This window comes from Salvelinus alpinus, chromosome 31 (assembly GCF_045679555.1).
Source record: "Salvelinus alpinus chromosome 31, SLU_Salpinus.1, whole genome shotgun sequence".
NCBI classification, from domain to species: Eukaryota; Metazoa; Chordata; class Actinopteri; order Salmoniformes; family Salmonidae; genus Salvelinus; species Salvelinus alpinus.
This window is the reverse complement of record NC_092116.1, coordinates 5,458,069-5,989,199: the sequence shown is the minus strand read 5'-3', so window position 1 is coordinate 5,989,199 and position 531,131 is coordinate 5,458,069. Positions and strand designations below refer to the sequence as shown.

The following is a 531,131-nucleotide window of genomic DNA, read 5'->3' as shown; positions in this document are numbered from 1 at the left end:
AATTGTCGGAGTTGAGGACCTTGTGCATTTCAGGAAAAAAAAGAACCCAATGTTTATATCCCAGGACAAATTAGCTAGCAGCAGCAAGCTAACTAGCTACATTGCCATAAATGTTTAATGCTTTTCAACCTGTCCCCAAATTAATATAATTGTTTCAGAGTTTGTTTTGATATTTCAATCTGCATGCCCTGATCGCGTCTGGCGTGGGTGAAAAAAATCTACTTGCTCGCGAAGGCGGACGCACGCGTGTATGCGGTTTGGTCAGCGTGTAAGACATCCAAGCGTGTTTACCCTCACAAGGCTGACGGCCCAGACGTCATCTCAAGCCCTGTCCTCAGAACATGTGCAGAGCAGCTGGCTGGAGTGTTTACGGACATACAGTATTCAATCACTCTCTATCCCAGTCTGTTGTCCACACTTGCTTCAAGATGTCCAGCATTGTTCCTGTACTCAAGAAATCAATGGTTATCAAATCAAATCAATCAACATTTCATTGGTCACATACACATGGTTAGCAGACGTTATTGTGAGTGTAGCGAAATGCTTATGCTTCTAGATCCGACAGTGCAGCAGTATATACAGTACATATGAGATGAGTAATGTGAGATATGTAAACATTCTTAAAGTGGCATTATTAAAGTGACTAGTGTTCCATTTATTGAAGTGGCCAATGAACTAAATTACTATCGCCCTGTAGCACTCACTTCTGTAATCATGAAGTGCTTTGAGGGGCTAGTTAAGGACCATATTACCCCCTACAATTTGCATACCGCCCTAACACATCTACGGACGACACAATCGCCATTGCACTCTACTGGACAGACCACAGCCCTATCCCACCTTGAATACCTATGTGAAAATGCTGTTCATCGACTACAGCTAATCCTTCATCTCCTCATGACCATAGTGTCCTCCAAGCTAAGCTCAGGGCCCCGCCCTGTGCAACTGCGTCCTAGACTTCCTGACGAGCTGACCCCAGGTGGCGAAGGTAGGCAACAACACATCCGCCACACTGATCCTCAACATGGGTGCCTCACAGGGGCGAGTGCTCAACCCCCTCCTGCTCTCCCTGTTCAGCCATGACTCAGTGGCTACGCACATCTACAACTCAATTATCAAGTTTGCTGACGACACAACAGTGGTAGGCCTGATTACAAACAATGACGAGACAGCATACAGGGAGGATGTGAGAGCCCTGGCGAAGTGGTGCTTGGAAAATAATCTCTCTCTCAATGTCAAGAAAATGAATGAGCTGATCGTTGACTACAGGAGAGAGCAGATAGAGCCCGCTCCCATCCACATCAACTGGGCCACAGTGGAGAGGGTTAAAAGCTTCAAGTTCCTCGGCGTGCACATCACTGAGGACCTGAAATGGCCTCTCCACACTGACACCGCACAACAGCGCATCTTCAACCTCAGGAGGCTGAGAAAATCCGGCTTTGCCACTAAAACTCTCATGAACTTCTACAGATGCACCATCAAGAGCATTCTGTCAGTCTGTATCACCGCCTGGTACGGCAACTGCAACACCCGCAATTGCAGGGCTCTCCAGATGTTGGTGCGGTCAGCCCAACGCATCACTGGGGGCATACTTGCTGCCCTCCAGGACATCTACAGTACCCGGTGTCACAGGAAGGCCAAGAACATCATCAAGGACCTCAGACACCCGAACCACGGCCTGTTAACCCTTATACCGTAGCAGGTAGAGAGAGTACAGGTGCATCAAAGCTGGGACAGAGAGACTGAAAAACAGCTTCTATTTCCATGCTATCAGACTGTTAAGAGGTTTTAAACAGTCATCACTAGCCGTCCTCTGCCCAGTACCTTGCCCCTTTGTCACTGTCACTAGCAGGCTACCAACTGGGACTCTACCCTGTACCTTAGGGACAGATCACAATTTACTGGGTGGGAGGGGTGGTCCAAAATAGGGGAGGGTTGTCCAACTTTTTTGTTGTTGCTTTTTCCGTGGTTTACATTCGCTCTTTTGCAGGTTTTACTAAATAATTTCTTCCATCCTAGACAGATTTCCTCATCTGCTTGCATGCGCCTGTAACGTCTGCTTCCAACTCACACTCTCAAACACAAAGATCCCCTGAATGCAGCTCACTTTGCAGCCCACTTTCCAGCTCACACTTTCAAACACATAGATTGCCTGAACGCAGCTCACTCTCCAGATCCCAATCACCTGAATTCTGATCATCTGTTCACACACCTGTATGTCATTTACACACACTATTTAGTTCAGTTTATTGCACCCCATCATTGTGAGGTTTTGTTTGTTTTGATACACATTCTAGTCAGAGCTCTGTTTATTTCCAAATTAGTCCTCATGTGTATTGTAATATTTGGCCCTCCTCACTCACAATGTTTTTTGCCTATAACCTGCCTGTACTTTTGCCTATCAGATTTCCTGTCATCAACCTCTTGCCTGATCTCCCAGACTACGTTATTAGCCTTTTTCTCTGCCTGTACTGTTACCTTTTTGGACTCCTTGTGTATGACCTTCTGCCTGTCCGTGGACCCTGTTACCTGCATCCTTCTGTGGTCCTTTACTAAATAAACACCTGCTGCGCCCTGCACTTGAAACCAGCGCTCTGTCTCCCATCATACTCATTACAGTGCCTCCCTTATATCAAGGCGTTTTGGTACTTCCCTTATGCACTACTCTTTTCAGTGTGCTAACTTTTACTATACCACAGGTCAGTCCACCAGTCTAACGGTCTATCCTGCCCTCTATCCACGATTCATGATGACAATAGCGGTAAGTGAATCATTTGTTCAAATCTGCATTAGGCACACTAGCAATCATACCACACATAAAAACATTCAAAGCTGCGTACATTTTTTTTATATGAATCGACAAAAGCAAAGGAATAGCTGATAGGCTGCGGAGAAGCCAGGTGCATCTTTGCGCATGAAAGAACAGAGAAGACATGAGACACACAGCTCAAAAATCTCCCCTATTAATCTTGTTTAGGGACAATATAATTATCCTACCTAGACTAGCCTACAACATATGAATCATTGCATTATTGTTTTCAAGTAAGTACAACATTCTAGCCTACTCTAGGCTGCATTTGAAAATGTCATTTGAATAACAGCGCAAAAGCCCTGTGATTTTGTTTCATTCGATTTGGATCAGTTGTGGGTCTACTTTTGACAGTTTTAGGTCTAGAAAGGCACAAAAGTAGGCCAGTCTTGCTGTATTTTTTACTTCTGACATTAAATGCACCGTCTGTTGCAGATCCTCATTCTCCCAAGTCGTCCTAGAATAATGTGGCCACATGCCTCTTCTCCAATCCGAGCGGCTATTCCTCACTAACCTAGAACCTCACGCTTAGATATTTATAATTTGACTTTTTTTAAATGTATTACCTTTTTACGTGGCACAAACACAACCAGTCACAATGTTTTTTTAATCTGATCGGGCTACTTCAAAAGTCTCCTGTGGATGCACATGTTCGTCCAAGATTTAATTCCAGCATCCTCAAAATGGCTTGACATTAATCAGGTTTCCATCCAACCTTTTTATGCGAGTAAAGTAGCCTACATGTCTGATAAAGAAATGTCACCACATCACGGGAAAGCATGCGGTTTGTTAGGCTACAGATGAAATAAATGATGATGAACTTCACAGGGTGGTGAACGTGTGCAGTGATGAGCTTGATGCTCCTTTCAATAAATATTGAGGGTCTTATTCTGGTGACATGGTGATCAATGCTTGGCGGCCATTTGACAATTTGTTTTGGTCCATAATAATCTCATCATGTAGTTGGTAATACCTGCACTGTATCTGCAAGCTGTTGGCTAAAGTGCACATGCCAATACCAGAGTGGGCACAGTCGCTATACCTATGCAACATTTTTAGTGACAAAACCATTAGATTGGAAAATGCGATTCAAATCAAATCAAATGTTATTTGTTAGCAGATGTTAATGCGAGTGTAGCGAAATGCTTGTGCTTCTAGTTCCGACAATGCAGTAATAACCAACGAGTAATCTAACCTAACAATTCCACAACTACTACCTTATACACACAAGTGTAAAGGGATAAAGAATATGTACATAAAGATATATGAATGAGTGATGGTACAGAACGGCATAGGCAAGATGCAGTAGATGGTATCGAGTACAGTATATACATATGAGATGAGTAATGTAGGGTATGTAAACATAAAAGTGCATAGTTTAAAGTGGCTAGTGATACATGTATTACATAAAGATGGCAAGATGCAGTAGATGATATAGAGTACAGTATATACATATACATTATATTAAGTGACATTGTTTAAAGTGGCTAGTGATACATTTTTGATCAATTTCCCTCAATTCCATTATTAAAGTGAGCTGGAGTTGAGTCAGTATGTTGGCAGCAGCCACTCAATGTTAGTGGTGGCTGTTTAACAGTCTGATGGCCTTGAGATAGAAGCTGTTTTTCAGTCTCTCGGTCCCTGCTTTGATGCACCTGTACTGACCTCGCCTTCTGGATGATAGCGGGGTGAACAGGCAATGGCTCGGTTGGTTGTTGTCCTTGATGATCTTTATGGCCTTCCTGTGACATCGGGTGGTGTAGGTGTCCTGGAGGGCAGGTAGTTTGCCCCCGGTGATGCGTTGTGCAGACCTCACTACCCTCTGGAGAGCCTTACGGTTGTGGGCGGAGCAGTTGCAGTACCAGGCGGTGATACAGCCCGACAGCCCGGCTGCTGCGCCTTCTTCACAACGCTGTCTGTGTGGGTTGACCAATTCAGTTTGTCCGTGATGTGTACGCCGAGGAACTTAAAACTTACTACCCTCTCCACTACTGTCCCGATTGAAACCCATTTCACGTGTTTTCTTCATTCGGTACATGGGAATTAAAGGTATTTTTATGTGCACTTTTTATGTATTTTTATGTGCACTTTGTATTCACGCACAGACTTCTATCTGCAACAAGTCAATTTGATGGAAACACAACTCTGATGGGAAAATGCTCCAGGGTTTACCTTAATTGCAATTGCTGGCATTTAAAAAATAATGTAAAAAATGAAAAGCCATAAATAAAATTGTAGCAGGCCAAATTGTCCAGGAGAGGCTGTCTATCATAGCCTACGCCCTGAATTCGCTCACGCCTTGAGCTCATGTGTGCCTGCTGCTGAGTACAAAGAGAGCCACAGAGGAGCATTGGCCTAGGTTACTGTTGATTGTGAAGATGGAGGCTTTTTTCATTGAAATAAAACAAAAGTGAGACGAAAAACAGTATGGATGTAGTAAAAAGCCTACAAGGGGAATTTAATATGTTTTATTATTGTATTGGACTAAGATGAGGAAAATGCAGACTACTGTGCAACTCCCTATTCAGGTAGGATGCAATTTTTTAAATTACATTTATTTATAATTTGTTTTATCCTTATTATTGTATATATTTGTTATTATTGTAAGCCTATCTATTAATCGAAACAAGTTCTTTAAATATGCAAAACCTGTTTTGTTTAATTCTGTTGAGACATTTGTCACGGATTCTCCCGGTACTGCTGCTCATTCCGTGCATCAGTTCCGGAGGTCTACGTCACCGGCCTCTAGGCGTCACTGAACTGTCTCATTACGCACACCTGGTTCCCATTTCCCCTGATTAGTAATTGTATATATGTGCCCTCTGTTCACCATTGTCTTGTCGGTTATTGTTCCCATGTCCGTTGGTCTTGTGAGTACCTGTGCGTTGTTGTTTCGGCATGTATTGTGTACATTTATTACGGGTCTCATCCCGTGTATTGTTGTGCACTTGTTATTACGGGTCCCGTGTATTGTTATTACGGGTCTCGTCCTGTGTATTTATTAGAGGTTTAACTTCGCTCTTTTGTTTGGGTTACATCCCTGTGTTTTTGTATACGTGTTTGTTTTGGGCTTCGTCCCCGTGCCTTTCATGGCATGTTGTATTTTTGGGTGGAGTATTAAAACCCCCTATTACGTATTCCTGCGCCTGTCTCCAATCCTTTATACAACGTGACACATTTTAATTTGGTAAATTAAATTCGCAACATGTAAAGTGTTGATCCCATGCTTCATCAGCTGAAATAAACGATCCCCGAAATGTTTGACATGCACCAAAAGCTTATTTCTCAAAATGTTTGTGCATAAATGTGTTTACATCCCTGTTAGTGAGCATTTATCCTTTGCCAAGATAATCCATCCACCTGATAGGTGTGGCATATCAAGAAGCTGATTAAACAGCATGGTCATTACACAGGTGCACCTTGTGCTGGGGACAACAAAAGGCAATTCTAAAATGTGCAGTTTTGTCAAACAACACAATGCCACAGATGTCTCAAGTTTTGAGGGAGCGTGCAATTGGCATGCTGACTGCAGGAATGTCTACCAGAGCTGTTGCCAGAGAATTGAATGTTAATGTATCTACCATAAGCCGCCTCCAATGTTGTTTTAGAGAATTTGGCAGTAGGTCCAACCGGCCTCACAACCACAGACCACGTGTAACCACGCCAGCCCAGGACCTCCACATCCGGCTTCTCCACCTGCGGGATCGTCTGAGATCAGCCACCCGGACAACTGATGAAACTGGAGAATTTCTGTCTGTAATAAAGCCACTTTGTGGGGAAAAACTCATTCTGATTGGCTGGGCCTAGCTCCCAAGTGGGGGAGTCTATAACCTCCCAGGCCCACCCATGGCTTCGCCCTTGCCCAGTCATGTGAAATCCATAGATTAGGGTCTGATTTCCTTATATGACTGATATCCTTATATGAACTGTAACTCAGTGAAATTGTTGCATGTTGTGTTTATATTTTTGCTCAGTGTAGTTTAAGGTTATAAGTAGGTCTGTGGTAAAATACCATTAGCTGATTTCTGTAATTTATTGGGTATGGTAGGCACTTGCCTTTGTTGGTAATTTCTGCAATATAGCCTTCTCAAAACTTATAAGGTTTAAACCAGCTCGCAAGTGTTTCATTCTGCTGAGCCATTTTCTTTGGCAAAATTAAGTTGCAACTGTAATGCTGTGTTTGCCGAAATATAATAGCCTGATCCTATTTTCCCCATAACCAGTGGCTTGACTTACTTTTGATACTACCCTAATAAAGTTGAGGAACCTTTTTGGAAGGTTTGGTGTGATTATGATTACGCTTTAGCTACTGCATGTCTATGATACGAAGGTAGTGTTCAGCGGTGCTCCAAATGACTCCAACAGTTGAACTTGAGGTGAGGACAGTGCTTCATTTGTAACTCGTGAGGTCCCGGAACACATAGTGAACGCGAGGGGGTTATCCGGGGGGCTTTGAGGGAGCGGAACACATTGAGAAATAAAAAGTCAAACACAACGTAGCAGCCCAACAGACGGAGTAAACAGCCAAGTAGCCCACTATCTATGGTGGTGAAATGGACAGCTCTCCAAGGTGCTGATTCATTCAAAGCATTTTAGACACCACTGCAGTATGCCTACATACTTGAGTATAGCTGTGGGGCTTACGTAAGTCCAAATTTCTTATAGCCTAATTTTCTAGACATCAGTGTACAGCAAAATTTTTAGACGGCACTGCAGAACATACTCAGCTGTGGGGTTTACAATACCCACACTTCATATCATTTTCAAGACATCAATTTAGCAGTAGAACAAATATCACAATATCGGAATATAACTTCAAGTAAAATAAATCACTGTAGGCTACAGCACAACACACATATGAGAATAAATAGTCCTCCTGCCTTTGTGATAATATGACGCACACATTCAGATGTCACAGTACAGAACAAGTTTGTAAAAAAAAAAATCCTACCTTAGTTTTCAAAACTTCCCACAATGACTCTTCCCATCCTTTTAACTCCTGACAGTCAATTTCTTGCTCAAAGCCATGAGCGGGCCTGTGGCTGTGACGTTTAGCCTCCTAAGGATGTTGGGAAGACTCTGGCTGTGGAGTCTATTTGATCATTTTGAGTGTAAACTATAACCTGGGTGTCCTCTTAAGCCTTGTCTACAAGGCTTGCTGCCATCAAATGTGCCTTGGTTCGGGCATGTTCAAAAACCTTTTTTCTGAGGGCTCATTGGTTTTTGTTTTTAAGTCTGAGGCAGAGGATGTTACTGTACATTCCACCCACCCTTTTTCTAGTTTAATCCCTGCAGTCATTTCTAGACCCAAGCTCCCTACCTAGACCCAAGCTCCCTACCTGAAACAGCCCAGCTTTGTATTGACCAGCCAGGGGTTATATGCTTGCTTGTTCTTGAACTGCAAATTGCACCTGCTCCGAGCACTTTGTTGGTGGATGATGCACTGTCCACTCCAACTCCCCGTCGCCATCTCCCACTGAGTCTGACTCGCTAGTAGGCCTACTAGCTAGTGGAGGTGCCGGTGGTGATGCTAAACAGGCGGGATTAGCAGCACTGCAAGCTAAGGCATCACCAAACAGTTTTCCCCTCTCTTCCGGCACTGACAGTTTTCTGGCTCGTTCTGGCTTCAATTCACCATCTTTGTCTGGATTTTATACTTGAAAAATGTCATCAAACTGGATTGTCTTTTCTTATCCGTGTTTTATTTGGCTTTCCCACGTTTCAAATTCAGTAGGGAGACAACTAGCCTAGGTTACGTGACATGGTTAAGTAGGGACCTCTTCACTAGCTGACCACCACTACTAAGACCTGTGTCAAGATCAGTTACTTACCCCATTGGTCCTCCCCATAACCTCTATGCACAAATAAGCGAGCAGGTCTGGAATCAGTGTGGCAGGAGAGGATGATTACACAGAAAGATCACCACGCTTTTACATGATGGTCTTTCTGGGGGGCGAGAGAGATAACGAGGCAACTTAATTGAACGCTGATCGAATTTTATTAGAATGTTTACAGTGCGAACTGTGAAACAATGAATAAATCATGCCGCGAGAGGTACCGGAACCGGGCAAATAGGTGCTCAAATTAAGCACCGGGTCAGGAAGAATGTTTCAGGCCTACCAGAGTTACTCCTAAAATCTAACAATATAATGCTTATCTTGATACAAAATATTCAGACAGAAAATGTACGAATTATCCTCCTTCTGTACATCTATATCTGTATAGTAGCCGTTTGACATGAAGAAATGCATGTCGATGTCGTAGCATGCCACCGGCATATCTATATCTCTCTCTCTATCTCTCTGGGGCTAGGCCTAAGCTTATTTTACTTTATATAGGCTATATAATGTTTTATATTAATGTCATACAGTGAACACCTTAACCTATAGACCTATGTATGCAATGCCCTGAGGTAAACAATTATCGTTTTAGGAAAGTAGCCTAAAAACGAATAAAACAAATTTTCTATAAAGTTTTTTTTTGTTGCTACACATCGAAACACAGGGAATAGTGTTTTTATAATTTGCTATAGGCTGTTTTTAAGGACATGTAAATGTGGCTCATTTGGCCAATATCTCTGTATATCGATAGCGTTGGCTGTGCCAAGTCAGATCTGAATGCACATCGATGTCAGGTAAATTTCTCAAATGTCCGGTAAATTCAAATCTTCCCGGCCATGTCCTGTGCCAAATATTCCTAAAGGAAAGCCTGAAATGTGCAAATATGTCGCCAATTGGATAGAAACCTATAAACACCCTAAAGACTCAAGTGCAATTGTCCAGTGTCACTTTGATTATACCTGCACATCATGGTTCACCAACAGCGCCAAACATCAAAAGAATAAGCTACATCCCAAGAATAATCACTTGTCTCCCAGGTACACAGGTATTTCCCGCCCAAACCGGATGTGCCATTCTATAGCACATAGAGCATATTAATGTGTGGATTTGGTTAGAGCTTTGTTGTTACCTGAGCCTGATGAGGCAAACATTAAATACATTTTATGAGCCCAAGCCCAAACAAATTCTTATTTACAATGACGGCCTACACCGGCCAAACCCAGACAACGCTGGGCCAATTGTGCGCCGCCCTATAGGACTCCCAATAACGGCCGGTTGTGATACAGCCTGGATTCGAACCAGGGTGTCTGTAGTGACGCCTCTAGCACTGAGATGCAAAGCCTTAGACAGCTGCGCCACTCGAAAGCCCCATGTCACGTTTCTGGCCTTATTTACTTTGTTTTGTCTTTATTTGCCAGCAGCATACCACCCTGCATACCACTGCTGGCTTGCTTCTGAAGCTAAGCAGGGTTGGTCCTGGTCAGGCCCTGGATGGGAGACCAGATGCTGCTGGGAGTGGTGTTGGAGGGCCAGTAGGAGGCACTCTTTCCTCTGGTCTAAACAAAGATCCCAATGCCCCAGGGCAGTGATTGGGGACACTGCTCTGTGTAGGGTGCTGTCTTTCGGATCGGTGTTAACCCCGGTGTCCTGGCTAAATTCCCAATCTGGCCCTCAACCATCACGGTCACCTAATAATCCCCAGTTTACAATTGGCTCATTCCTCTCCCCTGTAACTATTCCCCAGGTCGTTGCTGCAAATGAGAACGTGTTCTCAGTCAACTTACCTGGTAAAATAACAAATAAATCAAATTTTGTTGGTCAGGGCGTGAGTTTGGTGGGTATTATCTATGTTGTCTGTTTCTATGTGGGGTTTTCTAGTTTGGCCTGATATGGTTCTCAATCAGAGGCAGCTGTCATTCATTGTCTCTGATTGGGAACCATATTTAGGTAGCCTGTTTTCACTGTTGGTTTGTGGGTGTTTGTTTCCTGTGTCAGTGTTTGTGTCACATGGGACTGTTTTCGGTTAGATTCTCTTTGTTATTTTGTATTGTGTCATGTTCAGTTGTTTCTATTAAAACATGGACACTTACCACGCTGCGTTTTGGTCCGATCCCTGCTACACCTCCTCTTCAGAGGAAGAGGAGGAAATCTGCCGTTACACCCCAAGGACAGAAAAACAGGACAGAAAAACATTAAAGCCCATAGATGTAGTTATGTTATTCAATTACTTTTTATGGGGTATAGTAGTAAAGACCAAATTCAATAATCAATCAAATTATTTAAACATATTTCTTTAAAAGGGTCTAAAATTCAACATCAAATAGATGAATGATCCATGGTATGACCATCTTAAAATAGTTCCATATGTTAGCTTAGTACCTTGGATACTGATTCCTAAATTAACAGGAAATGATTACTTGGTGAGAATCTTTTTCATTGATCGATTTTTTTTTTCATGAAGTAAAGAAATAACATTTATATATCATCTCCATTACTTTCGTTTGAAAGATAAAACCTTTATCCGTGGTGACTCACCTCTCCCTGTAAATCAATATCACCCACTAGGTCTGCCAACATCACCTTGAAAGTGTCAAAGGATGTCTACTCTTTTGAAATGTATATATGTTTGTACAAGCATTTGGGGAGTTACATTTCAATTTGAGTGGCATCGAAATATACTTTTATTGGGTTTGAGTTATGAGTTCTCGGTATTCACCCTGGTGCTGCACGCTCTTCATTTGGCCTTGCAGTGTCTCAAGAGACCATCCTCTCCCCTCTCCACCTGCTTCCCAGATCCTCTCCTCTTTGAAGTAGGGGTAGCACCCCACTCATCTCCAACTCAGTGGGAACACACATCAGTATCAATGGAATGCAGACAAACACTCAGGAATTCAGATTTTCCTCTCAGAATTTAATATTCTAAGTTTTTTATGTAGCAGTAGAAAAGTGATCAGAAACAACTGACAGACAGACAGAGGCTCCAGGAATAACGTTTTTAATCAGGTCCTATTCCCCCTTTTCCCCAGAATGGGCTAAAGGCCTGACTCAGTGGCTGGTGACTGAGATACAATAGTGGAGTTGAACGGACCAGCGAGGTGAGAGCACTAGCGTATCACACACACCCACGCACGGTGGAGGCCCACAGGCTCTGGAGGTTGTCCTCGTAGAATTAGGAATTAGAATACCTTCTTATGATGGGATAAAGGTCAGCCATTTCAATCAGGAAGTTGGTCAAACATGGATTGCCAGTGCTGTGATAAGATATTGTGTAAAATAATGAATTTGAATAATGTATCTGCACTGTATGTTTGTTAGATAGCCAGACAGTTTTCGACGAATGATTCCATAAATGTTTCAAATTAAAGTGCCGATATGCCAACATCCCATTCAAACAATACAGTCGATCCACAACCATACACTGGCTTAAATCAGTAGACGATAGGACTTAGACAAGTTATAAATGAAACAAGTACTGATATTGTATCATATAATAGCACTCTCAGCTTTCCAAGAAAACAAAAAGTAGACATTTATGGCCTGTTTACATGCACCAAGTGTAAAAAACATTAAAAACACCTTACCCCCCCATACACACAAAGGGATGCTGGCCCATGTTGACTCCAGTACTTGGCTGGATGTCCTTTGGGTGGTGGACCATTCTTGATACACACAGGAAACTGTTGAGTGTGAAAAACCCAGCAGCGTTGCAGTTATTGACACAAACCGGTGCGTCTACTACCATACCCCGTTCAAAGGGACTTAAAGATTTCGTCTTTCCCATTCACCCTCTGAATGGCACACACATACAATTCATGTCTCAATTGTTTAAAGGCTTAAAAATCTGAGCTTTCACCTGGATTCACCTGGTCAGTCTCTTTCATGGAAAGAGCAAGTGTTCATAATGTTTAGTACACTCAGTGTACAGTGTGTTTTAGAGGCTAAGAAGTGTGTAGAAAAAACATATAAAATGATTATATGACAATATTTTATATTACACAATTTCTGAGGTATCACATGCCTTTGTTTTATTTTCCTGCATAAGTAAAATGAGGATTTTGATTCTACTGCCATTCATTCCAGTTAGACTGGTTTGGATTTCTCCCTGACCAATATGGCTGACATTTTCACACCCATTCTGGAAATGTGAGGGGTTTTGACATAGCCCTTCTAGTAGTTTAATTGGATGTACCCACTTCCATCCAGATAGGATATGAACACGCCATCAGCCATGTCATAAATGTTTAGAATTAAAGGAAATTAGCTGTGAAACTGCAGAATTTTCTCTCAACCTCATGGCAAAATGTGGGATAGCAAGAGATTAGCTATAAAACTACCCATGTCCCTCTCAGCCCCATGGCAATATGTGTACAATTGCAGGAAATTAGATTTAAAAATGTAAAATTATTTCAGCCTCTTTGCAAAGTGTGTAGAATAGAATGAGATTAGCTATAAAACTGCACATTTTTCTCTCTGCCCCATGGCAATATAAACTCAGCAAAAAAATAAACGTCCCTTTTTCAGGACCCTGTCTTTCAAAGATAATTCGTAAAACTCCAAATAACTTCACAGATCTTCATTGTAAAGGGTTTTAACACTGTTTCCCATGCTTGTTCAATGAACCATAAACAATTAATGAACATGCACCTGTGGAACGGTCATTAAGACACTAACAGCTTACAGGCGGTAGGCAATTAAGGACACAGTTATGAAAACTAAGTACACTAAAGAGCCCTTTCTACTGACTCTGAAAAACACCAAAAGAAAGATGCCCAGGGTCCCTACTCATCTGCGTGAACGTGCCTTCGGCATGCTGCAAGGAGGCATGAGGACTGCAGATGTGGCCAGGGCAATAAATTGCAATGTCTGTACTGTGAGACAGCGCTACAGGGAGACAAGACGGACAGCTGATCATCCTCGCAGTGGCAGACCACGTGTAACAACACCTGCACAGGATCGGTACATCCGAACATCACACCTGCGGGACAGGTACAGGATGACAACAACAACTGCCCGAGTTACACCAGGAATGCACAATCCCTCCATCAGTGCTCAGACTGTCGCATAGGCTGAGGGAGGCTGGACTGAGGGCTTGTAGGCCTGTTGTAAGATAGGTCCTCACCAGACATCACCGGCAACAACGTTGCCTATAGGCACAAACCCACCGTCACTGGACCAGACAGGACTGGCAAAAAGTGCTCTTCACTGACGAGTCACGGTTTTGTCTCACCAGGGGTGATGGTCTGATTCGCGTTTATCGTCGAAAGAATGAGCCCGGTACTCTGGAGAGGGATCGATTTGGAGGTGGAGGGTCCGTCATGGTCTGGGGCGGTGTGTCACAGCATCATCGGACTGAGCTTGTTGTCATTGCAGGCAATCTCAACGCTGTGCGTTACAGGGAAGACATCCTCCCTCATGTGGTACCCTTCCTGCAGGCTCATCCTGATTTGACCCTCCAGCATGACAATGCCACCAGCCATACTGCTCGTTCTGTGCGTGATTTCCTTCAAGACAGGAATGTCAGTGTTCTGCCATGGCCAGCGAAGAGCCCGGATCTCAATCCCATTGAGCACGTCTGGGAACTGTTGGATCGGAGGGTGAGGGCTAGGGCCATTCCCTCCAGAAATGTCCGGGAACTTACAGGTGCCTTGGTGGAAGAGTGGGGTAACATCTCACAGCAAGAACGGGCAAATCTGGTGCAGTCCACGAGGAGGAAATGCACTGCAGTACTTAATGCAGCTGGTGGCCACACCAGATACCGACTGTTACTTTTGATTTTGACCCCCCCCCCCCCTTTGTTCAGGGACACATTATTCCATTTCTGTTAGTCTGTGGAACTTGTTCAGTTTATGTCTCAGTTGTTGAATCTTGTTATGTTCATACAAATATGTACACATGTTAAGTTTGCTGAAAATGAACGCAGTTGACAGTGAGAGGACGTTTCTTTTTTTGCTGAGTTTAGAATGTCAGGAAATTAGCTCTAAACAGCAACATTTTCTCTCAGCCTCATGGCAAAATGTGTAAAATAGCATGAGATTAACTATGAAACTGCACATTTTTATCTTTGCCCCATGGTTAGCTGTTTCCCCAAGAAACAGAAAGCAAAAAAGGGCCCCTTTTCATACCTGGTGAAACTGTGGTATGCCACTGGGTGAGAGAGGTGAGACCAGGTGAGACAAGATCAATACGAGTTGAGTGAGGGAAAGAACTGCAGCATGGTAAAGTAGACCTCCACAACTACCCAGCCAGCCAGCCAGCACATCCAATTAAAGTAGACACGCACTCAGGGGCGTTAAGCACCCATTATTTTAGAGGGGGCACGAAGTACATAAGGATAGGGGGGAGCCATAATCATTAGGCTTAATTCTATGTAAAAAAAAATACGTAAACATTTTTCTGCGTAGATTATTTAAGCATACCTGTACAATTGTCATTTTAATGAGGGTGTCATTCTGACTGTTGTAAATCACACATCTCAATATATTGCACGAACATGCCTAGGATATTACATCCAAATTACAACACAGTACATGGGATCATACCGCACGTCATCAATACAGGCAGGCCCATATCATGGCATCAAAATATTATAATTATGTAGACATGCCGAAATATGCAGGGCTTATTCCAGATTTACCCACACAATATGTTTAGGCAACAACAAATTAAGCTACTTCAAGCTAGGCAAAGCAGCGACACCTATGCTGACCCTGTCCATTAACAGTGACTGAAGTCAGGAACGGCCGCATGAGTCAACAATTTGAATGGATTTGAATAGATTGAAAGGATGGCATGAATACCAACAGAATCATTAAGAAAATAGATTAAATTACAAAAAAATGAGGATTTAAAAAAAATATATATTTGTTTATTTATTTGGCTTTTATAACAGCTTTTTTATTAGATTATCACAGGGTAAGCACTGCCTACCCTGCCTACCCTGCCTACCCTGACAGCACGTCACTGGTGTCAGTAGTGGCACTAAAACCAGATATCTGAAATTATAGAATTTCCAGGATTCTATTCTATTTTGAGCATTTGATGCAGTTTTTTGAAATCTCACCATGACTTGAATGTCTTTTTACATGACTTGAAACATTTTTTTGTACACTTTTTGCATCTGCACAACTCGGCCTTCATGACTTCAAAACATTTAACCATTTGATTTTTGTCTGCACGACTTTTGTATTATATTGTACATGGCCTTGATAACTTGAACATAATTGTAATCCTTGGCAGTGGGAAAAAAAACAACACTTCAGCATTTGATTACTTGTGATGGCCACATCTTGAGAAACACACAAACCAACTGGGCACAGACGTCAGCTCTGTGCCCATGTGGTTGAGTTTTCAACTAACATGAATTCCACGTGAAATCAACAAAAGATTTCACCATGACCATGGATTTACTGCAGGTTAAAAGTTGGGTGAAAAAAATACCAAATGCCCTTAAGCTGAGGACTTTTTGCAAATCCAATCAGTTTTCCACAATGATTCAACGTCATCACATAGATTTTGGGGATTGAAATGACATGGAAAACAATGTTGATTCAACCAAACATGTTTTTAAAGTCGTTATTTCTAATGGAAATGATTTGCATCTTCTAAAGACACACGGCAAGATGATCGAAGAGCCACTGTTTTGGTAGCCCTTTTTATGGCAGATATGAAAAAAAGTGCTTCTGCGTCACCCGTCACCACAATTACAACTCTATTACTCAGCCTGTAATTCGGTTCTTGTGTAATGTTCAATTATGAATCCCAGCTAATGAATAGCACTGAGAGATGTCATCTGGGAAGCGGCGGGTCCTGGGTCATTAGCCGATCCTAATCCAAAAGGAAAACATACAAGTGCATTTTCACAACGCCACTTGACTGTCTCTGGCTGCATTTTTATGCAACTCTCGTTATTGTGCAAAAGCCAGCATCTTACGGAAGCATCCCGTAGTGCAAATCTCTCTAATGCCTAATGTAGTCTATTCGTCACACACGCACACGCACACACGCACACACACACACACACACACACACACACACACACACACACACACACACACACACACACACACACACACACACACACACACACACACACACACACACACACACACACACACACACACACACACACCCCTGTTCCACTATAAACAGTATTGACAGTATTGAATAAACACTTCAGGCAGAGAAGACAACTGTTTGCCTGCTTATTATGGGGTTAATAACCGCCATGGGGCGACGCTTGTGAAACATCTGAATAGTGATTACCTCAATGGCTTGCATACATGTTCATTGTTGTGTGGTTGATGATTTAAAAAAAGGCTTGTTTGATTGTATAATGTACATATTAATTCTAGTCATTTGCAATTCTAGTCATTCTAAAACATAATTGACAAGGCTTGTGACGTGTTCATATCCTATCTAGGGAGGGGGAGGTTAACCATAGAGATCCTATTAATTAACTTTTATACAACGGGTTACCAACATATTCAAAAAATGATTGACATTTTGCTTAAAAAACGTTATTTTGATTAATTTATTCATACTATTTCATCCTTCCACAAGATATAGCACCGGCACAAATCTAGGGTTTCTACCCAGTCGTTCAGTCTTTTTGATCTGTATCTATGCATGCGACCCAGTTGTTCGTTCTAAATGTTCCATTGCCATACTGTCTGGCAGCGTTCTTCTCCCTTGCTAGCTAGCTAGCTAACTACGGCTAATTTACAGTCAGGTCAAACAGTGCAGTCAGAATAACAACAGTAGCCGCATTTGCATTTGTTTAAACTCTTTTCTAGTGACATTTATTTGGAAATATGAGGAGTGATATTGCCTGTCACAGAACATGTGCTCTCTTGTTGTTCAGAGTAGCTAGTCAACAACACATCTAACACAATCTTTTCAAACTGAAGCTGGAAAGACTGCAAACTAGCTGCACTTCGTTTCGTTTGACCTTTTTTCAATGAAATGTTTTTGTACATATCCATAAAAATGATGCCAGCTGATTCATGATTTAGACTGACTGAGAAACGCTGCCTGCATTTCTGTCTTGTCCCGACACGTTCATTACTATGGGACAGCAGGAGATCGAATTTGACTATTGAAACAATGTGGCAATGTCGGAGATACATACAGCAAGTTTTCTACAAATCGACGCTGTTGAAAACTATGCTTTTTATAGTGGAGATCAAGTGTATCAATTGCCTGGCTGGGCTGATGAGACAGTGGACTGCGCAGTCAGATGGAACAGAGTAAATAGGCATTTTAACGTCATAGATTTAGCTGGTGTTAACTTGTAGGTTAGACACCGTCTGGAATGAGGTTTTTACCAATCAGCATTCAGGATTAGACCCACCCGTTGTATAAATTGTCATAAATCCTCAAAGTTCCATAATGGGGGTGAACATGGCAGCCATATTGGTCAGGGCGAAATCCACAGTCTAATTGGAATGAATGGCAGTAGAGGCATAATACTGCAGTTTATATGGGTTTTATGAAGAAAAAAAATGTATAAATAGCCTCTAAAATATACACTGAGTGTACAACATTATCAACAACTGCTTGTTCCATGACATAGACTGACCAGGTGAGTCCAGCTGAAAGCTATGATCCCTTATTTATGTCACTTGTTAAATCCACTTCAGTGTAGATGAAGGGGAGGAGACAGGTTAAATAAGTATTTTTAAGCATTAAGACAATAAAGACATGGATTGTATATGTATGCCATTCAGAGGGTGAATGGGCAAGACGCAAGATTTAAGTGCCTTTGAACGGGGTATGGTAGTAGGTGCCAAGCGCACCGGTTTGAGTGTGTGAAGAACTGCAACGCTGCTGGGGTTTTCATGCTCAACAGTATGTATCAAGAATGGTCCACCACCCAAAAGACATCCAGCCAACTTGACACAACTGTGGGAAACATTGGAAACAACATGGGCCGGCATCCCTGTGGAACGCTTTCGACGCCTTTTAGAGTCCGTTCCCCGACAAATTGAGTCTGTTCTGAGGGCAAAAGGGGGTGCAACTCAATATGTGGAAGGTGTTCCTACTGTTTTGTACACTCAATGTACATACATAACTGTTGTCTTTGTTCTTCCATCAATCAACTGAGAGCTCTGACTAGGTTATTGCGGCTCAAATGATGTTCCACTTCACCCACCTACACCAGTCATGACGGACACTGTCTGACCGCGGTGGTGAAATGAAATGTAGACTTTGTCTCCTACCCTCTGAAGACCATGAGAGATGTTGTACGGACAGCTAACATAACATCTTTTGTGTGCGAGAGAAGTGTGATAGGCTATCCACTGGGCACACACTGGTTGAATCAACGTTGAATAGACGTTGAATTGACGCCTGCGCCCACTGGGGAACTTTGTCATTGGTCTAATGCAGAAAATAAAGCCAGGTGAGCCGCTATATCTCTCTCCCCCTTGTTATATCTTAAGGCATATCTGGAAAGAGCTTAAGAGAAATGACTTGGTTCAGACAACATGGCTATTGATCGGCAGGAACAGAAAGGACTCTTCATTTCCTTGATCAAAATAAATACTTCCTCTTCCTGAACTCATTCCCAGTTGTTTCTTGTCAGCTGACAAGGTAATGAATGATTGTTATGGATTGGTCAATCCGCTAGTGCACTTCAATTTAGATGTTTTATGAGGATTTGTCAAATCGTATTTTTAAGGATGTCCACAAACCACAAGTTATGTATTGTGAGTTATTCCTGAATGCTTTCTCATGACCTTGGATGTGAATGACTTTTAGATAGTTGGAATAGAGCTACAGTCCAGAGGGGACTATTCGTGTCAGTACTACTGAAAGTACATTTTTGTTTTTGATCTGTTTAAGTGCGATTAAAAAAACTGGTACAACATTTGTGTCATTTCAATTCAATCTATCCAACCTCTGAGTGAAATTTGTAATGTTTGTGAGCGAGCGGTGCGCCATTTCCTTTCCAGTATAGTTTGTCACCACACACTGAAATATGCATATTCTTCTTATACACTAAAGAAAGTAAATCTTTAATTACCAAGGTCATAAATATAGATGATGAATAACATGCATTTTGAACGTTTTCACAGTCTACCTCAATATTTAATCAAGACTCACAGGTAGGCCTATAGGCTAAGGATGTATTAATTCAAATTCATGTTTAGATGGAAAAATATATCACCTCCATGCCAGATGGTGTATTACCATTAACCTCTTGAGATTAAAAAACGGGGCACTAAGCACTTGGCGAAATTGGGCACTAGGCTGTTTAAACCCTCCCAAAAACGGTTGTGTTTTTTGTTGATTAAAACAAAAACTATAAGTCTGACATATAAGTCTGACATATGGCTGGATTCAGCTCGCTGCTGTGCTTCCAACAATGTGTATTATACCATCCAGTGTGTGTAAATGGTACTACACCACCTAGTTTCAAAAGCGTGTCTGCTACATTTTCATTGGCTCAGAAAGGCTCATGTGATGTCAACAGCAATAGACGGACTTCCGTGTGAGGTAACATTGAACGTGTCTCAACCGGGGCAATCAAAAAACATGTATTTTGTCTCTGTAGGACTTGACATAAGCCCCACAGGCCTTGTGAGTATGGTATATCTATTGTCTGTGTCAGACAGAGGTGGCCAACAGTAGTGGTGCGTGGGTAAAATCACTGGGGAAGCCAATCCTGGGGGGAAAAGCCATATTACAACCTATGTGTTGTGATAAATGTGTTGTTTGCTCTATAATCTATGCCTTGCCACTGTGATATATAGGCCTAAGGCAGAGACAATAAGAACACACAGTGGCAGAATTTGTTTCATCACAAAACCGGAGAGCAACATCTGTCCGGTGGAGTTCACAAAGCATATAGCATGTAACAATCAGTTACATGACCTACAACATGGTCAATCAAGTTAATGTTGCCGACATTTCCGGACTACTAAACAACTATTAATTTAGAACACCGGAGAGTTACATCAAGTTACAAAGAAAACAGGAGCTGCCTCTACTATTCCAGCACCATTTCAACTTCAACATCATCAAATCACCTATGCTTAGTCCAATCAATATAAGCTAAATATCATGTCCATGGTACTGATTTCTGTATGTGCGTAAGTAGAAAAAGCATGTTGAGAAAAACAAGTAGAGAAATGCCAGTGCCATCCTCCTCTCTTTCATGTTGCCGAAACGGTCTATGACTTTGTCATAGGGTACACGCTTTTGTTTTTGTTGTCTTAGGCTACCTGGCTAAAATGTTTGCTCGCTAGCCAAACTTCCTTTCATGGGCAATGATTAGCCAGCTAGTTAACATTAGCCTACTACATCTAGCTACATATTGAACTTCCATCCTCTCAGGCCAGAGGCACAATGTATGAATTCATCGTAGGATCAGAATCGCCTTTATAGTAATTGGTCCGGACAAAGAATTAAGTAAAACCACAAATCCTAATCTCTTCGCCACCCATAGCTAATTTAGGAAAGGGGCAATTTTAGCTAGCTAGTTAACCACAGGAGGGCAACAACACAACGAGATGCAACAATTCAAGTTTTTTTTCTGTCAATGACGTTTGGCTTTTGATGTGATTGGTGTGAAGCCAAATCCAAACTGGCTTCCCTTTACACTTTTTTTTGGTGCGCCAGGATCATTCAAAGTTGAGTTCACTCAGTTTAGCTCAAAGCTGATTGGCTATTATTGTGTACTTTTTTTTATCAAGTAAGGCCAAATGCTCGCTGGCTTCCCTTGCATCCAATGCTACGGGCGGTAACAATGTCATACTCTTTTTGACCAGACAGCATCAGATAGATAGGCTACACATACATAGACAGAAGGACGCTGTTTCCCTCGCTCGCTCGGATGCTTTCTCCGGTGAGATGCATTCAGCCACTTGCAAATTGAAGAAAAACTATGAAGCACAGAGAGACGACAGATAAAAAATGTTATGTTTTTTCCTTTTTTATTGGTCAAATTTTTGGGGAAGCCTGGTTTCCCTTGGCATGCATGAATACACACCACTGGGGGCCAACCATATAATTAGACATTTGAATACTAGAATGGACATGAACCTTCTTATGATGGGATTAAGGTCAGCCATTTTGGTCAGGAATTTAGTCAACCATGGTTTGCCAGTACTGTGATCACATATTGTGTAAAATAATGAATTGGAATAATGTATCTGCACTATATGTTTGTTAGCTAGCTAGACAGAAGTGGTGGAAACAGCATCAATTGTCATACTTGAGTAAAAGTAAAGATACCTTAACAGAAAATGACTCAAGTAAAAGTGAAATTCACCAGTAAAATACTACTTGAGTAAAAGTCTAAAAGTATTTGGTTTTAAATATACTTAAGAAAGAAAAGTAAATGTAATTGCTAAAATAATCTTAAGTATCAAAAGTATAAATATTTTCAAATTCCTCATTAAGAAAAACAGGCGGCACCATTTTCTTAGATTTTTTAATTTACCGATAGCCAGGGGCATGCTCCAACACTCAGACATCATTTACAAACGAAGCATGTGTTTAGTGAGTCCACCAGATCGGAGGAACTAGGGATGACCAGGAATGTTCCATTGATAAGTGTGTGAATTAAACTATTTTCTGTCCTGCTAACCATTCAAAATGTAACGAGTACTTTTGAGTGTCAGGGAAAATGTATGGAGTAAAACATTTTTTTAAATGTTTTGGAATGTAGTGAAGTAAAAGTAGTTAAAAATATAAATAGTAAAGTAAAGTACAGATACCCCGAAAAACGACTTAAGTACTTTACACCACTGCTAGTCAGACAGTTTTCGAGGAATGATTCCATAAATTTTTCAAATGAACTGCCAATATTCCATTCAAACAATGCAGTCGATCCACAATCATACACTGGCTGAAACCAATAGACGATAGGACTTAGACAAGTTGTAAATGCAACAAGTACTGATATTGTATCATATAATAGCACTCATGGCATTTCAAGAAAACAAAAATTGAGACATTTATTGTCTGTTTACAAATTCAGAGGCTATTTATTCAGAAAATGTGTATAAAACCTGTATAAACTGTATTTACAGTATAATTACATGACAATATTTTAGGTTGACAATCATTCGGTTACACCATTTCTGATATATCACATGCCTTACTTTTCCTACATAATGTAACGCACGTCGTCGGGAGAAGGAGAAGAGGACCAAGTTGCAACGTGGTAAGTGTTCATACTATTTCATTAAAATATGAAACACTAGACAAAACAACAAACACGACAAACGAACAGTCCTGAAAGGTGAACCAAACACTAAACAGGAAACAACCACCCACAAACACAGGTGGGAACGGGCTACCTAAGTATGATTCTCAATCAGAGACAACGATAGACAGCTGCCTCTGATTGAGAACCAAATCAGGCCAAAGACACAGAAATACAAAACAAGGACAACATAGAACACCAGACATAGAATGCCCACCCAAACTCACGCCCTGACCAACCAAAATTGAGACATAAAAAGGATCTCTACGGTCAGGGCGTGACACATAAGTACAATCATGCCATTCATTCCAATTACACTGGTTTGGATTTCTCCCTGAAAATTATGTCTGACATTTTCACCTCGTTCTGGAACCTTTGAAGGTTAATGACATATCCCCTCTAGTAATTTAATATAATCTCTATGGGGCCAACCAGGGGGGGAACGACAGCCCCATGGAAGTTCAAGGTCGACCGCGGTACTGCAGGCATTGTTAGCAGAAAACAGGATCCCCCATTATAACGAATGGAAAATGGCAATCTTCGTGGTGAATCTTCTAGTAATTAAAAAAAAAAGAAGTATGTCCTTTAACAGATTATTTTAAAATAGTGAATAGAAGTTCTAAGGATCATTTAGTTGCTAATGGCATTCTGCAGTACCCCGGTCGGCCTTCAACTTGTGTTTCTCAATGAGAGGGGTAGCACTGAGGTAGCCTGCAACGTCACTTCCTGGAGTAACTGCATGTTATGTCTCCATGAGATGCCATCTTAATGGACTTAAATTTGGCTTTAATGCGCTATCGAGTCTTCACATAGGAATGAATGGTGTCACGTGATAGATGGCTTTGTCCAGTCATTGGGGCCAACACTACAGTGAAATCCATGGAACTAGTGCCTCAAAATATATATTTTTTATTTTACAATTACTCATAACATCATAATACATTTGAACAGTATAGGACAAGTCTCTGTTTGAAAATATTTTTAAAGGATTCAAAGAGTGAAAAGCCATTTATTTTTATTTGATACTCAAGATTTCTATAGAAGAAAGTTTTATATGGAGTGGTCCACCATATTACACAGCTCTCCAGCATTCTGTGGATATAAGTCTATACTAGTCTATTCTTCATGGCCTTCTCTATACTGTCTTTTATCCGTGCATAACCAATATAGGCGAAAATCGCTCCAAGGCTGTCAGCTCAAGAGAACCAGCTATAGGATTTATTCAGATTCACGTTCCATACTCTCCAGGTGTTGCCATGCACTTGCTTAAATTTGCTGCATTTCATAATGGCATCATTGGCAATGTTGAAATCTAAAATGAATGGTGAATGACTCAGATTTTTCACTTCAGAATGAATGCAAAAAAACAAACAATGATTGCAAAGTTAAACAAACCATACAACTCTGTGCTCAAGGACCACAACACATTTACAACAACACATTTACTTGAGAACAGTACAGATGCAACGTTTGGTAACAGAATGACGGTTTGTGCTGTTTATGCTGTCATTCTGTTACCAAATGTTTGTTTAACTTTGCAATCATTGGTTTTTGATTGACATACATATTAAAGTGAAAAATCGGAGACTTAGCATCATTCTGTTATCGTGGAATTAACCGTAGGCAAACAAAAAAAGGGCGGGAAGGGTTAGGGGTAGGGTAAGGATTTAGGTTAGGTAGTGTTCAGTATGGTGGAGGGAGGAGTGTCCATGTAGTTAATGGCTTCTCCTATTGGTCTGTTTAGTGATCAGGTGTCTTTTGCTTTATCTATGTATTTGTGTCTTAGTAAGTCCATCCAGAGACAGAGCAATGAATCTAAGACCCTTTTATAACCATCTGACTAGTTTGTATTCAAAATCTGAGATGTTGATCAATAGCATACTCTAACTAGTTAACTTCCAGTCAGATCATCAGACCTAAGGGATGTGAGCATGACAACCCTTCTTCCCAGAGGTGTGTGGTGGGATGGGAATAATGCATGTGGCAGGGTAGGAACCATAATTGTTGTAAGTGTTTCCCTGGGGACCATGTTTAGTGGAGGAACAACAGAAAGGTATAAAAGCACCCCGTGGTCCTTTTCAGTAAAGAGCTTTACCCATAGAGATGCATAGGGATCTCAACTTGTATCTCTGCTCTTATGGCATCTGTGATAGCATAGGCAGGGCCATTGAGGCTAAGGATGGGTACGGTTAATCGATTAATCGACTTGCGAGAATATACATTTAAAAATATAGATATATTTATATATTATAACAATGAAGAGGCTTTGTCTGAATTAAATCAAATTATCAATGTGACATTGCAACAGTACTATATACAAGTATATACAAAAGCTGGGCGACATGGGCAAAAAGTCATATTGTGATAAATTTAACTATTTTGCTCTAAAATAATAAATATATCGATAAAGAATTGTGTTTTAATGGACAATTACTTTACAGTTGCAGCAGGGCTCTAGATATATATTTTTTTCAGGGCCAAGTAAGACAACTGAGATGGTAGCCTATGATTAAAAAAGTCAGCTATTTCATCTAACATATCCAGATAATGCATGATTGATATTTTGATGTGCCACCTGTCAAAATAGGATCCAGAATGATCACATTTTTGACAACTTTGTGCATATTGGCCTAGGCTATATTATTCACCACCCCTTGAGAAAGTGGCAACTCAAAACACTTAGCTAGATTGCTAACTCTAAATATGATATTGTTGCTACAGTAGATAGCCATGTCAGCTAATTGATTTATCTATTAGTAAATGTATTGCACTACAAAACAAGTATATATCCTCAACTCCGCTCCGCTTGCATGGTTGTAAAGTGGTGCCAATATTGAAAGGTGAGAAATAAATGATATACTCACAGCAAGCTGTGACTCTCCTCTATGTAACTAGAACAACAGTAGTTGCTTTGAAAACTATATTTATAGATATTGCATTTTGAGCGATGGTCCATGCGCACAGTGGGGAAAGGAATTGAGAGTGGCTCACTCACACAGCAGCGAAACAGGGACAGAAATATACTGTATTTTCAAAGCAATAATCAACATAATGGGAAAGGGGGGTACCTAGTCAGTTGCCCAACTGGATGCATTCAACCTAAATGTGTCTTTCCACGTTTAACCCAACCACTCTGAGTCAGAGAGGTGCGGGTGCTGCCTTAATCGACGACTGCACCCGGGGAGCAGTTGTTGTTGGGGGTTAAATGCTTTTCTCAAGGGCAGAAAGGCAGACTTTTTCAACTTGCCTGCTCAGGGATTCGAACCAGTGACCTTTTAGTTATTGGCCCAATGCTCTTAAAACCTCTCTAGGCTAGGTGGGATGGTAGCGTCCCACCTGACCAACATCCAGTGAAAGTGCAGGGCGCCAAATTCAAACTACAGAATTGTAAATATTTAACATTCTTGAAAATACACATGCAATATGTCAAAATAAAGCTTAACTTCTTGTTAATCCAGCCACGGTGTCAGATTTCAAAAAGGCTTTACGGCAAAAGCAAACCATGCGATTATCTGAGGACAGCGCCCCATCATACAAATGCATAACAATCATTTTCAACCAGGCAGGTGGCGACACAAAAGTCAGAAATAACAATATAATTCATGCCTTACCTTTGAAGATCTTCTTCTGTTGGCACTCCAATATGTCGGAGAAACATCACAAATGGTCCTTTTGTTCGATAAACTCCTTTTTTATATCCCCAAAATGTCAATTTATTTGGCGCGTTTGATTCAGAAAAACACCGGTTCCAACTCGCCCAACATGACTACAAATGATCTAATAAGTTAGCTGTAAACTTTGTCCAAACATTTCAAACAACTTTCCTAATCCATCCTTAGGTATCCTAAAACATAAATAATCGATACAATTTAAGACGGAATATACTGTGTTCAATAGCGGATAAAATCAAAGTGGAGCGAGCTACAGGTCGCGCACCCCAAACAAAAGAGTAAAATCTACCAATTCTATGCATATCCTAGCTTCTGGGCCTGAGTAGCAGGCAGTTTACTTTGGGCACGCTTTTCATCCGGACGTCAAAATACCACCCCCTATCCCAAAGAAGTTCCGCTAGACTACCTACTGCATAATGAATAGACTATTACTGTTGACCAAATAATGTTTTTTGAACAATCTACAGGAACCTAGTGTAGAAAAACCACCGGGAAATGACCAACATAAGCAAAATGCTTCAGCAAGAGGAAGACAATGTCAGTGGCAGTCTTTTTCGGCTTTTGGTTCCAGCTCTACTATACACCAGGACATTTGACATTCTTAAAGGTAGACTCAGTGAAATGACAAAAACTAAGAGCGTTGAAGTGCGAGGCTCAACTTCTCTGTTTGTTTTGGTCCCCTGGCTACCACGCTGTGAACAGCGTGAAATGAACCCGTGCACATGTACAGATACCATGTGTGACTGTGTGAGAGTGAAGTCTTGCATCTCGTTCATCTTAATATCTGCAGTGCTGCTCGTGGCAATTTCATTTTCAGCTTTAATATTGCAGACCGGTTCAAGGAAGAGAACAGACAACCGGGAACGAAAATGATCTATACTGTTCCGGAACAGAAACTGTATTTTTAAATCACGGGAACCGGTTAATGATGTTATTTTACGTTCCGGGCATTTTTTTCAGTCCCTCAAAAAACGCAACAAGGCAACTATGCAAAGCCCTCACTCAGAAATGTATTCCAGTGTCTGCCTGTCAGTTTAAAATCATTGCCAGTGTGTGTACATGTGTAGGCAACCTGCCCTCCCCCTCTGAAACTTAGGATACTGTAGCTTACTGACGTTACCAGCGTGATTCAGAAAATTGTGAGATATTTAATTAGAGATTTGATTAGCTTTTTCAATGCTAGTTAAGGTTACTATAGTTATCACGTTTGACATTCGATTTATTAACTACAAAAAGGTAATACGTGTTTTTAATTCTGGTTCTGCTCTTCACACACGAGCTTCTTAGCTAGCTAGCTACCTCTGGTCCAACGTTAAACCAACTCTCTGAAGTTCAAGGACATTCAAAGTTCCTCCATAGAAGCCACTCCTCCTTAGGTATAATTCTGTAGGTCTAATTCAGATAATACATGTCATAACAGGATGCCCAGCGATTCAAGCCAAGTCTCCTCCTCCACCCTCTTTCACTCACTCCCCACCCGCAAAATTTCAGTCGCATCTCGCGACGCGCCCTAAACTTGTCTGTCCATTGTGCATGGAAACAACTAGCTATAGCTTGCCCGTTCAATAGCAAGTTGCTCTATCCACACTGATTGGTAAAGTAATTTTAATGTTGAGTGAATGTAAGAAAAAAAAAAATCAGAGGTTTAAAAGGAACAGAAGGGAACGGTATAAGCCGGTACTTTTTGGGGGTTCAAACCAGTTCAGAACTTTATTTTGCAGGTGGGAACAATGTAATCTCTATGCCTATGCACATGTCTGCATGTTCAACTAGTCTACCCTAATGCTATTATGCTGGCACAGTTCAACTGTCGTTCATACTGTGTTCAACTGGATCCTGGACTTCCTGACGAGCCGCCCCCAGGTGGTAAGAATAGGTAACAACACATCTGCCACGCTGATCCTTAACACTGGGGCCCCTCAGGGGTGTGTACTTAGTGCCCTCCTGTATTCCCTGTTCACCCACGACTGCGTGGCCAAACGCGACTCCAACACCATGTCAACACAGTGGTAGGCCTGATCACCAACAACGATGAGACGGCCTATAGGGAGGAGGTCAGAGAACTGGTAGTGTGGTGCCAGGACAACAACCTCTCCCTCAATGTGAGCAAGACAAAGGAGCTGATCGTGGACTATAGGAAAAGGCGGGCCAAACAGGCCCCCATTAACATTGACGGGGCTGTAGTGTAGCGGGTAGAGAGTTTCAAGTTCCTTGGTGTCCACATCACCAACGAACTATCATGGTCCAAACATACCAAGACAGTCTTGAAGAGGGCACGACAAAACCTTTCCCCCTCAGGAGACTGAAAAGATTTGGTATGGGTCCCCAGATCCTCAAAAAGTTCTACAGCTGCACCATCGAGAGCATCCTGACCGGTTGCATCACTGCCTGGTATGGCAACTGCTCGGCATCTGACCGTAAGGTGCTACAGAGGGTAGTGCGAATGGCCCAGTACATCACTGGGGCCAAGCTTCCTGCCATCCAGGACCTATACAATAGGCGGTGTCAGAGGAAAGCCCATAAAATTCTCAGACTCCAGTCACCCAAGTTATAGACTGTTTTCTTTGCTACCGCACGGCAAGCGGTACCGGAACGCCAAGTCTAGGACCAAAAGGCTCCTCAACAGCTTCTACCCCCAAGCCATAAGACTGCTGAACAATTCATAAAATCGCCACCAGACAATTTACATTGACCCCCCCTACCTTTTGTACACTGCTCAGTACCTCCAGGATTACGAGATTCTGCGATCGCGTAATTCAATGCAAAATCAACCAATCAGCGCATATTATTCGACAGCTCGCAATTTTGACCAATGCCCACACAATAAGTGCATAAAAGGGTCCAATCAAAAGCGGGTTCGTAATTTTGACAAATTACTACACTGTTACTGTGAAAAATGGCCCAATCCAACCCCACGTCAACAAAGTTTTTCTCCCTGGCCTGTCAGCGTATTCACGTGCGAAGATGATGAGTGATTGTTGATGGCTGACAGGCAGTACAATGAACAGAAATCAATCTCATTTGCCAAAACAAATAACAGCTACAGACGGTGCGAAACTATCAACAATCAACAGTCACTTTGAATCAGCAAAGCAAATGAGAATGTTAGAACAGTTCCCACAGCAGCGGCAGATCACCATGACTGAAGTGGTAGCAGGAAAGACTGGCAAGCGCTGAAAGAATCAAGGTGAGTGGTGTATTAATCAAACTTTTTCTCCACTAACCTTGGCTTTAGTAGGGTGGTCGGCACTCTGCTCTTCCCAGTCTGTCTATGGAGAGCGCTGCTCAAAGCACTGAGTGCAATTTGTCAGCTTTGCCGTTTTATACTCTGTAAAACTTAATACGGATCACGAAAGCACAATCTTTCTGGATTTTCTTTTGAAATGGTAATACTGTTTTAAAAGTTAAAATCAACCACAAAACTCTATTTTTACGTTTTCTGTTCCTTATCTCCCTTACGACCCTGTTCTGCCTGCGGCTATGGAACCCTGACCTGTTCACCGGACGTGCTACCTGTCCCAGACCTGCTGTTTTCAACTCTCTAGAGACAGCAGGAGCGGTAGAGATACTCTTAATGATCGGCTATGAAAAGCCAACTGACATTTATTCCTGAGGTGCTGACTTGCTGCACCCTCGACAACTACTGTGATTATTATTATTTGACCATGCTGGTCATTTATGAACATTTGAACATCTTGGCCATGTTCTGTTATAATCTCCACCCGGCACAGCCAGAAGAGGACTGGCCACCCCTCATAGCCTGGTTCCTCTCTAGGTTTCTTCCTAGGTTTTGGCCTTTCTAGGGAGTTTTTCCTAGCCACCGTGCTTCTACACCTGCATTGCTTGCTGTTTGGGGTTTTAGGATGGGTTTCTGTACAGCACTTTGAGATATCAGCTGATGTAAGAAGGGCTATTTAAATTAATTTGATTCGATTTTTTTTTAAATTGCAATCTCAAGTATTTTGAAGACAATTTATGCGAAAGAAATGTCGATCCTCAAATTGAAAGCGATTGATCAGCTTTGAATCTATTTGTTTTTTTAGAGAGAGAGAGAGAGTGTGTGAGTGGGCATGGGAGGTGCATCTCGTGTTGATAGCAAACCCCAAGCCTGATGGAGAGGAGAGGTGTGTATGAGCGAATGTGTGAGTGGATTATGACAGAGCTGTTTGTTCAGGAAAATAAACAAAATTGAGCACTTTAGATGTTTCTAATTGTTTTTGTATTCTGCTTAAAATCATCCTAAAACTGAGCACATATGACTTTGTATTGTTTATATGAAATTAACGTGAACTTAAAGATCACAAAATGTATAGCAGAATTTCAGAAAAGCTGCTTCAAAATCCAGCATTTTTGGCTGCAGAAATCACACAAAAAATCTGCGAAATCCTGGAGGAACTAGCTGCTGCTATTCGCTGTTCATTATCTATGCATAGTCACTTCACCCCCACCTACATGTACAAATTACCGCAACTAACATGTACTCCCACACACTGACTCGGTACTGGTGCTCCCTGTATATAGCCTCGTTATTGTTATTCTTATTGTGTTACTTTTAGTATTACTTTTTATTTTAGTCTACTTGGTAAATCTTTTCTTAACTCTTCTTGAACTGCACTGTTGGTTAAGGGCTTGTAAGTAAGCATTTAACGGTAAAGTCTATAATTGTTGTATTCGGCGCATGTGACAAATAAAGTTTGATTTGATTTTGATGACAAATGTGAGTGAAAAACAAACGTTCAAAAGGTAAATTCGCATCTCTGCATGTCTGGCAGACATATCAGTGTGGATGACGGATCACCACCTCAAGCTGAACCTCGGCAAGACGGAGCTGCTCTTCCTCCCGGGGAAGGACTGCCTGTTCCATGATCTCGCCATCACGGTTGACAACTCCATTGTGTCCTCCTCCCAGAGTGCTAAGAACCTTGGCGTGATCCTGGACAACACCCTGTCGTTCTCAACTAACATCAAGGCGGTGACCCGTTCCTGTAGGTTCATGCTCTACAACATTCGCAGAGTACGACCCTGCCTCACGCAGGAAGCGGCGCAGGTCCTAATCCAGGCACTTGTCATCTCCCGTCTGGATTACTGCAACTCGCTGTTGGCTGGGCTCCCTGCCTGTGCCATTAAACCCCTACAACTCATCCAGAACGCCGCAGCCCGTCTGGTGTTCAACTTTCCCAAGTTCTCTCACGTCACCCCGCTCCTCCGCTCTCTCCACTGGCTTCCAGTTGAAGCTCGCATCCGCTACAAGACCATGGTGCTTGCCTACGGAGCTGTGAGGGGAACGGCACCTCCGTACCTTCAGGCTCTGATCAGGCCCTACACCCAAACAAGGGCACTGCGTTCATCCACCTCTGGCCTGCTCGCCTCCCTACCTCTGAGGAAGTACAGTTCCCGCTCAGCCCAGTCAAAACTGTTCGCTGCTCTGGCACCCCAATGGTGGAACAAACTCCCTCACGACGCCAGGTCAGCGGAGTCAATCACCACCTTCCGGAGACACCTGAAACCCCACCTCTTTAAGGAATACCTAGGATAGGATAAAGTAATCCTTCTAACCCCCCCCCCCCTTAAAAGAGTTAGATGCACTATTGTAAAGTAGTTGTTCCACTGGATATCATAAGGTGAATGCACCAATTTGTAAGTCGCTCTGGATAAGAGCGTCTGCTAAATGACTTAAATGTAAAATGTAAATGTAAATTGCCTAGAGAAGTTCTTAGATTACTGTGTGTTGATCATTCGAAATTAAACAAAGCGATGAACCAAGTTTGTGGGCATGCCTCATCTACCTAGCGGGGCGGTATCTGCATTCGCTATGAATGCTGGACTTTCTGTTTCACTATGAACCGATGAAAACACAGGAAGTCGAAACTTCCCAATTCTACCAGTGAAATGAAAATGTGCTCGTTCTAGCTTTTGGTTTGGATAATGTTAATGTTTACGACAAACACGTAATGTTGTTAATATAGTAAGGACTATATGCTGTGGCAGAGCCATGGTGAAATTCCCCTTTAACTTGTATTTTTCATTCGGTACATGGGAATTTAACAGCAAAAGTAATTTTTTATGTGCACTACGTCATCACCCGCAGCCTTTTATCCGGAAAAAGTATGTTTGATGGAAACACATCTCTGGTGGAAGGATGCGCAAACTGTTTTATTCAGAGTATATTTGCATGAATATTTGCATGAAAATCTGTTGCAAATAGGATGGAAACCTAACTCGTAAGATGACACAAAGTCATATAATATAAATAATAACAGGATATTTACTTTGTATAATCAATATAGCATGTGTGTTTGGAAGATACACTGAATATAGTTTCATTCATAAAAATGTGAAAATTGCCCCTTAGTGCTGTACATAGAGGAGAGTGGGCTAAATTGAGCCACCCCGTGTTTCTAGGAAACCATTGTTAGGTTCTGAACAGAGTATAAACTCAAACGGACAACTAGAAAAAGCTCAAACCATGTTTATTCAACCCACTGGGTGCTTCAGCTGCAAGCATACTTTGCACATGATCAAACAGGCAGTTATGTCAAAATGAGATGAGGGGTGTAACTTCTCCAAACTGCTATCTGTTGTCCAATACTGCCTAAATGTTGCGCTGTTGCTCTTTATCCGATCACTACTCCATGATGTTTACAAGTGACCTTCTGTTCACATTAGTGAACAGACTTTGGTTATAGTCTCTGTTCCCCTTTTCGCTCACAGTAACTTTCCATAAACAAAGCTCTTCACCCTTCAGTTATGAATAACATATACATTCATTAGCCACGTGACATAATCGATAAGGCCTTATATAGTTACAGGAATAAGTATATTTCAAGTTAGAACTCCATACACAGAATTAATCATGTGACCAAATATCTAGGACGAGCCGAGGTCATCATTTCATGGAGTCTGTGAAGGAAGAAACCACATGGAAGAAGTGGTTAGCAGGTTAGGTACAAAAAAACAGATTAATAAATTAATTTATTGTGTTATAGGTTTCATGCTTGTATCTAAACCAAAGTAGATTGTTTTGTACATCAGTTGAGGTCTCTATTAGCTACAATATAAGGTCCTAAACCTACAGTATATACAAAAGTATGTGGACACCCTTCAAATGAGTGGATTCAGCTATTTCAGCCACACCCGTTGCTGACAGGTGTATAAAATCGAGCACACAACCACGCAATCTCCATAGGAAAACATTGGCGGTAGAATGGCTTACTGAAGAGCTCAGTGACTTTCAATGTGCAACCGTCATAGGAGGCCACCTTTCCAACAAGTCAGTTTGTCAAATTTCTGCCCTGCTAGAGCTGCCCCGGTGAACTGTAAGTGCTGTTATTGTGAAGTGGAAACATCTAGGAGCAGCAACGGCTCAGCCGGGAAGTGATAGGCCACACAAGCTCACAAAATGGGACCGCTGAGTGCTGAAGCGAGTAGCACGTAAAAATCACCTTTCTTCGGTTGCAACACTCACTACCGAGTTCCAAACTGCCTCTGGAACAACGTCAGCACAAGAACTGTTCGCCGAGCATCTGCACACAAGCCTAAGATCACCATGCGCAATGCCAAGTGTCGGCTGGAGTGGGGTTAAGCTCCCTGCCAGTGGACTCTGGAGCAGTGGAAATGTGTTCCCTGGAAAGATGAATCACGCTTCACCATCTAGCAGTCCGACAGACGAATATGAGTTTGACAGATACCAGGAGAACGCTACCTGCCCCTATGTATAGTGCCAACTGTAAGGTTTGGTGGAGAAGGAATAATGGTCTGGGGCTGTTTTTCATGGTTCAGGCTAGGCCCCTTAGTTCCAGTGAAGAGAGATCTTAACACTACAGCATACAATGACATTCTATATGATTCTGTGCTTCCAATTTTGTGGCAGCAGTTTGGGGATGGTCCTTTCCTGTTTCACCATGACCATGACCATTCACAATGCTCCCGTGCACAAAGCGAGGTCCATACAGAAATGGTTTGTTGTGATTGGTGTGGAAGAACTTGACTGGCCTGCACAGAGCCCTGACCTCAAACCCATCGAACACCTTTAGGATGAATTGGAACCCTGACTACGAGAAAGGCCTAATCACCCAACCTCAGTGTCCGACCTCACTAATGCTCTTGTGGCTGAATGGAAGCAAGTCCCAACAGCAGTGTTCCAACATCTAGTGGAAAGCCTTCCCAGAAGAGTGGAGGCAAAGCAGCAAAGGGGGGACCAACTTCACATTAATGCCCATGATTTTGGAATGAGATGTTCGACGAGCAGTTGTCCACATACTTTTGGTCATGTAGTGTAGCATGAAAGTGTAGCTGTGTGGGCTAATATAGTCCAAATGTTTGCCTTGGGGTAAGCTGAGCCATTGGCCACCATACCCCCATACAAATTCTGATGACATTTAGTTAATTTTATGCATAATATATCTTTGCAATGTGCCTTGTATATGAACACAAGATAGTGACCTATGTACACAAACTTAAAACAAGCAGTGATCTAGCCCCCCTTGAGGTTTTTGAGAAAGCTAAGGAAGTGAGAAGTTCATTTGAGCAGCAGCAAGGAATGAAAAAATTGACTGTAACCCTGAAAAGGTACAAAAAAAGACAAAAAATAAAACGTACATGTACATGTGCGAAAGAGAGTCTATGGTAAAGTATGATTACATAAATTCTGATTATTTCCAGCGATACACAAGATCCTGAAATATATGTAGATATCTTTGTTAGGAAGAGTATTATATTTCCCTTGACGTAGTGATGCTGAATGTAAAAAAAAAAAAAAATGGCTCAACATACCCAACTCTCCCATAGGTCAAATAACAGTCCTAGGGCCAGTTGCAGCATTTGCAGCTGTCACTGAAGACTAGGCCAGCGGGGCAGCTCTGGATCCAGGTGATGCCGTTAGCACAGTTATAAAAAGAGCTCGGGGAATCTGCTTTGACATACAGCCCACCAGCCCTGCCTGCACAGAAACTACCACCGGGCACAAGGGTAGTGGTGGTGGCCTTGACTGTGGGTGGTCCCCCTGGCCGTGGGGTGTGTGTAGGTGGCAGGGGAGGTAGTTCTGGGTGAAAATAAAATGTAATATGTCTATTCAGAATAGCACTCGACCGCAAAAAAAAAACATTGACATGTTTGTATATATTTGGACAAGTAAGAAATAGTTGTAAATGCGATTTACCAATGTTGAGGAGTTTTTGAAGATGGCTGATCAGGGAATATTTGCCCTGTCCACATGACTGTCCAGTAAAGTCATCCAAGTCCAGATTCCAAACCATGGCCCCTCCAAAGCCATTTTCCTTTAGGTAGCCGACCTTAGGAAGGGAGAGCATAAGAGAAAAGCAGGAGTATGTCTTTGATTCTTTTGCAATTTCTTAGCTTAGTTGAAAAATAGATGTTTGGTCCAACAATTTGGATTATAACCCAGGAATACTGCTGCATACCTTTGTGTCATAGCTCTCCCTATTGTCAAATCCCACCCATTGATTTCCTTTAGAGGCATAGGGAACCTTTTGATCCTCAATCCACTGGACACTGGCTCCTTGGAGGAAAATACAGATCTGGAAACATGAAGGCAAACAGGTTACCTCAATCGAAAAGTTAACTATCAATTTGATACCTTTTCAAAAAAATACGCAATTAAGCCTTACTACCTCATAATAAGACCAGAAACCAGGCTCACTGGTGAAAGGTCCGGCTGCAGCAGCACCGTTGGCTGACGCTCCGACCCCACTATCTACAGAGGCGAGCTGGAACGAACGTCCATACGTAGCAAAGCCCATCATCAGCTTCTCAACAGGGGCTCCCTGATCTCGCCAGTATTTCATGGCAAAATCCTGCCAGAGAGATCGAGACAGAAAAGAGAGACTTTGAAACTAGTTTTGCATCAATGTATACAGTACTTTCATTACACTCACATTTGATAGGCTTTATTTAACATGTAGACTAGAAGCGTGATTTATGGCGTTTTATTCATTGAAAAGCCCCTTTCTCACTGTGTTGAAGTAGATATGGTCTCCTGTGTCATGGGATCCCTTGTAGAGAGGGCTGTTGTGTCCTGTGAAGGTCTCCCAGGATCCATGGAAGTCATAGGTCATCACGCTAATGAAGTCCAGGTATCTAAAGACCGAAAGGTCATTCCAAATGATTTCATATATCAGCTTTCAAATTATATCAAACTCAACAGTTTATCTTTTTCAGTGATAAAGACATGAATGTCTCATGGTAGGGTGGGGTATGCAAAAGTGGTCAACTTTGAGCACCTCTAGCTCCTAAATGTTTTGGCATTCAGGTCCAAAAAGTCACTTTCTGACCACTTCCACCATGGGCAAACATGAATGAAAGGTTTCGTTCAAATCAAAAGACGTGCAGTCAAAAAGTGATTGAAATTATATGGAATGACCCAGAAGACAACAAGTTTAATTAATACACATCCATTAATCCAAATGGGATGCTGTTCACTGTATTATGGTTTTCTAAAATGTGACTACAGTGGTTATAATGTTAAAATCCATATTTACTTAGCAATTTCTGCAATTTCATAGCCAGAATCAATGTTCCCTTTCCCAGCAGCCACAGCAGCAGTAAGCAGCAGCCTGGGGCGGCTGACTGCCTTGCCCTCAGCCTCAAAGGCCTCCAGGAGCTCCTACAAAAACAACAGAGGTCTTTTTACTCATATGGCATTACATGTATTGCCATATGGAAAGGTCTGAACATCCCTAAATAAAAGTCTAGTAGCATTGTTTCCCAAAACTAGCTACACCCCGGCTCAACCATAACCCTAGCCGTAACCCTAGCTTCATGTCCACATCCTGGCCTAACTATAACCATAGCCATATCCATAACCCTAACCATCACCTTGCACAACAGTGTGAATCTGTGCTTGTCCTCTGGAGGGCTTCCCCGTGCTCCAGGGTACTCCCAGTCCAGGTCCAGCCCGTCAAAACCATGCCTCCGAAGGAAACTGATCGAAGACTGGATGAACTTCAGCCGATTGTTAGGTGATGAAACCATGATACTGAACCTAGGGAGAATTAGGGATGCTCAAACAAGTTGACTTTACTAAATATAAAAGATATTATCAATCCTTCAAAAATATACTACCTTTTACCCATGTAAATATAAGAAATTAGATATCTCACTGTTGTGTGCCAAACTTCCATCCACCGACAGCCAAAAGTGTTTTGAGCTTAGGATTTCTGTTAGATGACAAAAATACAATTACTATTGTCAGTAAACAATTACCCCTGAACATCTCAGAATGTCTTGGTAAAAGATGCAAACCTGTCTTTAAGTCCATTGAAGGAACTGTAGAGGGTCTCATCATTCCACTCATAGGTGGCAAGCTCATTGGCAGGGTTGATAATGGAGAAGGCGTAGATCAGGTGAGTACACAGGTGAGGGTCAACATTAGCCGGCAGGAACTTCCCAGTTCCAGGTCTGTACTGGGACCAGTTGGTAAAGTAGCAGACCAGTTGGGAGGTCGAGCCTTAGACAGGAACAGAATGTCTATCATACATGGTTTTTGCAGAGTCACTGTCAGCATTTTCCAGGGTGACACAACTTCATGGTAGCATCGTCCTTATATATCACAATTTTTTAGATGACTGATACAAACAAACATAATTCTCTTGATGAATACTGAGTGACATTTCAAGTAAAGAAAATCCTAAAATGTTGATATAATAATATGTGGGAAATGTCATAATGTATTTTCTTAAGTGGAAACTCACCCAAGTGGCACAGGGCGAAGCACAGACCTTCAAAAGCACATACTTAGAGTCAATAAAAATAAGAATTTCACACAAACAGAATATATGTGAACATATTAAGAATGTTTTTACCTGCAAGTAAAGTGAGCTTGCGCATTGTGCCTGCTTCTCTGCTAGATAGGTCAGAGTGCTTATTTATGTCCGTCTCAAAAAGAGGAAGAATAAAATGGCGAAATGACAACTATTTGCCCATGGTTTTTTGTTCCACCCTTTGACTAAGTATTAACCCGGGTAAATCATCAATCACCTCATCTGACTTTCCCAAAAACAGTTCTGTCATTAATCCAGGTCATTGAAGGTAATTACTTTTCCAAATAACTAATTACTTTTCCAAATAACTAATCACCTCATCTGACTTTCCCAAAAACAGTTCTGTCATTAAACCAGGTCATTGAAGGTAATTACTTTTCCAAATAACTAATCCCAACATTGGGTAGAAGTAGGCATAATAGTAGTAGAAGTACTCTACAGTAGTAATATTGACTGTTGTAGATAGGTAGGCCCCGTGTACACTAGCACAAGCTGCCGCGCAGTGAAACACCGCTTCCCATTCATTTTCAATGGACGGAAAGCGGTGAGAAGCGGAGAGGGCAGGGACCTTTGGGCGGTGCGAACGTGGCGTAGGAGGCGATGAAAAATATTAACTTTCCCCAACTTCATGCAAATCACGATGACCAATCGAGTGGTTCCGATGACGAATTTGACTATGCGACCCAAGACTGGAGACTTTCTTCAGCAAAGATGGCTGACAAAAACAGTAGGGTGGAAGCAAATGTAAATGATTATAACGTCATAACGAATCATGCAAAAAATGTACAGTTGAGAGCAATATGTTAGTTAATGTAGAGACAAACGATTATGCATATTTTTTTATTCATAAAATTAATTTACGAAAATCATGATTTAGCAAGCTAGCTGACTAGCTAACATTATTGTGCAATGGAGTATAAAAATACCTGTATGCCTATGGATGTGTAGCAAGCTATGTAGCCGATCTGTGTATGGACCCTAAAACGTTTGGTATACATATTAGTTCAGAACCTAGCTATGAACCTTAGCTATCATAGCCAGTTGTATCAACTTCAAGACATTATGAATGACATTATTGAGTAGAATATAATATAACTTTGTGCCAAGGATGCAAGTCGTATATACATGTAGTTATTAAATCAAATCAAGTTTATTTTATATAGCCCTTCGTACATCAGCTAATATCTCGAAGTGCTGTACAGACACCCAGCCTAAAACCCCAAACAGCAAGCAATGCAGGTGTAGAAGATCTTATTACCATGCATGAGATCCCCACATTTAAGCCTGTACATTTAATATATTCACTGATCATGTACTCTACCTTGGCAAATAAAGGTGCAGTATGTACAGTACAGTATGTATTACAATTATACACTTCAACAGTGTTTATCAATCTTGGTCCTGGGACATCAATGGTTACACATGATTTAACTAGTTAAAGGCTGATTTGTAATTCATATATACAGAAATAGAATTTACAGTACACTACACTTCCTATGCATCATGTAAATACTCTAAAACCGGTTCATCTCAATATCTAATTTCCTTCATCTGCATTGATCTGATAAACAGTATTTCATCAAATGTGAGACTTAATTTCAACCAGTAGAGAATGTGAAACGCTTTACTGAAAGATGTTCATTATCCAGGTGTTATAAATACATGCATTATAAATATTATAATTGTAATATTATATTATAAATACAAGTTCAATCTTTACTTCAATGCACATCTGTTGTTTATTATAAAAACTGAAAAAGAGGTATTCACCAAGGTTGTCGTCTTTCATTTCATGACGGACATGAGCACGTAGCCTACATCATGGAGGGGGTTTTAAGCACGTCCAAAACAGGACCTGCATGGCTAAAATAATGTCGGCCTGCCTACAATACATAGATAAAAAAGGGAATGTCAGCTCACTGTTTAACTCCTCTCAAACTGATATTTTAATAAAGCTTTGGTGATTCAAATTGATTTCCAAGCTGTCTCAGGAGCCAAACCCTTTATCGACAGTCTTGACTACTGCCTTGGGCAGACAAAAAAAAAGCCTTCATTGAGAGGAGGAGAGGCTGTGCTTGGTTTTTAATCAAATAAAACTAAATGGGAAAAACAAATGTTTTTTATGTCTCTAAATACGAAGTATACATGCACCAAAAGCACGTTATGCTACTCTTATTCCATGCGCATATGGGCAGTGTGCATCACGGCTGGATAGGCTGCATTTCCAGGGTCAAAATTCATGCCATAAAAAAAAACAGCTTTTGGTTGGTCTTAAATATCCCCGTCAGCGCTGCCTGAAATTAGCCAGTTGGATCATGTTTTTAAGGACACACCAGCTGATATAAGGCGGGTAAATTGCCGAACCTGGCGTTAGGGCCGAAAGAATACTCTTTATCGACGATGATGCTGTTGTTGCAGCGGCAACTGGCGCCCGAGGAGCGAAGCATCCTCCGTAGGTGTGTGTGTGTACAGTAAGTATACACATTTGTTACAGCCAGACTTTTTGTTATCCCCCCCGCATCCCTCCCCAACGACCACTTGACCTTTACTTGAAGATAGGCACATCTAAATTCCATCTCCCGCATTCACCTTGAAGAATGTTTTAGGGCTTTGCAAAGGGTTTACAGATAAAGGGAAAGCTCACACCTGGGCATCTCCTTCTGTGTCAGGGGATTGGAAGTCATGCTACGGAAGAAAGCGTTCACTAAACAGTATCCGCCGGACTAGAAAGACAGGTCTTTTTCATAGTCATGGCCGTCCTATGGGTTCACATTTCAGTTATTGGTATCTGCTAAATGTCAGAGCGTACTTAATATTTATTATTACGTGTCTGCGGTGGCGGAGGCCTTTTACATGTGACATGAAGGGGTATGTATTACCAGGAGGTTTAATTCATAGTCATTGTGCTACATATTCACTGTACAGTGTCACCTAAATAAGGCCTGGGCCCATATCCACAAAGCATCTCAGAGTAGGAGTGCTGATCTCAAATCTGTACATATAATCTTAATCATTATAATCTAAAAGGCCAAACTGATACTAGATCAGCACTCATACTTTGAGATGCTTTGTGGATATGGGCAATGTGCAACAAAACACAGTACAGTAGAACACAGTATCATAGAACCACAAAGCACAGCACAGTTAATTCGGTGATTGCTACAGGTACAGCCCTGTATAGACCTACTCTGAGGGGTAAATGTCAGTTGACATATACAACCTAGTGCATACATGTTGAGTAATAATGCCTCAATCTCCATCCTCTCACCTACAGATCTGTACCCGGTGTCCACCTGGCGTGGCATATACCCGCTGGCAGGTGAGAGTTTAATTAGAAATCCTGGCATTTCCATGTGAATGCAGCATGCCCCCCCCCCCTGCCAACCTTCCGAAACAGTACTTACCTAACACGCATTACAAGTCATCATCACAACACACAGGGGAAACTATCCGCGGCCAGGGTAGGCTTCTTTCATCAGAAATGGTTAGTGCCGCCTGCCTGCTGCGTCTGTTGGCTTATTGAACACATGGCAGGCAATGGGGTTCAAATGCTAAGCAGACAGAAGCCTTTGTAAATGACCGTTGTAAATCGATGGTGGAGGAGAGGGAGGATGTGGGGAGGGATGATGGCTTTGAGAAAGGCCCAGGGGAGAGAAGCATTTATTTAATGGTTATCATTACCATGTCTATAGTCGCAGTGATGAGGTCTCTCCTCATGTCGTTATAGGCCTACATCACTGCATGTTGCCTGTTGCAATTATTATGGTGTTTTAGCCTCCTTTATAGTGCTTAGGAATGAGAGAGCGAGGAGGATAAATGGAGAGGGGGACAGATAGAACGAAACAGTAAAGGAGAGGGAGAGAAGATAGAGGGATAGCAGAAGGGGAGTTGGTAAGGGAATAGAGAGATAGAAAAGAGAGAGATTGGGAAATAATATAATACTGTGAAAAATAAAGTAAAAGGTAAAATATAAGGTTGTATATATGTATGAGGAACAGAAGAAGTGTACAAAAGCTGAAGAACATACACAGGTACTTTCCACAGGTGCTGGAGATGTAGGCAAACTCATGGAAAACAGAAAGGAAATCGCCAACACACTGCTGCGCATGCTCCCAAGGGATTTTATTTAGAACAAAGTTTCCAACCTTGGGTCTTCATCAAGCATCCATATCCCAGGTGGGGTGGAAAGTCCTATATATAGGGGCAGTACTCAGTGAGGTAAAAATATATAACATTAGTATTAACATTCAATGTATCGAAATATATGGTCATACACAAGGAATGTGATCAATATTTACAGTGATATATATATACAGTTGAAGTCGGAAGTTTACATACACCTTAGCCAAATACATTTAAACTCAGCTTTTCACAATTCCTGACATTTAATCCAAGTAAAAATTCCCTGTTTTAGGTCAGTTAGGATCACCACTTTATTTTAAGAATGTGAAATGAAATGTCAGAATAATAGTAGAGAGAATTATTCATTTCAGCTTTTATTTCTTTCATCACATTTCAGAAGTTTACATACACTCAATTAGTATTTGGTAGCATTGCCTTTAAATTGTTTAACTTGGGTCAACTTGGGTCAAACGTTTCAGGTAGCCTTCCACAAGCTTCCCACAATAAGTTGGGTGAATTTTGGCCCATTCCTCCTGACAGAGCTGGTGTAACTGAATCAGGTTTGTAGGCCTCCTTGCTCTCACACACTTTTTCAGTTCTGCCCACACATTTTCTATAGGATTGAGGTCAGGGCTTTGTGATGGCCATTCCAATAACTTGACTTTGTTGTCCTTAAGCCATTTTGCCACAACTTTGGAAGAATGCTTGGGGTCATTGTCCATTTGGAAGACCCATTTGCGACCAAGCTTTAACTTCCTGACTGATGTCTTGAGATGTTGCTTCAATAAATCCATATGATTGTCCTCCCTCATGATGCCATCTATTTTGTGAAGTGCACCAGTCCCTCATGCAGCAAAGCACCCCACAACATGATGCTGCCACCACCGTGCTTCACGGTTGGGATGGTGTTCTTCGGCTTGCAAGCATCCCCCTTTTTCCTCCAAACATAACGATGATCATTATGGCCAAACAGTTATATTTTTGTTTCATCAGACCAGAGGACATTTCTCCAAAAAGTACGATCTTTGTCCCCATGTGCAGTTGCAAACCATAGTCTGGCTTTTTTATGGCGGTTTTGGAGCAGTGGCTTCTTCCTTGCTGAGTGGCCTTTCAGGTTTTGTCGATATAGGACAAGTTTTACTGTGTATATAGATACTTTTGTACCTGTTTCCTCCAGCATCTTCACAAGGTCCTTTGCTGTTGTTCTGGGATTGATTTGTACTTTTCGTACCAAAGTACGTTCATCTCTAGGAGACCTGAGCGGTATGACGGCTGCGTAGTCCCATGGTGTTTATACTTGCGTACTATTATTTGTACAGATGAACGTGGTACCTTCAGGCGTTTGAAAATTGCTCCCAGGGATGAACCAGACTTGTGGAGGTCTACAATTTTGGTCTTGGCTGATTTCTTTTGATTTTCCCATGATGTCAAGCAAAGAGGCACTGAGTTTGAAGGTAGGCCTTGAAATACATCCACAGGTACACCTCCAATTGACTCAAATGACGTCAATTAGCCTATCAGAAGCTTCTAAAGCCTTGACATCATTTTCTGGAATTTTCCAAGCTGTTTAAAGGCGCAGTCAACTTAGTTTATGTAAACTTCTGACCGACTGGATTTGTGATACAGTGAATAAAAGTGAAATAATCTGTCTGTAAACAATTGCTGGAAAAATTACTTGTGTCATGCACAAAGTAGATGTCCTAACCGACTTGCCAAAACTATAGTTTGTTAACAAGAAATGGTTGAGTGGTTCAAAAACTAGTTTTAATGACTCCAGCCTACACAATATTCAATTAGGATACAAAACACAATTATTTGGAACAATAAAAACGGTTTTAAGTCGAACTCCTCGTTAAGGCCAAGAGGAGACAGTGTGCCGAGCCTGTGGATCCAGAAAGATTCCCTTTTGAAGAAGTTTCCTCTCAATGTCCCCTCCCTTGCGTGACGTCTTGACCATTTCTATTCCAATGTATCTCAGAGAACTAATAGGATGTCCAGCTTGTACAAAATGAACAGCAACTGTTTTTTTTCTCTCTCACCTGTCTGTATATTGCTGTGGTCCAGGTCTTAAGGCTTCTACAGGTTTTCCCTATGTAAGATAGACCACATGGACATTTCAACAACATTGGTGGACATGCAGGTAATAACGGCCTTTAATCTTAAATCTTTGTCCTGTGGGGGGGTGGGTAAATGAGTCACATTTGTGCGTGAAACTGCATTGAGTACATTGGCCACATTTGTAATTACCCTCCAGAACCTTGTCCAAGAAAGTTTCCCTTTTCTCTGGTGGATAATCACCGTTTGGGGTCTTTTAAAGACCATACGATATATTTAGAGATGGGTTTCAATTGTGGGTCAGTATCAATAATGTACCAGTGCTTCCTGATAATGCCCTTAAAATGCCTTCCCCAATGGTGAGTATCAGGTAAAGGATGAGGGGTTGAAGGCTTTCCAAGTGTGTTAGCCCATCAAAACAATCATTGGCATGTTTTACCCAATTGTCTTTGTACCCCCTTTCCTTAAACCTTTGTGTGAGGTCCGTGGTCTGTTTCTGGTAAGAAGCATCAGAGCTGCATATTCTTCTGATGTGGCTGAACTGACTTCCAGGGAGACTTATAATTGGACGTGGATGAACGCTGTCACCTCTAAGGAGGGTGTTCCTGTCCGTAGGTTTCCTATCGAGAGGGAGGTTTTGTCCTAAATAACCATCACATCAAGAAAACTGATTTGGGGTAGGTCATAGTTAATGGTGAAACGAAGGTGCTCATTCATATAGTTTAGATAGGCATGGAATTCCAAGAGTTTTTCCTGGATCCCTGCATAGATCGCTAAAATGTCCTCCATATATCTCAGAATTAGGAGAATATGGGAGAGAAAGGGGTTAAGGTCTGGATTCAGCACCACCTGTTTCTCAAACATTCCTAGATATAGGTTAGCATAATTGGGAGCCATAGTGCTCCCCATCGCTGTTCCTTTGGTCTGGAAGAAAAAGTATCCTCTGAAGAGAAAGTTGTTGGAGGTTAGTACCAGTTCAGTCCACTTAAGTGATAATGCCCTCAAAGCCGGTGTTTGGAGGATATATTTGTTCGTCGAGGTCTGGCAAACCGTGCCAATATATCCTCCAAACACCGGCTTTGAGGGCATTATCACTTTTATACAATGTGTTACCAACATATAAAAAAAATTATATATAATAATTTCATGACCATGTTATTTTGATTAATTTATTCATCCCATTTCATCCTTCCACGAGATATAGTTCTGACACAAATCTAGGATTGCTAGAGACGCGACCCAGTCATTCAGTCTTTTTGTTCTGTATCTATGGATGCGACCCAGTCGTTCGTTCTAAACTGGCTGGCAATGTTCTTATCCCTTGCTTGCTAGCTAGCCAACTACGGCTAACTTACAGTCACGTCAAAAATTGCACCCAGAATAACAGCAAAGTAGCTGCATTTGCATTTGTTTAAGCTGTTTACTAGTGACATTTATTTGGGTACATCCATAACATTGAGTTAATAAGGTGCGATTTCGCCTGGCATAGAAAATGTGCTCACTCATCAGGACACTGTTGTTCAGAGGAGCTAGCCAACAACACAGCTACAGTAACACAATCACTGCAAACTGAAGCTGGAAAGACTGCAAATTAGCTGCGTTTCGTTTTACCTTTTTTCAATTGACATTTTTTTGTATATATCCATAAAAATTATGCCAGCTGATTCATGTTTTCGACTGGCTGAAAAACGCTGCCTGCCTTTCTGTCTCGTCCCGACACGTTCATTACTATAGGACAGCAGGAGATCGAATTTGAATATGGAACAGAGTAAATAGGCATTTTAACGTCATAGATTTAGCTGGTGGCAACTTGTGGAATAGACACCAGCTGGAATGCGGTTTTAACCAATCAGCATTCAGGATTAGACCCACCCATTGTATAAAATGCAATTAGGGCTAGGAAGAGCATTAGGGGGACGTTCATTGAGGTAGAACTTGAGGGCCTCTAGGCTGCCCTGATGGGGTATGTTAGTGAAGAAGTACTCAAAGTTGTGTCTCCATATGTCAGTCTCTCTCTAGCAGTTGGAGAGTTGATGCATGGCTAGGCTCAGTGACTGATGGAAATCCCTAAGGGTATCATCTCTGAATTACAGCACACTGCAATGGGGGATTCAAGTGTGTGTGTGTCCCCACAAGAATAGTAGACTAAGACAAATTTGGCAAACTGGGGACATTTTGTTAGTCCCCACAAGGAAAAATACTATTTCTAGGGATTTAGGGTTAAGGTTAGAATTAGCATTGGAATTAGGCTTAGGAGTTAAAGGTTTAGAAGTTAGGGTTAGGGGTTAGGTTTAGAGTTAGGGAAAATATGATTTTGAATGGCAATCAATTGTGTCCCCCAACAAGGTTAGTTAAACAAGACTGTGTGTGTGTGTGTGTGCGCGTGAGAGAGAGAGCAAGAGAGGGAGATAGAGAATGTGAAGGAAGGAGAGGTGTAGTCAGGACATCTCCATTTGATGCATGTTGATTGCCATGCAAGTAGAAGAAAGAGTACTTGAGTGTAGCTACAGTATAGTACAAGCATTCCCATTCACTTGCTGCAAGGCTCTGTGGTTGAGCAGGTCTTTTCAGGTAGTGCATGACACACACATCCACACACACACACACACACTGCAGGTTAACGGGCTGTATACAGCAGAAGGTCAGTGCCTCCTACAGGCTGTGTGTGAGACGACCTGCAGTGTTACCAGACGGAGTAGGGGACAGTGAACAGAGCCTGCCATTTCTCACACAGACATACACAAGCGCACACACATATTTGTTCAATGCCAGGTTCCTTTTCACACCGTATCAATCAGTTCAAGGCATAAAGGCTAGTATCATGATGCAACCTGCACAGCATGGCTCTTTCATAGTGGTGGTAGCGTTCATACTGAATCATACTTAACCTCCCCTATTTGTCCATACACTTTCTTCCATCATTCAATAAGGATTTCCTTTTAATGTACAACCTGGTATTTTATTGCTGGTACATTTGGTCCTTGTAGAGCACTTACAGGCTCTCAGGTCCATTGAAAGGTGGTGAGCAGGAGAGCGAGTTGACCAAGATTAGTCATTCCTGTATACTCTCTCTCTCTCTCACGAGAAAGTGACATGCTCAGCCATCATAGAGCCAGAGCAATTACTTGGCAGGAGTTTTGTCAGGCCTTAATAAATAAAAAACATGGAGGACAGGATGAGGACTGGAGTGATGTCTTTCCTCTCTCTCTCTTCTGTCTCTGTCATCCATTTACCGCACTTGTAACTACTGTGCACTGAACAACAATATAAAACGCACCAAGTGTTGGTCCCATGTTTCATGAGGTGGAATAAAAGATCCCAGAAATGTTCCATATGCACAAAAAGCATATTTCTCTCAAATTTTGTGCACACATTTGTTTACATCCCTGTTAGTGAGCATTTCTCCTTTGCCAAGATAATCCAGCCACCTGACAAGTGTGACATATCAAGAAGCTAATTAAACTGCATGATCATTACACAGGTGCACCTTGTGCTGTGGACAATAAAAGGCCACTCTAAAATGTGACAAAACTGCACACAACACAATCCTACAGATGATTCAAGTTTTGGGAGTGTGCAATTGGCACGCTGACTGCAGGAATGTCCACCAGAGCTGTTGCCAGAGAATTGAATGTTCATTTCTCCAACGTCGCTTTCGAGAATTTGGCAGTACGTCCAACCGGCCTCACAACAGCAGACCACGTGCATGGCATTGTGTGGGCGATAGGTTTTCTGATATCAAAATTGTGAACAGAGTGCCCCATGGTGGCGGTGGGGTTATGGTATCGGCAGGCATACGCTACAGCCAACAAACACAATTGCATTTTATCGATGGCAATTTTAATGCACAGAGATACCGTGACAAGATCCTGAGGCCCATTGTCGTTTCATTCATCCTCCACCATCACCTCATGTTTCAGCATGATAATGCACGGCCCGTGTCACAAGGATCTGTACACAATTCCTGGAAGCTGAAAATGTCCCAGCTCTTCCATGGCCTGCATACTCACCAAACATGTCACCACCCATTCGTATGTTTGGGATGCTCTGGATTGACGTGTACGACAGCCATTGAAGAGGAGTGGGACAACATTCCACAGGCCACAATCAACAACAGCCTGATCAACTCTGTTCGAAGGAGATTTGTTGTGCTGCATGAGGCAAATGATGATTAAACCAGATACTGACTGGTTTTCTGATCCACGCCCCTACTTTTTTAAAAGGTATCTGTGACCAACAGATACATATCTGCATTCCCAGTCATGAAACCCATAGATCAGGGCCTAATGAATTTATTTCAATTGACTGATTTCCTTATATGAACTGTAAATACAGTAAAGTCTTTGAAATTATTGCATTTATACTTTTGTTCAGTATACTTCCTGCCGAGTCTGTTAACTTTACATATCATCAGGAATAGCAAAGAATAAAGGACCACATTTCCACAGTCAGCGGCCTGTTTTGAATGAATCTGTTTGTGTTGCAAATGTATTGCCCTTCGTGTTTGGATGGAAGTGTCTCTGGTATGTAGGCCTACTGGGCCAAAATGCTACTAGCGTTCTCCTGCTCTGTCTCCCTCTGCGGCTTTCCAACAATTCTGATGTCTTTAGTGGGAGCCAGTGTGTGTGTGTGTGTAAAGGGCTTGTCGTGATCAGTGATGGAGTGTAGTAATGTTTATCTCCCTTTGATTGTCCCTCTGCAGGGGGCAGATGAAGACACAGCTGCACAGACACAGAAATGCAGTGCCCGCTGGTTATACAAACAAGTACACAAACACACACAAATCTACCATCTCAAGTGAGTCACCAAGGAACTCTGGGCACTGACTGTTTCTTAGAAATGTACACCATTTAAACATTTTCTATTCCAAGTATGCCAGTCCTTACATCACGTCCCTCTCCTTACCTTAGTCCACGTAAGGAAGTCTTCGTCAATGGGGAAAAGTATTAGTATTATTGAAAGTACACTCACACAACACAAAGCACCACATAGGATGCAGATGGCCAATTATTAGCATTTCACATTTACCGTTTTAATATGAACTGTTTACCGGACAGTTTTTGACAAGTGGGTGCTTCTTTTGTTATGTGTTCAACAGTCACATACAGTATTGGGGATATTTTCAGCTACACAATTGGGGTGAATTGAGACAAGAGGGGTCATTTTTTTCTATATAATTCACCTTGAACTGAATGTTTTCCTGAACCGTGTAGATAACTAGTCTGTTAAGAGAGGGGTTCATTTGAAAGGGCTACAGATATCAGGACTGCGTTCAGTTGTCAAACGTTGCAGATAGAAATGCCATAGAGCCGACTTGATTCCTTGTTCTACATGCCAGAGAGGTAGCATAGAGCTGAACAAAGAATTTCTCACATGATGATGTTGTCATCTTCATGCAAGTGGACATACCAAAAAGGTCTAAAGAATATAGTGTCAGTAATATAGGTTACGTCATTATAAAAAAAGAAGATAAAATGCCAACTCATCTGCTCTGGGCAGAATAGTCGCTGGTAGGTAAGTGAGGTTAAAACAGTCAGCAGTACCACTGTGAAACTTAATTTGTGCAGTAATATAAGAAGTCCATAAGGTGGCAGCAGAGTCCCACTGTTCTTTTAGTAGTGTGAGTCCTCTTCCCAACAGGATATGCCTACATGGGTCCTATTTGAATACAACTAAAATGCATCCTTCCTTCCTTCCTTGCTTCCTAGAAATAATCTCTGATCTGACTGTTGTTTTATTTATTTAACTAGGCAAGTCAGTTAAGAACAAATTCTTATTTACATTGACGGCCTACCCTGGCAAAACCATAACCCGAACGACACTGGGCCAATTGTGCGCCGCCCTATGGGACTCCCAATCACGACCGGTTGTGATACAGCCTGGAATCGAACCAGGGTCTGTAGTGACGCCTATAGCACCAAGATGCAGTGCCTTAGACCGCTGTGCCACTCGGGGTTTGGCGAAACATATTGCTTTCACCTATACCATCATTAAGCAACAAGGCCCGAGGTACCTTATTGCTATTATTGTTACCAATGTAATTAGAGCAGTATACGGTCTGATATACCACGGTTGTCAGCCAATCAGCATTCAGGGCTCGAACCACCTAGTTTATAATGTTGAATAAGTCATGGATTATTTCACCGAACTGGGAAGGAGGGATGTGTTTCTGAAGTATTGGAACAGGGGCATGCTTTCATCTCTTTATCATGATGCACTTTGACCTTTCCCATCATGGCACCCTCCCTTTTGAGTCTGTATGGTGCTTGTCTTTAGACAGACAATGTTCCTGCCTCAGTCTACTCAACAGCATATCAATCAATAGGCTCCTGCGATGGCTAGGCTACACTTAGCAGTAGGCCAGCCTAGCTCCAAGGTAACAAGTGTCACTGTCACTGTATTGGGGTGCAGCGGTGGCTCTTGTAGGTGCCCAGGTGACGGAAGCTCCTCCCACATTGCTGGCAACAATAGGGTGTGGCACCACTATGGATCCTCTGGTGGGTATAAAGGTTACCAAGCTCCTTGAAGCGCCGCCCACACTGCTGGCACGCGTAGGGGCTCTCCCCTGTATGCACCCGCTGGTGCCTCTTTAAGCCGGAGAGCACCGGGAAGCCTTTCCCACACTGGGGGCACGGGAAGGGGCTCTGCCCGCCATTGTGCCCCAGCCGGTGACTCTTCAATCGGGCAGCGTGCCGGAATCTCTCCCCACACTCGGGGCATATGAAGGGCTTTTCCCCTGTATGGATGCGCTGGTGCTGCCGCAGGTTGCCCAAGTAGTTGAAATGGCGGCCACAGTCGCCACACTCGTAGCCCCCTTCCACTTTCTTCTCCCTCGTACCTACCCCGCCTCCTCCTCTTGCCAGGCTCATCCCCCCGGACCCAGCCGCCATGCTCCCACCTTCCAGCACCCCCAACCCCCGCTTGGAGTTACTGCTACCCTCCCCCAGGGTGAGGAGTGCGGTGGAGGTGGACTGCAGGGCGCTGTGGGTGCCGGTGGTGTTGCCGTGTATCAGTTTGATGTGTTCCTCCAGGAACAAGGAGTCGGGGCAGAAGGTTCCACACAGCGGGCAGAGGTATGTGTGGGAGGGAAACTGCTGGCCTGTGAACCGACACATTAATGATTACAGTGATTGCACTCAGTCCACTAGAGTTCCTAAGCATGGAATTGAAGCATGCAGCCAAAGCAGCAGCAATAAGGATTGGTCAGGTTGTCGACACACTGCAAAACAGTTTTAAAAGTTGTATTTTTGCTAAATAAATGGAGCAAAAAAATTCAATGTGCAAAGATGAAGACCCTCAATGTCACAAATGAATGACCCTGAAGAAGGCATAGTGATGCCGAAATGTTGGTAAATACCCATTTAATTGCTGGGAGATTACACATGGAGTGTGCAACTTTATTTTGATAGTTCACAAATGAATGACGACATGAAATGAAGCGTAAAGGTCTTCTCCCTCTCCTCTCACCTGGTTCTAGTCGATCCACATGGTCCTCCACAGAACCGTCCCCCTCCCCTCCCGAAGAGCCCTGGGGGGCCAGGGGAAAGTCAGGGGTGTGGGCGTCACGGGAGAAAGGTGCTGAGGGATGCTCCAATCCACCATCCCTTTCGTTTGACTCATCACCCTCTTCCTCGTCTTTCTCTTCTTCGTCTGGTATTGTCTCACATTTAGGCTCCCTCATACCTGCATAAACAAACACATGGTTTGGCTTTTATGATGCCCATTTACAGAAAAGTTGAGTGGGCCTATACAGCCTTTACATAGACACATGCAATGGTGCAAGACTGGACAGCATCCAGCATATCAATTCCCAATGTATGCCCTACTCCATGGCCACTGCACATAACAGTGATTGGTGAGTTTACCTTTCAAATCCGACGTGTACTCCACACCCGTCATCCATTCGTAGTCGTAGATCCGTTTGCTTCCCGATGGTAGTATGCCAAATAGGTCATCCGTGTTCGAGTCCGACTCCTCATCCCCAGACCCCGCGCCAGGGATGGTGTCCGGCCACAGGTTGAGGGAGTGCGGCTGGGGGTCGTGGCGGCTGTCCCTGTCACTGCCAGACGGAGGATTGCTCGGGTCGCTGTCCGCTTCAGCCCCCCGTGAATTCTTATCTTTCATCAGATAATCGCAAATTGCATTGATGTTTTCTTTCTTTACGCCAGGCATGGCTGGTTTGGCTTTCTTGGGCTCGTTGCTGTGCTTGCTGCCCGAATGGAAGTCTGATTTTCGGAATACAGATGATGCCTCGGTGGTCATTCCGCCGGGGTACGGGTCCCTACCGTCTCTTTGTATCTCCAGCCTTGCTTTAAGGACTTCAATTTCGTCTGTTTTCTCCCGAAGCTCAATTTTCAGAACGCGTATCCTGACGCTGACAATTTTCCTGATTTCGGACAATGCTGTCTCGAGCACCACTGTTATGTTTCTTCCAAGGTGTTCGGTGATGTCGTTCACCGAGCAGAGTAGCTCCTCGTCGGGTTCGAATTCCAAGAAATCATCGTCGGCTCTCGCCATAGGCCCCGGCGTGTTCATGAATGCGTTTTGAGGGTCGGGCGAAAGGCTTGTTTCGGTGAAACTGTGGTTCCTTTTGCGGCTCATGTCTTTGCAGGCTTTAAAGTTAGCTAGCTAACAGACTAGCTACTGTGGTTGGTAGAATGAGCGTCTCGTCAGCAACACTTAAAAACTAACTTCCGGGTCATGGAATTTCGGGTGAATGTTCAAAGTACAAGTACCCCACGTAATAGTAGAAAAGTGCCATTAACCTGTATTTATTTATTCATGATGTATGAAAAATATTTGTCTAAACATTAACAATGATTCATATTTGTTCATATTTAAGTGACATTTGTATTACATTTGTGGTTTAGCACATGTTCCAAGGGCAAATAAATGCCCCCATATGCATTACATAAACTGTCTTATAGAGGAAAAACGATTATTTGTGCCGATGTAAAAGTGGTTCTGAGTACTCAGTAGGGTCTGTGGAATCTATATCTGGTGTGATTTCTTTGGGCTCTGAATAATATGGAGTGTTACTTGTCTTTTAATGTGGTCATACAGTTTAAAATGGCGTGCCTACACTTTAAGGTACAAATATAGCACTCATATTGCCTTCAGAACAGCCTCAATTCGTTGGGGCATGGACTCTACAAGGTGTAGAAAGCGCTCCACAGGGATGCTGGCCCATGTTGATATTTTGTCTTGCCCATTCATCCTCTGAATGGCACACATACACAATCCATGTCTCAATTGTCTCAAGGCTTAAAAATCCTTCTTTAATCTGTCTCCTCCCCTTCATCTACACTGATTGAAGTGGATTTAACAAGTGACATATATAAGGGATTATAACTTTCACCTGGATTCACCTGGTCAGTCTATGTCATGGAAAGAGCAGGTATTCTTAATGTTTTGTATACTCAGTGTATTTGCCTTATAGAGAAAAATGTATTATTTGTGCCGATATAAAAGTGGGATGGGGAGTACTCAGTAGGGTTTGGAGAATCTATATATGGTGTCATGGGGCTCTGAATAATACAGAGTGTTACTGGCCTTTTATTGCGGTCAAACAGTGTTATGCATTAGTTACCCATTTGAATGTTTCTGAATGCTATAAGTGAATACTTAGAGCTGACCAAGTGAAACAGTCTCCTCACTTGAAAAAGGCCATTTCACAGTTTGAAGCATTGAATTCGGGGACATTTTCACAATCCATGGTCCAGGAACAACTTCTTTACAGTAGTGTAAAGGAAATAGTTTAGAATTAATCAACGAATGGCTGCACAAAGCCACATTTTGTCTAGTTACAAATGACAGGATAAGTAGTGTAGAGGTTCTCCACTTTGGTCTGAAAGAAGTCATTCACTTATGCACCTTCAAATGCAAGGAATGTGATTCCTCAAAACATAAAGACATTCCCAAGCCAACTCAGTGGAAACTGTCTTCACTAACTGAGGATTTTGAGAAAATAAGCACTAGAATTGGTTCAGGGATAAGATGTGCACCTTGATCTTGTAAAATCTCATCTGGAAGATTACTTTGTGTTGATGTGCCCCGCTTCTTCGTTTGCCAACAGTTCCAGAATGTTCTGAGAGGATAGATGTTCTACCTAAGGTACCTGGAATAGCACACAATTGGTGGCATTTTGAGAATGTAATTATTCTTGTGAATTTAAAAGCACATTGGATGGCCATATCTATAAACATGAAAAATAAAGTATGTGGTCGCAAAAGTATAACATTGAGTGTTAAAGTAATGAACTCCTTAGCAGCATGAGAAGCAACTGGAGGTCATTCTTCACTGACTACAGAAATATCTGGTGCCACAGTATTTGGCATTACATGAAAAGGTTGTGGACATTGTTCTGAAATATGAATTTTCTCATCATTGTGGGAATTTCAAAGCTCAGGTAGATGGAAGTAGTTGTCGTCCCGATATGTGTTGGTTCCCTAAAGCGATCGTATTTGGAGATAACGTCAATTAATTAATTCACAATAACATGAGATGTTGTATTTTGCATTCATGTTGTTTAAGAACGTGTATATCAGATTCATTGAGTATAAGGGTGAACACGATCCCCCTAAAAAAACAAAAACATATTTGATTAGTAGAGACCCTGCTGAGTATTTCCTGCCCCACTTTAGATGAGACAGGTAGAATAGTTTTCTTTCTATGAGCCAATATGTATCCCATGCACAGTGTATTACAGTGTATTCAAATTGGGGGCTATGGAAGGTCGGAGAACAAAGTGTTGCTGGATATTTTCTACACAGTCCTCCTCAAAAACGAATCATATTTGGTTAGTAGAGACCCTATATTCTCACCGCACTTTAGCTGAGGCAGGTAGTAAGGTTTTCACTCTACCGTGCTATATTTGTACCGTATATTGTCCAGGTGCCCATGCAACCTATTTAACCATAGTAAAAGTCCAGCAACCCTTGCTATGACGTAGCTTTCAGTTCAAACTCACCTGTTTTGTATTCTAGGAACTCTAGTGAGTAGACTGCACCCTGTTTTTTTGGACACACAATCAATCTTTTTTTCCTGTGGAGTGCAATTTGTTTGTGCAATACAACAGAAATGCAATAAGGCTTTTATTAAACATTACATTTCTAAATTGAATCCTTGAACAATAGTAAATAAACTATAATAATGTTGTTGTTTTACCAGTAGGCTGTTATGTTCTTGACATTAATTTACTTAAGCTCCAACCATTTCTCAATGTGCTCCAATTTATAATATTCTTTATCTTATATTTTTATTTTATCTAACTAGGCAAGTCAGTTAAGAACAAATTCTTATTTACAATGATGGCCTAGGAACAGTGGGTTTTGTTCAGGGTCAGAAGGACAGATTTTTACCTTGTCAGCTTTTTTTTATACATGACTTTAACATTATGCGCTATGCAAAGCTGCCCAAAAATATTGATTTTCTTATAGTTGTACCGTGGACTTTTATTTTAAAGGCAAAATCCAAAAAGCGGAAGTCTTAATGTGGGTAGTATCCAGCTAGTGTTGCTGCCGTGACGCTATGACATTACAGTCAGAGTTTCTAAAGCCAGAGGTGCAACATCGGGAGACGCTTGTGAAACAGACCAAACAGACCAGGTCGGGGTTTGAGATTTAAGAAGTCAGTGAGAGAGGTGAAAAGTATTCCTTAGTTGTTAATAACATTTTCTCGAAATCTAAAGGCACAACCTAGAGTCGAGCGAATGTTTTAAGTAGTTGAACATGTTATTACTCCAACCTCGTGAAAGTGACAAACTGACACGTTTTCATTTTCGTTAAAAACAACGTTATATCGAAGTGTCTTTGAGTTGACGGCCTGCACATGCGCAGTTTGGCGGGAGACGACCGTTATACCACAGATTGAATAACGAGACAAATATTTCACCGGATGTATAAATGTGAAGCATCCGCTGGCGTTTCCACTTATTACCAAATATGGTGGTGGGAGGAAGCCCAGCGGCTTGCAGTGGAAGAAGATGTAGCTAGATACAGGGGTGTCAAACATACGGCCCGCGGGTCGGAACCGGCCCCCAAGGAGGTTCGATCAGGCCCGCAGGATAATTTGAAAGTGGAAAAAATGCATAAAAGACATGGAATTAATATTTTTAATTCGCTGCAATTCATGGATTATCCGCTAAGGGGCGCACTCTTTCCATCAGAGTAGAAGACAAGCCGCATCACTGAGACAGACTGAAAACAGCAGACGGTATCAATGCGCCATCTGCTGCTTGTTACGACGTTGTTAATACCTTGGTCTCTACCTCTCCGCTACACCCTCATTAGCCAAAATGTCGTTATCCAAACGGAGAAAAGTAGATAAGGAGTGTAGAATTTTCAAAGAAAAATGGACCACGTCCTATTTATTTACAGAGATGCACGGAAAACCTTCGTGCTTGGTGTGTTTGCAACAAGTTTCGGTATTGAAGGAATATAATATTCGACGCCACTACGAGACTCATCACAGCGAAAAATATGACGGCTTGCAATTAAAGTTTTGTGCCTTTGTACAATCAGTGGGATCAGTTGCAATGCATATTTGTGAATGATAAAAGTAAATTGCACATTTGTCTAAGGAAATATGAGGTGTTTCATGAAATGTTTTGTAAAAGGATAGTTCATTAAATTTCAATATTTTCCTAATGTTCTTGTGCTTCTTTACACCAAAACAAAGGAAAGACATGATATTTTGGTTATTTATAGCAGAGTATGGTATAATTTTAATGGTCCGGCCCACTTGACATCTCCCTAGGCCGTATGTGGCCCACGATGCGAAATGAGTTTGACACCCCTGAGCTAGAAGGAAGTTACATTTTAATCTCTAAATGTAATAACATGTATATAAGAAAACTATGTCAAGATGTTACTATTCCCTCTTCTAAAATTTACTGGAATGCAGCCCTAGGACAAGTGAACCGGAACAAAGTCTCGTTGTTGTCTGGCAAATATTGTAATTTGTAATATCTAATAAGGTGAAAGAAGTATCATACAAACTCATTCATAGAATCTACCCTGTAAAGACCTTTATTTTGGGACTTTTCTTATATCAGAAGATTTTGGAGTGAGTTAGAAGATTTTATTTTAAAATAAACTATTAATGTTAATTTGAGAGACTCTGATATGATGTTTTATTTTGATCAAATGATATGGACCCTGATTTAACTTTCATTGTTAATTAGTTTATTTTTAATGCTAGATTCTTTATCCATAAAATGATGTGGGCGGAGAACAAACCCCTCTTCACATTATTTAAGAGAGAATTGAAATATGTTTATGAAATTATCAGTAAGTGTAAAAACAAAAAAGCAATATGTACCATAAAACATTTAGACAAATTGAAAATGTATCTCGATATGTAATACCCCTGTCTGTTAGGTTTATGTACTTGTTTGTATATTTTTGTTTTTACATTTGTTTTGTTCATAATAATAAAAAATAATAAAATATATTTAAAAAATAAGAAAAAAATAGAAGATGGAACGAGATGGATTTTGGCCAACATTAAGCAAATGTTTTCATCTATGAAACATTTGATCTCAATACAGTTTTTTGTTCCCAAAACTAGAACCTGTTAAGAACAGAGTGGACTAAGTTTTGTAGACTTTACTCTTTGCCAAAGTTTCCAAAAATGGTGTTGTTTAGAAGGAGTGGAAGGGCGAATTGAGTTATTGCACACGCGCACTTCCCATGGTAGACGTTCCCTAACGGAAATATGCAAATACACACTAGAACACGCCAATAGAATCTCGCTAGCTCATGCTTGTTCTGCCCACTATGACTAATTTGTTCCCATTGGAAATGACAGGTTGTGATATATCTTGGGTTAGTTATAAACATCTTTGGTTATACCGAAGACGTGTTTCTGTGCATGAGCTTAGATAGACAATGTCACCATGACATCGCCTACAAGCGTGAGCGGGGATTTCTATTGTAGAAGCAGTTTCTGCCTATCTTCATATTGTACTGTCTTTGGTACAGAATATGAACATAGGCTGAAACTGCTTCTCCAATATAAATCCCCCGATTGCATCTGGGTTTAGACATCCAGTCATGCACCACATAATTCAAAGTGCAGATTTCTGTGCAAATGGGTGGTTGATTGTGGACTTCAGGAAACAGCAGAGAGAGCACCTCCCTATCCATGATGGGACAGCAGGGGAGAAGGTTGAAAGTTTTAAGTTCCTCTGCGTACATATCACTGACAAACTGAAATGGTCCATCCACACAGACAGTGTGGTGAAGAAGGCGCAACAGCACCTCTTCAACCTCAGGAGGCTGAATAAATTTGGCTTGTCACCTAAAACCCTCACAAACTTTTACAGATGCACAACTGAGAGCATCCCGTCGGGCAACTGCCCCACCCACAACCGCAGGGCTCTCCAAAGGGTGGTGCGGTCTGCACAAAGCATCACCGGGGGCAAACTACCTGCCCTCTAGGATACCTACAGCACCCGATGTCATCAAGGCCAACAACCACGCGAGCCACCGCCTGTTCACCCCGCTACCATCCAGAAGGCGAGGTCAGTACAGGTGCATCAAAGCTGGGACAGAGAGACTGAAAACCAGCTTCTATCTCAAGGCCATCAGACTGTTAAACAGACATCACTAGCACAGAGAGGCTGGTGCCTACATACAGACTTGAAATCATTAGCCACTTATTAAATGGAACACTAGTCACTTTAATAATGACACTTTAATAATGTTTACATATCTTGTATTACTCATCTCATATGTATATACTGTATTCTATACTATCTATTGCATCTTAGCCAATGCCGCTCTGACATTGCTCATCCATGTATTTATATTTATTTATTTTTATTCCATTCCTTTACTTAGATTTGTTTGTATTAGGTATTTGTTGTGGAATTGTTAGATATTACTTGTTAGATATTGCTCCACTGTCGGAACTAGAAGCACAAGCATTAACATCTGCTAACCATGTGTATGTGACCAATAACATTTGATTTGAGAAGTAGCGCCTTCCTGCCAACAAGTCTTTCTTGTTGTATTTTCTTCAAGGCTCCAGCAGGTGTCACTGTTGATCAATAAACCATATAGGCCAACGTTGACCTTTCGAAACCATTATTCTTTCACACCAACTCTAAACACTATGATTTAATACTAGTCCTTGCTGTCAGAAATATTATTTGGGTTCATCTCCACCACATAATGCTATTATGTAACTCTCCATGCCATAAAAGGGATTCATGGAGGCATTACAGGTCATTCTATATCAGGAGATATTCCCCAGTCACTGTACCGGAGTACCCACCCCCTTCTCCCCATACCACCCTGAAATAGCCACCAACCAAGTGTGAGTTGAGGTCTAATACATAGGCCTACACATATAGCCTGGTGGTTGGCCATACATAGTTTAACAAGCTAGGTTGATCTTACTGCTGCAGTTGGATGGACTGCTGCAGTTGGATGGATGCAGGTAGCCTAGCAGTTAAGAGGGTTTTTGGGCCAGTAACCAAAATGTTGCTGTTTGAATCCCTGTGCCGACTAGGGGAAAGATTTGTCGATGTGGCCTTGAACTAGGCACTTAACCCTAATTGCCCCTGTAAGTCGCTCTGGATGAGAGTGACTGCTAAATTACTCAAACGTAAATGTTTATGTAACTTCATCAAGGCCTCAGATGTATTCTACAGTGCAATGAGTGAGTGCACACTGAAATGCAATATTAAATGCAATACGCTCATTAAGAAAACGTTTATTGACATCAGGTTTATATTTTCATATGCCGGCTGAGTTTGAGATAAAGTTTCACTTTTAAAAGTTGCCCATCTGTTACACCTATTAAACAACTGCATACTGCCCTCATGTGGGGGACATGACAGGTAAATAGCGGTAAATAGAAACTGTATCTAGGCTACTCATACAGTATGTTATCTTGTAAAGTATCTCTTACCCAAGGAGATGTTGTGATACTTCAAAGGTCAAGTGTTGATGTTTTTCACCTCAGCGCCTTCAGTAAACACCCGGGATAGTTCAACCAAATGACAAAATCAGATATTGGTTTCCTTACCCTGTAGAAACTCTGACAAGGTGAGACACCAATCCATGCTTTGGTTTTGTTTACCTGGTCACTGTCCCAAGTGAGAAATGGAAATGTGAGAAATGGAAAGGTATTGATTCAATACCATAAGTGCCTTACCCTTTAGAACCTATAATAGACTAAATGTGATTGGTCCGTTGATCATGTAAGATACATGAATCCAACTGGTTCTCCTCAAGGCATCTAGGGTTGGAGATATGCCATTGAAAGGATGACACATATGTTCATTGCAAAACTTTGCTTTAGCCAATAAGGTCTGAAGAAGATCTTCTGACTCATCCTGGTAGTAGTCATTCTGGAAGCAAGACAGTCACTCGAAAAAAAATATTTTAGCGAGAGGGTTTGCGATACCGGAACCAATCCTCTACATATCAAATAGTTCCGTGTTGTCAATACATTAATCAAATTCTGCTTACATAAAGCTCTCCTTTGAGTTTTTGAGTTGAAAAAAATCTGTGAAATACTCATGTAGGGCTCTCTATTTAACACATTGAGTGACTCATGCACAGTTGGAGAGAGAGAGAGAGAAACAAAGACATAGAAGAGAGAGAGAGAGAGCGAGTGTGTGTGTGTGCGTGTGTGCATGTGTTCTGGGGAGATTCTGATTGAGGTTGATTTGACACTGTTTTGTAACATAGGAACAAACCCACATGTCCTCTGTCAATGTCAGACCCACTATTAAAAGGTGACTCTGTCCACTGAGTGACAGGCCAGCCTGCTCCTGTCCTGTGACATTCTCAATGAGTGGACAGACAGTTTTCCACCTTCTAGCCACCACAATCGTATCTCTAGCGCTAGGAACAATTCGACGCACTCTCCTGACTTCAACCTTCCACACACTCTGGAAAGAAAGTCACATGATCAGTGGTGTTATGCTCAACAATAGCGACAGGCTTATAAATCCTTAGGAAGAAGGTGAAAGTCATAAAACAGTACATTTACATTTACATTTAAGTCATTTAGCAGACGCTCTTATCCAGAGCGACTTACAAATTGGTGCATTCACCTTATGATATCCAGTGGAACAACCACTTTACAATAGTGCATCTAACTCTTTTAAGGGGGGGGGGGGGGTTAGAAGGATTACTTTATCCTATCCTAGGTATTCCTTAAAGAGGTGGGGTTTCAGGTGTCTCCGGAAGGTGGTGATTGACTCCTCTGACCTGGCGTCGTGAGGGAGTTTGTTCCACCATTGGGGTGCCAGAGCAGCGAACAGTTTTGACTGGGCTGAGCGGGAACTGTACTTCCTCAGAGGTAGGGAGGCGAGCAGGCCAGAGGTGGATGAACGCAGTGCCCTTGTTTGGGTGTAGGGCCTGATCAGAGCCTGAAGGTACGGAGGTGCCGTTCCCCTCACAGCTCCGTAGGCAAGCACCATGGTCTTGTAGCGGATGCGAGCTTCAACTGGAAGCCAGTGGAGAGAGCGGAGGAGCGGGGTGACGTGAGAGAACTTGGGAAGGTTGAACACCAGACGGGCTGCGGCGTTCTGGATGAGTTGTAGGGGTTTAATGGCACAGGCAGGGAGCCCAGCCAACAGCGAGTTGCAGTAATCCAGACGGGAGATGACAAGTGCCTGGATTAGGACCTGCGCCGCTTCCTGCGTGAGGCAGGGTCGTACTCTGCGAATGTTGTAGAGCATGAACCTACAGGAACGGGTCACCGCCTTGATGTTAGTTGAGAACGACAGGGTGTTGTCCAGGATCACGCCAAGGTTCTTAGCACTCTGGGAGGAGGACACAATGGAGTTGTCAACCGTGATGGCGAGATCATGGAACGGGCAGTCCTTCCCCGGGAGGAAGAGCAGCTCCGTCTTGCCGAGGTTCAGCTTGAGGTGGTGATCCGTCATCCACACTGATATGTCTGCCAGACATGCAGAGATGCGATTCACCACCTGGTTATCAGAGGGGGGAAAGGAGAAGATGAATTGTGTGTCGTCTGCATAGCAATGATAGGAGAGACCATGTGAGGATATGACAGAGCCAAGTGACTTGGTGTATAGCGAGAATAGGAGAGGGCCTAGAACAGAGCCCTGGGGGACACCAGTGGTGAGAGCACGTGGTGCGGAGACAGATTCTCGCCACGCCACCTGGTAGGAGCGACCTGTCAGGTAGGACGCAATCCAAGCGTGGGCCGCGCCGGAGATGCCCAGCTCGGAGAGGGTGGAGAGGAGGATCTGATGGTTCACAGTATCAAAGGCAGCCGATAGGTCTAGAAGGATGAGAGCAGAGGAGAGAGAGTTAGCTTTAGCAGTGCGGAGCGCCTCCGTGACACAGAGAAGAGCAGTCTCAGTTGAATGACTAGTCTTGAAACCTGACTGATTTGGATCAAGAAGGTCATTCTGAGAGAGATAGCAGGAGAGCTGGCCAAGGACGGCACGTTCAAGAGTTTTGGAGAGAAAAGAAAGAAGGGATACTGGTCTGTAGTTGTTGACATCGGAGGGATCGAGTGTAGGTTTTTTCAGAAGGGGTGCAACTCTCGCTCTCTTGAAGACGGAAGGGACGTAGCCAGCGGTCAAGGATGAGTTGATGAGCGAGGTGAGGTAAGGGAGAAGGTCTCCGGAAATGGTCTGGAGAAGAGAGGAGGGGATAGGGTCAAGCGGGCAGGTTGTTGGGCGGCCGGCCGTCACAAGACGCGAGATTTCATCTGGAGAGAGAGGGGAGAAAGAGGTCAAAGCACAGGGTAGGGCAGTGTGAGCAGAACCAGCGGTGTCGTTTGACTTAGCAAACGAGGATCGGATGTCGTCGACCTTCTTTTCAAAATGGTTGACGAAGTCATCAGCAGAGAGGGAGGAGGGGGGAGGAGGATTCAGGAGGGAGGAGGATTCAGGAGGGAGGAGAAGGTGGCAAAGAGCTTCCTAGGGTTAGAGGCAGATGCTTGGAATTTAGAGTGGTAGAAATTGGCTTTAGCAGCAGAGACAGAAGAGGAGAATGTAGAGAGGAGGGAGTGAAAGGATGCCAGGTCCGCAGGGAGGCGAGTTTTCCTCCATTTCCGCTCGGCTGCCCGGAGCCCTGTTCTGTGAGCTCGCAATGAGTCGTCGAGCCACGGAGCAGGAGGGGAGGACCGAGCCGGCCTGGAGGATAGGGGACATAGAGAGTCAAAGGATGCAGAAAGGGAGGAGAGGAGGGTTGAGGAGGCAGAATCAGGAGATAGGTTGGAGAAGGTTTGAGCAGAGGGAAGAGATGATAGGATGGAAGAGGAGAGAGTAGCGGGGGAGAGAGAGCGAAGGTTGGGACGGCGCGATACCATCCGAGTAGGGGCAGTGTGGGAAGTGTTGGATGAGAGCGAGAGGGAAAAGGATACAAGGTAGTGGTCGGAGACTTGGAGGGGAGTTGCAATGAGATTAATGGAAGAACAGCATCTAGTAAAGATGAGGTCAAGCGTATTGCCTGCCTTGTGAGTAGGGGGGGAAGGTGAGAGGGTGAGGTCAAAAGAGGAGAGGAGTGGAAAGAAGGAGGCAGAGAGGAATGAGTCAAAGGTAGACGTGGGGAGGTTAAAGTCACCCAGAACTGTGAGAGGTGAGCCATCCTCAGGAAAGGAACTTATCAGGGCGTCAAGCTCATTGATGAACTCTCCAAGGGAACCTGGAGGGCGATAAATGATAAGGATGTTAAGCTTGAAAGGGCTGGTAACTGTGACAGCATGGAATTCAAAGGAGGCGATAGACAGATGGGTCAGGGGAGAAAGAGAGAATGTCCACTTGGGAGAGATGAGGATCCCAGTGCCACCACCCCGCTGACCAGAAGCTCTCGGGGTGTGCGAGAACACGTGGGCAGACGAGGAGAGAGCAGTAGGAGTAGCAGTGTTATCAGTGGTAATCCATGTTTCCGTCAGTGCCAAGAAGTCGAGGGACTGGAGGGAAGCATAGGCTGAGATGAACTCTGCCTTGTTGGCCGCAGATCGGCAGTTCCAGAGGCTGCCTGAGACCTGGAACTCCACGTGGGTCGTGCGCGCTGGGACCACCAGGTTAGAGTAGCAGCGGCCACGCGGTGTGAAGCGTTTGTATGGTCTGTGCAGAGAGGAGAGAACAGGGATAGACAGACACATAGTTGACAGGCTACAGAAGAGGCTACGCTAATGCAAAGGAGATTGGAATGACAAGTGGACTACACGTCTCGAATGTTCAGAAAGTTAAGCTTACGTTGCAAAAAATCTTATTGACTAAAATGATATAGTACTGCTGGCTGGTGAAATAGGCTAGCTAGCAGTGGCTGCGTTGTTGACTTTGTTTGAAAGTGTAGCTGGCTAGGTAACCTCTAACTGGCTAGGTAACCTCGACAATTACTCTAGACTACACAATTATCTTGGATACAAAGACGGCTATGTAGCCAGCTAAGATCAAACAAATCAAACTGTTGTACTGTAATGAAATGAAATGTAATACTACCTGTAATACTACCTGTGGAGCAAAGCGGAATGCAACTACTCGCTCCAAACCAAACCGGAAGTGCGTATCGTAGAGGGAGAGGCAATAGAAGTGTTGTTTCTTGTATTATTGTCTTTTGTGTCTTCATGCAGCCTCCTCTGAACAGTTGATGTTGAGATGTGTCTGTTACTTGAACTCTGTGAAGCATTTATTTTGGCTGCAATCTGAGATGCAGTTAATTGCCCATTTCTGAGGCTGGTAACTCTAATGAACTTATCCTCTGCAGCAGAGGTAACTCTGGGTCTTCCTTTTCTGTGGCGGTCCTCATGAGAGACAGTTTCATCATAGCACTTGATGGTTTTTGCGACGGCACTTGAAGAAACTTTAATAAAAGTTAATGACATTTTCCATATTGACTGACCTTCATGTCTTAATGTAATGATGGACTGTAGTTTCTCTTTGCTTATTTGAGCTGTCCTTGCCATAATTTGGACTTGGTCTTTTACCAAATAGGGCTATCTTCTGTATACCACCCCTTCCTTTGGGTGGCTGATTGGCTCAAACACATTAAGAAGGAAAGAAATTCCACAAATTCACTTTTAAGAAGGCACACCAGTTAATTGAAATGCATTCCAGGTGACTACCTCATGAAGCTGGTTGAGAGAATTCCAAGAGTGTACAAAGCTGTCATCATTACTTTGAAGAATCTCAAATATAAAATATATTTAGATTTGTTTAACACTTTTTTGGTTACTCCATGAATCCATATGTGTTTCATAGTTTTGATGTCTTCACTATTATTCTACAATGTAGAAAACAACAGTAAAAAAATAAAAAAATAAAAAACTTTGAATGAGTAGGTGTGTCCAAACATTTGACTGGTACTGTACATCACAGAAGACTGAACTATAACGAAACCGTTTGACATAGAAACACCAGATTTTGTTGCATGTTTAAAAAAATAATAATGTTAATTAATTCTGAAATTCAGAAAAATATTAATAACATTCCACCTATGAGGCCACTAAGTCATTTGACTGCAGGAAATGGCTACGGTAACACTTGGACTGAAAAGTTGACTAAACAAAAAAAAAGGCTTTGGAACCAGTTACTTATTAATAATTAGTTAAAACAACTACATTTGTGTTTTTTTGTTGTGTTTTTTTTTTTTTACAGTGTACAACATTCTCCCCACAGCTCTAGAATCCCCTGTGTCTCTGACATTGAACTGGATCAATTTCAAATCCAAATGTCCAAAGTTAAATGAATCACTTTGGGGCACCCCAGTGACTGATGCCACAGGAGGTATTGGGGTTTCGTATTGCAGTGGCTAAGCCACATTGATGCTTAGCAGCCCTGCATGTAGTAGCCTATGTCCTCCCAATGCCTACTATCCAATTACAATGCTGCTATCTACTCCCTACTGTGCTGACTGGGTGGACGTTGTACAGATTGATGTGGTCATTACAGCACTATGTCCGAATTACATTTCGGGCTATCACAGCCATACGAATATGATCGAATCATCGAGGTGGGATCGCAGAAGGTCACAACCAGTCATAATGGGAATTTCCATGGTAATGCTGACTGTTTTCTTTCCTTCTGAGTCCTGGTCTTGCGACCATCCCATTATTGTAGAGAACCACGTTATCTAGTCCTGTATTAGTGGTTAGGGGCAACTACCGAATCTCCCCCTCTGTGGTGCAGTGGGACCTACTGAGAGCTGGGTCTGACACTCTAATGGAGGGACCTGATTGGATTATTTGCCCAATAGGCAGGGTCTTATGCTGTAACGGGGCAAGAGAGATATTTAGAAGAGTAATGGATTATCTAATATTCTTTAAAACAAGAAGGGAGAAGGGAACCATAGAAAGGACGACCTAACCTGAAAGAGAGATGTCTCGGGTACTCCTGAGAGATATGTAGGCACCAATAAATCCTTATTGACTAGACAGAGACCTCTCGGCTCTCATTCACTTAAATATTATGAGACTTGAGCAGAAAACCATTAGCGCACCTGAATATACTGTATGTCGTCCATTGGACTATACACGTGTGTCCATCCCCTATAGAATAGTTATGTCCATCTCAGGACCTCCATGTTCTGTGTCCATATATCTGATGCAGTGAGCTGGGCAGAAATGAGAGGCATGGTACAGGGTCTATTTTTACATAGTGGTTGGTTGGAATGACTCAGTTCACCTGTCAGTGAGCATCACACTGAGGTGCCCTCACAGTCTAACACTACAGAATAACCTCAATGAGCCTGGGGATAGAGAGGAAAGGATAGGATAGAGAGAGAAAGTGTGTGTGTGTGTGTGTGTGTGTGTGTGTGTGTGTGTGTGTGTGTGTGTGTGTGTGTGTGTGTGTGTGTGTGTGTGTGTGTGTGTGTGTGTGTGTGTGTGTGTGTGTGTGTGTGTGTGTGTGTGTGTGTTTATGGAAGCGTGAACTCTTTAACACACATGGATCTCAATACAGACATCATTGATGAGTACCCTGGATCGAAAGTGACAGAAGTGGGTCTGGTTTTGGGTTTGTGTGCTGTGCATGTACACTGAATACCCAAGGTAGTGTGGGCACACACAGCTGTAGGTGCTTGGAAGTGGAATATATTTACCTGCTTCCCATTGCCAGAGGGCAGAATCACCTGTAACCTCTGTAGGGTCACTGCTGTCTGAATGAGTTAGACTTACCAACATTCATTCTGCATCCCAAATACTGTATTGCAAATGGCTACGTAACCCAGTAGAGAAAACGGCTGAATGAAATCTCATTGAAAACTTAATGGGACGTAATGGGAAGCCTGACTGATCAGTGAGGGGTTTACCCTTTGACATTTCATCAGTGATATAAGTTTAAAGTTTCAGTTTTAATGTCACATGCACAAGTACAGTTAAAATCCTTTCTTGCAAGCTCTAAACCCAACCATGCAGTAAAAAAAAAATGTAATAAGAAGAACACGCTATATACAGGGTCAATTCCAAGAACATATTTACAGTGCCTTCGGAAAGTATTCAGACCCCTTGACTTTTTCCACATTTTGTTACGTTACAGCCATATTTTACAATTGATTAAATCGTTTTTTTTTCTTCTGATCAATCTACATAATGACAAAGTAAAAACAGGTTTTCAGAAATTTTAGCAAATGTATACAAAAATATATATATGAAATATCACATTTACACAAGTATTCAGACCCTTTTACTCAGTACTTTGTTGAAGCACCTTTGGTGCTTGTCTTAGCATGCTTTTGGTGAGTTTCTCCCATTCTTCTCTGCAGATCCTCTCAAGCTCTGTCAGGTTGGATGGGGAGCGTAGCTGCACAGCTATTTTCAGGTCTCTCCAGAGATGTTCGATCGGGTTCAAGTCCAGGTTCTGGCTGGACCACTCAAGGACATTCAGAGACTTGTCCCAAAGCCACACCTGCGTTGTCTTGGCTGTGTGCTTAGGGTTGTTGTCCTGTTGGAAGGTGAACCTTTGCCCCAGTCTGAGGTCCTGAGTGCTCTGAAGCAGGTTTTCATCAAGGATCTCTCTGTACTTTGTTCAGTTCATCTTTGCCTCAATCCTAACAAGCCTCACAGTCCTGAAAAACATCCCTACAGCATGATGCTGCCACCACCATGCTTCACCGTAGGGATGGTGCCAGGTTTCCTCCAGACGTGACGCTTGGCATTCAGGCCAACAAGTTCAATCTTGGTTTCATCAGACCAGATAATCTTGTTTCTCATGGTCTGAGAGTCTTTAGCGGGCTGTCGTGCCTTTTACTGAGGAGTGGCTTCCGTCAGGCCACTCTACCATATAGGGCTAATTGGTAGAGTGCTGCAGAGATGGTTGTCCTTCTGGAAGGTTCTCCCATTTCAACAGAGGAGCTCTGGAGCTCTGTCAGAGTGACCATTGGGTTCTTGGTCACCTCCCTGGTCACCTCTTGGTCACCTCCCCTCCTCACCTCCCAATTTCTCAGTTTTGTAGGGCGGCCAGCTCTAGGAAGAGTCTTGGTGGTTCCAAACTTCTTCCATTCAAGAAGGATGGAGGCCACTGTGTTCTTGGGGACCTTCAATGCTGCAGACATGTTTTGGTACCCTTCCCCAGATCTGTGCCTCAACACAATCATGTCTCGGAGCTCTTCGGACAATTCCTTCAACCTCGTGGCTTGGTTTTTGCTTTGACATGCACATTCAACTGTGGGACCTCATATAGAAGGGTGTATGCCTTTCCAAATCATGTCCAATCAATAGAATTTATCACAGGTGGACTCCAATCAAGTTGTAGAAACATCTTAAGGATGATCAATGGAAACAGGATGCACCTGAGCTCAATTTCGAGTCTCAAAGTGTCTGAATACTTATGTAAATTAGGTATTTCTGTTTTTTGTTATTAATACATTTCCAGAAATGTCCAAAATCCTGTTTTTGCTTTGTCATTATGGGCTATTGTGTGTAGATTGCTGAGGAAATGTATTTATTTAATACAATTTAGAATAAGGCTGTAACGTAATAAAATGTGAAAAAGTCAAGGGGTGTGAATATTTTGGAGTGTCCCTGTCAATGTTTAGAGTCCTGTGAGTGTGCATAGAGACACAAAAATACAAATAAAATACAAGGGTCAACTCAGTTCGTGGGGTCATGTTGTTAACTATTTAGCAATCTTATGGTTAAGGGACAGAAGCTGTTCAGGAGCCTGTTGGTGTCCGACTTGATGTACCGGTACCGCTTGCCGTGCGGAAGCAGAGAGAACAGTCTGTGGCTTGGGTCGCTGGAGTCTTTAACGATTCCTTTCACACCGCCTGATATAGAGGTCCTGGATGGAAGGGAGCTCAGCCCCAGTGATGTACTGGGATGTCCACATCATCCTCTGTAGCACCATGCGATCGAGGGCGGTGCTGTTGCCATACAACGCAGTGATGTGGCCAGTCAAGATGCTCTCAATGGTGCAGCTGTTAAACTTTTTGAGGATTTGCTAGCCCTTGCCAAACTTTTTCAACCTCCTGAGGGGGAAGAGGCGATGTCGCGCCTTCTTCACAACTGTGTGCATGTGTGTGGACCATTTTAAGGCCTTAGTGATTTGGACACCAAGGAACTTGAAGCTCTAGACCCATTCCACTGCAGCCCAGTCGATGTGGGTGTGCCCCCCCCCCCCTGTTTCCTGTAGTCTACGATCAGCTCCTTGATCTTACTGATGTTGAGGGGAGAGGTTATTGTCCCAGCACCACACCTCCAGGTCACTGACCTCCACCCTGTAGGCTGTCTCATCGTCGCCAGTGATCAGGCCTGCCACTGTCGTGTCGTCAGCAAACTTGATGGTGTTGGAGTCGTGCGTGGCCATGCAATTGTGAGTGAACAAGGAGTACAGAATCACACACCCCTGTGGGGCCCCCGTGTTGAGGGCCAGTGCGGCGGAGGTGATGTTGCCTACCCTCATCCCCTGGGGTCGGCCCGTCAGGAAGTCCAGGATTCAATTGCAGAGGGAGGTGTTCAGTCCCAGGGTCCTAAGCTTGGTGATGATGAGCAGGTTGAAAATGACCATGAACATGCCTGCTAGCTGTTCTGCGCATGCTCTGAGAACGCGCCCTGGAATAGCGCCAGATTAAAGACCTTACTCACATCGGCCCCAGAGAACGAGATCACCCAGTCCTCTGGGTCGGTGGGGGCCCTCACGCACGGCACGGTGTTGTTATTGTCGAAGCGTTCATAAAATGCGTTGAGTTTGTCTGAGAGGCATTGTTGCGCAGATCATGGCTGTAATCCGTAATGGACTGTAGCCCCTGGCACATGTGGCAGGTGTCGGAACCTGTGTAATATGATTCCATTTTATTCCTATATTGTCCTTTTGCTCGATACAGATGTGGCCCACATATAAGAGAGTGATGGAGCGGAGAGGAAGAAAACTAAATATATTGGGGGAAGTGTGCTGAGATTTAGCCTCTCTAGGGGGTGTGGGACGCTACTGTCCCACTCGGCCAACATCCAGTGAAATTGCAGAGCACCAAATTCAAAAACAGAAATACTCATTATAAAAATTAATAAAACATACAAGTGTTATACATCGGTTTAAAGATGAACTTCTTGTTAATCTAACCACGGTGTCAGATTTCAAAAAGGCTTTATGGCGAAACCATACCATGCGATTATCTGAGAACAGTGCCCAGCAGACAAATCATTACAAACAGTTACCAGCCAAGTAGAGGAGTGACACAAGTCAGAAATAGCAATACAATTAATCACTTACCTTTGATGATCTTCGTATGGTTGCACTCACAAGACTCCCATTTACTCAATAAATATTTGTTTTGTTCGATAAAGTCCCTCTTTATATCCAAAAACCTCTGTTTGCGCGTTTTGTTCAGTAATCCACAGGCTCAAATGCAATCACAACAGACAGACGAAAAATCAGAAAAGTATCAGTAAAGTTCGTAGAAACATGTCAAACGATGTTTATAATCAATCCTCAGGTTGTTTTTAGTCATAATAATCAATAACATTTCAACCGGACAAAAGATTTGTCAATATAAAAGGAAAACAAGAAAGGCACGCTCTCGGTCGTGCGCAGGAAACAGGTCTGGCGACTTCCAAGGGTCCACTCATTCAGACTGGTCTTACTCTCTCATTTTTCAGAATACAAGCCTGAATCTATTTCTAAAGACTGTTGACATCTAGTGGAAGCCATAGGAAGTGAAATTTGAGTCATAAGTCAATGCATACTGTAATGGCATTCAATAGAAAACTACAAACATTAACTAATCCCACTTCCTGAATGGATTTGTCTCAGGTTTTCGCCTGCCACATCAGTTCTGTTACACTCACAGACATTATTTTAACAGTTCTGGAAACTTTAGAGTGTTTTCTATATGTATATCCTAGCTTCTGGGCCTGAGTAGCAGGCAGTTTACTTTGGGCACGCCTTTTATCCGGAGGTGAAAATAGTGCGCCCTACCCTAGTGAGGTTTTAAGAGAGGAAAAGAGAGAGAAGTTGACAATGTGGTCCCAAGACTGATACAGTCTATGTTCCCATCTTTCAACATGTGTTTCTGCCAATGCAGTGAGCCATCAACAGTCGTGTTGAAAGTATTTTCCCAATTCTCTGCATGCTATTAATAAGGGATGTGATTCGCAATGCTTAACAGGAAAAAACATCTTTAATCTGTAAAACTCAGAGAGAGTTAAATTGGGCATGCAGAATCCATCCACCTATCCACAGCAAACCTCAGAGATCTGAATCAATACACATACATACACACACACACACACACACACACACACACACACACACACACACACACACACACACACACACACACACACACACACACACACACACACACACACACACACACACACACACACACACACACACACACACACAACACTAACACACAAACAAATACTTTAGGCTCAGAGAGGGTTAAATCAGAGGCCCATCCACAGCTAAGCTCAGAGATCGGAATCATCTGAATCAACACACACACACACACACACACACACACACACATGGCAGTGAAAGATTAAGACCCTTCCTTTTGAGAGGAAGTACACAGTGCATCACTTCCACATTTTCCATCACAACAGGAGTTACCAGGTGATTGCTGCACAGGAAACACACTCCTCACAACAACACACCCTGGAGTGAGCCACAGTAGGATAATATGTTATTTGGTACATGTGTTGGATCGAGAGTATTTGTGTCTGATATGGCATGCATACGATAACGTGTGACTTTGTAATGGATGTTTTGGAAAGACAAACCAAATACTGGTTTGTATCTGTTCAAACTACTGTATATAAAGTGCAATTTTGGGATGCAAACTCAAAATATAATACATTTCAACTCTATATCTGAAATGTTACAGGTGTCTTCTTTTTTAAAAAGCCCATTACCATGTGTGTGAGGTGTATACTTTTGTTTCAAAGTAGATTTGTTTAAGTTTGTTCTGAAGTGTCTGTCATATATCTGAGAGACATAAGAATGGTCAGGAAAAACAAATTGTATAAAAAATGAATATGTATTTAACCCTTTATAAACTCAGCAAAAAAAGAAACGTCCTCTCATTGTCAACTGCGTTTATTTTCAGCAAATTAACATGTGTAAATATTTGTATGAACATAACAAGATCCAACAACTGAGACATAAACAGAACAAGTTCCACAGACATGTGACTAACAAATGGAATAATGTGTCCCTGAACAAAGGGGGGGGGGGGGGGATCAAAATCAAAAGTAACAGTCAGTATCTGGTGTGGCCACCAGCTGCATTAAGTACTGCAGTGCATCTCCTCCTCATCGACTGCACCAGATTTGCCAGTTCTTGCTGTGAGAGGTTACCCCACTCTTCCACTAAGGCACCTGCAAGTTCCCGGACATTTCTGGGGGGAATGGCCCTAGCGCTCACCCTCCGATCCAACAGGTCAAAGACGTGCTCAATGGGATTGAGATCCAGGCTCTTCGCTGGCTGTGGCAGAACACTGACATTCCTGTCTTGCAGGAAATCACGCACAGAACGAGCAGTATGGCTGGTGGCATTGTCATGCTGGAGGGTCATGTCAGGGTGAGCCTGCAGGAAGGGTACCACATGAGGGAGGAGGATGTCTTCCCTGTAACGCACAGCATTGAGATTGCCTGCAATGACAACAAGCTCAGTCCGATGATGCTGTGACACACCGCCAAAGACCATGAAGGACCATCCACCTCCAAATCGATCCCGCTCATTCCTTCGACGACAAACAAGAATCCGACCATCACCCCTGGTGAGACAAAACCGTGACTCATCAGTGAAGAGCACTTTTTGCCAGTCCTGTCTGGTCAATCGACGGTGGGTTTGTGCCCATAGGCGACGTTGTTGCCGGTCATGTCTGGTGAGGACCTGCCTTACAACAGGCCTACAAGCCCTCAGTCCAGCATCTCTCAGCCTACTGCGAAGGTGTGAGCACTGATGGAGGGAAAGTGCGTTCCTGGTGTAACTCGGGCAGTTGTTGTTGCCATCCTGTACCTGTCCTGCAGGTGTGATGTTCGGATGTACCGATCCTGTGCAGGTGTTGTTACACGTGGTCTGCCACTGCAAGGACGATCAGCTGTCCGGCCTGACTCCCTGTAGCGCTGTCTTAGGCGTCTCACAGTACGTACATTGCAATTTAATGCCCTGGCCACATCTGCAGTCCTCATGCCTCCTTGCAGCATGCCTAAGGCACGTTCACGCAGATGAGCAGGGATCCTGGGCATCTTTCTTTTGGTGTTTTTCAGAGTCAGTAGAAAGGCCTTTTTAGTGTCCTAAATATTCATAACTGTGACCTTAATTGCCTACCGTCTGTGAGCTGTTAGTGTCTTAACGACCGTTCCACAGGTGCATGTTCATTAATTGTTTATGGTTAATTGGGAAACAGTGTTTAAACCCTTTACAATGAAGATCTGTGAAGTTATTTGGATTTTTACTAATTATCTTTGAAAGACATGGTTTTGAAAAAGGGACGTTTATTTTTTTGCTGAGTTTATATACTTACATAATGTTTTCAACTGGTACCGGGGACCTTCAGACGAGTCTTGTAGCCCAAACTGTTCAGACGCTTCTAACAGAAGTTGGCAGATCGGCTGTTCTGACGTCAGACAAGTCCCAAGACGCTTGTGGTGGTCGTAGAGAAAAAAAGACATACAGAAATCATCCCGTATGATGCGGGGATGATTTCTGTATTTTGAAAGTTACATATCTTGATAACTTGATTGCTGACAAGCAAAACATTTTTGGACTATAGCCCTTTTCGGATGGGATTAGTTTTACTGGGGGTGGTCGGGTAATGTAATTATGTGCGCGCGCACAAAACACCACATCCGTAATCTTAGTCCCATTCCCACTGCCATGGCAGTAATTTTTACATGGTAGGAGAGTAACAATTCCGGAAAGAACAAACTACTGTTTTTTGGGGGGGAACTCCAAGGTCCTCTGATAATAATAGTCCCGTGAGAATCGACATCCCTGTGTTTTGAGAGAAATGTCTGAGTTTAACAGGAAAACAATAACTGATTTGATAAACTGAACGAAGTGCTGCCCATAGCCTATATGAAGGGTCTACATGTATCACCATTCACAGTTAATACTTTTATTTATATGTTTTGTGCATATTAATTCAATATTGCCAAAAGCATCAGTAAAACATATTTTGACTCTTTAGTGTAACCCTTGCTGTTAATAGATGGCAGAGCAGCATACAGCATACAACTGACCTAAACGTTTGGAAATTATCAATTCACTTTCTCATCCATAGCTTCAAAAAGCATCTCAAATGCAAGTGCACTGTTTAGCTCACATCTGAAGGCTGGGGGGCATTTAGGACATCTACTACGGATCGCTAAAACATCCTACTGATTATGATCACGCTTCCACCATTCAAATATTAGGGTTTGGTATGCTTTAGAAACTTGGGAACCAAGCTCCAAGTTTATCAGTGTAGCCCTGTTATCGCCTGCAATTATTGATATATCTAAACTCCTAGAAAAAAAAACTCCAGGCTTCCGGCATAACTGTCAATTTATTCAGAAAAAAAAAGAATTACAGAGGACAGTTTGGAAAACTAATCCCGTCCGAATCGTCCTCTGGAATAACGGACATTCTGTGGTAATAATTACATAATTAACTGTCTCTAATACTACTAGTCCCGTGCGAATAGGGTTTATGCCAACAATGGATTAATGAAACAAATACCAAAACATCGTTTTGTGGTGGAGTTTTCCTTTAAATTCAGGTAACACTTTGACCAAATGTTGAGTAAACCAAAAAAAGTCTGTGGAACCAGTTACTTAATAATATTTAGTTTTACAGTGTAATCTATTGCCCTCAGCTCGTGTTCAACACACCCATACATAACGTAACCTACATATCCATCTGTCTCCGTTACTGGTGATAGGAGCGGGATCACCTCTCATCTTCCTCTATGTATACTATAGCGTTAGGGTACTGCCCACCCCCCCTGTCTCTGACACTTTCACATTGGTGAAGGGAGAGAGGCTTGTCAATGTAACTACCCCTTGCTAGGTCCCTGACCAATAAACTGTCACCAGCTGGGACACCAGCCCCCCCCTCCCCCCCACCCATTCAGTGTCCCCAGTGACAAATTGGGGGTTGAGAGGCTGAGGCTGTCCTTCTTGAGTTACCCAACCCCCATAGCCCTTATAGATCGTCATAAAATACATGTTTCAGTAATAGAATAGTGCATGCAGGTATATGGGGTGTTTTTGTCTTGCATTCTAGCTCTTTCTTAGAGACTCCGCAGTAGACCAATACTGCTGATGTAAGTCTCACTGCCAAGTGCCACACAAATTATTAACCCAGCTGATGTTCAGCCAAAATCAAGTCAACTCTCTCCTTGAATTTATTCATTAGGATAAAAGGCTTCAGCGCAAGTGAATACAAAATGTTTGTCACATTGACTGTGCAGTCAGCTATGTGTGCACAGTTTGACATTGATGGAAAAGGGATAGCAAGTTTGTTTTGTTTGTTTACACAACAAAACACGATGCAGCTGCATGAATTAATGTTAAGGATTGATTTGTGTATTCCCTCGCCATACAGAGCGAGCTGAATATGATTTTGAAATATGTCACAGGCACAGCTTGCTATTCAACAATTCTAACTCACTCCCAGCTGTGATCAGATTCTCTGTGATCAGATTCTCTGTGATCAGTTTTGCGTGCGCGAGCGTTGTAGCCTCTTCTTCAGTCACAGCAGAGCAGCATTGACAGAACGAGAAGTGGAGAGGGAGAAAGGGGTGAGTGGCAGAAACAAGAAACAGACCATCTCTGACAAAATAGCGGCAGTGGCTGGCGAGGGAGAGCTTGTGCTGCTGCGTCGCGCGCCCAGAAGTACACACACACACACACACACTTCGGAAAACGTCATTTGAATAGACTCAACTGGGCACCGACTCTACTTCACGCTGCAAACGAGCAGCCGCACAGGACGTATGGGAGACAGCACCTAGATTGTAGGACCGGACAGATACTCAAGGTTTCGGCCTGGAACGTTGACAGTGCAGCCACGGTCTCCACGGCTGCACCAGGACTGAATGGTAAAGAGACCCGAGAAACGGGACAGCAAGAACGGCTTGTGAATGGCTTCTTCTCCTGTCCCAGTCACTCCAGCATCGATTGAAGGAGCGACACCGTCGCCCACTGGGAATGAAGTGCCCACCACCAACACCCGTCAGGTGGGTTGTATACACGGATTTAGCCCTAAATTGTTGCAAGAAACATTGTTTTTGAAATGTATCGTCGTGGTTGATGCGGAATAGCTCACGGATACTTTGGCTTGCCAAATGTCCGCGTGAGGATGGTAGGGTGAAGGCGTTCCCCTGGTTACCAAATCCTCAAGGTGCTCGGCTCGAGCGCAGTCGAAAACAAAGTTGTCCGACCGTTTATTTGTTGCAGTGTTAGTGTTTAGTGTCAGTGGTTGTTAGGTGCTACACTGTACAAGGTACTCCCTCCTCGACTAAGGAATGTGTTACTTGTGATTTGTAGGATTCTGCACGTTGCAAGTAGGCTAGCCTATGCATTTCATTGAAGATTCATCACATCCAAAACAGACAGCCAAACTATCCAACATGCATGTTTTCCACGGACAGTGTGTATTGTTGTTTACAGGTGACATTTGGACAGTGGATTTGTTTAGGCTTAGGTTTAGAGTCTGCTAAACAGGTCTATCAATGTCACTGGTTCTAAAGAGGGTTTGCTGGCAATTTGCCGTGACGTCGTGTAGCCCGTTATTTTTCGGAGTGACAGAGACGCAAGAATGTCAAGCCTATAGCCCAGGGACCATCAACTAGATTCAGCCGCCAAGCCGCTGAATCTAGTGACCATCTTAAACGGATGGTCAGGGGTCCGGAACATAATGACAAATAATTTATAAACAGCAAATTGACCGCAGGAAGCCCAGACATATGTCATATTTGGCTAAAACATTTTCATTTCAAACCTTCCTTACATAAGCTATAGATCACATAGGCCTATATCTTTCTATTATGCATGGGAATAATTTTGAAACAGATTTCCTAAATTAAATTCACTTGGAGCTGATTTGCACCACAGGCTATATCAATATCATGCAAACCAATCGGTATTTACTCTTATTTGCTTCGGCTCTTTAGGTGTAGCCTATAAATGACAACCTTTTTTATTTTGCTTTGTGGTCACCAGTTTTGCATCTAGGTAGGCCGACACATTGTAGGGCTGAAATAGGCAACCATATGTTTTTCTGTTCTTTAGTAACTGGCTGCCCCGCAGCCCTACATTCTGACCATAGACTGTAAAACAAGTAGAAGTCATTAGAAGGGTGGTAACCTTTTGAACTTCTCACAAATAGCTCACCCCAAAGTGTCAGTGATCACCACGAGTTATGCACTTTTGAATGATTACACCGCAATTTTACAGGACTAGGCCTGTGTATTGTCATGACATGCTAAATTGGACAGGTTGTGTGAAGGCAGTCAATGGCATGAAACATTGATGTCATGTGCCCTAGGAGCAAGAGTTTTGTGCTCAGGGCTGGGCAGAGGGCTTTGCGGAAATGCATCTGGATTTAGTTGCCTTTCAACATTGTCTGTTATTTGGAACAACCTTTTAAAAGTACAGTATAGTGAAATGACATGCAGTGACAACAATGCGAACAAAAGAGGCGTGGCTATTTATTGACATTACTATTATATCACGTGTTCAGTTCAGTGGGCCTGAACTAGACCTTCTGTGTTAATTGCTGCCTATGGGAGTGTGGTTTGAAAATGGGATTTTGTGTACAAACATGACACAAAATCACTGAGCCTGTAAATATGATGGATAAAGGAATATTAATCGTCTCTCTGTTCTATCATTTAAGTCTCTGTGAGGCTGCCTGCTGTATAGTACAGTGTGATGCTGGTGCACACACACACACAGAGAGAGATTAACATAAATGTTGATAAACTCCCATATCTACTGGGTGAAATTCCACAGTGTGCCATCACAGCAGCAAGATTTGTGACCTGTTGCCACAAGAAAAGGGCAACCAGTGAAGAACAAACACCACTGTAAATACAACCCATATTTATGTTTATTTATTTTAACTTGTGTGCTTTAACCATTTGTACATTGTTACAACACTGCATATATATAATATGACATTTGTAATGTCTTTATTGTTTTGAAACTTCTGTATGTGTAATGTTTACTGTTCATTTTTATTGTTTATTTGACTTTTGTATATTACCTACCTCACTTGCTTTGGCAATGTTAACACATGTTTCCCATGCCAATAAAGCCCCTTGAATTGAATTGAATTGAATTGAGAGAGAGAGAGAGAGAGAGAGAGAGAGAGAGAGAGAGAGAGAGAGAGAGAGAGAGAGAGAGAGAGAGAGAGAGAGAGAGAGAGAGAGAGAGAGAGAGAGAGAGAGAGAGAGAGAGAGAGAGAGAGAGAGAGAGAGAGCTGGCACAGTGTCACCCAGGGGGCAGGCACAGTTGTCCAGCGCCATGGCAGCAGATTGTTTGGCAGAGTCTGTCGAGAATATGGCAGTGGGATTACGCACTAGCACACAGACAAGCACACACACAGGGACACATGCACCATGCACGTACTGGTGCGTGCGTGCACACACACTCACACCCTCAGACGCACACATTTAGAAATACTATAACACTGTTCTTATTACTTTATTGTAATGGGTGTGCATATACCCAGGGCCCTATGGGAGGTCGTTTAACATCGTGAGTAGGATTGTCTGACGGGATGGGATGGGCGGAAGAGGGAGGTAAAAAGGCGTTTGTCACCAGATCTGTTCACGTGGAGGACATCTGCCACTCTTTCCGGCTCGGTTAAGGCCAGATTGTGACAAAATCAGGACTGGCAACAGTGACATGTGGGATGTGTGTGAGTGCGCTTGTGTGTGCATGCACATGTGTGTGGCGTATGTGTGTTGCGTGTGGGAGAGAGAGAAAGAGCTAGAAACATTAAACAAGGGGACAGAGAGGAGGCAAGGGCGAGGGGGCGACAGCGTGATAGATATCTTATGAGTGGGGTAATATCATTGTGTTGGTAATGCTGGATCAATTATTTTCGAAAAGAAGGCGGTTGTTTTAGCAGTGTTCGCCATAGCAGCCAATCTGATTCCATTTCCTCAGTGGCTAATTGATGAGGAGAATGGGAAGGAGATAGAGAAAGGCATACATGATTGATAAGGAGGGATGGAAAGAAATGAGAAAGGGAATGGAAGGGGGGGAGAAGTGATGGATGAGAATGGATAGGGGGAGGGAGGGAGAGGGAGAGAGAGAGGTTAAGGGTACAGCCTTGTCTGTATCTCACCTCAAGACGACTTTTGAAACGATGTCATTGAAATCTCAGGGTCGATTCATGCGTTTAGCGGAACGCAGATCCCACCACCAGTCACCACCCCATGCAGCCACCAGGGACACAAGAGAACAGTCACAGCATGGTCTCTATGTCCCGTCTCACCCAGCCACAGTCTTTAAACATGACCGCTACATAGACTGCCATGTGGAATAAATAAATACTACTTCGGATTATATTTCTTCCCATGCATTATTTAACATAATAAATACATAACAGGTTGGCAATCAGTTATGGAACATCAGCTGTATTTACAATATCTCCAGTTGCCCAAAACTCAGAGAACATGTGTCAGACTGTGTGCGCAACTGGTCAACTGGAGTCAGGTGCAGGAGAGCAGAGGCACACTTTAATTGGCAGAAGCAAATCAGTCGGATGCAACAGCGTCACAACACTCCAGCCAAAAGCGAATAGCGCACTGGTCACACAAAATGATGTACAACAATACAATACCACGGGTTCAAAACAATCCCCGGGAAAAAAACAGCCTGACGCGTCACACGATAAACGTAACGGACAATTACACACACAGACATGGGGGGGAACAGAGTATAATATACACGTAGAGTGATGAGGGGGATGTAAAACCAGGTGTGCGGGAAGACAAAACAAATGGAAAATGAAAGGTGGAGCGGCGATGGCTAGAAGACCGGTGACGTCGACCGCCGAGCGCCGCCCGAACAAGGAGAGGAGCTGACTTCGGCGGGAGTCGTGACAACATGGAATAACATTGGTGTATGCCAAAACGTAACTGTCATTAAGATCAAAGACATGTTTTTAGATCAGAGTTAGGGTCAATTCCATTTCAATTCCTGTCAGTCTAATTGGACAAGGTCTTTTCATAATACAAATAGAAACTGACCCTTTTCCAGATGGAGTTGAGCCCAATAATGATCGGAATAACTATTTTGTCAGAGAGTTTGAGTGCAGACAGACAGGTGTGGTATAGACAGAACAGTGCTGCTGTGTGTCAGGTTAACTTAGTGAATACGTTCTCTGTCTTCTACTCTGTCTCTGTCTCTGTCTCTGTCTGTATCTCTCTCTGTCTCTGTCTGTATCTCTCTCTCTCTCTCTCTCTCTCTCTCTCTCTCTCTCTCTCTCTCTCTCTCTCTCTCTCTCTCTCTCTCTGTATCTCTCTCTCTCTCTCTCTCTCTCTCTCTCTCTCTCTCTCTCTCTCTCTCTCTCTCTCTCTCTCTCTCTCTCTCTCTCTCTCTCTCTCTTTCTTTTTGCCCTGGAGATATTTTGCAAAGTCATGCTTCCCTCTGCAGTTGCCATTGGTCTGACTGCCATTACTTCCACCGTGAAACCACAAAAGGCACGAGCAGTCTGAGGCTATGTGTACACGTGTGTGTGTTTGTGTGGGTGTGTGTGCTCAGCGGACTCCACATATGTGTGCACAGTGGACCCCATACCCATGCTACGAGTGTGGGTTTATGTGTCAATGTTTGTGTGTATATTTTATCAGTGTGTGAGGCCATACTTTCTGACTGGGCCATTTTTCAGTCACGTCATTATCTGTGTTTTTGGTCTCCGGCTCGCCTAATGCAGCGTATCCAAGGAGACGTGAGAGAAAGTGCGTCGTATGCTACGGCCATATTTCGGGAGCTTTAGTGAGTTGAGACTCAGGTTAAAGTGCTTTGCTCAAGGGTTCATTCTCTCTACTGCAGCCGGAGCCCTGTGTGCTCCCTCCTGTGTCTCTCCAATCTGCGGATATGACAAAGCATTTCATTCTGAGTTTAGCAGTTGCCAAGACGATGTACGGTGCACGGCACGGTAATAAGGTGCAAATTACAAAGTACGTGCATTTTTTTTCCTTTGGTCTTAGTTATCTTTACTGTTTCATCCTCATCAGAATCCTGGCTATATATAATCAGATATACAGCAAAAAGGCTTTGATTGTCCCTTGTCCTATGACATCATGTTAATGCGCCTCGACTAGCCTGAAAGTTACCAAAAATGGTGCAGACATTAGCATAGGGTGTGACAGGTTTGATGAAGATGACACATACTCACTCGTCATATCATGTGTGGTATATACCACTGCTGAGTGTTAGAGTACCCAGCTTTACTCTTGTCTCATGGGGCAGTCTCTATTGGGGTGCCACAGGGTTCAATCCTCGGGCCGACTCTTTTCTCTGTATACATCAGTGATGTCTCTCTTGCTGCTGGTGATTCTCTGATCCACCTCTACGCAGACGACACCATTCTGTATACTTCTGGCCCTTCTTTAGACACTGTGTTAACTAACCTCCAGACGAGCTTCAATGCCATACAACGCTCCTTCCGTGGCCTCCAACTGCTCTTAAATGCAAGCAAACTAAATGCATGCTCTTCAACCGATCGCTGCCCACACCTACCCACCCGTCCAGCATCACTACTCTGGACGCTTCTGACTTAGAATATGGTGACTACTACAAATACCTAGGTGTCTGGTTAGACTGTAAACTCTCCTTCCAGACTCACATTAAGCATCGCCAATCCAAAATTAAATCTAGAATCGGCTTCCTATTTCGCAACAAAGCATCCTTCACTCATGCTGCCAAACATACCCTTGTAAAACTGACTATCCTACCGATCCTTGACTTCGGCGATGTCATTTACAAAATAGCCTCCAACACTCTACTCAGCAAATTGGATGCAGTCTATCACAGTGCCATCCGTTTTGTCACCAAAGCCCCATATACCACCCACCACTGCGACCTGTATGCTCTCGTTGGCTGGCCCTCGCTTCATATTTGTCGCCAAACCCACTGGCTCCAGGTCATCTATAAGTCGTTGCTAGGTAAAGCCACGCCTTATCTCAGTTCACTGGTCACCATAGCAGCACCCACCCGCAGCACTCGCTCCAGCAGGTATATTTCACTGGTCACCCCCAAAGCCAATTCCTCCTTCGGCTGCCTTTCCTTCCAGTTCTCTGCAGCCAATGACTGGAATGAACTGCAAAAATCACTGAAGCTGGAGACACATATCTCCCTCACTAGCTTTAAGCACCAGCTGTCAGAGCAGCTCACAGATCACTGCACCTGTACATAGACAATCTGTAAACAGCCCATCCAACTTCCTCATCCCAATATTGTTATTTATTTTGCTCCTTTACACCCCAGTACCACTACTTGCACACTCATCTTCTGCACATCTATCACTCCAGTGTCTAATTTGCCATACTGTAGTAATTTCGCCACTATGGCCTATTTATTGCCTCACTCCCCTTATCCTACCTCATTTGCACACACTGTATATAGACTTTCTCTATTGTATTATTGACTGTATGTTTGTTTATTCCATGTGTAACTCTGTGTTGTTGTTTGTGTCGCACTGCTTTGCTTTATCTTGACCAGGTCGCAGTTGTAAATGAGAACTTGTTCTCAACTAGCCTACCTGGTTAAATAAAGGTGAAATAAAAAATTAAAATGTTTTTTAAAAAGTGGTGGCGCTGTTACTACTAAGGCCCTGGTTATGAACACACAGTGAGAGCTGCCCATTCATATAGTATTAGGGAGCACGCACTCTATTTTCAATACAACTGAGTATGCCACTGATGGCAAAGAGCTGGTAGGTGGGTATCGGTTTCATTCATTCATTGGTTTATTCATCCATCCCTCCATTCATTCCTCTATTTCTCTCGCTCTCTCCTTATTCAATATAGGTTCAATTAAATGAAATTAAATACAAAAATACTGTGGGCCTCCTATTCTAGGACATGACCAATTGTCTGTGAGGTGTGAAATAGGCATGATGACTCTGAAACGGACCTGATGGAAAGATCAAAGAGCGAGCGGGAGAGAGAGGGTCAGTTAGGACAACGTCAGACCAATGTTATTTCTAGGTGGGGCTCCAAAGGCCCCCAAAGCAACATCCAGGACCCCTGGCACCAATATTGAAATTGAAACCAATTGAAACCTAAATCCTTTAGGTGGGAGAAACACTGGACCAAAGTAAAACATCTGAGCAATGAATGAAAATAATCCAATGATATTGTCCTATAAAACAGTACAGTAGTCCGGGGTAAACCCCAGGTCAGGCAATGGGATGAAGGGAGGTGCGATGAAGATGATGACGATGATTATGATAAATACCGTTATGGGTGAAGGTGAGGTCTTATGTGGGCTTCCTCTATGAGGCACATTCACTTCACATTCACTTCACATTCACTTCACATTCACTATATCACTGTCTGCTGCTTGCTCCTACTCTGTTCTCCCACTCCTGTATTCACTCAGAGACCTGTGGGTTACCACTAATAGCATATTTGTGTTGGTGTGGGATCAAAGTGGCTATTTAACCCACCCCCAAGGCACAATCTTCCAAACATCTCTCACATTCGTAGAATGCCTTTGCTCTGCCCCCTCTTGAGAGCTGACAGATGTAGTGTGTGTGTGCGTGTGTGTACGTGGAGAACGGTGCGGTATGTTAAGGGGAGTTCAATGTTACGGAATGCACTAACAACGATCAATAGCATCGTGTGGGAACCGGAGGCCCTTGTTGCTATGTGTGTGCGTGTCTGTCTGTGTGTGTCTTTGTGGACCGGTGCCTGAATGGCTGCCTGTGTGCATGTGGCCCCTGTGAAGCCCCCTATGGGACAAAGACAGTGCTTGTGTTTATGGCTGAGAGGCGTGCCCCCCGGGGGTTTGTCTCTTTCCCAATAAAATACAATCAGGCATTTGATCGGACAGCTCTTTTTTTCTTAAGTCTCTCCAGGTTTTTTGTCTGACCTCGAAAACATTCTTCTGGGGCTTTCTGGATGTCTGACAGCTTTGGTTTAACCACCAGTGACTGGCGTTTCTAGACTCATAGAGAGGAAAAGGTTGGAGTGGAGTAAGAGGGCTTTACCGTCCAGCTCTGTCTCTCTGGTCAGCCAGTCTCTTAGCCCCTCTTACCCTACTCAAAGGTCTAACCTCAGACTCTTACGTACTTCAGATGTAATTTAAAAAGTGTAAGTTGTGGAGTTAATTATTTTCTGGTGACTTAGTTTGATTTAGCTTAGAAGAGCAGGCATCAAGTGCTCTTTGCGTTGACTATCTACATGAATGGAATCAAAGAAGTTTTCATCGAAAGTCATATCGTAAAATGAGTGTGGCTTAACACCAGAAAAGGCTTCAAAGGAGTTTTGCAAAAGTAGAGCCCAACATTCCGCATTAAGCCTTCAAGTCTGTAAGTTAAATAAGTAAATCTTAGCGATTATTGCCTCCAACACTATAATAAGTATTACAGTAAAGTAGCTCAAAGGCTGCATGCTCTGCTTTGGTTACCCTGAACAACAAGGTGCTAAAAACAGCCCCAGGTCAGTGCAGCAGCTAAATTAGGCCTGAAATGCCACGTGCTGGAATATCTTAATAGTATGTCCAGGACGATACCAGTATGGCAATATTTTTTTACATAGCAAAAATGTAAACACGAAGCAGACCAAACTCATTGGTCCTTAAAACACCTGCTGTTTGTAGAACTCTGGATGACAACATAATAATGTTCGTTTCCAACATTAAGGCTGTTAAATCCTCTTCGTGTTTTGTTTCCTTGCCACGATACTAACGAGTATCGCGATACTGGTATCGTCCCAGCCCCACTTGCTAGGGTCCTTATCATTACAATATAATAAGTGGGCTTGAGTGACTTTGTGAAGTGTGTGTGGGGAAACAGACGTGTGTGTGTGTTTACAGTGTCAGTGCTAAGACTCCCTTGGCGTCACTCAAAGGTCACACTATCTCACGCTGGTAGCTCTGCCAGTCCTGGCAGACCTTGATAACCCATACCAGACAGGAATTTGGCTGCTTTTAAACATATTTTCAACAGCTAAATTAGGCCTCTGTTATCAAGTGGCCTGCAGGAATCTGGGCCATCAGTAGGAAGTGGTCATTCATTCCCATTTCCTAGTCCATGTCCTTTAGGAGGCCTGGGGTGAACAGACAGCAGACAGTCAAGGTTTAAGGTCTTGGGTACTGTAGACTTCTGGTAATGTATCAGGTAGGGTGTGTCCTCCTAGCAAAACTGTCAGTTCCATGTTCACTGATATGCTGTACTGTTTTTGGATCCACAGCAGCATTTTTAACTATATAGGGCAGTTCTTAGAGAAAATGAGTCTAAAAATGTATTGGTCTAGCTTCCAATGCTAATGAGCTAGTAGGAACCCATTGACAGCAACATGGTCTTTCAGAGGTTTTTGCAAGTGAGGAAAGCAACTTCAAAACCATCCTGCAGTGCCCTTCACAGAAATAGTTGATTGATCGCCTGGAAATTCCACATGCTGTAAGAACTGGCAAAGGTCCTTATCATAACAGACTCCAGCAAGTGGACATGATTATGACTTTGTGAAGGGTGTGTGGAAAACAGAAGGGCACTGTGTGTGTGTTTGTGTGTGCCTGTGTGGGTGTTTAAAGTATCAGTGCTAACATTGGCATCACTCAAAAGTCACACACACACTCTCTCATGCTCTTAGCTCTGCCAGTCCAGGTGCTGGCACTCCTTGATTGAAGTGTTTTGTTACCCCTGTAGGTGACAAGGTTCTTTCCAGAAATACAATGTTTTTTGCTTTGCAGAAAGCCTTTGTTGAACTGAAAGTGGTACTTAATGCAGGTAAAACTAAGTATATGTTACTTTCAAAACAGCTTAAAAATGGATCTGATGATTTATGCATATGTACATTGGATGGTGCCCACTGGCCATATTGATCGTATCCCCGCTTATAAATACTGTATCTGGGTATATGGATTGACGAAAATCTATCTGTCAAAAAGCATATTGATGAGTTAGTTAAGAAGTTAAGAATTAAAATGGGCTTCTTGTATAGAAATAGACCATGACTTTCGTTAAATAGTAGAAATCATTCAGCCGACATTCATTGCACTATTTTTGTATTATAAAGCCCTATCTTCCTTGTTAACCTAACCCTATATGAGTTACTAGACCCGGTCTCAGAGATGGAGGCCCCTTCGCTCTCCTCTGAGTTAGGTAGATCTGCGTTTAGTTTTTTTGCACCTTACTCATGGAATGATCACCAGAATTCTCTAAAGTTGGATGGTACCGTTAGGGCAGTTCAGACAGCTGGTTGATGACATTTTCCCGGTGGAATGTGTTGGTTTTTCAGGATATTGTTTCGTAAGTTACTTTTCTTAAATTGCATGTGTTTTTATTGCCTTGAAAATGGTAAATATTGTGAATTTGTATGACTGTGTGAAGGCTCCCTTGTAAAAGAAGCCTGTGTCTCAATGGAATTTCCCTCTTTATATAAAGGTAAAACAACTATTAAAATACATACAGTACAGACAGACACCAGAAGATTTTGTCTGCTTTTAATTATTTCCTTTTTATCGCAAAGCTCAAGTACAGGCTGTGCTTTTCCATTGCATCATTATCCATTATCTCCTGCTGCAGTACAGCTAATCTCTCCAAACCTATTCTGCTGACCGTCCCAATCACAGGAGCAGGTGCACAGCATGCCTTTCACGCACGCACACACACACACAGGCACACACACGCACGCACACACACACCACTCCCTGTATTAAGGCGTTATTTACGACCCTCCTCCTGGATATCAGCGAGTGGTAATGGACGTGTGGCAGACCTTGAAGGGAAGGTTATGGGCCTTGAAGTGAAGGTTGTGAGTGGGAACGACCAATGTGTTTGAGCATCTATTATAAGAGGTTCTCTATCTGCTCTCTGGAGCATCAAGGGGTCCAGGGACCGATGCACACCTGATGAGATCCGTGTACTAGCTCAGCTGGGTAACCACTACGCAGTGCACACCTCCGACACACACTCCCATTCCGTTACTTCTTTGATGAAGTGGTAGCAGGATCCCATACCTGGAGCTTGGCCAAGGTGACTGGGAATTCTTCCGCTGCTCTGTCGTTCGCTACATACTTTAGTCTGAGACTGCCATCATCGAAGTCGTTTGTGGTGACGAGGGGCACGAGGAGCGTTGTACAAAACAAAGTCATCAGCGATTGGATTGTTTCTAACCAATCAGAGTATCAAAGCCAATGATGAATTTTCAAACCGCCGCTTTACCCACGTATGTTCTGGCTCTGGCCCAACTAGAGTTGGGCGGTATCCAGATTTTCATACCGTCATACCGTTTTTGTACCATACTGGGGAATACGGTATTACCGAATGTATATTGCACACAAGGGCCGCAATATATATTTTTTATGCACAAAACAATTTTGCCAACAGGAGGGGATTGACTGTTTCTGCTGTAACCAAGAAGCTTGATCGTGAAATCTAGCCACCCAGCTTGCAAGTTAGCAAACCAAATGCATAGCTGGAGCCCCGAGCTGGATATCATTTATTTGACGCATCTTAGATGTCTTATACTGTAGTTGTACTTAAAGATGCACTATGCAGAAATCGCTCTGCCATTTCCTAGTTGCAAAAATTATAATAGTTCGCTTCATTTCAGTTTGTGACACAACAAGCATGTATATTGTAGAGAATAATTGTACCATCTAAACCACTGTGACATATCTTTTCAATAACCCAAAATATTGTATTTTCAGCTGTTTGAAGCTGGTGTACAAAACCGAAAGTAAAAGACGCAAAAACGAAACTTAAGACCAGGAAGCATAGAAATAGTGCACATAGAACAGTTCTACCGCTTCTTATACTTGCTTTCAATGAGAATGACAGATCTAGAACTTACATTTCTATGTGAATTTGGTCAGGCCGCACAAAAAGTGACATATTGCAGCTTTAATTTATAGTAGCATGCACACATCGCGTGGCGGGGTGCCCCTGATACCGTCGGTATTTCGAAATACCCCGGTATATGGTGTAAACCACAGAGGGCCGAGTGTCTGCGGGTTTTCGCTCCACTCTTGTACTTGATTGATGAATTAAGGTCACTAATTAGTAAGGAACTCTCCTCACCTGGTTGTCTAGGTCTTCATTTAATTGAAAAACCAATAACCATCAGACACTTGGCCCTCCATGGAGTGAGTTTGACACCCCTGGTATAAATGGTATATCGCCCAAGCCTAGCCCCAACCCAATTGTTTCTGGACCAATCAGACGGCCCCGAATGTCTTCGCATCGGGGAGGTACTCAGATCCAGACTCACTGCGGAGAAGAAACTAACATCTGTGGGTGTGGCGTAGTGTTTTGCTGAAGCAAGGAGTCTGGGTAGCCAGGCAAACTGGGAGTATGCTCTGGGATGTGTGTGCAGTAAAGGATTACTTGGCAGAAAATACATTTCTGTGCACTGAATGCATAAAAGCACCACTCTGAGGATTTGAAAGTGATTTTCTTTTCTCTCCTCCACTGTATCAGTTTAAGTGGAATGGATGGAATGCAATGATTAATGTCCAATTGCTCCACAGTTAACAACTAATTATTTCAGAACTTGGTGGATATTTTGCGGTTCTGTGTGTGTGTGTGTGCGCAAAGCGTCCATGCATGTACGAGCATGCATGTGTGTAGAGTTGTGGACTAAAACTCAAGTCCACTGTTTCCCAATGCTGGCACAGGACACTGTCTTTTGTGTGTGCTACTTCATTAATCTGCTTTAGCGTGGTCTGTGTGACGCACACCACTGTTTTACATCTCAATAGCTGCTTTACAGCCTTTGGTATCTGAATCTAAAGTCCTTTGAGGGGAACAGGTTTTGAGGCTTTTCAGACGAAAGTTAGTGCCGTTTCTTTGCCTCGGAATACGCCTACATGTCAGCATACTGGTGTCTTAGTGGAAATTCGATGCCAAGGGCTGTAGTAGTACACCCAGCAAACTGGGAACATTCCCAGGACATTAGCTAGCGTTCCCATTAAGTTCTAGTTACACTCATAGAAAAAAAGGTGCTATCTAGAACCTAGAAGAGTTCTTCGACTGTCCCGATAGGAGAACCATTTGAATAACCCTTTTTTCCCACCAGGTTCCCACCCTTTCCACAGAGGGTTCTACATAAAACCCAAAAGTGTTCTATCTGGAACCAAAAAGGGTTCAGCTGAATCAGTTTTTTCTAAAAGTGTAGGGTGTTATCCAACATTAGGATGATAACATCGCAAAAACATTCAAATAATGTTTTTGATAAGACAATGTTATATTTATATATGTTTCAAATCAAATATCCTTGGAATGTTCTCCTAACATTCACTAAAATGTTGTGCACAACATCTGTAACTACCACCACAGAACATTCAGTTATGTTTAGCTTTACAGGTAATGTAATAACAAAATGTGTTCTGGGAACATTCTTGCAATAGATGAATTCTTTATACAAACATTTTGGAACAACCTCATGAATGTGTGTGTGCTATCTGCTGGGTGGTCTTCCTAGTACCAGGCATGTTGTGCACAGATAGAGCTCTACCCGTGTACAGTCGTGGCCAAAAGTTTTGAGAATGACACAAATATTAATTTTCACAAAGTCTGTTGCCTCAGTTTGTATGATGGCAATTTGCATATACTCCAGAAAGTTATGAAGAGTGATCAGATTAATTGCAATTAATTGCAAAGTCCCTCTTTGCCATGCAAATGAACTGAAACCCCCAAAAACATTTCCACTGCATTTCAGCCCTGCCACAAAAGGACCAGCTGACATCAGGTCAGTGATTCTCTCGTTAACACAGGTGTGAGTGTTGACGAGGACAAGGCTGGAGATCACTCTGTCATGCTGATTGAGTTTTAATAACAGACTGGGAGCTTCAAAAGGAGGGTGGTGCTTGGAATCATTGTTCTGCCTCTGTCAACCATGGTTACCTGCAAGGAACCACGTGCCGTCATCATTGCTTGGCACAAATAGGGCTTCACAGGCAAGGATATTGCTGCCAGTAAGATTGCACCTAAATCAACCATTTATCGGATCATCAAGAACTTCAAGGAGAGCGGTTCAATTGTTGTGAAGAAGGCTTCAGGGCGCCCAAGAATGTCCAGCAAGCACCAGGACCGTCTCCTAAAGTTGATTCAGCTGCGGGATCGGGGCACCACCAGTACAGAGCTTGCTCAGGAATGGCAGCAGGCAGGTGTGAGTGCATCTGCACGCACAGTGAGGCGAAGACTTTTGGAGGATGGCCTGGTGTCAAGAAGGGCAGCAAAGAAGCCACTTCTCTCCAGGAAAAACATCAGGGACAGACTGATATTCTACAAAAGGTACAGGGATTGGACTGCTGAGGACTGGGGTAAAGTCATTTTCTCTGATGAATCCCCTTTCCGATTGTTTGGGGCATCCGGAGAAGACAAGGTGAGCGCTACCATCAGTCCTGTGTCATGCCAACAGTAAAGCATCCTGAGACCATTCATGTGTGGGGTTGCTTCTCAGCCAAGGGAGTGGGCTCACTCACAATTTTGCCTAAGAACACAGCCATGAATAAAGAATGGTACCAACACATCCTCCAAGAGCAACTTCTCCCAACCATCCAGGAACAGTTTGGTGACGAACAATGCCTTTTCCAGCATGATGGAGCACCTTGCCATATTGCAAAAGTGTTAACTAAGTGGCTCGGGGAACAAAACATCGATATTTTGTGTCCATGGCCAGGAAACTCTGCGGACCTTAATCCCATTGAGAACTTGTGGTCAATCCTCAAGAGGCGGGTGGACAAACAAAAACCCACAAATTCTGACAAACTCCAAGCATTGATTATGCAAGAATGGGCTGCCATCTGTCAGGATGTGGCCCAGAAGTTAATTGACAGCATGCCAAGGGCGGATTGCAGAGGTCTTGAAAAAGAAGGGTCAACACTGCAAATATTGACTCTTTGCATCAACTTCATGTAATTGTCAATAAAAGCCTTTGACACTTATGAAATGCTTTTAATTATACTTCAGTATTCCATAGTAACATCTGCCAAAAATATCTAAAGACACTGAAGCAGCAAATTTTGTGAAAATTAATATTTGTGTCATTCTCAAGCATCATGTTGTGGGGGTGCTGTGCTGCAGGAGGGACTGGTGCACTTCACAAAATAGATGGCATCATGAGGTAGGAAAATTATGTGGATATATTGAAGCAACATATCAAGACATCAGTCAGGAAGTTAAAGCTTGGTCGTAAATGGGTTTTCCAAATGGACAATGACCCCAAAGTTGTGGCAAAATGGCTTAAGGACAACAAAGTCAAGGTATTGGAGTGGCCATCACAAGGCCCTGACCTCAATCCCATAGAAAATGTGTGGGCAGAACTGAAAAAGCGTGTGTGAGCAAGGAGGCCTACAAACCTGACTCAGTTACACCTACTCTGTCAGAAGGAATGGGCCAAAATTCACTCAACTTATTGTGGGAAGCTTGTGGAAGGCTACCCAAAACATTTGTCCCAAGTTAAACAATCTAAAGGCAATGCTACCAAATACTAATTGAGTGCATGTAAACTTCTGACCCACTGGGAATGTGATGAAAGAAATAAAAGCTGTAATAAATTATTCTCTACTATTATTCTGACATTTCACATTCTTAAAATAAAGTGGTGATTCTAACTGACCTAAGACAGGGAATTTTTACTAGGATTAAATGTCAGAAATTGTGAACAACTGAGTTTAAATGTATTTGGCTAAGGTGTATGTAAACTTCCGACTTCAACTGTAGCTACGTAGTTTAAATATCAACAGTACTGCTACTGCAGCATAACATGTGATTAACACTTGATAACACTTGATTTAGCCTACATCATCATCAATATTCAGTCTGAATGGCTGATTCCGCAGCAGAGAGAGGCAGAAAGACATAGAGAGGTAAATCACAATTAGTAAAAGAAATCGAGTGCATTGCCATGCCTAGTACTCATGATGCTCTGACGGTTATACATGCTTTTATAATGATGGTTAAGCCTGTATTTTTGTAGTCTTACATTGGTTAATACTATGGCTTAGGGAGTAGGGTAAAGTATGCGTCTTCAACCTTTTCTTGCCCAGGGACCCCACCGAGGCAAGCTGGCGACCCACGTCTTGTCTTATCGCCAGGTGAATGATAATGGCAAGGAAAAGTAATCAACATTTTAAAATGTAATAGATTTGGTAGATAGTTTTTCATTATTTTGTCCTCTCCACATTATAATTGGAGGACGAAATGTAAACTCTAACATAGCCTATTAGCTAGAAAAAGGTAACTCTAAACACATTTTTGCTAAAAGCAGATTTTTAGCTGGTTAAACAAAGGTAAGCCATGTGTTGGCAAAAATGTATGTCCAGTTCAAGAAAGCTTACCAGCACCCAGCGAAACTCGCCGTGACACTTACTCACGGGTGCTTTTTTAAAGCCTATGTTTAGATACTCCAGCGAGTGTAATTAGCTCCAATGACTGTAATTTGCTCAATATTAGGTTATTGAGTTGACATTATTAGTTGACATTATTAGAAAGATGTTCTCCTGTTTGTATGTCCTTTAAATCTTTGTTTAGTCTGTTGTTGCTAGCGATATTCATAAAAACATTTTTATAAAAAGCACTTTTTAAATATATATACAGTGCCTTCAAAAAGTATTCACAGCCCTTTACTTTTTCAACATTTTATTGTGTTACAAAGTGGGATTAAAATTGATTTAATTGTCTTTTTGTTTTTGTCAACGATCTGCACAAAATACTCTGTAATGTCAAAGTGGAATTTTTTGAATAATTTTTTTTTTTTTTTTTTTAAAGAAATAACTTATCTTGATTATTCAACCCATGTTTGTCAATACATGTTAGAATCACCTTTGGCAGCGACTACAGCTGTGAATCTTTATGTGTAAGTCTCTAAGAGCTTTGAACATCTGGATTGTACAATATTTGCACATTATTATTTAAAAAATTCTTCAAGCTCTGTCAAGTTGGTTGTTGATCATTGCTAGACAGCCATTTTCAAGTCTTGCCGTAGTTTTTCAAGCCAATTTATGTCAAATCTGTAACTAGGCCACTCAGGAACATTCAATGTTGTCTTGGTAAGCAAATCCAGTGTATATTTGTCCTTGGGGTTCATGTTATTGTCCTGCTGAAAGGTGAATTTGTCTTCCAGTGTCTTTTAGAAAGCAGACTGAATCAGTTTTTCCTCTATGATTTTGCCTGTGCTTAGCTCTTCAATTTATTTTTATCGTAAATAACTCCCTAGTCCTTGTTGATGACAAGCATACCCATAACATGATGCAGCCACCACCATGCTTGAAAATATGGAGAGTGGTAATCAGTGATGTGTTGTGTTGGATTTGCCACAAACATAACGCTTTGTATTCAGGACATAAAATTGATTTCTATGCCTTATTTTTTTTCTTCTCAGTTTTACTTTAGTGCCTTATTGCAAACAAGATGCAAGTTTTGGATTTTTTTTATTCTGTACAGTCTTCTTCTTTTCACTCTGTCAATTAGGTTTGTATTGTAGAGTAACTTCAATGTTGTTGATCCATCCTCAGTTTTCTCCTATTACAGCCATTAAACTCTGTAACTGTTTCAACAGTTTCCCTTCTTTGTGAGGAATTGGAAAACCTCCCTGGTCTTTGTGGTTGAATCTGTGTTTGAAATTCACTGCTCGACTGAGTGACCTTACAGATAATTAATTCTATGTTAAACACTATTATTGCACACAGAGTGAGTCCATGCAACTTATTATGCGACTTGTTAAGCACATTCTTACTCCTGAACTTATTTAAGCTTGCCATAACAAAGGGTTTGAATACTTATTCACTAAAGACATTTCAGCTCTTCATTTTTAATTAATTTGTAAAAAGATTGACATTATGAGGTATTGTTTGTTTTTAATCCATTTGAAATTCAGGCTGAAACACTGCCCCAATGCATAGTGCCAACTGTACAGTTAGGTGGAAGAGGAATAATGGTCTGGGGCTGTTTTTCATGGTTCGGGCTAAACCCTAAGTTCCATTGAAGGAAAATCTTAACACTACAGCATACAATAACATTCTAGACAATTCTGTGCTTCCAACTTTGTGGCAACAGTTTGGGGATTGCCCTTTCCTGTTTCAGCATGACAATACCCCTGTGCACAAAGCGAGGTCCATACAGAAATGGTTTGTAGAGATCGGTGTGGAAGAACTTGACTGTTCTGCAGAGAGCCCTGAACTTAACCCCATCTAACACCTTTGGGATGAATTGGAACGCCGACTGCGAGCCAGTCCTAATCACCCAACATCAGTGCCCGACCTCACTAATGCGCTTGTGGCTGAATGGAACAAGTCCCCGCAGCAATGTTCCAACATCTAGTGGAAAGCCTTCCCAGAAGAGTGGAGGCTGTTATAGCAGCAAAGCGGGACCAACTCCAGATTAATGCCCATGATTTTGGAATGAGATGTTCGACTATCAGATGTCCACATTCTTTTGGTCATGTAGTGTACTTTCTGAAGTGCTGAACCAGGTAGTGCTGAACCCCAAGGAAGAGCCTCTGTTTCTGGGTAAGACCCAGCGAATCTACCCCTGGTGAATAGTAACTGACTGGATAAACTGAGTTGTATTTACTCTGGTCCTAACCACGGCATCCTGCCCTCCATAATCCTGTCTAAATCTATGAAACATTTAGCAGAACATTTGAGTTAATGCTCCATCAAATCGCTCGGCACTCAAATCAAGTACTCCTCACTACCACTACCCTCGCTCATCAATTTTACGAGGCCTTTCTATGAAAGGAAGATGTGGTTTTCCACGTGAGCTCACATTTACCCTAATTCGATCCCATTAAAACGTCCTCTCAATATGTCTTCGAGGGTAGAGGAGACTGGAGATGGTACTTCTCTCCCCCTCTGCGATCTGGAGTGGCTCGGTCTGTGATCTGATGAAGGGGGACTGCCTGATTAGAAATTAGGTTTGCGTTTTGGAGGGTTAAGCAATGCTGTATTGGTATTAGCCAAATGTTTTTTTTTCAAATGTTTTTTTTCCAGAGTGCAGTGCGAGTGGGGTTTTGGGGTACAGATGCTGAGTGGGTATTCTGTACTGCCTGGTTAATGGATTTATAGGAAATGCCATTTGTGTGCGTCCTGCCGATGCTGCTCTGCTACATACTTGTTTTTAACCCGATGGTAAGGTATCGTTGGTTGAGTGTGTTTGTGTTTATAGGGGTTGTATCAGGCACGGGTTTCTGCGTGCCCATTTACTGCAGCCAGTCCGAGCATCTGCTTGAGTCTCTTTCACTCTGATTCTCTCCCCTCTTCACTCCCTCCTTTCCTCTCTCTCTCTTCCTCAATCCCCGAAGTCTCAGCTTTCAGATCTGCTGCCGGTCAATACCACAATAGGGATACACATATAGGGATGGATACTGTAGCTCCAACACTTCCTCTGAGTCCAATCTTAACTAGCTTTTATGCAAATAGATTCCAGTTCAACACGGTACAGGTTAAAGACTAGTTCTTCCGCGAAACGTCCGGTCCTGAATAATTAGTTTGAGCGACTTACGACGTCAGTTTAGTGTGTTTTGGGTATTTCATGGCTGTTGGGTGTGCCCATACAGTCATATTACAGCCGTTGTTTTAATCATATCCTTATGTATTTAATTGACGTGATATGACAGGTCACATGAGAACAGCAGAGAGGTGAACCGTAGCACGAGTCAACCTCAGGCATGGCTGCTAGTACACTGTAAATGTAAACGCTCTACAACTCATTAAATGTGTTTGTGTGGCGAAATTAGCAGGACTTGCCTAACGAACGCGGAACTATAAATAAATAAACTATCATCTCTCTCTGTCTTTTTCTTTCTCTTTTCTGCAACCCCTCCTTCTGAGATGAAGCTGTTGACGTTCCCTAGTGGGGTGTGTGTCTCCACGTCTCCACGTGTGTTGATGGTACACCCTCTTCCTCATGTGTTTTACTGCTCTAGCTTTCAGTGTTCTGGAAGAGGATGTGAGGACGCTGCGTGGTTGCAGCGGTTTTAGTTGCTGGTCATCTGTCCTAATTGTAATGCGCTCAGATTCAGATGCACTTAACCACAGGGGTTTGGTGTGTCTGAGGTTTGCCGTGATGCCAGAATCCTTCACCACCATACTGTTCTGGAGTGTTCTTTCTTACTCAAATAAGCCAGTGTGTGGTAAAATCCTTTAAGGAGGCTTGAAATCATCCCGTGGTGTAATTGCTCCTGCAGTAGTATTTCTTTTACATTTAACTAGACAAGTCAGTTAAGAACAAATTCTTATTTACAATGACGGCCTAGGAACAGTGGGTTAACTTGTTCAGGGGCAGAAAACAGATTTTTACCTTGTCAGCTTTGGGATTCGATCCACCAACCTTTCGGTTACTGGCCCAACACTCTAACCCACTAGGCTACCTGCCGCCACAGCATGGGCTGTGTGTGTGTGTGTTCTCTGTCTGGTCCAGGGATATTTACACTGTGTACAGACTGTCTCTGGTCCGGCCGTGCCGTGGCTTCTTAATTGCCATGTTTTCCTTAGCTATAGATATTTTCTTAAGAAGCTTCTTAGGTTTTTGCTTAAGACATGTTTTGTGAATCTGGGGCCTGGTCTGGAGAACTCATCATGCAGTGATTGCAGTCATCCTACTCTGATTGAGAGTGACCGATGTTTATGTCCTATAATTTCTAATATGGATTCTTGCCCAGGTAGCCATGTTCTTTGAAGAAATGCCAAATCTCTCGCTCTCTCTTTTTCTTCAGAGTGTTTTGGATTTGTTCAAAAAGGACGGTCTCTCTCTCAATTTGTTTGAACATGATGACATCAGAATGAAATTAATTTTTGAGAAAGCTATTTCGTATCACGGTTTTGCTTCTCAGAAATTCAGAAATGAGAACCATGTGTCTATCGCTTTTCTTTTCATCTCTCCCCCTCCACCTCTCTCTCTCTCTCTCTCTTTCTCGCTCATACCTCTCATATCTTTGTCCTGACTCTTTGTTATCACTGTCAAGTGAAGTTGTTTGGATGGGCAGCTCAGGCAGCTCAGCACTGATTGTAGAAATAGGAATAAGAAAACATTTTCACAGTATTAAAAATATGCAGCCTGTTTAAACTGGATTGCCATCTTGAAGACCCAAGACAACAACGAATGTTATGGGTCACAGACACAGAGCCAGATCTCTTAGTTGCTTTTTCTATATTTTTGCATCAATGTGACCAAAATGTTATGCAGCCTTTGTATATACAGTATACACTGTGTCTTTGCTAGATTTGTGTTGTTGCTGGTGTCGTCGTTTTTAAGGCAAAGGCAATGAAAGCGATGATGCAGCAGAGAGTGTGTTGACGTTGATGTGCAGCGCAAGTCTGAGCCGAGCCAGGATTTAAGGATACAGCCACTTCTGGAGCTGGTATCCGACTTTAGGTTTTTACCTCCTTGGCGTGACATAACAGATCTTAGATGGATGTAATTTGATCAGTAGAGGTCCAGTTGCCTGTTTGGAAGACTTATATTAACCTAGTAGGCTAGCAGGGGGAAGAGGAGGCTTTGGCCTCTTGCATTAAATCAGATGCATGACTGAACCTGATTTAGAGGATCACTGAATTGAAGCTTTCCATATAAAAAAGGGATGAAATTGGGCCTCCCGGGTGGCGCAGTGGTCTAGGGCACTGCATCGCAGTGCTAGCTGCGCCACCAGAGTCTCTGGGTTCGCGCCCAGGCTCTGTCGCAGCCATCCGCGGCCGGGAGGTCCGTGGGGCGAAGCACAATTGGCCTAGCGTCGTCCGGATTAGGGAGGGTTTGGCCGGTAGGGATATCCTTGTCTCATCGCGTGCGCGCTAACCAAGGGGGCCAGGTGCACGGTGTTTCCTCCGACACATTGGTGCGGCTGGCTTCCGGGTTGGAGGCGCGCTGTGTTAAGAAGCAGTGCGGCTTGGTTGGGTTGTGCTTCGGAGGACGCATGGCTTTCGACCTTCGTCTCTCCCGAGCCCGTACGGGAGTTGTAGCGATGAGACAAGATAGTAATTACTAGCGATTGGATACCACGAAAAGGGGATACAATTTTTAAAAAAATTAAAAAAGGGATGAAATAAGCCCATCTGCTAATTGCTTAGGTTTACATCAGGGTGCCCTCTGAGCCATGGATGCAAGGCCATGCACGGATGGACGCACGGCCGCACAGACACATGGGGGTTATGTCACTTAAAGACAGGCTCTGTGAATTGCACCCGTCTTCTCCCTACTGTATATAACTACAGTACTCCTCTCTCATCAATAAATGACGATGTGCCTCTTTTTAGAGGGAAAAGAGAGTATAGCCATCACAAAATATCTTTCTGTCGTGTAATACATTTGTCACGCCCTGACCGTAGAGAGCTTTTTATGTCTCTATTTTGGTCTGGTCAGGGTGTGATTTGGGTGGGCATTCTATGTTCCTTTTTCTATGATTTGTATTTCTGTGTGTTTGGCCGGGTGTGGTTCTCAATCAGAGGCAGCTGTCTATCGTTGTCTCTGATTGAGAACCATACTTAGGTTGCCTTTTCCCACCTGTCTGTGTGGGTGGTTGTCTATGTGTAGTTGCATGTCAGCACTCGTTGTATTAGCTTCACGTCTGTTTTGTTAGTTTGTTTAGTGGTTCATTCGTTAATTAAAAAAGAATTGTTACGAAAGCAAGCATGATGAGGTGCCAACAACCTCCGAGAAGTGATAAGCGTGCCATTCTTTATGCAATTTATGTTATTTTTAATTTCACCAAATATATTAACAACTAATATAATGTTTCTTATTATCCATAGAAGACAGAAACCAATTACACACAGAACCTCTTAGCAAATATACTGTATATATACACTACCGACTCCGGGATGCTGGCCTTCTAGGCAGAGTTCCTCTGTCCAGTGTCTGTGTTCTTTTGCCCATCTTAATATTTTCTTTTTATTAGCCAGTCTGAGAAATGGCTTTTTCTTTGCAACTCTGCCTAGAAGGCCAGCATCCCGGAGTCGCCTCTTCACTGTTGACGATGAGACTGGTGTTTTGCGGGTACTATTTAATGAAGCTGCCAGTTGAGGACTTGTGAGGCGTCTGTTTCTCAAACTAGACACTCTAATGTACTTGTCCTCTTGCTCAGTTGTGCACCGGGGCCTCCCACTCCTCTTTCTATTCTGGTTAGAGCCCGTTTGCGCTGTTCTGTGAAGGGAGTAGTACACATCGTTGTACGAGATCTTCAGTTTCTTGGCAATTTCTCACATGGAATAGCCTTAGTTTCTCAGAACAAGAATAGACTAACGTGTTTCAGAAGAAAGTGATTTGTTTCTGGCCATTTGGAGCCTGTAATCGAACCCACAAATGCTGATGCTCCAGATACTCAACTAGTCTAAAGAAGGCCAGTTTTATTGCTCCTTTAATCAGAACTATAGTTTTCAGCTCTGCTAACATAATTGCAAAAGGTTTTTCTAATGATCAATTAGCCTTTTAAAATGATAGACTTGGATTAGCTAACACAACGTGCCATTGGAACACAGGTGTGATGGTTGCTGATAATGGGCCTCTGTACGACTATGTAGATAGTCCATAAATAATCTGCTGTTTCCAGCTACAATAGTCATTTACAACATCAACAATGTCTACACTGTATTTCTGATCAATTTGACGTTATTTTAATAGACCAAAAAAATTGCTTTTCTTTCAAAAACAAGGACATTTCTAAGTGACCCCAAACTTTTGAACGGTGGTGTATCTTTTTTTAATCAAGACAGTTTGAATTGACAGTAATCATTTTCTCTTTTGGGATGAAGTACATTTACAGTTGAATGCTGTTAAGGTTCCAAAGCGTATCTCTGATTATGTGGCACGCTAATATCTTCCGCACTTGAGCATACCTCTCTGCTCCACTGAAGGAAGTTTAGATTGTTGAATTCAATTCATGAATAACTGAACACAGCTTTCCTTTTATGATAATAAGTACTCAAGTGTGGAACCCCTTAGTTTCAGAAGTTTATCAAATCGGTTTTGTTCTTGCGGTTAGATAAATGATTAATTGAAAATGTAAATACTTCATTTTTTATTGTTCCGTTTGTGATGAGGCCCTGTGTGTGTGTGTGTGTGTGTGTGTGTGTGTGTGTGTGTGTGTGTGTGTGTGTGTGTGTGTGTGTGTGTGTGTGTGTGTGTGTGTGTGTGTGTGTGTGTGTGTGTGCCCGCTCACGTGCTTCCTCATCAGTAGTTTGACCTTGACTATGTTACGTAACAGTACTGTATAGAACTGGAGCAGACACAATGCATAATGGATGGAGGAGGAGAGGAAGCCCTCATTTTAATTGCAAATTTGTGAGAGCTGTGCCTGGTAGGAGTCTGTGTCTATGTCCGTGTCTGTGTCGGCTCATCTCTGAGTGGGACCATCCCTGAGAAAGAAGGAGGGAGGGAAGGATGGATAGAGGGAAGGAGGGATGGGGGAGAGGGAGCGATGTAGGGCGGGAGGGAGGAAGAGAAAGCTTCATCATTTCATTGTCATATCCTTGATGTTGGGCCAGACGGAGGCTGAAATGCATTGTCATCCTGTTCCTCTATGGAACACTGAACACAGTTTGAGCTGTACGTTTGAACCTTGGACAGGTGGCCGACACCTCGAGGGACTTCTGCTGTAAATGAGCTCAAGCTCACATGGTGCGGTGCAGTGCATGACAGATGATGATTCAATACATGAAGGAATGAGTGAATGAATGAATTAATACATTCATGATAGGCTAACTGAGGTTTGTGTGACTCTGTGTCTCAAGTTGTTAGCCAGGTGGTTTATACTCTCTAGGGAGGACTCAGACATGATCTGCTGTCCGGCAAGGTGGGCTTGCAGCAGTTCTGGTTAAAGCGTGTCAGCTGAGTTTAGCCCAGATACTTATAGACCTGGAGCTGTAGGGTGTGTGGGGAGCCTTCAGCCCTGGATTTCAAACACTATTTGCTCCGTGATCTATTTAACACCAAAAAAAGTGTTCACCAGCACTTAAAATCCCTTTGCGTCTCCACTCAACCCTGGCACCTTGATTTAAATGGGCCTCTTAGTATGGGAGACAGGAGAGAAGGCTACTGTGGAGTCCTTCACGTCTGGAAGGGCATGTGACATTCAAAGGGAGAGCCTTGATCTTGAACTAAGAATCATTAGTGCAGTGTATAGCTGTCAAGAGATTTACCTGCAGCTACTGATTACTGTACTTTCAATACGTCCATTGAACTGTGGAGACCTCTAAAATCTTAATTTGTATACTGGCAAATGTTAGATGTTAAGCCTTTTTTTTATTACGGCACTGTACTCTTAACTATAAATCTGTCCATGTTGTGACCAATATTCCCTTTAAGCTCAGCCCCCTCAGGACTTCCGGGCAGAAGAAATATCAGCCTGTGCAGAGAAGCACAAGATTAGACTTCACTCAACTTTCTAGAGTTTTCCCCTTTAGTTAACACTATCAACGTTTCCCTTTAATGTGGAAATCGTGATCGAATCAACGCAATATTAGCCACTTTCAACGCAACATACCGAAACAAAACAAACTATGTAAGACTTAGTATGCAAAACTAACTATGCAAGACATCTTGTGGTAGGCAGTGCACATCGGAGTAGGATTCTATTGCATTGACAGGCACGACTCAGGCCTGTACTCTACACAGACCGGTGCGCCATAACCAAATCAGAGCTGCAGCAGGGCTACAATATATGCAAATAAACCAGTGCCATACAGTGCATACAGAAAGTATTGCGACCCCTTGTCTTTTTCCACATTTTGTTTTACGTTACAGCCTTATTCTAAAATGTATTAAATTGTTTTTTTCTCTCATCAATCTACACACAGTACCCCATAATGACAAAGCAAAAACAGGTTTTAAGAAATGTATGCAAATTTATAAAAAAGAATAAACAGAAATACCTTATAGGCATTCAGACCCTTTGCTATGAGACTCAAAATTGAGCTCAGGTGCATCCTGTTTCCATTGATCATCCTTGAGATGTTTCTACAACTTGATTGGAGTCCAACTGTGGTAAATTCAATTGATTGGACATGATTTGGAAAGGCATACACTTGTCTATATGAGGTCCCACAGTGCATGTCAGAGCAAAAACCAAGCCATGAGGTCAAAGGAATTGTCTGTAGATCTCTGAGACACAGATCTGGGGAAAGGTACGAAAACATTTCTGCAGCATTGAAGGTCCCCAAGAAAACAGTGGTCTCCATCATTCTTAAATGGAAACATTTTTGAACCACCATGGACTCTTCCTAGAGCTAGCCGCCCGGCCAAACTGAGCAATCGAGGGAGAAGGGCCTTGGTCAACAAAGAACTCAATGGTCACTCTGACAGAGCTCCAGAGTTCCTCTGTGGAGATGGGAGAACCTTCCAGAAGGACAACCATCTCTGCAGCATTCCACCAATCAGGCCTTTATGGTAGAGTGGCCAGACAGAAGCCACTCCTCAGTAAAAGGCACATGACTGCCCGCTTGGAGTTTGCCAGAAGGAACCTAAAGGACTCTCAGACCATGAGAAAAAAGATTCTCTGGTCTGATGAAACCAAGATTGAACTCTTTGGCCTAAATGCCAAGCATCACGTCTGGAGGAAACCTGGCACCATCCCTACGGTGAAGCATGGTGGTGGCAGCATCATGCTGTGGGGATGTTTTTCAGCGGCAGGGACTGGGAGACTAGTCAGGATTGAGGGAAAGATGAATGGAGCAAAGTACAGAGAGATCCTTGATGAAAACCTGCTCCAGAGCGCTCAGGACCTCAGACTGAGGGCGAAGGTTCACCTTCCAACAGGACACCGACCCTAAGCACACAGCCAAAACAACACAGGAGTGGCCTCGTGACAAATCTCAGATTGTCCTTGAGTAGCATCATACCCAAGAAGACTCAAGGCTGTAATCACTGCCAAAAATGCTTCAAAGTACTGAGTAAAAGGTCTGAATAATTCTGTAAATGTGATATTTATGTTTTGTATTTTTAGTACATTTGCTAAAATAAAAAATAAATGATTTTGCTTTGTCATTATGGGGTATTCTATGTAGATTGATGAGGGGAAAAAATTATTTAATACATTATAGAATAAGGCTGTAACGCACAGGTGTCAAACTCATTCCACGGGGGGCCGAGTGTCTGCGGGTTTTCGCTCCTCCCTTGTACTTGATTGATGAATTAACATCACTAATTAGTTAGGAACTCCCCACACCTGGTTGTCTTGGGCTTTATTGAAAGGAAAAACCAAAAACCTGCAGACACTAGGCCCTCCGTGGAATGAGTTTGACACCCCTGCTGTAACGTAACAAAATCTGGAAAAAGTCAAGGGGTCTGAATATTTTCCGAATGCACCGTATATGGATTTGTGCCATTCACTTTGAACTGAACTCTTTTACAGCATGAGTGGTCGCGATTATTATGTGCTTGTCTTAAGATCGAAGCGAGAGCTGCACATAGCCACGTGTGCACATTTGTTCATATTCTTTGCTAGTTAGTGAGTTATTAGCCCAGTTATAGATCATTTGTAGTCAGCAATGGGGGGATGGTTCCTTCCAACAAGAGCACAAAACGTGTACATTTCTAGACATCTTTGAAAAACCAGTCAGGTAAAGAGTGTTTTCGTCTTAAAGGGGCAGTGTGGTTTTTGAGACAGGCTTGAATAAGCTAAGTAGCCAATAGGCAGAGGTAGCATAATTTGTCTGATTCGCTGTAATAATGGTATGGGAATAATAATTTATTTTGTAAGGTGGTTTCTTGCAACAAACAACACAACAACATTTTCAGTCACCTCCTTGTCTGAAGGACAAGTGGATCAACAGGTTAATGTCAACCCCTGCATGTTTCGTCTCATGCATGTTTCTCATGGAATGTAGGCCTACATTGGATACCACACATTGGCTGCTACTGTTAAAATGTTATGGGATGCATTTTCTCCATTGTTTTTGATAGTAGGCCACTCTGGTAGGTCTACATTATGATCAAATAGTCAGAGTAACCTACTTGGCCACAGTGAAAACAGTAAAGCAGGTACAACCTCAGTGTTCACAGTGAACGCGCTCCGGGAGTTTGCCCTCAGCAGGCCTGAAATTTGCACACCGCCTACATGTTTTTGAGGGGACATTGGTTGTGACACCTAGCCTATACCAGCCAGTCAGTCATTTACTGGCCTTGCGGAGGGAGTTGAACAGAGAGGAAAGGGAGGAGATGCGAGCATCCCTCGGAGCATTAGCTTGGCACGCTAGCTAGCCACTCTTATCGTGCCGCCTGGCTGACGGGGCTCTAAATGGACACAGCTGGAACAATAGCATTACAAACACACAGGCAGCTTGCCTCGTCTGCCAGGAACGCAAGGCGTCTGCCTGGACCTGATGCACATGAGGAAGGAACCAACCAGTCGCATGGAAGAGCCAGACTGAACTAGGAAACTATGGAGTGTATCAAGCCGGGAAGGACTCCTAGGTCTGAATAAAGTTATAGAGGAAAATGTCAATAAACACTTGGTCTTTTGCACATACAGTAGCTATCAATAGCTCTTTGAAGTTAGTAGTTATGCAACTTCAGTGAATAACTAGGATCCTGTGCAGGTTTGTTTTGCGTCAGTCAGTCTGTCTAACAATCTGACTCACTGTCACAGGGGGTTGGTGGCATCTTAATTGAGGGGAATAGGCTCGCGGTAACAGCTGGAGTGGTATAAGTGGAATGGTATCAAACACGTGGTTTCTATGTGTTTGATGCCATTCCATTTGCTCCATTCCAACCATTATTATGAGCCGTTTTCCCCTCAGCAGCCTCCACTGCTCTCTCTCTCAATATATATATGTATATATATATATATCACTTCTCCAGTTCCAAGGGACACATAAAAAACATTGAACCTATAGCCCGGGCAGCCATTTTCCCATTCCACTCATGCTGTAGCCAATGACACTCATGGCAGTATAAGTACCACACGTGTGCTGCTCATAACCTACCTACAGCACAGATCAAAGCCTGTAGAAGCCTCCAGAGCAGTAGGACATGGATATGGGCCTGGGACAAACATGGTCATGGCTAGAAGGGATCCAGCTTTTGTCAAATTAACATCAAAAGTTAACATTTTAGCAAACCCTAACCCTTTTTCTAACCTTAACCTAATTCTCTTAACCTGCAACGTAAGTTCTCCTAACCTGCTACGAAACGTCAAATCTGACGTTAATTTGACCAAAGCTGGATCCCTTCTAGCCATGACCGACAATCATCTCTGGCCACATCTGGGTTGCTCCTAGTGACTTCACATGCCTTCTGAAGCTACGGTTTAGAGACTGGGGATCTGAGGCCCTCAGGGTCTGAGGGTCTGGAGCAGGAATGTGTGTGAAGTGACTGAGGTCATGACTGGATGGTCAGTCATAATATCCCAGGTTAATGACCTGTGTTGTGAGGAAGTCTGTTGCAAACAAACATGTTGTACACACACACCTGTGGAGACACTACAGCATCCACTATCCAGTGTCCACACGTTCACGTACATGTAATGTGATGAGGCACTAACATCGCAAATGCGCACACACACACACACACACACACACACACACACACACACGCACACACACGCACGCACGTGCACGCACGCACGCACGCACACACACACACACCTGGAACAGACTGATGCCGTACTGCTTCCATTAAATGTATTTCTATCTTCTGTCCTTACTCACAGTCCCCAGCCACAGGTAGGAGCTGCTGCTCCAGATTACTCATTTACCCTCAATCAGTGTGTGTATCACAGGAGGAAGCTGAAAGCTGAGGCAGGACGTTTGTGTAATACTCAATGTTATAGTGGAGTATTAACACCGTCAGAGGAGATGTCAGTGTGTGCACTTGGAAACTCTCTGGTGCATACAATCCTGGGTCTATTTTGGGTCTGGACTAACCTCCCCACTCCCCATGTCATGCCACTTCACTCTAACTGGCAGAGAGGGACGCTGCAGAGGGATTTGACACTGTGTGTGTGTGTGTGTGTGTTATATCCTGAACAAAAATATAAATACAACATGTAAAGTGTTGGTCCCATGTTTGATGAACTGGAATAAAAGGTCACAAAAATGTTCAGTTTCTCTAAAATGTTGTGCACAAATTTGTTTACGTCCCCGTTAGGGAGCATTTCTCATTTGTCAAGATAATCCATCCACCTGACAGGTGTGACATATCAAGAAGTTGATTAAATGGCGGGATCAATACACAGGTGCACCTTGTGCTGTGGACAATAAAAGGACACTGTAAAATGTGCAGTTTTTGTCACACAACACAATGCCACAGATGTCTCAAGTTTTGAGGGAGCGTGCAATTGGCATGCTGACTGCAGGAATGTCCACCAGAGCTGTTGCCAGATCATTTAATGTTCATTTCTCTACCATAAACCGCCTCCACCGTCGTTTTAGAGAAATTGGCAGTACGTCTAACCTGACTCACAACCGCAGACCACATGTATGATGTTGTGTGGGCGAGCGGTTTGCTGATGCAATGGTGGCAGTGGGGTTATGGTATGGGCAGGCATACGCTACATACAACGAACACAATTGCATTTTATCGATGGCAATTGGAATGCACAGAAAAATCAAATCAAAGTTTATTTGTCACATGCGCCGAATACAACAGGGGTAGACAGTGAAATGGTTATTTACAGGCTCTAACCAATAGTGCAAAAAAAGGTGTTAGGTGAAAAATAGGTAAGTCAAGAAATAAAACAACAGTAAAAAGACAGGCAATATACAGTAGATAATATACAGTGAGGCTATAAAAGTAGCGAGGCTACATACAGACACCGGCCAGTCAGGCTGATTGAGGTAGTATGTACATGTAGATATGGTTAAAGTGACTATGCATATATGATGAACAGAGAGTAGCAGTAGCGTTAAAGAGGGGCTGGCGGGTGGTGGGTGGCGGTACACATTGCAGATAGCCCGGTTAGCCAATGTGCGGGAGCACTGGTTGACGAGATCCTAAGGCCCATTGTCATGCCATTCATCCGCCCCTATCACTTCATGTTTCAACATGATCATGCACATACCCAGGTCGAAAAAGGATCTGTAAACAATTCCTGGAAAATTTAAAATGTCCCAGTTCTTCCATGGCCTGCATACTCTCCAGACATGGGATGCTCTGGATCTACGTGTACGACAGCGTTTTCCAGTTCCCGCCAACATTCAGCAACTTCACACAGCCATTGAAGAGGAGTGGGACAACATTGCACAGGTCATATTAAACAGCCTGATCGACTCTGTGAAGGAGTTGTGTCTGTTCCACGCCCTCTTTCTTTTTTTAAGGTATCTGTGACCAACAGATGCATATCTGTATTCCAAGTCATGTGAAATCCATAGATTAGGACCTAATGAATGTATTTCAATTGACTGATTTCCTTATTTGAATCTTTGAAATTGTTGCATGTTGCATTTAGATTTTTGTTCAGTGTACATTAAAATGAAGCAGTATAGCTGGTTTTACTCTGAGTAAAGAGTATGAGGGTTAACTAGGGTTAATGAGGATAGAAGATGAGAACAGTCTGGATATAGTGATCAAGGGCACTGTTCTGTTCAAACTGATGGTTTTGGACCCTATGTTATTGGCTATTTTATTGAGATCAAGTGTGTGTGTGTGTGTGTGTGTGTGTGTGTGTGTGTGTGTGTTTGTGTGTGTGTGTGTGTGTGTGTGTGTGTGTGTGTGTGTGTGTGTGTGTGTGTGTGTGTGTGTGTGTGTGTGTGTGTGTGTGTGCGTGCGTGCGTGCGTGCGTGCGTGCGTGCGTGCGTGCGTGCGTGCGTGCGTGCGTGCGCGAGAAAGAAAGAGAGAGATCAATCAGTGTAAAAGAAATAGCTAGTCCACAGCCCCAGGTTTGCAATCCTAGGCCGCACTTTTTTTTATAGCTGTCCATCAGAAGCGCCTGTGCATAAAAAGCATCAGAGCGTGACTAGGACAGTCAATGCCAGGGTGCCTACCAATAGCAATCCACCTGAGGAGGTGTTAGATATGGCTTTAGGATGGTGTAGCTTGGTCAGGCTTACGTAAGGCCAGCAGCCCAGCACTGTTTGAGCCAAGCAGGAGCAGCAGTGTTCACTCCAAAAGGCCGGGGGAAATCATACGTTTCCAGGGCTAGGAAATGGAAATAGTGATGCTGTAATAATCTTTAATGGCAGAAAATAGCCTCTTGAAATACTTGTCATGGACAAGGTGGGCTACACAAAAGGTGCTATGTAGAACCATATAGGGTTCTTTGGTTTGTCCCCATAGGGGAACCCTTTTTGGTGCTGTGTAGAATCCTTAGCAGAGAGTTATATCTAGAACCCTCTATTTAGGGTTCTTCAAAGAACCAATCAATCAAATGTATTTATAAAGCCCTTTTTACATCAGTCGATGTCACAAAGTGCTGTACAGAAACCCAGCCTAAAACCCCAAACAGCAAGCAAGGCAGATGTAGAAGCACTGTGGCGAGGAAAAACTCTCTAGCAGGGTCAGATAATAATAATCACAGTGGTTGTAGAGGGTGCAACAGGTCAGCACCTCAGGAGTAAATGTCAGTTGGCTTTTCATAGCCGATCATTCAGAGTTAGAGACAGCAGGTGCGATAAAGAGTGAGCCCAAAACAGCAGATCCGGGACAAAGTAGCACGTCCGGTGAACAGCTCAGGGTTTCATCGCCGCAGGCAGAACAGTTGAAACAGGAGCAGCAGCATGACCAGGTGAACTGGGGACAGCAAGGAGTCATCAGGCCAGGTCGTCCTGAGGCATGGTCCTAGGGCTTAGAAAGGGAAAGAGAGAGAGAAGGAGAAAGAGAGAGAGAATTAGAGGGAGCATACTTAAATTCACACAGGACACAGGATAAGACAGGAGAAATACTCCAGATATAACAGACTGACCCGAGCCCCCCAACACAAACTATTGCAGCATAAATACTGGAGGCTGAGACAGGAGGGTGTCGGGAGACACTGTAGCCCTGTCTGACGACACCCCATGGACAGGGCCAAACAGGCAGGATATAACCCCACCACTTTGCCAAAGCACAGCCCCCACACCACTAGAGAGATATCTTCAACCACCAACTTACTACCCTGAGACAAGGCCGAGTAAAGCCCACAAAGATCTCCTCCACGGCACGAACCTGAGGTGGGCGCCAACCCGGACATGAAGATCACGTCAGTGACTCAACCCACTCAAGTGACGCACCCCTCCTAGGGACGGCATGGAGGAGCACCAGCAAGACTGTGGCAGTGAGTAGGTCCAGAGACACGTTGGACAAAACCCACTGAGACGATGATGGCTCCGAAAGCCTTTTGGAGTGGGTCTGTGGCCTTTTCCATGTGAATATTAAGGTCACCAAAAATGTGAATATTATCTGCCATGTCTACGAGGTCCGAAAGGAATTAAAGGAACTCAGTGAGGAACGCTGTATACGGCCCAGGAGGCCTGTTAACAGTAGCTATAAAAAGTGATTGAGTAGGCTGCATAATATCATGACTAGATGCTCAAAAGACGAAAACACAGTAATTTTTCTGGGTGTAAATTGACATTTGCTATCGTAAATGTTAGCAACACCTCCGCCTAAGTGGGATGCACAGGGGATATGGTCACTAGTGTAACCAGGAGGAGAGGCCTCATTTAACACAGTAAATTCATCAGGCTTAAGCCAAGTTTGTCAGGCCAATCACATCAATATTAATTAGCCTCCAACACTCTACTCAGCAAACTGGATGTAGTCTATCACAGTGCCATCCGTTTTGTCACCAAAGCCCCATATACTACCCACCACTGCGACCTGTATGCTCTCGTTGGCTGGCCCTCACTACATATTCGTCGCCAAACCCACTGGCTCCAGGTCATCTATAAGTCTATGCTAGGTAAAGCCCCGCCTTATCTCAGCTCACTGGTCACTATAGCACCCACCCGTAGCACGCGCTCCAGCAGGTATATTTCACTCGTCACCCCCAATGCCAACACCTACTTTGGCCGCCTTTCCTTCCAGTTCTCTGCTGCCAATGACTGGAACAAATTGCAAAAATCTCTGAAGCTGGAGTCTTAAATCTCCTTCTCTAACTTTAAGCATCAGCTGTCAGAGCAGCTTACCGATCACTGTACCTGTACACAGGCAATCTGTAAATACCACACCCAACTACCTCATCCCCATATTGTTACTTATCCTCTTGCTCTTTTGCACCCCAGTATCTCTACTTGCACATTATCATCTGCACAGCTATCACTCCAGTGTTAATGCTAAATTGTAATTATTTCACCTCCATGGCCTATTTATTGCCTTACCTCCCTGCTCTTCTACATTTGCACACACTGTACATATATATTTCTATTGTGTTATTGACTGCACGTTTTTTTATGTGTTACTCTGTGCTGTTGTTTTTGTCACACTGCTTTGCTTTATCTTGGCCAGGCCGCAGTTGTAAATAAGAACTTGTTCTCAACTGGCCCAGCTGGTTAAATAAAAGTGAAATTAAATTAAATTAAATAAAAAATGATCAGTGATTAGTTCATTGACTATAACTGCCTTGGAAGTGAGGGATCTAACATTAAGCAGCTCTATTTTGAGATGTGAGATATCACAATCTCTTTCAATTATTCCAGTGAGATTGCTAAGGCGAACACCGCCATGTTTAGTTTTACCCAACCTAGATTGAGGCACAGACACAGTCTCAATGGGGATAGCTGAGCTGACTACACTGACTATGCTAGTGGCAGACTCCACTAAGCTGGCAAGGTGGCTAACAGCCTGCACCCGATCTCATTGTGGAGCTAGAGGAGTTTTATCTGTATTACTTTTATTTAACTAGGCAAGTCAGTTAAGTCAGTTATTTTCAATGACGGCCTAGGAACAGTGGGTTAACTGCCTTGTTCAGGGGCAGAACGACAGATTTTTACCTTGTCAGCTCGGGGATTCGATCTGGCAACCTTTCAGTTACTAGTCCAACGCTCTAACCACTAGGCTACCTGCCGAGGTAGAGCCCTGTCTATGTTCATAGATAAAATGAGAGCACCCCTCCAGCTAGGATGGAGTCCGTCACTCCTCAGCAGGCCAGGCTTGGTCCTGTTTGTGGGTGAGTCCCAGAAAGAGGGCCAATTATCTACAAATTCTATCTTTTCGGAGGGGCAGAAAACAATTTCAACCAGCGATTGAGTTCCGAAACTCCGCTGTAGAGCTCATCACTCCCCATAACTGCGAGGGGGCCAGAAACAATTACTCGATGCCAACACATCTTTCTAGCTCTTGGTGACCTCTGACTGTTTCATCCTAACATTGTTGGTGCCGACATGGATAACAATATCCCTATACTCTCTACACTCGCCAGTTTTAGCCTTAGCCAGCTCCATCTTCAGATTAGCCTTAACGTCGGTAGCCCTGCCCCCTGGTAAACAGTGTATGATCGCTGGATGATTCTTTTTAAGTCTAATATTACGAGTAATGGAGTCGACAATGACTAGGGTGTTCAATTTGTCAGAGCTAATGGTGGGAGGCTTCGGCGTCTCAGACCACGTAACGGGTGGAGGAGAGACCAGAGAAGACTCGGCCTCTGACTCCGACACATTGCTTAATTGGGAGAACCGGTTGAAAGTTTCTGTCAGCTGAATGAGCGACACCAGTTGAGTATTCCTACAGCATTTCCTTCCAGAAGCCATGAGAAAGTTGTCCGGCTGCGGGGACTGTGCGAGGGGATTTATACCTCTATCTGTACTTACTGGTGGCACAGACGCTGTTTCATCCTTTCCTACACTTAAATTACTCATGCCTAACGATTGCGTCTGAAGCTGGGCTTGCAGCACGGCTAGCCTTCGCCATAAGGCGATCGTTCTCCTGTATATTATGAGTACAGCGACTGCAATTAGAAGGCATAATGTTAATGTTACTACTTAGCTTCGGCTGGTGGAGGTCGTATAGAACCATGTCCAGATTAAGCGTCCGGGGTGAAAAGTAGAATGAAAAAAGTTGAGCGAGGGGAAAAAAATAAATATAAAACGGTAATTAATAAGTAAAAACCGTAAATAATAAGTATAATTAATAAGTAAAAACCGGTTGGCATGTAGCAAAGAAACGTTAGCAGCAAACCGCACAGCAGCACGTAAACAAGTCTACAAGTTGTGACCGCCTGTATATGGTTCTACCTAGAACCCTCTATGAAGGGTTCTGCCTAGAACCTTCTATGAAGGGTTCTACCAAGAACCATTTGCCAAAATCCTCCATGACGGCTTCTACCAAGAACCAAAGTCGGACCTGGGGCCCCCCCTAGGTGCACGTTTTGGTTTTTGCCCTAGCACTACACAGCTGATTAAAATAATCAAAGCTTGATGATGAATTTATTTTTTGAATCATCTGTGTAGTGCTAGGGCAAAAACCAAAACGTGCACCCAGGGGGGGCCCCAGGACCGAGTTTGGGAAACCCTGATCTACAGCACAGGTGTCAAACTCATTCCATGTCTGCAGGTTTTTAGCGCCTCCCTAATACTTGATTGATGAATTAAGGTCACTAATTAGTAAGGAACTCCCGACACTTGTTTGTCTAGGGCTTAATTTAAAGGAAAAAACAAAAACCTGCAGACACTAGGCCCCCCGTTGGAATGAGTTTGACACCCCTGATCTAAAGGTTCTTCCTTGAACCATCTATGAAGGGTTCTCCCGAGAACCTTTGGACGGTTCTTCCTAGAACCCTCTCTGAACAGTTCCACCAGCCTTATTAGCCTTTAAAATGTTATTATTTATGAAAATACATTACATATATCGTAAGGCCTTTCTTTGAGGGCCTAGTTATACCCTGACACAGTGGTGTCCACATCAGAGAGAGCGATGAGAGGTGAAGAGAATGATAGAGAAATGATAGGAAACAACGGAGGCACTTTCCACACTTGGGTATTGCTGCCAAAGCACTCGAAATACTGCTCAGGTTCAAATATCTCTGTTCCTGCCAAATATTACACACAACTTATTTTCATATCATAGCGATTGTAATCAAGTCATAGTGTGAATATTGAATTCATGAGAGAAACATTTGGACCGAGCTGTCAAATATCATTTGTCCCTATCTGCAGTTATGAATAGCTTTCTATGGATTGGCAGAATATGAACCAAATGTGAGGCTAACTTATGGTCAGATTCATGCCATTTATAAACCTCCCTTAGAAGAAACACCTGTATGGAGTAGATCCACATTATGCTTTGCTTGGAATATGTTTTTCCAAGAGACTGGACCAGTTATGTCCCTCAAAACATAGAGGGATGAGGTAATTCATCACAGTGTAAAAATGTGTAAAAAAAAAAACATGTATTAAAATGCAATATAAATGGATAAAAACACAATTCGGCAACAGCCTCTTCAGCAATGGAGCACTGTCTATGCAGGAGCTGTGTGTGAGTGACTACTGTGCCCCTTGGGCCTGTCTGTCTTTATGTTGTGCTGTAAACATGACACAGGCCATCTAACAGTGGAGCTCGTAAAACAGGGAATGGTCCCTCGGCTCAGAAGGACACATATTTCTTACTATTCCCTCTCTGAGCTGAGCTGTAAACGTGATAAAAGTTGCGGGCCCTTCTACAACTACTCACGGGCCGCTAACCATTTGTTTACACCTTGTTCAGTCATGTTTGTTACCTCAGCTAGCTAGCTGTTTGTTACCACAGCTAGCTAGCTGTTTGTTACCTCAGCTAGCTAGCTGTTTGTTACCACAGCTAGCTAGCTATCAACCTCGTAACTTTACCAGCATATCCAAACATTTGGGGGCATTGAATGAAAGGAAAAGGGTTATCTTCTTCATAAGATCAGTGATCATAGGAATGTCATCACATACAGTGCCTTCGGAAAGCATTCACACCCTTTGACTTTTATTGTGTTACAGCTTGAATTTAATATTGATTAAATTGAGATTTTAGGTCACTGGCCTACACACAATACCCCATAATGCCAAAGTGCTGTGTTTTTCTGCTTTTTGAAGAAATTCATTTGAAATTAATTCAAATGAAAAGCTGAAATGTCTTGAGTCAATGAGTATTCAACCTCTTTGTTACGGCAAGCCTAAATAGGTTCAGGAGGAAAGAATATACCTAACAAGTCACATAATAAGTTGCATGGACTCACTCTGTGTGCAGTAATAGTGTTTATCATTATTTTGGGATGATAACTTCATCTCTGTACCCCAGACACAATTATCTGTAAGGTCCCTCAGTCGAGCAGTGAATTTCAAAAGACAGATTCAACCACAAAGACCAGGGAGGTTTTCCAATGCCTCGCAAAGGACACCTATTGGTAGAAGTCAAGCAGACATTGAATATCCCTTTGAGCATGCTGAAGTTATTAATTACACTTTGGATGGTGTATAAATACACCCAGTCACTACAACGATAGAGGTGTCCTTCCTAACTCAGTTGCCAGAGAGGATGGAAACTGCTCAGGGATTTCGCCATGAGGCCAATAGTGACTTTAAAACAGTTACAGAGTTTAATGGCTGTGATACGAGGAAACTGAGAATGGATCAACAATATTGTAGTTACTCCACAACACTAATCTAAATGACAGAGTGAAAGAAGGAACCTTGTACAGAATAAAACATATTCCAAAACATGCATCCTGTTTGCAATAAGGCACTAAAGTAAAACTGCAAAAAATGTGGGAAAGAAATAAAATGTATGTCCTGAATGTGTTTGTGGCAAATCCAACACAACACATCACTGAGTACCACTCTTCATATTTTCAAGCATGTTTGTGGCTGCATCATGTTATGGGTATGCTTGTCATCAGCAAGGGAGTTTTTCAGGAAATCCTGGTTCAGTCTGCTTTCCAACAGACACTGGAAGACAAATTCACCTTTCTCTGCAGGACAATAACCTAAAATACAAGGCCAAATATACACTGTAAAAAGTCAAGGCGTGTGAATAAAATCTGCATCTCAATAGGAAAATAGTGCTTTTACATAACGTAGAAACCTAATTTTCCACAAATTACTTTTTAATTTCTAGGGCACAACATGTGCTTCAGAAGTAGATAGATATAGCCTATATGAATTCTCAATCCATTTTAAATGATTTGGCCTCGTTTCGAAGATTGCTCATAAAAAATGCTAGGGGCCGTTACTGAAGCCAAACGAGTTGTCTTAGGGGTGTGGTTTGATGTGGGTGTTAGGTTCGCATATTGTACCCGGGCAGGTACTGTTGTTTGTCCCTCATGAGTCATTGTAGCAACAACATAGCCACTTCCTCAAAAAAAGCACTTTCTTAAAATAGTCTGAATTAATCTAAGATAAATCAAGAAATCTGTTTTAGGAGGTTTTAGTTGCGCAATTTTACATCTAGCTAATGTGCTTGGTGCAGTATTTCTCAAGTAAAAAGATGAGCATGGAAACTAGTCGGTGCACTGCATACAGTCTATCAAGTCGGCAAAGTCTGGCTCCGAGCTCAGGACTGATTTCCGAGAACAATAACATGTCTACAACTTCATAATCTGCGAACTGTTAAACTATCGTAAATAAGGCACAAGCTACACACTGTTTATCAGTGCCCAAAATCACTTGCTAGCTAGCTAAGTTCCAACTCTGTGTTTGTCAATGAAGCTAGCAAGTGGTAGTTAGCAGGCACATTGAGCAGCCGGGCCACAATCAATTTAGCAAGTCACTGGTGAGTGGCGATGTGTGTGCTTCGGTGCTGTTCCGTTTTTTTTTTACAACTTTCTCACTATCTGTTACCAGAGTGTCTGCCAGTGTTTCATTGGGAATCATGTTACAAAACAGGTCCACAGGGGGACGGGCACAAGATGCTCACGATGCTCTCTGATCGTCTCAATTCTCATTTTGCCCCCAAAAGTGGCAGACTCGAATGGTTGACACTGTCAAACACATCAGCAAATGGCCGCTCCATAATGAGAAATGAATGCTTCTGACTCGTATCGATGCCACATAGGCAGTTTAAAACCACAGAAGTTGGTTCTAAGGAGCAGTTGACCTTTAAAAAAATTATTTTCTGGTGCTCCTAAATTTGATGTTGTGCTCCTACGTTTTTTAAGTTGGGACCAGTGCTACCAATATTTTGTTTATTTATTTAGAGACCTGTCTGTACCCTAGTCAAGTCTCAACCTTGCGCTATTCAAGCATCCAGGCTCTGCCTGAGGATGTCGTTATGCGGTTGCCCTACCGTCCTTTCATTTGAAGTTTCACTCCTATGATGACTCAGGGGGATGGGGAAGCAACGGCTTGCCGCATTGTGTAACTCCTCAGTTCTTAAAACAAGAGACATATGGTCCCCTCAAATGTCCTTCACTGTTATGACTACAATATCCTGAGTCATTCTCTGTTGAAGGGTTGGGATCAATGTGGAGGGTCATGTTGACTGTGATCTAATGCCTTTAACTGCAACTCGACCTGACCCTGTCAGACCCCCTCACTGACTACTGCACATTTACTGTCAAAGCCTTATAGGTCGGTATGCGATCTCAGTAGACCAGTGATTCTCCCTTGTCACATTCTATGTTGCCTACTGAAAGCAGTCAGATATCAGGGGAAAAAATGTGCCTGATGGAAAAAGTATTTAAAAAAACAATGGCTTTGAAAGACGTGCTCTGCGTCCTACTGGCTGTGACGAAGGCGTGCTTTCAGCTAGCTGACAGGCTGCTGTAGACAGACTCCCCTGACCCAGTAAAGAGAGCACATCATATGGAGAGAGCAAACAGGCAGAAGACATACTCTCTACCCCTCTCTTTTTCTCTCTCTTTTTCTCGCTGTCTCTTTCTCTGACTTTCTCCCCCCCCTTCGCTCTGTCTTTTGCTCAGCTTTGTCTCTTCCTTGATACACATAGTCTTCTGTCCAAGCCAGCTTTAGTTTTTTAACTTTAATTGGGTTATTGTTTCTGATGGTGTCTTAAGTTAACCCTTATGACCAAATGCTTGCTCGCTGTTCTGTGTGGGAGACACAATGACATGCTGACACACACACACACACACACACACACACACACACACACACACACACACACACACACACACACACACACACACACACACACACACACACACACACACACACACACACACACATCTGAGTGAGTTACTGTCTGTTGTCTGTGTGTGGAGTCACGGGGAGCCTGTGAAAGGCCTTGTCCCAATTCTGGGGATATGTGTGAGGGACACTGTACGGCGGTGTGTGATTGTCTATGCTTGGCGGGTGGGCATTAACCGGAAACTATTCAGCCCCTGGAATATCCAGGCGGAGGAATTGTGGCCCTCCTTTTTTCATGTTTTTGTTTTGTTCCTCCTCTCTTCCTTTTCTCATTCAACTCTCTCTTTTCTTGGCTCTCTCTCATCCCTTTCCCTTTTTTAGATAATTATTATTGACTCATTCTCTTTCTCTAATTTAATTTACGTTTCACTCTCTTTCTTCCTCTCTCTATATCCGTGTTTCTCTCTCTCTCTTATACTTCCCCTGTCTTTTCTATCATACATCTTTTTAAAGGTTCCCTCCATTCCTCTCTTCCCTCCTTAAGCACAAGGGACGACTGTGTCTCACTTCGGTCCTGCCTGCCTGGGTTCCACAGTCCCACAGATTCCCACTCTCCAGTCCCCAAACATTACAGTCCACCCCAGCCACAGCCAGTCTCCATTTACCTCTCTCCACTGAGCCTCTCTCTCCGTATGGCCTGATTGTACCCCTCAACACCAAACGTTGGAGAAAAATAGTCTTTAATATCAGTGGAGCAGTACAACAGTGAAATGCTTACTTACTTACAGGCTCTAACCAATAGTGCAAAAAAGGTATTAGGTGAACAATAGGTAAGTAAAGAAATAAAAACAACAGTAAAAAGACAGTGAAAAACAGTAGCGAGGCTATATACTGTAGCGAGGCTATAAAAGTAGCGAGGCTTCATACAGACACCGGTTAGTCAGGCTGATTGAGGTAGTATGTACATGTAGATATGGTTAAAGTGACTATGCATATATGATGAACAGAGAGTAGCAGTAGCGTAAAGAGGGGTTGGTGGGTGGCGGCACACAATGAAAATAGTCCGGGTAGCCATTTGACTAGATGTTCAGGAGTCTTATGGCTGTGGGGTAAAAACTGTTGAAAAGCCTTTTTGTCCTAGACTTGGCACTCCGGGTACCGCTTGTCATGCGGTAGTAGAGAGAATAGTCTATGACTGGGGTGGCTGGGGTCTTTGACAATTTTTAGGGCCTTCCTCTGACACCACCTGGTATAGAGGTCCTGGATGGCAGGAAGCTTAGCCCCAGTGATGTACTGGGCTGTACGCACTACCCTCTGTAGTGCCTTGCGGTCGGAGGCCGAGCAATTGCCGTACCAGGCAGTGATGCAACCAGTCACGATGCTCTCGATGTTGCAGCTGTTGAACCTTTTGAGGATCTCAGGACCCATGCCAAATCTTTTTAGTTTCCTGAGGGGGAATAGGTTTTGTCATGCCCTCTTCACGACTGCATTGGTGTGTTTGGACCATTCTAGTTTGTTGTTGATGTGGAACACCGACGAACTTGAAGTTCTCAACCTGCTCCACTACAGCCCCGTAGATGAGAATGGGGGCGTACTCGGTTCTCCTTTTCCTGTAGTCCACAATCATCTCCTTAGTCTTGGTTACGTTGAGGGATAGGTTGTTATTCTGGCACCACCCGGCCAGGTCTCTGATCTCCTCCATATAGGCTGTCTCGTCATTGTCAGTGATCAGGCCTACCACTGTTGTGTTGTCTGCAAACTTACTGATGGTGTTGGAGTTGTGCCTGGCCATGCAGTCGTGGGGAGGGGACTGAGCATGCACCCCTTGGGGGCTCCCGTGTTGAGGATCAGTGTGGCGGCTGTGTTGTTACCTACCCTCACCACCTGGGGGCAGCCCGTCAGGAAGTCCAGGATCCAGTTACAGAGGGAGGTGTTTAGTCCCAGGATCCTTAGCTTAGTGATGGGCTTTGAGGGTACTATGGTGTTGAACGCTGAGCTGTAGTCAATGAATAGCATTCTCACATAAGTGTTCCTTTTGTCCAGGTGGATAAGGGCAAGGTGGGGTGCAATAGAGATTGCATCATCTGTGGATCTGTTTGGGCGGTATGCAAATTGGAGTGGGTCTAGGGTTTCTGGGATAATGGTGTTGATGTGAGCCATTACCAGCCTTTCAAAGCACTTCATGGCTACGGACGTGAGTGCTACGGGTCTGTAGTCATTTAGGCAGGTTGCCTTTGTGTTCTTGGGCACAGGGACTATGGTGGTCTGCTTGAAACATGTTGGTATTACAGACTCAATCAGGGACATGTTAAAAATGTCAGTGAAGACGCAGCAGTTGGTCAGCACATGCCCGGAGCACACATCCTGGTAATTCGTCTGGCCCCGCAGCCTTGTGTATGTTGACCTGTTTAAAGGTCTTAATCACGTTGGCTACGGAGAGCGTGATCACACAGTCGTCCGGAACAGCTGATGCTCTCATGCATGCCTCAGTGTTGCTTGCCTCGAAGCGAGCATAGAAGTGATTTAGCTCGCCTGGTAGGCTCGTGTCACTGGGCAGCTTGCGTCTGTGCTTAACCTTTGTAGTCTGAAATTGTTTGCAAGCCCTGCCACATAAGATGAGCGTCGAAGCCGGTGTAGTATTATTCAATCTTAGCTCTGTATTGACGCTTTGTCTGTTTGATGGTTCGTCGCAGGGCATAGCAGGATTTCTTGTAAGCTTCCGGGTTAGAGTCCCACACCTGGAAGCAGCAGCTCTGCCCTTTAGCTCAGTGCGAATGTTGCCTGTAATCCATGGCTTCTGGTTGGGGTATGTACGTAGAGTCACTGTGGGGACGACGTCCTCGATGCACGTATTGATAAAGCCAGTGACTGATGTGGTGCACTCAATGCCATCGGAAGAATCCCGGAACATGTTCCAGTCTGTGATAGCAAAACAGTCCTGTAGTTTAGCATCTGCTTCATCTGACCACTTTTTTATAGACCGAGTCACTGGTGCTTCGTGCTTTAATTTTAGCTTGTAATCAGGAATCAGGAGGGTAGAGTTGTGGTTGGATTTACCAAATGGAGGGCGAGAGAGAGCTTTGTACGCGTCTCTGTGTGTGGAGTACAGGTGATATAGAATTTTTTCCCCTCTGGTTGCACATTTAATATGTTGATAGAAATTTTGTAGAACTGATTTAAGTTTCCCTTCATTAAAGTCTCCGGCCACTAGGAGCGCCGCCTCTGCGTGAGTGGTTTCCTGTTTGCTTATTTCCTTATACAGCTGACTGAGTGCAGTCTTAGTGCCACCATCTGTCTGTGGTGGTAAATAAACAGCCACAAAAAGTATAGCTGAAAACTCTGTAGGCAAATAGTGTGGCCTGCAATTTATCACAATATACTCTACTTCAGGCGAGCAAAATCTAGAGACTTCCTCAGATTTTGTGCACCAGCTGTTGTTTACAAATATTTTTATTTATTTATTTTTTATTTCACCTTTATTTAACCAGGTAGGCAAATTGAGAACACGTTCTCATTTACAATTGCGACCTGGCCAAGATAAAGCAAAGCAGTTTGACACATACAACAACACATAGTTACACATGGAGTAAAACAAACATACAGTCAATAATACAGTGAAAAAAATAAGTCTATATACAATGTGAGCAAGTGAGGTGAGATAAGGGAGGTGAAGGCAAACAAAATATATATATAAATAAATAAAAATATAAAAAAGGCCATGGTGGCGAAGTAAATACAATATAGCAAAAAAAACAAAAAAAAAAAACACTGGAATGGTTGGTTTGCAGTGGAAGAAAGTGTAAAGTAGAGATAGAAATAATGGGGTGCAAAGGAGCAAAATAAATAAATAAATACAGTAGGTAAAGAGGTAGTTGTTTGGGCTAAATTATAGATGGGCTATGTACAGGTGCAGTAATCTATGAGCTGCTCTGACAGCTGGTGCTTAAAGCTAGTGAGGGAGATAAGTGTTTCCAGTTTCAGAGATTTTTGTAGTTCGTTCCAGTCATTGGCAGCAGAGAACTGGAAGGAGAGGCGGCCAAAGGAATAATTGGTTTTGGGGGTGACCAGAGAGATATACCTGCTGGAGCGCGTGCTACAGGTAGGTGCTGCTATGGTGACCAGCGAGCTGAGATAAGGGGGGACTTTACCTAGCAGGGTCTTGTAGATGACCTGGAGCCAGTGGGTTTGGCGACGAGTATGAAGCGAGGGCCAGCCAACGAGAGTGTACAGGTCGCAGTGGTGGGTAGTATATGGGGCTTTGGTGACAAAACGGATGGCACTGTGATAGACTGCATCCAATTTATTGAGTAGGGTTTTGGAGGCTATTTTGTAAATGACATCACCGAAGTCGAGGATTGGTAGGATGGTCAGTTTTACAAGGGTATGTTTGGCAGCATGAGTGAAGGATGCTTTGTTGCGGAATAGGAAGCCAATTCTAGATTTAACTTTGGATTGGAGATGTTTGATGTGAGTCTGGAAGGAGAGTTTACAGTCTAACCAGACACCTAGGTATTTGTAGTTGTCCACATATTCTAAGTCAGAGCCGTCCAGAGTAGTGATGTTGGACAGGCGGGCAGGTGCAGGCAGCGATCGGTTGAAGAGCATGCATTTAGTTTTACTTGTATTTAAGAGCAATTGGAGGCCACGGAAGGAGAGTTGTATGGCATTGAAGCTCGCCTGGAGGGTTGTTAACACAGTGTCAAAAGAAGGGCCAGAAGTATACAGAATAGTGTCGTCTGCGTAGAGGTGGATCAGAGAATCACCAGCAGCAAGAGCGACATCATTGATGTATACAGAGAAGAGAGTCGGTCCAAGAATTGAACCCTGTGGCACCCCAATAGAGACTGCCAGAGGCCCGGACAACAGACCCTCCGATTTGACACACTGAACTCGATCAGAGAAGTAGTTGGTGAACCAGGCGAGGCAATCATTAGAGAAACCAAGGCTGTCGAGTCTGCCGATGAGGATGTGGTGATTGACAGAGTCAAAATCCTTGGCCAGGTCAATGAATACAGCTGCACAGTATTGTTTCCTATCGATGGCGGTTAAGATATCGTTTATGACCTTGAGCGTGGCTGAGGTGCACCCATGACCAGCTCTGAAACCAGATTGCATAGCGGAGAAGGTATGGTGGGATTCGAAATGGTCGGTAATCTGTTTGTTGACTTGGCTTTCGAAGACCTTAGAAAGGCAGGGTAGGATAGATATAGGTCTGTAGCTGTTAGGGTCAAGAGTGTCCCCCCCTTTGAAGAGGGGGATAACCGCAGCTGCTTTCCAATCTTTGGGAATCTCAGACGACACGAAAGAGAGGTTGAAAAGGCTAGTAATAGGGGTGGCAACAATTTCAGCAGATAGTTTTAGAAAGAAAGGGTCCAGATTATCTAGCCCGGCTGATTTGTAAGGGTCCAGATTTTGCAGCTCTTTCAGAACATCAGCTGACTGTATTTGGGAGAAAGAGAAATGGGGAAGGCTTGGGCGAGTAGCAGAGGGGAGGGCAGTGCTGTTGACCGGGGTAGGGGTAGCCAGGTGGAAAGCATGGCCAGCCGTAGAAAAATGCTTATTGAAATTCTCAATTATAGTGGATTTGTCGGTGGTGACAGTGTTTCCTATCTTCAGTGCAGTTGGAAGCTGGGAGGAGGTGTTCTTATTCTCCATGGACTTTACATTGTCCCAGAACTTTTTTGAATTTGTGTTGCAGGAAGCAAATTTCTGCTTGAAAAAGCTAGCCTTGGCTTTTCTAACTGCCTGTGTATATTGGTTTCTAGCTTCCCTGAAAAGTTGCATATCACGGGGGTTGTTTGATGCTAATGCAGAACGCCATAGGATGTTTTTCTGTTGGTTAAGGGCAGTCAGGTTAGGAGAGAACCAAGGGCTATATCTGTTCCTGGTTCTAAATTTCTTGAATGGGGCATGCTTATTCAAGATGGTGAGGAAGGCATTTAAAAAAAATATCCAGGCATCCTCTACTGACGGGATGAGATCAATATCCTTCCAGGATACCTCGGCCAGGTCGATTAGAAAGGCCTGCTCGCTGAAGTGTTTCAGGGAGCGTTTGACAGTGATGAGTGGAGGTCGTTTGACCGCTGACCCATTACGGATGCAGGCAATGAGGCAGTGATCGCTGAGATCTTGGTTGAAAACAGCAGAGGTGTATTTGGAGGGCAAGTTGGTTAGGATGATATCTATGAGGGTACCCGTGTTTACGGAATTGGGGTGGTACCTGGTAGTTTCATTGATAATTTGTGTGAGATTGAGGGCATCAAGCTTAGATTGTAGGATGGCTGAGGTGTTAAGCATGTTCCAATTTAGGTCGCCTAGCAGCACGAGCTCTGAAGATAGATGGGGGGCAATCAGTTCACATATGGTGTCCAGAGCACAGCTGGGGGCAGAGGGTGGTCTATAGCAGGCGGCAACGGTGAGAGACTTGTTTTTAGAGAAGTGGATTTTTAAAAGTAGAAGTTCAAATTGTTTGGGAACAGACCTGGATAGTAAAACAGAACTCTGCAGGCAATCTTTGCAGTAGATTGCAACACCGCCCCCTTTGGCCGTTCTATCTTGTCTGAAAATCTTGTAGTTGGGGATGAAAATGTCAGAATTTTTGGTGGTCTTTCTAAGCCAGGATTCAGACACGGCTAAAACATCCGGGTTGGCAGAGTGTGCTAAAGCAGTGAACAAAACAAACTTAGGGAGGAGGCTTCTAATGTTAACATGCATGAAACCAAGGCTATTACGGTTACAGAAGTCATCAAAAGAGAGCGCCTGGGGAATAGGAGTGGAGCTAGGTACTGCAGGGCCTGGATTCACCTCTACATCACCAGAGGAACAGAGGAGGAGTAGGATAAGGGTACGGCTAAAAGCTATGAGAATTGGTCGTCTAGAACGTCTAGAACAGAGTAAAAGGACGTTTCTGGGGGCGATAAAATAGCTTCAAGGAATAATGTACAGACAAAGGTATGGTAGGATGTGAATACAGTGGAGGTAAACCTAGGTATTGAGTGATGATGAGAGAGATATTGTCTCTAGAAACATCATTGAAACCAGGTGATGTCATCGCATATGTGGGTGGTGGAACTGAAAGGTTGGATATGGTATAGTGAGCAGGGCTAGAGGCTCTACAGTGAAATAAGCCAATAAACACTAACCAGAACAGCAATGGACAAGGCATATTTACATTAAGGAGAGGCATGCTTAATCGAGTGATCAATAAGGGTCCAGTGAGTAGAGGTTGGTTGGGGTCACGGCGATCCAGACAGCTGGCCGGGTAGATGGCTATCGGTAGCAAGATAGCATAGGATGGAGGTCTATTTTTAGACACCTTGTGCGTTTCCGTCGGTAGATTAGTGGGGTTCCGTGTGGTAGAGGGGATCAATCCAATTGGCAAAATAGATATAGTGACCCAAGAAAAAAATTGTCCGATATACTTATTCAGATAGCAGCCGATAAGACAGCTAACGATTAGCGGGCCCCAGATGAGCGTTCAGGTAACGTCGCGACGGAGGTGCCAGTTGGATAACTCCCTCGGGCAGATAACGTCGGCAGTCAGTCGTGAAGGCCCGGTGGGGCTCCGTATCTGCAGAAAAAAAAAGGAAAAAAAACGGGTCCGGATAGGTGACTGTAGCCCAGGAATGGCTGATGGAACTCCTCAGCTGGCTAGCTCCGGAATAATTTAAGTTTGCTCCGGGATCGACGTAAGCCAATAGTCACACGGTTTGCAGCTAGCTAGCTGCGAAATCAAGGTGCAAATGTCCAGAGCCTGCGGCTGAAATCCGGGGACACTGACAAAAAAGAAAGAAAAAAAAAGGCCCGGTATGCTCCGGTCCGAGTCGCGTTGCACAAAAGTGCCGGTAGATTATCGAGCTAAAGGAATAGCTGATGACCACAAAACGTGGGCAGCTGAAACACCAACGCTAGCCAGCAAACCGGCTAACTTCTGGGCAGCTTCAGATTAGCTTCTGGCTAGCTTTCGGCTAGCTTCTGGTTAGCTTTCTGGCTAGCTTCTGATTAGCCCCTGGCTAGCTTCCACTGTGGATTTTCAGATTTGAGGTAAATAATACTTTTTTTTGTAATTGGTGAGGCGGGTTGCAGGAAAGCTTTTGTAGTTGAGTTCTTGGATAATAAAATATATAAAAGATATGCGAAGAAAGGTGTAAATATATATATATACAGGACACGACAATACGAGGACAAAAATGACGTCTGAACTGCTAAGCCATCTTGGAAATGAATGCACAGACCGCCCCCCCTCGTCTTACCGGAGTGTGCTGTTCTATCTTGCCGGTGCAGCGTATATCCCGCTAGCTGAATATCCATGTCGTCATTCAGCCACGATTCCGTGAAACATAGGATATTAGAGTTTTTGATGTCCCGTTGGTAGGATATTTGTGATCGTACCTCGTCTAATTTATTGTCCAATGATTGCACGTTGGCGAGTAATATTGACGGTAACGGCAGCTTTCTCACTCACCTTCTGCGGGTCCTCACGAGGCATCCCGCTCTGTGTCCTCTGTACCTGCGTATCTTCCTCTTGCAAATAACGGGGATGTTGGCCCTGTCGGCTGTCACAGGACAGAGCAGAGACAGCAAAGGACAACCATCAACTGCCTGGTGACTGATCCTTCAATGATGTGCAGCTCCCATCCCTCCTCACATCCACACTGGTTTAAGTGGTCTTGTTTTTATCTCCCTGGTTGGAATTTGGCTGTATATGGGAAAGATGGAGTTGAATATCTTAGTTATTTTTTTAGTGTGAGGTTTTGGAACTCGAATATGTTAATTTGTTTTGAAAAGAACCCGAAAGGAACTGAGAATGTAGCATGTGATTAACATTAAGGGAAGGGGTTTGGATTCGAAAGAGGGACGTTTCTTTAGTGTGTGATTTGTAGAGTGAGGGGTTGTGTATGTGAATCATGACCAGTAGCCTACTGTTCAGTCCTCAGTGACTGGATACCAACCATTGATATGCTGGTACATATACAGTACCAGTGTTATCCACTACCTTCAACTCTACACATTTACTGTCTTTCAGTGTTAGGGCACTCTCAGGACATTCAACCAACACTATTGCAACGTGGAAGCAATGCTTAATGGTAAGAATATAACATCATGACATTGCAGCACATTGAAACACATCTAAAATTGGCGAATAATCTTTATGTCTTCGGTGCATTGCAAAACCACAGTTTTCCAAGTACTTAGTCTACAATACCGGTATATGCTTTGCCCTGTATGTTTCCATAAGCATTTTACCCGCTTCTTTGCAGCCCTGTTGCAAAGCACCTTTGGGAAAATGCAGTACATTATAAAAAAATTATGAGCATAATGTCTATAGTCAAAGGCTCTTAATGCATTGCAGTAACTTCCCACCGGAAACAGACGTCAATTCAACATCTATTCCACGTTGGTTCAGTGTAATATCATTGAAATGACGTGGAAACAATGTTGATTCATCCAGTGTTTGCCCATTGGGTCATAGATTCATTTGATACAACCTATTCTTCTCCAAGCAACTGTCCCAAGAGAACAGCATTGCTATATGAATTAGGATAATGTCCTATTGATTGGACGGGTAATGGTTATAGTACCAGCATATCATATTGTTCCAGCTACTCATATTGACTGACAGCTGTCTGCCCTGGTTAAACTCTCTGTTAGTTATTGATAGATACCTCAGTTTCAATGTTAACAACTCAGAAATCTTTAGTTGTAATATCCATGCAGTGAAACTTGACAGATGCTGGCTTGAACAGCCCAAAGCAAACTAAACGAACACGCACCCTTATCCATTGCATTCCGACAAGTGCTTTTCTTTATTAGACAGACGTTTTGACCTGTGATGGGTCTTTTTCAGGACCAGGTCAGACTTGCATTCTTGAAGCACTTGATTGACGGGTTATTACCACACGTACTAGCCATCTCACAGGCTTTTATTGCAGTATTATGCTGCCCACATTTAATGTAGCAATCAGTCAACGTTCTGTAGATTCCAAACAGTAATCTTCTCGTCATTACAATCACTCACATGAATAACACGACTACATACTGTACCACACAGCGTTTCCAGGAGAACAAAGGCATCGTTGTTGGTCTGGAGATCAGTATTCCTCTCAGGGAGGTGAGAGAGAGGAGCATGCCCTCTCTTTCTGTCTTCTCTCTTTTTCTCCTCTTCATTCTCTTTCTGGCTCTTGTCCCCCCCACCCCCCCACCCTCCGCTCTCTCTGTCTGTCTCTCCCCCCTATCTCTGTACCCCCTCCCAACTCTCTTTCTGTCTCTCCCTCTCCCTTTCTCGGGTGAGGAGTTGTCTCTGATTCCCAGTTATCACAAAGACAGGTCTTGTCACTGTATCACTGTGTACCAGGCCTTAGGGAGCTTTCCCAGGGCTGGTGTGAGGGCATGGCCATGGCACTGTGCCATGTATCTGACCAGCCCTCTGAGAACTAGATGCTACCACAGGATGACTTCACCCATGACTGGGCAGAATATCACATTCATTGAACTAGATATTGATAGATACTAATGGTTGCTGTATGTATGTATCTGTGTGTGTGTGTGTGTTTGCCCGCCCGCCCGCCCGCGTGTGTGTGTGTGTGTGTGTGTGTGTGTGTGTGTGTGTGTGTGTGTGTGTGTGTGTGTGTGTGTGTGTGTGTGTGTGTGTGTGTGTGTGTGTGTGTGTGTGTGTGTGTGTGTGTGTGTGAGAGATAGATAGATAGATAGATAGATAGATAGATAGATAGATAGATAGATAGATATAGATCTAGAGATTGTGAGAGTGAGACTTTCCATCATCCATTTTCTATCTTATTCTCTTCCTCACCTCTTACCCTGTTGGACAGGCATCATGGTCTTACGAGCACTAAGACAGCATTGAATGAGCTGTATTCCACCATAAGCAAACAAGAAAACGCTCACCCAGAGGCGGCGCTCCTAGTAGCCGGGGACTTTAATGCCGGGAAACTTAAATACGTTTTACCAAATTTCGATCAGCATGTTAAATGTGCAACCAGAGGAAAAAGAACTCTGGACCACCTATACTCCACACACAGAGACGCATACAAAGCTCTCCCTCGCCCTCCATTTGGCAAATCTGACCATACTTATATCCTCCTGATTCCTGCTTACAAGCAAAAATTAAAGCAGGTGACTAGATCAATAAAAAAGTAGTCAGATGAAGCAGATGCTAAGCTACAGGACTGTTTTGCTAGCACAGACTGGAAAATGTTCCGGGATTCCTCCGATGGCATTGAGGAGTACACCACATCAGTCATTGGCTTCATCAATGACTGCATCGATGATTTCGTCCCCACAGTGACCGTACGTACATACCCCAACCAGAAGCCATGGATTACAGGCAGCATCCGCACTGAGCTAAAGGCTAGAGCTGCCGCTTTCAAGGAGCGGGACTCTAACCCGGAAGCCTATAAGAAATCCCGCTATGCCCTCCGACGAACCATCAAACAGGCAAAGCGTCAATACAGGACTAAGCGTGAATCGAATTCCACGCTTTAAGATTGCTTCGATCACGTGGACTGGGATATGTTCCGTGTAGCCTCAGACAATAAAATTGATGTATAAGCTGACTCGGTGAGCGAGTTTATTAGCAAGTGCATCGGTGATGTTGTACCCACTGTGACTATTAAAACCTTCCCTAACCAGAAACCGTGGATTGATGGCAGCATTCGCACAAAACTGAAAGCTCGAACCATCGCTTTTAATCATGGCAAGGTGACTGGAAACATGACCGAATACAAACAGTGTAGCTATTCCCTCCGCAAGGCAATCAAACAAGCAAAGCATCAGTATAGACACAAAGTAGAGTCACAATTCAACGGCTCAAACACGAGATGTATGTGGCAGGGTCTACAGTCAATCACGGATTACAAAAAGAAAACCAACCCCGTCACAGACATCGACGTCTTGCTCCCAGACAAATTAAACAACTTCTTTGCTCGCTTTGAGGACAACACTGACACGGACCGCTACCAAAGCCTGCGGGCTCTTCTTCACCATGGCCTGAAGAACTAAACTGAACTAAATGACTATCGCCCCATAGCACTCACTTCTGTCATCATGAAGTGCTTTGAGAGGCAAGTCAAGGATCATATCACCTCCACCCTACCTGATACCCTAGACCCACTCCAATTTGCTTACCGCCCCAACAGGTCCACAGATGACGCAATCGCCATCACACTGCACACTGCCCTATCCCATCTGGACAAGAGGAATACCTATGGAAGAGTGCTGTTCATTGACTATAGCTCAGCATTTAACACAATAGTACCCTCCAAACTCGTCATTAAGCTCGAGACCCTGGGTCTCGACCCCGCCCTGTGCAACTGGGTCCTGGACTTTCTGGGTGGGGGGAGTAGTGCGAACGGCCCAGTACATCCCTGGGGCCAAGCTTCCTGCCATCCAGGACCTCTATACCAGGCGGTGTCAGAGGAAGGCCCTAAAAATTGTCAAAGACTCCAGCCTCCCTAGTCATAGACTGTTCTTTCTGCTACCGCACGGCAAGCAGTACCGGAGCACCTAGTCTAGGTCCAAGAGGTTTCAAAACAGCTCCTACCCTCAAGCCATAAGACTCCTGAACATCTAGTCAAATGACTACCCAGACTATTTGCATTACCCCCCCCCCCCCTCTCTTTACACCACTGCTACTCTCTGTTGTCATCTATGCATAGTCACTTTAATTAACTCTACCTTCATGTACATACTACCTCAACTAACGGGTGCCCCCGCACATTGACTCTGTATCGGTACCCCGCTGTATATAGTCTCGCTATTGTTATTTTACTGCTGCTCTTTAATTACTTGTTATTTTTTATCTCTTATTCTTTCCGTATTTTTTTGAAACTGCATTGTTGGTTAGTGGCTCGTAATAAGCATTTCACCTGTTGTATAGAGGCTGTAGGAGGAGGACATGGTTTATGACCCTGCTATTGTCTCTTGTTCACCCACGACTGCATGGCCAGGCACATTTCACCTCTCTTTTAGGTAAGTTCGAGTTCAAATATTAGACAGCCATGATGCAGAAGGTACCATTGTCATGACCCTCATTTGTACCTAGATTGGTTCTAAACGCTTGTGGTGTACTTGAGAAACTTTGATCACAGGGCCATCATACAGTACAATATTCCCAGCAAACCGGAAACATTCCCAGGACATTAGCTAACATTCCCATCAGGGTCTAGTTTGGGTTTTTATCTAACATTAGGATGATAACATCCCAAAACATTTAGTGAACATGTTTTTTTCTTCTTCAGAAAATGTTTTCAATCAAATATCCTTGGAATGTTCTCCTAACATTCACTAAAATGTTGTGCACAACATCTGTAACTACCACCACAGAACATTCCCCTAAGGTTGTTATTAGGTTTCCAAGTAATGTAATAACACAACTTGTTCTGGGAACATCAGGCGAACGTTTTATACAAACATTGTATATTCAATCATCACAGCTGAACAGTTTTTGTGTTATTAGAACTTTTGGGGCAACCTAATGAATGTGCTGGGAACGTTCACAGAACCGATTTTGGTTTGCTGGGCTGTGAGCTAAAAGTCCTGGCAGGGCTTTATAGATCACTTGCAGTGAATTTGCTACGTCCTTTACTTATAATGTACCTGCGAGTCATTGTCTTCCATTAGTTCTCTAACTTTCTACAACTTCCCAGTTCTCTACTGGGAAGGATACAAAATGGTTTCTCCATTATTATTTTTTAATTATTGGGATCCCCATTAGCCGACGCCAATGGTGACATTACAGACAAAAATACTTTACCATTTAAATACATTTAAAAACGTTAACATAGACATCACAGGCTTACACGTTTACATACGTTACTACAACTGCCTTAACCAGGTTAACAAGGTCAGATAGGGGAGAGGTGTTGTGTGGTGTTTTAGTTGGGGGTTTTTTTACAGCTCATTTTGCTGTTTACTCGAGTGATTTGAGATGGAAGGGAGTTCCATGTGATCATGGCTCTATATAATACTGTGCGTCGCCTTCAATTCAGTCTGGATTTGGGGACTGTGAATAAACCCCTGGTGGCATGTCTGGTGTGGTAAGTATGTCTGTCAGAGCTAGTTGATTATTCAGAATTTTGAACATAATAATATATATATATATTTTTAAATGTATGCAGTCAATCTCTCCTATACTTTGAGCCAAGAGAGACTGACATGCATGTTGTTGACATAAGCCCCCTGTGTACATTGAAGGGCTAAGATATGCTGCTCTGTTCTGGGACAACTGCAGATTTTCTAGGTACTTCTTTGCAGCACTTGACCATAATCACCAAGACACAGATACTAGTACCACTACTCCATCCCTCTACATCACAAACAACACCAATTATTTCCCTGTGGTGTTATTATTGGACTGTCACAAACTCCTCTCCTTCATCATGACGGCTATTGTTCAGAGTGTGTGTGTGTTCAGAGTGTGTCTGTGCATGCGTGCGTTTGTGTGCGCGGGCGTAACCTGTGTTAAGTGTGTTTTACGGACAAGTTATGCTGCCCTACTCAGGTTTCTGTCATGAGCAAAGTGATTTTCCCTGCCCAAAACATATGGATTCACATGGGAATCCTGTCAGACTTCGGCAGAACATTGAAAGGTAAATTGGGCCAGTTTTCTCAAGACCCATTCATCTGAATACTCAATTGAATGAAGCTAGCTGGAGGGGTTCCAATATTGAGATACTGATTTATAAGCACAACGACTCTCAAGGGCTCAGGAGTCTGAATGAAAATGGATACCTGACTTCATAAGATCACTGCCCGTCGACTTTTGTATTAACCTTTGAAAGTCTCCAGCAAAAGTAAGTTAGTGAAGATATTTTTTTGAAGTATCATGGTTTAGCAGTGAATGTAATGTATGTGTCTGCAGTGTGTCTGTCTTCTTTTGCCAATGCTAGGTTCTCTAAACACTTCCTCAACGTTGAGAGAACATTAGCATGTCTTATTATTAGGGCCGTGTGTTTTCTTTTCTTTTCTTTTTTTACCACATGACCGGACTATGAAAAACTCTGAGGCCCTAGTTATGCAATAGCCTACATCATGAGACCAGAGGGCTGTCTCTCTCAGATCCATAACAGGGAGTTGAAGCAGCCTCTGGTTAAATTAAGCACTACGCGTAACATTTTATGGTACGAATGTCCCTGAGGGACTTCAAATCAATGTTTCTAATTGTGTGCTCTGTTCCAGCATGGCTGTAGGAGGTACTACATTTCAACTAGTCTGTATAGACATAAAAACACTCTTCAGCTCTCATTGCAATCAATAGTCGCCGGGCAGCAAGTCAGCTCCTATTACTTTAACTGTGGTAGCTAGCCTGTGGTCATTATATTGAATCTTTCAAACACGGCTATCAGTGTTACAGATGAGTTTTTCATGCTCGTTAGCAACATATCATTTATTGATAACTGTTCAAGGTGATCTAGTCCTCCCAGCGTTCTATCCGCGATTTAAAACACAACCATTCTTCTCTGGAGTCCTTTTGAGGGTATGTGTATTGGTAGTCTCTGGGTGAGTCCCAAATGCTACCGTATTCCCTATATGTCCATATGGAATAGGGTGCATGCCTAGTGCACTGGTTTGAATAATGTTAAGCTTTACTTTTAGCTAGGGCTGACCAGGTCTCATAGGAATAGGGTGTCGTTTGGGACTTATTCTAGATCTCTGTAATATGCTATCCTCTCCTAGGTCCAAGTATCAGCAACACAATCACAGGACATGAGTTCACTGGCAGTTCTTACATCAATACTGTTTGTGACAGCTCATGACAGGTCACAGGATGGGTCCTCTACTCTTGCCTGTTACCCATGTAATAGTACCATAGCTGCTGACAGTCTTATCAATGATTTATAGCAGCGCAGTATTGCATTAAGGAGAGAGAGAGGAGACACGTGTGGTCTGTTCCTCTGGTTCTAGATTAGTTGTGGCTGAGTTATTAAGCAGGCACCCCCCCCCTCTTTCTATATCTGATTTAGGATCAGGTGATAAACAGTGTTTCTCTTAAAGACATGCGAAAGATACCTAATTCAGTGTAGGAAGATTGATGGAGAAAGAAAATGCTGACGCGGGCAGGGCATGTTTGTTGTGTTGGAGTGGGTGTGTGACTTTGTGTGCGTGGGATTGATATATGTCTGGTATTAGTCATGAAAGCAGTCTGATGGAAACTGTTACTGTTTATTCTCCCAATGCTATGTTTACAGGTTTGTCTATGTCAGGGATAGGAACGGGAAACTTTTCGCTTATGGCCCCCACAAGGCTAGGGCCGGCTCTGACTGCAGTGTGGGTATGCAGACCCACTCCCATTAAAGTTGCCCATCCCTGGCCTGTGTCCAGGTTATGGAAGAGCTATTTCAATGTAATACTGCCATCTATTGGTGGTTTTGTGTGGTACATACATACTAAACCAAGTTGATACTATGGCTCTTTTTGAAGGTTAAGATGATTTTCCATATGTATTTGCCATATGTATTTGCCATATGTATTTGCCATATGTGAAGATACTGTAATAGATCGCTGTTACTTTCATATCTCCAACTGTGTTAGATCCATGTGATTATTTTACAAAGGGGAGAAAATAAGAATGCTTTTCAAAGTCTTCGAACAAAGTCTTCAAACAAATCTCTGCCCTGCTAGAGCTTCCCCGGTCAACTGTAAGTGCTGTTATTGTGAAGTGGAAATGTCTAGGAGCAACAATGGCTCAGCCGCGAAGTTTGAGGCCACACAAGCTCACAGAAGGGACTGCCGAGTGCTGAAGCGAGTAGCGTGTATAAAACGTCTGTCCTCAGTTGCAACACTCACTACCGAAGCAACGTCAGCACAATAACTGTTCGTCTTGAGCTTCATAAAATAGATTTCCATGGCCGAGCAGCCGCACACAAGTCTAAGATCACCATGCACAATGCCAAGCGCGCGGCTGGATTGGTGTAAAGCTCGCTGCCGTTGTTCTCTGGATAAGTGGAAACGCGTTCTCTGAAATGATGAATCGCACTTCACAGTCTGGCAGTCCAAAGGACGAATCTGGGTTTGACGGATGCCAGGAGAACGCTACCTGCCCCAATGTATAGTGCGAACTGTAAAGTTTGGTGGAGGAGGAATAATGGTCTGGGGCTGTTTTTCATGGTTCGGGCTAGGCCCCTTAGTTCCCCTTAGGGAAATCTTAACCCTACAGCATACAATGACATTCTAGACGATTCTGTGCTCCCAACTTTGTGACAACAGTTTTTGGAAGGCCCTTTCCTGTTTCAGCATGCCAATGCCCAGTGCACAAACCGAGGTCCACACAGAAATGGTTTGTCGAGATCGGTGTGGAAGAACTTGACTGGCCTGCACAGAGCCCTGACCTCAAGCCCATCGAACACTTTTGGGATGAATTGGAATGCCGACTGTGAGCCAGGCCTAATCGTCAACATCAGTGCCCAACCTCACTAATGCTCTTGTGGCTGAATGGAAGCAAATCCCCGCAGCAATGTTCCAACATCTAGTGGAAAGTCTTCCCAGAAGAGTGGAGGATGTTATAGCAGCAAAGGGGGGACATACGCCATATTAATGACCATGATTTTGGAATGAGAGATTCGACGAGCAGGTGTCCACATACATTTGGTCATGTAGTGTATATGGAAGGTCATACCAGGGATCATTTAGCTATTTGATTTTGAATTTTAAGACCCCTTAAAGTATAAAAAAGATGGAAAAAAATGTTGGGCCTTGCTGCTATTAGCCCATACAAACATTGAATAACAGATTCACTACATGGAACAACAGATAGTCCCCAAAAAGATCTAAGGGAAGTTTGTTCTGAAATGTCTGTTCTATATCTGTGAGATATAAGAAAGATCAGGAAACATAAAAAAAAAAAAAATTGATATGTATTTAACCCCTTATTTTTGGTACTAAACAGTCTCCATAAATACTTTTTAAAATGTTCAACTGGTACCAGGGGACCTTCAGACGAGTCTTATGAGGCCTGTATGTGTTCGTGAGAGTCTCACCTTTGCCCAGGTCATATTTCTGGACGCTATAGACGATTTTGTGAGAAGACCGTTTTTCAGGATGTCTCATGGTCTGACAAACACCGCTCTACCTCTGTCACCTTTCACCGCAGATGCGGAAGTGCCACATGGGTGGATGCGGTGGATTGAGACACATCCAATGCAAAAATAATCGATTTCTCTAGCTTATACTGGCAGATTTGTCTGGGGATTTTTCTCAGACCCGTTTAATTCAAATGATTTAGAACCAAAGCATGGAAGTAACTGGGAAACACTTACATTCGAAGTAAGATCTATCACCATTACGCGCAGTAAGGAACTAAACAAGCAAAAAAAAATGAAAGAAGATGAGCTTATGAATAATTGGAATGTTCTTTTAGAAAACGATACCCTTTCAGCAGAGGAAGAAACCTATTTGAACACGTCTCAAATCGAACTAGATCAAATGTACATGTATTTAGCTAAAAGGGGCCTTCATTAGATCTGGAGCAGAATGGGGTGAGGAGGGTGAGAAAAACTCTAGAATTTCTTTTGCTCCTGAAAAATAGAACTATAAGAGAAAGTCTCTTTCTGTCTGAAATATTGACAACGCCTTGTGTAAGAATCCTACGGTCATTTCTGACGTTGTGTGTTCTTTCGATGGAAATCTGTATGAATCTAGTTTTAATGGGATTGAATGGGAACATTTTATGAAACATGTCCGTGGTCATGTTGCAATTAGTTCTGACGAGTTCAAGTCCATATTTTTATTTTTATTTTTAATTTGCGCCCGAGTGGCGCAGCGTTTCTAAGGCACTGCATCTCACTGCAGTCTCTGGTTTGAATCCAGGCTGTATCACATCCGGCTGTGATTGGGAATCCCATAGGGCAGTGCACAATTGGCCCAGTGTCGTCTGGGTTTGGCCGGGTTAGGCTGTCATTGTAAATAATAATTTGTTCTTAACTGACTTGCCTAGTTACTTTTTTAAAAAGTCCATATGTGAAGGTGAGTTTTCTATAGTTGAGTTTAGAGATGCTCTTAAATATATGAAGAAGGGCAAAGCACCTGGAACAGACGGTCTTTCTGTGGAATTGTATTTACACTTTTTGTTACATTTAGAGGAACCAGTATTCAACATTAACCAGTATTCAAACTGGTTTCATGAAATGTCGCCACATCAGCTGTAACATTAGATTTGTTTTAGACTTGATTATGCTGATTCAATTGACTCTGAGGCTATTATTTTGTTCCTCGACTTTTGTAAGGCATTTGATACAATAGAACACAAATTACTAATACATTCTTTGTACACGTTTGGTTTTGGGACGAGCTTCGTCTCTGTTATTACAGTATCACATCCGGGAGTTGATTGGGGCTCGCGAGAGACGAAGGTCGAAAGTCACGCGTCCTCCGAAACACAACCCAACCAAGCCGCACTGCTTCTTAACACAGCGCGCCTCCAACCCGGAAGCCAGCCGCACCAATGTGTTGGAGGAAACACCGTGCACCTGGCTACCTTGTTTAGCGCACACTGCGCCGGCCCGCCACAGGAGTCGCTGGGGGCGATGAGACAAGGATATCCCTACTGGCCAAACCCTCCTTAACCCGGACGACGCTAGGCCAATTGTGCGTCGCCCCACGGACCTCCCGTTCGCGTCCGGCTGCGATAGAGCCTGGGCGCAAACCCAGAGACTCGGGTGGCACAGCTAGCGCTGCGATGCAGTGCCCTAGACCACTGCTTCACCTGGGAGGCCCTGGTCTTCAATTTTTGTTGAAGTGCATCTGCAAAAATATCCATCAAAGTGTCCAAATTTCATGAACAAGCCCTTTTAGCCTGGAAACTATGTTACGTTCACAACTTCTCCCCACACGAAAAACACTTCTGTGGAACAACACATACATTGTTGTTAAAAACAAGTCTTAATTCTTCCATAAGTGGTTTGAAAGAAATCATATTTTTGTGCTTGATTTATTTGATAAAGGGAATATACTCTCTTATAGAAAGTTCTTAGAAACATATCAATTCCCAATACATTATACAGAATGTAATTCTATATGCAAGCAATACCTTCAGGACTTAATGAAATCAAATTTGTGTTTCGTAGAACACATCAAGATATATGCACAGTTTATGTTAGAAGGTTTCCCCCTGCTGGACAAGAAATGTAATAATACTGTTTAAGGGAATTTTTTCACTCCAAGAACAAGATCTCTCCTAGAGGGAAATTCTCCTGGAATGCACATATTACTGAAAATGAATGGAAGAAAGCTTTGTTTTCCCTCACAAATGTTGCATATCAAATAAAGTAAAATAAAATGCACAAAATATACCCTTGCAATAACTTGTTTGGGGCGGCAGGTAGTCTAGTGGTTAGAGCGTTGGGCCAGAAACCAAAGGGTTGCAAGATCGAATCCCAGAGCTGACAAGGTAAAAAATCTGTCGTTCTGCCCCTGAACAAGGCAGTTAACCCACTGTTGCTAGGCCGTCATTGTAAATCAGAATTTGTTCTTAACTGACTTGCCTAGTTAAATTTAAAAAACTCATGGAATTAGAGGTCATATCCCTTTTTTTGTGATAAAGAAGGTGAAACTATTATGCACATTGTGAAGTTATTTTGAAGCAAGTTAAGTAATTACATTTTTAATTTCATTAATTAGAACCATGTATTTACAATGAAAGATGTAATATATAATTATTCAAATGCAAACAAAACTACTGAAATACTCAAACATTTCTTAATTCTCTCTGGTAAATTTGACATAACGCAAAAACAAATATTTTAAATCTGTCCCCAAATGCAATGTATGTTTACTTGAAATCCAATATTTAATAAAATCTCTAGAATTAGTCAATAACAAAAAAACAACGTATTCTTACAACTCTATCATAGGTTTAGACCTTATTCTATTTATTTTATTTGAGGTACTTTAACTTTTGAAGCGGTTGTCACTAGCAACTCATGTGTAGGGATTTGTATTTTTTTTCTTCTTTTTTTTCTTTTTTACAACTTTAATATCATTTTATGTTTCTTTAGAGAAAATATACATGCATCCAATGCAACAAAAAAAACAATACCTGTAGCTTAAATTGACAGATTTATTTGTGTATTATGCTAACTAGATTCATGCGGAGGCGCGGACATCAACCTTAGGATTTGAATTGTCCTTATGAAATCAGAAAATCAGATTTATTGTATTGAAGATGCCCTTGGAATGGCGTTTTCTTCACATATGTTTACATAGACCCCCTGCTCTGTATGCTTTGACTATCCATTATAAATATTAAATATAATAATGAACACTCTCACATGGGTACTAATTACTAAAGAAACCACACAGACTAGAGACAGGGTAATATATCTGAATTATCTAAAAAAAAAATACAGTTATGATGACTGAAGTTATGCATCATTTTACTACATTGTGTGATTATTCTATGTTAAACAAGCATAATAATGCATGCCTTTGACTCTTCCCTATGCAGTAGACCTGATTTAATCAATGACCCAGTCCTCATCTCCAGTCTGACTGGCAGTAAACCGCAGCAGAAGGGCCTCACCATGTCATAAACTGATTGATCATCTCTGAAGCCTTAATGACCATTGAGGCGGGTCACACTAACGACCCCCATTTATCCTTTATGAGCAGCACGGATCATGCAACGTGGCCGTGGCCGTGTGTGTGTGTGTGTGTGTGTGTGTGTGTGTGTGTGTGTGTGTGTGTGTGTGTGTGTGTGTGTGTGTGTGTGTGTGTGTGTGTGTGTGTGTGTGTGTGTGTTTCTACACAGCACTATCAAACTATAAAGGGTATACAAGATTGTCCCTATTAACCCAGGGGAAGATTATGGTTGGATGTGCACGACAATTAACTTTATTGAGACATGCATTTGATCATAGGCCTCTATTCAATTTAATAATAATGAGATTAAAATAGAGCACAATGATGCCATTGTTGTTTTTGTAGAATGTGGATGATGGGTCTAACCCCCATGACTGGCTTGTATAACCTGTGTGTATGAGGTTGATGTACTGTAATTCTAACTGGGTGGACAGTGCCCACTCCGGCTAGATTCTCAACAGGGTACGATTGCACTCGTGACTCAATGCCTGGTCGTGGACTACGCCAACCTTGTGCCAGCCAATGCCAATACTGTGGGCCTGAGTAAGCTCACATTTCAGGTCTGCGGTGAATGTTAGTTCTCACCTTTCTATCTCTATTACCAGAGGTCTGGAAAGTGTCTGTCTAGGACTGACTGACAGACAGACAAGCTGCGGTTTCGAGACCCTTTGATATCATTAGCGGCACACATTAACAGAGAGTCATGTGAACAAAGGTTATGGCCAAGAGCAATAATACCATACTGGTGTTGGGCCCATGCTCGAGGGAGAAGTTACCCATTTTTAAGATCAAAGTTGCCCCTAACCACAGATCTAGGATCAGATTCCTCTATTCCCCAAATCATAACCTTAACGGTTATGAGGATGGAAAATGCCTGATCACGCTATATGGTCCCTTGGCTTTAAGTGGTCCTATGTGGCTTTAAGTGGTCCTACGTGGCTCGAGTCGGTAGAGCATGGTGTTTACAATGCCGTGGATTCAATATGCGCTGGGACCAACCACATATAAAATGTTTTCACGCATGATTATAAGTTGCTTTGGGTAAAAAGTGACTGCTAAATGGTGTCTATAATTATGTTATGATAAGCTTATGACTTGAAAACACTGTCCCTTCGTGGAGACGTACTGTATGGAACTACAGTGAATGACAGCTGTTGACCTGCATTTACAGCTGAATAATTTAGCATCCAATTCTCACTAGCTCATTCATATAAAAATGTTTTTATGAGCTGGGTGGTCAGTGGTAAGGCACACACAAGATTATGAATTGATGGACTACTCAAGGGTCCTCCAACTGGCGGCCCCCGGGGCGAATTTGGCCCGCAGGTGATTTTATTTGGCCCTCAGAGTTTTCTGAGCAATTATTATTTTAGTTTTTGGGAACAAAAAAGACTGTAATATCACCAGGAAATGAGCTCCATTTAAGAAATCTGTTCCCAAGTATTGCCACGCATAATAGAGAGACACGTGATCATATAGAAATGTAAGCAAGGTTTAAAATTATTATTTTAGTCAAACATTATATCTGTTTGGGCTTCCTGCAGTCAATTTGCAGTCTACAAATTATTTGTAATAATGTTCCGGGCCCCCCCGAACCACCCGCTCAAGAAAAAATCGTCCCGCTGCTGAATCTAGTTGATAATCCCTGGGCCATATTTATAAACAGGTTTGGCTTTCCAATAACGCAATGTAGAAGAAAAACCAATAGAGGGCGCAATGCACACACCGACAGACCAGCTCAGCTTTACTACTGACCTGAAATACAATGGAGAAACATATGTGGTAATATAAATCCTCCAATTATCCAGTATAAAGAGATAACAGATATTGTGGCATTCATTATGTATCAAGCCATTTTAAATTCCCATAAAGTAAAAAAAAGAAAGAATATCTATGCATTGATAAAGGCTTTCAGTGTATCTCTCCAGAGGGAACGTCAATGCATCCCTAAGTGTGTTGCCTGTGTGTGTTTTGTCTGGGTCATTATACATGGGTGTTTGGATATGGGATCAAATGTTCCTATCTTTAAACAACAGCCAATTTATTTCCTGCATTAATCGCTTGTCTGCAGCTGCTCTCCCTCTCCTTCTCCCGATTCCTCTCACTTTCTCCATCTCTCTCGTGTTCCCTCTCTCATCCTCTCCCCCTCTCCCTTTGCCTCACTCTCTCTCCATCTCTCCATCTCTCTCCCTCCAACTCTCTCTCCTTATTTCTTTCCTTTCTCTCTCATTCTCTCATGCTCTCTCTCATTCTCTGTGTCTCCCATTCTCTATCTCTCTACCCCCCCTCTCCTTCTCTCTTTCCTTCACGCGCTCTCTCTCTCTCTCTCTCTCTCTCTCTCTCTCTCTCTCTCTCTCTCTCTCTCTCTCTCTCTCTCTCTCTCTCTCTCTCTCTCTCATTCTCTCCCACTCTCTCTCATTCTCTCTTGCCTTCACACGTGCTCTCTCTCTCTCTCTCTCTCTCTCTCTCTCTCTCTCTCTCTCTCTCTCTCTCTCTCTCTCTCTCTCTCGATACTGTTATCAGGCGATATGGCATGACATCATAGGGCTAATGGTTCCTGATGGTGTTTTTATGAACCTCTATACCCCATTCTTGTTCCCGCTTGACCAAAGTCCAAAGTCATTTTACACCCCCACTGTCCCATGATGCACCTCTAGGAGGGAGGATGGCCAGAGATGCCCATATAAGTTGATATGGAGCATGGCCATTTATTATTGTACGGGGGAATATGGTTTAGTGCTGAGGATGGGTATGTCGCACTGATGCATGCATGACGGTACCATACAGTACCATAATGTCTGGAGAAACAATCCATATTGTAGTGGATGGGCATGGATGAATGTAAAATGTAAACAAGGAGTACTTAAGAAAGAGAGAGAGAGAAAGCTAGAGAAAAGAAAGAGTCGAGAGAGAGAGCCTCTGCTCTTCTGTATAAAACAAATCTGTCGGGCACTATTAAACACTCCTACTGGACTTCAACCCTTCATCTGTACAAGCTAGCCTATAACGACAACAGGGAATCGCTGTACTTTCTAAATGCATTTATCCTAGCCTCTGTGCTCTTGATGAATGTGAATTCGTGTGTGTGGACCACACAGGTGATGTGACTCTGAGCTCTAAACATTTCAAGGATTTTTTTTTTTTTATCCCAACGTTTTTTTCCTGGCGATTGAAACAAGGCTCAAATAAAAGACAAAAAACTAGGCCATCTGACGGAGGCCTAGCTCTTTCCAAATATTGACACGGTTCTATTACTTGGCGCGTGCTGCTGTAGTAGTTGTATGGAGCTTTGGGGATGTGTGCTGGTGTTTGAATAGAGGGAGAAAGTGTGCTGGTATTTGTGTAAAGAGAGACGGTCTGATAGGAAAATAGGAATCAGTCACAGATAACATGGTTCATGTGACCTTTTTAAATAGAGAATGATGATTTTATTAAATATATCCGACACTTGTGGAATCCATGATGCACATACACTGTACCTGCATAGCGAAATAAGAATCATAGGGAAATCACGTGTGATCGGCAAGCTTTGTATTGCAATCTACACAGTGAAGATGGATCACTTTTTTGTCACAGTATACTTGTTTTAATTTTAATTAAATTTTTTACATTCGATCATATCTCATATTTGAAAATAATATAAAGCTCTAATAAATGTTGCAATATAAAGTTACTCTGCACAGGCAGAACCTGCATTTAATATTTGTTCTGTAAAGAAACTCAGTCTGTCTGAGTTATGAATGTTTTTATACATCCTCCATGGCCCCACCTTTGTTCCCTCCCGTCCCTCTAGTCTCCTCACTATTGGTATTTCCCAACCAGCATCCCCATGCCTTGTTGCCCTGACAACAGACACCTGGGCCAGCGTTTCCTTGTAGACTCATGCATGACTGATGAGGTCTTTCCACCTTTTAGCCGGGGACTGGGCTGAGACTCGAAGCTGCGAGCCGCTCACTGCTGGCAGGCGCTCCGCTTCTCTCGGAAACGCCAATATCGTTACAACAATAACAATCACTGTGTTTCATTCCTCTACGCCGCTAGAGACGGTTCCCCGCTTACGCCTCCGCCTGATTCGATAAAGCACGGCTTACCGCGCGTAATTGTCCCCCTCTTGGCGTCGCCTTGTCAACAGTGTAGACGGCCGTGCAATTCCACTAGTGTGCCTTTTGGGCTCAATCACTCCTCACTGCCAGCTGCTATAACAAGAAAATAAGCATATTTTGGGGGGGGGTTTTCACAAAGGAGATTTGATGTTAATACATTTTTCTTCACCCAGTGAAAAAGGTAATCCATCCATTTTACCCATAAGGTAAAGCCCAGCTAATGTGAATAAGTCAATTATCAAGCAAATAACCACACCCTGACTGTAAAGCCTCTTGTGGATGTGAGATGAAAATATATATTTCCTCACCACCCCTCCATTTTCTGGTTGGCGGAAACGTGAAGTCTTGTTCCCTCAGCTAAATAATGAGCTAATTTGTGCTCTTTTTTAAAAATAGCTGGAGTAATTCCAGGACTGATCACTGTGGCTATGAATAGGGAAAGGGCTATTTCTCATCTTCATCTGTCTGTGCTTTGGTCGTTTTTGTCTTGTCAATGAGAGCTGTTCTGATTTCAATAGTACTTGACAGATCATTTAAGATGTGACGGACTGGTGAAAGAGGTAGGCTACAGTATATCCCCTCCAGCCCATGTTTTATACCTCGAATGCACTTTCTCCTCTTTCTGAAAAGGGCGTTGCATTTCATTGTACAGCACGCACACACACACACACACACACACACACACACACACACACACACACACACACACACACACACACACACACACACACACACACACACACACACACACACACACACACACACACACACACACACACACACACACACACACACATACACACACACACACATACACACACACACACACACATACACACACACACGCACGCGCGCGCGCGCGTGCGCACACACACACACACACAGTCCAACAGAATGAGCGACAGCCCTAATCCGAGGTGCGATTGATCTCTTAGTCTTTTATACACTGAAGGAAAATCACTTCAGACACACCCTCCACCAGATGACACACACTCTACCCCTCCATCCCTCCTCCACTCCAACGCCCCTATTTGGTCAGACCAGATGAAGACCCACTATCCCCTTCCATCTCTCCCTCCATCACCCTGTCCTCTCTCACCCCTGCTCCCATCCAGAATCCCCACACCCCGCCTTCCGCCCCAATATTGTTCCTGTTTTGATCTCCACCGGTGGAATCCGAGAGTGGCGCGATTCAAAGCACCGGTTGCTATGGTACTCCCACTTAGATTGCATTACTATAGCAACGCTGTTTCCCTGGGCCTGGGCTAAAAGTTACCCAGCAGGACTCCCAGGTATTAAAGGGATACTTCAGGATTTTGGCATGCCAAGTGAAGTTACAGCATGCTAGTAGATACCCATAAACGTACAGTTATTGCGCTAACGGTAGTTAGCATCGGCTTGCGAAACTGCCTCCAACTTCCTTCATACTGGACATAAAAATGGTATTCACGAGTTCATTTGATTCTGGGGAAGTGGATACAGGGCATCATTGCCAAAATGCCGCAGTTTCCCTTTAAGACCCACACAGCACTCAATACATGGCACTTAATAACACAATAATAGCACAATATTTCTGTTCAGGAGTCCCAGACATATATCAAAACAGGATGAAATAATATGCTCTCATTTGGGAAGCCGCAGTAAGAGTCTGCTTGTTGAAGCAGTGTATAAGCAGTGTATAAGCAGTGTATAAGCAGTGTATAAGCAGCGCAACAAAACCGGTGCGCGCTCAACACTTGGGGTAAAACAGACGGGTTGGCTAAAACAGATTGGGTTGGCTTAGAATAAAAGGATTCTTGACAACATGTAAACTATATTTCCTCTCCAAATGTTTATTGAAAACATACATTAATTTGCACAATGAGCGCTTGTTACAGTTGTTGGTTAGCTAGCTAGCGAATTTGAGCCGTATTATCATAGATGTGACACGAGTCAAAAAGACCTCAAAACAAGACATGGTATCAATGACAACATACAACGAGCTGAAACGAGCCACCTACGACTCTTCACGTGACAGCCTCTTGTCAGTGTCGCTAGCGATCCGCCCGTCCAGAATCATAACCCCACACCGCCTTAGTGCCTCTGCGATGTGCGTGTATCGTTTTCTTGAGGTTGTCGGGCAACCCGTCTATTGCATTCACAATAATTCAAGCTATTCCAACGTCCATTTTTTCAGATAAAGCCAAATCACTATCTAATGTATTAGTTGTTGAACCCTGTTTCTAAGGGTATATATGTCTGTATGTGGATTGATAAGAGCAGCTAGTGTGCACAATATAGCCTATACTCCCAACAATCAGGTAGCCTTACTCCTTGCCATACTAATAGCTCCAATGTTGATACAGCATGACTATCGATAGCAGCTGCTCCCTCCATCATGCTTCATGCACAACAGGACTGATCAATATCTACAATGTTACATCGTCAATCAGCTGTTGTCATTTTGCCCGGTCAGGCAAAACAGCTGCTAGTTCTGCGGTAATGTTTCCCTATGGATCTCTGCCTGTCGGCGCAATCAATTCCTCATCAGTTCTGTTTTTAGAGGTGACCATAACCAGAACATTCAGGGCTATCGATACTGTTGTTAGGCCCCTGTGTGGTTGATGATGCTGTTCTTTTCTTCTCGAAGCCATCGTGTTTTAGCCTTCGTTAAAAGAGAGACAAAGAGAGAGGGGGGAAAGAGGAAGAAAGAAATGAGGGGAGAGGGGGGCGAGAAAAGTTTGCTGGGGCGCATCAGCTGCGCGGCGTTTACTTCCAGTGGGATCCCGGGTACTTCTCAGAACTTCTGAGTCATTTCAAAGGAGAGCGAGACGAAGAGAAGAAAGAAAAGCCTTTTCCTATGGCAGAGTGTAATTGAGTCTGAGTGGGTCTCAAAGTGCAATAGAGCACATACTGTATAGAATCGGGAACGCGTGACTCTCTCTCTCTCTTGATCTCCTTCTTCTCCTCTCCCCCCTCATGAAACATTCAGTGTCCAGACAGCCCATGGAGCTCTGCTAGCTACCTGAGAGGGCACTTGGCCCAGAGGGGGTTTCGGAGGCAGGGTGGAGGGTATGCAGGGCAGTTTCCAGGATACCAGCGTTGTTACGCTGCCACAGCCGCCTGCTGCCTATGACATTGATTGGGCCGAAATGAGCTAGTTTTTTTTCTGTTAGGGCGATAAATCGCATGCAGACTGCAGCGAAGGCTCATGCTAGACACTGCAGATGGGATTAGCTATTCGTGGCCCTGTGTTTTGTTGAAACCGACTGAGTGTGATGTGTCACTGTGTTTTCTTGCTCATTAGCGCTGTATACTGCTGGAGTGGAGACACGGTTCCCCGTGCTCTCGCTCCCCAAGCTCTCCAAGTTTGTCTTAAGAGATGAGTCTGGAGACATCGCTCTCATTAAAGTGTGACTGACAAGTCACACAATGGCGTCCTTCGAGTCGGTTGTGTGGAGTTCGAAATGTTTGTCAGTAAATCGCTTTGATTGGTTCGGAATCGTGTGCGGAGGCGGGAGAGGCCTTTGGTGGGCTGCTGGAATGTGGGAGGTTCTTTTGTCTGGGTCTTTGTGCGTGTGTGTGCGTGTGTGTGTGTGCGCGTGGAGTTAAGTCCCTTCTTAAATCTCCGAGAGCCAGTGTCTCAAGGGAGGCCATGTCAGGTCAGGTCAATGTCACAGAGATAGAGGGGGGTAGTGTATGTGTGTGTGTTTGTCAGTGTGTATGTGTGTGTGTTCGAGCTTGAAAATACTTTGTTCTTCAGGTCATAAAGGAAGAATCCCGCCGTCTCACACAGTTAAACCCTTATATGGTTTAGCCGAAGTCCAAGGATTTTGTTTGTTTCTCCTCGGCCGTCAGTCTTTCAGTAACAACTGGGAAGAAAAGGTTTCTGTCCTAAACACACAGACCTTCAAATAAGGCTAAGCTGACAAAAGCCATGTATTATTTCTCTCCCACTCTCCATGCTGCTGTTCCCTCAGGTTACGTGGGTGATTAAGTAACTTAGTTTGCTTCTCACTCACTCAATCACTCACTACCTGCCTACCTGACTGTGCTTTAACCCAGAGAAATGAACAGCCATGAACCACTTCTTCCTCTCTCTGTGTTGGGTCTCAGTAAGAGACACTCTCCAGTCAATAGCCAATCAGCTGTGTACTCCTCCTTGAGTATACAGCGGCCAGTCAGGGTCTGAGGAGAAAATCACTGTAGTGTGGCGGGATGTGTGTGTTTGTGTTTCTTTGTGTCAGGCTGCAGTACTATTAACAGCTTGTACATTTGCACAGGAGGGTCCTACGTTTGTGGAAGACATGCTTTTGAAGCAAACAAATCCCCCCCGCACCCCCCACCCCCCCATCAACCCACACGCAGACACAAACACACATACATACACAAACACACTTGATCTGAAGGATTGTTGTCATGAGTACCTGATCAAAAAAGCCGTAGAACTACAATGTACATTTAGCAGAATCAGCACAACAACTGCAGGTGTAGAACACAGTGTATGAATTATAGAGAGACACTCACTCCACCGCTCCCCGGTGATGTCATCATTATTTATTTATTTATTTATTGTGTGTGACATATCAAATCAAATACAAGTTTATTGGTCGCATACACAGTTTAGCAGATTTTATAGCAGGTGCAGCGAAATGCTTGTTTTACTAGCTTCTGACAGTCCACAAAACAATGTCAAACAAAATATTAATCAAATAATAATCAAAATTAGAAGCAAGAAATCACAAATGTCAGGACGAATCGAGCGACCAACTTAAATAACACTGTATCAGTAATCCAAATGCAATCAATGCGCGTATGCACCAAAATATATACAGTGACAAGACAAAGTATGTGAACCCGTTGGAATGACCTGGATTTCTGCATTAATTGGTCATAACATTTGATCTGATCTTCATCTAAATCATCACAATAGACAAACACAGTGTGCTTAAACTAATAACACACAAATGATTGTATTTTTCTTGTCTATATTGAATACATCATTTAAACATTCACAGTGTGGGTTGGAAAAAGTATGTGTACGCCTGGCCTAATGACTTCTCCAAAAGATAATTGGAGTCAGGAGTCAGCTAACCTGGAATCCAATCAATGAGACCAGATTGGAGATGTTGGTTAGAGCTGCCTTGCCCTATAAAAAACACTCACAAAATGTGAGTTTGATATTCACAAGAGGCATTGCCTGATGTGAACCATGCCTCGAACAAAAGAGATCGCAGAAGACCTACGATTAAGAATTGTTGACTTGCATAAAGCTGGAAAGTATCTCTAAAAGTATCTCTTTGTCTGACAGTGGAAGCTCAATAGAAGTATGGAAATGCAACAGGACAACGACCCAAAACACCAAAGTAAATCAACAACGGAATGGCTTCAACAGATGAAAATACACCTTCCTCCTGACCGGTGTGGAGGTCTGATCCGCAACTACAGAAAACGTTTGGTTGAGGCTTTTGCTGCCAAAAGAGGGTCAACCAGTAATTAAATCCAAGGGTTCACATACTTTTCCCACCCTGCACTGTGAATGTTTACACAGTGTGTTCAATAAAGGTTAGACATGGTTAGACATGAAAACGTATAGTTGTTGTTGTGTTATTAGTTTAAGCAGACTGTGTTTGTCTATTGTTGAAGATCAGATCAAATTTTATGACCAGTTTATGCAGAAATCCAGGGAATTCCAAAAGGGGTTCACATACTTTTTCTTGCCACTACACTAAGAAGGATATGTACAGCACTAGATACAGTATATTGTAATTGGCTTCTTTATTTGTACATTGTAGAAAAGTAATGAAGACCAAAACTATGCAATAACACATGAAGTCATGTAGTAACCAAAAGTGTTAAACAAATCAAATATATTTTAGATTCTTCAAATAGCCACCCTTTGCCTTGATGACAGCTTTGCACCCTCTTGGTATTCTCTCAACCAGCTTCACCTGGAATGTTTTTCCAACAGTCTTGAAGGAGTTCCCACATATGCTGAGCACTTGTTGGCTGCTTTTCCTTCACTCTGCAGTCCGACTCATTCCAAACCATCTCAATTTGGTTGAGGTCGGAGGATTGTGGAGGCCAGGTCATCTGATGCAGCACTCCATCACTCTCCTTCTTGATAAAATAGCCCTTACACAGCCTGAATGTGTGTTTTGGGTCATTATCCTGTTGAAAAACAAATGATAGTCACACTAAGCCCAAACCAGATGGCATATCGCTGCAGAATGCTGTGGTAGCCATGCTGGATAAGTGTGCCTTGAATTATAAATAAATCACAGTGTCACCAGTAAAGTACCGCCACACCAAAACACCTCCTCCTCCATGCTTTACGGTGGGAAATACACATGCAGAGATCATCCGTTCACCCAGACTGCGTCTCACAAAGACACGGAGGTTGGAACCAAAAATCTCCAATTTGGACTTCAGACCAAAGGACAGATTTCCACCGGTCGAATGTCCATTGCTCGTGTTTCTTGGCCCAAGCAAGTCTCTTCTTCTTAATGGTGTCCTATAGTAGTGGTTTCTTTGCAGCGATTCGACCATGAAGGCCTTATTCACGCAGTCTCCTCTTAACAGTTGATGTTGTCTGTTACTTGAACTCTGTGAAGCATTTATTTGGGCTGGTAACTCTAATGAACTTATCCTCTGCAGCAGAGGTAACTCTGGGTCTTCCGTTCCTGTGGCGGTCCTCATGAGAGCCAGTTTCATCATAGCGCTTGATGGTTTTTGCGACTGCACTTGAAGAAACTTTCAAAGTTCTTGAAATGTTCCATATTGACTGACCTTCATGTCTTAAAGTTATGATGGACTGTCGTTTCTCTTTGCTTATTTGAGCTGTTCTTTCCATAATATGGACTTGGTATTTGACAAAATAGGGCTATCTTCTGTATACCCCCCTACCTTGTCACAGCACAACTCAAACGCATTAAGAAGGCTAGGGTCCTTTCTTCTCAACTTCCACCTGACTGACGTGCCCAAAGTTAACTGCCTGTTGCTCAGGCCCTGAAGCCAGGATATGCATATAATTGGTACCGTTGGAAAGAAGACACTTTGAAGTTTGTAGAAATCTTAAAATAATGTAGGAGACTATAACACAATAGGTAAGGTAGGAGAAAATCTAATGAACAACCAACCAGATTCTTTTTTTTTGAGAGCCCATGCTCTTCCAATGGAACGTAATAGGGAAATAATTCAATTTAGCTCCCAGTATGCAATTCCTATGGCTTCCACTGGGTGTCAGTTGTCTTTGTTCAAGGTTTCAGCCTTGTTTCTTCCAAAACGAGTAAGATATATGAGTTTTACTGCAGGGACACAGACTTGGAAATTCGTGTATGCGCACTCGATGAAGAGTGCACCTGCTAATATCGTTTTCCTTTTGAACATACTCCTTTCCGTATGAAATATTATAGTTTAATTACATTTTAGGGTATCTGACGATTAAATAGAAACGTATTTTGACTTGTTGAAACAAAGTTTAGGGGTAGATTTTCGGATTCCTATCTTGGCACGTTGAACGAGTGGATTACTCAAATCGGTGGCACCAACTAAACTGACTTTTTGGGATATAATGAAGGATTTTATCTAAAAGAAATGACACTACATGTTATAGCTGGGAACCTTTGGATGACAAATCAGAGGAAGATTTTAGAAGAGTAAGTGAATATTTAATCACTATTTGTCAATTTATGAAACCTGTGCTGGTGGAAAAATATTTTGATGTGGGGCGCCGTCCTCAAACAATCGCATGGCATGCTTTCGCTGTAAAGCCTACTGTAAATCGGACAGTGTAGTTAGATTAACAAGAATTTAAGCTTTTAACCGATATAAGATAATTTAACCAATATAAGATATTGTATGTAAATGTTTAATATCCATCATTTTTATGATTACTTATTTGAATTGCGCGCCCTCCAGTTTCACCGGAAGTTGTACCGCTAGCGGACACCTAGCCTTAAGAAATTCCACAAATGTACTTTTAAGAAGGCACACCTTAATTGAAATGCATTCCAGGTGACTACCTCATGAAGCTGGTTGAGAGAATGCCAAGAGTGTGCAAAGCTGTCTTTAAGGCAAAGCTTTGTGTACAGGGGCATTGTCATGCTGAAACAGGACAGGTTCTTCCCCAAACTGTTGCCACAAAGTTGGAAGCACAAAATCGTCTAGAATGTCATTGTATGCTGTAGCGTTAAGATTTCCCTTCACTGGAACTAAGGGGTCAAGCCGGAACCATGAAAGACAGCCCCAGACCATTATTCCTCCTCCACCGAACTTTACAATTGGCACTATGTATTCGGGTAGGTAGTGTTCTCCTGGCATCCACCAAACCCAGATTCGTCCGTCGGACTGACAGATGGTGAAGTGTGATTCATCACTCCAGAGAACACGTTTCCACTACTTCAGAGTCTAATGGTGGTCGAGCTTTACACCACTCCAGCCGACGCTTGGCATTGCGCATGGTGATCTTAGGCTTGTGAGCTGCTGCTCGTCCATGGAAACCCATTTCATGAAGCTCCCGACGAAAAGTTATTGTGTTGACGTTGCTTCCAGAGGCAGTTTGGAACTCGGTAGTGAGAGTTGCAAAAGAGGACAGACGATTTCTACGCGCTACGCACATCAGCACTCGCCGGTCCCATTCTGTGAGCTTGCGTGGCCTATCACTTCACGGCTGAGGCGTTGTTGCTCCTACAAGTTTCCATTTCACAATAACAGCACTTGACCGGTAAAGCTCTTGCAGTACAGAAATTTGACAAACTGACTTGTTGGAAAGGTGGCATCCTATGACGGTGCCACGTTGAAAGTCACTGAGCTCTTCAGTAAGGCCATTCTACTGCCAATGTTTGTCTACGGAGATTGTATGGCTTTGTGCTCGATTTTATACACCTGTCAGCAACGGGTGTGTCTGAAATAGTCAAATCCACTAATCTGAAGGGGTGTCCACATACTTCAGTATATATAGTGTACACAGTGTACAAAACATTAAGAACACCTGCTCTTTCCATGAAATAGACGGACCAGGTGAATTCAGGTGAAAGCTATGACTCCTTGTTAAATCCACTTCCATCAGTGTAGATAAAGGGGAGGAGACGGGTTAAAGAAGGATTTTTAAGCCTTGAGACAAATGAGACATAAATTGTGTATGTGTGCAGAGGGTGAATGGGCAAGACAAAAGATTTAAGTGCCTTTGAATGGGGTATGGTAGTAGGTGCCAGGCGCACAGGTTTGTGTCCAGAACTGCAACGCTACTGGGTTTTTCTCAAGGCTTAAAAATCCTTCTCCTACAGCTTTCACCTGGATTCACCTGGTCAGTCTGTCGTGGAATGTTTTGTACACACAGTGTATTTTAGAAGGAGCTACAGATAACTGCCAAGATAAAGGAAACACTTGAGGGATTAAAAAGTGTATCGAAAGCAGGTGCTTCCACACAGGTGTGGTTCCTGAGTTAGTCAAGATCTCAGTGACTTTGAAAGAGGGGTCTCAAAGGAGCATAGGGGGTTTAAAGAGTGTGTGTGTGTGTGTGTGTGTGTGTGTGTGTGTGTGTGTGTGTGTGTGTGTGTGTGTGTGTGTGTGTGTGTGTGTGTGTGTGTGTGTTTCTCAGTCACCAGATCTCAACCCAATTAAACACTTCTGGAGCAGCTCCCGAGACAGCGTCTTCCACCACCATCAACAAAACACCAAATTATGGAATTTCTTGTGGAAGAATGGTGTCACATCCCTCCAATATAGTTCCAGACACTTGTAGAATCTCTGCCAAGGCCATTGAAGCTGTTCTGGTGACTCGTGGTGGCCCAATGCCCTATTAAGAGATTGTATGTTGGTGTTTCTTATATTTTGGCAGTTACCTGTATGTGAAGAATACGGTATAAGAATACACATGTGAAAATGTTTATTAAATAAACAGTATAGTGTTTGTCTCTATATACAGTGGGGTAAAAAACAAATAATTCAAACACCAAAAGGGTCAAGATGGAAATAAAAAGGGTTCTTTAAGGGTTCTCCTATGGGGACAGCCAAATAACCCTTTTAGGTTCTAGATAGCACCATTTTTTATGAAGTGTAGACTCTATGTACATAGGGCAGCAAGCAGACTCTAAGGGGCAGGGTAGAGTACCGGGCGGTAGCCGGCTAGTGACGGTGTCTAAGGTGCAGGGCAGAGTACCGGGCGGTAGCCGGCTAGTGACGGTGTCTAAGGGGCAGGGTAGAGTACCGGGCTGTAGCCGGCTAGTGACAGTGTCTAAGGTGCAGGGTAGAGTACCGGGCGGTAGCCGGCTAGTGACGGTGTCTAAGGGGCAGGGTAGAGTACCGGGCGGTAGCCGGCTAGTGACGGTGTCTAAGGTGCAGGGTAGAGTACCGGGCGGTAGCCGGCTAGTGACGGTGTCTAAGGTGCAGGGTAGAGCACCGGGCGGTACCCGGCTAGTGACAGTCTCTAAGGTGCAGAGTAGAGTACCGGGCGGTAGCCGGCTAGTGACGGTCTCTAAGGGGCAGGGTAGAGTACCGGGCGGTAGCCGGCTAGTGACAGTCTCTAAGGGGCAGGGTAGAGCACCGGGCGGTAGGCGGCTAGTGACGGTGTCTAAGGTGCAGGGTAGAGCACCGGGCGGTAGGCGGCTAGTGACAGTGTCTAAGGGGCAGGGTAGAGTACCGGGCGGTACCCGGCTAGTGACAGTCTCCAAGGGGCAGGGCAGAGTACCGGGCGGTAGCCGGCTAGTGACAGTCTCTAAGGTGCAGGGTAGAGCACCGGGCGGTAGCCGGCTAGTGACAGTCTCTAAGGTGCAGGGTAGAGCACCGGGCAGTAGCCGGCTAGTGACAGTCTCTAAGGTGCAGGGTAGAGTACCGATCGGTAGCCGGCTAGTGACAGTCTCTAAGGTGCAGGGTAGAGCACCGGGCAGTTTCCGGCTAGTGACAGTGTCTAAGGTGCAGGGTAGAGTACCGGGCGGTAGCCGGCTAGTGACAGTCTCTAAGGTGCAGGGTAGAGCACCGGGCGGTAGCCGGCTAGTGAAGGTGTCTAAGGTGCAGGGTAGAGCACCAGGCGGTACCCGGCTAGTGACAGTGTCTAAGGTGCAGGGTAGAGTACCGGGCAGTAGCCGGCTAGTGACAGTGTCTAAGGTGCAGGGTAGAGTACCGGGCGGTAGCCGGCTAGTGACAGTCTCTAAGGTGCAGGGTAGAGTACCGGGCGGTAGCCGCTAGTGACAGTCTCTAAGGTGCAGGGCAGAGCACCGGGCGGTAGCCGGCTAGTGACGGTGTCTAAGGTGCAGGGTAGAGCACAGGGCGGTAGCCGGCTAGTGGCAGTGTCTAATGTTTAGGGTAGAGTACCGGGCGGTAGCCGGCTAGTGACGGTGTCTAAGGTGCAGGGTAGAGCACCGGGCGGTAGCCGGCTAGTGACAGTGTCTAAGGTGCAGGGTAGAGTACCGGGCGGTAGCCGGCTAGAGACGGTGTCTAAGGTGCAGGGTAGAGTACCGGGCGGTAGCCGGCTAGTGACAGTGTCTAAGGTGCAGGGTAGAGCACCGGGCGGTACCCGGCTAGTGACAGTGTCTAAGGTGCAGGGTAGAGCACCGGGCGGTGGCCGGCTAGTGACAGTGTCTAAGGTGCAGGGTAGAGCACCGGGGCGGTAGCCGGCTAGTGACCGTCTCTAAGGTGTAGCTCGGGATACCAGGTGGTAGCCGGCTAGTGATGACTGTTCAACAGTCTGATGGCTTGGGGATAGAAGCTGTTTTTCAGTCTCTCTGTGCCAGTTTTGGAGGCGGAGACTATACTACTAGGTGGCTGAGGTCCTTGATCATCTTCATGGTCTTCCTCCCTGGGTGCTGAAGATGTCCTGGAGGGCTGGCAGTGTGCCCCCGGTGATGTTTTGGAGAGTCCTGCGGTTGCGGGCGGTTCAGTTGCCGTACTAGGCGGTGATCCAGCTTGACAGAATGCTCTCGATGGTGCATCTTTAGAAGTTCGTGAGGGTCTTAGGGGCCAAGCCAAATGTCTTCAGCGTCCCGACGTTGAAGAGGCGCTGTTGTCCCTTCTTTAGCACAGCGTCGGTATGGAGAGACCATTTCTGGTCCTCAGTGATGTGCACGCCAAGGAACATGAATCTTTTGACCCTCTCCACTGTGGCCCTGTCGATGTGGATGGAGGCGTGCTTTCTCTGCTTTCTCCTGTGGTCCACGATTAGTTCCCTTGTTTTGTTGACGTTGAGGGAGAGGTTAGGGCTCTCACCTCCTCCCTGTGGGCTGTCTCGTCATTGTTGGTAATGCAAACTCGATGATTGAGTTGGAGACGTGATGTGAAGTCATATTCTCTTCAAAGCGAAGTACAAAGGATTCCCAATCTGTCACACAGGAAAACAATGACATCTAAAGCTGCATTGTGACATATCAGATCTTAGCTGTGTGTCTGTGTGTGTGTGTGTGTGTGTGTGTGTGTGTGTGTGTGTGTGTGTGTGTGTGTGTGTGTGTGTGTGTGTGTGTGTGTGTGTGTGTGTGTGTGTGTGTGTGTGTGTGTGTGTGTGTGTGTGTGTGTGTGTTCGTGCGTGCGTGCGTGTATACAATGTGGGGAAATGGTGGGAGCCTGCTTGTTGCTGTCCAACACAATTGCTAGAAACGGGAACAGAATCGCTGACAATGGCTCATTAACAAATAACTGTGCTCCTCATTCATTAATATCACTCTGGGTAAATGTGTATGATTAATTTAATTCTGCAGGGGTTTTATACAGACAACCCATGGAAAGTCAGAAAAAAAACTATAACATGTTGACTACTGTACATACATATTCTATATTTATTTTGTTTTACAGAAATCACTGAACAGCTTACTGGCTACCACTATAAAATGTTGACAATGACAACATGTATTTTCTCTCACAGAAATGTCTGAACACACACTCTGAAAGCCTTCTACAGCTTGCATCTGTGGCAGGTTGCCTTTGCCCAATCTTAGAGAGGGAAAGCCCTTTTGAACAGGAGCAACCACCTTCCTGGTTACTGTTGAATAGATATCTCTGTGATCGCTCCTTTATCTAGAAAGACTCTTTCATGTAACACAGCTATAAGCAGAGATGGAGAGCACTACGGTGTTGAAGGCTGAGCTGTAGTCGTCGAATAGCATTCTCACATAGGTCCTTTTGATGTCTCGGGATATCTCTTGATATCGTTTGATATCTTTTACTCCATCTCTGATCAATCACTTTGATGAAACGGAGAGAAAAAGAAAATGGGCATGTTCATTAGGATGGGATACCTAACGTAGCGTGAATCCTTATATTGTTTATCAGTTGATCAGTTTCCTCCCTGATGCAGTATGAATACCGATTGATGTTCCCACCTCTCCGATGCTGTATGATTACTGATTGATGTTCCCACCTCTCCGATGCAGTATGATTACTGATTGATGTTCCCACCTCTCCGATGCAGTATGATTACTGATTGATGTTCCCACCTCTCCGATGCTGTATGATTACTGATTGATGTTCCCACCTCTCCGATGCAGTATGATTACTGATTGATGTTCCCACCTCTCCGATGCAGTATGATTACTGATTGATATTCCCACCTCTCTGTAGCAGTATGATTACTGATTGATGTTCCCACCTCTCCGATGCAGTATGATTACTGATTGATGTTCCCACCTCTCCGATGCTGTATGATTACTGATTGATGTTCCCACCTCTCCGATGCAGTATGATTACTGATTGATGTTCCCACCTCTCCGATGCAGTATGATTACTGATTGATGTTCCCATCTCTCTGATTCAGTATGATTGCTGATTGATATTCCCACCTCTCTGATGCAGTATGATTACTGATTGATGTTCCCTCCTCTCCGATGCAGTATGATTACTGATTGATGTTCCCACCTCTCTGATGCAGTATGATTACTGATTGATGTTCCCACCTCTCTGATGCAGTATGATTACTGATTGATGTTCCCACCTCTCTGATGCTGTATGATTACTGATTGATGTTCCCACCTCTCTGATGCAGTATGATTACTGATTGATGTTCCCACCTCTCCGATGCAGTATGATTACTGATTGATGTTCTCACCTCTCCGATGCAGTATGATTACTGATTGATGTTCCCACCTCTCAGATGCAGTATGATTACTGATTGATGTTCCCACCTCTCCGATGCAGTATGATTACTGATTGATGTTCCCACCTCTCCGATGCAGTATGATTACTGATTGATGGTCCCACCTCTCCGATGCAGTATGATTACTGATTGATGTTCCCACCTCTCCGATGCAGTATGATTACTGATTGATGTTCCCACCTCTCTGATGCAGTATGATTACTGATTGATGTTCCCACCTCTCTGATGCTGTATGATTACTGATTGATGTTCCCACCTCTCCGATGCAGTATGATTACTGATTGATGTTCTCACCTCTCTGATGCTGTATGATTACTGATTGATGTTCCCACCTCTCCGATGCAGTATGATTACTGATTGATGTTCCCACCTCTCCGATGCAGTATGATTACTGATTGATGTTCCCACCTCTCCGATGCAGTATGATTACTGATTGATGTTCCCACCTCTCCGATGCAGTATGATTACTGATTGATGTTCCCACCTCTCCGATGCTGTATGATTACTGATTGATGTTCCCACCTCTCCGATGCAGTATGATTACTGATTGATGTTCCCACCTCTCCGATGCAGTATGATTACTGATTGATATTCCCACCTCTCTGTAGCAGTATGATTACTGATTGATGTTCCCACCTCTCCGATGCAGTATGATTACTGATTGATGTTCCCACCTCTCCGATGCTGTATGATTACTGATTGATGTTCCCACCTCTCCGATGCAGTATGATTACTGATTGATGTTCCCACCTCTCCGATGCAGTATGATTACTGATTGATATTCCCACCTCTCTGTAGCAGTATGATTACTGATTGATGTTCCCACCTCTCCGATGCAGTATGATTACTGATTGATGTTCCCACCTCTCCGATGCTGTATGATTACTGATTGATGTTCCCACCTCTCCGATGCAGTATGATTACTGATTGATGTTCCCACCTCTCCGATGCAGTATGATTACTGATTGATGTTCCCATCTCTCTGATTCAGTATGATTGCTGATTGATATTCCCACCTCTCTGATGCAGTATGATTACTGATTGATGTTCCCTCCTCTCCGATGCAGTATGATTACTGATTGATGTTCCCACCTCTCTGATGCAGTATGATTACTGATTGATGTTCCCACCTCTCTGATGCAGTATGATTACTGATTGATGTTCCCACCTCTCTGATGCTGTATGATTACTGATTGATGTTCCCACCTCTCTGATGCAGTATGATTACTGATTGATGTTCCCACCTCTCCGATGCAGTATGATTACTGATTGATGTTCTCACCTCTCCGATGCAGTATGATTACTGATTGATGTTCCCACCTCTCAGATGCAGTATGATTACTGATTGATGTTCCCACCTCTCCGATGCAGTATGATTACTGATTGATGTTCCCACCTCTCCGATGCAGTATGATTACTGATTGATGGTCCCACCTCTCCGATGCAGTATGATTACTGATTGATGTTCCCACCTCTCCGATGCAGTATGATTACTGATTGATGTTCCCACCTCTCCGATGCAGTATGATTACTGATTGATGTTTGCACCTCTCCGATGCAGTATGATTACCAATTGATGTTTGCAACACGAATGGTGTATCTGGCACTGGTCAGAAAAAGGGGGGAAGGAGAGGAGGAGAGGATCAGACCCTGGCCCCCTCCTTCTCTTCTTCTCCATCTGGCTCTGCCAGCATCCCTCGCTCCACACAGCGGGCAGTGCCAACACACACAGGCGTCCCCTCTGGCATAGCGAGTCGTGCTGTGCCAAAGGAGATGGTAATGGTGGCAGAGGAGCGAGGAGATACACACACACACATGAATGCATGATGCATGCACACAAGCGCAGGCACACTCAGACAAACACACCTAGTCAATGTCAACCACTTCCCTACAGACACCCAATCTTACACACTCCTGCATCTATCAGACAAGATGGATCTGTGTGTGTGTGTGTGTGTGTGTGTGTGTGTGTGTGTGTGTGTGTGTGTGTGTGTGTGTGTGTGTGTGTGTGTGTGTGTGTGTGTGTGTGTTGGCACCAGAGAGGCTTGGGTTGGTCAATCTGTGCACCATATAATGTACTTAAATACTCGTAAACCTCCCCTGTAATTAGTGTTAGCATTAGCATTAGGCTAATGTGGAATATGTGGGACCCGGTCACCTACAGTATCATGTACCTTCAGTGTACTGTATAGCTGACATGCATTTCCCTTTATAGGTTAATAAGCTGCCATCCGGCCCAGTTGTATACCTCACCAGAAAGGGATGAGTTATGAGTTATGACTAACATGCATATCTGGCCTCCAGCATGGTCACCTCACATGGCCAACTCTAGGAGCTGTCACTGGGTGTGATGACTGGTGACAGCGGGGAGAGAGGAGACGGGGGAGAGAGAGTGTCTGGAGCGAAGTCACCAGACTGGAGCAGGAATAGTCTGGAATCACATCCCGGAATGCTGTTTTTTGGAAGCGATGAGCGGAATATAGGAGAGGAGGTGTGGCGTGGAGAGAGAGAGAGCGAGAGAGAGAGAGACAGGGAGAGGGAGGGAAAAGGAGAGAGACAAAGATAGGGGAGAGGGTTTGGAGAGAGGAAGACAGAGAGAGCGAGAGAAAGGGAGGGAGGATCAGGGAAGGAAATAGAGAGACAAAGATAGGGGAGAGGGGTTGGTTGAGGGAGAGAGGAAAGGAGAGAGGAAGACATAGAGAGAGAAAGAGAGAGAGAGGAGATAAAGAGCGCTGCCTGGGTGTAGTCACTTTCCCCACATTTCCGTCTCGTTTTTGCACAAATCTCTCTTGATCTCCAAATCATGAATTTGTGAGGGAGGGATGAATTAGAGAAGAGATAGGAGGGGGCTCTCATCTCCATTAATGTGATGCTGTTTCAATAGCGGTGCCTCCTGGTCATAGCCCAAGGCAGTCATTAGGACATAGAGAATCTGTTTTCAAAGGCACCAATAAAACCTAGATTGTGTTTAGGGAGGGGTTGGGGTATACACAGATTTAAGACGTACACTTTGAAAACCAAGACAATGGGAGACTGGGTTGGATTCAGGGAGGTTACGGTACTGTATGTTTATTGCAAAAGTGTCTCTGTTTGTGGCATTCATGAGTAGTTTTAAAAGCATGGTTGCTTGTTAAAACCAGCTAAATATAGCAGGGGAAAAAACATGAATATGGCTTTGTTGATCCTACTCTATGTTGTTTTCTACTAGTTTAGCCCCATTGGGTTCCCCCATCTACATTGTCGTTGTTATGAAAAAAAGTATAATCTTGAAGCAAATTGAGTAATGGTGCGTGACTGGTTGAAATCTGGTTCGCCAGCACACACTCTTCAGAAAAACATTGGTGGCATCCACTGCCATAGCAACACAATCGTGCTTCCCCCCTCCCTCCCTTCTCGCTCTCTTGCCCCCCCTCCTCCATCCCTCCCCCCTCTCTTTCTCTCTCGCTCTCTCGGTCTACCACACCCCCTTCGCTAGCTGGTCGCCACACAGTCGCTGTGGACTACTGAAGAGTGCGGGAGGTTGGGGTAGAGCTCGGTTGGTTGGGAAGAGCTGAAGAGCGCTACTTGAGTGGTTTTCACTGGAGGGAAAAAAATAGAGAAAGAAAGAAAAAAGTGGACAAGAAAGTGAGTGAGTGTGGTTGGATTGGTGGGAGAGGATGAGCGAGGACTCTCAGTCCCACTACCGGATGGATGCTGAGGATAGGCTCAACGGGCTTGGCCAGCGGAGGAGGAAACCCAAAAAGGTAAATAAAGACATGTGTTTCCATGGGCAACATGGGCAGCTTTTTTGGCCTGGTTAGCCTGTTAGCATTCATGCTGGATTAACACTGGAGCTCCAGCGGCTGGAAGGTCCAGGGGGAGGTTGAGGTCTGTCAAGCTGCCTCCGGAGCTCCGCTTGTCGGAAGCAGCTGCCGCTTGCAGCTCCTGTCCCTGGTGGCTGGGGCAGTTGGCTGGTGGGAGCGCAGGGCTACTTGGCTGCTGTGTGTGGCCGCGCTCCGCTTTGAGCAGGCAGCAGGCGCATTAGGAGGATGTCGGGAGAAGTGCGTGGTGTGTGTGTGGTTTGGTTGTTTTAGATATTTGAAAAGCTCCATTGATGGGCTTGATTTGTGCTGATGAGCACTCTGGATACTGTGTGTGTCTGTGTGTCTGTGTGTCTGTGTGTCTGTGTATGTGTGTGTGGCTGATCTCTCCTGCAGAAAAACTGTTGGAGAAGTGCTGATAAGGGTTTTCTCTCCGTTTATTGCTGCCTTATCCCCCTAGGAGCCTTCTCTCTTTTCTCTCTCTTCTCTCTCCTCTCTCTAGGGTTGGGTGATATGACCAAAATATTATACCATGGTATTTTTATTTATTTTTTACAGTATTTGACAGTATTTAATTTTTTGATTAATAAAAGTGCTTTGTGAGTAGTGCATGATTCTCGGGTGGCAACATACATTCTAAGTGATTTCAATGGGTCTCTCTACATTCTGATTGTTTTATACTGTTTCATTAAACTTCAACCAACAATCATTTTCCGCATTTCCTGCACTCATTTGAGATCATTTCCACACTGCCACATAGGGCTGCACGATATGGGCAAAAAATGTAGGCCTTATTTTTAACCAAATATTGCGATTGCAATTTGACTTGAGATTTAGATCAAAACACTTCAACTTTTGGAATCATGGAAAAATAATGATTATTCTAATTCTAGATAATAGTGGGCACTTTGAATACAGTGTTGTTCGACATGACAACAAATGAAAATGCCAGAGAGGAGTTATTGTGACAGGGTAGGAACCAAAGTGTTGGTCAGTGTTTCCTAGGGGGCCCTATACTCTTTGGCTACATTAAATGTTTTCTCTTAGCTAGTTCATCTAGCTGACATATTCATGCTTTGCCTATTCCTATTTGATCTAGAAGATACTGTTGCATGTGCTGCATTGACAATGGAGACTGAACGCAAGTGTCTCGTGGTCGAGCAACAACAAATGCGCTCCTTGCGTGACAGGGGGCGGGGCTAGGCCTGTGTGGAAAGTGGCATGGAGAGAGAGATGACTCAAGTATAAAACTATAAAAATGGACGTTGCACTGGCGTATCACATTTAACAAACAAAACATTAAAATACCGTTATTGAAAGTAAAGTAAAAAACCCAAACCGGTGCGTGCATCAATACTGGTATATAGTAAAATACAGTATACCTCTCTCTCTCTCTCTCTCTCTCGCTCTCTCTCTCGCTCTCGCTCTCGCTCTCGCTCTCGCTCTCTCTCTCGCTCTCTCTCTACAGATGTAGGATCTTCATTTAAGCCAGTTTGCTACAGCAGGAAAATATTCCTGCAGCAACAGGAAATGGGAATTATTATGTGGATTATATTAATGGACATTTTTAGAAGGGGTTGATACATTTTTCGTTACGGTAAATCAAGTCTGCATTGCAATTCTCAGCAACAAAAGTGTGATCAAATTAAGATCCTACATCGGTATCTCTATCTCTCTCTCTCTATCTCTTACTCACACTCACTCTCTCTTGCTCTCCCTATCTCTCTCTCCATCTCTGCCATAGCTCAGGCTTACACCCACAGGCTAGAAGATGGACCGGAGGGGGAAAAAAGCAAAATCAGATTTAGGTGTAGCCCTTTTAAAAGGAGCTACATGGATTTTATGTAGAGTGAAAACGTGTGGTGGTGGAATCACATTAAAGCTGAATCTACAACATTTGGTTCCAGTTTTTTTCCCCTTCTCTGTGGAACTCGGGCAGTTGGGGGATTAGGAATCAATGTTTAAATTATTGATACACACTCCCTCCCCCCCTCTGTCCCTCCATCTCCTCCTCCTTCTCCCCTCTCCATCTCTCCCTCCCTCCCTCCCTCCATCCCTCCCAGCGGTACCTATCGGAAGTTGACATCAAAGTCACCACAGTTGTATAGCATAGTGAGTTCTAGGCTCTCCTATGCCGATGCCTTTGAAATACACTCATCTCATCTTTTCATTTCTCCAATTACAGCTTTACCTTCTGATTGATTTCCTGTCTTTGAAATGCCTTTGCTGGCCTATAGCACGCTCACACACACTCTCTCTCACACACACACACACGCACGCTGATGAAGGTCGGTGTCCTTTTCTGATGAGTACAGTGTGAGCTCAGGGTCTGGCTGCAGTCCTGCTGTCCTACTCCTGTGCTGCTGTATCAGTGGATTGTGTCAGTGGAAAGAAACAACGCTCTGGGATTTTCACCCCTGTTCGTCCCTGTGTCTATGAACAGACACTCATATGCTTCTTTTAATATCAGGATTATGGTTAGGAAATGAACGTGTTTGTTTTCAAGAGGGTAGCCAGTCAACACTGTGATCTCCAGTCTAGTCAACACTGTGATCTCCAGTCTATATCACTCTGTTACCCCCGTCTCGCTCTGACCGACTTGTCAATTCATAATTGAGTAAAAATAGCTCATACATCTACTGAAGATATCATTTATTTTCAAAATCTCATCCTAAACAATATAACAAAGACCTGAGGGTAGAAATGAATGATATTAATAATAAACAAAGTCTAATTAGCTACCTGATTGGCTCAGTGTCACCAACTATCCAGGTGCATGGAGCCATTAGCAGACGTAGCCTCGGGGCATCATCACTATTAAAGCAGTGTTAACAGCTGCTGTGAAGTCTATCTGAGAGCTAGTGTAAGCAATCTTCCTCAGATATCTCACTTAAAGCAAGTATCTTATGATATAGGGCCCTGAGTTTTTTCCTGACCATGTGAACTGACCAGGAAAGGTCACATGCACAAGAAAAACTCACAGCCCTTTCTATTAAATTTGAATCTAATATAAACAAATAACAAAAAAGATGGCACCAGATACAAAGCCAATCATAATAAATATGGACTCCCGTGGTTGGAAATTGGAAAGTGAGATACAGTGGCTTGAGAAAGTATTCACCCCCTTGGCATTTTTCCTATTTTGTTGCCTTACAACCTGGAATTAAAATAGATTTTTGGGGGGTTTGTATCATTTGATTTACACAACATGCCTACCACTTTGAAGATGCAAAATATTTGTTTATTGTGAAACAAACAAGAAATAAGACAAAAAAACGGAAAACTTGAACGTGCATAACTATTCATCCCCCCAAGTCAATACTTTGTAGAGCCACCTTTTGCAGCAATTACAGCTTCAAGTCTTTTGTCTCTATAAGCTTGGCACATCTATCCACTTGGATTTTTGCCAATTCTTCAAGGCAAAACTGCTCCAGCTCCTTCAAGTTGGATGGGTTCCGCTGGTGTACAGCAATCGTCATACCACAGATTCTCAATTGGATTGACGTCTGGGTATTGACTAGGCCATTCCAAGACATTTAAATATTTCCCCTTAAACCACTCGAGCGTTGCTTTAGCAGTATGCTTAGGGTCATTGTCCTGCTGGAAGGTGAACCTCCGTCCCAGTCTCAAATCTCTGGAAGACTGAAACAGGTTTCCCTCAATAATTTCCCTGTATTTAGCGCCATCCATCATTCCTTCAATTCTGACCAGTTTCCCAGTCCCTGCTGATGAAAAACATCCCCACAGCATGATGCTGCCACCATCATGCTTCACTGTGGGGATGATGTTCTCAGGGTGATGAGAGTTGTTGGCTTTGTGCCAGACATAGCGTTTTCCTTGATGGCCAAAAAGCTACATTTTAGTCTCATTTGACCAGAGTACCTTCTTCCATATGTTTTGGGAGTCTCCCACATGCCTCTTAGCGAACACTAAATGTGTTTGCTTATTTTTTTCTTTAAGCAATGTTTTTTTTCTGTCCATTCTTCCGTAAAGCCCAGCTCTGTGGAGTGTACGGCTTACTCCAATCTTCGCTGTGGAGCTTTGCAGCTCCTTCAGTGTTATCTTTGGTCTCTTTGTTGCCTCTATGATTAATGCCCGCCTTGTCTGGTCCGTGAGTTTTGGTGGGCGACCCTCTCTTGGCAGGTTTGTTGTGGTACCATATTCTTGAAAGAAAATTATAATGGATTTAATGGTGTTCCGTGGGATGTTCAAAGTTTCAGATTTTTTTTTATAACCCAACCCTGATCTGTACTTCTCCACAACTTTGTCCCTGACCTGTTCAAAATCAAATCAAATCAAATGTTATTTGTCACATACACATGGTTAGCAGATGTTAATGCGAGTGTAGCGAAATGCTTGTGCTTCTAGTCCCAACAGTGCAGTAATATCTAACAAGTAATCTGACAATTCCCCAACAACTACCTAATACACACATATATAAAGGGGTGAATGAGAATATCTACATGTAAGTATATGGTTGAGCGATAGGCAAGGTGCAGTAAATGGTATAAAATACAGTATATACATGTGATATGAGTAATGTAAGATATGTAAACATTATTAAAGTGGCATTATTTAAAGTGACTAGTGATCCATTTATTAAAGTGGCCAGTGATTTGGTCCCAATGTAGGCAGCAGCCTCTCTGAGTTAGTGATTGCTGTTTAGCAGTCTGATGGCCTTGAGATAGAAGCTGTTTGGAGAGCTCCTTGGTCTTCATGGTGCCGCTTGCTTGGTGGTGCCCCTTGCTTGGTGGTGCCCCTTGCTTAGTGGTGTTGCAGACTCTGGGGCCTTTCAGAACAGGTGTATATATACTGAGATCATATGACAGATCATGCGACACTTAGATTGCACACATGTGGACTTTATTTAACTGATTATGTGACTTCTGAAGGTAATTGTCTGCACCAGATCTTATTTAGGGGCTTCATAGCAAAGGAGATGAATACATATGCAAGTGAAAAAACAAGTAAGTTTTTTCACTTCACCAATTTGTACTATTTTGTGTATGTCCATTACATGAAATCCACATTAAAATCAATTAAAATCACAGGTTGTAATGCAACAAAATAGGAAAAAATGCCAAGGGGGATGAATACTTTTGCAAGGCACTGTATCGCAGAGTTGGCGCAACGACTGCCCTCGCAGAATTACTGGGTCGCTTGAGTGTCCGCTTTGTTTTGCAGAGGAATAACTCTCCGGACAATTTGGCGGCGTGATACGGAGGATGGGCCTCACAGAACTAACTGCCTTCAGGTGTTCTTGTTCACCGCTCATCTTCACCGGTTAAAAGCAGTGAAGAGAAAGTGATGGTTTTCTTTACGTCTCTATACGCTCTCTGTGTTCAGTAGTCTGCAACTTTACAACCTTACTGCCTCCATTGTAAAGAGCAATACAATATGATTATGCTCCATTGGCCCGTAACGGGCCCCCGTGTACATGTGTGTGGGTTTGTGACTCGGTAGCCTCGTCGAGAATCGAAAACGGGAGGCCTTGGGAAGCTCATCGCAGAAAAATAGTTAAAGAGTGGTAGGGACCCGGTGTAAATCAGTGACGCCTCGCAACATGTCAAACCAATCAAATGCCTTGCTTGGGCGGAGCTCCAATAGTGCTCACTAGATACGTGTCGTAGGTACAACAGTGCGTGAGGGTGGCTGGGAAATCTTATTTTGTGTATTCAGCACACTTCTGTCAAAACAGAATTCCCTTTTTTCCTACAGGGTTTCTTCCATTTTTTGCAATGTTGCAAGCTAGCATACGGAACACAATGTGTCCTTCCTGGTCTGAAAACAGTGACGAACATAACACCAAACGGACATGTGGGGGGGAGTGTTCTTGAAATGCTCCCAACGGACCATTCAAACCGTTTTTGCAATACAAAATTATCCAGACGCCAAGGGAGGCATGAGAGCGACGTGATTTTGGAGGTATGGCAATGCAAAGACTGGTGACTTCCTGTTAGGGTTGTCTCTTGTTGTGTCCTCTTTGTCGAAAGCCTGATAGCTGAAGTAGGGTTAGGAGTTGGGAGCTTTGACTCCAGACGAACATTGATGAGACGATGGCATCAGCTCAACAGCTTCTCGGTGTGTGACAGAGAATGTTGGAGTTGTGAATTGGATAGTAGTGATAAAGGTGTGTGTGTGTGCGTGTGTGCGTGTGTGCGTGTGTGTGTGTGTGTGTGTGTGTGTGTGTGTGTGTGTGTGTGTGTGTGTGTGTGTGTGTGTGTGTGTGTGTGTGTGTGTGTGTGTGTGTGTGTGTGTGTGTGTGTGTGTGTGTGTGTGTGTCGCTCCATTGACCCTCCCACGCGGTCTCTCTTCAGAACCTCCAGGTGACAAAAACACAGATGGGCGATAGCAATGACACTCAGGCGTCACCATGGCAACCATAATGCCACAAAGGTCCCTTTGCTAATGGCATGTCACATGCTCTACAAAGGCCAGTTTCGAAGTGCAATTAGTACATTATAGTGGTCATTGTTTTGTTGATTGGGGTCCTGTTTTCAAGGTTCCCATTCATGTAGATTCACATCCTCCTTACCTCAACAGACGTACACTGACATGGTCAGTACAGACGCTGACCAAGAATTGAAATGACCACGCTTTAACAATTAACAGTACATACCTTAAAGTAAATTGAGCTCAAGCAAAGCAAAGCGACATTAATTCTTCTCTCTGTGGTGTAGGAAGCAGACTGGCATTGTCGCCGCTGCTAGGCAGGGCGGGGCTGATCCCTGGAAAGCTATAATTCCCTCAGTGGATGTGGCCCTCCATTGATTGGAGACGGAGGGAAGGAGAGAGGGATTGGTGAGAGAGAAATAAAGGAGGGAATTTCATTATATACAGTAAACGGATACCTAGAGACCAATATGTCTAGTGGGAAAGAAAAAGAATCAAACAATACTTTTGGCAGTGTGTGTGTGTGTGTGTGTGTGTGTGTGCGTGCTCATCTGTTTGTCTGGAATAATCTCTTGTTCAATCAAATGAGAGGATCTAGCATTAGCACTCTGCCCCGCCCCGCTCTCCTTCGCTCCCTCTCTTATCTAGCCGCAAACATCCCTCGTACCTCTAAGCCCGGCAGAGGGATGCCACCGTCTATTTTTATTTTATTATTTTATTTTACCGTTATTTTACCAGGTAAGTTGACTGAGAACACGTTCTCATTTGCAGCAACGACCTGTGGAATAGTTACAGGGGAGAGGAGGGGGATGAATGAGCCAATTGTAAACTGGGGATTATTAGGTGACCGTGATGGTTGAGGGCCAGATTGGGAATTTAGCCAGGACACCGGGGTTAACACCCCTACTCTTACGATAAGTGCCATGGGATCTTTTAATGACCTCAGAGAGTCAGGACACCCGTTTAACGTCCCATCCGAAAGACGGCACCCTACACAGAGCAGTGTCCCCAATCACTGCCCTGGGGCATTGGGATCTTTGTTTAGACCAGAGGAAAGAGTGCCTCCTACTGGCCCTCCAACACCACTTCCAGCAGCACCTGGTCTCCCATCCAGGGACTGACCAGGACCAACCCTGCTTAGCTTCAGAAGCAAGCCAGCAGTGGTATGCAGGGTGGTATGCTCTCTCTATTGACAGAGAGAGGGGGGGAAAAGGGAGAGAGGCAGAGAAAGAGAGAGTGAAGAAAGGGTAAAGAGAAGGTAAGACAAACCGACATGCCAGTATTGCAGACAGACAGGAAATAGACGGAGAGCGAGAAAGAGTGTGAGCCGTTGGGCGGGAAGGGTCTCCGCTCTGTTTACTCCCTGTCTGCTTCGCGAGACCAGGGGGGGGGGGGGGGGGCTGGTGGAGGCTGCCAGGATGTGTGGTTTACGAGAGGTCTCGAAGTATAATAAAGACCAACCGTCTCTCTGCTCCATGGAGTACCCAGTGACCAAGCCCATCATAACAGCCTATCACTGAGGGAGGTGGGACAGTGTTGTTTATAAAGTGCTGCTCCTTCAGCTAGATTTCTTCTCCAACTCTGTGACGGCGGACACAAAACGCTGTGCTGCTGCACGTTGATAAGCGATACCTGAATCGGATTTGGCAACTCACTAGCTTATTAGCTACATATGTCATGGTTACGGGGTATCAATGGGACGGTGAATAATGCACAGCGGAGATTGGCGTCAATTTCACCTCAATACATTTTTCCCCAGTAAGAATGAATAGGCGACCTCTGAATCCTGGCTTTCACCTCATTTGAATTGAGCAGTGTTTCTTCCCATACTATTTATATTCATGTGAAGTTAGATCAGCAGAGATTGACCCCATCATAAGTGGACACACTCCAGTGGTCCAAGCGTTGACAGAGGCTGCATCCCAAATGACACAGTATTTTGACCCAGGGCCCATAGGGTCAAAACAAGTGCACTATATAGGGAATAGGGTGCCATTTTTAACTCAGCCAGAGAATGACATGCATAAAGCGACACTTGTGTGCCGTAACTACTAGCAAGACTAAATATGGAAGTGCTTACATTGACCTCTAATGAGCGCGTTGCCTTCCTCCCGACTATGATGCTGACAGTGTGACCAGTCAGCCAAGCGTTAATTATGGATGAGGGGGGATCTATCCATTAGTAATGCCTAGGGAACCAGGGGTGCTGCTCCGGATCGATTTGCGGTTCTCTGGTTCAGGTGACGTTTGGTGTTTTGGACCGAAGCTACTGGGAGGTACTGGTCAAAATGCTGAGGACTGCAAGAGTGCTGAGACCTGTTTGTGTCCTCGAAGGTGAACACGATTTAGTTGAGATGAGTTGGTTCCCCTCTTCTGAAGGATAAATGAAGCTCTGACGAAGCTGTTTTCAAAGGGTTGGTAGTGTGTTTTGTGTGCGCACATGTCTGTGTGCGTGGGTGCATGTTTATTTTCTGTGAAGGTTCATGTGTGTGTGTGTGTTTTCTGTGAGTGTTCATGTGTATGTGTGCATATGTGTGGGGGATTAATGTGTAACCTTAATGTGTGTGTATTGTTCTCTCTCTCTCTCTCTCTCTCTCTCTCTCTCTCTCTCTCTCTCTCTCTCTCTCTCTCTCTCTCTCTCTCTCTCTCTCTCTCTCTCTCTCTCTCTGTGGGTGGTTTAACCCAGAAGCAGTATTTTCTTTGACCTCTGCTCCTCATATATCGTCACTGTGGCAGGTTAATTTGGTAACCACTGTTTGCATCTCTCTCTCTCTCTCTCTCTCTCTTCCTCTCTAGCTATTTCTATCCTCCTTTGTTCTCATACCCTCTCTCCCTCACATTCTCTCTTTCTTTGTTTCCCTCTCTCTCTCTCTCTGTAATTCTAATATCACTCCCCATCCGTTTCCCTGTTGCTACTTCTGTATTGCTTTATTTCTCTCTGTCGTGTTACCCCTCCCTTTCTCAATCCGTCTCTCCCTCCCTCTCTCGTTATCTTCCCACCCTCTCTTGCTATTTCTCCGTCATTTCTTCATCTGTTTATCCCTCTGTGTTTTGAACTCGCGTCTCCAGTCTCTCCGTCCTGTTCCCATGGCAAGTTTCCTCTCTTCACATTCCAGATAGTTCCATCAAGAGTAGTCATACGCTCCTCAGGAGGGAGGACTTGAGACAAGGATCCTGTCATATTACTTACACTGGTTGGAAGGATATGAAGAGCTTCTTTCCAAAACGCTATATATCCATTTTCAGAAATGTTGGTAAATTAGCTTTTATTGTTTTACGAAATTATGAAGGTATTTGGTGTTTTTTTCCCATTATCTAATCCAACCTGATCTCATTGTTTCCCTTCGGAATTTGCCATATTCAGCAGATTTTTGACCCATTAATTCTGCGTGGTTACAGGGTTAAAACACAAACAACTCTCAACGGGTTAAGTTTAGGTATTAATTATGAGGGGTTTAAGGTTAGGGTTAGGCTTAAAACAAAATAATAAAAAATAATGCGCCGTTTCCAAAGTATGATCAAGTACTCTCCCTGCTTGCTAGAGAATTGTGAACTGCGTGGCGCAGTGATATAAGCAGTGCTAAAATAAACACATTTTCATACACATCGAAAAATCGAAAAAAAACACAAATGTGAAAAAATGGTAGATATAGGGTTTTGGAAATAAACTGTTAATGTGGAGAAAAGCAATCAATGACACGAGTCAAATAGCTCGATTCAAATGTAATTTCATTGAGTATATCTCCCGTAGTGCTGTTCTCTGTCTTAAAGCCTTGAGCTGGAAACGGAGTTGATTTAGATTGCTTACAGTAGCATTTTGGGGTAAGATAAAATAAAGCATGTACATGTTACCTGCAATTGGACATTAGATCATGAAGAGTTGACTGAATGTTGTTGCTTCAACCTCTGACCCACAGCACACACACACACACGCACACACACCTCCCCAGGACATCACTACAGCACAATTACATCTTGAAATAGTCATGTATGTGTGGCTTAAAATCCTAATCCTGAAAGCACATACAATCCCATTTAGGGTTGTCACGATACCACAATACCTGATTGTCCTTGGCATAAAGGAAAACACAAAGCAGACTAAACTCTTTGGTCCTTTAAAAAAACCTACTGTGTGTCAAATATTGTGTGCTAAGAAACATGAGATTCTGGGTGACAACATCAGGCTGCTAGTTTCCAACATTAGGACTGTTTTCCTCAGGAGATTTAGTCCGCTTCATGTTTTGCTTCCTTGCCACGATACCTCGTGAGTACGGTGACAACCCTAATCCCATTAACTCGACCGGATCTAAGTGTGTGGGTGTAATTTCAGCTGAATAGCCGAGTGAATGGGGGTTTTCTTATTTGCTAGCCCCTCATTTCCTGGTAAATAAAGTATGCCTTTATGGGACTGAGTACTCTGGAGGAGCTCCCAATAGAACAGAACAAGGCAGGCGAAATTAGACTGCAGTCAAAGCCCAACTCACTGGGTTGTAACTCACCCTTATGTGTGGGTGTATACATCCAAAATGACTTACAGTGCCGGGCTGTGTGTGTGTGTGTGTGTGTGTGTGTGTGTGTGTGTGTGTGTGTGTGTGTGTGTGTGTGTGTGTGTGTGTGTGTGTGTGTGTGTGTGTGTGTGTGTGTGTGTGTGTGTGTGTGTGTGTGTGTGTTTCTCTCTGTGTGTGCCCTAAAGCATATCACCCAGGTTTTATCCGCTGTACCCTGGCCATTATTGAGATATATGGCGGCACCACTGTGAAAAACGGAATAGAGAAATGCACAAGAGTGCCATCATACAGGAACTCAATTCTGGTTCCCCACTCCCCTTTATGTGATGGGCCAATACGGATTTTGTTGGATGCATTGAGCTCTCTCTGTCTATATTCTCTCACTGAGCTGCATGGGTATTCATACAATTTATGGAGAGCGTTTTCCAGAGTGGGATTCCATTCTCCCGAATGATTCAGAGGCTTTCCTTTTTCCATATTAAATGATCAACAATCTCCTCAGAGCCATTGCAAGAACACTCGGGGTAGTTACAGATCTAGGATCAGCTAACCTTCCCCTAAATTCTGACCTTATTTATAAGATCAGTGTTTAGACAAACCTCCATCCAGACATTCAACGGGAAAAATGAAAGACGGATGAAATAAATCCTAATTCTTTTAAAAACAGAGCCATTAGGTGGTCTGCTGTTTGCCATTTCTCCTCGGGCTTGCAACACACAGTTGGATAACACACAGTGTGTGTGTGTGTGTGTGTGTGTGTGTGTGTGTGTGTGTGTGTGTGTGTGTGTGTGTGTGTGTGTGTGTGTGTGTGTGTGTGTGTGTGTGTGTGTGTGTGTGTGTGTGTGTGTGTGTGAGAGAGTGTGCCTCTCTCTCCCTTTCCAGTTCACATTATTCCATTACAGAACATCCTCAGGGCTACTACTGCATAGATGCATTCACAGACTCGAGTAGAAGCAGAAGATGTACTTATTGTATAGATCTCGTAGACCTATATTTAATGAAATTCCAAGGCCACTGTTTTGATCGATCCCTACATATCTTGTGGAGGGATTTAGTGTGGGTCATAAAGCTGGTCTGGCCTGTTGATATGGCACCAGTTCATATATCCATCCTGTCCCTCTCATTACTCCACAGAAGAAATGACTGGAGCCTCTCCAGTGTTCCTTGGAAAATGTGAATTCCCGGCTCGGATTATGGACGTGCCGTAGTTAAAATGAGATCAGGACAGGACTGTGAGGGCATGTCAGGGGAGAGGTGAGGTGAGGTGGGGTGTATGGCAGGGGAGAGGTGAGGTGGGGTGTATGACAGGGGAGAGGTGAGGTGGGGTGTATGGCAGGGGAGAGGTCAGGTGGGGGTGTATGGCAGGGGAGAGGTGAGAAGGGGTGTATGGTAGGGGAGACGTAAGGTTGAGTGTATGGCAGAGGAGAGGTGAGGTGGGGTGTATGGCAGGGGAGAGGTGAGGTGGGGTGTATGGCAGGGGAGAGGTGAGGTGGGGTGTATGGCAGGGGAGAGGTGAGGTGGGATGTATGGCAGGGGAGAGGTGAGGTGAGGTGGGGTGTATGGCAGGGGAGAGGTGAGGTGGGGTGTATGGCAGGGGAGAGATGAGGTGGGGTGTATGGCAGGGGAGAGGTGAGGTGGGGTGTATGGCAGGGGTGAGGTGAGGTGGGGTGTATGGCAGGGGAGAGGTGAGGTGGGGTGTATGGCAGGGGAGAGGTGAGGTGGGGTGTATGGCAGGGGAGAGATGAGGTGGGGTGTATGGCAGGGGAGAGGTGAGGTGGGGTGTATGGCAGGGGAGAGGTGAGGTGGGGTGTATGGCAGGGGAGAGGTGAGGTGGGATGTATGGCAGGGGAGAGGTGAGGTGGGGTGTATGGCAGGGGAGAGGTGAGATGGGGTGTATGGCAGGGGAGAGGTGAGGTGGGGTGTATGGCAGGGGAGAGGTGAGGTGGGGTGTATGGCAGGGGAGAGATGAGGTGGGGTGTATGGCAGGGGAGAGGTGAGGTGGGGTGTATGGCAGGGGAGAGGTGAGGTGGGGTGTATGGCAGGGGAGAGGTGAGGTGGGGTGTATGGCAGGGGAGAGGTGAGGTGGGGTGTATGGCAGGGGAGAGGTGAGGTGGGGTGTATGGCAGGGGAGAGGTGAGGTGGGGTGTATGGCAGGGGAGAGGTGAGGTGGGGTGTATGGCAGGGGAGAGGTGAGGTGGGATGTATGGCAGGGGAGAGATGAGGTGGAGTGTATGGCAGGGGAGAGGTGAGGTGGGGTGTATGGCAGGGGAGAGGTGAGGTGGGGTGTATGGCAAGTTTCAATACCGGGTTTAGTGGGCTACACTGACAATGTACTTTTTTAATTTTTATGAAATGGAATATTATGAAATGGAATGTGTATGGATCTGTGAAGGATATTTATGAATAGGTAGCTTGATTTGACTGGGGACTTGAATGGAGTTGTGACTGATTTGGACAATATTGTATAAATTGAATATTTATTGATTATAAGTCATTATGGGTGAATTATCACTAGGCCTATGCTGTATGGGCTAAACTGTGTTATAGGTGGGATGGAAGGCATAAAGAACAAAAGAAAGACAGGGTAGAGACATGGAGGTGGGGAATGGGTAGGAGTGTGGGGGGGATGAATTTGAGCTCAGTCAAGTTGAAGAAGGTGTGAAGAAAGAGTGGAAGAGGGTAGGAGAGGAGTAAAGGGAGGTGGTCTTCATTTTCAGCGGAGCGTTGACATCGGTAGCTAGCAGCCTCGGCCCCAAATCAGGTCGTACACCCACTGTTTGATCTGTAGACAAGGAGAGAGCACAGCCAGGGTAGACTGAGAGCACGTTTAAACACACGTACTTTTCTACGCCAGCAGTGAATTTGTGTTTTTCTCTCTCTCTCTCTCACGCTCTAGTTCTATTTCTATTTCGACACACATCTCTGTCTCTGTTCTGCCACAACTCTCTCTTCTTCCCTAATTGGCAGAGGGGCATTCAGACGACGACGAGACCTCTAACCAGCCAAAGATGTATTCGTACTCACACGCTCCCGGTTCACGCCGCGGTCTCCACTGTCATTTTAAGGTCAATGACCTCTGGTATATCACAGGATCTCTCTCTCTATCTCCCTCTATTTCTCTCTCTCTCTGCCTCTGTCTTCCCCCACTGTCTTTCCCCGATTATTAGTGCACAGATGGCCTTGGTGACATTTTTCACTGCTTATCTCCTCCTGTTCATTTCCCAGTAGCGCTTCAGCATGTGATGCTCAGAGCAGCTCTCAACTGAGATGGAGACATTTGGTTAAATCATTTCTCCTTCTGTGAGGATAGAATGTGAGAATGTGATTGACAGCTGTGAGAACATATGGCTGCTCAGTACTGTGAAACGGGGGCGGGATTGATAACTTTTCATCCAATGGGGGGGAACTCATTGACGTCCCTAGGGCTGACAGAGTTCCGATCTAACCAATAGCAACAGTTACCCAGCATGTTGCAGTTCTCACACATGGCACCCCGCTAACAAACCATCTGTCCAATCAGAAAGGACTTCATCTCTCATGCCTGTTAAAGTTCTGTTTTTCGATACAATGTCATATCGGGATTGAACTGACATTCCTTATAACCGAGAAAGAACAGTCTGATAGCCCTCACTGATAGAATCTGATGTTTGTGATTGCCTTGCATGTCGAGGAAATGGACGGAGGAGACATTGACAATCACACGCATTCCTCCCCAACACCAATCACAGTGGGTCTACTTACAGCCGCTTGAGCCCTGCTTGTTTGAGTGACAGCAGCCAGAATACATTTCTCCCTTCAATGTACAGACTAGTAGCAAAGAATATGCCTGGTTGCATTGTGCCTGGTTGCGTTGTGCCTGGTTGCGTTGTGCCTGGTTGCGTTGTGCCTGGTTGAGTTGTGCCTGCTTGCGTTGTTCCTGGTTGCGTTGTTCCTGGTTGCGTTGTGCCTGGTTGCATTGTGCCTGGTTGCGTTGTGCCTGGTTGCATTGTGCCTGGTTGCATTGTGCCTGGTTGCATTGTGCCTGGTTGCGTTGTGCCTGGTTGCGTTGTGCCTGGTTGCATTGTTCCTGATTGCGTTGTTCCTGGTTGCGTTGTGCCTGGTTGCGTTGTGCCTGGTTGCATTGTGCCTGGTTGCGTTGTTCCTGGTTGCGTTGTTCCTGGTTGCGTTGTGCCTGGTTGCGTTGTGCCTGGTTGCGTTGTTCCTGGTTGCATTGTTCCTGGTTGCATTGTTCCTGTTTGCGTTGTGCCTGGTTGCGTTGTGCCTGGTTGCGTTGTGCCTGGTTGCATTGTTCCTGGTTGCATTGTTCCTGTTTGCATTGTGCCTGGTTGCATTGTTCCTGGTTGCATTGTTCCTGGTTGCATTGTTTCTGGTTGCATTGTGCCTGGTTGCATTGTGCCTTGTTGCATTGTTCCTGGTTGCGTTGTTCCTGGTTGCATTGTGCCTGGTTGCATTGTGCCTGGTTGCATTGTTCCTGGTTGCATTGTTCCTGGTTGCATTGTGCCTGGTTGCATTGTGCCTGGTTGCATTGTTCCTGGTTGCATTGTTCCTGGTTGCATTGTGCCTGGTTGCATTGTGCCTGGTTGCATTGTTCCTGGTTGCATTGTTCCTGGTTGTATTGTGCCTGGTTGCATTGTGCCTGGTTGCATTGTGCCTGGTTGCATTGTTCCTGGTTGCATTGTTCCTGGTTGTACTGTGCCTGGTTGCACCCATGCTGTTCAGTGAACTATGTACATTGTGTAAGCAGCACTTAGGCCTGACTTAGTAGGAGTGATGATCTATAATCAGATCCCCCTCCTATTCATTCATTATAATCTAAAAGGCAAAGCTGGTCCTTGATCAGCACTCCTACTCTGAGACGGGATTACCATGGGTATCCGGGATCCCTCTTCACACCCCCCCAAAAAAATGACAAGACCAGGGAATTTTTTTTTTTATTCCCCAATGTCAGCACTAATGCAGGCCATTTATAACATGTGCAGCGTCAGATTAGCAACAAATATAATAGCACATTGTCCAAACAGGTTGTCATGGAAGCCTTTAGCCTAGTGTATTGACTTCACACAAAGTAACCAGTAAATTCAAAGAGCGCGCGGGCAAATGACACAGTTAATAAACACCACAGCAAACCCCTACAGAAGGCGTTTGGCCTATAAAAGAATGTGTGCCTCTATGAGCTTTCATTGTGAATCTTCAGACAGGCACAAATTTGATAGGCCTACAGTGCATTCGGGAAGTAACATTTTGTTACGTTACAGCCTTATTCTAAAATGGATTAAAACATTTTTTTTTTATCCTCATCAATCTATACGTAATAGCCCAAAATGACAAACAATAACAGGCTTTTAGAATTTTTTGCAAATGTATAAAAAAATAATAAAATGGAAATATCACATTTACATAAGTATTCAGACCCTTTGTTGAAGCACCTTTGACAGCGATTACGGCCTCGAGTCTTCTTGGGTATGACTCTACAAGCTTGGCACACCTGTATTTGGGGAGTTTCTCCCATTCTTCTCTGCAGATCCTCTCAATCTCTGCCAGGTTGGATGGGGAGCGTCGCTGCACAGCTATTTTCAGGTCTCTCCAGAGATGTTAGATCGGGTTCAAGACCGGCTCTGGCTGGGCCTCTCAAGGACATTCAGAGACTTGGTTTTTGCATTTTGGCTGTGTGCTAAGGCTCATTGTCCTGTTGGAAGGTGAACCTTCACCCCAGTCTGAGGTCCTGAGCGTTCTGGGGCAGGTTTTCATCAAGGATCTCTCTGTACTTTGCTCCGTTCATCTCTCCCTCGATCCTGACTAGTCTCCCAATCCCTGCCACTGAAAAATATCCCCCCAGCATGATGCTGCCACCACCATGCTTCACCGTAGGGATGGTGCCAGGTTTCCTGTATTTATGTTTTTTATATTTAACAAATCTGCAGAAATGTCAAAAAATCTGTTTTTGCTTTGTCCTTATGGGGTATTGTGTGTAGATTTAATGATTATTAAAAAAATAATTTTTAGAATAAGGCTGTAACGTAACAAAATGTGGAGAAAGTCAAGGGATCTGAATACTTTCCGAATGCACTGTATGCACAATTCACTACATAGGCATCTCTGTCACAGACATAAAGTCTGTTACCAATTATATTTTCTCCTGTCCTAGAGCCTAGGCTATTTTCCAATCCAGTCCTAATCCTACTGAAACCCCAAATCCTGACTCCTGTCACATCAACATTCCTAACTTTATTCTGTAATCCACAGGATGCATTATCAAAGCACGTCTCTCGCCTATGCATCTTAAAATACCGCAATATAACATTCCCCCCCACTTTTCTGCACTGTCTCGTACATGCTGCCCATATGAGAGAGAATGTGATCAGCAAACGGTATGAGAGTAAATATTTGTATTTCTTAAACAGAGTTGATCTACGTTAAGGTATCTTGATATTTAAACTATTTCCACTCATCATCTCCCCATTATTCATGATCTGATCTGCCCGCCTGTGTAATCATCAACAAAATGTCACCAAATATAGGAGATATTCTGTCATTTGGAGGTTATCTAGCAAGCTTAGCAACTTTGGTCGTTTGATTTTTGTTTGTTACAAAGTTTGAATGATTCGCCAACACTACTCGGAGTGTGCTCTGTGCGTCCTGTGTGCGCTCTGTGTCGAGATTGCCTACTGCTGAAATGCGCTGGCGATCAAAGACAGAGTAACTATCATTTCCAAATATCAGTTTAATTTGCTCTGAATTGATTACATAGTGGCACAGCCAAGCCGACAAGGTGGCGCAGAGCCCCTGTTATTTGGGGAGAACCCAACCCTGGCAAAGTGACTATGTCACGGGTTTTAAACACTTTAAATGGGAACTTTTCCCGGGCCTCTCGGGATAAATAGGAATTATTCCCGGTATTGAAACTTGGTAGATTATTGGGGAAATATGAATCCATAGTCAGTGGCTATGACCTTCCTAATGACCAAAGGCTGGACTCCCTGTGGAGTGGCTTTCATTTCCTGTCCTCCATTTCTTTAGAACAGCTTGGCTTAGTGTGACTTCATCAATGAATAACCTTTATGTAGAGCCCTTTATAGAGGCCTACTAGGAATAGGCGACAGATCATCGGAAGCTATGCATTGCTAGAAAGGTCTAAATAGGACAGAGGGGCACTCCGAGATATGTGGCCTACTAGAATGGCATCAAAATCTGTTCTATTACGTTTCATTTCTTTTCTATTGTTTCCTATTGCATTCTATTCTATTCCAATAGAGGCAGCTCCACTATACACAAAAGTATGTGGACACCCCTTCAAATTAGTGGATTCGGCTATTTCAGCCACACCCGTTGCTGACAGGTGTATAAAATCGAGCGCACAGCCATGCAATTGTAACGGATGTGAAATGGCTAGCTAGTTAGCGGGTACGTGCTAGTAGCGTTTCAATCAGTTACGTCACTTGCTCTGAAACCTAGAAGTAGTGTTGCACCTTGCTCTGCAAGGGCCGTGGCCTTTGTGGAGCGATGGGTAACGATGCTTCGTGGGCGACCGTTGTTGATGTGTACAGAAGGTCCCGTGTCGGGGCGAGGGGACGTGCTAAAGTTATACTGTTACACAATCTCCATAGACAAACAGTGGCAGTAGAATGGTCTTACTGAAGAGCTCAGTGACTTTCAACGTGGCACCGTCATAGGATGCCACCTTTGGAAACACAAGCTCACAGAACGGGACCTGAATTGTGCTGAATTGCATAGCATCCTGGTTGCAACACTCACTACCGAGTTCCAAACTGCCTCGGGAAGCAACGTCAGCACAATAACTGTTTGTCAGGAGCTTCATGAAATTAGTTTCTATGGCCGAGGAGCCGCACACAAGCCTAAGATTACCATGCGCAATGCCAAGTGTCGGCTGGAGTGGTGTAAAGCTCGCCGCCAGTGGATTCTGGAGCAGTGGAAACGCGTTCTCTGGAATTCTCTTCGTTCCAGGGATGGGAAATCTTAACGCTGCAGCATATAGTGACATTCTAGACGATTCTGTGCTTCCAATTTTGTGGCAACAATTTGGGGAAGGCCTTTTCCTGTTTCAGCATGACAATGCCCCTGTGCACAAAACAAGGTCCATACAGAAGTGGTTCGTCGAGATCGTTGTGGAAGGACTTGACTAGCCTGCACTGAGCCACTGAGTGCCCGCAGCAACGTTCCAACATCTAGTGGAAAGCCTTCCCAGAAGAGTGGAGGCTGTTATAGCAGCAAAGGGGGGACGAACTCCACATTAATGCCCATGATATTGGAATGAGATGTGTCCACAAACTTTTGGTCATGTAGTATATATTATATTAAAAATCAATATGTCCCCTGTCCCAATATGTCCCCTCTCTCTTCCTCTTTGTGAGGTGCTGTTGTTGTGCTGAGTGCCTGTCGGAGGCTGCTCTCCTATGTCATTCCCCTGTGGTCGTCCCTATGCAGTGTGAAGGTGTTATTCTGTACAGTCAAAGATGTGAGCCGCTGTTTTCAAAGGCCATAAGCCTGTCAGAGGGGAAAGGAAGGCTCAGCTAAGGACAATAAAACACTGCTGTACAGAGTGGAGAGACACCGCTTTGTGTTGAGGTCCGTGTGAAGCTCTGTGTGATGTGCCGGCCAATCTCTCTCCTGTGTAGCAGGGTGGAAAGAAGATCACAGATGTGTCTGTGCTTTCGGTTGTGTGTGTGTGTCTGTATAGCATCTTTCTCTCTCCACACTCTCTCCTCCCCCCATCTCGAAGCAGAGTAAGTGTGTTTATTTTCTCTTCATCTCTCCACTCTGATCCTCCTTGACATTATTAAGAACTGATGATGAGTGCAGTGGTGTAAAGTACTTAAGTAAAAATACTTTAAAGTACTACTTAAGTCGTTTTTGGGGTTATCTGGACTTTACTATTTATATTTTTGACTACTTTTACTTTTACTTCACTACATTCCTAAAGAAAATAATGTACTTTTTACGCCATACATTTCCCCTGACACCCAAAAGTACTCGTTACATTTCGAAAGCTTAGCAGGACAGGAAAATGGTCAAATTCACACACTTATCAAGATAACATCCCTGGGCATCCCTTCTGCCTCTTATCTGGCGGACTCACTGAACCAAAATGCTTTGTTTGTAAATTATGTCTAAAAGTTGGAGTGTGCACCTGGCTATTAATTTCCTATTTAAAAAAAAATATATATATATTAAAAAAGGAAATTGTATCTTCTAGTTTGCTTTATGTATTGATTGTGAAATTATATATACTTTTACTTTTGATACTTAAGTATATAGCAATTACATTTTCTTTTGATACTTAAGTATATTTAAAACCGAATATGTTTAGAATTACTCAAGTAATATTTTACCGAGTCACTTTTACTTTCATCATTTTCAATTAAGGTATCGTTACTTTTACTCAAGTATGACATTGTTGTAGATCACCCGCCACCCCTCGGTCTGACGGGCAGTGTTACGCCCCCGCCATGTGTCATCATGCAGGCCTTCACCTCCGGCTGTGTCCCTCTGAGCTGGAGCCTCTCTCCAGGGCTGTCTGACTTTAGCCTATCCACAGGACACAAGAGCGAGGGCAGGGCAAACTTTTTTTTAAATCCTTTTTTTTTTTTTTTTTCCCAAATCCATCAGTATTAAGGGTTAGCTGACTGGAACCTATCCCTGCGCGACATGATGAGGTGGTGTCGTCGGGGTACGGGATTCGTACCGAATGAACGACGTCCTTGTATGACGCTTTATCGTTACATTGCACACTCTGTCACTCTCTGCCCGTAGAACTGGAGGAGGTTTGTTGTGTTCTGGTTTGTGGTCAACGGCACAAGTGAACGGCCGATTTAACTCCGTCTAACTAATTGGTCACGGTGGCGTACGCTAGAACAAAGGCCTCTTTTGTGGGGTTTGCAGATTTGACTTGTTCACCATGGGGAATTGCTCTGCCATGCTGTGCTCGCGTATTGCCTCAGCAATATGATTTATTCTATTTGTGTGTGTATGTCATTGGGATTTATCGCTCCATATATACTTGTGGCAAGAGATAGTAGTCCTCCAACACAATATAATGACCCTGGCACCCGGATACAATGGCAACTCCTTCCATTGAGCCCTATTATTCTTCTCTGTCTCCGAGGTCCGTCGTTGCTGTAAGCATCGTGTTATTCACAGATACACAGTGTGAGCATGTAGGTTAGAAGAGTCCCTATGGATTCATGGGGAACATGATTTTGCACTAAAGGAGCCCGATGTCAGACAGAGCCCAGGGGAGTCGTGTGACCAGAGGGCAGTAAAATGTCCCAGGGTCCTTAGCGAGGGGCCGCCCTGGTGGTAAGATGGGGACTGCTGCCGCTGGACCTAGGGACCCGACACTCGGTGAGGCGAGAGTGGGTGTGTGCGTCAGGGGTTAAAAACTGAGGAAGTATCTGGGTGCTGGCGATGAAAGGTCCTTGCCAGACCGACAGTAGTTGAACAGAGGCTCTGTTGAAGAAGTGGCGGTTTAAATGCGCGATGTTTCACCCCCGCAGCGAGGAAAAGGCTGTTCATTCACTGACGCATAAAGACTTGTCTATGGTGTAAGTCGGTTCCTTTGCTCTTTTTCGCTCTTTCTCTGTCCGTCTCGATCTCTCCCTTATTAATGACGGCGGGAAAAGGGGGATAAAGAGAGAAAAGGCGAGAGAAATCGAGGAAGACAAAGCTACAGTGTCAACTCTGTCTTGGAGACCAACAGTGTGTTGGTAGATGTTAGAGACCCATGTACTGTAGATATTTGGGTTGGTGCCAGTGTTGGATGTTGGATGACAGTAGCCCTAGAGAGAGGAAGAGAGAATAAGAGAAAGACAAAGCTGTGGAAAAGGGTGAGATAGAGAGGAAGACGAAGGTACTGTCATCTCCCTCTTGGAGACCAGTAGTATGTTGGTATGTTGGTAGATGTCAGTCAGTGTTGGGAACCCATGGAAGCCGTGATGATGAGATGGCACGTTCAACCCAGTGGTCGGGGGGGGGTCAAGGCTCTGGGGAGGTTTCTGTTCCATTGCCTCGATATTGCCTCAGTACCTCAGGGTTAGAGACAGGCTAACTGGTCTATCTCGTCAATTTCCCCCGAGAATTCATTACTGCATTCATGGAAGGAGCTTTTCCATTTTCTGCAATGCTAAACATCATTTGTTGAGTCAACTCAATGACTTGGCCAATGGCACTGAGATTGAATTGAAGGTAGAGGAATTGTCAGAATGTCACTGTTTCAGACAAGGGCCACACAGACACACACGACTGTGCACAACCGCCTGCATTACAGAACCCTAGAGTGTCGGTCAATATCCTTTACTTAACCTGCTCTATCTTTCCTCTCTCCTCTCTTTTAGGTAAGCTCCACATGTTATGGAAGCAGGGAGAGTCTTGAGCTAACCATGATGCAGAAGGTACGGTTGTCCTGGCTCTCGTTGCTTTGAAACGCGTGACGCCTGCTCCTTGTAGTGGCCTTTACATTTGCACTGTTTCTGGGTCCGGCACTGAATGGGATGGTGTTTCTGTGAACACAGGATGCTTTTGTAGGCTATGTGTCGTCGATGATTTGATCACATAGCCACGCAGAGCTTTTTAGATCACGTGCAGTGAGTATGTGCCAAACATAGTATGTCCCTGAATATACCCGCGAGTACATTTCCATTAATTCTCTACTGTGAAGGATCCAGAATGGTTTCTCTAATCACCATAACACAAGTACAACTACAGACCACTACACACTCCGTGTGCTGCCCACAAAACCCACTGTAAATACTGACCCTTTTTTGACGATGGCGACATTCAATCTCAACACTTGGCTGTCATCTTCATCTCCTCCCTGCCTCTTCATCACATGACCTCTGACCTCCTGCCACATCAACGACTTGCAGACGTCGCCTTGGGAACGCCCCATCCCCCGCATCCATACAGCCACCTTCACCTGCTATATTATAGCCTTCAAACCCTTTTGGTTTTGCTTCAGCCCTCTTTCTAAAGCGCAAGGGTGGAGGGGTGTAGGAGAGGGAAAGGGGGTACCAAGGAAAGAGGAGGGGGGGGGGGGGGGCGAAAAATCCAAATAGGGTAATCAAATCTCCACGTAATGAGCCTATGTTCCCCCTCCTTCACCCCTCCCCCCCTCCTCTCCTCTCCCCCAGTGTCTCTGGGCTGATGAATAACAGCCTCCCCCTCCAATTCACCACCCCCATTGGCTCTATCCATAATTCATGCCCCCCATGGAGGGTGAGTGTGTGTGTGTGTGTATTCGTGTACATTTGTGCGCATTTGTCTGTGTGCACACCTGTGTGTGTGTGTTTATCACCGGGGCTTGCTATTAGTGTCTGACAAGCAGGGACGAGAGAAGAGGAACGGGTCCGGGTTGGTGTCAGGCCAGCAAGTGTCAGAGAAGCGCCACGTGGCCCAGCGTTACCCTCGTTCCACAGAGGTGTAAATATTTATGGCATTGCCATGCCGACCGGCACATCACGTACCTAACCTTTCACAGAGGTGACAGTATGGACGGAGGACTTAAATGACATTTATGTAAAGCACTCTAGTATAGAAAGATAATGTGGATTATTATTATTATTATGTGGATTTTGCTGTAGAGGGGACTGAGTGCACTATTTTGCCTCTTTTGTTACTATTTCTGGACATTTTCTCAATACGTCCCTCCAACTTCATTGTAACAAGTGTGTTGTCCATGTAGTTTTATTGAAAGATGTCAGTTAGGATTGATTGGATGATCGTGACGTCCGTCTCTCGATTGTGACAGCCTGTCAGTCTCTAGAGCAGGACATGGAGGGGATGCTGGGACCTCTGTTGGTCTATAAACAATCACATCAGGACCGATGCTTTTGACAGCCGTTGCCCACAGTTATTTTATGTTATTGCACTGGTTGTACCCACCTTGAGATAGTCTGTTAGAGAGAGAGATGGCAAAAAGAGAAATGCTGGTTTGAATGTTCTGAAAGTAATGTATTCATTCTGGACGTTTTGTGTTCCTCCACGTATTTATCTGGCAATTAGGGCTCAACTTACATTACAAAAAAATACATTCAGTTAACATAATTTGAATGAACATTCTACATTACCATGGAAGTTATTGTATCTCAATACCAGGCAACCATTGTTCAGGGTTCCAAGCCTGTTCTATTCATTATATTTCTATGTGTGCTGCCGCAGGGAGGAGGTGTTACCTAGGCAACCGAAGACTCGTTGGCTTCAACACCTTGCTTGTTTCAACAAGGAGCGACACAGTTTAATCAAGTTGTCCATGTTACCGCAGATATGGATTCAACTGCACGAATGCCCGGCCTTCCCTTCTTCAGTCAGCTGTTGGTTCCCCCACAAAACACCCATTAAACAATGAACAGTTTTGATGGTTATTCTATTTTCAGGAAGGTCTTCACTCATAAAGGTGGGTGCCACAGTTATACGGTAATTGTGCCAGCCCTACTGGCAATGAGTCACAAACGACTTCTAGCGAGGTCACTCGCTTCTCTCTGTTTTCCCCTTGGTCCATGAAGCACGCTGAAAGCCCCAATAATGTCAAGTCAGGAATGGAGGATGTGTCCTCTGTGTCCCCTGTAGTATGTCACCCTGTCCTCTGTCCCTTGTGTCCCCTGTAGTAGGCCACTCTGTCCCCAATGTGTCACTATGACCTCTTTCTATCAGTCCTAATGTCCCATGAGTCACAGGCCACCAGAGCCAGCTCTCTCCCCCCCCTGAGAGTCCTCTTTTCCCCTTGTGTGTCCTAAACCAGACCCCTTTATAGGACAGAGCTCCATTCTCACTCTGTGTGTTCAGCCTGTTGAGGCTTTGTCAGAGCTACTGTGTCGTAGTTCTCTGCTTTCTGTCTCCATAAGGTCAGTGACAGCAGTGTCCATTGTAGGAAAGGCACCCTGCTCCTGTGGCTCGTTCATCTTTGTCAGCCCTGGTTCCCGTTTGCTTGTTAGGTAACGAGAAGTGACGAGGATCGGAAAGGTCCCAGTCTTCCTAGGTTCGCACATATCTTTGATTTCTCACAAATGACCCAGCCAAGCGTTTCCATTTCAATGTAATTGAATTAACGTTCATCATTTCTCCTTCTCCGTCCTCGAAGGTTGTTGTTCAGATTCACTTACGACAGCTGTGTAGGATCATGTGGGGGGTTTTTACAGTAAAACGAGCTGTTGTCCACCACTCAACAGAATCTTCTCCTTTGGCTCAGCTCCTGCTGCTGAGTTTGGCATTTTACTGCTATAGAGTAACCTCTCTCGCTCTCTCTGATGGAGAGAGAAAGGACCAGTGAGATAATGCAAGTATAAACTCACATCTTCTCTCGCTATCTGTGTGAGTTCACCTTCAGCATATGAGAAGACCAGGGGCAACCCCACTACACTATAAAGGTTATCTGTGCTGTTTCAGCCTATATTGTCTTGTGTCTGAGACAGCTATCACCATAATCTCACAAGCTTGTGTGTGTGTGTGTGTGTGTGTGTGTGTGTGTGTGTGTGTGTGTGTGTGTGTGTGTGTGTGTGTGTGTGTGTGTGTGTGTGTGTGTGTGTGTGTGTGTGTGTGTGTGTGTGTGTGTGTGTGTGTGTGTGTGTGTGTGTGTGTGTGTGTGTGTGAGTGACCATGGTTGAACATTCCCAATGGTACAACTACCTGGGACTAAAAATCAGTGCCTCTGGTAGATTTGGTCTGGCAGTGAATACACTCAAAGAAAAAGCCCGCAAAGCATTTTACTCCATAAAAATGACAATTCTCAAAAATAAATATTCCTATCCAAATCTGGGCAAAATATTCAATAGTGTAACTTCACCAATTGCACTATATCAGTGCATCTGGTGGGTTTAGGGTGCAGCCTGTAATTACGATTATAAGCATGGGAAGAAAAACCCAATAGAAAATCGACATACTGTCACGTTCCTGACCTGTTTTCTGTTGTTTTGTATGTGTTTAGTTGGTCAGGACGTGAGCTGGGTGGGAATTCTATGTTGTGTGTCTAGTTTGTCTGTTTCTATGTCCAGCCTAATATGGTTCTCAATCAGAGGCAGATGGTAATCGTTGTCCCTGATTGAGAATCATATATAGGAGGCTTGTTTTGTGTTGGGATTTTGTGGGTGTTTGTTTCCTGTCTCTGTGATTGTCTGCACCAGATAGGTCTGTCTCGGTTTTTGCACATTTGTTATTTTGTATTGTTGTTTGTAGTGTTTTACTTGTTCGTTATTAAACATGTTTAACACTAGCCGCGCTGCACTTTGGTCCTCTCCTTCACCCCTGGAAGAAAACCTTTACAGAAACACCCACCAAACCCGGACCAAGCAGCGTGGAAATGGGCAACAGAAGCAGCGGTACCAGGAGGAATGGTCTTGGGAGCAAATATTCAACGGAGAAGGACCCTGGGCTAAGGTTGGAGAGAATCGCCGCTCTCGGGAGGAGAAGGAGGCAGCCACAGCCCAGGAGCGGTGGATTGAGGAGGCAGCACATAAGAGAGGCTGGAAGCCCGAGAGGCTCACCCAAAAATTTATTGGGGGGGGAGCTAAAGGGGAGTGTGGCGACGCCGGGTTGGATACCTGAGCCAACTCCCCGGGCTTACCGTGGAGTGAGAGGGCGTCGTACTAGTCAGACACCGTGTTATGCGGTGGAGCGCACGGTGTCCCCAGTACGCGTGCTTAGCCCAGTGCGGGCTATTCCACCTTGCCGCACTGGTAGGGCTAGGTTGGGCATCGAGCCGGGTGCCATGAAGCCGGCCCAACATATCTGGCCTCCAGTACGTCTCCTCGGGCCGGCGTACATGGCACCAGCCTTACAGGTGGTGTCCCCGGTTCGCCTGCATAGCCCAGTGCGGGCTATTCCACCTCGCCGCACTGGCAGGGCTACGGGGACCATTCAACCTGGTAAGGTTGGAGAGGCTCGGTGCTCAAGAGCGCGTGTCCTCCTTCACGGTCCGGTATATCCGGCGCCACCTTCCCGCCCCAGCCCAGTACCACCAGTGCCTACACCACGCACCAGGCTTCCAGTGCATCTCCAGAGCCCTGTTCCTCCTCCACGCACTCTTCCTATGGTGCGTGTCTCCAGCTCAGTGCCTCCAGTTCCGGCACCACGCACCAAGCCTCCTGTGCGTCTCCAGAGCCCTGTACACACTGTTCCTTCTCCCCGCACTCGCCCTGAGGTGCGTGCCCTCAGCCCGGTACCTCCAGTTCCGGTACCACGCACCAGGCCTATAGTGCGCCTCGAGAGTCCAGTGTGCCCTGTTCCTGCTCCCCGCACTCGCCCTGAGGTGCGTGCCCTCAGCCCGGTACCTCCAGTTCCGGCACCACGCATCAGGCCTATAGTGCGTCTCAGCCGGCCAGAGTCTGCCGTCTGCCCAGCGGCGCCTGAACTGCCCGTCTGCCCAGCGGCGCCTGAACTGCCCTTCTGCTCAACGCCGTCTGAACTGTCCGTCTGCCCAACGCCGTCTGAACTGTCCGTCTGCCCAACGCCGTCTGAACTGTCCGTCTGCCCAACGCCGTCTGAGCTGGCCGTCTGCCAAGCGCCATCGGAGCCATCCGTCTCCCCAGCGCCGTCTGAGCCATCCGTCTCCCCAGCGCCGTCTGAGCCATCCGTCTCCCCAGCGCCGTCTGAGCCGTCCGTCTGTCCCGAGCCGTTAGAGCCGCCCGTCTGTCCCGAGCCGTCAGAGCCGTTCGTCAGTCAGGAGCCGCTAGAGCCATTCGTCAGTCAGGATCTGCCAGGGCCGCCAACCAGACAGGATCTGCCAGAGCCGCCAACCAGACAGGATCTGCCAGAGCCGCCAACCAGATAGGATCTGCCAGAGCCGCCAACCAGACAGGATCTGCCGGAGCCGTCAGCCAGCCATGAGCGTCCAGAGCCGCCAGCCAGTCATGAGCTGCCCTACAGTCATGAGCTGCCCTACAGTCATGAGCTGCCCTACAGTCATGAGCTGCCCTACAGTCATGAGCTGCCCTACAGTCATGAGCTGCCCTACAGTCATGAGCTGCCCTACAGTCCGGAGCTGCCACTCAGTCCGGAGCTGCCCCTCTGTCCGGAGCTGCCCCTCTGTCCGGAGCTGCCCCTCTGTCCGGAGCTACCCCTCTGTCCTGAGCTACCCCTCTGTCCTGAGCTACCTCTCTGTCCTAAGCTACCTCTCTGTCCTGAGCTACCTCCAAAATCATGTGGGGGCCTTGGGGAGGATTCTTAGGCTAAGGTCGTGGGCGAGGGTCGCCACTCAAAGGACGCTAAGGAGGGGGACAAAGACAGTGGTGGAGTGGTGTCCTCGTCCACCGCCGGAGCCGCCACCGCGGACAGATGCCCACCCAGACCCTCCCCTTGAGTTTTAGGGGTGCGCCCGGAGTTCTCACCTTGAGGGGGGGGTTCTGTCACGTTCCTGACCTGTTTTCTGTTGTTTTGTATGTGTTTAGTTGGTCAGGACGTGAGCTGGGTGGGAATTCTATGTTGTGTGTCTAGTTTGTCTGTTTCTATGTCCAGCCTAATATGGTTCTCAATCAGAGGCAGATGGTAATCGTTGTCCCTGATTGAGAATCATATATAGGAGGCTTGTTTTGTGTTGGGATTTTGTGGGTGTTTGTTTCCTGTCTCTGTGATTGTCTGCACCAGATAGGTCTGTCTCGGTTTTTGCACATTTGTTATTTTGTATTGTTGTTTGTAGTGTTTTACTTGTTCGTTATTAAACATGTTTAACACTAGCCGCGCTGCACTTTGGTCCTCTCCTTCACCCCTGGAAGAAAACCTTTACAGAAACACCCACCAAACCCGGACCAAGCAGCGTGGAAATGGGCAACAGAAGCAGCGGTACCAGGAGGAATGGTCTTGGGAGCAAATATTCAACGGAGAAGGACCCTGGGCTAAGGTTGGAGAGAATCGCCGCTCTCGGGAGGAGAAGGAGGCAGCCACAGCCCAGGAGCGGTGGATTGAGGAGGCAGCACATAAGAGAGGCTGGAAGCCCGAGAGGCTCACCCAAAAATTTATTGGGGGGGGAGCTAAAGGGGAGTGTGGCGACGCCGGGTTGGATACCTGAGCCAACTCCCCGGGCTTACCGTGGAGTGAGAGGGCGTCGTACTAGTCAGACACCGTGTTATGCGGTGGAGCGCACGGTGTCCCCAGTACGCGTGCTTAGCCCAGTGCGGGCTATTCCACCTTGCCGCACTGGTAGGGCTAGGTTGGGCATCGAGCCGGGTGCCATGAAGCCGGCCCAACATATCTGGCCTCCAGTACGTCTCCTCGGGCCGGCGTACATGGCACCAGCCTTACAGGTGGTGTCCCCGGTTCGCCTGCATAGCCCAGTGCGGGCTATTCCACCTCGCCGCACTGGCAGGGCTACGGGGACCATTCAACCTGGTAAGGTTGGAGAGGCTCGGTGCTCAAGAGCGCGTGTCCTCCTTCACGGTCCGGTATATCCGGCGCCACCTTCCCGCCCCAGCCCAGTACCACCAGTGCCTACACCACGCACCAGGCTTCCAGTGCATCTCCAGAGCCCTGTTCCTCCTCCACACACTCTTCCTATGGTGCGTGTCTCCAGCTCAGTGCCTCCAGTTCCGGCACCACGCACCAAGCCTCCTGTGCGTCTCCAGAGCCCTGTACACACTGTTCCTTCTCCCCGCACTCGCCCTGAGGTGCGTGCCCTCAGCCCGGTACCTCCAGTTCCGGTACCACGCACCAGGCCTATAGTGCGCCTCGAGAGTCCAGTGTGCCCTGTTCCTGCTCCCCGCACTCGCCCTGAGGTGCGTGCCCTCAGCCCGGTACCTCCAGTTCCGGCACCACGCATCAGGCCTATAGTGCGTCTCAGCCGGCCAGAGTCTGCCGTCTGCCCAGCGGCGCCTGAACTGCCCGTCTGCCCAGCGGCGCCTGAACTGCCCTTCTGCTCAACGCCGTCTGAACTGTCCGTCTGCCCAACGCCGTCTGAACTGTCCGTCTGCCCAACGCCGTCTGAACTGTCCGTCTGCCCAACGCCGTCTGAGCTGGCCGTCTGCCAAGCGCCATCGGAGCCATCCGTCTCCCCAGCGCCGTCTGAGCCATCCGTCTCCCCAGCGCCGTCTGAGCCATCCGTCTCCCCAGCGCCGTCTGAGCCGTCCGTCTGTCCCGAGCCGTTAGAGCCGCCCGTCTGTCCCGAGCCGTCAGAGCCGTTCGTCAGTCAGGAGCCGCTAGAGCCATTCGTCAGTCAGGATCTGCCAGGGCCGCCAACCAGACAGGATCTGCCAGAGCCGCCAACCAGACAGGATCTGCCAGAGCCGCCAACCAGATAGGATCTGCCAGAGCCGCCAACCAGACAGGATCTGCCGGAGCCGTCAGCCAGCCATGAGCGTCCAGAGCCGCCAGCCAGTCATGAGCTGCCCTACAGTCATGAGCTGCCCTACAGTCATGAGCTGCCCTACAGTCATGAGCTGCCCTACAGTCATGAGCTGCCCTACAGTCATGAGCTGCCCTACAGTCATGAGCTGCCCTACAGTCATGAGCTGCCCTACAGTCCGGAGCTGCCACTCAGTCCGGAGCTGCCCCTCTGTCCGGAGCTGCCCCTCTGTCCGGAGCTGCCCCTCTGTCCGGAGCTACCCCTCTGTCCTGAGCTACCCCTCTGTCCTGAGCTACCTCTCTGTCCTAAGCTACCTCTCTGTCCTGAGCTACCTCCAAAATCATGTGGGGGCCTTGGGGAGGATTCTTAGGCTAAGGTCGTGGGCGAGGGTCGCCACTCAAAGGACGCTAAGGAGGGGGACAAAGACAGTGGTGGAGTGGTGTCCTCGTCCACCGCCGGAGCCGCCACCGCGGACAGATGCCCACCCAGACCCTCCCCTTGAGTTTTAGGGGTGCGCCCGGAGTTCTCACCTTGAGGGGGGGGTTCTGTCACGTTCCTGACCTGTTTTCTGTTGTTTTGTATGTGTTTAGTTGGTCAGGACGTGAGCTGGGTGGGAATTCTATGTTGTGTGTCTAGTTTGTCTGTTTCTATGTCCAGCCTAATATGGTTCTCAATCAGAGGCAGATGGTAATCGTTGTCCCTGATTGAGAATCATATATAGGAGGCTTGTTTTGTGTTGGGATTTTGTGGGTGTTTGTTTCCTGTCTCTGTGATTGTCTGCACCAGATAGGTCTGTCTCGGTTTTTGCACATTTGTTATTTTGTATTGTTGTTTGTAGTGTTTTACTTGTTCGTTATTAAACATGTTTAACACTAGCCGCGCTGCACTTTGGTCCTCTCCTTCACCCCTGGAAGAAAACCTTTACAGAAACACCCACCAAACCCGGACCAAGCAGCGTGGAAATGGGCAACAGAAGCAGCGGTACCAGGAGGAATGGTCTTGGGAGCAAATATTCAACGGAGAAGGACCCTGGGCTAAGGTTGGAGAGAATCGCCGCTCTCGGGAGGAGAAGGAGGCAGCCACAGCCCAGGAGCGGTGGATTGAGGAGGCAGCACATAAGAGAGGCTGGAAGCCCGAGAGGCTCACCCAAAAATGTATTGGGGGGGGAGCTAAAGGGGAGTGTGGCGACGCCGGGTTGGATACCTGAGCCAACTCCCCGGGCTTACCGTGGAGTGAGAGGGCGTCGTACTAGTCAGACACCGTGTTATGCGGTGGAGCGCACGGTGTCCCCAGTACGCGTGCTTAGCCCAGTGCGGGCTATTCCACCTTGCCGCACTGGTAGGGCTAGGTTGGGCATCGAGCCGGGTGCCATGAAGCCGGCCCAACATATCTGGCCTCCAGTACGTCTCCTCGGGCCGGCGTACATGGCACCAGCCTTACAGGTGGTGTCCCCGGTTCGCCTGCATAGCCCAGTGCGGGCTATTCCACCTCGCCGCACTGGCAGGGCTACGGGGACCATTCAACCTGGTAAGGTTGGAGAGGCTCGGTGCTCAAGAGCGCGTGTCCTCCTTCACGGTCCGGTATATCCGGCGCCACCTTCCCGCCCCAGCCCAGTACCACCAGTGCCTACACCACGCACCAGGCTTCCAGTGCATCTCCAGAGCCCTGTTCCTCCTCCACGCACTCTTCCTATGGTGCGTGTCTCCAGCTCAGTGCCTCCAGTTCCGGCACCACGCACCAAGCCTCCTGTGCGTCTCCAGAGCCCTGTACACACTGTTCCTTCTCCCCGCACTCGCCCTGAGGTGCGTGCCCTCAGCCCGGTACCTCCAGTTCCGGTACCACGCACCAGGCCTATAGTGCGCCTCGAGAGTCCAGTGTGCCCTGTTCCTGCTCCCCGCACTCGCCCTGAGGTGCGTGCCCTCAGCCCGGTACCTCCAGTTCCGGCACCACGCATCAGGCCTATAGTGCGTCTCAGCCGGCCAGAGTCTGCCGTCTGCCCAGCGGCGCCTGAACTGCCCGTCTGCCCAGCGGCGCCTGAACTGCCCGTCTGCTCAACGCCGTCTGAACTGTCCGTCTGCCCAACGCCGTCTGAACTGTCCGTCTGCCCAACGCCGTCTGAACTGTCCGTCTGCCCAACGCCGTCTGAACTGTCCGTCTGCCCAACGCCGTCTGAGCTGGCCGTCTCCCCAGCGCCATCGGAGCCATCCGTCTCCCCAGCGCCGTCTGAGCCATCCGTCTCCCCAGCGCCGTCTGAGCCGTCCGTCTGTCCCGAGCCGTTAGAGCCGCCCGTCTGTCCCGAGCCGTCAGAGCCGTTCGTCAGTCAGGAGCCGCTAGAGCCATTCGTCAGTCAGGATCTGCCAGGGCCGCCAACCAGACAGGATCTGCCAGAGCCGCCAACCAGACAGGATCTGCCAGAGCCGCCAACCAGACAGGATCTGCCAGAGCCGCCAACCAGACAGGATCTGCCGGAGCCGTCAGCCAGCCATGAGCGTCCAGAGCCGCCAGCCAGTCATGAGCTGCCCTACAGTCATGAGCTGCCCTACAGTCATGAGCTGCCCTACAGTCATGAGCTGCCCTACAGTCATGAGCTGCCCTACAGTCATGAGCTGCCCTACAGTCCGGAGCTGCCACTCAGTCCGGAGCTGCCCCTCTGTCCGGAGCTGCCCCTCTGTCCGGAGCTGCCCCTCTGTCCGGAGCTACCCCTCTGTCCTGAGCTACCCCTCTGTCCTGAGCTACCCCTCTGTCCTGAGCTACCTCTCTGTCCTAAGCTACCTCTCTGTCCTGAGCTACCTCCAAAATCATGTGGGGGCCTTGGGGAGGATTCTTAGGCTAAGGTCGTGGGCGAGGGTCGCCACTCAAAGGACGCTAAGGAGGGGGACAAAGACAGTGGTGGAGTGGTGTCCTCGTCCACCGCCGGAGCCGCCACCGCGGACAGATGCCCACCCAGACCCTCCCCTTGAGTTTTAGGGGTGCGCCCGGAGTTCTCACCTTGAGGGGGGGGTTCTGTCACGTTCCTGACCTGTTTTCTGTTGTTTTGTATGTGTTTAGTTGGTCAGGACGTGAGCTGGGTGGGAATTCTATGTTGTGTGTCTAGTTTGTCTGTTTCTATGTCCAGCCTAATATGGTTCTCAATCAGAGGCAGATGGTAATCGTTGTCCCTGATTGAGAATCATATATAGGAGGCTTGTTTTGTGTTGGGATTTTGTGGGTGTTTGTTTCCTGTCTCTGTGATTGTCTGCACCAGATAGGTCTGTCTCGGTTTTTGCACATTTGTTATTTTGTATTGTTGTTTGTAGTGTTTTACTTGTTCGTTATTAAACATGTTTAACACTAGCCGCGCTGCACTTTGGTCCTCTCCTTCACCCCTGGAAGAAAACCTTTACACATACAGAATTCTGCAGCATTATCCTAATATCCAAAAGAAAGTACCAGGTAATGCACGCAGAGCAGAACATGGACAACTCCCTTTAACTGTAATTATAAAGGAAAGGACACAAAAATTTGGCCACCATTTGAAATTTAGCCCCAAAACATCCTTACAATTCAAAGCACTGTATTTCATTATCCTCATTGCATTGAACTATATTTACTGAAATGCTCAACCACTCTACTGCTTTGGCAATATCTACAAATTGTACTTCATGCCAATAAAGCAATCTGAATTTGAATTTGAAAGAGAGAGAGAGAGAGAGAAATCCCCAAAACTAATCAAGCTTCCATCGATAAGCTATATTCATTTATCTTATTCAACTCCTAAACTCAGAGACCAATGTCATTTCAAAGGGATTGCTTGCTTCCTTACGTTGTGCCAGACTACAGGCTTAACTAAGACAAATGGCTCCATTCAGGAAGAGAGAGGCAGCCATAGTAAAAAGCTGAGTTAAAGGCTTTACCCTGACGCCAATGTAAATGGATGACCGCGAGTGCAGGCGCCAGTCCTATTGCGTAACAGGATTGCCGGATCCATGCATTCTCATTGGACCTCAGGCCATTGTTGATCCTGCGCCCGGTCACATAGCCAAATGAACGTAGCCCCTGAATAAAATTCCTATCTGCTGGCTGTGACAAGTCGCTGTATATTGGCTTGTTTACAGCAGGGCTAGAAGGGCGTACAGTAACCACGGGGGTTGTGTGGGTCACAGAGAGGTTCTAATGTTAGGGTACTGTTACCTGTAACATGCTGAATACGTTAGTGCAGGGGTTCTTTTCTAGCATGAGAGCTTCTTAAAAAAAAAAAAAAAGATTTGTTTATGACAGTTTGCGTGTACTTTCGGAATTGTCTGGCGAGCTACTCGCTAGGTGGACCCGTTGGAGGACCCTTGCAGTAGCGTTATGTCCCCGCCAGCTCGTGGCTTATGTACGAACGCTGCGCTCGTTTAAAGAACGCCTTCAGATTGACATCTACAGGCTCAACATGGTGGCATGGCAGCTATTACACCAGAGACCCACGAGATGAGATGATGCTGTCCTTCCAAGGACTTCGCAGGGACTTCCAGTGGCACCGACTCACTGCTGGGAAAAAACACAGATGAGCTCAAGAAGAACACACACACACACACACACACACGATGGATCGCTGGGTTTAGTTGGCCAGATGTTCCATCTTTAGGTACGGATTTACCCTGCATAAGACGTACCGTGTATACCTCATTCTCCTCTCTTCTCCGTCGTCCTTCCTCCTTCTCTTCTTTTATTCCCCTCCCTCTCATTTGACCTCGAGCCATGTCACGAGAATGCATTTTGTGTATGTCAAGAGGGTGACATTTCTCGGGCAAACAGTGACTTTGATTACTGTGTGGGCTTCGATGCGACGCCGCACGTGAACCACATACATCCACAGGGAAAGGATTTGTCCTTTCTGATGAACAGGTTGGCTCAAGTTAATCTGTCCCGGAGATATGAAAAGGGAACGAGACTTCGACCCTCCTCCTTCGTAGACTGCGGGAGAGATGTTCTCAATCTCTGTTGTAAGTTTAGCTACCTGGCCATGCAATAACTGCTGCCCCATCTTTGTCTGTTCGAGGAAGTGTGTAGGTGTGTGTGTGTGTGTGTGTTGGAGGGTGTATGGGACGTCCCTACTGTAGAGGTGGTGACGAAGCAGCAGGTGTATATATGTGTGTGTGTGTCACGCCTTGGTCCCTGTCAGGTCTGATTCTAGGTCAGCAGAGAAGACTCCTCTATTTCTGTCTTGCTAATCCCCCTGTGTGTGTGTGTGTGTGTGTGTGTGTGTGTGTGTGTGTGTGTGTGTGTGTGTGTGTGTGTGTGTGTGTGTGTGTGTGTGTGTGTGTGTGTGTGTGTGTGTGTGTGTGTGTGTGTGTGTGTGTCGAACACAATGTGCTAATACCTCCAGCACGGTACTCACTAATCCACTCACAGTAGTCGACTGCACCGCCCTGCACACTAGAGCCTCTTCCCCCCCCGCCCCCTCACACACTCCCCCCCTGTGTCGCGGACCCTCTAGCTATCCCTCCTCACACCCTCTGGATATTCCCTGAGGGTTGGAACTGGGACCACCCCGACGGAGCACCCATGAGCGCAGGCATGGTCGTGGGAGCCACAGGCCAGGTAAGGCAGCTACTGTAGACTAGATAGACAGCGGTCCTGACCTCCCAGAGACCCATACATCTCTCTTCCTATGCCTTTAGTCCTCCAACCTCTTAGTGCTAAGCTAACCTAGGCTAGGCTAACTTTAAATGATCTGCATGGACTCTCAAGGCAACTGTAAGTTATGGGTCCAATAATGAGTTAGCTTTGCAGTTGAATACAAGTTAAGCAGAGATGTGCTGTTTTGTGTCAGGAAAGGAGTGCTTCAGGGGACTTTAGGGGCCTCTTTCTCTCTAAGGACCTTCTTAATTATACTTCTTGAAATGAACTGCGGGCCTAGTGCATTCTCTCTCCCACTCTATCTCTCTCTCTCTCTGTCTCTCAGGGGGACAGCGTTAATTTATCACCGACTTATCTTTAATCCCACCATAATGAAGCCCCCCTGCTCTATCTTTTCATTGTAGATTAAAACCTCCGATGGGTCATTATAGCCAGAAAAAAACATCAATTAACCTGCTCTTTCTTTGGAGGCAATGCTAAAGCGCTGGCATTAGCTACAGTAGCAGGTGGGCAGATACTACTAGCTTATAACCTACTGTATACATTGATTAACCTATCTATAGGCCAGCAGATGCTAATTTACAGCCTAAAAATCCATTAACCTACTCTTTCTATGGAGACTATGCTAAGGCGCTAGCTTTAGCTACAGTAGCTGGTCAGCAGATGCTAGCGTATAGCCTTCTGTATGCCCATTGACTTCTTAAAAATAAAAAAAAGTGTTGTTTTGAATCTGTATAGTTTATTTACCTGTATGTGCTGCATTGTGTAACAGCAGCAGGATATAAATAACCATCAGGCCTAAAGACCTAGGAGTGAGTGTGAATGTGCTATACTGAATATATAGTATGCGGTATGCAGGAGTCATTTCTCCTGTGCTAACACACTAAATAGGCGTTTCTCCTAGGGGTGGTTTTGTCTAATTGCGGAAAAGTGCTTATGTTGTGGCGTGGAAGTGAGGAGCAATTTTATTCAACTTTTATTTGGACACATCGCTTTATTGTGACTGGTGGTGTTAAATGCCAGCAGAGACAGAATTGGACCACATTAGGGTGAATAATTCTGTGTGTGTGTGTCTTTAGGGGGGTTGAAGATGAGTAATAAGTTGAATGTTGAGGGCAATGGGGATGGATGGTGTCATCATGGCCCTAGGGGGAAGTCTGAGACAGCTCATTTTGGGTGGGGCACTGATGAATAGGTCCTCTTTCTTATCTACATGAATTTCTCCTCTCTCTCTCTCTCCATCCCTCTCTCTCTCTCTCTTTCTCTGTCTCTCTCATAAGGCTTTGTTTCAGGAAGTTTACTGGCAGACTGTGACCCAGGATGTTGTATTTAGACATAGTTTTAATTGTATTTATTTTTTATTTAACCTTTATTTAACTGGGCAAGTCAGTTAAGAGCAAATTATTATTTTACAATGACTGCCTATCCCGGCCTAACCCTCCCCTAACCCTGACGATGCTGGACCAACTGTGCGCCACCCTATGGGACTCCCGATCACGGCCGGTTGTGATACAGCCCAGGATTGAACCAGGATCTGTAGTGACGCCTCTAGCACTGAGATGCAGTGCCTTAGATCGCTGCGCCACTCGGGAGGGAGTGGGAAGGACTACACACACACGCACACACACACACACACACACACACACACACACACACACACACACACACACACACACACACACACACACACACACACACACACACACACACACACACACACACGTGTGTGTGTGTGTGTGTGTGTGTGTGTGTGTGTGTGTGTGTGTGTTAGTGGTTGTGTTTACTGTATATGAGTGTTACAGTAAGCGTGTATTCTCATTAAGGGCTGTGAAGGCTCAGGTTGGCCTAATGATGCCCACAGGACTCCCGTAGCACTCAGGGTGGAATGTACCGCTCCCTACACCCCCCGAAAGACCTTTCCACCTCCCGCCGTCCGCCACTGTCTCCGTTGACAACGCCCCCGGCCTTGTTACTGAGGGATGGGTTACCAGGGCGATGAAGCGTCAGTTAGCACCACTCCATGCTAGACAGGGGTTAAGCCAGCCGTGTGTGTGCTTCCTTTATGACACAACACTATAGGGTAGGGCCAGCTTGGAAGCTGCTGTGTCTCTTTTTGTCCGCTTGTTGTTTGCTGTTGACCTCGTATTCAGAGTCAATGAGCTGGAATTCCCGTTACTAGGTGAAGCGCTTCCATAGAATGTGATGAAAATATACGTTTAGAGGACAATGACTCATCATAAAAAGAATGTGAGATGGCATCTTTATAGTTTTTACAGTGATTTCTCAATTTCAACATATCAGTGTGAGATTTTACATTTTTTATTCTCACCTTATTTTTTAAATTATAGAATTTAGGCTGTGTAAAAGGACATTAACTGTGGTATACAGTGCATTTGGAAAGTATTCAGACCCCTTGACTTTTTCTACATTTTGTTACGTTACAGCCTTATTCTAAAATGGATGAAATTGTTTTTTCCCCTCATCAATCTACACATAATACCCCATAATGACAAAGCAAAAACAGGTTTTTAGAATTTTTTGCAAATGTATTAAAAAATTTAAAACACATTTACATAAGTTTTCAGATCGTTTACTCAGTACTTTGTTGAAGCACCTTCAGCAGCAATTGCAACCTCAAGTCTTCTTGGGTATGACGCTACAAGCTTGGCACACCTGTGTTTCTCCCATTCTTATTTGCAGATCCTCTCAAGCTCTGTTAGGTTGGATGGGGAGCATCGCTGCACAGCTATTTTCAGGTCTCTCCAGAGATGTTCGATCGGGTTCAAGACCGGCTCTGGCTGGGCCACTCAAGGACATTTAGACTTGTACCGAAGCCACTCCTGCATTGTCTTGGCTGTGTGCTTAGGGTCATTGTCCTGATGGAAGGTGAACCTTCGCCCTAGTCTGACGTCCTGAGCGCTCTGGAGCAGATTTTCGTCAAGGATCTCTCTGTACTTTGCTCCGTTCATCTTTCCCTTGATCCTGACTAGTCTCCCAATCCCTGCCGCTGAGAAACATCCCCACAACATGATGCTGCCACCACCATGCTTCACCGTAGGGATGGTGCCAGGTTTCCACCAGACATGACACTTGGCATACAGGCCAAATAGTTCAATCTTGGTTTCATCCGACCAGAGAATCTTGTTTCTCGTGGTCTAAGTCCTTTAGGTGCCTTTTGGCAAACTGCAAGTGTTATGTTCCTTTTACTGAGGACTGTCTTCCGTCTGGCCACTCTACCATAAATGCCTGATTGGTGGAGTGCTGCAGAGATGGTTGTCCTTCTGGAAGGTTCTCCCATCTCCACAGAGGAACTCTGGAGCTCTGTCAGAGTGACCATTGGGTTCTTGGTCACTTCCATGATAGCTCAGTTTGGCCGGGCGGCCAGCTCTAGGAAGAATCTTGGTGGTTCCAAACCTCTTCCATTTAAGAATGATGGAGGCCACTGTGTTATTGGGGACCTTCAATGCTGCAGACATCTTTTGGTACCCTTTCCCCAGATCTGTGCCCCGACACAATCCTGTCTCGGAGCTCTACAGACAATTCCTTCGACCTCATTGAACTGTCAACTGTGGGACCTTATATTAGACAGGTGTGTGCCTTTCTAAATCATGTCTAATCAATTTAATTTACCACAGGTAAACTCCAATAAAGTTGTAGAAATATCTTAAGGAGGATCAATGGAAACAGGATGCTCCAGAGCTCAATTTTGAGTCTCATAGCAAAGGGTCTGAATTCTTCGAATACCAGTCAAAAGTTTGGACACACCTACTCATTCAAGGGTTTTTCTTTATTTTAACACGTTTCTACATTGTAGAATAATAGTGAAGACATCAAAATAACACATATGGAATCATGTAGCAAACCAAAGAGGTGTTAAACAAATAAAAATATATTTTAAATTTGAGATTCTTCAAAATAGCCACCCTTTGCCTGGCATTCTCTCAACCAGCTTCATGAGGTAGTCATCTGGAATGCATTTCAATTAACAGGTGTGCCCTGTTAAATGCTAATGTGTGGAATTTCTTTCCTTCTTAATGCGAGTGAGCCAATCAGTTGTGTTGTGACAGGGTAGGGGTGGTATTCAGAAGATAGCCCTATTTGGTAAAAGACCAAGTCCATATTATGGCAAGAACAGCTCAAATAAGCAAAGAGAGATGACAGTCCATCATTACTTTCAGACATGAAGGTCAGTCAATCTGGAAAATTTCAAGAACTTGAACGTTTCTTCAAATACAGTTAGAAAAACCATAAAGCGCAATGATAAAACTGGCTCTCTTGAGGACCGCCACAGGAAAGGAAGACCCAGAATTATCTCTGCTGCAGAGGATAAGTTCATTAGAGTTAACAGCACCTCAGATTGCAGCCCAAATAAATGCTTCACAGAGTTCAAGTAACAGACCTATCTCAACATCAACTGTTCAGAGGAGACTGCGTGAATCAGGCCTTGAATCACGTCGAATTGCTGCAAAGAAACCACTACTACAGGACACCAATAAGAAGAAGAGTCTTGCTTGGGCCAAGAAACACAAGCAATGGACATTCGACCGGTGGAAATCTGTGCTTTGTTCTGATGAGTCCAATTTTGAGATTTTTGGTTCCAAACGCTGTATCTTTGTGAGACGCAGAGTAGGTGAACGGATGATCTCCGCCTGTGTGGTTCCCATTATGAAGCATGGAGGAGGTGATGTGGTGGTGCTTTGCTGGTGACACTGTCAGTGATTTATTTATAATTCAAGGCACATTTAACCAGCATGGTTACCACAGAATTCTGCAGCGATATGCCTCCCAATCTGGTTTGGGCTTAGTGGGACTATCATTTGTTTTTTAACAGGACAATGACCCAACACACCTCCAGGCTGTGTAAGGACTATTTGACCAAGAAGGAGAGTGATGGAGTGCTGCATCAGATGACCTGACCTCCACAATCACCCGACCTCAACCCAATTAGAGGGTTTGGGATGAGTTGGACCGCAGAGTGAAGGAAAAGCAGCCAACAAGTGCTCAGCATATGTGGGAACTCCTTCAAGACTGTTGAAAAGCATTCCAGGTGAAGCTTGTTGAGATAATGCCAAGTGTGTGCGAAGCTGTCATCAAGTCAAAGGGTGGCTACTTTGAAGAATCTAAAATCTAAAATATATTTGGATTTGTTTAAAAAAAATTGTTTAACTCTCTGTTTTATTTTATTTTTTATAAATGTGCGAACATTTCTTAACCTGTTTTTGCTTTGTCATTATGAGGTATTGTGTGTAGATTGATGAGGGGGAAAAAAAGATTTAATCCATTTTAGAGTAAGGCTGTAAGGTAATAAAATGTGGGAAAAGTCAAGGGGTCTGAATACTTTCCGAATGCACTGTATATCTACAATCACTTGTTAAATCCATGGTTATTGCAGACTCGTCTCTCTCTCTCTCTCTCTCTCTCTCTCTCTCTCTCTCTCTCTCACAAACCAGTGTGGTTGGCAAGTTTCTTAAATTGGTCAATTGTTGCCTTAAGGCATCAGAAGCATACATATCTAACCCCTGGTGACACCAATTACATTTCAGTCACACCTCTGTCATTTGTTTCCTATCATGGTTCAGAGGATAGCAATACATTAAAACCTCACCCCCACCTACACACACACACACACGCACACACACACACATGGACGCATGCTTGCACACACACATGGATGGATGCATGCATGCGCACACACACACACACACACACACACACACACACACACACACACACACACACACACACACACACACACACACACACACACACACACACACACACACACACACACACACACACACACACACACTTAATATCCCCCCTTCTAGAGGTTCAAAGGTGACAGTCTGGGATAGATTGTGTCTGGGGACTACAACCAGGGAGGGACTAGCCTACCTCCCATAACAATACACATACCAGAGAATGGAGATGAATACTCAACACCACTGTATACACACTACCAATGTAATTACATAGGAAATGCTCGGCATCTATATTACACGCTTTGACTTTATTATTATTAATAATGTGTTTCATACCATGGCATTATTGAATACTCGTTTCTGATTGACTTGAAGGGCATTCTAGAGCATGCATTATTTCCCTATAATGCCTAATTCAAAGGCTTTGAAGTTCATTCTTACATGTTCTATGTTTGAGCTGCTTTTAAAAGCAAAAGTCGAATTGGAAACATTATTTGCATGGTTGAATTCGATTTTCATGATAGCAGTCTAGATTGTTGATTTGGTTGTCTAAGCTAGCGAGTCTGTTTGTTTGGTTACCAAGGCAACTACTGTAGCTCTCTAATAAACTTGCTAGCTACTTATTTGGATGTTGTACACATTTCTACCGGCAAATTAACTTAGTCTCGGACCTAACAACACCCGTGCCAATATATCCTCCAGAAAACGGCTTCTCGGGCATTATCACTTAAGTATATAAGTGATACAGTGGTGTTCTTAAAGTAGGGAATAAATGGGTCGGTGCACAGTCACTACGGGGGCGCTATCTTGAGCGCCCGTTTAAATTGTGCATAAGATAAGATACAATTTTATTTCTCAAATGGCACAGATCATTCGTGGGGTTGTTTCTCTATAAAAGTTGCTGGCCACAAACCAAAACACGGATGAGACAGTCAAACGTTCACTTAAATAGCTGTTGCTATTTTATGGCGGGTCGGAATTCGTTGACGTTAGCTAACAGAAAAAGTGGTCGATTCCCTTTTCCAAATGTTTTGCCACCGTTCTATTTCAACGTGTAATGATATGAGTGATTAACAAAAAAGGGTTGTGTTACACTTAACGCCTACTTCAGTCAAAATGCAACACTTCAAAATATAGCTCTGTCGTCTACAAGTTCTCCTCTACCAGTGATATATACGAATGACTCCCAAATTCCGTGTGGTTTTTGAGCTGTCCTAGTCTTAACAGGACCTGCAGCCTGATTTCCCCCCCTCTCGCTCAATTGATTTCACCGTGATATCGATATGAGTGATTGACAGAGCAGTGTTGCGCGCCCCTTCCTGTTTGGCGACACCCGTATCAAAATACAACACTCTGAAATGTAGCTGACTGTCTTCTGCAGGTTGTCCTCTAACCAGTGAGGTTATTAAAAAAGATATACCTCCCATTTCCATGTGGCTTTTTATTTGTGTTAGTTTCAACAGGGCGTACAACCAGATTTCCTCGCTAGTCAATATGAGTGATTTATTGCCACTGCTTGAGCAGTTTACAAAGAACTTGTTTAAAAACTAAAGTAATATGATTACTATTGTAGTAATATGACTACATATTACTAAAGTAATATGATTACTATTGTAGTAATATGACTACATATTACTAAAGTAATATGATTACTATTGTTGCACATGTATGTGTAGATAGTACATGTTATGTTTAGGTTTTTAATATGTCACAAATTGTTTCTGCATATTGGTTATTGAGGATATACCAGAAATCACCAAATCGGGTCTGCCCTGCCTATGCATAGCAACACAGAGAGAGGGTTAGGGTGTGGCTCTGGCTGTGGTGCCTCTTTGTCTGTACAGTGCACTCCTCTACAATGACAGGGATGCTCTGAGGAACGCCACCTGTGTGCCTGTCTGTTATCTCTGTTTTTCTAACCGTATCTCTTTATTAATTACTTTGCATTTTTTTTTTTTTTTTTGCATCTCTTTGTTTTTCTGTCTGTCTGCTTGTATCTTCAGTCTATCTCCCTGTTTGTCTTTCAGTGTGCTGCTGTCGCGGCCTTGTATGTTGTGCGTTGGCAGTGAATTGTCACAATACCACTCCCCTCCCCTATTGAAGAATATAGACTAGGTCTTGAAGGAGCAGCGGTAGGCTATAGGCTAGGAAGTGTATGTTAGGTAAAGGGTTGGACCACTGTGTTTGTCAGGGCAGCCAGATGGTGCACAGGCCTAATCCATTCATACACACTTCCCTCCTCTCCCCTCTACATTAGTTTGACCAACTCACCAAGTAAATCCACTTTTCCTCTGACACACAAATAAACCATCGAGCTAATAAATAAGTAATAGTTGTGACATTGAAAGAGAATGTAAACTAACGGTGCTTTTTAAAAACGTTATTCTCACAAAAACGGATACCAAGAGTCCGAAGTGAGTTGTGTTATTAAAAACCGTCGAACGATGAAGAGATTTTGCTGATCGACTGGCCCTCGTCTGGGAGGCTTTTGGACAGAAGGAGGGATGGAGGGAGGAGGTAGGGGGGGGGGGGGGGGGGGGGGCTATAAGCAAATCCGGTGGCTTTCCTTGAAGGAGTGTGTGTTTGTCACTGTGTTCTGGTGCAGATGAAAAAGAGATAAAATCCTTTTGTGCTGATCAGTGAGACAGGGATCGGGCTGATTTCAACAAAATTAGGACTTAATGAAATACTTAATGAAATATTTAGGATGAAGAAAACGGGAAGGGGATTGGGGGGGGGGGGGGGGGGGGTAGAGGTTTAGGCTAAGATATTTACTAATGTCAGTCTGTTGTGTTCATTTGGTGCTGTCTAGAAGTCAAAGTATCCTGTATTCATTTTGAAGAGCTTTAATTAGACTACCCTGCCCATACATAGTACAGATTACAGGTCATAAAGATCCTATTCAATTACAGTAAGTAATTACTACAAAAGTAATCTAATTCCTAATTCTATTGCACAGGCTTTCTGGTTCTTAGAGCTGTTTTTCCTTAAATTAGCCCTAATCTTCCTCTCTGGACTAAATGACTCTTTTAACTACCCCGCCTAGTTCATGGGGTTAGAGTTCAGACCACAGTCAGGGTCACCACCAAGGTGTCGATCAATGCTACCTGTCAATCAATGTCTTTATGGAGAGTTTGTGTGTTTACTGGCACGGAAACCACATGTAAAGGGTATAGCCGAAACCTAGAGGCAGATGCTGGGTCTTTCTAATTACTGTAAGGCTAGACGACTAGATTACTGATATGTAAATAGTGGATACTCTCTCTGCTAGACAGGATTTGGGGATTACAAACCGAGGCGAGATTTAAACCCAGAATCCTTCTTACTGCTGCTAGGTAAAGGCAGAGGCCTAGAACTGACGTATCAAACACACACCAGTCTTGTGTGGCCATCCTTCTAAATCTAATTTAGTTTCCGAGGCTAAATACACACACAGCGTATAATACTTACATAACATTTTAACAGACACTCTTATCCAGAGCAACTTACAGTGAGTGCGTACATCTTCGTACTGGTCTCCTGTGGGAATTAAAACCCACAACCCTGCAAGTGCCATGCTCTACCCACTGAGCCACCCGGGACAACACATTACTTTAAAGTTGAATTGTGTGCGTTAGCGATTGATTTAGCGTTCATGTATTTGAGTGTGTATGCGTCGACATATGGAATGTCCTGTCAGCCCCCAGGAAGCCCAGGAAACCCAAGCCCAGTCTTCAGAATGGACCATGAGACATCGTCCTTCACTCATCACACGGTGCTACTCTGAGAGGGTCATTTCCTGTTTCCTCATATCAAACACACAGATGCACACATAGGCATGCGCACACACAGACGCACTTACACACACTTACACAGACAGACACACACACACACACACACACACACACACACACACACACACACACACACACACACACACACACACACACACACACACACACACACACACACACACACACACACACACACACACACACACACACACACACATACACACCACATCTTTACTCCCTTCCATCCTTCTTCCTGCATAATCACTAGCAACCAGGTTACATACAACATCACATCTGTGAAATATATGATTACATGACCATTACTGAGAGCCAGGTTACTCTCTTTAACATATGGTAATAACACGGTAATCCTAGGCTCTTGCTCTCAAGTGCCCCCTGCGGCAGGAGCTCCTAGTCAGCTCAAGTGCCCGGGCTGCAAATCCCTAGAAATCGTCATTTAAATGCAGTCCTGTAGAATGAACCCATATGTACTCTATACGTACATCGTAAGTGTTTTATAGGCATATCCGGAGGACATGCGATGAGATGAGAGTGGTGCTTCGCCAGTCCCCATGCAATTACCCAGGAACAGCTGACCACGTACATCTATTTTTGGATGAACTCAATGTAATTATGTAATGGCCACCAGGGGGCACCATGGTATAGCAGCAGTAACTGTAAGAGGCTACTGCATGGGAGAAGCTGTGTAATAACAAAAAAAACACAACCATAATTGAACCTCAAAGTGCTACTGCTGGGAAACGGTGAAAAGTGTAGTGTTCTGTGGGTTGTAAGGCAATGCACAGCAGGTGACGTCAATGAGTACGTGATCCTTGTTTCAAATAATGGGATTCCAAACAGCAAGGGACGGGTGAGAGTGGTCCTTCCAAATGTGCCGTCTGTGTGTTTCAAGAGGGTCAAATGTGGGTGTACTCCATTCTATTGTACGACATTGTGAAGTTGCCAGTGAACTTTCCCCCATTGTTCTCTTTACCAGCATTGCTTTCAGCACCATGGACAAGGCTTAACATTAAAATGCACACACGATTTGACATTTAAGTCTTATACAAGTCATGTATAAGTCAGTAGGGATACAATACACAGTGCTCTCCGTGGTGCTGAAATGAAGCCGGGAACATTCACTGTCAGAAAGGAGGGTCTAAACCGGCATACTTCATAACAAAACACTAGATGAATTTATGTACCTTATGTACAATTTAGTCATGTTTTGATTCATGTTATGCTGCAGTAGATACCTACATGCCACGATCGCTACAGAGGATGAGCTAGTTGGAATGCAGTGTTACCCAGAAGGATTCTGTCTGTGAGAAAGAATATTGCGCTCACTGTTCTGTTCCTAAGAGAGGAGAGGAGGCTGATTTATCACATGGACTGAATACAATGACACTGAATAGGGTTGAGGAGGGGGGTGGGTCCATTCCTCTCTCTTCCTCTCTGCCTTTCTCTTCCTTATCAATCTCTTTTCACACCCTGTCTTTCTTCTGTTCCTTTATCTTCCTCTCCATCCCTCCATCCTCTCATTTGATGTCCTCTCTGGTTTCTGTTATCCTGATGAATGAGGACCCAAAAGCGACTTAAATGAAACAGAGTCTTTATTCCAGTCTTAAACAAAAACCGATACTCCTGGATATTATCTTAGGTAAATCCAAAACAGGAAAACTGAAATCCTCTCGTCAGTAGAGAGGAACGACTGGAGACGCGGCCACAGACTGCAGGTCGCTTCGGGAAGGCACAGGCCGTAGCTGACATAGACACCTGCTCACACGCAGCATCTGAAGAAGGCAAAAACACGACAGGGCGGAACAAGGACACAGAACAGCAAACATCAAACAAGGATCCGACAAGGACAGAAGCGGAAAACAGAGGGAGAAATAGGGACTCTAATCAGAGGGCAAAATAGGGGACAGGTGTGAAAGAGTAAATGAGGTAGTTAGGAGAATGAGGAACAGCTGGGAGCAGGAACGGAACGATAGAGAGAGAGAGCGAGAGAGGGAGAGAGGGAGGGGGAGAGAGAGGGATAGAAAGAGGGAAAGAACCTAATAAGACCAGCAGAGGGAAACGAATAGAAGGGAAGCACAGGGACAAGACATGATAATCAATGACAAAACATGACAGTTTCACCCTCAACCTCTATATTTCACTATCACTATTTCTCTCTCTTTCTCTCTCCCCTCTCTCTCATTCTCTCTCTCTCCCTCTCTCTCTCCCCTCTCTCTCTCTCTCTCGCTCATCCCCTCTCTCTCTCTCTCGCTCATTCCAGTCTCTCTCTTTCCCCCCTCTCGCTCTCTCCCCCTCTCTTTCCCCTCTCTCTCTCTCTCTCTCTCTCGCTCATTTTCTCTCTCGCTCATTCTCTCTCTCCCCCCTCTCTCTCTCGCTCATTCTCTCTCTCTGTCCTGGTGCAACACTAGGTCCACTGACCCTTTGCCAGCACCGTGGGTAACCTGAACCAACCGTGATCTCTCTCTCAGTAAGCTGTGTTGGGTGTGAGAGTGATGTAGGAGTGGATTCCAGTGTAGTAGCACTAGCTACTAGGTCCAGCTGGGGCTGCCTGGCTGGTACAGACACAATATGGCCACTGCTGCTGCTTCTTTACAACCAACACACACTTTACTCCAGGCTTGTAGAGATCATCCAAACATATGTAAGCCTACATATGTGGGAAAACAACATGTAAATGCAGTCATATATGTGCACATTCAATTCAACTACACGTGAGATAATGTCATTCAGTTCTTAAATCCACACATGCCAGTGCATGTTGGTATTTTCATGTTTGGCTGGGGATTGTTATTTTATTGTGTTGCTATTTCCTATTTCTGAACTTTTTAACTCTGCATTGTTGGGAAAGGGCTTGTAGGTAAACATTTCACGGTAAAGCTTACACCCGTTGTATTCGGCGCATGTGACAAATAAAATTTGATTTGATTCATGGCTCCAGGCAAAGAAATGTGTGTGTGACAGTAAGGGGGACATCTGTGTGTATGTGTGAGTGTGTGAGCTCGAGCTGTGAAATCTGCAGCAGCAGCTCCCAGTCATCAAGGCGGACTTTACCATTTCCCACTAATGTAGGGGGAAGTAAGGGATTGGATGGAGATTTCCTCTGTGTCCTCTGTGTCCTCCTCTTGATTCGGCTCACATGGCTCCTTCCACCTTCCAACCAAAGAACAGCGAGTTATGCTCTCAACCACCGTAGCCCCCTTCCCCAACCCTTTCTCTCCATCCCCTTCCTCTCTCTCTCTCTATCGCTCTCTCTCTCTCCCGCCCCCATTGCAATATCAGTGAGTGAAGTCTTGTTGTTGGGATGACTGACTGACAGATCCCAAACCTGAAGCTTCCCACAACAGCTGACAGCTCTGCAATTACAGTGGGAGGGGAGGATCTCAGTCTCTCTCTCTCGCTCTCTCTACCCACACATCCACTCTCCAAACGTCAGATGCCGTGTTCCAGGGAGTGGAGCGCTGCATGCAGGGCTAGACCAGTTCATATGTGGTGGTGGCGGCTGGAGGCATAGAGGACTAGCGGCTACACCTCTCTCTCTCTGTTTCTCTCTTATTTCCGTCCTCCTCCTTTGCTATCCTGCAGAGTCGTGGTGGCTGACAACTCAGCTTGAGCGTCTGCCTGCCCTTTGACGGAAAGTCGCCCGCTGGGAATCTACTGAATCAGATTATTTTCAACCCTTCGCTGGCGTTCATATCTTTGGGACTCTGGGGGGGGGGGTGTTTTTAAAAGGTGATTTGGTGTCGGGTTTTTCTGGAAGTAGGAGGTAGCGGGCTGACATGGCACACGCTGCAGCCCACATTAAGAAGGCCAGGGTGGAGCTGGTGGAGCAGCAGGGTCCTGACCTGAAGGCTCTGGAGAAAGCCCGCCAGAGGAGGATTCGCTCCCGGGAACGGGCAGAGCGCAAACGCAAGGTACGAGGGATAGACAGTACGATACCCATCATGCTTCGCCTTCATCTGCCCATCCTCATATCAACACCACCTGATCATAACCTGTCGCGTATTCGCGTACCTGCTCATCCTGCCATCATCATCAACATCATCCAGGTATGAGGACGAATACCTACCTTCCACCATTCCACCCAACTTCCATATACGAAACCAAGCTATGACCAAGTCCACCCAGGTGTGAGGAGCCATCCTTCTGTTGCCATCTCTCTGCTATGTCTCTTTTTAGACCCACCACCGCCTAGACCATTCCCTCCACTGCTTACCTGGTCATCTCACCCACCGTGGCCACAATCAAGGAATGAGGAATATCTCTCTCTCTCTCTCGTTCTCTCTCTGCCACAACCCTTGCTACTAGCCTGGTCTCTTTTCCAACCAATAGCACCACGGACCATCAACATTTGCCACTTGAATCCACCCTAACCATCACTACCTTACCACCCTCACTCCAATAACACGTTTGAGTCGTCTGACGTCATCCGGTTTCTGTCACCATTCCTCATTCTCTGTCGTCATCATCATGTCACCTTCTCATCATTCATCAATCACTCCCCTGTCACAATGTCCCCCATGCTCCAACCTGACTGCAGGGGTGTCACCCTCTCCACATCCGTGCCCGGAAAGGTGTCCGTCTCTGCCTATGGACAGGCATCCTCCCTGGGCATCCTCCTTTGACACCAGTCCCTATCTCCGTGTGCCTGTGCTGCAGTCTCCTGGTGCAGTGTCAGTGAGTGCGCAGTACCTTTCGACCCTATTCCCCAAGCTGTCTCATTTGACTGTATTTCATGTACTTCCCCTGATAGTAGTTGCACAGTTTGTGTACTATATTGCACTGGTTCTGTATGTTGAGGTGGTCCATGATCAATCCTGCCTGGGTGCCAGTCTGTTTCTCCACTCTTGACAATGGCGTTGGAGTAGGCAAAAGCACAAACAGATCTGGGACCAGGCTATGTTCAATGTGTGTTGACCAATCAAAGTGAGGTGTGTTCACGATCACCAATATACATCTCTGTTCTCTAAGGGAGGGGCAGACGTGCAGGTGTGTGTGGGGGGAGGAGGATAGGGCGGGATGGGGACTAATGTGTGCCGGGTACATGGTGTGCTTACCGTATTGACTGGGACGTGCCGTGCGTAGAGTGACACCCCTGGATCCAGGTATAGATTGAGTGTGTGTGTGTGTGTGTGTGTTTGTTTGTGTGCTTGCTATTTTTCAGTTTCTTCCCAAGCACACAGTGTCCACAGACAGATGAATGTCTTGGCTGTTTCTTAGGAGATTGATGCAGCAGAATTGGAAAATATCACTTGCTCACATTGCAATTCATGACTTATTTTGAGCCTGTACTACCTTGGCCACTGCCATGGTGTGACATTTGTGTGTTCATTGAAGCATTACTCAGTCCATATTTTGTGCCGTGGATATTTTCGGAGTGTGTGTGTGGCTGTTTTTCCGTCTGTCCAATTGATAATGCCAACCGAATAGAAGAAGCAGCAACATTCATTGATAGGCTAACCACCCAGAATAGACTAGTCTGACTCAGATAACACACCCTACATGGCAAAACTAACCCCGAGGCTACTGTGTGCTATATACTAAATACTGTTGTTCGTTTTTAGTGAGGTTTGACTCTTTTACCTGCCTGTTGGGGCGATTTTATCTGTGTTGTTCTTGTGTATTTGCCTCTCCGCCTCTGTAGGCTACTGTTGTTATTGACTGCAGTCAGAGGAGATTATGAGTGGGATTATTGGTCTGCTCTCTCGTAGAGGAGGACTCTAGCTCTAATGGCCGATGTGGTGAACACGAGGGTCCTAAAAACGTGTCATAAATTCAATTTGGGGGTTTGGGTCATGATCGGCAAGTGTTTGAAGCAAGCGTCCACCCACTTGCCCAGATTCAAGTCTTTATCTCTAGCAAGCAACGCAATCAAAACCATTTACCTCGTATCAGTTTCGGACCAGTCAGAGGCGAAATCCACACTACTTTACCACTTAATACGAAGCAATGCATTGTGGGCATTCATTCATAAGTAGTGTGCTAGTATGGACATTGGAACGTGTCTGTATTTGGAGCGGTTCAAATTGTCTGCTGGGGGAGACATGACATTCCTCCTCATCTGTAATCTCCACCGTAATGTCCCTCTATGGCATGGTTATGTAACGTAAAACACCGGGAGACACCCTCAAACCGCTGTACCGCTGTAGTACCAGCGACATACAGTGCCTTCGAAAAGTATTCACAACCCCTTTTGTTACGTTCGAGCCTTATTCTAAAATGGATTAAATAAAAACATGTTCCTCAGCAATCTACACACACTACCCCATAATGACAAAGCGAAAACAGGTTTTTAGAAATTTTAGGGAATGTATAAAAAATGTAAAACAGAAATACCTTATTTAAGTAAGTATTCAGACCCTTTCCCCTTTGAGACTCTAAATTGAGCTCAGGTGCATCCTGTTTCCATTGATCATCCTTGAGATGTTCCTACAACTTGATTGGAGTCCACCTGTGATACATTCAGTTGATTGGTCATGATTTGGAAAGGCACACACCTGTCTATATAAGGTCACCAAGACTCTTCTTGGAGCTGGCCGCCTGGCCAAACTGAGCAATCGTGGGAGAAGGGACTTTGGTCAACCAGAGATATTCGATCGGGTTCAAGTCCGAGCTCTGGCTGGGATGGTGCCAGGTTTCCTCCAGATGTGACGCTTGGCATTCAGGCCAAGTGTTCAATTTTGGTTTCATCAGACCAGAGAATATCGTTTCTCATGGTCTGAGAGTCTTTAGGTGCCTTTTGGTCGTCTCCAAGCGAGCCGTAGCCAGGCAGAGGCTCTTCCTGCGCCCAGTCATTCGCCCGTACGACCCCATCCAGACCCAGATTGCTCCACAGTTGCCCCGGTGCCTTTGATAGTTTGCGGATTAACCGCCGCTGTTGTTGTGCATTTGTGTTCAGTGGCAGGACGGCAAAGCGACGAGATAGCTTGCGTGCGGTATAATTCTCCTTCTTGGATGGAGATATGATCACTGGCAGCTCAGTTATCCACCTCGCTCCTCCTCCCCCACCTTTGGGGAACATCCCATTCACTAGTGGTCCTATGTGTCTCAGTCGTGGGAGAATGGCGCTTACAATGCCAATGGTCTTGGGTTCGATCCCCACTGGGGCCACCCAAGCCCAAAATATAAACACGCATTAAATAAGTCACTTTAGATAGAAGTGTCTGCTAAATTGCACATACTGTATTATAATACTTTATTATATATTTCTGGTGACCATGAGAGGTGAATGTGAGGTGAATGTCACTATTAAATCAAATCTACTACTTTGAGTAGTCCACCATTACATTATGAGTTCATTGTTGACCAGGCTCTGTACTGTAGTAACCAGGATTTTTTTACTGACTACAGTAGAGCCATTACGTCCGACAGTGGCCTACCACATTATGCAGTACAGTATGAAGAAGAGACACAGGGTAAATACTGATCAATGTTCCTGTGGCTGTGCCGTGTCAGAGTGGCGATGGAGAGGAGGAGCAGAGGAGAGGAGCAACAGGAGAGCAGCAGGCAACAGGTGTCTCCCTGCACTGCGGACACTGGTCAACTCTCTCTCCCTATATCCCCTCTCTCTCTCTCTCTCTCTCTCTCTCTCTCTCTCTCTCTCTCTCTCTCTCTCTCTCTCTCTCTCTCTCTCTCTCTCTCTCTCTCTCTCTCTCTCTCTCTCTCTCTCTCTCTCTTTCTCATTCTCTCTCTCTCCCTATATCCCCTCGCCCTCTCTCTCTCTCTCTCTTCTTCTCTCCCTCCTCCTTTCCCTCCTTCTCTCCCTCTCCCTACATAAACTCGTGTCCGTCAGGGAAATGACTGACTTCGTGCATCACTAGCCTCTAAGCAGACGTTCTCCCTTTAGTATAATACCCTAATAGAGCTTCTCTTCGTCCTCCACTGTGTTACCAAATAGCACAAAGAACATATGTTGTCATTGTGAGAGCCATGGCTGTCATTTCATTAATTCGAGTTTGTATCCGGACTCAACTACTGGTTTGGAGATCAGAGTATATGTCTGTGTGTGTGTGGGTGCATGCTTGTACGTGCGCGCACGTGTTTGCGTATGCCCGTAACACTCCTTCATCTCCTCAATGGCCTGTACTGGCAGCAGTGTGTCAAACCCAGTCCTCTCTCTCTCTCTCTCTCTCTCTCTCTCTCTCTCTCTCTCTCTCTCTCTCTCTCTCTCTCTCTCTCTCTCTCTCTCTCTCTCTCTCTCTCTCTCTCTCTCTCTCTCTCTCTCTCTCTCTCTCTCTCGCTGTGTCTCTGTCTCTCTCTCTCTCTCTCTCTCTCTGTCTCTCTCTCTCTCTGTCTCTCTCTCTCTCTCTCTTTCTCTGTCTCTCTCTCTCTCTCTCTCTCTCGCTGTGTCTCTGTCTCTCTCTCTCTCTCTCTCTCTCTCTCTCTGTTTCTCTCTGTCTCTCTCTCTCTCTCTCTCTCTCTCTCTCTCTCTCTGTCTCTCTCTGTCTCTCTCTGTCTCTCTCTGTCTCTCTCTGTCTCTCTCTGTCTCTCTCTCTGGTGCTGGGCAGGAGATAATGTGTGTTGTAATTCCATCACAAAGGGCTTAACCAGCGTAAACACTAGCCAGTAAACACTACCCTGTCCAACAGAGGGAAGGAGAAGATCGATTCAGTGGGAAAACGTCCCGTGTCTCCCACCAGGAGGCCCGGTCCTCGCCCATCATGCCAATGTAGCTCTGTAGCGTCATCTATGTGTTGGTGGTGTATTACCACTGTCCTGTGGAAAAGGAAAAGGTAGCCAATGCTAGGAAACTATGGTTCTACCTGCAACCAAGAAGGGCTCTTCAAAAGGGTTCTCCTATTGGGACAGCCTTTAAGGTTCAGAGCAGCACCTATGCACCATCTCACTGTGGAGCAATAACCCACAGGACAAGTGAGGCTACAGTGAAACTGCTCACCCCAGTATAATACCCCTCACTCGCTCTCTTCCCTCTACGTCTGCAATAAGGCTGCCTCCACTCAAACGCGTATAATGTGAAAAGGAATTAACCCTTTCATCTAAGTAGGGAGGAAGTCCGCTGCGTTTCCTTTCTCCGGGTCTATGTGACCTATTTCTCTCTGTGTTACACACACATGCTCCTGTATCTTTATGGATAGTGGGACCCATACACGTTTTGTGGCCGGATCCCAAAGAACCAGGCGGGGGGGGGGGGAGAAATACCACGCTGTGCTTAACCCAGGGAAAGGCACCCGTGTTGGGGTAGAGGGTCCAGGATTTTCACCTGGATGTGGAGATATGGAGGATGATGGGGAGATATCCTTGGTGAAAACTGTGCTGATGAATAATTGCTGCCACATACAGTCGATACAGTAACGCACACGAACCGACTTAGTACACTTACACATAGAGACACACACACACACACACACACATCCGTGCGTATGCATACTGGGGCATGCAGACTGGCACACACACTGGCACACACACTGGCACATACACACACACACACCGTCTATCCATATTACCTGCAGTATATTACTTAATAATCATGATATTGGCACAGGTTACAGAGTTCCTCAGTCAGTTCTCACCAACATCGAGAAAATGCGGACTCCCTGCACTGCGGAGTTTTACTTTGTGGAATCCAAAAACGCTGCTTATATTGTCAGAGTCAGAAAATCGATATCTGTGTTCTGAATAGCTTTTCCTCAGACAGTCGTTACCTTGACGCCTCTTTCACTGAAGATCTTCTCATGCTACCCAAATCACACGCTGTATTCTTATGCTTCGCTCTCCGCCCTGGCAAATATAACCCAGCCGAGTTATGGAGCTGCTTAGAGTTACGAAGTGAAATGGATAGATTGATGACTGCATCAACTGTCCCCACGTAACGTACAGTAGTACGGTTTCGTCTAAAGTAGTCAGAAGTGTGCGCCGCGCACGCATACGTGCGTGTATCATAAGGATAGACATGTAGTGTAACTTGTGTAATCTGCCGCTTGGACCCCTGGGCAGTTCAATACTAATCTCTCCGCTTCGTCTGTTCGATGGTCTTTTATGTCCGTTATATTCTGCATAGTGCCTCTCGGCGCTGATCTCTGTACGGCGATGTGCTGGAGTGGCTGAGGTACACAGATCCGGAGTACTACTGCCAATTCCAGTACATGTATGTTGCTGTGCTAGGTAGTGCGTTTATTACATACAGGAATGTGTATCTTAGCACACCCACGTACAGAAGTGTAGGTTATCGCTGAAGGAAGAGGTGTGGTATGTAGGCTTGTACAAGACAAAGGCTCGACAGAGGTTGGCTGAAATGGCCAGAGCTGATAGAGCGAGAGAATATATCATATCATTCAGAGGGTGGTAGTTGAGCTGGATACCAGGCAGGTGTTGACCTGCCTGCATGTGGGTGTGTGTGAGTCACAGGAGCGATACACCTGTTGTCTACCACAGTACATTATCCTGCTCCATTATTCCTCCTGTCTCTATTTGCTGGTGGTCATGATGGTGGTAGTGCTGACCTATAGTTTCTGTGAAGATGAATACTCACCGAAGGGGGATTCCAGCGATTCCAAAAACAATCATTTTGATAAGACTGTCATTTCCCCTCCGTTATGATGTTACACCCTCCGTTATGATGTTACACCCTCCGGTATGATGTTACACCCTCCTTTATGGATGTTACACCCTCCGTTATGATGTTACACCCTCCGTTATGATGTTACACCCTCCGTTATGGATGTTACACCCTCCGTTATGATGTTACACCCTCCGTTATGATGTTACACCCTCCGTTATGATGTTACACCCTCCGTTATGATGTTACACCCTCCGGTATGATGTTACACCCTCCGTTATGGATGTTACACCCTCCGTTATGATGTTACACCCTCCGTTATGGATGTTACACCCTCCGTTAGGATGTTACACCCTCCGTTATGATGTTACACCCTCCGTTATGATGTTACACCCTCCGTTATGATGTTACACCCTCCGTTATGGATGTTACACCCTCCGTTATGGATGTTATACCCTTCGTTATGGATGTTACACCCTCCGTTATGGATGTTACACCCTCCGTTATGGATGTTACACCCTCCGTTATGATGTTACACCCTCCGGTATGATGTTACACCCTCCTTTATGGATGTTACACCCTCCGTTATGATGTTACACCCTCCGTTATGATGTTACACCCTCCGTTATGGATGTTACACCCTCCGTTATGATGTTACACCCTCCGTTATGATGTTACACCCTCTGTTATGATGTTACACCCTCCGTTATGATGTTACACCCTCCGTTATGATGTTACACCCTCCGTTATGATGTTACACCCTCCGGTATGATGTTACACCCTCCGTTATGGATGTTACACCCTCCGTTATGATGTTACACCCTCCGTTATGGATGTTACACCCTCCGTTAGGATGTTACACCCTCCGTTAGGATGTTACACCCTCCGTTATGATGTTACACCCTCCGTTATGATGTTTCACCCTCCGTTATGGATGTTACACCCTCCGTTATGGATGTTATACCCTTCGTTATGGATGTTACACCCTCCGTTATGGATGTTACACCCTCCGTTATGGATGTTACACCCTCCGTTATGATGTTACACCCACCGTTAGGATGTTACATCCTCCGTTATGGATGTTACACCCTCCGTTATGATGTTACACCCTCCGTTATGATGTTACACCCTCCGTTATGGATGTTACACACTCCGTTATGGATGTTACACCCTCCGTTATGGATGTTACACCCTCCGTTAGGATGTTACACCCTCCGTTAGGATGTTACACCCTCCGTTATGGATGTTACGGATATCATTACGCTTTCAGATTGGGGCGGCAGCGTAGCCTAGTGGTTAGAGCGTTGGACTAGTAACCGAATTGTTGCAAGATTGAATCCCCAAGGTACAAAATCAGTGCACAGTAAGTTATTCCTAACTTGGCTCACTGGTACAATAGAGTAACACACTAAGATACACACAACAGCAGCGCCCTCTATTGGCTTGGAGACGTCTCGTAACGTCTTCCTTTACGTAACAAATGAAGAACTCCCCCTAGACTCGTACAACAGGAGAACTGGGGTTAGACTATTGCAAGTCAAACATTACACTGGTAACAAAAACACATAACTGTGTTCTTTTGGAAGCACCTTCAATAAGCATGAACTTTGAAGTCCATAAGTTGACTACTCCAATCTGCTTCCTTCCTCTTGTTGTTGTTGTTGTAGTTGTTGTATTGTTTTTGTTATGGCCTTTAGATTAAACAACATAGTATGTCATAGCACCCCCCCCCCCCCCCCCTTTGCCCTTTGCCCTCACAACAGCCTCAATTCGTTGGGACACGGACTCTAAAAGTTGTCGAAAGCATTCCTCCACAGGGATGCCGGCCCATGTTGACTCCAATGTTTCCCACAGTTCTGTCAAGTTGGCTGGATGTATTTTGTGTGGTGGACCGTTCTTGGTACTGTACACACGGGAAACTGTTGAGTGTGAATCACCCAGCAGCGTTGCAGTTCTTGACACAAACCGGTGCGCCTGGCACTTACTACCGGACCCCGTTCAAAGGTACTTAAATCTTTTGCCTTGTCCATTCACCCTCTGAATGGCACACACACACAATCCATGTGTCAATTATCTCAAGGCTTAAACATCCTTCTTTAACCTGTCTCCTCCGCTTCATCTACACTGATTGAAGTGGATTTAACAAGTGACATCAATAAGTGATCATAGCTTCCACCTGGATTCACCTGGTCAGTCTATGTCATGTTTTGTATACTCGCTGTATTTACAAGACTGTAGAACACGCAAACAATCATCACGATACTCCAAGCTGGTCTGTATCGCTTCAATAGCATCTTATCTTCCTAACTAACACTGGGGAACAGCTGTGAGTGGAATAACAAGCTATGAACATGGTTTCATTGTAAATTACTAACTTTATTTGTGCATGCTCAGGCAGACTTTCCCAAGGAATCGCCCTTATACAATACCCACATACACAAAAACGCTTGCATATACATGCACATACTCTTACACATGAATTAACCCCCCCCCCCCCACACACACACACACACGCACACACATACAAACCCCCTAACAGCAACTTTCATTTCTGATTGGTTGAGAGATGCACCTACATGTTGCACTTGCTTTACAATATTTAGCACAGAGTAACTAATCCATTTGATCTGCTTCTCTGCAGCTAGATTCCTTTCTGAAACAATGTAGGGCGAATTGTTTATGCAGAATGATCAAAACCACACTCTCTCTCTCTCTACTCTCTCCATCTCACCATCTTGCCTTCTCCTCCCTCCTCCAATTCAGCTCCTGTAGATTAGTGCGTGTGGATCTACCGTATGTAGTACAAAGTGTCCCGGCCTGCATTGCAAGTGTTGTACAGTATGCTTGCTATAAGTAGGCTGAACATCTGCTATCTGTCTGAACTAGTGGACTGTACTGTTACATTTGTTTTGAACTTGTTTGACAGCCTAAATAAAATGATTCATGTGTATTTGGTGAGGTTTAAATACAGTAATAGTTATCTGTGTTGTCATCACTGTGATTGTCAAATTGTACGAAAAACAAATGATACAAATCTAGAATTGATGCCCTATCTAGCAGTCGTAGTAATCTGACGTTTCCTTTTCACAGTCAGTTTTCTGTCTAGATGGGGTATTATCGCTGAGGAGACTAGTTTATGGCTGTACTGTATCCCCTGTTTGGCACTAAACTGGGATTGGAGAAATCCAGGATTACAGTCTAATCTCATTGCCATGGTACTATGTAAAACGGTAGCTCAGGGCCAGTAAAATAACCATGGTAACCCAAAGGGAATCATGTAGGGATGTCACAGACGAAGACGCAAAGATGAATGTATTGCCTTTTTGAAATCATCATCTGAATCTGAATTTGAGTCTTCGACAGAGTGGACATTCATTCATTTTCAATGACAATAATGCAACACTCGCCAGCATTTTGCACGCCTCGTTACATTCTAGCTCATTTAGTTGAGTGTAAGGATTTTCCAAAAGAGCTTAACTACCAAATATTCCTCCAGTACACCCCATTTAGTGTCAGTTCCAACTAAACCACCATTACAAATCCCTTTGCCAGATGTGAGTCTTGGGCAAATTGGTTCATCTCATTCCATTGGTCACATGAGCTACATACATAACCAAATGCGGTTTCTCTGGATGTTAGAAGGGCATAACTCAAAAGTGTGTCAGTACTTTGGGCTTCCCAATTCGCCTGGGAAGTCCTTGTTTCTGTTCAAAGCAGTCTACTTTCCGTCAGCATTGTGGAGAGAAAGAGAGCCTATCAATAATTAAATGTGATGGTGAGAGAGCCGTGAGAGAAATGTGAGTGGGTTGTTAATTGGAATTTTACTGTCAGAGTCCTGTAGGTTTCGAGCCACAGGTAGAGTGAGCTAGCTCTGAAATGTGTGATATCGGTGCCTGTTGCTTCTCCCAACCAGCAGCATATCAATGTGTTCACATGAGTCATCGGTGTATCTTTGTCCATTTAGAATCACTGAATATTTATGTTTCTACAAGCGTTTATCCATACCATCCATCTGTGCAAGAACATTGGTACTTTACAACAAAGTCTCCACTTGGTTCCCCCTGACGGTTTGTGGAGATCTACAGTAGGTTACTGTTATGTGGGCGTCTGGACAGTTATTTACAGCTAGGTTCAGCATCTCAACACACCCTGTAGTCTGTACTAGTGCCTCTCCAGTTTCCAGTGTGTTCGGGTTGGTAAAGTGTCGTGATAACCTGTGTGCCCGAGATATCAGCTGAGATTAGAGTCTCGCCAATTACAGTCACCAATTGCTTTAGGTTTCTGTTTAATTATTCCCTTGCTGGTCCCAGTCCAGGTCCTGGGGCTGTTTTTGGGACAAACACTGGGTCCCTGTCAATACTATTGGTCCTCACACCAGGGATATCATCACACGGTTGGACTGCACACTGTGTTTAGCTTCAGAGACCTTGGGTCGGAAGGAAGGGTAGCTCTTGTGGGGGGATTCGGGTATTGAGGTGTGTTCAGGTGAAGGAGATGCAGACTTCATGGCTGACGGTTGATTCGTTCGTGGCTTTTGGGACCATGAGAAAGGTAAGTGATTTTTCCTCAGTGTTTAGGTACTATTCCGCATTGATGATTTTATGATGAGTGATTGGGTTTCACATTTTTTGTCTGGAAAATTGGACTGAATTGGGTATTTGAGGTGTTAGGTTCAGCACATTTTAATGCATATCAGGGTTCGCCTGAATCAGTTTCCTTTGCCCATCTCCTTTCCCGTAGACCCTGGCTGTACAGACTTCGCTGCCCCAGTTTATTTCTGGAAGAATTAATCACAGTTGGAGCAGCTGAAGGACAACCTCACAGAGAGCCTGTGGCCTTTCAAACTCTCTCCGTCTGTCTCCTCTCTCTCCCTTCTATCTTTTTACTTTTGGGGGTGGATGTAGTACTGCTGGATTATCCATTTTACATGAGAGGTTCCAGGAGTACTGTGGTGAATGTGATACAGAGAGATGAACAGAGAGATAGAGGGGGAGGCACACTTGAATTATGCCAGTTTCTGAAATCTCTCTGAGGTATCCCATTTTCACAAATGTAGCTTTCTGCCTCATCGCTGTGTTAGTCATATCCTGGTGTTACTTTTGTCTGTCCTCTGAGAGTTAAAATTGTTCCTCCAGTTCTTTCTCTCTTTGTACCAGGGGTTGAAACCGGTTCAGGAAACAGAACCGAAAACCGGAAAATAGCGACATTTTTCGAGGAACAGAATCAGAAACGGGAACAAAAGTGATCTATACTGTTCCGGAACAGAACCGTTATTTTAAAAGCATGGGAACCGGTTAATAACGTTATTTTACGTTCAAGGCATTTTCTTTTCTTCACAAAAAAGTGCATAAAGGCACCTATGCCAAAGCCCTCACTCTGTCACTCAGAAACATATTCCAGTGTCTACTTGCCAGCTGAAAATATTTTCCTGTGTGTGCGTTTTTAGGCAACGTGCCCCTCTTGCTCCGAATCTTAGACCCTACTGACGTTACAAGTGTGATTCGGAAATTAGGGAAAGATTTTTAATTCGAGAAGAATGGATTCACTTTTTCAGTGCTAGTTATGGATAATATAGTTATCACGTTTCACATTGGATTTATTAACTACAAAAATGTAAGTGTTCTTCATTCTGGTGCTGCTCTGCACACACACGCATGTTTGCTAGCTAGCTACACAGCTCTGGTCCAACTCTCTGAAGTTCAAAGACATTCAAAGTTCCGCCATAGAAGCCACTCCTCCGTATGTATAATTCCGTGGGTCTAATTCAGATAATTCATGTCATAACAAGATGCCCAAGCCTTCTCCTCTACCCTCATGCGCTCTCTCACCACCCACAAAATTTCACGTCTTGTGCCCCAAACTTGGTTGTCCATCGCACATGTAAACAACTATAGCCTAGGCAGCCAATAACGTCGATGCCTAGGCTAAAACAACTATAGCTTGCCTGCTCCATAGCAAGCTGCTCTATCCGCACTGATTGGAGAAGTATTTTAATGTCGAGCTAATCTTTATTTTTTTAATTTTACCTTTATTTAACTAGGCAAGTCAGTTAAGAGCAAATTCTTATTTTCAATTTTGGCCTAGGAACAGTGGGTTAACTGCCTTGTTCAGAGGCAGAACGACAGATTTTGTACCTTGGGGATTCAATCTTGCAACAATTCGGTTACTAGTCCAACGCTCTAACCACTAGGCTACGCTGCCGCCCCAATCTGAAATCTGTTTCAGAGGTTTGAAAAGGAACAGAAAGGAACGATATAAACCTGTACTTGTTTGTGGCTTCAAACCGGTTCAGAACTTTATTTTGCTGGTCGGAACAGTGGAACGGAACAAAAAAAATGACGGTTCTGTTCAGAACGAAACGATTGGAAAATAATTTTGTTTTGTAATGTCAAAGCCTTTTGAACCGATACGAGGGAACTGTGACAAATAAAGGGCGAATGGCTCATCTGGTGCGGCTCTGTCGCCATAATCCATAGAGATTAAAGGGAATGCATACATTAGATAGGCTTGTTTAAATATCGTCTTGTGTGATGTAGACAGACTGGCTATTGGACATTAGCATCGGCCAGCCATATTGGCTACTACTCTTCTCTGGCCCAATTCTCCCTCTGTCTGTATATTTGTTTTGTTTGAGTGTTTTGGCGGACAACTGATGGTGAAGCTATGGTCAAAGCCAGATGAGTGACCGTAGATGAACGTCTGGGCTGGTCAAGTCTGGTGTAGCCAGGCTGTCGCACAGTGGGGGTTTGGATAGTTGAAAGGGTTCTCGGTGAAGGGGGATGGGTTGGTTGAGCCGCTGAACCAAATCGACCCTAAATCCCCAACATCTGGCCCAGCCTCTGGCCATTCAGAATGGCTACGATCTGGCCACCATGGTTACGGCAGTACAAGACGTTAAACCCTATACTGTACTAGACTAGATCACTCCAGGCAACACTGTAGGTCTGTTGTCAATCTTTGTGTCAGAAACACATATGTCATTTGAGCATTTCCAATAGAAAGATGCAGTGTATCTATGGTTTTATGGTTTTAGAGGAAAAAATGTCCTCGCATCAACTGAGCAACAAGAATGCCTGTGTTTCCATGGCAACGTGGACCACCGACTTCTGTTATTCATTTGATTTTCATAGTCTTTTGCAAATACGTTACCCTATAAAGTAGGGAAGCCTGTTTTTGATTTTTGATCCCAGGGCAGGGAAGTGAATATGTATAGTACTAGACAAAAGTGTGGACACCCCTACTCATTCAAGGGTTTTTCTTTATTTTTACTATTTTCCACGTTGTGGAATAATAGTGAAGACATCAAAACTATGAAATAACACATATGGAATTATGTAGTAACCCAAAAAGTTTAAATCAAATCAAAATATATTTTATATTTGAGATTCTTCAAAGTAGCCACTCTTTGCCTTGATGACAGCTTTGCCCACTCTTGGCATTCTCTCAACCAGCTTCATGAGATAGTCATCTGGAATGCATTTCAATTAGAGGTGTGCCTTGTTAAAAGTTCATTTGTGGAATTTCTTTCTTTCATGAGTTTGAGCTAATCAGTTGTGTTGTGACAAGGTAGGGCTGGTATACATAAGATAGCCCTATTTGGTAAAAGACCAAGTCCATATTATGGCAAGAACAGCTCAAATAATCAAAGAGCAACGACAGTCCATCATTACTTTAAGACATGAAGGTCAGTCAATCAGGAAAATGTCATGAAAGTTTCTTCAAGTGCAGTTCCAAAAACCATCAAGTGCTATGATGAAACTGTCTCTCATGAGGACCGCCACAGGAAAGGAAGACCCAGAGTTACCTCTGCTGCAGAGGATAAGTTCATTAGAGTTACCAGCCTCAGAAATTGCAGTCCAAATAAATGCTTCACAGAGTTCAAGTAACAGACACATCTCAACATCAACTGTTCAGAGGAGACTGCGTGAATCAGGTCTTCATGGTCGAATTGCTTCAAAGAAACCACTACTAAAGGACACCAATAAGAAGAAGATACTTACTTAGGCCAAGAAACACGAGCAATGAACATCAGACAGTGGAAATCTGTCCTTTGGTCTGACGGTTCCAACTGCCGTGTCTTTGTGAGATGCAAAGTAGGCAGACGGATGATCTGCGCATGTGTAGTTTCCACCGTGAAGCATGGAGGAGGAGGGGTGATGGTATGGGGGTGCTTTGCTGGTGACATTATCTGTGATTTATTTAGAATTCAAGGCACACTTAACCAGCATGGCTACCACAGCATTCTGGAGTGATACGCCATCACATCTGGTTTGCGCTTAGTGGGACTATCATTTATTTTTCAACAGGACAATGACCCAATACACCTCCAGGCTGTGTAAGGGCTATTTGACCAAGAAAGAAAGTGATGGCGTGCTGCATCAGATGACCTGGCCTCCACAATCACCTGACCTCAAACCAATTGAGATGGTTTGGGATGAGTTGGACCGCAGAGTGAAAGAAAAGCAACCAACAAGTTCTCAGCATATATGGGAACTCCAAGCATTCCAGGTGAAGCTGGTTGAGAGAATGCCAAGAATATGCAAAGCTTTCATCAAGGCATAGGGTGGCTACTTTGAATAATCTAAAATATATTTTGATTTAACACTTTCTTTGGTTACCACATGATTCCATATGTGTTATTTCATAGTTTTGATGTCTTCACTAATATTCTACAATGTAGAAAATAGTAAAATGAAGACAAACCCTTGAATGAGTAGGCGTGTCCAAACTTTTGACTGGCACTGTATGTCAAGTGTGTCTAAGTGGTACTTATTGATCCACAGCTATGTGGAAACGTACCACGTACAACATGTTGAGTATTACATCAGTGTCCTCCACAGGGCATCCGAGTGCACTGCTCCACACTGTGCAGCGTCTCCCGTTTGACAAGCAGTTTGTCGCGTGTTGACCTGTTTGCTCAGTAGCCAAACTTGTCCATTGAGAATCCTAATTGCGTTCATCTTGCCCATCCCCTTCTAGCTAAACTGGAAGATGCCCTTTTCCCCGAGCTAGCCCACCCCGACCACACCCACCCATCTGCTAATGCGACTCTAATTGGGTGATGAGATTTTTGGTCAGAGTGCAACCCCTAGCCCAGAGTCCTACGCCCCTACTTTTTAACAAGCTTTCTCCTCCTCTCTGTTTGTCAAATCAAATCAAATGTTATTTGTCACATGCTTACTTACAAGCCCTTAACCAACAATGCAGTTTTAAGAAAAATACACCCCAAAAATAAATAAAAGTAACAAGTAATTAAAGAGCAGCAGTAAAATAACAATAGCGAGGCTATATACTGTGGGTAACGGTACAGAGTCAGTGTGCGGGGGCAACGGTTAGTGGAGGTAATTGAGGTCATATGTACATGTAGGTATAGTTATTAAAGTGACTATGCATAGATAATAACAGAGAGTAGCAGCATTGTAAAAGGGGGAGAGGGGTGGGGCAATGCAAATAGTCTGGGTAGCCATTTGATTAGATGTTCAAGTCTTATGGCTTGGGGGTAGAAGCTGTTTAGAAGCCTCTTGGACCTAGACTTGGGTCTCCGGTACCGCTTTCTGTGCGGTAGCAGAGAGAACAGTCTATGACTAGAGTAGCTGAAGTCTTTGACCATTTTTAAGGCCTTCCTCTGACCCACCTGGTATAGAGGTCCTGGATGGCAGGAAGCTTGGCCCCAGTGATGTACTGGGCCGTACGCACTACCCTATGTAGTGACTTGCGGTCGGAGGCCGAACAGTTGCCGTACCAGGCAGTGATGCAACCCGTCAGGATGCTCTCGATGGTGCAGCTGTAGAACCTTTTGAGGATCTGAGGACCCATGCCAAATATTTTCAGTCTCCTGAGGGGGAATAGGTTTTGTCTTGCCCTCTTCACGACTGTCTTCTTGTGCTTGGACCATGATAGTTTGTTGGTGATGTGGACACCAAGGAACTTGAAGCTCTCAACCTGCTCCACTAAAGCCCCGTCGATGCTCTCTTTGTGGCAAGTAACACTGAAACATGCATGAGAGCATCAGCTGTGTGATCATGCTCTCCGCAGCCAATGTGAGTAAGAACTTTAAACAGGTCAACATTCACAAGGCCATCGGGCTTACCAGGACGTGGACTCTGAGCATGCGCTGACCAACTGGCAAGTGTCTTTACTGACATTTTCAACCTCTCCCTGTCTGAATCTGTACTACAAACATGTTTCAAGCAAACCACAATAGTCCCTGTGCCTAAGAACACTAAGGTAACCTTCCTAAATTACTACCGACCGTAGCACTCACGTCTGTAGCCATGAATTGCTTTGAAGGGCTGGTCATGGCTCACATTAACACCATTATCCCAAAAACCCTAGACCCACTACAATTTGCATACCGCCCCAAGAGATCCACAGATGATGCAATCTCTATTGCACTCCACACTGTCCTTTCATACCTGCACAAAAGGAACACCTATGTGAGAATGCTATTCATTGACTACAGCTCAGTGTTCAACACTATAGTTCCCTCAAAGCTCATCACTAAGCTAAGGACAGGGACTAAACACCTCCCTCTGCAACTGGATCCTGGACTTCCTGACGGGTCTACCCCAGGTGGTAAGGGTAGGTAACAACACATCCGCCACGCTGATCCTCAACACTGGAGCCCCTCAGGGGTGCGTGCTCAGTCTCCTCCTGTACTTCCTGTTCACTCATGACTGCACGGCCAGGCACGACTCCAACACCATCATTACGTTTGCCGATGACACAATAGTGTTAGGCCTGATCACCGACAATGATGAGACAGCCTATAGGGAGGAGGTCAGAGACCTAGCCGTGTGGTGCCAGGACAACAACCTCTCCCTCAACGTGATCAAAACAAAGGAGATGATTGTGGACTACAGGAAACAGCGGGTTGAACAGGCCCCCATTCTCATCGACGGGGCTGTAGTGGAGCGGGTTGATTGTTTCAAGTTCCTTGGTGTCCACATCACCAACAAACGATGGTCCCGAGTTCCCCCTCGGGAGACTGAAAAGATTTGGCATGGGTCCCCAGCTCCTCAAAAAGTTATACAGCTGCACCATCGAGAGCATCCTGACAGGTTGCATCACCGCCTGGTATGGTAACTTCTCGACATTTGACTGTAAGGTGCTACAGAGGGTAGTGCGTACGGCCCAATACATCACTAATCAAATGGCCACCTGATTATTTACATTGACACCCACCCATGTGTTTTTTACACTGCTGCTACTTACTCACTGTTTATTAGCTATGCATAGTCACTTCACCCCTACCTACATGTACAAATTACCTCGACTAACCTGTACCCCCGCACACTGACTCGGTACCGGTACCCCCCTGTATTTAGCCTCATTATTGTTATTTTATTGTGTTACTTTTTTATTATTTTTTACTTTAGTAAATATTTTCTTAACTCTTTTTTGAACTGCACTGTTGGTTAAGGGCTTGTAAGTAAGCATTTCACAGTAAGGTCTACACATGTTGTATTCGGCGCAGGTGACAAATAAAGTTTGATTTGATTTGACCACAGATTTAAGCTGGTTGTTGTCTGCTCCGCCCACATGATTACATATTCATCTCAGCTGTTTTACTGAGGGAAATTGAAACAAAATATCCTTTAGATGGAGGCACCAGTGGTGGAATTGGATGGGTTGGGAATTAGTGGGTGGGGGGTTTGATATTGAGTAGTGGGAGGGGTTAAACATGGTAGGAAGTGATTGGGTTAGTGGGGGAGTGGCAGAAGGGGTTGTTTAGTTGCTATCGCTTGTGATGCATGTGCTTAGGGGCGGGGTCTGGATCTCTGATACACCATATTAACATTATTTCCCATTGGGCAAACTAAGAGAATGTGTTTGTTGGCAGACAATGCAGGCATGCAAGCATTAAAAACACAATTGAAGGAGACATGAGTAAATTACCTGGAGGATAAGGTTAATAGAGATAATTCATTGTTATTCGATTATACTTTCCTTTTTTAAAGGAAGGTTTCGTCTCCACATTATTTGTGTCTGGTCTATAGTGATGGGTCTAACCTATAGTCAAGTGTATGTGATGGGGTTGTGTGTGTGTGTGAGTTGGTGTGAGAAGGCTTAGAGAGGGATATTAATGGTCCGATCATGTAAATGTTTTATAGACGATGGGGGTGACTCTGCAGAAATAGACTTCGAAGAAGCTCTGAAGGAGTCTGTACTTCTGGTTTGAGTAACTCATTTGTATGGCTCGTTAACGCTCTCTGCAGTTGGATGCTTCTCCTCAGTTAGTTGGAAGTGGTTGAAACGATTTAATTGCCCTCTCTTCACACTTTTACACAATATGCCTCCAGACTTTTGAGTCTGATAATTGCCCGGCAGTAAAAGGTCTAAAATTGCCTCATTTTTTTGTTAATTTATTCATTCATTCTTAGAGAATAGTTTTCCATGGTTGTGTGGTTCTTTACAATGAAGTGTGTTTACTCCCTGCATGGGCTAACATATTCCAGTGAATGAGAAATATTTGGCCGACATTTTGAAACAGGGTGGGCATTGTTAGTACCGTCACAATGCCAAGTCACATGTTCAGACCAGAGAGAACGGGCACATTTACCTCACATTTACAGAACACATACAGGATCACGCACACACACACACACACACACACACACACACACACACACACACACACACACACACACACACACACACACACACACACACACACACACACACACACACACACACACACACACACACACACACACACACACACACACACACACACACACAAATCTTGAAATGCAGCTGAGTAGCATCTCAAATGAGACAAGCTCACAAAAGATCTGGCAAACACCTAGCTAGGCCTCTCTCAGCTGAGATCAATCACTATGGTGGATCTGGGGGTGAATGAATTACAAATCCTCAACCCTGAGAGCGAGATCAATTCAATAAAAAGATCTGGCTCTGCCTTTCATTTGCCGCCCAGCTTCACCCAATCAATAATCAGTGCTGTAGGCTTCACTGTGACACACCGAGGACAAGACTCACACAACACAATACATTTAAATAGCTATTGTGTGGCTGCTGAAGTTCATACTAGCTCTCCGACTGGAGAAGTTGAGAGTTATAACCTTTCCCCACCCCCCTTCATGACATCAGGTTAAGTCAGCACCACACACTAAGGCATGGTCACCCTCAGCGTGATAACAGCCCTCATCGCCAGGGGTAACCCTGTCTCTGACCTCCATGAGAGGGCATTCCAGAGCAACCAGGGGGCTACTGTACCTCCCCCACCCCCTCATCTGTTTTGGCTCGCCACCCTCCCGCCGGTCGGACCACCCTCGTTCCCATGCATATCTAGGCTGGTGGGTGTAAATATAGCTGGAATCAGCAATGGGCCAGTGTTAGCGCTTAGCGGCAGTTGTAGATGGTGCTCCTAGAGGGGGACAAGGAAAGCTGGCGAGGCTGACAGGCAGAGTGGGTTTGCTGGGCAAAAGGTAGCATCTTAGTCCACCTGTGGATGGTAGCCTCCAGCCGTTAGCGCTTTAGGGGTGGAGGAGGGGTGGATGGGGAAAAAAAGATATAGGACTGTATTTTTTTGTGTGGAATTACTAGAGCAACTTTACCCGCTTTTGTTGGTTTGTTTACATTTGATGACGCCTGGCTTCGCAGACACTGGGATTGTGACTAGCGGTTGCCATGGGCAACGCAGCAATGTGTAAGGTGTGTGAGGCTGAAAAGGGTTTGAAAGCCAATGGGAGTCAACCCAAGATGGACCATGTTCTACCAGAGTCAGACTACTACTGCTTTGAACAACATCCTGAGCCTGAGCCAGAACCCCAAATACTGGTAAGACTTGGGGCATAATTTAGGCATAAAATTTCTGAGGTGTGTTAGAAGAATTGAAGGTGTGAAATTCCATGCCTTGGGTCTCCAGTCTCTTGCTTATTTTCTTTGTACTGGAGCTCTTTAAAAATAGCTCTTGTATCTTTTTCCCACCCCGGGTAAACCCCATGACTAACATTGTTGTGTTTGTTATAGTAATATTCTCCACTCCATTACACCGAGGCGGGGAATAGTGTGGTGTACTTGTTTACAGTGTTTACAGTTTACAGCATATTGAAAGTACTCACCTAAGAAGAAACAGTTATTTCAACTCACCTTCCCCCAGGGGAAAATAATCTGCCCAATCCTGCTATGCTCAAAGGCTTTGCCACATCAAAGAGGTGTGGACAGAGTTACCGACAGCGAAGCCAACCAAGGGATGGGATACAAAAATAAAGCCAGCCGAGTGCCAGGCCAGAAATGTCTAGGCAGCTGTGTCATACAGAGTGGGTCATATGAAGCAGACACAGGTGTGAGACAGCGGTACCCATACCGATCTGCCATTGGACAGAGCTGCCTGTGAGGACGTTGTGACTCAGATGACCTAGCGACTCTTAGCGACCCATAGTGACTCTTCTACCAGCAGAGAATCATTGCCTGGAAAGAGAGAAAGGGAGAGCGAGAGAGATAGAGAATCGAGAGAGCCCTGAACATCTATACCTGGGTAAGAGAGGATGAAGCTGCGAGAGAGAAAAAACATAATTCTGAAAGGGGGATATCGACCCCCCCCCTTCGATGAGAATGGGTGCCTGTTCAGTGTTTTCTGACTCAGCACTATTTTGTTCAAAACAATTATAGTGTGTGAAAGGCGTGTGAAAGCAGACTAAATAAATTGCTTTGGAGAATGTGAGAATTGATTGTGTCCAGTATGTAATTAATGATAGGAGGGTGAGAGGGAGGTGAGGGGGAGAGGGAGGGAGGGAGAGAGAGAGCGCTATTTGTACTAAAGATATGCGAAACTGTTAAGGCAGTTCTTAATGTACAATTTATTTGTTTGTGAGCCTTGCATTTTATTGTGAGACCTAGTATTTCCATAATTGATATTGATTTCCATCCCTCCCTACAGGACCGTATAATGTACTGCTCTGTGCTAGCTGCAGTTGTGTTGTGTTCAATATCCCACTCATTTCCAGAGCAATGATCAGTACATTCCAATTCCCCTGGAGTGTCTCTTCCTATCACCTCACATCACACTCAACTTACACTCCACACTCATACCATGCCTGCTGAGATAAAGGACATGGTGTGACTTAGAGGAGTACTGTAAGAGTTAAGGGTGTGCCGGCATGGCCGTACTCGTATTTCGTAAACGTAGCCGTAAGTTGACAGTTGATAGTCGGATCGGATGATACTTGTGATTGGAATAAACATAAGTGTTTTAATATGCCTAAATAGATGTTGGCAAAATAAACTATATATACAAAAGTATGTGGACACCCCTTCAAATTAGTGGATTCGGGCTATTTCAGCCACACAAGTTGCTGACAGGTATATAAAATCGAGCACACGGCCATGCAATCTCCATAGACAAACATTGGCAGTAAAATGGCCTTACTGAAGAGGTCAGTGACTTTCAACGTGGCACCATCATAAGATGCCACCTTTCCAACATTTTAGTTCGTCAAATGTATGCCCTGGTAGAGCTTCCCCAGTCAGCTGTAAGTGCTGGTATTGTGAAGTGGAAACGTCTAGGAGCAACAACGGTTCAGCCGTGAAGTGGTAGGCCACACAAGCTCACGGAACGGGACCGCTTGGTGCTGAATCGTCTGTCCTCAGTTGCAACACTCACTCCCGAGTTCCAAACTGCCACTGGTACTGACGTCAGCACAAGAACTGTTCGTCGGGAGCTTCATAAAATGGGTTCCCATGGCCGAGCAGCCGCACACAAGATCCCCATGTGCAATGCCAAGCGTCAGCTGGAGTGGTGTAAAGCTCGCCGCCATTGGAGTCTGGATCAGTGGAAATGCGTTTTCTGGAGTGATGAATCACACTTCACCATCTGGCAGTCTGACGGATAAATCTGGGTTTGGCAGATGCCAGGAGAACACTACCTGCCCCAATGCACTGTGCCTGTGTCTGTGTGTCCTCAACTTGCAGTGGGCAGTTTGCTGTCACTCACTCAGAATGTACATTAGCATTTCATATTTTTCCCTACACTTGCCACACTTGTTAGATATAATGCACATTGACAGCTTGATAGCAAACGTCCTCGACATGTGATTTATTGTAGTAGCAGGCAGTAGCAATCTAAATGATCAGACTGAAAACATGCGAGGAAAAGTGAACGGGTGAAATTATGAGAAATAAAGCTTCACTCTATCCAATCAGAGCAACAGGATCAACGTACAGCCCACCCTTTTTCTTTACAGACAGGCAAACTAGCCAGTTGAGGTATTTAGACCGCTCACATGACTGACTCAACGGCAGTACCGTATGGTTTAGAAACTCTGTCACTGACTGACACGAGAAAGATGCTTGGATCATAATTGTATCCAGAATATTGCCCATATCCGTTACGATACTTGTTTTGACCGACTACTCGGCACAACCCTTGTAAGAGTGTAGCCTGGCGTATTTGTGCAAGTTTGTGTATAGTACGCACATTGTGTGTGTTTTATCAGGGGCCCTAATCTCCAGAGGGCCCAGTTATCATCCCCTGGGGCCACTTTCATTAGCAGCCATTTTTAATGCTGCATTGGAATACAAATTCATTTTAAAAGCCCAGAAAGACAGTGATGTGTGTGTAGTATGTCTGTGTTTGGCGTGTGTGAGTGTGTGTTTGTACTCCTTCAGAGTGTTCCTGTTATAGTTAACCACACTGACAGCTAAAGGTCTGCTCTCTCTGAGGACGCCTACTGTTTTTGAGAACATGGACTATTTTAAACAGTGGGTGGTGTTAGCTAAGAGCAGGGTCGTGTTGCTAGCGCATGCCAGATCTTACAATGCCTGGATAGGTATTGTATGTATCAGCTAACCACATCATATGTTATAGCAATCTGGTGCCCGACGGCACAGTTGATGACATGGCATGTAACCATTGGTTGATGCATGCAACGTCTGCGCAGGGGGACACGACCTATGCCTTCGACTTGACCCCTGACCTTTCACCCCTGACAGTTAGCTCTCGCGCTCTTTGTCACTAAGTGGACTGTGGAAACTCTAGTACACATTCTGATGTTTTTTTTCTGCTCTTCACACCGTCTGTGCAAAGTGTTTTGGCCTTGAAATAGCTAGCAATATGACATTTTAAATCAGAAGATGTGGTTTATAGGTTATCCTTCAGTGGCATATAGCAAGGCTTTGTTAGCCCTGCAAGGACAATACAGCATCCTTGTGCTTTTAATAAAATATTGTATGTTGTTTACCCTCCCCTACAATATTTTTCATGGTTTTCTCGGTCAGCAACACACACTATCTTGCCTCAATCTGTCAAGCCTCACTGAAAGCATTAGCCTCTACTGGTGAATTTAGAGTAGGTCTAAATTTAGTGTCCCTAACGAAGCTGGGCCTAGTGCTGATTTACTATATGCGAATGAGTCCTCAGGGAGATCCGTGGTTGGCCAGGATGCTCTGGCGGCCAGCTATATCCTGTTTTGGCATTGGCCCAGAAATGTTTGGCCCAGCTGATGTTGATGACACTGATTGCTAATGAGGGGGGCTCCCAGGATGAACCAATCACGAGGGAGTAACATCCCACAGCATGCAGAAACAATTACAGAAGAGAGGAGATCCTAGCCAATACATCAAACCGCATGCTTCCATTATGTTACCTTGATCTTGAAGCCTTTGAATATGTGGTGAGTTCATGTTATCATAATCTACAGCTTCCTATTGAATGTTTCCTTGTTTTTCATTGAGTCGAATGAGGTTCGATAGAATTCCATTTGGAAGCCTCATGTGTGATGAAGTCCGATGGTTTCCGATAATCATAGGGTATTAAAAGCTGAACTCGAGGTATGTGGTGGTAACGATCAAGGTTCCATGGATACTGCAGTCCAGTTGAATGTGATGAAATAGTAATCATCACATACTGTAATTACAGTATGTCTGCGCATATTGTGTCTATGCATGCCAGGCAGCCCAAATGAGGGTTTAATGTAAAATACACACACACATGCATGCCCACACGAACGCACACAAGGCACACACACAGTTGGCGAACCTGGCGTTAATGAAGGAAATGTTAACATTGACGCCAATCTCTTAGTCCTAGGCACCAGTGGTGTGACATGGTTGCTGTGTACAACAGATACCCAGTAAACACTGTTGTCTGTTGATATGATAGGCTGTCATGATGTCCAAGAATAGAAGGTGTTGTTCCATTGGAGTGTGGGATTTTGTACACCAGCAAAAGACAAGGGTACAGTTGCCTTATCTGTGAATAAGCTTGCGTCACAGTGTGTGTGCGTGTTTGTGTATGTGCGTGCGTGTGTGTGGTGTGTGTGTTTCCGTGTATGTGTGAGAATGATAATGTTCCTGTAAGAGCCTGTGGAGCACGTGATGCATGTTAGGAGGGTTTTTTAAGGCTGTGGTGGTTGTGGCTTAGGGCAGTGTGGTGACACACACACACACACGGCTGAGATGTTCTATCTTTGGTAGAGGGGACCAGGTTAGGTTAGTGCCTAGGTACGTTTGTATCACACATGAGGTTGCTGAGCTTATTACAAGCCTGTACTTCCCCTATCAGCACTGGTGTAATGTTGAGTGAGTTTGCCACATTATACAAGCCTGAAAAATGGCTCTTATGGTAAAATAAAGTAGTTAAATGAGCTATGTGTGAACTCTTAGGTTACACCGCACCCCAGAGAGGGAAATAGAGAGAGAGAGAGAGAGAGAGAGAAAACAGTTGTCATGGTTACCAAGAGAGGCAGGGCCGCTTGTCTCCATGGCAACTGGGAGGGCCGAGGATGTTTCCAACAGCATTGGTCATTGGACGGTCGTCTTGGGATATAATATTTACTTTATTTATACTGTAAATTCTCCACACACATTCTACTCTGTGTAAATTTTTGTTTTATGCAATCTCAGTTTAGGGAGGCTTTTGAAGCTGAAATGACATGGTCGGTAATGTGATGTCACGCTTCGCGGGTTCGGTTGAAATTCCCAGTGATATACAGTACCAGTCAAAAGTTTGGACACAACTACTCCTTACAGGGTTTTTCTTTATTTGTACTATTTTCTACATTGTAGAATAATAGTGAAGACATCAAAACTATGAAATAACACATATGAAATCATGTAGTAACCAAAAAAGGGTTAGATAAATCAATATATATTTTATATTTGAGATTCTTCAAAGTAGCCACCCTTTGCCTTGATGACAGCTTTGCACACTCTTGGCATTCTCTCCACCAGCTTCATGAGGTAGTCACCTGGAATGCATTTCAATTAACAGGTGTGCCTTGTTAATTTGTTGAATGTAATTCCTTCTTAATGCGTTTGAACCAATCAGTTGTGTTGTGACAAGGTAGGGTGGTATACAGAAGATAGGCCTATTTGGTAAAAGACCAAGTCCATATTATGGCAAGAACAGCTCAAATAATCCAAGAGCAACGACAGTCCATCATTACTTTAAGACATGAAGGTCAGTCAATACGGAACATTTCAAGAACTTTGAAAGTTTCTTCAAGTGCAGTCGCAAAAACCATCAAGCGCTATGATGAAACTGTCTCTCATGAGGACCGCCACAGGAAAGGAAGACCCAGAGTTACCTCTGCTGCAGAGGATAAGTTCATTAGAGTTACCAGCTTCAGAAATTGCAGCCCAAATATATGCTTCACTGATTTTATGTAACAGACACATCTCAACATCAACTGTTCAGAGGAGACTGCGTGAATCAGGTCTTCATGGTCGAATTGCTGCAAAGAAACCACTACTATAGGACACCAATAAGAAGAAGAGACTTGCTTGGGCCAAGAAACACAAGCAATTAGACTGTTGTAAATCTGTCCTTTGGTCTGATGAGTCCAAATGTGCGATTTTTGGTTCCAACTGCCGAGCCATGGAGGAGGAGGTGTGATGGTGTGGGGGTGCTTTGCAGGTGACACTGTCAGTGATTTATTTAAAATTCAAGGCATACTTAACCAGCATGGCTACCACAGAATTTTGCAGCGATACGCCATCCCATCTGGTTTGAGCTTAGTGGGACTATCATTTGTTTTTCAACAGGACAATGACCCAAAACACACCTGTGTGAGGGCTTTTTGACCAAGGAGAGTAATGGAGTCCTGCATCAAATGACCTGGCCTCCATAATCACCCAACCTCAACCCAATTGAGATGGTTTAGGATGAGTTGGACCGCAGAGTGAAGAAAAAGCAGCCAACAAGTGCTCAGCACTCCTTCAAGACTGTTGGAAAAGCATTCCAGGTGAAGCTGGTTGAGAGAATGCCAAGAGTGTGCAAAGCTGTCATCATGGCAAAGGTTGGCTACTTTGAAGAATCTCAAATATAAAATATATTTTGATTTGTTTAACACTTTTTTGGTTACTATATGATTCCATATGTGTTATTTCATAGTTTTGATGTCTTCACTATTATTCTACAATTTAGAAAATAGTACAAATGGTACTGTGTTCATCTAGACTAAAGCATAGGTCTACTGGCTAGACGACATTAGATAATGTTTAAAAAAGTGCAATTATGCCACTTTTCAACCTCCTATTTATTATTTCCAGCACCCAAAACCAGTATCTACATACTGTATGTGAAAACATTTCTATGATCTGTGGTTAAAAAGATTAGAAGGTCATAGAAAATGCTTCTCGGTGACATCATGAGGTAGGATTAAAAGTTAAAGAAAAGGTGATTTTTTTTTTCAAACCCTGCAACTAGTTCCTAGCCAGAGGGAGGGTATTTCCTTGCTCCCACGACACCGCAAATCTCATAGTGTTTGAAAATCACTTAAAAATAAAAAATAAAAATAAACTTTTGATGAGGTCGTCGGGTAGAACTTTTTAACTTCATATTTTTTTCTTCTACAATTCGTAGAAATGTGCCGTTATCACATAGACACAGGTGTGCTGGAGATAATGAAAAAGAGTTTGAAAAGTGATGGAATTGCCCTTTAAGGTCGAAGGATTTGCTCCTCACTGTCAGAGCATACATCATGTAGGATATAATAATTGCAGACAGAGAACAAGGAATGCTATACCGATCCCCCTGACTGAAACAAAGCAGAGCCCAAACAGGTGGAGGCTGGGGTGGGTGGTGGGAAAGCAGGAAGGAGACATGCATAGCGAGTAACGCATGTCACAGCATAGCATGTCACCAAGAACATCAGCACATACTGTACCTTACGCACGCCAGCCATCAGAGAATGGTTAGTGCTATCCGGGATCCTTGGGATACCCCTACCCTAACCCTAAACTTAACCCATACCGTAACCATTTTAAATGTCAACTTCAATGGGGTGACGTCAGAGTTGGACGTCTCAAGGATTCCGGATAGCAAGGACCACCATCAGGGGAATGTGTGTGCAACCTGGTCGACTAATATACCTCCATATTAAGGTAGTGTGATGAATCTAATTGGAGGCAATATCAGCTGATGCGAAACTTGTGTTTCCTGTATGAACATGCTGCGCTTGATTTATTAATCAAGGGTAACACACAGTAAGAATTGTTCATTTTGTCCCTGTAAAGAATGGCTTATGAATGAACACAATACCAAAGACCTTCATATCTGATTGAGTAAGTTACCTCCTTCCCACTCTCTGTTTTTCCTCTCTCTCTCTCTCTCTCTCTCTCTCTCTCTCTCTCTCTCTCTCTCTCTCTCTCTCTCTCTCTCTCTCTCTCTCTCTCTCTCTCTCTCTCTCTCTCTACCTCTCTCTCTACCTCTCTCTCTACCTCTCTACCTCTACTCTCTACCTCTACTCTCTACCTCTACTCTCTACCTCTCCTTAATATCACGACTCCACGTAGGAGTGTCCATTCACCCGCAAAGCCATAAAACACCCTCTCTTTTCTTAAGTCGCTCTGGATAAGAGCGTCTGCTAAATGACTTAAATGTAATGTAAATGTAATTCATTCTCATCTCTCCACCCTCTCTGCCTTGCATAATGTGACTCGGGCAGTTAGGAATCTGACTGGGGATTTTATCTGGCTTTTCTACCCCTCTGTTCTGTAGGCCTAATGGTACCATTGTATAATGTAGCTGAGTACAATTCTGACACTGTCTTTCAGTCAGTATACACGTGCACAGTGACCTATTCTGGCTTTGAGATGACCACACTCCCCTTCTCTGATATCCATATGTGGTTTGTACAGAGAAACATTATTCAGCAAAGAATGGTAATATGATTCATAAAAACAAAATGGCTGCTATTCATTAGCTTCTTACATGTTGAAGTGGTTCCCTTAGGTGAGCTGTAATGCTGCTCTTTAGCATGCAAGGTGCAGAGGATTGATATTAAAGGGAATTTGGTTGGTGTAACAATATCATCCTACCCCTGTGGACTGGCTGGACAACCCACAAGCTGTTCCTCTGGACCTCTCCGTCTGTCAGATATATAGAGCAGAGATATCCCTCCCTAGAGAAATCATCTGAGCTGTCTCCAAGAGACCCCAGGAGACCCCCCCCCCCCCCCCCCCCAGCCCCCCCTCAGTCTGGGATAAGGTATCAGTCTCATTGGAGGTGTGAGACACACTTACAGACAGTGAAGTAGGCTTGTATCACTATATACAGTACCAGTCAAATGTTTGGACACATCTACTCATTTTCCTCATTTTTTACTATTTTCTCAATTGTAGAATAATAGTGAATGCACCAGAACTATGAAATAACACATATGGAATCATGTAGTAAACAAGAAAGTGTTAAACAAATCAAAATATATTTTATATTTGAGATTATTCAAAGTTGCCACAATTTGCCTTGATGACAGCTTTGCACACTCTTGGCATTCTGTCAACCAGCTTCATGAGGTAGTCACCTGGAATGCATTTCAATTAACAGGTGTGCCTTGTTAAAAGTTAATTTGTGGAGTTTCTTTCCTTCTTAATGCGTTTGAGCCAATCAGTTGTGTTGTGACAAGGTATGGTGGTATACAGAAGATAGGCCTATTTGGTAAAAGACCAAGGCCATATTAAGTGCAGCTCAAATAATCAAAGAGAAACGACAGTCCATCATTACTTTAGGACATGAAGGTCAGTCAATACGGAAAATTTAAAGTGCAGTCGCAAAAACCATCAAGTGCTATGATGAAACTGTCTCTCATGAGGACCGCCACAGGAAAGGAAGACCCAGAGTTACCTCTGCTGACGAGGATGAGTTCATTAGAGTTACCCTCATGGTCTAATTGCTACAAAGAAACCACTACTAAAGGACACCAATAAGAAGAAGAGAATTGCTTGGGCCAAGAAACACAAGCAATGGACATTAGACCAGTGGAAATCTGTCCTTTGGTCTGATGAGTCCAATTTTGAGATTTTTGGTTCCAATCGCCTTGTCTTTGTGAGACACAGAGTAGGTGAATGAATGATCTCCGCATGTGTGGTTCTCACCATGAAGTATGGAGGAAGAGGTGTGATGGTGTGGGGGTGCTTTGCTGGTGACACTGTCAGTGATTTATTTAGAATTCAAGGCACACTTAACCAGCATGGCTACCACAGCATTCTGGAGTGATATGCCATCACATCTGGTTTGCGCTTAGTGGGACTATCATTTATTTTTCAACAGGACAATGACCCAATACACCTCCAGGCTGTGTAAGGGTTATTTGAGCAAGAAGGATAGTGATGGAGTGCTTCATCAGATGACCTGGCCTCCACAATCACCTGACCTCAACCCCATTAATGATTTAGGATGAGTTGGACCGTAGAGTGAAGGAAAAGCAGCCAACAAGTGCCCAGCATATGTGGGAACTCCCTCAAGACTGTAGGAAAAGCATTCCAGGTGGAGCTGGTTGAGGGAATACCAAGAGTGTGCAAACCTTTCATCAAGGCAAAACGTGGCTTGTTTGAAGAATCTCAAATATAAAATATTTTGATTTGTTTAACACTTTTTTGGTTACTACAAGATTCCATTTGTGTTATGTAATAGTTTTGAAGTCTTCACTCTTATTCTACAATGTAGAAAATAGTAAAAGTAAAGAAAAAGCCTTGAATGAGTAGGTGTGTCCAAACTTTTGACTAGTACTGTCATATATATATACATATATATGTATACATATATATATATATATATATATATATATATATATATGTATTCACTCAGCTAACAGAGCTCAACTCGCCATCCTGCTGCTCAGTCTCACGGTTTAGCTCCTGTTTGTTTGTGCTGCGTATTGTTGTGTCCGGTCTGAATGATGCAGTGCAGTTCTCTGCAGCATCCACACACAGAACCGCTGCCGCAGGTTAAACCAGGACAAATCACCGCAATGTGTCTCTCATTACTGCCTTTAGATACGTTGTGAAGCATTGATCAGTAGCTGGGAGCACGGTCGTTCTTCATACGTATGCATTCACTTATGCAGGTAGGTATAACATAGGCTATGACTGACTGTACATCAGATACAGTCAGTCATAATAGTGGAGCTCCTCTCACTGTCCTTTTCGTATCGGCCCTCTCATTATACAGTGTAAAGTACTCCCCACATTTACAGATTTGAGTGTGTTTTAAACCATGAACAGCTCAGAGTTTGTGTTACAGTCCAGAGTATGTATTAACTCTGGGTCCGGAGTCTCTGTACAGCGGTGTAAGTGAATGAGTGACAGAATGGGTCACAGGAGTGGGCATATCCGCGGTCTGGGTTTGGGCTGAGCTGTGCTGCGTGCTGGAGCCATCTCTGGCCCTGTCTCCCTCACTGAGTGTCTCTGGGAGATAGCTAGCCTGGCTAGCCACAACGCTACTTCAATCAGGTGCCCAGTTACCAGCACAGGCTGGTTGTCAGGGAGCAGTACTACTTTAGGGACTACATTCTACCTCCTCCTCACAGAGGAGAGAGGAGGCTGTGGTTCTGCAGTTCTGTGTCTGTATGTGTGTGCCAGGGTGTGTTTTGGGAACGAGAGGGGAAATGCAGACTCACTGCCGATACGATCTAAAGTTTTGGTCCATCTCCAGCTTAGTCTGCCTCAGTGGATAAAAGTAGAAGACATGTCCATCAGTTGTATTCCTGTGTGTATCATTATACACTATTTCACTCGGATTGGAAAATGCTGATTCAGTGCAGGTGTTGATGACTGCAGAAAATGAGTGACACTGCCACCAGGCTCCGTAGGGACTTCTAATGAGTGTTTGTCTTTGAGTCTCAGGGGCTGTAGTGTTGCCTGTGCAGGCTGGCATACTTGGCATTAAAGTGTGTCTCACCCCTCAAATAAGTGGTAGAGTGCTGTATGCTAAGCTGTAACTCAATCTATTCTAGAAGTAATAAAAAAACGGACCTATTTCAAAGCAGTTCAAAACAGCGGTTAAGTTGTACCAACGTTGTTCTCAATGGGTTCTAACATTGTTCTAACGTATTTTTTATTCTGTTTGTTCTTCTCCAGTCGGACAGCAACACCAGCTTCTTGCGAGCGGCAAGGGCGGGGAACATCGACAAGGTTCTGGAGTACCTAAAGGGGGGAGTGGACATAGGCACCTGTAATCAGGTAAGAGACTAGTGGACATACATGCGCACATGTGTACACGCACGCCAGGAGAAAAAAAAGAAAAACATTTGTGATAACTCAGAACCTGATTTACGGTAGACAGGACACGTCATTTGTTTGTCTTGATGGTGCTGTTGATTGGTCTCTGTGGAGCCAAAATGGAGGCCAGTTCTCTCCTCAGTCACCCAGGCGATCAATCTTACACTTTCTCTTCAATAACTCATTTAGCTCTTGGGATCTCTCCTTTGATCATCAGTCCTAATGCCAATCTGTCTACGGCGTGAGGGTTGCCGTTCTATCTCTGTCCATTGGGAGGAATGAGGCTTACTGTACTGAACCGTATTTGTGCTACCAAAACATAACATTGATTCAACTCTATAGCAAAAAATAACTTGAAATAAATAACTATCTTTGGGAGCTATGGTAACCACGTAATGTGTGTAATGTGATCAGTGTGGGTTGGCCTGTTAGTGATTAAACACAAAACATCTGACTATTTGGCTGTATTCCTAATCACCACACTCTAGTCTCTACAATTAACATTGTTCTCAGATTAAGAGAGGGATTGTCCCAGTCTCCTTGAGTGCTGTGTTTTTGCCGTTCTCTCTAAAATGTAATCATTGTCATCTTGAAGGAGGCTGTCAGCGTGATTACATTAGGAGTAAAGCGCCTCTGTCATTCAGGGTTCATTATTAAACAGGCGCTTTGCAAGGCAATACTTTTACGTAACACTGCTATGTCTGACAATAGCTTTCACTGAGCAAATCTAGGACAGGGAATGGCAATGTGCTTCCCTTTATAAAAAAAACAGGCTAAATCAAAGTTTTCATTTTTCTTGTTTTCTTATATGTTTCTGTTAGTAAGATCAACACCAAAAGTGTGGATTTTAATACCGCTAATATTAACATTGAAAAATCAATGAATCAATAACATCTAAATCCATCACTCTGAATCTATAACTCTGACCTCTCGTAAATCCACCATGCGTCTCCTTCAGGTACAATAAACAGAATGTTAAGTATATAGATGGAAGGAAGGATAGAATAAGAGGAGAAGAGGTACGAGTGAGGAGTGTATTGAAAATGAATGTCAATGAACTAAGTAGCCCAGACCCAGCTTCTATTGCATTGGTGTATATGAGAGACACCGAGTTAAGTAGAACGGAATTGACGGAATTGTTTATTTTGCAATAGAGTACCACAGTATGAGTCATTATAACCATAAACCCTAGCAGTCAAACAAGGAAATGGTTCCAATCAGTTTTTTTTTTGCCATACATTTTTCCCATAGAGGATTTTAGAAACACTTAAAATAAGGGCTGTGTTTCCAATAGGCTTACCCTGGCATGATAACCGTGTAAATCTCTCTAGGACAAGGTGACTTTTATCAATATATTTGCCTGTATTTACCCCCCAAAAAATGAAATGATAATTAGCTGCTAATGTGGCTATCATAATGAACTCATATAATTTTTTACTGGCTACAGCTAGAGATTCAAGTGTCATTTGGTTAGCTAGCAAGAATTGTGAATCACTTTGCTAGCTCGTTAGCTATGCTGAACTTGAATGACTGTTATCCACAGTTAGTCTCTTAGCTGTCAATGAAATGTATTTGGCATCAATCAAATGGGCGGGAGAGGCAGGCAAATTCCCATTCATTTGTCAACACGTGGGTTGGGACAAACATACATTGGCAGGCAAGATGCAGAAGGACGAGCAGGCTACTATTCCCCATCGTTTCAGTGCAATTTTGACGGCCAACTAGCTGAAAGAGTTTGAGAGTGTTAATCTAATGTTCCCTTGTTAGATTTTTAGTTTATCTTGCTCTGGCTAGCATTAGTTGTTAATCTTGTTATTGTTGATGTGCATTGGCATCCGAGGGAGGGATAGCCTACCTTTCCATGGTTGTTTGATCAATAGGACTGTGAAGTTCCCAAATGTAAGAGGACTCCCGTGGTATTTACATATTTGCAGGAATCGATTCAGGTGTATTTTGTGGCTTTTGGCGAATGTGTTCTAATGATCTAAAGTCACGCTGTTGCTACTGCCTGTAACCACACAGTTCAGTTCAAAGTGAATGATGGCAGGCCCGTGTGGCAAATGGCTTATTTGCATATAGGCCTACTGTAGCTCTGATTGGCTATGCCGCACCAGTCTGCGTAGACTCCGGTCCTGGACAAGACATATGTTTTTATTAGGTTTTATTTACTGCAGTGTCTATTGATTGTCCAAACGCTCGGCGGCTTTCCCACTCTATATTGCTATAGAACTTCCACAAATGCCTTACTCTATGTAATTCCCAAACATTCTATGAATTAACGAAAATGTGAAGATGACCATATACTATAAGTGCTCGCTTGTCAGAAAATGTAAAAAAATAAAAAGATGTCATATTCTTCCTGGGGGTCTATAGGAACAGATTTAGATAAGATTTCTTGTTGCTAAAACGCTGTTAGTTCCACATTAATTACTGGCCACTGGCAGGAGGGGATGGATCAGTGGGTTTAGGTCATTGGTGTTTCCCTCTGTCATTTTATTTCTTCTTCTCTCTCTCTCTCTCTCTCTCTCAATATCCTGCCTCTATTCCTAATTAAACCTGTGGGATGTGACAAAGTCTACTATATCCCATTGTAGAAATTACATTTGCATAGATTTACTGCTATTGACCATCCCAATGTTATAACAGCTACAGTTGAAGTCGGAAGTTTACATACACTTAGGTTGGAGTCGTTTTTCAACCACTCCACAAATTTCTTGTTAACAAACTATAGTTTTGGCAAGTCGGTTAGGACATCTACTTTGTGCATGACACAAATAATTAGATTATTTCACTTATAATTATTTCACTTATAATTCACTGTATCACAATTCCAGTGGGTCAGAAGTTTACATACAGTGCCTTTAAACAGCTTGGACATTTCCAGAAAACGATGTCATGGCTTTAGAAGCTACTAATAGGCTAATTGACATAATTTGAGTCTATTGGAGGTGTACCTGTGGATGTATTTCAAAGCCTACCTTCAAACTCAGTGTCTCCTTGCTTGACATCATGGGAAAATCTAATGAAATACGCCAAGACCTCAGAAAATAAATTGTAGACCTCCACAAGTCTGGTTCACCCTTGGGAGAAATTTCCAAACGCCTGAAGGTACCACGTTCATCTGTACAAGCAATAGTACGCAAGTATAAACACCATGGGACCAAGCAGCCTTCATACGAGCAGCCTCCTAGAGATGAACATATAAAGTGCAAATCAATCCCAGAACAACAGCAAAGGACCTTGTGAAAATGCTGGAGGAAACAGGTACAAAAGTATCTATATCCACAGTAAAACGAGTCCTATATCAACATAACCTGAAAGGCCGCTCAGCAAGGAAGAAGCCACTGCTCCAAAACTGCCATAAAAACGCCGGACTACGGTTTGCAACTGCACATGGGGACAAAGATCGTACTTTTTGGAGAAATGTCCTCTGGTCTGATGAAACAAAAATAGAACTGTTTGTCCATAGTGACCATCGTTATGTTTGGAGGAAAAAGGAGGTCGCTTGCAAGCCGAAGAACACCATCTCAACCGTGAAGCACGGGGGTGGCAGCATCATGTTGTGGGGGGATTTGCTGCAGGAGGGACTGGTGCACACAAAATAGATGGCATCATGAGGGAGGAAAATAATGTGGATATATTGAAGCACAATACATCCGTCAGGAAGTTAAAGCTTGGTCGCAAATGGGTCTTCCAAATGGACATTGACCCCAAGCATACTTCCAAAGTTGTGGCAAAATGGCTTAAGGATAACAAAGTCAAGGTATTGGAGTGGCCATCACAAAGCCCTGACCTCAGTCCTATAGAAAATTTGTGGGCAGAACTGAAAAAGCATGTGCGAGCAAGGAGGCCTACAAACCTGACTCAGTTACACCAGCTCTGTCAGGAGGAATGGGCCAAAATTCACCCAACTTATTGTGGGAAGCTTGTGGAAGGCTACCCGAAACGTTTGACCCAAGTTCAACAATTCAAGGCAATGCTACCAAATACTAATTGAGTGTATGTAAACTTCTGACCCACGACATGCAAGTTAAAATATAAAAACAAACTCTGAACCAATTATATTAATTTGGGTACAGGTCGAAAAACATTAAATATTTATGGCAATTTAGCTAGTTAGTTTGCACTTGCTAGCTAATTTGTCCTATTTATCTAGCTTGCTGTTGCTAGCTAATTTGTCCTGGGATATAAACATTGAGTCGTTATTTTACCTGAAATGCACAAGGTCCTCTACTCCAATTAATCCACACATAAAACGGTCAACCGAATCGTTTCTATTCATCTCTCTTCCTTCCAGGCTTTTTCTTCTCTTGACTTTATATTGTGATTGACAACTTTCATAAATTAGGTCCATTACCGCCACTGACCTCGTTCGTCTTTCAGTCACCCACGTGGGTATAACCAATGAGGAGATGGCACGTGGGTACCTGCTTCTATAAACCAATGAGGAGATGGGAGAGGCAGGACTTGCAGTGCCCTCTGCGTCAGAAATATAACTGATTTCTATTTTAGCCCTTGGCAACGCAGACGCTCGTTGGCGCGCACGAGCAGTGTGGGTGCAATAATTGAATCACCGGACGCGAGTGGTGTAGTCAGCCTGTAAGGTGTATGTAAACTTCGGATTTCAACTGTAGTTTTCCATTACATTCCCTATTTCTGGAGCATACCTCTCCCCCTGAGAGGCTGGTGGGTCTTAATTTAGGAGGCGCATGACCATTATCTGTTCCTCCTCCAACCCATTAACGTTCCTCATTGCGCGGCTGGAGGGGGGGGCACCCTGACGTGGGTCACAGACAACTGTTAGGATGTAAATAGTCCGGTCTTGACAACCACCATGGTCACGGTGGTCAAGCTGATAAACAACAGTCACATGGTCATGGGGTGTGTGTGAGTGGTTGTTTGTTGTTTGGGCTATGTGTCTAAACCCTACCATACAGACACAGACAAGCACACACAGTTTTCTTCACAAAGCCAAAGCAATCTAGATAGGTGAGGGCCCAGCCACCCCCCCTCTCTCGCTCACATACACTATACACACATTCTGTCTCTGTCTCTCTCTTTCTATTTCTCTCACATCTGGCAGCACATCTGAATGCGTGGGCTTTGATGCAGTGATCTGAGCTAGTATCTGAGCTAGTGCTCTACTGTATAATGTCAGGAACATATAGATGTTCTGCTTCATAAACAGATTGAACAGTCAGCTTGCCATGTCAGATAGAGTATGTTGCTAACAATGCAGATGCACTGTCACAAACACTGATTTCCTATTTCACCCTAGTCCTCCTATATCTGCATTCTCTCTGGTCTCTCCCCTTATCCAATGCCCCCCCCTTCCCTCCCCCTCTCCTTCCATATGGTCAGTCCGGCTGCCCCTCCCCTCCTGGAATGTAACAGTAGAACAGTGACCTTCACACAGTGACAGGGACCTGGACGAATGGGTGTAGGGCTGTGACCATATTACCAGCATACCGGCAGTCATGAGTCATTCTGGTTACCTTATACATTCTGGTTACCTTATGCTACGCTCCAAAATGTCTATCCATGATGGGAGAGAGCCCTAGGCAATGCTGTTGGTTCATTGATTGTGCAGGACGGCTTACAGGTAGCCTACAATTATAGTGAATTTGTATTTGATTTTGAATAGCCTAGTAATAGGGATTTTCTTTATATTTTCATAATTAATTTGGTGGCACATTACTTTTAGCTATACAGAATATCTCACCACCATGCATTTCCCTCTCCTCCTCTCTCTCCCTTATTCCTTTTCTCGAGCGTGCTGTCTGTCAACAGTTTAGTGAAATATGTTTAGTTGCGAAAACATGTTACTATCGATGTTCCCGAACAGATTTCATTTGGTTTCCCAAATGAAGCACTCGGTAGCTGCAGGAACAGGGTTGGAGAGCCCGTGGCATACGGAGTTTGGGCGGAATATCACCTGTCGCACAACGAGAGCATGTTCCTCAAGCAGTGGTTGATGCGTGGAGTGAAATAAGTGGTCCTATGTTTATTTCTCAGCTGCTCATATTAAGCACAGCTCCACTATAAAACCAAAGTAGCCTTCCAGGCGTCATTGGAAAACGGACCGCCGGAAAAGCGCGAGGCCTCTATTCGCAATTCGAGTGCGTGCAGGTGACATGTATTTTTCCCCTGCCCCTGTTTCTCCCCATTTGATCATGAAACTAATTTGACATATTAGTACAGACAAGATTACATTGAGAATAGTCCGATAGGTTAAAATATGATTACTTGATGAGAGAACAGCTGTGCAGCCTGAGGCAAGAACAGAGCGCAAGTTTTTTTTGTGACTTAGCCTATAGCCGCATCATGTAGCCAATATATGTTTTGAAGAAATTCTACGGTTTGTGTCATTCACAACTATAGTTGCCAAGTAAATCTAACATATAGGATCAGTTTCAAATTATCCCTTTTAACTTCAACATAGCCACTTCATATGCGTACACGCTCCGGATTGGGAAAAATATCCTTTCTATTTTTTCAGATGAATTCAATTCTTATTATAAAATCATATAATATCAAATAATGGCACATGATTTATAAGCATATCTTGTCAGCTAAATGAACAAGCCTACATACAGCCTATGGTATAGAGCATAGCCAGATAACATACAGTAGGCCAACTCATATTCTGTTATTCTGAAATACATTTTCTTCATATCATGTTTCTTTAGACCTGACTAAAATAAATAAGGCTTTATTGTGATGGTGTATATTAAATAGATTTATTAGACTTTTTTTTAAATGTAGCTGTTCCAAAGCCGCGCATCAGGGGCTGGTATGCAGCTCATATGCGTGGAGGCCTGGATTTGTAATATGTGAAAGGGTCAATTACCTTGAGACCGGGAGCCTTTTGCATAGGGCTGGGCGATATATCGAATTAATGAATAAATGTAAAAAAATCTGCGATATTCCAAATGCCTGTATCGCAAGAATCGCAAGAATCGCAAGAATCGCAAATAATAATAAAAAAAAATGTTTTTTGAAGCGTTTATTTCCACTTGTTCTCGTGTTCTATTTTTGGTCTCGTCTCTTTCGCTCCTTCTGTGCTGTGTGCACCTCCAAATGTACACCAGAGATCTGTATATAATGAAGAGATGCACGTCTCCACCCTAACAATGGTAGTCGTTGTCCCCCCAAAGTCGGGAAGGCAGGCGACAAGCTTAGGCACAAAATAAGCCCATATAAACGCATTTGGTTTATTTTGGACCGATTTTAGCGAGAGTGAAACCTCTCGCTTCGCCTCTTCCTCTACGGTTTACACACACCAAGCCCCTTTCCCCTGCCTCTCACGCCAACGAAGTCCTCTCTGACAAGGTTTTCATCAAGGATCTCTCTGTACTTTGCTCTATTTATCTTTGCCTTGATCCTGACTAGTCTCCCAGTCCCTGACAGTGAAAAACATCCCCGTAGCATGATGCTGCCACCACCATGCTTCACCGTAGGAATGGTGCTAGGTTTCCTCCAGACATGACGCTTGGCATGCAGGCCAAATAGTTCAATCTTGGTTTCATCAGACCAGAGAATCTTGTTTCTCATGGTCTGAGAGTCTTTAGGTGCCTTTTGGCAAACTCCAAGCGGGATGTCGTGTGCCTTTTAGTGAGGAGTGGCATCCATCTGGTCACTCTACCATAAAGGCCTGATTGGTGGAGTGCTGCAGAGATGGTTGTCCCTCTGCAATGTTCTCCCATCTCCACAGAGGAACTCTGGAGCTCTGTCAGAGTGACCATCAGGTTCTTGGTCACCTCACTGACCAAGACCCTTCTCCCTGATTGCTCAGTTTGGCCGGGCGGCCAGCTCTAGGAAGAGTGTTGTTGGTTCCAAACTTCTTCTATTTAAGTATGATGGAGGCAACTGTGTTCTTGGGGACCTTTAATGCTGCAGACATCTTTTGGTACCCTTCCCCAGATCTGTGCCTCGACACAATCCTGTCTTGGAGCTCTACAATACCTTCGACCTCATAGCTTGGTTTTTGCTCTGACATGCACTGTCAACTGTGGTACCTTGTATAAACAGGTTTGGGCCTTTCCAAATCATGTCCAATCAATTGAATGTACCACAGGTGGACTTCAATCAAGTTGTAGAAACATCTCAAGCATGATCAATGGAAACAGGATGCACCTGAGCTCAATATCGAGTTCACAGCAAAGGGTCTGAATACTTATGTAAATAAGGTATTTCTGGTTTTTATCTGTAATGCATTTGCAAAAAATGTATAAAAATCTGTTTTTGCTTTGTCATCATGGGGTATTGTGTGTGGATTGCTGAGGATTATTTTCAGAATTAGGCTGTAACGTAACAGATTGTGGAAAAAGTCAAGGGGTCTGAATGCTTTCCGAAGGCACTGTATATATCGTGAATTTCCAATAAATTAGATTTTTAGGTCATATCGCCCAGCCCTACTTTTGCATGACAATAACCGGCTGACAAAATGTCATGACCACCACAGCCCTATGTGGGTGTCGGGCAGAGTGAGAGATGGATGAGAGGGGAGGAGACAGGACCCTAGTCACTAACATCTCCTGTCAGTTCATATACCATATGACAGGTATAGTCAATGGATTGATGAGTGTGCTTGTGGAATCTGATGGTCTAGTGATCAGATATTAGTTAGTGAGCTGGAGCAATCTCAAGGTGTTCTGTATTGTTACACCCTTGAGTGGTTGACATGTGCATGTGCCAGCAATGCAATTTTGCAAAGTGGATCACATTGAAACTGTCAGTCAACCTAGCAACCAGCAAGCATAAGGATCTATGTCAGTCATCCTTAGCAACGAGCCCACACCCCACACTACAGGCATACAAATGGCATTGACAGCACTTGCAACACCAGGGTTGTGGGTTCGATTCCCACTGGAGGCCAGTATGAAAAAAGTATGAAAATGTATGCGCTCGCTACTTGAAGTCTCTCTGGATAAGAGCGTCTGCTAGAACGACTGAAATGTAAAAATGTAATTGACATACGATAATGATAACAGCCATTTACTGTATGTCAGGTATTATATTTGACAGCTGCCAGATAGATTGTGGTTGTTAGTGTTGTGGGCTGAAACCATCTGCTCCTCCATCCTCATCCCCATGACCTTCATTTGTCTCCCAGGCCTCTTCACTCAACCAGACTACTACACTACTAGGATCTTAATTTGAGCCAGTTTGCTACAGCATGAAAATAATCCTGCAACAGGAAATGTGATTCATTATGGTGATTATAACTAATGGGCATGTTTTTGTAGGGGTTGATACATTTTTCATTTTTCAAATAAAGTCTGACATTTTAAAGTGGAAATTACAATCTTTTGAAGCATTTTTATACCTTGAATAGACTATTTGCATATCCTGCAGTGCAGGAAAATGCTCAGCAATAAGAGGGATCAAATTAAGATCCTACATCTATCTGTAGCCAAGCCTCGTTTACAGAGCCTCTTGCTCTGTAACAAATACCAATGTGTCTCCCTGTCTTTAAGGCTGATATATTCCCAGTTTGTCCCTGGCATAATTTCCTCTGCACAGTCATGGGAGAAATAAACTTGATGGTGGTACTGCATTTAAAGTAGCAGTCATACATTATAAATACATTGCAGGTGCCACATTAGATGGATGTCTTTCCATCAAGTCTCTGCCCGTGCCACTAGTGATGGAATACTCCACCTATGACCGTGAAAGCTCCTTGTGGCTCATCCAACACAGTCTGGAGAACCAATCAATCAACCGCACAGACTCACACAGCAGCTCTGAACCCCCCAATTCAAACTCAACTCTGTAAACCATTACTGCTGCATGAAGACCTTGTTTGTATGATGAAGTGGTCGTTATGATTCTACTATAGAAGTTGAAAAAAGTGTTAAGGGACAACCCTTGGTGGAATACAGTAGCTCTTTTCAACTTAATGCAGGAGGTGGAGTTGACATTCTCTTAGTGGAAGTTATTTGGTCTACTCTGCTAGAAATGTATTCCTTTGTGGACTATTCCAATCTAAATGACCTGTATCAACTACCTGTCACTTTTATTATTGTGTTATTATTTGGTACTTGATATGTTTCTTCAAGTTGACCCTTTTTAACCGAAAACGCTCTTCTCAAAAGTATACTTAATTACTTTTTGCACTCTCCTGTTACCCCTACGGACTGGAAACTTTTAACACGCCTTTCGAATGAGTAATGCATTCCATTTATTATAGCACCATAGTTCATAATGATAATAACTCACAATCTGCATGTTAATTAGTGGCTATTTATGCTGGTTATGACTGCTGCAATGCCCCATGGGAGTAGTCTGCTCTAACCACCGCTGCTTATGAATTAGATTTCCACCACATTACATCTGCATATAATAGAACAATAACAAGCGGGAACATTAGGGTGAATGTTATATTATGTAATTAGAACGTTTCATAATGGATTGCGTCTGGCCAGGCTGATTTAATGACTGTGATTGAGTGACTGTGGTGGTCAGTAGGTCAGTTGGGGAACTGTGTGACAGAGTGATATGCCTGCAAACTCTAAAGGATGGATGAATGGGGGGGGGGGGTACACTCATACAGTATGGGGTTGTTGTAGGCAGAGATGGATGGGACTGTATGGGAGCGCCATGGGCGGAGGTGTTTCTTTGAGATTGTGGGGGGATCGGAATGGGAGGGGGGGAGAAGGATCTCCGCCCCGAAGGAGTGAATACAGATTGTCCCTGCAGTTAACAACCCACCTCACTTCCTCCATCCCTACCAACTTCCATGGGGACAAACGACAGAGGCAGCCATTCATCTATAAAGTTGAAATAGGGACAGAAATGGCTACTCCATTCCGCTTTGGTAGTGACAGGTGTTATGGTGCTATAGCATCCTGTCTGGCTGGCCTTGAGTTATTCCCAATGCCATCTCTGAGGGTGAAGTGTGTTACCAAGGACAGGTTAACAGGGGTTCATTCTACAGGGAGTTTGTAAGGTGTTTGTCTACACTCTACGTTTTACCTTCAGAACAATATTGGAGCCAGGCCCTACAATTACACAATAGAAATATAGCTTTTTGACAGTGCTAAGGGATGTGAGGACAAGCTAAGTGAGAAGAGAGCAGATGGTGCACCCTTCTGAGTCCAATGCAGCATGTCTTTTAAAAAAGATGCTTCTTGTTCGCCTTCAGGGCAGTGCAGACTGCAGAACATGTAACTCTTTTTTTAATAGACATGGGTTGATTGGACACGTTCATGCTCAGTACCGGTTCTAAACACTGTAGGGGGCCTTGCTGTAACTATAGGGGTCCTCAGGAGCAGTCCAGTTTGGTCTGAACAGGGACCGTATGACATAGTCTGTTTGGGGCTGCCCTGGCTATAGAGGAAATTACATATCGACCGAGCGGCCCTTTTTAAACAGCAGACAAACGCTCCCTGAATTAGTGCTGGGTCACTGAGACGCCCCAAACTAGGTGAAAAATCTGTTGATGTACCCTTGAGCAAGGCATTTAACTCCAATTGCTCCTGTACATCGCTCTGGATTAGTTTTAGGAATGAGAGAGGGTTGCTCCTCAGAATCCAAATGTTGTGTCATGTTGTTGGCATCTGGGGTTGGATATTGAAGTTACTTGGGCCCCTCATGTTGTGGTGTTTTGGGAATTAGCTGGCAAATGCAAACGCTTGGATTCTTTAATCCGCAGGGTAATCCGCCCAGAGTGATATTGAAATGTAATCGTAATTTTTCTCTCTCCAAAGCTTTTAGGATCTATTTATTGCCCCAACAACAGGACGTAAACATCAATCTCCTATTAGGAACATATTGTCCCTTATGGAGGGAAATAAACTAGTCTTTAGCAAAATTTAACTGGGACCAGTTGGTACTGTTGAAGTCGGAAGTTTACATACATCTTAGTCAAATACATTTAAACTCAGTCTTTCACAATTCCTGACATTTAATCCTGGTAAAAATTCCCTGTCATAGGTCAGTTAGGATCACCACTTTATTTTAAGAATGTGAAATGTCAGAATAATAGCAGAGAGAGAGTGATTTATTTCAGCTTTCATTTCTTTCATCACATTCCCAGTGGGTCAGAAGTTTACATACACTCAATTAGTATTTGGTAGCATTGCCTTAAATTGTTGAACTTGGGTCAAACATTTCGGGTAGTCTTCCACAAGCTTCCCACAATAAGTTGGGTGAATTTTGGCCCATTCCTCCTGACAGAGCTGGTGTAACTGAGTCAGGTTTGTAGGCCTCCTTGTTTTTTCAGTTCTGCCCGCCAATTTTCTATAGAATTGAGGTCAGGGCTTTGTGATGGCCACTCCAATACCTTGACATTGTTGTCCTTAAGCCATTTTGCCACAACTTTGGAAGTATGCTTGGGGTCAATGTCCATTTGGAAGACCCATTTGTGAACAAGCTTTAACTTCCTGACTGGTCTTGAGATGTTGCATCAATATATCCACATGATTTTCCTGCCTCATGATGCCATCTATTTTGTGAAGTGCACCAGTCCCTCCTGCAGCAAAGCACCCCCACAACGTGATGCTGCCACCCCCGTGCTTCACGGTTGGGATGGTGTTCTTGTAACACTCGTCGGAAGAAGTGGACCAAGATGTTCATGATTCTTTATTTAATCAGAACACCAAACAAAACAACAAAAGAATAACGAACGTCACGTTCTGAAGGCTTCACAGAGCTAACAAAAACAACATCCCACAACCTAAGGTGGCAAAACAGGCTGCCTAAGTATGATTCCCAATCAGAGAGAACAATAGACAGCTGTCCCTGATTGAGAACCATACCCGGCCAAAACATAGAAACACAAAACATAGAATGCCCACCCCACATCACACCCTGACCTAACCAAATGGAGAAATAAAACGGCTCTCTAAGGTCAGGGCGTGACAGTTCTTCGGCTTGCAAGCATCCCCCTTTTTCCTCCAAACATAACGATGGTCATTATGGCCAAACAGTTCTATTTTTGTTTCATCAGACCAGAGGACATTTCTCCAAAAAGTACGATCTTTGTCCCCATGTGCATTTGCAAACCGTTGTCTGGCTTTTTTATGGTGGTTTCGGAGCAGTGGCTTCTTCCTTGCTGAGCGGCCTTTCAGGTTATGTCGATATAGGACTCATTTTACTGTGGATATAGATACTTTTGTACCTGTTTCCTCCAGCATCTTCACAAAGTCCTTTGCTGTTGTTCTGGGATTGATTTGCACTTTTCGCACCAAATTACGTTCATCTCTAGGAGACAGAACGCGTCTCCTTCCTGAGCGGTATGACGGCTGCTTGGTCCCATGGTGTTTATTCTTGCGTACTATTGTTTGTACAGATGAACGTGGTACCTTCAGGCATTTGCAAATTGCTCCCAAGGATGAACCAGACTTTATTTTCTGAGGTCTTGGCTGATATCTTTTGATTTTCCCATGAAGTCGAGCAAAGAGGCACTGAGTTTGAAGGTAGGCCTTGAAATACATCCACAAGTACACCTACAATAGACTAAAATGATGTCAATTAGGCTATCAGAAGCTTCTAAAGCCATGACATCATTGTCTGGAATTTTCCAAGCTGTTTAAAGGCACAGTCAACTTAGTGTATGTAAACTTCTGACCCACTGGAATTGTGATACACTGAATGATAAGTGAAATAATCTGTCTGTAAACAATTGTTGGAAAATTACTTGTGTCATGCACAAAGTAGATGTCTTAACCGACTTGCCAAAACTATAGTTTGTTAACAAGAAATTTGTGGAGTGGTTGAAAATGAGTTTTAATGACTCCAAGCTAAGTGTATGTAAACTTCCGACTTCAACTGTGTATCTGAGTCTTGATATATCTGAGTTAGTCTTGGACGGATGTTCTGATCTAAAGTCAAGTCTTATGGGTGTCTGGAAAGACAGGTAGCTATAAATTACAGCATAGCTGGCAAGTCGCATTCAAGGAACAGAATCACACACCAGTGACCCCTGTGACAAACACCAGATAGCACACACACACACACACACACACACACACACACACACACACACACACACACACACACACACACACACACACACACACACACACACACACACACACACACACACACACACACACACACACACACACACACACACATATTCTGCTTGACTTTATTAATACCACCAGGCCTACATAGTGAATCCTGGACTGGCACTAGTCCACAACCATCGTGACACGGCACAAATTCTGACATCCAGTACTGCCTTTGGTATTTCAGTCTGTACCTCCCTCGAGAGTGTGTGTGTATTTGTGAGAGAGGAGAACAGGGTTTCACAGCCAAGACAAGGAGAGGGATATTGGGAGAGGGAAAGGGACCCTGTTAGGTTATGGACCTGGAGGTACACCCAGTCCCTTCTCTTTCCTTTATCTCTATCGTTTCTATCCTCCATTTTGTTTTGAGGCTGACCTATCTTCTTATACGTGTCTACTTCTCTTCTTCCTCAGAATGGGCTCAACGCTTTGCACCTGGCAGCTAAGGAGGGCCACGTGGAGCTGGTCCAGGAGCTGCTGGAGAGAGGCTCAGCTGTGGACTCGGCCACCAAGGTGGGTTCCCTTACCGCACTACCGACTGTGGAGCTAGCACAGTATGATAGAATCATATTAGGAAGAGCTACAGTACATGTGCTATGTCCGTCCACGTCCGCTGTAGGTAGACTATTCATTTTATCCACAACTGGGTAAAGGCTTGTTAGGAGCTTGCATGCTGGTCAAGTGTTAAGATTATATTTATCTTAGCTGCTTTGGACTTTTAGATTACAAATAAAGATAGTTAGAATTATCAAATGACTTGTCAAAAGAAAGTACTCCAAAGATCATGGACGATAACACATTTTGTTTTTCTTCCGTTGTGAAATCTGATGTGCTGTTTTACGCCGAAAGGGAATTGTGAATTGTTTTGGTTTGTTTTGGCTTGATATTGTACTTTCCGTTAAATATTTTTAACGACACAAAAACAGGATGTATTTCTCTGAAAAGTCAAGCTCGTTCAAGGTATCAGTCTCCAAATGAAGGGCCCTAAACGTGGTTCAAGTGTCACACACGGGTTTTAACCAGGTCAATGTCCTGAAACAACTCTTGCCCTACATTAACCTGACTCTTAACCTTTCCAACAGTGAGATAACACTACCATACCCAGGGCAGACAGCCATATCCCTAACCAGCACCCAATGGACTGCACTGCACTGCAACCTATCGCCGTCACATGACTGTGCAGTCTAGCTTCAGAGCACTAGGGTGTAGCAGGCAGGAAAAGGGATACAGCTAGTTTCATTGAACATGGAGGTAGTTATGCCAAGCTGTGAAAATGGAGAAGGTCTATTCCTTCTAAGCAGCATGTTTAGGTGTCGTGTGACTTGTTACAGATGTAGGACCTTAATTTGATCACTCGGTTGCAGGAGAACTTTCAAACGTGTAGTGTATTTGAGGTTTAAAAGAATTTACTGTCTTGTGTTTTGTAGCATATTTAATACACAAGTACTGTACATGACTCATTTAAATGTGTATTTTGACAACAGAACATCCCAAACTTTTTAAAACAGATTTCCACTCTGAAACAAGAGCCTCTTGACTTGATTTGTTAATCAACATGGCCTAATTAAAAGCATTTCTAGCTGTCTGTGTCACAGCATCATTAGAAGTGCACCTCAGAAAGGCCCCCTCACCCCCATCACTGAGCCATAGGTGTCTGTGGATATGCCTGTTTGGGGTGTCACATCTTTAATCAGTGATGGAGAGAATTAATGAAGATGGGTGTAAAAATGATGAATAGGAGTGCCTGTAGACAATGAGATGGAGGTGATGACTGTGTGTGTGTGTGTGTGTGTGTGTGTGTGTGTGTGTGTGTGTGTGTGTGTGTGTGTGTGTGTGTGTGTGTGTGTGTGTGTGTGTGTGTGTGTGTGTGTGTGTGTGTGTGTAAAGCTGAAATACAGGACAAATTCGTTTTTGTCATTTCTATTTATGTCAGAAATGACCGTTTATGTCATTACTGTAAGTTATCCATCCTCCCCTTGTTTTGTGTATCGATTGACATAGTTCGCCTTGTTCTCTATAATGGTGTAATATGTGTCTCTCTGTGTTCTTCCATCCCAGAAAGGGAACACAGCCCTCCACATTGCCTCTCTGGCCGGACAGGCCGAGGTGGTGAAGATACTGGTGAAGCGCGGAGCAGAAATCAACTCTCAGTCTCAGGCAAGAGATTTTTATTTTTTATTTTATTTAACCTGTATTTAACTAGGAAAGTCAGTTAAGAACACATTCTTGTATACAATTACGGCCTACCCCGGCCAAACCCTAACCCGGACGATGCTGGGCCAATTGTGCGCCACCCTATGGGACTCCCAATCAAGGCCGGTTGTGAAACAGCCTGGAATCGAACCAGGTTCTGTGCCATACCATTGCTGTGACCATACGATGCTTTGGACATAATAAGTATTATACCAGTTTATAGGCATACAGTGCATTCGGAAAGTAATCAGACTCCTTGACTTTTTCCACATTTTGTTACGTTACAGCCTTATTCTAAAATTGATTAAATCGTTTTTTCCCTAATCAACCTACTCACAATACCCCATAAGGACAAAGCAAAAGCTGTTTTTTAGAAATGTTTGCAAATGTATTTTAAAAAAACAAAAAACTGAAATATTACATTTACATAAGTATTCAGACCCTTTACTCAGTACTTTGTTGAAGCACCTTTGACAGCGATTAAAGCCTTGAGTCTTCTTGGGTATGAAGCTACAAGCTTGTTACACCTGTATTTGGGGAGTTTCTCACGTTCTTCTCTGCAGATCCTCTCAAGCTCTGTCAGGTTGGTTGGGGAGCGTCGCTGCACAGCTATTTTCAGGTCTCTCCAGATATGTTCGATCGGGTTCAAGTCCGGGCTCTGGCTGGGCCACTCAAAGACATTCGGAGACGTATTCCTGTGTTGTCTTGGCTGTGTGCTTAGGATCGTCGTCCTGTTGGAAGGTGAATCTTCGCCCCAGTCTGAGGTCATGAGCGCTCTGGAGCTGGTTTTCATCAAGGAACTCTGTACTTTGCTCCATAAATTTTTCCCTCGATCCTGACTAGTCTCCCAATCCCTGCCGCTGAAAAACATTGCTGCCACCACCATACTTCACCGTAGGTATGGTGCCAGGTTTCCTCCAGATGTGACACTTGGCATTCAGGCCAATGAGTTCAATCTTGGTTTCATCAGACCAGAGAATCTTGTTTCTCATGTTTTGAGAGTCCTTTAGGTGCCTTTTGGCAAACTCCAAGAAGGCTGTCATGTGCCTTTTAGTGAGGAGTGGCTTCCGTCTGGCCACTCTACCACAAATGCCTGATTGGTGGAGTGCTGACGAGATGGTTGTCCTTCTGGAAGTTTCTCCCATCTCCACAGAGGAACTCTGGAGCTCTGTCAGAGTGACCATCGGGTTCTTGGTCACCTCCTTGACCAAGACCCTTCTCCCCCGATTGCTCAGTTTGGCCAGGCGGCCAGCTCTGGTGGTTCCAAACTTCTTCCTTTTAAGAATGATGGAGGCCACAGTGTTCTTGGGGACCTTCAATGCTGCAGACATTTTTTGCTACCCTTCCCCAGATCTGTGGCTCGAAACAATCCTGTCTTGGAGCTCTACGGACAATTCCTTCAAGCTCATGGCTTGGTTTTAGCTCTGACATGCACTGTCAACTGTGGGACCTTATATAGACAGGTGTGTGCTTTCCAAATCATGTCCAATCAATTGAATTTACCGCAGGTGAACTCCAATCAAGTTGTAGAAACATGAATGATCAATGGAAACAGGATGCACCTGAGCTCAATTTCGAGTCTCATAGCAAAGGGTCTGAATACTTATGTAAATAAGGTATTTTTATTTATTAAACCTTTTTTCGCTTTTTCATTATGGGGTATTGCGTGTAGATTGATGAGGAAACAAATAAATTGTAATCAATTTTAGAGTAAGGCTGTAACGTAACAAAATGTGGAAAAGGGGAAGGGGTCTGAATACTTTCCGAATGCACAGTACATGCCTATGCAAATAACTATGGACATATGGGCTATGGACATACTTGTTGTCTGTGCAGTCAAATTATAATGTATTTGTTCCTCCTCCACAAAATAATGCATCACCAAAATGTTGTAACCTACTGTTGACCTGCAGCAGATGTTACTATACCGTTCTCTAATGTTGTACTGTTGTGTCTCCAGAATGGCTTCACCCCTCTGTACATGGCTGCTCAGGAGAACCATATGGACGTGGTGCGTTACCTACTGGAGAATGGAGGTAACCAGAGCACCGCTACAGAGGTAGGGAGTGTGTATCTGTGTGTACGTGTGTGTGTGTGTATCTTCGTACATGTTTTCAGCAAATGGTTTGACGTTTTCAGTCTGTGTGAGGATGTGTGTGAACATTGTGTTTCACCAGGCATAGTCCTGATGAAATAAAGTTTGTGCTGTTTTATGCCTTGTTGGTCTGTGGCTATGCATAACCTCCTACCTCCCCCCCTCTCCTTCCCTCCTCCAGGATGGCTTCACACCACTGGCCATCGCGCTGCAGCAGGGCCACAACCAGGTGGTGTCCGTCCTGCTGGAGAATGACACCAAGGGTAAGGTGCGGCTGCCCGCCCTGCACATCGCCGCCCGCAAGGACGACACCAAGTCTGCCGCGCTGCTCCTCCAGAATGACCACAATGCAGACGTGCAGTCCAAGGTACGGCCGGAGGGAAGGGGTTAAGGGTTAAAACGTGCATCTGTGTTATTGGGTTAGCATGGCTCTGTGGTGCTACGACCATGTGTTGTCAATAGGGGCAAGCCCGACGTGCAGTAGGACTGTAAGGAAAATTAATACAGGGTACTTGTTACAGGTTTGTTTGTAAGTGCTTTGTGGTGTATTTCTAGTATCAATACGAACAAGTTTCAATGAAAAAAGGGTGTAATGAGAGCGAGTCAGTGTCGACATACATTAACCCTTGTTCATCTGTCTCTGGTGTGTACCTGTAGCTGTCTCCCGGTCTGTCCATCTCTCTCTCTCCTTCTGTGTCTGTGCACCTGCCACTAGTTCATTGGTCCTGCCACTAACCGGGTCTCTCTCTCTTCCTGTCTTATCTGTTTATCTGATCCACTCACACCCCCCTCCCCCCATCACTTTCAACCGCTGTGTAGCACTGTCCACTGCATGGAGTGTGTGGAATATGCTATTGTCCACAGGTCGTATTGTTGAATGTTGCAATTTGAGGGTTGCATGCATCCTTGGGTTTCAGGAAAAATGGGTTTTAGGGATGTGTGGGTGAGGGGTAAGGGGATGGGGCTGTGGCTAGAGTGAAGTGCAGGTTCTCTTATTTTGAAGGACAGTAGCCTATACTGAAATAATATTCTATAGTACACCAGGGCTATTCAATGAACTGTCCTCAAGGTTTTCACTGTAGCACTGCTGGGTTCTGTAGTTGGTTGAACAGTTGTTGTCGTTGATTGGCCAGAGTCCACTCATGGATTATCCAATGTCTGAATCAGTCCCTTTGGATGGATTGATTGATTTTTGAGTGAAGCAAATTTGCACCGTTTAAAAACAAATGAAAGATACAAAGAACCCCAGAGGACAACACATGAAAGCATGAAATACACGTTTTTCCAATGTGGTCCTCAGTGTAGGACGACAACAGGAAACAGAATGAGTGAAAACCAGCATTGCTGCTGTTGTCCACCAGGCATTGAACAGCCCTGCGCTGCAAACACTATGGCATACCAGTTATCATTGGTGTTGTCACTGAACATAACTTTGTCCTTGTGTCAGGCCTAATGTTAATGATATTACATAATATAATACAGTGTATGCCAGTGTTTCCCAAACCCGGTCCTCGGGAACCCAAGGGGTACACGTTTCGTTTTTTTGGCCCTAACACTACACAGCTGAATCAAATGATCAAAGCTTGATGATTAGTTGATTATTTGAATCAGCTTTGTAGTGCCAGTGTTTGGGAAACCCTAGTGTATGCCGACATGAAATGCTGTTTACAGCTGTTTCCATGAAGTACTCTTCACCATGACTCACAAGGGAGACCCAGAGGAGGGTGGATGAAGACTGCATCATGAAAACACACTCTCACGCACACGTATATGTAGACGTTACACACAGAGCACTCTCACCAAATACCTCTGAAACACAGTCCTATGACGATTACCTGAATTAGTTTGGCAATAACCCACCATCTTAAAAGCATACTTTAAAATGTGAAAAAGACTATAAATAGGATGACTCTCTAGTGAGTTTGGCCTTGCGGTACAACATGGCTGCCATACGTCCCTGTTGTGTGTGTTGTATAGAGTGAGTAAGGCCTGCGCATATAAAATAATATTATGTACAGTATACATGTATGTCTATGGACTTGCTACTCTCATTGTTAAAACATCTCAAGGTCTTTGGATAAAAGATGCGATAAAGCATATGAAGAGTTTATTTCCAAATCCCTATATGCACAATTTCATCAGAAATTGCCTATTTCATGTGTGTGTGTAAAATATTACTGTTCTCCGATTTTTTTTTATTCACAGATTTGTGATGTTTTTTTGTTGTTTGCAAAATGCTAAACATTGTTTAGCTGTAATGGAATGTTCGTATCCTGTATATTTGACCGTGATATGTGGTTCTCACCTACCCATCTTAACACGAATGCACTTTACTGTAAGTCGCTCTGGATAACAGCATTGCTAGATGACTACAGATCTACAGATACCACATTGCTGTATTGATTTGTATTCTATTTTTTTCTGTTTTAATATTGATGTCACAAATGTATCATTTGTACAGTTCTTTATTACAAATGTAGTTATTTGTTACATTTGACTGTGTAAAACCTGGCAGTACTTATTTATCTGAAAGTGAGGCGGATATATAAGTGAGGCGGATATATAGCATTTTGCTCTTCTTTTTTTTACATTGAACAAACCCATGATGTGATTATATAGTGAAAAAACACACCAGTCTCTTTCATAGTTTCTTTAAAAAATAAAAGCTCATTTCAGAACATGTATATATAGCATTTTGGAATTAAACTCTTCATATACAGTCTAGCGATAAAGCTGTTTTTGAAAAGAGTCATACCACTCTAGCACAGTATTTCTTGTGCTGCACAGTCTATCCCTGGACTTTGAGCATCTGTATGACTGTGTGTACAATAACTAAGGTCTTTCCCTTCCTCATCTCTACCGCTTCAGATGATGGTCAATAGGACTACGGAGGTATAACCACTATGTCTACCACTCAAACCTTCATCATAACCCCATCACTTTTCTTGGTTTGTCTTTGTGTCGTTTCAGCACTTTTATTTCCCCTTACTTCTATAGCATTGGATGGTGGAAATAGCCCCGAGTCTTTAAGTCCTTCACCATCTCTTTATGTTTTTTTTGTAATGTTAAGCATTTATGGTGATATCCTGAATGGCCCACTTTCTCAAGTAGCTTTTTCCCGCACGTCATGTGCCTTAGCAGTTTGTCGTTCAGTTTGAAAACTGTTGTCGGCTCATTTATTTTACTTTGTGCATACTTTCCACATACTTTCGTTTTTCATTGGTCGAGTTTCTGGAGTTGTATTGATGCTACCCCAAGCTCAGAGAGTTGATTTTATAGTCTTACTGATAATCTCATAATCACCTATACATTTCACACGAAGATGATATATAGATGTTACATAACGATGGATCATCATTTTTACAGTGTTAAAGGGATACTTCGGGATTTTGGCAATGAGGCCCTTTTATCGACTTCCCCAGAGTCAGATGAACTTGTGGACACCATTTTTATGTCTCTGCGTGCAGTGTGAAGGAAGTCTCTAACTCGCGCTAGCACAATCGCTAACTAGCATTAGCGTAACGACTGCAAGTCATGTTTATGCCTCTTCCAGTCGTTGTGCTAACACTAGTTAGCATCGGCTCGCAAAACTACCTCTAACTTCCTCCTTACTGGAAAACAGAGACCTAACAATGGTATCCACAAGTTCATCTGACTCTGGGGAAGTAGATAAAGGGCCTCATTGCCAAAATCCTGAAGTATCCCTTTAAATGTTTATATATAGAATGTATATATGTTGTGTTGCATGCCATTCATTTATATTGTAGATGCACTATGAACTAAATTGGTATTATTTGACAAAGCATACAACAATGTTATTGATATAATGAGGTCGGAATTAACACATCTTTACAATTAGGGCTTGAGATAAGAGGAAGAAATAGTCATATTATAAGAAATATATCAATGCAAATATATGTACATTATTCTTGCAAACAAGCATACTTTTATATAGTATAGTATACTACTGCAATGGCTTAATAGAACAGCAATCAAAAAGTATCCAGGTGTTTTGCAGATCATTTTCTTGAGGAACAAAAGCGCTATATAGCATGATGCATCGCGTCTATTTTCATTTGCACCATTATCAGCTTTAGATGTGTAATTTTGAATCATTGCGTAGTCACTACAATTCTTCACACTTTTGTAAATAATGTTTTCACATTAAATCGGACCATAACTTTCAGAATGGAAAGGTAAGGCAAGAATTCACAATACTCCAACCGCTCTGCAACAGCTCTCTCTCTGATTTCTTATGATTCCTAACATGACAACATGGCGTACAGTGACATAGTGCACTTTGGTGTTGATAAAAAATAATACCGTCATGGTTTTTTGATTTGGTGTCTGTTTTTCTCTGTCCTGTAACTGTATGGTTAACTAATACTGTGTGTCAATTGTTTGGTTGATATTAACAGTCTGTGTGAACTGTACGTCCACTTGTTTTTTAATTCCTTCATTTATTTCTTTATTATTTAAGTAAACGGAGAAACTATACCGTTTATTTTGTTCTGACTGTAGGATTACCAGTTGCATGGTAGTGATCTTTCTGCATGGTAGTGATCTTTCTGAGTGTGTTTGTGTGTATGCCTACAGTACGTCATTTGCGTGTATGTGTGTAATTGAGTCATCATTTTCTGAAACTGAATTTTAAGATTTCTTTCCCTTCATCTCTTTGGTTTCCTCCCTCTTCTGAGTTTGGAGCGTTGCTCTTTTACATTTACTAATACAATTTTCTTTCTTCCCCTTTGATGATGGTTAATGCGACTGCTGCATGCTGGGATAGTGGAGGTCAAGGGTCAGGGGTCAGGCTTTGGGGTCATGAATGAGGCTAGTATCTAACCCACTGTCTCTCTCTCCCTCCATCTCGCTATGTTCACCCCTGTGTTACAGAGTGGATTCACGCCACTTCATATTGCTGCCCACTATGGAAACGTGAACGTGGCCACACTACTGCTAAATCGTGGGGCGGCTGTGGACTTTACAGCTAGGGTAGGTACCATTACCATAGCCCAGGCTGAAACTGTTACAACAACCTTCTGATCTGCAGTCAGATGCGCTATTGTTGTGCAGTGTTGGATTCTGGGTTAAACTTGGAACATTTCTATCCTAGAGACTGGTTGTTACATCAGAAGTTAATGGTTATCTGTAGGAGCCAGATGGCTTTGGAATGTGCTGGGTGGACGGGAGGAAGTCACAGGATTGCTATAGGGGATACGGGTGGACATCTTTGGATTAGGCAAATGAGGGGTTGAGGTCAGGTCAGATCCCCTTAAGGGAGGGGGTTTATTAGCCCATTACTTCGTCTTCCTGTCGAACCACAATAGATGTCAGGATTGGAGAGAAGGAGGAGTGCCTAACTTGGAGTATATATACTTGTGGTGATGGAACATGTTTTGTCTAATGCAGCTGTATTGACCCTCTGGGAAGAATAAACTTGGTTAAGCTTTCATAGCGTCCGTAGAGTTTTTTACTCTGAGAATTAGAACCGAACAGCAGCGAGGTCTTGGGATCCATCACGATACCCTCCTTTGTGTTCTTTCCTTTACTGGAAATAGTGCAACGATTGTAGGTTATAGGAAGGGCTGCCCACACACACTGTGCCAACACAGCACTGAGTCCAAGAACCATAAAACACAGGAGACTTTAGAGCACGTACGCACACACACACACACACACACACACACATTTTAAGCGAGTAGAGTGAAATGCCCTTTAAGAACCCACAGTCAGCGATTGAGTTGCTTTCGAGGACAATGACACCTTCCGCCTCAGCACTTCCCTTTTCTCGGAATCCTCATGTCCATGTGTGTGGTCCCCATCAGCCACTGAGACAGAGAGAGGAATGAGTCTTAGGAGAATGCCAGTCCTTTTCATGAGACACAACTCAAGGCGAGAGTTTTAGAGAGTCGCCTGGCCAAGCTGAAAGATTACTTGAAGGTCACAGACTCAATGCAGTCCGGTTCTGACTGAGCCCTTTGTTTCTACAACTTAAGCACAAATCTACTAACTCAGCAAGGGACTCCACAGTCAGAAACCTTACCTTTTATTTGCAGAAACGTAACACTGACAACCACTGTAATTTCTGCTGTGTCATACTTTCTCAGGCACTTTTTCAGTCACAGTCAACATAACAAGCTGTGTGTCCTGCAGTGCTCTGGACTAGGCAGAGGAAAAAGCTCAGCTTTCACATTGTCAGGATTTCACAGAAATCACAGAAACGCCAAAATAACATAACACATCCTAACAGAAAGAATGAACAGGAGCCATTCATCAGCAATTCCATTCACTTCAAGCTCTATTGTCCCAGCAAGGAAATTCATTGAGGTATATTAGAAAGCATGACATCAGTCACTGGACGCCTTGTCCTGAACTACCCCCACTGTCTGTGGAACAACATTGCACGTAATAGAAACTGGTCAAAAGTAGTGCACTATGTAGGGAATAGGGTGCCATTTGGTCCGCTGACTAGGTTATAACACAGCTCTGTTATTGCCACAGACGGGTCAGTGTGGGTCCAGGTATCAGTTATCACGATTATAACTCTAATATTCTAGTAAAGCAGTCTGTCTAATCAGGAAAACATCTGTACCGGCTGGCAGATTTGATAAAATAATAAAGCCCTGCATGTGTTTACTAGTAAACAAGCTCCACAACAACAACGACAATAATGCCATAGAAAACCCTAACCTAAGAGAACCCTAACCTAAGAGAACCCTAACCTAAGAGAACCCTAACCTAAGAGAACCCTAACCTAAGAAACCCTTAACCTAAGAAACCCTTAACCTAAGAGAATCTTAACCTAAGAAACCCTAACCTAAGAGAACCCTAACCTAAGAGAACCCTAACCTAAGAAATCCTTAACCTAAGAGAACCCTAACCTAAGAGAACCCTAACCTAAGATTAGGTAAACAGGGGATACTGTATGTAGCAACATTACTCGTAATATAAACGGTATACTGGCCTTGTAACAGCACAAATGTATACAGTAGGATAGGTAGTTATATACCATTAGTTCATTGGTTTATTTCGTTTTAAATGTGTCTTCCATTGTGTTCTGTGTATTTCAGAATGGGATCACGCCCCTCCACGTGGCCTCTAAGCGTGGCAACGCTAACATGGTGCGCCTCCTACTGGACAGGGGGTCTCAGATCGACGCTAAGACTAGAGTGAGTCCACACAAACGCACACACTCATACATACAGTACACGTACACACACACACACACACACACGCACAACGTTTGACCCCCTCACTGTGCACAAGTGTGTGACGCAGTGTCCTTTCTACCAAACTGTGATTATTGTCCAGTGACAGAGCTGCAGTCACTTTCCACCAGACTCAGCCGTGGACATCTCCTTTAGCTGCAGCAATGTATCATCGTCTCATCCACAGCCAGTTGTGACGCATTGGGTCGCTGTGTGTTATGTGTGTGTCTGTCTGCGTATGTGTGCGTTGTGCGTGTGTGTGTGTGTGTGTTTGTGCGAGCGTGTGTGTGTGTTTTAAGTTTATGTACTGGGTAAGTAGGTGTACTCACTGTTCATATTGTATGTAGGTGTGGGTGTGTTGATAAGTGTGAGATAGGGAGTGTGTGTGTGTACTGCATAGCTGTTGGATGTGTGTGTGAGTGAGAGCTGCAGCACTATGTATTTACGGCTAGCTCACTAGAGAATAACTTGTTGAGTCTAAAAGCCCTCCATTTTGACACGCTGTTATTCTTGTGTCCTTGGCCGTTTTGCTGCTCAATCAGCTTACTGCATTAACTTAGGGCAAAAATCCCTTCTGACGCAACCACTCTCCCTGCTCTCTCAAATCACTCCATCACTATACCTCCCTCCTCCCTGAGCCTGACAATCTATTCATCTTTCATAACAGAAAACATCCTGTTTTTAGTTACGCGATAGATATTTATGCGTCCATTACCAAAGTATTACATCCTAATATCATTCTAATGTCCAGAGTTAAACTAAATATCGTATGAATGAAGATGATGTGATTAGACCCTAACGTAACGAAAACGTCCACTCAACGTTAGACAACGGTACAGTTCCCGGTCAGGGCAGGACAGTGCCTGTTTAGACTGTTAGCATTCTATTAGCTGCATATTATATCCATATCATTTGTATTGTCCAGAGTTAATGTTGATATAATATCATATAGGTGGCTACGTCTCTGAAATGGCACCCTAATCCCAATATATAGTGCACTACTTTTGACCAGTGGCCAATAGTGCACAATTTAAAAAAAAAACAGAACCCTACGTAGGGAATAGGGTGCCATTTGGTCCGCTGACTAGGTTATAACACAGCTCTGTTATTGCCACAGACGGGTCAGTGTGGGTCCAGGTATCAGTTATCACGATTATAACTCTAATATTCTAGTAAAGCAGTCTGTCTAATCAGGAAAACATCTGTACCGGCTGGCAGATTTGATAAAATAATAAAGCCCTGCATGTGTTTTAGTAGGAAATGAGCTCCACAACAAAACAACACGAGTGCCCTAGAAAACCCGAACCACGTGGCCATCCTTGTGTTTTCTTTGTGCATTTTATTACACAAGCAGAGTGAAGAATAACAGGGGATACTGTCTTTTTTGTTTTGTCTGTGTCAGTTTGATCTCTGGTGTGTGTGTGTGTGTGTGTGTGTGTGTGTGTGTGTGTGTGTGTGTGTGTGTGTGTGTGTGTGTGTGTGTGTGTGTGTGTGTGTGTGTGTGTGTGTGTGTGTGTGTGTGTGTGTGTGTGTGTGCGCGTGCGCGTGCGTCCATGTGCATGTGTCCCTGCCTTTGTGCGCAGTGGTGAGAGTGGCGAGGTTAACATGTCACTGAAGCAAAGGTCAAGGACATTTCAGCCGCCATGTTTCAATACGTGTCTCTACATGCAGCTGTACGCATCCATTGTTTGACACGGGAATTTGATTTTAACAAAGCCTTTCGTCCACTGATAATCAATGTATAAGATACTCAGGGGTCATAGCCACAGATATAATCTAGTCAAATAATGTAAGTCCATTGTGGATGAACGAGGTTCACCCTGTAGTGAACCAGGGAAGGGAACAATCACCCCGGCCCTTAGATGTCACAATCTGATCAATACCCTGCTACCACCGGTGACCTTGTGTTATGTGTATACGTGTGTTTATTCATATGACATTGGGGGTTGTTTTGTGTGTGTGTGTGCGCGCACGCACGCGTGTGTGTTTTGTTTGCTCTGTGTGTTTGAACCGTATGTATGTGTGTGTGTGTGCGTGTTCATGTGGTATGGGGTTATTGGTATACAAATATGTGTGTGTGTGTTAATTTGACCATCTGTGTGCGTGTGTTTTTTCTGCAGGACGGCCTCACACCTCTACACTGCGCGGCCAGGAGTGGACATGACCCTGCAGTGGAGCTACTGCTGGAGAGAGGAGCACCCATGCTGGCCAGGACCAAGGTACACACACACACACACACACACACACACACACACACACACACACACACACACACACACACACACACACACACACACACACACACACACACACACTCGTCTCCATGGTTATATCCGCGGGTTGACAATGCATTCAAACAATGCATTCAAAATGTATAATTCTTGTGCAATTCATATCTACAGGCTACATTGAGGTTCTTCTTTCATCATTTTCATCTGTCTTTAGTTCGTAGCCTAAACCTAAACTCTGGGAACTTGGGCAGAAAAAGTTCATGTCGATCCACTGAGGCAAAAAGGACAATGTCAGAGTTGAATTCAATAAGAGAAAAGCTGTGAATAAATAGAAGGAGGGCCAAAACAGTATTCTAATGTTTGGAAAGATTTGTTGAAGTTGTAAAAGAGGATGATGGCTGTGCCGGCGATGTTATGTGTTATGATTGTGAGGCGATGTACACATTTGACAGACACAAGACGGGGACATCAAAATGGTATGTCAAGGGATCTGTACTATTCAGATGGGTTAAATGGAATAGTAACCTAACTGAAATCTGGACACTGACTGTAGGTCTATAACCTCTCACATAGCCTTATATGATATTAATTTGATTATACATCAAATGTAAATTTTTACTCTGGGACAGGAGTGGCGAAATATGATTTATTTATTTCAGCATCTTGAAAGAATTAATGAATGAATGAATTAACCATCTGTAAAGGTGGTTTATCAGCAGCATAAAATCGGACACTATTTCAACCACATAAAATATGCATCCTACTCGAACTGAAATCTTACCAAAAACATGCTGGGTTGTTTTAACAGCTTTTCATTTCCTTAAAACCGGTCAAACTGATGTCATTTGGACATTTTGCACGGAAAACCTTTCCCATTTATTTTTTGTTATTGCATTTGCTCCCCGGTCCCTAAAAGTTTTTGCTGCACTGCTGGCCTCCGATTTTCACTTTACCACTTATAGTCGGGCGGTTGCGGATGGGTTATTAGCAATTATGGGCGGGTACGGGTGAACAAACAGCTGACCCATGCATCACTAACACACACCCTCTCTCTGACTATCTTCTCTCTCTCTCTCTCTCTCTCTCTCTCTCTCTCTCTCTCTCTCTCTCTCTCTCTCTCTCTCTCTCTCTCTCTCTCTCTCTCTGTCTCTGTCTCTGTCTCTGTCTCTGTCTCTCTCTGTCTCTCTCTGTCTCTCTGTGTGTGTGTGTGTAGAACGGCCTGTCTCCTCTCCACATGTCAGCTCAAGGCGACCATGTTGAGTGTGTCAAGCACCTGCTGCAGCACAAGGCGCCTGTTGATGATGTCACACTGGACTACCTGACGGCGCTGCACGTCGCCGCCCACTGCGGTCACTACAGAGTCACCAAGCTGCTGCTGGACAAGAGGGCAAACCCCAACGCTCGAGCGCTGGTAATACTCACGCTCCTATTACCACTAATACAATGACTTCCAATACTCTAGGCCTATATGCTGTGTATACAAAAGTATGTGGACACCCCTTCAAATGAGTGGATTCGGCTATTTGACAGGTGTATAAAATCGAACACACCGCCATGCAATCTCCATAGACAAACATTGGCAGTAGAATGGCCTTATTGAAGAGCTCAGTGACTTTCAACGTGACACTGTCATAGGATGCCACCTTTCCAACAAGTCAGTTCATCAAATTGTACTGTAAGTACTGTAACAGTACTGTAAGTACTGTTAATGTTAAGTGGGAACGTCTAGGAGCAACAACGGCTCAGCCGCTAAGTGGTAGGCCACACAAGCTCACAGAATGGAAACGCCGAGTGCTGAAGTTCTGAAGGGCTACAGTTAGGCTATGAACTAACGGCAGATAAAAATTGTCTGTCCTCGGTTGTAACACTCACTCCCGAGTTCCAAACTGGCTCTGGATGCAACGTCAGCACAATAACTGTTCGTCGGGAGCTTCTTGAAATGGGTTTCCATGGCCGAGCAGCCGCACACAAGTCTAAGATCACCATGCTCAATGCCAAGCGTCGGCTGGGGTGGTGTAAAGCTCGCCGCCACTGGACTCTGGAGCAGTGGAAATGCGTTCTCTGGAGTGATGAATCACACTTCACCATATGGCAGTCCGATGGACAAAGCTGGGTTTGGCGGATGCCAGGAGAGTGCTACCTGCCCCAATGCATAGTGGCAACTGTAAAGTTTGGTGGAGTAGGAATAATGGTCTGAGGTTGTTTTTCATGGTTCGGGGGAGGCCCTTTTGTTACTGTGAAGTGAAATCTTAACACTACAGCGTACAATGACATTCTAGACAATTCTTTGCTTCCAACTTTGTGGCAACAGTTTGGGGAAGGCCCTTTCCTGTTTCAGCATGACAATGCCCTGTGCACAAAGCGAGGTCCATACAGAAATGGTTTGTCGAGATTGGTGGGGAAGAACTTGACTGGCCTACACAGAGCCCTGACCTCAACCCCATCAAACACCTTTGGGATGAATTGGAACGCCGTCTGCGAGCCAGACCTAATCATCCAACATCTGTGCCCGACCTCACTAATGTGTCTTGTGGCTGAATGGAAGCAAGTCCCCACAACAATGTTCCAACATCTAGTGGAAAGCCTTCCCAGAAAGAGTGAGGCTGTTATAGAAGCAATGGGGGTACCAACTCCATATTAATGCCCATGATTTTGGAATGAGTTATTAGACGAGCAGGTGTCCACATCCTTTTGGTCGTGTGTTGTATGTGTGGTGGCTGTTTTGCCAATTCTGTCTCAGAGACAGAACTTGGTCAAACAAAGTTTTGAGTGAAAATAAGATGGCCTCTTCTATCTGTCTCAACAATGTCAACAATGTCCCTACATGTATATGCCACCTGTACTGTAGGTGTGTTTCATTCATTCTGTGTCTGGGGTGTGTGTCTGTCAGAATGGCTTCACACCGCTTCACATCGCCTGTAAGAAGAACAGAGTGAAGGTGATGGAACTGCTGGTCAAGTATGGAGCTTTTATCCAGGCCATCACAGAGGTAGGACACTAGCCTTCAAAATGTAAACAGTTACATCATAATACACAATTATGCGTGTATTATTAGATGATACACAAATTACCTTCCACAATATACACAAGAGTGCAACCCCACACCGCTTAAACCTTCAATACGGTTGACTTAAAGGTAGACTCAGCAAAATGACGTTGCCACGAGCAGCACCGGAGATATTGAGATGAGCGAGATGCAAGACTTTGCTCTCACACAGCCACACGCAGTATCTGCGCATGTGCACGGGTTCGCTTTGCCATGTTAGGACGTGGTCGCCAGGCCACCGTAACAGCGGAGAAGTTGAGCCTCGCGCTTCAACGCTCTTAGTTGTTGTGGAAATTGACCCACGATGCACTATTACTTTCTGCGTCTACGTCATGTCGCTGAGTCTACCGTTAATATAACGTCTGCCCATTTACACATCGACTTGGTTACACTAGTTTCATTAGCTAATATGTTTTGACCAGACCTGCCTTCAAACACATAAACAGTGCAGAATGTATGTAAAGGTGAAACATTTCTTGATTTGATCTCTCTCCGTCGCCCTCTACCTTTCTCTCTCTAGTCTGGCCTGACTCCCATCCACGTAGCAGCCTTCATGGGTCACCTCAACATTGTCCTGCTGCTCCTACAGAACGGCGCCTCACCTGACGTCAGCAACATTGTGAGTGACGGGGGGGGGGGTTCATGTGGTGATGGACAGTCGTGCGGAACGTGTCCTAGTACGCTGTTTGTTCACGCTGTCGCCGGGCGTGCGTCTTTCTACGGCGTCATTGGCGCGTTTGTCTGCGTTTCTGCTGACTCGTACGTCTGTGTTGTGTGCAGCGGGGGGAGACGGCTCTACACATGGCAGCCAGGGCAGGACAGGTGGAGGTGGTGCGCTGCCTGCTGAGGAACGGCGCCCTGGTGGACGCCAGAGCCAGGGTAACGCATTTAACGACACCATTTACCACACAGTATTAGACTGTTATCATCAGTGTTGAACTCTTCAAAGAAACCATCCAAAAAGTACCAATTGCGTCCACAAAAACATCATTAAACATGGGCTGTAAAATTAAACAGTCCAGCACTTTAACTCTGCCCGTTAATTTCATGTACTGTAAAAGTCACATCACCCATAACCTCTATGTCCGTCCCTAATAAAACTCATTTTCTTCCCACTATAACCTCCATGTCTCCACCCCTGCAGGAGGACCAGACTCCCCTCCACATCGCGTCTCGCCTGGGGAAGACTGAGATAGTCCAGCTGCTGCTGCAGCATATGGCCCACCCGGACGCATCCACAACTAACGGATACACACCCTTACACATCTCAGCCAGGGAGGGACAGGTGGACGTGGCTTCAGTGCTGCTGGAGGCAGGCGCCTCACACTCGCTGGCTACCAAGGTAGGTGGAGAGCACACACACGCGCCTCCATTTCACCTGCCTACGCTCAAACACACATGCTCACGTACACAACACGCACTTGCCCATCTTGGTGCTATTTCCGTGGGGAATTTGTTTTTAACGGATGAAATATATCCCCTTCTTTCCTTGTGGATTTTATACGAAATATCTCTTGATTCACTGTATGGCATGTTTCATGGGGGCCACTGTCAGTATGAACTTCTATAATCTGGTTTAATCAATGAAGGGTTAATGACGCTTTGGAGAACATCTGGGCCCTTCTCCTAAATTTTGCAAGAGGACATTGATGTTGTCATTGAATGATATTCAATGTGCATTGACGCGACAATATATCAGTGCTAATTTATTCATATGCTCTGGGCTCTGAATAAAAGCAGTTTATGAGGCAGTAAAATCCACCTCTCGTGATGGAGGTGCTCTCTCTTTCTTTCTCTCGCTCTCGCTCTCTTTCTCCCTTCCCCCTCTTCTCCTTGTCTCCTGGGGGAGGGGGGGGGGGGGAATGGGCGTGGCACTGTTAGCGTGACGAACAGGACAGCGGATGCTCATTGAACAACATCGTCCTAGCCTTAGGCTTGCCCCTCTCTGCCTCTTTCCCCAATCACATATATTTCATCTATTGGATCACATTTGATACATTCTAATCTTTATCTCCTGTTTTTCACAAGAGCCTCAAACATGACCGTCGTTAGCGCCTCTCATTCTCTTCTCATCTACACATTGTTTCTACTCGGATGTGCATTACATCAGAAATGAACCAGCGTTACACGGACAAAGGATTCCCTCCCTTCATGGGCTGGGTCGTAAACACTGTGGTCATGTGACAAGGGAGCAGCACCGTTGTCCTATCACAACATCCCTGGCCTCCTGTCAATATGACAATGGGTAAAGACCACCACCTAGTGGCTATATTGGGACCAGGTATTACTTGTGAGAGGGAGAGGCCCACATTGGATTTTGGGTATTACCTACGATTGCATCAGCAGTGTGGATGTAGAGAGAATGGTTCTTATTGCGCATCTTATTCAATTGCATTGCGTTTGGTTCACATACATCATTTGTTGGACATTCATTTTAGATCCATTTGGAAATGAGGCTGTTATGAAATTATTGCTTTTTTATATATTCCATGAGCCTGAAGATCTAGTTAGTGGTTGTTACAATCGTTATTAAATGGTCGTCTGTGTGTTGTCTCCATACAGAAAGGATTCACTCCCCTGCATGTGGCGTCCAAGTACGGAAGCCTGGATGTGACCAAACTTCTCCTGCAGAAAAGAGCCCCTCCCGATTCTGCTGGGAAGGTAAGCAATCATTACCATAACTCAAACCCCAAATCATAGTGTAGCTCTACATGTTATAGAGGGAAAATGTAACTACACAATAGAAGTACATTTCTCACCAGGTGTGTTATATTTTCACGATTTCGATTCAGCTAATTCACTGACCTTGAAGGACTGTTATGGGATAAAGAATAGTCGATATCAAAGCTTTATCTGGCTAAATATTTTTTTAAAGTCTGTTCGTATTTCTGTGTTGAGGCTATGTTGTCAGCGAGACTACCGGTGAGCATAGTTTGACCGAATCAACTTTCCGTTTGATTAACTACTGTTTATTCCTCTACTTTTAGGAAAGACAGATAACATATATTATTTTTCTTTTTATTCTTTTTGAATAAGGACCCACCCAGTGATCCTCCTGCTGCTTGCTCTTTAATTTAAGTCTAATTCTCAATAACACGCTGTAATAGTACCCCGATAACACAGCTTATCATATGTGTGTGTGTGTGTTGACTAGCTAGCGTTAATAGCTGCTTGCTCCGCTAACCAGCCTGGTTTAATCCAATACAGAATGGCCTCACGCCCCTCCATGTCGCAGCGCATTACGATAACCAGAAGGTGGCGCTCCTGCTTTTGGACAAAGGGGCCTCCCCCCACGCCACGGCCAAGGTGAGACCTCCCGTCACTCAGACCCCCGGTCACTGTCCTCAAAGGTGGGAGGACAGACGTCGGTGGATCTTGGGGTGGACGGTCAACGTCATTTTGAAGCTGTGTGTGTGTACTTGTGTACGGATCTTTTGGGGTATCTGTAGAACTGAATTGATGTACTCTCGACCTCCCTCTCTCCTCCAGAACGGCTACACTCCCCTTCACATTGCGGCGAAAAAGAACCAGATGGACATAGCGGTGGTGCTGCTGCAGTACGGGGCCGAGACCAACATCCTGACCAAGCAGGGGGTCACCCCCCTACACCTGGCCTCACAGGAGGGACACGCTGACATGGCCGCCCTGCTCATGGAGAAGGGGACTCAAGTCAACGTCCCCACCAAGGTAGGCCTGCCTCTTCCCATCCCTCTCGGTTTTAAACTGCTTATGGGACGCGGCCATGGGCCGAGATTTGAACCCACAACCCAACGACCCACACTTTAAAACTAAGACGTTAAAATTGTACATAGGCCTTCGTACACTAGTCACAGACACTTTTCTGAGACGTGATGTCTCACTGCTTCTGAGGGGTTCGAAGGAACAGGTTCTCTGATGTCAGTCTTTCATTCCACTCTGTCATGTGCTCTCATTCCTTCCAAGTCTCCCTTTTAAAGTACCCTTGTGCATATAGTTACACGCGCAGTAAGGGCTTAATCCTATCAGGTATCATTAGCTTGGACTATATTAGATTCATCGATATCTTTGTGACATTTTGCAAGGAAATAGGAGTTACACACACAGCTCTCAAGTTAGTATCCAGCCTTCGGTTCTGATTTGAGAGCTGTAGCGTGGCATGTATGAAGGTAACAGGAATTAATTTGAGAGAAGGGGAGAGTGTAGTTTCAAAGCTATTTTAGGAAGAGTGTGAGACTGCTTGTGCCCTGAGCTGTAGAGGGCCGAGTCAGAAAGAGGGAGGTGGGAGGTTGATAAACTGCCATGACGACCATGGATATCTGCCCACACGTGTCACACCGAAGGCCCTGCCTGTCAGACACAGTCACACTTAACGGTCCCTGTCTGTGGGCATGCATGCCCCTACACACACTTACAGTATACAGTACACTCTTAGAAAAAAGGGTTCTTCGGCTGTCCACATAGGATAACCTCGCCTGTCACTCAAAAACTCCTCCCTTTTTGGTTCCAGGTAGAACCCTTTGTGTTTCCAGGTAGAACCCTTTTGGGTTCCATGTAGAACACCCTGTGGAGAGGGTTCTACATGGAAGCCAAAACAGTTCTACTTGGAACCAAAAAGGGAGGAGTTTTTGAGTGACAGGCGAGGTTATCCCGTGTGGACAGCCGAACAACCCTTTTTTTCCTAAGAGTGTAGGCATGCACATACTATAAATACGCATATGAATACAGTTCATGCACACACGCACTTTACAGTCCCCCACCCACACACACACACACACACACACACACACACACACACACACACACACACACACACACACACACACACACACACACACACACACACACACACACACACACACACACACACACACACACACACACACACTTTGTCTTTGAAATTTAGAGCAGGCAAGCAAGGCCACGTCTCCAGCCAAGCAGAAACCCAGGTATATTCCCCCTTTAAACTTTTTATTTTATTTATTTATTTTACCAGGTAAGTTGACTGAGAACACGTTCTCATTTGCAGCAATGATCTGGGGAATAGTTACAGGGGAGAGGAGGGGGATGAATGAGCCAATTGTAAACTGGGGATTATTAGGTGACCGTGATGATTTGAGGGCCAGATTGGGAATTTAGCCAGGACACTGGGGTTAACACCCCTAATCTTACGATAAGTGCCATGGGATCTTTAATGACCTCAGAGAGTCCGGACACCCGTTTAACATCCCATCCGAAAGACGGCACCCTACACAGGGCAGTGTGGGGCATTGGGATATTTTTTTTTAGACCAGAGGAAAGAGTGCCTCCTACTGGCCCTCTAACACCACTTCCAGCAGCATCTGGTCTCCCATCCAGGAACTGACCAGGACCAACCCTGCTTAGCTTCAGAAGCAAGCCAGCAATGGTATGCAGGGTGGTATGCTGCTTGAATTTTTACAAACCGTTCATTCTTCATCCAGCTCCATCAGTCAACCCCAGACAGATCTCCCACTGGGCACACACTGGTTGAGTCAACGTTGTTTCCATGTCACTTCAATGAAATGACGTTGAACCAATGTGGAATAGACGTTGAATTGACGTCTGTGCCCGGCGGGCTGAGTGGACGAAGATATATCGCTGTTTTTACGTGACCTTGTCTGCCTTGTCTCGGGGGTGCAAGAACATGCACTCTGCATGAGAAGACCCCAAATACCCAGTCACATCTTTCCCACCTGTCAACGCATACCTGTCCTGTAAAAGTTGCCTGTCACTCAAAAACTCCGTTCTCCTCCAGGAGAAACTACTGTCCATAGGTATGCAGTAGGCTGATTCATTCATGTAGAGAGGTGGTGAGTAACAAACATATTGTTGTTTGTGTTCCTTCAGAGTGGCCTCACCTCCCTCCATCTGGCTGCCCAGGAGGACAAGGTGGCTGTGGGTGAGATACTGGCGAAACATGGAGCCAACCTGGACCAGCAAACTAAGGTAGGGCGTATATTCATTTCATTTGAGCATTGGCTGACCATTGTACTGGAATACTGATAATATACAGTATGTCTCCATATTCTGTACCTCAGTATGCCAATGAATGTCTGTCTCTTTTCATGATGTTGGTAGTAGATGTTTTGATGCTAACTGGGATTTACCATTATCGTTGCAGTTGGGTTACACTCCTCTGATCGTAGCGTGTCACTATGGCAATGCCAAGATGGTCAACTTCCTCTTACAGAACGGTGCTAGTGTCAATGCCAAAACCAAGGTAACACACCACGCACAAAACTAACACAGTGCACTCTTAGAAAAAAGCACCTTTTTTTAAAAGAGATACTTCTGGATATTTGAGAATGAGGCCCTTTATACAGTATACTTCCCCAGTCAGATTTCTATGTCTCTGTGTGCAGTTTGAAGGAAGTCGCTAACTAGCGCTAGTGCAATGACTGGGGGTCAATGGTAACTGCTAGCATGCTAGTAGATACCATAGACTTCCAGTCATTATGCTAACTCTAGTTAGCATTGGCTCGCAAAACTACCTCTAACCTCCTTCATACCGGATACAGATACACAAATGATATCCACGAGTTCATCTGACTGGGGAAGTAGATAAAGAACCTCGTACCTAAATTCCCAAAGTTTCCCTTTAACCGTGTTACGAATGTTCAATAATGCAATTATTTTCTTTGACAGGAAAGATAAAATGCTATCGTAAGGGTTCATACATAATTTCTAAAATGTTCAGGCCTTGCCAGACAGTCATTACTCTGTTTGCCTTTCTCTTGTCAGAATGGGTACACTCCCCTCCACCAAGCAGCACAGCAAGGAAACACACACATCATCAATCTTCTGCTGCAGAGTGGAGCTAAGCCTAACAACATCACTGTGGTGAGTGGACTAGCTTCTGTACACACACACACACCCTCACACACACACACACACACACACACACACACACACACACACACACACACACACACACACACACACACACACACACACACACACACACACACACACGCGCATGCACACGCACACACACGCACACACACACACTTATGTCTTTCTCCCATCCTCTAGAATGGTAACACAGCTCTGGCCATCGCCCGGCGACTTGGCTACATCTCGGTGGTGGACACACTCAAGGTTGTCACCGAGGAGATCATTACCTCGACGACCGTGAGTCACACAACTATCACACAACTATCTCGCTCCGCTATCCTTAAAATAAAGAATTCACACATGGTTTTGCCTATAAAGTTGGAATGATCTTATTTTGTTAATGTCGTTTAGACGGTGACAGAGAAACACAAGTTGAACGTCCCTGAGACTATGACTGAAGTCCTAGATGTCTCTGATGAGGAGGGTGAGTTTGCCACTTGATCCAGTCAGTATATGACCACAACCATGTCTAGAGACTGTCATTCTAAACCTCAGTCCATTTATGTTTGCCCTACAAGAACTTCAGTTAACCCGACTTCGTGTTCAAATCCTGCCCCAGTTTACTGTAGACACTGATCGACTAATAGGCTATCTCAGTAAGCCTTCCCCAAATCCTTCCCGTTTTTCCCATGCCCAATGGGAAATGGGAACTAAAAAAGGTGATATCTAGAACATTAAAGGGTTCTTCGGCTGTCCCCATAGGAGAACCCTTTGAATAATCATTTTTGGTTCCAGGTAGAACCCTTTTGGGTTCCATGTAAAACCCTTTCCGCAGAGGGTTCTACCTGGAACCAAAAAGGGTTTTACCTGGAACCAAAAAGGGTTCTCCTATGGGGACTGCCGAATAACCTTTTTGTAACCCTTTTTTTCGGAGAGTCTAGTGTGTGTTGTGGTAGGCTAGTTTTCTCACTGTACTGTGTACTGTATAGGCCTACATACTGTACCCACAGTGCTGAAAGAGAGTGAGGATGATGTTCTGTCCGATGACTCCATGGATTTAGAAGGTACACCGTGTGAAGGTTGCCGTGGTGGTTACTATTGAAGAGGGTGTGACGGTTTGTCGTGGTAATTCGCATGGTGTGAGATTCCTCTGCGATGGTTGTGTAAAACGACCTGTCATGGATGAGTGGTTGAGAGGACATACTTGAACCTGCACTAAACTCGCCTACTGATATGGTTTGGATTCAAACATAGTGTGGTGAAACCAAGCTTGTGATATGCACATTTAGGCCCACTTTTCTAAATGTGGAATACTGGTTATCATTGCTGAAAGCATTAATGCTGTCAACAAACATTTATATTGACACTAGTGGTGGCCGTGCCCTCTTTAATGTCAATACGAGAATGTTTTTGTTTTGTCACGCTTCTTAAATATCAGCTAAGGGGAAAGGGTGGATTTTAAAAGCATTTTAATAGCATATTCAGATCCACATGTTCTGAGGACTTTAAGAAATGCTGCCCCTGGACTAGAGAGTGCCATTAAACTTCAAGCGAAAAGACACCAATTAAAACGGCAAAAGCTTGCCTGTACAGAACTCAGGAAGATAGTTTCACCCTGAGTGTTGTCAGTTCAAAGCGGATTTCAAATCCCCACTCGGAAATGCTGTGATCTATCTCCTATCACATGCCATGGCCGGGAAAGCCTGAATATGTAAGAATATGTAAGCTACTTTTGAAATGCTGCTAAGGGCTAACTTAACTTAAGCCTCCTTCAAAACACATGCCAATGCTTTACTGATTAATTCTGTATGGTTGATATTTATTAGCATTAGTGGGAATACTTGTTAAAGGCAGTTAGTTCCACTCTTCCAGGCCCTCTGTCATGGCTCATAAAGTTTGTGCATTTAGGGCCAATCTGTGTTTATGTGAACAGTCACCTCATAGACGTGGCAATGCATTACGGATATGGAAGATTTTTCTTTTTCCTGGCTCTTCCGGTTGCGCAGTGAATTCACTTTACTTCTCGAGGGAAACTTGGATCATAAGAGTGGAGTGGTTGGCAGTGATTTTGGTGGAAAATGGACACACCCTGTCAATAGTTGTGTTTTGGAAGCTGGGTTTGGTTTTGCAGACAGTGTGGCTGTTCTAACCGACATTTCTTGCTATTGGATGTGTTGTAAATGACATTGCTTTGTGAGTATTTCTTCTCAACCCGCATCTCATAGCTTGCTTTACCCTTACAGTTGTGGTGCTACTGTGCATATGACTAAACGTCGTGGTAATGTGATCATATTGTGGCTGTTTTTCTTTTCTTCCTTTTGTTCCTAACTTTTCCTTCTCCAGGCAGTGGTTATGCTATTGACACAGGAACATCTCTATCAGCCTACAGTATGTTTCTCACTTGTTCTGCCAGCACATCCTCCAGTATGCTACCTGCTCCCCTTAGGCACTTGTCACACAATGGTGCCAACCCGAACTGTACTGTACTGGTTGAGATTTTTTTTTAAATCATCACACTGTCCTTTCCAGTTGGGTTCGCTAATTTTGGTGGGGTCGTTGGATGCGTAACCAGGCCAGCACAGTACAGCTCGACTCAGTTTGCTTCAGCGCTGTAGCGGGGAAAGGGGTTTAGTGACTCTGCCCCCTGCTGTCCAGTAGTGGTAACAGCAGCAGTAGAGCTTTATGACGTGGTGGAGACCAGGCAGAGATGAGCTGTGTCTCCCAGCTCATCTGTAGTGCTTCAGTAACTGTAAGCGCTTATATCTGACGACAAAAAAGGACAGACGGTGTATGTGTGTGTGACTGTGTGTGTGTGTGTGTCACTAAGCCTCACGATGACACACACACCCTAGGTAAGGGCTGGCCCCTGCGTGTATGTATGCTTGCTAACTGTAGTCACATCACAATGTCCCCTTCCCCTACAATACCCGTATTCTCTTCCGTGTATCTCAACCCGCATCCCTCTCTCCTCCAGGTGACGACACGATGACAGGGGACGGAGGGGAGTACCTGAGGGCAGAGGACCTGAGGGAACTGGGAGATGACTCCTTGCCTGGACAGTACATGGATGGGATGAACTACCTGCGCTTCAGTCTGGAGGGGGGACGCTCTGACAGGTAGAGTATATACACCGGATGAAGGAGAAGGGTGTGTGTGTGTGTGTGTGTGCGTGTGTGCGTGCGTGTGTGTGTGTGTGTGTGTGAGAGAGTGTATGATCTAATTTGTGGTGAATGCACGAATGTTTGTGAAGTTTCTGATGAATTTCAACTAATTTCTCTTCCTCCTTACCATGCTTACTGTACCTAGTCGAATGCAAAGGTATGTGATATAAATGCTATTGTCTCTCTATGATTGAGTCAGTCCACATCCGTCGCAGAACTACTGTAGTAGTTTTGAAGCAGTTTTTTGTAGTACTACTCCGACTATCGCCGTCCATTTTTCCTTGATTTTACAGTACTTCACTTGTGCCATGTCTCATGGATAGATTTGTGCCATATTGGGTGGTGAACACTGTTTTAGCTGTGTGTGATGTTTCCATGGCTACCTACGTCACATTTTCCTCCTCTCCTCAGTTTGGACAGGTCCTACACTCCCAGTCACCACGGTTACTACTCTCCAAAACACGAAAGCATGATAGAGGAGATGCTCACCAGCCACAACGTAAGTAAAGAGTTTACCTTCTCACATCCACGACTGTAAAGGGATGAACCAGGCCTTGAGACTCATCTATTGCAACGGAAACATATTGTGCATGCTATGCATTGCTCAAAGCAGTTGCTCTGCTCAATACAGGAAATATGTTACTTTGATTCATAGGGTCGTAATGTCTTGACGTTGAATAACTCCTGTATTGGAATGTAGTGAGTGCTCTTAGAAATGTACTTTATTCGACTGTAGATCATTCAAAGTGTGAGTTTAGATGAACGTCGCTGTCTATTCAGAGACGGGTACTGTAAAGTAGCGCAAGCTGTTGTAAAATTGCATTGTGTCAATGTTATTGCATCTGTCCCTAATCAAAAAAAAAGTTTAAAAAAAATGTCAAATAAAGTTGAGATGCAATGTTTGTGTGTGTGTAACCGACTGTTGGCTGTGGCATGTCCTTAACAAGTGGCTCTTTGTTGGTTGCCAGGTGTCGTCTCTTGCCAGGGAAAATGAAAAGGACTCGTATCGTCTGAGCTGGGGCACAGAAAATCTGGACAATGTGGCACTGTCCTCCAGCCCGATCCACTCTGGGTAGGTACAGCGGGCACAGCGAGTACACAGAAGGGTTGGGCTTTAACTATCAAAACATTTATTTTTTTTAAACTAATTTTGGTACAAAAGCTGCAACAGTTATCTGGTCTAACCCATCCTGAATGCAGGTTTCCCTTGAGCCTAGTGCGTTCAGCCCTGTTCAACAGAAACTAGAGCAACGGTGGGTCCAGGCAGCTCGTTTATTATTTATTTATTTTCGTTCTGAAAACAGAATCACGATCTTTTGTAATCCTACTCCAAGGCCCATCTGTTAAGCGGCTTTGGGAGATAACACTATGAAGAGCAGTAATGAATAATGTTAGCACTCCTTATAGACATATTAGTCTAATGCATTGTGATATGAAGATCCCCTGTCATCCTCTAGTTATCTCTCTCTGCCATGCTAATTGATGACGGAAGATAATCCCTCTTAGTAATAATGACACAAGTCCTGAATCAGTAATGTAAGGCTACTGAGAGTGTCTCGAAGTACTGGTTTAGGACAAGCGGTACGACAAACAATTTGGAACATTGTCCAAAGACACTGAGGATTCTGGTCCACAGGGATGGGGAGTATGGTTAATTTTCTTCTCTTTCAGCCCTAGAGACGTTTTCTTTTATATCCCTATCTATCGTTCTATCTACAGTGCCTTCGGAAAGTATTCAGCCCCTTGTATATTTCCACATTTTGTTACGTTACAGCCTTATTCTAAAATAGATTTTTTTTTTATTAAAAAGTCCTCATCAATCTACACACAATGCCCCATAATGACAAAGCGAGAACAGTTTTTTTAGCATTTTTGCAAATGTATAAAAGATTAAAAAGACAAATACTTTATTTACATAAGTATTCAGACCCTTTGCTATGAGACTCGAAATTGAGTTCAGGTGCATCCTGTTTCCTTTTTATCATCCTTGAGATGTTTCTACAACTTGATTGGAGTCCACCTGTGGTAAATTCTATTGATTGGACATGATTTGGAAAGGCACATACCTGTCTATATGCACGTCAGAGCAAAAACCAAGCTACGAGGTCAAAGGAATTAGACAGGATTGCGTCGAGGCACAAATCTGGGGAAGGCTACCAAAAAATGTCTGCAGCATTGTAGGTCCCCAAGAACACTGTGGCCTCCATCATTCTTAAATGGAAGAAGTTTGGAACCACCAAGACTCTTCCGAGAGCTGTCCTCCCGGCCAAACTGAGCAATCGGGGGAGAAGGGTCTTGGTCAGGGAGGTGACCAAATACCCGATTGTCACTCTGACAGAGCTCCAGAGTTCCTTTGGGGAGATGGGTGAACCTTCCAGAAGGACAACCATCTCTGTAGCACTGCACCAATCATGCCTTTATGGTAGAGTGGCCAGACAGAAGCCACTCCTCACTAAAAGGCACATGACAGCCTTCTTGGAGTTTGCCAAAAGGCACCTACAGGACTCTCAGACCATGAGAAACAAGATACTCTGGTCTGATGAAACCAAGATTGAACTATTTGGCCTCAATGCCAAGTGTCACGTCTGGAGGAAACCTGGTACCATCCCTACGGTGAAGCATGGTGGTTGCAGCATCAAGCTGGGGGGATGTTTTTCAGCAGCAGCGCCTGGGAGACTAGTCAGAATCGAGGGAAAGATGAACGGAGCAAAGTACAGAGAGTTCCTTGATGAAAACTTGCTCCAGAGCCCTTAGTACCGCAGACTGGGGCGAAGGTTCTCCTTCCAACAGGACAACGATCCTAAGCACACAGCCAAGATAACGCAGGAGTGGCTTTGGCACAAGTCTCTGTATGTCCTTGAGTGGCGCAGCCACTGAGCCTGGACTTGAACCCGATCAAACATCTCTGGAGAGACCTGAAAATAGCTGTGCAGCGACGCTCCCCACCCAACCTGACAGAGCTTGAGAGGATCTGCAGAGAAGAATAGGAGAAACTCCCCAAATACAGGTGTGCCAAGCTTGTAGCTTCATACCCAAGAAGACTTGAGGCTGTAATCGCTGCCAAAGGTGCTTCAACAAAGTACTGAGTAAAGGGTCTGAATACTTATGTAAATGTAATATTTAAAAAAAAATTTTTTTTTTAATAAATGTGTCATTATTGGGTATTGTGTGTAGATTGATGAGGGAAAAAACAATTTAATCAATTTTAGAATAAGGCTGTAACGTAACAAAATGTAGAAAAAGTCAAGGGGTCTGAATACTTTCCGAATACACTGTATATTTCTTTAGTTCTATCCAGCTCTCTCTCTCTCTCTCTCTCTCTCTCTCTCTCTCTCTCTCTCTCTCTCTCTCTCTCTCTTTGTCTCATGGGGTCTCTGTTCTGTTTTCAGCCATTCCTCTCCGTGCCATGATCATGGCGACAGCAGGTGATCTACTGCACCTTGGTTTCCTCCTCTTCATCCTCCTCTTCACACTCCTCCTCCTCTCTTTCACAGTGTGCTCTCCTTCTAGAGAGATGTGTTTGTTTGTGTGGTTGTTTCACACATGCCTGTCTTGCGAGTGCAGCACTACTAACAGATGTTTCCCATGTTCCACTATTCCCCCGTTTTAGCTTTTGATCACTCGGACATTTGTCAACGTTTATATACATTTTTACACAGGCCTCTTTGTTAGGGACATAATTTGCTCCTAGTGCTGCATCAAAGAGTCACACACATTGCCTCATCGTCATTGGTCAGCCATTGTGTCCATCTTGGTTGAATCCTGTTGACTCATGGAGGCCATTTTGTTTGTTGTTTAATTGTGTTTGGTCGATTCACAGCTGCAAGGTTCTAGGGCTCTATTCAATCAGATCTGCTTCAGCCGACATCCGTATAGCGGTTGTTTTGGTGGTGTCAGAGCTTGCGGTGGTACTGCGTTAGAGCTGTCAAGTCCACAAGCGGCTCCTGGCATTATAGCCTACCTGAAGTGGACATTGCCGTTGGCTGCACAGAGTTGCATTAAGAGAAATCCCATGCAGCCTTGTTAACAAGTTTGAACGCTGGAATGTGAGATGTAATTTTCACCTCAATTAGGCTGATTACAGTCCTATTTATTAAGTTGAATGATTTTCAATTTGAGTGTCATTATTTTTAACAGCCTATATTTTTCTCATTCTTGAATTCTAACGCGAGTGGGATGGGTGTTGCTTCGTGACACTGCCAAAACATCAGCTATGCGGGTGTCGGATATCGCCGGTTAGCGCTTGATCTGATTGAATCCAGGCCCCTTGTGTTTTTGTGTTTGACCAATCTCCATGTTTGCCGCTGTACCGTATTGTTCAGTCTGCGTGTTGGAGTGTTGTTTTAATGGTTTGTTTGCTTTACCATAACATACTGGTGTCACCGGTGAAGTGCGTTAGCAGTTCCTTCACATTAGCCGTAACAGTATGTGGTGTCACACCCATTCCCCTCTCACTCACAGTCTGGTGTTTGTGCATGTAGGTACGCAGTGAAACTGTAATTCTTATGTTTGTGTGTTTTAACATGGATTCATATTTGTCTGTATATTTTCACCCCCCAAAAATTGTATTTTGCTGAAAGTTATGTAAATGATCTGTGTAAAGGGAAGTACAAAGATGTACTACTGTATTTGTCACAATGCTTAAAAATATCTTTCTCTTCATTTTGTAAACATCACATCTGCCCCCCGCCCATTTCCTTAACAGCTTCCTGGTTAGCTTCATGGTGGACGCCAGGGGCGGAGCCATGCGGGGTTGCCGTCACAACGGCCTGCGCATCATTATCCCGCCGCGGAAGTGCAGCGCGCCCACGCGGGTGACCTGCCGGCTGGTGAAGAGGCACCGCCTGGCCACCATGCCCCCCATGGTGGAAGGAGAGGGCCTGGCCAGCAGGCTGATCGAGGTGGGGCCCGTCGGAGCCCAGTTCCTCGGGTAAGAAAATATGGGATGGAGGGAGGGGGTGAAAGTGTGAAAGGGAGAGGAAGTTGTATAGAGGGGCAGGATGTCAGAGTGGGAGAATGAAAGAAAGCGAGGAGATGTCAGAGATTACGACGTATGTTGTGAGAGTCCAAGACTGAAGAGTGCGTGAGGTGAGAATGCTACGAGCGAAAAGGAAAAGAGACGGTGTGCGTCAAAGGACACTATAGGCCTACTGTATGAATGAAAAACCTGAGAATGTTGCTGCCCCTCTTCTTTTTCTCAGATTAATTTCACCCTGCCAATGCCTTACTAAAACGGTCTATGCTCTTTGCTTCTTCCCAGTGGCAAGGGCCTTGCTTGTTTTCTTTTTAAACAGCATTCCAGCTCTAACTCAACCATTTTTAGGAGACTAACTGTTTCTATGAGACACATGGAAACAAAAAACTCTGCAAGGAAACAGAAAACTGCAAAAGAACACTGCTCCATGATTGATTTGATATGTAGGTTTCCACTAAGAGAGGCTGTCTACCGATAATATATTACTGCCCCCTGATGGTGACGTTTATAATAACTTCCACTTTGAAAGCTCTGTGTATTTAAAGCCCTGTGTATTTACCACGATGTCCTGATGACGGCCTCCACTCCACTCAGCCAAAAGGCTTTCACAAAACCCAACTAGTCACCCATTATCTTGACTACTTCCGCTCTCTCTCCCCCACTGCTGCTAACGGACGGTTGGTCTCACAGTAAACTGCACCTTCCCACTGCCCCACCCCCTCTTAACGAGGGTGAGAGCCTCGTTAGCCGCATCCTGCAGCTCGGGCCACCCGGGACAAAATTCCTTGGGTAGGGGACAACGAAACATATGAAACAATCCATGGATGCTACTAGTTCCATTTTATAGCCTCCTCATTTTATGTTTTGACTCTCTGTGATATGTTGTGTCTGTGACCTCACCTGTATGCTATGTGTGCTAGTGTCGTGCTGGGCCAGGTTTCCCAAAAGTTAACCGTTAGGAGCATCGATAACCTTCGAAGGAGCGTCGTTAAATCTCCGAGCTGTTTCCCGAAACCAGCGTTGTTAACGTTTGCACTTGAAAACTTGTTTTTGCAATTGATACGAACAAGTGACGTATAAAAATATGCCTCAAATGAAAACTGAGATGACTTCCTTAAAATATAAATATGTTCAATCAATTGAGTTCTATTTTGTTACTTGTAGGCTGCTGTCTGTAATTTGTATCAATGTATTTCGTGATGTGTAGTCTAACATGTGATTGGTGATTTAGTGCTTTTTTTAATTGGGTAAAGCATTTTCAATAATCCGCCTCAATATTTGCAGCCGTAGGTGGTAATATCTCTCTGGTAGCTGATCCGTCATCAGTTTTGTGAAATAATGATCATGCTAAGGTAAGATTTAAATGGAGAAAGCTGATCCGAGAGCAGCGCCTCCTTTCTTTCGATCCTATCAGTACCGACACATGCTCCAACGACTCCACTTCGCGAACATGGTGCTTTGGGATGCGCATGTTACATCTTCGGCCGTTGTAGGAAAGATGCATCGTTAAAACACTTGTAAGCTTAAATTCCATCGCTATCGGTAAACCGGGCCCAGGTGTCTTGCCCCGCTCTCTGTCGTAGCATCCCAGACACTACATTGTATGTTTGTTTTTTGTTCCTAGTTTTCGCCTCCTTACCTTGTGGCTGGCTTTCTATGTTTAGTGCTGTCTGTTTGCCTGTTCAACCTCATGGTTTTATTGGTTCATTTGATATCTTGGTGGATGTTTAGCATGACTGTTCCATAAGCATTTGTAGTTGACACACTGTACTGTGCTCATCAGGTGAGTTGTTAGAAATGTGACACACACACACACACACACACACACCCACGCATATACTGTACACACACGTACATACATAACCCCCCCGCCCCATCTCCACCCGCACACACACACACTCACCGTGCACCCTGTCCCTGGTCGCAGGCCTGTAGTGGTGGAGATCCCTCACTTCGCTGCCCTGAGGGGGAAGGAGAGGGAGCTGGTGATCATGAGGAGTGAGACAGGAGAGAGCTGGAAGGAGCACCACTGTGAACACACCGAGGAGGAGCTCAACCAGATCCTCAACGGCATGGACGAGGGTGAGTGTGATGTCGTCAACGCGAGACAACACTTAGCGCTCATCATCATTAGAGGCCATTGCCAAGAGGCCCGGCTCAAATACTTCAGAGAAGCATTCCCTCCTGCCTCCCTTTCTTGGAGTATTCACGGATCTAAAATGGATGGATAGATGAGAGCGAGGATTACACCAACCCAGTCATGTGAGCAGTGATTACTCCAAGGGGGAGGAAGGAAGAAATCGTTGTCAAGGTATTTCAACAGAGCCATAATCTGAATCAATGTCAAATGAACCACCATTCCTTCTGTCCTCCTCTCCAGAACTGGACCCTCCAGAGGAGCTGGAGAAGAAGCGTATCTGCCGCATCATCACCAGGGACTTCCCCCAGTACTTTGCGGTGGTGTCCCGGGTCAAACAGGACAGTAACCTGATCGGTCCAGAGGGGGGCATCCTCAGCAGCACGGTGGTGCCTACGGTCCAGGCCGTCTTCCCAGAGGGAGCCCTCACCAAGAGGATCAAAGTGGGACTACAGGTAATTTACTTCAAATATTATCTTCGTAAAGTGAAAACACCATTTCATTTGAGTGTCTGTAAAATTTTCTCGATTTATTTTCCCAATTAATGGGGGCCTATGGCATGAGCGGCAGTCAGGAGAAGTTATAATCAAAAAGAATGGCACGTTGATTCTGAGGCAGAGCTTTAATGGAGCAAAAGTTAAATACGTTGAGTATTTTATGAGTACTACACTGTCATCCTGTTTTATCAACGTCATAATCCATGTTTTAACGCCAAAGCCGATCCAAGGTATCTCTAATGTCAGTCTACTTCTAAAGCCGTCACCTGTCATCTCCAGGCTCAGCCAATGAACGTGGACGTGGTGAAGAAGCTCCTGGGGAACAAGGCTACGTTCAGCCCCATCGTGACCCTGGAGCCCCGGAGGAGGAAGTTCCATAAACCCATAACCATGACCATCCCCATCCCCAAGAGTAACACTGACCCAGTGGTCAATGGCTTCGGAGGGGACCAGCCCACCCTGCGCCTGCTCTGTAGTATCACAGGTTAGAGAGAAGGGTGGATTGAACGCCCACACACATATACACAGATATATACAGTACCAAACAAATGTTTGGACACAGCTACTCATTCAAGGGTTTTTCTTTATTTTTACTGTTTTCTACACTGTAGAATAATAGTGAAGACATCAAAACTATGAAATAACACGTATGGAATCACGTAGCAACCAAAAAAGTGTTCAACAAATCAAAATATTTTAGATTCTTCAAATAGCCACCCTTTGCCTTGATGACAGCTTTGCACACTCATGGTATTTTCTCAATCAGCTCCACCTGGAATGCTTTTCAACAGTCTTGAAGGAGTTTCCACATATGCTGAGCATTTTTTGGCTGCTTTTCCTTCACTCTGCAGTCCAACTCATCCCAAACCATCTCAATTGGGTTGAGGTCAGGTGATTGTGGTGGCCAGGTCATCTGATGCAGCACTCCATCACTCTCCTTCTTGGTCAAATAGCTCTTACACAGCCTGGAGGTGTGTTGGGTCATTGTCCTGTTGAAAAACAAATGATAGTTCCATTAAGCGCAAACCAGATGGGATGGCGTATCGCTGCAGAATGCTGTGGTAGCCATGCTGGTTAAGTGTGCCTTGAATTCTAGATAAATCACAGAGAGCCACCAGAAAAGCACTCTCACACCTCATCCTCCATGCTTCACGATGGGAACCACACATGCAGAGTTCATCCGTTCACCTACTCTGCGTCTCACAAAGACACGGCGGTTGGAACCAAAAATCTCAAATTTGGACTCATCAGACCAAAGGACAGATTTCCACCAGTCTAATGTCCATTGCTCGTGTTTCTTGGCCCAAGCAAGTCTCTTCTTCTTATTGGTGTCCTTTAGGAGTGGTTTCTTTGCAGCAATTTGACCATGAAGGCCTGATTCACGCAGTCTCCTCTGAACAGTTGATGTTGAGATGTGTCTGTTACTTGAACTCTGTGAAGCATTTATTTGGAATGCAATTTCTGAGGCTGGAAACTCTAATGAATTTATCCTCCGCAGTAGAGGTAACTCTGGGTCTTCCATTCCTGTGGCGGTCCTCATGAGAGACAGTTTCATCATAGCACTTGATGGTATTTGCGACTGCACTTGAAGAAACTTTCAAAGTTCTAGAAATGTTCCGTATTGACTGACCTTCATGTCTTAATGTAATGATGGACTGTCGTTTCTCTTTGCTAATTTGAGCTGTTCTTGCCATAATATGGACTTAGTCTTTTACCAAATAGGTCTATCTTCTGTATACCACCCCTAACTTGTCACAACACAACTGATTGGCTCAAATGCATTAAGAAAGAAAGAAATTCCACAAATTAACTTTTAACAAGGCACATCTGTTAATTGAAATGCATTCCAGGTGACTACCTCATGAAGCTGGTTGAGAGAATGCCAAGAGTGTGCAAAGAAGAATCTCAAATATAAAATATACTTTTTTGGTTACTACATGATTCCATATGTGTTATTTCATAGTTTTGATGACTTCACTAATATTCTACAATGTAGAAAATAGTAAAAAATAAAGAAAAACCCTTGAATAAGTAGGCGTGTCCAAACTTTTGACTGATACTTTACATACAGTGGTTCATCCTTTAAAAGTTGTGAGCTTACGCCACAGGATTTAGAGGTAATTTGTGGTCTAGTACGGTACCCTGCGTCACCACTTTATTGCTCCAGACCAGCGCAAGGGGGAGTTAGAGCACTGATTATGCTTTTGGGTCCTACTGTGTCTCTAAATGACAATGAATGGGCGACATAAACCTAAATAGAAACTGATAATTGTGCACGACTTCAGTATTACTTACTAATACTGTTGTTACACTAAGGTTTTTATTATTTTATTTTGTTAGGATTATTTAACTCTTAATGTAGTCGTGTAGCCCACTCCCGACCGGTCATGTTGTACAGTGTCTGAGTGGCGCAATGGTCTAAGACACAGCATAGCAGTGCAAGCTGTGTTGCTACAGATGCTGGTTCAATACCTGTGCTGGGCCTCGACTGGGAGACCCATGAGAAAAATATGGGAAGTTAGGTTTTTGTTTTTTCTCCCTCTAAAAACAGAAATAAATCATTCTAAATAACAAACTGGCTTTATTTACAAATTAGTAGCAATGTCTCACCCCATGTTCAATAATGGCCTTTTTCTCGCTTATTTTGCGTTATTTGAAGACATTTACGTCATTTACATTTACGTCATTTAGCAGACGCTCTTATCCAGAGCGACTTACAAATTGGAAAGTTCATACATATTCATCCTGGTCCCCCCGTGGGGAATGAACCCATAACCCTGGCGTTGCAAGCGCCATGCTCTACCAACTGAGCCACACGGGACGAAATCCTCTCCAAAATATTTAAGGGGCATTGCACTAATAATGGCGCTGACTATGGAAACGTTACCGCTGTTCTGTTCTTAGTGCCAGTCTGCACGTTCAAACTATAACAATGTAGCTAATAATGGCATCTTTATGCTTTCATTAATAAAATAATGATAAAAATACTCTTTCAAAATGCAGATGTTCATTTAGTTATGGATCCATAACGAATTACTACGGGAATAAATATCAGTGAATTACAGAAATATTGGAACAAAGTTGTCTAATGAAGGAAAACAAATTGTTGCTTACTGGAAAATACTCTTTCAAACACACATGGTCACGTTGTACAGCGTTATTATGGCTATTAGCAGGGCTATATTTTGGCCTTTCTAAATATTTTTGGGGCCTTTATTCAGATTACAATCGCTCACTGTTGTTTCTTTGAAAACGAAATAATAAAAAAAATATCGATATTGTCACGAACGTCGTAGTGAGGAGACCAAAGCGCAGCGTGATGTGAATACATACTTTTAATTTAAGACGAATAAACACGAAGAACACTAAACAAACGAACGTGACCGCTATAAACAATGAGTGAATACATGCAACCTCACATAGACAATAACCCACAAACCAAACTGGATATGGCAACGTAAATAGGATCCCCAATCAGAGACAACGATCAACAGCTGCCTCTGATTGGGAACCAATCTAGGCCACCATAGACCTACATATGTCTAGACTAGACACACACACCTAGACATACAAAAACACACATACCACCCTCGTCACACCCTGACCTAACCAAAATAATTAAGAAAACAAAGAATACTAAGGTCAGGGCGTGACAGATATGTATATATATAGCTGTGGGCGTCTATTTCAACACCGTTTCGCGCTGCTCTGAGACAAACATGGAGATAGAAAATGTTCAATTATATTCCATGATATTCTTAAGATATTGACTGAATATAATCAAGTGATGTCTTGTTACAAGACCATGGTGCTTGCCTACGGAGCTGTGAGGGGAACGGCACCTCCGTACCTTCAGGCTCTGATCAGGCCCTACACCCAAACAAGGGCACTGCGTTCATCCACCTCTGGCCTGCTCGCCTCCCTACCTCTGAGGAAGTACAGTTCCCGCTCAGCCCAGTCAAAACTGTTCGCTGCTCTGGCACCCCAATGGTGGAACAAACTCCCTCACGACGCCAGGTCAGCGGAGTCAATCACCACCTTCCGGAGACACCTGAAACCCCACCTCTTTAAGGAGTACCTAGGATAGGATAAAGTAATCCTTCTAACCCCCCCCCCCCCCCCCTTAAAAGAGTTAGATGCACTATTGTAAAGTGGTTGTTCCACTGGATATCATAAGGTGAATGCACCAATTTGTAAGTCGCTCTAGATAAGAGCGTCTGCTAAATGACTTAAATGTAAATGTATGTCTGCTAAATAATCAAGTTAGGTTTCTCCAGAAATAAATTATTCTAAATAACAAACTGGCTTTATTTACAAATGAGTGAGAATGTCTCACCCCATGTTCAAGAATTGCCTTTTTCTCGATCACTCTAGGTTAAATGAAGACAAAATCTCCAAAATATATTTTATATCTTATTATCTTATATCTTATTACTTTTTAAACAAAGCGATTATTATTAATTCATTCATTTATAATTATATAAAAGCCCCTCAGATACTCATACAGATCAGGTTTGCCCTAACGAAAAATTCCCCTTAGATATTCATTTAGAATCCTCCAATCCTCTTAATGTAATTATTTGCGGAGAGTCACGTCATTGAACAAAATATTTTTAGATATACTGTAGGCCTACCATAGACAAAATGAGTATTGGTTAGACTACAATTAGGGTGTGGAAATGTTATGCCCCTTAGATATTAATTTACAATCCTCCAATCCTCTTAAGCTGTTGCCTACTCTCGACCGTCACGCTGTACAGCGCAATATTTTCCATTCCATCCTAATGGAAACCCTGAGGGTTTTGTTTTTTGTTTTTCTTGGAATAGAAACACCATAATATTAATCAAATTAATTAAGCCACATTTCTTAAAATCAATCCCATGTACTATGTTATTACAAAAAAGGTTTTAAATTCTCTAGTAATGCCAATATGGGAGACTGTCAAATGCTTCTCAAAGTTTCCCTCTGGTGGTCAAACTAGCACTAACTTGCATTAACGTAAAAATGACTGCCAATTAAATAACGTGTATTGAATGCTGCAGCAGCCCGCAAGGTGTGCTGCAGTATGACGCAACTTTTAAAGGAGGAACCACTGTACATACATACATACATACAAAGTGTACACACACACTGACACACACACACACACTGCAGGGACACACACAAACCATGATGTCTGTAGCTAACCTTCTAACATGTTTCAATTGTATTCTTCTTCAAAGGTGGAACGACGCCAGCCCAATGGGAGGACATTACAGGAACCACGCCCTTAACGTTCATCAACGACTGTGTCTCCTTCACGACCAACGTGTCGGCCAGGTTCTGGCTGATAGACTGTCGGCAGGCGCAGGAGTCAGTAAACTTCTCCACTTCGGTCTACAGGGAGATCATCTGCGTTCCTTACATGGCCAAGTTCGTCATCTTCGCCAAGACCCACGACCCCATTGAAGCGCGGCTCCGCTGCTTCTGCATGACTGACGACAAGATGGACAAGACCCTCGAGCAACAGGAGAACTTCACAGAGGTGGCCAGGAGCAGAGACGTAGAGGTGGGTGTCATGGTAGAGGTGTGGTCAAGGGCTAGGAGGGATGTACCTTTAAGCTTTTTCTGTAGATTTCCCTTCTGTAAATATTGTATTCTCCAGTGAAAGGTGTAGTAAACTGCCAGTAAAGTGTGAAGGCTTAGTAAATCACCGTAGATTACTAACAGGGATGGGTTTGGTATGTTTCTAACCTCAGCTAAAATAAATGTGTCTGATGTGTGCTTCTCTTCAGGTCCTGGAGGGCAAACCCATCTATGCAGACTGCTTTGGCAATCTGGTCCCTCTCACCAAGAGTGGCCAGCACCATCTCTTCAGCTTCTTTGCCTTCAAAGAGAACAGGCTGGCACTCTTCATCAAGGTGAGTATTACTGGGCCATCATTCATACACTCTTCCATATCATTTACTTTATTACAAACTAGTCGTGTATCGTAAACTGTATGTTAATGGATTGACTGACTGGCGATAATGATGCCGATGATTCCACAGATCCGAGACAACACTCAGGATCCGTGTGGCCGTCTGTCCTTTATGAAAGAGCCCAGGTCTTATAGAAGTCTGGCCCACAACGCTATATGCAACCTGAACATCACACTACCATCCTACTCAAAGGTAAGAACACTGTAACATTACCTCCACCTAAACACACAGCCTAGGAAACACCTAGGACCTGGAATTGTTCCTGATCATGTGACCTTACCAGGACAAATCTGGGCCCTGTATAGCACACCAGCAGTTACCATTGCATGCCTGAGTGTTCGTCATTGCTGAAATAGATTGATAGACTTGTGTATTCAAGAGTAACTGAGTATTCAAGTCCTTAACTAGCATTTCCCACAGGTACATTAATACCTTCTTAACAGTGTGTTGCTTGCATACTAACATGCAAAATCTGCACTCGTGTCATGCTCATAGCATGCTATCTTCCTTCAAATTTGAATTGGGGTTTGTATTCTCAAAATCATTTGTACACCTTTTAACTGTGATTTGATTTATTATAAGCAACAAGCATTACTATATGTGAGTGCTGGTAGCTGTCTTAAAGTATAACATGAATCCCTTCTCCTTTGAGAGGTCTTTCAAGTTTACTCTGACCCCGACACCCTCCCCGAAACAACATTGATTGGCCACAAACCTTCAAGTCTGTCGCTATGGTAACATGGCTTTGCCCGTGCTCTTTTTTTCCTCCCCCTCCTCTACCTTTCTCTATTTGTCTATCTGTCTCGTTCTGCTTCTTGCTGCTTCTTGCACCCCAAAGGAATCTGATTCAGACCAAGAGGCTGAGGAAGAGGTAATATTGTACCCCTCTTCTCCCCCCACTAACTGTTTATTTGTACATGTTGTTTTTCAGGCCAGAAACATGTCGCTAGACGTTCACTATTTTGTCTGTCATTTAGCTCCATGTCAGGTATTAGAAAGGAATGCAACGCATACTCCATGTTACTGCTCATCAGCGTGCTTGTCACTTGTAGCAGAGTATCTTTAGATACTAGTCTTATTCGTCGTGATAGTAGTTCCATGTCCAATTACTTATTTTCTTCCTGTAGCAAAGGTAGCAAATGTGTACATAATATTGCCTACATTTTTTCTTACACGGTGATGGAAATGGTATTAATGGTGGGTGCAATTTTTGTATTCCTCTTTACAGATCAGCAGGAAGCTGGAGAAATGTAAGTCATTTACTCTTTTTTGATAACACTTTTAACTGCTTTTTTTCCCTAAACTATACTAAAACTTTCTAAACTCTTGCTATTTAACTTTGAACTGTTATAATATGGCTGCATTACTCAACCAGTTGAATATGACATTGCTTTGATAATTGCGTTGTAACCATACCATAGATTTAGACATTACCAATGTTGATGTTATGCTAGTTGACTATTGTAGAGAGCAATACAGAATGATAACCAGAGCCTAATGCGTAAATATTGTGCTTCATATCACCCGTGTTAGCTAAGCTGTAACACACGCGCTTCTTTTTCAAAGCCCTTTAACTTCTACATGTTTGTCTTTGTCACAAAAACAAAACAACACAAAATGTCACTCCACCCCACCAAGGCAAGGCTACGCCAACAACTTCATCAGGCATAAACTTCTTCAATATCTCAATTGACACATCGCTGCACCGGTGTCTTCGTGTTAGCTTTCTCCTCTGCCATTTTCAATTTGGGACACATGGAGAGAGAGAGTTCAAACAGAGATACTACGCACATTAATCAAACTCTCATTCATACTGTGGTGATGTTTATGTGACAACGGAAAAGTAACCTCCCCAAGTTACTGTAGTACCTGAATGGCAAAGCAAACTGTAGTCTAGCTTTCTACCCCTCCCGATCCCCTCGTTCATACCCTGCCCATGTGGTTTTTTATATTCCCTTTGCCTCTAATTCATTAATGAATTAATCATTAATCATAGTCAAGTTCCTCAGCATAGCTGGCTGGATATCTACATATGTTTGGCACTGTATACAATATGTAGAATATGGAAAATATTGCACATACCTTCAAAACATACATGTACAGTAATACATACATTGTACATGAACTGATGTTGTGTATGTTATTTGTTCAATATTGGCTTCATTACATTGGACAATGTATGTGTGACGTATGTGGAAATTTGCATACACATGTAATTTGGAATAATTATTTTGCTGCACCTTTAACAGTTGTAGGCTGTGAGAAAATAGTAGACTACACTTCACCAGACTATTGAATGGGAATACCTAAATTAACCTCTCTTGATAAAGACAAAATGCAGACGTGCTAGTGGCACATTTTAGTTCTTTATTACCTAAATCACTTTACATTTGCCCCATTCACTTTTCACAAAAGGCTGCATGTCAACTTTCCCCTTTGCTTTGCATGGAAATAACTTGGCTTACATGAGTGTGTATGTGTGTGTTCCTGTGTCTGGGTGTGTGTCAAGTGTGAGAGTTCTTTTGACTCTTTGTTTTGCTTTAACATTGATCTTTGAATTCCTTTTCCCTCGCTATTTGAATTTCATTTATTACAATGTTGCTACTCTTAATATGATTTACATTTTTCTCTTCAGTTATGTTTCAAAAAGTGTATTTAACTAGACCAAAGTTAGTATAAGGAAGGGATACAGTCCTCTAAAAAGACCATATGCCCTCCCCTTAAATCAATTATGCTTTTCCTGTTAATTTCCTTAAATTAGTTTACCAGTTTGATGATGGTTCAGAACCCTTTATTTTCCATAGCAGTAGAGGAACATAATGGTTTGTTCTGTTCAATAGCAAAGAGCACACCAAACCATCGCCCAACAGTTTGCTATCACTGGCTTTCTTCTCTGAGGAAAAAATCATTTTAAATAATTGTTTTATTTTTCTGTCTGTAAACAATCTTGAGATGTCTGTCTACCTATATGTTGTTATCCCTTTGTTTGTGTCCCTGTTTCCTTATCCTTTGTTGATTTGTTGGTGTCTGTTCTTGCTCATCGTTTGTTTGATACTGTACTTGTTTTAGATGTGTTCTCGCTTTTGTGCTGTGAGCGTGGGTGTGCTGACTATATGTGTATAAGCAAGTTATTTCCAGCTCATTCCCTTCTCATCTTTATGATTTAGTTGGCTTTTTGCTTTGCTGCAGTATTTGCCTCCTAAGAAACCCAGTCAATCCAAGCCCCCTTTCTTTGATGCGTTCTGTAGTTGCCGCTGTGGCCCCACTTTACCCTTTGAACCCTGACAGTTTGTACTGTTCCTGTTCCTGTCCTGACCACATTCTCCAATGTCTGTCTCCTTTTCATTTCAATTTATTATTTTTTTGCTCCTTAATTGTCCTTTTGCCAAAATGGAAGATGATGAAGACACTACGTCGACGGAGACTACGGTCCGGAAGAGAGATTTGATCCGAGATTCTACAGCTCTGGCCAGTCCGGACCTCCTCTCCGATGTGTCTGAGATGAAACAAGACCTGATCAAAATGACCGCCATCCTAACCACGGATTCTACAGACAAATCCAGTTCCATGGAAGGGAGCGGTCTGGAAAAAGGGGCTGATGAGGTTCAGGGCGAGCCGTTTGAAATCATGGAGAAGGTCAAAGAGGATTTGGAGAAAGTGGGCAAGATACTTAGGAGCGGAACTTATGAGGGTGAGGAGGCAAAGGAGGCGGCAAGAGCAGCCAGAATGAATGAAGAGTGGGTCCTCCTCTCAGACTGTGAGATAGAAGAGGCCAAACATATGGCTGCCTTAGAACCCCAGGAACCAATACTACGTGAAGTCAGAGTCAACAGAGGGATTCCCAGACCTAAAGCAATCAAAGATGTGTCTGGGATGGTCAAACACCTGAGTGGTGAACTCAAAGAATATCTCCTGGATGTACCTGTGGGCACCAGTACAACAGCCCAGGAGAAAGAGGTCCAAGAGAAATTCACAGAGGTAGTCCTGCGCAAAGGCCCAAAAAGAACCATGACAACAACAAAAACAACAACAACAACTACAACAACAAAGAAAGACATCAAAACTCCTGCTTTTGACCTACAAAAGCCAGTCAGGAGGAAAGGAAAGGACCAGGAACAGGTGGAAGAATCTACCGATGGGGATGTTCTCCTGAGCGCACCCAAAGACCCTAAACCAGTGTCACCTGTGTCCCCAGTAGTAGAGGAGACCCCCATTGGATCCATAAAAGACAAAGTCAAAGCCCTTCAGCAGAAAGTGGAGGCTGAGCTAAAGGGCCAAAAGCCAACTAGCACCAATCCTTCAAATGTTGCTGTGGAGAGCAAAATACCACAAAAGGCAAAAGGAACCATCCCAAAACAGAGCCCCGCAAAACAGGGCACCGCTAAACAGGGTCCACTTAAGTCCCCCAAAACTGAGTCTGAGAAGCTGGAGGAGACAATGTCAGTAAGGGAGCTCATGCGATCCTTTCAAAAGGGGCAGGACCCCTCAAAGAGAAAGTCTGGACTTTTCGAGCTCAAAACCGTCTCTTCAGAGCATGAAACAACAGAATCAGAATCACAGCCCACTCAGTTCAAATCCACCATCAAAGCCACGTCAACCTGTTACGAACGGGAAGTGTCACTGGATGCCATACCTGGCAAGCACCACAGAGAGAGAGACAAGCAAATTAACCCACCCCGAAAGCACTCCAAAGATTTTGGTGCTGAAATCAAGGCAGAGCTTGAGGACAATCCAGAGTACCAACAGTTTAGGCAGATCTCTGTAGAGGGTAGTCCTGCTGCCCAGTCAGACTTAACTGAAACCATAGAGTTTCCGAATTCTGCCCTCGATGATAGCTCTGATAGTTTAAAACATGAGGGCGTGGCAGACTCTCCCAGTGCCAGCCTGGGTGATCTTAGTTCTCCTCACCTGAGCTCAGAGGATAGCCTCAAACACCAGGGCTTAGCAACTCCTGGAACAAGCCCTGACAGTCTCTCTCTCTCTCCCAAAAATGCTGACCAGTCCACTAAAAACTCAACAGCTGTTACTATAGCTGTCGAAGATGACAAGAAAATTAAGGATAAGTCTGGAGACTCCGGTGTTGGGACCATTGATGACCAGCCATCAAATGAAATAACCCTCCCTGTCTCTTCCAGCAAGGCTGCAGACGACCACACCACAAGTGAGTCCATATCTTTTCAGACGGTCGAGTCTAAGTCCTCTAAACCGAGAAAGCTTACAAAGAGAGTTTCTGAGACTTTAGAGAGCTTCCTAAGTGATGAGGAGAGCCCTGACGACAAGCTAGCCTCAGCCTTAGCTGCAACCATTGCTTCTAGTGCCTCTACCGAGCGTCAAGGAAGCTTAGAACTGCCTTTAAGACAGCAAGACTCGGACGCCCTCAGTCCCTTAGCCGACGACTCTTTGACCATAAGCCACAGAGACTCTCTAGACGAAGGTAGTCCCCTCATGGAAGACAACTCTTCCCATAGGACCCCAGACTCTATCGAGCCCAGCCCAACCAAGGAATCCCCTTGTTGTGACTCCTTAGAGAGCAGCCCGGTAGAGCAAAAAAACTTCCCTCCCGCTCAGCCCAGTGGGTCCTCTAGCCACCCAGAACCCTCCAAAGTCACAGACTACCCCACAGACGTGTTGCGTAGTAGGCTACTCAGGGACCAGGAGGCTAGTGCCAATGATGATGACAGTATCGAGCAGACATTGTCTCAGATGGAAAGCTCTGGTAAGAGTCCTCTCTCCCCCGACACCCCTAGTTCTGAAGAGGTAAGTTATGAGGTAAACCCTAAAACCCCCGACCACATGTTCCTATCTGTGGTGTCCACACCAGCTGTCATAAAAGAAGACTCAGAGGAAGATGATGATGAGTCAGAAGCACAGAGGAAATTCACTCCAGAGGAGGAGATGTTTAAAATGGCAGCCAAAATAAAAACCTTTGAGGAAATGGACCAGGACGCCAGAACCAAAGAGAACTCTCGAAAATATATCAGTGCCTCAGCAGATGACGAAGCAGGGGACGATAGCTTCAAAACAGTTGAACTAGAGCCCACAAATGAGACTGAGCTCACTGGGGCCAAAGAGACCTCAGAGTTAGCTCTTTCTGTTGAATCCCTTATTAAAGTACAACCTCCCTCTCCTTTTCCAGAAGGTGTGCATGAAGGAGTCCACCACACAGAGGCCAAGAGTGTAGCTACAATGGCAGCAGTGGAGGAAACTCAATCTGTCTTAGAGCAACATGTCTCACAATCAGTTCCTTCACACAAAGACATGGATGACAAAGACAGTTTAGCTCAAATGGCTACCATGTCTTCGAGCTCTGAGGGTGCTGCAAATATTACCGACGAGCAGAAGGAGGAAAGCTTGAGGAACTCAAGGGGAAGCACGGAGGATGATGGGGGAGAGAAAGAGGCAGATGCAGGCAGTCTGCAGACATCTGCTGTAAAGGCTCCCTGCCAGGTAGAGAGTAATATAACTGATGAATTGAAAGGAGATTACAGGGGGCACTCAGGAGCCCCTGAGGCAGAAACGTCCTCGACCATCATTATCGGACCAGCAAGGGAAACGTTCAAACCTGAGATCTGTATCTATGACGACACAGAGGAAGACGATGAGGAAGAGGAACCTCCCAGAACCAAGTCGAAGGGCGTGACCGCCAGCGCGGAGGCAGACCCCTGGAGCGCCATGCGTGAGGACGACGACGCTTTCGCGGCCCGCGTCAAAGAGGAAGAGCAGAAGATCCTGGGTCTGATGGTGGACCGGCATTCCCAGGGGGAAACCCCAGACACCACCCCAGGAAGGAGCCCCACAGAGGAGAGCACGCCAACCAGCGAGCCCAATCCTTTCCTCTTCCAAGAGGGGAAGCTCTTCGAGATGACCCGGAGCGGAGCTATTGACATGACCAAACGGACCTATGAGGACGAGGGCTTTGCCTTCTTCCAGATAGGAGAGCAGCCTCTAGAGGAGGCGCTGTCTGAACAGGTCAGAGAAGAGCCAGGAGATAGAGGAGCCCCATTAGAAAGTGAAGTAGGTCTCAACCTGACTCTAGAAATAAAAGTGGAGGAAGATGAGAAACAAGCAAAAGATGCTTCAGAGGACGATCAGACAGGTAGCGGGGCTGTAGCAGCCTCCCCTTCTAAATCAGACGCCTCTAAATCTAGAATCCCTAGAATGGGTCTTTCTGCCTCAGCTAAGACCACTAAGAAAGACAAAGACTCAGTATCCCCAGTATCTCCTGAGGCTTTAGAAGTTAAACCAGATACAATTGTAGAGGAGACCCCCCTAGAGGTAGAAAATAGTTATTTAGACCCAATGATAGCTAATGTTGAGACAGCAGTAACAACTGTCACTCGATCGGTGTACTCTGAACAGGACCAAGAGTCCTCTGACTCCTCTCCCGAGGAGCAGCATTCGGTTATAGAACTCCCCAAAACCATGGAAAAGACCAAAACCCCAACTTCTAGTGAAAAAGTGAAAAAGATCCAAACTAAAACCCCAGCTATGGCTCCAGCCAAGGCTGGCCCCAAAAGTCGAGCTAAAAATTCTTCCTCCTCTACATCCCCCTATTCAGCTACTCCTAAAAAAGAGACCCCCTCTGTAGAGTCAAAATCAAGAATACCTGTCAAAGGCAAGGCTAACCCTGTCAAGCCTGAGCCATCAGTTAAACATACTGAGTCTTCCCAGGACACAAAGCTAAAGTTCCCAGTAAAAAAGGACTTGAGGAGAAAGTCTGAGACAGATGCAGGTCTCTCTGCAGTTCCCAAAACCAAGACTTCGTCTTCCAAAGCCAAGAGCTTCTGTGAGGGAGACAAGACATCTGCTAAAAAGGGCCAGGTTCGTCCTATGAGCGCTGATTACTCCACCAAGCCTAAGTCATGCTTCGGCTTCCAATCCAGGCTACCAGTTAGAGGCAAGCTTGGTCAACCATCCCAGACTTCCACCCCCGCCAAAAAGAAAAGCGAGCCACGCAAGAAGTCCATAGAGTTTGTTAATGAGATTAGTGACGAAGCGGCAAAGCTGGTTGAGAGATTGGCTCAGGCCGAGAAAGACAAAGAGCATGAGGCTGCCACCGCTGCCATCTCGGATGACGAGAGCAGCGGCATAGACCCCTCCGTCATAGAGAGAGAGACTTTTCCCGAAATGCACTTCCCTACTTCCGGAGATGTCTATCCCATTAGACCCCTGTGGGACGACCCTGTTGACACGCAGATGCAACGAATTCCCAACGATACAATCAGAAGACAAGGTACCCTCCTCCTCACTGGGCTCATTCTCTCTATCTTGTTTCTCGCTAGCACGCTAGCCGTAAAAGGTGCCGCTTCTCTGTGTCTTGTAGCTAAGGCTCTTTGTAGGTTAACACTCTTTGTGGTTGCTTCTGTGGTGTTTAAGTAGAGTCTTGTGTTTGTATTCGTCTCTTTTCCTTCTATGTGTTCTAAAAATCTCAAGATTGACTTAAAGTCAGGGACTCAATTAAGGAATTTAGAGTCAGTTTTAGCTTGAAAATGTGTCATAGGTCATAGTCAGGTTTAGTATCAAATGTGTTTGATGAACCCGATTAGGCTGTAGGAGAAAAACTGAATTATATACAATATACAACATTTTTCCAGAGCTGTTAAACTACTACTATCTACTTTCCATACAGTATGTTTCCGTTAGGGCTTTTTCTTCTTCTAGAGTTCCCAAACACGCATGATAATAATTTATGATGGTATTGCTGCCCTATAAACCAACAGCATACTGCAATAAGAAGCTATACACCAAATACACGTCTGTTTCAGTTACTGTTAATTATCGACACATACCTCCAAATATCTAACATTATAGCACTACATGGCACAGGAAACCTAGTGAAGCGTCTTTTCACTCATGGGCTCGGTTGAAGATAGCGTTTTCTTCCTAACGTGAGTGTGACTTTGCCTGGCTGTCCACTCACTACTCTCCTGCTGTTGTGGTGGCATTTACAGTAGATCCCCAGGATGAAGCCGAGAGGAAAGAGGAACGGTTGGAAATAATAGGCGACCACCTGGGCTTCAGTTGGACGGGTGAGTGGAACCCCAGGCATGGTGGCTTTCCTAGAGTGTCAGAGACAATAAAGGCTGAAGATAATGTTGATTTAAACACTTTCCAGTGGTCCTTGAACAATGTTAACATCAACATTACGTAGTTAACAGTGAAAAGTGTCTTTTTTGGGGTGGGTTTTCTAGAGCTGGCTCGAGAGCTGGAGTTCAGCGAGGAAAGGATCAATCTAATAAGGATTGAGAACCCCGACTCGCTACAGGACCAAAGCCATGCCCTGCTGAAGCTCTGGACTGACAGGGATGGCAAACATGCCACAGGTATGCTGATATATCACTCCTTATTGTATTCAGAATATTTATAGACATTTTGACTATTCTGAGTATTTATAATTGATCATTTTCATATTTTCATAATGGCTTATTTACTGTTATGATCTTTTGTTATTCTGTAATTATTTCTTTCCACAGAAACTACATTGATCAAACGACTCACCAAGATCAACAGGATGGACATTGTTCACCTCATCGAAACCAAGATAATCAAGTCCACCCAGGAGGACGCATCATCCCACACCTATGCAGAGATTGAGAGGACCATTGCACTGGATCACAGTGAAGGTATAGTGTATTACCAAGCAAAATGGAAATGTCCTATGTTTACTATCATGAGACAGTAAACCTCATGTCATCTTTATCAACCAAAATGTACTAGCTATGCCAAAGAGATCACATGTTAATATTGGTGTTCATATCTATGCCTGTCCAGGTTTTTCTGCCCTCCATGAGGACATAGACAGTCCACGGCCAGGCAGGCGTTCAGACGGCACCCCCAGTGGGCCAGGGTCCAGGCAGGGGCCCTTCATGGTGTCAGAGGAGGACCTCTCCTCCAGCATGTCATCACTGCACGAGACGTCAGGGCGGGTGGAGACAGACACATCAGTAACAGGCCTCCTGAGACACGCCCAGAAGGAGAAGCTGCAGAAAGAGTGCGAGACGACACAGTAAGTCGTCCAGTCAGTATAAGAGTGAAGTATTGAGTGAAAGAGAAATTGTTATGGTTAAAAAGGTTTTATGTTCTTTTCTGATATATTCTGCTAATGTTGTATGGTTGTAGAAACAAACAGTTCAGTCAAATAATCTTGATTTGCATTGTTAAAATCACTAGGAATAAACCGTTTTTAAGAATAACTGTATTTAATTTTTTCTGGGAGACTTCACATGTTATTAGATGTTTGACTTAGTTTTCGTTCCTCAGTTCTGTGGGCGGTACATCACAGAGTGGATCAGAGAAGGCTGAGTCACTACACATGGGCACTTTTAAACAAGTAAGTCCCTTCTTCACCTTGTACCGCACCTCCCCCTACCAGCTCACCTCTCACGTCCTAGATCCTGCCTACAACGGGCCCACCGCTCCCTCCTCATCCTCTCTATCTGTCAAGCATTCTGAGAAGGGGGCACCGCGGGGTACAGAGTGGGACGAGGGGTCACTCCAGCCCCCCCAGGCTGAAAGTGACAACAAATGGTTGTTGTCGCCAACGAGTCACCAAGAGTCACCCACTAAAAGTAGTAAGCGTGTCTGTGAGAGCCGTCCGTTGTCCATGACCGACTTTGGGGACAGTCTGACTGAATGTGACCAGGCCGAGCCAGACTTCAGTGAGTTGTCTGTGGAGCTAAAGCAAACAGAGTACTACACTTACCTCTCCACCACCTCCGTCACTACGACTTCTCAGACAACTGAACGGGTTTCTGAGAAGGTCAGTATTACAGCCGAGCCTATGGATTTACCACTTCCTCAGTCTACTCAGCTTCCTCAGGCTTCCGAGGTGGTACGCCCCAAAGAGACATGTGAGATATTCTCAGAGGATCATATTGACGAGGTGTCGCACCGACTTTACAAAGTCCTGTTTGGATATGTAGAGAAATCAACTAGTGAAGAATCCAAGAAAACACCAATGGAATTGGATGAGGTAGCCGGAACTTACAGAGCCAGCCGGGTTTATGCAGCAGATTCCCCTACCTCCATGCCTTTGATTGATGTAGACCAGGCTACTCTTGACCAGGAAACTATCTCCACTGAGCTTTACCTCAGACCTGTAGATATCAGTCCCATGACCCCAGAGTCTATCACCTTTGGGGTGGGTAAGGAATCACAGACAATAGCTCAGACACCATCGGACGTGTCAAGAACCACTCTGATTTCGGAGTCAGTCACAGTAGAATCCATTGTCAGCACTGCATTTATCCAGATATCACATGACTCAACTGCTGAGACCCGAGCAGAGGTGTCAGCTCTTCCAGTGTCTGAGTTAGCCATGGCTTTAGCTCCAGTATCTCTACGTTCTGAAACCAAAAAAAGGTCTTTATCCCCTGACTCAGCATCTGAGTATGCTACTAAAATTGTAGTTTCAATGCATGACCAATCATCTTCACCAGAGTCAGTGACATCAGACGATAGGTCTCGGTCCCAGTCACCTGACTCCCATATACCCGAGTATTGCCCGTCAACATCTGATTCATCCATACTGTTGACTGAGAGTAGAGCCTCATCTCCCGAGTCACTGTCATCCGATACTGATCTAAGTCTTCTCTTGCCTGACTCGCCCATACCTCAGTTCAGACCCCTGTCTCCTCTACCGCCCCCTGAGGTTGAATGGGAAACTGCAGAAATACCATCTTATGCCCCAGGACAAACGTTCCTAAGTGCCCCTGGAGCTGCAAGTAGTCTACTAGCACCAGGGCTAGCAGAAGCAGAGGACAGGCCCTTGACACCTATGGTTCCTAACAGGGGAGAGTTTTCCAGAGCGATATTCCCGGGCAGTGAGTATTTAGAGAAGAGGGCATTATCACCGGAATCTACTGGATCAGTCAATGAGCAGAGACCACTATCCCCTGACTCTCCCATACCTGAGTTTAGACAGGCATTAGCTGAATCGGTTATCTCCACTACAGGGTGTAGGTCATATTCACCTGAATCAGAGACTTCAGTGACTTCAGAAACTGAATGCATACTATTGGAGGCTTTTGCCTTTTGGCAGAGACCAGACTCACCTCAGTCAATAGTATCAGATACAGAGGAAAGACCCCTGTCAGCTGAGTCTTTATCAGACTATAGACCCATGTCAGCTACATCACGGATGTTACTGAACGATATCAAAGCATCATCACCTGTATCTACAGGATCAGTAGATGAACACAGACCTCTGTCTCCAGATTCACCAATTACACAATTTTGGCAATCAGAACCCATTGCTTTAGTGACGTTTTGTAGATCATCATCACCTGAATCTATGTTTTCAGATATAGATTATGAAACCGCACCATTACTTTCATTACTTTATAAAGATAGACCTTCATCACCTGAATCAATAGCATCAATAGATGAGTATAGAGCGCTATCACCTGACTCACCTATACCTCAATTTTGGCACATATTACCAGACTCTATTGTTGATTATAGATCTTCTTCACCTGAATCCGTATCATCAGACACTAAATGTGTTCCAATGTCTCTGGAGTCTATAGGTACAGAGCATAGACCAGATTCACCTGAAGCTTTAGATTTTGAAAAGGAGATCACTTATTCAGCATTGACTCAATCGAAATCCCTTCAACCCCTTGTTTCTCCATCTGTGACCAAACTGAAGTTGCCAAAATCTACGACACTTGTTCCAGAAAATGTGAAAATGACAGCAGAATCACTTGACGCTATTGAACCGAACCCTGTAATGTCAGAACCTGCTTGTTCAACAGACATGCAACATATACATCTAGATATACAGCAGTCTACTGAAAAGGGCCAAACAAAACTCAATCCATTGTCAACAAAGACGAAGTCTGCTAAACAACAAAAATCCAAGTCCTCCAAAACTGATCCAGCATTTTTATCAGTGACCGAAGTTCCTGCTGTAAAACCGCTATCTGAGTCAGTACTGCATTCTACAAACCAACCTCCAATAAAACCTGCAGAAGTTGTAACTGCACCTAAACCAGCAAAACCTGAATCTACTAAACCTGAATCTCATGAAGTTCTATCAGCAACTAGTGATGTAGCTCAACCTTCAGAAGATCAAGACGTGATACTATGTGTGTCACCAATAACTGTAACTGAATCAGGTGTAAATGTTCCTGAAAGTCCACCAATATTAACCGAGTCCACAACTGCACCATTATTTGAATTTAGTCAACCTGAACCTCAAAAAATACTATCTGAATCTGACGTAGCTCAACCTTCATCTATGTCACCAATAACAGTATCTGCATCAGGTATACATTTCCCTCCATCAGCAATACTAGTGCCAGAGTACAGACTTGTGTATGATGCAGAGCTTTGGAAGCTTATCTCTCAAATAAATGACCAACAATATGTAGGAGAAACCTACTGTAGTAAAACAGGTGTGTTTGAGTATGCTGGACAAAGAAAAGAGTACGAAGAGACATCCGAACTGGACAATAAACCGTTATCAATAGATTCTCCGGTTGAGGAGTCGGACTCGAAGCCTGAGTCATTATCAGAGTATAGATCCATGTCATCTTCATCACTGATGTTGTTGAAGGATATTAAAACAACGTCCCCTGAATCAACAGGAACAATGGATGAACATAGATCATTGTCACCAGATTCCCCTGTACCCAAATATTCCCCATTGTTCTGTGAAGCTGGTCCGTTTCATCATAGATCATCATCACCTAAATCGTTACCAGATTATGAGGTTTCTGAGATACTTGATTTGATATCTGTAGCTATCGAAGATAGACCCTTATCACCTGAGTCAACTGGATCAGTCAGTGAGCATAGCTCAAAAGACCAAGACGTAGTAACTGAATCAGGTGTCCTTGAAAGTCCACAAATAATATTCAACTCCACAGCCCAATTATTTCCTGAATGGAGTAAACCTGAAACTCAGAAAGGACTATCAGTACCTGGTTTAGCCCAAACTCCAAAAGAACCATCTGTGTCACCAAGAATGGTATCTGATGAAGGTATACATGTCCCTCCATCAGTAATAAGAGTGCCAGCTTACAAACTTAAGTACGATGCAGAGCTTTGGAAGCTGGTCTCTCCAATACATGATCCCCAGTATGTCGGGGAAACCCCTAAAACAGGTATGTTTGAGTATGCCGAGAGTATCGTAGAGTATGTGCAGACATCAGAACGAGAAAGTCAAACTTCATCAACTGAGGTTACCGAGGACAGACCACTGTCATCTGATTCTGAGTCTGAATATAGGCCTCTCACACCTGAGTCAGTTAAGATAGTGGCTGTTTTGAGATCAGATAAGGCAGAGTCAGTGAAGTCATTGAAAGCATGTAAATCTTTATCCCCGGATTCCCCCGTACCCCAATATTCACTATTCTTTCTCGAAACTGCTCAATCATATCATAGATCATTGTCACCTGAATCAGTATCTGATGCTGAAGTTGTAGTTGACTCAAAATATTCAATAGTTCTGGGTATTGACGCTAGAACTTCCTGTCCTGAATCTATAGGATCAGTCAATGAGCAGAGGCCACTATCCCCCGACTCTCCCATACCTGAGTTTAGACAGGAATTAGCTGAATCTGCTTTCTCGTCTACAAGGTCTAGGTCATCATCACCTGAATCAGTGACTTCGGGGACTTCAGAAATTGAATATATACTATCTGAGGCATTTGACTTTAGGCAGAACCCAGACTCACCTGAGTCAACAGTATCAGATACAGAGGAAAGACCCCTATCACCTGAGTCTTTATCAGAGTATTGCCCCATGTCACCTGAATCAGTCATGCTACTGACAAACGTCAGATCATCTTCTCCTGAATCTACAGCATCAGTGGATGAGTACAGGTGTCTGTCTCCAGACTCTCCTCTACCACAATACCTACAATATTTCCCAGAACCAACCATATTTATGACAGGAAGCAGATCATCATCACCCGCATCAGTATTGTCAGATGAAGAATTTGAAAATGAGTTATTCTTGTATGCCTCAATGCATTTTAAGGATAGACCCTCATCACCTGATTCAATAGCATCTATAGATGAATACAGGGCACTATCACCTGAGTCACCCATACCTGAGTTTAGACAGGCGTTACGAGAGTCTATTGTTTCAATGATTGGATATAGGTCCTCATCCCCTGAATCATTGGCAGATTATGAAACAGAGTCTGAAACAGAATACGCTCCTCTGATTTCTGAGATTGAAGATAGACAAGACACTCCTGATTCAACAACATCAGTAGATGAGTTCAGAGCTCTGTCACCAGACTCCCCAGTACCCCAGTACACACAGCACGAAACTACTACACTAGTGACAGGGAATAGATCAGCATCGCCTGAATCAATATGCTCAGATATGGAATATGAAACAGAGTTATTCTCACATGCCTCAATGCTTTCTGAGAATAGACCCTCATCACCTGATTCAATCGCATCTGTAGATGAATACAGGGCGCTGTCACCTGACTCACCCATACCTGAGTTCTTACATGCAATACCTGAATGTGTTACATCTTCTGTATATGGATATAGATCGTCATCACCTGAATCAGGGATTTCAGGGACTTCGGAAGTTGACGACATTCTATCTGAGGCTTTTGCGTTTTGGCAGAGACCAGACTCACCAGAATCTACAGCATCAGTGGATGAGTATAGATGTCTGTCTCCAGACTCTCCTCTACCACAATACTTTGATTATTTCCCAGAAGCAACTCTGTTTACGGCAGGAAGCAGATCATCGTCACCTGCATCAGTATTGTCAGATGATAAATATGATCTTTCTGACATCTTCTTGACACTCTTTTCAGAGAGAGGTAGACCCTCATCACCTGAATCAGTAGCATCAGTCGATGAATACATGGCGCTTTCACCAGACTCCCCCATACCTGATTTTTGGCCGCCATTACCTGAATCTATTCCACATTTTATTGGATACAGGTCAACTTCACCTGAATCAATGTGCTCAGATATGGAATGTGGGACTCTGCCCTTAATGTCGTTATTCTATGAAGATAGACCCCGATCACTAACATCAGTATGGTCAGACAACGAATGTGAGCTTTCTGATGTTTTTTCAACAATCTTCTCAGATAAAGATAGGCCTTCATCTGAGGCTTTGGCCTTTTGGCAGAGACCAGACTCACCGGAGTCAATCGTGTCAGATACAGAGGAAAGACCCCTATCACCTGATTCTTTATCAGAGTATTGCCCCATGTCACCTGAATCAGTCATGCTACTGACAAACGTCAGATCATCTTCTCCTGAATCTACAGCATCAGTGGATGAGTACAGGTGTCTGTCTCCAGACTCTCCTCTACCACAATACCTACAATATTTCCCAGAACCAACCATATTTATGACAGGAAGCAGATCATCATCACCTGCATCAGTATTGTCAGATGAAGAATTTGAAAATGAGTTATTCTTGTATGCCTCAATGCATTTTAAGGATAGACCCTCATCACCTGATTCAATAGCATCTGTAGATGAATACAGGGCACTGTCACCTGATTCACCCATACCTGAGTTTAGACAGGTATTACCTGAATCTGCTTTTTCAACTATTGGGTACAGGTCATCATCACCTGAATCAGTTGATTCAGATATCGAATATGCTCCACTCATTTCTGAGTCGTTCTTTGATGAGAATAGACCAGACTCACCTGAGTCAATAGTATCAGATACAGAGGAAAGACCCCTATCACCTGATTCTTTATCAGAGTATTGCCCCATGTCACCTGAATCAGTCATGCTACTGACAAACGTCAGATCATCTTCTCCTGAATCTACAGCATCAGTGGATGAGTACAGGTGTCTGTCTCCGGACTCTCCTCTACCACAATACCTACAACATTACCCAGAACCAACTCTGTTTATGGCAAGAAGCAGATCATCGTCACCTGCATCAGTATTGTCAGATTTGGAATATGAAACAGAGTTATTCTCATTCACCTCAATGCTTTTTCAGGACAGACCTGATTCAGTAGCATCTGTAGATGAATCCAGGGCACTGTCACCTGACTCACCCATACCGGAGTTTAGACAGGATTTACTTGAATATTTTGTTGAATGTAGATCATCGTCACCTGAGTCAGTGACTTCAGATATTGAATATGCCCATTCACCATCAGAATCAGTCATGCGAGTGCCAATTTACAAACTTGTGTACGATGCAGATCGTTGGAAGCTGATCTCTCCAATACATGACCCCCAATATGTAGGAGAAACCTTTGCTAGTAAAACAGGTATGTTTGAGTATTGTGGGAGTACAATAGAGTATGTACAGAAATCAGAACTTCTAAGTAAAATGTTATCAAACGAGAGTGGGTTAAGATCAGATTCTCCTGAGTCAGTGAAGTCAATGGATGAGCATAGATCTTTATCTCCAGACTCACCAATTCCACAATATTTCCAATATTTCCCAGAACCAATAATGTTTATGGCCGGAAGCAGACCATCGTCACCCGATTCAGGGACTTCAGAAGAAATTGGACATATGCTATCTGAGGCTTTTTCCTTTTGGCAGAGACCAGGCTCACCTGACTCAATAGCATCTGTAGATGAATACCGGGCACTGTCACCTGATTCACCCATACCTGAGTTTAGACAACACTTACCTGAATCTGTTACATATTCTCTTGGATATAGATCCTCATCACCCGAATCAGTGACTTCAGATATTGAATATGAACCTTTCATTTCTGAGGTATTCTTTATTGAATCAAGACCAGACTCACCTGAGTCAATAGTATCAGATACAGAGGAAAGACCCCTATCACCTGAGTCTTTATCAGAGTATTGCCCCATGTCACCTGAATCAGTCATGCTACTGACAAATGTCAGATCATCTTCTCCTGAATCTACAGCATCAGTGGACGAGTACAGGTGTCTGTCTCCAGACTCTCCTCTACGACAATACCTACAATATTTCCCAGAACCAACCATATTTATGACAGGAAGCAGATCATCATCACCTGCATCAGTATTGTCAGATGAAGAATTTGAAAATGAGTTATTCTTGTATGCCTCAATGCATTTTAAGGATAGACCCTCATCACCTGATTCAATAGCATCTATAGATGAATACAGGGCACTATCACCTGAGTCACCCATACCTGAGTTTAGACAGGCGTTACGAGAGTCTATTGTTTCAATGATTGGATATAGGTCCTCATCCCCTGAATCATTGGCAGGATATGAAACAGAGTCTGAAACAGAATACGCTCCTCTGATTTCTGAGATTGAAGATAGACAAGACACTCCTGATTCAACAACATCAGTAGATGAGTTCAGAGCTCTGTCACCAGACTCCCCAGTACCCCAGTACACACAGCACGAAACTACTACACTAGTGACAGGGAATAGATCAGCATCGCCTGAATCAATATGCTCAGATATGGAATATGAAACAGAGTTATTCTCACATGCCTCAATGCTTTCTGAGAATAGACCCTCATCACCTGATTCAATCGCATCTGTAGATGAATACAGGGCGCTGTCACCTGACTCACCCATACCTGAGTTCTTACATGCAATACCTGAATGTGTTACATCTTCTGTATATGGATATAGATCGTCATCACCTGAATCAGGGATTTCAGGGACTTCGGAAGTTGACGACATTCTATCTGAGGCTTTTGCGTTTTGGCAGAGACCAGACTCACCAGAATCTACAGCATCAGTGGATGAGTATAGATGTCTGTCTCCAGACTCTCCTCTACCACAATACTTTGATTATTTCCCAGAAGCAACTCTGTTTACGGCAGGAAGCAGATCATCGTCACCTGCATCAGTATTGTCAGATGATAAATATGATCTTTCTGACATCTTCTTGACACTCTTTTCAGAGAGAGGTAGACCCTCATCACCTGAATCAGTAGCATCAGTCGATGAATACATGGCGCTTTCACCAGACTCCCCCATACCTGATTTTAGTCCGTCATTATCTGAATCTATTCCACATTTTATTGGATACAGGTCAACTTCACCTGAATCAATGTGCTCAGATATAGAATGTGGGACTCTGCCCTTAATGTCGTTATTCTATGAAGATAGACCCCGATCACTAACATCAGTATGGTCAGACAACGAATGTGAGCTTTCTGATATTTTTTCAACAATCTTCTCAGATAAAGATAGGCCTTCATCTGAGGCTTTTGCCTTTTGGCAGAGACCAGACTCACCGGAGTCAATCGTGTCAGATACAGAGGAAAGACCCCTATCACCTGAGTCTTTATCAGAGTATTGCCCCATGTCACCTGAATCAGTCATGCTACTGACAAACGCCAGATCATCTTCTCCTGAATCTACAGCATCAGTGGATGAGTACAGGTGTCTGTCTCCAGACTCTCCTCTACCACAATACCTACAATATTTCCCAGAACCAACCATATTTATGACAGGAAGCAGATCATCATCACCTGCATCAGTATTGTCAGATGAAGAATTTGAAAATGAGTTATTCTTGTATGCCTCAATGCATTTTAAGGATAGACCCTCATCGCCTGATTCAATAGCATCTGTAGATGAATACAGGGCACTATCACCTGAGTCACCCATACCTGAGTTTCGACAGGCGTTACGAGAGTCTATCGTTTCAATGATTGGATATAGGTCCTCATCCCCTGAATCATTGGCAGATTATGAAACAGAGTCTGAAACAGAATACGCTCCTCTGATTTCTGAGATTGAAGATAGACAAGACACTCCTGATTCAACAACATCAGTAGATGAGTTCAGAGCTCTGTCACCAGACTCCCCAGTACCCCAGTACACACAGCACGAAACTACTACACTAGTGACAGGGAATAGATCAGCATCGCCTGAATCAATATGCTCAGATATGGAATATGAAACAGAGTTATTCTCACATGCCTCAATGCTTTCTGAGAATAGACCCTCATCACCTGATTCAATCGCATCTGTAGATGAATACAGGGCGCTGTCACCTGACTCACCCATACCTGAGTTCTTACATGCAATACCTGAATGTGTTACATCTTCTGTATATGGATATAGATCGTCATCACCTGAATCAGGGATTTCAGGGACTTCGGAAGTTGACGACATTCTATCTGAGGCTTTTGCGTTTTGGCAGAGACCAGACTCACCAGAATCTACAGCATCAGTGGATGAGTATAGATGTCTGTCTCCAGACTCTCCTCTACCACAATACTTTGATTATTTCCCAGAAGCAACTCTGTTTACGGCAGGAAGCAGATCATCGTCACCTGCATCAGTATTGTCAGATGATAAATATGATCTTTCTGACATCTTCTTGACACTCTTTTCAGAGAGAGGTAGACCCTCATCACCTGAATCAGTAGCATCAGTCGATGAATACATGGCGCTTTCACCAGACTCCCCCATACCTGATTTTAGTCCGTCATTATCTGAATCTATTCCACATTTTATTGGATACAGGTCAACTTCACCTGAATCAATGTGCTCAGATATAGAATGTGGGACTCTGCCCTTAATGTCGTTATTCTATGAAGATAGACCCCGATCACTAACATCAGTATGGTCAGACAACGAATGTGAGCTTTCTGATATTTTTTCAACAATCTTCTCAGATAAAGATAGGCCTTCATCTGAGGCTTTTGCCTTTTGGCAGAGACCAGACTCACCGGAGTCAATCGTGTCAGATACAGAGGAAAGACCCCTATCACCTGATTCTTTATCAGAGTATTGCCCCATGTCACCTGAATCAGTCATGCTACTGACAAACATCAGATCATCTTCTCCTGAATCTACAGCATCAGTGGATGAGTACAGGTGTCTGTCTCCGGACTCTCCTCTACCACAATACCTACAATATTTCCCAGAACCAACCATATTTATGACAGGAAGCAGATCATCATCACCTGCATCAGTATTGTCAGATGAAGAATTTGAAAATGAGTTATTCTTGTATGCCTCAATGCATTTTAAGGATAGACCCTCATCACCTGATTCAATAGCATCTGTAGATGAATACAGGGCACTGTCACCTGATTCACCCATACCTGAGTTTAGACAGGTATTACCTGAATCTGCTTTTTCAACTATTGGGTACAGGTCATCATCACCTGAATCAGTTGATTCAGATATCGAATATGCTCCACTCATTTCTGAGTCGTTCTTTGATGAGAATAGACCAGACTCACCTGAGTCAATAGTATCAGATACAGAGGAAAGACCCCTATCACCTGAGTCTTTATCAGAGTATTGCCCCATGTCACCTGAATCAGTCATGCTACTGACAAACGTCAGATCATCTTCTCCTGAATCTACAGCATCAGTGGATGAGTACAGGTGTCTGTCTCCGGACTCTCCTCTACCACAATACCTACAACATTACCCAGAACCAACTCTGTTTATGGCAAGAAGCAGATCATCGTCACCTGCATCAGTATTGTCAGATTTGGAATATGAAACAGAGTTATTCTCATTCACCTCAATGCTTTTTCAGGACAGACCTGATTCAGTAGCATCTGTAGATGAATGCAGGGCACTGTCACCTGACTCACCCATACCGGAGTTTAGACAGAATTTTCTTGAATATTTTGTTGAATGTAGATCATCGTCACCTGAGTCAGTGACTTCAGATATTGAATATGCCCATTCACCATCAGAATCAGTCATGCGGGTGCCAATTTACAAACTTGTGTACGATGCAGATCGTTGGAAGCTGATCTCTCCAATACATGACCCCCAATATGTAGGAGAAACCTTTGCTAGTAAAACAGGTATGTTTGAGTATTGTGGGAGTACAATAGAGTATGTACAGAAATCAGAACTTCTAAGTAAAATGTTATCAAACGAGAGTGGGTTAAGATCAGATTCTCCTGAGTCAGTGAAGTCAATGGATGAGCATAGATCTTTATCTCCAGACTCACCAATTCCACAATATTTCCAATATTTCCCAGAACCAATAATGTTTATGGCCGGAAGCAGACCATCGTCACCTGCATCAGTATTGTCAGATGAAGAATTTGAAAATGAGTTATTCTTGTATGCCTCAATGCATTTTAAGGATAGACCCTCATCGCCTGATTCAATAGCATCTGTAGATGAATACAGGTTACTATCACCTGAGTCACCCATACCTGAGTTTCGACAGGCGTTACGAGAGTCTATCGTTTCAATGATTGGATATAGGTCCTCATCCCCTGAATCATTGGCAGATTATGAAACAGAGTCTGAAACAGAATACGCTCCTCTGATTTCTGAGATTGAAGATAGACAAGACACTCCTGATTCAACAACATCAGTAGATGAGTTCAGAGCTCTGTCACCAGACTCCCCAGTACCCCAGTACACACAGCATGAAACAACTACACTAGTGACAGGGAATAGATCAGCATCGCCTGAATCAATATGCTCAGATATGGAATCGGAAACAGAGTTATTCTTGTATGCCTCAATGCTTTTTGAGAATAGACCCTCATCACCTGATTCAATAGCATCTGTAGATGAATACAGGGCGCTGTCACCTGACTCACCTATACCTGAGTTTAGACAGGTAGTACGAGAGTCTATTGTTTCAATGATTGGATATAGGTCCTCATCACCTGAATCAGTTGCTTCAGATGTAGAATATGCTCCACTCATCTCCGAGTCCTCCTCTGTTGAATTGAGACCAGACTCACCTGAATCAGTAGCATCAGTGAATGGACATAGGTCTTTTTCACCTCAGTCACCAATTGCACAATTTACACAGATCACACTTGGGTCTAACACAGTAGAAACAGGATATAGGTCTTCATCCCCATTATCAATAACATCAGACATGGAATTTGACTTGGTATATTCTGACATTGAGGAAGCAGAGTTGCCAACCAAAAGTCTCATCCCTGAGCATGTTTCCCCATCAGAAATATTGTCAATGGAAGCATCAGAACAGAAACCTAAGGCTGCTTCATCAGGTTCCCCCGTAGCTGGAACAGCCATGATGGTAGAAGAATACAATCGTATGTATGATACAGAGCTTTGGAAGCTTATCTCTCAAATACACGACGCCCAATATGTAGGAGAAACTCCAAGAAGCCTGAGTAAAACAGGCTTCTTGGAGTATACTGGGAGTAGCGAAGCACATGCAGAGACTTCTCCTGGCGAGGAAGACGTTGCTCAAGGCAACACGGACGTCAGTCCAGAAGCTGTTCCTGGTCCACAAGTGGAACCAGCAGCTACCACTGAAACAGCCAAGATCGATCAGGATGTAGCTTTGACTGAGAGTATAGAGTACGTACAGACTTCTCCAGAGGAGAGAGAAGTTGCTCAAGGTAGTACTGAGTTCAGCACAGAAGCTCTACCAGATTGGCAAGTGGAACCTTCAGGAACCACAACTGAGACAGTCAAGATTGACCAGGATGTAGCTCCTACTGACAGTCCAAGCGTATCCGATATAGTTTTACCTGAATCACCAGCAGCAGAAGTAGTATCGGAGTGTACATTTGAAACAGGTCACAGATCAGCTTCCCCTCACTCCAAATCAGACTCTGGAGATGAGTGGGTCATAGTGTCTCTATCGGAGACCGAGGATACGCCTCTATCACCCGAGTCATTACCTGACTGCCGGCCCATTTCACCTGCAACGTTGGTGTTAAAGGCAGATGTTAGAACGTCATCACCTGAATCTGTGTTATTCGAGAAACAAGTTGAGAAGGATAGACCGCTATCCACTGAGTCTGTTGAATACAGAACCATGTCTCTGGAATCAACGATGTCAATGGATAAGGTTAGATCATCTTCACCTGAATCAATGCACGAGATCAGTGACAATAGGTCGCTTTCTCCAGACTCACCCATCTCTCAGTATACAAGATCAGGTGTGTCAGGTATGGATTCATGGAATATGGAGTATGCCACAATAGAACACAGGTCATCATCACCTGAATCCATGACCTCTGGCTCTGAGTATGAGCTAATGGTCATATCATCATCAGCATTAGAGAGTCGGCCATCCTCACCTGATTCCCTAGAATCAGTCAGCAGGAATAGACGGCTATCGCCTGACTCACCAGTGCCAGACTTTATGAGGATATTATCTCAGTACTTCATGGAACCCCGGGCCCTTAGTGATAGAACGTCTTCACCTGAGTCTGTGTCCTCAGACACTCTATTCATAGCTTTACCTGTAGATTCTTGGGCCGATGTCCGCCGAAGGCAATCGTCTCCTGAATCAGGTGCATCGGATGAAGAGTTAAGTTTAGTTATTACAGGTACAGAAACAATGACATTTAAAGCAGGCACGTTGAGTCATGTGACATCTGTATTAACGTCTGAGCGTGTCCCAATGTCGCCAGAGGAAAATACCTTGGGTGTTACTCTGTTGTCAGTCCCAGCTGCTCAATTTGAAATAGAGCAGGGACAAATGAGCACGACAGATCAAGGCTTACCAAGGGTCAGTGGGCTAGTAGCAGAGATGGTTACTACATCTACGGAACAGGCCCGGACAAAGCATGGTTCAGAGCATGCTGGAACCATCCCAACTCCCCAAGCCACTATGGGTTTGGAAAATGTCCAAAAGGTCCAGAAAGATGGCCCAGTTAAGCCACAACCAGTGAAGGTCCAGGACAGAAGTGAGGAAGAAGTAGAGGTCCTGCGCCTCGGTGCTGATTCAATAAAGACCCAGAAAGCCCCGCAGAGGGTAAGAGAGAGCATGATAAAGCTGACTTTGCACGTGCTATGGAATGATGGAATAACTCCCAATTCTAATGGAGGATGACAATAACACCGTGTGGTCAAAATGGATGTCTGGATTCACCAATGGGTTTCTGCAAAATGGAGTGTGTCTAAGGAATGTTTGTACGATCACAATGCACTTGGATGGTGGGTGATGTAACTAACCAATTCTGACTCATTCGAGCTCTTAGTAACAGTTTGTCTGCAAGCATATTGCTATTACTGTAACTTTGTTGGGCACTGTGATGTTGACCTTTATAATTGCTTGGTTTGTTCTCCAATGTTCTTGCAGTGATTTAAATGTGACATGGTGTTGTGGGAGAAAATGACTAATGAGACCTTAGTCAACCTAGTTCTCTCATGTTAGTGTGTTGCAGTTTGTTGATGGGATGTTATTGGAGCATGCCAACTGACTTGCTGTAACAACATTTGAAGAATACTTGTTCAAGTGATGTCAACATTTACTTCCAGGCTCCGTCTCAAACAGCCAAGGAAATACAGTTGAAGACCAGTTATGGGAAAATGCAAAGCAAATTAGAGTCTACCTTGGTAACGGAAAGTACTTTACATGAGCAAAAGGCAGTATTAGACTTGAGTCAAGAAACAAGCATATCAGGTCTGGTATCACCTAAGCAGACAAAGAGAGCCACAGGCTACGGACCTCTGATATCAACCCCATTGCAGATCAGTGAACAATACCCTTTCACTACCCATAGAGCAGTGACACCTAAACTAAAAGTACTTGACTCTGCCACTCAGGAATTCTCAGACTGGAGTGAATTTACACGAGAGGAATTCGAGGAGACTCATTCGGGTGAGTTATTTTCGCCGATGTCGAGCCAATTCCTGGTGCCACCAGATTACGAGGCCGTGTTTTCCGGACGCCACCCTCTGAGAGTCTCCGAGTGTAGCCAGTTGTCCCCCACTGATATGAGTCCAGTTTCTCCTGTCTTCAGCGACCCTCTGTCAGATAAGGGTCAGGTCACAACCACCACCCTGATGGGTCCTGAGTTCGCTTCCAAGTCTGCTACACCTGGATCTGCAGAAGCCTTTGAATTCTCGCCAGACTTTAAGCGAGTGATCGGCGAATTTGAGAAAACACTCTCTTCATTTGGGCCAGTTGTCCAATCAGATTCCGCCCAAGAAAATTCGGACCTGGAGTTCTTTGACTGCAAAGATGATTTCTCAGACTTCTCAGAGGCAGAGGATCTGGAGCCAGAGGATCCTGAGGTCCTCTACCACATCGAGGAGCCTCCATCCCCAACCCCCTTCGGAAGCACTCTGGAAACGGGCTTCCTCAAAGGAAGCCGTGTATGCAGTGCACAGTTCCTACGGGTGGATGACCAAAATCGCTTCTCTTTGGGTAGTGAAAGTCTTGGGGTCTATGGCATTTATGACGGACCAGAAAGTGAAAGTGAAACTGTACCCACGTGTGAGGAGCTACCCTCCAGGTCGCAGGCAGGGTACGATGACGATGAGTATTCTCTGGAACGGGTAAGAGGTCAAGCATGACGATTGCACCCTGCCCTGGCTTGTGTCCCAGCTTTTCAGGCTGATTGCCGTGTTACCACAGTCCAGAGAGGACATCAACTGACTCAAACACAGAGACTAATACAAGAAGCTTACGAGTGGTGTGTTTGCATGTGTGCATACTTACCAAACAAAACACACTGAGTCAAAACCACTTCAAAGTGGGGTTACTGACCAAGACAATGGAATAATCATGTGACAAAAGCCTGATCAATAATGAAAATCCTTAATTATGAGAATGCTTTTTTGCTGTGTTTGCAAATTCTTCTTATATTTTCAGCTAGGTTATCTGATGCAATGAAGAGTACATACAAATACATTCTATAACATTTTTGTGAAATAATTACCTTCCCTGTCACTGTCAATACTTCATATTCCACTTCAACATTCCATACAGAAGTACTTGTTTGCAGCTTTGACCACCATTTCTTTGGATTGTCATATCTTGCATGGCTGGTTTTGTTGAAAATTGTTGTACAACTGGGCCTTCTTTTCATCTTCCATCTCCACCATTTTATAGAACCTCTCTCATACTGTATGTTTTTTCTTTACATTTCTATCAGGTCTACAATAGCCTACTTTTGAATGCCTTTTCGGCATCCCTATGAGAGAAAAGAAGGAACACTTGCCTGTTGTTCTGTGCCTGCAGTAACAGTGCCTGAAGTAACTATACAAAATGTGTAACCATGTTATAATGATCTACGGTGGCCACAATGGCTGTGTGCTGTCTCTCAGGAGATAAATGAGGAGCTAGGGTTGCTGTCATCGGATAGCTCAGAGGAGGAAGTGTTGACCACCAGGGTGGTCCGACGCAGAGTTATCATCCAGGTATACGGCATTGAAGAGCATGTGGAGAAGTGGGCCCTGCCCTAGTGTGCTGTGTTGTGGTGTTGGGGTTAGATGGGAGTTGAGTTTTAGCTTGTGGGTAGTTTTGTTGCTGTGCTGCACTTCACCTCGAACGTTGGGTCATTTTTCTATTTCATTCTGCACCCTCATTTGCCATATCATTTTGTTGATTAAATCTTCATGGTCTTAGATAATGATTGAAAACGGTTTATTTCCTTTTTGAGTGGGGTTTACAATGTTTAAACCGGTTATTCTGTGTACTTGCTGTGCTTGTATGTGTTCGGGATCAGTCGTATGACTGTGTGCCTGTTCTCTCTCTAGGCGGACGATCTGCCAGACATCCCTCCGCAAACAGTGACAGAGGAACAGTACATGGATGAGCATGGAAACATGGTAGTCAAGAAGGTAAAGGGACATTTTGCATCTGCGTTCACTGTATAACAGACACTTAACTCTAGAACATTTACATTTACATTTAAGTCATTTAGCAGACGCTCTTATCCAGAGCGACTTACAAATTGGTGCATTCACCTTATGACATCCAGTGGAACAGCCACTTTACAATAGTGCCCCGATTTACAGTAGATCTCAACTACATACTGTAACTGCTATGTATCCATGTTTGTCAATTGTAAAGTAATCCAGTCTCCTCAGGCAAATACTGTACGTGTGTTTTATATTATATGACCTAGTCATGCAGCTCAGTGCTCTACCAGGGGTAACTTTCCTCTCTTTCTGGTCTCTTTCCCCCAGATCACGCGGAAGGTGATCCGTAAGTACTTCTCTCCAGACGGCGTGGAGAGAGAGGAGGTGACGGTGGAGGGATCTCACCAGGAGATGGTCAGTGTGGAGGAAGGAGACGTCTTCTCCAAGGTAGTGAAGAGAACAGTGGTCCGGAGTGAGGGAGATCAGACTGAGGTCAGTCTGTCTTGTATGTGTGTCTGTCTGCTGTCTTTGTGTCTGTAGACTTTGTTTTGGGGTCAATATTCCAGTATTTCTGAAAACGATCGTGTATTACAGGGTTTACGTATACTGTGGATATTATGATGTCACAAGGGTGTCTGGCCTTCACGTGGAACTGACATCGTTTGACCTACTTTGTAGATATGAAAAAAAACAGAATCATAATATCAGTTAAACATTTACAATATCCAGTCCATGCTTCAAAACCATCTTCATAAGAGGTTTTCAAAAGTCCATGACGTACGGTAATTCATTGTCGGCAAAATAGATGGATGCCGTTCAATGCGTGATTCATGTAATTCCCCAATAAGTGTATTGGTAGTCCAAAAAATATTGCTATCAGGTTGTAAATCACAGCTGGCCTGGTACATTATTTGCTGCCTCCACCCATTCGGGATGCACTGTTTCAGTTTCTGTAGCTAAGCTAAGGCTGGGAATGTCGGTACAATCAAACTAGCGAGGGCAATGATCACGAGTCAGTCATAACGTGGCTAACAGGCTAACGCGCACGTGTCAAACGCGGCTGAAAAGGACACACAAGCGAGAATAAATGAGTCAATAGTTGAGTCATCTACTTTATGAAACTACAGCTTGATGCGAGCGCATTCAACTTCAATTGCGCTGCTTTCACGTGTCCCCAGAGAGAAATGTACAGACACGTGCCACAGTCCTAGCTAGGCGACTAAAATGTTGCAGTCTGGCTTCGATTTTTAAAGCTTGACAATGAATAACCATAAAAACAAAACCTGCAACAAAACACCATGCAAAGGAGAAACATGTAGGCCTATTACAGCAACATGGCTGCCAGATAGAACACACCTCCCATAACTCCCTGTTCTAGGTCACTTGGCCAATTAAGCAGATGGGTGAATGCCATCCTATTCAGCTATTGCTGTATATATACTATTCTATCCCACGTGTCCTACAGATATACTAAAATATTCTATCCACATACTGTCCATAATGTCTACACATCCCATCACACACAAGCATTTCGCTATATCCGCAATAACATCTGCTATATATGTGTATGCGACCAATAAAATGTGATTTGATTTGGTTAAATTGGCAGCACCTGGGAAATACTGTACTGGGAATTTGCCATACAGAATAAAGTACATTTGACTCATTTGGTGCTTAGAGTAAAGTCTTATTGCTCTGACAGAGCCTTTTGATTTGAATATATTTTTATATTTTTTCATTAAAAGCCTTATTTTACCTTTGACCTGCTTCCTGAGCCCTACACTCGAGTGCTATCTAGAACCTTTCAAAAAAAATTGGCTGTCCGCATAGGAGAACCCTTGGAAGAACCCTTTTTGGTTCCAGGTAGAATCCTTTAGAGTTTCATGTAGAACCCTTGGTTTTACATGGAACCCAAAAAGGTTCTACCTGGAACTAAGAAGGGTTATACCTGGAACCAAGAAGGGTTCTTCTATGGGGACAGCTGAAGAACCCTTTTGGAAGATTTTTTTCTAAGAGTGTATGTGCTGAGATCCCTTGCCTATTCATTGTCCGTGTATAGTTCGGGCTACACCACAATATATAATGTGTCCATAATGACTGTATATCCTTACAGTGTATACTGTATAATCAAGTTTTGTAATCTACTGTATCAGTGACCTTTGAACCCTGTGTTTGACCTCTCCAGTTGACCTTCTCGGAGCCCTTGGCCCTGGGGGCCACCACGGCCTCAGACTTCGAGTCCGAGCAGGTGCAGGGCCGAAAGGTCAGCAAGGTGGTCAAGACGACGGTGGTGAGGGGCGAGAGGATGGAGAAGCAGACGGGTGACTCAACGCTGGCCGCAGACCTCCCCTCGGCCAAGGAGGACTTTGAGAAGGTCAGTCGTCAGGGAGGGAGAGCTGTGACAATGCCAGGAGTGTCTTTTCTACCTCAGTGGCTCGAGCAGAGCAGGTTGATATTAGCAATACTGTGCCTGGAATATAAAGCTGAATGCTTCTTGACTGTAACATGTTTTTGAGAAGCATGTCTGTTTTTAATATGTCTGTTCAAAAAACCTTATTGAGTGCCAGTTTGAAGATCAACTCTAGGACCAGAGACACTGGGTTTTGGTGTTTGAAATGTCCTTTTCCTTGTTCTGTCACTTTCAGGCGTTGAGTTATGCTGGAGGCTTTGGAAAAATCCAACTTCCTCATTTAGTAGAGAAAGAGGTTGTGAAGGACGACGGTTCTGTGGTCAAAAGGTTTGAGAGCAGAATGGGAGTTCATTCATTTACGTGTCCATCTTTGTTTGGACATTCCTGTTGGTTTCCTGAGTGATTTATCTGAAAGCATGGTGTGAATACAGCCTGGTCCCAGGTCTGGTTGTGCTATATGACCAACACCTATGATTGTTGTTATGTCAAACATGCCATGGCATTGGCTATGCAGCATTAACATTACAGGGAGCAGGTTAGTGAATACCTCCCCTCTATATCTTAACCATAACTCTTAAACACACCTTTAGATGCTTACATTTTGACATGGTGATTTGAAAGGTAAGTTAACAGATGAATTTAGCTTTTTTTACAACCAGATCTCTATTTTTGATGTAAACGGCGTGTTATAGATGGGTCCAGACACTCATTGTGCGGTTTCATTTGTTTGTGTGAAATTTAACCCAAACCAGGGATTAATTTCTTCATACTCGTTGTGCAGTACGGGGCTCCTCTGAAAAAGCATGAACAAATGCTCCTAAAAACACCAAAATACTTTATCCGCAATGTTATATTCCATTTTGTTGCGACTCGAGCGATACCTCTCTGTCCATTGTACAGTTAACTGCCAAAATAAAGGAAACACTTGAGTAAATGACAGATACAAGGTATATTGAAAGCAGGTGCTTCCACACAGGAAGTTCCAGACACTTGTAGAATCTATGCCAAGGCGCATTGAAGCTGTTCTGGCGGCTTGTGGCGGCCCAATGCCCTATTAAGAAACTTTATGTTGGTGTTTCCTTTACTTTGGCAGTTACCTCTAGCAGCAGGCTACACGGAGAAATTAACAGCTGGATAGGGGAAATGGCTCAAGTCGTACAAAATTGAATATAATGTTGCGGATGAAGTTCATAATGACATAGTTTCATGTGTACAACGTGTAAAGACCTGCATCCCGAAATTGGGAGCGTTTTTGTTTCTGAAAGGACGTGTTTGGGTGTTTTTGGAGAATTTGTTCACGTTTTTTCAGAGCCCCCGTACCTCACAACGAGGATGAGGAAATGAATCACCGGGCAGGGTAAGTTTCTGAAAAAACAAGGAAAATCGCAAAAAAAAGTGTCCGGACCCTTCTATAACATGCCATTTCCATCAAACATTTAGATATGTTTGGTAAAACAAAGGTTACTTCTCCTTTAATCATAGGGCCTTTAGTCATGGGGCTTGTGTGACGCTTTCAGATTACTCATAGGTGTTCCTGATGTTAGAGCGTGGTCTAACATGCATGATGTGTTTTAGATGTTAATTCTAAAAATTAAATTAAGCCTGTCAATGAAGCGCTATCAAACACTTTGACAGGTTGTTTGAAAAGAATTGGCTCACCAAGCCTAATAACCTCGAAACTCCCTCCCTCCCTCTCCCATTCCACCTCCAGAACCCAGATGCGTAAGTCTCGCACCCAGAAGAGGACTGTGGTGAAGGACGCCCAGGGTAAGCATGTGCACCTGGAGCGGCTGGACGACACCCCAGAGACCCTGCAACCCGATGCCCTTCAGCAACACCTGCACCTGCTGCTCCAACGCTATTGTGCCAAGGAGGAGGAGGAAGGAGAGGAAGAGGAGGAGGAGAGAAAGAAGAAGTGATGGGCAGATTTGATTTACTGGCTGTGTTGGTCTTCCCTTTTGGCCCTGCCCCCCATGCTACATAAGCCCCCTATCCACAAAAAGCCTATGAAGTCTTGTAAGCTCACCCCTGATCGTTACCTTCCACACAGACACCTCCCGCTAAAGACACTGGATTGCGTTTTTGTTTTGCTTGTTGTTTTTCCATTTTGTGGCAAATAATGGAACACTTTTTGTTTTTGTTATTTGTGCTTTCACTTTTTTTTCTTTCTTTTTTTCTTTGGACTTTTCCTGTTTTATTTGCGCATTTTGTGACCAAAGATAGTTCCCCCTTTCTCGTCGGGTTACTTAGAATAATATTTGGTCGTTATCCTTTTTTTGGGGGGGGGTTTCTTCTAGTTTTTGGCTGCTGTGGTACAATAAACAACAACACAAACAAAATGCAACAAAAGGAAAACAAAAACGGAAAACGAATAAAGAGGGGGCACCTCTGACATTCGCCTCATGCACAGGCATCTTCCTAAAGGAACGATTGTAAACATTTGTAAATAAAGGAGAAGAAACATGCTCGGACCGGGAGAAAACGAAACGAACAGTAATTCAAAAGCATTTATTACATTTTCCCCACGGTACATGCTGTACACGTACTTGCACCAATTAAAATCGCTCTTCTGTTCTGAGGTGAAGGGTCATAACAAAGTTGACCCTTTTCGCCCCACTAGGAGTCACTTGTCACAAAGAGTTTTGGAAAGATACTGTAAAAAGGGAGGAAATTCCATACTCTTTCATCAAGGACAAATATGTGATCTGAACCAACATTTTACTGAAGCAAATCACCCTCATATAACCCTGCACTACAGTTCTGTAGTGCTGCGCGATTAAACGAAATGTTGGTTATTTTTTGTTTTTTAAACAACTATTTGACTGTCGGTTCAATTATTTGAATTCCATTTAGTTTGGGTTTTGTCTGAGCTGTGTGCACATTGCGCTGTCATTTCTCTTGCAATAAATCATATGCCTGAACTGTGCGATGTAGTAGGGAGTTGTAGTTTCCAACAGGCCAATGTTCTATATAGTTTAGCAACGAAAACGTGATAATTAACTACAATGACCATAATCCATTGCACGGCTACTTGCCCGTTCTTCCGCGATCAACAGGGGATTCACAGAGAGCAGTTTCTCTACCTGAAAATACCTGTTGTAAGTGATTAATACAGTAGTTGGTATTCTGCAGTCATTAAAGTATGCCTTATTTACTTTGAAGAACTACTAAAATAGTGATTCTGTCAGACACAGAGAGAGAGAGAGATGATGACTTGGAATGAAATAATAAAGTCATCAAATAAAACAAATGTAATATACACAACAAGTGAAATAGTTTCTTAAAGCGGCAATCAGCAGTAGAAACAATAACAAAGTGTGTCCTCCCCGACCCTGTTTTGGTAAGAAGCTGAGGGATGGGGCTGGAAAAATGAAACCTCTCTCAAAGGCATAGACAGAATGATGGATTCAATAACTGACCATCCATGATATAAACATTTTTTAACCATGTTTTGAGGCTATATAGCGTTTGTTTAAATGTACATTGTTTACAATGTAAAACAAACGTATATTTTGGGTTCTGATAAGGTATGACAGTTGAACTAAGCTCATGAGGCAGTTATATTCTTCAAGAATCAATGGGTACATATCATTCATTTATAAGTCCAAAAATGAACGTAGGAACTGCTGATTGCCCCTTTAAAGTAAAGTAACCTGAGTAACTGATGGTTGATAAGTGATCAGCTGTAAAGGGCAGTCGCTACCGTCATGGGACATTTTAAAATTGTTTTATTCTGTGTTGTTACAGCATTCAAACCACCTAATGCATAGTGCATTTAATGTTTAAACATTTGAATTGATAATCGAACCGAAACGACCTCAAAATGCAATAATCGCTCAGCACTACAGTTCTGTTTACAAAGTTAGCTCAAGCTGGTTACGTGTGTGATGTGTCGTTTTTTTGGACAGGCCCTTTGAGCTCACACTTTCAGCCCCCACTCCCATGTACTGTAATTGTGTATATTGTCCTTCACACTATATCTCCCTGTCTATCCCTCTCTGTTTCTGGCTTTCTTATGTGTGCTGTGTATTCACACTTCCTTTCTGAGCAGTGCATCAGACTGCTGCCACCTCTGTGCGTGTGAATGCATGCGAGTGTGCGTTAGCTCATAGAATCCTCACTGACATTGCGACCTGTCATTTGCGATCCGGAATGTTCTCGTTTCTTGTCTTTCATGTATGAGCACTTATCCGAAATTACTGCACCTATGGGTCAGAACACTAGGTACGTCCCCCCCCCCAAGCTTCAATCGTGTTTGACATCTCACCCCCTGTTCATTTTACCCCAGTGGTACATTACTCATATGAATGTCTTTGATTAAGCCTGTTAAGATTGTACACGTGAGGATGGGGACAGAGAGTAACGCCACAGAGACAGTGTGGTGTAGTTTTGTTTTATTTGCTGTTGATTTGATTTCTTCTGTCGGTATCAAATGGTATCAAATAAATGGTGATAATCTCAAAAGATTGGCACATCTTGTTTTTGACAGAATCTTATTGGTCTGATCTGCTTCCTGTTTACCTGTGATGGTACCGTGGAGATGGAATATCCTTTATGTAAAAAACAACAACATTGGCTTTAATTTTGATCAGTAGATAACCCCAATAGATATGCTCGGAATATTGCTAGAGCCTTTTCACATGCTTTATTTTCCTTATTTAATCTTGTCTGAGGGCAGCTATATGATTGGTTGGAAGGCCTGGGGTAAGAGCTTGTGACAGGCAAGCGTCAAGTAAGAAAAGTTAGGGAGGTAAGTCGGCGGATGGATAGATAGATGGACGAACGTTAAACGCGGGTTGCGACACTCAAGGTCCCTGGTTTGAATCCCCATGCCTTGTTTTCTAACCTTACATTCAAACGTTTCTAACCTTCATTTCGAAACTAACTTTCTTATTTTACTTTCTAATGTTAACTTCACATTTCTTGCCTAATGTATTTTGACTGGTTAGATTGAGGGTTGGTGCCTTGGCGGCAGAGGATGTAAAAGCCTAAACTTACTGCCCTCAGAAAAAGATCCACTGTAAAATAACACCCATTGCAATATCATTATGAATTTGGCCCCCACAGACTGATCAGTTTGCTGGAGATTACATCTTTGTGTATTTTCATTTCATTTTCATGATTTATATATTTATTTATTGACTTCCATCCGTGCTCTTCCTCTCCTCAACTGTGCGGAGCCGTGAGAGTGTTTTATGTGTGTGTTGGTGTGAGTGCGATTTGAAGATGTGAGTTGAGATAAAACAAGGGAATTGCAATTTCAACTCTTTGACCGATAAGTTGCCGTTGTACACAAGGCTTCACTTAAATTCTGAAATGCTCTGGAAACCATGACTGAGACGAACACAGAAACCTAAACAGAACCGACATGGATGTACTGTAATCCTGGGCTGGCTGAAATCATTGTTGGTGTCGTTTGCAGTACAAACTATATCTATGTAACAATATTACGGTTCCTCACTTTGTCAATTTACTTTGTGTGAGGAAAAAGTGAGAAATAAATTAAACAAAAGAAATCTGTCAAACGTACATTTGATTAGATGAATCCGCATCTTGTTTCCATGGTGATACTATTATACATATATATAAATATCTATGAGGGCATGTATTAGTTATGAAATGAATAAACAGGAAGAAAAAAAACAGAATTGCTAACATGGCATAGCAGCTAGTCTGTACGTGGCAGAAAATAAAATTGTACGTGTGTCAAATGTGTATGGAGTGGTTGTCATGCTTCCTAACCAAGCTATAAAGGATTACATTAGAGATTAAGAATTGAAATTTCAACATTTTACAGTAATTCATTTTGCCTTCAAAATCGAGAGATAACGCATCACAAACAGGCACGGAAATAAGAAATTTGGAAGAAATCAAACATTTTATTAGTTATTTCTTAAACATCAGTCCTTTCCCCTCATGGCAACAATATACCCAGTGTCCCATGTTGCAGTTCAACTTAACAAGTAATTCCCTTACACATCCATTGGCAAAACAAACAAACCTAAATACACCCATTTAATAAATCTCTACCAACTGGGAAAAACTTGAGAACAGTCTCACTTCTCCTCAGTATAAAACATGAATGTGTGTTGCTACTTGTCAAATAGAGTAATTAACACACAGGGACACATCAGTGGTAAAAGGGGTAAGTAAAAGCCTCTTTATTTTCTTCCATGGGGGGGGGGGGGGGGGGGTCAATAGTTCCACCGATATGCGAGGACTGGAAGAAATGATCAACAATAATCCAAGATGGGACAACCTATCAATTCAACAATATAAAATGAAGAGAAAAAATAACCAATAAAATTCACATAATTATTATCATCATTATGAAAATATCATTATTTGACTTTAAAACAGGTGTTCCATGTCATACAATGGCCTTGAGTAATATACGTGGATATTATATCTACAGTATAGTTTACATTCCATCATTGAGACTTCACAGTTCTCACGTAATGATGTACAGCCAAACATAGGTACCATTTTTCCCTTAACATAAATTGTCAATTGAAATTCCCAGTAATCATATTTAATATTGAGCCAATTGAGAACGAGTCAACTTGAATTGTCAACAGATTGTAAACTAAGCTAATGTTTAAACAGTTTAATACGCCAGAGTTTAAGCGAAGCTATAGCGATTCACTCAATCACGAGTCTATACATCACCACAAAAAGCAAGCTCATGTCGTTCACTTAGGGTCTAATAGATTTTTATAGCCATTTCTGCACAAAAACGGACATTTAAATAAGGGTTGACAAACTGCGATATGTTGGTCTCTGTCCTTTAAGGCTAAACTGATATCACTTTTGTCATTGGGACCGATGTGCAATACTGAGATTATATGAATGCACTCATGATTTTGTCAGTTCACCGCATATCCCCGACCCTGATAATATTGGAAAACCAAGCCTTATAGAGCGCCCACTGTAATTACTGGGACAGTGAAGCATTTTTCTCTTCTTTTGGCTCTATACTCCAAAAGTTTGGATTTGAAATCGAACAGTGACCTTCAAGTGCAGACTGTCATCTTTAATTTGAAGTTATTTTCATCCATATCGGCTGAAGCGTTTATAGATTACAGCACTTTTTGTACATAGTCCCCCCATTTTAGGGGACCAAAAGTATTGGGACAAATTCACTTAAATGTGTATTAAAGTAGTAAAAAGTATTTGGTCCCAGCTTGTGACACTACAAATTTGTTGGATGCATTTGCTGTTTGTTTTGGTTGTGTTTCAGATAATTTTATTTTTAACAGAAATTAAATCGTAAATAATGTATTGTGTCATTTTGGAATATGTTTCTAAACACTTCTGCATTCATGTGGAGACTACTATGATTACGAATAATCCCGTATGAATCGCTAATAATTATGAGTAAGGACGTTAGACACACAATATCATACCCCCCCCCCCCCAAAAAAATACTAACCTCCCCTGTTATTGTAATGGTGAGAGATTAGCATGTGTTGGTGCATTTAACTTTCTCACTCATCATTATTCACGATTATCCGTATAAAAGTGACTCAAATGACACAATACATGATTTACTATTCATTTCTATTGGGCACAAAATAATCTGAAACACAACCAAAACAAACAGAAAATGCATCCAACAAATGTGTAGAGTCACAAACTTGATGTAGTCATTGCGTGCTATGAATGTGAGACCACATACTTTTTACTACATTAATACCCATTTAAGTGAATTCGTCTCAATACTTTTGGTCCCCTAAAATGGGGGGACTATGTACAAAAAGTGCTGTAATTTCTAAACGGTTCACCTGATATGGATGAAAATAACTTCAAATTAAAGCTGTCAGAGTCTGCACTATAAACTTCAGCCATGATTTCAAAAGAAGAAAAAATGCTTCACTGTCCTAATAATTACGGACGACACTGTATTACTGTATATTATTTAAGATTGAAAATCTCTCAGATATATCTCATAAACCCACAAATTTGCAATCTTCACATATCGTCAACAACTCTGGCATGTACTGTATACATTTCCCTATGGCATTCAAACTGAAAACATGTTTAAAATTAGTAAATTATTGTATTAAAATAAAAAATATATATGTTTCAGTCATAAATGTCCTGTGATGACTGAGAAGAATGGAACAATGCGATAAAACACCAACATTTTCTCTATAAAATGATATCGTCAAGATCGTTGTTTCCTTTTGATATTTTACAAGAAGAATCTTCAGTCCAGCAGCGACGATATGTAAACAACACTCAGAGGGCGGAGTTGTAGCGTTGGGATGGGATTGGGCGAGGATGTCACACACTTAGTAGGCAGATTCCGTAGGTCAGCTGACAGCTGTAGGCTAGGGGGGTCCTCAACTGCGACAGAAAGACGTGGAATTGATGTATTTTACACTTGCTAATTAGTAACTTGTGTTGTAAAAATGTGTTTGAGGCCAGCCAAGGTAGAGAAAGACCAAAGCAGAACCAAAGCAGACTACAGTCACCTACCTTTACTATCTAGGGATGATCAGGGCTAAACCAGAACAAAGGCAGACCAAACTACACACATTAGCAGGCTAGCAGCTACATAGTGCAGGCGGAGCGGATCAAGTTAGATATACAGGACAGGGACCAGGTAGGGATAGCAGGGCCAAAGCAGAACCAATCTAGCTACATAGCTCCAGAATGACTGGATAAAGCAGGCCAGGCCAGCACAGGGCTATAATCCCACCTCTAGTCAACTTATTTGGCGGGCACAGTGGGCGAGCCGGAGCGGTGGAAGTGGATGTTCTGCCACTTGGCGTCACGGCGGTGCCAGATGCGGGTCTCCTCCGACTGCATGGTGCGCGGCATGCCGCTGGCGTCCATGTACTGGGTGAGGCGGATGTAAGCGATGCACGCCGCATCGTCGCCGATCAGGTGCACGTGGGGGTTGAGCAGGATGGTGTGGACGGGCCCTTGCTTGCCCCTGGACAGAGCTGGATGACAGAGGCGGATTGGAGGGAAATGGATCAAATCAGTACACAGTCATGGTAATTAATGCTTCTACAGTCATTGGTGCATAATGAATGCAGGGGCTCTACCGTTCTCAAAGTAGAATCTGTGGAAGTCGGTTCCCTCGACTAGGTTTCCCAAAGCCTCTGGCTCAAAGGATGTAAGCCCGGGATCACAGATCTTCCTGTGAGACAGAAGTGGAACACAAACAATTACGTTTTCAAATGGTGCAGTGTTGGCATATGGATAAATATCTAGATTGTAGGGCCTCTGTATAGGATCGCTGTTGTAGATCCCTGTAGATAAAAACCCAAGATCACTAACGTGTAGGCTTCAAAGTCTCCATTGTTGATGGCCTCAATCAGCTGCTCAGTCACTTTGATGATCTCCTGCTTACGAGCTGAGAGGGGGAGCAAGAGAGAAAAAAATACATTTCCACAGGTTGCCACAAACCTAACAGTGAACTGTCCCACAACCATAGGCGATTCGAGTAACACACCTCTGATGTGTTAAGTAATCAAGGGAGTAAATGAATCCCTTTAGAGCAGTTTGAGGGATTTACATTAACCAAAAAGATGCACCATTGAGAGCATCCTGTCGGGCTGTATGATGACCGCTGGTACGGCAACTTCTCCGCCCACAACCGTAAGGCTCTCCAGAGGGTAGTGAGGTCTGCACAACGCATCACCGGGGGCAAACTACCTGCCCTCCAGGTCACCTACAGCACCCGATGTCACAGGAAGGCCAAAAAGATCATCAAGGACAACAACCACCCGAGCCATGGCCTATTCACCCTACTATCATCCAGAAGGCGAGGTCAGTACAGGTGCATCAAAGCTGGGACCGAGAGTCTGAAAAACAGCTTCTATCTCAAGGCCACCAGACTGTTAAATAGCCATCACTAGCTGGTCTCCACCCAGTACCCTGCCCTGAACTTAGTCACTGTCACTAGCCGGCAACCACCTGGTTACTCAACCCTGCACCTTAAAGGCTGCTTCCATATGTACATACTGTAGACATGGAATCACTGGTCACTTTAATAATGTTTACATACTATTTTACTCATTTAATATGTAAACTCAGCAAAAAAAGAAACGTCCTCTCACTGTCAACTGCGTTTATTTGTATAAATATTTGGATGAACATAAAATTCAACAACTGAGACATAAACTGAACAAGTTCCACAGACATGTGACTAACAGAAATTGAATAATGTGTCCCTGAACAAAGGGGGGAGATCAACATCACAAGTAACAGTCGGTATCTGGTGTGGCCACCAGCTGCATTAAGTACTGCAGTGCATCTCCTCCTCGTGGACTGCAACAGATTTGCCAGTTCTTGCTGTGAGATGTTTACCCCACTCTTCCTCCAATGCACCTGCAAGTTCCCGGACATTTCTGGGGGGAATAGGATGACGCAGATGCTAAGCTACAGGAACGTATTGCTAGCACAGACTGGAATGTGTTCCGTGATTCTTCCGATGGCATTGAGGAGTACACCACATCAGTCACTGGCTTCATCAATAAGTGCATCGTTGACGTCGTCCCCACAGTGACTGGGTTTCCCTGTGGATAATTCTCCAAAGGTATGTCTATACATTAGGCCAACAAGAGGCATGATGAGTTTTCTAGATATTAGTTTGGGGTATGTACGTACTTACCCCAACCAGAAGCCATGGGTTACAGGCAGAATCCGCACTGAGCTAAAGGGTAGAGCTGCTGCTTTTAAGGAGCGGAACTCTAAACCAGACGCTTATAAGAAATCATGCTATGGCCTCCGACGAACCATCAAACAGGCAAAGCGTCAATACAGGACTAAGATTGAATCGTACTACACCGGCTCCGACGCTCGTCGGATGTGGCAGGGCTTGCAAACAATTACGGACTACAAAGGGAAGCACAGCCGCGAGCTGACCAGTGACACGAGCCTACCAGACGAGCTAAACTACGATGCTCGCTTTGAGGCAAGCAACACTGAAGTATGCGCTCTCCGTAGCCGATGTGAGTAAGACCTTTAAACCGGTCAACATTCACAACAGTTTCTACCCCCAAGCCATTAGACTCCTGAACAGCTAATCAAATGGCTACACTGACTATTTTCATTGTCGTCGCCCCCACCCACATTTGTACGCTGCTGCTACTCTCTGTTTATTATCTATGCATAGTCACTTTACCTCTACCTACATGTACATATTACCTCGACTAACCGGTGCCCCCGCACACTGACTCTGTACCGGTATCTCCTGTATATAGTCTCACTACTGTTATTTTATTGTTGCCCCTTATTTATTTTTTACTTCAGTTTATTTTAGTAAATACTTTAACACTTATTTTTCTTAAAACTGCATTGTTGGTTAAGGCCTTGTAAGTAAATATTTCACTGTAAGGTTGTATTTGGCGCATGTGACAAATACAATTTTATTTCACCACACCCACAATAACATCTGCTAAATACAGTGTATGTGACCAATACAAGTTGAAGTAGTGGTGACAATATGACCCACAACACAGGCAATAGGTTCAGGGGCCAAGGTTCACCACTTACACACACACACACACACAGGGGAGAGTGTGTGTGTCTCAACAACATTTCCACAGATAACATGATTTCATTACCTCGTAAGTTAAGTAGGCAAGGTAACAGGTAATGGATGTAAGAAAAACAAAGCAGAGGTTTTGTGGTTTAGAAAATCTGTTATTTGAGGTAGATGTCAAATGGAATGGTAGTGAATTGACTGTTACTCTTCTTTTTTAGTGTAACGTGCACTTAAACGTAGAGAATTAAAGTCCCAGGAATGAGAAAAAGATCAACGCTGTTTCTTTAACGCTTTACCCTCGACACTTTTGTCCCCTCTGACACTTCCAATCGGCGTGACTGACAGAACACAAAGGATGCAAATTATTAACAGTTCCCCTCGGGTGCTGTGTACTTCTCAGAACGTTGTTCACCAATGTGAGGAAGACTCCAGTGGAAAAACAACAACACTCCAGTTGGGTCTTACATTAGCCGTCAGTGATTGGCCACTAGTCTGGCAGTTAGTCTGATACAGCCCCGTCCAACACGTACAAACCTGACAGACCTTGCCCTCTAGCAGTCTGTTTGCTGAGAAATTAAACTCCTCCACAAGTGGAAAGCTTAAAGGGAAATTCCACCCCAAAACGATCTTTTGGTATTTGTTTCATTAGTCCGTTGTTGGTACAGTCGCAAAATGTTTTGCATGTCAGCAATCACGTTTTCAAGATATATAACTTTCAAAATACAGAAATACAGCCGGTATGTCCCCATGACAACACTCAATAGCACACGGAGTGAAAACAAAGCTGTTTTTGCCTGTCAGTTATTTTCTAATCAGAAATAGATCAATGGCTCTCTCAGAAACTAAGAAATGGGACTCGGCAAACAAAATGGAATTTTGCTTTGTTGACAAAATATCTTCTTTCAGGAAACATTAGTATTCTTTAATATGTCGCTTGCCATGCGGGACTGTATATTGAGGTGCACACACATCAATGATGGATAAAGCAGCAATAAGATGAGAAACTGATCCACGGTTTTGACAGGAGAGAAACCGAGCGTGGAGCTTTTTCCTCCGTCTAGAGGCTCTGTGCTTTACCGGCTGCCTCTGTCTCAGCCTGATGAGAGTGAAAAGGTTCCTCATTTGAGGAAACGGGACACGGTCTACAGCTGGAGAAGCGAGAGTGTGAATAGCCCAGATCACGCTGATTCTAGGGAAGTTCGAAGGGAAGTAATTATTTTCGACTCAAAATGCAATCCACTTATCAAATGCGCTGTCAATGTAGAGACTAATGGTCAATGAAACCATTCCTTTCCTGGAAGTCTTCAGTGCTGTCTGTGCAAAGAAAAAACCTCTATCAAAACTAGTCCTTAAAGTGTACTCCCACTCCTTTAGACTGTTCACTGTCAACCCCGGCGCTGACGACTCTCTACGTACGCATCAACACTGCAGTAATACTTAGACAGTGATGATGATCTGGCAACCCCTGGTTAGACTGACTACTGCAATGGCAGACCATGACCTCCAGGGGGCAGCACAGTACACACATTCTGGATGCCTGTATGGGAGACAAGCGCTGCTTTGCGCCACTGAGTGCAACAACGGGCCAACCTACACAACGTGCAACCTCAGTAAGGGTTACTTTTTAGGACCCTTCTTTCACAGGGCTCCATGACAAACAGTAACGGAGTGTGTGCCTTTGTTTAGTCTTTGATATCTCGTGCCATGTACAACGAGGGAATTATTTGCATGTATTTTCACTCACCACGTGCACCAAATGATCCTAAAAGTCATATCCTAAACAAATGTGGACTTCAAATGAGGCATATCGGATAGTGGTCAACAGGATATGGCGGGACGTTCAGGGAAAGTGGGGCACAGAGGGTAGTAGGTTTTGGGGGGAAATTGTTTAAGTTTGTGCCCTCTCCCTCACTCCGGGCAAACTTACACTGCATGTCGATGGGGCCCGGGCTAGGCAGGGGCCCAAGGGGGTGCTGAGGCTGAGGCCCCTGAGTGTGGGTGTGGTAGGGCCCACAGTGGGCGGCAGGGTGGACGGAGAATAAGACCACAAAGAAGGAGGTGAAGAGGAGGAGCAGGTAGCAGGCGACCAGGGCCCTGAGAACATAGTGGCACAATTCCTCCCTACTGGGCCAAACACTGGGAGAATACCAGCAGGAGGAAGAGGAGGAAGAGGAGGAGGAGTGGTACGAGCCTGAGTGCTCCCGCCAGAAGCAAGGGGAACTTGGGGAGGAGGGACGGGAGACTTGGGCAAGGGTGTCAGGGTGACAAGGGTTATTGGTATGAGTGGTGGGTGGATGGATGGATGGTGAGGGATCGAAAACAAAAATGTGAAATGGAGAAAAGAAATGAAAGGTTGAGTGAATGAAGGATGTGTGACATTGCCTTGTTCTCAGTGGGAGCTCTGAAAACACAATACTGAGGAGGAAAGGCATGAAAAATGTTAATTAAAAGAAACAGATGAAAAATGTATGCTGGGATGGTTGTAAGGCCTCTTTCTGGCAAGTGTTGATGTTACATGGTGAGTGACACTTGGGCACTGCTAGGTTCCTGTGTGTTGGGTTGGTGCTTCAGAATGTGTTGTGGCCAGAAACATGGTTCTGTTTATTCGGAACATTAGAAAATACAGGGCGAGACTGTGCAAAAAACCCACATCCTACAGTCTTCCAACTCCTACACACGCACGACGTGATGGAACGACTACGTCAAACTGGGAAATGCAATGCCTTCATCTTTCAAACAAAGAAAAACAAAGGGAATATGAAAATGACGAGCAACACAGACACGGTTGGTGGCGCAAACAACAATGAGACGTGTCACACTGCATAAAGCCAGAACCCATCAGTAATCATCCGTCATGGAATGCAAACGTTGACAGAAAGTAACTCTCAAATGCAATGAAACATAATTTTCTCTCCACACAAACTGCCACAGCTAGGGGACCTAGGAACGACTGTTCAAAGCAGGGAGCTCATGAGATTTCCTTATTAAAATTCAAAGCAGGTAGCTCATGGGATTGACTAATGAAATTGCATCCCCGTCTCAGACCCTTTTGAAGGCGGAGTGTAGAATGAGGAGATGAATTATTGTGATTGGGGTCATCGTCACGCTCCCCAGATGTCACGATGTCATACAAAGAAATCCCCGATCACACTTGTAGGCCATGTCATAGCGACTTTAGCTAGCTAAGCTCGTGCGCAAAAACGCGTAAAACGGGTCTAGCGGTGGTCTCGCGCCGAACTGCGCACGCGGAGGCCGTCAAATCAAAAGGCACTCCTTGTGAAAGCGTGTCGGTTTGTCACTTTCACGAGGTTGGAGTAACGACATGTTCGACTACTTAAGACATTGGCTCCAATCTAGGTCGTGCCTTCAGATTTCGAGAAAATGAACAACGATGGAAGAATATTTCACTTCTCTCACTGACTTCTCTAACCCCAAACCCCAGCCTGGTCTGCTTCGCAAGCGTTCCCGGTAGTCTCGCAATGTTGCGCCTCTGGGTTTCGGAAAAAAAAGCAAAACCATCCATTTGAAGAGGGAGGTGAACAAATGCTACTAATGACACTCTGTAATGGTGCACACACACACTGTTCTGGCTCAGTGGACCAGCAGGGCAGCAGCGAAATGGGAAATCATGCAAGGCCAGCAGCAGAGCCTGATTCAGCTCCCTAAACGACTGTACACACTTCCCCCATGGCTTCTCTTTGTAGACTCAGCCTGCTCTCGTTGTGTTAGTTCCCACTACCCACTGTAGACACAGTTCCAAATTACTAATGAGTCACTAACTAGCTCAGCAGAGTGGGTGTAAAACGCACCACTGACAATCAAAGTTGGGCCACAATTCACCCATTGTTCATCCAATACCATTGGTCTTGGCAAGTAGCCTAGCGGTTAAGAGCATTGGGCCAGTAACCGAAAGGTAGCTGGTTCGAATCCCAGAACCGACGAGGTGAAACATCTGTCGATGTGCCCTTGAGCAAGGCACTTAACCCTAATTGCTCCATTAAATTGCTCTGGATAAGAGCGTCTGCTAAATGACTCAAATGTTAAACAAATAACGTGAAAATGGAACTTTCATTTTAAAAAAAAAGCACGGTTAGACAGATGACATCATTCACAGAACTGACAGTGTAAGTAAAGGGTTGCAGCTAAAATGTATTGACATTATAGCGTTACAAGTTTGGAGGATGGCAGTGCATGATCAGATGATAGACAGATAGACTGCTGCGCCACTCGGGGGAGGCCCCCTAAGGCACTGCATCTCAGTGCTTGAGGCGTCACTACAGACCCGGGTTTGATCCCAGGCTGTGTCACAACCGGCTGTGATCTGGAGTTCCATAAGGCGGCGCACACTTGGCAAAGCGTTGTCCGGGATAGGGAAGGGTTTGCCCGGAGGGCCTTTACTTGGCTCATTGTGCTCTAGCGACTCCTTGTGGTGGGCCAGGCGCCTGCAGGCTGACTTCGGTCGTCAGTTGAACAGTGTTTCCTCCTCCTCCGACACATTAGTGCGGCTGGCTTCCGGGTTAAGCGGGCGGGTGTTAAGAAGCGCGTTTTGGCAGGTCATGTTTCGGAGGACGCATGGCTCGACCTTCGACTCTCCCGAGCTCGTTGCGGGAGTTGCAGTGATGAGATTGCAATTGGATATTATGAAAAGGGGGTAAAATAAATAAATAAATAATGGGACAGATGAAGTGGATTAATTGAGCATATTAAATGAAAAAGCAGGATGGATGCCTGGATAAACACATGCTTACCTGATGAATTCATACAAACAAAATTATACAAAGAAAAACAGGCATTTTAATAGCATACATATTGATGCAAAATCAGTAGGACAAAAATACATGCCAACACGTCAGTGCTGTGAGAATAACACAATCCCTTTTCACTTAGACCGAGCAGAGTCAACACAGAGCTACTTGCCTAATACAGGTGTGTGCTCCTACCTTTCACGTCCTCATCCTCCATGGTGGTGTTTGCACTCTCACTGGACTCCTGTTGGACAAGAACAAACAGCTGAGAACAATGGACACCTGTCGGCTGTTGAAACTGCATAAAGCGTGAGCACAAGAGAAGTGATGCATTGTCAGATGAGTAAAATAGTTTGGGCAAAGGAACTGATTATCTTCGGAACCGCTGAGAGAACAGATTCGGATAACTTAACGTACTCTTCGGGGCTATAGTCACGCAAACAAAAATATCATCGTTGACATTGGGTCGGCATATAGGTCGACGTCTCACTTTGGTCACACACAGGTACAAGCTTGTAGAGTCTAGTTCTTTACTATGTAATTTTAACAGGAAGCCACTAGCAGTACTACTCCCAACACTCAGATAGTGAAAAACCGGATGAACATCTTCACACACAAAACGTTACAACAAATCTAAAGGAGACATAGCCTGGATCCACATTCGTCAAAGCGGATCGCATTCTAGCTCGTCGGGGCGTGGACTCTACAAGGTGTCGAATGCGTTTCACAGGGATGCCGGCCCACGTTGACTCCAATGCTTCCTACAGTTGTGTCAAGTCGGCTGGATGTCCTTTGGGTGGCGGGACCATTCTTGAGACACACGGGAAACTGTTGAGTGTGAAAAACCCAGCAGCGTTGCAGTTCTTGACACAAACCTTTTGCACCTGGCACCTACTGCCGTACCCCGTTCAAAGGCACTTACATGTTTTGTCTTGGCCCATTCACCCTCTGAACGGCACACCATGTCTCAATTGTCTCAAGGCTTAAAAATCCTTCTTACGGTGTTCTTAAATGTTTTATATACTCCGTGTATAAATACAGCATGCACATTTGTTGAACATAAGATAAAACATATTGACAAAGTCCTAAGTCCGGTGTCCGTGTGAAGCGCAGACGAAACAAACAGTTAGGACATACACCAAGGCACCATGCATGCAACGTTATACAAGGCTTTGTAAGAAACACCAACTAAAACCAACTAGCTTATCACTCTGCTAACCAGAGCACAACAGCAAACACGTTTGGCACTACTGTTCCATTTACTCACTACTTTGTTTCCCTCAGTTGGGTTGTGGATGACAGTGGTTTGAGGCTCCTGATTCACAGAGAGGAGGAGGAAGAGGGTGAAGAAGGGGTTAAATAGACAGGAAATTGGTGTGGTAAATAGTTAATAGAGAAAAAGACCAAAGGAACCTCGGAGAAGGCACGTTCGGGGGTCAAATCAAGGACAAATGACGCACTACTGAGGCTATAGCTAAGGGCTTTAATGCAGTATGGCCCAACTTTTTCCCATGGAAACGAGAGATCTTTGAGTAGTCAACTTGGTGCAATTTAAAGGCATCAGAAGACAAGGCTATGATATTCATATTTAAAAACAGACACACAACAACCAAGACAGGATGGAAGGTGTACAGCAGTAGGAAGCATGCTAGTCACCAGGCCCTTCCTGGATATAAACTACAGGAAGGTATTTTACGTGTGTACAGTCAAAGCAAGGCGTGCAGTTGACCCTTAGAGGTGACTCCAGGCAGTGTGTGTGTGTGTGTGTGTGTGTGTGTGTGTGTGTGTGTGTGTGTGTGTGTGTGTGTGTGTGTGTGTGTGTGTGTGTGTGTGTGTGTGTGTGTGTGTGTGTGTGTGTGTGTGTGTGTGTGATGAGTGAACATGCCACATTTCTCACATCTAGAAATACATAACCGCATCACTTTAGAAGTAGTGTAATAGCCATTGTTAAAAAGCCATGAGGTTATTACCATGTTATTATATACGTAATAGGACGGAAAAACAAAGCTAATATTTTGTATGTATTAACAAATGGTGACATTATACTAGGGATGCATCTACGGTTCTGCCTGGGGCTGGTTAAATCGGCCTCTTGGCTGACCTGACATGTCTACCGCGTAGATAAAACTGCGGTAAGTCTGAGTCGATTCCCTCTGGGCAGTGCCGACAGGTAGGCTGTCATAAGGCATGCCATGACACGGTCACGTTGAAGCTCATGTGTGGTGACAGGGTGACACGGACGGCACTAGCGGAGTAATCTTAGGACGCGTTTCACTGCTAGTGTGTGAGGTCTATTTTAGGAAGCCCACATGCGTGTTTCAACCAGCATGTCTCATTGGTTTCCTTGGTAACTTGGGGGAAAGCTTAAGTGGAGTGAAAGTAAAAACATGAACCCTGGGATGTACAGCTGTTCACACACACACAGAAGCATGCAATGGCGAACCATTCCAAGCAAAAAGGGCACATGCCAACTGCAATGTCTACTGGTCCACAGTAAAAGTAAATGCATGTGTATGATAAGAAAAATGTGTTAGCCTATAAAGAAAACAAAAATGCAATATTAAAAAGAGGCATCACTGGGGAACAAAAGAAAGACAGACGTTGTTAGAGTGGGGTGAGCAGCCCAAGCATGGAGGATGAGACAGACAGGCAGGCAGACGTGCAGAAAGACAGAGAGTGTACCAGAGTGGGGGGCTCTTTGGGGCTGGTGACTACATTGGTCTTGTTGTTGATCTACAAGGTAAGTGGACAGAGACGGAGACAAGAAACAGCCGATTGATATCAGGAGCAAAGACCAGGGGTCCAAGCAGGGAGAGAGACAGGAGAGGTGTCCGGAATACACAGCTGCGGGAGTGAAAATGTCAGGAGTTAACGAGCAAATACTCTGCAGGGTATAACGTTTAGTGAGAGAATATAACTTCATGAGACAAATCTGATGGTTCCAAGCCTGTAGCGATACACCATTATTCTGGAGGATTATACGCTGAATAAACACGCAAAGGAGTTCCTCGCTGAGACAGAACTTCGTAAACATGAACTTGAAAGTGATCGGCTGTTCCGCTCTACTGTTTTCATGCTTTCCAGGAAGTCTAAACTGCCACAATTAACGTCGTTTATCTAGGCCTTAAATCAAACTAATTGGTGCCATTGTGACTCTAAACTAGAGATGACAAATAAAAAAAATTCAGTAGTAATGCAATTATCCAACGCTGCTCAAATTTAAAGTCAAACGACGTTGTGACATCCCAATAGTTTCTGGTTTTACTGTCGGCATGAACCTCATCGTCTGCATCGGAAGCACGTCAAATTAAGGTCAAAAAGCAGTATACTATTCCTTTGTGAACTGCATGCCCTGATTTTGTAGCCCAGTCATTGGGCACCCCAGCTATGTAAAACTATTTTTTTTTTAAGTACTAGATAATATAGGCCAACTGGAATGCACCTGATCATAGAACTCGGTTCTCCACAGGGAGACATGGGGAGCTAGCCATGAAACTCAAACTACACATCAAGAGGCTTATACAATGGGTTGCTCATTAAACCAAGATACTAGACAACTATCCTAGGCCAGGGGTCTACAAATGGCCGATTGAACCACCCTGAAACTAACCACTAGACAGCACTAGGGTGTTCTATAATCAACCACATAACTGGCAACCCGTGGTAGATGCAAGGTTGGATAAAAAGTAGGGACAGGAATACCAGCAATATTGGCATTGGCTCGGTCTCAGACAAAACACAAAAGGGAACAAGACAAACTGGGTCCAATATCACAATATCTCAACCCCAAAGCACAACCAGTATGTGTCAAGAGTCGAGACCCTAGACTTAACAGTACACTCTGAGAAAGGGTATTTTATAACAAACACATTTACATTTGAGTAATTTAGCAGACACTCTTATCCAGAGCGACTTACAGGAGCAATTAGGGTTAAGTGCCTTGCTCAAGGGCACTGACAAACGTTTCACCTAGTCTGCTCGGGAATTCAAACCAGCGACCTTTCGGTTACTGGCCACAACGGTCTCAACCGCTAGGCTACCTACCGCACACATTTGTAATCATTAAAGATTCAGCATTCACGGAAACCAAAATTGATGGCAGGACTAAATAATGTAATGCCTGCCATTTCCCCAGTCCATTAGGTTATCTACTCTTCAACACAGCCTCAGAGGCAGTGACATTTAAGAGGGTAACATGCTGGACCCCTGCGCTATACCTGAAATAATCCTTCAAAAGCTGCCTGCTGTGCTTTCAAAACACACCGATGACTCACACGGCTGTAGATAGACAGGTTTAGAAAGGGTTTTGGGCAAATATATCAGGTACAAATGTACCTAGATGCTAAACCTCCTACAGCTGCTTAAACTGCCTGCCATAAGCACCTTGGATAACTGTGTTAAAGAACATATTGGTTTATCCATCACCCCTTCTCAGAGGACAAAAATAACTCGGTATGTACATTCTAAACACATTTGACATATCTGGCACAGTAGTTACATGTAATGTATCTCAAAAGAACAATAATTGTCCTATGTAACTACTGTGTAAAAAAAAATTGCCATGTATGTAAAATGTGTTTAGAATATACATAAGTTATTTTTGTCCTCCATACTTCTGTTTTAATCTAGAGAGGTTACAGAAACTATCTATCTAGATCCTCAGTGAGACTGTGCAGGGATCCATATTACGAATTCAAGACAAGTTGAGTCATCAGCATACATTGACGCCTTTGTTTTTAAGCCCTGGATTTCTAGTCCCAAAGGTGTTCAATGGGGTTGAGGTCAGGGCTCTGTGCAGGCCAGTCAGGTTCTTCCACACTGATCTCAACAAACCATTTCTGTATGGACCTCACTTTGTTCACCGCGGCATTGTCATGCTTGAAACAGGAAAGGGCCTTCCCCAAACTGTTGCCACAAAATTGGAAGCACAGAATGGTCTAGAACGTCATTGTATGCTGTAGCATTAAAATTTCCCTTCACTGGAACTGAGGAGCCTAGCCTGAACCATGAAAAATAGCCCCAGAGCATTATTCCTCCTCCACCAAACTTTACAGTTGGCACTATGCATTCGGGCAGGTAGTGTTCTCCTGGCATCCAACAATCCCAGATTCGTCCGTCAGACTGTCAGATGGTAAAGCGTGATTCATCACTCCATTCATCACTGACCATAGGCTTGCGTGCGGCTGCCTGGCCATAGAAACCCATTTCATGAAGCTCCCGATCAACAGTTATTGTGCTGACGTTGCTTCCAGAGGCAGTTTGGAACTTGGTGATTATTGTGGGAAGCTTGTGGAAGGCTACCTGAAACGTTTGACCCAAGTTAAACAATTTAAAGGCAATGCTACCAAATACTAATTGAGTGTATGTAAACTTTTGACCCACTGGGAATGTGATGAAAGAAATAAAAGCTGAACTAAATCATTCTCTCTACTATTATTCTGACATTTCACATTCTTAAAATAAAGTGGTGATCCTAACTGACCTAAGACAGGGGATTTTTACTAGGATTAAATATCAGGAATTGTTGAAATCTGAGTTTAAATGTATTTGGCTAAGGTGTATGTAAACTTCCGACTTCAACTGTAGTTGGTTCAGAGGTCGTATTGACATTTCAACCTGCGTGTCCTAATCGCGTCTGGTGCCTGTTCTAGTCAGTATGTTAGTCATGCAGCACTCAAACTGACACCATTTCACTGCTGGCAGCTGAAACAAATGTACTGTGGAAATACTCCAACTTCTCTTCTGAGACTGTCAGTTACAAGTTATAAGTTACATGAATCCATAACTAAAGGTGTGTGTCAATGTGTGTTGTCAGATGTTAAGATCGCAGAAGTAGATGAGAAAACTCACCTTGACGCCGTCAGCTTTCTTGTTGAGCAGGCTCTTGGCTGCTGTAAGGAGAGAGGACAAGGGGACAAGGTCAGCGAGGACACCTCTGATTGACACACACACACACACACACGTGCAAACACACACACCACTAAATCTAGCGCAGACAGCCAATTATGGGCAAACTGTGACAGTCCTACAGAATGTAGGTGTAATGCAACACACACACTTGTAAATAGAGACCTTGTATTGCTTAAGGAAGATTCATCATGTTAATGTGATAATGACAACTCCTCCATAGAGAACACGTTAGCACCAACTCCTAAATCAACATGCAAATATAGTCCACTCATGGAGCGAGCTAATTGACTGGTTGGGTAGAATGATGAGGTTCCTGGCACATGGAAAAGCTCAGTGATTGGTTAAAGTGATCAGGGCTGTCACACAATAGCCACACAGTGTATGAAGAGTGTATGAGAGAGGGAAGAAGAGAGGTGTTTGTAAAAATGTTTAGTCTGAGAGGGGTGCAAGTTACCAAGACGGGCACATGGGTAGAGAGCAGTGCCAAGGCATGCCTCTTTCCATGACAGAGACTCTTACCTCACAAGGTTACACAATCCCAAAAACAGAATGGAGAAAAAACAAAAGGTAAATAAAACAGACGGTGTAAAGCAGTGGTATTCAAACTTTTTCAGCGAGGACACCATTTTTTCCCGCCAGAATTTCTGGGGACCCCATTTTTTCCCAAAATAATTCCTTGCGAACCCACCCCATTCCAAATCAAATGACAACCTTAGAAATCAGTACATTTCTACATTACCAAAAATAACCTTAAATTCATAGCGTTTTTATCTCATCAAAATGAAAATAAATAAATAAATACATACTCAATAACATCTTTCTCAAAAAAGTTTGTATATTGATCCCATATAATAATCTGTAGGTTTTTTATTTGTGGGGCGACCCCATAAAGGGTTGTGACACCGACTTTGAATACCACTGATGGAGCAAAAAAAGTATTGGCTATATGGAATGAAAATTTAAAACAATGTACTTTTCAAATAAAATATTTTCTGTTAACAAGAGAACCAAAGTCTTGACAGGGAGAGAGAGATTAAACAACGTGTTTTTCTTGCCTGAACTAAATTGCCCAAATAAATGCAAGCAAGCAGGAGAAAGGGAAGTCCACATCTTTTCTCCAGTAGCCACTCTGATTCAGAGGGGTTGGGATAAATGCAGAAGATATTTCGTTTGAATGCATTCAGTTGTGCAACTGACTAGGTATCCCCCTTTCCTTCCCTTCCCCTTCACTCATCACCCGAGAGAAAATCGATATTTTTAACTAACAGACAACATATTAAAGTATGGCCCTTTAAGAGGCCCAGATTGTCTGAACCACATCGATCAGCATCGCTCCACTGGTCTCCAGGCAGTTTCTATTGATATGAACTGAGAGCAGGCTGATAGTGGTAGTTTTAAAGGCCACAGCGTATTCATCCTGGAGTTCTCCCCTACAACTCATGCTTCTTTCACATTTAGTCGCTCCATACTCTCTTGTGCCTTTTTCTCCTTGTTCCTCTCTCACTCTATCCGTCCTTCCTTTAACACCTACCCCTCTATCCCTCATGTCTCTCCCCATTGTTTTCCTCAAGTGTTTCGGCGAAATAACACTACTAAGCAGCAGCTGATGGAGAATTCTAAATATTGATCTGGTGAGCGAGCGAGAGGGAGGGAGAGAAGATGCAAAAACACAGACATATAGAGCCAAAGGGAGACACCGCGAAAGAAACTACAATACAGTAGGTGGATGCATCTTACCTGAGAAGTTACGTGTGGCCAGCATGGTGGTGAGGATAGCACCCTGAGGAAGGGAAAAGGAACAGTGAGTTCCTCCGAGGCTTTAATACTTGGCACACCTCATCCCTAACACGGTGTCCAACATTAGGTGGATAGATTATGATGCTAATGAGCACATTATTTAGTGCTCAGGGTCCACTCTATGACAAGCATGGGCTCGGGTTTTAAGTCAAGTTGTCACTTTCTCAAGGTCTCACTCACGACATCTGGTGAAGTCCTGTGAGAAACACTCCCTCACCTTGAGCTTCCTCCTGGCGTTGAACTTCCTCAGGCACTCCACCGTCTCCTGTCTGTGCATCATGGACGCCACAGTGGAACGTTGCTGCAGAGAGGACAGTGAGAGAGGGGGAGAGCGTCATGAGTCTGTAGGTGTGCTCATCGGACCATTGGACTGTGTGTCTGTGTGTGTGTGTGTGTGTGTGTGTGTGTGTGTGTGTGTGTGTGTGTGTGTGTGTGTGTGTGTGTGTGTGTGTGTGTGTGTGTGTGAGACACGTACACAGATCCAGGGGTGTTTGAGTGCATCTGTGGCGGTGACCCTCTTGACAGGGTTGATGGTCAACATCTTGTTAATCAGGTCTTTGGCCTCGGGGGTCACCGTGTCCCACTCAGGGGACGGAAACTGAAGGGGAGAACATCGAGAGAGGCAATGAGGCTCGTCATCCGTCATTCCATCCATCCACTCATCTATCCTCCCATCCCTCCCTCACTCTTTCACTCCCTCCATTCAGCTTTGTTTGAAAATGTGTCCTTGGAGAAACAAAGACAGCGAGAAAACTGGCAACAAAAACACATCATAAGGTTGCCAAAAAAACAGATTCACTGAGCAGAAGGTGCTCGTCTCCAGAGCCAAGTTGGGCTTGAGCCATTGCAGTGGGCTGTCCCCCTGCCGCTCTCCTCCTCTTCTCTGCCCCTCCCCCGTTCGGAAACTCAATCTGTCTGGGACAGGCGTTGGGATTGACTGGGGAGAGCAGGGATAGGGCTGCCAGACAAAGAGGAAATAGCCTGTGTGTGGTGTTCCAACAACATGCTGGGAGAGGCAATGCTCAGCCAATAGACAAAGACTGGAATTCTGATGTGTCAAGTATGGCCCTTGTGTCGGGTGGAAATCAAGTGGCTAACACATTTCCTTCTTGTGCAAGAGGAGAGACAAGATAAACATGTTCAATTCCAGTCACTCAAACAGGAGATTAGCTTTGCCTGCTAAAGTTAAGGGATCGTGATCAAAGTCTCAGAAACAGTGAGGGGATGGGAGATTTCGGTATCGATCTAAGAGCAAGCCTGCCTTAATCTCATGTAAATACTGTCAGATAACAACCATAGAAATCAACTCCAGTGATACCCAGTGGTGTAAAGTACTATTTAAGTCGTTTTTGGGGGTCTGTGCTTTACCATTTATATTTTTGACAACTTTTACTTCACAACATTCATTAAGAAAATAACATACTTTTCACTCCATACATTTCACCCTGACACCCAAAAGTACTCATTACATTTTGAATGCTTAGCTGGACAGGAAAATGGTCAAATTCACGCACAAGAACGTCCTTGGTCATCCGTACTACATCTGATCTGGCAAACTCGCTAAACACAAATGCTTTGTTTGTAAATGATGTCTGAGTGTTCAAGCGTGCCTCTGACTACCCATAAATAAATACAAAAACAAGAATATGTTTCCGTCTGGTTTGCTTAATATAAGGAATTTGATATAATGTATACTTTTGATACTTAAGTATATTTAAAACGAAATAATTTGACTTTTACTCAATAGTATTTTACTGGGTGACTTTCACTTGAGTCGTTTTCTATTAAGTCATCTTTACTTTTACTCAAGTATGACAATTGGGTACTTTTTCCACCACTGGTGATACCTTAAGCCAGTGAGACTCTGCCGAAAAGACTGCTGACAGATTGGCAAACAGATACATTTGTCTGTGTGAAAGCATGTACTGTACGTGACAGAGTATGTGTGTGTCGTGTCAGTACTCACATCGTAAGCCCCAGCCTTGATCTGCTGGTACAGTCTGTGCTGGTCCTCGTCCCAGAAGGGAGGGTAGCCCACCAGGAGAATGTAGAGAATCACACCTGATGAGACAGAGACACAAACATGTCATCAGGATGATACCAATTATGAATAAAAGTACATTTCAAAATTATACTCAAATCTCAGCAAGAGGAGAAAGCACAATCAGTTTGACCCAATAATATCTGCGTAATGACTTTTAGTGACTTAAATCAGAGAATGTGAGCGCCGCTCATCGCTCCACGTACTTTCCAACCGCTCCACTAAAAACCAATCCTCTAAAAAACTATTTTGAGGATTGGTTTAACCAACAACCATCTATTTTTGTGACCACCTGGACCTACCATTTAGTTTTGAAGTATTGAAACCAAACCATATGATTTGAATGAAAAGTACTTTTTGTTGTATTAAATCATCATAGTCTATAAATTGCACATATAGGCTGTGACTTACTTAGAATAAAATTAAATGATTATTAGGCTCCATCTACAGTACCTTTGAATACATTTTTAGAAACATGGCCAGAGTCTGAAGCTTCAGGTTCATGCAATGGAGCCTGGAGAGCAGGCTAGCAGTGGAGAATACCCTCTCAGCGCATGCAGAGCCTCTGTGGATGCTAAACACCTTTCGGGCCACTCTTTCCATGCTGGGCAGGGATACGTAGTTTATTTTTCTGTAGGTAGGCCTAGATTTTAGGTAAAATAACCCTATCAAAACAGAAAGCTCCTTAAAAAAGGTAATATGCCAGGCCTATTCAATGATGGCATATTGTATAGATAATAGAACGAAAATGAACAAAACTTTTAAGAGATCAGATTTTTAGTTTATAAACACTTTGCTACAATGACACACTTAGTTAGCTACCCACCTCATTCCTTTCTGTTAGCAGGTAAGCACACCATCATGCTTTCGTGATACCCGTCTTTTCAGATTCCAAAATGATTATTTAGTTGTCGACGCTACATCACCTACTCCATCTCTTGGTCCTCATCTTTGCAAGTCACCTTGATTTTTCACCTGTGTGTTTTATCAGTTTCTTTATGAAAATATTTAGCACCCTAAATGACAGTATCTAAAGCAAGGGGCTATAGTAGCACACAAGAAGACTACAAATGCATGCTGGGCCGGGCATGCCCTGAGCTCGTGAAGTGAGCACTACTGGAGCTGACGCGCCAGCCTTTGGGAAACTAGCTCCACGCTCCAGTCAAATTGGGTACGCTCCACTCCTCGCTCCAGCTCCACTCACATCCTCTGGACTTCATACAAGTTAACAGCTTTCATTGTTACACGGATAAGGAGATCAAGAGAGGGCAGAAAAGTACTCCCTCTTCATAGACTCCTCCCACTATAAGGGTTTATCATCATGTCACCGTCACTGTGGTTACAAAAACAATCCAAGCACTTCAGCACTGTGTTGCTCATTTGCTGGTAGGTTACCGGGACGAGCTCAAGGGCCCTTGGTTGGTCAGTAGAGCACTAACGACACAAATAAGTCATTGTGGCCCAAAATTCAGAGACGCACAGGTTGTGAATGAGTGTGTGGTAGACATTAAAGCCCAGGTGGCCCTTGAGTTTATGTAACGAGTGGGCTGCAGTGATTAATTAAACTGGATGAACTCATTGTCTGTGTGAGAGCCATGTAGGTCCTTTGTAGTTGGTACTAGCCTTTTGCTCAAAGACAAATAGATTGTTCCATATTGGGAAGTTCCTTACCACAGGCCCACATATCCACAGGTTTCCCATAGGGGTCTTTCCTCAGGACCTCTGGGGACAGGTAGCCTGGGGTTCCCGCAAAACCTGGAACAGAGATGAGATGTCATGTAAACGAACTACAGTTCCCAAGATGGATGTACACTTACATCCCACCGTTTTTTTTGTATTTATTAGGATCCCCATTAGCTGCTGAAAAGGCAGCGGCTACTCTTCCTGGAGTACAAACAGGAATAAAATAATACATCATATTAAAACAATAGCCTGCTCGACATTGTGAATTATACATACAGTAACAGTCAAACGTTTGGACACACCTACTCGTTCAAGGGTTTTTCTTTATTTTTACTATGCATTATGAAGTAAAGAAATTCCACAAATTAACTTTTAACAAGGCACACCTGTTAATTGAAATGCATTCCAGGTGACTACCTCATGAAGCTGGTTGAGAGAATGCCAAGAGTGTGCAAAGCTGTCATCAAGGCAAAGAGTGGCTACTTTGAAGAATCTCAAATATAAAATATATTTTGATGTGTTAAACACTTTTTTGGTTACTACATGATTCCATATGTGTTATTTCATAGTTTTGATGTCTTCACTATTTTTCTACAATGTAGAAGATAGTCAAATTAAAGAAACCCTTGAATGAGTAGGTGTGTCCAAACTTTTGACTGGTAGTGTATGTACATTGCTCAAATGTACAGTAATAAACGCACATTAAAATTAAACATGACAATATTAAAATGTGTGGGTCTGTGTAGAGTGTGTGCGCTTGTGTATATGTCTCTTCACAGTCCGCGTTGTGGTGTGAGGTGTTATTTTATACAGGGTTTTTTATATCTGATTTTACTGCTCGACTGAGTTACTTAACGTGGAAGAGAGTTCCATGTAGTCATAGCTGTATGTAGTACTGTGTATTTCCGAGAGTCTGTTCTGGACTTGAGAACTGTGAAGAGACCGGTGACATATCTAGGGGGATATGAATGGGTGTCTGACCTGTATGTTAGCTGTTTGAACAGACAGTTTGATGCTTTCAACACGCCAATACCTCTCACAAAAGAGAGGTAGTGATGCAGTCAATCTCTCCTCTACTTTGAGCCAGGAGAGATTGACATGCATGTTATATTTTAAGGGCCACCGTGCTGCTCTGTTCTGCGCCAACTGTAATTTGCCTATGTCCATCTTTGTGGCACTTGACAATATAAATGAGCAGTAGTCCAGGTGTGATAAAACTAGGGCCTGTAGGCCTTGTTTTCTTGATTGTGATGTCAAGAGAGCAGAGCAGAATCACAGACAAACCTCTCCTCATCAATATGTTTTGACCATGTCAGTTTACAATCTAGGCTTACAGTAAGCAGTTTAGTCTCCTCAACTTGCTCAATTGCCAGATTCATTACAAGATGTGGATAAGGTTTAGGGTTAAGCGAATGATTCGTCTCAAATACAATGCTTTTAGTTTTTTATATAATTTAGGACTATCTTACTACTAGCCACCCATTCTAAAACGGACAGCAGCTCTTTGTTAAGGGTTGCAGTGATATAACTTTCTCTGGTAGCAGACATGTATAATTTTGAGTCATCAGCATACATAGACACACAGGCTTTACTCAAGGCCAGTGGTAGATCGTTAGTAAAAAATTGAAAAAAGGGGCCAAGACAGCTACCTTGAGGTATGCCAAAAATTGACCAGGTTTACGTTAGATGCGCTTCCGTTAGGTAACTCTCAATCCATGATATGGCAGAGGATGCAAAGCTATAACAAGTATGCTGCTGAAAAAAATATGAACGCTAATTTCAAAAGCTGCACTGAAGTCTAACAAAACTGCTCCTAAAATCTTATTACCAATTTCTTGCAGCCAATCATCAGTCATTTGTGTCAGTGCATTACATGTTGAGTCCCTTTCCTTATAAGCATGCTAAAAGTCAGTCGTTCATTTGTTTACTGTGAAACGGCATTGTATCTGGTCAAGCACAATTTTTTCCAAAAGTTTACTAATGGTCGGTAGCCGGCTGATTGTTTGGCTGTTTGAACCAGTAAAAGGGTGCTTTGCTATTCTTGGGTAGCAGAATGACTTCTGCTTCCCTCCTGGCCTGAGGGCACACACTTTCCTGTAGGCTTAGATTGAAGAGAAGGCATTTTTTCCCCCACGAAATATGTCATTACTAGGTGGTTTGTCATTTAAAAAAATATATTATATACTCTACCACACTCTCTTTACAGAATTAAAAATGAAAATGTCTTTCATAATTTCTGTTTGCGTGATACGAAGGTTCATAGTTTGTTGGCATGTCATACCTAATTTTGGTAATCTTGCCAATGAAAAAGTCATTAAAGTATTTGGTTTTGTGATAAATGAGCCATCTGATTCCATGAAGGATGAGCAGAGTTCACCTTTCCCCCCCAAAAAAATGTAATTTAAGGTGCTTTTTACCTTCATTCTTTATATAACTTATCTTTGTTTCGTAGAACAGTTTCTTCTTATTTTTGTTTAGTCACATGATTTCTCAATTTAACAGTACGTTTGCCAATCGGCTGTGCAACCAGACTTATTTGCCATTATTTTTGCCTCGTCCCTATCAACCATACAATTTTTCAATTCCTCATCAATCCACAGTAATTTAGCAGTTTTTTACAGTTAGTTTCTTAAATGGGTGCATACTTATCAGTAACTGGAAGAAGCAATTTCATAAATGTGTCAAGTCTGGCGTCTGGTTTCTCCTTATTACATACAACAGACCAGCAAATATTATAAAAAGAAATGTCCCCTTTTCAGGACCCTGTCTTTCAAAGATAATTTGTAAAAATCCAAATAACTTCACAGATCTTCATTGTAAAAGGTTTAAACACTGTTTCCCATGCTTGTTCAATGAACCATAAACAATTAATGAACATGCACCTGTAGAACGGTCGTTAAGACACTAACAGCTTATAGACGGTAGGCAATTAAGGTCACAGTTATAAAAACTTAGGGCACTAAAGAGGCCTTTCTACTGACTCTGAAAAACACCAAAAGAAAGATCCCCAGGGTCCCTGCTCATCTGCGTGAACGTGCATTAGGCATGCTGCAAGGAGGCATGAGGACTGCAGATGTGGCCAGGGAAATAAATTGCAATGTCTATACTGTGAGACGCCTAAGACAGGGCTACAGGGAGACAGGACAGACAGCTAATCGTCCTCGCAGTGGCAGACCACGTGTAACACCTGCACAGGATCGGTACATCCGAACATCACACCTGGTACAGGATGGCAACAACAACTGCCCGAGTTACACCAGGAACGCACAATCCCTCCATCAGTGCTCAGACTGTCCGCAATAGGCTGAGAGAGGCTGGACTGAGGGCTTGTAGACCTGTTGTAAGGCAGGTCCTCACCAGACATCACCGGCAACAACGTCGCCTATGGGCACAATCCCACCGTCGCTGGACCAGACAGGACTGGCAAAAAGTGCTCTTCACTGACGAGTTGCGGTTTTGTCTCACCAGTGGTGATGGTCGGATTCAAGTTTATCGTCAAAGGAATGAGCGTTACACAGAGGCCTGTACACTGGAGCGGGATCGATTTGGAGGTGGAGGGTCCGTCATGGTCTGGGGCGGTGTGTCACAGCATCATCGGACTGAGCTTGTTGACATTGCAGGCAATCTCAACGCTGTGCGTTACAGGGAAGACATCCTCCTCATGTGGTACCCTTCCTGCAGGCTCATCCTGACATGACCCTCCAGCATGACAATGCCACCAGCCATAGTGCTCGTTCTGTGCACGATTTCCTGCAAGACAGGAATGTCAGTGTTCTGCATGGCCAGCGAAGAGCCTGGATCTCAATCCCATTGAGCATGTCTGGGACCTGTTGGATCGGAGGGTGAGGGCTAGGGCTAGGGCCATTCCCTCCAGAAATGTCCGGGAACTTGCAGGTGCCTTGGTGGAAGAGTGGGGTAACATCTCACAGCAAGAACTGGAAAATCTGGTGCAGTCCATGAGGAGGAGATGCACTGCAGTACTTAATGCAGCTGGTGGCCACACCAGATACTGACTGTTACTTTTGATTTTGACCCCCCCTTTGTTCAGGGACACATTATTCCATTTCTGTTAGTCACATGTCTGTGGAACTTGTTCAGTTTATGTCTCAGTTGTTGAATCTTGTTATGTTCACACAAATATTTACACGTTAAGTTTTCTGAAAATAAATGCAGTTGACAGTGAGAGGACGTTTCTTTTTCATAGGAATCACTACAAAACCTCTTGCATGATTTCTTATACACTATTTAAGCCCAGGCTTTGGAACTTTGTTTTTTTCTAGAAATGTCTACTATATTATGTTCACTACATCCGATGGGTGTGGATACTGCTTTAGAGCAGATTTCTGTAGCATTTGTAAAGATGTGATCATTACACGTGGATGATTTCACTCCAGTGCTGTTTGTATATACCCTGGTAGGTTGAGTGATAACTTGAACCAGATTGCAGGCACTGGTTACCGTTTGTAGCTATTTTTGAGACAGTTTGATGAAAACCTGTCAGTATTTAGGTCACCCAGAAAATATACCTCTGATGACATTACATACACCAGGGCTATTGAACTGGCGGCCTGTTTATTAATTTAGACTGGCCCTTTGATCAATTCTGAACATTAAGTAATGCTCTGCACAAAAAAAAGCCAAATCCGATATTCAGTCGTATACGACAAACACTATTGTGGTGGTCTATAGTGTGTTTTTTGTGTTTTCTCGCAATTGCTAGCCCCTGTGAACGGTGTAAACGCTTTGAACGGTGTAAACGCCAAGATATTATGACCCCATTCCAGAAAGCTATGACTATCAGGAGCACGTAGATGCTCACAAGGAATCGTTAGACGGGAGTGTGACAAAAAAACACCCCTAATGACGGAGGGAAGTTAATTCAAAGCATACTTCCTTCAGACTGGAATTTGGTATTAACTGATTTGACATATCTTTGTATTAGTATTTGAGATACTTAGTTTTCAGATGATTTCGAAATGACAATTACTTTTAAGAAGCTTTAAATAGTTGTTAAAAAATAAAAATGGTGAGCGAACGTTGTGCTTTTTCCATTTTAATATTATCAAAATGTTTTGGTTGAACCTCGACTCACATCGGTTGAGAGCCCTGCACTTTCTTAATATTTTTGCAACATTTCATTTTAAGAAAAGTGCTCTATTGGTGTGTGCGTGCACGCTGCTTTTTTATACAGTTCTTCCGAAGAATAATTGCATGTAGAAAATGTACGGCCTCCCTGCAATTAACCTTTTTATACATCTGGCCCCTGTAAGAACATAATTGAATATCCCTGACATACACCATCAAGCATTTCACATTTTATCCAGATACTGACTCTCAGCACTAGGTGGTCTATAGCAATTACCCACAAGAATGGGCTTTGGGTGAGGTAGGTGAACCGGTAGCCATGTTACTTCAACAGCATTTGACATTGACCCCCCCCCATTTTGTAGGCCCACGAATAAAAAATGTCATCTGTGGGATCCGGGGTCTCAACTTACTGTTAGAATAGAAGGTAACATGTCTAAATATGCTTGTGTATCAGCAGTCTCTCTTATGTCAGTCACTGAGAGTAGGGTAAATCCATTTGTATTCAATAATTTGACAGCACCCCTTTTGATTTGAACGAAACCGTCAATACATATTTGCCCACAGCAGAAGTGGTCAGAAATGTACCTTTTGGAATGCCAAAACATTCAAGAGATAAAGGTGATCAAAGTTGACCTATTTTGCATACACCACCTTATCATGAGACATCCATGTCTTCATCACTGGAAAAGATAAACGGTTGAGATTGATATCATTTAAATGCTTTTACAAACAGGGTTGTCAAACTAGCAAGCAACACCTCCCCCATTGACATTCTTGTCTTTTCTGCAGATGTTATAACCATGTATTGTTACCACTGTCTCAAAATAATTATCTAAGTGAGTTTCAGAGATAACATTCGTATACTGGCTATCTGGTAGCAAGTTATCGATTTCATGAACCTTGCTTCTCAGGGTAAATACAGTTCCTTCAGAAGGTATTCACACCCCTTAACATTTTCCACATTTTGGTGTGCTACTGCCTGAATTTAAAATGGATGAAATGTAGATTTTTTTTTATCACTGGCCGACATACAATACCCCATAATGTAAAAGTAGAATTATATTTTAACATTTTTTTTTTTTTTTACAATTAAAAATAAAACACTGAAATGTCTTGAGTCAATACGTATTCAACTCCTTTGTTAAGGCAAGCCTAAATAGAACATGTCAGTTTGTAATCCTAAAATACGGAAATTCGTTACATCTGGATCAGGCAGCCATCCCTTAGAGGAAGAAATACGGTTTAGGGAAAAACACAGAAAATAAGGTTTGAGGTGAACACAGGCTTAGGAGATATTTTTGTTCTCCACTGAGCATACAAAACATTAAGAACACCTGCTCTTTCCGTGACAGACTGACCAGGTGAATCCAGGTGAAAGCTATGATGCCTTATTGATGTCACTTGTTAAATCCACTTTAAAATCAGTGTAGATGAAAGGGAGGAGGCAGGTTAAAGAATGATTATTAAGCCTTGAGATAATCGAGACATGGATTGTGTGTGTGTGCCATTCAGAGAGGGAATGGGCAAGACAAAAGATGTAAGTGCCTTTGAACGGGGTATGGTAGTAGGCGCCAGGCACACAGGATTGTGTCAAGAACTGCAACGCTGCTGGGTTTTTCCACGCTCAACAGTTTCCTGTGTGTATCAAGAATAGTCCGCCACCCAAAGGACATTCAGCCAACTTGACAACTCTGGAAAGCATTGGAGTCAACATGGGCCAGCATCCCTGTGGAATGCTTTCGACACCTTGTAGAGTCCACGCCCCGACGAATTGAGGCTGTTCTGATGGAAAAAAGTGGGGAGCAACTTAAAAAGTCACGTTAGCTGACGAAGATGATCTCATAGAACAAAACATATAAGATCTCATAAACCTGTGTTTACCACTGACCTTATTTTCAGCGACATCCAAAAACCCGACCAAAAAAACACTTTTCATTTCCCTAATAGGCTTTCCCCAACAAACCATAGCGGAGTTAGTGCCCACAAGAAGACATCATAACTATTTCTCTCTAAATTCAGGAGTAAAAATGTGCTTAACAAGTCACATAATAAGTTGCATGGACTCTGTGTGCAAAAATTGTGTTTAACATGATTTTTAATGGCTACCTCATCTCTATAAGGTCCCTCAGTAGAGCAGTGAATTTCAAACACAGATTCAACAACAAAGACCAGGGAGGATTTACAATGACTCACAAAAAAGGGTTACCTATTGGTAGATTTTAAAAAAAATTAAGCAGACATTGAATATCTCTTTGAGCACGGTGAAGTTATTAATTACACTTTGGACGGTGTGTCAATACAACCAGTCACTACAGAGATACAGGCATCCTTCCTAATTCAGCTGCCGGAGAGGAAGGAAACCGCTCGGGATTTTCACCATGAGGCCAATGGTGACTTTAAAACCGTTACAGAGTTTAATTAGGGGTGGTAGGAGAAAACTGAGGATGGATCAACAACATTGTAGTTACTCCACAAAACTAACCTAATTGACAGTGAAAAAAAGGAAGCCTGTACAGAATAAAAATATTTCCAATACATGCATCCTGTTTGCAACAAGGCACTAAAGTAATAATGCAAAAATGTTTGCAAAGCAATAAACTTTTTCTCTGAATAGAAGATGTTATGTTTGGGGCAAATCCAATACAACACATTACTGAGTACCACTCTCCATATTTTCAAGCATAGTGCTGGTTGCATCATGTTATGGGTATGCTTGTAATCGTTAAGGACTGGGTGTTTTTCAGGATAATTTTTTTTTATGGAGCTAAGCACAGGCAAAATCCTAGAGGAAAACCTGGTTCAGTCTGCTTTCCACCAGACACTGGGAGATTAATTCACCTTTCAACAGGACAATAACCTAAAACACAAGGCCAAATCTACACTGGCGTTACTTACCAAGAACACAGCGAATGTTCTTGAGTGGCCGTCTTACAGTTGACTTAGGCAACAACTGAAAATAGTAGTCTAGCAATGACCAACAACCAATTTGGGAGAGCTTGAAGAAACTTGAAAATAATAAAAATGGGCAAATTTTGCACAATCCAGGTATGGAAAGCTCTTGCACTTACCCAGAATGAGTCTTCTACAAAGGTGCTTGACACAGGGGTGTGAATACTTATGTAAATGAGATATTTCTGTATTTAAACTTTCAACAAATTTGCAAAGAAATCTAAAAACATGTTTTCACTGTCATTCTAGGGCATTGTGTGTAGATGGATGAAAGAAGAACACATATTTTATCCATTTAGAATTAAGGCTGAAATAAAACAAAATGTGGAATAAGTCAAGGGGTATGAATACTTTCTGAAGGCACTGTATATTAATGTGGGCAAGTTTTTGCCCTTATCTGGGTTGCTTGTTTGTTTTTTGTGCTTTACTGGCGTAGAGGTAGGCATGATATTGTGTGATATTTACAGTACATTTGAGCTTAACGTGCAGGGTTAACTGCTTAAGAGGGCTTCCTACTAGGGCAAACTGTCTCAGTGCTAACAGTGTAATCCAGGTTTATAGGCACAGAATTACTGCTGACAATAGCTATCAGATTGACATCAATATTCAGGGGAGTTAGAGGAACATACATTTGGTTACTTACATCGACCGTACTAACAGTTTCTACGGGACTTTCAACAGCCTCTGTTGCTGATTATGACAGGTAGGATTGGAGCACAAATAGACCCAGGCTGTCAGGCTCTAAAACCGTTCGCCATGTTGCTGGAGATAATCCTGGAACCCCTGTGGTTAGGGTGAATCCTGTCTCGTTTAAGAGACAGCCTATTAGAGGTCCAAATTAATCCTTAATGCAATGTTTATGGGCCACGATTAACAAGCTTCCAAAACTTCCCACTGGAACGGCCATCTGGGGAACGTAGTGTGGCTCCCCGCCAGTGGAATGCAGCCTACTTCTCGAAAGAACTCAAATTCCCAGCATGCCCTGAGGCACCACCAGTAAACTGGGTAGATGATTCTCAGGTGACAGCCAGCCCAGGGGATTAGGATAATTATTCCCCCATCCTGTGGGGATAAGCAGGCAAATGGCCCTGTTCATCCATCTAATAAAACCTGCACTATAAACCCAGAGAGTTGACACACCTCAAAGTCTCACCTCTCACACGTTAACCAGGTAAACAAACGACGTAATCAAATAACATTTTATTTGTCACGTGCGCAGAATACAACAGGTCTATATAGCTGTTATTTTCGGGCGCATGTGACAAATAAAAAGGTTATTTGTTTACTTAGTCTTCAAACCCAAGGCTCCACGACCAGTACTGAAGCTAAGTAGACTTTACAGTGAAACCTTACAGTGAAATGCTTGCTTACAAGCACTTAACACATATTTTTCTGAACAGCATTGTTGGTTAAGAAAGTATTTACTAAAATAAACAGAAGATTAATTATTATAATATTTTTTTATAAATAATAATTAGAGCAGCAATAACATAACAGTAGCGAGGCTATACACAGGGGGTACCATTACAGAGTCCATGTGCGGGGGCACCAGTGTTTAGTCCCAGGGTCCTTAGCTTAATGATGAGCTTTGAGGGCACTATGGTGTTGAACGCTGAGCTGTAGTCAATGAATAGCATTCTCACATAGGTGTTCCTTTCGTCAAGGTGGGAAAGGGCAGTGTGGAGTGCACTAGAGACCGCATCATCTGTGGATCTGTTGGGGCGGTATGCAAATTGGAGTGGGTCTAGGGTTTCTGGGATAATGGTGTTGATGTGAGCCATGACCAGCCTTTCAAAGCACTTCATGGCTACAGACGCGAGTGCCACGGGTCGGTAGTCATTTAGGCAGGTTACCTTGGTGTTCTTGGGCACAGGGACTGCTTGAAACATGTTGATATTACAGACTAGGTCAGGGACAGGTTGAAAATGTCAGTGAAGACACTTGCCAGTTTGTCAGCGCATAATCAGAGTACACATCCTGGTAATCTGTCTGGCCCTGCGGCCTTGTGAATGTTGACCAGTTTAAAGGTCTTACTCACATTGGCTAAGGAGAGCGTGATCACACAGTCGTCTGGAACAGCTGATGCCAAAGTACTTCTAAAGTTTGTGTGTCTTTAGATATTGTTTAGAATAAAACACGGCCTGTAAAGCACAGTACATGCTTAGTTACACCCCGGGGCTACATAGTAAACAACAACACATTTCATAGGGTGAACAAAATATATAAAAGACAGGGAAGTCATGTTTTTGACTACACTGGGCCTTTCAAGTATTGTTAAATTAAGGCAAGAAAACGGGTCCACTGAACAGGCTACCTGTGCATTTATACGTTTTGAGTATTGGGCGAAAAGTTTTTAAAATGTACCACATACTCCTGAAATTGGCACCAAAGAGACATATTTTTATATTTTCTATTACATACATCTCTGCTGTAAAATGTGCTAGAGAAGGTGTTCTCTTCAAACAGGTGAGGCCATTTTTAATTGTATGTCGGAATTCTAGACTATTTTAGTGTAGAGAAACGTAAGTAATATTTACAACTTTTAAAAATCGTTTTGGTGCAGATTTCATGTGTAAGAGATGGGAATAATACTGTGAAATTGTGAAAATTATGATAACGCCTTTTAGTGTAAGAGCCATTTGAAAAGACCGCCTGCAATTTCAGCCTGTTTTTGCGGGATGGAGTTTTGGCCTGCCTGGTGTCATCACCAAAATAGTGAGACTAATAACAAAGAGTTCCAAACCGCTCTGCCAATAACAGTTAATTTCCCCTCCCCACTCAGACCACTCCCAGTCCTAGCTAAATTTGTGCTTGAAAAATTGCTCTTTGCTAAGAAGTTCTGTTTTTGTTTTTTTACCATTTTAATTGAAAACAATCACATTAATGACCTTAAGGTCATTAATTGTTACCTAGAAATTATTTGATATTTAGATTAAAAAAATGGCTGCAATGGACATTTAAAACAAGTCTTCAAATGGACAGCCAAGTTTGGGATCCTTGGAGATATTTGAACAGTTTTCTGACTGACTGCTACTCACCGAACCATGCCTGCTGGTCTCCCTGCACCTCGATGGCCAGACCAAAGTCTGCCAACTTCACCGCTGCTCCCTTCAGCTTACTGGCTAGGAGCAGATTTTCAGGCTTGGAGTGGAGAGAGAGGGAGAGACAGGATTTTAAAACTTCTCATATAGCAATATACATGAAAATGAACATGTCCGCCATAATATATTATACAGTAGGTGTATTCTGTCCAGTATTTTGGGTGATATCCACACTGGGTTGTACAACCTAGACGGTGGGTCATCTCACCATTGAAAAATGGTATGATCCCCACTATACCTACAAAAGTATGTGGACACCCCTTTTAATTATTGGATTCAGCTATTTCAGCCACACCTGTTGCTGACAGGTGTAATAAAATCGAGCACACAGCCATGCAATCTCCACAGACAAACATTGGCAGTAGAATGGCCTTACTGAAGAGCTCAGTGACATTCAATGTGGCACCATCATAGGATGCCACCGTTTCAACAAGTCAGTTCATCAACTTTCTGCCTTGCTAGAGCTGCCCCGGGATCACGGAGTGCTGAAGCGCGTAAAAATAATCTGCCCTCGGTTGCAACACTCACTACAGAGTTCCAAACTGCTTCTGGAACCAACGTCAGCACAATAACTGTTCGTCAGGAGCTTCATGAAATGGGTTTCTATGGCCAAGCATGGAAACACAAGCCTAAGATCACCATGCGCAATGCCAAAATGCCAAGCGTCGGCTGGAGTGGTGTAAAGCTCGCGACCATTGAACTCCAGAGCGGTGGAAACGCGTTCTCTGGAGTGATGAATCACACTTCACCACCTGGTAGTTCGACGGACAAATCTGGGTTTGGCGGATGCTATGAGAACGCTGCCTGCCCGAAAGCATAGTGCCAACTGTAGTTTGATGAAGGAGGGATAATGGTCTGGGGATGTTTTTCATGGTTCGGGCTAGGCCCCTTAGTTCCAGTGAAGGAAAATCTTAACACTACAACATGCAATGATATTCCAGACGATTCTGTGCTTCCAACTTTGTGGCAACAGTTTGGGGAAGGCCCTTTCCTGTTTCAGCATGACAATGCCCACGTGCATAAAGTGAGGTCCATACAGAAATGGTTTGTCGAGATCGGTGTGGAAGAAATTGACTGGCCTGCACAGAGCCCTGACCTCAACCCCATCAAACACCTTTGGGATGAATTGGAACACCGACTGAGAGCCAGGCCTAACATCAGTGCCTGACCTCACCAATGCTCGTGGCTGAATTGAAGAAAGTCCGTACAACAATGTTCCAACATCTAGTGGAAAGCCTTCCCAGAAGAGTGGAGGCTGTTATAGCAGCAAAGGGAGGACCGACTCCATATTAATGCCCATGATTTTGGAAATGAGATGTTTGACGAGCAGGTGTCCACACACTTTTGTGCATGAAGTGTATGACCAAATGCCATTAACCAAATTATATTTTGCCACATTACTATGGCAATCCCCTCTATAGCCCATTCATAACTCCTCGTCAATACTGTGTAATAATGAACTCCATCGTGTCCCCTCCTGTGTCCCCGTGGGGCCATGCATGTTCACCGTCACCAAGCCCCCTCTCTAGGGGAAAAGCTCTCTACGACTCAATGCTCTCACTCACACACTGGGGGACAATATTACACCAGCGACATCAGTGTTGAGTAACAGGATTGACACTGATACGGACACAGCAAAGAGAGTGGACACAGCTTGATCTTCACAAAGATACAAGAGAGTGTGTAATAAGAAACAATGCCGTCCCAGCCCAAGGGGCGTGGCTACAAGGTCTGAGGTCGACAGTGACTCATGCATAGTCCCCGTCGGAATAGGAAGGGGAGGGGCTTAGAGAAAAGGTTACAGTTTGAGGAATAACGCATTTGCTGACATTTTCAAAGCGGCTTCTAGGAGTCTAAATTGGAAATAATTCAAGAGAAATAGACTTAATGTAATAAACAGGAGATGTGAGTAGAAGCTGTTTCAGCTACTTTTTGGAGCGAAGCTGCTTTGATTGTGGGGCAAATACATTAGTTACAGTACCCCAAGAACAGTATGTCAGTGGACTGACCACTTCTATGGCCTAGATCAGTGGTCACCAAACTGTTCTGAGTCAAGATCACTTTGAGTCAAAATGCAAGACGAGATCTAATGCTTAGATTTTTGGGGGGGAAAACTTAAAAACGGAAGCCTACGCAACATTAACCAATTAAAAACAGTTCTGTAGCAGAGGTTTGTGCAGTAGGCTATAGGAACAACATGTTATCACTGCATATTGGCTATGCTTGAATTACTAGTTAGGCACAGCTGAGTGAGCATAATAATTGGCTTTGGTTTATTTTACTGGACTGATGGACTGCATCTGATGGTCAGTCTGAGGGGTGGGAGGGAGCGGCGGTGAGGCTGCCTCTCACCCGACTCACCGTCCCTCCCCTCTCGCTACCTCCACTAAAAAAAAAGGGGACACAGTGTTCCAGCTGATGGCGAATCTCAAGTCGCACTGCATGAATTCTGCCTCATGCACCAACTCATGTTGTTACGCCGACGACCAGAGAAAGTGAAATATTCCTCGATATTAAGAGAGACAAGCCGCTAACAATAACAACGTACGATTATCGGAACACTTTGCTATTCTCCTTCATTGCAGCTGCAGTGCTGGTTGTAGCGTGAGTGGAAGTAGGGAGAATACACATTTTATGGCTTATAAAAATGTTGGGACAAAGTGTTGGACATTGCTGAATAACTTACTCATAAAAACAGCAGCTCTTTGCTGTATTCGTTGAGTCTCTCTCTAGTCATGGTTTTAAAAGTTTTGAAATCTCACAGTATCAACTTTGCTGTGAGTTCAAGGTTAATTGTTACAGTCTGGAAACTGTGCAGCCAGCGGTAGGCCTATAGGTGCACTTGATTCTCTGAGCCTGCTGGGTAGTTCTACCTTCAGACACATGAAATGGTTGAAATACCTACCGCCAACAGCGCAAAACAAATTAGAAAAATTGGAACGCAAGGCTTTAAAACTTTTTTTTTTTTTTACAGAAACGTTTGGTAATCGACTAGGAATGCCTTGGAGATCAACCAGTCGATAGCGATCAACCGGTTGGTGACCACTGGCCTAGATATTGCATATGGTGGAGAAAAAAAACTAAAGGAATCAATTCGTCAACATCATATAGCATCAAATCAAAGAAGGTAAATTGATGATCATTCATTGGTGCAGTTAGTAGAGCATTTGTGAGTTGTGATTCGTGCAGATCAGTGGGCGAGGACGGGGCTCACATGCTACGGTGGGGGGGGTAAGTGCAGTCAACAGTGCCATGCAGTCATTGCAAACGCCCCTACTAACCCAGCCTCCCTTCCCCACCCAAAAATCATGTAACCTGTGCGATGTGACTGGAAGGGGCCAGTTAAAAATGTTAAAAATCTCAGCCTCATAACATCCTTACAGCATCAATCATATAGACCAGGGGTACCATACGAGGTCCGAAGCCTGCTGGTTTTCTGTTCTATCTGATAATTAATTGCACACACCTGGTGTCCCAGGTCTTAATGCAGGGTAACAATGAAAAAAGGCAGTGGAACTGGCTTCGAGGTCCAGAGTTGAGTGTAAGGGCTATAGAGTCTTCCTTATAACACATCATCCCTAAAGAGCTTAATACAATGTGCTTCATAACCAAATAGCTATTATGGAAGACTCAATATGACTAACAATCCCTAAATAGGCTGATCGATACGTTGTAATCTAATCTGAAAGCACATATGAGAGCTATAGTCCCTAGCTAGTGTAGCTTTCAGGACTGGGTAAATTAATTGGTGTGTGTGTGGAACCTATCTAGCTCACTTGTGATCAGGATTTACACCCAGTCCTCAGGGCTCCTGTGTAATGGGTCTAATTTAATTCAGGTCTCGCAGCCATAAAGATGTAATTATTACTAGCCTGGGTGGCCTTACTGTATCTACTGCAACCGGGAAAGGTTGCACTCGGCTTTCAGTAACACAACCACAACGCTGACAAATTCACCCGTCTACCCTCACGCATATCTCTCACTTACTATTCCTCAATCTCCTAGCTATAAATCGGTCTCAATCTCGACTTCAGGGATTTAAACCAGTGGCTTGGTATCTAAACCTAGAGGGAGCGGGGAGTCTACGGGAGGGCAGTGGAGGGAGAGAGAGAGAGAGAGAGAGAGAGGACAGGGACAGCCCTGGTCTTTAATGCAGTCGTCCAGACCAGCATCATCCAGAGTGGCCTGACGTCCCGTGTGGACAGAAAGAGGAAGAGAGAGAAACAGCGTCAGTGATTAGAGCAGCTGGGAGGAAGAGGAGGAGGGGAGATTGGCCAGAGGGAATGAAGGAGGACAAGAGGGAAGAGTTCAGTTAAGGGTAAAAGGGGGGGGGGGGGCGAACAGAAGAGGAGCGAAAGAAAGAGGATGAGGCATGAAAAAGGAGACGGACAGATGAGCAGGGATAACGAGACGGAGAGGAGGAGGTAGACCTGAACAGAGTGCCGTCAGCGTCGAGTCCGACAGAAGTCAATGAGTCGAGGGAACAGCTTGAGAGGGATGTCGGGTCTGATGCAGTCAGTCTGTGTGTGCTCTGGTGGAAACAGTCTAGAGTGCCAACTGCTTAACTGTGTCCAACTTTAGGTTGGTTGGATACAATGGTACCGCTCAGTACAATTACAGTGTGTCAAAATGACTATATGCATGTATGTGAGTGTGTGCAGGTGTGTGTCAATATGGGTCCTCCCCCAACACACACGTACACACACTCACACTGTAGGTCAACCCAGTGTGAAGAGATGGCCTTTCATCGACCTCTTTCATGCTTTGTTTTGTTCATATTTGTTTAGTTTTTTTGTCTATTCTGCCGCTCCCCATGGTAACAAGCTGGTAGCAGCCAATCAGAGCACTGACTGAGAGGGCCTCGGCGAATGCAAACGCAGGGTGATTATTTCAGGAGTGAAATTGTGCTTCTGGCTGCACCTGGCTCATTTGATTAGCAAATTTGAGTTCTGAAACTTGCCATGACGGCAATGACGGGGGGGGATTGGAGAAGGAGTGTAATAAGAAGGTCGTTCCATGAAATGTGTGACTTTTTATATTTTAAGTAGAAATTGTGCACCAATATAGATATATACTGTATAATCCACATGAAGAATTCAATAAATTAGATTTTTTTTATATGAATAAAGACTTGCTAAAGAAAACAAAATCTGCATTTTGACATGTCCCTCTGTGTACCCTATGATTTCCAGGAAGATTTTAACCCACTTAACCCCAACATTTCTCCCAAGTTTTCACCATCATTGTAAAGCCCTAGTTATTTTGTTGCTTTGACAAAATAATTTCTCAAGTTGATTATTTATTTAAATGTCATTAGTGATTCAAACCTGTCCCTCATTTTAAGGCCAGCCCTGTTATGTGAACTGAACTCGATTTAATATGATGAAACTACTCCTTTTAACATATTTTAAATATTTTCTTCAAAAGAACATCAAATAGTCAAATCATAGTGTAAAAGCAGGTGAGCTGGTTCTACTCTTTGTGGCCATTTTCTGGTGTTTTGTGGCGGGAAACTGAGTGGGTCGAGCATGACATGTCAACCCTGTTACCCATAGATAGACAGGCTAGAAATGTTTTAACAATAATTTTTTTTTTTTTTGGTGAAGATTGCATTCAATTACATCTCCCTGTCGCACACAATGAGCTTCCATTCCCCGTCACAAGGGAATTTATACCCGATTTAAGTTAAAATCACAACCATGTTACTTTATTTGGGCACCTAATAAGCACTTAATTGTATTTTTGTAATTTAGCCTCGAGATGGGGAAACTTGTTGTTTTAAGTTGAATATTTGCTCTTTATGACAGAAAGGCACTGAATTAGTCGAAAGACTCAATGGCAAGTCCCCATCTACTTGGACAACGTGACAATTTCATCCTACTCATCGTATTATTATTTTGTTTAACAAGCCTGATTTTATGCACCATTGAATTGGAGCGATTGCAGGTCCTATTTCCGTGCCTATTAACACCTCTGTCACTGTTCTGAAGACAAACACAGTGCGTCAGTGTGGGTGTGGACGTAAAAGGTTGACATGCCTTTCCAAAAGTCCCAAATAAGATAAATAAATAAATAATCCTTTCTGTAATTACCATTTCATCAGCTTTTACTAACGCAGTGGAAAAGTTCAAACTCATAATTTGACCCTGCGCCTCCCATGTCTCAACTGAAAAAGACGTGTCAGAGACAGTCTATCAAAGTTCTTAACCCTCAAAGTCAAACGGATGAGTCTGAAAGTCAGTCAGGATGAGTGGGGTCTCCCTGCAACTAGAAGAGTTGGAGGGAGAGGAAGAAGAGGAAGGGCTGTGTTTGGCTTCCCAGCATCTCTACTCACCTTCAGGTCGCGGTGGACCACGCCCATCTGGTGGCAGTGGAGCACGGCCTCTAGGATCTGCTGAATGCAATGACTGCATGCAAACACCAGGGGGCGTGGGTTAGTGACAAGCTCACACTCACTGTGTGCCGTGCGTTCTCCTTGAGACTGGGGGGGGGGGGGGGGGGGCAGCAAGGGTGGTGGAGGTGGCGGTTGGGATGATGTTTAGGCCATTGATTTGTTAATATCTCTCCATCTACCACCCCTATAATACTAGTACCCCAGTGTAGAGCCAATGTATTTACCCAATTGAATGTGACTGCTTTGACTATAAGGTGAAGGCAAGATTGTAGATATTCTAATAAGTGAATGGGGCATAGGTTAGACAAAAGTGTGCTCTGATTGGACCATTAAGAACAAGGACATCTGGCTATGACATCATCACCCACCACCCCCACCCACTGTCCCCCCCGGGTCTCAAAACAGAAGTGGTGTTAGCTCCCCGCTGGCTGTGAGCTCGACCCTGGGGAGGGTGAGGAGGAGGGAGGTGGATGAATTGATCCTATTTATATCCCTCTCAAACCAGAAGGAGGCTTATCAAATACACCCAGGACCCAGGCTCACAGCAGGCGTTCAGAGCAGAGAAACGAGGACCGGAGAGAGATGCTACATGCACATCGTCTTTGGGTTTACAGAGGAGGCCAAGGTGAGCTGTGTCACCCTCCCCCCCCCCTGACCGCCCTGCAGCCCCCGCGTGGGACACCTGACCTCAGCCACGAGTAATGATTGGTGGAAGGCTGGAGGGATCAGGGTGGCTGCTGGTAGGGGATTGGGTTTGGAAGAGAGGAAGAGGAAAGCGGCTTGTGGGGTTACAGGGTGAGGGGGGGGTGGATGTTAATTGGTGGTGGATTTCTGGTGGACGGGTGGGCAGGCAGGCGAGGGGGCCGGCATGGTGCCAGCATAGCCTCTGTTGTGTACTAACCTTCATGTCCCTGTGAACTATACCACTTTGGTGACAATGATTTACACTTTCTAGAATCTGCTGTATGCATTGGCTGTGGAGGAGAGAGACAAGGCCAGAAGAAGCGAAGAGGAGAGAACACACATCAGAAGAAAAATAAAAAATAAATGCCGAAAACGGGAAAGGCCAGCGAAACTATAATATCAAAAGTAAAAACTCAAGAGAGAAGCAGAGTAAAGTTCACATTATGTTCTAGCACTTCATCTTTTGGAGAGTGATCATGCTATTTCGGTCACAAGAATGCTAATTGACATTCAATATCAGAAATTAGAAAAAGGACTGAATCTTTTTAACAGTCTTACTTTAAACTGAACATTACTTTTTGGAATGAGTAGAAACATCCATGTTAAAATGATAGGATCTCAAACTCAGGTCTCTGTTTGTTAATGAAGTACGCTATACAGGAAGTAATAGATCTGCAGACGGCAGCCTCGTGACAGGAGAGCAACAGAAAAACAGACGACAGAAGATTATCTTCATAAGATACGTTACAGACAACACACACACAGATATAATACAGATATCATAAACACTTTTACTAAATGACAGTAACAAAGAGAAGGAGGGTGCATGCAGTAACACACACGTATAGATTGTGTGCACACACATACTGTGTTATGTAGAGGCAGTAACTAGTGTCATTTTTAAACTCTAATGAGGAAAAATCCACTAAGTCTATTGTGTACAACTAAGTGAACTAGAATGTGTGCTTTTTACATCCACTGACATGTGTTTGACTAGACCAGTAACATAGTTGCTGTTAAGTGAGTGTGTGAACCTGACCTGGCGTCCGCTTCGCTGTAGTACTCTCTGGCTACGATGTCCTCAAACAGCTCCCCGCCAGTCACCCTGGAAGAAAGGGGAATACGAGACATGTTAATTCCATGCTAGAAGTTCGGAAAACAGTGGGAGACCCGGAGAACGAGGGTTGCAATCAGCTATGCAAATCTGCCTTTCAGGCATCTTCGAGAAGGAGAGAAACGACATTTCTAGAGACACACAAAAAGATGTCACGATATTGGACGAAACAGCAAATATGCTTGTGCTTTCTGATCATTAGAATACCATTAGACACTCCTCCAACGGTGTTAGAATAAAACATGTAGTTCACATATTAGATTGGAATGCATTCCTGTGTATTCCAGTGAGCTAAATGTCCCAAATCGTAAGTGTTATTCCAAGGAACTGGGCAACACAGGAGGTGGGAATGTTTCATGTAACCACTCTTGGCACTGGAACGACACCAGACGGTTATTCTTGGGTTGTGTTCAGAGTGCAACAAAAAACCGCAGACAAAACGTCCAATGGATTCTCGCAACGCTTTCAGTTTGTTCCATATAACGTCGTAGTAAAAAGTGGTTGTTCATTGAATGAATGCATTCAAATATAAAGGCAGGTGTATGTTATAGAACTATATGTGTTTTACCTTTATTTCACAGGCAATGTAATTTGCCTCATTTGTCTTATCGTTTGCTGTCATTCTTCTGGCCAGGTTTATTTGGGTAAAAGGAAGGAAAAGCTTTCATCCCCGCAATTCACTAATCTCAGCTGCATAAGAGCGGACCCTTTTTTTTTTTAACAGCCCTTAGTCAAATTAAATGCAGCATTTTAAATAAATTGGGACCGATTTCCCCTTCCAGCTGCCAAATTAAACACTGCCAAACTGCTGCCAATACACAAGGGAGTGAGAGAGAGAGATGGAAAGATAGTGGAAGTAATGGGCAGAGAGCTGGATGGACTGTTCGAAAGAGCGAAGGAGAGTACTGTAGACGTAATGTTTTCCTTCTGGAGTGATATTGATGTGCGTCAACAAATGGTGAAATATGGATGTAACGTGCAATGACGTAGCACATGAAGAAACACAGACATTGTTGCTGGGGAGAGAGCTATATGGAAGGAACGCTAATCAAATCACTCAGATCAAAAGGCTAGCGTTCAAACTAACTGTGATGCATCGTAGGTGTCACGATCGTCATAAGGAGTGGACCAAAATGCAGCGTGGTATGTTTCCATCCTTTTTATTAGGAAGAAAAAACTCAAATAACAAAAAACAATAAAGCGAACAACCGAAACGTGAAGCTCAGAGTAGTGCTCACAGGCAACTATACCTAGACAAGATCCCACAAAGCACAAAGGAGAAATGGCTGCCTAAATATGATCCCCAATCAGAGACAACGATAAACAGCTGTCTCTGATTGTGAATCATACCAGGCCAACATAGATATATAATTACCTAGATGACCTAACCAACATAGAGAATAACAGGCTCTCTATGGTCAGGGCGTGACAATAGGAGCCAGGCAAACAGAACTCGAAACCAATACATACTTTACTGTGTTCCCTCTAAATACAGCCCTGAGTTTTTCCCTGTCCAGATGACCTCACCAAGGGAAAAACTCTGGGGCATTAATTGGCTTTAACTAGGGCCCAGAGTTTCAGGAAAAACTCAGAGCCCTACTTATTGAACATAGGCCATCTCCATAGAGGACCGAGACAGGGATTTCCAGCCCACTTTGACATCTGTGGAGCATAAGGTTAGTTTTGGCATGCTGCCATTGGAAATAAACACACTTGATCAGCCAATGGATTAACCTTGTAATCCTTAAAGGAGGAGATAGGCGTTTAGTCTATTTAAAATACCCTGTGGGGCGGTGGTATATCCCAATTTCTCACTACACCAGAGTCTACGGGAAGATTAGACTGTTAAGAGTAACTTACAAGCCCATCACATTATAATTTGACTAGAGGGTGAGAAAACAATTCCTAGTACACCCACTCATACGCAGTAAATACCAGTGGAAACAGAACTGTAAAATACAGCGCTGTCTACTGGTAGGAATAAGTAAGGAGTGTTTAAGTTCAGGGAGAGACTCCTGTGCAGAGGAACATTAGGGGAAGAGGAGAGGGCTGGGCGTTCAGCCTTTAGCCCCCCCCGCAGTGTAGAGCAGGGACACAAACAGCCTGGACGGCTGCATTTGCGCACGCGTCTTTATTGCCTTTGGGGCCACCTTCAGAGCTGCCCACTTAGATTTCCATAAATATGAATCATGTAAATATCCATGGGGGCATGAGTCGAGCGATGCCTCAAAACTCCGCGTTGACACCTCTGAACAAACATACACATTTACAAAATATTCAAAACAACATTAACAATGCAAAGCATTGCTCACAGACCAAAAGTGTGGAGCTCATGAACTTATCAGCATCTTTGCAAGCTTGGCCAGCTCTGAACCAATGGTAATTGTGATGAACCCTTCTCTTCTTTGGATTATTATGTAAATTCACCCGGAAGGGAGCGGTGATGAGAAAAGGAAACCGACAGAAAGTAAGCCGATGAAGGGAAGATGGTACTGGTGAACAAAACCTAGGAGAGGAGGTGATCTACGGAGCACATCTGTGTTAGTTATTCCCACGTCCTGCCTGGAGAGCTTCTGGAGACACACATGGAGGACATATAATTGGAATTAGTATTAGTTTATCTAGCAACTACTACATGTACAGTTTGCTTACAAATGAATATACCCCACTAACAGGTAGGGCTGGTAATTGCCGGGGACCGGGCCATTCCAATATTATCCCGATACATATAAACTCAGCAAAAAAAGAAACGTCCCTTTTTCAGGACCCTGTCTTTCAAAGATAATTCGTAAAAATCCAAACAACTTCACAGCTCTTCCTTGTAAAGGGTTTAAACACTGTTTCCCATGCTTGTTCTATGAACCATAAACAATTAATGAACGGTCGTTAAGACACTAACAGCTTACAGATGGTTGGCAATTAAGGTCACAGTTATGAAAACGTAGGACACTAAAGAGGCCTTTCTACTGACTACCAAGCCATGAGGTTAAAGGAATTGTACGTAGAGTTCCGAGACAGGATTATGTCAAGGCACAAATCTTGGGAAGGGTACCAAAACATTTTTGCAGCATTGAAGGTCCCCAAGAACACTCTGAACTCCATCATTCTTAAATGGAACCGTGTTGCCCAGCAACAGCCCCAAAACATCACTGCTCTAGAGGAGATCTGCATGGAGGAATGGGCCAAAATACCAGCAACAGTGTGTGAAAACCTTGTGAAGACTTACAGAAAATGTTTGACCTCTGTCATTGCCAACAAAGAGTATATAACAAAGTATTGAGATAAACTTTTGTTATTGACCAAATACTTATTTTCCACCATAATTTGCAAATAAATTCATAAAAAATCCTACAATGTGATTTTCTGGATTTTTTTCTCTCATTTTGTCTGTCATAGTTGAAGTGTACTTATGATGAAAATTACAGGCCTCTCTCATCTTTTTAAGTGGGAGAACTTGCACAATTGGTGGCTGACCTAAATACTTTTTTGCCCCACTGTATATATACAGTGGGGAGAACAAGTATTTGATACACTGCCGATTTTGCAGGTTTTCCTACTTACAAAGCATGTAGAGGTCTGTCATTTTTATCATAGGTACACTTCAACTGTGAGAGACGGAATCTAAAACAAAAATCCAGAAAATCACATTGTATGATTTTTAAGTAATTAATTTGCATTTTATTGCATGACATAAGTATTTGATCACCTACCAACCAGTAAGAATTCCGGCTCTCACAGACCTGTTAGTTTTTCTTTAAGAAGCCCTCCTGTTCTCCACTCATTACCTGTATTAACTGCAACTGTTTGAACTCGTTACCTGTATAAAAGACACCTGTCCACACACTCAATCAAACAGACTCCAACCTCTCCACAATGGCCAAGACCAGAGAGCTGTGTAAGGACTCATCCAGAACGCCGCAGCCCGTCTGGTGTTCAACCTTCCCAAGTTCTCTCACGTCACCCCGCTCCTCCGCTCTCTCCACTGGCTTCCAGTTGAAGCTCGCATCCGCTACAAGACCATGGTGCTTGCCTACGGAGCTGTGAGGGGAACGGCACCTCAGTACCTCCAGGCTCTGATCAGGCCCTACACCCAAACAAGGGCACTGCGTTCATCCACCTCTGGCCTGCTCGCCTCCCTACCACTGAGGAAGTACAGTTCCCGCTCAGCCCAGTCAAAACTGTTCGCTGCTCTGGCCCCCCAATGGTGGAACAAACTCCCTCACGACGCCAGGACAGCGGAGTCAATCACCACCTTCCGGAGACACCTGAAACCCCACCTCTTTAAGGAATACCTAGGATAGGATAAAGTAATCCTTCTCACCCCCCCCCCCCCCTTAAAAGATTTAGATGCACTATTGTAAAGTGGCTGTTCCACTGGATGTCATAAGGTGAATGCACCAATTTGTAAGTCACTCTGGATAAGAGCGTCTGCTAAATGACTTAAATGTAAATGTAAATGTAAGGACATCAGGGATAAAATTGTAGACCTACACAAGGCTGGGATGGGCTACAGGACAATAGGCAAGCAGCTTGGTGAGAAGGCAACAACTGTTGGCACAATTATTAGAAAATGGAAGAAGTTCAAGATGACGGTCAATCACCCTCGGTCTGGGGCTCCATGCAAGATCTCACCTCGTGGGGCATCAATGATCATGAGGAATGTGAGGGATCAGCCCAGAACTACACGGCAGGACCTGGTCAATGACCTGAAGAGAGCTGGGACCACAGTCTCAAAGAAAACCATTAGTAACACACTACGCCGTCATGGATTAAAATCCTGCAGCGCACGCAAGGTCCCCCTGCTCAAGCCAGCGCATGTCCAGGCCCGTCGGAAGTTTGCCAATGACCATCTGGATGATCCAGAGGAGGAATGGGAGAAGGTCATGTGGTCTGATGAGACAAAAATAGAGCTTTTTGGTCTAAACTCCACTCGCCGTGTTTGGAGGAATAGAAGGATGAGTACAACCCCAAGAACACCATCCCAACCGTGAAGCATGGAGGTGGAAACATCATTCTTTGGGGATGCTTTTCTGCAAAGGGGACAGGACGACTGCACCGTATTGAGGGGAGGATGGACGGGGCCATGTATCGCGAGATCTTGACCAACAACCTCCTTCCCTCAGTAAGAGCATTGAAGATGGGTCGTGGCTGGGTCTTCCAGCATGACAACGACCCGAAACACACAGCCAGGGCAACTAAGGAGTGGCTCCGTAAGAAGCATCTCAAGGTCCTGGAGTGGCCTAGCCAGTCTCCAGACCTGAACCCAATAGAAAATCTTTGGAGGGAGCCGAAAGTCCGTATTGCCCAGCGACAGCCCCGAAACCTGAAGGATCTGGAGAAGGTCTGTATGGAGGAGTGGGCCAAAATCCCTGCTGCAGTGTGTGCAAACCTGGTCAAGAACTACAGGAAACGTATGATCTCTGTAATTACAAACTAAGGTTTCTGTACCAAATATTAAGTTCTGCTTTTCTGATGTATCAAATACTTATGTCATGCAATAAAATGCAAATTAATTACTTAAAAATCATACAATGTGATTTTCTGGATTTTTGTTTTAGATTCCTTCTCTCACAGTTGAAGTGTACCTATGATAAAAATTACAGACCTCTACATGCTTTGTAAGTAGGAAAACCTGCAAAATCGTCAGTGTATCAAATACTTGTTCTCCCCACTGTATATATCAGTTGAAGTCGGAAGTTTACATACACTTAGGTCGGAGACATTAAAACTTGTTTTTCAACAACTCCACAAATTTCTTGTTAACAAAAAATTGTTTTGGCAAGTCTGTTAGGACATCTACTTTGTGCATGACACAAGTCATTTTTTCCAACAATTGTTTACAGACAGGTTATTTCACTGTATCACAATTCCAATGGGTCAGAAGTTTACACATACATGCCTTTAAACAGCTTGGAAAATTCCAGAAAAGGATGTCATGGATTTAGAGGCTTCTGAAAGGCTAATTGACATCATTTGAGTCAATTGGAGGTGTACCTGTGGATGTATTTCAAGGCCTACCTTCAAACTCAGTGCCACCTTTGCTTGACATCGGAAAATCTAAAGAAATCAGGCAAGATCTCAGAAAAAAAATGGTAGACCTCCACAAGTCTGATTCATCCTTGGGAGCAATTTCCAAACCTCTGAAGGTACCATGTTCATCTATACAAACAATAGTACGCAAGTATAAACACCATGGGACCACGCAGCCGTCATACCGCTCAGGAAGGAGATGCTTTCTGTCTCCTAGAGATGAACGTACTTTGGTAAGAAAAGTGCAGATCAATCCCAGAACAACAGCAAAGGACCTTGTGAAAATGCTGGAGGAAACCGGTACAAAAGTAGCTGTACCCACAGTAAAATGAGTCCTATATCAACATAACCTGAAAGGCCGCTCAGCAAGTAAGAACCCACTGCTCAAAAACCTCCATAAAAAGGCCCGACTATGGTTTGCAACTGCACACGGGGACAAAGATCGTACTTTTTGGAGAAATGTCCTCTGGTCTGATGAAACAAAAATGGAACTGTTTGGCCATAATGACCATCATTATGTTTGGAGGAAAAAGGGGGGGGCTTGCAAGCCGAAGAACACCATCCCAACCGTGAAGCACGGGGGTGGCAGCATCATGTTGTGGGAGTGCTTTGCTGCAGGAGGGACTGGGGCACTTCACAAAATAAATGGCATCATGAGGGAGGAAAATGACGTGGATATATTGAAGCAACATCTCAAGACATCAGTCAGGAAGTTAAAGCTTGGTCACAAACGGGTCTTCCAAATGGACAATGATCCCAAGCATACTTCCAAAGTTGTGGCAAAATGGCTTAAGGACAACAAAGTCAAGGTATTGAAGTGGCCATCACAAAGCCATGACCTCAAACCCATAGAAAATTTGTGGGCAGAACTGAAAAAGCGCGTGCGAGCAAGGAGGCCGACAAACCTGACTCAGTTACACCAGCTCTGTCAGGAGGAATGAGCCAAAATTCACCCAACTTATTGTGGGAAGCGTGTGGAAGGCTACCCGAAACATTTGACCCAAGTTAATCAATTTAAAGGCAATGCTACAAAATACTAATTGAGTGTATGTAATCTTCTGACCCACTGAGAATGTGATGAAAGAAAAGAAAGCTGAAATAAATAATTCTCTCAACTATTATTCCGACATTTCACATTCTTAAAATAAAGTGGTGATCCTAACTGACCTAAAACAGGGAATTTTTACTAGGATTAAAATGTCAGGAATTGTGAAAAACTGAGGTATATGTAAACTTCCGACTTCAACTGTATGTATATATATATATCTATAAATTGGCCAAATTTTCTATAAACCTGTTTTTGCTTTGTCATTAAGGGGTATTGTGTGTAGATTGATGAAGAAAAAACGATTTAATACATTTTAGAATAAGGCTGTAACGTAACAAAATGGGGAAAAAGTCCAGGGGTCTGAATACTATACGAATGTACTGTATGCAATTCGATACTGCCATTTTATGTTCCAAACGTATTTCTCACTATATGCCTGCTGCAGAGATACAAGAATGAGCAAGGAAAACAAGTTTTGATCAATCAGGGAAATAAGTGTTGAAAGCATGTTGGCTTTAGGTATAGGATGAATAATCCCTGCGTTTTTTTTCCAGATTTTTTTTTATTGATTCTTAAAGTCAAATATCAAATAATGATGTAATATCATCCCCAAAAAATATTGTGATATGCAACTGTACTGACACCCCACCCATCCCTACTAACAGGCGTACAACACGGCCCTGAGGTTGGCTCTGGTTGAAATGCTCGCCAGCTTTATTTACCTGAGCTCATTCCCTGTGTGTGTGTGTGTGTGTCTGTGTCCCTCTATTTGAACAACTAAACTGTGGCTCTATACAGTGAGCATATTCATTATCTAGACCTAAACCTATTCAACTCAATTAACTTTCATCTCAGGAGAGCTTATAGATCCAATAGCATTGTAGGCCTACTGAACTAGGTGTGTAAAGGATACTGTAAATATCTTAGAAAGCCAGGAAGGGATTGTTTCTGGTCACTGTAGGACATTGTAGCCGAAGCCATGTCTTTTTTTTTAGGAGGTAGATCAGCTTTAACATCGCAGATAGATTGTGGCTTCCATCAATGTAATTGTCAGCATTTTTTTGTAAATATATTTTCCTTTATTATTTTCTGCTAACCCTACCACCCCTCCCCTAACTGGAGTAAACGAATGGACAACAACACTTAGCCTTCTACTTCCAGCTTCTACATACTATATACATTTTATGAACACAGTATATTTAACAGCAGTTATCTTTTGTTTGTTTTAAATCCCATCCCCTCCCATCTCTCAACACCATCTAGTTTTGATTTCTATTTGACATATATTTTTAAACTGTGACGTTTCACAAACGTTCTGAACCTTTCTAATCCCATAGTTTCTACAGATTGTAAATTAAAAACTATACATTTTTTTTGCAAAAAGTATTTTTATACAATTGATCGATTGACTATGACTTTTAAAAATCACCCAGCAGTTCAATTTGCAGCGTTAGCTCCATGTAAATGTTGCAATTCTTTAGCCATTCCTGGACCTGCGACCAAAAACAAGCTACATATGGGCAGTACCGAAACAACTTATCTCATGATTCTGTCTCTTCGCAGTGCAATGGAATTGGTACATTGAATATCTCTTCCCAACTATTTTGAAATCTATATGGCACAGCTGTCCATTTTTTTGTCCTTAAATGAAACTGGTAACTTTTTTATTTATCCCAACTTTCTTTAACCAATTTTGGTCTTTAATGCAGGGCCGACAGACAAGTTCCTTACTTTTCCCCCCTTCCACTTGCCTCTTCCACTTTTGCGGTAATGCTGCAATTAGTTGCTTGTACATATCAATTTGCATATTTGAGTTTAACCATAATTTTTGTTTTATTATTTGTTCCACGTCTTTTCTGGTGGATCAAAAAAAAGCCATGTCTTACATACACCACTGGTTGGTTGGGGTTGATGGGTTTTATAGAGTGACACACAATAAAGCAGGTTTGAACTTACAAGTCAAAGACCAGATAGTGGAATCCCTCCTCTGATATGCTGTCATGGAGCCTCACTGTGGAAAATAGAGGGGGGGAGAGAGAGAAAGTCTGATTAGAAATGATCCCTCTCAGATGGACCCATTCAGTTATTCAGACAGCTAGCGTGTCAGTGTGTGTAGTCTGATGCTTGTGCATGCCTGGGTGTGTGTGTGCCCGGCAGGCAGGGAAAGAAAAAAGGTCAGGGAGGAAGAGAAAAACTCATCCATTACACAAATTACCCTGAAACACCCCCGATCCTGCCAGACCTCACTATATTCAATCCATAACAGACCTCAGACAAACTTCCCATTCATCTCACCGAGACAGACACAGATAGTAGTACAACCAATACAGCAGCCTCGCATTTAAATCTACACGTCCAAATCTTCAGCATTCGAATATTAATGCGATTTTTCATTCCGCGTGTCAGGAGATGTCTCGTTGATGTATCGTCACAATAAACCTTTGTTATGTTGCCAGTGTTCACAACATGGACTTTAAATCAATTATGAACGCTTAAGCACACAATTATCACATGCCCTATAAATGTACAAAAAGGTTTCTATAAGACTTTGACAGACAATACAGTACATGCTATACATGTGTCCTGTTGAAGTATTAACGTACGGGTGGAGTGCTCAGCACACTTTATTCAGAGCGGTTTTCCTCAACGTGTGACGGCAGACCCTTTTGTATCTGAATGCTACGGGCTACACACACCCTCATGCAGTCAACAACCACAATTAGGTATTGTTGTGTTTCAATTGGTCAGTAGAACAGGTTTGCTGGTCAACAGGCCCAGCCAAATCTCCGTCCCATTCTCAGGCTTTTGGGTCCCTGAACATGTGTCGCACACCCAGATAACATTGGAGAGAGTAATTAACACAAAAGAAGAAAATTACTTCCCTGAGTGATATTATACAGATGGATGGCAGTGACTGACCTCTAGAATTGAGGGAGGGGCGATGGGGGAAGGCGAAAGTAAAGGAGAGAGGAAAAGGGTAAGAGAAAATAGCCAGCACAAAAGGGTGAGAAAAGAGTGCAAAATCAATTGAGAGAGAGGAAAGACAACAAGAGAAATCCCCTCTTTCTCTAAGAATCCACTCATGTCTTCATTAGTTCTATTCCTGACTGACATCTCTATTGTCATGGCGACCTTAAGGAGCGGGATGGCTCTACCGGTCGGATATAGACGCCTACGATGCGGAACGTTAACGAGGCGATCACTACGTGCACCAGCCAATCAGAGAATGAAACAGAGACGGATGACCTCGAAGAAGAAAAGGGGATGGACCTATAAATACTGTAGAAATACGGGAACTGGGTCTTCATTAATTTGAATCAATTGGGGTATTATCGCTATAGTTAAGTCCTTAAATAATGTGTAACTCTGTGTTGTTGCTAGTGTTGTCGCACTGCTTTGCTTTATCTTGGCCAGGTCGCAGTTGTAAATGAGAACTTGTTCTCAACTTGCCTACCTGGTTAAATAAAGGTGAAATTAAAAAAAATAAAAAATAAAATGGGGTAGCGATTGAGACATCACCCTAAGAGGATAGAGCCTGAAACCTGAGATAAACGAGATACATGGTTTGATGGTATAATAATTAGGCAGGATAGTATCCATCCTGCTAGGCATTTGTGTTATCCCGTAATCCACATTAAGGGAAGGCTAAAAAACATAAAAAGAGCCCGGGATCCCATTGAAACTGAGGCTTCACGGAGGCTGTTCTTCTCACAGAACATTAAATCATGCCATCTAAAGCTGCCTAATAAAGCTCGGATTACACAACAATAGCTCCAGGGCCGATAGACACAAGGCAATCCAAAACCACCCTCTTCCTGCCAATTTTCCCTCGCGTGCATTTAAGCGCTAAGTTGTCTTACCGACAACAGACAAAACAAAATAACCCCCCTATCATCCACTCGTTCTTCCACCCCCTCATCGTTTCTGAAAAAAAAAATATTTAAAAAATAAAGAAAAAAAACCACCCACCCAGTGTGGTCACGTTGCTAGTGAAGTCTTAATTGGCCTCTGTGGGTTCCTTGGCAGCTTACGGGGGGATGGGGAAGCCACACAGATGGGGTCTGCACAAACTATCAAGAGACGACACTGCGCATGGGAAGACTCAACCAGCGTTTACTCAGTATTTAAAATGGTTTTCAGTGTCATCGAGTTTGTTTGCTTTCAAAATGAGGAGAGTCTCAGGAAGTAAGGGCGTGTGTGTGGAAGTGGTGTGGATTCAAATAATGTGACTTCCCCTGATGCGTGTGAGATCCTGGGGACATATGTACAGCAGCTTTTTTTATTGCTTTTTTTTTACAGGAAAACAGCAGCTCCTTTCTCACTCTACTTTTTTTAGCCATGGAGGTTGGGAACAACTACTCTGGCACAGTGGGTTGGCCAGGACTGAGACAGATGGTCAATGTGTGTGTGTGTGTGTGTGTGTGTGTGTGTGTGTGTGTGTGTGTGTGTGTGTGTGTGTGTGTGTGTGTGTGTGTGTGTGTGTGTGTGTGTGTGTGTGTGTGTGAGTGTGTGTGTGTGTGTGTGTGTGTGTGTGAGTGTGGACAGTACACAGGCAATTATGACATAAGTGTGATTGGTCTTACTTAGGGTTCCAAAGCTACCGGTAATTTACCAAAGTTACTGTCATCTTTGGTATTAACAGGTAATTTATGACAATCTATGGTAACTTCGGTAATTTATACTTCAATAACTTTTTATTTTTAATATTCATATATAGATTTTTTTTTTTTTATCTGTGTCCATATTGTTCCTGAGTTTCTAGTGGATATACCATATGGGTTCAACAGCAAATAGTAGAATTAATTTAAAACCATCAAATCAACAATGATAATTTCAATTAAAAGTAGACTCAACCATAATTATTTGTGTAGACCTTCCCGTGAAATACTTACTTACAAGCTCTTAACCAACAGTCCAGTTCAAGAAAGAGTTAAGAAAATATTTACCAAATAAAGTAAAAAATAATAAAAAGTAACACAATAAAATAACAATAACGAGGCTATATACAGGGGGTACCGAGTCAGTGTGCGGGGGTACAGGTTGGTCAAGGTACTTTGTACCTGTAGGTAGAGGTAGAGTGACTACGCATAGATAATAAATAGTGAGTAGCAGCAGTGTACAAAGCAAATGGAGGGGTGGCCATTTGATGAATTGTTCAGCAGTCTTATGGCTTGGGGGGGTAGAAGCTGTTAAGGAGCCTTTTGGTCCTAGACTTGGCGCTCCGGTACCGCTTGCCGTGCGGTAGCAGAGAAAACAGTCTATAAATTGGGTGACTGGATTCTCTTGACAATTTTTGGGGCTTTCCTCTGACACCGCCTAGTAGAGGTCCGGGATGGCAGGAAGCTTGGCCCCAGTGATGTACTGGGCCGTACGCACTACCCTCTTGTTAGGTTCTACATTTCAGAGTGCAAACTCAAGGGACACTGAAAGCTTAAACCAAGTTTATTCTTCACAGAGGGTCAATACAGCTGCGTTAAACAAAGACATGGTTTCACCCGTGGTAGTATACGTACCCTGCCTTGGGTGAAGTCTCCTCCTTATCGCTAAACATTGCATCATAGGCAGCTAGGCATGGAGCTGAATGGGCCTTAAACGGTTCCTCCCCTTATCAGTACTGCCACATGTGACCATTTTCCCTGCGCTCAGCTCCTCCCAAGCATCATTATGGCACCCCTCATGTCTCTTTTATAACTAATGATTAATAATAGATAAAGCTCAGAAATCCAAACCCATCACTCTGTAGCGCCTTACGGTCAGATGCCGAGCAGTTGCCACACAACGCGGTGATGCAAGTCAGGTCAGGATGCTCTCGATGCATGCATAAAGTAAACCATATAGTGGGTCAATTTCCGCAACAACTAAGAGCGTTGAAGCGCGAGGCTCAACTTCTCCGCTGTTATGGTGCCCTGGCGACCACGCTGTGAACAGTGTGACGTGAACCCTTGCACAGATACTGTGTGTGAGCGGAGTCTTGCATCTCACTCATCTCAATATCTGCGGTGCTGCTCGTGTTTAACATGCTGAAACGTTCATTTTAAACGCCAATGGTATTAACTAAGTTGATGGTTTATATTAAGGATCATTTTTTACTACTTGGTCATTCAATTTGATTAATTGTATATATTTCACATGCGATAAGGCCACAAAGAGGGCCAGAAATAATTACAGGGACCCAAAAGGGCCACTAGATAGATGTCTTGTGATAAATTACATAAAATCCTTGAAAGTTAACAACATTCTGGTAGTTTACTGGTAAACTTAGAACATTTTCAGTAATATACCCTCCCTAGTCTTACTGCTGCCAGTGAAGGGTCAGCTGGCACATTGTCCAGAAAGAGGAGAGGGAAGAGGTTAGAGGGAGCAGGGCACTGAAGGTATAAGCCTTGTACAGCATGGGACTTACCGATATTGGGGTGCTTGAGCAGGCGACAAATCCTGGCCTCTCGCTCCAGCTTCTGGTGATCTATAGGAGAGAGACAAAACAAAAGCCATGAGTCTTGAGGCACACACCTTCACCTCGAGGGCCCGTGGTAATTCCCTCGCCTTGTGGTTAGGGTGAGTAAGTGTCATCTTTTCTCCCGTTTTCACATTCCCGTGACCACGCTAAAAGACGTCCCCCTGTTACTTCCGCGTTCCATTCGCCTTCTCGGTACGAGAGCAGTGTCAACACATTCACAAAACGATCAAATATCCAGGGTGATATTTAAAACTTCTTTGGGATAGGGGGCAGCATTTTCACTTTTGGATGAATTGAATATTTAACAAAGAATCAATGAGCTACAGTTGATGCCTGGTTAATATATATCATTACCACAATGGAGTCAGTAATGCTATGCCCATTTAAAAGTTGACCTCTTTGGTGAACCAGAAATATAGACTGATCTTGTTTACATAAGGTGTCTCATCATGCTGCCAACAAGATATCAGATCACTGCAACACGCATGACAGCGGGCTTTGAGCAGCCCTAACACTAATATGTGTTGATTATTTGTGACGTGAGATAATTGACATGTCAATATCACGTGCTACTAATTTCAACGCAATTATTGAATACAAGTCCCGTCCAACTGAGTCCAACGAACTAGTAGGCTACCCCATGGTGAGGGGGACATTCATTTATTAAAGTCACGACGAGTACGTATTTGAGAACCACTTAAAACGTTTAAAATTCACCCAGGTTATTCATTGTACAGCAACGTCACAGCGAAGCAGGACTCCAATTCCTCCAGGTTCCACTTTCATCTTTCAAGAGGCCAACCGCTGCAGCCACTGAATTATTAATCATAAATAAATTCAGCCGACAGAAGCAGGAAATGAACTAAATTCCGTTTCACAGAGTTTAATGTAGCGTGTCCTTCATAGATAAATCAAGACGTTGGACTGAAAAATGTTGAGAGGAAATATCCACCTGGTAGCTCAAACCAAGAGGAGAGCTAATTTTGAATTCAACTGAAGAGGGACGCGCCGAAGGACCCCAGTTTGTAGAATTAATGGCGGACGTGTTAAACATACAATACATGACCAAACATATCATTCCAAAATCATGGGCATTGATATGGAGTTGGTCCCCGAATATCTGCTCTAACAGCTTCCACTCTTCTCAGAAGGCTTTCCACTAGATGTTGGAACATTGCTACAGAGACTTTCTTCCATTCAGCCACGATAGCATTACATGTTGGGTGATTAGGCCTGGCTCGCAGTCAGCGTTCCAATTCATCCCAAAGGTTTTCGATGGGTTTGAGGTCAGGGCTCTGTGCAGGCCAGTTAAGTTCTTCCACACTGATCTCGACAAACCATATTTGTGTGGATCTCACTTTGTGCACCATGGCATTGTCATGCTGAAACAGGAAAGGGCCTTCCCCAAACTGTTGCCACTGTTGGATTCTAGCTTGAAATATACTTATTCATGTTACCATACTAGAACTTATTAATTACTTAACATGTATAAGGAATGTATATGTTAGGGGTCAAGGAAGGGTAAAGATGAACTAGGTGTGTGGAAAGTTACTGAGTGAGAAAAGGAGAAGAGCAGAAAGTTCCTATTCTATTCACATAGAGCTGAAGACGGAAGTTTACATACACCTTAGCCAAATACATTTAAACTCAGTTTTTCACAATTCCTGACATTTAATCCTAGTAAAAATACCGTGTCTTAGGTCAGTTAGGATCACCACTTTATTTTAAGAATGTGAAATGTCAGAATAATAGTAGAGAGAATGATTTATTTCAGCTTTCTTTTCTTTCATCACATTCCCAGTGGGTCAGAAGTTCAATACACTCAATTAGTATTTGGTAGCATTGCCTTTAAATTGTTTAACTTGGTCAAACGTTTCTGGGTAGCCTTCCACAAGCTTCCCACAATAAGTTGGGTGAATTTGGGCCCATTCCTCCTGACAGAGCTGGTGTAACTGAGTCAGGTTTGTAGGCCTTCTTGCTCGCACACGCTTTTTCAGTTCTGCCCACACATTTTATATAGGATTGAGGTCAGGGCTTTGTGATGGCCACTCCAATATGTTGACTTTGTTGCCCTTAAGCCATTTTGCCACAACTTTGGAAGTATGCTTGGGGTCATTGTCCATTTGGAAGACCCATTTGCGACCAAGCTTCAACTTCCTGACTGATGTCTTGAGATGTTGCTTCAATATATCCATATAATTTTCCTCCCTCATGATGCCATCTATTTTGTGAAGTGCACCAGTTCCTCCTGCATTAAAGCACTCCCACAACACGATGCTGCCACCCCCGTGCTTCAGTTGGGATGGTGTTCTTCGGCTTGCAAGCCTCCCCCTTTTTCCTCCAAACATAACGATGGTCATTATGGCCAAACAATTCCATTTTTGTTTCATCAGACCAGAGGACATTTCTCCAAAAAGTACGATCTTTGTCCCAATGTGCAGTTGCAAACCGTAGTCTGGCTTTGTATGGCGGTTTTGGAGCAATGGCTTCTTCATTACTAAGGGGCCTTTCAGGTTACGTCGATATAAGACTTGTTTTACTGTGGATATAGATACTTTTGTACCTGTTTCCTCCAGCATCTTCACAAGGTCCTTCGCTGTTGTTCTGGGATTGATTTGCACTTTTCGCACTAAAGCGTCTCCTTCCTGAGCGGTATGGCGGCTGCGTGGTCCCATGGTGTTTATACATTCGTACTATTGTTTGTACAGATGAACGTGGTACCTTCAGGCGTTTGGAAATTGCTCCCAAGGATGAACCAGACTTGTGGAGGTCTACAATTTTGGCAGATTTGTTTTGATTTTCCCATGATGTCAAGCAAAGAGGCACTGAGTTTGAAGGTAGGCCTTGAAATACATCCACAGGTACACCTCCAATTGACTCAAATGATGTCAATTAGCCTATCAGAAGCTTCTAAAGCCATGATATCATTTTCTGGAATTTTCCAAGCTGTTTAAAGGCACAGTCAACTTAGTGTATGTAAACTTCTGACCCACTGGAATTGTGATACAGTGAATTATAAGTGAAATAATCTGTCTATAAAGAATTGTTGGGAAAATTACTTGTGTCATGCACAAAGTAGATGTCCTAACCGACTTATCAAAACTTTAGTTTGTTAACAAGAAATGTGTGGAGTGGTTGAAAAACGAGTTTTAATGACTCCAACCTAAGTGTATGTAAACTTCTGATTTCAACTGTATGTTAGAATATGCAGAGTTCCTAAAGAGGGAGGCAAAGTGCAACAGCCTAGTTTCAGTCCTTGATAAGGCAGACCAGTTGCTGAGGAACCAGGACAATGAGGGATGAGGAACTCAACTCGAGATAAGGTTAACAGATGGCGAGAAGACACTGGTGGGAGGGGGGGGGGGGCCACAGGGGCCCAACCCAAAGACCATCTGATTATAGTCCTCTCTCTCACACACACACCCATGAGGGTGTGGCCATGACAATACCAGTAAGAGGAACCTACTGTGTTTCTGCCTAACAGAGAAGGACTGTCTCTCTTAGACAACAAACTCTGTTTGTTCAGAACCTAAACACCCCAAAATTGGAAGCACAGAATCATCTAGAATGTCATTGTATGCTGTAGCATGAAGATCTCCTTTCATTGGAACTAAGGGGCCTAGTCCAAACCATGAAAAACAGCCCCAGGCCATTATTCCTCCTCCACCAATCTTTACAGTTGGCACTATGCATAGGGGCAGGTAATGTTCTTCTGGCCAAACCCAGATTCGTCCATTGGACTGCTAGATGGTGAAGCGTGATTCATCACTTCAGAGAATGCGGTTCCACTGCTCCAGAGTCCAATGGCGGGAAGCTTCACACCACTCTTTCCGACACTTGGCATTGCGTATGGTGATCTTAGGCTTGTGTGCAGCTGCTCGGCCATGGAAACCCATTTCATGAAGGTCTCAAAGAACAGTTCTTGTGCTGACGTTGCTTCGAGTTTGGAACTCGGTAGTGATTTTTACGCGCTTCAGCACTCGCCGGTCCCGTTCTGTGAGCTTGTGTGGCTTACTTCTTCTCGGCTGAGCCATTGTTGCTTCTAGATGCAGATTCACTTCCCAATAACAACACGTATAGTTGACCGGGGCAGCTCTAACAGGGCAGAAATTTGACAAACTGACTTGTTGGAAAGGTGGCATCCTATGACGGTGCCACATTGAAAGTCACTGAGCTCTTCAGTAATGTCATTCTACTGTTTGTCTATGGAGATTGCATGGCTGTGTGTTCGATTTTATACACTGGTCAGCAACGTGTGCTGCTGAAATAGCCGAATCCACTAATTTGAAGGGGTGTCCACATACTTTTGCATATATAGTGTATTAATGTTTGATAAACACCTAGGCATAACAACACATTCACCTTGGCGTCTCTGTGTGTGCCAGAGGTAGACTGCAGAGTGACAGGGACAAAAAGTGTAGGAAACCTTAGGTGGTTCTAAATAAATAAAATGTCAGGGTACTTCTTGAACGAACTAGAATTGAAATGACCCCAAACCTGAATGTAAGCCCCTGTCAACATGACGTGTAAGGAGTTGAAGAGGCCCTTTCTTGCTGTGACATTTGAAATGTATGGCGAAGTAAATAGAGATGTGGTTTATGTACAGGTTACATGTGTTGTTGTGAAAAGGTGCATGGCATGGGGAATTCCATAGGCAGCGCCATAGGCAATTATATAGGAGGGAGTACACTACCGTCTTTCACCTGCAGAGGAAGCTCAATGGCTCAGAACAGGTGCACGCCAGGCAGGTATTGAGGGAGTGTGTGTAACTAGGTCAATTACCAAATCCTCATCAATCCAATTGGTTAACGCCAGAGCAACGCTACCCATATGTCAGGGAATCTGCGAGTGTGTATGTCTTGTAACACAACTTAAACAGTGTTGTGTGATTCATCTGTGTGCCTCATTTGACAATGCCTGATTCCTTGAAGGATTTCTCTAGAGATAACAGGATATATTTAACACCATTTGTCCATCTCTAATCCACCATCTTTGATCAAACCTGAACTTCACAGGGCTCTGATACTTTCTCATCCAATCTGATTCCAAAACATCCTAATCACACAAAAACACCAATCAGGTGCAATTTCCTAACATTCACGTCTCCAATCAGACTTGCTTTTACAGGCCTGTAGAATCGGTGCTCCTCCAATCAGATGTGCATTTGCACGGTTCTAATCCCTGCTCCTCGAGCCAGATGTGATCAGGGAGCGTCACTAAAGGTCCCTCCAATCACGTCTTGTTTTACAAACGTCTAATCCCAATCACACCTATCCGATGTGCTTTTACAAGGCGGTAATCCCGGTCGCCGGGCGGACTTTGGCATGCTCCCATTCTCCCACGTCACCGAATCTGTGACATAACAGAACTTAGAGTGCTGCTCACCTCCAGTAGCTCAACCATCCACGTTTTCATTCTCACTACCCTTGTATTAATTCTATATGACTTTAGTCAATTGCTCTAATGTAAAGGATAATGGATTTCAAATGAGGAGTTATGGTACCCGATTTACATTTACATCCTTTTAATGACATGGGGATTTAAATGGGTCTAGACAGAAAGACCATGTAAACATCCATATTTTCTCCACAAACATATGCAAAAACACGACTTTCAAGATCACCACAGTTCATCAATCCAATTTCTATAAACGACCATGTAAATAAGATGATCCAATTGGTCTGAAATCACCATAAATCATGACACACAAAGAGTATGAATATCCATCATTCTCTCATTAACGACTCGTAAGTGGTGTGATTTTAAACATTAGCAACACAACTAAAACAGTGTTGTGTGATTCACCCTGGAGCTGACCTATTTAGCGTCAGTCATCCCCAGATGAGGAGTGAGAGAGAGAGTGCTGTCAGGCCTGAGAAACGGGGGCAGGCAGGAGCTATTTTCACTGCAATCAAACCCTCCTCTGTCACTAACTTGACGGGAATCTAGCACATCTGGTGCCGCTGACTCCTTCAGGTCCAGTCGATTCTCAGTCCCCAATGCCTTGAAGAGGCCAATTCATCGGTTTCTTTCTTCTCTGGTTGGATGCGAGGAAGTGTGTGATTGACACATCCTCACCTCTTTCCCTCGTTCCTCTCCTTCCTCCGGGAGACCTTACTTTACACCGTCTCGGCCTTGGCAGCACAGACAGACTGATTTAAAATAGAGAGCCAATTATTTTCAGAAGAAAAAAGAGAACAGACAAACAGCTCAACTTTAAAAGCGAGAGAGGAAACGAACGATGGAGAGAAAGCATCTTAAAAAGAGGGAACGAGTGCAAGCCACCCTGAAAGCAGCAGAGAATCCTGGGTAGTCCGTCATTAAAAAAAGGGCCATTTCAAATAAATGGTGCGCCGTTTATCGCCGGAAAACATTGTGTTTTTACAAGACTTTGTAAGAGAGACTGATAAGCCTGAATCAGTTGCCACTGAAAATAAGCCCCATCACACACTTAAGTCGGTTTTATAAAACCGATAACGTGGCAGGTAAGTACGCAAGTGAAGACCCATGGCGCACACACACACACACAAACACTGGCAGATGCAAATGAAGACCGCCATTTCCCTTTACCATCCCTATCCCCCTAAAGACCAGAGGCTAGCCCCAGATAGATGGGCACACCTGGGTACCCCCGGGCCTCATGAATACGGTACAGATGACTCCGCCGCACTAACCTACTCTGGGTGACTCTGAGTCTTTCTATGACAATGTGGTAATTGTCCAAGTGTGTGACACCACAGAAGCCCAAAACCCTGTGTTGCAGATCCATCCGCATAATCATCAAATATATATATATATATTTTTTTTTAAATCGCTGCAGCTGACTTTACAGATCCTGGCAGACAAAGGGCAATGCGATGAGTCATAGTAATGGAGAGAATCTGACAGAGAATCCTCATCATAACACAGCTAAGCCATCGGAGAGACATTATTGAGGTACCGAATGTAATGCTGGTCAATTCTTCATATACAGCATGATACCCAGTGCAACCTACGGCATTTGCTATGAGCCCTTTGGAACAAAAAAAACGATGAGTGAAAGTGTGTGTGTTAATACACACACTCAAATATGTTGCTGAAGGGCCTGGGGAGGGGCGAGTCAAGTTGAGGTCGGTATATAGTGTGTCTGTCAGATGACTTGACTGAATGTCGAGAGGAAGAGACTTTTCTAGTGTGTGCGTGGTCTTAGTCAACGCTCTCTCGACCCTTGGCAGGAACAGTGACTCAGTGCACAGTGTCGATGTAATGCCAATGTGTGTGTGTGTGTGTGTGTCACTTTCCCTCTCTCCTTCAGCCCCCTCCTTAAGGCTCTGATTCCCAGGGGCGAGACGGTCTGTTACGCCGTACTAGTTCATACACAGACGGTCTCTTTCAGACAGACCCAGACCACTAAGAATCAGGCCCTGGGGTCAATCATGATCACCACTCCAATGGACACAGCCTTCTTCATTTACTATCCAACACAATAGCTGGAATGTATTTCATAATCTACACTTCCATACGTTCTGAACTTTCATGCCCAATGGTATGTTGCCACACATGTTCTGAGCAGGTATGAGAGTATGCAGTTGCTAAATCTACAGGCACATAAGCACGTATTAAGGATACAGGCAGTTAAACACTTTTTCTATAATCATAATGACAAAAACTAAGAGTGTATTAATGCCACGGAATGTTATTCATCATAGACCAGGGAGGAAATACTGTATTATGCAAAAAAAAAAGATGTCAACCGGTTTCTTGGCAGAGGGATTGATGGGACACAGAGAGCTACAGCTTTGCATAACAAACAAATGTGTTGGGGGAAAAGGAGAGATGGTAGGATGCACAGGAAGGGCAGCAAAGATGGAGGCGGTGAGATGTAGAAAGCGATAAGTAGTCAAAAAATATTTCTGATTTGAGTAAGTGGGTGAATCAATGAATGAACAAATGAGCCAATGAGTGACTGGATGTATAAATGGCTGAATTAATGAACGGAGTGAATTTATGTTCATTTAAATTTTATGAACGACTGGAAATGTGTATGCTAACATGAATACAGAATGGTACGCAAGAGTCTGTATGCGTGTCTGCCTCCTTTGGGGGCAATGGCCCTTTCCTAAACACTGATGGTGATCCCCAGTCACATAGAGAGGTAGGCCAGCCTTCCCTGTCGGCCCGGTTCAGTATTCAGTTCACACTCCGGTAGTGCATCTCAGTAAGGCGTCCACGGGCAAAGACCCAGACACTAAACACCAATCTTGTATCTGCTCCAAACAGCCAGCAGGCAGGCACGGGTACACACATACCTGCCTAAACACACTGAACGTCCACACACACACAGCCTAGATGTGGCTAAAGCCCCAATCCATTCTCCTTAAGAGGATTTTACTCTCTTATCTTGAGCCCTGGCCCACACCGTCGCGTCGATACAAACCACACAATGGCCAGAGCAGGAGACCAACTTTAACAAAGGCCACACTACACACTAGCAGTGCTGGCTGAAATATGGGAGAGGTGGCAATAAGCCATCAATGCTCCTGACTCGCTGCTTCTCTCGGCTGTGTTGCCAAGGCAGCGAAAAGAAAGTGTCGCAAAGGGTAGGCCTTAAGCCTCGGCCGCCACTTCCACCTGCAACGTGTCAGATCACAGGTACTAATCCTTAAGAGTCTATTGATGCAGCCGTGCGTCAATCTAAGTAACGTTTAAAAAATCCCCGTCAAAATCCATCAGTTTAAGCTAGCGATATCGGTCTCAATCCACATATGTTGGCCTTCCAAGTCTGCGGTGGAAGGTGCCCGAGCTACAGCTGTGTTTGTCATACCATGAGACATCCCACAAATCTCTCGTAAAAAACGTCTGTCTCGTCTCAACCGTTTGGCCTGGAAAGGGGAGACTCTCGCGAACACGATGGTGTTCTCCATTTGGCTCTACGACCCCCACAAGTTTCAAGGGACTCGTCTGAAGTCGGTAATGCTGATGTGCCAACTTCTGCTGTAGTGTCTGAACCGTTTGAGCTACGAACTAATGACACCACTATGGGAAGGGAAACTCATGAGCACGATGGTGTCCTCCGTTTTGTTCTAAGACCCCCACAAGTGTCACAGGACTAGTCTGAATGGAAGCCATACAAACGAATGGAAGTAGTTTTGTGCCAACAAAAATAAGGGGTTAAAAGTATGTGGACACTCCTTAATATTTTGCTATTTCAGCCAAACCCATTGCTAACAGGTGTATAAAATCGAGCGCACAGCCATGCAATCTCCACAGACAAACATTGGCAGTAGAATGGCCTTACTGAAGAGCTCAGTGACTTTCAACATGGCACCGTCATAGCATGCCACCTTTCCAACAAGTCAGCTAGTGAACTTTCTGCCCTGTTAGAGCTGCCCCGGTCAACTGTAAGTGCTGTTATTGTGAAGTGGAAATGTCTAGGAACAACAACGGCTCAGCCGCGAAGTGGTAGGCCACAGAAGCTCACAGAACGGGACACCCGAGTGATGTCCTCAGTTGCAACACTCACTACCGAGTTCCAAACTGCCTCTGGAAGCAACGTCAGCACAAGAACTGTTCGTCGGGAGTTTCGTGAAATGAGGTTCCATGGCCGAGTAGCCGCACACAAGCCTAACATCACCATGCACAATACCAAGTGTTGGCTGGAGTGGTGTAAAGCTCACCGCCATTGGACTCTGTAGCAGTGTAAAAACACGTTCTCTGTACTGACGAGTTACGCTTTACCATCTGGCAGTCCAACGGAGTAATCTGGGTTTGGCGGATGCCAGGAGAACACTACCTGCCCGAATGCATAGTGCCAACTGTAAAGTTTGGTGGAGGAGGAATAATGGTTTGAGCTAGGCCCCTTAGTTCCAGTGAAGGAAGATCTTAAAGCTACAGCATATAATTACATGCTATATGATTCTGTGCTTCCAACTTTGTGGCAACAGTTTGGGGAAGACCCTTTCCTGTTTCATCATGGTAATTCCCCCGTGCACAAAGCGAGGTCCATACAGAAATGGTTTGTCGAGATTGGTGTGGAAGAACTTGACTTGCCTGCAAAGAGCCTTGACCTCAACCCCATCAAACACCTTTGGGATGAATTGGATTGCAGACTGCGATCCAGGCCTAATCTCCTAACATCAGTTCCCGAACTCACTAATGCTCTTGTGGCTGAATGGAAGCAAGTCCCCGCAGCAATGTTCCAACATCTAGAGGAAAGCCTTCCCAGAATAGTGGAGGCTGTTATAGCAGCAAAAGGGTGGACCAATTCCATATTAATGCTCATGATTTTGGAAATGAGATGTTTGACGAGCAGGCCATAGAGTGTATGTGTCCAAAAATATATTTCCTGAGCTTTCTTATATCTCCTAGATATATTTTTTGCCATTTGTGACTGTGCTTTCGATGCGTTTCCATGGGCTATAGTAATAAAGGCCAAATTCAATATTTTAATCAAATATTATTTACTTTTTATGATACCTAACGTGGTCATAACATTTTAAATCAAATAGCTAAATTATCCATGGCATGTCCATCTTTAAAAAAGCCTAAGAATGATGAACAGGTGGAGACAGAGAGAAAGAGAGAAGAAGAACCAAACAGGTGTGAGAGAGTGACACACAGACTGGAACGAGACAAATGACTGACAGAGGGGGAAAAGAAAAACACAGTGGAGAGAGAGAGGAGGGAAAGAGGGAGTCTGTCCATCTGTTGCTCCCAGTGGATCAGCGACAGAACATGTTATAAATAGATTGAAGAAATATCGAAATAGACACATTTTAAACAGAGAAAGAGCAGAGTGAGCGAGAGAGGCACGGGCCTGAGTGAGCGATAGAGGCACGGGCCTGAGAGAGCGAGGCAGAGAGATGGAGAGAGAGAGAGCTGTGTGGCAGCCTCAGCAGGGCTCCAGAATAGCTGTGGTAGGAATAGAGACGTGGGCGGCAGTGTACAATGGAGATAAGAGATTAAAATAACCCACATCAGAAATCACAGCACGCAGCACAAATGAGGGGTAAAAACTATAATATGTTTGGAGCAAAAAACTAGTGCACAGAGTTCAAATCACAGAGTTAACATTTTCCGCGTTAACTCCACTAGAGTCAATTTATGTTAACCCTCAAAGTGATAGTGTTGATAACTGAAGAGTAAACTGAGACAGGGAGTTAAAACTATGGAGTATGCACAGATGTGGGAGGGGCATCATTGTCATATTTGTCATTTGCTCTTTTGGGGTTTGATTTTTATAAATTGTTTGTTTCAATATCTGTTTTTTTAGTGCCCCCTTGTGTGCTATGCCGGTAATACCGTAAATCCCAGGGGGAAAATCTGGATAGCGCCCAAGCCTATTGCAAGCCACCATTATATGACACAGCAAGAAATATGTAAATGAGACTTATACACCCTTACACCTCAAATGGGACCATATAAATTAGTATTGCGTTTGACTCCTTAGGAGTTGAATTAACTCGGGATTACATTGTGAGTAAACATTATAGGCCAATCACATTTCCATAACCAAATCTTCGTTAACAAGCTAGTACATGATACTCAAAATGTCCCTATAACCATCATGAAGTTGCTACAACCTAGACTATGAATGATAGTTTATAACAGGTAGAGAGAAAATGTGAGTAAGGTGACAGTACCGCCTTGCACACTCTTGCCTACATCTAACAAGATTTTCTATTGGACAAATTCAGGTATGTTTATCCCCATTTGGTTCAGTTTAAGAACGGTTTTTCGGCAGAATTAATACACCCCTGATCACACGCAAACACAGTTCACTTTCATAGCAGCCACATAAAAACAGCATGATCACTTTGCTCATTGCATAATTCCTTCTCACAACTACGCACTCTCCTCCTCTCACCTTTTCCCTTTGCTTGTGGACTTCAGTGCACAAAACATCAGCTGTCTGTAACCAGACAAAAAAAAAACTTTCCAAGCCCAACCTTCATATCATAACCGCTACAGACAACCTACATCGGTCACCAAATTAGCTAACGCCATAGTCCACATAGCTACTAGATCTAACGCGTCAGTAAACCCGCTACAATCATGCAGTAGTGTACAGTCAGCATGTAGTTACACTTGGAAGAGTTCCAGTGTTGGATAGCCATGGCCAGCTAACTAACATAGCATCCCCCTCGGAGTAGGATAAACAAGCTAGCTACATTCGCTAGATAAGTGAACAATCACTCTAAAAATGTATTTGATCAAAACTGTTCAACTATCGTCTTTCTCTTTGAGTGAACTATTCACCACATTTTATGCACTGCAGTGCTAGCTAGCTGTAGCTTATTCTTTCAGTACTAGATTCATTCTTCGTTCCTTTGATTAGGTGGACATGTCAGTTCATGCTGCAAGAACTCTGATAACTTCCGGAGGACGTCCTCCAACCTGTCATAATTACTGTGCAAGTCTATGGAAGGGGGTGAGATCCATGAGCCTCCTAGATTTTGTATTGACGTCAATGTACCGAGAGGAGGACGGAAACTAGCCGTCCTCTGGCTACATCATGGTGCTACCCTACAGAGGGCTGTAGATCTTCATTGCAAAACAGTGTGTTTAAAATCAATAATTTGGTGACGTGCGAATATATTTAGTAGTTTTACCTAAAAAGGATAACTAATGTTTCACTACTGTTATGAAATTCCCTCTCCTTCCTCCTCTGGCTGTACTGTACAGTAGTAGACATCTATGGCCGCTGTATCCTCATCAACATCATGGTAGAGTACTTGGCTGGCTTAGTGTGCGAGTGACAGCTGGAGGGGCTGTGTGTGAAAACAGTTTGACACCTCACCTTAGTGAGCACAGCAGCACACTTGTGGTTCGGGTCCAGCAAGGAAGCAAACTAGCCACAAGGCTGCAGGGTGTCACGCCACTGAATGGTGTGAACTGCTTTCTGAACAACATGCACCAATGACAATACCCCTTTGCAGAGCTTTGATCATGAAAACTGAATGATTTATCTAAATGACTAGTGATGGCACACATTACATAGACTGGAAATCAGACACACGGGCCTGCATTAGATATGTGCTAGATAATAGGGGAAAGGGAAAAACCATAGTCAGTTGTACAACAATGCATTCAACCGAAATGTGTCTTCCGAATAGCGCTCAAGGGAATAACGGGCACGCAGCTCCCCTCAAACTACCAGGCAGACGGAATATCATCCGGCGCAGATAAGCACGAGATTGAACTTCACTCAACTTTCTAAAGCTTTCCCCTTTAGTGACCTGTATTAACGTTTCGCTCTACTGTGGGAATTGGGAACAAATCAACGCAATATTAGCCACTTTCAATGTAATATACCGAAACAAAACTAACTCTGCAAGAGATTTTCTTGTAGGCAGAGCGCATTGGAGTAGGATTTTATTGCATTGACAGGCATGACTCAGGCCTGTACTCTACACAGACCGGTGTGCCATAACCAATCAGAGCTGCAGTAGGCCATTGCCATATATGGATCTGTGCCATTCACTTTGAACTGGACTGTTTAGGCAACAGGATGAGTGGTCTTGAGTAGATGGGCTTGTTATGAGATCACTTGTTCATATTCGTTGCTAGTTAGTCAGTTATTAGCCCAGTTATTTCTAGTCAATAATGGGGAAGTGGTTGAAATGTGTGCATTTCTAGCCTTCTTTGAAAAGCCAGTCAGGTAAAGAGCTTTTTTTATGTCTTAAAGGGGAAGTGTTGTATGTTGAGACGGTCTTGAATAAGCTAAGTAGCCAATAGGCAGAGCGTAGCATCATTTGTCTGATTCTCTGTAATAATGTATGGGGGGCCTCCCCAGTGGCGCAGCGGTCTAAGGCACTGATCAGTGCTAGAGGCGTCACTACAGATCCGGGTTCGATCCCGGGCTGTGTCGCAAGCCGGCCACGACCGGGAGACCCATGAGGCAGCTCACAATTGGCACAGCATCGTCCGGGTTAGTTGAGGGTTTGGCCGGCTGAGATGTCCTAGTCCCATCGGGTTCTAGCGACTGTGGCGGCCAGGGGCACGCACATTGATTCGGTCGCCAGCTGTACGGTGTTTCCTCTGACACAATGGTGCGGCTGGCTTCCGGGTTATGTGAGCAGTGTGTCAAGAAGCAGTGGTCGTGTTTCAGGGGACGCATGGCTCTCGACCTTCGCCTCTCCCGAGTCCGCACGGGAGTTGCAGCGATGGGACAAGACTAACTACCAATTTGGATATCGCAAAATTGGGGAGAAAAAGTGGTAAAAAGTGCAATAAAATAATAATGTTATGGGAATAATAATTTATTTTATTTTGTAAAGTGGTTTCTTGCAATAAACAACATTTATTTTCAGTGACCTCATTGTCAGAAGGACAAGTGGATAAACAGGTTAAGGTCTGCATGTAGTTTTTTCCCCCAAAAGTCTCATGAAATGTAGGCATTGAACATCACACATTGGCTGCTACTGTAGGCTGAATTATAGAACAGCTATTTCCATATTAAAATGTTATGGAATGTGTTTTCGCCATTGTTTTCGGTAGGCCTACATTCTGATCAAATATCCACAGTAGCCTACTAGGTGACATACACTTTAACTTCAAGCGGGTACAGCCAACTTTCACAACTTTCAAGTTTGCGCTCAGCCGACCTGAAATTTGCTCAGTGAGGGAACATTGCTCAAGGGATATTCAATGTATTTTACCAAGTGTGACTTTGTTTTTGATTTATCTCGTGAAACATTTTATTACCGAAGACAAGATTTCCCTTGATAGCTCAATGTCAGTCAGAATCAGGGAGGGAGAACGAAATGTATTAATTACAATAATTACTGTATTATCCTTAAGCCTCTACACTGATCGGCCCATATAGGTCAACAGGCGAAGGCGCCATGGGGAGAGGAAGCAGTGACGTGAGGCAAACCCAGCTCTGGTCCTGTCAGCCTCTGAAATACTGCACATACTTCCGGACATGAAAAGGTGAACCCCCGAGAGTCCAATAAAAGTTTATACTAGATTCTCACTGCCCCGTATCAACCAATCCTGTGAAATATTACTGCTGCTCTCAATAGGAAACTCCATTGGCATGACTAATGACAAACATGAAAAAGCTTATATGACAAAGCATACACAGAAACTACAGTACACCATAGGTGACTAATTGTGTCACTAATGGGATTTCAATGGATGGCACCTGGCATGACAGAATGGTGATCACACACACACACGATAAATAGCCAGTTTCAACTGAAATGTGTCTTCTGCATTTAACCCCACCCCTCTGAATCAGAGGTGTGGTGGGGCTGCCTTAAATCGACATCCACGTCATCAGCACCAGGGGAAAAGAGAGAAAGAGTGTCTGGTGGTGAGCGATAGCATGGACAGTGCTGACAGTGTCCCCCTGGCAGTGACACCTAGCTGAGAGCTGGCCAGGCTCTGGTTGTTATATCTCTCACTGGCAGACTGGGTGTATGGATGGGATAGCGGACATGTGTTTGAGCCGTGATATGGATAAAGCTGCATGCTGGATGGAGAGCAGTGGATCTGGAGAAAACTGCTGCCTGGTTGTGGTACAGTGACGTGTTATTAACCAGTGATTAGTACCACAGAGGCCTTTCTTTAGCAAGAGTGAGAGATTGGGTGAGGTTTATACAACGTTTTTATAGAGACAGTGACCACGACTTTAGCATAAACTTTAACTCATCATGTTTATGAGACTCCGTAGGCCTACACGGGAAAGCAAAACCAGCCTAACAGTTCATTTGATATGCTAGCCTGAAAACACCAATGCCCACAATTCCCATGGGCCTCCTGCCAATCCGGAGAGACGGCAGAGAAACTCACTTCGTCTTTTATCTGGTTCTTTCTTCTCTCTCTCTCCACACCGAGACGTCTCTGTCAAAGACCTCCGGAACGTTCTCAGACGTCAAAAACACTGGCAGCAGGCCCTCGCAGACTTGACAAGTGAACAAAGTCATCAAATTGCTTCCTTTTTTTGGGGGGTTTCCTGTTAGGTTGGTCTGAAGGGTGGAAGGACTGCAGTGAATGACACTGACACATTCCTATTCCATGGGCCTTTATCAGGAACATAGATCTTATCATCAGGAAACTCACCAAAGAAGTGAACTTAACAAGTAGGGAAGAGGAGCTTTACACAAACTCCATCCAAATATATCAGTACAAACCGTAAGGGCTTTAAAGGACACAGTATCTTAACTCAAGTGGAAGTGGTCCCAACTACTTTGATCTGAGTCGATACAGACTTCACACAGTAACAGACGAGGAGTGTCGCTATCCCCCACGGCGTAGAAAGAACAGCACTTCCTCCCCAAACTTCTAGTCCGTTTCCTAAGCAAGCCTCTATCGGACATCACGTCATTGATTTGACACTTCTCCGGTGAGAATGGAGGAGATCCAGCAGGGTAATGACCGGATTGATCCATTTGGCTAAAAGTTCTCCAAATGCAATCAGTATTGTTATCGAGCTGGGTTAACCGTTGATTAATGTTTAGCTTCAGAAAAATGGTCCTGACAGAATCAGAGTTATGAAATGATCCATATTGTCATCAATGCGAGATGGCGGAAATGGAGTACAAGAGGTTTGTCGAGATAGGAATACGCGTACACACAGCAGCTGCCTGCTGCATGAACAAAGCAGTGAGAAAACACCTTATTGATTGGGCAGGGTGTCCATCTGTACACTTGTCTCCATATCTACATTCTCTTTCAAAAGTTCTCATTTTCCTCTCCTGTCTATGCTCTACCTCTCCATTTCTCCATTCTGACACCCTGTCACACACACACACCTCTGTTTATATTACAGACATCAGGCTGTGATGGTTTTTCTAAAAGGGCTATTATAGGATACCTCCCTCGTGTCTGCACATGCAAATTGCCTGTGATAACACCAGCCACATTCAAATATGTGGAGGGTTCAAGCTTTGCATTGTTTTCACTGTCAAAGCCCTGGAGGGCCATTTGAGTAGGTGGAAGTGGTTCAGAATTATGATCAGAGGAAAAGAGAGAGGGATTCAAAAGAGGAGAAAAAGAGAACAAGGCCTACAATCAACATGGTCTCACCCTACCCGATAATTACATTTAATGCCTTTCTGTTGCCCTAAATGTTATGGCTGTCGCAACTACAGCTAACTGAAGACGGGACAACCTAGCATTAAAGTCCAACGCATTCGTCACACACAGCTTACAGCGGGAATAACAGACGTAGCAAAATGCTAAGGAGCTGGCTCCGTCAACGCAGTATATTAATCAGTAACACATGATAAGTAGTAGATGTAATAGAAGAGGTAGTATGCATAGTAATAATGGACTGTATACACTATTTACAAATAAAGTGGGTAGTGGAAACAATACTATATAATAGAGCAGCAGTGTTGACTGAGTGTGTGTGCGTGTGTGTGCTTGTGTGTGTGTGTGTTTATGGGTGTAAGGTTGTGTGCAACGGTTGGATGTGTGGATAGTCAGTACAGTCCGACCGATATATTGGTGCACCGATACTATGGGCTGATATTGGCCTTTTACCGCTATATCGGTTACGGACGATAATTCCACTGATAACCGATATTCAATAAATAGGATGGGGGGAAAAAGGGAATCTCATGTTCACCATCTCACAACGTAAGAAATCAACACTTGAAGCATATTTCTTGGACAATTGCTCTTTTGGATGGCAATTTAGAGAATTACACTTCTATTTCCCTGGTATGAAACAGTATACACTACCGGTCAAAAGTTTTACAACACCTACTCATTCAAGGGTTTTTCATTATTTGGACTATTACTACATTGTAGAATAATAGTAAAGACATGAAAACTATGAAGTAACACATATGGAATCACGTCGTAACCAAAAAAAAGTTAACAAAAAAAAAGTTAACAAATCAAAATAGATGTTATATTTGAGATTCTTCAAAGTAGCCACCCTTTGTCTTGATGACAGCTTTGCACACTCTTGGCATTCTCTCAACTAGCTTCATGAGGTAGTCACCAAGGCAAAGGGTGGCTATTTGAAGAATCTCAAAAATAAAATCTATTTTGATTTGATTTTTTTTTTTTTTGACCACTAAATGTACACAAGGCCCAGCCATTCCAAAGACTGCAGGTTTGGAGCAACACTGTGTCCATGTAGTAACAACACACCCCTGACAGAAATATGGAAAAAGTGTAAAATAGCTAGATGTTAATTACAACTAGAGTTAGAGGAACATTACGAATGGCGATATCGGTCAAAAACAAAAATGCCTCGTAGAACTGCATGGAAATATTCATGCTGACGTCATACTTTCGAGAAACACGATACAGTAGGTTAAATTATGTTACCACAGCTGCGGTCATCCCTCTCTTCAAAGGGGGGGGACACTCTTGACCCAAACTGCTACAGACCAATATCAATCCTACCCTGCCTTTCTAAGGTCTTCGAAAGCCAAGTTAAACAGATCACCGACCATTTCGAATCCCACCGTACCTTCTCCGCTATGCAATCTGGTTTCAGAGCTGGTCATGGGTACACTTCAGCCACGCTCGTAAACGATATCTTAACCGCCATCGATAAGAAACAATACTGTGCAGCCGTATTCATTGACCTGGCCAAGGCTTTTGACTCTGTCAATCACCACATCCTCATCGGCAAACTCAACAGCCTTGGTTTCTCAAATGATTGCCTCGCCTGGTTCACCAACTACTTCTCCGACAGAGTTCAGTGTGTCAAATCTGAGGGCCTGTTGTCCAGGCCTCTGGCAGTCTCTATGGGGGTGCCACAGGGTTCAATTCTTGGGCCGACTCTCTTCTCTGTATACATCAATGATGTCGCTCTTGCTGCTGGTGATTCTCTGATCCACCTCTACGCAGCCGACACCATTCTGTATACTTCTGGCCCTTCTTTGGACACTGTGTTAACAACCCTCCAGACGAGCTTCAATGCCATTCAACTCTCCTTCCGTGGCCTCCAACTGCTCTTAAATACAAGTAAAACTAAATGCATGCTCTTCAACCGATCGCTGCCTGCACCTGCCCGCCCGTCCAGCATCACTACTCTGGACAGTTCTGACTTAGAATATGTGGACAACTACAAATACCTAGGTGTCTGGTTAGACTGTAAACTCTCCTTCCAGACTCACATAAAACATCTCCAACCCAAAGTTAAATCTAGAATTGGCTTCCTATTTCGCAACAAAGCATCCTTCACCCATGCTGCCAAACATACCCTCGTAAAACTGACCATCTTACCGATCCTCGACTTTGGCAATGTCATTTACAAAATAGCCTCCAACACCCTACTCAACAAATTGGATGCAGTCTATCACAGTGCCATCCGTTTTTTCACCAAAGCCCCATATACTACCCACCACTGCGACCTGTACGCTCTGGTTGGCTGGCCCTCGCTTCATACTTGTCACCAAACCCACTGGCTCCAGGTCATCTACAAAACCCTGCTAGGTAAAGTCCCGCCTTATCTCTGCTCGCTGGTCACCATAGCAGCACACACCCGTAGCACGCGTTCCAGCAGGTATATCTCACTTGTCACCCCCAAAGCCAATTCCTCCTTTGGCTGCCTCTCCTTCCAGTTCTCTGCTGCCATTGACTGGAACGAACTACAAAAATCTCGGAAACTGGAAACACTTCTCCCTCACTAGCTTTAAGCACCAGCTGTCAGAGCAGCTCACAGATCACTGCACATAGCCCATCTATAAATAGCCCAAACAACTACCTCTTCCCCTACTCTATTTATTTATTTTGCTCCTTTGCACCCCAGTATTTCCACTTTGCACACTCATCTACTGTCAAATCTACCATTCCAGTGTTTTAATTGCTATATTGTATTTACTTCGCCACCATGGCCTATGTATTGCCTTTACCTCCCTTATCTCACCTCATTTGCTCACATTGTATATAGACTTATTTTTCTACTGTATTATTGACTGTATGTTTGTTTTACTCCATGTATAACTCTGTGTTGTTATATGTGTCGAACTGCTTTGCTTTATCTTGGCCAGGTCGCAGTTGTAAATGAGAACTTATTCTCAACTAGCCTACCTGGTTAAATAAAGGTGAAAGGTGAAAAAATATTACTTTTAGGTCCCTGGAGAAATTAGAAGGTAAAAACCCAACATGCTGAAGTAATCTAGTGCTAATTAGTACATTTTGTATTGTAGATTTAAAATTACGTTATGTGTTGCTCCAGGCTTACATCCATACAAAACTATGCTACAAAATATGTTCTCCGCTTTCATTAGGGTAAACGCAACTCAACTTGTGGGTGTGTGTGGTGGTGGGGGGGACGGCGGTGGGCAGCGACGATGACCTCCGAACGACGTGGTACACAGCTGTCTCCATGGCAACCCAGAGGGAAAGTTGTCCTTTCATGTTAGCTTCAGTCCAGCGGGCTAAGGCTAGAAACCTCCACCCTCCCTCTACCCTGTCTCCCGCTCCTTCCCTCCCTCTCTAATCCTTCACTCGCAGAGAGCAGGCTGGCTTTCAGATGAACTCTGCAGGGAGGGGGGCAGAGGATTCAGACGCTCTTCTCTTTAACAAAAAGGGATTACTTACACCAAAGAGATATGTAGTTCTGCTGTTACTAGTAAAAAATGCAATGCACTGTACAGAGAATTTAAGTCATTGCAGCAGGTACATTAAATTGGGTAAAATACAGTAGTGCTAACACACACACACACGTCATCCAGGCTTTGAAGGATTAAGGTCAACATCAAAAGCATAGAGAGAGGAGAGGTCCATCACAGAGGCAGACCTGCTCACGTTTTTACACCTTCACACAGTGCATTTTCCCACATTTTGTCACGTGACAGCTTTATTCTAAAATGGATTCGATTAAACATGCACCTCATCAATCTGCACACAGCACCCCGTACTGACAAAAACAAGTTTAGAAATTTTAGCACCTTATTTACATAAGTATTCAGACTCTTTGCTATGAGACTCGAAATTGAGCTCAGGTGCATCCTGTTTCCATTGATCATCCTTGAGATGTTTCTACAACTTGGAGACCACCTGCGGTAAATTCAATTGATTGGACATGATTTGGAAAGGCACACACCTGTCCATAGAAGGTCCAACAGTTGACAGTGCATGTCAGAGTAAAAACCAAGTCATGAGGTCAAAGAAATTGTCAAAAGAGCCCCGAGACAGGATTGTGTCAAGGCACAGATTTGGGGAAGGGGTACCAAAAAAAAATCTGCAGCATTGGAGTTCCCTAAGAATAAAGTGGCTTCCATCATTCTTTAATGGAAGCAATTTGGAACCACCAAGGCCCTTCCTAATGCTGGCCACCTAACCAAACTGAGCAATCGAGGGAGAAAGGCCTTGGTCAGACCAAGAGCCCGATGGTCACTCTGACAGAGTTCCTCTGTGGAGATGGGATAACCTTCCAGAAGGGCAACCATCTCTGCAGCACTCCACTAATCAGGCCTTTATGGTAGAGTGGCCAGATGGAGGCCACTCCTCAGTGAAAGGCACTGTAATCACTGCCAAAGGTGCTTGAACAAAGTACTGAGGGTCTGAATACTTATGTAAATGTGATATTTCAAATTTGCAAACATTTCTTAAAACTTATTTTTGCTTTGTCATTATCGGGTATTGTGTGTAGATTGATAAGGGAAAAAAATGATTTCATCAATTTTAGAATAAGGCTGTAATGTAACAAAATGTGGAAAAAGTCAAGGGGTCTGAATACTTTCCGAATGCACTGTAAATACATGAAGACAGGCTCTTAAAAGAGACAGGAGCTAGGAAATACAGTGGCTTGCGAATGTATTCACCCCTTCACATTTTTCCTATTTTGTTGCCTTACAACCTGGAATAAAAATACATTTTGGGTGGGTTTGTATCATTTGATTTACACAACATGCCTACCATTTTGAAGATGCAAAATATTTTTTCTTATAAAACAAAAAAACAGAACTATTCACCCCCACCCAAAGTGAATACTTTGTAAAGCCACCTTTTGCAGCAATTACAGCTGCAATCTCTCTTGGGGTATGTCTCTATTAGCTTGGCAAATCTAGCCACTGGGATTTTTGCCCATTCTTCAAGGCAAAACTGCTCCAGCTCCTTCAAGTTGGATGGGTTCCTCTGGTGTACAGCAATACTTAAGTCATACCACAGATTCTCAATTGGATTGAAGTCTGGGCTTTGACTAGGCCATTCCAAGACATTTAAATGTTTCCCCTTAAACCACTCGAGTGTTGCTTTAGCAGTATGCTTAGGGTCATTGTCCAAAAAGCTCAATTTTAGTCTCATCTGACCAGAGTACCTTCTTCCATATGTTTGGGGAGTCTCCCACACGCCTTTTGGCGAACACCAAACGTGTTTGACTGATTTTTTTCTTTAAGCAATGGCTTTTTTTATGGCCACTCTTCTGTAAAGCCCAGCTCTGTGGAGTGTACGGCTTAGTGGTCCTATGGACTGATACTTCAATCTCCGCTGTGGAGCTTTGCAGCTCCTTCAGGGTTATCTTTGGTCTCTTTGTTGCCTCTCTGATTAATTCCCTCCTTACCTGGTCCTAGAGTTTTTGTGGGCGGCCCTCTCTTGGCAGTTTTGTGGTGGTACCATATTCTTTAAATTTTATATCATGGATTTAATGGTGCTCCGTGGGATGTTCAAAGTTTCGGATATTTTTTTATAACCCAACCCTGATCTGTACTTCTCCACAACTTTGTCCCTGACCTGTTTGGAGAGCTCATTGGCCTTCATGGTGACGCTTGTTTGGTGGTGCCCCTTGCTTAGTGATGTTGCAGACTCTGGGGCCTTTCAGAACAGGTGTATATATACTGAGATCATGTGACATATCATGTGACACAAATAAAGTCCACCTGTGTACAATCTAAGTAATTATGTGACTTCTGAAGGTAATTGGTTGCACCAGATCTTATTTAGGGGCTTCATAGCAAAGGGGTGAATACATATGCACGCACCACTTTTCCGCTTTTTTATTAAAACATTTTTTTTAGACAAGTTTTTTTTTTTTTTTCACTTCACCAATTTGGACTATTTTGTGTATGTCCATTACATGAAATCCAAATAAAAATCCATTTTAAATTACAGGTTGTAATGCAACAAAATAGGAAAAACACCAAGTTGTTGTGTACAATCCTGCACCCCATTACAACATGTGACTGACACTTATGTGCATATGACAACAAGTTGACAACTATCACTGAACATAGAGGGTTTTCCTACTCCCGCTACAGAGTCTGCATCAAATTCAGTTCCCCCTCCAATGTAAAATGTGTCAAGTGTCTGAGCTGCACTGATCTGGGGCCTGATGATAGTGATACGGTGTTGGGTAATATATATTGGTTTGTCCATCAAATCATGTTCCCCACCTAATCTAGAATCGGAGCTAGACAGACCTCAAGCCAAATCAAAGTCATTCACATAGGTGTCGTCCCAGATTCCGTTGACCCTGTGCTCTGAACAAGGTGGCTGATGAAATCTGTTCTACACAACGCATTGTAAGGTGGTTTTGAGCCTGGTGTTTGAGTGCTTATACAGGCTCACTGGAGCCCAGGATCAAGTCTGCACATCCACTGACTAAAGCTTGTAGATGGGGATTCGGGAGGATTCTGCTTTTTAATCTAAAAACTGTGGCAAATGTACTCTTCACAAGGACACAGATTTAACGATATCTACTTTACATGTCCTACATGTAGGAGTACATGTGGATGGGAGATAGAGTGAGGGATTTCATAATTCTGGCAAAATGGCACGGAGTAATATTGTATCTCGGGAGAACACACGCTGAGAGCATTACATTCCTCCCTGACCTGTAACGAGTTCTGAACTCTGAGTTCGAGAAAATTACACAAGTTACATGGGATTTGTGGATTCAGTTCAATCCACCCTCTGTTTTCTTAGGCAGAGACGACATAAAAGCCCCATAGGGGAACCAGCCATAGGTTGAGGATTCGCCCATGAGTCGAGAGTATGGCGGGATAGAGAGATAGAGGGAACGAGAGAGGGAAGTGGGTGCGTCAAACAGAGGGGAAAGAGCGAGACTCACAAGAGAGCGTTACACAAACACAGCTGTTATTAACAGCGGTAGAACTTGGCAAGCAGCTCCATGTTTGCAGGAGATAACCGGGGCAGACCGTTTTGCGCCGACCCCTCTCCCCCACACCAGAGCGCTCTCGGCTGGGGAGGCACGAGCGGTGTTCAGCCTCTCTCTTGCTCTCTGGAGGCATGTTTAAACTGTGACTCACTATACCAGAGGGTTGGTTTTATGAGTCAACGTGTTGGCTGCTCACTTCGCTGCACAGAGCTGGGCTTGTGTAGTCTCAGCCACTTATCTGTAAGTGGTCCAGTTTTAACAAGACATCGGGCGGGGACAGTGGGATTTATATAAATATCCAACTGGGCATACTGTCTCATGGGTCATGTTTTGCTACATGGCATGAAAGACCAAGACACTTGAACTTGGTGACACTTTGGTTTTCATTCAAGCCTCATGATGCCAGCGTTTGAATTTTCATAGAAGAGCTTTTGGATGTGCTTCAAAAAAGAGCCCTTGAGACATGCAAACAAAGTTACATACTTATCCTCTCGTCTGTGAGTGTGTGTGCGTGTGTGTGCGTCAGAGTCAGGCTGTGGGACGAGACTAGAGAAAGTGATCAGCACTGACTGGGCGTTTCCAGAGGGAACGAGGGAGGGAGAGAGCGGGAGGTGGAGTAACAGTACGTGGATCTTGGGTCACTTATGTAATCAGAGCTCAGGGTGTCAGCAGAGTAAGAGAGAGAGAGCGCAAGAGACAGAAAGAGAGTTTCTTGGGTTGAGAGGTTGCTTTTAGACAGGCAGCCCAATTGTGATTTGAAAAAGATCTGATGCGATTGGTCAAAAGACCACTTAGTGGGAAAACAAAAATCAGAATTGCGCTGTCTAAATGCAGCCAGGGAGTTTTCAATCTTTCTATAACAAACAGGCAAGTGGACCCTGAGGCCTAACGTGTGAGCCTGGGTTTGTGCGTCACCCCAGGGCGGCACTAGCAGTCCATGATCTTAACACACAAAGGACGCGTTTACACAGGCAGGCCATATCAGATCTTTTGCCAATAACACAAACACATCCCAATCTGCCCGTGCCGGTCATTAGTTCAAACCACATCCCTCAAGACTTTTGACAGATTTATGAATGTGATTAGAATGCTGGAGAAGGAATTAAAACCGTGTAATCCAGCCATCTGGGGTGAAGAGAACATGCAGAGCTGCGTGATGCTCTCACAATGATGCCGAGGCTGGGATTAATACTGGGATTACACCAAAAATCACCCTTTCTATGAAACAGCAGCACAGGTAGCTTTGACCTCTTTTAGTTTAATCCCCCTCCCTCGCTCTCCCTATTTCTTTAATTGCAACAATTCATTTCAACTCATCGGCATTTTAGTTCACCGCAAATACCGCAATCACTATGTCTTTCTTCCAGGTCTCACCATCATCCCTCTCTCCTTGTTCATCTCTTTCCCTTTTGAAACTGCACTTTCTGAAGTCCGTCTCAGTTAGCTACAAAACAAAGGTACTGTGCCTATAACGAGTGGCCAGATTAGAACGTCTGGCCCCGGAAAAGCTAACTTTTTAGAGCGTCTTGCCCCTGTAGTTGGTTTGAGTTCATATTAAAAAGGTCAATTCCATTTTGCTCACTGATAAGGTCTGTTTGCTTACGTTTCTATATCCGGTAAAAGAAGAATCCTTGTTAGCATTGCAAACGGTGAAAGTCACTGTGGAGCTGCAGATATTATAACCTTCATCCTTCTTACAATCATTTTGTAGAAGCATTGGCTGTAAGTAAAACAATAACGTATCCACCTTCAATTCAATTCATGATATTGTGTATGGATGATTGGTTAAGTGATAGATTCACGTATTTTCTTGATGGCTACATGGTTGGAGATGCACTACATGGCCAAAAAAGTATGTGGACACCTGCTCGTCGAACATCTCATTCCAAAATCATGGGCATTAATATGGAGTTGGTCCCCCCCCTTTGCGGCTATAACAGCTTCCACTCTCTGTGAAGGCGTTCCACTAGATGTTGGAACATTGCTGCGGAGATTTGCTTCCATTCAGCCACAAGAGCATTGGTGAGGTCAGGCACTGTAGGGCAATTAGGCCTGGCTCGCAATCCACGTTCCAATTCATCCCAAAGCTGTTCGATGGGGTTGAGGTCACACTGATCTAGACAAACCATTTCTGTATGGACCTCGCTTTGTGCACGGGGGCATTGTCATGCTGAAACAGAAAGGGGCCTTACCCAAACTGTTGCCACAAAGTTGTAAGCACATAATCATCTAGAATGTCATTGTATGCTGTAGCATTAAGATATCCCTTTACTGGAACTAAGGGGCCTAGCCCAAACCATGAAAAACAGACTATTATTCATCTTCCACCAAACTTTACAGTTGGCACTATGCACTCAGATTCGTCCGTCAGACTGCCAGATGGTGAAGCGTGATTCATCACTCCAGAAGATGCGTTGTCACTGGTCCAGAGTCCAAAGGCGGCGAGCTTTACACCACTCCAGCCGAAGCTTGACATTGCGCATGGGGATCTTAGACTTGTGTGCGGCTGCTCAGCCATTGAAACCCATTTCAGGAAGCTCCCGACGAACAGTTCTTGTGCTGACGTTGCTTCGAGGTCATTTGGAACTTTGTAGTGAGTGTTGCAACTGAAGACTGACAATTTTCAGCACTAGGCGGTCCCGCTCTGTGAGCTAGTGTGGTCTACCACTTCCTGGCTGAGCCGTTGTTGCACCTAGACATTTCCACTTCACAATAACAACACTTACAGGTGACCGGGGCAGCTCTAGCAGGGCAGACTAATTGACTTGTTGGAAAGGTAGCATCCTATGACGGTGCAACGTTCAAATCAAATCAAAGTTTATTTGTCACGTGCGACCTTACAGTGAAGTGCTTACTTACAGGCTCTAACCAATAGTGAAAAAAAGGTATTCGGTGAACAATAGGTAAGTAAAGAAGAAAAACAACAGTAAAAAGACAGTGAAAAATAACAGTAGCAAGGCTATATACAGTAGCGAGGCTATATACAGGCACCGGTTAGTCGGGCTGATTGAGGTAGTATGTATATGTAGATATGGTTAAAGTGACTATGCATATATGATAAACAGAGAGTAGCAGTAGCGTAAAAGAGCGGTTGGCGGGTGGTGGGACACAATGCAGATAGCTCGGTTAGCCAATGTGCGGGGGCACTGGTTGGTCGGGCCAATTGAGGTAGTATGTACATGAATGTATAGTTAAAGTGACTATGCACATAAGATAAACAGAGAGTAGCAGCAGCGTAAAAGAGGGGTCCAATCCATTTGGTTACCTGTTCAGGAGTCTTATGGCTTGGGGGTAAAAACTGCTGAGAAGCCTTTTTATCTTAGACTTGGCACTCCGGTACCGCTTGCCATGTGGTAGTAGAGAGAACAGTCTATGACTGGGGTGGCTGGGGTCTTTGACAATTTTTAGGGCCTTTCTCTGACACCGCCTGGTATAGAGGTCCTGGATGGCAGGCAGCTTAGCCCCAGTGACGTACTGGGCCGTACACACTACCCTCTGTAGTGCCTTGCGGTCGGAGGCCGAGCAATTGCCGTACCAGGCAGTGATGCAACCAGTCAGGATGCTCTCGATGTTTCAGCTGTAGAACCTTTTGAGGATCTGAGAACCCATGCAAATATTTTTAGTTTCCTGAGGGGGAATAGGCTGTGTCGTGCCCTCTTCACGACTGTCTTGATGTGTTTGGACCATTCTAGTTTGTTGGTGATGTGGACACCAAGGAACTTGAAGCTCTCAACCTGCCCCACTACAGCCCCGTTGATGAGAATGGGGGTGTGCTCGGTCCTCCTTTTTCTGTAGTCCACAAAGCTCTTCGGTAAGGCCATTCTACTCCCAATGTTTGTCTATGGAGATTGCATGGCTGCGTGCTCGCAACGGGTGTGGCTGAAATAGCCAAATCCACTAATTGAAAAGGGGGTGTCCACATACTCTTGGTGATGTAGTGTATATGTTTTATGTAATTGATCTTGTCATGTTTGGGGAATTCTTTTCACATACGGCAGCATATTTCTGAGGTCATGATAATAGTATAACATAGGTAAAAATACATGCTGTGCTATAATTGAGAATTAAGCTTCATATCCAGTATACTCTTACTTATGGTTGTTTTCTTTCTTCCATTTCAGTTTTACTCCATTTCTAATACTTTACCTACAAACTTGTGGTAATAAATCATTATTCAATACTACGGTTGCCTTGCATGAGCCTTGGCTTGTGCGAGCCGGACCGGCTCATAGGGCAGGAGCCTACCCCAATCTCTTTAATGCTGAGTGCCAAGCGGAGAAGCATCCAATTTCAGGGCGGACACTAACCACAAGGCCGCTGAGTTGGTTACAGTTGCTGAAAAGAGTTTCTGATAAGCTTAAGAAGGGGACTCTATGGCAAGGGCAGAATCGTAAAAAGACTCAACGGGGATTGCAACCTCCAGTGGACAAGATATCCAGTCTGCTATACTCCTCTTCACAAAAAAATGGCAGCTTCAGAGCGTAAAAGCTTGAATCGCCTCCCCCAGTTGATCACTTCCAGTCACACAACTCCTCTCCCTCCCACAACAACCTGGTCCAGAGCTTAGGACCACTACAACATCCTCTCGCACACTTGTACGGATGGCCAGCCAACTAGGGTAGAACGTCATGAGTCCAGTGGGACCCATTCTGATTGTACCAATGTTGCAGAGCTGGTGAAGTTCCTAGCACGCCACAACCTCCTCACAGCTGGACCAAGTTCAATGACAAGCCAGAGAACTACTGGGCTTGGAAGTCAACATTCTCCAACACCATTGAAGGCCTCGACCTTAACGCCCAGTAAGGAACTCCACCTACTGATCAAGTGGCTTGAGAAGAATGATATCCACCCATGTCAAGAATTCTGCTGCAGCCCTCAGTGTGGTTTGGCAACGGCTATAATAGTACTACGAGTCTGCTGAAGCTATGGAAATAGCATTCTTCAACAAGCTTGAACGGTTCCCGAAGATCTCCAATAAAGACCCAACGGTTTAAGCTGGCAAGCACTGACACAGGCAACAGCAAGGCTTGTGCATGTTGCTCACTCCTTCAAAAGGCAGCAGCAGCTGCAAAGCATGCCACATTTGCAACAAACCTTGCTCAACTGAAGATCTGGATCAAGCCAAGACCATCATAATCTGCAGTCTGCAACACAATGCCTTTCAAGAGGAATTGGAATGTGTCAGAGAAAGTAAAGCCATTCTTAAGCAGATCCCACTCTTCAGTCTGTGCCCCTACATCGATGATTCAGGCCTACTGAGGATTGGAGGACGCCTGTCACAAGCAAGCCTAGGTGAAGATGAAGTCAACCCTCTTATCGTCCCTGGACGGAGCCACATCGTGATTCTACTCATCCGACACCACCACATGCATGTCCATCATCAATGGCTCCACTTCACCGAGAGTGCCTTGAAAGCAACTGGCCTGTGGCTCGTCGGTGGAAAACAGCGAGTCAGCAGCATACTCCATCAATGTGTCATCTGCAGAAGACTACGTGGGAGGATAGACTCAGAAGATTCCGGACTTACCTATGGGATCCCCTCAGCACTGATCATCCCTTCTGTATTTGGGCCATGGATGGTTACAGCACATAACACCAGGGGTGGACTAGCAAGCAGTAAGTGCTGGGCTGTGCTGTTCCCGTGTATGAGCACCAGGGTCATACACATTGAGTCGATGGATTCCTCAAGAGTCATAAATGCTCTGCGACAGTTCTTTTCCATCATCAGAGGACCAGCCAAACAAAATCAGGTCAGACTGTGGCACAAACTTCATCGGAACCTGCAGAGAGTTTAAGATGGAGGACGTTCAGAGCGAGAAGAAGGTCCAAGAGTAGTTGACTGCCAAAGGATGTACTTGGGTCTTCAACCCACCGCACTAGTCTCTTATGGGAGGCAGCTGGGAGAGTACGATCGGCATCACGAGCCACATCCTGGATTCCATGCTGTGAAGGTGGGTCCATCAAAGCTTACTTACGAAGTTCTGACAACATTCATGGCGGAAGTCTGTTATTGTAAATGCTCGTCCATTGGTTCCTGTGTCCAGAGATCCAGACTACCCACCTCATCTGGACTCCAGCGACACTCCCCTCCCAAAAGGCGGCTGCAGGCCCTCCCCCCCCAAGGTAAAATTCAACAAGCAAGATTTCTTCAGCCGGCAATGGAGGCAAGTTCAAAGCATTGCCAACACCTTCTGGCACCGATGGAAGAAAGAGCATCTTCCTACCCTGCAGAGCAATAGGAAGTGACAGAAAGATAAGTCCAACCTTCAGAAGGGAGACATTGTGATTCTGAGAGACAGACAAGTGAAAAGGAACGACTGGCCCATGGGCATCGTCGTGAAGAACTTTACTGGCAGAGATGAGAAAGTAAGAAAGGTTTAAGTTAAGACAGCAAGAGAGGGGTCATGCAAGACCTTTCAGCGTCCAGTTTCATAGACTGTCCTACTCCTTTCTCAAAAGACTGATAAGTAACTAAGTTATAGTGTTAATGGTGGCATCCTTACAGATACCAGGAGGGGAGTGTTCTGGCCCCTGTAGTTGGGTTTGAGTTCATTTTAAAAGGTACATTCCATTTTAGGCCACTAGATGGAGCCACTCGCTGATAAGGACTGTTTGCTTAAGTTTCTATATTCTGTAAAAGAAGAATCCTTGTTAGCATTTCAAATAGTGGTCACTGTGGAGCTGCAGATATTATCAAACTCCATCCTTCTTGCAATCCTTTTGTGGAAGCATTGTCTAAGTAAAACAATAACATACCTTTCAATTCATGATGATATTTTGTATGGACGATCATTTAAAGTAATAGATTCACGTATATTCTTGATAGAGCAGATATCGCCAACCATGCAGCTATGTAATTGATCTCGCCTCGTTTCGGGAATTATTTTCACATATGGCAGCATTTTATGATAATATTTTAACATATGTAAAAAATACATGCTGTGCTAGTTTTGAGAATTAAGCTTAGTATTCAGCATATACTTACTTATGGTTGTCCTTTTCCCATCGCGCTCTAGCGACTCGTTGGCGAGCTCTAGCGACTCGGTCGCCAATTCTACAGTGTTTCCTCCAACACATTGGTGCGGCTGGCTTCCGGGTTAAGCAAGCAGTGTGTCAAGAAGCAGCAGTGCGGCTTGGCAGGGTCGTGTTTCGGAGGACGCATGGTTCTTGACCTTCGCCTCTCCCGAGTCCTTGGAGTTGCAGCGATGGGACAAGACTGTAACTACCGATTGGATATCACCAACAAGGGCACTTTTTTAAAATGGGCTCTGCCTGTCAAGCAGCAGAAAGGGGCATTTGCTGATATACTGTTAGCTGATAATGTTTACAAGTTACTGGTAGAAACTTGGTACAGTTGGCTAAACAGTGGTGCAGTATTCCCACCCCTTGACTTTCTCCACATTTTGTTGTGTTACAGCCTGAATTTAAAATTGATGGGTGCGTCACTGGCCTACTACACACAATATCCCATAATGTCAAAGTGGAATTATGTTTTTAGAAATGTTTACAAATTCAAAAAAGTGCAACTATTGGTAGATTGTTAAAAAAATATATTGAATATCCTTTTGAGCATGGTGAAGTTATTAGTTACACTTTGGAAGGGCCACCAAATCACCCAGTCACTACAAAGATACAGGCATCCTTCCTAACTCAGTTGCCGGAGAGGAAGGAAACTGATCAGAGATTTCACAATGAGGCCAATGATGACTTTAAAACGTTTAAAAGTTGAATGGCTGTGACAGGAGAAAACTGAGGATGGATCAACAACATTGTAGTTACTCCACAATACTAACCTAAATGACAGAGTGAAAGCCTGAACAGAATACAAATATTCCAAAACATGCATCCGGTTTGCAAAACAAGTGCAAAAAATGTGGTAAAGAAATGTTCTTTATGTCCTGAACACAAAGCGTTATGTTTGGGGCAAATCCAACAACACATCACTGGGTACCACTCTTTGGTGGTGGCTGCATCATGTTATGGGTATGTTTGTTATTGGCAAGGACTAATGTAAAAATACATGGAATAGATCTAAGCACAGGCAAAATCCTAGAGTAAAAACTGGTTCAGTCTGCTTTCCAACAGACACTGGGAGACAAATTCACATTTCAGCAGGACAATAACCTAAAACACACGGCCAAATATACACTGGAGTTGCTTACCAAGACAACACTGAATGTTCCTGAGTGGCCTAATTACAGTTTTGACATAAATTGGCTTGAAAATCCATGGCAAGACTTGAAAATTGCTGTCTAGCAATGATCAACAACCAACTTGACAGAGCTTGAATAATATTTAAAATAATAAATGTGCAAATATTGCACAATCCAGGTGTGTAAAGCTCTTAGAGACTTTGCTGCCAAAGGTGAGTCTAACAAATTAGATATTTCTGTATTTCACTTTCAATAAATTTGCAAACATTTCTAAAAACCTGTTTTCACTTTGTCATTATGGGGTATTGTGTGTAGATGGGTGAGAAAACGATTTAATCCATTTTTTAATTCAGGCTGTATCAACAATGTGGAATAAGTCAAAGGGTATGAATATTTTCTGAAGGCACTGTAAGTAGACCTATTGTACTTTTTTCCTCCAACCAACGTAGATCTACCTAGCAAAGTTTGCTAACATTATCCCGTTTTAAGAGTGTTTAATAGACATGATAGCTAGGCTACATTGACTTATGGACTAATCAAATTGTCTAGCTAGATAATAACATATGTCAAAATATGGCTAGTTAACAAGCTAACTTTCAGGGGATAAACTAGATGGCTATATCCAAATATTGTTTGATTTGCTTGCCATCTACACTGAGTATACCAAACATTAGGAACACCTTCCTAATATTGAGTTGCATCCCCCCTTTTGCCCTCAGAACAGCCTCAATTCATCGGGGTATGGACTCTACAAGGTGTTGAAAGCGTTCCATAGGGATGTTAACCCATGTTGACTCCGGTGCTTCCCACAATAATGTCAAGTTGGCTGGATGTCCTGTGAGTGGTGGACCATTCTAGATACACTTGGGAAACTGTTAAGCATGAAAAACCCAGAGGTACTGCTGTTCTTGACAAACCGGTGCACCTGACACCAACTACCATTCCCCGTTCAAAAGGCACCGACATTCTTTGTCTTCCCTATTCACACTCTATATGGGACACACACAATACACCTCACAATTGTCTCAAGGCTTAATAATCTTTCCTTTAACCCGTCTCCTCCACTTCATCTACGCTGATCGAAGTGGATTTAACAAGTGACATCAATAAGTGATCATAGCTTTCACCTGGTCAGTCACATGGAAAAAAGGTGTTCTTAAATGTTTTGTATAGTCAGTGTATAGCGATGACAGAAGTCCGACTGACAACTTCACCAGGTCGAGGACTCGCCGATGTCAAAAACAAAAGCCGAATGACACGTTTGCATAGCAAGCTAGCTGCATGCCAAATGGATAGGCTACCCTCCCGTATCTGAAATGATGTGATCAATTGAGGTTTACTGATCATGAAAAGCATGCAATTACTTTCTTTTTTTTGATGATAGAGCTGAATGTGGAATAATCAGAAATGTGTAGTTTTGACTATGCTCTTCCAGAGGTGATAATATTAAAACCAAATAGTTGTCACATTTATTTAACAAACCCTTGAAAACGGCATGTAGGTGTCAATGGTTTTAGCGGAGCTGGGGGTCTCCTGGCCCCCAGCAGACAGATGGAATGTTCTATACCATATTGACGTTTTATTGATAACCTATAGGACAAGCTAATCAAAAGAGATATGAATAGAGGCAGTGCATTACACACACACACAAACACACACACACACACACACACACACACACACACACACACATACACCTCCAGCTCTCTCCCATTGACATCGCAGAACTGAGTCACCTTCATCCGGAGGCTGTTCAGCTTGACAACGGTGTGAAACAACCTCAATTATCTCAAATTGCTTCTGACTGTGACCTGTATAATTTCAAGACTAAAGTCAAATGAGAAATTTTGCCTCCATAATCTAAAAAAAAATGATATGTGTTTCAGTGAGTCATAAGGCACCGAAGTCTGCTTTTGTTCATTAAAGCTACACAGAAAGGGTAGTTATTTTTTTGGGCCTGTGGCTATTTCGATTTCTGTATTCAAAGTGCAGATTTTCATTCATGTGTGACAGTAAGTGATGCATAGCTAGCATATGATCTCTTCTCCGACCACACGGACAGAGCATTTGCATTCAGGACAGAACCCTCATTTCCAGGAAATGGGAGACGGTGGCCAACGCTAAAGCTAACATAAAGTTGAAGTCGGAAGTTTACATACACCTTAACCAAATACATTTAAACTCAGTTTCACAATTCCTGACATTTAATCCTAGTAAAAATTCCCTGTCTTAGGTCAGGTAGGATCACCACTTCATTTTAAGAATGTGAAATGTCAGAATAATAGTAGAGAGAATGATTTATTTCAGCTTTTATTTCTTTCATCACATTTCCAGTGGGTCAGAAGTTTACACACACTCAATTAGTATTTCGTGGCATTGCCTTTAAATTGTTGAACTTGGGTCAAACGTTTCGGGTAGCCTTCCACAAGCTTCCCACAATAACTTGGGTGGATTTTGGCCCATTCCTCCTGACAGAGCTGGTATAACTGAGTCAGGTTTGTAGGCCTGCTTGCTCGCACACACTTTTTCAGTTCTGCCCATAAACTTTCCATAGGATTGAGGTCAGGGCTTTGTGATGGCCACTCCAATACCTTGACTTTGTTGTCCTTAAGCCATTTTGCCACAACTTTGGAAGTATGCTTGGGGTCATTGGTCATTTGGAAGACCCATTTGTGACCAAGCTTTAACTTCCTGACTGATGTCTTGAGATGTTGCTTCAATAAATCCACATAATTTTCCTCCCTCATGGTGCCATCTATTTTGTGAAGTGCACCAGTCCCCCCTGCAGCAAAGCACTCCCACAACATGATGCTGCCACCCCCGTGCTTCACGGTTGGGATGGTGTTCTTTGGCTTGCAAGCCTCCCCCTTTTTCCTCCAAATATAACGATGATCATTATGGCCAAACAGACCAAAGGACATTTCTCCAAAAAGTATGATCTTTGTCCCCATGTGCAGTTGCAAACCGTAGTCTGGCTTTTTTATGGCGGTTTTGGAGCAGTGGCTTCTTCCTTGCTGAGCGGCCTTTCAGGTTATGTCGATATAGGACTCGTTTTACTGTGGATATAGATACTTTTGTACCCATTTCCTCCAGCATCTTCACAAGGTCATTTGCTGTTGTTCTGGGATTGATTTGCACTTTTCGCACCAAAGTACGTTCATCTCTAGAAGACAGAAAGCGTCTCCTTCCTGAGCAGTATGACGGCTGCGTGGTCCCAAGGTGTTTATACTTGCGTACTATTGTTTGTACAGATGAACGTGGTACATTCAGGCGTTTGGAAATTGCTCCCAAGGATGAACCAGACTTGGAGGTCAAAAAAATTAAAATCTGAGGTCTTGGCTGATTTATTTTAATTTTTCCCATGATGTCAAGCAAAGAGGCACTGAGTTTGAAGGTAGGCCTTGAAATACATTCACAGGTACACCTCCAATTGACTCAAATTATGTCAATGAGCCTATCAGAAGCTTCTAAAGCCATTATATCATTTTCTGTAATTTTCCAAGCTGTTTAAAGGTACAGTCAATTTAATGTATTTAAACTTCTCACCCACTGGAATTGTGATACAATGAATAAGTGAAATAATCTGTCTGTAAACAATTGTTGGAAAAATGACTTGTGTCATGCACAAAGTAGATGTCCTAACCGACTTGCCAAAATTGTAGTTTGTTAACAAGAAATTTGTGGAGTGGTTGAAAAACGAGATTTAAGGACTCCAACCTAAGTGTATGTAAACTTCCGACTTCAACTGTAGCTAGCGCAACATTCAAGTTATTTTCCTCATCGCACTGGAGGTCTAAAGTGACCATTCCAGTAGGATGGTGTCAAATCTAATTGTATTGGTCACATACACATGGTTAGCTGATGTTATTGCAAAGGTAGCAAAATGCTTGTGCTTCTAGTTCCGACAGTGCAGCAACATCTAACAAGTAATCTAAGTTCCACAACTAACTAATACACACAAATCTAAGTAAAGGGATGGAATAAGAATATGTACATATAAATATATGGACAGGCCATGACGGACTGGCATAGACGAGATGCAATAAATGGTATAAAATACAGTATATATATACAGTGGGGAGAACAAGTATTTGATACACTGCCGATTTTGCAGGTTTTCCTACTTACAAAGCATGTAGAGGTCTGTAATTTTTATCATAGGTACACTTCAACTGTGAGAGACGAAATCTAAAACAAAAATCCAGAAAATCACATTGTATGATTTTTAAGTAATTAATTAGCATTTTATTGCATGACATAAGTATTTGATACATCAGAAAAGCAGAACTTAATATTTGGTACAGAAACCTTTGTTTGCAATTACAGAGATCATACGTTTCCTGTAGTTCTTGACCAGGTTTGTACACACTGCAGCAGGGATTTTGGCCCACTCCTCCTCCATACAGACCTTCTCCAGATCCTTCAGGTTTCGGGGCTGTTGCTGGGCAATACGGACTTTCAGCTCCCTCCAAAGATTTTCTATTGGGTTCAGGTCTGGAGACTGGCTAGGCCACTCCAGGACCTTGAGATGCTTCTTACGGAGCCACTCCTTAGTTGCCCTGGCTGTGTGTTTCGGGTCGTTGTCATGCTGGAAGACCCAGCCATGACCCATCTTCAATGCTCTTACTTAGGGAAGGAGGTTGTTGGCCAAGATCTCGCGTTACATGGCCCCATCCATCCTCCCCTCAATACGGTGCAGTCGTCCTGTCCCCTTTGCAGAAAAGCATCCCCAAAGAATGATGTTTCCACCTCCATGCTTCACGGTTGGGATGGTGTTCTTGGGGTTGTACTCATCCTTCTTCTTCCTCCAAACACGGCGAGTGGAGTTTAGACCAAAAAACTATATTTTTGTCTCATCAGACCACATGACCTTCTCCCATTCCTCCTCTGGATAATCCAGATGGTCATTGGCAAACTTCAGACGGTCCTGGACATGCGCTGGCTTGAGCAGAGGGACCTTGCGTGCACTGCAGGATTTTAATCCATGACGGGGTAGTGTGTTACTATTGGTTTTCTTTGAGACTGTGGTCCCAGCTCTCTTCAGGTCATTGACCAGGTCCTGCCGTGTAGTTCTGGGCTGATCCCTCACCTTCCTCATGATCATTGATGCCCCACGAGGTGAGATCTTGCATGGAGCCCCAGACCGAGGGTGATTGACCGTCATCTTGAACTTCTTCCATTTTCTAATAATTGCGCCAACAGTTGTTGCCTTCTCACCAAGCTGCTTGCCTATTGTCCTGTAGCCCATCCCAGCCTTGTGCAGGTCTACAATTTGATCCCTGATGTCCTTACACAGCTCTCTGGTCTTGGCCATTGTGGCGAGGTTGGAGTCTGTTTGATTGAGTGTGTGGACAGGTGTCTTTTATACAGGTAACGAGTTCAAACAGGTGCAGTTAATACAGGTAATGAGTGGAGAACAGGAGGGCTTCTTAAAGAAAAACGAACAGGTCTGTGAGAGCCGGAATTCTTACTGGTTGGTAGGTGATCAAATACTTATGTCATGCAATAAAATGCAAATGAATTACTTAAAAATCATACAATGTGATTTTCTGGATTTTTGTTTTAGATTCCGTCTCTCACAGTTGAAGTGTACCTATGATAAAAATTACAGACCTCTACATGCTTTGTAAGTAGGAAAACCTGCAAAATCGGCAGTGTATCAAATACTTGTTCTCCCCACTGTATATATATCTGAGATGACTAATGCAAGATATGCAAACATCATTATTAAACTGGCATTAATAAAGTGACTAGTGATCCATTTGTTAGTGGCCAATGATTTCAAGTCTGTATGTAGGCAGCAGCCTCTCTGTGTTGGTGATGGCTGTTTAACAGTCTGATGGCCTTGAGATTGAAAAATAGCTTCTGTCTCTCAGTGCCAGCTTTGGTAGCAGGGTGAACAGGCAGTGGCTCGGGTGGTTGTTGATGAACTTTTTGGCCTTGCTGTGACATTGGGTGCTGTAGGTGTCCTGGAGGGCAGGTAGTTAGCCCCCGGTGATGCATTGTGCAGACCGCACCACCCTCTGGAGAGCCCTGCTGTTGTGGGCGGTGCAGTTACCGTACCAGGTGGTGATACAGCCCGACAGGATGCTCTCAATTGTGCATCTGTGGAAGTTTGTGAGGGTTTTATGGTGACAAGCCAAATTTCTTCAGCCTCCTGAGGTTGAAGAGGCGCTGTTGTGCCACCTTCACCACACTATCTGTGTGGGTGGACCATTTCAGTTTGTCTGTGATGTGTACCACGAGGAACTTGAATCTTTTCACCTTCTCCACTGCTGTCCCGTCGATGTGGATAGGGGCGTGCTCTCTCTGCTGTTTCCTGAAGTCCACGATCATCTCCTTTGTTTTGTTGACAGAGTGAGAGGTTGTTTTCCTGACACCACACTCCGAGTGCCCTCACCTCCTCCCTATAAGCTGTCTCGTCGTTGTTGGTGATCAAGCCTACTACTGTTGTGTCGTCTGCTAACTTGATGATCGAGTTGGAGGCGTGCATGGCTACGCAGTCATGGGTGAACATGTAGTACAGGAGGGGGCTGAGCACACACCCTTATGGGGCCCCAGTGTTGAGATGTTGTTTCCTACCTTCACCACCATGGGGCAGCCCGTCAGGAAGTCCAGGACCCAATTGCACAGGGCGGGGTTGAGACCCAGGGCCTCAAGCTTAATGATGAGCTTGGAGGGTACTATGGTGTTGAATGCTGAGCTGTAGTCAATGAACAGCATTCTTACATAGGTATTCCTCTTGCCCAGATGGGATAGGGCAGTTTGCAGTGTGATGGCAATTGCATCGTCCGTGGACCTGTTGGGGCGGTATGCAAATTGCAGTGGGCCTAGGGTGAGAGGTAAGGTAGAGGTGATATGATCCTTGACTAGTCTCTCAAAGCACTTCATGATGACAGAAGTGATTGCTACGGGGAAATTGTCATTCAGTTCAGTTACCTTTGCCTTATTGGGTACAGGAACAATGGTGGCCATCTTGAAGCATGTGAGTACAGCAGACTGGGATAGGGAGAGATTGAAAATGCTCATAAACACACCAGCCAACTGGTCTTTGCGTGCTCTGAGGACGCGGCTAGAAATGCCATCTGGGCCGGCAGCCTCGTGAGGGTTAACACGCATAAATGTCCTACTCACATCGGCCACAGAGGAGGAGGGGGGGGGCACAGTCCTTGGTAGCGGGCCGCGTCGGTGGCACTGTATTATCCTCAAAGCAGGCAAAGAAGGTGTTTAATTTTTGTGGAAGCAAGACGGTGTCCATGCCGTGGCTGGTTTTCTTTTTGTAGTCCGTAATTTCCTGTAGACCCTGCCACGTACGTCTCCTGTCTGAGACGTTGAATTGCGACTCCACTTTGTGCCTATACCGACATGGAGTCATGGAGCAAAATGGAGTCGTGGTCAGATTTGCCAAACGGAGGGCGGGGGAGGGCCTTGTATGCATCACGGAAGTGTTCCAGAATTTGGCCAGCCCAGGTACTACAATCGATATCTCGATAGAATGTAGGTATCCTTTTTCAAATTTGCTTTGTTCAAATTCTTTGCTACAATAAATGCAGCCTCCAGATATATGGTTTCCAGTTTTGCATAGAATCCAGTGGAGTTCCTTGAGGTCCGTCGTGGTGTCGGCTTGGGGAGGATATACACCACAGTGACAATAACTGACTAGAATTATTTTGGGAGATAATTGATTGTGAGGAATTCTAGATCCGGTGAACAGAAGGACTTGAGTTCCTGTATGTCGTTAAAATCACACCATGAGTCGTTAATCATCAAACATACACCCCTACCTTTCTTCTTTCATGAGAGATGTTTATTCCTGTACCGACTCCGACAGCATGTCCCCAGAAAGCCATGTTTCCGTGAAACAGAGTATGTTACAATCCCGGATGTCTCTCTGGAAAGCATCCCTATCCCTACCTCTTCTGTGGCGACGTTGTTTTGGGTCAGCCTCTGGAAACAGTTTGAATGCCTTCAGTGGTTCAAACAAAGGATCCGCTTCGGGAATGTCGTATTCCTGGTCGTAGTGTTGGTAAGTTGACATCGCTCTGATATCCAATAGTTCTTCCCAGCTGTATGTAATAACAATGAAGATTTTCTGGGCTAACAATGTAAGAAATAATACACAAAACAAAATATGCCATCGTTTCCTAAAGATTAGAAGCGAGGCGACCCTCTCTGTCGGCGCACTCTTGCTTGAGACACAGCAGGTCTAGTGGCCCGTAGTTTTGACTGGTGTTGGGACATGTGACAAACCTCTTCGAGATTAGGAGAATTTGTCACAAATTAAGCGGGAAACCGTCACCACAATCACCCCAGAATGAGAGTTCTTTCGAACAGGACAGTACCTGTGTGTTTGTTTCTCCGTCCTGGTCCACGCAGGCCGCAGGCGAGGTCAAGGATAGCAGGGTTCGGTACACGAATTGGGTTCTCGGTAGGTCCCGGTCCAAACACCAACAGGTAAGTCCAAACAGTCCAGCTCATACACAGTAAATCCAGCTCCTCCTTGCTCTCTTCCTGGTTTGTCTTGACCCCTTATCTGTGGGTCGGCCCCACCTTCTGAGCATTCCCCTTGCTTCTGGGAATTGTAGTTTTGGCAGTCGGCCATGTTGTGATCTGTAGTTCTGATCGGGGTGGCCATTTTAGTGAGAGGGCAGAGCCCGGTTTATTAGTTCTGCTACTAATAATTTGAAATCAAATATACTGTAGCAAAGGCCAGAGGGTCACAGTTGCTCCAAGCAATCCAGAGTATGTTTTCAAAGACTTGCTAATGAAAGTGACCACAAAATACATTCTGCATCTAGTTTTCATAGGCAGGCACCAACTACGACATTGGGATTCCATTTTGGGAAACTCTAAAACATACTGGAAAGCAGAAATCACTGGCTGCGTTCTGTTCTTTTTTTTTAATACTTTGTTTTTATTGAGGAGCACAAAAGAAAGTGCAAATAAAGTAAAAGAACAACAAAAATGATCTGCCAGTTACAGTGCACGTCATACCTTCATCATATTAGTTACATTGACATCTTTGAATTAGACCATTTTCCAAGGACGAAACCCATTTCTCCCAGTATTCCTGACCTCTCTCCTCTTGTGTTCTTAAAGCTAAGGTCATAGGCTGCGTTCTGTTCTGGAATTCTGTGTTGAAGCGGTTCAGTTTATCTGCATGGCCTGAGAGTTTAGCTTGACCAGCTAGCTGCCATCTGTTCCTTGAGATCTCCACAGTCTCACAGCCATCACACTAAAGACAAGACAAAAAAGAAAAAGTTCCCCCAACGGAGAGCCAGCAAGTAAATGCGGGCTGGATGTAAAAAAGCATCAGAGGCCAAAAAAAGGGAGCGAAATAAAGAGGATAACCCAGTTTTTAGCATCAAGATGAACTGCATTCACATTTAATGAGTGTGGTTTGAAGTGATAAGCACATGGAAGCCAAACAGGCAAATGGCATATCAATATCAAAAGACACTGTAGGTTCACAGTGCCATCCGGCAACTCTAGAAAGCCGAGTCGGACACATTGTAAGAAACACTGATCTCCGCAGCAATCTGACTGAGTTTGGCAGGACATTTGGGCTGAAATATGAACAAAAAGTTGAACAACCTAAAGCTAAAATACACAGAGCACATTCCAGCTGTGGTGTGTGTTTACACCATCTCTAAGGCGCTCAACCTGGGAATGTTAGAATTGCTGTCTGGATCTGTGATGTAGAAGTCTGAGTCTGGGTGCAGCATATTACTTAGAGTAGGCTTTGAACAGCATTGGAAGGTGATGATCAAGGTGGTGACCCAGTGGTCATGGCAACAGCAGATAGCAAAGGATAGTTCCAAAATGTGGTGTTGGCTAAGCGAACCATAGGTGGCAAACCATAGCCATGAGTAGTAAATCCACAAGTGTTCTATATTTACGCTATTAGTTTGTATATCTAGCTGTTTGAAGACACTAAATTGGTCTTTTCTTAGCAAGTTGTGACTAAAATAAATTGTTAGCCACTAATGCTAATCGCTAGTTAGCTAGCTAATAATTATACCTAGTCAGAGCAAACGTAGTTCGCTAATACAGCCTGATACCAGTGATGGTGTAGGCCTAAATCAGCATGTTTGTAAAATAGTATCTTTTAAATCAGAGAGGAATAGGCAAAGCAGGACTGTATTAGATAAAACATTTAATGTCGCCAAAGATTAGGGTGTCACTCCCCTGGGAAACACAGGCCAACACTTTGGTTCCTACCCTGTCACATTAACACCTCGATACAGATCCCATTAGTATTCCAATTCCTGATTCTATGAATGCCTCCCTGGCTTTTATCATTCCTTGTCATGTCAAGCCCTATTATAAGTGCCCACTATTACATTCTAACTATGGATTTAGACTAATTGTCATATTTCTATGATTCCAACAGTTCACCCAAGTGTTGATCTAAATCACAAGTCAAATTGCAATTGCAATAGTTGGTTAAAAATGAGGCCTAGGCCTCCCGGGTGGCGCAGTGGTCTAGAGCACTGCATCGCAGTGCTATGCTGCGCCACCAGAGTCTGGGTTCGCGCCCAGGCTCTGTCGCAGCCGGCCGCGACCGGGAGGTCCGTGGGGCGACGCACAATTGGCTTAGCGTCGTCCGGGTTAGGGAGGGTTTGGCCGGCAGGGATATCCTTGTCTCATCGCGCTCCAGCGACTCCTGTGGCGGGCCGGGCGCAGTGCGCGCTAACCGAGGGGGCGGGTGCACAGTGTTTCCTCCGACACATTGGTGCGGCTGGCTTCCGGGTTGGAGGCGCGCTGTGTTAAGAAGCGGTGCGGCTAGGTTGGGTTGTGCTTCGGAGGACGCATGACTTTCGACCTTCGTCTCTCCCGAGCCCGTACGGGAGTTGTAGCGATGAGACAAGATAGTAATTACTAGCGATTGGATACCACGAAAATTGGGGAGAAAAGGGGATAAAATAAAAATAAAAAAAAATAAAAAAAAATTAGGCCTATGTGGTAGTGTGGAAATGATAAACTTTTGGTTGAAGTTTGATTGAACGTAAAAAACTAATCAGAATGGAGAAAGCCCCATTGAAAAATCACTCCGAATGTATATGTTACCGCCCTAGGGTCATGCACAACAAAGCAAATTAAGAAATTAATATTCCAAAACATAAAATACTGTAAAAAAATAAAATAAAAAAAAAGTGAAAAATATTGTGATATGATATTTTGGCCATAATCTCCCAGCCACGGGTGTACTTAGTGGAGAGCCTATAAAAGTAAATGATTAGTGGGCCTGTACTACAAACAGTCACAGAACAGAGATGTGATGAGGACAGTGGTCCGACAGTACAGATGAGGACATTTACACTAGGGCAAGAAAAAGTAAAGACGTCTGGTATCTGTGATACGGCGAGCAAACAAACGGAGTAAAACACACCAAATGCTTTCTAGTACTAGTTCTTGTGAGAAACTATTGATGTGCCTTCCTTGATCTCCTACTCACGCTCTTTGTTCTTAGTGTGCTCAACATGAGACAACTAGTCTAGGTTACATTTAGAGAGCAATCCCTTTCCACCCACACTTCCTTTTATCTCTCTATGCCTCCTCTCCCTCCTCCTTTCTACCTGTCCGAGGAGATATTGTACCCATACAAACATCCTTCCTCTCCTCCTTATCGCTATTGTGTCTGTGCTGACAGAACCACACTAGGCTCAGAGTTTTCCATTTAGTCACTTGACCCACTCGCTGTAGTGTGGAAGGCGTATTAATATTAGATTGTGTCCGATGGAGATTGCACTCAGGCCCTCTCATCATGGTTTTTCATCTTTCTGTAAGTAAGCCTACCTGCATCCGCTCTCTGCCCATTTATCAACTCCATCATCTCTCTCCGTCTATACTATGCTACAGTTTCATCTGATCACTGACTAGGCCTTCCATTGGGGTCCACTTGAACCTCATTGAGACAGAGACAATTCCCAATAATAATGTCTCTCAGGGTTTTGCAAAGCAAGGGGGACTTTGTCATGGGATTCAGGTTATCCTCTCGATTGGACTCATCTTTGGGGGTCAATGGTATTCTGTACTACCTTCGCTTACGGGAGGTATTCCAACAAGTTGTAATGATACGCAATCACTGAAAAGCATATGCTTTTACGTCCATGCTCCCTGTGAAATGACTAGTTAAGGGGCCGTGCTTGTCACCCACAGGGTTGTAGATTTGAATAATCCCTGATTTATTGATGAGCTCTCAGAGACACCTAGCTGGCTTAACCTCACCTAGAACGGTGTGAGAGCAACCTGCCATTACAGAAACCCTGACAGACGCAGCTCGACTTGTTTTGATGACTGAACTTCACTTCTCTAGTCTCACACCCAGGCGAGAGACGGCGAGAGCGAGAGAGAACAAGCTGTCACTGTGATCATGCCTGCTCTCAGTTTCCCTGACACTCTGGCACTACATTGGCTGGGTCCACATAGCACTAGGTCACAAACTGTTCTGTTCTATAGCTTGTACAGCTTGTCTGGGCTCTAGGTGAGTGATGCATCATTAGAACCCCTTAATTAGCCCCAGTGTGAACAGTTAATTACCCAGGGAGAGCATGAGGGGGCCGGTCTACCACATAGGGGTCATTAGTGATGGAACATTGCCTGAACGTTGTCTGAATTGTAAAAGTTTTGTATGAGGAAACAGAGGCTCGGCTCAAAGCTCTGGGAAGACAATGTGGCTGATGAACGGAATAGACATGGTACGAGGGACACAGGACGCTCTCTTATTCGACTAACGTAGCATAGTAACGTAGCATAAGAGGCGGGGACGGTGAGCACAGCTTTGAAGCCATTTATATACAGTACGGGATCAGATGTAGGTTACACAAGCAACGCACGTGAGAGAACACACGTGCATCTAGTAGACGTCGCTACAGAAGCATGTGGTGCGGCAGCTCTTCAACGGTCTATGTACAGACAAGGATATTTAAAGTTGAAGCAGACGTCGGTTTCGTTTGACAGATACAAAGTCCCTGCTGAGTATTGCCATAAGCAGTGTCATCATACTCAAGTCAGCTGATTATATGAATGTAAATAAATATATACTAGACACTCGACCAGTTCCAACTAATACAGTGCGTTCGAAAAGTACATACCCCTTCACTTTTTGTTACGTTATTGTTTTTGTTCATCAATCTACACACAATACCCCGTAATGACAAAGCAAAATCACTTTAGCATATTAATAAATACAAGTCACATTTACATAAGTATTCAAACCCTTTACTCAGTACTTTGTTGAAGCATGTTCGGCAGCGAATACAGCCTTAAGACTCATTGGTTTTGGCGCTGCAAGCTTGGCACACCTGTATTTGGGGAGTTTCTCCCATTCTTCTCGGCAGATGCTCTCAATCTCGGTCAGGTTGGATGGGGAGCGTCGCTGCACAGCTATTTTCAGGTCTCTCCAGAGATGTTCGATCAGGTTCAAGACCGGGCTCTGGCTGAGGCACTCAAGGACATACAGAGACTTGTCCAGAAGCCACTCCTGCATTGTCTTGGCTGTGTGCTTCGGGTCATTTTCCTGTTGGAAGGTGAACCTTCGCCCTAGTCTGACATCCTGAGCGCTCTGGAGCAGGTTTTTAATCAAGGATCTCTCTGTACTTTGCTCCGTTCATCTTTCCCTCGATCCTGACTAGTCTCTCAGTCCCTGCCACTGAAAAACATCCCCACAGCATGATGCTGCAACCACCATGCTTCACCGTAGGGATGGTGCCAGGTTTCTTCCAGACGTGATGCTTGGCATTCAAAAAAAATCTAAAAACCTGTTTTGTCTTTGTCATTATTGTGTTTAGATTGATGAGGAAAATGTTTTATTTAATCCATTTTAGAATAAGGCTGTAAAGTAACAAAATGTGGAGGAAGGGAAGGGGTCGGAATATGGAATGCACTGTACACCTATAAGATAGATACAGTATCTATGACGCATTTCCTGTTCAGCAAGGGGGGGGGGGGGATCTTACGCCATGACGATGAGCCCTCCGCACATATATTGCTGTCGAAATTAAAAAGTGTGGCCTCGTCAAGGACAAACCCAGTGCTGCTGGGGAGAACACCAAACACCTCAGCAGAGAAGACTGGAATAACAATCCATTGAATATGTGAATACAGATGAGGGTAGTGCTTTCTAAGATGGCGGCAGGATGAAGGAGAACGGATATGTTCCGCTTGTATTAAGGACTGTGTTTGACAGTCTCGGCTTAGAACATAAACTAGAATAATCCACCTAACACCTGTAAGACCGGCTGGCACGCTGTGTGGAAGAATAACAGAGGGAATGCATGACAGAGGATGACTGGTGTCGAAAAGGGATATTCTCGACACAGTCATATTCCATCGATAAACAATATTTAGAGTCTCATTACTGTTCTTCCTGCACACAGAACACAGTTACACATAACCCATCTTCCAGGAGCACTAAGAAGAACAAAAAACACCAAGGGTCAGAGGTCAATGAAAAATAATGATCCCCAGAAAGTTTCCATTTCATTAGTCCTGTTTCTCAGAGAGCAAGAGAGAAACAGTGAGAGAAACAATGGCCTTTTCCCCAATTAGATTTGCTCAACTCCTGCATGCTCTTTTGCCTCCTTTTGAAAAAGATAAATCGAGGAGAGACAGCGAAGAGAGGGAACATAGACAAATGCGTTAGCAGGGGTGGATCTCAAAATAAATATTTAGTTGTGCAATACATTTGAGAGAAAAACGTGCTGCTTATCGTTTTAAACATGTGCAAGGTTTTCTTCTCTGACAAAACAAAAGCTGATTTAAAGAGGGTGTGGCAGATTTCAAAAGTCTTCGGCGAAGGACTCTGATAGGATACACATAACTATCCTCGATGAAAGATGGATATCGAGGAGGGGAGGACACTCTTCCGTTCGCCTACTAAGAAATTGACATCTCCTCGACCACTTATCGGTTTCCGGGTCACCGAGGAGAGAGGACCGAGGAGAGAGGGTGGAGAACGGACTTCTGACAAAAATTAGAAAAGGCCATAGACGCTTAACCCCAGAAGGCCCAGTGAATGGTGCCATCGTTCATTAAGAGTGTGAGATCACCTTTGGGCACTTGTGGCGCGTCCCTTCCGTCCCTTTCTCCCAGACAAAAAGACTCTAATTAGAATAAGGCTGTAAAGTAACAAAATGTGGAGGAAGGGAAGGGGTCGGAATATGGAATGCACTGTACACCTATAAGATAGATACAGTATCTATGACGCATTTCCTGTTCAGCAAGGGGGGGGATCTTACGCCATGACGATGAGCCCTCCGCACATATATTGCTGTCGAAATTAAAAAGTGTGGCCTCGTCAAGGACAAACCCAGTGCTGCTGGGGAGAACACCTTCCACCTCGGCAGAGAAGGCTGGAATAACAATCCATTGAATATGTGAATACAGATGAGGGTAGTGGTTTCTAAGATGGCGGCAGGATGAAGGAGAACAGATATGTTCCGCTTGTATTAAGGACTGTGTTTGACAGTCTCGGCTTAGAACATAAACTAGAATAATCCACCTAACACCTGTAAGACCGGCTGGCACGCTGTGTGGAAGAATAACAGAGGGAATGCATGACAGAGGATGACTGGAGTCGAAAAGGGATATTCTCGACACAGTCATATTCCATCGATAAACAATATTTAGAGTCTCATTACTGTTCTTCCTGCACACAGAACACAGTTACACATAACCCATCTTCCAGGAGCACTAAGAAGAACAAAAAACACCAAGGGTCAGAGGTCAATGAAAAATAATGATCCCCAGAAAGTTTCCATTTCATTAGTCCTGTTTCTCAGAGAGCAAGAGAGAAACAGTGAGAGAAACAATGGCCTTTTCCCCAATTAGATTTGCTCAACTCCTGCATGCTCTTTTGCCTCCTTTTGAAAAAGATAAATCGAGGAGAGACAGCGAAGAGAGGGAACATAGACAAAAATGCGTTAGCAGGGGTGGATCTCAAAATAAATATTTAGTTGTGCAATACATTTGAGAGAAAAACACGCTACTTATCGTTTTAAACATGTGCAAGGTTTTCTTCTCTGACAAAACAAAAGCTGATTTAAAGAGGGTGTGGCAGATTTCAAAAGTCTTCGGCGAAGGACTCTGATAGGATACACATAACTATCCTCGATGAAAGATGGATATCGAGGAGGGGAGGACACTCTTCCGTTCGCCTACTAAGAAATTGACATCTCCTCGACCACTTATCGGTTTCCGGGTCACGGAGGAGAAAGGACCGAGGAGAGAGGGTGGAGAACGGACTTCTGCCAAAAATGAGAAAAGGCCATAGACACTTAACCCCAGAAGGCCCGGTGAATGGTGCCATCGTTCATTAAGAGTGTGAGATCACCTTTGGGCACTTGTGGAGCGTCCCTTCCGTCCCTCTCTCCCAGACAAAAAGGCTCTAATTAAGGGAGCCCCGTCCCTGGCCTACTTTGCTAAATAAGGATTTAGACTGAAGCCCAAGGGGAAAGCTCACATTTATCCCTCCATAGGTGAAAATAGAAGGAGAAGAAGAAAAAAATACAGATCGATCAAGGATGACAGACTTGGCGGCACCTTAGGCTTACGTAGATAGGATCTGGGTTACGGTTCGATGTGATGCACAGTGTGCACGCGCGCGGTTACGCAAAAATGCAAACCAACATCACACAGTAGAGTCCATTTTTCCCCCCACTCAATGTCTTTGTTCTTTTGCATTCAATCACGCACTGATAACCCTTCTACCCCCAAACCCCCAGTGGGGGAAAAAAACAATTACCGTTTTTGTGAATCAACTTTTATTTCAGCTGTTTTTGTGGATTCTCTCTCTGTATATTATTTGAGGAGTGCTCGTGCCAGACAGGCTGTGGTGTAGTGGTACGGTGATGGAGCTAGCTAGCGTTCCTGAGGGAGCGTACGTCAGGTGTGAAAATAGACAGAGCACACACACACACACACACACAAATGTGACGCAAACAGGGCTGTTTCAGTCAACTGGAAAATGAGCTTGGAAACAGGCGAAGGGAAGGAGAGGGAAAATAACAAACGTGGATCACAGACCAGAAACCAGAGAAAGATATAACAACAAAATCCCTCGCACGCTCTGACACCAGATCGGCCTGTTTGTCAATGTTTTTGTATTAGCAGTGATGGGATAGAGGATATCTGAGACTGATCTGTCTGGGGCTTGAAAACAAGTGCTTGTGGATTCAGTGGCACATTATCCACAAATATCCATCACTGTTTTAAATCACAATGAGACACTGGTAACCAACTGATATTGATGACGGCCCCCTCGTCTGAGCTTTAGATTCAAGTGACCAACAGCTCGTCCATCTGGTGACAAACCATGCATTTCATGGATTTATCATCTAAATGACAAAAAGAGTCATTCAAAAAGGTATGCCACAAACAAAATGAATGTCACAAAATGTCTGGATATCAAGGACAGGAGAGAAAGCACAGGAGATATGCCAAACCCAGGGACGACACCAAACCCAGGGACGACACCAAACCCAGGGACGACACCAAACCCAGGGACGACACCAAACCCAGGGACGACACCAAACCCAGGGACGACACCAAACCCAGGGACGACACCAAACCCAGGGACGACACCAAACCCAGGGACGACACCAAACCCAGGGACGACACCAAACCCAGGGACGACACCAGATTCCATCTCTGCAATTTCATTTTATTTGTTTAATGAATTTCCGTCGACACGGTGGCTAATAACATGTTCTGATGCACATGTGGCCCAGGCGTGGTGCGCTCCTCTGCACTGTGCTTGTCTCATCATGCAGTTCTGATCTCTCCCGGTCTCTTCCCTGATCCATCTCACCCACGACTGTTCCCGTCACGGCTGGGTAGAACTAGAGCGACAGTAACAAGAACCCGGAACATATAGCAATTGTTTGTTGCACGTGACCCGATTCAGGCTGGAAATAAAAAGGCATATAAATACATTTCATTAATTGACATTCATTTGAACATTATGCAGCCAAATATGAAATAGCTTTGCCAAGGCTCTTGAGTATTTTGTTCATTCTGATAGTTCATCAACTGACATCATCCCTTTCTCCCTACTTCCTGCTCTTACTCCCCCTCTGTTGTCTAATGAGATATTTTTAGCCTGCCTGTGCAGGCCTGCAACACAGGGGGGGGGGGGGGGGGGGCAGGGGTGCACACAGACACACAGGAAGTGTTCTCCTGACACCATGCCAAATGTTGCAGCTTTTCTTTTGTTCCTCTGTTCTAGAAAGGCTCTGGGAATGTACTAGCTCAGCACACTATCCAAGATGTCCTATCAGATATACTGATTAGGTTATGTAACACAGTGGACTTCAGACACACACTCTCTTGAATGGAATATGAGGGTTAAATGGACTGAGGACTTTGCTCTTACACAAATCCATTCAGATTTACAAAAATAACCTGGAGATAACCTGGAGATAAAACTCCATCTGCTCTTCCACTGGTGACACGAACACCGTTTATGACTCAACCCACCCCTGGCCGTGAAAGAAAACGAGACAGAGATATACAGCCATGGAACAGAGTGAAAAAAAAAAAATCCCTCACACCTTGGGGAACCTCACAGCACAGCTAGTGCCCCATTACACCGTCATAGAAATGAGGTCCATTCACTAACTGAACATGGTGTGAAATTATAAAGCTGAGAAAGGGTGGTCAAATCGTCCATGGTAAAGTTAGGGCTCTGAGGAGGATGTGTCCGTCTTTGGGATGATCGAATCGTCTGTATTCATGCTGGTGTGAAGAGGGTATTCCCAGATGCCAAGGTCTGCCATATTGGTCAGGCCGGGATCGAAGGATGAGCCAAGGCACAGTCCAGTGTGATTTTGATTTCTGGTGGGCGCTGTGTGTGCGCGCATTAGCATTGATGAAAAATTTAAATTTGGCCTTCCTGCTATTAGCCCATACAAACGCATTGAATAACAAATAGTCCCCAAAAAAACAGTCAGTCAGTCCTATAATCAGAGATAAGATCCGGATACCATTCTTTGTATTCTTATTCTATTTAACCCCTTACTTTTGGCACTAAACTGTCTCCATATATACATTAGTTCCATTCATTTTTTTTAACTGGTGCACTGTGAGAGTCCTGTGAGGCATGTGGGCGTGCTCGTGAGAATCATCCTTCCATAGAGGGGGTCATAATAGTTTTGTAGCCCAAACCGTTTGGACGCTACAAACGATTTTGTGAGAAGACTGATTTCCGGGATGTCTCAAACACCGCTCCAGCTCTGTCACCTTGCTGAAGTGCATCGTTGGTGGATGTGGTAGACTAAGACGCATTCAAAGCAACAAAAAAAGAAAAAAGATCTCTAGCTTTAACTAACAGATTTTTATGGGAATGTTTTTATTATGCTAATTAGATGCTGTGGGGCCACGGAAATAGACTTTAGGAGGTTAACCCTCTACGGTTAGGTTGGGTAATCAACCCATGTCAGAAGGTGAGTCTACACCCCTCTCATTGGCAGAGAATGAGCCTGACAGAGCCTAGTAGGACAGGCACAAGTCAAGACTAATTTTCCTGCTTATAACATGTAGAAAAATATACCCTATCTGAGATGATGGCGACTGTCTGTGCTAAATCTGCTTCTAAATGACCCCAGGGTGATTTGAGTGGCCAGAGATTGCATGTTTGGAGATTGATTATGTAGGCTTGTGTCATAGGCCAAGTTTACTGAAGGATGTATTTCAAACAACAAAGAATCAGTTTTATTTCTTGCCTAATTCCGTTTTGTTTTTCCAGGTTTCAGATTTTTCCCAGGTTCAGGTTCAATCCAATAATTTTTTTTAATAGAAAAACAAAATTGGATGTTTAGTCCACAACAATGCTTGGGAAAAATCTAAGAAATTTTGATTTTGGTGTAGTTACCCTTTAATTCAAGTGCACACCTAGCAAGAGGCTATGGTTTAGCAGTGTTTTTGTAGCGCACGTGATGATAGAGTTGCTAAACAAATACCCTGGATTGATGCAAATAATCATGATCCTTCTACCGGGTTAGGCTACTTTGTAGTTAACATTTAATTGAGGTTTTTGGGAAAGCCTTTCCATCTACCAGAAGACTGCTTTCATTAGCATCATTGCTAACGGCTACAGAAGGTGGTAGCCGCAAACACTTATTTTTTATTTCACCTTTATTTAACCAGGTAGGCCAGTTAAGAACAAGTTCTCATTTACAACTGCGAGCTGGCCAGGATAAAGCAAAGCAGTGCGACACCAACAAAAGTTACACATGGGATAAACAAACGTACAGTCAATAACACAACAGAAAAATATTTATACAGTGTGTGCAAATGTAGTAAGATTAGGGAGGTAAGGCAATAAATAGGCCATAGTGGCAAAATAATTACAATTTAGCATTAACACTGGAGTGATAGATGTGCAAGTAGAGATACTGGGGTGCAAAAGAGCAAAAAAATAAACAACAATATGGGGATGAGGTAGTTGGGTGGGCTATTTACAGATGGGCTGTGTACAGGTGCAGTGATCTGTGAGCTGCTCTGACAGCTGATGCTTAAAGTTAGTGAGGGAGATAAGTCTCCAGCTTCAGTGATTTTTTAAATTAGTTCCAGTCATTGGCAGCAGAGAACTGAAAGGAAATGTGGCCACAGACATTCTCGTTTCCTGATTCTCTTAAATTGCAGGAAATACGAATCAATCACTGATGAATTCTGTTCATGTCTTATAATAAATGTGGGCAAATTAATACATTCTCAATACATTTCATTGATTCCCTACCAAGTTCAATACATGTTTTTATACTGTTGAATTATGGTTTTAATGTCTGGATTCCGTGAATCCATCCACATTCTCTACATCGCAGATTTTTAATAGGGCCCGACATCAGCTCCATGTTAGTACTTGGACTAACGGAACAAAGAGGGAAAACATGCTTTCTCGTGAGTCTCATTGTGTCCATGGGAATGCCAAGATTGGAAAAATGTCTGTATTTTCCAGGAGCCAGAAGCAGCGTGGTTGTTGTGCACAATTGCCAGTGGCTTTTCCACAGCCCTGGGCTGGCGGGGGTGTCAGCTGATCGTTTCCTCTGTTACCGACTGTTGAGCTGCTGTTTTTCCACAAACATCATAAAATATTAGCTGGCTTGATGTCTGACCACTGGCCCATATTTTCCAATGTAGGCCTGAACGGTCAACCAAACATGCTTGCCGTTGTGGATGAGTAGAATTTGACCTACACGTATGTTTTCATTGCTAGCTTAGACATAACCAAGAGAGAAATGTAAGCAACAACTTTATATAAAGACAGAGTTGGCTCCAAAAACGGACACTTCCTCATCTTACCAGGAGGAAAGCAGTACAAAAACATATACATGCAAAATATGAACCAATTTAGAGAAGGGGGTAATCACCAAATGAGAGATATGAAGAGAGTATAGAAAGCATGACCATGCATTGACAGAAGCGTGTGAGGAAAAATAGGTTTGTACATTTAACACCTCCACATGGCCAGCCAAAAAAAAGAGTGTGGTTTAGTAGGGAGGCACTATACCCTACGGAGTTTCACTATCGCACGAACCTCTGAATTTACACGACCCACTTCGGGAATCCCCAGTGCAAGGACAAGTAACCTTGAATGTCAGTACTGTACTGTAAATCACTCCCTCAAACATAAAGCAAGATCGCTGTTGTTAAAACAGTGGGCTGCTCGTGGTGGATACAGAAAAAGGGACAAACAACGAAATAAGCATATCACACACGCACAAGAAAGCAGTTCACTAGTTACTAACAGAAAAGTATATGATAACGGACAGACTGATTTGATAACACATGAGCTAACTCAATCAACGCAGTGCAGGGCAGTGAACCAAGACCAATCGACTGCGTACACATTTCTCCCTGCTTTCAGTGGAGTCTGATAACACCACACCATGTAAGGATATTGACAGGTTGCCCCTATGTGTCACACTACAGCAGTGTTTCCCAACTCTGGTCCTCCAGTACCCACAACAGCACACATTTCTGTTGTAGCCCGGGCCAACATACTGCATTTCAACTTGTCAAGGTCTTGATGATTAGTTGACAAGTGGAATCAGGTGTGCTTGTCCAGAGCCACAACAAAAATATGTACTGTTGGGGGTACTGGAGGACTGGATTTGCGAAACACTGCTCTATAGTAGCGATGAGGGGGGAAAAAATGGATACAGTTATATACACATACACAGTGCCTTCGGAAAGTATTCAGACCCCTTGACTTTTTCCACATTTTGTTACGTTACAGCCTTACTCTAAAATGGATTTAAAAAAAATATGAATCTGATACACGCAGAAAACTGTTGAGTGTGAAAAACCCAGCAGCGTTGCAGTTCTTGACACAAACCGGCGCGCCTGGCACCTACTACCATACCTGCATCTTTTGTCTTGCTCTTTCACCCTTTGAAATGGCACACATACACAATCCATGTCCCAATTATCACAAGGCTTAAAATAATATTCTTTAACCCGTCTCCTCCCTTTCATCTACAAAGATTGAAGTGGATTTAACAAGTGACATCAATACAGGATCATAGCTTTTACCTGGATTCAACTGGTCTGTCTGTCATGGAAAGAGCAGGTGTTATTCATGTTTTGTACACTCAGTGCATAGTGAGCAATATGTTTGGAACATCAAATTGCAATACATATAGAATCGTGGGAATCACAATACATATCGTATCGACACCTAAGTATTATGATAATATCATATCGTCTGGTCCCTGGCAATTCCCAGCCCTACTCTACAGTACTGCCCATTATTAGTACCCTACTCAATGCCATTAGGCAGGGTAAGATTTCTAAATGCTGGTGCTAGATTTACAGCTTAAATATTAGTGGCTTGTTTTATCACCACATAAACCTGTGAGGTAAGATCCCCAGCCTGTTAAGTATGTTACTCCAGCCATTGTATCTGGCATAGACACAGAGCCGGGGTTTCCCTCTTCTAAGGTGGCCGTCCGTTCAGAAATGGGGAGACATGATCTCTCCTGCTCTCAGGTAAGGGCAGCCACAGCTCAGTGGAGCCACTCAGTCAAGCCAATCCTAGCCTGGGATCAATCATGGAAAAACACTCAATAAACGTCTCCTCAACCCTCCCTGTGCCTCCCTCTATTCATCACCTCAGCAATCTAATCGTCGCCTTAGCTAGCACAAACAAAAGGGGATTGTGTAAGAAAAAGGCTACCGTTTCCTCATTCCAGCTCTGTTATTTCCTTCCCCTACTGTTCTCCCGCACTCATTTTATTAATGTTCTGTTCTAGATATGTTGTCTAGCGCCTGTCTGTGATACAATTACATTCCTGTCTCTTAGTCCTATTCATCGCTCACTCCATCCCTTTCTTCCCTCCTTTCCTCGTCTCTAGCCCTCCATCGCCCGAGCAGACTGTTCTAAAGTGTATGTGCAGCAAGGAAACCCCCGGTTCCCCATGAGACATCACGTGTGTGTCTTAGTGTGTCTGTCAGCAGCCCATTAAGGCTTGTGGAGGGAAATCAGACAAGCATAATGGCATACAGACAGCGGGAGCCACGCACCCAGAAACTCCCACAGAGGGAAGGATGGAGAGAATAAAAGAGTGGGAAAAAAAGGCCAGAGAGCTGCTTGCTAGACAGGCGGTCCAACGTATGGCATACAGACAGCAGGAGCCACGACCCACAAGCTCCCTCAGAGAGAAGGATGGAGAGAATAACAGAAAAAAAGGCCAGCGAGCTGCTTCCTAGACAGGCGGTCTAATGTACGGGGGACATGCTATCGTAGCACCAGGATATAGACACACAAAAGGTCATAAAGAATGCATGTCTATGTCTACCATGTGTAGTTTCGCTTCAAACACGGGCCCATTCCCATTGTGACTGGGGTTGTGACACAATAGGCTACACTGTGAATCATGTACTGCTAATCAGAAATCAAAGCAGGTTAACCGATGTTGTTATGACTTGCATACTCACAAGCAAGGTTTTTATGCCTCGCCAAAAGGGGTACTAAGGGTATGAAAATGAAACAAGAACTGTAAAGACAGACGTTGACAACCAGTCACAAAAGACGCCTGACCACATCCAACTACTGAAATGAGTCATGTTCATACAGTTATGAATGTACACTGTACCCTCAAAAGATAAGGGAGAAAGAGCACATTGGGGGGCGTTGGTTTACAGGTCAATTGGTTAAGCCCAAAAATGAAGAAGAGTCTTGAAGAATTCTCCTGTCATTGACTGAGGTCAGAGGGGTATTGTAATTCTGACAGGCTGACAGAGCTTTGAGACAAGTGACCAACAAACCTTAACCACATACCGCATTCTTCTGGGCATGGCTAGAAGGGATACAGCTCATGTCAAACTCCTGCGAGAGTTTGAAACTTTTCTGCCGAAGTTGGGACTTTGGAGAGTGTTCAGAATCATTACATTTTGATCAAATGAATTGTTACATTTTTCCCCCACAAAAATGTAGACGTTAAATGCTGTAGTTGGGCTCCAGAGTGGCGCAGCGATCTAACAGGCTGACTACACCGCTCGCGTCGCATGTGTGAGTGTGGCAAAATAAATGTTGAAATCTATGTTATTCAAGTATTGCACCCACACTGCTCGCGCGAGCCAAGAAGCGTCTGCGTTGCCAAGGGCTAAAATAGAAGTCAGTTCTATTTCTGACGCAGATCGCACTGCAAGTCCTGCCTCTCCCATCTCCTCATTGGTTTATAGAAGCAGGCACCCACGTGCAATCTCCTCATTGGCTAAACCCATGTGGGTGACTGAAAGACGAACGAGGTCAGTGGCGGTAATGGACCTAATTTATGAAAGTTGCCAATCGCAATATAAAGTTAAGAGAAGAAAAAGCCTGAAAGGAGGAGAGATGACTAGATACGATTCAGTTGACCGTTTTATGTGTGGATTAATTGTCGGAGTAGAGGATCTTGTGCATTTCAGTTAAAATAACAACTCAATGTTTATATCCCATGACAAATTTTCTAGCAACAGCAAGCTAGCTAAATAGGACAAATTAGCTTGCAAGTGCAAGCTAGCTAGCTAAATTGCCATAAATGTGTAATGCTCTTCAGAGTTTGTTTTGATATTTCAACCTGCGTGTCATGATCGCATTTGGTGTGGGGGGGACAGAATAAATGTATGCACGATGGCGCACACGCGCAGCCGGTTTGGGCTCCGTGTAAGGCACTGCATCTCAGTGCTTGAGGCGTCACTACAGACACCCTGGTTAGAATCCAGGCTGTCTCACAACTGGCCGTGATTGGGAGTCCCATAGGGCGACGCTCAATTGGCCCAGAGTCTTCCGGGTTTGGCCGGTGTAGGCCTTCATTGTAAAAAATAATTTGTTCTTAACTGACTTGCCTAGTTAAATAAAGGTTAAATAAAAAAAACATTTGCGGTGGAAACAACTATAACAAATGTGCTTTAGCAGTCCCCCTGATGGCTACACTATCTACTTCCCTCGCCGTACTGTGGGACAGCGGTGCTCGGCAAGCGGGAGTACCAATAAGTAATTTCTCGTGTAAATTGCTATCGTCAGGGACAGCCGTCTCATTAGGCAAGATTAGGCCGCCACCTGTGGTGGCACTTGAATTTGGGGCGGCATTTTGACAATTGGCTGCCACACTCCGGCGCACCCGATTGGCTACTACACCACCGGCTCATAGCGTTGCTGCAGTTCCCGCCCCCACCCCATTCCCGCTTCTCCCGAAGTTCACTCCCACTATCCTTGGTAGCTATGGTGATGTGTGTGCTTATATGGGATTATCCAATTGTGAAACATTAATAAAAATGTATCTGCCAAATAAATTGTATTTTTTTTGTGATATAGAAGATTAGTGATTAAGGCAGTAGCCTAACCTAGCCTGTTAACATTAGCTAGCTACTACTAGTGGATATTATTTTTGCTAAAAGTAATCTATAGAGATTTGAAACAATTCTAAAACTATCAGGAAGCAAATATTTTTAAAAAACAATGAGAAAAGAGGCACAATCTCTAAACCAAAGAAATTCGCTGGTGAAATGTATCAGCGTGCAGCAAGCAAATGACAAGCGTACAAGGACAGGCCATTCATTTGCCGAGAACAACGAGTCCCCGTTCGTTGATTCTAGCAGCTAAGTTCGGATCGGGTGAGTCCGAACCATGCACATCCAACGATGATGACAGCTCTCTGGCTGGACAAGAACAGGTGGTCGCACCAGGCCTCGCCACACCATGCCTCGCCACACCTCCAAACAATGCCGGCGAAGACCCTACTATCTTGGACCCAGACTCGTTGCTCCCCAACCCCGATGACAGTGGTGGTGCTGCTGCTAAATCCGACTCCCAGACAAAAAACAAAAGATCCCTGTGAGTGGCCAAAATATATGAATGGATCTTTACGGGATATGTTAGCGCAGGCTGGGGCACATCAGGATAAGGAGGGGAAATGGCCTAAACATAGAATTACATAGATAATTGGAGCTTATTTCTTCATCCTCCAAAAAATAAGTGGTAATCCTACCTGTTTGACAGACAATTATCCTATCCATAGATGTCGGTATAGCCAAATACTCCAACATTGTCGCATGCACGGATTAAATACCTTGGTGTCTGGGAAGGGCTTGACCTGTGTTTGACCTAAACCAGGGCTCGAATTGAGTGAGGGTATCACATATCCCTTTTACCCTTTTCTTTAACAAAGGATATATATTGTTTGCTTTATATTTTAAAATAAATACATAAAACATATCCAGATTATATCAAGAGTTCTATAACAATGCTTAACTCTGTGATGCCTTATGGTAGAAACAAGCTCTAAAATGGCCGCAAAAGATGTGACTCTGATGCATATGGAGATATAGATTTTGCTAAACTGCAGCCTATAATATTAGTTTTTTTTTTTTATGGTTTGCTATTCTGTCCCTATCAATTGATGTTTTCTCTTTCTGAAAATAGAAGATGTTTGTTTAAACCCAGGCAGCTTTTAGGGAAGCACTACTGTTGTTGGGTTATACAACGGACGAGTAGCCAGCAGTTGAAGCTTACAGTTTTCTGCATCAGTAAAGCCTCTGTCTAGGTGGAAAGGCAACGTTTGAAAGTGCCATGCTTAGATTCATGAGAATGTCTAAGATGTAATTATTTTTGTCTCGCCTAGGGCGGCAGAACGTCCAGGGCCAGCCCTGGCTATCATACTCTAGATAAATACGTTTTGGGAGGAAAAAAAGTGGACCATGTTCGCTACCACCTGAGGGCAGTAATAGCTAGGCATGTCACTGTGACATCTAGATGGTGACCAATATTACAAGTTCTATTTCCTCTCGCCCATTGAAATAATTTATTTTAAAAAATGTTTTAATTAGTGTCAGCTAGCCAGCATAACTAGCTGTTCAAAGTCAGAGTTCATAGCGAGAGTGTGACGTCACTGACATAAGCTGTATCCCTTCTAGCCAAGACACATTCTTCTTGGTGACATTAGCTTAGCTGGTATTTACCAGAGTTGTGGACTCGAGTCACATGACTTTGACTCAAGTCTGACTTGAGTCACAAATTTGATGACTTGAAGCTGACGACTTGAAATTATTTGGCCAGGTTTTGTAACATTTTGTCACAAATTGTGGCACAGAGTCTCCATGCATGACTCTCCACTCAGCCAGAGACAGTAGTCACAGCGTCGCCCTAGCAAAACAAACGTGCAACAGATTGGCTAGTGAAATGCACACTATAGGCCCTCTGATTGGACAAGCAAAGTCAATCACAGGTCGGGTGAGCTAGGGAACAGATTGCTGTGCAGTTATACTATCGGAGGTCAGCGCACAACATCTAATTGTAGTGAGAGAAAATTGCCTGCTACAAAATGCTTTGGTGATCAATAATATTAACCGCAGATAGAACAATGAGCCACATATTTCACCGGATGTGTAAACGTGAAGCATCTCGTTGGCATTTCCACTCTGTATCAAATATGGTGATGAGAGGACGCCCAGGGCCCGGCAGTGGGAGAAGATGGAGCGATATGGATTTTGGCCTACATTCTGATCATTTTCTCATCGATGAAACATTTGGATCGCCCTACAGTTTTCAGTTTCCAAAACAAGAAATTCTGTAACAAGAGGCAGACTCAGTTTTTAATGATTATTATTTTTTAAACTTTACACTATGCCAAAGTTTCTAAAACTTCAGTTGTTTAGAAGAAGTGCAAGGACGAATTGAGTTATTGGACACGTGCACTTCATACAGTAGGCGTTCTCTAATGGAAATATGCAAATAAATGCTAGAATGTGCCAATAGTATCTTACTAGCTCGCGCTTGTTCTGCCCACTATGATTCATTGGAAACAACAGGCTCTGATCTATCTTGGGTTAGTTATAAAGATCTTTGTATTACTTGCAAGCTCACCAGCAATGGGGCATCAAGCAACAAGTACTACAATAGGCCTACTGGTCATTTGGTATGTCAAAATTGCTTGAAATTGATGATTTACTTATGAAGCTTATTTGGAATTTGTTGTTAAAATTCAATTATTACTGTGGCAAAGACACACCACAGGCACGTGTCTCCACTTGCGCTCTCCAAACTCTATTGTTGAAATGTTTGCTCTTGCTTTCACACGTTTAAATGCATATTTGGTCAATCTATATCCCATCTAATCCTACAATAGTTGCTAGTGTTTCATCATTCCATCCCGTACCGTTTGTTGCAACACAGATATTTCTGTTTCATACCTTTAAAATGGACCATATCTTACCCACTGGGCGCGATGAACGTTCGCAAGACTCAAGTTCTGTTCATTGAATTCAATGTATGTTTCCTTTGTTCATATTTCCCGGGTTATGTCAGAGTTCCACGTGTCCTATGTTTCTCATTCTGGTTGTGCGTAATAGGGGCGCGCGCTACGCTTTGGGGTCAGTACGTTGAATAAGAGAAAATGATTGTTCCATGTGTGAACGGTGATGAAATAGCATTAATAATCATTAAGTCTGATTAAGATCAATGTAACAATGGCTGTGGAAATTGCCTTTAAAAAAAAAAAATTGTAGAACCAGTCTATTGGTTGTAATTGCCAATTGGTTAGTTGTATGGTCCTGCGAGTGGCCAATAGCTTATATGTACCCGTTTGTACTCCTGTTAGAAAGGTCTGATTTGGTTTCTCAAGGGGAGGCTGTGCAGTCTTGCTCTCTACCTGTGTTTAGATAGGACAGGTTAAGCCTGCCTGATACAGAGGCTATTTCTTTTGGCTGTTGCCCGTGTATATTTGGAAAATGTACTTGTATATGTTTTATGATATGGCGCTTTCACCATTGGATCACCAAGACCTGTAAATAAATCTAGACGTCAACCTGCCTTGCCTACTGCTGATTTCATGCCCTTACGACTGCTGCAAAGTCCCTATTTTACAAATTGCATGATCAAAATGTGTTGTAGCCAAAATAAATAGACACAGATTTGTAGTTGACGAAGTCTTAGCATGTATAGATTTTTTTTTTTTATACTTGACTTGAAAAAAAAAACGAGTGACTCGACTTGTACTCGAGACTTGACCCGTTCTACTTGGGACTCAGACCTTGTGACTCAAATGAGTGCAACTTGGTCCCATCTCTGGTATTTACTGAGAATTATGTGGCAACAATGGGTGCTTCTCTGGAACCGCATACCACAGGGCTTCCTAAACTCGGTCCTCGGGACACCAAGGGGTGTACGTTTTGGTTTTTGCCCTAGCACTACATAATTGATTCAACTAATCAAGCTTTGATAATTTGAATCAGTGTAAAAAACAAAATGGCCACCCCTTGGGGTCCCGAGGACAACGTTTTTGGGAAACGCTTGCATACCACATTTGTACCCATGTCATTTGAAGATAAATACCAGGCAAAAGCCACGTCTCACTGAAAACGTTTGACATAACAGGGAGTTGTTGGGATATTTAGTGGTTTTCAACAGAAACCGCAAAGACATGGTAAAGGCACCTACCCCGAGCAGATAGCTTCTTTGTGTTGATGATTTTGGCAGCAAACTCCTGTCCGCTGGAGATCCTCATGCATCTTTTCACTATGGAGAAAGCTCCCCTTTAGGAAACATAAACAAGGATGAGTACTCAAACAATGGATCTATCCCTTTATCACCTGTTCGGTATAATTAACTGTTAGGCTACACTTTATAAGCTGATTGACTTGACTTTAAAATGGTCGTTTATTGAGACATCAAAAAGGCAGTGATGACAAATCAAAACATTTGTTTGTCGTTTTTAAACAGGTGAGACAGGAAAGGTGCCCCGTGGATGCCTAGGCAACTAGTCAAATTTGAGAGGTATTGCATATAGAACAGCACATGTAATGCCAAAGAAAGCGAAATAGACTACACGCACTGGAGCCTCGCACCACTTCTTAACACATCGCTAAAAATAGCACTGAAGACAGAGAAAGTGCAAGTGACAATTGTCCCCACCCCCGCAAAGGCGCCCTGTGCTGGTACAGTAGGGCAGTCTACAGTCAGTAATGCCAAGGGCATCTTCTCAGTCACACAGGGATAGAAGGCTGTTACCAATTTAAAACGGTGACCCTTGGCCCTACAATGCACCTTCATTAATATCAATGTATTGACAATAACTGCAAGAACAGCATAATGACACGTGGGCATTGGGCAATAATAATAAAGAGCGGATCAATAGGTCACTTTCATTTAGCTGAGAGCTGGGGATGGCATTGCTTCTGAAGAAAGGTTTTTCAATCAACTTGGGAGACGCTACCCTTTATAAAAGACAGCGCACCACTTGGGAATTTCAACGCCCTTACTACAATGGTTACTCCACTAAAAGGGCGGGGACTTGTCAAGAGCTAGTGAAATACTACGTAAACATTAAACCGAATTAAAAATATAAAAACAAACGCTTTTAGAGAGGACGGGTTCCGGATCATTATTTAAAGACAACATGTGAATACAGTAAGCGCGGTTTCTGTGCGCCGCGCAGGTAACAGGTCATCTTTAAGAACCCCTCGTTTAGAGCGTCAGTACTTTAAACATAACGCAATCGAGATGGCTTAAAATAAAACATTGTAATACTTACTTTCCCAGCTCTTCGTAGAGATTATACTCGTCGGTAAATCTGGTACAGGGTGTCGAAGCCATGGCAAAGGATAGGGAAGACTGTCTCTAGTAGGTTGGGACTGTAAACCTCAAAAGCTACTCTCGAGTTTCTCTGCTGTGTTTCAAATTGACAATATTCTAGCGCAAACGATAAACCAAATTCATAAAATAAGCTTTAAAATGCAAATACATTTACTCTTCCAGCTCCGTTTCCAAATCCAAAAATCGTTATTGGCACGGGAGTTTAGGGGTTGTCAGGGACGTCGAGACCTGCTGTTCTCTGTGCCTGCCTACTGACACTTCACTTAGAGAAAGTCTCGCACCCTATCAAGCTCTTCCTGGTTGTGTGAACACTGTACAACGCCTCCCCCTAGCTGTAACCACGGACCCCCACGGAGGGTACAGAGGCCAATAGACACTACATGACCAAAGGTATGTGGACACCTGCCCGTCAAACATCTCATTCCAAAACCATGGGCATTGATATGGAGTTGGTCCCCCCCTTTGCTGCTTTAACAGCAGTCTTTCCACTAGATGTTGGAACATTGCTGTGTGGAGTTGCTTCCATTCAGCCACAAGAGCATTAGTGAGGTCGGGCACTGATGTTGGGAAGTCTTTCCACTAGATGTTGGAACATTGCTGTGGGGACTTGCTTCCATTCAGCCACAAGAGCATTAGTGAGGTCGGGCACTGATGTTGGGAAGTCTTTCCACTAGATGTTGGAACATTGCTGTGGGGACTTGCTTCCATTCAGCCACAAGAGCATTAGTGAGGTCGGGCACTGATGTTGGGTGATTAGTCTTGGCTCGTAGTCTGCATTCCAATTCATCCCAAAAGGTGTTTGATGGGGTTGAGGTCAGAACTCTGTGCAGGCCAATCAAGTTCTTCCACACCGATCTTGACAAACCATTTCTGTATGGACCTCGCTTTGTGCACTGGGGCATTGTCATGCAGAAACAGGAAAAAGCCTTTCCCCTTATATATATATATATATATATATATATATTTTTTTTTTTAACTTATATCGCTTTTTCCTCCAAATTTCATGGTATCCAATTGGTAGTTACAGTCTTGTCTCATAGCTGCAACTCCCGTACGGACTCGGGAGAGGAGAAGGTCGCCATGTGTCCTCCGAAAACAAACAAACGCCCTGCTTCTTGACACAATGCCCGCTTAACCCGGAAGCCAGCCACACCAATGTGTCGGAGGAAACATTGTACACCTGGTGACCGTGTCATCGTGCATGCAACCGGTCTGCCACAGGAGTCGCTAGAGCACGATGGGACAAGGACATACCTGCCAGCCAAACCCTCCCCTAACCCGGACGACGCTGGGCCAATTGTGCGTCGCCCCCATGGGTCTCTCGGTCGCGGCCGGCTGCGACAGAGCCTGGACTCGAACCAGGATCTCTAAGTGGCACAGCTAGCAACTGCGATGCAGTGCCTTAGACCACTGTGCCAATCGGGAGGCTTCCCCAAACTGTTGCCACAAAATTGGAAGCACAGAATCATCTACAATTTCATTGTATGCCGTCGTGTTAAGATTTCCCCTTACTAGAAAAACCACGAAAAACAGCCCCAGAACATTATTCCTCCTCCACCAAAATTTACAGTTGGCACTATGCACTTGGGCAGGTAGCGTTCTCCCCGCATCTGCCAAACCCAGAATCGTCCATCGGACTGCCAAATGGTGAAGCGCGATTAATCATGCCGGAGAATGCGTTTCCACTGTGAAGGTGTCATAATACCCATAAAACCTAGTGGTCAAACAGGGAAATGGTTCCAATTGTTTTTTCCCCCAACATAAAATCTCCTATGGGAAAATGTTTAGGTTTACCCCTGGTGTGACATTTTGATAACCATCTAAATCTCTCTCGGACAAGGTGACTTACCAATACATTCAGCTCCATTTACTCTCAGATTCAAAAATGCTAATTAGCATCAAAATAGACATGAGGCCTCCTGAGTGGTGCAGCGGTCTAAGGCACTGCATGGCAGTGCTTGAGGCGTCACTACAGACCTGGGTTCGATCCCAGGCTGTGTCACAACCAGCCGTGACTGGGAGTCCCATAATTGGCCCAGCATCATCCGGGTTAACGGAGGATTTGGCCGGGGGGGGCTTTACTTGACTCATCGCGCTCTAGTGACTCCTTGTGGCGGGCCGGGCGCCTGCAGGCTGACTTTGGTCGTCAGTTGAACAGTGTTTCCTCCGACACATTGGTGCAGCTGGCTTCCAGGTTAAGTGGGCAGGTGTTAAGAAGCGCGGTTTGGCGGGTCATGTTTCTGAGGATGCATGACTCGACATTCGCCTCTCCTGAGCCCGTTGGGGAGTTGCAGCGATAAGAAAATATCGTAATTGGATATCCTGAAAAATGGGGTAAAAAAACGAAACAAAGTAGACATCATGCAAGACTGCAAGCTCCTGCACGCCATCTCTCGCTGGCACCTTTGCTAACAGGTACATTTTAAGAAATATCACATTTATTCATTACTACATTTAGCTAACATTAGATAGTTAATACAGAGTTTCTTACCTTTGCCTTGATTCGGCAGTCTCGTCCAGATCATCATGGCATTTGTAGTTCTTTATATTAGCAGCTATTTAGCACTTCATTTGTTAGGGGTAAATACAGGTGAATATATTGCTAAAAAGTCACCTTGTCCGAGAGAGATTTACATGGTTATCAAAACATCATGCCAGGGTAAGCCTACACAAAACACAGACTTTATTTTAAGTGATTCTAAAATCCCCTATGGGAAAATGTATGGTACAAAAACAATTGGAACCATTTCCCTGTTTGACCACTAGGTTTTATGGGTATTATGATTCATACTTTTGTCCTTTATAGCATTTGTGGTGCAACTGAACATTTCAATGTAACCAATATAATACAAAATTGCCCATAATCATAATTGTTCTCCTCTAAAATAGTGTGCACCACCAAAGTCTGAAGCCTTTTGGACAAATTATACCAGGAGAACGTGGTTGAGCATGATGAGGTTAACTTTGCACCTGCTGTTAATTGGGTGTATATCACATGAACCGCTTTTAGCCAATAATCTAGTCTAGGCTACTCTAATCCAGGAACCAATAGGGCGTCGGCACATTTTTTATCACTGAAGTTGTTTTTAGCTCTTGTGAATGAATGAATGAATGAATGTTTTTAGATCCAAAATCCCGCTAATACAAGAATTCAAACACATGTTGATTGTGCAACATATTGTATCAGCGTGCATCACGCACAAAGGGTCCATTGGGTACAAGCACCTCCAACAGAGGTGTCATGCCCATAGGGGGCACAGGTTCACGTACACCCCCCCCCCCCCCCCCACAGATTTGTCCTGAATTTTTATTTTATTTTATTTAAGCCAGTTTGCTACAGCTACAGCAGGAAAATAATCCTGCAATAATAGCAAATGTGAATTATTATGTGGATTATAATTCATGGACATTTTTTTGTAAGGGAAAGTCAAGTCTGTAATTTCAAAGTGGAAATTTTTAAAATGTCAGAAACCTTTTAAAAACACAAATACACTACAAGTTATCTTGCAACACGGTGATCAAATTAAGATCCTACATCTGTAGCAATTTTATGAAGTTGGCTTTAGCTAGCCCAGATAGGTTCCCAACCTCATAACTAGCTGCCAAGAAGACATTTCCGGCTATCAATCAAGTTAGAGTAGCTAGCTTGTCTAATGATCTTAACTGGCATACCTGCTGGCAAGGTTGGTAGACTTTAGAACAGCAAGAAATTATTAAATGTACTGAATAAGACTCACATTCTTTTCAATAATTTACCCAGATGTTAGAGATGCAGAGAAGCATATTTAGTTATAAAAACAATAATACCAACCAGTCAGGAGGATACAGACAGATCAAGAGGTATGGTTAGATATGCAGAAGAAAAAAAATATATATATATATAGAATTAAGCATAATGATTATGGCTCTAGATTGTAGGAAAAATCTGTTTCAGAAGTTTTAAAAATTAATGCAAAATTGAAGATGCCAGACTAGCCCCCCTCCGGCCCACCCCTCCTCACATACGTTGTGCCCCCTCAGATTTTCGGGGTGCATGATGCCACTGACCATCATGATATTCATTGGCATTCAGTACTTATGCATACAGTTGAACAGTCATCCAACAACTTTAACAATATTTGGCTGCATTTAGACAGGCGGTCCAATTCTGATCTTTTTCCAATAATTGGTCTTTTGACCAATCACATCAGATATTTTTCAGGGGGCTGATCTAATTGGTCAAAATACCAATTAGTGAAATAAATATCAGAATTGGGCTGCCTGTCTAAACGCAGCCTAAAAGTTATTTGTGTGTGTTTAAATGAGTATTTCTTGTGGTTGTATTGACTTTCTAGGATGAGAAAAACGGAAAAGTGGGAGGAGTGCAAGTCAGGAGAGACGTGATTTGGATTCGAACCTTCCTCGAAAACAAGGACAATGCGTTTCTATGGGTTTAATATGCAGACCTAAGCTTGTCGCCTGCATTCCTTCCTTTGGGACAACGCCTCCCATTGTTGACCATCTCGTCATTACATACAGATCTCTGACATGGTCAGTGGCACTAAACACTAGAACAGGGATGGGCAAAGAAACGAAACTCGTCATGAGAGGCCGCAGTGGCTCGTGGGTCTGCGATCCCAGTCATACGTTACGAATGACTGAGGTGTCTGTACTGGCCAAAAGATTGACTCACACCGCCCTCTTGTGGATATGTAAGGAAGATGCATGCACTTTGCCCTGCCCCATGTCTCACTGCTCAGTCTTTTTTTTTTTTTTTTTTTTTCACCTTTATTTAACCAGGTAGGCAAGTTGAGAACACGTTCTCATTTACAATTGCGACCTGGCCAAGATAAAGCAAAGCAGTTCGACACATACAACAACACATAGTTACACATGGAGTAAAACAAACATACAGTCAATAATACAGTGAAAAATAAGTCTATATACAATGTGAGCAAGTGAGGTGAGATAAGGGAGGTGAAGGCAAACAAAATATATATATAAATAAATAAAAATATTAAAAAGGCCATGGTGGCGAAGTAAATACAATATAGCAAGTAAAAACACTGGAATGGTTGGTTTGCAGTGAAAGAATGTGCAAAGTAGAGATAGAAATAATGGGGTGCAAAGTCTAGATTCTAAAGTCTAGTCTAGTCTAGACTTCACTACTCGATTGCATGATTATGGTTGTGTCCTGTGTGATCAAAACTGACCACATTACATTTCATGCCCAGTGAACTGTCACACACACACATACACACAGATGAGACTGACCAGAATGTCAGGCTATGGCCAGACTTTGACCATATGAGGAAGGGATGTGAATAATTTGTTAAAGAATGATTTGGGCAAGAGAGTGACATATGTTGACAGAGATAAAGAGGTAACTGAGACATATATTTATGCACACTCTACAAAACATCATTAGCGGAGTCACCAGTTTTGATTGTGAATGACAGTTTGGCATTTACAAAACAAACCCTCTCTTCTCCAAGGTGGTCTCACACAGTACGATACTATCTTAATGTGCACAGATCTAAAATGAAATTTAAATTGACATTACATTTATTAAACAGCATATTTCTCTTCATTTCTTCTCCACACGTGGACTTCACGTAAAGAATCGTAGCTCTTCTTATATCGTTCCATCTGTTTTAGTGTGAAGGTCAACGAAAGACCACTAGAGCCCAGAAAGGATTGAACCTAGGTCTCCTCGTTACAAAAAAAACCCTTCTTTGGAGTGGAAAGAAGGAAGAGAGATCACAAGAGGCATTTCAGCCCACTAGTGCGGTATACTAGCATTCCAATATTTTCCTTTATCTCATGTTGTTGGATCAGATTCCAAGTGCTCATTTAAAGGGGAAACTCAACCTCATTCACCTAATCCCACGAGAAGAGCCCTGGGAAGACCAAAAGCCTTATAAATTGTTGACTAACTATAGTTGTAGGCTATAACTAGGGTTCAGAGTTTTTCCTGGTCAGGGTACTTGGTCAGAAAAAAAACTCATGGCTCTAATCATGATCACTGATCTGTGAAGGCTCATGGATACATGAAATCATTATGGTGGAAACCTATCCAGTCCATTCAACCAACTGTGTTTCTGAAAGAGAGGAGAGGAAAGGAAAGGAGAGGAGGGGAGAGGAAAGGAAACCGCTGGGACGTGAACAGCTGAATGGTGTAAATGACTCCGTGGGAGGAATGATGAAGAAGCGATTGTTCCCTCCATCCTGCTTTGCCTGCCACCCATACTTCTAATATCTTTGGAGGGCTGCCACTCCACTTTTCCCTTTACCTCCCTCTCTTTCTCTCTCCCGCTTTCTTTCCCTTTCTCTCTCACACCCTCTTCCTTTCTCGCCCTCCATCTCTTCCCCCTCTCTCTGTCTCCCTCAGTTAAGACCTTCATCGGTAGGAAACCTTGGCTGCCAAATAAACAGTGGTCGGAGCCCTCAGGGGGGCAATGAGATTCCTGAGTGGTTTTCGTCTGAAAGGTGAAGGGTGGACACTCGGTAGGAATGGCCTGTGATGTCGATTCTGGCTGGGGCTGACGCACCACAGCTGTGCCCTCACCTCCAGAACGACCTAGAGAGCTGTGGGGGCATCGCACTCCCTGGTGCATCAGGCTATTTAGGCCTGGTGCACATGCACTCTATAAACACACACAAACTTGCACACACTCTTAATGCATTTATTTGTTAAATGTCTCATCCACCTATGGATTATCAGTGAATAGGGCGTGTGCTCAAAAAAGATGATTAAAATGACTGCTTTCTCTGAGAACCATTAAAGCCTAGTTGAGAGAGAGAGAGAGAGGACTCCTCTTTCAGAGTCATATAGACAAAGATGTGAAAACCACCCTGCCGGCGCTCAGCCTGCTTTCCTGTGTGATACAGACAGAGAAACAAAAAGGCAGACAGTCATCTCATACACGTCATTTGGATGGGGAGATTAATTCCAAAACAACATTGGTTTGCAATGTGAACGACTTTGTGTCTCTGACTTGGATAACTTCTCCATGGACATGTAGTACTGTCAGTGTTTGATGTGGAAACTGCATGCGATTGATGATAGAAGGATCAACCAGTGAATCATCAACCATCCCAGGTTACAGCATTGGTCATTTGGCAAGAGAAACAAAGTTTTCCATTCTGCCCTTCGACCTGGGAAACATGCTTGTTCCACCCTTGGACTTGCCTTTCATTGTCAGCTATGGGTAGGGGCCACAGTCAAGGGACGGCTAGGGTTCAAAAGGGGTCACTCATGACATCAGTGGAGAGAGGTTAAAGCTGACAGCACAGCGAGAGGGCTAACACCAACACAGGCCTGGACCTGTGTTAGAAAGGGAGAAAGAGGGAAGAGAGGGAAGACTATGGAAAGACAGAAGAAGAGTTGACAAGGAAGAGATAGCAAGAGAGGGAGCAGGGGCCCAACACTGACACGTGAGGCGAGAGGGACAGACAAAACCAGGTTACAGGCAGGAGAAACAGAGGGAGAGGAAAGATGGACAAAGAGCGAAAGAAAACGACGGGGAAAGTTGGCATGGGAGAGGATGGGGCACAGAGAGAAACAGGAGAGGGAGGGGTTGGAGAAAGAGAGTGCGCAGGCAGCTAGCTGCCAAGAACAGTTCCAGTTGTGCACGAGTGAAATGGCACATTACAGGAAATCCCCATGTCTACTTTCTGGGGCTGGAAAGGAACTCCCAGCCAACAGAATCTGTCCATCTAAACACATTGAGAGAAGAGGGGTTTTCCCACACACTCGCACATAAGTCCATACACACAGAAACACGCACGCACATTCTAAAAAACACATGTAGGTAAGAACACACTAACTCCCACACCTGCACTAAGGGACCGATAACAGTCATTGTTAATATTTTGACTTAACTCGTATGTTGCATTACCACAGTTTTACGAGCAGCAGGCATGACAAAGCAGTGTGTGTGCGTGTGTGTTCCTACATACACTTTCCATCATAACGAAGCGCGGCTGCTTCTGTTCCCACAGGCAAGGGATGTAACATCCTGACACATCAATCACTGACCTCAAGGTCAATTCCTGGGGCACATTACACCATTGACAAATATGAGTGGGGGAGGTGGCCATAGAACTCCATGACTTCCCCTGACTGGAATGTGACCTTCCTGCCAAGAGATTTGGAAGTGCAAGACACGTGCGGTGCTTTCTGTGGGCGTGCATTTTGCAAGAGTGACAAATACGTTTGGCGTTTTTGGTTGCGTTTCTAGGATTTCACATGGATTATTGTTACCGTCTCTGTATTTTCTCTCGGTTGGACATGATCTGTATCATCTTTCATCGCTGGTAGAGAGAGAAATGGTTCATAAAAGGATCTTAGCCGAGTCATCGTGTTCAGACGTCGTCGCTGGCAGCCGATCCGGCTTTCCCATCCCGTCAGCTAGACATTATTCGACTAATTTGCACCTTGATTAGGTCGGAAACTCATACCATGCATACCGCGAAGGCGTGGCTGTTCACATGAGTGCTGAAATGAATAGCTAACACAAATGACATATTACAAACACTTTACCCGGTTCCGTGTGTTACTGGGTTACTGATCCTTTTGAACCTTTTCTATTATTCCAAATGGGTGGTAACGGGTTGTTTATCAAGGAGTTATGAGCCTCTCATGGGTTGATGGATCACTTTACCCAACTCAGTTACGGGAAGTATTGTACCCACAGTTCTTTTCCCCAGAAGAAGGAATTTATTACCAATATGGAGAGAGAGTGGGAGAAAGACAGAAGAGAGTCATGGATTAAACTGTTTCACTGGCAAATGAGTTCCAGGGGGTTGAGGAGCTTCTCGAAATTCTCATGTGCACCAATATTAGCCTACCCATAATGCACTAACCTCCCCCTCTCACTTCTGTTAAAAATGTGACTGCCTTTAAAAAGCAACAAACGGTTTCTGACTCATTATGAGTCAGCAACATTTATTCTGTCAAAATGGACTACAACGTGTAAATTGGATAATTTTGGTCATAAAGTTTGTCTCGTCTAAAACGGAGTTCGGAACACTTGTGCGTCACAACGGAACAGGTTGTGAGGTTGGGTTTTGATTTGACGATGTCCATTTTCCCACTAAGATGGTGTGAACAGCTTCAATGATTGCTCTCTATCCAATAGTATAGACAGTGAGACAGACAAGCCCAGCAGCTCAGACTTTGTATACACGTCAGCCATTTTTTTTACTTGAGAATCGCTGCACAAAACATCATAGTTAGATGTAAGATTGCGAAAATAAAACATCCTCGGCTTAAAGGTCTAAATTATTTACAGATTTGAGTTCTTAGATTCATTCGGGAGATTTTGAGGCAGTGAAACAGGAGTCTACAAAGTCTCATAGGGGACAAACATCATTAACTAAATGCGAAAATCAGTCAGGAAACACACCTCCAGGACTGAAATCACGTTTTTCTAATGAGCAACAGAAAAACACACGTACCAATCAGCGTGTTCAGTGGCTCTTTAAAAAGGCAAATTTTGCTTTTTTACAGCCAAATGTTTAAAAAAAATATATGTAAATGGAATGTTATAGAAGGGTCCAGATCCTTTTTGCAATTAATTTCCTCATCCTCATTTTGCAGTACGGGGGTCTGAAAAAACACCCAAATACATCCTTTTAGAAATGCAAATGCTGTTAGTATAGTGATGTAGTTCTTTAGATGTTGTACTCATGAAATTGTGTCATTCCTAACTTTATGCGCAACGTTATATTCAATTTTGTGCGACTCAGGCCACACCGCTCTACAAGGAACTGCCAAAATAAAGGAAACACTTGAGTAAATGACAGATACAAGGTTTATTGAAAGCAAGTGCTTCCACACAAGAAGTTCTAGACACTTGTAGAATCTATGCCAAGGCACATTGAAGCTGTTCTAGTGGCTCGTGGCGGCCAAATGCCCTATTAAGACACTTTGTTGGTGTTTCCTTTATTTTGGCAGCTACCTGTAGCAGCACCCAACACGGAGAACGGGAGAATGGCTCGAATCGTTAGGCATGACATCATTTCACGAGTACAACATGTAAAGACCTGCATCGCTATACTGAGAGCATTTGCATTTCTAAAAGGACGTATTTGGGTGTTTTTGGAGCATTTGTTCATGTTTACTGCACAACGAGGATCAGGCAATTCAATTGCTGGTTGCGTTAAGTTTCTCAAAAATAAGTGAAATTACTAAAAAATAAATAAAAAGTGTTGGGACCTTTCTATAAAATGCCATTGACATCAAGATCCTGTAATATTTTATATAGAAGCTTTTTGTCAGTGAGGCTGTTTTTAACCTGTTACCTCTACACTGGCAGCCTTCTAAACCTATGGGATCCATCCGAGTGTATATGGATAAAAGTCTTCATTGTAAAAGTTGGTTCCCATGAGTCGAAACTATTCACTAGACAACCATCTATATGATCCAGAGGCCAAGGATCCACGGCATAAATAACAAGATGACATCTTCACCTGCTGGGGATTTACAGTGGTCTAGAGTCATGGGAAACCATCTTTATTTCGGCTCAGTCGGTTAGCGCCGGTAAATCCACAATAGAAGGGGGTTAATGTGGTGTAGCCTGAGGTCATGGCTTGGCTGGCACCAGGCACGGGTTGAGTTAGGGGGGAGTCGGGGTGTTATGTATGAGAGACGAGTGCATCACGCCTTGGGGAGGCTTCCACCGGTGAGCCCCTCTCTCTGGATGGGGATCCATCCAGTAGTGTGGAAGGATCGTGCTTCTGGAGCTGGTTGGGTTAGAATGAGAGCTATGACCTTTCTGAGCTAGCCTTTGAATATCGGCATTTTACTTTGTCATTTGGATGTACAGTACAGTAGCATTCATGTTTCAAAAACAAGACATTTTAAATGAATTAGGAAAGAAAATAAAAAGCTACAGATATGAGTCTCTTTACTCAGTAATAGGGCCATGAGTAACAGCACAAAGCACTTTGGCTAACATTAATACAACCATGTTAAATTCATGTAAAGAGCAACATATAACAACACTTTTATAGAAATACATTTTGTAGGGGATCTATCATTAGAGCCATTTAACACTCATTTAGCATCATTAAATGACTGTTTTATTAGTATTTCATGGGCCAATCAAAGTTATAGCAGCTATTTTGTGCTTTAAACATTGGCGTGCGTACCTCATCACAAAGTGTGCTTTCGTGCATATGTACATACACTGCATTGCCAAAGGTATGTGGACACCTGCTCGTCGAACATCTCATTCCAAAATCATGGGCAATAATATGGAGTTCGTCCCCCCGTTTGCTTCTATAACAGCCTTCACTATTCTGGGAAGGCTTTCCTCCAGATGTTGGAACATTGCTGCGGGGACTTGCTTCCATTCAGCCACAAGAGCATTAGTGAGGTCGGGCACTGATGTTGGGCGATTAAGCCTGGCTCGCAGTCTGCATTCCAATTCATCCCAAAGGTGTTTAATGGGGTTGAGGTCGGGGCTCTGTGCAGGCCAGTCAAGTTCTTCCACACCAATCTTGACAAACCGTTTCTGTATGGACTTCGCTTTGTGCACGGGGGCAGTGCTGAAACGGGAAAGGGCCTTCCCCAAACTGTTGCCACAAAGTTGGAAACACAGAATCGTCTAGAATGTCATTGTATGCTGTAGTGTTAAGACTTCCCTTCACTGGAACTAAGGGGCCTAGTCCGAACCATGAAAAAAAAGCACCAGTCCATTATTCCTCCTCCACCAAACTTCACAGTTGGCACTATGCATTCAGGCAGATAGATCTGAGTTTGGCGGATGCCAGGAGAATGCTATCTGACGGACAGATATACATCAGATGGTGAAGCTTGATTAATCACTTCAGAAAACGCGTTTCCACTGCTCCAGAGTCCAATGGCGGCGAGCTTTACACCACTCCAGCATTGCACATGGTGATCTTAGGCTTGTGTGTGGCTGCTCGGCCATGGAAACCCATTTCATGAAGCTCCCGACGAACAGTTATGTCGATGTTGCTTCCAGTGGCAGTTTGGAACTCGGGAGTGAGTGTTGCAACTGAGGACAGACGATTTTTTACGCGCTGCGTGCTTCAGCGGCCCCGTTCTGTGAGCTTGTGTGGCCTACCACGTCGCGATTTATGCTCCTAGAAGTTTCCACTTCACAATAACAGCACTTACAGTTGACCAGGGCAGCTCTGTCCACATACTTTTATATATAGACTATGTTTATTGACAGCGCCAAGCAACAGAAAATCAAATTAAATACTGTTTGACTTAATGGTTGCAAGTTACATTTCTTTGCCCAAAACCATGTGGGTTGTTTCCATTTATGGCATTTCCGTTTTACTGTTCAACACCGACTGATGAATCTGGCGCTTCGAGGCAAGCAACAAAGGAGTTGAATCTGGCACGCTGGACCAAGTTAAACTTTATAGTATTTTCCACTAAAATAAAAAAGGTACTAAGTAGCCAGGTGCCAGCGGCTGCAGTGACAATGTGCAGCAGACATAGAAAACTTTCCTGTCACAAAAAAAACAAACACTTACTGCTGCAAAAGTGGGACTGATGAATTTGTCATTGAGAGCGAGAGATAAAGAGAGCGATAGAGAGATCAAGCGTCAAAAAGAGATAAAGAGAGCAAGAGAGAGATGGAGAACGAGAGCAAGGGAGAGACGTGAAAGTACAGAGAGAGAAAGATGAGAAAAGACTCCGTGGCGGAATGAGACAAATGAAAAAAGAAAATAAAGGGGAGATTTGCATCAGGGTCTTTAATTTTGTTAGCAAGTTTGTTTTACATTCAAGTTGAACTGGAGCCAGAGCAGACAGAACTAAGGGGGAGAACATACATTATTCTAAGGTTCAGACCGACTGTGCTAATAAAACAAAGTAAATCTCAGTTGACTCGCAGATATAAATCCTACATTTTGTTTTCATTTTCTTGAAACACTGCCATCAATAGCTAATAGAATAAACTATTTTTATTTTGTTTATTTGGTTATTTTTATTTCACCCAAAAAATATGACGCTGTCTGTAAAGATTAATTCTATATTTGTTTTCTCTCTGATGAAATGTCATGAATCTATTAACAATTTGAAGGTCACAGGAATTCAAGCATGCAATAAAAACCCAAAAAACAAACATTCTTTTAAAGGCCTTAACCCATAGTCATGAGGTCATAGGTGTTGGGTCTGACAGTAGTGATTTAAAGTGGGTATTTTCCTTAAAGCCTACTCTCTGAGGCAAATCTATGTCTATTTGTCCATTGATTTCCCATACTATCCAAGCACCAGTCCATTCAAGTCTTCAAATCATTGAGCAGGACAATCCTTTAAGACAGATTGTGTGTCAATCCCTGAGATCTGACCATCTAAACGTCTTTCACACAAAAAGTCACAACAATAAAAAAAGTCTAAGTCCTCCGCCTTTCTTTTCAGAGCTTCCTCTTCTTCTTCGCTTTCTTCTTCCGTCTCTTCTTGGCCAGGTAGTTAGTGAGGAGGTTAGTCTCCCTATCGTCTTCATCCTCTTCCTCCTTGTACCAGGGTCCCCAAACCCCTCCGTTATAGTTAGGGTTGGAGCGGGAGTCTTTAGCTGGGTAGCGCACCGGGATGGCCGTCCTATTGTACTGTGCTAGCCTCAATAGCATCTTCTTCACTATGTGTGGGTACTGTAGCGACAGGTCCACTCGTTCATAGGGGTCTGCCGTGATGTTGAACAGCCAGATGGACTTTCCCCGGTCCCAGCGGATGCGTTCGTTATGCCAGCGGTTGGTCAGAAGTAGACTGGAGAACGTCTGCGGAGGGACCCAGTCGCTGTAGCCAGGCACCCCAGTAAGGAGCTTCCAGTGACCGACCCGGAGGGCGGCACGGATGGCCGTGTTCCAGAGGCCGTAGCCGGCCTTCCAGGATCCATTCTTGGCCTTAGTGTAGATAGGGTCAATGTTGTGTAGGATGTCCTGCCGGGGGGACGGACGGCCCTCGCTGATGGCCTCCCACACGTCGTACCCGTCCAGGTTGAGGTCCTCGTCCAGAGTCCCCTCCCCCAAGGACACCAGGGTGGGGAACCAGTCCGTGATGTGAATCAACGCCCGACATTGGGTCCCCTTGTTCACAAGCAGGGGACTATGGACGAAGCCTACGGCCCGGATGCCCCCCTCCCAGTAAGTTGCCTTGCTCCCCCTCAGTGGCCAGTTGCTGCCCCCGGCCATGGGCTGGCCCCCGTTGTCTGACGAATACACTATCACTGTATTGTCGTAGAAACCGTAGCGCTTTAGCGCCAGCGTGAGGTTGTGGACGGCCTCGTCCAGGCAGGACACCATGGCGGCGTACTTGCGACGATGTAAGTTAGGGATGGACTTGTAGCGCTCCAGGTAGAGAGCGGGCACCTGTAGCGGGGAGTGGACTGCCTGAAAGGCCAAGTAGAGGAATAAGGGTTTCTGAGGGTTGTGGTGAGCCAGGATGTCCACAGCTTTTTGGGTGAACATCAGGGTTGAGTATTGGCCCCTATCTTGTTCCCAGGCCGCCTCCTCCCCTTCATAGAGATCATAGCCACACATGCCAGGACCGTCACATTTATAATGGCTATAGTAATCACCACTACCCAGCAGGGACCCAAAGAAGGTGTCGAAGCCACGCTGGGTGGGCATGCAGCCGCGTTTGTAGAAGCCCAGGTGCCACTTGCCCACCATGTGGGTGGAGTATCCCGCCTGCCGGAGTTTTTGTGGCAGTGTGACATTCTCCAGGGGCAGACAGTTGGCCTGGGTGGGCCGGATGACCGAGTGCTGGAGGCCCGTGTGGATCTGATACCTGCATGGGACACAGAATAAATAGTGTTAGTCAATCAACCAATCAAATCTTATCTAAGACTCTCTTTTTTCACAAAGAGAAAGCCAAGGTGACAGTGGCTAGGAAACACTTCTAGTTCATCTAAACATTGAGAAGAACCAGCGTGTAGAGGGAGAGACCATCCTCATCTGGCTGGCCAGAGTATCCAAAACAAGTCACACATCATAAAGCACTTGCTTACATTTACAGCTGAATATAATATAGTTGCAGTATTATGTTATGACAGGTTCATACATACGCCGCCATGACTCTGATATGGTGTTTGGACATTTCCTACCTCCACTTTTTGACATTCACCAGTTGGCTCGACTTTCTAAACGTTGAATATGCTTCCTTGGAAATCTATGCTTGAATTGTAAAGGAGTTTCATGGCATATGATGTGCACACAAATTGCTCCGCATAGGGAAAATAGGCTATACTGGATGAGAATATTTCTACAATTTCAACACGCTACTGTATAAATTTCCAATAAACCAAACACTCTCCCAAGGTTCTGGTAATCCATTTAAAATTCATCCAGTTTAAGTTTTTAAAACAACAATGAATCCTTTCACAGGCCATTTAAAATGCAATGAGACGGTACAGAAACAGCTTTGCGTAACAGATTACACACATTATGCAATCTAATTGTAATTACAATGGACTTAGTCCAAAGCAAACCGGTTTAAAATGACAGTTGACTGCTTGGGCTAACACGGGCCGGCAACCAGAGAACATAGTGAGGCTTGACAGGAGATGTCCAAGAGCAATATGCCAGAGGATGTCGTGTAATAGTGGTGGGTATTTGGGGGGCGAAGTGTCAATACGGAAAACCCATCATTCAAGAGTCAAGGCAAGCCAGGAAACGGAGCTCTGACCTGAAACTAATGATGTTCCTAACTTTCTAGATTGCGACGGCCATTTTGGCAACGATCAAGATGGAAAAGAAAGCGATGACTTGTGTCGACTTTGTCTCGGTGTCTTCACAAGGCTGGTGTTATGAGAGTGACGGAGTCTTTGTGGAGAACAGACCTGAGTTCCCGAAAAAGGACCACATGCCTATTGTCATGAGCAAGGAAATAGTCAACAATCAAAGCCCAGAGGTAATTGTTTTCCTAGTGGTAACAATCAAACCCCGGACAAACCATAGTTACTGTGTGTGCAGTATATGTGTTTGCACAACTACTGCCTATGTACACACGTCTTATTCTGAAAACTGGAAGCATCTCTTTGTGCTATGCTTACCGAGTACCTAAAACCAGTCTGTGATTGTATTTGGCAGTGGGAATAAGGGTCTGTTTATTATATCAGACCATGTAAATAGTGCAAATGTTGGTTTTAAAATTGAGCACTTAGTCTCGGTAATGTAATCAAGGAAGGCACTATTCTGTTAGTAATGTGAAGTAAAAAGCTGTACTACCTTGACATAGTGACTGATTTCTGGCTAGGTTACCCATGCTAGACCCGGGAGCAACAAAGGTAGCCTTTTAAAAAGCAGGTCCTCCGATGTCTAGAGGTGACGGCCCGTGTTGGCTCAGAAAGTGAAGCAACCTGGGACGTTGGAGCCCGTCTCGGTAGTAATTACGTCCGACTCTCCTGTGCCGCTTTTAGACGGAGAAAGCCAGACTACCTCAATCCCTCTCCCTCCTCTACTTCCCTCTCATCCCTCTTTCTCTCCTGCTGCCAGTGGCAAAACAGGCAACCGCTCACTAAGGAGAGGTAGAGAAAATAAGAAGTTGGGTGTGCACTTTGAAAAAGGAGGCTTTAGCCGGAGGGAAGCCAGGAGGTGGACAATCGAACCCAAGGCTTTCGTAGCAGGGTCTATACGCTTCACAGGAGGTAGAGCAAGCACTGCGGCGCTCTGTTCAAAGTCACTCCTGGGGATCCAAATCTACGATTTTCATGGGGAATATACCTCCCCTCACACAAAAAACAACCCATGCTTACACAGAGTATGTACATGTACGCACCCGATCCCCTCCACACAGCACAGCTTGGCTGTTCATCGTCCTACGCTCAAAGTCATTTATTGGTGCGCCTGGTTCAGTTTGGGCTAGGTTCACTTCAACATTGAAGTGATGTGTGGGATCTGCAGGTTAAAGCGGCAGGAGTTGATTTCAAACTTTTCCACGGCCCCAAACACTCGCTTATTCACACTTGGACACAGCCCTACGCATGTCTTTGCATGCATTTTTAGCATACTGCATCTTGGAAGTGCAAATACTGTGGAGTACACACTACAGTAAAACCTTGCCCTTGACTTAACTTTAACAGTAAAAAAACATGACTGGCATAAGTGTTTTAGGGAAACTGGCTAATAATCGCCTTGAGAAACTGAAAGTTAGAAATGCTGTTGAGTTGATGAAACACAGGAACGTTCTAAGAGGTTTTAGACTTAATTGGTTATTCCCTGAGGTACATGTAATTCACTTAATATTTTCACACAATATTAAACGGTCAGACAAAAGCTGACCAGAGTTTGCAAAATGATTGGTGTGTAATGATTGGTGTGTGTGTGTGTGTGTGTGTGTACAAGCTGTGTTTGTATGTGTAAAGCCGCTATGTGCGTATGTTTGTTAGCTTATTTGTGCATGTGTGTGTGTGTGCGTATCTCTGTGTGCCTGTTTGTATGCTAAAAATGACATAACATGGTTTTGCTAATGGACTAATGACGTAGTCCCTCTGACAGTCCAGAACTCCCTACAGTACAGTATTCCATGCCTCAGGAGTCAGTCAGGCGGGAGGACCGTCTTACTGAACAAATGGAACAGCTCTTTCTCCTCTCCTTCTACAATTCACCGTGTGGCAGATGTGTCTCACTGAACGCTGCACAGTCGCTATGGTAGTAAAATAGCATCGTTCACAACACACCGGTGAATCACTGCTGTTTCCACGTCATTTCAATTCAATTACGTTGAACCTACATGGAACAGACGTTGAATTGACATCTGTACCCAGTGGGCTGGTGGCAGTGTTGTTGTTTTGGTCCCATCTCTAGCAGACTGTAGTGTAGTTACATGCAACACGCAGGGATAGGGTCATTAGAGTATATACACCCAACATCTGGCATCCAAAACCTAAGATCCTCTAAATGTCTTTTGAAAGGAGAATGACTGTAGCATACGGGTTAACCTTTTACTGCAGTGGGCTAAATCAGGGTCACACAGAGTTGTTCTGGGTAGTCATAAAACACATTCACTTTGAAACAAAAGTATACCCCTCACACACACGTGGTTATGGGCTTACAAAAAAGGAAGACGCCTGTACCATGTCAGATATAGAGCGTCCCAATATTACACTTTATATACATCAAAAACATTTTACGGTTTTAAGTATAAAAATGTATGTATAAGTATAAAAACATTTAATGAACACTCCACCCATGAGGCCACTAGGTCATTTTGACGCTGAGCGCGTAGGTCTGAGTGGCTCCTAGGATTCTTTAAAAAATGTTTTTAAAGTATTTTATTTTACTTTTATTTAACTAGACAAGTCAGTTAAGAACAAATTCTTAACTGACAGTGGGTTAACTGCCTTGTTCAGGGGCAGAACGACAGATTTTTACCTTGTCAGCTCGGGGATTCGATCTTGCAACCTTTCGGTTACTAGTCCAACGCTCGAACCACTAGGCTACCTGCCGCAAACATGGCAAACAAGTGAAGTGGGGCAGTTTAAAATGTTATATAAACTTTAAAGATGTAAGTGAATCAGAACTCATCTTTGAGGATAGAATGAATGGGAAATTATCATCTAACACTAACCATTCAGTGGGGCACTACTACGGGATCTGGGATGAGAACCAGATTGTGTTGCTTTCATGTGGGCCTGGGATGATCACTTCTCACCAGTTAGTGGTCTGAGTAGGGGCCTCTCAAAATCGCCACTCCACAACAAAAACAAACTAGGGTATAGAGGAAGCATTGTTGCGCTGAGCTATCATTAACTGGATCCACTATGGATCAAATAAACTAATATAGTGATGGAAAAAAATAAGTCAAGGGGAAAAAAGCAACATCTGTCTTAGGGTAGAGACTAGAGAGACAATCAAGCAAGCTCTTTGGTGGTCCATGGTGGAACTTGGCGCTGAGCGCGTAGGCTTTGACTAGAGCTAAATCTGAACCTGTTTACCCCAATTGCCATAATATATTCGTTGACATATGTTGAAGTGAACTCAGACTTCACAACTACAGATATAATGTGCAGAGAAAACTTTCGTTTCCATCTATATGCCATCGCTATGTTTAGAGCTTTTCACAAGCAATTACACGTCCATTTTTACTCTCTTCGTTTGCCCATAAATGTCTATAAAGTGCTGTTTCTGGAAGGTTTTCTGCTCCATTATCTTCATTCTCAGCCAGACGTGGACCCGCTTGTATACATTCCACCGGCGTATAAGATTAGATTTTCCATTCCTTCAAACTTCATTTGTTTTTATTTGTCCAGCTTCGTATTAAAGCCAAGGGTTGAAATCTGGGATTGAGAGGAAGGGACATTGTGTCCCTGAGGGCATCTTTCTTCAGATTTTAAAGCCACACAAAATCACAATGCAACACAGTTAGAAAGAAAGGACAGATGTACGTCAGAGCTATGTGTGTATGTGTGTATGTGTGTGTGTAATAGAGTCTCTTATGTGCTCATCCGAAAGGTAGAGTGTGCGTGTGAACGAGAGCAAGTGTGTGTGTATGTGAGCGCATGTGTGTTTCTGCGAGTGCGCATGTGTGTGCCTGCGTGAATTCATCTACGTATGAGAGAGTGTGCGAGTTCACCATATAATCCTAACCCTCCAGAGAGTCTTATGGGATGCTGGCGCTCACATACCAAAAGGTTACAGGCGTGTAATGAGAATGTCATGCTACGCAGTCTCTCATCCCGAAACAGAGCAGTCATCTAAAACAAAAGCTCTTGACGTGGACTGGAATTCAAAAGTATCCTGGTCTATATCTATGGTATTTCAAGGGAATGGGTCATTGGCCTTGAATTTTTATGAGTCTTGAGTGGTTGAAGGACATTTCTGCTTTCTAGTCTTTATGGGCCCTTAAAAAAAGATGACTGGAGTAGTGAGCGTATTCAATGTGCCTCCCACCCTGTCGCATACAGCCCGTTTACAGACCCTCATTAACATCTTATGGCATGAGCTCATGGTTCTTCCCTACTTTACTTCCATATCAGTTAGCGCTAGATGGTTTCTTCTTCCGGCGCCGACAGAGATGGCCGCCTCGCTTCGCGTTCCTAGGAAACTATGCAGTATTTAGTTTTTTACATGTTATTTCTTACATTGGTACCCCAGGTAATCTTAGGTTTTATTACATACAGTCGGGAGGAACTACTGAATATAAGAGCAACGTCAACTCACCATCATTACGACCAGGAATATGACTTTCCTGAAGCGGATCCTGTGTTTTGCCTTCCAACCAGGACAATGGATCTGATCCCAGCCGGCGAACCTAAACAACGTCGCCGTAAAAGGGGCAAACGAAGCGGTCTTCTGGTCAGGCTCCGGAGACGGGCACATCGCGCACCACTCCCGAGCATACTACTCGCCAATGTCCAGTCTCTTGACAACAAGGTTGATGAAATCTGAGCAAGCGTTGCCTTCCAGAGAGACAGAGACTGTAACGTTCTTTGCTTCACGGGAACATGGCTCACTCGAGACGCTATCGGAGTCGGTGCAGCCAGCTGGTTTCTTCACGCATCGCGCCGACAGAAACAAGCATCTTTCTGGTAAGAACAGGGGCGGGGGGGTATGCTTTATGATTAACGAGACGTGGTGTGATCATAACAACATACAGGAACTCAAGTCCTTCTGCTCACCTGACTTAGAATTCCTCACAATCAAATGTTGACCGCATTATCTACCAAGGGAATTCTCTTCAATTATAATCACAGCAGTATATATTCCCCCCCAAGCAGACACAGGCTGCATTCATTGTAGCTGGGGATTTTAACAAGGCTAATCTGAAAACAAGACTCCCTAAATTCTATCAGCATATCGATTGCGCAACCAGGGCTGGTAAAACCCTGGATCATTGTTATTCTAACTTCCGCGACGCATACAAGGCCCCCCCCCCCCCCCTGCTCTCCTTTCGAAAAAGCTGACCACGACTCCATTTTGTTGCTTCCAGCCTACAGACAGAAACTAAAACAAGAAGCTCCCGCGCTCAGGTCTGTTCAACGCTGGTCCGACCAATCTGATTCCACGCTTCAAGACTGCTTCGATCACGTGGATTGGGATATGTTCCGCATTGCGTCCAACAACAACATTGACGAATAGGCTGATTCGGTGAGCGAGTTCATTAGAAAGTGCATTGGCGATGTCGTACCCACAACAACTATTAAAACATTCCCAAACCAGAAACCGTGGATTGATGGCAGCATTCGCGCGAAACTGAAAGCGCGAACCACTGCTTTTAACCAGGGCAAGGTGACCGGAAACATGACCGAATACAAACAGTGTAGCTATTCCCTCCAAGGCAATCAAACAAGCTAAGCGTCAGTATAGAGACAAAGTAGAGTTGCAATTCAACGGCTCAGACACAAGAGGTATGTGGCAGGGTCTACAGTCAATCACGGATTACAAAAAGAAAACCAGCCCCGTTGCGGACCAGGATGTCTTGCTCCCAGACAGACTAAATAACTTATTTTGCTCGCTTTGAGGACAATACAGTGCCACCGACACGGCCCGCTACCAAAACCTGCGGACTCTCCTTCACTGCAGCCGACGTGAGTAAAACATTTAAACGTGTTAACCCTCGCAGGGCTGCAGGCCCAGACGGAATCCCCAGCCGCATCCTCAGAGCATGCACAGACCAGCTGGCTGGTGTGTTTACGGACATATTCAATCAATCCTTATCCCAGTCTGCTGTTCCCACATGCTTCAAGAGGGCCACCATTGTTCCTGTTCCCAAGAAAGCTAAGGTAACTGAGCTAAACGACTACCGCCCCGTAGCAATCACTTCCGTCATCATGAAGTGCTTTGAGAGACTAGTCAAGGACCATATCACCTCCACCCTACCTGACACCCTAGACCCACTCCAATTTGCTTACCGCCCCAATAGATCCACAGACGACGCAATCGCAACCACACTGCCCTAACCCATCTGGACAAGAGGAATACCTATGTGAGGATGCTGTTCATCGACTACAGCTCAGCATTTAACACCATAGTACCCTCCAAACTCATCATCAAGCTCGAGACCCTGGGTCTCGACCCCGCCCTGTGCAACTGGGTACTGGACTTCCTGACGGGCCGCCCCCAGGTGGTGAGGGTAGGTAACAACATCTCCACCCCGCTGATCCTCAACACTGGGGCCCCACAAGGGTGCGTTCTGAGCCCTCTCCTGTACTCCCTGTTCACCCACGACTGCGTGGCCATGCACGCCTCCAACTCAATCATCAAGTTTGCGGACGACACTACAGTGGTAGGCTTGATTACCAACAACGACGAGACGGCCTACATGGAGGAGGTGAGGGCCCTCGGAGTGTGGTGTCAGGAAAATAACCTCACACTCAACGTCAACAAAACAAAGGAGATGATTGTGGACTTCAGGAAACAGCAGAGGGAGCACCCCCCTATCCACATCGACGGGACAGTAGTGGAGAGGGTAGTAAGTTAAGTTCCTCGGGGTACACATCACGGACAAACTGAATTGGTCCACCCACACAGACAGCGTTGTGAAGAAGGCGCAGCAGCGCCTCTTCAACCTCAGGAGGCTGAAGAAATTTGGCTTGTCACCAAAAGCACTCACAAACTTCTACAGATGCTCAATCGAGAGCATCCTGTCGGGCTGTATCACCGCCTGGTACGGCAACTGCTCCGCCCACAACCGTAAGGCTCTCCAGAGGGTAGTGAGGTCTGCACAACGCATCACTGGGGGCAAACTACCTGCCCTCCAGGACACCTACACCACCCGATGTCACAGGAAGGCCATAAAGATCATCAAGGACAACAACCACCCGAGCCACTGCCTGTTCACCCCGCTATCATTCAGAAGGCCAGGTCAGTACAGGTGCATCAAAGCAGGGACCGAGAGACTGAAAAACAGCTTCTATCTCAAGGCCATCAGACTGTTAAACAGCCATCACTAACATCGAATGGCTGGTGCCAACATACTGACTCAACTCCAGCTCACTTTAATAATGGAATTGATGGAAATGGATCAAAAATGTATCACTAGACACTTTAACAATGCCACTTAATATAATGTATATATTGTACTCTATATCATCTACTGCATCTTGCCATCTTTATGTAATACATGTATCACTAGCCACTTTAAACGATGCCACTTTTATGTTTACATACCCTACATTACTCATCTCATATGTATATACTGTACTCGATACCATCTACTGCATCTTGCCTATGCCGTTCTGTACCATCACTCATTCATATATCTTTATGTACATATTCTTTATCCCTTTACACTTGTGTGTATAAGGTAGTAGTTGTGGAATTGTTAGGTTAGATTACTCGTTGGTTATTACTGCATTGTCGGAACTAGAAGCACAAGCATTTCGCTACACTCGCATTAACATCTGCTAACCATGTGTATGTGACAAATAAAATTAGATCCAAATGACAGTACAGCCACAATCTCAAAAAACACCCATTGTAATCACACTAGCTATCGCTCTGGTTTATTTTTACACAACCGCTGGACCGCTAGGCCAACAAATCACAACGAGTGCAGCTTTCAATAACAGAATCCCACAAGGCACAACGGGGATACCACTACTAGGCTACACAACCCCTGGGTTCTAGGCCTATACCAGGTTTCAAACCATCACTATCGCTGGGCCTGGGCCCGGCTCCATGTGCCAACCCCACGGAACTGTTCCACGTCCTCCCCACACATGGTTCGAATAAGCAGCCTCTCCTCGGCTCTCTAAATCTAATGAAATTCAGCCTTGGAGCGGTGTGGTTCCCTCGCTTATTCCCTTCCTCCCTTTCCCTCCGACTTGATCTGACTGGACCGCCCCTTCAATCTCACTTCTGCTGCTCCCTCCTTGGCTCTCGTCCTCTTTGACCTATCGCACTTTCCCTTCCAGGACTCAAAAACACGATAGATTCCTTCACTTCCGTCCAGACCCTCCCTTAGACATTCTTCCTTCCCTTATTCACACGCTGGCCTTGCCTCACATATCCACAGGTTCACTTCGTCAACCGACCCAGTATGTATTCGCTCTGCAACCCAGTGTGTTGGGATGGAGTGAGTGTATAGGGTGAAGGAAAGGGTAGAAGGGCAACAGAGTGAGTGTATAGGGTGAAGGAGCGAGAGATGTACAGAAAGAGAGTGACAGCTCGGTGAAGCGACAGGAGATGGGTGAGTGAGAGGAGAAGCTGGGCGACTGTGGACAGTCTCTGCATGGGGTCTGGAGAAGTGGAAAGTGAGCCTTGACTGGGGTGAGAGGCAAAAGAGTAGCCCTGTGCAAACAAACCACGGCTCTTCCCGCGGTTTGATAGAGTTGCAACTTACAGCGCATCGACACCAAGACAGCACAGTGTTTGGTTTTATAAAGCTGCCCTTATCCACATTGGTGATGTCCTCCACGCAACCCAGAAGCCACTGTGGGGCACATTCCTGATCATTTGTTTGTTGATGGATGGCGGTTCATCAGCGATGTGGGCCTTTGATAGCTAAATCGAATTTCGCTTTACGCCGATTCCACCGGAGTCATCCCCTGTGGGAAGTAGGGCGTGAAAAAGAGAGGAACAGAGAGGGACTGATCGATGTGTGAGAGAGAGAGAAAAGAAAGATTCAGGAGATGGAGGGGGGAAAAAAGGTATTCTGGCTCTTTTCTCAATAGTTTTTATTCAGACTGGTCACATAAATCTTTGTAAAAAAAAGGAGTGCGTCTGAGAATGTAATAGTGAATTTAGACTACAGCAAGGAGACATAATTCAAGTCCTTTTTAACACTACCTGACAAACAGCTGTGAGGTTGTCAAGTTTCCAAAGTTCTGGCAAAAATAAATCAGCTGTCTTTCATGAATGCCTAATTCCACATCCGTGTACTAAAAACCGTTGACAGAGGCCACACATCAGCTCTGTCCGGACACGTTTTGTCGTCATGTCTCTCAAGCTGGGAAATAGGCACATCTTTGATACTACCAGGTGTGTTTACAAAACTTTCAGGAAAAAAATGTCCTTTGTCCCAACCGCCTTGTCTAGCAGAGAAGTTATTTCAGAGAACCTGGTTTTGAGCACCAGCCATTGTCTCACCATGTCACACGCCCATTCCACAGACATAGTCCACATTCTTAAACTTTAAAAAAAGAAACGACATAACCGTTGCCAGGTCAACGCAACCTATGCCCTTTCCTTGGTATAACTCCTCACTTTTCCAGGACTGAATAACTGAGAAGTACAGTGAGAGTTCATGGGGTTTGAAGAGCCTAATAAGTCAAGGGCTGTTGTTGAACTTGGGAGGCAAATGCTCAACTGAAGCCTCAAAATGTCGCTGCCCCGAGGAAAACCAGAGGTCGAGGTGCTTCGATTCAGAGCTGCCGTAGCAATTTGTTATGCAGCTCCTGTCATTGGGGGGGGGGGGGGGGGGGGGAACTTTACCTTTGTACGAACAGTAGCAGTACAAATAGTTTTCACTTGTCTGTCTCCATCTCTTCTGCATTACTGACCCCATAACTTTCTCCTATCTCAGTCTAGATAACATTAGGGGGTTTTCTGCAAAGAAAAGTATTGGGCGGGATCGGTTAAGGATATTTTCAGGCCGCCTATGTCCAAACAGTAAAAATATATATTTTTTTATATATATAATTTTCGGGATGGAACATTTGAGTGTAAACTTACATAAAGTATGTAGAAAAGCTAATGGACCTATATATATATATATCTTTGAGAACTAACAATCAACTAAATAAACAGCCTGGTCTCAGACTAGACGTAAATATCTGGAACACTCAAATTAGTATGATATGTTACGCTTGCTATGGTTACATAAGACAGATGGTTACTTAAGGCAAAAAAACAAAAGTATGGTGGTTGATCGGGGTGGGCGTATAATGCGAATGTGGAGAGGTGGGACAAAAGTCGCGAGTTTGAATCTCAACACGGACAACTTTAGCATTTTAGCTAACTACTTAATACATGTTTTGCTACTTTGCAACTACTTAGCATGTTAGCTAACCCTTTAACCTAACTCCTAAACTTAAACCTAACGTTAACCCATAGCCTAGCTAATGTTAGCCAGCTAGCTAACATTTGCCACCTAGCTAGAATTCACAACATATCATACATTTAGCAAATTCGTAACATATAATAAAAATTGTAATTCGTAACATACCATACTAAATGGAGTGTCTCGAGTTTACATACAGAATATACAAAATGCTCTGAGACCAGGTTGAAATAAAAGCTAGACAGTCAGGGAGAATCAAAAATCAAGAATTGAAATCATGCGTTCAGGAGTATTTCTGTCATGGTATGGGGCCCCCATTGATTTTATTATAACGTTTGAGTCACTCAGATAGCGTAAGACATGGCAAAATGTGTAGAACTGCAGGAAATTCGCTTTAAAAGTGCAGTTTTTTCTCTCAGCCTCATGGCCAACAGGAGATCCTTTACAATTGTAATGGAGTTTAATGAGGTGAAGACAGAAATAGATTTTTTAAAGAAAGCTGCGATTTCAGTGGCTGGGTTAGTCTTGCATGCTGCCACCACCTGATCTCTGCAAATGAAGGACCTGAGGGCAGAAGACAGTGGGCACTTGTGTGTGAAGGATCAAGTCTGGGCCTCTCTCTGGTATCCACGTGTTGCATTACAGCAAAGAGAGAGGTTGAGTGGGACGGACAACATTTGACCTGGCCACCTCTAATCCTGCACAACCAGCCGAGTCGATTGAGTTGATTCTGGAAAACCCTCGCGACTCAAAAGACCATTGTCACCATCGATAGCTTCTCTTTTTAGGACCAGTGACCGGAATGAGTGTGTGGGCATGGTAATAGGGGGAGAGGGCACGTCGGGGTTGAGCAAGGGGGTTTAGAGAGATTTTGTGACGATTGTGCAGGCCTACTCCTGGAGTAAAAAGCACATTGAAATGGAGAGTGCTTCGCAGTCCAGAAAGAGGCTTCGTCAGCCTTCATGCAAGACTTTTTTCGTCAGAAATGGCTGATATTACCTCTACTTGAACTTCATTACCATACATGTCAATGTGCCCCGGGATATATGGATATTTTGACCTGTCAGTCCCCTGGGTAGAACTTCATATTTATGAGGCAAGACAAGCTGTCCATCCTAGAGACAGTTGAGGGGAAAAAAAACACATTTCAAACTACAGCCCTCTGGTGTATAGCTGTGGTTTACAATTGGTGCGCAACTATAACAACTGTAATTTAAATTGAGTGTGCGGCAGGGGTCAGATTCCGTTGGTTGCCATGTCAACCAGCCCAAAACCCATAATAAGCCCCAAAACGATTACACCTCCAAAAATGACCCTAAGCGGCGAGCAAAAGTTTAGAGATCACAACAACCACCCTTTCAGCACGATATTCAAGTTACTATATTGTAGGCCACAAAAGGGGAAAAGCATTGACATCTTGACATTTTAACGGTCCTATAGAACGGATCATGGGCCAGACATCTGCTGAAATCCCACCGCAAGGCATGGAAGGGAAATCCAGCCCGGTCCCTCCAATATACAGCACATTGTCCTCACAATTCTATCCATTAGTAAAACACACACACAAAGGGCCCCTAATATCCTCTTTGGAGGACACCCTTCTGTTTCGAAACGTAGATAACAAATTTAAAAAACACCACCACTCTCTTGCAATCATCCTTTCAGGAGTAGCCTGGTAACATAACTGAATATACACCGACATTTCCATATGTACAACAGGGGTGGGTGGAGTGGGCAACATGGTAGACACTTTTTTCCCCATAATTTGCCAGAAGAGGTGCCCAGCAACCTTCCCGTTTCAGTAGGCAGACACTATAGGCGCAACTGAAATATCACATTTACATAAGTATTCAGACCCTTTACTCAGTACTTTGTTGAAGCACCTTTGGCAGCGATTAGACTCAAGTCGTCTTGGGTATGACGCTACAAGCTTGGCACGCCTGTATTTGGGGAGTTTTTCCCATTCTTCCCTGCAGATCCTCTCAAGCTCTGTCAGGTTGGATGGGGAGCGTCACTGCACAGCTATTTTCAGGTCTCTCCAGAGATGTTTGATTGGGTTTATGGCTGGGCCACTCAAGGACATTCAGAGACTTGTCCCGAAGTCACTCTTGCTTTGTCTTGGCTGTGTGCTTAGGGTCGTTTTCCTGTTCGAACCTTCACCCCAGTCTGAGGTTCTGAGTGCTCTGGAGCAGGTTTTCATCAAGGATCTCTCTGTACTTTGCTCTGTTCATCTTTCACTCGATCCTGACTGATCTCCCTGCCGCTGAAAAACATCCCCACAGCATGATGCTGCCACCACCATGCTTCACCGTAGGGATGGTGCCAGGTTTCCTCCAGACGTGACAATTGGCATTCAGGCCAAAGAATCTTGGTTTCATCAGACCAGAGAATCTTGTTTCTCATGGTCTGAGAGTCTTTAGGTGACTTTTGGTAAACTCCAAGCTGGCTGTCATGTGCCTTTTACTGACAGGTGTGTGCCTTTCCAAATGATGTCCAATCAATTGAATTTACCACAGGTGGACTCCAATCAAGTTGTTGAAACATCAAGGATAATCAATAGAAACAGGATGCACCTGAGCTCAATTTCAAATCTCATAGCAAATATTTATGTAAATAAGGTATTTATTTTGGTTATTTTGAATAGATTTGCAAAAAATTTCTAAAAACCTGTTTTTGCTTTGTCATTATGGGGTATTGTGTGTAGAGTGATGAGAAAAACATTTTAGAATAAGTAACGTGACACAATGTGGAAAAATTTCAAGGCGTCTCAGTACTGTCTGAATGCACTGTATGCGTAGCTTTTCCTTCTGTGGACCGCCAGGTGGTTGCTATAGTGGCTCCACTTGCAAACAGTTAAGTTGTTACTGTGCTGATGTGCATCTTTGTTGTGTGTTTTTGAAATTTTATCTTGAGGCAATCAAATGTATTTTAATAAAGCCCTTCTTACATCAGCAGTTGTCACAAGGTGCTTATTAAGATACCGGGCCTATAAACAAGAAAAGAGCAAGCGATGCAGATTTAGAAGAACAGTGGCAAGGTAAAAAATCCTTAAATGGCAGGGAACTAGGAAGAAATCTAGAGAGGAACCGGGTGAGAAAGAGAGAGTTGAAACAGCAGATTCAAAGCAGTCATTGTTGCACTTTATATTGTGTGCTTTTGCATGCATTTCAGTGTCTTGAGAACATACAGTAACTTTGAAGTCTGTCTGCATAGCCTTTCAAGTCACATGGCGCTTGCATGCAGAAGTGGGATACTTCACAGGGCTCTTCTATTACGCTCCAGTGAAAAACAGTCATAACACTCCAATGGACCTTACTCTCTAGTAATTTAGCCAACAATTAAGTCTCCCATGCACAGTTCATTTTGACTATTGGTCACCTCACATGTATAGGGCAGGCTAATTAGTGGAAATAAGTAAATCAGTCTGAAGACGACAACCAGGTGCAGGTGGAATGGTCACCTCTTGACTTTATAACACATAACACTTTAACACACTCAGTGCATTGGCCCAGCCTGGTCTCATAGATTAGACATAACATAGTAAACGGGACACTGAAATGAGATAGTTAGATACTTTGCAACTTTCCACCTGGCTACCCCTACCCGGCCCAACAGCTCTGTACCCCCCACAGCAACTTGCCCAAGCCTCCCCCATTTCTCCGTCACCCAAATCCAGATAGCTGATGTTCTAAAAGAGCTGCAAAATCTGGACCCCTACAAATCAGCTGGGCTAGAGAATCTGGACCCTCTCTAAAATGATCTGCTGCAATTGTTGCAACCCCTATTATTATTGTTGCAACCCCACCTATTACTAGCCTGTTCAACCTCTCGTATCGTCTGAGATTCCCAAAGATTGGAATGCTGCCGCGGTCATCCCCCTTTTCAAAAGGGGGAGACACTCTAGACCCAAACTGTTACAGACCTACATCTATCCTACCCTGCCTTTCTAAGGTCTTCGAAAGTCAAACAGATCACTGACCATTTCGAATCATACCGTACCTTCTCCGCTATGCAATCTGGTTTCCGAGCTGGTCATGGGTGCACCTCAGCCACGCTCAAGATCCTAAACGATATCATAACCTCCATCGATAAAAGACAATACTGTGCAGATGTATTCATCGACCTGGCCAAGACTTTCGACTCTGTCAATCACCGCATTCTTATCGGCAGACTCAACAGCCTTGGTTTCTCAAATGACTGCCTCGTCTGGTTCACCAACTACTTCTCAGACAGAGTTCAGTGTGTCAAATCGGAGGGCCTGTTGTCCGGGCCTCTGACAGTCTCTATGGGGGTGCCACAGGGTTCAATTTTCGGGCCGACTCTTTTCTCCGTATACATCAATGTCGTCGCTCTTGCTGCTGGTGATTCTCTGATCCACCTCTACGCAGACAACACCATTCTGTATAATTCTGGCCCTTCTTTGGACACTGTGTTAACTAACCTCCAGACGAGCTTCAATGCCATACAACTCCCCTTCGTGGCCTCCAACTGCTCTTAAAATGAAAGTAAAACTAAATGCATGCTCCTCAACCGATCGCTGCCCGCACCTGCCCGCCCATCTAGCATCACTACTCTGGACGGTTCTGACTTAGAATATGTGGACAACTACAAATACCTAGGTGTCTGGTTAGACTGTAAACTCTCCTTCCAGACTCACATTAAGCATCACCAATCCAAAATCAAATCTATAACCGGCTTCCTATTTCGCATCAAAGCAGGTATATTCCTTCCTATTTCGCACTCCAGCAGGTATATTTCACTGTTCACACCCAAAGCCAATTCCTCCTTTGGCTGCCTTTCCTTCCAGTTCTCTGCTGCCAATGACTGGAACGAATTGCAAAACTCACTGAAGCTGGAGACTCATATCTCCCTCACTAACTTCAAGCATCAGCTGTCAGAGCAGCTTACAGATCATTGCACCTGTACATAGCCCATCTGTAAATAGCCCACCCAACTACCTCATCCCCATAGTTTTTTCTCTCTCCTTTTCACCCCAGTATCTCTACTTTCACATTCATCTAATGCACATCTATCACTCCAGTGTTTAATTGCTAAATTGTAATTATTTCGCCCCCATGGCCTATTTATTGCCTTACCTCCCTAATCTTACCTCATTTGCACACACTGTATATAGACTTTTCTATTGTGTTATTGACTGTACGTTTGTTTATTCCATGTGTAACTCTGTGCTGTTGTTTGTGTCGCACTGCTATGCTTTATCTTGGCCAGGTCGCAGCTGTAAATGAGAACTTGTTCTCAACTGGCCTACCTGGTTAAATAATGGTGAAATAAACAACTTTTTTTTTAAACTTTCCCTAATCCTAACTGAACGTTTAGCAACCCAAAGGTTGTGAGTTTGAATCTCACCACAGACAACTTTATCATTTTAGCAACTACTTATTACTTTTTAGCTACTTTGCATGTTAGCTAAACCTTCACCTAACCTTAACACTTTAACCTAACCTCTAGCCTTGCTAACGTTAGCCAGCTAGCTAAAATTATTGTATGTTTTGCAAATTCATAACATATTGGACATTTTGGATTTTTTTAGAAATTCATAAAATATCATACAAACTGGGTCATGGACATCCCACAAATTAATACATTCCATACGAAATGTAACATACTGTATCATACTAAATGAAGCTTCTCGGATTTGCGTACAGAATCATACGAAATGCTCTAAGACCAGGTTGACTGTCCACAACTGAATACCCACTAGACAGGAGGTTAAACTTACCTGCCAGTCATCAATTGACTCCTGGAAGGGCTACAGAGAGGCTGCACATAGTAATTCTCCAGTTTCACTCCCTGCTCTGCCAGCCTGTCCAGAGTTGGGGTTTTGATCTCGGACCCATGGTAGCCCACATCCCGGAAGCCTTGGTCATCAACCAGGATGAAAATGATGTGAGGTTGAGTGGTCTTGTCAAGATTATTCACTCGGTTCTGCGAATTGCCATTCCAATTTTCCCACGACATCTGATAGCCACATGTTAGTGAAGTAAACGCGAATAAACTCGCCAGTACACTGAAGATAAACATCTTCACCCCCGACGTTTACACTGCATCAAAACCAAACCACTCGAATCATTGTATTAGTCTCGTTAAAAAAAATTACGCGATAGTTGTTTGCTACATTGCAAAAATTATTGGCAGTGGTTGTCATAGTGGACAACGCGCGAATGCGGTGGAGCGTTGCACATGTTCCGGTGTAGCAACCCTTGGAAATTGTGTTAGCATTGTCCTCAATAGCCTATTCTCATACTCTAGCCCAATGACAACGTTTGTGTTCAGTAGCCGACGATAATAGCAGTCCAGTCCTTTCAAATGCTACAATATGTGTGTTTGAAGTCACCACCATTAAAACGTTCATCCAAATTTCTGCAATGCAAAACATCTTCCCGTCGGAATGTTTTATTCCTCGTTTGAAACGTGGTTCCTTTCACCAAAATCGTTGAATTAACTTCACTGTATTGCTGTGCAAACAGTTAAAACGGTGTTACATCAATCCCGATCCTCACTTATGTTTCTTCTGGGACGTGAGAGACTTGACAGGTCCTTCTCTCTCAGCAACGGCGAGTCTGTTTCAGAAACACCCGCTGCCAGCTATAGCGGCTGCTGTTCGGTGTGTGCGCTCTCCTCGCACTCCACCATCTACACTGCATAACTGAAATCTGAGAGATAATTCATACAGCACTGCCTCTGCGTTCTATCTTTCAACATCCCTGTCTGTCTGTCTGCCTCGCCAAAGTCCACACATTTAAATGGATGGAGGAGTACAAAGAGCATTTGGATCAAGCTATTGATTGGGTTGTGACAGTGTGGATTATACAACGGGTGGGTCTAATCCTGAATGCTGATTGGTTAAAACCGCATTCCACAAATTACCGCTGTCTAAATCTATGACGTTTAAATGCCTATTTACACTGTTCCATCTGATCGCGCAATCCACTGTCTCATCAGTCCAGCCAGGCAATTTATAAACTTGATCTCCACTATAAAAAGCATTAAAAAAATCTCGAATCATTAGCTCATTGTTATGGATGTATCCAAATAGAAAACAGTTTATGCAAATGTCTGTAAATTAGCCATAGTTGGCTAGCTAGCATACAAGGGATAAGAACATTAAGAATGAACGACTGTGTCGCGTCCATAGATTCAGAACAAAAAGACTGAACGACTGGGTCACTTCTCTAGCAACCCGAGATTTGTGTCGGGACTATATCTTGTGGAAGGATGAAATAGTATGAATAAATTAATCAAAATAACGTTTTTAATGAAAATATGTCAATCATTATTTGAATATGTTGGTAACCCGTTGTATAAAAGTGATAATGCCCTCGAAGCCGGTGTTTGGAGGATATATTGGCACGGTTTGCCGGTCCAAGACTTTGTCTCGGGCCTAACAACACCCGTGACAATATATCCTCCGAAAACACCGGCTTCTCGAGCATTATCACTTAATTAGATAACGTGAATGGAAAAATTGTATCCATTTCAACTGTCTTCGAATATAATTGATTTGTTTTCTCATTACTCCTGAGGGAAAGCAACATGTTTTTCTTCTCTGGATTTTCAGCCCTTCAATGAGTGACATTTGATGTATGGTCTGCCCCTGGAGACAGTCACAAAGTTTGTAATAACAGTGTTGGGGAGATAAATAATAATCTATTGTAAATGGAGGAAAAACCTACGTGGTCTGTATTTCATCTTAACATCTTTAAAACATAAGTTAGAATCATTCCATAATGCAGACTTCAACCAACACTCTGATGTCTAGATATGCCATTTATTTATGGAAGGCAATAACTCGATTGGATTTATAGTGGATGGGCATCTGTAGAGATTTGGACAGCTTTTTCAATTGAAGATCTTTTTTTTTTTAACTCCAAAAAATTAAGTCAACCACTAATCTAGACTGAAGGCTAAAACTTCCTGTTAGTCCAACATACAGGAACACATGTGTCCTACTGCTTGATTATCCTAGTGTATTTTTTCCTCTGGCTTACCTTATGTTCCCCAATGGCGCATGATGAACTAGGCTACCTCTCCCAATTCAGGAGTAGACTTGACGTCAGGGAAAGGATTCATTCAGCTGAGGTTATCTCGTTCATTTTCTGAGGGGGAATAAGCAGTTGGTTAAACCAAGCAGTACTGCGGAACTAATCTTAGAATAAGTGGTGGGAAAAGTACTGTATTGTCATTGTCATACTTGAGTAAAAGTAAAGATACCTTAATAGAAAATGACTCAAGTAAAAGTGAAAGTCACCCAGTGAAATAGTACTTGAGTTAAAGTCAAAAAGTATTTGGTTTTAAATATACTTAAGTATCAAAAGTAAAGGAATACATTTTACATTTACATTTAAGTCATTTAGCAGACGCTCTTATCCAGAGCGACTTACAAATTGGTGCATTCACCTTATGATATCCAGTGGAACAACCACTTTACAATAGTGCATCTAACTCTTTTAAGGGGGGGTTAGAAGGATTACTTTATCCTATCCTAGGTATTCCTTAAAGAGGTGGGGTTTCAGGTGTCTCCGGAAGGTGGTGATTGACTCCGCTGACCTGGCGTTGTGAGGGAGTTTGTTCCACCATTGGGGTGCCAGAGCAGCGAACAGTTTTGACTGGGCTGAGCGGGAACTGTACTTCCTCAGAGGTAGGGAGGCGAGCAGGCCAGAGGTGGATGAACGCAGTGCCCTTGTTTGGGTGTAGGGCCTGATCAGAGCCTGAAGGTACGGAGGTGCCGTTCCCCTCACAGCTCCGTAGGCAAGCACCATGGTCTTGTAGCGGATGCGAGCTTCAACTGGAAGCCAGTGGAGAGAGCGGAGGAGCGGGGTGACGTGAGAGAACTTGGGAAAGTTGAACACCAGACGGGCTGCGGCGTTCTGGATGAGTTGTAGGGGTTTAATGGCACAGGCAGGGAGCCCAGCCAACAGCGAGTTGCAGTAATCCAGACGGGAGATGACAAGTGCCTGGATTAGGACCTGCGCCGCTTCCTGCGTGAGGCAGGGTCGTACTCTGCGAATGTTGTAGAGCATGAACCTACAGGAACGGGTCACCGCCTTGATGTTAGTTGAGAACGACAGGGTGTTGTCCAGGATCACGCCAAGGTTCTTAGCACTCTGGGAGGAGGACACAATGGAGTTGTCAACCGTGATGGCGAGATCATGGAACGGGCAGTCCTTCCCCGGGAGGAAGAGCAGCTCCGTCTTGCTGAGGTTCAGCTTGAGGTGGTGATCCGTCATCCACACTGATATGTCAGCCAGACATGCAGAGATGCGATTCACCACCTGGTTATCAGAGGGGGGAAAGGAGAAGATTAATTGTGTGTCGTCTGCATAGCAATGATAGGAGAGACCATGTGAGGATATGACAGAGCCAAGTGACTTGGTGTATAGCGAGAATAGGAGAGGGCCTAGAACAGAGCCCTGGGGGACACCAGTGGTGAGAGCACGTGGTGCGGAGACAGATTCTCGCCACGCCACCTGGTAGGAGCGACCTGTCAGGTAGGACGCAATCCAAGCGTGGGCCGCGCCGGAGATGCCCAGCTCGGAGAAATCACTTCAAATTCTTTTTCTTTATATTAACCAAATGAGACGGCACAATTTTTTTGTTTTTTAAATTTACGGATAGCCAGGGGCATGTGTGTTTAATGAGTCCACCAGATCAGAGGCTGTAGGGATTACCAGGGATATTTTCTTGATAAATTGGACCATTTTCCTGTCCTGTGTCACGGATTCCCCGGTACTGCTGCTCATTCTGTTCTGGAGGTTGATGGCACCGGCCTTCTAGGCTGCACTGAACTGTGTCATTACGCACACCTGGTTCCAATTCCTCACTGATTGTGTTTGTATAAATGTGCCCTTTGTTACCCCTTGGGGCTGTCGATTATTGTTCCCATGTCTGTTGGTCGTGTGAGTATCTATGCGTTTGTTCAGCCTGTGCTGCGTGTATTACGGGTCTCATCCCGTGTCTCATCCCGTGTCGGTCTACGAGGTTTACCCTTGCTCTTTTGTTTGGGTACATCCCAGTGTTTTGTATACGTGTTTGTTTTGGGTGTATTAAAAACCCAGATGTATTCCTGCGCCTGTCTCCAAATCCTTTATACCAGCGTGACATCCTGCTAAGCATTCAAAATGTAACAAGTACTTTTGGGTGTCAGGGAAAATGTATGGAGTAGAAAGTACATTATTTTCTTTAAATCAAATCAACTGTTATTTGTCACATATGCTGCATTCAACAGGTGTAGTAGACCTTACAGTGAAACGCTTACTAACAATGCAGTTTTAGGGGGAAAAAGTGGAAAGTATTTACTAAAATAAACTGGGGAAAAAAAGATATAAAAAGAAATAGACAAATAATTAAGGAGCAACAATAAAATAACAGTAGCGAGGCTATATACAGGGGGTAGCGTTAGAGTCAATGGGTAATATGTACATGTAGGTACAAGTAAATTGACTATGCATGGATAACAGAGTAGCAGCAGTGTAAAAATGTGGGTGGGGTAGGGACAATGCAAATAGTCCGGGTAGCCATTTGATTAGGTGTTCAGGAGTCTTATGGCTTGGGGGTAGAAGCTGTTAAGCCTTCTGAACCTAGACCTGGAAGCACCGGTACCGCTTGCAGTGCAGTAGCAGAGAGCAGTCTATGACTAGGGTGGTCGGAGTCTTTGGCAATTTTTTGGGCCTTCCTTTAGGAATGTAGTAAAGTACAGATACTACTTAAGTAGTACTTTACACCACTGCTTAGTATTATGATTCTCACTGAGTCTCATATAAAGTTGTGAATTGGGCCAGAGGTGTCTGGGGAGGAGGGGTGTGGTTGTGCAGAGTGCGTGCGTTCGTGTGCCTGCGTGTAAATAAAGGTCCCTCAAACAGACTGGGACTTTCTATGATCCAGTGAGCATTAATTCATGGACCCACATAATGACCAAGTGAGAAGGTATCTGTGATGTGAATTCATTTTCTGCTCTGCAAACAAGGTGAATGACTCCAGAATGTCTACCAATGCAAGTTTGGATGTAATGAAGCACAAATGGGGACTGTACCCGCTCTCAGATGTATCTGAACAGGAGACCGTGTACTCTCTCTGTATATCTGACAAAACTGTTAACTCTGTCACAATGGACTACAGGTCAAATGGGGTCTGGGTGAGAAAGCCCAAGGTCCATTGAAGACCGGACAAACACACAGGCAAAAGTCCTTTTCATTTTGTTCCAAAAACTAAATGTTGCATGTTACTGAACTTGACCAGAGGCCAAGAATGAAGTCGTCAGAGCCGTCATGTGTGCTAAATGTCAATGAGGGGTATAAATCCCCTTGTCATTAAGGTTAACTCCCTGGAGTCTGAAAATCGCTGTGAAACTAATTCCTTGGAAAGAGGACTTGCAAAATTCTCCAATCTTCCAAAGCCAAGGGATTTTTCTGTACGCGCACACACACACACACACACACACACACACACACACACACACACACACACACACACACACACACACACACACTCCTTTCATCCTGTGCCATTGCATCATCATCGTGGGTGGGTCCGGTCGGTCGATGAGTAATGTGACTCAGCATGAGGTCATAGGCCCTCCTTTATAGTTCTGACCTCTCAAAGTGGGTGGATTATTGAAAACATCATCCTCTCTTAAAGTGCAAATGCCCATGCATGTCGACCACCCCAAACTGACACTAGCAGACGCTAGTGGGGACTGCCAACCCAACGTCTCTGTTCCAGGAACCAACCTCTCAGCACATTCCCACTGAGCTGTCTTCCTGCGTAATTGCCTCATTTTTGAGGTGACTCATTTTACAAGGCGTAGGGAGGGGAAGAGGAAAGAGTTTTTTGATTTGTGGAAGTTTCTGTAATAGACCAGCGAACTTTGATAGCTCTGTGCCCACTATTATAGACATTTACACATGACTTCCTGCTTATAGAGGGCTGCAACGCCTATGGCCACATTGCACAGGTACGGTATGTTAATATTTCCATACACTCAATGTTTTGACACTGAAATTAGTAGTTAGTAGTACAGAGGAGACAAATCTCCATGTTATCTCCAAGGTGTTGACATTGAAATAACCGATGGGCCAGTCAATGACTGAGCGGGATTCACACGATCTAAGGCACTCACCCAGCTGTACTGTAATTGTGTCAGACATGTCAGAGTGGGTTAGGGGAAATACCAATGTGGCAAGTGGAGGTCCCAATGGGGATATATACTGTATATATATACACTGAGTGTACAAAACATTAGGAACACTTTCCTAATATTGAGGTGCCCCGCCCCTGATTCTTCTATTGTGCTGTAGCTGTTTCTTCTATTGTGCTGTAGCTGATTCTTCTATTGTGCTGTAACTGATTCTTCTATTGTGCTGTAGCTGATTCTTCTATTGTGCTGTAGATAACTTTTCTATTGTGCTGTAGCTGATTCTTCTATTGTGCTGTAGCTGATTCTTCTATTGTACTGTAGATGGTTCTTCTATTGTACTGTAGATGGTTCTTCTATTGTGCTGTAGATAACTCTTCTATTGTGCTGTAGCTGATTCTTCTATTGTGCTGTAGATAACTCTTCTATTGTGCTGTAGCTGATTCTTCTTTTGTGCTGTAGATGGTTCTTCTATTGTGCTGTAGATAACTCTTCTATTGTGCTGTAGCTGATTCTTCTATTGTGCTGTAGATAACTCTTCTATTGTGCTGTAGCTGATTCTTCTTTTGTGCTGTAGCTGATTCTTCTATTGTGCTGTAGCTGATTCTTCTATTGTGCTGTAGCTGATTCTTCTATTGTACTGTAGATAACTCTTCTATTGTACTGTAGATAACCCTTCTATTGTGCTGTAGATGGTTCTTCTATTGCACTGTAGATAACTCTTCTATTGTGCTGTAGATAACTCTTCTATTGTGCTGTAGCTGATTCTTCTATTGTGCTGTAGCTGATTCTTCTATTGTGCTGTAGCTGATTCTTCTATTGTGCTGTAACTGATTCTTCTATTGTGCTGTAACTGATTCTTCTATTGTGATGTAACTGATTCTTCTATTGTGCTGTAACTGATTCTTCTATTGTGCTGTAACTGATTCTTCTATTGTGATGTAACTGATTCTTCTATTGTGCTGTAGCTGATTCTTCTATTGTGCTGTAGCTGATTCTTCTATTGTGCTGTAACTGATTCTTCTATTGTGCTGTAACTGATTATTCTATTGTGATGTAACTGATTCTTCTATTGTGCTGTAACTGATTCTTCTATTTTGCTGTAACTGATTCTTCTATTGTGCTGTAACTGATTCTTCTATTGTGCTGTAGCCAACTCTTCTATTGTGCTGTAGATAATTATTCTATTGTGCTGTAGCCATCTCTTCTATTGTGCTGTAGCTGATTCTTCTATTGTGCTGTAGCGAATTCTTTTATATTGTTAAGCCATACCTGATCTCAGGCATGATAATAGGAGTGAATGAAAAACACAGCCCAGATCTCAGTGACTTAAGCTCAGTCTCTGGGACAGATTTAAAAGAGTGTCAATGCTAGCCTGTGACGTGTGAAGCAGCTTTATTCCTCCAAACCCTTTCCACCTCGACAGAGTACACCTTCCATCACACGCGATGGGGTCCGATCGAGCGGCCGACCGGAAACATCTGGAAATAACTTATCTGCCCCTCTGATGAAAATAATGAGTCAGTCAGCTGATCTCTTGACTGCGTAGACAGGCGACCCCTGTGACCCCGCGGGCTATCCATTTCAAATGGCTGGCAAATCCAATCGCAGAGCATTACGGTTACAATGAGCTACAGGCGCTACGGGGCTCCCAGTGAACGCAGATTTAAAACAACAGCAGGGAAATTGAGTTTCTTTCCTCTCAGTACAAATCATCAGCCAGCTCCTGCTCTTGTGTTTTAAAGGGGCCTGACTGGGCAAAAACTAGCCTCTTTTTGTGGAGAGCTTTGTGTCTGCCAAATGCGCCAATCATCTCCATTTTGAAAATGGGGAGAAAACTTGAGAGTGTATTGTTCTAGTCAGGAGCAGAAGATGAAGTGGCAACAATGGTAAACTTTGGTATGGATTGTCCAAGCTCTTACAACATAATGATTTCTGCATGGCGTTATCAACATAGCTATGATATTATGATGTCTATGGGAGTGAGAGGGTGTAGACCAACTCTGTAAATGGTGTTTAATGAGACACAATGATGAAATGATGCTTGCTTTATCGTCTCTATCGTTGGGCTGCTGTCGCAGCCAACTCCCTATTGCTTTGTTAGCATGTCAGACATGCCCCAGCACAGACGAGACAACACACAGACGGGGCTGAGAGAAAAGGCCTTGTTTGCTCGTGCTCTGGTGAATTCAGGTATGCTATTTCCCTTCCCTGATAGAATCACTGTTTAGCTATGCTTGTGTTACTACGGTGGTGGACGAGAACAAACACAAAAAGTCTCACCGGGGAGAGAAAGGGGGGACTCGGAGGTGCGACTTGCAATGGAGTCTTTGTCAAGACATCCAAAATCAAGCATTGTCAGCCTTTTTCCCAATACAAATTCAATTGCTAAAATAAAGATCAGTGTTCCGTGACTTTTAAAAAGCCAACAGTGAGGTAGTTATTTCCCCCAATAGACCTAATAACTCTCTTTTATTCAGCTTTATTCAAACAAGATTTTTCGGGGTGCGGAGCGTTAAGTAGCAAGGGAGATGGACACTGAGATGGCAGCGGAAAGCGACTTGACATCTTACGAGAGTGCTGATAATGGTGACGAAAAGGACCGGGCTGCAATGTTTAGAAGTATAGTCTGTTTCTCTCCAGACAGTCTGGCTGCCGCCTCAGGTACTAGGTGTTGAGGGAAAGGCATGCCTGCTAAGTGGACACCCATGCTGGTGTTATCTGATCGAAGGTTTTGCAGGTTCAGTTGTTTCATCTCCCTCGCCTCGTCTTCGTCTCCGCCTCCTCTCCCCAACACACAACACAGCTGAGGAGATTGCGTTGCAAATGCTGCTGGAGAAATAAGCACAACCAGAAAGAACAAGAGTAAGGTGTCTCCGCCAACAAAACAACAAACCAAAGACGTTATTAAAGCGTGTCATGTCTGGTTTGTAATCTCACATCACGAGAAGGTGTGAGGGATGACGGAGATAAGGATCTGGCCAAGTCAGTGAGGACGATATGGAAGGAAAAAGACAGGGCAAATGAGTGAAAGACGAGGAGGAGAGGAAGGGGAGAAGAGCTAGATGATTCAGTAGCTTCGGCACAAGCCAAATTTGACCTTTGCCCTCTTAACATGTCCGGCCAGACGTTGGCAGAGAACAACAAGGCTCTTGTGTTGGAAAAACAGGTAGGATTGCTACACGCGCTAACACACATAGACTCCATTGGTTCATTATGTCATACGCTGTCTCTGGAACTCAAAACTCCACTAAAATCAACAACCTATCGAAAATAATACTCAATATCCTAAACAAAGTTGACTGGTTAATAAATAAGTTAGCGCTCGGCTCAGGTAACTCACTTCCCAATACGGCTATGCGATTAGAGGGCTTGTGTTGTTATTTCAGCCTGGTTTCTTTTGGCCACGTGCCTAGCTGGTGCAGAGCACAGCTCCAGTTAGTATGGCAAGTGCTTAATGTGTTATCCAGTTGGCTCGGATGACTGTATCAACAAGACCTGTTTTCCCTCTGCGTACAATGAATTAGGGCGATACCCTTCGCCAGCAGTCCCCGCGGGAGAGTCATCACGGTGAGTTCCAAAGCAAGACTCTTAAAAACTGTACCTTGTCACATGTCACATGTCACATGTCTCGCTTTAGACATGATAAAAAACCACCCACTTTTTACACATACCTTGCACAAGAAGGCAGAGGAGAGAGCGAGATACATTGATTTATAGGGGGGAAAGTTTCAGGGTCACTATTGAAGACTTGGAGTGTACAGTGTACTGGCTCTTGGCCAAGTGTTTCCCTTTGGTCTGCAGCTTCTGTTCTCCTCTTCAAAAATGTCTGGATCTCAGGACCTCTCTTTCCTTTCTCTCTCCTTTTCTCTCTCTTAGTATGAAAAATAAACAAGCATGTGCCCCCATGAACGAGAGGCAGAGAGAAAGAGGTGGTGAGAGAAAGACGGAAAGAGAGCAGCGAGAAAGAGGGGTAGAGAAAGAGAGCGTGAGAGAGAGAGAGCACTGTTCCTGGCTGAGTAGCGATGTCTGGAGCTCCAGGTCGGTCCTGAGCTCCTGATTCCACTCCAGCAGTAGGAGGGAGAAGAGAGGATGGAAACGATGGAAAAGAAACAAGAAGTGGGAGGAAAGAAAAGCAAATGTACAGGAGAGGGGTTAGAGAAGAGGGTCTGGAGGAGAGGAACTAGAGGAGAGGGGCTAGAGGAGAGGTGCTAGAGGAGAGGGGCTAGAGGAGAGGGGCTAGAGGAGAGGGGCTAGAGGAGAGGAACTAGAGGAGAGGGGTTAGAGAAGAGGGTCTGGAGGAGAGGAACTAGAGGAGAGGGGCTAGAGGAGAGGTGCTAGAGGAGAGGGGCTAGAGGAGAGGGGCTAGAGGAGAGGAACTAGAGGAGAGGGGTTAGAGAAGAGGGGCTGGAGGAGAGGAACTAGAGGAGAGGGGCTAGAGGAGAGGTGCTAGAGGAGAGGGGTTAGAGAAGAGGGTCTGGAGGAGAGGAACTAGAGGAGAGGGGCTAGAGGAGAGGTGCTAGAGGAGAGGGGTTAGAGAAGAGGGTCTGGAGGAGAGGAACTAGAGGAGAGGGGCTAGAGGAGAGGTGCTAGAGGAGAGGGGTTAGAGAAGAGGGGCTGGAGGAGAGGAACTAGAGGAGAGGGGCTAGAGGAGAGGTGCTAGAGGAGAGGGGTTAGAGAAGAGGGTCTGGAGGAGAGGAACTAGAGGAGAGGGGCTAGAGGAGAGGTGCTAGAGGAGAGGGGCTAGAGGAGAGGTGCTAGAGGAGAGGAACTAGAGGAGAGGGGTTAGAGAAGAGGGGCTGGAGGAGAGGAACTAGAGGAGAGGGGCTAGAGGAGAGGTGCTAGAGGAGAGGGGTTAGAGAAGAGGGGCTGGAGGAGAGGAACTAGAGGAGAGGGGCTAGAGGAGAGGGGCTAGAGGAGAGGGGCTAGAGGAGAGGGGTTAGAGAAGAGGGTCTGGAGGAGAGGACCTAGAGGAGAGGGGCTAGAGGAGAGGTGCTAGAGGAGAGGTGCTAGAGGAGAGGGGTTAGAGAAGAGGAACTAGAGGAGAGGAACTAGAGGAGAGGGGCTAGAGGAGAGGTGCTAGAGGAGAGGTGCTAGAGGAGAGGTGCTAGAGGAGAGGGGCTAGAGGAGAGGGGCTAGAGGAACGGGGTTAGAGAAGAGGGTCTGGAGGAGAGGAACTAGAGGAGAGGGGCTAGAGGAGAGGGGCTAGAGGAGAGGGGCTAGAGGAGAGGGGTTAGAGAAGAGGGTCTGGAGGAGAGGAACTAGAGGAGAGGGGCTAGAGGAGAGGTGCTAGAGGAGAGGTGCTAGAGGAGAGGTGCTAGAGGAGAGGTGCTAGAGGAGAGGGGCTAGAGGAGAGGGGCTAGAGGAACGGGGTTAGAGAAGAGGGTCTGGAGGAGAGGAACTAGAGGAGAGGGGCTAGAGGAGAGGTGCTAGAGGAGAGGGGTTAGAGGAGAGGGGCTAGAGGAGAGGTGCTAGAGGAGAGGGGCTAGAGGAGAGGGGCTAGAGGAGAGGGGCTGGAGGAGATGGGCTAGAGGAGAGGTGCTAGAGGAGAGGTGCTAGAGGAGAGGGGCTAGAGGAGAGGGGTTAGAGGAGAGGTGCTAGAGGAACGGGGCTAGAGGAGAGGGGCTGGAGGAGATGGGCTAGAGGAGAGGTGCTAGAGGAGAGGGGTTAGAGAAGAGGGGCTGGAGGAGAGGAACTAGAGGAGAGGGGCTAGAGGAGAGGTGCTAGAGGAGAGGGGCTAGAGGAGAGGGGCTAGAGGAACGGGGCTAGAGGAGAGGGGCTGGAGGAGATGGGCTAGAGGAGAGGTGCTAGAGGAGAGGTGCTAGAGGAGAGGGGCTAGAGGAGAGGGGTTAGAGGAGAGGTGCTAGAGGAGAGGGGCTAGAGGAGAGGTGCAAGAGGAGAGGGGCTGGAGGGGAGGGGTTAGAGGAGAGTGGCTAGAGGAGAGGTGCTAGAGGAGAGGTGCTAGAGGAGAGGTGCTAAAGGGGAGGGACTAGAGGAGAGGGGCTAGAGGAGAGGGGCTAGAGGAAAGGGGCTGGAGGAGAGGTGCTAGAGGATAGGTGCTAGAGGGGAGGTGCTATAGGAGAGGTGCTAGAGGAGAGGGGCTAGAGGAGAGGTGCTAGAGGAGAGGGGCTAGAGGGGAGGGGCTAGAGGAGAGGGGCTAGAGGAGAGGGGCTAGAGGAGAAGGGCTAAAGGAGAGGGTCTAGAGGAGAGGGGCTAGAGGGGAGGGGCTAGAGGAGAAGGGCTAAAGGAGAGGGTCTAGAGGAGAGGGGCTAGAGGGGAGGGGCTAGAGGAGAGGGGCTAGAGGAGAGGTGCTAGAGGAGAGGGGCTGGAGGAACGGGGCTAGAGAAGAGGGGCTAGAGGAGAGGTGCTAGAGGAGAGGAGCTAGAGGAGAGGTGCTAGAGGAACGGGGCTAGAGAAGAGGTGCTAGAGGAGAGGGGCTAGAGGAGAGGTGCTAGAGGAGAGGGGCTAGAGGAGAGGGGCTAGAGGAGAGGTGCTAGAGGGGAGGGGCTAGAGGGGAGGGGCTAGAGGAGAGGTGCTAGAGGAGAGGTGCTAGAGGGGAGGGGCTAGAGGAGAGGTGCTAGAGGAGAGGGGCTAGAGGAGAGGTGCTAGAGAAGAGGGGCTAGAGGGGAGGTGCTAGAGGAGAGGGGCTAGAGGAGAGGGGTAAGAGGAGAGGGGCTAGAGGGGAGGTGCTAGAGGAGAGATGCTAGAGGAGAGGGGCTAGAGGAGAGGTGCTAGAGGAGAGGGGCTAGAGGGGAGGGGCTAGAGGAGAGGGGCTAGAGGAGAGGGGCTAGAGGAGAGGGGCTGGAGGAACGGGGCTAGAGGAGAGGTGCTAGAGGAGAGGGGCTAGAGGAGAGGTGCTAGAGGAGAGGGGCTAGAGGAGAGGGGCTAGAGGAGAGGGGCTGGAGGAGAGGGGCTAGAGGAGAGGGGCTGGAGGAGAGGTGCTAGAGGAGAGGTGCTAGAGGAGAGGGGCTGGAGGAGAGGTGCTAGAGGAACGGGGCTAGAGGAGAGGGGCTAGAGGAGAGGTGCTAGAGGAGAGGAACTAGAGGAGAGGGGTTAGAGAAGAGGGTCTGGAGGAGAGGAACTAGAGGAGAGGGGCTAGAGGAGAGGTGCTAGAGGAGAGGGGCTAGAGGAGAGGGGCTAGAGGAGAGGGGCTAGAGGAGAGGAACTAGAGGAGAGGGGTTAGAGAAGAGGGTCTGGAGGAGAGGAACTAGAGGAGAGGGGCTAGAGGAGAGGTGCTAGAGGAGAGGTGCTAGAGGAGAGGTGCTAGAGGAGAGGTGCTAGAGGAGAGGGGCTAGAGGAGAGGGGCTAGAGGAACGGGGTTAGAGAAGAGGGTCTGGAGGAGAGGAACTAGAGGAGAGGGGCTAGAGGAGAGGGGCTAGAGGAGAGGGGCTAGAGGAGAGGGGTTAGAGAAGAGGGTCTAGAGGAGAGGAACTAGAGGAGAGGGGCTAGAGGAGAGGTGCTAGAGGAGAGGTGCTAGAGGAGAGGTGCTAGAGGAGAGGTGCTAGAGGAGAGGGGCTAGAGGAGAGGGGCTAGAGGAACGGGGTTAGAGAAGAGGGTCTGGAGGAGAGGAACTAGAGGAGAGGGGCTAGAGGAGAGGTGCTAGAGGAGAGGGGTTAGAGGAGAGGGGCTAGAGGAGAGGTGCTAGAGGAGAGGGGCTAGAGGAGAGGGGCTAGAGGAGAGGGGCTGGAGGAGATGGGCTAGAGGAGAGGTGCTAGAGGAGAGGTGCTAGAGGAGAGGGGCTAGAGGAGAGGGGTTAGAGGAGAGGTGCTAGAGGAACGGGGCTAGAGGAGAGGGGCTGGAGGAGATGGGCTAGAGGAGAGGTGCTAGAGGAGAGGGGTTAGAGAAGAGGGGCTGGAGGAGAGGAACTAGAGGAGAGGGGCTAGAGGAGAGGTGCTAGAGGAGAGGGGCTAGAGGAGAGGGGCTAGAGGAACGGGGCTAGAGGAGAGGGGCTGGAGGAGATGGGCTAGAGGAGAGGTGCTAGAGGAGAGGTGCTAGAGGAGAGGGGCTAGAGGAGAGGGGTTAGAGGAGAGGTGCTAGAGGAGAGGGGCTAGAGGAGAGGTGCAAGAGGAGAGGGGCTGGAGGGGAGGGGTTAGAGGAGAGTGGCTAGAGGAGAGGTGCTAGAGGAGAGGTGCTAGAGGAGAGGTGCTATAGGGGAGGGACTAGAGGAGAGGGGCTAGAGGAGAGGGGCTAGAGGAAAGGGGCTGGAGGAGAGGTGCTAGAGGATAGGTGCTAGAGGGGAGGTGCTATAGGAGAGATGCTAGAGGAGAGGGGCTAGAGGAGAGGTGCTAGAGGAGAGGGGCTAGAGGGGAGGGGCTAGAGGAGAGGGGCTAGAGGAGAGGGGCTAGAGGAGAAGGGCTAAAGGAGAGGGTCTAGAGGAGAGGGGCTAGAGGGGAGGGGCTAGAGGAGAGGGGCTAGAGGAGAGGTGCTAGAGGAGAGGGGCTGGAGGAACGGGGCTAGAGAAGAGGGGCTATAGGAGAGGTGCTAGAGGAGAGGAGCTAGAGGAGAGGTGCTAGAGGAACGGGGCTAGAGAAGAGGTGCTAGAGGAGAGGGGCTAGAGGAGAGGTGCTAGAGGAGAGGGGCTAGAGGAGAGGGGCTAGAGGAGAGGTGCTAGAGGGGAGGGGCTAGAGGGGAGGGGCTAGAGGGGAGGGGCTAGAGGAGAGGTGCTAGAGGGGAGGGGCTAGAGGAGAGGTGCTAGAGGGGAGGGGCTAGAGGAGAGGGGCTAAAGGAGAGGGGCTAGAGGAGAGGGGCTAGAGGAGAGGTGCTAGAGAAGAGGGGCTAGAGGGGAGGTGCTAGAGGAGAGGGGCTAGAGGAGAGGGGTAAGAGGAGAGGGGCTAGAGGGGAGGTGCTAGAGGAGAGATGCTAGAGGAGAGGGGCTAGAGGAGAGGTGCTAGAGGAGAGGGGCTAGAGGGGAGGGGCTAGAGGAGAGGGGCTAGAGGAACGGGGCTAGAGGAGAGGGGCTGGAGGAACGGGGCTAGAGGAGAGGTGCTAGAGGAGAGGGGCTAGAGGAGAGGGGCTAGAGGAGAGGGGCTAGAGGAGAGGGGCTAGAGGAGAGGGGCTGGAGGAGAGGGGCTAGAGGAGAGGGGCTGGAGGAGAGGTGCTAGAGGAGAGGTGCTAGAGGAGAGGGGCTGGAGGAGAGGTGCTAGAGGAACGGGGCTAGAGGAGAGGGGCTAGAGGAGAGGTGCTAGAGGAGAGATGCTAGAGGAGAGGGGCTGGAGGAGAGGTGCTAGAGGAACGGGGCTAGAGGAGAGGGGCTAGAGGAGAGGTGCTAGAGGAGAGGTGCTAGAGGAACGGGGCTAGAGGAGAGGGGCTAGAGGAACGGGGCTAGAGGAGAGGTGATAGAGGAGAGGTGCTAGAGGAGAGGGGCTAGAGGAGAGGGGCTAGAGGAGAGGTGCTAGAGGAGAGGGGCTAGAGGAGAGGGGCTAGAGGAGAGGTGCTAGAGGAGAGGTGCTAGAGGAGAGGGGCTGGAGGAGAGGTGCTAAAGGAACGGGGCTAGTGGAGAGTGGCTAGAGGAGAGGTGCTAGAGGAGAGGTGCTAGAGGAGAGGTGCTAGAGGGGAGGGGCTAGAGGAGAGGTGCTAGAGGAGAGGTTGCTAGAGGAGAGGTGCTAGAGGAGAGGGGCTAGAGGAGAGGGGCTAGAGGAGAGGGGCTGGAGGAGAGATGCTAGAGGAACGGGGCTAGAGGAGAGGGGCTAGAGGGGAGGGGCTAGAGGGGAGGGGCTAGAGGAGAGGGGCTAGAGGGGAGGGGTTAGAGGAGAGGGGCTAGAGGAAAGGGGCTAGAGGAGAGGGACTAGAGGAGAGGGGCTAGAGGACAGGGGCTAGAGGAGAGGTGCTAGAGGAGAGGGGCTGGAGGAGAGGGGCTAGAGGAGATGGGCTAGAGGGGAGATGCTAGACGGGAGGGGTTAGAGGAGAGGGGCTGGAGGAGAGGGGCTAGAGGAGAGGGGCTAGAGGGGAGGGGTTAGAGGAGAGGTGCTAGAGGAGAGGGGCTAGAGGAGAGGGGCTAGAGGGGAGGGGCTAGAGGAGAGGGGTTAGAGGAGAGGGGCTAGAGGAGAGGGGCTAGAGGAGAGGTGCTAGAGGAGAGATGCTAGTGGAGAGGTGCTAGAGAAGAGGTGCTAGAGGGGAGGGGCTAGAGGAGAGGGGCTAGAGGAGAGGGGCTGGAGGAGAGGGGCTAGAGGAGAGGTGCTAGAGGAGAGGTGCTAGAGGAGAGGAGCTAGAGGAACGGGGCTAGAGGGGAGGGGTTAGAGGAGAGGGGCTAGAGGAGAAGGGCTAGAGGAGAGGAGCTAGAGGAGAGGTGCTAAAGGAGAGGGGCTAGAGGAGAGGGGCTAGAGGAGAGGTGCTAGAGGAGAGGTGCTAGAGGAGAGGGGCTGGAGGAACGGGGCTAGAGGAGAGGTGCTAGAGGAGAGGGGCTAGAGGAGAGGTGCTAGAGGAGAGAGGCTGGAGGAGAGGGGCTAGAGGAGAGGTGCTAGAGGACAGGGGCTAGAGGAGAGGTGATAGAGGAGAGGTGCTAGAGGAGAGGGGCTGGAGTAGAGGTGCTAGAGGAGAGGTGCTAGAGGAACGGGGCTAGAGGAGAGGGGCTAGAGGGACGGGGCTAGAGGAGAGGTGCTAGAGGAGAGGTGCTAGAGGGGAGGGGCTAGAGGAGAGGGGCTAGAGGAGAGGGGCTAGAGGAGAGGTGCTAGAGGAGAGGGGCTAGAGGAGAGGGGCTAGAGGAGAGGTGCTAGAGGAACGGGGCTAGAGGAGAGGTGCTAGAGGAGAGATGCTAGAGGAGAGGGGCTGGAGGAGAGGTGCTAGAGGAACGGGGCTAGAGGAGAGGGGCTAGAGGAGAGGTGCTAGAGGAGAGGTGCTAGAGGAACGGGGCTAGAGGAGAGGGGCTAGAGGAACGGGGCTAGAGGAGAGGTGATAGAGGAGAGGTGCTAGAGGAGAGGGGCTAGAGGAGAGGGGCTAGAGGAGAGGTGCTAGAGGAGAGAGGCTAGAGGAGAGGGGCTAGAGGAGAGGTGCTAGAGGAGAGGTGCTAGAGGAGAGGGGCTGGAGGAGAGGTGCTAAAGGAACGGGGCTAGTGGAGAGTGGCTAGAGGAGAGGTGCTAGAGGAGAGGTGCTAGAGGAGAGGTGCTAGAGGGGAGGGGCTAGAGGAGAGGTGCTAGAGGAGAGGTTGCTAGAGGAGAGGTGCTAGAGGAGAGGGGCTAGAGGAGAGGGGCTAGAGGAGAGGGGCTGGAGGAGAGATGCTAGAGGAACGGGGGTAGAGGAGAGGGGCTAGAGGGGAGGGGCTAGAGGGGAGGGGCTAGAGGAGAGGGGCTAGAGGGGAGGGGTTAGAGGAGAGGGGCTAGAGGAAAGGGGCTAGAGGAGAGGGACTAGAGGAGAGGGGCTAGAGGACAGGGGCTAGAGGAGAGGTGCTAGAGGAGAGGGGCTGGAGGAGAGGGGCTAGAGGAGATGGGCTAGAGGGGAGATGCTAGACGGGAGGGGTTAGAGGAGAGGGGCTGGAGGAGAGGGGCTAGAGGAGAGGGGCTAGAGGGGAGGGGTTAGAGGAGAGGTGCTAGAGGAGAGGGGCTAGAGGAGAGGGGCTAGAGGGGAGGGGCTAGAGGAGAGGGGTTAGAGGAGAGGGGCTAGAGGAGAGGGGCTAGAGGAGAGGTGCTAGAGGAGAGATGCTAGTGGAGAGGTGCTAGAGAAGAGGTGCTAGAGGGGAGGGGCTAGAGGAGAGGGGCTAGAGGAGAGGGGCTGGAGGAGAGGGGCTAGAGGAGAGGTGCTAGAGGAGAGGTGCTAGAGGAGAGGAGCTAGAGGAACGGGGCTAGAGGGGAGGGGTTAGAGGAGAGGGGCTAGAGGAGAAGGGCTAGAGGAGAGGAGCTAGAGGAGAGGTGCTAAAGGAGAGGGGCTAGAGGAGAGGGGCTAGAGGAGAGGTGCTAGAGGAGAGGTGCTAGAGGAGAGGGGCTGGAGGAAAGGGGCTAGAGGAGAGGTGCTAGAGGAGAGGGGCTAGAGGAGAGGTGCTAGAGGAGAGAGGCTGGAGGAGAGGGGCTAGAGGAGAGGTGCTAGAGGACAGGGGCTAGAGGAGAGGTGATAGAGGAGAGGTGCTAGAGGAGAGGGGCTGGAGTAGAGATGCTAAAGGAGAGGTGCTAGAGGAACGGGGCTAGAGGAGAGGGGCTAGAAGGACGGGGCTAGAGGAGAGGTGCTAGAGGAGAGGTGCTAGAGGGGAGGGGCTAGAGGAGAGGGGCTAGAGGAGAGGGGCTAGAGGAGAGGTGCTAGAGGAGAGGGGCTAGAGGAGAGGGGCTAGAGGAGAGGTGCTAGAGGAACGGGGCTAGAGGAGAGGTGCTAGAGGAGAGATGCTAGAGGAGAGGGGCTGGAGGAGAGGTGCTAGAGGAACGGGGCTAGAGGAGAGGGGCTAGAGGAGAGGTGCTAGAGGAGAGGTGCTAGAGGAACGGGGCTAGAGGAGAGGGGCTAGAGGAACGGGGCTAGAGGAGAGGTGATAGAGGAGAGGTGCTAGAGGAGAGGGGCTAGAGGAGAGGGGCTAGAGGAGAGGTGCTAGAGGAGAGAGGCTAGAGGAGAGGGGCTAGAGGAGAGGTGCTAGAGGAGAGGTGCTAGAGGAGAGGGGCTGGAGGAGAGGTGCTAAAGGAACGGGGCTAGTGGAGAGTGGCTAGAGGAGAGGTGCTAGAGGAGAGGTGCTAGAGGAGAGGTGCTAGAGGGGAGGGGCTAGAGGAGAGGTGCTAGAGGAGAGGTTGCTAGAGGAGAGGTGCTAGAGGAGAGGGGCTAGAGGAGAGGGGCTAGAGGAGAGGGGCTGGAGGAGAGATGCTAGAGGAACGGGGCTAGAGGAGAGGGGCTAGAGGGGAGGGGCTAGAGGGGAGGGGCTAGAGGAGAGGGGCTAGAGGGGAGGGGTTAGAGGAGAGGGGCTAGAGGAAAGGGGCTAGAGGAGAGGGACTAGAGGAGAGGGGCTAGAGGACAGGGGCTAGAGGAGAGGTGCTAGAGGAGAGGGGCTGGAGGAGAGGGGCTAGAGGAGATGGGCTAGAGGGGAGATGCTAGACGGGAGGGGTTAGAGGAGAGGGGCTGGAGGAGAGGGGCTAGAGGAGAGGGGCTAGAGGGGAGGGGTTAGAGGAGAGGTGCTAGAGGAGAGGGGCTAGAGGAGAGGGGCTAGAGGAGAGGTGCTAGAGGAGAGATGCTAGTGGAGAGGTGCTAGAGAAGAGGTGCTAGAGGGGAGGGGCTAGAGGAGAGGGGCTAGAGGAGAGGGGCTGGAGGAGAGGGGCTAGAGGAGAGGTGCTAGAGGAGAGGTGCTAGAGGAGAGGAGCTAGAGGAACGGGGCTAGAGGGGAGGGGTTAGAGGAGAGGGGCTAGAGGAGAAGGGCTAGAGGAGAGGAGCTAGAGGAGAGGTGCTAAAGGAGAGGGGCTAGAGGAGAGGTGCTAGAGGAGAGGGGCTGGAGGAACGGGGCTAGAGGAGAGGTGCTAGAGGAGAGGGGCTAGAGGAGAGGTGCTAGAGGAGAGAGGCTGGAGGAGAGGGGCTAGAGGAGAGGTGCTAGAGGACAGGGGCTAGAGGAGAGGTGATAGAGGAGAGGTGCTAGAGGAGAGGGGCTGGAGTAGAGGTGCTAGAGGGGAGGTGCTGGAGTAGAGGGGCTGGAGGAGAGGTGCTAGAGGAACGGGGCTAGAGGAGAGGGGCTAGAGGAGAGGTGCTAGAGGAGAGGTGCTAGAGGAACGGGGCTAGAGGAGAGGGGCTAGAGGGACGGGGCTAGAGGAGAGGTGCTAGAGGAGAGGGGCTAGAGGGGAGGGGCTAGAGGAGAGGGGCTAGAGGAGAGGGGCTAGAGGAGAGGTGCTAGAGGAGAGGTGCTAGAGGAGAGGGGCTAGAGGAGAAGGGCTAGAGGAGAGGTGCTAGAGGAGACGGGCTAGAGGAGAGGGGCTAGAGGGGAGGGGCTAGAGGGGAGGGGTTAGAGGAGAGGGGCAAGAGGAGAGGTGCTAGAGGAGAGGTCCTAGAGGAGAGGGGCTAGAGGGGAGGAGCTAGAGGGGAGGGGCTAGAGGAGAGGTGCTAGAGGGGAGGGGCTAGTGGAGAGGTGCTAGAGGAACGGGGCTAGAGGAGAGGGGCTAGAGGAACGGGGCTAGAGAAGAGGTGCTAGAGGAGAGGGGCTAGAGGGGAGGGGCTAGAGGACAGGGGCTAGAGGAGAGGGGCTAGAGGGGAGGGGCTGGAGGAGAGGGGCTAGAGGGGAGGGGTTAGAGGACAGGTGCTAGAGGAGAGTTGCTAGAGGAGAGGGGCTGGAGGAGAGGGGCTAGAGGAGATGGGCTAGAGGGGAGTTGCTAGACGGGAGGGGTTAGAGGAGAGGGGCTGGAGGAGAGGGGCTGGAGGAGAGGGGCTAGAGGGGAGGGGCTAGAGGGGAGGGGTTAGAGGAGAGGTGCTAGAGGAGAGGGGCTAGAGGAGAGGGGCTAGAGGGGAGGGGCTAGAGGAGAGGGGTTAGAGGAGAGGGGCTAGAGGAGAGGGGCTAGAGGAGAGGTGCTAGAGGAGAGATGCTAGTGGAGAGGTGCTAGAGAAGAGGTGCTAGAGGGGAGGGGCTAGAGGAGAGGGGCTAGAGGAGAGGGGCTGGAGGAGAGGGGCTAGAGGAGAGGTGCTAGAGGAGAGGGGCTAGAGGAGAGGTGCTAGAGGAGAGGTGCTCGAGGAGAGGGGCTAGAGGAACGGGGCTAGAGGAGAGGTGCTAGAGGAGAGGGGCTAGAGGAGAGGTGCTAGAGGAGAGGGGCTGGAGGAGAGGGGCTAGAGGAGAGGTGCTAGAGGAGAGGGGCTAGAGGAGAGGTGCTAGAGGAGAGGTGCTAGAGGAGAGGGGCTGGAGTAGAGGTGCTAGAGGGGAGGGGCTGGAGTAGAGGGGCTGGAGGAGAGGTGCTAGAGGAACGGGGCTAGAGGAGAGGGGCTAGAGGAGAGGGGCTAGAGGAGAGGTGCTAGAGGAACGGGGCTAGAGGAGAGGGGCTAGAGGGACGGGGCTAGAGGAGAGGTGCTAGAGGAGAGGTGCTAGAGGGGAGGGGCTAGAGGAGAGGTGCTAGAGGAGAGGTTGCTAGAGGAGAGGGGCTAGAGGAGAGGGGCTAGAGGAGAGGTGCTAGAGGAGAGGGGTTAGAGGAGAGGGGCTAGAGGGGAGGGACTAGCGGAGAGGGGTCCAAGGAGAGGTGCTCGAGGAGAAGGGCCAGAGGAGAGGGGCTAGAGGAGAGGTGCTAGAGGAGAGGTGCTGGAGGAGAGGGGCTGGAGGAGAGGGGCTAGAGGGGAGGGGCTAGAGGAGAGGCGCTAGAGGAGAGGGGCAAGAGGAGAGGTGCTAGAGGAGAGGTGCTAGAGGAGAGGGGCTAGAGGGGAGGTGCTAGAGGGGAGGGGCTAGAGGAGAGGTGCTAAAGGGGAGGGGCTAGAGGAGAGGTGCTAAAGGAACGGGGCTAGAGGAGAGGGGCTAGAGGAACGGGGCTAGAGAAGAGGTGCTAGAGGAGAGGGGCTAGAGGGGAGGGGCTAGAGGAGAGGGGCTATAGGGGAGGGGCTAGAGGAGAGGTGCTAGAGGAGAGGGGCTAGAGTAGAGGGGCTAGAGGAACGGGGCTAGAGAAGAGGTGCTAGAGGAGAGGGGCTAGAGGAGAGGGGCTAGAGGAGAGGTGCTAAAGGAGATGGGCTAGAGGAGAGGTGCTAGAGGGGAGGTGCTAGAGGAGAGGGGCTAGAGGGGAGGTGCTAGAGGAGAGGGGCTAGAGGAGAGGTGCTAGAGGAGAGGGGCTAGAGGGGAGGGGCTAGAGGGGAGGGGCTAGAGGAGAGGAGCTAGAGGAGAGGTGCTAGAGGAGAGGGGCTAGAGGGGAGGGGCTAGAGGAGAGGGGCTAGAGGGGAGGGGCTAGAAGAGAGGTGCTAGAGGGGAGGGGCTAGAGGAGAGGTGCTAGAGGAACGGGGCTAGAGGAGAGGGGCTAGAGGAACGGGGCTAGAGAAGAGGGGCTAGAGGAGAGGGGCTAGAGGAGAGGTGCTAGAGGAGAGGGGCTAGAGGAGAGGTGCTAGAGGAACGGGGCTAGAGAAGAGGTGCTAGAGGAGAGGGGCTAGAGGAGAGGGGCTAGAGGAGAGATGCTAGAGGAGAGGTGCTAGAGGAGAGGGGCTGGAGGAGAGGTGCTAGAGGAGAGGGGCTGGAGGGGAGGGGCTAGAGGGGAGGGGCTAGAGGAGAGGTGCTAGAGGGGAGGGGCTAGAGGAGAGGTGCTAGAAGAACGGGGCTAGAGGAGAGGGGCTAGAGGAACGGGGCTAGAGAAGAGGTGCTAGGGGAGAAGGGCTAGATGGGAGGGGCTAGAGGAGAGGGGCTAGAGGGGAGGGGCTAGAGGAGAGGTGCTAGAGGAATGGGGCTAGAGGAGAGGGGCTTGAGGAACGGGGCTAGAGAAGAGGTGCTAGAGGAGAGGGGCTAGAGGAGAGGGGCTAGAGGAGAGGTGCTAGAGGAGAGGGGCTAGAGGAGAGGTGCTAGAGGGGAGGTGCTAGAGAAGAGGGGCTAGAGGAGAGGTGCTGGAGGAGAGGGGCTAGAGGAGAGGTGGTAGAGGAACGGGGCTAGAGAAGAGGTGCTAGAGGAGAGGGGCTAGAGGAGAGGGGCTAGAGGAGAGGTGCTAGAGGAGAGGGGCTAGAGGAGAGGTGCTAGAGGAGAGGTGCTAGAGGAGAGGGGCTGGAGGAGAGTTGCTAGAGGAGAGGGGCTGGAGGGGGGGGCTAGAGGGGAGGGGCTAGAGGAGAGGTGCTAGAGGGGAGGGGCTAGAGGAGAGGGGCTAGAGGAACGGGGCTAGAGGAGAGGGGCTAGAGGGGAGGGGCTAGAGGAGAGGTGCTAGAGGAACGGGGCTAGAGGAGAGGGGCTAGAGGAACGGGGCTAGAGAAGAGGTGCTAGAGGAGAGGGGCTAGAGGAGAGGTGCTAGAAGAGAGGGGCTAGAGGAGAGGGGTAAGAGGAGAGGGGCTAGAGGGGAGGTGCTAGAGGAGAGGTGCTAGAGGAGAGGGGCTAGAGGAGAGGTGCTAGAGGAGAGGGGCTAGAGGAGAGGGGCTAGAGGGGAGGTGCTAGAGGAGAGGGGCTAGAGGGGAGGTGCTAGAGGAGAGGGGCTAGAGGAGAGGTGCTAGAGGAGAGGGGCTAGAGGGGAGGGGCTAGAGGAGAGGGGTAAGACAGCTGAATTGAAAGGACAAGATGGTAGAGCAAGTGATAACAGGTAAGGAGAGGAAAGAGAAAGAAAGCATTGAGGAGAAAAAGACGGAGGACGTGAAAAGAGAGGGGAAAAGTGATGAGTCAGCAGGGGTAAATATGTGAGTCGCTGCCTGCATGACGGCCGCCAGGGTAGGCAGCATACACACAGAGAGTGATATATACAACGAAGTATCCTGCAGAACCAGCGGGAGCCCCAGGCCCCGACCTTGCCAAAATATAAGAGCGCCAGTTGTGGTTTGTGTACATGGTGTTACCACGTCGTAAATTTTAACCGTTCCTGTGGCGTGCGGGTCAGTGTGACATCGCCGCACACCGCAGCTCAACTGTGACACATACACACAGTACTGTCGAGGTTGTCATCGGTTGTCTTATTTGATTGGAATAGTGTGGGGATTTGGGTTTGTTCACTCAGTTTGCTGTTTGCACTCTCTTCCTACAGCTTCTCTCGTTTTCCCTCCCCGTCACTTTTGATTCATCAGTCGTCTGTTTGTCCCACTCCCTCCTCCTCTCGCTGTATCTTATCCTCACTCATTTCTCTCCTCTCTTTTAATAATGGTGCTCCAGAACTTTTGTATAATTTCAGACAGTAGTTTTAAAAGTGGTGCTCACGAGCAAAAACTGGTCCCCGTTTTTTTGTATACTACGTCATCTAATTGTGTACTATGTCATCCATTTCGTATGATATGTTACGTAATAAATTAAAAAAGAACAAATGCAATTCGTATGATGTTATTCATCTAATTTGTACAATATGTTACGAATTTGTTGTGCATAAGATACATAGAGTATGTGTTTGTGGTAGAACGGTTTCCACCCCTCACTCAACACCACTGACCCAGGCAGCACTTCCTGTCTGTGACCCCTATCAGCTCACAGAGGTGAAAGGTCATACCACTGGACAGATGTCACTCAGTTAACCTAGCCAGTAAACCAGACTCTCTCTACCTCTCACTTCCTTTCATTCTCCATTCTATCTCTACCTCTCATTCTCCCCCTCTTTCTACCCTTTCTCTCCCTCACTCTCGCTCACTCTCTCCCTCCCTCTCGCTTTTTCTCCATACACAGTATACACTCCATATAGACTCTAACCGCTCCCATGCAGTGAACCTAGAGTAAACCTTGTGTCTGTCTCTGCAAGTGAGAGAAACAGGGTGCTAGTCCCGGACTGATGAAATGGAAAACCGCCGCTCTCCCAGGTTTCCCATTTGGGATTTATTGGCTTGATGGATGCAGCCTGGGCATCGGCGAGTGTGGTGCCCAAGGGTTTACCTGCCATCTGGGGAGGAATCCATTTTCAACTCCCCTTGCTCCTCTCATTCCCCATTCTCACTCGAAGCCTCGGAGGCACACAGAGGACGTGTCACACGAAGATAGGGGCTGCTGCGCTAGCTCAAACTGTGCAGACTGACGGGAGAACTGGAGAGATAAGGAGAATGAGAGGCTGTGAAGGAGAGCGAGAGAGAGAGAGAAAGGGGGAGCGTGAGAGAGTAACAGAGAAAAATGTCCTCCTTTGTGCTACCTATATCCCCCCAGTAGAATCCCCATTATTTAATGAAGACAGCTTCACCATCCTGGAGGGGGAAATCAATCGTTTCCAGGCCCAGGGACATGTACTAGTCTGTGGCGACCTAAATGCCAGAACTGGACAAGAAACTGACACCCTCAGCACACAGGGGGACAAACTCCTGCAGCTCTGTTGCATGCTGGGTAGGTGCATAGTCAATGGAAGTCTTTGAGGGGCCTCCTATGGTAGGCACACCTATAGCTCATCTCGTGGCAGTAGTACTGTAGACTACTTTATCACTGACCTCAACCCAGAGGCTCTCAGGGGTATCAGTGGGCTGATGTGAACACTCTATCAGAATCACAGTCTACTTGAACAGAGCAATTCTCAATCATGAGGCATCAAAGGAACTGAATAATATTAAGAAATGCTATAGATGGAAGGAATGTAGTGTGGAAACCTACCAAAAAACAATTAGGCAACAATAAATTCAATCCCTTTTAGACAACTTCCTGGACAAAACGTTCCACTGTAATAGTGAAGGTGTAAACTTGGCAGTAGAAAATCTAAACAGTATATTTGACCTCTCAGCTTCCCTAGCAAATCAAAAAATGTCAAACAGAAAACCGAAGTAAATGAACAACAATGACAAATGGTTTGATGAAGAATTCAACAAACCTAAGAAAGAAATTGAGAAACCTATCCAACCAAAAACATAGAGACCCAGAAAACCTGAGTTTACACCTTCACTATGGCGAATCACTAAAACAATACAAAAAATACACTACGGAAAAAGAAGGAACAGCACGTCAGAAATCAGCTCAATGTAATTGAATAATCCATAGACTCTAATCACTTCTGGGAAAATTGGAAAACACTAAACAAACAACAACACAAATAATTATCTATCCAAAATGGAGATGTATGGGTAAACCACTTCTCCAATCTTTTTGGCCCTATAACAAAGAACAAACAGCAAAAACATATACGATCAAATAAAATTCGTAGAATCAACTATTTAAGACTACCAGAACCCACTGGATTCTCCAATTACATTGAATGAACTACATGACAAAATACAACCCAAAAAGTGCTGTCGTGTTGATGGTATCCTCAATGAAATGATAAGATATACAGACAACAAATCCAATTGGCAATACTTAAACTCTTTATTAACATCATCCTTAGCTCTGGCATCTTCCCCAATATTTGGAACCAAGGACTGATCACCCCAATCCACAAAAGTGGAGACATATTTGCCCCCAAATGTGCATCAACAGCAACGTCGGGGAAATCCTCTGCATTATCATTAACAGCAGACTCGTACATTTCCTCAGTGAAAACAATGTACTGAGCAAATGTCAAATTGGCTTTTTACCAAATTACTGTACGACAGACCACGTATTCACCCTGCACACCCTAATTGACATACAAACAAACCAAAACAAAGTCAAAGTGTTCTCATGCTTTGTTGATTTAAAAAAAAGACTGGCTCAATTTGGCATGTCTGCTATACAAATTGATGGAAAGTGGTGTTGGGGGAAATACATAAGACATTATAAAATCCATGTAACAAACAAAAAGTGTGCGGTTAAAATTGGCAAAAAAACACACACACCCTCTTTCCACAAGGCCGTGAGGTGAGACAGGGATGCAGCTTAAGCCCCACCCTCTTCAACATATATCAACAGCTCCGGACTGAGTGGTAGCTCCGGACTGAGGGGCAGCTCAGGACTGAGGGGTAGCTCAGGACTGAGGGGCAGCTCCGGACTGACGGGCAGCTCCGGACTGACGGGCAGCTCCGGACTGAGGGGCAGCTCAGGACTGAGGGGTAACTCAGGACTGAAAGGCAGCTCCGGACTGAAGGGCAGCTCCGGACTGAAAGGCAGCTCCGGACTGACGGGCGGCTCTGGCAGCTCCTGACTGGCGGGCGGCTCTGGCAGCTCCTGACTGGCGGGCGGCTCTGGCGGCTCCTGACTGGCGGACGGCTCAGGCGGCTCCTGACTGACGGACGGCTCTAGCGGCTCAGGACAGACGGGCGGCTCTGACGGCTCAGGACAGAAGGCGGGTCAGGCGGCGCTGGACAGACGGGCAGCTCAGGCGGCGCTGGACAGACGGGCAGCTCAGGCGGCGCTGGACAGACGGGCAGCTCAGGCTTGCCGAGGCGCACTGTAGGCCTGGTGCGTGATGCCGGAACTGGTGGTACCGGGCTGGGAACACGCACCTCAAGGCGAGTGCGGGGAGAAGGAACAGGGCGTACTGGACTCTGGAGACGCACAGGAAGCCTGGTGCGTGGTGTTGGCACTGGTGGTACTGGGCTGGTGCGAAGGGCTGCCACAGGCGGACTGGTGCATGGAGAAGGCACCGGATAGACCGGACCGTGGAGGCGCACTACAGGTCTCGAGCACCAAGCCTGCCCAACCCTACCTGGCTGAACGCTCCCCGTAGACAGGCTAGTGCGGCGAGGTGGAATAGCCCGCACTGGGCTGTGCTGGCGAACCGGGGACACCATGCGTAGGGCTGGTGCCATGTACACCGGCCCGAGGAGACGCACTGGAGACCAGATGCGTAGAGCCAGCTTCATGGCACCTGGCTCGATGCCCACTCTAGCCCGGCCGATACGAGGTGCTGCTATGTACCGCACCAGGCTATGCCTGCTTACCGGGGACACCGTGCGCATCTCTGCATAACACGGTGCCTGCCCGGTCGCTCTCTCACCACGGTAAGTACGGGGAGTTGGCTCAGGTCTCCTACCTGGCTTAGCCACACTCCCCGTGTGCCCCCGCCCAAGACATTTTTGGGGCTGCCTCTCTGGCTTCCAGCCGCGCTTTCGTGCAGCCTCCTCATACCACCGCCTCTCCGCTTTCGCTGCCTCCAGCTCAGCTTTGGGGCGGCGATACTCACCAGCCTGTACCCAGGGTCCCTTGCCGTCTAATATTTCCTCCCAAGTCCATTGCTCCACAAAGCGCTGTTCCTTCCTTTCACGCTGCTTGGTCCGGTTGTGGTGGGTTATTCTGTCTTTTATTTATCCGTTATTTTACCAGGTAAGTTGACTGAGAACACGTTCTCATTTGCAGCAACGACCTGGGGAATAGTTACAGGGGAGAGGAGGGGGATGAATGAGCCAATTGTAAACTGGGGATTATTAGGTGACCGTGATGGTTGAGGGCCAGATTGGGAATTTAGCCAGGACACCGGGGTTAACACCCCTACTCTTACGATAAGTGCCATGGGATCTTTAATGACCTCAGAGAGTCAGGACACCCGTTTAACGTCCCATCCGAAAGACGGCACCCTACACAGAGCAGTGTCCCCAATCACTGCCCTGGGGCATTGGGATCTTTTGTTTAGACCAGATGAAAGAGTGCCTCCTACTGGCCCTCCAACACCACTTCCAGCAGCATCTGGTCTCCCATCCAGGGCCTGACCAGAACCAACCCTGCTTAGCTTCAGAAGCAAGCCAGCAGTGGTATGCAGGGTGGTATGCTGCTGGCAATATGCTGGCTGTCTATATGTAAGTTGCCTGTTTCTGCACTTGTTTAATATATAGCTTCACGTTCGTTTGTTGTTTTGCATAGTTTGTTTAAGTCTTCTTCGTTTCGTTAAATAAATAGAAGAATGTATTCTTATCACGCTGCGGCTTGGTCCTCCTCTCTTCATCCAAACGACGAACGTGACACACTGATTTGCAATTTAGATTTGTTAAAGCTGGCGCTCTTCTGTTTTCAAACCCTAGCGCAAGGATTAGTAATTTACTTGTCTTATATGAGCTAGCTTGCGCTGAAGAATGAAGGCTGTTTTTTTTATCTTGCCCAATATTGGAACGAGAGATGAGATGATCCGGAGACACAACATTTAAGTTATTTTCCTGTAACAATTGCTTGTTTTCTGATTCATTAGATCAAAAAATAAGCCCTTATGGGTACCCTTAAATTACTATAACGAAAGCAGGTTCAACAGAAATGCGTCTGGTGTACAGTGCATTCGGGAAGTATTCAGACCCCTTCCCTTTTCCCACATTTTGCTAAGTTACAGCCATATTCTAAAATGGATGAAATAAAAATTTAAAAAACTCAACCCCATAATGACAAAGATAAAACAGGTTTTTAGACATTTTTGCAAATGTATTAAAAATTAAATACAGAAATACCTTTTACTTAAGTATTCAGACCCTTTGCTATGAGACTCGAAATTGAGCTTAGGTGCATCCTGTTTCCATTGATCATCCTTGAGATGTTTCTACAACTTGATTGGAGTCCACCTGTGGTAAATTCAATTGATTGGAGATGATTTGGAAAGGCACACACCTGTCTATATAAGGTCCCACAGTGCATGTCAGAGCAAAAACCAAGCAATGAGGTTGAAGGAATTGTCCATAGAGCTCTGAGACAAGATAGTGTCAAGGCACATATCTGGGTGGTACAAAAACAGTTCTGCAGCATTGAAGGTCCCCAAGAACACAATGGCCTCCATCATTCTTAAATATAAGAAGTTTGGAACCACCAAGACTCGTCCTAGAGCTGGCCGCCTGGCCAAACTGAGCAATCAGGGGAGAAGGGCCTTGGTCAGGGAGGTGATCAAGAACCCGATGGTCACTCTCACAGAGCTCCAGAGTTCCTCTGTGGAGATGGGAGAACCTTCCAGAATGACAACCATCTCTGCAGCACTCCACCAATCAGGCCTTTATGGTAGAGTGGCCAGATGGAAGCCACTCCTCAGTAAAAGGCATGACAGCCCGCATGGAGTTTGCCAAAAGGCACCTAAAGGACTCTCAGACCATGAGAAACAAGATTCTCTGGTCTGATGAAACCAAGATTGAACTCTTTGGCCTCAATGCCAAGCGTCACCTGACACCATCCCTATGGTGAAGCATGGTGGTGGCAGCATCACGCTGTGGGGATGTTTTTCAGTGGCAGGAACTGGAAGACTAGTCAGGATCGAGGGAAAGATGAACTGAGTAAAGTACAGAGAGATCCTTGATGAAAACCTGCTCCAGAACACTCTCAGACTGGGGCGAAGGTTCACCTTCCAACAGGACACCTTTTGAAGCACACAGCCAAGACAACGTATGAGTGGCTTCAGGACAAGTCTCTGAATGTCCTTGAGTGGCCCAACCAGAGCCTGGACTTGAACCCGATCGAACTTCCATCCTGACAGAGCTTGAGAGGATCTGCAGAGAAGAATGGGAGAAACTCCCCAAATACAGTTGTGCCAAGCTTGTAGTGTTATACCCAAGAAGAGTCGAGGCTGTAATCACTCCCAAAGGTGCTCAAACAAAGTACTGAGTGAAGTGTCGATATTTATGTAATGTGATATTTCACTTTCTTGTTTTTTATCAATTAGCAAACATTTCTAAAACCCTGTTTTTGATATGTCATTATGGGATATTGTGTGTAGATTGATGAGGGAAAAAACAATTTAATCAATTTTAGAATAAAGCTGTAGCGTAACAAAATGTGTAAAAAGTCAATGGGTCTGAATACTTTCCGAATTGCATTGTATTTCTTATCCTGGCCATGCATTAGCCAAGTAGCCTATCCATAAAAGGCTTCTATATGGAGGCTTTGGCTATTATGCTTTTGCATTATTCACAATTCACCTGCAGTGTATAAGCTACTCCATTCAGGTGTCCCCATTTTCAAAGAGCGACTCTTGTCTGGTTACCAAAGACACGCTCCTCCAAACATAGGCTATTCAAATGATTAATTCCTATAACACCACATTAATGGTCGGCCTAGGCTACAGTGGCTTGAGAAAGTATTCCCCCCCCCTTGGCATTTTTCCTATTTTGTTGGCTTACAACCTGGAATTAAAATAGATTTTGGGGGGTTTGTATAATTTGATTTACACAACATGCCTACCTCTTTGAAGATGCAAAAAAAGAATGGGGGTGAAACAAACAAGAAATAAGACAAAAAAACTGAACTTGAGCGTGTATAACTATTCACCCACCAAAAGGCAGTACTTTGTGTAGAGCCACCTTTTGCAGCAATTACAGCTGCAAGTCTCTTGGGGTATGTCTCTATAAGCTTGGCACGTCTAGCCACTGGGATTTTTTCCCATTCTTCAAGGCAAAACTGCTTCAGCTCCTTCAAGTTGGATGGGTTCCGCTGGTGTACAGCAATCTTTAAGTCATACCATAGATTCTCAATTGGATTGAGGTCTGGGCTTTGACTAGGCTATTGCAATACATTTAAATGTTTCCCCTTAAACCACTCAAGTGTTGCTTTAGCAGTATGCTTAGGGTCATTGTCCTGCTGGAAGGTGAACCTCCATCCCGTTCTCAAATCTCTGGAAGAATGAAACAGGTTTCCCTCAAAAATGTCCCTGTATTTAGCGCCATCCATCATTCCTTCAATTCTGATCAGTTTCCCAGTCCCTGCCCATGAAAAACATCCCCACTGCATGCTGCTGCCACCACCATGCTTCACTGTGGATGGTGTTTTCGGGGTGATGAGAGGTGTTGGGTTTGAGCCAGACATAGTGTTTTCCTTGATGGCCAAAAAGCAACATTTTAGTCTAATCTGACCAGAGTACCTTCTTCCATATGTTTGGGGAGTTTCCCACATGCCTTTTGGCGAACACCAAACGTGTTTGCTTATTTTTTTCATTAAGCAATGGCTTTTTTTCCTGTCCACTCTTCCGTAAAGCCCAGCTCTGTGGAGTGTATGGCTTAAAGTGGTCCTATGGACAGATACTCCAATCTCCGCTGTGGAGCTTTGCAGCTCCTTCAGGGTTATCTTTGGTCTCTTTGTTGCCTCTGATTAATTCCCTCCTTGCCTGGTCCGTGAATTTTGGTGGGCGGCCCTCTCTTGGCAGGTTTGTTGTGGTGCCATATTCTTTCCATTTTTATAATGGATTTAATGGCGCTCCGTCTCTCTGTGCCAGTTCGTCCAGGCACTGGTTAACAATGTGCTCCAGGACATGTTGAATCGGTTTGTTTTTGTATACCTCGATGACATCCTGGTTTTCTCCGGTTCTGCCCAGCAACACGTTCTCCATGTTCAACAAGTTCTTCAGTGCCTTCTGGAGAACCAGTTGTTTGTTAAAGTGAAGAAGTGCGAGTTCCACCGCTTCACAATCACTTTTCTGGGATACATCATCTCTGAAGGGAATGGTCAGATGGATCCGGAAAAAGTCAGAGCGGTGGTGGATTGGCCCCAACCCACGTCCAGAGTGCAGCTACAGCAGTTTCTGGGGTTTGATAATTTTTTACCGTGGTTTCATTCGGGGCTACAGCAACCTGGCGGCTCCCCTCTCTGCACTCACCTCTCCCAAGGTACCGTTCACAAGGTCACCAGCAGCAAACAAAGCTTTTGTGGATTTGAAGCAACAATTCACCACTGCCCCCATCCTCATCCATCCGGATCCGACCCGTCAGTTTGTGGTGGAGGTTGATGCTTCCGACGTGGGAGTAGGGGCCGTTCTTTCCCAGCGATCCGTCCAGGACCAAAAGCTTCATCCCTGTGCCTTCATGTCCCATTGTCTCAACTCGGCAGAGAGGAACTATGACTTTGGCAACCGGGAACTCCTAGCAGTAAAGATGGCCCTGGAGGAGTGTAGGCATTGTCTGGAAGGGGCGGAACATCCATTTGTGGTTTGGACCGACCACAAGAATTTGGAATATCTCCGCACAGCCAAGCGCCTTAACTCTAGGCAGGCCCGGTGGGTTCTGTTATTCATTAGGTTTAATTTCACCATCTCCTACAGCCCAGGGTCTAAAAACTTGAAGCCGGCCGCCCTTTCCCACCTGTACAGTTCCGCTGCCACACCCTCGGAATCAGAGACCATCCTCCCTGCTTCATGTTTGGCGGTTGTCTGGGGTATTGAGGCTCTGGTTTGCAAAGCACAACGTTCCCAGCCGGACCCTGGGGAAGGACCGGCTAATCGGATGTTTATTCCTGATTCAGTCCGGCCCCAAGTCCTGGAATGGGCTCACTCCTCCACGCTTACCTGTTATCCTGGTGCTCGTCGTACCCTGGCTTTCCTCCGACAGCGCTTCTGGTGGCCCACCATGGCTCCTGATGTCTCGGCCTTCGTCGCCGCACGCATGGTGTGTGCTCAAAGCAAGACTCCGCGGCAAGCTCCATCTGGTCTCCTTCAGCCACTTCCTGTTCCTCATTGCCGCTGGTCCCATATTTCCCTGGATTTTGTCACTGGGCTTCCTCCGACAGATGGCAACACCACCATCCTGACAGTGGTTGACAGGTTCTCCAAGGCCGCCCATTTCATCCCTCTTCCTAAATTACCTTCCACCAAGGAGACTGCCCAGCTCATGGTGCAGCACGTCTCCCGAATCCATGGACTCCCAGTCGACATTGTCTCAGATCAGGGTCCTCAGTTTTCATCCCGATTCTGGAAGGCGTTCCACACCGTTATCGGGAAGTCGGCCAGCCTGTCCTCCGGGTTTCATCCCCAGTCCAACGGCCAGTCGGAGCGAGCTAATCAAGATATGGAGACGGCACTCCGGTGTCTTGTTGCCACCACCTGGAGTCAGCAACTGGTCTGGGTGGAATATGCCAGAAACACTCTCCCCTGCTCGGCTACTGGACTATCCCCCTTCGAATGCTCCATGGGATATCAGCCCCTGCTCTTCCCAGAGCAAGAAGCGAAGGTCAACATACCTTCAGCCCAGATGTTTTTCAACATACCTTCAGCCCAGATGTTTGCTCGGGCAGCTCTTCTCAAGACAACCTCGAGGTATCGTTGACAAGCAGACTGCCACCGGACTCTGGCTCCTCGCTATCGGGTCAGGCAGAGGGTATGGTTGTCCACTCGGGACCTACCCCTCCGGGTAGAATCCCGTAAACTTTCCCCTCGTTTCATTGGTCCTTTCCCCATTTCTAGAGTCATTAGTCCCACTGCTGTCCGTCTGCTGTTGACCCGTACCCTTCGTGTTCAGCCTACTTTTCATGTGTCCAGGATTAAGCCCTTGTCTCACAGTTTTTTGTCTTCCGTTTCTAGGCCCATCCCTTCCCCCCACACACACACACACACACACACACACACACACACACACACACACACACACACACACACACACACACACACACACACACACACACACACACACACACACACACACACACACACACACACACACACACACACACACACACACACACACACACACACACAACCTCTGACACTAGATGAATGAGCACTGTTTTCACCCAGGCACACTGACCCTCTTTCACCATACATAAACCCTGTTTAAAATAGTTTTCTTACCTCAATTTATGGCCTCTCTCATTGGATAGTATACACGGCAAAGGTGCGCTACAATGGTAAAGATAACACAGGACTGTTTGTGTGTGCGTGTGTCTGTGCATGGGCCCCTGGGCATGATGGATCTGCAGATGTGTGTCTGAGACACTAGTCTGATGCTTGACATGTAATGAAACATGTAAAAACACGTTAAAATGCCCATAAATATAAACACATACACAATCTCATACGATGCTTTCTTGAACAGTTTTGCTTCATTCCACGACCAATATGGCCTATGTTTGGTGTTGGATTGTGATCCGTGCTTCAACACAAACTTTCCCAGTACCAGTCCGTGTTTTCAGCAGAGTGGCTATTTTGCAATGCCAAAACAAGAGGGAATCTACTAATACGCATCCACACACAGCAGGGATAAACAAAACCAGATGAGTTGTGTTATTGGTTGCGTCAGGGCTGCAAGGGCTGGATGTATGCAACCGGGCAGTTGTGCCAAAACCAGGGAGTGAAACAAACACACACACATCCGCACGCCTGCACACACTCATGCAAACACACACATACGCATATGCTTGCGTGCACACACACGTGCACACACACACTCCTCCTCGTACCCCCACAAGCACAACACAACGTGTGTTTGTCATGAGTATTCAAAGTTTACAGTGATCGTCAACTGATTTATGGGCTCAGCATATACATCTGGCTAACTGACTATACGGGTGTAAAAAAATAACATTGGTGCATCCTGGGAAATGGGCCCTGGCTGGAGGAAAGCCTTCTGATGATAAGGCTGACTGAGATGGATAGGTAGATTAGGAGAAGAGAGCGAGAGAGCGGCCGGCAGGCAGGCAAGCACAGACAGACAGCAAATGGAAAGTTGCTGGATCGTCCTCCCACAGTTCATTCTAGCAGACCCCAAAAATAAAGACTTAAAAAAAGAAACATGCTAGATTGGCTCTATGAACTCAGCAGGCCTCTCCACAGCAGAGTCACAGAGTCTCATATAGACAGGGAGCCAGCTGCCCTCTGACTGGTCCTGTACGAAAACACAGCTGTGCTGCTGTGCACCGTGACAGGAAAGGCAAGGTCGAGACATAATGTGGGCTGGAGAAGGAGAAGGTCTGGAACCATCGACTGCAAGTGGTTTCACTGGGGAGGAGAGTGTGGGACGGAGCATGAGTGGACAGTGAGGAGAAAATGGATAGAAAGAGAAAGGGAGCGTGATAGGATAGTTACAGTATGTGTGTTCAATGTATGTTTGGTGGGACGTTGATGGAACATTCTCCTAACCCTCAGAAAACTGGACACATGAATATTCTTGCAACGTTCTCATGAAACGTGTTTAGAACATTCGGATCTTATATTCTGGGAACATGGCATCCATGCTCTGTGTACGTTTGATGTGACGTTGATGAAATATCCTCCTGACCCACAGACAACTGGACGCAGGAATGTTCTTGCAACGTTCTCAAAAAAACGTGTCAAGAACGTTAAACATAGGGATGTTCTTGCAACGTCCCATAAAATGTGTCTGGGACATTAATGTTGTATATTCTAAGAATATTGTAACCGCGTTCTAGATAAGTTCTGCTTGACATTAAGGGAATGTTCTCCTAACTTGAACACCAAAACATGCTAAAAAAAGTTATCAGAATTGTTTTGCTAGCATAGATAGCATGTTCCCCTAATGGACAACTGGACACTCAAACATTACGGGAACATTACCGGTAACATTACAAAAACATTCTCTCCCCCTGGAATTGTTAGCTGGGGTTACCATTAAACAGTAAACACTATGCATTAGCCATCACTATCCTGTGTTTAACAAAGCTTGTTTGAAAAGAGAGACCTTGTAGGACATTAACAATCTGACACTGAATCGTATTTAGTGACCATCATTAATCAGAGAAACGTTAGAGGACACACATACACATCTCTGCCAGGGCTATAGGCCTAGCATAAACATCCTGTGGTGTGTGTGCGTGTATATGACATAATAAAGCATTGTGTGTGTGTGTGTGTGTGTGTGTGTGTGTGTGTGTGTGTGTGTGTGTGTGTGTGTGTGTGTGTGTGTGTGTGTGTGTGTGTGTGTGTGTGTGTGTGTGTGTGTGTGTGTGTGTGTGTGTGTGTGCGTGTGTGTGTGTTAATCTCCAGCTGTTGCTTATGGAACACAGGCAAAGTGCCAGGAGGGTAAGTGTACACATCTGTCACTGTCACTAAAGGGATAGAATCTGTCCTCTCTCTCCCTCTCGCTATCTGCTAAGACCTGGGAGAATGAATTTGCTACAAACACTTCATCATACTGTATGTTGACAGCATAACATCAGCACACAAACCTGACACCTCGCATGGCATGTGCTGGTGGGAATTTAACGTTTCGATTCACATAATAAGCAGTGGCCAAACTTGATATGGTATTAATTAAGTAGCACTTATTTTAAGAATCTGTCATTATACACATTTGCATGTAAAAGGGGAGTTGTTATACTTGAATTATGTTGTTATAATGTTTTGTTGCGGTGTTTGAGAGCAGGAGTGTGATTTGCTATTTATACAATGATAAAATAGTAGTAGTTTAGGCCTAGTGGTACTGGGAACTGGACTCAAAACAAGTAAGCCATTCAAAAGAGTTGCTGGCACCCAAAAGAGAGAAGAGAAAGACAACTCTTTTCACTTTTTGTGAAATAGTATAACTTTTACTCTTGAGAGGATTTCATGCCAGCAACCACTGTCTCTTTTGTGAAACGTAACACTGGTGCTGAGGTCCTTGGATACAATTATTGAACAGTTCGATTGCACAATCTGAAAAATGACAGCCAGTTAGTTGGTTATTCAATGGGCTGGGATTGGACCAAACTCAAGCACCACTTGGCCAATACTGTTGTTCAAGGCCAGAGGGAGGACCACCAACCTTCCTTTTTATCGTCATTGGAAAGTTATCACATTTTTGCTCATTTAAAGCAAAGGCTTTGTTCAAATTCAAACAGAAATGTGAGAATGAAGGACTTTGTTGCATTCGTAGGCCTATTCAAAAAATATATACAGCGACAAAACATTAAGAACACCTTCTCTTTCCACTCTTTCCACATAAACTGACCAGGTGAATCCAGGTGAGAGCTATGATCCCTTATTGATGTCACTTGTTAAATCCACTTCAATCAGTGTAGATGAAAGGGAGGAGACGGGTTAAAGAAGGATTTGCAAGTCTTGAAACAATTGAGACATGGACTGGTGTGTGTGCCATTCAGAGGTTGAATGGGCAAGATAAAAACATGTAAATGTTTTTGAACAGGGTATGGTAGTAGATGCCAGGCGCATCGATTTGTGTCAAGAACTGCAACACTGCTGGGTTTTTCACGCTCAACAGTTTCCTGTGTGTATCAAGAATGGTCCAGCACCCAAAGGACATCCAGCCAACTTGACACAACTGCGGAACGCTTTCAACACCTTGTAGAGTCCATGCCCCAACGACTTGTGGCTGTTCTGAGGGCAAAAGGGGGGTTGCAACTCAATATTAGGAAGATGTTCCGAATGTTTGCAATACTCAGCGTATGTACAGGCCGGGCTATAGGACCAGGCGTTTTTCTTGACCACATGACCTGAACAGGAAAAACTCCAGACCATATATTCAGTCACATGGTCAGGAAAAACTCCTGGCTCAATTCGTCACAAAAAAAATAAAAATAAATGAAAATGAATCTTTGTCACAGCTGACCTGTGTGAGGCCTAAACTAGTCTGCAGCCTCTTCAACGTTATGAGAGACATCTGGTTCACTTTAGGTTTGTCCTCTCCTTCTCCTGTACTGTACTTGATCGAAGGTAACTTTTGCTGGGGCACCGGGGAGTACCAGGACTGGGGAAAGACTATCGGCTATATTTTACACACAAACACAACCCTGCTATGGTGTATTCTACACCTCTTAAATCCTGCATTTAGTTGATGGGCTTTTGTGTTCTTTACCCTTGTCTGGATGTTCACAGAACTTTCATAACTTATTGATAGGATGATGAATGAGAACATCATGCCTGTGGTAGGGATAATGCATGTTTCAATGGCCAACGTGTGAGTACTGTGCAAAAGATGATTTCACTGTTAGGCTGATAGCCTGTATAGTTTTCTACAGTACCAGGAAAGAGAAAGTGCTTTCCATAGACAACATTACATTTTCAGTTGTGGCATTATTCCTCAACTGTGTTGTGACATCTGGCAGACGATATAGTTATCGCTGGAAAAATGTAAGATTGTTGCACATATGGTTTTTGACTTGACGGTGTGTTATAGCTCATCTAAAATGAAAAAAGAAAGGCCAAGTGGTGGTCAAAGGGTAAAGGGTGAGAGGTTAAAGGGTAATGGGATCCTTTCATATTTACCAATAACTTTTCCCAGCAGCACTATTGCTATCTCTAAAAAAAGATTATGGTGAAGAAGATCGTCAAACCTCAAACCCTGTAAGTCATAATGACTTTGTTGTGGCCTATGAATTAGACAGTAAAGGATAATAGTGTTGAAACAGTCTACAGTAAGAACATGTTGAGAAAAAAATTGAATGGTTAAAGGGGCAATCAGCGGTTGCTACATCCATTATTGGATTTATGAATGAAATGATATGCACCCGTTGATTCTTGAAGAATATAACGTATAAATGACTCATGAGCTTAGTTTATCTGTCGTACCTTATCAGAACTCAAAATATAAGCTTGTTTTACAAACACTGTATAGCCTCAAAACATGGTTCAAACTATGATTTTGATATCATGGATGATCAGTCCTTGCATCCATACACTGTCTGTGAATTTGAGTGATTACATTTCTGCAGCGCCATCCCTCAGCTTTTTACCGAAACAGTGGCGGGGAGGAGCTTGGTTATTGTTGGAAAAGCATGTTATTGTAATAACATAATATGCTATGTCTGGAAGCTTCTTATATAATGGCATGGATGAGAAATTACCTGCAGAAGTTTGTAAATCTCGAAATCTAGTGAACATTGCCCTCTAGGGTAAAAAAGCCAACATTGTTGAAACGTCATCAACTATGCGACACGTTGGTAAAACGCATGCGCAGGAAGTCCAACGCTAACAAATTTCAAACTGTGCGGCGGGTAGAAAGAACTGACGAGAAAATACAATACAATAAAAGGATATAACTAAATAGTTCAATAATGACGAGCACACTGAAAGGTATTACCCTGAAAGGAAGCGCTGAGCTTGTGGCCGAGTTTTTCTGTAAGTATTTCACCGACTTGGTTTTATTTGGGCAGTTTTTGTGACTGATCAAATAAAAAGGAAAGGCATGCAGCATGAATAACATGGCGAGGTTTTTCTTTGTGGAAGTTAGCCAACATTGTTTTCAGCTTCCACATCCGCATTTGTGCACGGCCATACGTTGTAAATGTATTTGCTTCAATCTTAGTTATTAACATTCTGTATTTTGTAGATAAGTTAACTACCTACCTGTGTAGTTGGTTGTAACGTTTAAGTAGTTACGTTGTTTTTCTCCCTGCAGCATTCGGTATCAACAGCATCCTGTACCAGCGAGGGATCTACCCTCCGGAGACGTTCTCCCGAGTCACCCAGTATGACATGAGCCTTCAACTCACTACTGACACCAAACTGAAGAACTACTTGACCAACGTGGTATCTCAACTCAAAGGTACAGAATGAAATAAACGACATTTAGTTGAATTTAGCACATGTGCAGAACGTTATTTTTTTTGGGGGGGGGGGGCAGTGACTGCCATGTCAGACAGTACAGTGATTTTTATCTCTGTGATCTTAATTAACTCCGAAAAAAGTATCCAATTGTCATTCTGGAGTGAAAGTAGAGATACCCTAATTGAAAATGACTCAATTGAAAGTCACCCAGTAAAATACTGCTTGAGTAAATGTAGAAGTCAAAAAAGGCACTTTCTGACCACTTCTACCACGGGAAAATATGTATGGAAAGTTTAGCTCAAATCAAAAGGGGTGCGGTCAAAAGTGATTGAAATCAAATGGAAAGACCCTATAGCCTTGCCAGAAGGTCTTTGAGTTAGGTTTCAGCCATCTTGATCATTGTTTTCTATTTTCATTCCCTCACAGTATATCTTGTTTCTTTTTACTGTAGTCTGGTGTGTAACTCGTGTCTCTGTATTGCAGAGTGGCTGTTTGACTGCACAGTGCAGAAGCTGGTGCTGGTGATCACATGTCTGGAGACCAACGAGGTGCTGGAGAGGTGGCAGTTTGACATTGAGTGTGACAAGAGTGCCAAGGAGATCAGGTAATGGAGGACACTCCAGCAGTGGACCTGACTACCACACACACACTACTCAGAACATGCTGGACTATTTGTGGCCTTCTAGTACGTCCCACCAGGCCACTAGGAACAGTGTCATACTTTGAGAATGTGGGTACTTTTTATGAAGAGGTAATCAGTTTATGCCCTTTGGCTATTTTGTTGCATTTGCTATTTCACCGCTTGCCAATGTTGCCTTTTCCTATCATGCAGACCGCTGCAGTTAGGACAAGGTTAAGTCGTGCCTGACCACTTGGTGCAATAGTGCAGTATGGTTTGACATTGAGAGTAAATGTGTGGTTGTCTTTGTGTATCTCTTCTCTCAGTGCTCCCAGGGAGAAGTCCATCAAGTCCATCCAGGATGAGATTCGCTCAGTCATCAGACAGATCACCGCCACTGTCACCTTCCTACCCCTGCTGGAGACTGCCTGTGAGTACTGTGTGTGTGTGTGTGTGTGTGTGTGTGTGTGTGTGTGTGTGTGTGTGTGTGTGTGTGTGTGTGTGTGTGTGTGTGTGTGTGTGTGTGTGTGTGTGTGTGTGAACCAGTGTTTCCGTTGTCCCTTAATTGGTGGCTTTTGGCCAATTATTAAAAAAGAAAATACAAGAAGGCAGACAAACCAAAATATTGCCGGACACGTTGTGTGCCAGAAAATATCTTGATGAAAACAAATATCCGATGTGGTCTTTCTAGAAATAATGAGGCCAATGTGTGACATTTGGGGGAAGAAATATTGTGAAACGCAAAATTAAAGGATTTTCATGCAGTTCCACATGTGTACTTAGAGAAATAAAAGTGAATTGACCCATAACTCTACCTATACAACAACAGGCCTAGGACTATACATCCTTTAAGCAGGGTTCATACAGACATTTGGCAAGTCAAATTCGAGGACTTTCAAGCACTTAATTGTCATTATAAGGGAGCAGGAGAACTTTTAAATTGGCTACAATAATTGCAAGGACTTTTCAAGCACAAAATTAAGGAAATGTCTGATTTTCAAGGTAGGCCTAAGAGATACTTGAATTTCTGAGCTCCACGTTCAAGTAGGCTACGTCAAGCCCCTTGTATTGTTTAACATTGCATTTTGTTTTTTGAAAAAACAAAACGTATTTGTAATGTTATTTCAGTACCACTCGGCTATGTAATGTAATTCATAGGAATAGCTTTGGGTGTTGTGCAATACTCTATCCTTCACAATTGCGCACAGTGGACTCTGTGTCCACTCCGAGGCACCAAAACATATGAAAACATGAACACATTACCTTGATGCTTTCTCTGTTAAACCTAACGGGACCCTGCCGTAAGTCAAGCAGACAATAACAACAACCGACGATCAACATCAATTTGCTAAGGATATTAGATCCGACGTGGATCCAGGCACCACTGTCTTCACCGGCATAACTAATGAGACAGAACGTCCAGAGTATTTGGTGTTTTCACATGTGCTATCACTACAGCTGTTTGACACTTGACTGTCATTCGAAAGATTCCTTCCTGGATCAGATGTGTGAAAATATCGCGTTGTAACTAATCAGCTGGACACCGAATGTGCATCCAACAAGTAATGAAGAACCACGTTAATGACAATATCGATCTAAGTTTTAAGTATCAAGGTAACATGACTATCGGTTAGGAGCATATTCGTTTTTGCAATCACATTTATTATTGTGGATTTGTGTGCCTGTGAGAACTGTTTTCACCCTATAACATAAGGAGATACGAAATGTTATGTGGTTATACTGCATTTCTGAGATCTCTGTACAAGCCAACTTAACTAATTCATGCATGAAATATGACAACAACATAAATGCAAGGACAGAAAAGATCATGATAAAGGGTTAAACGGGTTTTAAATAAACTTGTGCATTTTATTGAATGAAGCTATGATCCCCCTCCCCTATTTCCCCCCCGTGGTTCACGGTCACTCTGTCGCGCAGTGAAGTTTTCTGGTATTTGAGGATGTTTTGCAAGATTAATCTCCCTAAACAGAAATGACAGAAGTGTCACGCAAATCCACCAATGAGGATTATTTAGATGAAGCCATGTTTCTTCCTCTAATCTAATGCCTGGTCAAGTAGTTACCTTAGAAATGATAAGAACACTGCAAATGAAGTAATTTAACTACTGGAGGCACATTACAAAAATCACTCGATCGGGGATATTGACAAGGCAAGGCATATGGGGCGGCAGGCAGCCTAGTGGTTAGAGCGTTGGACTAGTAACCGAGAGGTTGCAAGATTGAATCCCCAGAGCTGACAAGGTACAACATCTGTCGTTCTGCCCCTGAACAAGGCAGTTAACCCGCTGTTCCTAGGCCGTCATTGAAAATAAGAATTTGTTCTAAACTGACTTGCCTAGTTAAATGTAGAATGAATGTCGACAGAGGGAGACGCGCATTGCGCAAAGAGCCTATGTTGAGTTGGTAGGCTATGATTTCTCCTTGCATCATTGTTGCAGTCACTTCCATGTGGTGTTAATGACATTTTACCACACTGCCTGATGATAACCCTTGACCTTTCTCCCCAGGTGCCTTCGACCTCCTCGTCTACACCGACAAGGACCTGGAAGTGCCGGACAAGTGGGAGGAGTCAGGCCCCCAGATCATCGACCAGTCGGAGGAGGTTCGCCTGCGCTCCTTCACCACCTCCATCCACAAGGTCAACAGCATGGTGACCTACAAGAGGACCGACTCAGCCTAGAGCCTGACCTCTAACCTATGACCCCCACTGTACATAGTTAACTCTCATGGTCTCCTCTCCCCTGCTGCGTACTATAGGTATGTTGGAGATTGACTACAACGGGTCTACAAATCGTACTCGGTAGTCATTTAGGATGCCAGGTGATTTTGTAGATGGGTCCGTTTGGAGTCGCCGACTGCAATCTCAAACGCACACAATGCATATGAAAACAGAAATGTTACACTGCCTTCTTCTCCCTTCAACTCATGTCTCTCATTATCTTTACATACAGTGCCTTCAGAAAGTATTCAGGCCACTTAACTTTTCCCACGTTCTGTTGCGTTACAGCCGTATTCTAAAATGTATTCAATGTTTTTTTCCCCCCCTCATCAATCTACACACAATACTCCATAATGACAAAGCAAAATAGTTTTTTTAATGTATTTTTGCTAATTTATAACAAACTGAAATATCACGTTTACATAGGTATTCAGACCCTTTACTCAGTACTTTGTTGAAGCACCTTTGGCTGTGATTACAGCCTCGAGTCTTCTTGGGCATGACGCTACAAGCTTGGCACACCTGTATTTGGGGAGTTTCTCCCATTTTCTCTGCAGATCTTCTCAAGCTCTGTCAGGTTGGATGGGGAGCATCGCTGCACAGCTATTTTCAGGTCTATCCAGAGATGTTCGATCGGGTTCAAGACCGGCTCCGGCTGGGCCACTCAAGGACATTCAGAGACTTGTCCCGAAGCCACTCCTGTGTTGTCTTGGCTGTGTGCTTAAGGTCGTTGTCTTGTTGGAAGGTGGAACCCCCCCCCCCCACACACAGTTTTTCATCTCTCTGTACTTTGCTCCGTTCATCTTTCCCTCCCAGTCCCTGCCGCTGAAAAACATCCCCACCACATGATGCTGCCACCACCATGCTTCACCGTAGGGATGGTGCCAGGTTTCCTCCAGGTGTGACGCTTGGCATTCAGACCAAAGAGTTCAATCTTGGTTTCATCAGACAAGAGAATCTTGTTTCTCATGGTCTGAGAGTCTTTAGGCGACTTTTGTCTTTAGGTGCCTTTTGGCAAACTCCAAGCAGCCTGTCGTGCCTTTTACTGAGGAGTGGCTTCCGTCTGGCCACTCTACCATAAAGGCCTGATTGGTAGAGTGCTGCAGAGATGGTTGTCATTCTGGAAGGTTCTCACATCTCCACAGAGGACCTCTAGAGCTCTGTCAGAGTCTGTCAGATGGTTCTGGGTCACCTCCCGGACCAAGGCCCTTCTCCCCCGATTGCTCAGTTTGGACGGCGTGACCAGTTCTAGGAAGAGTCTTGGTGGTTCCAAACTTCTTCCATTTAAGAATGATGGAGGCCATTGTGTTCTTGGGGACCTTCAATGCTGCAGACATTCTTTGGTACCCTTCCCCAGATCTGTGCCTCGATACAATCCTGTCTCAGAGCTCTACGGACAATTCCTTTGACCTCATGGCTTGGTTTTTGCTCTGAAATGCACTGTCAACTGTGGGACCTTTATAGACAGGTGTGTGTCCTTCCAAATCATGTCCAACCAATTGAATTTACCACCGGTGGAATCCCATCAAATTGTAGAAACATCTCAAGGATGATCAATGGAACTCAATTTCAAGTCTCATAGCAAAGGGTCTGAATACTTATGTAAAGAAGGTATTTCAGTTTTTTTATTTGTAATACATTTGCAAAAATTTCGTTATGGGGTATTGTGTGTAGATTGAGGATTTTTTAAATGTAATCCATTTTAGAATAAGGCTGTACCGTAACAAAATGTGGAAGAAGTCAAAGGGGTCTGAATACTTTCCGAAGGCACTGTGTGTATAAATAGTCCTTTTATACTGATTATTCTGTCCTGTCTTTTTCTCTGTGTATCGGGATACTTTGTTATTCCTGGCTCACTGCTTTGATGTAAATATTGCCTGTAAGTGGTCACTGATCCACTTTGCGTTCATTCTTTTTCTTGTCTTCTATGAGCCTCTCTGTTTTAGAAGCTAGTGGTTTGTGTTGTATTTTTAAGAAATATTCCTGAAATATGTGTCCATTTGATCGTCCTCAAGTCTGATCTGTGTGTTACTACTGCAATTGCCCAGAAGGTGGCAAAGTAACACGTTTTTTAATTTTTTTGTTCTGGTTAGTTATCTCTCTGTAAATGTAAAATAAATGGTTGTTTAGACCAGTATGACGTTATCCAAAGTTTGTTTGCACAAATGACATGGCACATAGAAAATAAGCAGTATCCTTTTAATGGGATGTACCATTCAACTTGTCTCACAGTGTTCTTCAGAGTCACCGAGCAGGAGGGGGAAACCCGTCGTGTCTTCACACGGAACCATTATACATGTCATATTACCTCAGCCTCCACTAACAACCAACAGGGCTGCTGTCCTGTGACTACACCCAGCCATCTTTATAGATGCTGTAACTTCACATGCAACACACAGGTCTATCATTGGTGAAGTAACACATATTTTCTAGAAATACCAATCGGAGACCAAAGCTGTGGAGTTGAAAAAAGAAAAGCAACTATCCTCATTTTTTTTAAAGCACAACATCAGGAACAACAGTATTTCTGGAAACTTCTTCAAGTACAAAATACAACCACGGTTCTCGGAGTGACCACGTACGTCTACACGGATAAGTGCTGCAGTTAGGACATGGTTAAGTAACATTTGGATGAGTTTCTCCTGTGAATGACAGTGACGCAGTTCACATATCTACCTGAAAACTACTATAGTATATCGTGTGAATGTTGGAGGCAGAAAGTTTAGAGAAAGACAAGTCATTTGATAGTGGGGTGGTTATTCAGTCCTGTCATTCCCTGTATTGGAAGAAATGGAAAAAGAAAATCTATAATGCCATTTTAAAATGTTCCACTATAAAGACGAATACAAATTACCTCAAGGTAGACTGACAACATTGCAAATTGATTTTGGGCTTCCGACTGTCAAGCTCTGCTTTCAGCTAGACACCCCAGCCTCACATTCAACACGTTTAAAAAAGGGAATGTCAAAAAAAGGACAACCAGCTGGGCTGGTCCATTATGAGGGCCAACAGGGTGGACAAGTGTCTACATACAAATGGGTTATTTTTTAGGTGTGAAATTGGACCTTTCATACCTATGTCACAGGAAGGCAGTGGAATCTTCTAGACCACGTGTCTAGTCTTTGGCTCCTTTACAATTTGCAAAGTTAAAATAATATAACACCTAAAAAAATACACACATGAATGGTCGGGTGAAGTTTTCAAAGCAGAGACATTTGGATCGTTCGGTAATGAAACGTACATTGTTTTATAAAGACGTGTGTGTGTTCTCAACATGAAACTGACGATACAGTATAGAAATCGAATAAATATATAAAACATAAATATGCAATAGTTATAACGAGTGACAATGTTACAAAAATGTACGTTCTCTCAAAACCTTTCTGGTGTGTGCGTGCACCCTGGTGTTACAAACAAGCGTCCTACTGTGGTGAAAGTAAAGTTGTATCTGTACTAAGACCTGGGTTCAAATAGTATTTGTAACCTTTAATTGAGCTTTCCTGGTGCAATTGCACCAGTCCATTGTACAAATCCCGCCCCGCCCATCTGGCACTCCGGGCAAGCTCAAATGATTTGAGCGATTTCAAATACTGTTTGAACCCAGGTCTGTCTGTCTCCAGTACTATGGTGTCATATTGCTCCCTTGGAGCTCAGTAGGCCGATAGTAGCCGCGCACACTCAAACCTCTCTTCTCTCCTGTCCAGTCTACTTCACTTCCTCCGACTCAGGGATATACTATAGTGAGACTTCCTTCATGTAGGGAGTCGACTTTGTGCAAAAAAAAAAAAAAGACTATGGTAATAAATATAGCTTAATGTTGATGTGGTCTGCTCGGGGGTGGGGTGGTGTAGGGTTGGAGTGATAGTGGGGATGGAGGAGGGACGTTGACCATTTCTACACCACTCCGTTGAAGAAGCTTTTGTCGCCCTGTTCGGACAGAATCTTCCAATTCTGTCTGTTCTTCTGGCAGCCCTCGAGTAGTGGGGAACAGGACTCGGACATACCAGCCAGGGTCTGATGGACAGACAGACAGGGGAACAGGGAGAATGATAGCGCACCTTCCTTATGTCAGTGTTTACATGTCATACATGGTATATGGCCAATTACATTTTTCTTAAACGTGACAAAGATGATGTGCCTCACCTCATACAGCTGTGTACAGATGGCATCGATGAACGATACCTGCATGCTCGGAATCTTATCCCGCTTTTCCCGATTCATCAGATCCTAGGAAAGAAAACGAACTTCAGAAAACAAATCTAATTTGCTCTCAAATTGATATCTGACTTAGCTTGCCAACTCGTAAAAACCTAGCTTTGCACAAAGTCAGCATGTACACATGCCAGGATATTACAATCAGAGCCTTGTAATTCAATTTCACAAACCCTGATTTCCATTGGCCCAACTGAGCAATGTTAATAGCGCAATACAGAATACTATAAGTGCAGGTTGGTAAGGCATAGAAGAAGTGCTTACTATTGGTTCAATGTTGAGTTCTTGTCTCTCCTTGTCCCCTTGCTCAAAGAACTCTGTAGCCACTAGCTCGGCTATCTGCAAGAGGAGATGGAGAAAGACAGGCAAAAAAGAAAGGTAGCTTTTAAAAGTGCTTCAAAAGTGGAACGATGTGTCAATCGGGTGAAGGACAAATGTAACCCTCGTAGTCTTTTCAACAGCCGCGTGCAGAGTCCGGTTTGATAGGATACAACCCTAGGATTGTGATCTGAATAAATGCTTCAGACAATCGTTTGTCTTATTCGGGCTTTTTAGTTTGTTCACGCCTTTTCGCAGATACCTATGCGTTTCGATGGAGGTGTTTTACACGAATGTGATACGAGACAGGTTGAGGGGGAACGGAGGCTGGATAGGCAATCGTACTCCTGTTATGGGGATCAAAAGGAAATTCTCTGTTGCCAATTTGATCTGATACCCCCACAATAGCACCCGCTCAGCGCCCTACAAAGTGTTCCTTGACATTTCGAGCACGGGAATGATGCAATAGCGAGAGAGATAGAAAATAGAGATAGAAAGAAAGACGGTTGCCGCTTCTGAACAGAGCAACAACCCTGCTGCATTGACGGACTCTTTCTCTTAACAAGGGATCAATAAGATCTGACTAGGGCCTCGGGTCCCCAATCAAGGAAGTAAGTGTGTGTGTGTGTGTGTGTGTGTGTGTGTGTGTGTGTGTGTGTGTGTGTGTGTGTGTGTGTGTGTGTGTGTGTGTGTGTGTGTGTGTGTGTGTGTGTGTGTGTGTGTGTGTGTGTGTGTGTGTGTGTGTGTGTGTGTGGCAGCCATCTGCGGAACACTGATTGGAGCTGTGTAATCAAGACTAGAGAGCCCCGGGGGTTGGGGGGTAGGGGGGGTTCACTTGGGGAAAGGAGAGAATGTGGGGGGGGGGGAGGAGAGAGGAGAAGAAGAGACCAATTTTTTTTTACACATCTTGGCTGAAATAGCATCAACTCTAATAATATCTGCTGAGCTCAACGGAATA

General features: G+C 44.4%; 7 protein-coding genes across 29 annotated transcripts in view; 2 read left to right on the top strand and 5 right to left on the bottom strand.

Moving 5' to 3' along the window:
• Window positions 1-32,985: 32,985 nt before the first annotated feature.
• Window positions 32,986-38,855, bottom strand: LOC139560992 (acidic mammalian chitinase-like). Of its 2 annotated transcripts, XM_071377783.1 has the most exons (12): window positions 38,352-38,855; window positions 38,241-38,267; window positions 37,792-37,996; window positions 37,650-37,706; window positions 37,366-37,531; window positions 37,029-37,153; window positions 36,504-36,627; window positions 36,162-36,344; window positions 35,952-36,068; window positions 35,690-35,822; window positions 35,305-35,572; window positions 32,986-33,432 (listed from the first exon to the last, which is right to left on the bottom strand). In XM_071377783.1, exons 1-11 carry the CDS (start codon window positions 38,374-38,376, stop codon window positions 35,334-35,336), a joined length of 1,401 nt encoding a protein of 466 aa, XP_071233884.1. In that variant the 5' UTR covers window positions 38,377-38,855; the 3' UTR covers window positions 32,986-33,432; window positions 35,305-35,333. The 2 variants fall into 2 exon arrangements, with proteins under 2 accessions (XP_071233884.1, XP_071233885.1); XM_071377784.1 differs by lacking the exon at window positions 35,305-35,572 and having other exon boundaries at window positions 38,352-38,498.
• Window positions 38,856-49,475: 10,620 nt separating this feature from the next.
• znf16l (zinc finger protein 16 like) lies at window positions 49,476-53,174 on the bottom strand. The gene is made up of 3 exons (XM_071378371.1): window positions 52,352-53,174; window positions 51,954-52,169; window positions 49,476-51,585 (listed from the first exon to the last, which is right to left on the bottom strand). Exons 1-3 carry the CDS (start codon window positions 53,085-53,087, stop codon window positions 50,879-50,881), a joined length of 1,659 nt encoding a protein of 552 aa, XP_071234472.1. The 5' UTR covers window positions 53,088-53,174; the 3' UTR covers window positions 49,476-50,878.
• Window positions 53,175-76,640: 23,466 nt separating this feature from the next.
• Window positions 76,641-332,661, top strand: LOC139561098 (ankyrin-2-like). Of its 5 annotated transcripts, XM_071377949.1 has the most exons (51): window positions 209,946-210,670; window positions 242,593-242,694; window positions 257,163-257,261; window positions 258,807-258,905; window positions 260,902-261,000; window positions 261,218-261,403; window positions 263,905-263,928; window positions 265,930-266,028; window positions 268,107-268,205; window positions 270,365-270,463; window positions 271,689-271,886; window positions 273,366-273,464; window positions 274,042-274,140; window positions 274,302-274,400; window positions 274,666-274,863; window positions 276,084-276,182; window positions 276,729-276,827; window positions 277,011-277,208; window positions 279,366-279,464; window positions 279,640-279,738; window positions 280,260-280,358; window positions 280,551-280,649; window positions 280,764-280,836; window positions 283,327-283,468; window positions 283,659-283,670; window positions 283,925-284,012; window positions 284,482-284,585; window positions 286,903-286,938; window positions 288,219-288,443; window positions 289,179-289,277; window positions 290,416-290,570; window positions 290,869-291,080; window positions 291,402-291,606; window positions 296,346-296,671; window positions 296,898-297,023; window positions 297,153-297,275; window positions 297,922-297,954; window positions 298,312-298,333; window positions 300,481-305,316; window positions 306,038-306,112; window positions 306,275-306,406; window positions 306,557-306,706; window positions 306,855-307,089; window positions 307,344-307,413; window positions 322,206-323,228; window positions 324,000-324,092; window positions 324,432-324,515; window positions 324,864-325,028; window positions 326,722-326,910; window positions 327,182-327,273; window positions 328,658-332,661. In XM_071377949.1, the coding sequence occupies exons 1-51, from the start codon at window positions 210,536-210,538 to the stop codon at window positions 328,863-328,865; spliced, it is 11,859 nt and encodes a 3,952-aa protein (XP_071234050.1). In that variant the 5' UTR covers window positions 209,946-210,535; the 3' UTR covers window positions 328,866-332,661. The 5 variants fall into 5 exon arrangements, with proteins under 5 accessions (XP_071234046.1, XP_071234047.1, XP_071234050.1 ...); XM_071377945.1 differs by lacking the exons at window positions 209,946-210,670; window positions 322,206-323,228; window positions 324,000-324,092 and adding an exon at window positions 76,641-77,095 and having other exon boundaries at window positions 306,035-306,112; XM_071377946.1 differs by lacking the exons at window positions 209,946-210,670; window positions 322,206-323,228; window positions 324,000-324,092 and adding an exon at window positions 161,165-161,425 and having other exon boundaries at window positions 306,035-306,112.
• Window positions 332,662-333,139: 478 nt separating this feature from the next.
• Window positions 333,140-451,007, bottom strand: LOC139561100 (calcium/calmodulin-dependent protein kinase type II delta chain). 15 transcript variants are annotated; one of them, XM_071377951.1, is made up of 20 exons: window positions 450,670-451,007; window positions 449,577-449,671; window positions 387,437-387,496; window positions 382,990-383,044; window positions 373,881-373,946; window positions 372,098-372,170; window positions 365,701-365,803; window positions 354,614-354,697; window positions 352,868-352,962; window positions 351,377-351,499; window positions 351,119-351,202; window positions 350,842-350,884; window positions 349,045-349,085; window positions 345,877-345,927; window positions 344,462-344,509; window positions 343,390-343,438; window positions 336,238-336,313; window positions 336,003-336,097; window positions 335,651-335,897; window positions 333,140-335,295 (listed from the first exon to the last, which is right to left on the bottom strand). In XM_071377951.1, exons 1-19 carry the CDS (start codon window positions 450,729-450,731, stop codon window positions 335,662-335,664), a joined length of 1,539 nt encoding a protein of 512 aa, XP_071234052.1. In that variant the 5' UTR covers window positions 450,732-451,007; the 3' UTR covers window positions 333,140-335,295; window positions 335,651-335,661. The 15 variants fall into 15 exon arrangements, with proteins under 15 accessions (XP_071234052.1, XP_071234055.1, XP_071234051.1 ...); XM_071377954.1 differs by having other exon boundaries at window positions 349,045-349,082; window positions 450,670-451,006; XM_071377950.1 differs by lacking the exon at window positions 372,098-372,170 and adding an exon at window positions 373,059-373,131 and having other exon boundaries at window positions 450,670-451,004.
• Window positions 451,008-463,432: 12,425 nt separating this feature from the next.
• On the bottom strand, window positions 463,433-483,405 carry arsj (arylsulfatase family, member J). The gene is made up of 2 exons (XM_071378147.1): window positions 482,381-483,405; window positions 463,433-465,486 (listed from the first exon to the last, which is right to left on the bottom strand). The coding sequence occupies exons 1-2, from the start codon at window positions 482,680-482,682 to the stop codon at window positions 464,115-464,117; spliced, it is 1,674 nt and encodes a 557-aa protein (XP_071234248.1). The 5' UTR covers window positions 482,683-483,405; the 3' UTR covers window positions 463,433-464,114.
• A 38,295-nt stretch (window positions 483,406-521,700) lies between these two features.
• On the top strand, window positions 521,701-527,780 carry LOC139561077 (mitotic spindle assembly checkpoint protein MAD2A-like). Its single transcript, XM_071377915.1, has 5 exons — window positions 521,701-521,856; window positions 522,137-522,283; window positions 522,769-522,889; window positions 523,231-523,334; window positions 525,432-527,780. The coding sequence occupies exons 1-5, from the start codon at window positions 521,793-521,795 to the stop codon at window positions 525,602-525,604; spliced, it is 609 nt and encodes a 202-aa protein (XP_071234016.1). The 5' UTR covers window positions 521,701-521,792; the 3' UTR covers window positions 525,605-527,780.
• A 48-nt stretch (window positions 527,781-527,828) lies between these two features.
• Window positions 527,829-531,131, bottom strand: part of LOC139561076 (cGMP-specific 3',5'-cyclic phosphodiesterase-like) — a 95,083-nt gene continuing 91,780 nt past the window's right edge. For all 4 annotated transcript variants that reach the window (XM_071377913.1, XM_071377910.1, XM_071377911.1 and 1 more), the window contains 3 exons: window positions 530,120-530,194; window positions 529,787-529,870; window positions 527,829-529,657 (listed from right to left, as the gene is read on the bottom strand). In XM_071377913.1, the coding sequence (XP_071234014.1) occupies window positions 529,538-529,657; window positions 529,787-529,870; window positions 530,120-530,194 (279 nt within the window). In that variant the 3' untranslated portion in view covers window positions 527,829-529,537. The remainder of the gene's footprint in view (window positions 529,658-529,786; window positions 529,871-530,119; window positions 530,195-531,131) is intronic.

Excerpts from the sequence above, each read along its gene's own strand:
- LOC139561077 (XM_071377915.1), top strand. The coding sequence starts at position 521,793 with ATGACGAGCACACTGAAAGGTATTACCCTGAAAGGAAGCGCTGAGCTT. Across the intron at positions 521,857-522,136 it reads GCTTGTGGCCGAGTTTTTCT|CATTCGGTATCAACAGCATC; the intron begins GTAAGTATTTCA and ends TTCTCCCTGCAG. Across the intron at positions 522,284-522,768 it reads CGTGGTATCTCAACTCAAAG|AGTGGCTGTTTGACTGCACA; the intron begins GTACAGAATGAA and ends TCTGTATTGCAG.
- LOC139561098 (XM_071377949.1), top strand. The coding sequence starts at position 210,536 with ATGGCACACGCTGCAGCCCACATTAAGAAGGCCAGGGTGGAGCTGGTG. Across the intron at positions 306,113-306,274 it reads CCTGGGCTTCAGTTGGACGG|AGCTGGCTCGAGAGCTGGAG; the intron begins GTGAGTGGAACC and ends TGGGTTTTCTAG. Across the intron at positions 323,229-323,999 it reads ATGAGTATTCTCTGGAACGG|GAGATAAATGAGGAGCTAGG; the intron begins GTAAGAGGTCAA and ends GCTGTCTCTCAG.
- arsj (XM_071378147.1), bottom strand. The coding sequence starts at position 482,682 with ATGTTTATCTTCAGTGTACTGGCGAGTTTATTCGCGTTTACTTCACTA. Across the intron at positions 465,487-482,380 it reads AGTCAATTGATGACTGGCAG|GTATCAGATCCACACGGGCC; the intron begins GTAAGTTTAACC and ends TGTCCCATGCAG.
- LOC139561100 (XM_071377951.1), bottom strand. The coding sequence starts at position 450,731 with ATGGCTTCGACACCCTGTACCAGATTTACCGACGAGTATAATCTCTAC. Across the intron at positions 373,947-382,989 it reads CACTATCTGGTCTTTGACTT|GGTGACTGGCGGGGAGCTGT; the intron begins GTAAGTTCAAAC and ends CCTTTCTTCCAG. Across the intron at positions 349,086-350,841 it reads GGCCACACGTAACTTCTCAG|CAGCCAAGAGCCTGCTCAAC; the intron begins GTAAGATGCATC and ends CTCTCCTTACAG.
- znf16l (XM_071378371.1), bottom strand. The coding sequence starts at position 53,087 with ATGAGCCGCAAAAGGAACCACAGTTTCACCGAAACAAGCCTTTCGCCC. Across the intron at positions 52,170-52,351 it reads GTACACGTCGGATTTGAAAG|GTATGAGGGAGCCTAAATGT; the intron begins GTAAACTCACCA and ends TTGTTTATGCAG. Across the intron at positions 51,586-51,953 it reads TGTGGATCGACTAGAACCAG|GCCAGCAGTTTCCCTCCCAC; the intron begins GTGAGAGGAGAG and ends GTCGGTTCACAG.
- LOC139560992 (XM_071377783.1), bottom strand. The coding sequence starts at position 38,376 with ATGCGCAAGCTCACTTTACTTGCAG. Across the intron at positions 37,707-37,791 it reads TTCAATGGACTTAAAGACAG|AAATCCTAAGCTCAAAACAC; the intron begins GTTTGCATCTTT and ends GTCATCTAACAG. Across the intron at positions 36,345-36,503 it reads ACCATATCTACTTCAACACA|GATTTTGCCATGAAATACTG; the intron begins GTGAGAAAGGGG and ends TCTCTCTGGCAG.